The 576,716-nt window shown below is 34.9% G+C and overlaps 3 protein-coding genes, 1 long non-coding RNA gene and 1 pseudogene across 8 annotated transcripts in view; 2 read left to right on the top strand and 3 right to left on the bottom strand.

The window, feature by feature from the left end:
• Window positions 1–60,551, top strand: part of FGF14 (fibroblast growth factor 14) — a 560,160-nt gene extending 499,609 nt beyond the window's left edge. For 2 of the 3 annotated variants that reach the window (XM_039848974.1, XM_039848972.1), the window contains exons 4-5: window positions 55,308–55,506; window positions 57,568–60,551. In XM_039848974.1, coding sequence (XP_039704908.1) covers window positions 55,308–55,506; window positions 57,568–57,704 — 336 coding nt within the window. In that variant the 3' untranslated portion in view covers window positions 57,705–60,551. The remainder of the gene's footprint in view (window positions 1–55,307; window positions 55,507–57,567) is intronic. The other variant, XM_039848973.1, reaches the window with a different exon arrangement.
• Window positions 60,552–61,364: 813 nt separating this feature from the next.
• ITGBL1 (integrin subunit beta like 1) lies at window positions 61,365–235,291 on the bottom strand. The gene is made up of 11 exons (XM_039848971.1): window positions 234,717–235,291; window positions 233,546–233,763; window positions 172,141–172,287; window positions 166,734–166,856; window positions 162,912–163,052; window positions 159,471–159,611; window positions 150,509–150,655; window positions 85,837–85,953; window positions 72,034–72,180; window positions 65,666–65,779; window positions 61,365–64,770 (listed from the first exon to the last, which is right to left on the bottom strand). Exons 1-11 carry the CDS (start codon window positions 234,812–234,814, stop codon window positions 64,679–64,681), a joined length of 1,485 nt encoding a protein of 494 aa, XP_039704905.1. The 5' UTR covers window positions 234,815–235,291; the 3' UTR covers window positions 61,365–64,678.
• On the bottom strand, window positions 98,340–101,540 carry LOC120591501 (uncharacterized). The gene is made up of 2 exons (XR_005649904.1): window positions 100,615–101,540; window positions 98,340–98,883 (listed from the first exon to the last, which is right to left on the bottom strand). It is a non-coding gene; the product is annotated as an uncharacterized LOC120591501 (long non-coding RNA).
• A 12,014-nt stretch (window positions 235,292–247,305) lies between the features above and the next one.
• Window positions 247,306–247,424, bottom strand: LOC120592064 (uncharacterized; annotated as a pseudogene).
• Window positions 247,425–262,048: 14,624 nt separating this feature from the next.
• Window positions 262,049–539,528, top strand: NALCN (sodium leak channel, non-selective). 3 transcript variants are annotated; one of them, XM_039849051.1, is made up of 45 exons: window positions 262,049–262,194; window positions 276,146–276,292; window positions 279,186–279,368; window positions 288,275–288,358; window positions 289,533–289,672; window positions 289,760–289,888; window positions 304,400–304,554; window positions 354,958–355,100; window positions 355,234–355,338; window positions 361,299–361,385; window positions 379,916–380,047; window positions 391,310–391,477; window positions 397,355–397,546; window positions 423,156–423,293; window positions 436,431–436,505; window positions 459,650–459,786; window positions 461,083–461,224; window positions 476,936–477,009; window positions 486,990–487,076; window positions 491,542–491,643; window positions 492,044–492,113; window positions 494,651–494,742; window positions 494,830–494,952; window positions 497,059–497,115; window positions 497,349–497,469; window positions 497,566–497,697; window positions 498,626–498,793; window positions 500,502–500,606; window positions 505,422–505,528; window positions 511,706–511,826; window positions 511,918–512,016; window positions 517,104–517,197; window positions 517,698–517,804; window positions 518,016–518,090; window positions 518,785–518,904; window positions 521,411–521,479; window positions 522,579–522,727; window positions 523,595–523,688; window positions 525,885–526,017; window positions 526,683–526,798; window positions 528,797–528,954; window positions 531,837–531,987; window positions 534,206–534,355; window positions 536,038–536,155; window positions 538,571–539,528. In XM_039849051.1, the coding sequence occupies exons 2-45, from the start codon at window positions 276,185–276,187 to the stop codon at window positions 538,762–538,764; spliced, it is 5,304 nt and encodes a 1,767-aa protein (XP_039704985.1). In that variant the 5' UTR covers window positions 262,049–262,194; window positions 276,146–276,184; the 3' UTR covers window positions 538,765–539,528. The 3 variants fall into 3 exon arrangements, with proteins under 3 accessions (XP_039704985.1, XP_039704982.1, XP_039704983.1); XM_039849048.1 differs by lacking the exon at window positions 486,990–487,076; XM_039849049.1 differs by lacking the exons at window positions 436,431–436,505; window positions 486,990–487,076.
• Window positions 539,529–576,716: the final 37,188 nt, after the last annotated feature.

Raw genomic sequence — 576,716 nt, 5'->3', positions numbered from 1 at the left:
CCCTCTGAAAATACCTGTAAGAATTCTGAGATGTGGAATAATATTATTCAAATTTTAGTTTTGACTTTTTTCTTATCTATTATTTTCTAGACAGATTGTCATATGAGTTACAATGTCAATAAAGTCAGCTGTTTATGAATCAACATGATTGAATTATTTTAATGTCAAACTATTTTATCACTAGATATTTTTCAGAGCAGAGGCTGAGATTAAAACTGGAAAGTTTACCAGAGCTTTTCTAGCACACATCATTAATCAAAAAGCAACAAACTGGTTTGTTGGTTTTATATGACAGCATAATATCTGTATGGAATTAAATTGTCTTCCACATGCTCTTAATATGTTTTATTTTTTATTATTACTCTAGGGAAAATGTGAAAGATATATTGAGATTGGGATTTGTTTGCTTTCTTCCACTAAAAAATAATAGTGATTCAAGTCTGTGTTATTTTGTATAACAATGCAGAAGTCCTTAACAACCAAATCCGAAAATAAATAAACAAATAAAGAAATAAATTAATAAAGTCCTTTCAAAACATTGAGAGAAGATAAAAGGGAAGAAATTTCAGACCAGCTTATCTAAAGACAGGAAATGCCTTTAGCAGATATATTCATAATTTAAAAAAATACTATCATCTACTGATAACTATTATGAATTTTATTAATTCAGCCTTTCCTTTTAGGAAGGCATAGGATGAAAGAGAGCAAATAAAATAGATGCAGATGAAACACATAAAGATGAGTTATAGAAATGACAGAGTGAATGTGGTCAGAGGCAGACTATACCAGTTTCCAAGGAGAAAACTACATGAGTTGCTGATATGACATTGGAGGGGTATGTGTGTGTGTGACAGAGAGAGAGAGAGAGAGAGAGAGAGAGAGAGAGAGAGAATATCCCTCAGTGTATTTACCTATCTCTGTTCATCTCCACGAATCTTTGCAAGAAGCCTTATCACCTAAGGTCAACAGAGCTACTATTATTAGAATCCCATTAATAAGTACAGTTACTTGATCATTTTAATAATAAAATGAAGAAGCAGTGAATCATGAAAGTCCTATTTGTGATTTACTAAAGGATCTCAAACTCAAATGTCTTTGAGCTCAGTCAGGTAAGTCGGTGAATCAGTCTGGGTGTAGGAAGCAGCAGACGATACTGACAACAGAGGAGGCAGCTTCTATTCAGCTCCATCTGATTGTGTGTCAAAGGCATAGAAGGCCTGAGTTGCTAAATCTTCTGATTTTTCAAGAGAAGCTAGAAATCTTGATTTTATGTGAGCTCGCCTGATTTTTAAATATAGCTCCAATTGGTTAAAAGAAAAACAATATAGGGCCAAAAAAGGTATTTGTGCATAAGCTTTGTTTTGTGATGTTGGATTTATAACTAATGACAAACCTGATTTTTGATAGTCTTCTTGCAATGACAGTCTGGAGCATAAGTCAATAACTATTTCTACGATTTTTCACCTTCACAAAAATGACCTTGATCTTAGCTCATCTCATGAAATAGGATTTCACTGTGTTGTTCAGAGTTTTCCTCCTTTTTTGCATTGGAAACTTCCAATGCCAATATCTACAAGATAGTCAGTGATGAGTTGTGGCATGTGTCCTGTATATCAATTGTCAACCTGAGTGACACTAAAATGAAAAACTGTCATTTTGTACCAGAAACCTCTTTGCTTTATTTCCTGTTGTTTTTCAGAGATTCAAAGTAATGATGGTGTCTGGGTATGAATTGGGGCTCTTTACCTCTGATCTCAGGATTTCATCCGACGATAGGAAAATAGCTTACAGTTCACTGTAATCGTTCATCTTTATATCACCCTCGCCAATTTTTTCCTGTTTTTCTTTCTTTTTACTTATTCTTCCTGAATTGTTCTTAAAGTATGTATTGTTAGTAAGATGGTTTCTGGTTTTAATATTATTCCCTGTGACAATTCTAGATATTTCTATTGTAACCATTTTAATTTACAGTTTTTCTCATTTTTCACAAAGGCCAAATAAGGCTTAAATAACAATTTTTATTTATTTCGATTGGGTGCTGTAATTAATAACACCCATTCTCTAAGAAAAGTTAATATTGTGTTAATTTTATTTTTAAATGCCAATACATTAACACATACAGCATGTCATTTGACATCCAGGGAACTTTACCTTCCAAATGGATGAGTTGAACTCAGTCATCTATTTCTTTAAAGCTCACAAATCCTAAATTTTGGGACACCCTTTTACACTGTGGTTTTTCAGTGAACATTTATGAACTTTACTTGAAACCAACCATAAAAGTACTAAAATTTAACACTAATGGTTGGATGAGAAATAATAATGCTAAGGCCCTTGACCAGAGCCTAGTCTTCTAGAAACCTGCTATTTTACAATCTTTGCAGAAGCTATTGCAGAAAGTCATGATAGATTCACTAATAATAATTCCCTTTTTAATAAGGAGGTATTGGAGAAAGGGGATGAAAATAATATTAGCAAAAGAAAGATGTTTACTAAAGTATAGATATGCTTATAAAATTACTTGAAACTTTTATGGAACAACTGTTCTCTGTAGATGGCTGTACTTTGGAGAGTTCCTAAGGAATAAGCTGAAGTTTCTGAACTTACAAAACTTGTCATCTAATTGGTGGGTGGAGGGGTGGGAGAGGTTCTAGGAATGGAGGAGAGTAGAATTCTCAGTTTCTAAAGTCCAGAACATCTCGTATACTATATTAAGTCTCACAATACTTTACAACCCAAAATATTAATGTCACCTAATGTTTGCTTCCTATTCACCTTGTGGCAAATTCTCATTTAATCCTCACGACAATCTTTTTAAATAAGTGTTGACTTTCCCATATTACACTCATAGAGAATGCAAGTTTTGAGAGGTTTTGTGTTCAAAGGCCACCCAGCTAGAAAGAAAAATTAGAGAAAGTGCCAGAAATGAGCCAGAATTTCTTTGTACATCTAGTACTCTCCTTCACTGCCACCCTCAGGAATATCTAACCTATGTGTTAATCACAGAAAATATTTTCCATCAACATTGCCATTCCTTCATTTCATTTGGCTTATTGACTAAGCAAAAGAAAAAATAAAAAACAAAACCGCACAGTACATGCTTTTAAATGTAAAATACTAAAGAGTTCCGCCCCCCCTTTGGCACAAACATTCATACCAAATATACATTATAGTTGGTATAATGGAAAAAACTATGCCAGATTACTGATACTCTAAAGATATATAACTAATGGCTCTTTTCTATCCTTTATCATTGATTATCATAATACAATCCAAAGTCAAGCTGCATCAAAATCACTTTGGATCCCTATTTAAAATATATATTCTCGAACATAAGCCCAGAAATATTTAACCAATATCTCTGTGGTGGGACCCAGGAATAGCCTTTAACACTTTTCCAAAAGGTTCAGTGAGGCACACTGAAGTCTGAGAAATACAGCCAGCCTATAGAATTTAGATATTTATGTGTTAAGCATGAACTGAATTCTGGAGCAAATATAGATATTTAAAAGAAAATGAATAAAATCAGCCAGTAATATTATCCAAGTTCTAATTTCCCTTACTCAAATGTAGTTAATGTAGTAAATGTATACTCTCTAGAAATTCAGAGCAGTTTAGGTCTTACGTATTTATTATAAACTCTTATTGGATATAATTATGAAAAGGAGGGAACTCCTAGATTACAAAAAGAAAAAAAAAAAAGAGAGTTGAGTGTATAGCTGTTTGTGAAAGGAGTTTATAGTAATAAAATAAAATGATAAAACTTTATTAAAATGATATTTAGGGGAAATTAAGGGAAAATGTCAGAACAGACCTTCATCTGGGGCACAAACTGAGACAGTTATAAGAGTAGATGATGGAGACAGGGCCCTGGAGGCAGAATGTAAGGTCATAAAATCAGAATGACATTTAACATCTAGTAAAAGTCCAAAAACAAAGAAGAGCCCTCTTACGGTGTACATTATTTGCAATAAAGCAAAAAAATTAGAGGCATTTTATTGAAACATTATTGGAAGAATTTCTGTTAATTTTCTGGTGATCAAAAGATAGTAAATCTTTTTTACTAGAGAGTTAATTTTATTATTGATATGTATAAAATGTCGCTTATATTGTTTTCATTTAATATGCTCTTTATTGTTCCACCTTAGGAAACTAATAATATCTGTAAGGATTTTCATATGTTCATTCTCAAAATTATTCTTTTCACCTTAGTTTTTCATAGGATCTTAAGTTCCTATGATCCTTAGAATTGTACTATAATCTAAAATTGAGAAAACATGAATCTCAAATGAATGATAGTTGGTGCTCTAAATTTTTAAGTGATCCAAATGACTAGAGAAGAGTTTAGAATACTTATATGTATTGACTTTATGTTGGCTGGGGAACATGTAAACGATTTGAAGAAGAGAGAATCTGATTTGATGGAGAGTAAAGGGTGTGGTTTTCTAGACAGGTCACGACTTATGATTTAAGGTGGGAAATGAAGACAAAGTCTTACAAAACTAACATGGAGATGAGAAACTAGGGCATGAGGATATCTGTGAAACTCTGAAAAGCCAATAATGTTAGAAATTTAAAGAAAATAATATTTGGTACTTGGTGCTTGTCAAAGGTCAGGAGCAAGACAGGTAGAAAGAACTCACAATGGATCCCAGAATTATAAGCCTAGAAATGCAGAAAGGCAATGGGATGATAAAAGCAAAAAAAAATTGGAAGAAATGATTTCTTAAGGAAGAGGTCTCCATTCCAGATACATTTAATTCTACCTACTGAATTAGAGTAGAAAAAGTTCTGAGCATGTTCAACTATACCACAGTGAAAGAGAAGCAGGAAGGTCTGAAATCAGAGATGTTTGTACATTATGGTAACTGAAAATGTAGTAGTAAGTAAACCGCTAAAAGGAGAGTGTGTATAGGGAGAAAGGCAAACCAAACCATGGGTCCTTCTGTAGAAGGGAAGAAAAATATCTTATAATAAATATATAGAAAATGTATTGTTAAAAAGGCACAGAAAACAATGGAGTAAGAATTTCCCTTAAATTGGGGTATATCCTGGAGGAAAAAAAAAGGTGGAGAAATATCCAAAATCCCAGACATGGGGGTCTATTGATACTTCTACAACTTAAAGCAAATCCTTCTGGTTGAAATTACAAACACAAAAGGCACTTTAAAAATCTAATTAAATGTCTACATCGCCTTCCCTTTGTATTTGGCTTTGAACTTGATCATATTCAAAGTAAGCAAAGAAACAAGCCTGTAATGTCCAAAACACGTTAAAAAAATGTGATTAGGTCTCTGTGATAACTACATGCTTTGGGTTCATAATAAGTTAATTAAGATTCCATCTCAAGACTGCTGCTTTTTATTACACTAGCAGATATTTCAGAATTTTCCTCAGTGCTTACGCACATGTGTAGATTTCCTGGAGGAAAGATGGTGATTACAGTCCCCCGAATTAATTTTCCCATTCAGAGTCTTAATTACCAGTTAATTGCTCTAATCTGACAGTGGCAGCCTGGATGGGAAAATCAGAAGGCAGATATTTTAGCAACCTCAAATTAGCCGGGTGGTTTTCCCAAATCGTTGAGGCACCCAACACTAGTGTGTCTGCATGTCTCATGTTCTGCGTGCCAGAAGAACTGCCCAGGTGGTTTTTAGAAAGAAAAAAAAAAGGTAATTGGAAAGAGCCAGGCATTTCTGTGTGATTTAATCTTCTCAGTGGGCAGAGGTGAACAATGGGACGAAAACAAATACCGAACCCAATTACAATACCACACACTGTGGGTGACAGTATAAGAGCTTTGGAAGTGTGCCTAGACACCCACTGCCAATGGATGGAGGCTGTGAGCTATCTGGGGAGGAGGAAGGAAAAAGGACAAGATGTCTGCTACCCGGAATGAGAATCAGGTTGACGGGCTCCGAGGAGATGCAGTAAATAATCAGAAAGCACAGAGTTTCTGCTGAGAATCACGCAGGGTTTTACATTGAGGAAGCAAAGTGGCTTGCAGACGTGATTCTTCAGAGGGAAAACAGATGAGTGAACTTAATTGAGATATAATATAATAAACACTATAAAAGGGTAAGTGGGGAGGCTTATGAGAATACATGGGGGGGATCAACTAACTGAATTTGAGGTATAGAAACGGTGAGTCATCCATTCACTCACACAATAATCATTGCAAAAATGGATAGTATTAGCAATCTAATATTGTGCTTGGATAGTGCTTTATGGCTTTCAAAAGACACATATAGATTTTTACTTTCTTTGTTAGAATAGTGGTAGTATTAGAAAGTTAGGGAAAGTATTATGGCTTAGTTTTACAATCTACTCTTGTACAATATGTTGAAGGATACACTATTAATTAATAACATGAACTGACACATTTTTAAATTTATAGTCCAGTGATTCTCTACAATGTTAGCCTCGGGTTCTGGCTTTTAGATAGTATACAACGTAATGTAGTTGAGAAGACAAAATATAATACATTGGCAGGTGGAGCAAGATTAAATAGCAACATGACTTGAACTATCAGTGTTGACCTCTCTGGCATGTATGTCATAAAATCCATCATGAGAACAACTGATTTTTTTAAAGTTCCTTAAAATGCACATCATCAGTCTTGTAGCAACCTACATAAATGTTATTGGGTTTACTAGTCAGCAACTATAGGGGGAAACAGTAAATAGACAAATAAGGAAAAGAAAAGTGTTATGGGCTGAACTGTGACCCATCAAAATTCATATGTGATTGTCTATATGTACCACATATTCTTTATCCAGTCATCTATTTGATGGACATTTAGGCTGTTTCCATATCTTGACTGTTGTAAATAGCACTGCAGTGAATATAGGGGTGCATATATCTTTTCAGATTAGTGTTTTGGATTTCTTTTACTAAATACTCAGAAGTGGAATTGCTGGGTCATAAGGTAGTTCTATTTTTAATTTTTTGAGGAACTTCCAAACGGTTTTCCATAGTGGCCATACCAATTTGCAATCCCACCAACAATGCACGAATGGAATATTATTCAGCCATAAAAAGATAAAATCTTACTATTTGTAACAACATGATGGACCTAGAGTATATTATGCTAAGTAAAATAAGTCAGATAGGGAAAGACAAATACCATATGATCTCACTTATATGTGGAATCTAAAGAACAAAACAAACAAAATAAAAACAAGCTCATGGATACAGAGAACAAACTGATGATTGCCAGATGGGAGGGGGGTTAGAGGCCTGGGTGATAATGGTAAAGAGATTAAGAAACACAAATTGGTAGTTACAAAATAGTCATGGGGATGTGAAATACAGCATAGGGATTATAGTCAATAATATTGTAATAACTATAGTGCCAGGTGGGTACTATGCTAATCAAGGGATCACGTCATAAATTATATAAATGTCTACCCACTATGCTGTACATTTGAAACTAATATAAAATAATTTTGAATGTCAACTCTAATTTTAAAATAAAAATTAAAAAAAAAAGACTAAACAGGAAAACGCTGAAAGATGAGATAAATATATCATTAAACTACAATAAAACTGTATAATGTTGGGGTATAAAAAATTCATATGTCAAAGTCTTAACGTCCACTACCTCAGAATACAACTATATCTTGAGATAGCACCTTTAAAGAAGTAATTAAGTTAAACTGAAGTCATTGGGTAAACCCTTATCCAATAAGACTGTTGTTCTTATATAAAGAGATGATTAGGACACTGGAAAAGAACAGGAAAGACCATTTGAAGACATAGGGAGAATATGGCTATCTAAAAGCCAAAGAGAGAAGCTTTAGAAAAAACATCCTACAGACACCTTGTTTTTGGATGTCAGGCCTCTAGCACTGTGAGGAAATAAATGTCTGTTGTTTAAGTCACCCAGTTTGTGGTACTTTGTTATGGCAGCCCTAAAAAATAATAGAAAATGCATTTTCTCTTTATAGTGAGAATCAACGAAACTCTCTATATGCAAATAGATAAATCTTTGCCTATGTAAAATCCCTGTTCGTGTAGATAAGTGAGTAAAACAAACAGTTCATGAAACTTACTGAGCACTAGTACTTTTATAATTCTATGAACTGGAGCAAAGACATTGTCTGAGCCCAGGATGTCAGACGTGGTACCTTGGTACAAGGACGTCAGGCCAGTGATGGATGCATTGATGGCAATTGGTAGCAGCCAGTCCTGTCCAGCTGATGCAGAGTAAGAGTGACATCCAGTGGCTAGTTCTATCAGCCAGGCCCTCGGACACCAACTCAGGGGGTGTGCCAGATGGCAGAGAAGGGTCTTTAGGAACACTGATCAATGTCCAGTACAAGTTTCTGGTTGGTAATAATGAAACTTGACTAAAAAGTTGTGATTGGTCTATGTCCTCAAGCATAGGTAGTAGGATTCTCAAGTTGTTCATATTAGAACATTAGGAACATGCTGATAGCCAAATAAAAATCACTATAAATTAACTTACTCTTTATACTCAATTTATTTCTACCATTTAGAAAAGACCCAGAACGAATTTGTGAAAGGAAGAAGAAGCCCAATTAACACATATGTTACTATCAAACCAGGTACCTTGATAATGGAATAGGAATGAAATATATATAATGCATTTTAGTTTAAAAATAGATATGTTTAATTACAGTGCACAGTTACTAAACTAACATCAAGGATGGCTTGAAATAACATTTAAAGCTATAAAAACTATATATCGAATTACCCAGCACTCAGGAATAGTATTGTTTTACTTTATATTTTTGATTAACTTTTTTCTTCCTTTTACCCTGTGAGGGAAGCTGACCCTTGAAACTTTGAATATTTAAATAGAGGCTGTCGTCATAACCTGGAGTTGCTGATCCCATTACAAACATCTTCTAAAGAAGAAAGATGCTATGCTCCCGGCTTTTGAGTAGTTTACATATCTATACATAATTTTAAAAAAAATTAAAACAAAAGATAAGTGAATGAGTGTCATATCCATGTGCACATTGCATGTGTATATTGAGGACAGATGTATTTTTATGTGGAGGATGTAATGATTTCATTTTTCATTCTGCTCAAATAGAAAGAGCATTTAAGGGCCACTTAGGAAAAATCGATATATTTTGCCAGATGTAGAGTATGCCATCCCTTCTTTATGTGGAACAGTATGAGTAAATCTAGACCGATCCTGAGGGCTATTCATGAAATAAAATGGCGGAGGCTTTTCATCACCCCACCTGCCCACTGCTCAGCTCTTTCTAGCATTCGATATATCTCCTTCACTGCACTTGGTCCCATAGATCACATGTACTAACATACGATGATTTGAGTGACACCTTTCTTTCTCACCAAAGCAAAAATCAATCTGATTTGTTCAATGCTGTATACCTATCACTTGCCTTAAACAATCTAAGACAGACATTAGATGTTTAACAAATACATGCTGACCCCTAAAAGCCAGGGCAAGAATTGACAAGTGAAAGAAGAGAAAGACTAGTAGGAATAGACAAGTAGATGGAGAATGAGAAGATTATATTCAGGACATGTTACAATTCAAGCACTGAAATGATTAAAGAATCTTCATAATGATATCAATTAAACATTACATAGGTTTAAACGCTAAAGGAAAGAAAGGCTAATGTACCAGAGGAAAAAAGAAATATGCACCCTGGGACACAGATATGCTAATGGTATCTCCTAAAGTGGAGCCATGGGGCACCCAATCAGAAAAAATCTTCATGATAAATGCAGAGAAGAAGGGACTGCACTCCAAAAAATGGTCAGAGTGTAGAAAAAGTCCTCCCTGAACTGGAGGATGTTAAGGAACAATAAGAGTTAGGATGAAAAGGTGTATTGGGACCACATTTCAGATAGCTAATTACAAGCTGCAAAGTGCAAACTTTAAACACAGACAGTGACTTTTTGAGAAAACTTTAAGGAATAATAATTTGCAGTGATGTACAGGATGGATTCTAATAGGGAGAGACAAGAATCAGAGAAATTAGTTAAGAAGCTGTTTAATAATCCATGTGAGTCCATGTGATATTGGCAGTTAAAATAATAGAAATGAGACAAATACAATACATAGACATAATTTAAATAACAATTGATTAAGTATAACTACCTTTTGGTTAAGTAGTTAAATACGGCTAATCCTTAATGACTAGACTATGATGCCATTGGGAGAGAAAATTCAGTGCAAAGAGCCAGTTGGTGACATGGAGAAATATTGACTTTGTTTGGGAACATGATGTATGGAACCCAAGTGAGAATGTTCACTAGATATTAGGCCGGAAGGGTGGAGTTCAAATGGAAGTTCAGTCATAGAAATACAGAATTAAGGTTTTGAAGCCATAAAAAAGAATGAAATGTCTAAAGAAAAGACTAGATTGAAAAGAACACGTACCTATTGCCTTAAACAATTTAAGACATGCATGAGGTGTTTGATAATGACTTGTAATGACATGCTGACCCCTATCATAAGGGATGCCTGTATTCAAGAGAAATTGGGAAAAAGTAGAGCCACAGAAGAATGAGAAATATTAATCATACTGATTCACTTGCTAGTTTGATTCTCTTCTTACATAAACATTCATTAAATTATTTCTCTCTCATCCTAGCTTCTGAGTCAGAGTTATCTTGTAATGTTAAACACTTAACTAAAAATTAATAAAGTCTGCCAAGCTCTCTAAGTTTCTTTAAAACTTATTTTACATCTGTGTCACAGATAGACAAAATGATCACATTTGGAATCTAAAATCCAGATCTCAAATCCTGGCAGTCACTTGCTAAGTGTATGCCCTTAGGCAAGTTTCTTAAATTCTAAAATCTCAGGCTTCAGCTATAAAATGAATATTAAAGGTGCTCCACAATGATTGTTTTTTATGTATAGAAAATTAAGTGTGACAATGCAGATAAAGAAAATAAATTGTGATAACACAGTAAATATTAGTTCCTGATTCTTCCTTACTTTCTTTGAAAATGCAACGTTAAAATGCCACTATTCAATATTTATGTATAATAATCGTGCATTCATTTATTCATTTAATCTTGGAGTTTCCATCATGATCAGGCATTTCCAAATGCTGAGGCTACATCAGAGAGAGAGACAAATCCTTGTCTTCTTGAGGTTCATAGATTAGTGTAAGAAAGAGAAAATGAATAAACCGAAAATACATATAACTTTAGGCAGTGATAAATTCTTTGAAGTAAAATAAAGCAGTGGAAGAAAATGAGAAGATTTGTGTGGGAGTGGCCTTATTTTACATAGCATGACACTAAAGGGACACAAGCCAAATGAAATAAGACAGAGAAAGAGGGAGAGAGAGACAATGCATGTGGAGTGGAAGGCAAGAGTCAGGTCCCTGAGGTGGCACTGAGTGGCAAATAAGAGGAACAGCAAAAAGACAGACCCTGTGGCTTGAGTGGCATAGGCAAGGGGCAGAGGTCAGAGCTGTCGGCAGTGTTAATTTAAGATCATGTAGTTTCTCTGAGCCAGAATGGGAAGTTTGCATTTTTTTCTAAGAGTGATGAGAAGCCATTGGGGATTTTAGAGCACGGGGATAATATCATCTGTTTTGGAGGAAAATTAGAGTTCCTAAATTCAGTTAGGGAAATGCTTACTAAACCTTTAGGTTGTGCTTCCTAAACCTCTCATTTCCTTCCCTGCCCCGTAGCCTGCATATCAGTGTATTGAGTTCTGTTTTGGTGAACTACAGCAAAGATCCTTTCAAGTCTGAAGTGAGGGGGAAAAGGTGCAATATTTTCAAGAGTTTAGGAAGTTTTGATTAAATTTTTTTTTTCAGAGCACCACATCTTTTCCTTATTTACCTTACACTACTTCAAACAGACAAACAAGAAAAGAAAATCCCAGTATATGTCATTATACACATATAAGAAAATCCCAGTATATGTCATTATACACATTATACACACATTAGACAAAGATACCAGTCATAACAAGTTAATGATGGAGATTTTGACTTCAAGTTTAAGAAAAGTGGCAAAGACTTTAAGTTGTAGATTGGCATTCATATAATGAATCTTTTTTTTTTTAATGTTGCAAGAACTTCTTTTTAAAAAAAGTTAGAGCATATGCTGTTTCACAAGTGCCTTCTGGAAAACCACAAAATCAGCAGCAATATTTCTGGCTGCTGAGATGCTGTGACAACTCTTTGCAAAGACAGAGGGTAACAAGGAGCCGAGGATGCCTTTGTAACTCCATGCAGTTTGTGGTGTTTTACAACTCATTTCCCTTTAGCTAATAGAAGCAATTCTATCAATCGAAGGACTGGGACAACTTAGCAATAATCATTTATCTTAGCTTTATTCTAAATTTAAATAGTAGGCATTGACCCACCTCTGCCCTATTTATTCCAGCTACAAAAATCGATGCTCCAGGATATTAAGTGAATTGCCTGATGACACTGAGTTAATAGGTAGTTGTGTCAACACTTGAACTCAGATCCATTGGGGATCCAAAGCTTATGCTCTTGATATCTTACCATAGAACAGCAGAGTGGGGAAGTTTCCTAGGGCATTATCCTTTTTGAAAATAAATAGAAACTACTTTAAATTCCCACCCCCCAAATTTTTATTATAGAAACACAGCTCATATAATTTGTCTCTCTTACCCTCCTTAACATTATCGTTTGTCGGAAGAGAAGGTGATAGCTTGCTTTTTAATAAATATGATAGTGAAATTGAATGACCACTGGAGCACATTAAATAAATTAAATTATATTGGAAATTAAGAGGGCATATTAAAATAATAAATAGTGTTTTCAGTGGAAGATTCAGATCAATAGTTTAAACCCCAAATACATAAATATATACATACATACATACACACACACATATATATATATTCATATTAGATACATGAAAATGCATTGATTTTTATGCTCGATGCCCTTTTCATTTATGAGAAACACAAGAAATATTTAGAAATGGAATTAATATTAACTTAAGCCCAATTTTTAAATCTAAAGATATTGTTGAGGCACATTTTCCCTGAATTATTATTTTCTTAAAATTTTATTAGTCCTGGAATAGATTAAAATAATGAGATTGAACCTCTCTAAGGCTTTCAGTATTAGGTTCACTATATTTTTTTATTGTTGTGAAATCATGTTCTGATTTCAAAATTAGGACAAAACATTTATTATGGTTGATATGTACAAATGACATCATTGTCCGCCTGACTTTTGGTCCCAGCTACAGTCTGTAGCTTTTAAAAAGGATTCTTTAATGTCACATATAGATAAGGGGATGAGGTAACTAAGGGAGATACTTCAAGATTAGGAGGCCAGGGCAAGAAGAGAAGATAATACTTTGACATCTTCTGATTTTTTAGTCATTTATTTTTATTAATTGGCAGTAGAATATAACTAACCCATGATTGTCAGGCATATTTTGTAAGCACAGAGGAATTCACAAATGGGTCTCAGATAGTTTGGAAAGAACAAAAGAAGTAGAAGCCACTTTAAGATATTACAATTTGTGTCTATCTATCTATAGATACCATGTATTCACACATATACACAAAATACATACAACCATATTCGGAACCCATAATACAGTCTATAAACACTTTACAGAATAGGGGGGATCTATGTGGACCAAAAGAGCCATGGTTCATAGATGGAGTAGAACTTGAAATGGACCTTAAGAATGATAAGCATTTGATAATGGGGAGCAGGGAAGAAGGAGAAGGGCATTACAGCCAGTGAACATAACATAGGTAGATGCAAAGACATGAGTCAATGAGTGTGTTGTATATCAATGTCAATGAATCAGCCAGGAGGCTGGCCTGCCTGTAGGAGGAGGCTGCCAGTAGGAATGGTATGAATGAGCACTGGCTGCAAGCTTAGGCTATGTAATAAAGATTTAGGCTTGCTCTGAGGAGTGGACTGTTTATACAAGGAGAACATGCTGGAAGTGATGCTGTAATAGTCACATAGTGTGGATAATATTGGCAAGAAGCAGACGATCGGTTGGCTTAGCTGATGGAAATGGACATCATCGATCAGAAAAATGCTAGTGAGATTTCAAAGGAAAGACCGGCAGAATTTAATTGTATTCGAACACTAAGCTAGTGTAGGCAGACAATTGCTATTGAATAGAATAACATATTACAGCCATTTCTTAAGTAAATAATTTGGCAACCTTGACTTTGTTTGCCTGATTTATAGAAGCAAGAATCATAGCTATTTGCTATCAGCTTCCTCACAAAGTAGCTCAAGGATATGCTTCCCTTCACATGTCTAATCACAATTTCATAACGGTATGCATATAGATTTTTCTCCTCTGGGATTTTAAAGGGCATTCAGGGTTTAGACAAAGTTTAAAATCTCTCTCTCTCTCTCTCTCTCTCTCTCTCTCTCTCTCTCTCTCTCTAACCTTGAGATTAAATTAATGTTATTTTAGGCTCAAAAGTTTCTCCTGCGCATAGTAGATCATTAATGTAATTGAAAGAGATTTGAATCCCAGATGTTTATGCATTTGCTATTCCAAAGGCTTCCCTTGGGGAGTCATTCTTCTTGCAGTTAGAGTCACAATGGAAGGGCAGCCTCAAAGCAGGCAAACAGTGTCGGTTAAATTCAGATGTCAACCTGGCTCTTTGGTGACAGCCCTGGAATGTAACATGGTTACGCTAGGTTTCACATCAATTTCTGAATTTTGCCAATTATGATATTATAAGGACTGCCTAACAAAGACTGGCATCCTAACAAATGACCACTCTTAATGACTATTCATTCCTCCTTTATTCATCAGTGCAGAACAAATCCCTTTTGTAACAAAGCAGGTTTCTGCTGACAATCATCTAGAGAAATCTCAGTGGAAGAAGGGGTACAAAACAGTGGTGCTCTGCTCTAGAAGGTTAGAAGTTAGATAAAGAGATAAGACAAATACCAGGAAAAAAGAGTATGTTGGAAGTGCAGATGAATAGAATTCACTGTGTCAGTATTCTCTCTTCAGAAATAAAGATGTTTGCTGTATTCTGCTGTAGATCATCAGAATTATCATCCAGCTTGTGTTAAATTGTGGAATATGGTGACTCATGGACCAAAACAAACTGTTTTTCATTTTTTTAACCACTTTTCTCCAAGCTTGATGAACTTTCTATGCCAGTCCATATGTAGGAAGGGCCTTGCAAGCTCTCACACTTCTTCTGGGCAGGATTCAGACACATGGGAGTATTCTGAAAAGTTTGCAATGACCTGGGCATTGAACTGTATTGAGGCAGAACTTGGAACCTGCTGTTTTATTCCTGGCCTTTGTTCTTTGGCCTCTAATGACAGATATTTCTATAGGAGTGTCGTATGTTGTGAGGCTTTGTATAAAACAGAAATTACTTAAGGGAACCCTGACGTGCAGCTTCAGAACATGTCACTTGTGACCAGAGCTTGACACAGGAATGTGATTTGAGTAAGTGTGGATTTTGTGCAGTGGCAAGAATTTCCTTCATCTCTACCCAGCTTTCAGTGACTGTATCTGGAGTTGTGGTTTTCTACATTTTGAAGAGTTCAACTTGAAAGCTGCCATTTGCCAGCTTAGATCTGACATTGATCTGTAGAAATTGGGATGGGATTTAGTGTATTACACTAAACTGAAAATGGAGTCCCTGAATGGCAAGCTTCATGAGAAAATAAACTGATTATTGTCTGTGTGCTCCCTGGACACTACCCTTGAGAAATGCATCCTAATAACTGGGCTTCCAGTTAATAACTATGGCCAAAATAACACCAAGCAATGTTCATTGTGGTGTTTCACAGAACAACAACCTTCCTGGAGCTCTGTTCTAAATTTTAATGTCTTCACGTTCTGACTGATTAACCAACAAATGTGGTTAAATAATAAGCTTTAACTCAGAGAGAGAATTCATGCAGAAAGAAAACTGACCATTGATATTCCTACTGATGGTAGTGGGAAGCGTTGAAAGCCTGAGACATCTTTTCTGGATACCTATATGTAATTTCCACTTATATTAATGGAACTGCAAAATGTGTCATGTGAATGAGAAAATGGAACTTCAGAAGGTAATCCCTATTGACTGGGCTGGTTTTTAATTTCAGGGAGTTATATAATGCTTCATGAACTTCCCTTCATCTTGAAAAAATATTTTCATGTTGTATATTTTATTATTACTCTTAGAAATACAGTGTTTCTAATTGAGAAGTCTATGTGTGTGGCCTGAGCATTACACTTCATATTTATAATTGGTAGCAATGAATACTTTTAAAGAATAAAGTGCTTTTCCCCCTTGCCTCAGTGATTGTTAATATCAAATGAAAGCACATACTGGCATCAAGGGGCACAGAGACTCTTTGCCTTTCCAATTTAATTTAACATTACCTGTCGACTTCCACAAAATCCTTTAGGCATTAATCGCACTTTTTCCTGAGTATCATTATCCTCCCTTAAGACTTCACTTTTTGCTATAATAATCTACGGGTGCAAGGAAATAAGTCTAAGTGCATCTCTTTTCTTTCCTAAAATATGTTATTTAAATGGAAGAGAAAACTAGTTGGCAACTCTAACTCCTCTTTCCCTCCCCCAGCCTCTCAGAATTTCTCAGCTCTTCACAAGAGTGTTTTCTCCTCACAGAGATGTTGATATGGTTCCATTTATAAAAATAGCAGCTATTTAAATGGGAAAAGCTTTCCCTTATATCATCCTTAGGCCAAATGTTTTTCTAAAAACATACATTCTTTTTTTTATAGCAGAGAAAGATTTCTAAATGGATTCAAAGTTCATCAACTCCCAAAGAGTTTTTTTTCTGTGGGTTAATGAATTTCACAACTAAATCCTAAATCCACATAAATGCCAAAATAAAATATGTGAATTAGATAATTGTCCTCTGTAATTTTATTATATGTGTGTGTTTCCATCTATATGCATTATATAAACAAACTGTCATATTTATGTTAATATACAGTTATGTTTATTTCCTGTATGGAATTTTATATAGTGATTTTTTTTTGGAAGGCAGAAGGTACAGCCAATATAAATTGTTGCTTAAACTCTTTTCTATAGGGAAGAAAAAAAGAGAAGTTTGTACTTTCTTTCCAGTCATTTTTAAGCTCGTTTATTCATCATCACCTTTAAAAATTCTAGTTTCTCCAGCTTATATTCAGAGACTTGCAATTGGATGTGACCTTGAAATTCAAAGTTTAATCTCTAGCTGAAGAAAGATTCACTTTATTATTTATATTAGCTTCTGTTTAAAATTTTTCAGCAACGGTGGTGTCAGAATGTGCCCAGGGATAAGAGTACAGGAGGGCAGGCAGGACTTCAGAACCAACATACTCTCCATCAACCCCTTTGGCCACAGTAAATACATGAAAAAGCCAAGGAAAACAGTGAGCTCATTATGCAATGAACTGAGCTTGTTCAAGATGAATCTCTCACCCTCTACCCTGTTGTACAGCCAGGCTGCTCTACTTTTTAAGCCCAGTTTTTAAGAAAATCAGTCACAACTGATTTTCTATTAGGGAGAGAATTGTAGAATACGTGCTAACTAGTATAGATTATCTTTACATTAAGACATATCTGCCTGGCTAACTGGCCCCCAGTCTGCCCCTCTGGAGCAATATACAAAAAAGAAGTTGTGTTAATACACTACTTCTTCAAATATTTGGAGACAACTATAACACTCCACTAATCTTAGTTTTTCCAGGCTAAATCGTTTTAGTTTCTTTAAGCATCATTGGTAGCACTTACCAACAATAGTAGTAATTGCTTACATATCTATAGCAGTTTGGAGTTTCCAAAGTTCTTTCATATAGTTTCTTATTTTATACACAGAGCGACAACTATAGGTTATTAATTTTACACATGAGGAAACTAAGGCTCAGAGAGGATAAGTCATATACCTTAGTTATTGATTCAACAAGTACATATTGAATTCTACTGTATTCAAAACCCTAGGATGTAGGAGGGAATAAAACAAGTATGGTGTCATTCTTGACACTCTTAAAGTCTAGTGGGGAATGGCATATATTTTAAAAATTAATACAGATGATACTAAGATAATAGTCACAACTGTAAAAGAGTTTGAACTTTAGCACAAATCTTCTGCTTTCAAAATGAATACAGTAGGATCATTACCTTCACTGAAGTGAACATTCACTTGCATTAATGAGGCCCAATTATTCTAGTCTTTTTGGCAAACAATTGTTTGGTGTGAGCCCTTTGTAAGATGGACCTTCTGCATCACGTAGCTGTAGAATTGTGTGGGATCTACATGTGTACGGTCACCTTGGAGGAGAACTTTACATAGATTTCTATCGAATTTTATTTTTCCATTTTCTTAACATTACTCTAATTTGCCAACATTCATTTGAACTCTTATTTAACAATTAGTTCTTTCTCTCAGTTTCTGTTCACTTGCAAATTTTATGAAGTTGTGTTAAACTATATCATTGGCAAAAAATGTCCACAAGTGTTTGGTGTGAAAGAAAGATCATCATATTCTTGTCATTAGCTGCAAATTAGATTTCTTATTAGCTAAGTGACCTTGGGCAGATAGCATTCTTTCTCAGAGCATCTGATTACTCATCTGTGAAAGGAAGAAACCAGGCTGAGGATTTTTAAGAGATTTCCTTGCATTAAAGTGTTACGTTCAGTTTCAAAATCCTTTTCTTCTGGGTGTGGAGAGAAGGAAATGCAGAACATACACTGACATGAACTGATGGGCACCACCTCCCTGTCCACTAATGGAAGGAAGAAAATCAGCAAACACTGGTCCCAAAACCATACAAAATGGCCAGTTGAAGTATAATAGTTGCCAAACTTGCCTTATCTAAGACAATGGCTCCATGAGGTCCCCAATCGTCTCTTCAGCTATTTAAAAAAAAAAAAAAAAAAAAAAAATTTAGAAATCAACAATGAGTAGACTAACTATAAATAACTAAGCCAAATTAATTATTTAGAAATAATCTATAATTTGAGGTCTTCTGTGAGTCCCCTTTTCTCTTCTATGTAGGAAAATTATCTTTGATTCCACAGACCTCTTGCAAGCATCTGCCTAAATAAAGAGAATTCTTATTTTCTAACCTTAATCTAATGCTACAATTTATTTTTGTCTTTGAACTAGAGTAATTTTTGGAATTTTTATAATATGCTTTATTGAGTCATATAATGTATCTATTTTACATCAACTCTTTTGTAGTTGCAATGTATGCTACAATTTATTGCTGTTACAATATGTATTATAGTTTATTCCTATCATTGTTTTAGACTTGCCAGTTAGAGTGAATTCAGACTTAATTAATATAAAATTTCACCCACTTTCAACTAGGAATAAATGGCAAGTAATTATAGAAACCAAAGCCTTTTTATCCTGAGAGAAGAGAAAATAAAGGGCCACCCACTCCAAAATGTAATGAGTAGTCTTTTTATGTGTAAAGTCTGTCCTGATACTGTAGTTTAAAAAACTATTCAGAAGGCATGTCCATGAAGAGAAATATTGTAAATATTTTATTTCTGCATTCAAAGATAACTTCATGTTAATTATATGAAGTAGTGGATTAATTAACAAATATCCATGAATTAACTTTTAGATTTTGCAGTTAAAAATTTCGTCTGTCACTCTTCAGTTTCTTAGTTCTTTGAAAGCTTCTCATAATGTACCCAGACTGTCTCTAGTCCAGGGTGCGTCCCCAGTGTTCTTGACAATACAGTAATCCATACCTGATTCCAATAAGTGCCTTTTCTTTGTAGGGAATGTGAATGCTGCTGTATTTGAGTATATTATTTTTATTTACTGTATTTTATTGAAATATGTCAAAGGCAGGCATCAAATAACATCTGTTCAGGAGCACATTTTTAATAAATGTATATGCAAAGGCAAAGTGGTATAAGTACTTAATACTTTTTTAAAAGTTGGTTTTCCTAAAGCTATGCATATTTTTTTTATTTTGAAAATCATTGAAATGTGTTTGAAAGAAGTTAAAGCCAAATACATGGAACCCCTGAAGTTCCACAAATTTAAGTTGATAAACTTTAGAGAGCTTTACCTGAAAATGCTCTGTTAGCCCATTGTCTAAATTCATAGATCAGAGAATTGGACTGTATGTTATATTAGGGACCAAATAAAAATTCAGTGTTACAGCAACCCTGATTGAATAAAAAGTCAGCGATTTATTTGTCTAAAAATCTAAATTCTGAGTAAATATGTCACATTCAAAGTCTTCATTTTGGTAGTATAAAAAGATTTACTACATACTAAGGCTTTTATGTTGATTTTTAGCCTAGCTGTAATGAGAAGAAATCTCTTATCTCAGGTCAATACTTGAAATAAATGAATGAATGAATGAATGAATGAATGAATAAAAAAGGTCATTGCTCACATTAAATAATTAAAACCTTGCAACATGCTAAATTAACCTTTCATCATGTGTCTTATTAGCCTCAGTGCGTTTGCTGAGGCTTTCTTAAACCCTCTGAGCATTGTGCACGTAGAGATAGAATGCTAATTAAATATATTACCAACTGAAGCTAAGTCTACAGAGGCTTGAGTCTTTCGACACAGTGGGGAAATATGAAGATAAATGATGATCTGCACCAAAATATCCTTCTTCACTATAGATATATTAAAATATTTATGCACTTCTAAGCATCTCCTAAAATCTCTTAGACTGAATATATATTATACTGGCAATTTGAAAATACTTTTGATGTGTTCTTTTAATTTAATTTTCCATGTGGTTTTAAATGTGTCTATTTCTTACTGTTTATTGTATATTTTCTGAGTAAGTTCCTTGGTAGTTCTATGTCATTATTTGATTCCAAATAATGTTCCTGGTACACTGCGATATGTCTCTGAATACTATTAATTGGGTTGTTTAGAAATGCAGTGTATTCTATCATCTCTTAACAATTTTTTTAAAGCATCAGATTTAATATCTAATTATTACATTAAGCCATTTTAGTTTTCTTAAATCTTCTTACTTAGTATTTTAGACTGCAATTTAATAGTAATTACTTATCAATATATGGTTTACATTTGTTTCTTGTAGTTAGAGAAACTTCATACAAGAAAATAATTAGAGGGGTATGTTTGTCTTACTAATAATTTAACTACACAAATCTGAGTTTAGGCAGTAGGACTACCACTAGTATTTCGAGCTAATTCTTTTAAAAGCATAATATTGATTTTATTAGTTATTAAACAAAATTTAACCTGCTATGTATTATTTAGATATTTGTTTTCGTAAGTCCTGCTTATAAAACAATACTCAATATTCCAGTTAAAATATTTGAGTATCTATATATTGAGTTTTACTGTTATGCACTGTGAGGAGATGGAGATGCAATTATATAGCAAAGATGAGGAAATTACTAATACCACTTATTCTGAATGTGTCAACATCCATTAGTCCATAGCAAATGATTTGTACAAAAGTTATGGTTAGATTTAAGCATTCATAAATGGTTCTGCCACCATGAATAGAATGAAAACCTTGATAAAAATGTTCTTTTAAAAATATCTTCCTAATATTTTGCGTGGATATTCATCACATTTTTTATGCTTGAGTCAGTCATTTTCGTGTAAAATGATTTTTAAGGATGTATGGTTCTAAAAGTAACAAACATTTTATCTTATATATGTAGTTAGAAACTTCCCTGTTCACCAAAATGTCTACATGTTATTGACTTTTATGGTTTACTTTAATGTCCTTTTTAGAAACAACAGTGTTTTCCTCTAACTTTAATAAACAATAAAATATAAATATGGGTATTCAAGAGGAAAATGAGAAAGATATTTTAGGCTGTCAAGATATGATCTCAATTTTGTATTCAAAGTACTTCATTTGTGTAACAAAATAATTAAATTTATATCCACACTTAAAATTGTAAAAAAAGAGAATATAGTCATTTTTTTCTTCTGTTTAGTTGCTTGTTCTGGTATGTTTGGTCCCAAAAGGAGATAATGGTTGATTTTTATTGTCTTTAAATTCTCACCCCCTTTTTTTCTGCTACTCTGGGAAGACCACATCCTCCACCCACAACCTGTGGACTGCCCTGTCTCCAAGTCCATGAGACATTGCTGTCTCTCTGATTGAGGTCACATTTCGTGACCTTTTACTTTCCCACTGTCTTTTTGAAATCATATTAAGGTGAAATATTGCATAAATTTATAACAAAGACTTAGTAAAACATAACCACAAATTTAGAGTTTATTCCTTGATTATATTTGTATTTTCAACTTAATACCTTCAGGAAGTCATTTAACACTCTTTGCTTCAGCATATCCGCTTCTGGTAAAGCCTTGCTCTATATTGGTTGTTTTCAACCTGGGCTGCACGTCTGAAACCCTGGGGAGCTTTAAAAAAAAAAGTGTGACCTGGTATCACATCAGACCAATTAAATCAGTCTCTTGGGCCAGGATTCTGGCCTCAGTATTTAAAACAGCTTCTTTGGTGATTCTCAAAGCAGTGATGGTAACAAATCATGGCTCTATACAATAGAACGGGCTGCTTTTTTATAAACACTAATCTTAGTCTATATTAATTCAACATCACATCGGTGTCTAGAAATATTTTGAGACAAAGGGATAAGTAAAGGTCTGCAATAATTTAGACTGTTTGAGAGGAGCTATTATCTTACCTCCTGTTGATATAAATCAAAAGGATAGACAGACGAAAATCCAGGAAAGTGATAAATTGCATTTCTAGCTTAATAAAGTAAGGACTATCATGTATGATATAGGGGAATTCTTTTCATTGATAATATTACTTTACAGAATGACTTGAGAAAGAGTTTATCTTGAGGCTTTATATTAGTTTCCTAAGTATGCTGTAAAATATCACCACAAGTTGAGTGGCTTAAAACAATAGGAATTCATTTTCTCAGAGTTCTGGAGTCCAGAAATCTGAAATCATGGTTGGCTCTTTCTGGAGACTTTGAGGAAGAATCTGTTCCATGCCTCGCCTAGTTTCTGGTGGTTGCAAGTGATCCTTGGCTTATGGATATAAGCAACTGACTCCATCTTCACATGGCGTTCTTCCCTCTGTGTGTCTAGGTCTATTCATATCTTCTTCTTATAAAGATGTCAGTTATTATGTTCAGGGACCACCCTAATCCAGTGTGACCTAAATTTAACTTAATTACATCTGCAAAGACCCTGCTTCCATGTCAACTCTCATTGTGAAGTTCCAGGTGGACATGAAATTTGAGAGGATGCTATTGAATCCAGCACAGTCCTTTTATATCTCGATTTCTCTGCAACTTTTGATTCTGTTCAAAACTCTTCCTAAAATTGCCCCCAAAGCCTTCTGTATATATTGTGCATCTTTTGCTTACTTCTTTCATAAAGCCCCTAACATTATGTTGCAAAAGTATATTACATACTTGTTTTCTCCCAGCCTGTGAAATCATAGAGAGCAAGGAGAGTGACTTATTAAGGTTTCTATGTGAATACCTAGCATGGTTTCTGGCTCATGTAAACCATTGTTGATAAACCCTGGAAGAAAGGAAGACAGAATGAGAGAGAAGCATGTGGTCACTCACCTGAACATAGCAGCAAGGTAAATATTCTGCTAGTACAGTTTCTGGTTATAAAAACATAGATTAGGATCAATGACAATTGAGGCCTGTTTTTCAAATGGCTGAGTTCATGATTTTTGGATATATAATCTCCACAGATTTATTCAAGGAATAAAAGGCTTCTATATGTGCACAAAAAGATTTGTTTTACATGCTGATCCAGCTAGGTGATCTTCAGCTCCACAATAGGAATCCGCAAGATGAAATATTTACTTGGCAAATAGAGATTCTCTCAGGGAAAGAGTGGGAACATACAACACATACCAATTCTGATATGTTTACCTAGTCAAGCAGTTTACCTGCAGGTCTTGATGGAAACTGTCTTGGTCTTCTAGCACAATTTGAGAGTTGATGACAAAGCATCTTTTTACTACCATTATCCTAATCTTCAGTAGTTGTCCCACTGACAGATATTTTCAGTTGTTTGATCATGGCATTTAGAGACTTCATAGGTCTACAGCTTTGGCCAAGTAAGGATCTGCATGTAATTGGCATATTCAAGAGACTTTCAAGTTATTTCCATTCTTTTCTTTCGTGAGAGTTTCTGTGAACTCAAATTGTATTGTTGTTAACTCCAGTTTCCTTTAACTGAAATATGAAGAAGGAAGAGAAAAAAATAGAATTAAGGGAAGGAATATATATGCCAGAAGTATAGGAATATCATGTAGTCCACTGTTTAGTTGGATTTATCTAAGCCATTCTTTACAACTTTCATATATAGGTTGTAGAGAGTATGAACCAAAACAAAATGGATCAGTGAGAGCTGCTGGCTCACAAAATGCCAATTATATATTGTGTGCATAAAGCATTATTTTATGACAGCTACATGGAGAATCTAGATAGGGAAAATTACTGTCTGTGACTGATTATATTGAATACAGTTGTATCTCTATCACTTAGTGGTATATTAAAATGCTAATTCTCATCCAAGGTCAAATTAAATTCCATATAAGCAATTTGAAAATGTAGGATTAATTGTCTTAAAACAATAAATTTGAGATTATTTGGAAATAATTAAATACTTTGAACAAATTTTTTGTATTTCTTTACTTTGGTACCTCTACCTTTTTCCCATCTCATTCCTAAATAGTGACGTTACTTTAGAACAGTTATTAACCTGGGATGATTTTGCCCTGCCCCCAGGGGTCTTTAGGCAATGTTTGGAGATACTTTTGCTTGTCACAGCTCGGGGAAGGGTGCTGATGGCATCCCAGGAGAGATGAAGAATGCTGTTAAGCATCCTGCAACACAGAAGACAGCCCCCAGGTTCAGGCAACAGGAGATTTCATTGTCTGCACAAAATTAAGAAGTAATAATAATGAAACCAATTAAAAATTACTCTGTTTTGTAGTACCATTTTAAACAGTGTCAGTGATGAAACACAATTTCACATGAGACAGACTTCCTCTAGCCTTCCCATCTTGGTCTGCCACCGGTTTGGGAGGATAAGTAAGTTTCTTACCTCAAATTAATACTAGAGAAGAAATAGGAATTCATAGCCATAAGACCAAATTTCACATCTGATGTCTCTACATGCAGTGCTCCTTCACTATCCCAGTCTAAATATTCTAATTGAAGCAGTATATCTCTTTAGGGAGAGAATAGATAGGCCATTAAAATACTGTTAAATTCAACAAGTTGGGCCAATTACATATTAATGGTGGTTCATTGGGTCCAGTTGAGTCAACTAACCTTTTTATACCAATCAGTGATACAGAAAGCTCTTTCTGCTCTTTGTTGCCTTGCCACTGGTAGGGATGACTGGCTAGGGAATTTTATGGATCATTTATTTTGTCACAGGTAAACTAATGTTTTATAACTGTAATCACAGGTCCCTCCATTTACTGTGCCTTCCATTTCTTCGCTCTTTATTCTCTCAAATTTCAACCTCACCAACCTAGTAAAGCCTAACACTCTTACTTCTGTGCATTTTGCAAACTTTCAGCATACTCGATGCCCTATATTTGACTTTCTTTTTGATGAGAAAGAGAAATGGCAGTTGGTAAGTCTGAAAGATAGCCCTTGACCTTTCCATGACGGGACGGAAGGCTAAAGGCTGGAGTCAGGGTGTGTGTCTGGCACAGCACTAAAAGATATTCCCTACGGCTGTGTGGGCAGCCTGCCAAAATACAACTCCTTGACTAGCATGGAAATATTCCTCAGGGCAAGAGAAAAAATATGACAAGGCAGGAGGTAGAAATTGACATGCTACAGATTTGGGAAAATGAAATATGACAATTGCTAATACCATGCAGTTTAATGAAAATTGGCACATTTCAGGTTCCCAATAGGTATTTAAGTGTATAAGTATTAAACTGTAGAGAAAAGTAGTAAAATTATGTTGACCGCACTATGGTTATTTCCATTTAAGTAGAGGAGCATCATTTACAATAGTGTAGCCTTACAGACTAGCTGTTTTTAGTTGTGCCATTTTTTAATTTCTTCACTCATTTTACATAATAATGCAGATGAACAACAGTTGACTGAATTGATATTAGGTTTATATGTGTTACCTACAGTTCTATGTCTTGTTAGTCTTTCCGTGGATAGCTTAAAGCATATGGAGTGAAGAGGGCAATGATACCTGCATTTACTTGAGTAAGAATGCTCAAAGCAACAGCTATTTTGGTATAATTAATTATTACATTTATTGTTTAGGATCTCAAACTCAAACTGAAAGTCTGGATTTTCCACAATGGGCTTAGAAGAGTTCACTGAAAAGTTTATCCTGCTGAAGACAAATATCACCGATTTTGTATTAGGACATGCTATTTCAAAATATTGCATTACTGCGTGAGATTTAATGTAGCATTTTGTAACTTAACTCTCTTTCAAGTAAGCACATATCTCAATAAGCTTTTTCAAAACATATTTAAGAGTGCAATTAGGAATTAGACAAATTGGGGCTACATTTGGGTTTTGGCTTCATCAAGTTTAGTCAAGTCTTCTCGCTATGGAACAACCTGTGGTACAATACCTACTATATCTACAGTACAATATTGTACATGGTATTTCTTCCTACACAGATCATCAGTACATATTGTTTGTGCTCAAAATATAAATTGAAATTAGCAGAATCAAAAGAACTAGAGTTAGCAGATTTCTCCCTGATTTGAACTCCTTGGCAGTCTCTCTTTCTCTTTGTGACTCTTCTGTTGACTTATTTCTCCAGAGATGAGATTGTGATTTCAAGCCTTTGGGTTGTGAACTGAATATTGGCAGAGAAATGCCCACCCCCTTGCAGCCAGTGAGGAATAGAGAGGTTTTTCACTGCTGTGAACTCAACCAAGAAACCTAAACAAGCATTTGTTTGTCATTGGGTTTCCTGCAGGGCTCAGAACACTAACAGTACTCTTGATAGAGAGAACCAATGGTTAGGTGGGTTCCAAATTTTGCTCTTTCCCCTGGCCGGCCAAATGACAGACACTAGTCACTTGAGCTTTTACCCCAAAGTACAACATAAATTGTGATATGACTTTCTCTTAGAGTTGTTTAATTAGCTAGAAAATCTGTGTGTTCTTATCTTGTTTTTCATCATTTTAAATCATTATTTAAATTAGAATGGGATGTTTGGTTTATGTTTTTTTTTTCCTATATGATCTGTTATTTATTTGGGTATTCATAAAGTGTATTATTGGAGTCAAAAATTATTTTTAATATAAATTAAACACAGAATCCCATAGTATTATTTGGTTGTTTTTATATAATAGATGTCCCTAATTTAAGGCCTTTGGCTTTATCACCTTTGTTAATAAAGAGTACTAGAGAAGGAATAGACCTAATTTATATTTTGCTATATTAGCATTTTATGCAAGGTCTAAATTCTTAATGGGGGTTTGGATGAAGTAATACTATATTTTTCCTTCAAGACAATAATTAATTCTACAAAATATTATGTATGTTGACTTTGAACTTTTAAAAAATGCTTATTCTGTGCCAAGGATTGTTCTAGGTAGGTCAGTCAGTGTTCTCTTGAAGTTTAAATGCTAGTACAAGGAGACAGATAGTAAACAAATAAATAAAAACACAGTGGGTATTGGCAAGAGAAAAATAAAGCAATGTGATTGAGATAGGGCATGTCAGAAGTGAGAGAAGGAATATATCTTATAATGGATGATTGTGAGAGCCTACTAATAAGGATATTTGAGCATGGATATGAAGAAAGTGAGGGAGAAGTGTGTGTCTTGTGTATATGAGAAAAAAAAAAAAACCAGTCTAGGTAGAGGAAACAGCAAATGCAAGGGCTCCATGGTGGGGAAGTCCTTGAGATGAATGACAGAGTACAAAGAGTCCTTTGGGCTCAGGAGGCCAACATGGCTAGTGTGACTAAGTAAGGAGTATTTGGTTCAAGGTGAAGTCAGGTCATCTAGAACTTTATATTAATTCCTAGTGAATAGAATTTAATGAATTTCAGGGGGCAGCTAAAGCAAAATCAAGTCTATAAAATATTATTTTTGTAGAGATGTATTACTGTAATGCATTTGAAACTAACATTTAAAAATAAAATAAATCATAGTGACATTTTGTTAAAATAGGCATGTCTTTGCTTCTATCAATATTACAGTAACAGAGTCATCAGAAGAGAGCCTAAAGGCCACCTGTCTCAGCTAAGGCTGCTATAACAAAGTACCACAAATTGGGTGGTTTAAACAACAGAAAATCACTTATCACAGTTCATGAGGCCAGAAGTCTAAGAAAAGGGTGGCAGCATGGCTGGTTTCTGGTGAGATCTCTCTTTCTGGTTTACAGCTGGCTGGCTGCCTTCTCAATATGTCCAAACATGGCCTTTCCCCAGTGCATATGCATGGAGAGAGGGTTCTCAGGTCTCTTCCTCCGCTTATAAGGGAACTGATTCTATCACGAGGGTCCCATCCTCGTATCTTCATCTGAACCTAATTACTTCCCAAAGACTCCTCCAAATACTATCACATTGAGGGTTAGGATGTCAATATATGAATTAGAGTGAGGAGGACACAGGCATTCAGCCCATAATACCATCTACAACAAACATCCATCAAGTGCTTGACCTCTCTTCTAATATTTTAATGACACTTGGTTTTCTTCCTTCTAATGATGAAATTCCATGACTACATGCTCCATCTCCAACAGTTGTAACTGACAGAAGATCTTTTTTATTTTAGGCCAAAATATGTTACATGGTGAGTTTTATCCATCAGTCTTTGCTGTTAAAGCTGTATGGGATCATATAAAATGAGAATATTATTTTCTGTCTTGTACTCATGTTAATTTCACATCATCTGTCATCTCAGAGTAAGGAACCAAGAACCGAAGGTAACAGAATAGTTATAGACTAGGCTGATTGGTGAAGAATTTAATAGAGTTATTCTTTTCACATATGCCTAAAGACTAGTGAAATACATATAGAGTAAATTATCCATTAGAACATAAATGTCATTAATTACAAATATATGTTTCATTTTTCTCATTGAACTCTCATATTCTAAGAAGTTATGAGTTGAATGAGGAACAATTTTAGGTATTATTAAGAAGAGATTTCTGAGCCAGGCAGGCTCGACCACCATTGCAGTTGCCAATTATCTCCCAAGTAGGTTGCCTAGTTAGTGAGTGCTCAGAGAAATGCAGTCTTAACAATGCTTGTTACAGATAGAACCTGAGATTAAATTTTATTGACTTGGCAGTCATATCCCTCTGTTGAGTCATTGAGCCTACTATGAACTATATTCCTCTGATATTTTTCAGATCTGCTGCTTCATGAGTATCCCATCAGGTAGTTGTGAAGAAAAATCTTAGACCCAAGGGCAGGACTTGAATCTCATTTTATTATATCTAAACTTTCGCTTCAAATTCTTAAAAATTTTTTAGATCTAAATTCTATCATTCAATATATGTACTGAACCTCTTAGCCTCATGATATCTTCAATTTGCTGGCTATCCCGTATTTTCTAGGAAAAGTGCTGAAGAAGATTGGATTAAACATGGAAGCTTAGGGTAGGCCACTTATCAACCTTACTCAGATTGAACTAGATTCAACAACCACTGTAAGTTGTTAACAACTTCTAGCTGATGCATTCCCTAGTCAAAGGTCTTATATACTGTACCTTCCTCATGATTCTATCCACAATCTGGTAACCCTCTGGAAAGAAATTTTGAGTCTGAAATGGTTTCTTCTAGTGTATACATTCCAGATTTTAGGGATATTGACTGTTTTCATTTATTCATAAACCATTGCCTTTAATGATCAATTCTAGATTCTTGCTCAGAGTATACACTGAGATAACAAGTATATGGTTAAAGGATCTATTTTTCTCATTTTGAAATGTAGAGCTACCTTGTTTTTTCACAGAGCCACAAAGAACAGTAATGGTGTTTTAAGTTGTTCTTCTGGTAAACAAGAAATCTATAAATAATCAAACACTAGCATTTGCTAGATTTTACTTTTTTCCCCATGTAGCTTTCAAATTTTAATAGTAGGAAACTAGGAATCATAACATTGAAAATAAAATTTAACAATATTTTCACTTGCTACTTATTATTAGAATTTTTAAGGCAGTTCTAACGTTTGTTCGAGCAATCGTTTTGAAGGAAAAAAAAAATGAAGTAGAATGGTTTTGGTGTTCATGATCCTGATTTTTAGTGTTGCTTTTTAACAATGAGTTTAATATGTCATCTTTACTTTCATGGATAGCAGTCATAACTTTTTTAAAATAAATTTTTAGAAATTAGGTTTATAATTCCAGTGCCACCTTTATTTCAATAGAAGATAAAAAATCAGAAGGCTATCTTGTGTACATCAAGAAAATTAAGATATGGAGATATTTCAAAATTGATTCTAGGACTACAGTTTATATAATTTTTTCCTTAGCTTCAATGGGAATGATTTTTCAAGATACCTAGTAATGAAATCAATTGCTACCATGTGCCAGTACTAGAGATTCTTTTTATAAACCAAGAGTTTATAACCCAGATTTAGAGATAAAACATATATAGTAGTAAGTATGATATAACTCAGGACATGGCCAATATTATTGTAATACAACTATAAGGTCATCATCAGGAAAATACAGAGAATTATTTATTACAGTTAGGACATTATAGAGGGATTCATGGAATAGGCAATATAATCTGAGGCTTCAAGTATTGCAATTGTTGAAAATAAAAAGAATGGAAGAACATTTCAAGTGGAGGGAAACATGGTAATGAGAAAGTTCCATTTTGCTAGAGTGTGAGAAAAGTTGGAAAGAATTAAAGAAAATAATATTACCAGGCAATTAACCCACAAAAATATTCAGAAACTACCTGTTAGTTATTTGAATGAATCTTGGATGGATGAGATGGTAGGTTAAAGCAGTCTCATCATATCACACGTCAAAAGATATTTAGATTTTATACTTCAAATTGTGAGAGCCACTAATGGCTTTCGATCAAGGGAACAGCACGAACAGTGCTTTGAACACCTGAAACACTTGAAAGTCATTTTAAAAGTGCACTTTATGCTTTCTTCTCAGAGATTTTGTTGCCACTTTAACTAACTCTGTGACAATCTTTGTGACTGAAAATTATGTTAATAGGCAACAATGAGTGTTGATAGGGAGGGAGAGTATTTGCTCACCAAACAACCTTAGATTTTAGACAAAGGCCTTTTTAATGGAGGATAGAAGCTAGGCAAGCAGCAGTGAACATAGAGTAAGCCCTCCAAAAGATATATTTTGTTTCCCAGACTCCAGGAACTGAAATATTTCCAAAGAATTTAATTGGAATAATTTTGCCTTTCATTCGCAGGAACTGGTTCATATTTCACTCAAATTTATCTCTGTCAAAAATATTTTCATCTAAGGACACATTGTTATACTACCTTGACTAAAAATTAGATTTTTTCTTGAGTTGCTAGTGCTGTAGTCTGTACATAAAGAACCGTTGGAGCCACCCCTATTTTTGGTAAGCTCAGGGGTTGGTGTTAGATGAAGAGACATGAGAGTTCCCTGACAGCTGGGAAATCCTTATTCTTCTGAGGAGTTTATTAGGTTATTTAGCTGCCACTAAATTTAGCTTATAAGAAAAGGAAGGAGCCTCTGAAACTTCCAGGCTGATCCTTTCATTTATCTAAATTCCATTTCTACTTCTTCAGAAAAGAGCCAGATAATAAATTAGATTCTCTTTCCTCCACAGTATAGTTCCCACCCAAAGGCATTTATTCTAAAGCTAAATAGGACAGAATCTTGAGGACTGGGAAGTGCCTTAGAGATCATCGAGTCCTTTCTCTTAAATTTATAACTGAACACACTGAGACCCAAAAGTTTAAATCATTTTCCCAAAAGTAACACCAATAGAAAGGTCCCATTTAAAACTGAAATAGGTGAGACGATTGTTTCATGAATGATATAAACATGCCTCTTCATCCTAAGAATCTGAGGTTAAGAATTATAGAAATGCATTGACAGCATAACGGGCACTCAGAGTTATGCTTATAACCAAACACCGATGGGGACCAAGAGAAGCACAGTCCAATCAGAAGCAGCATATGACGTACCATTGACACCATTCTCGCTGCCTACTTGCTGCCCACTGATGATAATATGGTCCTTAGCTATCTCAATCATAATCACTGTCCGATTCACCACCACAATTTCTACTCCAGTCAGACTCCCTAATATATTTGGTATGTGCTTCATTTGCTCTAGATTCAGGCTCCTACATGAAAACATCATATGTGGTGCCCTAGTGGCTAGGACTGGAAGAAGGGGTGAGGTGGGGAAGCAAGTGGATCCCTTGCTCTTGCCTATCTTGAGTTTCCTCCCCAAGTTTGGAGTAGTCGGTATGACCAGTACCCAGTACATCTCTGCACACTTCTTTATGTAGCTATTTTGCACTTGACTCCTAAAGCAGTCCCAGAGCTTGGGTAGAGCATGGTCAGACAGCTTGAACTGAGATTTGGCTCAAAATGGCGATCCTGATAGAAAAGGCATTTTTGTGATTATTGTCATTATTATGATTTTTCTCATGTCAGAAGCAATCAAGTATCTGTTAAATTTATAAGTCAAAGTTGCTCAAAGCATGTTGAAATACTGCCTGCAGCAGAATCATCTGAGTGCTTAAAGCAGATAGCTCATTCCAACTCAGAACTGCTGAATCAAAATTTGTGGGGCCTAGATACAGATTCACACTGAATTTAGGAACCATTGATATATTCAGGTCAAATATCTACATTCTAGTAGGATATTACATCCTTTTACTAACTTTCCCACCTTGTTGTCAATCATAGAGAGAATTAGAGAATTCTGCAGCTAGATCCAGAAATGGGAAAAGTGTTAGCTTTAGATTGTTGGGTGCAAAAAGCCCACACAATTATTTCATTACTATCTTTATGGTTACTATGTCTTTATAGTTACTATGTCTTTATGGTCTGCAAGGGCAGAAATCTAAAATCTGTTAAGCTCCTACTATGCACTTATCATATCTATGCTGAAGGAATTTGCATTGCAAATGTCATATATGTATTCTAACTTTGTGCTGTCATTTTCAGAGTGGGGTCTCAGGCAAGCAGCATCAGAATCGTCTGGGGGATATGTTAGAAATGCAAATTGTCATCTGCTCCAACTCTAGACTTATGTATTAACTAGCTTTCTAGATGGTTTTGATGCATGCCAAAGTTTGAGGACTGCTACTCTAAGCTTCCTTATTGGTAATGCAATAATAATAATAATAATAATTTTAAAATTACATTGAATTCTGATGTCTAATTGAGAGACTATTAGCAGTTATTATAACATTTACAAATATTTTTATTTCTTAAATCTAAACTATGAAAAAAGAAACCAACCCAAATCTGGTGTTCAGTATTCATTTCAAAGCATTTGGGTCTAACTGAGCTCTCTGATCATGGTCTGAACATTCTGATTGTTCCAGATTATTATTATTATTATTACTATTATTTCATACCTCACCATTGCCCTTCATATTATTTTTTATTGTTGTTCCTAAATTAAACTAATGAACCAAAAATGCATTTGGCCCAAGGGAAGTGTTCAATACATAGTAAGAATATCATTGAGTCTATATTTAATTTTTTAAAGCTGCTTCAGTTTTCTAATTGCTTAGTTTCAGGTGATTCCATAGTTTGCCTATAATATAAGCAGCTACATACAAAGGTTTTAGAAGGGATCTAGATGTTACAAAATTATGGTACTTAATAAGGGAAATGAGGTGATTTTTTTTACTCCCTATTAAAAAACTGAGGACCAGGCTTCCTATTTTTCTACTGTTATCGAAAGCCATTTTAAGTCATTCACAGGTGGTTTCCAATTTCTTGAGGCTATGTACAAGAATCTCGACCTCTTCACCTTTGATGCCCAGATAAAAATCACTGAATCTAGACTCGCCTTTGATTTTCAGAATCGGTCATTTTTTCGACTGAAATTCATAAGTGACATTTCTCCTTCAAGAGTAAGGATTGAGGTTGAAATATGTGTCAACCCCACTAGAGGGTGACCTTTATCTGAGTCCAGGTCAGATATACTAAGGGCATCCTCTGCAGCCATCTCAAGATTAGATTCTGCTGCTATTTATTCAAGGTAGGGAGAAGCTGAAGGCACCTCTTCACGCCTTCTCAGACCTGAATTACTGCCCATTTCTAAATAATCTAGCAGTCTATTGGGGGCATTTAAAACTGAGCTGTTGCATAATCTGTTTGTGTTTTAGGGTAAAATTCCTTATTGATGAATTCGAGTCTGAATATTAAAATTTTTTGTTTCAGTTCTGCTTTGCAAATATTCCCCATGCCACTCCCACCCCCGGAAAAACACACACACACACACACACACACACACACACACACACCCCCCTGAAATATGAAAAAAAGAACTCTCTCTCTCTTTGATTTATAAAAAAATAATAAAACAAAAGCCTGCAGGATATTGTTAAGTTCCATTTTGTGACTGAAAAGTAAGACTAATGAGTTCTCTACATACCAAAGAATAATGGCACAATCAGAATGTTCAGACCATGATCAGAGAGCTCAGTTAGACCCAAACGCTTTGAAATGAATACTGAACACCAGATTTTTTTTCATAGTTTAGATTTAAAAAATAAAAATATTTGTAAATGTTATAATAACTGCTAATAGTCTCTCAATTAGACATCAGAATTCAATGTAATTTTAAAAACCATCTTAGTAAATACCTTTTTGTAACATGTAAAATTAACTCAACATTTTGCAACATGATAAATTCAAGTAACATTTATGTATTCTGAATGCTTTAGATACTGGATATTTTCTACTTTGATTTTCAATAATTTTAACAGAAAAGAAAAATAGTATTGAATAGTGCTAATTATTAAAACATGCAGGTTGTATTGTATTGTAAATAATATTTTAGAACACTGTACAGCTGTCCTAACAAGAAGAAAATCGGTCAACCTCATGCAAAACAAAAAGCATGCAGTAATTAAACTTGGGTCCCCGAATACAACTGATTTTCATTTTTATCCGTCTCTATAAACCCGAAAAACACTGTCTTATAAAATGCATATCTATTAAAACACAAGAAAAAGGTTTCTGTGGAATTAGTCTGAATCAGTTTTTAGCTTGCATCTGAGTTTAAGAAAGATTACCTTTAGAAAGAAGTCTTTCCTTGAAAGATGGGTGGTTTTATCATAATATTCTTATAGAAACAGATCACAGCCTGAATTGAAATCTTTCTTCCCAGAAAAATAAGCCTGTTGTATATTCATACTAAAATAGTTTCTATGTACAATTGCATGTTTTTATATAGAACTGGTAAGAACTACTGTGATAACTTTGCAATTCTCTCAATTAATACATTATTTATCTGCGAACATTTACTCCTGCGTTTAAGATTAGGTGTTTTCCCATTAATTAAATAACTCCCATTTTAAAACCACAGAAAGACATTCTTGAAAATTATGTGGGTTTATGTGTAAGCATATCCTCTTACAACCGCTCCAGCCGAAGGATGATATGGAGCTGAACTCTCACTTGCCAATTAGAGTTCGAAGAACATGCAATTTAATTACTTCATGATGATGCCACTCAGATTTTCCTTCCAGTTGTAAACTAGGACTAAACTATATGACTAATATGCTTGATTGTCTATCACCTGCTAAGATTTGACAGTTCCTGTGCATATAGAAAGCAACTAGTCAGGCAGGATCTTCAATTCTCTCCCCGGTTTAAGATTAGATTGCTCCAATTTTTCTGAATTCCTTGAAAGTTTAAGGCTTCATTTTTTTATTTTTAGTCAACTGTTTTTATTCTCCATTTTAAAGTTAAAGTTTAAGAGGCAGTTGACAGACATAAAGAAAGCTAATTGCAAGAGAATAGATTAGGGTTAAGAGGTGGGTAGTATGGGGGTGAGAATTGTCAACTCTCATTTTATTCTTATCTTATTCATCTTTGTGAGAAAATGTAGATAACTTTAGCTATTCTAAATATTACTAGAATGTTTCCTCTGCATTCTTTGTGAACAAAACTCAAAAATAATTTCAACCATATTTAATGTTTCTAGACATTTTCATGATTTCTATAAGTAGTGAGGTTTTTATAGTATTCATGGAGGTTTATATGTCTATACTTAGATATTTCTTTTTACCTGTTTTCTTCCAATATTGTGGATGTGATATATAAAATATCTTTCTGCCTAAGTATTTTTAACTTCCCTTTCTCTAAAAAGTGCAATCCACTTAGCATTTTAACTCTAGTTCATAAATGAAATGATGAGAATTGGTTACTGATTTTTCACCAGATTTAAGAACTATTTTCTTCCTCTTCATCATTATTAGTGGTATTTTGGATTTTCAGTTTCTCCATTTACAAAATGAAAATTATAGGCAATGTCAGATTTTTGTTTAAAAAATAGCAACTTAATTTTTATTATTAGAATAAAGGTGTGCTCTAACGCTGTGATTTAAAAGAATTAAAAACACTAAAAATGAGAGGGCATCAGGGAAAAATACCCTCTAGACAGAACTATGTTATAACTCTCGACGACAAAGAAGCAGGAGGTTTTTCTCTACTTATTTTACTTGATGTATGGCTATCTTGAGGCAGGAGGAGGTATACACGTGCACATTGCTTGTATCTCCAGCCATCTGCACTGAAACTCTGACCTGCCGAAGGCAGCAGCTTGGACCAGCTCTTACTCATCCAAGAGCTCTTCAAACACCAGGGATATGTAAGGGAATAAATCAAAGATCACGTCCCTCATGGAGGTTATATTCAAGTGGAAAATGAGCAAAATATATAAAGACAGAAAAAAAACAAGGAGTAAGAGTTTGGGGTGTGCTGAGGTTGCAACAATTATATAGAGTGGTCAGGGGTCAGGAAGTTTCTCCCCGTATTAGAAAATGATAGATAGGTGTGGACTCCCATATGCATTCCAAATCCAAATGGTTGACAAATTAGATTCTCCTGATATGAAATACCTAGATGAGGGATTGGTAAACCATGGTCCCTCTTTTGCGTTTATACAGCCTAAGAGCTAAAAACAGTTTCTAAATTTTTAAATGGTTGTAAAAATCAAAAGAATAATAATTTGTGATGCATGAAGTGATATCAAATTTAAATTTCAGCATTCATAAATAAAATTTTCTTGGAACACAGCACACCTATTTTTTCAGTATTTTATACTCAACAGAATTGAATATTTTCAGTTCAAACTCTATGGTCCAGAGGGCCTGAAATATTTCCTACTCTTTTATACTCAACAGAATTGAATATTTCCAGTTAAAACTCTATGGTCCAGAGGGCCTGAAATATTTCCTATCCAGGCCTCTGCAGAAAAAGTTGGCTAACTCCTAACCTGAATAATCCAAGTGACCTTTCCTAATTTTTGTTCTAGGTATCTAAGTCCTTCGTGTATTATTATCTACTATCCTGATTACTTCTGTGTATTACCTAATGGCATTATCTTGCAATAAATATTGGAAAAAGGAAAATCCATTTAAAACCAATGCACTAATTAAATTGCTTATTTTGAAACAGTCTATCCAAGAGCTGTTTGAAAAGGAGAGTAGATAAGTATTTCCATTCTTAGTTCTGGCTGCTATAACAAAGTACTGTATACTGGGTGGCTTATAAACAACAGAAATCTATTACTGTTTTGGAGGCTGAATTTCAAGAACAGGGTGCCAGCATGGTAGGGTTCTAGTGAGAGCCCTTGTCTGGGTTGCCTTATCCTTTCATCTTCAAATGGCAGAAAGACAGTGAGCTAGCTCTCTGGCATCTTCTTATAAGGGCACTAATCCTATTAATGAGGGTTCCACCCTCATGACCTAATTAACTACTAAAGGCCCTATCTCCAAATACCATCACATTAGGGGTAGATTTCAACATATGAATTTGGAGTGGAGTGGGGACATAAACATTCAGTCCATAATAAATAGTAACTACATGACCATAACTTTCAACCATGAAGATATGTTTCATTTCTTTCAGTTGACACTTGTTTTGTTAAACTGTATGAATGGTTCTGATTTTAACTTCATAATAGAATTTTTACTGTTATGTCCTTTATGTGAAGAGAAATAAGTAAGTATCCAGAAAAAATGATTCATTCCAAATTGCATGGGATGGCTAAAGAATTATCATCCTTTAAACCACTAGTAAGCATTGCTTTTAAAATTAAAATTTCAATAATAATACAGATTTGCAAACCACAAAATTGAGGGGAATAAAAGTAATATTTAGAAATAAAATGCTTTAAGATTTTAAGATGAGAAGATAAATAAAATGGAATTGATGCCCTTTTATCGCAGTTCAAATTATAGACTGTATAATATCACACATTTATGTGCAAATGTATAATATAATGGTATGTGAGTGTATATATGTTTATATATGGTATATGTAATATATATAATATATGGTATTGCTGAGCTGCATTTGCATGTTGTATGTTTAAAATAGGGTTAGATATAATAAAATTGTAACATTACATATGTATTACTCATGTATTTAAAATCCTGCAAGAGAAAGATAAAGCTTAAATTCCAGATATCTTCTTCCTCAGTAACAGAATCCCACTTTTATTTGAGTGGCCATATGCTCTAATTCAGGAAATTAATAATGCTTGGTTTAAGGCTTACACTTTACACTCATATCGTAGCTGCCCCATTCCACTTACACAGCAGTTACTCTAGATGTGGTTATGTGCCCTTATTCTGACCAATAAAATAAATAATAAGCTCTACTAGAGAGTTTTTGAGAAAATACTTCCCCCATCAAAAAAAAAAAGACACAACTCTTTCCTCTTCCTACCCCCATCTTCTTCCAACTTAACTCTTCTATAAAAATGTGATGATTAGAGCTCCAGCAACTATTTTACGAGAGAAAATCACCAACACACTTAGGATGGCAGAAAGGCAAAGCAGAGAGAAAGCATGAGTCCTTGGTGAAAGCAGGCACTGATCCAACTCTACAAGCACTAACCCTCTAGAGACTCTTTAACATGAGAGAGAAGTTCAAGTTCTACTATTTAAGCCACAACAATTTAGATAGTCCAGTTCTTGTAGCTGTAATCATTCTAAAATGATACAGAGACCGACTCTACCACGTTAGTTATTCATATGTGATCATTTTTATATCATCAATCATAACAATAAGCCTAGTTTGGTATTTTATACATGTAAATTATTGTTCTCTTGTACCTTATGTAACATTAAAAATACGTATTCTAGAGGGTATTATGCTATGTGAAATAAGTCAGACACAGAAAGACAAATACCACATGATTTCACTTATATGTGGAATCTAAAAAACAAAATAAATGAACAAACTAAACAGAAATAAACATAAATGAAAAAGGTCTAGAAAAAATTATATTAAATATTTAAAATTTTATTTACATTAAATTCTAATTTTTTAAGTTTTACTTCTCTGATCAATAGTTCATGAGGCCATTGAGAGGATAAACATGATATAAATCTGTTTTTTGAATGTTCTTCCTGGTTAAGCAAAAACAAATGTTTCAAATTTCTATTTTTCTTTTTAACTGTTGATACTTTTTAACTGTTGTAATTAAAGAAAATTACAGATTTCATTAGAAATATGCTTCTATGAATTTACTGATGAGAACTAAAGTATATCCATGTGATAATTAAAATAGAAATAAAACATATAGTGGAGAATGCTGCTCAATCTATTTTATAATTGGGCTATTTAATGAATCACTATTCATACTGTTACCTCTATAGTTCAAATTAAAAAAACTTCTCCAGGATCATATGTCCAAATCTCAGATATTTTCAGAGGACTCTGTCCACAGATGGAATTCTTTTTTTTTTTTTTTTTAAAGAAGGTTTATATATCTTACAATTATTCTAAAATGAGGGAATCCCATGGAAGCTATACACAGCCAGCCCCAATAAGAATCTAGTGCAAGGATTGACAAACTTTTTATGTAAAGGGCCAGATGAAAATTTTAGGCTTGTAGGTCATATGATCTTAATTGCTAGTAAGCGGCTACTATTATAGTTCAAAAGCAGCCAAAAGCAATATGTAAATTAATGGACTTGGCTGTGTTCCAATAAAACTTTATTTACATAAACAGTTAGCTGGCTGCATTGGCCTGCAGGCTGTAGTTTTCTCATTCTTGATATACAGGTTTCAATTTTTCCTCACTGACTTGGGCCTTCAAATATTGTTCTTGAGAACTGTTACTATGTGTATCTTCCTTAATGCATAGTCCCTGAGAATTCATACTGTGGAATATATTAAGACATTAATGGAACCTATGCAGAGCCTGCAACATCTCTGCCTCTGAACTAAAATCCTCTTCCACCCTGAGCTGATTTTTTTAAAAATTTTTTCTGTTAATAGGCTTTATTCTTTTTTGGCAGTTTTAGGTTTACAGAAAAATTGGGCAGAAAGTAGAGAGAGTTCCCATATATCCCCTTGCCACCAACACCCCCCACCTATTTTCCCTTTATTAACATCTTCCATTGGTGTGGAATAAATGTTACAATTGATGAGCCAATATTGATACACTATTTTCAACTAAAATTCATAGTTTACATTAGATTTCACTCTTTTTGTTGTACATTCTGTGAGTTTTGACAAATGTATAATGACTCGTATTCACCACTACAATACCATACTTAGCTTCACTGCCCTAAAAATCTGAGCTCCACGTATTCACTTCTCCCCCTACAGCCCCTTCCAGCCATTGATCTTTTTATTCTCTTTTTAATTTTGCCTTTTCAAGACTGTCATAGAGTTGAAATTATATAGTATGTAGCCTTTTCAGATTTGCATCTTTCACTTAGTAATATTTATTGAAGATACCCCACGAATGGATCATTTCTTTTTAACACTGAATAATATTTCATTTTATAAATTTGTCACAGTTTATTTATACATTCATCTATTGAAGGCCACCTTGGTTGCTTTCAGTTTTTGGCAATAATAAATGATGTCGCTATAAACTTTGATGTGCAGGTTTTCGTGAGGATGTAAATTTTTAACTTATTTGAGTAAATAACAAGGAACATGTTTGCTAGATCATATGATCAGTTATTTTTTTAAACACAATCTCAGTACATTTTTTTTTTTTGCTTAAAATGTCTGGGGTCCTTCGGGGGTAGGCACAGTGACACTTTATAACAAGATGTGGTGATACTTGATAATTTATTTTCAGTTTTCCTCCTCAGAGGGTCTACCATTTGGTTGGTTGCAAAAGCAAAGTGGACCAGTTGAATGAATGGAAGAACTAATCTATAAAACTAGACCTGAAAGTTTACACAATTCAATCTAGAAAGATAAATGTGACAAGTAAGGATCAAAGTATATCGATTAATGCAGAGAGCAGGGATGGAATTTGTGTTGCTATATGGTAATACAATGTGAAAATAAAAAACATTTAGAAAGGATTAGGTGTATTCATGAGTGTTGGATAAATAACACCTATTGAGGTAGGTTATAAAATGTTTGTTAGAATGTTTGTTAAAATGTTTGTTTCTAACAAACATTTTATAACCTACCTCTCACCCCTTGTCCTAATATCAGAAAGAATAGCTGTGCTTCATATTCTGAAAATGTCAAAAATTTACTTCTTTTGGAAAGTTTTGGATCATTCTTATGTATTTAACTGAGCTGACTAGGACTAGAATAGGCTCCTACTGTGGTAAACTTATGAGATAAACCTTTTGCAAATTTTCTGCCCTCAACTCAGAAGTCTATAATAGCCATCATCCTGTGATGTTTTAGTGGTTATCTGGGAGCCATTTTGTTTACTGGCTGAGACTTTAAAAACAAACAAACATACAAACAAACAAACAAACAAAAAACTTTAAGGAACCATTCCCCCTAAAGTTCAGTCTTTTCCCTTCCAACTTCATTTGCTCTGCAACTAATAATAGTTCTTCAACTGTGATTTGTCATGAAGTTTTTTAAAACTAATCTGGAATTAAATACACACACACACACACACACACACACACACACATACACACACACACACACATACCCTGCAGGCTACTTAAGGAAAAAATTTTAAATACAACATTCTAAGCAATTATCCTCTGGATATTTGAAATAATATTCTATAAAAGAACAGAAAGCACCATGTAAACTTATGTTATACACATAGGTTTATTTTACCCAAGAATACTGAACTGCAATATTTGACCTTTCGGAAACAACAATGAACATATACTAAATGTCATCCGGTTCCACAAGCAAGGAGCCTACACATCGTGCTTGACACTCCTTTACCCTTAGCTGCCGTATACAATCACATAGCACTGACAGTTTGACCTCTTAAATATTTCTCCAATCTGCCCTTTTCTCTCCATCTCCACTGCCCATGTCCTTGCCTGGTACTGCAGTAGAAAAACCAGCATTCTTGTATCTTTACTGACTGTCTTCTTTCCCTTCTTCATTCTTTAGTCAGAGTGGTCTTTTCAAATGCCTACATGACTATGACATGTTCTTGTATAAAAACTTTTAATATCTTCCCATTGCTTTTAGGGAAATACCAAAAGTTTTAACATGATCATCTGTTTTGGCTCCTGCCTAACACTCAGGCCTCAACTCTTACTGCTGTCTTCTTCACATCTGCATTCCATTTTCAGTGTTTCCATTTTGTCCTTCAAATGATCTATATATACATGCTCCTACTCCAGGGTCTTTGCACATGATATTGTCCTTTCCGGAATTATTCTTCATCCTCCTGTAAGTCTGTTTAACTCATACTGATGTTTCAGATTTTAGCTCAGAGTTTGTTTTTCCTTACCAATCTAGGCTAGGTCAGGTTTGTTCATTATGTGTTCTCATAGAAATCATTCCTTTTCATGCAAGAACTTGTTTTATTTTGTAATGATATGATCATTAATATGCATGTCTGTTTTCCCACTAGACTGTATACTCCTAGAGAGGACAGACTATATCAATATTTGTTCATTGTTATAACTCAAGATCAAGAACAGTGAGTGACAAGTACTAGAAGCTTGCTAAATATTTATTGGATAAATGAATGCATTTTAGACACCGTGAAGTATAGAATAAGTAGAAACTTGTTTCCATGTATTCATAATATTCAAATTTTCAATTTATCATATATTTGGGATTGATGTTAGTATTAGTATGAATATTAGTATTCATAATGAGGATTTTTCTTACAAAAAAGTAAAAGTCTGAGAGCAGATGGCTTTACTAGTGAATTCTACCAAACATTCGAAGATAATTTAATATTTATCCTTCTCAAACTCTTCCAAAAAACTGAAGAAGAGGCAATACTTCCTAACTCATTTTATGAAGCCAACGTTACCCTAATATCACAACCTGTCAAGGATTAACACACAAAAAAAGAAAATTACACACCAATATCTCTGATGAATGCAGATGCAAAAATCCTAAACAAAATACTAGCAAATCAAATACAGCAATGCATTAAAAAGATTATACATCATGATCAAGTGGGGTTCATTCCAGGTGCTCAAGGATCATTTAACGTGCAAATCGGTCAATGTGATACCCCACATTAACAAAATAAAGGATAAAAATCATATTGTCATATCAATAGATACAGAAAAAGCATTTGACAGGATACAACATCCATTTATAATTAAAACACTGAATAAAATGAGCATAAAAGGAATATAACTAAACATAATAAAGGCAAGCCCTCAGCTAATATTATACTTGATGGTGAGAAACTATAAGATTTTCCCTTAAGATCAGGACCAATTTTAAATAAAATAATTCTTCCCATTTTATGATGTCATATTCTCAACCAACAACCAGAAAAGAAAGATAATATATTCAACAAATTGAATATATTGCAAAATTTCCTAATATAACATTAAAATAATTCAATGCTAATTTGGAGAGAAAATCCATAACAGAAAGGAATGTGGGTGACTTTAGCTTCACCTAGTTAGAGTTATTTATCCAACAGGTTGATATTTTCTTCTCCTTGGTTGCTTTTCTTCCCAGGAAAGCATCGTTGGTGCCTCTTTTCTTGCTTTCCTGGCCTCTTTCTTCAGGGTTCAGTGTTTGTCCTTTTGTGTTAACCTTTGGAATTATTGAACAAGTTGTTACCAGAATCTGGGAAATCATGGTGAATGTCTTTCTACCTAATGAAGCAAAATCACAAGAACATAATCCTCAGGTGTTTCTTTGAGCACCATGTGAGTTTCTCTCTTCCATACGTTCATATTGTGATTCTTAGCGGATACTGACTTCTCTCTCGTTCCAGTAAGATGATTTCTTTGATATTTTGAGGGAAAATTAAACTCTTTTCATTTGGTTCATATTTTCAACAATGTTATTATTAATAAATATGTGCTAAGTAGCAGAATGCTGTAGGTAAAATATCAAATGGATAGAAACAAAAACATCTTAATCCATCGAGATTTGTGCTAAGACTGAAAATCATTATCTATGACATGGGATCATGCTATTTTTCTTCTCACTTAATACAAAAATTGTTCAATAAAATAGTCTAACTTAAAATGGAGTTCAAAGAAAGGAAAGTGGAAAAAGCTTGTAGATGCATGTAGAAATAGGCCTAAGGAGAGAAACATGCAGAAGTTGTAGGAATAATATTAAAATACACTTCAAAGAGTTAAGTGGAAGAAAAAACTGATGAAACAAGTACGTGTTCAATCACAGAATCTAGCAGAGTTAAAGTCACAGCCAAATATTTGTCATTTTATATTCAGTTACTTAAGATAACATGGGCTGAGGAGTACTGAGAGCTAAAAGAAAACATTGATAAAGAAGGATAAAGCAACCAGACTAAGTTTGGGTAGGACATGGCAAGATACTGAATCAATCTATTCTAATTACGTGAACTACAAAATTTAAATTTTGCAGAACAAATTCTGCTTTTGTTTTGGCTAAAAAAAAAAATTCTATGAAATTAATTGAAAACATTTGCTAGCATATGTGATAATATCTTTGTCTAGCTGGATATAGGAGAACTGAATATTTTTGCAGCGTTTGTTTCATTCGGAATTATCTTTGTCGAACTTCACACCCACTCCCGCTGTCACCGTCACCATTAATACCCTGACTATAGGAACATAGGTTTTGTTGTTTTTGTTTTTGTTTTTTCCCCCCAAAAGTGCTTTGGAATCTTTAATTATGCACTGATTTTTTTAAATGATATCCCTTTGTAACTGTTTCTTCTGTTTCTGGTACATGTAAGGTCTGACAGAGCTAGACCACGTAGACCATCACACCAGGTCAAGTCCTATTCCAAACTCAACACTCAGGTGATATTAAGGAAATTTAATGAGATAAGATTAAGGAATAAAATAGTAACACTAAGACTGATAATTTTTTAAATAATTCATTTAAATGGAGTTGATAATCTTTTTAACTTCTTTCTTAACGGTCATTCATTGAAGCAGAAATTTTCTTTCCTGGAACTATTTTAATTTCTCTTGTGGTTGCCCTGGCTATTGGCAAGCCACATTCCTCTTTTTGATCCCCTTTTAGAACTATATTGGGTCAACCAGTGGGATAACTAGTGATTTAGAGTCCAGGCTATAAATTCAGACAGTCAGAGATGAAAAAACCGCTCTGCCACTTACTAGCTATGTAAACTCTCATCGAGATACTTAACTTTAACATCATAGATTGCCAAGAGGAATAAAATGAGATGATGCATGTAAAGCATTTAGCATTGTGACTAGTTTCCATTGGTAATTAAGGAAATGTCAATAATTACTAATTCTCACTTTAGTTTTCTTTTAATTCACATCCGTATATAATAGATCTGTGTTCCCTTGACTATCTATGGTGAAGGACAGTATTTTTTTGTTTCCAATTTTTTGCAGAGAGATAATTTCAAAAATTATAATAAAATTAAATTACTAAAAAAGTACTTTCGAAAATACAAAGTAAAACCCCAGAGTTTCTATTTTTATATTTAACACATGTAAAAATATTTTTAAATTGCTATAGGAGTTTTTAAATGTTTTTGCTCAAATTCTGTAATTGTTTCATTGCAGACAGAAAATGGGTAATTTGTAGATGGGCATGGGTTCATGGGCCATTGTTTAAGTAGTACTGTGATGAAGACTATGTAACATATTTTTTTTTTTAATCTTTTGAATGAGATAGCCTCATTTCTAAACTGTTCAAATATTTACTGACACTCTTATGTTTGGTATATGTAAATTTGATTTAATGTGATTTTTGTTCTATAACAGAAGTAAAAATCACTAACAATCTGAAAAACCCTTAAAATTGAGGATGGGGTTATGAGGGCAGTTTAACTTTGAGACATCACTAATCTCTACTTTGATGAAGCTTCTGAGTATTTGTCAGATCAAGAAACTCTGTATATCACTGTGTTCATGTGTAATCTGATGACATTATTCACTTGAATCATCCAAAAAATTTTTTAAAACTCATGGCAGCACTTTTTCTGAATTTTATTACATACTTTTGGTCTGATTTCTTTCACATAAAGTACTAGCACTATCAGTTTTATATTTTCCTTTTAAGCAAAGCTCTATACAGTTAACATATAACCCTATGTATATTGGAAATATAAATTAATATTATTAGCATAATAATTACTAATTATTAGCATAATAATATTAATTTGTATACTGTTGGGAAGCTGATATGTAACAAAACACCAGAACACATTTGATCTGAGAGCTCAGTTTTTACTCATAACACTACCTGCTATGACACCTTTATCCCATTCCAACCTTTCCCTCTTAACAATTGTATTCTAAGAGATGTATCACCTATGCAGGTATGATAGCATATATCATTCATTACTGTTTTTCATCTCTATTGTTTTCCATATGTGGGTATAGATATAAAGAGCAACAGTATAAGTTACATATTTTCTGTTTTAGTTGAATGAATAATTCAATTGCATTAGTAATTATCTCTGTCAGTTAGCAATTGCCTTTTTGATTCTATGTAACAAACAACCACAAAAGCTGATGTGGCATATAATCGTAAACTCATCTTATTTGTGCATCCAGGGTCAGGTGGACTGGCTGTGTAGAACATGGCAGGATCGATCACATGTCAGAAAATAGGCTAGTTTAGATTGGGTCATCTTGGCTTTGCTCCACCTGTGTTTCTTCTCCAGCAAGGGTAGCCCAGGTATGCTCTCATGGTAGTGGTGGAGGCAGAGTTAGGGCAAACCCAAATGCACAAGTGCTTGTCAAAACTTTCCCCCGCCCCTTTACTTCATAGTGATTAAGACACATCAAATTACACACTAAAAGGCATTGATTCAAGGAAGGGTGAATAATTCGGGCCACTTTTGCAATTGATCACATATCTAAATATAAATCCTTTCAATTAAATAATATGAAAAATATGAGAAATGAGTAGAAATAGTTAAATATATTTATCTTGATGTAAATAAATGTACCTTGGTCAAGTTACACAAACTCATCTGTGCTGTTTCTTCATTTCTAAAATGAGAATAATAATAGCAATCTCATACAATTATAGGGTCATAAGATTATAGTAAGAAATAAATTAATTGATTATGTAAAGTGCTTAAAATAGTGTCTGGTTCAAAAGTATGTATGATTTAAGTGTTAGCTATAGTTATTAACATTATTATTATTGTTGTTATTAATTATTATTGTTTATTATTATTATTATTATTATTATTATTTTGAGGTATTCACTTGAGCACTGACAAATGTGTGAGGATGGTATATGGTTGTAGCAATAATTTAAGCGTATTTATTTTGTGATATTTCTTGCTAACATTTATAGCACAGGTACCATCTATTCATGTTACAAGCATTATTATTTTAGGAATTTATACATACCTATATTCTAGAGAAAATACATTTAACATTATAAAGCCAGTTGTCATGTGTTTTTATTTATAATTTTAAAATTTCTTAAAGTTGTGCTGTAAATACTTTACACTTCATTTTTGTTTGTTTCCAGTGTCTTTAATAAACTTTATACAATTGTCGAGAAAAGGTAGCGAGCTTATGGATAATACTAATTTATTGATATTTCCTAAAATTTTGTGATCATTTATTTATTCATTCTGTATGGTAACAGGAACAAGGGCCAATGCCTCCCAAGCTCTAATGTGTATACAAATCACCTAGGGTTTCGTTAAAATGCAAATTCTGATTCAGTAGGTCAGGGATGGAGCTTGGAATTCTGCATCTCTACAAGTGACCAGGTGAAGAAGTTGGTATTGGTCCCTGAATAAATTATGTATATTTAAATATTATATATATACATGTCTGTGTATATATGGTATATATTAAAGTATATAAAATACATCTTTATATTAATAAATTAAATTAATTATTTAATATTTAATTATATAATAAATAATATTCTTGCCACAGTTCTTAAAAACCATGTCAATAAGTCATAAAAATAATTAAATACAATCTAAAAATACATTTTAATATGTAAAATAATATGTCTAAAGATATCTTAAGTGTGTATTTATATTTATGTAACATCTCTAAATGTTAAATAATATATTTATTGGCAAAAAAGTCTTTATTTAAAATTTTATTTCCCCAGAAAACTATTGAAGTAAAACTTCTAGTCCTATAAACAGAAGTGCTATAAAAAATGCTTTGTTGGTGAGAATATCTGTAAAATCACTGGGTCCCATAATTAAATAAAAGCTGTCTCTTAAACACATATATAATAATACTTTAGTTTGAAGTATACACACAATTTACCATACCATATTTTTTCTCCTTGTGGGCATTACAGCCCAATATTATAAGTATTATGTGGAATTTCAGATAAGTAAAATGCATTAGTCAACTAGATTTCCTACTGCATTTTTAAGTACAAATTATTTTTTGTTTCAAAGTTTATAACTATAAAATCTGAAAGGTCAGAACATTCGTTCCTTTATATGTAATTTTAAGAATGCTCTGCATTTTTTAAGGAAATAAGTAGTGTCAGAACAATATCATTAAAGAATATAATTGATTTAAAAAACTATAAAAGATGAAGGGAAGTGGGATCAATCTCTGCTGACTTCACGATAAACTCTAGTAGACTACATCTCCAAAAAGAAGGCCAAATAATAAAAGCTGAGAATACAGTTTGAATGGATCAGTGGGATTCTCACCTAAAGATATATCTAATTAAGTTGAAACCTGTTAAGAAAAAATAATTACCTACTGCCCTGGTCATGATAACAATTAATATTTGAGTTGTACTTTTTGACTTAATTTATGGTTTATAAATATAGCTATAGTTTACAACTTAATTTATAGTTAACAAATCATTAAGCACCTCTATTGTCTTATTTGATATTTGCAGGAAATCTTTGTGATTTGTTATTATTTTCCAAGTAAGAACTTGGAATTTGTGTCTTCCTCCTCTTCTCATTTTATGCCTGGGAAGGAATATCTAGAAGAAGTCCAGGGTCAGGTTCCTTACTACTCTGTTGATGAAAGGAGACTGACTTTTTGATGACTCTGGAATATAGAAGTTAATAAAATACTAATAACTTACTTATTATGGATGTATTTTGTGCTATTTGATACTATATATCTAATATTATTTCTATATCCTCTCTATTTTGGAATTACCTTGTATTCTAATAAATGCTGTAAATATGTCTGGAATACCTGTTTATGTGTTTCCCTTTGAAACAGTGGTGGTGGTGGTACTTGTGCTGGTGCTGGTGCCAGGCGAACTTGCAGTTATTAACCAAACATAATTTCCATTTAGTCATAGATAACATTAAAGATGATACAGTAACTACCTAAATGGGAATTTGTGGGATACAACTTGCATATTCGTATGGGAAGCACAGGCTTATAACACACAATAAAGGCTTTTCCAGGCATGAAACTGATTCAAATCGTATACATATGTATACATGAAAATAAGTACAATCTAAGTTTAATTTGAGAATAGTTAGCTCACTAGGAATTTTGAAATTAGATTAAAAACTTCTCTCCCAATTACCTGTGTTGGAAAGCCCTCAAAATTTACCTTATATCAGGGTTGGCAGAAATTTTTTGGCAAAGAATCATACAGCACCATTATAGGCTTTGCTGGCCGCACAATCTCTATCTCAACAACTCACCTCTGAACTTTGTAGCATGAACTTTGTAGCCAAAAACTGTAATTTGACAACCACTAAGATAGATTCTCAAGGTCACTGTTAGTTCTTAGGTTACAGTTATGCTAAATTATCTGGGTTTATGGCTAATTCCTTGGTTATAAATTATGGAACTTGGGCCCTCTCTTCCCTCCATTCTCTCCTTTCATCCTTAATCCAGAAGCTTAGCTGTGTACATGCAAGTGGCTCATCAGGGTATTTTCCTAAACAAAGACATTTCTCTTAGAAGAGGAATCCTGCTGCTACTGTTAAGATAGTAAGTACACCACAGATGGTGCTTTCATTTCAAAAACAACCACAACATAAAAGAAAATATGAAATTTTTGTTTAATTGTTGTGTTTTTCTATTCTATGGTTTCATGATTTAGTTTGGCAAGGATACAAATTAATATTTAAGCTTCTACTGGAACTCAACTGTTGATTTTGTTGTAGTGGTGTTGCTGGTTCTAAATATAGCCAGGCAAGATGAGAAAAAGACACATTAAACTTCTTATCTATTTCTTTATGGCAGTTTCAGAGAGTTTATATTTAAGCTTAAATTTAAATAAGCATTCTCATATAATCACTACCTGGTTAGAGTGTTTCACTGGCGCAATCATCATATTACTCAAATGTATAAAAACTGTAAGTGAGGCTAGGGCCGCGTCGATAAGCCACCTGGGATTCCTTCTTTCTTTATACTTCTCTTGCCACTCTACATTGGGGGTTGCAAACTGGAGGTTTGTGGGCCCCATCTCATCTCCCCGGTCCATGCTATATAGAAAAACAAAAGCAAGAACTAAGAAATACTTGCTACTATTAAAAAGAAATTTTATCTAGAAACCTAGATTTCTTACTTCCTTTGAAAAATCAGATCTACTAAAGATCTAAGGTTTTATTTTCACATGAGAACCATGTAAAGAACAACTGCTCCTTTTGCCATCCTTTCTACTATTCTCTCTGTCTGTTCAGCACTGGCCTGAGTAAGGGGGCATTTATAGTCATAACAGTACTATGATTACCCCAGCTTGCTTCTTCACTCTTGTATCTGCCCGGCCAGTATAGACATGTGAGTTTCTGGCCCCTGCTGGGTGCATGATCCCTGGAAATTTCATCAATTATAATTATTTCAAGTCCTACCTATGGGACTTTTCACTGAATCTATCTCCCTAAAGCATACTGTAGGACTCAAACACAAAATTATGACTGTACAACTGCTATTAAGAGCATTTTTGTTTATGTTGGTTAATGTCCCTTTTTCCTTGAGAGGAAGTGCCAAGAAAAAAGAAAAGATTTTTTTCTTGTCAATAATTTTTATAGCATATAGCTTTTCTCTTTTTGTCTTGGCTACCGGGAAGTTCAGAACTCAATTTAATAATGTGTCATAATTCTCGTGGTATTTCTCTTCTTTATGCATCATGGATTATTATGTTAATACTAAAGTTAGCACACACATACACATGTTCTACAATTTTCAAGTGCATTTCGCAAGAGGTCAGGCTTCAACACATCAGTATGTAAGTGATACATATACTAACTTCTCAAAACTATCCTCCAAATTAACAACAGATTTGTATTTATTATACTAATCAGGCTATGCCATTATGCCCTTGCTTATTTATGAATCCTACATCTCTACCTCTTGCTTATAAGAAATTTAACCTGTCAATCGGCACGTCTAAAACCCTTTCTCACATTTCTGCAACCCACCCTCCTATCCACTTCTGTCCCCATAAAGCTCAATAATGGACTAATTATAGTTCTCCAAATGTACCATGGCACTTCCCACCATTGTCTTTCACAATACCATTTATTCCATCTATAATCCCTCTAACATTTTGAAGGTAAATCTATGATGGCAAATATTACATTGTAGTGTCATTTTTTAAGCACATGAATTTTAACCAAATTCTTCCAGTGAAGAACCTTGTTCATTTTGAATATTTTCATTTTGGTATACCTGATACTCAGCACCATATTTGGTATACAAGTTGTGCTCATTGGCTAATTTATTTTGATTTAGATAAATTAGTAAATTGACTAATTTAGCCAAATTTGGTTTGCTGAAATATTGCTAGAATTGAAATAACTGATACAGGGTATATTTTAGACTTTAAGAAATGGGGAATGTTTTTTAGAATAAGTTTGACTGTTTACTATATGCCAGGTTCTCTTCAAAATATTTAACATGCATTAATTCACTTAATCCTCCCAGCCACTCTGTTATCCTATGATTTAGTACCCATTTTAGAGAAGAGGAAACTGAGGGCCAGAGATTAAGTAATTTCTCCAAGGACGCACAGTTGGTAAGGAATGGGCCAGGTTTGAACCCAGGGGGTCCTGGTTCCACAGCTGGTGTTCATAGTCTTCTACTCCACTGCCTCTCATTTACATATTGAAAGTATATCTGTTCCTTATGAAACCAAATAAATAGTAACTAATCTTTTTTTTCTTTATTTCTTTATTTATTTATAAATTAATTAATTAAATTTTTATGGTGACATTAGTTAACAAAGTCTTATAAGTTTCAGCTGTACATTTTAACAGTAAGATATATATATATATATATATATATATATATATATATATATATATATATTTACATTATGTGTTCACCTCCCATAGTGAGCTTTCTTTCTGTCACCACATATTTGACTCCTTTTACTCCATCTACCTCCCTCTTTCCCCCTCTCCCACAGTAATCTTAACTTTCATTAGTTTTATCAGTTCTTCTGGGAACTCAGGGATTCTTTTGGGCTCCAATATTTGATGAGCAGTTTAATTCTTGAAAAGTAGAGAAAAGTCTAGCAAAATATATTAGACAGTAGTACCTTTGATTATAGTATGCGTGTGCACATTAATTATTTAACCAAGAATAAAGAGTGAAAATGTATCAACCTGTCTCTACCATCACAAGTAATTGAAAGCAATAATTCTCATTGCAGAAGACAGAAAGAATCACCTATTTGTGAAGTCACTGGCACAGCTCACAGAAAGGGGATGTGGAATTGATTTCCTTAGAATCCTAAGATGCAAACATTTTATGTAAAAAGACTTAGTGTCAGATGTCTTTAAGGTATACTCTGAATATAAGTGACTTTTTCCACATTAAGATCTTCATTCTCTTTCACATTCAACTGAGTAAACTTAAAGTGGAGATGATACAGTCCTAAGTTGCTGATGGTAATGCAAGTAGTGTCTTCCATGTTTCTTACATTATAGTAGTGGGGATCAGATGAGAATGAAAGTTGGCTTATGGACCTGTGTTTCCTTATGGACCTGCATTTCCAAAGCTGGAGGCCCTGTTTTCTCTAAGTAAAGGTCAATCACTAATGATGCTATCAATAAAGTGAACCAGGCTCTGGGCAGAGACCTGAGGTGTTAGAAGCCAGGTGTCAGCTCCTCTGACCCCTGAGTAATCTCAGTTTGGGTCAGCTTTTACCAACCCCACTCCCAGCTGGTTTTGAGATAGATTTTAACTAATAAATAATATGCTTGGATGCCTTGGACTATCTCAATTAAAAAATGAGTGACATGCCAAAGTCTCAGCTGTTTATCCTAGAAGGTGCACTTTCAACCAATATGTTATATTTCTTAGTCATTTGAGGATAAGCCAAATTTGCAGCATTCTATGTTATTTTCCTCACCACAAATGTCTGAACAAGCATGCTTTTATCAGTCTTTCCTATGAGGCATGGTCTGGCGATTGACTCAGTGAGACTGTTAATTATTAATGAGAAAACTAATAGGATATTTGCAAAAATAGAATTTAGCGGAAGGAAACATTTATTTTGATGGGATCTTACTCAAACCTGAGGTAGCACTGTCTACATAAATTCCTTTGGGAGGAGGCTAAGACTGTCTTTTGGCTATTTTAAAATCATCGAATTAATCACTGTATGTCATCTTTGTCATGAATAGCATCTGCCATTAACAAAACCTGTTTCCTTTGGAAAACTATTAGCTTTTCAGTGAATTCGTTAAAGTTATGGGGCATTCTGAATAAATTATATTCTGCAAGAGAAACCATTTGATAATTCACATTCTCATGAGAAATACTGAAAGAAAGTTTCTACAGGCAATAATATCACATTCCTTATAGTTAATATAAATTTAATTCTTAAAAGCTTTATTTTTTTATACCTTAAAAGATGTGTTATTTTTTAGAATGTGTATAGAAAACAACTCTTTTAAAAAAATATTATTTCTGCAGTCATAAAAATCTATTAAGGTAAAATCGTTTTTAAGTACAGTGATACTTTTAAAAGATCAATGACAATAAACTTCTGTTTTGCAACTGTATTTCATGTATATAAAACATCACAATATTTAGCCTATTTTAAATAACCATAAAAACCAGTTAAGTGATTTCCATGGTCTGTAACTAGGAAGATTGAATTCTTAAATTAACTTTAATAAAGGTCTATCAGAAACGTCTTTGTAGGTTAAATTGTAGAAGTATGTAAAAGTCATCTATGAATATATGTGTTATTAAGGATAATTATAAAGTACCAAAACATCGTGCTACTTATCAATCAATGTAGATCATGGCATTGAGAGTCGTTGCTTTTAACTCACTGTACTCTTTCCAAAAATGCTGGGTGATCTCAGTCAGGGCAGCTTTTGCTATTTCTCTTCAAGAGTTCCAGTGGGGCTCCAAACCATGGAATTATGTCATTATTTTCAGCTCTGTCACTATGAACAGCTAACAACACCTGGCCTCAGCTCCTGTATGTCAATTGATTGTCACGGTTTTAGTTTGAGGTTTCAATTTGTCTCTTTGTAGGTAAAAATGTATCAGTCTATAATATCAGTGATCTAATGAACAGCTGGCAGCTGTTAAGGTATCATATAATTAATCCTATGGAAATATTGAAAACAGGGTAGCAAATACCTTAAATGCATTTTTTTGTTGTTTTGTTTACTGTGAATATATGTTACTTTATTGTGCTCCTTTTTGTTATACCCTGATTGAATTGTTTTCTGTTTAAATAAAAGCAGTTTTGAGTTTGTTCATGTCTTCTATTTTCTTACTGAAAAACAACTATACTTTTGCTATACATATATTCCCAATAATAACAGGTTATTCTCTATTCATTGTATATAGAAAAAAGTGCATGCAAGAAGAGGTACATCTGGTCATCTCATGGTGGATGAGCTTCTGAAGGATGAAAGAGAAACCACATTGAAACTCCCATTCCTTCTTCTAACTTTCTTTTCTTCCTTTTCCCTCTACAGGAACTTTTTACCCCTGAATGCAAGTTTAAAGAATCTGTTTTTGAAAACTATTATGTAATCTACTCATCTATGCTGTACAGACAACAAGAATCTGGTAGAGCCTGGTTTTTGGGATTGAATAAGGAAGGGCAAGTTATGAAAGGAAATAGAGTAAAGAAAACCAAACCAGCAGCTCATTTTCTACCCAAGCCATTGGAAGGTGAGTGTTATGTGTGCATTATCTTTATCAGATTTATTACATATTTATTTTTCACAGTGATAACTCTACCATGGATGCAAGGAACCCTCATGTAATGGTAGATATATTCTTTATCTGGATCTGGGTAGTTGTTGCATAGGTATCTACTTAAGTCGTGCATATAAGATTTGTATACTTTACCGTATATATGTATACAGGCATATTAGTGAGTACATATATTTATATATGTGTGCGTGTATATACATATACACAATACACAAAATGACAGTAAGTCATTGAAACCCAAACAATTAATGACCAGGGCCTATCTAGGAAAGGAAAAATTACATAGGAGTCTGAAATATGAGTGAATTATTATGCATTATATGATAAAGCATAAATAAGAAATTAGAGAGGTTTCCTGGCCTTCCAATATAACACCTCTATGATTTGGCCTTATTCTTTCAAATGAATTTTGAGGCCATTGGACTCATCAATATTCAAATGCAAGAAAAACATTTAAAAACTAAGTCAATAAAGAAATCTTGATTTATTTATTGTCACCTTGCTTTGTCTCTTTACATTAATTTTTGTTTTAAATATAGACAATTAAGAATTGACTAAATTTCTAAAACCTTATCTCTTAGCTGCATAAATGTAATGAAAACGGACAGGGCCTTTATGTCTCTTAACTGAAGCGAAATCTGGAAGTTAGCAATTTAATATACCCAACAGGAGATATCTGAGACTCTAAAAGTGTGGTGTAATATTACTTGGTATTTCAATTGCACACTGAACTGTTGTACATAATGTGTGCGTGTTATGTGTATGTATATAATATGAGGAAGAAACAGTATTTTTAAATAATTAGCAAAGTACTTTTAAAAACAAAGAAGAAGGTGTTATAATGACAGAGGTTATCACATAATGTAATTGATAGAGAAAATTAATTTCTAACTTTCAAGACCCACACAGGATGTAAGTTCTATCACTGGAAATGTTAGGAAAAATTCGGTACTTGATTAATTATTGATGCTCTGGAACATTTGTATCTCTTACATAACTTCAATCAAGGTTAATGCTCCAATGTTATTGTCTCCCAATTAAATTAGTAGTTGGAGTGAGGGATTGGAAAGAGGGATTGGAAAGTGCTTCAAGGATTTGGATTAATCCGTTTTACTACATTGACAAGTCCTTTAATATAGGTCTGATGTACACATGCACTTTCAAACATGTGTGCCGCTGAAAACTCACATTATGCTTTGATGCAAAAGGTAAAACTCTACCATCTTGAACATGGAGAATGCATATGGTAGTTTCCAACTAAACACAATATCTCTTCGTACAATACAGTAAGTCCTCACTTAACATCAGCAATAGATTCTTGGAAACTGCAACTTTAAATGAAACATTTAACAAAATTAATTTTACCATAGGCTAACTGATATTAGCAAGAGTTATGTTCCTATGGCATATTTCTGGCCTCATAAATATCACTGAACTTCTAAATAAAGACTCTAAACATTTCTAATATTAAACATTGAAATAAATGTGGGTTATACATACATTTAAGAAAGATTAATAAAAATGAGTAAGAGAATTATTTTCAAACCCACTTATTCTAGCTCAGGGTTGCAGGTGGCAGGAGCCTTTCCCTGCAGCTCAGGGCGCAAGGTAGGACTCCACCTCGGCCAAGATACCCTTCTATCACAGGGCACACTCACACCCACGCCTACATTCACTCAGACTGAGACAATCGAGGCACACCAATTCACCTATTGTGCACATCTTTGGGATGTGAGAGGAAACTCACATTCACTTGCAAACACTAGTCCCTGGAGAAAACCTACGCAGACATAGGGAGAATGTGCAAACTCCACACAGAGAATGTGAAGAAAGTAATGTCTTCCGTTTGAGGACGGAGAATTACTGCTTTAAAACAGGACTTCTTCTCAACGTGATTGCTTTACCTTAGGGTAAACAGGACTGAGCAAACTGCTGAGGTCTGTGCGTGTATTGATGCTTGAACCTAATCAGGTAATGTTTCCTTTTCCGCCTTTCTTCACACCTTCCTGCCAATAGTTGCCATGTACCGAGAACCATCTTTGCATGACGTTGGAGAAACGGTCCCGAAGGCCGGGGTGACGCCAAGTAAAAGCACAAGTGCGTCTGCAATAATGAATGGAGGCAAACCAGTCAACAAAAGTAAGACAACATAGCCAGATCCTCACAGGTGTTGTGACTTACTCATCCTGAGCACAGTTGAGTGATTTATCCTTGCCAGACTTTTCTGCTCCCGTGGCTGAGGAGCAGCTGGAAGTAAGCGGATGCTTGCTCTTTGCTGTCTTGAACTTCTTGGTTGCAAGTGGATAAATCTCAACCTGTTGCACCCCCCACAATAAGAAGACACCTGGATAACCAGCTAAACTCAGACCATGGAATGCCCTACCAGATATGGAATGCCTTTTTAATATCTTTTCTGTGACCGTGACACTTCATGTGAATGACATACTTCACAAGTACACTCGATACCTTGCCTGCTGACAGCTACCCATAATCCTTTTTGAGTCCTGTTTCAGCGAAATCCATGTGTTTAAGTTCAATTTTGTAGCACACCAATACTATTGAGTAATTTCTAGTTAGAAGCTGTAAACCTGTGCTATTACAGATTTCCCTTCTTCCCGTTTTTACAGGGCTGCTCGCTCCACTGTCTGTGACCTTTCGCAGGGATTGTGTTCCTCTAAATCTTAAACGTTGCCGTTGGCGTAATTTGGAGAGTGATCAGGGAATCAGGAAGCCTTCTAAACCTATTATTACAAATCGCATCTATAAAGATTAAGAGTGTTGTCTCCGGCTCACACTATCAATTAAACACACATATATGCTCTAGTCAGTAGCAGATACTGTGCTCCTGAGGTTGGCGTTGCTGGGGTGAGAAATGGGTCAAACACAGTCCGTGGGACATTCTCTACGATATGTGTTTGACATCCCCTCTAGTTTCTTTGTGTGTGTGTGTTTTATACATATCACAAGCTTACTGGTAATGGTAACATTTGCCTTGCCCAGCGAGCAAGACCCACTGGTTTTTGAGAAAGTGGGTCCTAAGAACTCTGTAGGCCTTGTAGGCCTGATTAAGGTTCATTTTTCATCTACTAATCCTCATTATTTGGAAAAAAGAAAAAAAAAATCAATAATTACAACCTACAAGAGTTGCGCTACCTAAATCCATTTCAGATATAATCCTTCCTGTTTTTAATGAACGGAACTCAATGCCATCCCTGGTTTTGGCTGTGTTCCACTCATACTCAGCAGAGCATGGGCAAAGCGGCTGTTGTGTTCTTTTCTGCAGCAGCAATGCAAACCTTAGTTATAAATTAGACTTTAATATTTTTGGTGTTTAATGACAAGTTTTTAAACTGGACACATTAGGAAAACATATTTTTTTGAGCTCAGCATGCTGAGTCAGGTACTGTGTATTTCACCAGTCCATACCTCTAACTCAGCTTCATGGGCCCAGGTCACCTAATGGCTGGAGTAGAGGTGCCTTGCCATGATCTCAGAAGGCAGTCTGTTGAATTATTCTAGATAAAAGTAAAGGCAAACCAACATGTTCAAACATCAGGTTTTTGGTCCATTCGACTGATTTGCTTTTGTTTTATTTGCTTTTTAAATTTCTTTTTCAATAACTTGGAGTTTAGGGAAGACACCTACCAAGAAAGGCCATGAATAGTTGACTACACAGCGAAGAAACCATACAAAATGTTCAATATTGGATATAAAGAGTTTCAAAATGTTTAATACTAAATTGTTTGGAAATATATTTGTTAACTCTGTGTATACTTAATAAAATTCAATGTTTTGTCCTAAGAAGAGTTACTTGAGACCAAACTGAACCTCATTTATAGAAAACTATATGTGGGATCAATATACTGGCCTCTTGTTATTATTTCCATGTGGAAGGATGACCCAGTTGTCATCCCCTCCCTGCACTGTATTTACTGGGAAATTATTTTGTCACTGCTTTTCTAAGTCTCCATGACAGCCCTTGCCCAGCATTTTAAAATATTGGCCTGCTTAGCTCATTAAAGATTTAGTATAAATTTAACTGTTTATGCTTATTTCATTTTGGATTTCATTTCATATTGGATTCCATTTTAATAAATAAAAAATTAGCATAATGTTTGAGTAGATTTGTTGTTGATAATGCTAAAGTACAAATACAACAAAACGATTTTTTGACCCTTCTTAATTTCTTGTTGAACCATTTTGAAGCCTATTTTTAACAGGATAAGTTAAAATACACTAGTTGAATTTAATTAACCAATTACTTAGGGAAGATGTATTCCATAATGTGTGGCAAACTGTGAATAATTTAACTTGAAATTCCAATGAGATGGGCTTATAAACACTGCTTACTCCAACACACACACACACACATTAAAATACCCCACCAATTTGTTTTTGGTAATTAGCCCTACTTGCAGTTTTTACTTCCCCCCTGCAAGCCTATTTATTGGTTAAAATTAAGACAATATTTTTCTAAATGATGGATTTATGTAAATATGCACCTTTGTTTTGTTTTTTTTTTACATGAGTTGTCTATAAGGGCATTTATTCCTATGAATGGATGTCAGAATACTTTCTTCTAATATATGTTTAGACATATTGCAGAGGGATCTTTGTTATTTGTAAATTAGTTTAATCATTTCCTTTGTGTCTGGTCTCACCTGTTGCATGGGATGAGGACAACACTGACAAACTGCATGTAGGACCTGTGTTTCAAGAACTGTTGGTATGTATTACTCAATTTACATACAAAGAGTTTGTCTGCATTGTACAGTTTCTGTGTTTAATATCATTTGTTGTATTCACAATACAACACATTGAATAAAATATTTGTATAAAAACATATTATAAAACATTAAACAACTTTATGTAATGAAATGGCATTGCACCCCCCACAAATATAGAGAGAAATTTCATGTAAATAAGTTGATAAACTCAATTTCCCCTTTTACCATGCCAAAGAAAAATTTTAGCTTTTTGATGATACCTCTCTTGCTATTTTTCCGGGATAACACTCTCCCATTTTTCCCCTCGAAAATTAAGTCTGCTGTTATTAAGTAAGTGCAATCTGTCGGTATTCTTGTTCTGTATAGTAAATCTGATGGAATTCATTTGTTCTTACAGACCGTGTGTTTTGTACCTCCATGTACTTATGTCGATTATATTGAGTCTAATATCACATTCCTTTTGCATGCATATCTAGTGTGGGAGGGTTATTTCAACTGAATGGTTATAGTAGCTGATTTCCTCACCCATCCTTTAACAATACCTGGGAATGTTAATGGTTTTAATATTTCAAGTGAACATCATTTTTATTTTTGTATCAGTTTGCTCTCTAAAATGTTTTGCTACAACTTTGCTTGGAAAAATTTTAGAAGAGATGCAAATGGTCCACTCTCTGTAAAGAGTAAAATGGTACTGAACATCATTATAAATCCTGCAGAATTTAGAGATTCTTGCTCTAAATGTTTGCTTGCTCTCAGTGTTTGGGGGTAGGGGTGCAGAAGCTCCACAATGGGTCCATAAGACTCTTGCTGCAGTTCTTCTAATCGTTTGCCTTCTGGTTAGTAAGCAGAGTTTCTTTATGACACCTGGCTAGTTGTTTAATTGATGCCTAAAGCACTAAAACAGGCAGATGACCAACATCAGATTTAGTTCCCTTTAAAAAAAAAAAAAAAAGAACGATAAAAACCTTCATGTTCTTTAACTTAAACATGTCATTTAAAGTCTTTCTCTAATATTACAGGGAGAATTAAAATTGAAAGAGAGACCAGATTGATTAAGAAGTCCATTTTAGAAGGAAGTGACAATACTTAAAAATTATTTTCAATTTTATTTCAGAACAAGACTATATCCAATGAAAGCAACTGAGCTGAATCCAAGCATATCAAAATCCAGATGTGAACTGTTACTTTAGAGTAAAATACATTTCATAGCTTAGGATTTTAACTTACAAGGTGGCACACAGGGCTTGTCAACTCTCTCGAATGCTAAGTAGGGTTTCGAAGTTTTAATGAGTCTGCAGACAAAAGCTGAGTTATGTTTTTTATTTTTTTCCCCGTGGATTTCTGTATCATTCAGTCTAACACTGATGTTTGCTGGCAGAAATAGTGTTTGCGTTTTAAGTGGTGGAGACCTTTCCTTTCAATGGGCTATAGGAACCTAGATTAGCTCAAGGAGCCCAGGGAGAAAAAGAAGGTATAGTGATTATCCTCTTAGGTCTTAAGATCTTAGTCAAATTTTACTGAAAAGGCCTTGTGGAAAAATTAGTGATAGTTTGCCAAGCAAGCAAGATTTGTGCCAACACCACTTGCAAACTTGTTGCATCCTTCCCATTTGAAATTAATTCACTGTAACTTGGGACAAACTTGAACAAACCAATGAGATTTACACATTTTCTCTCCTCCTATTACAAGTTTGTTCTTGCCCTGCCTTTTTTAAGAGATAGTTTCTATCTTAGTAACAGAATCAAATCACATCTAAAAAGGGTAGGATGTATGTCTTTACATGTAACTACGTTTATTTTATTTTTTCTAATTTAAACATGTAAATTAAATCATTTCTTTATGTAGCTGTTGATGTTTGCATTGCTAGAGTCAGAATCTCTCACTCACACACACACACATACACACACATATACGAAATATTACATCAGGTGGAAAAAGTAAAAAAAGTATTTTTGTTTAAAAGAAAAGCATTCATTAGAGTTTAGAGTTTAGATACTGTATGACATAACTCAGTTTCAGCTCAATAATTTGTAGCTAAATGAACCCAGAATGTAGCTGATTGTAATACATTTTCAGTTTGTCAAAAAGTTTGGACAAATTATATTCTGAAATTTGTAACATAAACATTTCTCCATATCTAAACTTTTTCTTTAAAAATAAATGCTGAGGACATTTTTCTTATATTAAAATATAAAAAGAGAAACACTTTTGTTGTAATTGTTTTTGTTAATGAAAAGGGTTAATAATATAATTCTAAGAAAAATAAGACACACCTAGGATTATGTGAAAAGACATAAGAAATCAAGAGCAGTTCCAATAGAGCTATGAGCCCAATCCAGCTCGCAATCTGTTTTTTTTCTTTTATGGCTCAGAAGCTCAGAATGAGGCTTTTTTTTTCTTTTTTACAATTTTAAACTATCCAACATAAATAAACAAAGAATATGCAACAGAGATGTATGTGGCCCACAAAGTCTAACATATTTATTATCTGGTCCTTTTTCCATAGAAAGCAGAGCTTTCTATGGAGACCCTGAATGTCATTTGTATTATGATCGATAGATAATATAACAAATTCCAATGCATCCATCATCAAGTAAGTCATCCATATTGCTACTAAACAATTATAATAGGTGTGTTTGAGGCTTCAAATGCTTAGACAGAGAAGAGGAAGAATATAATCTATATTTTTTTCTTAAGTGCTTATATTTCCTTCATTTTACAAAATTAATATATCAATTGACATACTCAACAATAGGGATACAACTAATGTGGTTACACTCCTTAAGCTCAGGAAAGATAACAATTTTGTAAATCCATTAAAGTATGAGAACACTATTAGTACTATAAAAATTAATATCAGTTAAATTTTCTCATCTCATTTTCAATGTTAAAATTTAAGTTACTCAGCAGATGCATATTTTCCTTATTTTTAGTGATTTGACCTATAAAATCCAATCCATGACTCTAGAATATTTACGTTAAGTAAAATTTCCAAGTAAAAATTTCCATCAGAAACAACACGGAAATAATTTTGTTACATAATTCTAGGATTTTACAAAATATAATTCACATTTAGAAAAAAGTGGGTCTTTTTTAGATCTAAATAATTAAAGATTGCCTAAATAATTAGGCAACTAATTATTAACTAAATAATTAAAGATTTGCTCATACAGAGCAAAATTTCACCATTAAGAAAATAAACATTTTGTTTCTATCATTGAGTAAATATTTGTAATTTCTATTTAAGCTATTTCTAGTTTGTTTTTTTTTCCTCTGAGCTTTTGAGATTGGTGCCATTTTATCGTAGTATCTCTTCTCGACTTCTTTGCATGACTTTACTTTTCCAGTGAGTAATGTATCCTTAAACATAAGAGTCTTTTAAGAGAAATGAATGGATATTTCAGGTCCATAACTAACTAGATATTGTCTTTTTAAAAGGCAAGTTACCATAGAGTAACTTAAATACTGAAAAATCAGATTCCTTTTACATGTACACCCTGCCCAGTTTTAAAAATGTTCTTGTAACAGAAAATGAATACTCTTAAATAACGATTCATTTTTTTTGTTAATTTCAGTTGGTAAATACATATTGACACAATGTAAACAACTACGTCACTGTTTATTAAAAATGTTAAATTGTACATTTTTCATAATTTCTTTCATCTTAAGGGCATCTTCTTTTGTGAGTTTAAACTGAAACTAGAGAAATGACTTAATGAGTAAAAATGACTAGTTGTTTTTTTTTAAAGCCCTGGTGATCTGGCCTCTGCCCCACTCCCCATCCAGAGATTATACTTCATGTGTGTTTATCTTCATTGTCCCCATATGGAAATGCTGAGTGATATGGAAACCTGGAAAATATGAATGATAGATTTATGTAAAGATATATCTTTTCCTTAGATTGTAGAATGTCCTTTCCTGTGTAGGGATGTGGGTTTCTAACAACCATGTAATTCAGCATTTCTCAACTGCAGCACTATTGACATTCGAAGTCAGGTAATACCTTGCCATGGGGAGCTGTCCTCTGCACTGTAAGATGTTTAGCAGCATCCCTGGCCTCTACCCACTAGATGCCTGTAGCACACCGTCCCACCCCACACAGTATGACAATCAAGATTGTCTGTAGACATTGCTAAATGTTTTCTGGGTGGCAAAGTCACTTTTGTTGTGAGCCACTGATGTAAATTATGGAAGAAAATTTCTTTTTGGTTTTATTTACATTAGAGTTTGCTTAACTCAGTGTTAATGAGTACCTAGATTTCATTCAGGCATTCAGAAATAGAAAAACATACAACAGTCTGTTTGACCTGTCCTCGTGGTGATTATATATGGTTTTCCTTGCATTTGTATATTCTAATGGCATAGGAAAAATAAGAATCCAGTCTTTTCCCATGTAATTGTTAGGGATATTCTGTGCCAAGCCAGATTTCACATGCATTTCCATTCCATCCATCCCAGCATTCACAGTTGCCACAGCTACATATTCCATTCCCTGCAACAAAATGCATAAGGGAATCGTTATCATGATTGAAATGCACCAAAATACGTTATTATAAACCATAACTGTTTATAATTGAAACCATTTCATTAATCTCTGATGCTTTTCTTATTGTGTGGCCATCTTATTATTTCCTTGTTAAACAGCTATGAGAAATATGATCTTTCAAACAATTAATGGCATCTATTTGGTGCCATCATCTATGTAATATTGATCTAATAGCGACCATTCTATATCACTCCAGCTGGGCTTCTATATCATAATTTTGATTTTCTGTAGAAAACAAGTTATGTCTGACTTAATGATAAATGCTGAAAAACATAAAGCTCCTTGACATAGTATGAGGTAGATTGAGTAATCAACTAGAAGAGGAGCCTTGTAGTAGAAATGAACAGAAAGTGAGTGTCTAGCTTAATGGCACACAAATATTTGCCTTTTATCTTAAGCTACAAACAGAAAGAACGAATATACATGTCTATTTCCACTGCAACTTTAAGAAGATGTATTTTATAACCAATTATTAAGACTCAAGAAATGGGGATAGCAGTATCTATTACACTCTTAATTTTTTTTGTAACTTTATCCCCCCAATATACATATAGCCCAAAAAACATATCAACTATCTTTGAACTATCTAGTGATACCTTGAACCTGTATAAAATAATGGTTCCATTCTCAAAGTGAAATGCTTGTCAAGAGAATTATTTCATTTTTTCAGTATATGACTACCTATGTGTATACATTGGAGAGGTTAGTTCCCTTACATTAATAGTTAGCCCTTGAACATGGAAGCTCTTCTGCCCTGAGATCTACAGCAGTATGTGATGGGTGTTATTTGTTTTTATTGCAAACTGTGGCATAGATCAATTAGAGCAAGTCAATACAGCACCTGTGCAAATGAGCCCATCATGTTTGTCACAGTCTCTGTCGTCACAGTCACAGAATTCTCCCGAAATATACCATTCTTCAGCAGAACAAATGCATTTTCCACAGTGACAAGAACCTGAAATCACAAAGGATATTATTGGCTGTAACCAGATAACCCTAAAGGTTTCCATCTAGAATAGAATAACATCAATGCACTGATGATAGGTTTCTGATAACCTCTCTTCCAAAGGTAAAAGTTTATTGAATAGCCAATTACTCAGAGAGGAGCTTTACTTACTGTAATTCATAAAGGTTATCCAGGAAAAGCTTCATTATAGATCTAGACAGTTGCAATTAGCCTTGAGCAAATGTTTCATGGCCCAGTCTGGTTGAAATGTCAATGAGAGCAGAATTCTTATAGATGGCTTTCCAAAAAGGTATTCGGAAATAGATATTATTTTTTAATTTTTTTCTGAAGTAAATCAGTTTTAAAGGTATCTATTCTTTAAAGGAATTAATACTAAGTTCTATTAAATGAGGATGCATTTCATAATTAAAAGTTACTAAATTATTGTGCTTATAATTAGGGATTTTTGTTTACATGTTTTTCTCAAAGTAAGAACATCCCTGAATATTGGGTGGTTCATTAAAGTGCTAAAAGTACACACACATTTACTCGTGTATATTTGACTTATTAAATCTCATCCTCTGATTTCTTGCCATAATCAAGGATAGTTCTAATCACTCAAAATGTTAATCTTTTATGAGGCTCTAGATCCAACCACCTTTGTCATTACTTCATCCATTTCCCCTATCTAATTAAAATATTCTTCATTGGCTATAAAAAGTATTTCAGTTTGCTGAGAAATAATTTTATTAATAGTATATTTATAAGAAAAGAAAATATATGAAATAAATGGTGTCATAAAGAGAAGAAAGTTCTCTTAGTCTAAATGTCTTTAAATGATAGGCTAAAAAACCTTCACATGGCAAAATTACTTCTACAATAGCAGTAAAGAGAACTTTAAAATTAAAAAAGAAACACTCATAGAATGGACTTCCCCTCTTTCCTGTTTCCTTGGATTGGATGTTCTTCCCAAATCTGATTTCCTTTTACTAAAGATGGCTATCGCCATAAGAGAATGTGAAGTAGAAAAAGTATTTTGATGAATTTAATAAAATTCCAGACTTGGTAAATTCAAAATATATTGGGACGGGGCAGGAATCTATCATTAGTGCTTCTATGAAACAGTGATTGAAATATGAGTTAACCATCTGGGTAATAAAAACGGTTAGAGAAAGGAATTTATATTTATTGTTGAGATCACAAAAGGATTTCTATAAACATGTCCCAGGCATTAAGCACTTTGTGGTATTTCATGTCATGAAAACTGGTTTATGCATTTTGAGTGCAAGAATCTCCAATATCTAAATTAAACTTTTGGCATTCCTTGTCATTCCTTTTAGGGTAAGGGAGTAAGTAGTCAGAATTATTTATATGCTGAGACTATTTACATTTATTAACTTCTTGCTTAACCACAGCATGATTTCATTTAGTCTTGACTTGTTTTCCTGAGGGTCTAGGTTAATTTGCATGCTCTTGAGCAAAATAGACAACCTTCAGTTCTAATGAGTGACTGATAGCCTGGTGATTGTTTCAGACCCATGAATTGGGCCTCCCAAGTCAGTCTGTGAGATATAGTGTTCTCGTCCAGGTAAAGTATTTCTTTATTTAGAAGTTTATTTTAGACTTTCTTTCAAATTTCTAGGCACAGAAATGTTCAACATTTAACTGATCATTTTGCAAATGGTTAGCACTATATCTGCAAGCAAAAAAAACAAAAAAACAAAAACTTGGGGCATTTTATTGACTTTTCATTAACATCTCCTCAGAAGGCACCATATTTGGTGCTTTATTTCCATAAGTGGAGGAATATTCTTTGAAGAAGTTGACCATTTTTAATTGTTTCTAAAATAGTATATCACCCTTACATTGCAATTTTTTTTTCTACAACAGAAGCAGAAGTCAATGACTTGATATGTCCATGGTATTCATGTGTTACACCTAGGATGTCCCCACCCTCCCCTGCCCCCCCTGCAATTCAGGAAAAACCTGACATTTCATCTTTAAACTTATCCTCCAACTCTGGAATTATTTTAATCACCACTCTTGCTTCTTGAATGCTTAGCTTCAGACCATAGCAAAGTATTTTCCTAAAACTGGTAAGCTCAGCTAAGTTAATATGGTACACACTAATAGACCATTTGACAAGTAAAATCCACTTCCAAAAGTCTACTAGTCACTGAAATACTTAGAATGAAAAATGGGGATTGATTTTTGTATGTGCTATGAAAAACTAGCTTTTCTCGATCAACATTTTCCCCAGCTGTGTTGTTCTTTCCTGTTTGTCAATTCTCAGTACATCTTAGAGGTAGGAAATTCTACTGCTTGTGAAACTAGAAATAGCATAGCATGTAATAATAACACAGTATGATAGTTATTAGGACGACGTATAGCGTCTTTGTTGTAGAGTGCTCTGGCTGTTTTCATCAATAACTGGGGGTCAAATTGCCCATCTCTGGAAAAGGAAAAACTTAGAGAGAGGATTCTGTCAGACAGATATAAGCCACAAGACTGCCAAGAGGTGACCAGTTATTCAGCTTAGCTGGCTGGGACCCATTCACGTCCATGAGACTCAGACCACCATAGGGAGTAGCTGGTCTGTCTTGGCTAGAACTCTAGAGTGGTAAATTTATGACCACAACGCCAGTAATCCATTTATTTTTTTTCTCAGTATAAGGACTCTTAAGAATGCTCTAATCTCCCTTCTGTGTTTACTGGCTTCTATTCCTGGGGAATCAGCCACAGTTTCTCAGTTGTCTTCAGAGCATCCTTTGGGCTTAAGAAGGGGAAAGAAATGAAATTCTTCTGCCTTTACAGATGAGAAAATAGAAGTACAGAGAAGATTGGGAGAATTGCCCAGGGACATCTACAATAGTTAACCTAAGATTTTAATCCAATTCAATCTACTCTTCTATCTACCTATCTTCTTATCTGTGATCCCTTTCACAAGAAGAACTTTCATATAGTTTCAAAAAATAGGTTGTGCATTCTTGTTAATCTGAGTGACAGCTATATTGGGTGAGGCAGCGAGAACACTAGTCTAAGGCCATTTTCTGAAGCATAACTTTTACCCTGTCTCTTTTTGGGCATGGAGAATGAACCAGAGTTGAGTGGAGGTGAGGGATAGTGGGTGGGTGGGTGTACTGTGGACTTCTTCAGATATGAGTCAACAGTATCATAGTGAGAGTCTAAGGAGACATTTAATAACATGCAGTGATAGTTCCTGTCATGCAATATCATTAAGAATATTAGAGATGATGGTCTGGATCTAGGTTGAAATTATCAAGATTAAAAGGTTATTAAGCATTTTTGGATATAAATAAATAAATGCCCAAACAAACAGCCTATGAATTATATCATGTGTTCTGCAAAGGTAGTTAAACTTGGGGGATACCTGGCTCTAAGCTCATCTCTCTGGTTATTCACAAAAATAATTTGAGTCTAAGGGCAAGGCATCTTTGTTAACTGCCCCATTAATAAAGTGGACTTCCTTTTTCATTCATCGAGCCTGACAAAATGCTGCAACCTGACATCCCAGCAGGCAGTTTTCACTATTGTACTAACGACTCCATCTGTTATGAAGGTCACAACAATGTATCTTGTTTTAAATTTTTCTATGGAGTGATTTATTGTCTTGGCTATAAATTTGTAAAGAAATAAAACGCTATTTCTTCATCGTCTCCTGAGGTGACGGGCTTTATTCACAGCTCACGGAAGCTCATGTTTTGGATCTGTCTTTTGGGTGGAAACATTTAGTTGGGTACAGGCTACTAATTGCTGTGTGCTAGTGTGATCTCAGTCTCACCACTCATATTTGTCCCATAGTCAGAGAATGAAAAATGCTCTGATCTCTTTTGTAATAATCGGAGTGAGGGATTTTTATTTACAAAGTTAAGAAAAATTATATGGAATTCTGGCAAGTCCATGCAATCTATCAAGAAATACATGGCCCCAGTCAAATAACTTAAAACAGGTTTCTTTTCTGCTACCATATTGAAAACCCTTAGTCAATTTCATGTTACTTTTTCTGTGGTTCTTGAGGTGGAGGGTGGAGTGGTACCCTCCATGGGGACAAGAACAACTGCTGCATCCCCACTATTTTCCATGCCTACAAAAGAACGCAGTTCCATGATCTCAGTTTTAGTTACTTTATTTTATAATCCAGCACTGATGTCTTCAGAATAAGAGGACAGAAAGGAGCGCAGTAGTGGCGCTGCCAACAACGGGGTGGCCACAATCATCACTAACACCAGCCTCAAAATACGTGGGCTTGAGGCAGCTTTTACATTCCCTTTTGAGTTTAAAGACTGAAAACTCTCTACGCATTGAAGAATAAACAAATTATTTAGAATATATGTGTTCAACCGTTCATTGATCTTTAGATACAGTTCCATTGCCCAAAGCCAACAATTCAAAAAGGCATTAACTAGAGAGATTTTCTTGTTTTGTTTTGAGAAATGCCTTTTAGGTCAATATTTAGTCAAACCATTTTTTTTTTTTGTATTTTCTACATTTATGATGCTGAAAAATGAAAATCTCTCCTCAGAATGTAGTGACTTCAATAAGAACGTTTATTTCTTGAAAAGAAACTACTCCTCTTTTTGCATCAAATTCAGTTTACGAAATTACAGACTGGAATTCACTACACTGGTGAGCATAGCTTTGTGTTTTCTTCCTGTACCTGAAATTGGACATGACTTAGCAAAGACCTGCTTATGAACAATGTTAATGATTTGATTGCGTGTTTGATTTACACACATGCATATGCATGTACACACACAAAATGGCTGATTGTTAAAATAAACATATATAAACGAGCACAGTAATGTCATAATACAAATGGATTTTGTCATTCAGTAAAGTTTCTGTGAAAAGTTAATATCCTTATTCCAAGGATAGCACTATTTTGAAAACCAATGAAACAGTATTTAAACTTTAGGAGTCTGTATTTGGAGCTATATTCAGAAATAAAAATCTAATTCAGACAAGTTAATCATTCTCACAACTTTTGTATAGGGAGAACACTCCCTTCTAATTTGATCACATGTATATTTTATCTTCTGCTTCCCCCTTGAAGGTTACTTTTATTCCTAGCCCCTTTCCTGCTCTCTTTGTTAATCTCTTCCTCTGAAAATCCTTCCCTCTTCCTCTTCCTTTTAACCTCTCCTTCCTGCTTTTTGGTTCTCCCAATAGACCTTGAACCTAAAGCAAGTGTTTCCAGGAGTTGAAGGCCTCTAAGGACTGAGCTGGTGTGAGATTTGTTTGGGACTTGAAATTAGAATGAATTTAACATTACAAATGGGAACAAGGTGTTTGCTTTAAATTCATTTAAGTGCCACCTGGCTGCTGTAATTGCATTAGGTTGAAGGCATGACCTCCTTGCCAGTGCACTGTAAACACCAGTCTCAAAGAATTCCTGGAAACCAAGGACACGGTTGTCTATTGAAATGAGAATATTTGTATCAATTTTCAGCCTTCTTCCTGGCACCATATGTGGTCACAGCATCCATCTGGTTTTATCTTTGCAATTATGTCAAGATGCCTCCTTCAACCAGATAGCATTGGCCTTGAGTGATAGGTAAAGCAAACAGCCACTGTTTGTGGACACATCCACGTGGCATATCCTGCTTCTTAGGCCTCCTCCATGAGTAATCAGTGGATCCACTTTGCTTCACTGTGTCTTCTTCAGAAAGATATTTATGTGCCACTCTGTACCCAGGGTAGTGTTTAAGGGTAAATACAGCTTCAGCTATCACTGTGCTTTGTCTGAAAAGGACTAGTCTGTTCTGCAAGGAGGTGGCTGAGCTAAAGAAAAGAGCTGGGAAGCCCCATAACATCTAGTTCTAGGCAAGGCGGCTCCCGAACATTTAGTGAAAATCCTGTGAATTTCTGCAATTTGGGGCTCTGCTCTTTCACAGGTGGACTCAAGAACTATCCATTTACCTTTTTTTTTTTTTGTCTATTCAGTACCGAGTATATCTTATTGTACTTTCTTCTTTAAACAATTATTAGTTCTATTTCATTCAGCAGCAAGATTGTCTACTACAAGAGGCTGAAAATCTTTTCTCATGAAACCTATCTTACACATTTTATATTCTTAAATACTAAACTTCATTGGTTAACTTTCAAGCTTAAAGTCTGGTGTAAGCAGAGGACAGAGTGGTTTTCATTCACACAAAGTGCAGTCTGAAAAAGTTTGCTACGGCTGCTGCGCAAACCATGTGTCACAATAAGGATCCAGTCCAAGCTCCGGCAGAGATACTCACCCTTTCCTGAGCACAATATGCCATCTGCTGATTCACACAAACTCTTACTCTGTTCCTCCGTCATGTTACACTTCCTGGGATGTTGGCAAAGCTTTCCAAACCATCCTCTCTCACAAATGCAGCGACCACAGGAACATGTGCCGTGGCCTGTGAAGCAATCACAGAGTGGGGTAAGAGAAGGAGATGGGCAAATATCCAGCCAAATCATAGTTTTTAAGAAAGAAATATACAAACATAGGCTTTCATGCAAACACACTTTTCTTCAAGCAAACACACTTTTTCTTTATGCATAGTCAATTGGGCATGTAATTTTTTAAAAGCTTCATATGAACATTTCTTCAATGTAGCTTAAGAGATGGACTCCAGAGAGAGAGAAATTTTGAAACAATTTAAAATGGAATTTTACCATCCATTCTTGATACAGAATACATCTTCATTTGCATTTTTATCAGTATAGAGTATTCATGCTTTTCATCATTGTTCACGTCATGACATTCAGACCAATGGGCAAAGCTAGTCAAGTGACCATTGCTTGAGCATTTATTGATTGCTTTCCTATTGTTTACTAATAAAAATAAAAGGTTAATTTCTGCAAGAATGGCATCCAGTATTACATTTCTCTATCTGTGTAACTCTCTACTTACTAATAAGAACAGACATAAGTTTAAGTAATGGTGTCTATTATTGCATAGACGTTAAAACCATCCTGAGGCTTAGATTCATATGTTTAACTATTTTTCTTTTTGTTTCTCTCATTGGCTCTTATATTTTGTGAAGTCTATCTTTCGGTAATATACACAATTTTTTTGTGACAGTTATTCACTAGCATATACGTTTGTCTAGTTGCTTGCCACCAACACCCCGTTAGATTGTATCATCTTCCATTTAAATTTGTCTCCAATCAACACCTTATTCTTTTTCCTATATGTGCATTACCTTACAACCAGATGGCTCCAAATAGAAAAAAAAAACAAAACAACTATTTGTTTGACAAAATGTTACTGAGTATCTATTATAAACAAAGCATTTTGCTAGGTACCAGGATATACAAAATCAGGCATTATGGACACAATTGTCCCTCTCACAGACACAGGAAATCATCATTCAGACTGATCAGCCCCTCTGGATCTGTCGACACCATTCTGTTTTGACCATTTGCTCTGACAGAGCCTTCGAGAGTAAACCAATTCCTTCTACCTCTTCCTACACTCAGCTTTGCACCAGGTGAGATTAGTGGCCAATGCTTAATTGTTTGCAATTCATTGTTATGATTAACTTAACCTCCCAGAAACCCAGGTAAGGTTTTTACATAACACATGATCATCTGGAAGTTAATGAAAACCAAAGTTATTGGGAGGCAAACTCAAAAGGAATCTGGATTAATAGACCTATTTCCAAGAGGCTCTTTTTATCCATATGTCGATTTATTGAATTTAATCTCACAGCCCTTTGAGTCAGGTATTATCCCGATCTTACAGTCAAGCAACTGAAGCTCAGAGAGATAAAGTAATTTTACCCCTTATCATATAGCTCAACCACACAGAATCATAACTTGACTCCAGTTTCTCTGATTTCAATGTCCGCTCTTTCTCCATTGTGTCACATCGCCTCTATATTTCATTTTGGGAAATAAAGATGATGAATTTGAGACATCAAGAAGTCTTTTCTTAATTCCTATATTTTTTAGCTGCTGCATAATTTGAAGGTATATATTTGACATTTATGGGCAGTTTCTTCTTAAAATTTCTCTCCTATATTAGTTTTTATTACATTAGACTCCTCCTAACTTTTCAATAGTCCTTTTCTATTTAGTCTCCTTTTTTCTGACCTGATTAATGTAGGTATCGCCTGATTGTCTATCTATAATTGTCTTCTTTTATCTCTCTGTAATCTCTCCTTTGAAAAATTCATCACATCACAGAATTTCCGATAACCACAATTATCATAGGGCTATACCACCAGCTGCTAAATCTCTCCTAAATTCCACTCCTGTGATTCCATATTTTGTGTTCTACTAGTATCCAAAATTAATACTTCTAGATCCGCATATAAGTTTCTTTCTAAAACTACTCTTCTGCATTATAATGATACAACTTTCCTTCCAACCAGATCAAAATGTTTTGTATCACTTTTGAATTTCCCTCACTCTCCTCATCTAAAGAGTCTCCAGGTCCCGTTAAAACTACCTCCAAAATATCTACTCATATCACCATTATAAAACTTTGAGAAACCTTCCGATCATGTCTTTCTCCAATATTCTTGCTCACAGCTTCCTGTAGCACCACACTACTCAAATCACAGTCTTGGGATCTAGTGCTATATAACTCCCTAATGTTTATGAAATGAAATTTAGCTACTTCAGACTTCCTTATGTTTTAGGTTCCTGAAATAGAATCCCAAGCTATTTTTCCAGTATTTCTCTCTCCTCTTCTCCCTTTTCATATATTCGATGATAGGTAATTATTTTTATTTATTACTTCATTTATCTTTCTACAATGTTAAGTTGGCATCTAGCCAGACAACGGTCAAAATGCACTGGTATTTACATATTTTGATTTGCTATTTGTATGACTTCCCTTTAGTTAAAAAAGTTTTTTTTTTTTAAGTTTTCAATAACATCTTCTTTATAAACTCTTGTAATTTTAGTCATTCATTCAAGAGCTATTAATGTGCACCAGGCATCATACTAGAACTACCTTTGTGGTGCTTACTGTCTGTCTACCAGGGAAGAAAAGAAGTAGCAACGAGTGAACAAATGCACTTGAGCTGTGTAAGAATTTAAAAGGGTGCTAGTACATTCGACAGTGAAAACACTGTTAACTGGAGTAGTCAGGGAAGGGCGGGCTCCGTGACACCCAGGGGATGAGAAGGAGCCAGAGAGGCAATGTTCTAGGAAAGCTAATGAAAAGTTCTGGGAATAAGAAAGAACTTGGCATCTTACAGGCAGTGAAAAAAAAGGGCAATGTGTTCAAAGAATAATGAGTAAGAAAAATGGAATAAATAATAAAGTAGGAAAAATATTCAAGAATGGGAACATAGAAAACTGTTTATTCTTGGTAAGGAGTTTAAATTTTATTATAACAGAAAAAGGAAATCATAGAAGAGTGTTAAGCAAGAACAATGTGATATAATTTACAATTTACAAATTTATTTTTGCAACTAAATTGGAGAGATTAAGTTGTGCTGGGAATTGAGTATGGGAAAAGCGAGAGAGTATTGTAGTAGTCCAAGTGAAAGGTGATGGAAGCTTAAAGTAGGATGGTGGCATTGCAAAAAAGAGAAGTGAAGGGAGATCTATTTTGGTGGTGGTGCCTGTGAGACTTATTGACTTGGATGTGGCAGACGAGAGAAAAAAAGAACAAGTGTTCTGGATAGAGAAATATTGCAAGCAATAATGTTATATATTAACTATGGAAGCTGCAGGATGGGGAGATTGAGAGCAATGAATCAGCTGTTTTGAGCCTCTTGTGTTTGAGATGCTCATTTTTCTTTTTTGTAGAATTTTTTTATTTACCTAAGAGTAGAATTTTGGGGTCTTAGAGCAAGTGTGAGTCCAACCCTAGGAGATACTACCGAAGAGCTTCTAAAAGTGGTTGTGACAAGTAACACACACAATAATGTATGCAAGTCCACTTGTTCTCCATACTCACCAGTAGTTGGCATTTGCAGTGGTTGCATTTTATTTATGTGTTTTGTTTTGTTTTGTTTTTTAACCTTACTCTTAAGACAACCAAGTGGAAAGGTCAAGGAAGCAGTTGACATGAGCCTGGTATTGAGGGCAGGTTAGGGCTAGGAGTGTACATACTGTAGTTTCAAACAGTAGATGGCATTTATTTTGGAAGTGAATGAGCCCACCTACGGAGAAGTAGTAAGTCTTGGGAAACTCCAATATTTAGAGTTAAGATAAATGAGGAGGAGCCAGACAAGTAGGCACATTCAGTAAGAAGGAGAAAAATAAGATGATCGAGTTGTCTCATAAGGTGAGAAAGGAGATCTTAAAGGAGGCTTACCAAGTAGAATGTTCTTGAAACTTGCAGTTTAAAAGAAAATGAGATTATAAGAGTAGTTTGGTCAGCTTTTGCTGAACCAGGACTACTCTGTTGCCACCCAGGCCTATGACTAGAACACCTAAAGTGGCAGAATCGTTGAAATATATATACATATATATAAAATTAAGTGAGGACAATATCTGCTTGCTAATAGAATCCAGTGATGTTATCTTCATATAAGTGTACAATAGATCATTCTAAAATAAACTTGTAAAGAGAGCTAGCATAATGAATTATTTGAAGCATATTAAATCTGCCTTCACTTGACTTTTCAGATTCTTACATAGGCAAGTAGCCTTCAATTTCATCTCCATTTTCAGTGCCATTCACCCTCTCCTAGATACTTACCTCCTTGGATCTGGTACTCCCATCAGTGATTTTTGTTCCTATTTTTATTCCGTCCCACACAATAAAATATTTGCCAATAAAAATTTTTATTTGCCAATAAATAAAAATTTTATTTAACTCAGTTTAAGTTTACTGAGTTAAATAAAATTTTTAATTCAGTTTATCAGTTGCACTAGTCACATTTCAAATGCCCAGTAGCCACATGTGACAAATGCATGCTGTGTTGAATAATGCAGATTTAGAACATGCTCATCATGTCTGAAAGTTCTATTGGATACAACTGCTCTAGACAATAACTTTGTCCAATGAAATTCTATGGCTCAGAGACACATTTTCTTAAAACATTGCAATGATGCTTCTCAATTAGGAAACTGAGCCATGAATGGATTCTAACTGTATAAGATATGACATATTATCTGCCCAATATTCTTCTCCCCTTGTTAATATTAGAACATCTGTTTTTGTTTTTTTGTTTTTTTATTTTTCAAAGAAGCGATATTATGTCTATCTGGAATATGTTTGATTACTCAGGCTCCTTTTGGCCTAGAGGCACCCCAAGGACAGAGCTCTAATAAATGAGATATAAAAAGAAATCTCCTGGGTGAGGTTGCCAAGAAAGTGATTATCTTCCAATGGAAATGAGACAGCCTCAGTCAGTGTATGTCCTTTTTCCTTTGCCCTTTTTCCTTCCCCTTTCTTCTTTCCTGGGAAATAGACACAACTGGAGGTTTTCTATGAGCATAATGATAAAAGTCATACTGGGAAGGCAGAGTGGACGTGAAGATAGAAGTGTGAGACGTTGACAGCTCTCAGTCACCTCAACATCCATCTCCGAAGCGACATCCAGCAGACTTATCTGTGTCAATTACCTTCATCCAACGGCAGTCCTAACTGGTACACTTACGAACTCAGGAAAGATGTTTGTGATTTTAAGATGTAATTTGGAGACAATTCCACAAATGACTATATTGTCCAGCTAAAAAAGACTTGGCCTGAGTGAGTGGCCTGAGGTCTTCCTTAATATGAGAAACCCAGCAGTGCCAGGGATCACTGCACTCATCTCAGGATGCGTGATCTCCTCCAAATTGCAGCCACAAACTAAAGAACTCTCTAAAGAAATGTGAACTGATTGTGTAATTAAAAGGTGCCTCTTCATTATCCCCTCTTGTTTTCTAAATTGGACTCATGGGCAGCTATTCCAGGAACACAGAAGAAAGAAGAAAAAGAATAAGCAGTCCATTTCTTATTCTCACCTTGGGTATATGCAGTACAGGAGAGAGGGTTCTGATTAAGCTTATTTTAGGCTAAAACGATTAAACACACAAGAGCTAACATGTACACAGTATGTTTTCTGTGGAATCTTAAAATCACATACCACTAAACAATGAATACATCTTGGGGACTATCACTGTGAACAAAACATGTTTTTTCAGTAGTGACTTATCTGCTTTTAAAAATCTATGCATTTATAGGTCACATAAAATTTTTATTGTTAATAAAGATGTTTTGAGACGGTCCACATTTGATCTATGATCATTGAACATGACTCACCAATAAGCTAATCAAATGGAGAATGGTCTTACTTCATAATAATTTTCTTTTTGCCAATCATTTTCATGATTTTCATTTTCAGGTTGTAATTTTGGTGTAATCAAAACGGAACTGCTTATAATTATGCAATTACTTACATTCACCTTTAGGTACAATTGCTAATTTATCACAGTCTGCCAGAATTCGTTTAATCATCTTTAGTGTTATGTTAGGAAGATGGATAAACAATATTGGCGGTTAGTTCTCATGTGCCTGCTGATTAGGTAGGTTTATGGATGTTTTTGGTTTTATTTATTTGTTGTTTACTAAAATACTAAGGCAGTCACTGTTTTAGAGTTAGGGATCTGCATTTTGCTCTCTGACCACACAGTGGGTACACAGGGTTCTAGTTCATCCCTTCATCTGAAAGTTTACAGAAACTATAGCTCAGTGTTTGGAGGTAAACTGAGAAAATAACCCAAATTAGTGATTCTTAATTTTGTTCTCCTCTGAAGCCACACCAGAAGGATGATGTTAGTGAGTTCCAAACATTCATAGTAGTAAGATCTATTCACAACTGGCTGCCACATGATGAAGAGACTAAATACTTTGAACAAACTACCAGCCATTCCTTCCCCGATACAAAGAACTGCTGATTTGTGTGATGCCAACTTCCTTCCAAAACACCCTGTAGCTAGTGCCCCAAGATACCTAAGACAGATGTATTGTTTTGTACTGTTATAGAGATGGACACTTCCGTCTTTTACTTTCCACTACATATATAGGATATTTATCGAATGTCCACTTGGCACATAGTACCAGCTACAAAGCCAATAGGTAACCTTATTACTGTACACATGAGTAAAGCAAGGTAGAGAGACCAAACAACCAATCCAAGTTACTACAACAAGCAGGAAATAGAGCCAGAATCCAAATGTTGATTTGTCAGAATATGAGGTTCATATTCATCTTGCTGCATGGTACGTCCTTACTTAGCTTAAAAGAAAATGGTTACTTTTACTCACTTAAATCTTGTATGAAAAAAATGTATACATATACACACACTAAAGCAACTGAATACACCATAGAATGTGGACTTTCTTCTAGACAAAATATCGAAACACACAAAGAAGAAGATTCATGAATCTAGATTCTAAAAAAGAAAAAGTTCTAACGCTCAAAAATTAAAAAAAAAAAACTAAAAGGAAATACATCGAAATTTCACTAGATATTATTTTTGGATGATGAATTTGGATTTACAGGTTATTTTTATTTTCTTTATATTTTTCTTTATGTTATTACTTATTTTAAGTGTTAAAAAGAAAAACGTTAATTTAAAAGTATTTTAAAATTTCCTTATATCTAAAGATGAGCAAAGTAAAATAAATAAAATGACATCTACTATAAATGTTAAATGAGTAAATAGTTTGAAAAAAATCTTTCCCTAAGATGGATTCAAGAGCAGCTGAGAAAAAACTCAGTGTAAGAAAATGAAATAAACATATTCCTTCAACATGTCAAATATTTTTTCACTTCTGTGCCTTTGCTTAGTTTGCCCAGGCCTAAAATGTTCACATCCAATTTTACCACCTCTAAATATTAGCTATTCAAGACCCATGTTAATTCCAACTTGAAGAATTCTCTGATCCAAAACTAGAAACAATATTGTGTGCACTCCTCCACTCCCCTTATTTGTGACTCCTTCAATTTATAATTTATTCAAAAAAGTTCTTGAGCATCAACATTTATCCTAACTTGGAGGTTACAATAATTTTCTGAGAGAAAGTTTGATTATATCCATGAAAACTGTATAGACTTGAACAAAAGAGACCCAAGAACACTTACAGTAAAAGGTCATGATGTTGTAATGGAGGTATTGTAGTATAGAGGAAGCATAAAATAATTTCAGAAAGGCTTCCTAAACATGATTTGGAAGAACGATGGAAGAATGGAAAAATGATAAGAACTTATTCAGAAGAAGCAAAAATAAAAAATAAAATAGCAAGTAAAAGAAACGAAATCATAACACATTTAAGTTTCTTCATCTCTAATTGCCTTCTGTGAAGAAATCATTTTTTAATAAATGGAGACAATTGGTACAACGAAAGCATAGTCTCCTCCATCCATCCAGTTGCTGCAACCAGCAACTTGAGATTCATCTCTGATTCTACCCTGTCCCTCACTCACATCATTCAATCATGAATTTCTATAAAAGATGTTTGTATTCTAAAGGAAGTGATGGTGGTTGCAGGGGCGGTGGGCGGGGTGGGGGGGACTCTTAAGTTCAACTAAGCATTTAGATTGACAGTTGGCACTAGTATCCTTAGAAAGACATGGGAGAGTAATCACATTCTGGCAACAGGACAGTATCAGGCTTTCTTCCCCATGGGAGCCCTTGCAGCAGTTCTTGAATGTGAGAGTTCGATATAGTGGTCTGGAAATTCCTTTCTCTTCAGATAACACAGCCCAGATGCCCAGAAATGAGATCCATATTGCACAGTTGTTGAGGCTTCTCTGGTTTAGAAGAAACTTTATGCTCCAATGAAGCCAAAATCTTTTCCAACAATTCCCTAAGTATAGCTTCCAGAAATCCTGCAAGTGATGTGTCTATTGGCAGAGCCATGGCACTCATGGATGCCAAAAGATTGGCATTTCCATCAGACATTCATAGTTCATTCATAGTCTCTTTCTATCTAGTTGAAATGTATCATTCATAGGTCCCTATTACTATGAACAATGTTGTCTGGTAACATTGGCATATACCATCTTCATTTATTTCCTGGGAACTGGAGCTAGTTGTTTAACAGAGGGTCAGAGTCTCTTGCAGTAAGGTAAAGGGTTTCGTTAGCCTGTTGTCCACGTCGTTTCTAATACATTCAAGTTTTTCCATCTCTATTGCCGTGCATCTAGCTAAACCACCTTCATGTCTCACCAGGACTTATCTCCCAACATCCATATTCACCCACAAATCTCACAAACCCATACTCTTTCCAACAAATCATACTTCACCTAGCAGCCAGAGGCACTTCCTAAATAGAGTGATCACGTTATTGCCTCATTTAAACCCCATCTGTGGCTTCCTATCATCCTTTGAGTAAAGCCCCAAATCATGAACATGTTTTATGAAACATGTTGCACCCTTTTCTCACTTGCTTTCTAATCTCTGATCATACATGGTTTCTCTCTGGTTCTCAAATGTTCCTTAAACATGTCACTCTCCCGTTCCTCCACATGCCTCGGTGCTCACTGTTCTCTGTGACTGCTATGTTGTATCCACCTCCCCTCACCTGGCTAAGTTCAGTGCATCCAAGTGTGGTTGTTGTGATGCTTAGCTTTTTAATACACATTAGGCAGATACTATACATCATACAGTTGTTACCCAGATATGAAGGCATTAGAGAAGCCTTCCTTAGCCTCCAGTCTACGTTAAATTTCCATATTATGTATGTTCCTGTTAAACTAGTGCTTCTCTTTTCAGACCATTCACCTCACTGTCATTCCTTTGTCAACGTCCACCCTTTGAGCTTAATTATAAGCTTCTACAGATACACCACTGAATCTCTACTGCTGGCAAATATTGAGGACTCAATAAATATTTGTTGAATTAATAAAGAAATAAATAATTACTTCAGTTTTAACAATGCAGAATTTAGAGGAATTTCCATATAAACATATTTAATTAGAATTTGAAAAGAAGAGACTGAGGCCAGGGGGGAATGATGTTAAGAAATCATCCTGAGAGACACTGACCTAATGATGAAAGCAGAAAAAGAGGCTGAGATTACTTGAAGACAACAAACAGTACACAGAAAAGACATCCAAAGCCATTTCAAGGGGAAGGTAAGAGTTATCAGTAAGCTCTGGAAGATGAGAAAGAAAAAGAAACTAAGTGTTTAAGAGAGAAGTTAGAGAAGAAACAGGTAGGAAAGGTGTTTCTCAGGTCCAGGGAGGAGACCATGTATCATGGGGTTTTCAGAGTAGAGTAAGTAAAATTCTATGCTAAAAAATGGTCGTGTAGAATGAGAACTGGAAATAACCCAGGATTTGGACAACTAAGAATTATTAATAAACCCAGGAAAAGTCAGTTATGTGGAATAGCTGGAGACAGAGCAAGTTTCCATGGATTTAAGATTGAACCAAGAGGAAAGCTACAGATCAGGGGTCATGACATCACAGGGGTAAAAAATATTTAGAGGCATGAGTGTGTTTGAGGGGCGGTGCAGGGTTTTACCTGGAATAAACATGCAATGAGTATTTGCTGATTTAATTATTATCTGCTATATACGTGATAGGCTATTATTAAATAATAAGAGAGTTTTCCTTATCATAATGGGTATTTTTAGATAGACTGAGAAATACAGAAAGTTTGACAATGCATATTGTAGCTTGAGAAACCCTAATGGTTACTGTCTTCTTAATTGTCCTTCATGCTTCAGCAAGTTCATGTGAAGCTACCCCACAGAAGGTGCACTACTGTGTAATAGACACTAAAAATACTTCTGAGATGAATGACGGCTACTTTGATTTAATAGGTCAGTGTCAAGTGTGAGGAGAAAGACTGCTTTATGCAAAAAGAACAGAAAGGAGAAATCATGCATGCCATCTAAAATTGAAGACCAGACAGTCACAGTTTCTAATAAATTGTTGTTACAAAAGGAATTAACAAGCAATCAGGAACCTCTGTTACATATCCCATAGAGTTTACATAAATTTCTGCCTGAATTGGTTATGTCTGTCACTCTCTCTATATGTACATAAAAATAATGATAATATATATATATATATATATATATATATATATATATATATATGACACTTATTTGTCAGGTACAATCCTAACTCATGTAATCTCACAACAACCCTACAAGGTAGCTATCAACATGATCATCATTTTAAAGATGAGAAATGGGGGTTATGTAAATTGCTTTAAGTTATATAGGTAATAAGTGAAACAGCCAGGGTCGGAACCAAGAAAACCTCTCTTTAATCTATAGTCTTAAGTACTGTACTCTATTGTCATTTATATTTCTAAATGTTAAAGTACATTTACATAAATGTTTATGAAAGGCATGGGAACTTGCGATCTTCTTAGCAATTGATTTACTATGTTGTATAGTACTAAAATTACTATAGGTTTCAAACGTGTTAATTAACAGCATGTCTCTTATATTTTCCTTACAGAAACATAAACAAAATACAAGACTATAATGGTTAAGGCTCATATAATTCCTTCTATGAAACAATGCTTACAAACTAGAATTGAAATCAAAGTACCCTTAGAAGCTGTTGTAAAGAAATCACAATTTGAGGCCAAGTGCAAATCTAAAGCGAGAGGTCATGTTTCCAGTAAGGTTTCACGTGAATTACAGTGGATCTTCATTATTTGCAGATCCCATATTGCAGAATTCGCCTACTCACTAAAATTTATTTGTAGTTCCCACATCAATACTCATGAAGCTTTAGAGATCATTCGAGAACACAAGAGGAATGGCAAAAAAAAAAAAAAAAAAAAAAAATGAGAGCTGCCTGAGGTTCACATTTCTCTTTAAGGTCAAAAGAGGTCACACTCTGCCTTCTTGTTTCAGTTCTTATACTGTAAACTAGTGTCTTTTCTGTAGTATATTTATTGTCATTCTTTTCACATTTGGAGGCTTTTTTGTTGGTGATTTCAATGTTTAAGATGGCCCCTAAGTATAGTGCTGAAGTGCTATCTAGGGTTCCTAAGCGCGAAAAGTCTGTAAGGTGCCTTATAGAGAAAATATGTTATATAATCTTTGTCTGAGCATGAGTTACAGGGCTGTTGGTCACGGGTTCAGTGTCAACAAATAAACTGTATATTACACAGTGTGTCTTTAAACAGAAATGTATGTAAAACAAGCTTATGTACTGATCAGTTGATGAAAATGCTATGAACTTAGCTCTGTATTTCCTTAGGAGCAATGATTCAGTATTCACTAATTCAGTGTTCACTGCGACTTTATAGACCATAACTACCATGAATAACAAAAATTGACTGTATCTTTGACTTCCCTTGTTGAGGAACACTAACAGAGTATATGTGTGGATTGTAAATTATATGTAACTTTTCTGCTTTATGTTACATAGAGTAAACATAAACACACCATTGATGGGGACATATTTGCCTCTCTCTTCCTGAACTATCCCTCTCCAAGCAATAGAACTGACCATCATAAGAGTAAAGATGAAGAAGTGAATAGTAAGGAAAGCAAAAATGTACTCACTGGAATGTGTAAAGGAGATGCAGTTGTAACAGGTTTCTACAATATCAACCATTTCAACCAAGTCACCAAAGCAGATGGACAAGGAGACCTATGTGAGGTAGAGGCACTGCATGTCAGAGAAAACGGCAATGATAATGAGGGCAAGACATGTATATGGTACTTTCTAGGTGCCAAAGTATGTGTGTGTGTGTGTGTGTGTGTGTATGGAGGTATGTGTGTGTGTGTGTGTGTGTGTGTGTGTGTGTGTATATATATATATATATATATATATATATATATATATATATGTGTGTGTGTGTGAATTAAATGAGTAGTACATAATCTACTTAACAAAAAGAGACTGTAATCTGCTTAGATATTTCTCATAACTAATACCAGTGAAGGGACAATCTAAACTAAAAGTAATATTGAGATAAAGTCAAATCAGTTTGATGTTACCCTGGGGAAAACTGTGATATAGGGAAAGATCTGTGAACTGAACATCAGTGCTCAAATTCTGGGCTTGCCACTTTTTAGTTAGGGGACATTAACACCTTAAACATCACTCACTTTTCCATTCATAAGATGAAGAAAGCAGGAACAGTTACTTAAGTTGGCTGCCATGACTGCATGAGATAAACTACCTGGCACAACAGTTGTTAAAAAGGACCTTTGGCTCACAAAGAAGAGAAAAAAGAAATTTTTGGTCAAATTGCAACTGTTTTATGGTTGGTTAGAGAGAGAATATATAGATATATATGGACATTCGACGGATGATAGTGATAATGTCCCTGTCTTTCATAAGTTGTACCTGCATTTTGTTTTTATTTTTACCAATAATAGCTCCCAGTTGCATTATGTTAATTATATTGAAGAGATACAGTTATATTCTTTTAGTATGATTCCATGTTCACTTCATTGCAATTGTACTGAAAACCTGGAAGGAGCTGTATTCAGCAAGCATCATCTCTAGTTTTGCAAGACTGAAATAGGAGAATAATGTCGACTCCCATTCCCTTCCCTAGAGAAATCTCAGGCAGTTGCTGTCGATACGCTCCCTCTGGGACTCTCAGAATCCCTTACGTTGACCACCTCTGGTTACCTTTGTTGACCACTCTCTATTTGCCTCATTCTTTCTTTTCACTGTTTCTTACTTTCAGGAAACTTTTATTTAGGTCTTAGAGCCATCACGGGACTTTTGTAATTAAACTTAGGAAGTTATTTTCTTTTTTTCCAAATTTGTAGATGATACTTACTCGCCCCATCAGTATTTATGAATAGAGTAATAGAAATCATTTTACACTGTTCAGTAGCAACAAAGCCTTTCACTATCTCTATAGAATTTAGTTTAGTCTCGACAATCTTTTCTCAATAGCATACTGTGTACTCTACATACTCTTAAATCAAGAGTCCAAGAATATAAAGGTCATTACAAACCTAGCTGTATATTGCTTTTAGGTCTAATTGTACATTGATTTTTGTTTATCTTCTTTTTAACAGAATTATTAAATAGATAGATGATAGATGATAGATAGATAGATAGATAGATAGATAGATAGATAGATAGATAGATATAGATAGATAGATAAAGTAGAATAAGAAAGGCAGGTGAAGCAAGTTGCATGCAGTAGCAGAAGGCTGTGAGAACTGTTCACCTCCACAGACCACACCATCGACGTCTTCACAGCGGCGATCATCACACTCGCACAACCTGCCGTACACCCTGCGATCTCCTGGAGGGTAGCAAGTGCATTTGCCACATTCACATCTACCTGCAAAACACAAAGCATTTTCATTAGGAGATTCACAGAATCAGAAAGGCTTCAAAAACAAACAAGTATACTATTAAACCCAGACTTTCTGGACCAGTTCTAGGCTGCACCTGATTATAGCTCAACAAATAACTTTTCTTACCCACCCTAAGGTAAGCCAAGGTCAATCAGAAATGCCAAGGAGGTTGATATTGGAAGTGACAATTGTTGGTTCAGAAGTCATTCATATTTACTACTTTCTACTTTTAGTTTCATTCATCTTTGAAGAATAAATCAGTCATTTTGGTATTTCATATTCAACTTAGTTTGATGATACCATTTAACATAACTGAATCAATTTTATATATTTTGACATAATTTAGCATAATGTGGTCATTTTTAAAAATATTTTTATTTTGGGTCTATCTGCTACATAAGAAAAAAATGTTTATATGTATATTTTGATGTGATATTTTGGCATCAATTTTATAGCTAACAAAACTCATTTTAACATGGAACATATGTCAAAGCACATGACCTAAATATGTTTATTATTCTTAACTTAAAATTTAAATGTATAAACATTTTTGAAATGTTTGCCAAGACTGAAATAGGAGAATAATGTTGGTTTATAGTTGGGAATTCCTTAACTATTATAATTATGACTTTCTTCATTATTTCTTGAGCTGTAACTATGTGTCAAACACTATAGTTCTATGAATTCTATCATTTTGTTTTTATAATACCACACATCGACTAGTATTATCACTATCATTTTACTAAACAGGAAACGGAGACATAATGAGGCCAAGTTACTTTACATGGTGACCCAGCTCATAAGGATAGATTCAAAATCTATATCCATTCACATTAACCTTAAAGTTTGTACACCTAACCATTAAGCTATATTGAATCTTAATATATTCATAACACAGTACTAGAAGACTGTATGAGAAAGTAAATTTATTTTGTTTGAGGAATTGGTAGTGATTTGGAAGAAATTCAGCTGGGTGACTACTCTGAGACATCTGTTACTCTCTGTCATTAGCCCGACCATCATAATTACACACCCACTGAAAAGATCATATGATGCTTCAGGGCTGACCCTGAGATGTTGTTAGTCATTCTGTTGCTGCATTTGTATTTTAAAGAAATTCTGAGTTGGTAGATGATGGAAGAAGGGAAAATTAGTATTTAGAATCATATAATTTCAGAGCTGTAATTAAAGATAATCTAATGCAGTGATTCATAATCTTTTTTGGCGGAAGTGCTGGGGTCATGATCCCTTTGCGAATCTGGTGAAAGATATGGCAATAGATACTGTTGTTCTGGCTGCCCTTCAACCAGTCTCTCTTTCTACTTGGAGGCAGTCCCAAGTTCAGCAGAAGGCAGAGCCCCACTTCTCCCACAGTGATATTCTCTCTTCCTATGCCCTGGCGGACAGAACAGAGACACACCAGACAGTATTGGCAGGGCTTTGATTTTTGAAGGTGACAGCAAAGGTACAAAGTGGCGAGTGTAACAGCATAGTAGTTAGTGTCCAGGAACGGTAGAGTTCAAAAGTGATGGCAGCGGGGGCTGGTTCTCGGCAGTGCTTTGCTTCCCTGAGGTGCTGCGTGAGTTGATTGTTCAACCTTGCATTCTGAGCCTAAACCCTTCTAATAAAATCCTTTTTCATCCCAGTTAATGAAGTTGATTTCTGTTGTTTGCCGTCAAGAACTTTAACGGGTAGGACCTAGATCTCTCCCTGAAAAAAATATATTAGCACACATTTATTTATTGTAAAATCTCAGAAAGATCCCAAGTTACTGCAATTTAATTAATAGTTGAAGAAACTCAAGCACACTGAAGCAAAATGAGTTGCCTAAGGCCAGAGAAATAGACATTAGCAATGTCGGTGCTAGAACCCAGATTTCTGAGCCCCAGCTACCTTCTGGTGTGCATAAACACACTAGCCCTTATCTTGGTGGATGTGAAAATGACAAAATAATCCCGACTGTGGAGAGAAAGAGACAAACTATAGGACCATCAGCAGAATGGCTCGGTATGGTTAACTAGTCCTTTACGGACAGATGTCAGAAACATCAATCACCTCATTCCTGAGAGATAATACAGTCCCAGTTACCAAGATAACATAAATTTTTAAATTTGAGAGTAAATGTATTTTTGGTGACAATTTATTAATGTTTCAAGGCATATGGGAAATTTCATCAATATACATTATTGGTGTCTACACTTCTCTGGAAAGGATAAGCTAAATACTGGCATATGGGTCCAATATCTCATTTCATTGTTTTCATTATAAATAGTTTCTGTCTTATATTTATTCTATAAAGTTGGATGGTGTTAATATTCAGTTCTAAGTACATTTTTCCTAATGGATTATGATACATGTATCTTTTTCAAATATCAGAGAATAATTAACCATTTTGCAATCTTTTGTTGGAGTTTTAAAAAGATACATTAGGGCAATTATTAGGTGAATTAACTTTATAGATATAGCTCTGATATAATTAATAGGTTATATCTTCTGAAAAACAAAAAATCACAAATCAAGAAGGATTAATTTATTGCAGATAAAAAGGTAGAGTAAATTGTTCACGCAGTCTACATTTTAGAGTGCATTCATTATTTTGTTGTCTCAGTTCACAATTTCAGTCCAGTCGGTACCAAGATATATACCTGCCAGGTAAATTTCCACTCATCCTTCAAGATCCAAAATAAATTTAACCAAATCCATGACACTTGCACCCTCCTACTCATGTACATTCAAAAACACAGCAGAATTAACAGTATCACTCATATGCCCTCACAATATTTGAAACAATATTTATTGAAAGAATACATAAAACAATAATCATGTGTGGATAGTTTGGTAATATTCAACAATGCATGAGCTTTGGTGGTAGAACTTGAATGAATTTTGAATAGGATGTCTCTCCCAGAATACATACACATTTCCAATTGCCTGAAAACCTTCTTTTGTGTTTCCCACAGTTACGTCATTGGAAACTCCCATAGCAAATTCATCATCTTTATTCACAAACCTACTCCTATTCCTGGGTCCTTTTATCTAGGAGAAGGTCACCATCTCCTAGATCTAATCTGTCACCAAATCTTAAAAAATCTTGATGACATTTAATTCCTTCCTTTTATTAATTAACTATTCTTCTCCCTTCGATTTGAAATTTCATAAAGTCCACTTTCTTAAAACATACCTATAATTATGTAATTCCCTTTCACATGATGGTCCCAGATGACATTCAAGGCAGAGATCAAATTTCTCAACAGAGCTTTCCATACTTAGTTCAACTCAACTTTCCAATCGTAAATCTAATGTTCATAGTGCAGTCATGTTCAGAGACTTTGCTTATGTGCTCCACTTCATCCCTCTGTCGTGCACTCAACCACTTTACAAAATTCTACCCAGTGTTCAATAGCCAGCTCAAATCTAATCTCTTCTATGAAAACTTCCCCACCATCCTTATTCGGTTACCTGGCAGAATTGATCCCCTTCTGTGATCTCATAGCACTTTATTCACACCACTAGTAGATCAGTGAATGCAAATTATATATTAGGTAAGTACATGCCTGAACCCTATCATAAACGATGAGTGCTTTATGGTTGAGGCTGACAGTGAGATTTGTATCCTGTTAGCAGCAAGCAAAGTTCTCTGTCGAGGTCATAGGAAACACTGACATACAGATTATTTTTACATTTTTTAAACAAGAATTTGAGTCCAATCTTTTTCCTTTATTTATTAAATTACATTATTATTGACATTATTACTTCAATTATTATTTTAATGTTATGGAGATATAACTATGGTTTTTTAATAATTATCAAATTAATATTCTTATAAGAACAAAGGTTAATGGAAGTTTGTATGTCTAGCACTAATAAGTGCTATTTTATATAGTATGTTGAGAAAAAAATCTAAAGGAAGATATGCTCAAAGAAATAAAAATATCACATTGTATATATGTACCACATCTTCTTTATCTAGTCATCTATTGAAGGGTATTTTGGTTGTTTCCACATAGGGAAGAGGGGAGGCAAGAGGTAAGTTAAGGGTAAAGGGAGTCAAATATATGGTGATAGAAGAAAATTTAACTTGGGTGGTGAGTACACAATGCAATATACAGAAAATGCATTATAGAATTGTATACTTGAAACCTATATAATCTTATTAACCAATGTCACCCCAATAAATTTAATAAAAAAAGAAAGAAAAAGAAACCACGTAATTTTTTAAAATGCCATTCAAAGATGGACAGAAAGGGTAGAAATAACTGAGAAAAAATTAATTTAGTCAACATCATCAAAATCATCTAACCAAAACCTATCTAAATTTACTCTATGCTGTGTCTTCCTACTCCTATAAAATTTTAATAAAGTAGATAATCTTTCAGCATATATGAAAAGTCCAGTGATATCATTTTATAAGGAATTGCAAACTTTATGAATTATATTTTAAGGCTGATTGTATACTAGCAAAGAAGAGTAATGAAATAAGAAAATATCTAAAAGTTCTGATTAAACATTTAAATTGGACACTTAACTTTTTATAAACTACTTTAAGTCAAGACATTCACAAAAGGCACCATTTAGAGCTCTATGCTTAACTAATCATTTTAATAAATAAGATATATCTCACTTAATTTAAAGCTTTTTAAATTTTCTCATAATCATTAAGATAACTAAATACCTTCTTTCAAAGATGTGCCTTAGATTACATTTTCCATAAGTACTAGATTAAAATAGACATGGGAATATAATGCCAAACGAGAGATATGTAAGTCTGTAATTTCTGCTATTTTATATAACTTGTTTAATTCCACTAAGAATTAATTCCAAATAAAAATATTCAACTATGATATTTCCAAATATCAAATACTTAATTGTTTTGAGCAACGTTACTGACTTTTTTTATAATAAAAATTTAAATAAAAAGGTTATTGAAAGGTCAAAAATTTTAAATATTTGTATTAATGGAAAGTTCACACTATCAGTAGAAATGAAAAGAAGCTCCCCCTTAATCATATAAGAACTGCAAACTAAAATTATAATGAGATTCTATGCCAAACAAGCATTTGAATACTGACAGTAACAAATTTGGCAGTGGTTTGGAAATACAAACCTGTTTTTTATTTTTTACGGCTGATAGAAGTATAATTGGTAGAATATTTTGGGAGACTATTTATTATTATCTGGTAAATTCAACATGTATAATCTATGAACCAGCAATTCAATTCTTGGTTATATTCCCTGAAGAAAAGGGTTCACATTAGTACCAGGAGATGTTCCAGAACAATCATAACAACACAATTCCTAATAGTATCAAAGGAGAAAGATCCCAATGTTCATCAGTAAAAGAGTAGATAAAAAATGTCAGTTATATTCTTTTTTTGCTAGTTATAGAAACATATTTTTATTTATTTTTTAAATTAAGTTTATTGGGAGTAACATTGGTTAACACAATCATATAATTTTCAGGTGTACATTATAATTTAACATCTGTATATGCTATTGTGTGTTTACCACCCAAAGTCCAGTTTCTTTTGGCTACCATATATTTGATCCCCTTTACCCACTTCACCCTACCCCTACCCCCCTACATTTGACCCCATCTACCTCCCCCCATTCCCCTACCGCCTACCCTCTGGTAACCACTACCATATCCATGTCCATGAGTCTCTGTTTGTTTGTCCTGTTCCTTTGTTGCTTTTAGGTTTATATCCCACATATAAGTAATATCATGTGATTTTCAACTTTTTCTGTCTGGCTTATTTCGCTTAGAATGATTATCTCAAGTTCCATCCATGTTGTTGCAAATGGCTGTATTTCATCTCTTCTTATGGTTGAGTAATATTCCATTGTATATATGTACCTAATATCCAAAATATACAAATAACTCGTATGACTCAATAACAACAAAAAACAAAATCCAATTAAAAAGTGGGCAGGGGATCTGAACAGACACTTCTCCCCAGAGGACATACAAATCGCCAACAAAAATGAAAAGATGCTCAACATCGCTAGCTATTAGAGAAATGCAAATCAAAACCACAGTGAGATACCATCTCACACCTGTTAGAATGGCTATAATCAACAGGACAAGTAATAACAAATGCTAGAGAGGATGTAGAGAAAAAAGGAAACCTCATATACTGCTGGTGGGACTGCAAATCAGGGTATAGCCACTATGGAAAACAGTATGGAGGTTCCTTAAAAAACTAAGAATTGATCTACCATATGATCCAGCCATCCCTCTCCTGAGTATTTACCCCAAAGACGAAAATCCATATCTGAAAAGATATTTGCACACTGATGTTCGTAGCAGCATTATTCACAGTGTCCAGGACATGAAAGCAACTGAAGTATCCTACGAGAGATGATTGGCTAAAGAAGTTGTGGTACATATATACAGTTATATTCTTAAACAGAACACTGTGCTCCAATTAAAATGAAGAAAGCACCACTGCTTGTATATCATGCTTGAATCTTAAAAACATAATGTACATTGCAGGAAGTTAGCCATAAAAAAAAAAAAACCCGTATAGTTTGATGGCATAATTTCAAAACAGGCACATCTAAACACCCCAGTGTTTGGGAATATATACTTAAGTGAAAAGTTTTAAAGAAATGGGTAGAGGTGATTATCAAGAAAGTGAGAATAATGGTTATCTTTTCAAGGGAAGAAGATATTTAAGGAGGGGTAGGAGAGAGATCTTGGGATTTTGGCATTATTCTACTTCTACACCTGAGTCATGGTTTGGTGTGTGATTACTTAAGGATTCATAATGCTATAAATTAATATGCTATATGATTTTCTGGAAATAATGGGTTATTCAAAAAACAAGGCTGGTAGAAATGGTGGGCCATGTTGCAAAAAGAAATCTGTCCCTTTACTTAACTCGTTATAACTAAATAAGTTCCCAAGAGATTCAACATTTAGATGTAAAAATTTAAAACAAAAAATACTAGATAGGAATATAGTTGGGAATTTTTATAACCTTCAGGTGAGAAAGACTATTCTAAACATGACAACAAATCAGAAACATCAAAAAAATTGATAAATTTGACCATAAAATATACAATATTTAATTTATTTAAAGCAACAAATAACATGACTGAAACATAAACCAAGACAAAGTATTAACACGAATAAAATGAATAAGTAAAATTTACTGTATATAAGAGCTCATATATAAATAACAAATAATGTACACCTATGAAAAAAATAGACCAAGAACAAAAATGGATCATTCATAATAGAAATAATACATGATGATCATTATTAATAGTGTGTTATTTATATCTTTTAATAAATCCCATGGAAATAAACTACAAATTTAAAGTACTTATACTTTCTTGAGAAGTCACCTGGTTCATAAAAATAGTTGAAATTTCTGAAATCTTTTAGCTACTAAGATTTTACCTGATATAGCCCAGAAGAAACTCACATTAACAGGTTTTTGTTTTTTTGTTCTTTGGGAATTTGCTCACAAGATGCTGCAAGGTATATGCACATAAAATACCATTATTTTAATACTGAAGTAAGAGAAAGCAGAATTTTTATTCTACATATCGCTGAATTATAAGATGAGATAAAAAGAGTAGCTTAAGACTTTTATAAAATGTAGATTGCCACATTTTCATTTTTAGAAACTGAATGATCAAAGATGTATTTAGTAATTTCACTAATATTCATCCTTATTAACTTACTAACTGCTACAGTGCAGTTATGGTAGAAATAATCATTTAATTATTTCACAAAATCAGAGAATATTAGAGATGGAAAAGTCATGAAGGATGATCAAGTTTAACCAACTAGCCCCATGATTTTGAAGAGGAGGAAAATGAAGTTCTGAGAGTGAGATAATATGTGACTTGCTTAAGGTCATACTGTGAACAAGGGATTCAAAGGTTGTCTCTCAAGGGCACAGAGTGAACAAGGGAATGAAAAGGTCATCTCTCACTCCTCAGTCAGTTCTACAGCTATTGTTGTTTGTCCTTTTTAATAGTTAAAAATGTTGGGTGACTCTTTCTTAATGAAAATGAAGAGATATCTCAAAGCATTGCCTGAAGAAAAAGTGTTTATCTGTGGTAGAGGCTAATTTTCTAACACTGGGATAGGGCCAACTATATGAAATTGTGAAGGTGACATTTGTTTTTCAGGCTGTATATCTCTTTCTCCTTTTCTTCTTTCTTTCCCTCCTTATTCCTCTCTTGGCCTCCAACCAATCTCTCTCTCTCTCTCTCTCTCTCTCTCTCTCTCTCTCTCTCTGTCTCCCTGTCTCTCTCTGTCTCTCTCTCCATCTCTCTCTCTCCCTCGTCTCTGTCTCTCTCTCACACACAGACACACACTCCCTCCCTCTCTCTCTCTTTCTTCCAAGTTTTTATTTTCTTCTTGGATTCCTCTTTTTTGCACAATTTTAACCATGACCAATTTCTCAATCTTCAGACTTGGCCTTCTTCCCTTATTCTCTTCAAATTTATTTTCTTAATGTCTCATTTCCATAGGGCAGAGCCTTCAATTCAGCAGTGACTAGTTACTACGTGCTAGATGGGTAGATACAGAGATAAACAAAAAGGACACTACCCCTTAATCTCATGGATTAACAGTCAGGAGAGAGTCCTTTGATTAACTAATTGGATAAACTCTCATACCTCATTAAGTGTTAGTGACCAATTGAATCTTCTCTTCTCCATTACCACCAGTAATATCACTGAGTGTTTGTGAAGGAGTGAAAATCTAGAATTTTCAGACACCACATGGTAGATGTTTGGACCCGAAAAGTAACTAAGACTGAAATCATCTCCAGAAGCCATAATTGAAAACACAACACACACATACACACACACACACACACACACACACACACACACACAGAAATCATTTTGATCCTATATGCTCACATTTGAAGTGTTTAGGTGGAAAATGACTTTGACCTCCTTTAAACTACACCACACAGAGAACACATATGTGTTCTTTCTCAAGAATAGATTCTACAAGGTTTATTAACTTTGAAAAATTGCATTTATTTGACCACTCCCTCAGTCATTCATTCAACAAACACTTTTTGAATACCAACTATGGGTTAAGTATTGTGAAAGATGCTGAAGACACAAAATTAATTAGAACATTGAACAATGTTTTATAGTAGAGGGATTAAAGGTAAAATACATGAATATATATACCCTATAGGGTTACAGAAGTTCTCTGGCAAAGGTAACATGGGAATGAGTCCTAAAATGTTTGTTAAATGTCAGTCAGACAAAGAGGAAGGGAAATAAATTCTATGGCACAGATACAAATAAACACACAAGCTCTGACTTTTAATTAATCTCGATTTTAATCTTGACACATCCACTGTTAAATGTGATTTCTTGGAAAAGTAAGTTAAACCTCATTTATCATGGTTGCGTGATGGGAATAATAAAAATAATAATACCACAGGATTATTGCAAAGGTTAAATATTGTAATACATATTAAGAACAGGACAGGGCCCGACACATAATAAGTGTTCAATAAAAAATAGATAGTATTATTTATAATACAAACATGTTGGGAGGCTTGAATTTTAATTGCATAAAATTCATTCTTCTTTCTCATTCTACTTTTCTAAAATGAAAGGAAAATGAAAAAACAACCCTGTAATTTCTGATTCAAAATGAAATTGTTTAAAAGAGCACTATATCATCAAATGCACCTGCCAGCATTGTAAAAGCAGGCACACTCCCTATGACCTTATTTTCTTTCACTTTTTAAAACGGTAAAACCACACTTGCAGTACATGCTCAATAGTTGGAGAGTAATTAGAGTCTCACATAAAACAGAAAAGAGATTAGCACTTTACTAACACAGTTATACTTTGCCTAAAATAATAGGTTTACCATAGCAACCTGATTACACTAGAAAAAGCTCCTGCCAAATGCATCCTAAGTTCCCTTGAAATTTCTATGAGAAGAAATTGAACACTTGAGAACTATAATATTCTGTACCATTTTATCTAAGCACAAATATTTTTTGTGAGGATAAAATAATCTTCCATCAGATATTTAAATGTCAAGAGGTACCTTTCACCTTCCATTTCAAAATGAGAAGTGAAACTTCTTAAAATTAAAGCCATGTTAACAATAAAATTGCTAGCCAAGGAAGTGTTGCTCATGACTTTTAAAAACACATATAAATGTCAATCTTTCTGTTTGTGCTTTCTTAGAAAAAAAAAAGGAAGTAATCAATCATGAGTACTGTGAGAAAATAAGACATTTAAGCAAATGTGCTAATATAATTTTCTGTTGTCTACTTTACAGTGTCTAAAACTGAAGATGGAAAATGGGAATACCAGGCCTCACTTTCCTCTAAAGGTTTTCCAAAGTATTGAGCAGAATATCACAGAGGAGATCTATTAGACCTCTAAATGAGATTATTTCATTTAGCTTAAGATAGTTTCCAAAACAAAAACTAAATTTCTCCATCCATTTCTTTCTAACTATAAATTAGGTAAATGTATGTAGCAATATCACATTCATTTATCAATATAATTCAGAAACTAAGTGACAGGTCCAAGGTTAAAAAGTCAGTGAATGACTGAGGTAGGAAATGTGGGGCTTAAGTATTTAATCAATGTGGCTCATCATGAAGTAGCAAATATCAATCAGAATTCAAATTCCCTTCTTCCTAGCTCATGAACACATTGACTGGACAGTGGGCGGTAGTTTGTTTCAGAACACTGTTTTGGGATTCTGCAAACATAAATCGTATCGCATCCAAGCCTATCGTTGGTATTGATTTTAATGATTCCATTCTAGGTCATAAATACATGCAACTATACTTCACCCTGAAGTACTCTATGGGATAAATGCCAAAGGATAAACAGAGGGAACAAATTCTATTCACCAGTGAAAGAGAGTATTCTGGTTGATTTAATCAGAGAGATGTTTCTATAAAAAGTTTCTTAAAGATGAACTTTATTTGGGCAATAGAGGGGTGGGGTGAAATCAGGCCCTAGTCACTTCAAAATTCTTGGTTTTTATGACTTTAAAAAATTCCAAAGTGTGAATGATTATATATCACTTCCTTAATAGACATTCAGGAGTGCTAATTAAATTAATTTGAAACAAGTATAGGTTTTCTCCCCATATCAAGAATATTTAGCAAATATATTTTTTAAATGAAACAATGAAATCTATATAACGATAAATAACAAATTTTCCATTAACGACCTAATCTTTTAAAACTAAGAAAAATTACTCCATAAAGCAATATTTCTACTGATAATTTTATTATTCTTTGTTTCTGAATTTACCAATATTGATTTCCCCAAATCATAAAATATTAGAAAGAACATTGTGTGTGTATATATATACACACACATACATGAGAATATACATGCATGTGTATGTTTAAATATGTGGGTGATAGAACTCCCTGTGAGCAACTTATTCTCAAATTATTCATGTATTAAAAGTACTGTACTATTCTTAAGTCTTCTAAGTTTGACATTATTTCAAAATAAAAATATTAAAATTTTTTAAAAATATATAAGTAAAATGACCTAATTTATCTATGTAGTTAAATGTTTTTTTAAAATAAAATCTTATCAATAATTATATATATACCTAACCACAAATTTTACATTCAGTTTTGGAGAACATTCTTTAACATCATATTCAGAATTTCGGTCAATTTTTTTTCAATAAAGTTGTGTCAAATGTATTCAGGGCCTGGGAATTATGTAGCCAAAGTGCCAGAAATTCCATATTAAATTTATTAAATTTAAATTGCTTAAGGATATAGTAAACTTGCTCTAACTTTGCCATTTTGCAGCACGGTCAGCACAATCATGATCAATAAGTAAGGGTTATAGGGTAACGGTTTAATATACTGCAATAAATAACATTCTACCCTTTTGAGTAGTCTGTAATGGAAGGTACTGCCATGCTAGGAAGTAAGCTCCCATCACTGAAGAAACTAAAGACAAGAAAGTAGTCTTTAACACATGTTAAGAGTTTACGCTCTGGATTCAAAAAGACTTAAGGCATAATTTAATATGTACATCTTATATGCTCCATAATCTTCAGAAATAATTAAACCTCTATTAAAATTTTTCAAAATTAAGAATACCTACCCAATAAAAACCCTTAAAGAGACCAAAATCAAAATTTATATTTTAAGTATTACTGTTTGGATTTCCGAAGTACTACTGTGACATTTGTTTGTAGCACAGTGTTGAAACACTAAAAATTTTAAATTAATAGATAACTTAAGGGTAAAAGTTTTCATGAATAGATCTGCATATAATTTTATACATTTTGATAGAATTTGAAATAGTATAGTATTTTTTCACAGCTAATATGTTTCTCCTTCAGTATGAACTTCCACTTCCATATTTTTTTTTCCTATGCCAACAATATATTTCAGGTAACATTACTTTCTACATTAAGTAATGCTATTTCTTTAAAAGGTACTTTATACTGACATTATTTTTCAACAAGCTCATATTGCACCTGAAAGTCCTATCTCCATATTGTCACCAGCCTCAGAAATAATTTTTAACTAGCAAAACTCCAGTATATAAGATTAAGTAAGTCAAAAGCTCCTAAGGCAGCCTGGGTTTAAGTGGTCAAGATCCTAAAGAAAAAGATACCATAGGGAAGTGAATTCTGCCTTTGATGTAAATAATCCCCTTCATGCATTTGTCAAGTCTGAAATGTTTTAGGGCAAAAGACTGAAATATCAAGCAGAAAGCAACATGTAAAAGATTAATAAACTAAAGAGAGCTTTTAATTTTTTCATCTGGCTAGAAAGACAGTAATTGGAATTCAGAGACCTTTGAGAAAGGAGACACTGATGAACATCACATAAACAACACAGATTTTAACTTTAGAAATCATTTCAATCCCCTGGTTAAATTGAGGTTATCCATTTTTGCACATGTATCTGCAGAGAAAAAGGAAATTATCTCTTCAAGAAAGATAACATCATTTATAAAATTCTATCAATTTCATTAAACAATATTTATACTTAATAAAAAAATAATAGGTATGTCAAGAAACAGAATAGAATGACCAAAAAAATAAGATGAAACATTAACAATAAAAAGATATTCAAAAATGATACAGTTGACCAAGTTAGAATGTTCAGTAACCAATTTTAAAATAACTGAGTAATACATTTAAAAACTATATTACTAAATAAATAAATTTGCCACAGAATTGTCTGTAAAAATAATCAAATGGAAATCCTGAATTTAAAAATAGGGTAACTGAAATTAAAAACTGAATAAAGACATTTAATGGTAGATAAAATACAGAAGAGAGGATTAGTAAACTGGAAGATAAATCAGTAGAAAATATACAGACTGACTCATAGAAAACCAAAAGATTGAGGGCAAAGAAAAGCAAGACAAGAATGTCCACTATCTCTACTTCTAATTCACATTATACAAACATCTTATCTAGTGCTTTAGGCAAGATAAAGAAATAAAAAGCCACCTAAAGAAAGGAGACACTGTTATTACTTACATATGGCATGACTATGTTGGTAGAAATTAAAAAAAAAACAAAAAACCTACATATAAACTATTAAAGTTAAGCGGTAAATTTAGCAAGGTCATAAAACACGCATGGTTAATATTAAAAATTTTAGTCATAGTTTTATAAACAGGAACAAACATAACATTTTTAATGATATAATTTTTAACACGCACAAAAAAACATAAAATAGTAATATTAATGAAAAATGTCAAGACCTCTATATAGAAAACTATAAATCATTAAGTGAAATTAAAGAATATATAAATAAAAGGAAGGGTGTACCATGTTTACAAATTAGAACCATAATACTGTTAACTCTTCAACAATTGATTTATAGATTTAGTTATCATTAATAGTACGTAAATACAAAGGGATAAATATAGCCAAAGCATTGTGGAAGAAAAATGGGTAGAAAAATTACAGTAGTAGATTTTAAGACATGCTATAAAGCTATAGTATTTATAGTATAGTACAGTAGTAGATTTTAAGACATGCTATAAAGCTATATAGTATTTATAGTATTTATAGTATATAGTATGTAATGCCATTAAAAGACCGAAGAGACGAATAGAATAGAAACACTGGAAAAAGAAACCCATACAATATAAGACCATTTGATTTATGACAGAAGTGACATTATAGTGCATTGGGGAAAGGTTGATTTTTCAATATATGGTTCTCTCTACCCTGGACTAGTCACTTTTGCTTTTCATAGATTCATTTCCTATTCTTACGCAAAGCGATTAGGCTAAATGCCTCAGATGTAATCATAGAGCTAGATTAAAAAACCTGTACCAATTATAGCTAGCAGTTCTGTTTCTAATTAAATATTCCAAATATGTCTGGTCAAGTTGTATAATATCTTAGATTCCAATGGCAGCTACCACGGTATTACTTGTAATTTTTTTCTCAAAGACTATTACTATGCAACGCACATTTTAAAATCATACTAATTTATTTGACTAATATTTATTAAAATTGTTGCCTTCCATTACAAATAAAAGGCAATTGTTTATGATTCCTTTCATATCGATTTCTTTTCTACAGAATCCAAGATAGAGAAATACTTCCTGCCATTGGCTACAACATAAAAGTAATTAAGTATAGAAATACAGTGCCAAGTGATATAACTTACTGGGGCCATAAGTGATTCAGATCTATGGAAATACAGATATTCTCAAATTATATCCTAATGAATATTGCCTGTAAAAACAAAAGAGAGTAGTTAATAGTCATGGAAAAGTTCAAAGACTGTGGGAAGACATATGAGAAAAATTCTTTGAGCATCTTTTTCACTATTTCAATATTAGTCATAGGAAATACTATAAACTCTTTTATGGCTAAACCTAGCTAACTAGAAAAACTATATAATGACAAAATAAATGAGGGTGTTCCACCTTCTTTGGACTCTATTGGATAAGAGAACACATTTTATTTTGATAAGAATATCAAAGGGGCAGTATAGAGAGAAAATACGCTTCTAATTTTAAGGAAAAGAGAAAGAGAAGGGTGTTGAAAGAAAAAGAATGTTCAATTACATGTGATTATCTGTCTATATTGGTAATTAAAAAAAAGTCAGGAAATAGAAGTATTTGAAATACAGGTCGTTTGTGCAAGCCTTCATATTTTTCTGAGTATAGAAAAAGTAGGATAACTAGTCCTTTATTTGAAATAAAACCTGAGCTTACTTTGGGTCTCTTCATATTATGAGTTAAACTGTGCTTATGTGTCTCTCTCATTCAAATCATCAATAAAATCAAAGAAGTGAATACAGAATATAAAAACAAAACAAAACAAAAACACATGTAATTGCTAATTGTCAAAAACTTTTATGCCATTATTTGAAAAGCAATGTCTTCTTTGAAGTAACAGGAAATTGCAATTTCAGCTCTGCAGTAAAATGACTTTTACTTTCACCTGATGTATCAAAAGAAATAAACTATTCAATCATTCCTAGCAATAACAGTTAACATCACTACTGCACAAGCTATTCAGGGAATGAAATGAGGCAATAAAAGAGAACGAAGAAAGGCTAAGCGATTATATGCTTTAAACAATGATAAGCTCTACAGCACACAGAAAACAGTGTTGGAGGAACCCTGATTACTTTTGTCTTGAGTCATCTTTTGCTTAAATACATCTGATTGCCTGAGAGTCCAAGGATTGATTGCTTGTCCATGATGTGTTATGTGGTAAGATATTACATTAATTTCACTGAGAATTTAAATTTACATATCTCTTTTCTTTTTTTGCTAGAAAATGACTACTGCTTCATGGGAAGTATAGAAAAAAGAGTATACCATGTTTATAAAATAGAACCCTAATACTGGTAATTCTCCAACAATTAATTTATAGATTTAACGTATCCCTAGGTATTCAGGTGACATTAATAGTATGTAAATGCAAAGGGATAAGAATAGTCAAAGCACTGTGGAAGAATTATACCAGATTTTAGTATAGTTAATAAATATACTAAACTTATTCCCTTCCAAACCTAATTTCTTGTTTATCCTCCACTTAATTTTCAACTTTATTCATGTTTTGGTGGAGAGATGTAATTTTAAATGTTTTTATTAGTTTCTACTTTTTGAAATAGCATTACAAAAGCCATATTACAATGAAATACACAGTATACGGGCTTTAGCTTCCAGCAATATGAAGAGCAAATAGTATATCGTACCTAAAATAAAGTGTTTGTTCTATTGCTAGGCTTATGAGAAGTAATGCAATTCTCCAAATATTCCCAAACAAAAACTATTGAGCAGAACGAGAGCATTTACCATAAGCTCCCATGAAAGGGATCCTGAGGGTAGAAATCTGTATCAGAACTTTAAGCAAAGAAAGTAAAGAAGTTGAACCTCAGACTCCTTGAGTAATAGGGAAAAAAGACCCAAGATCAGTAATATCCTGAGAGAAACTAACAGAAATGCTTGCTGAAGGGAAGTGTCCTAAATTTACTCTTCCAGATTTTCTAGAATTTGCTCAAAATAAAAGACGAATAAATGTACCCATAAAGAAACAAACCAGCATGAGTGAAACTCAGAAAAAAACATTTTTTAATTCTGTGCTATGAATATTGGCTAATTACCCACCTTGCCATTTTTTTCTTGAATATATTTGTTATTGTTATTCTAATATCTGTATCTGAGAATCTTGATAACTGAGTCACTTAAGCATCTGTTTCTATTGTCTGTTATTATTTCCTTGATCCTGATTCTTATTTACTCTATTGAATGTCGGAAATGTTATATGAAAAGATTACAGAACCTTTGGATGACGGTCTTTTCTCCAGAAATAGTTCTCTTATAAGCAGATAGAGCACTGTGTCTCATTGCAGGGAAATTTTGACCTCGGGGGCATTTGGAAATATCCGGAGACATTTTTTAGAATAACAACAGGTTGAAAGCGTTACTGGTGAGAAGGAATTACATCTGGTGAGTAGAGGCCAGGGATGCTGCTAAACATCCTATGAAACACAGGACAGCCCCCCACGACAAAGAATTATCCAGTCCAAAATGTTGTGCTGCTACTGAGAAATCCTCAGTAAGTGAAGTGAAGGCAGATCACCTTAATCCAATTAGTGATTGAACTCATGGGGGTGGGGAGAGGCTGAGTTGCATTTATCCCTTGTTTACCTTCCCCTTTCCAAGAAGTTCGAAAACACTGGCATCTGCATGCATGCACACACATACATATGCACATATACATGAAAATTACTTCACGGAAGCCTACACTTCATCCTTTAAGACTGTTCATTTTCACCTCCTATAAGAAACATTGCCTACCAATCTCTCAACCTCCATACTCAGTCTCCACTTAAGGCCTGATTAGGTATCACTATGATGTTTAAAATAGAATCCTTGTAGTGCTCTAACAGATAAATATTGATTAATCTGAAATGTGCTCCATAGTGTGGAAGTTTGTTTTATAATTTTTAAATCTAAGCTCTTTTGCATCTTGCATTCAGTGCTATGCAGGCCAATTGCACTTTTATGCCATTTCCTAAGACTCCTATTCACTATATTTTTGAATGTATACCTCCACTATCCATATTAAAAATCACTTCCCCAACAAAAAGAACAAACTCATCAAAAACAGACTCACAAATATAGAGGACAATCTGGTGACAGACAGAGGGGAAGGGGATTGGGGGGCTGGGAGAAAGGGGTGAAAGGTTAAAGAAGTACAAATTAGTAGTTGATAGATGGTCACAGGGTTGGAGAGCATGGCAGAGAGAATGCAGTTAGTATTAATGTAATGGCTAGGTGGAGAGCCAGAGGAGAGAAAGAACAATTAGGGGGATCATTTTATAAACTATGTAAATGTCTAACCAATGTACTGTATAGTTGGAACTAATAAAATTAAATTTTAAAAAAATCACTTCCCTAGTTTTAAATCAAGATTTTAACATATTATATAATATATATACGTATACATGTACTAAAATACTGAATCTCTTTTACTTTTTAAATTATAAGTTAACTGATTTAAAATATATTATCATATAAACAATATATAGTAATCATAAATCAATACAGGATCAATGTAAATAAAAAGAAAATACATATGTGTAAGTCAGGAAATTCCCTATTAACTCAGCTCCAGGGACAATCACTGTTAACGCTGCAATTTCATTCTAGCCTTTTTTATACGCCTATTTTTACATATGTGAGTAAATGACACAATATAACTGTATCTAAAGTTATAACATAAGTGTATTAAGAGAACTTTAAAAAGGATTCATTTTAATTAAAATCATTCTTCCAGTATCTTCCAGTATTTTCATGACCTAAATTGTGATTGGACTTAATCCCAAAGTATGGTGTTATTTTTTAAAAGGAGCAGAGTATATGGTACCAGCCCAAACCTCTGCTACACACATTTGAATTTCTCCTGCTGATAAAATTTCAAGTGTAGATTAATTTACTTAAAGCTTAACTAATTAGCCATTCACTCCTAGTGTAGAGAGAATGCTGATTTAGTTACTTAAATCTGTAAGTAAGCTATCTCCAAGAAAAAAAAATTTATCTTTCTACACTATTCTTTTAAAATTGCCCATGAACTCAAAAATGAGCTTCTTTGTCTTGTGTGCTACCCAAGAATAAGAAGAGAATTAAGGATCATAGGAACTCTTTACTTTGCTCCCTTCATTCAGGATTATTCTAATGTAGATTATTAATAGAAAATAATTTGTTCTCTGCTTTATTATCTGTCTAAACAATCATTAATATTCAACCATGTGGACAGCATTCTAGGTATTGTGCAGAATACAAAGGGAGAGTGTCTAAAATCTAAATCTAAATCAAACAGATGAGTCTATGAAGGTTGATGGCCCCAAGAAAGAGAGAGCTACCCTTCAATATGAATTCCAATTTACACAGAGAGAAAACTGACTTCAAAATATTTTGTAACTGTAAAGAAAACCACTACTATGGTTTGGGCAGATTTAGCTAATGCGAAGTCATATATAATAAAACAAATCAAAATAAAAGAAAGGAACCCAAAGTAGCATGCATAATGTCTAAGAATGTATCATAAGACGCTTTAAAATTTTTTTTTTTAATTTTATGAGTGATGGGCAGATGAGGAGGAAGGTAGAATTACACCTTTGGTGTATGTGTTAGGCTTTGTATATCGACTTGCTGTATGGTTAGATTAGACCTTTTACCCAGGGTCAATATATCATCAGATCAACAGACAGGGGGCATGTTTGATAAAGGCTTAAAAGAATGAATTAAATGAAATGTTAATAATAAATACTATTTTACTAAACAAAAAAGTTATGAATTTTTATACAATTTGAATTAAAAATTGAAGATATACAGGGTTAAAAGTAATTTAGAAAGCTCACTAATTTAATACAATAAATATGGCAACTACACTTACATTTACATTTAAAACACAATGAACCCTATAAAAGCTTCATTATGTTTAAGGTCAAGTCTACACACTTTCTTTTCTGCATCTAGGCTGGTTTTCCATCAGAAGCCATACTGGGAACATAATCTAATTGACTTAATCAACACTATTTGAACAAAAGAGGAGACTGAATATATATCTAAGATGTATTTTATGCACACACAAAAAAGTAAATAAGGAATATGTGAAGTAGATTATGCAGACTTGGAACTGCAACAAAAATATTAAACTACTCTCAAAAAACATGTTCAATAAAAGTAAGAGTTACTTATTTACAAATGAAAAGAAAATCATGCCAACAATTACAAACAAATAAGAAAATGAGTGCATTTCAAAAACTAGGGTGTTAAGTAGATGACCTTTAATTTACATCACATTTTCTGGATATGAAGGCTTGCAACTGCTTATGTTAAGGGAATTGACAATGATCACTTCTGGCAACTAATGGGAAAAGGAATGGCCACTGTAACTAGAACTGCCACCAAACCAGTCAGCTCATTTACTATCATGTGGCACATCAGTGGGAAGTTGTGACCATCTGATTTAACAAATACATTTTAGAGATAATAGTAGATGTTTTAAACATAGGTAAAGAGATAAGATCTAGTGATTAGCTTCATAGAAAGAGGAATGGAAAAGTGAGTTTACAGATATAGGAATATTAGTTAAGAAACAGTAAAAAGAGGAACTTAAAATGCAATTGTCAACACTTCTTTTCTTACACAACAGGTTGCTCTCGATTCCATTTCTCTGGTTTCCCCAAGTTATTTATGCTTTAATTACACTTGTAGGAATAGGAAGAGAACTACAACAGAGGTTTTCATTTTCTGAGGATAAATTATTAGTGCATTAATTTGACTAAATTTATCTTGTCTACCACCTCCTTTTCCGCTACATTTAAATATGCATGTCTAACAACTGCTTTTTGCAATATGTCCATTCCTCCCACATAAGAAAATAGATAAGATTAACCAAACACCTATTCTAGGCCATCAATCAAAGTGGTAATTTTGGTGTATCCATTTCCTTCTCTTGCACTCTATGTGTTTCTGAGGCAACGCTTCCTAAATCCTCTCCTACTTTTCTCCATATAGAAGTCGATGTGTTTAAACAATTGTAACAAAGAACTTGCAAGGGAGTTGACGTTCACTGAGACCTTCACTGTCCTTAGATAATGAATTTGGATTTTCCACATATCAGTTCTGAGGCTGAAAACTACCTGCTGTAGTTGTGTGACTATGAATTTCAACCAGTTTCCTGGCACTAAATTAAATACTCCCTGTCCATTGTTTGATTTCTTCCCCACCATGACCCTATGGAAGAAGGTCCTGATTTTGTATCCATTTTGGAGATGAAGCATATGGACTTACGGGGTTTAGGTAGTTTACTCAAAGTCACGCAGTCAGTAAATGATGGAGCTGTTAGGTAGCTAGTCAGACATGAGTGACAGGAGGAACAAAGGAATACGGCCCGGACTAGAGATCTCCCACAGTACACCCCAATGGTAGTAGAATTCTAGGTATACACATGCACACGAGGCAGAGTTATATAGCAGCCAGGTGTCAACCAAAATGACCTCAATTGCCAATCACCTAGGAACGCCTTTGGAATCACCCATCACGGCCCAAATATAAAGCAAACATTACAGCTTCTGGGTCCTTTTGCCCTTCTGGGTTTTCTCTCTCTCTCTCGCTCTCTCTCTCTCTTTCTCTCTCTCTCTCTCTCTTTTTGGTGGCCTTTTTGTGCCTCCTTGGGGCATACTTTGTTTTTCTAAAATATACTTTTAATAAAACTATTAAATCTCAATGACCCGTGATTCTTCACTGCCGTCATTTGAGGAAGAACCAAGGGAAAATGCTAACTTCACGTCTGCTCCATTGTTATCTCTCTCCCTCCCCGCTACTGTTAGGGAGACACCGAAATCCTATTGGCCCCAATGGTGACAGAGCCAGGATTCAATCCAATATCTGGCTTATTCAAAAACATATTTTAAATCACTAGGTTATAGTTATTCTTTATTTCAGACAAATACCAAAGGTAAGTTAATATTATCGGTTAGCATAAAATGTAATTCTTGCTTTTCAAAATAAAATAAGGATCATGATAGAAAAGTTACTCTAAATACAAAGGAACGTACTGGGGAAATGTCTAATGCAAACATCCAAGTATCTACTATCAGGTACAGGAAAAAAACAGCTTTATATCATCTCCTTTCAAACACATTTGCAAGCTAGTTTGTTCATTTTAAAAACAAACTACCCTACTGCTTCTTAAAGAAATTAAGGCACATTTTCTAATGCTATTAGTATACAGTATAAGTGACAAGATATAAAACCATGGTATGGGGCATCAATTATAGTTACCTAATCAAAAATCCTTTGAGCATTTGAGGATCTAATGAGAAAACTGAGACCTGAGAGCACTGTGAACCTAAGAGCCATGCATTTGTAGGAAAACTGTGTTTCACAGTCTCTATCTTCCTCTCATTCCCATTCTCAGTACTCTTCAGGCATCTTACATGTTATTGGAAAGAGCAGACGAGGAAGCCTATATATTACAGCACAGTATGATAAGAATGTGATAAAAGTAGCTGAGGGAACACAGAGATCTGGAGAGCTTCTTGGACAAGGTGACGCCTGCATTGAATTCTAAAGTTAGCCTGAGTGGGTGTGGGAGAGGAAAGAAGTCTAGACTTTTCCTTAATTCTTAATACACGTTAAGCTGGAAAATTAGAAAGTCAAATTTGGATTTTTGGCAATATTACCTTGACAGCAGTATGGAGAAAACATAAATCAAAGTGCACAAGACAAGTAATAGAGGAACCAGGTGACAGGTTCTTAAAATAATACATGGAGAGATTATGATCTGTGCTAAGTTTACGACAGAGGTGTGTAGAGAATCAGATATTTCTTCATTTGACTGAAAGGAGAATATCTAAACAAATAGAAACTTCTCATAAGAAATATTATCTTTGGGCTGCTATCTTAAAAATATTTTTATAAATTTATTTATTTATTTTTATTTTATTTTAAATATTGTTTGTAGACAATATGAAATTAGTTTCAAGTCTATGATATTGTGATTCGACACTTATGTATCTTAAAATGTGATCACCACACTAAGTCTAGTAATCATCTGTTATGATGCAAAGTTATTACAATAACCAGGTATCCAACATTTCATTTTTTTCCAATCATTTATTTAGGGACCCAACTTACATTAGTCTTATACTCCAATTGGAAAAAAAGGCAAAAATATACAAGAATAAAAACAAATATTAATATAAATTTTTATGTAAATAAACCAGCCATACAAGTTGCTGATTTTAGTACCTTACTATATACTTCTTCCTCATAAATAATGTGAGGACACATTTGTTGTATTTTGAATGATTTCTCGGTTCACAACAATTGTCTCATTTCAGAGTTCACCATAAAAATATGAATCAGAGAAACAGATGTGTTTTCAGATTTGAATTTCAATGAAAATTAAAAACTTGTGAACAACAAAAGTGAGCAGATGTTCAAAAGCCAACAAGATTCTAAAACTAAAATTATCTATGTCCTGATTCATATGTATACTCCTCTTTATTAAGAGGAAAAATATGTTAATCATCATTTTAATTATGGCTTTTTTTTCAATCCTTAAAATCTTATGTAGGTGTCTCATTTGTAGGGTATTAATTTTAAAGTTATAATATATACATACAGAAAAGTGCACAAACTATGAGTATATGACTCAATGAATTTTCATAAAGTGAACAGACCCATGTAACACCCAAAGGAAGAAATATAACATTATCTACACCTCCAGATGTTCCTCTTCTATCCCTCTCATCAGACCCCCCCAAAATAGAATCTAGCTTCTATTACTTAGATCAGTTTTTTCAATTTATGTAAATAGAATCATACAGAATGTACTCTGGTATTCAGTATTATTTCTGTGATAAAGTTATACAATTGATTTTTTTACATTCTTATTTTCTAGGAATTTCCAAATTCATTTAATAATTTAAATATTTTTCCTAAAATTATTTTGGATAACTAATCTAGGTATAGATATATTCATGTCATTTGTCAATAATTATAGTTTTATATCTTTTTTATTTCTAATATCTTTTCATAATTTTCTTGCCTTTAAGTACTAAATAGATTTACCAAAACAATGATAAATACATTAGTACTATCAGAAATCTTTGCCTTGTTCCCAATCTCAGGAGACAAGCTTTAATCATTTCACCATTAAATATGTTTTCCATTCTTTTTGACTAATCCTCTCTTCTGTTATGCCCAATCTGCTGTTAAGTCCATTTGAGCCCTCACTATTAGAAATTGTATTCTTATATTGATTTTAAGTATATATTGAAATTCTACAAATTGTCATCTCCTTTCATATCTATTATTCCAGCATCACCTATCAGTCTCTTTCTACTGTCTGTATTTCCAAATGGTCCTAGTCGGTTGTTGTTTTTCATTTGTTTTCATTTGTTCAATATTTTTTTGAATGTAGGACACTGAAGAGATGATTTTACTTATTTTCTGTCAGGAATCAAAATTAGAGGTCAAGTTCCCCAATCCAGTCAGGGACTAAGCTGACTCCAGTTTGATTACAGTCCCTGCTGGGTTTGATCTGTCTCCAATTTGCCAACACTTCTCGAAGATTCTATTGAGAATATGAGATCCATGTTCTTAGTGGGTCTTGAAATTCAATGTTTGTCTCCCAAGCACCACATAACTCTCTGAAGTTCTAATCAACTAGTTAGTCGCTTTCTTCTTGGAGTCTTAGTCTCTAATCTTGCACTGGCAAATGCCCTAGAGAGAAAACTAGGGTGGAGTATATGGCTCACTTTTTTGCACCACACTTATCTCCAAGATCATGACGCCTCAAGTCCTGGCAGTCTTGATAGCTTCAACCATACGTATTTAGTCACCATTCTTTTAAGATTTCAGAAAGTTCTAATCTCTTCTCTTACATCTAAGCCCTCTGCTGGCTTCTCACCCTCTTTTTCTGCACAAAATAGAATTCGGCAAATGATCTGAGGGGAAAGCACTGCACAGAATATCAGGTTTACACCTAAATTAACTTCTCATTGAGATCTTGGCTTCTGAAGCCCTGGCTATCTCAATAGCATTTAAATTCCTTCAGAAATAATTTTTTGTGTGTATTTTCTGGCTTTTCTCATCTTTGGCCATAGCATTGCTCTATTAAAACTATTTCATCATAGTGAGAAATAGAAACATTTATTAATTTTTAAAATGTGTTTATAATGAATTTGTTCCACAGAAAATCTTATATTTTATTACAAATAAATTATAAACAAATACTCTTTTTTATCACAGAGGATTTTAAAAATGGAAAATATTAATTTAGGTAACTATATTATGCTGAATTACTTACTTGATATTGATTGATTTGTATAATTTTGGCAAATAGGGATCTAAAAAACTATCCCCATAATGTGGCATTTTTGTTATCACTTGTCCTAGAAATCGACTTCTAATAGTTCAATGAATAATAAATATCATGTTAATGAAGACATTTACTCATACTTTAATGACTAAATGAATTTAAATTTGGAAAAGAGAAAAAAATAATTTATAAGTATACCACTCAGAGTTTATCACTTTTATATTTGGTCAATTTATTTTTATTCTCTTTTAAACAGAACATATACACTATATTACATATATTACATATAGTGTATATTACATATATTACATATACACTATATGTAATATATGTAATATAGTGTATATGTTCTGTTTAAAAACTTAAGAATTTACTTTTTAATCTTGCTTATTTTACTTATATTATGACTATTGTCCATGTCTTTCATGTATCCTTTGAAAACTTTTTTTTTTTTTAGTATGGTTCCGCATTCTGTTCTATTGCATTTAATAATTTAATCCTATTATGATATTTGGGTAGTTTTCCTTTCTTCCACTATGGGAATATAATTGCAAAGACTTTTTATATATGCAAATCTTCACATTTGGGGGAATTTGCTTAGGTAAATTCTTTGAAATAAAACTGCTGGGTCTAGGGGTATAGATTTTTAAGGCTTTTTAATTCACACTGGCTACTTACTCTAAAACACTTTAAGCCAAAGAGTATATTCCTCATAGTAAGTACTTATCAACACTGAATACTATAAAAAATATGCCTCTAATTTACATGTAAAGAAGTTTAAATTTCCAATTTAAAGGAACGTTTATGTATATATTTTTAATTTTTTTCCTTGGGTAAATTGTTTAAGTTCTTTGACCATGATTTTTTGTGTAATTTGTATTTTTCATATAATATTTAGGCTTTTTCATATTAAGAATAACTTTTTTCTACTAAACTTCAGCTATCAAAAGTAATCATACCAGTTACCATAACCGTGCTTCATTCACTGAGAAACTCAATGGAGTGGTAGAATACATGCTAAAATGATACCCTACGACAAAAGGCATATTATTCTCAATATGGTGCTTAAAGTTCACACTGTTGTGGAGGTAAGGAAATAGAGGTTTAAAGCCAATGGAAACACATCAATCTAATGGACAGTTGAGGACTATATCCAACTCTTCTGTTCCTCCCACTAAGCACACACGCATTAGTATTAATCATTATGAGCTATTTTCATTAGAACAGCATTATATTGTTCCTGCAGCAAAATTAGACACTGCTTCTGAAGTCAGATGGAAAAATTCAGTTGAAGGAAAAGAGAAAACTTTAATATCAAAAGCTAAATATGAGGATTTCCTCCCACTTAATTTTTAAAAATGAAAAGAAACTATTATAGCAAATTAAAGATGAGAAATGAAAGATTCACTTATAAAATACACTTACTAAAAGTTAGTGTCCTTATACACATATCAGGAAAGACAATGAGGCAGTCCCAGTGTCCAAATCTTGAGATGGCCATGCTATAACCCATTCCTGAACTTTTCACTTTTCTCCCTAAGGGCCTGTGTCCAGACTAACTCACATGGCTATTGCCAGGCTCACACAGATAAGGTTCCTGCAAAGAGCCTGCCAACTATGCATCAAGGTATTATTATATGTAAGTTTCCTGAATGAAAGAAATGTGACATAATGCTGGTAGTCTATACAATATAAATGGTCCCCTAATATCTTACTGGCAATCTCTTATTTTATTCATGTTTACAATATGTCTAATTAAAAAAGCTCTATTTCAAGGCTCACTTGTATCTAGGCATGGCTAGTATCCTTCTAAAGAGATATAAGTCAATGAAATATAATAGAATGAGATACAGGCAGATAACCCACTGGGTAGTAGGCTCCTGAGAAAGTGCCTTTAAAGAAGTTAAGTTGCCAAGTAACGTTTTTTGCCCTCGGCATTTCATTTTCATCCTTCCTGAGATAAGACATGATGTCTAGAGTCGCAACAGATAACTTGAAAGTACAAGGATGGTCCCACCATAAAAGCCAAAGCAAGCCTGAGCCCCTAATGACATTGTAGAGTTGTCATACTGGAGAGTGTCATACTGAATGCACTGCCTACACTCAGACTTCTTTAAAATGAGACCTCCTCCAAAATTTGTTTCAGCTACTATTTGATTGAGAGTAGGGGTATCTGTTAATCAGAGCCAAAAGTTATTCCTGATTGATGCAATTCTCTAAGTACTCATTCAAGGCATCTGTTTTCCTCTGCTGCCTCTTTATTTTGATTACGTTTTTGTCCCAATACCCTTCCCACTGCAGCTAAATACTCTCACCCAGAATCTAGTGCTTAACATGTCACATGACTTAGAAATCTTTCTTACTTATACAGTATAATATTTTCATCAGGTACTTCACATCATCTAATTTGTTCCTTTATTGGCAATTGCTTATTTACATAAATGAGTAAATACTTATTATTCATCTGAAAAAGATGAGTTACTGGATTTTTAATAAATAGAAAATCAAAGACATGGTTAATTCAGAAATGGAAAAAAAACACCTATAGAATAAATTAGTATTATAATCAGGAAGAAATGTGGAAGATATAAGAGTAACTGAGCCTTTTATAAACTATTAGGTTTATAATTGTAGTAAATTAAAAAAGTGGTAGCTTTTTAATTTACTACAATTATAAACCTAATAGTTTATAATTAAACTATTACTACAATTTACATACAAAGATGACTTTTATTTCTAAGAAATTGCTGAATCTCTAAAGAAAATTTAAATTTATATCTGCTAGATTTTGTTTAATTTTTTTTTTTCATTGTGGGCTTGGTGAGTTTTACTTTTCCTAATGCAATCTCATAGTGAGTATAGAGTAGTCAGAAATCTAAAGATATCCTACTTAATACCTTTGTGCTACATTAGTATCTGTCTGTCTGTCTGTCTATCTATCATCTATCTATCTATCTATCTATCTATCTATCTATCTATCTATCACAATCATTTGCTACTACTATTATCTGTAGTAACCATTAGACACTACTCTCAATATTTAATCTCCTTGTCCTCTCCATGAATATCATTCAACCTCCAAATGCAGTGAAAAGGAGAGAATTAAACTTTACCATTTCCCTCTAATTTACACGTAAAACACTTTTTCACTCTGGTGGGGAAAGACCAATTCAAAAGCTAAACTGACCAAGGCTATAAAATAAGTGAGTGAAATAAGTGAGAGTAAATATTTTATTCTCCGCTTGACTGTACTAAAAGATATGAAGACATCTGGCAGCTGCCACTAAGATTCGGATGACAAAGCAATAAGGAGTATTAGAGCCAAAGAGGAAAGCATAGGGTCATATAGTCTTAATGAGTTGAAGTCTTGTGGCCAGTCAGACACCTGGGCCAATGGTGCCAGATCTTCTTTTTCAAGAGTTTTCAGAAATTTAGATGTCGATCTTAATTTTGAAATGGACCTAATTAACACTGTGTGGGTCACTCTGAAGGATTACTGGGTTACAACCCCAGGAAGAGGAGGAAGAACTTGGTATTTTTTAAGAAGTTACAGCATTTCTCACTGCAAAACCAGAAGTGATGTACACATAATCCCAACCCGAGAGTCACCCCATACCCCTTGGAGGAGTGCATCTCCCAGAGACCCCTAGCAAGACCCCAAAGACATGAGGGGCCAATCAAGTCCAAAGCCCGTGAGACAGCTGAAGCATCCTGGCTCAGAGATCCTCTGAATACTGTGTGAAGCCTTGGGATTTGCTCACATCTTTATGTACATCGTCTTTTGTGGTACTACAAGAGCGAAATTCTCCATGATTATTAGAGTATTTGAATTACTTATTCATATTATTGACAACTCATATTTCTCAGTTCAGATTAATTTTTCTTATATCTGTTTGTTCTGTTTTATTCATTACATAGCTACTATACACTTTAAATTTTGTATTTTATTTATTTAATTATTTATATTTATTTATCATTTAATTTGTGTGTCTTTTTAAATTTTTGTTTTGCTTAATATAAACTAAATATTTATTTTATAAATATATATTTCTTTCCATTTAATTTAATTTACAAATTATTTTAATATAGAAAACAGACTTGGCTATTAATGTTTTTTGTAGTATGTTACATTTGCCATAATTATATAATTATAATATAATATAACATAATATATTATATTATATATTATGTATTATATAATATGAATATACAAGTAAATATAGAAAACAAAGAAATGGTCCAATGAACTAGTCATTACCCTAAAAAAGAAAAGTTGAATATTTTTTTCTATGATTTCTTTACTTATATACAATAGGAAAAAACTGGCCCTTTGCAAAACTCTAAGTACCTGACTAAATTATATGACAATGCTGTTTTTTCACATTGAAAGCTATCTAATTCATTTAGAAATGTATATACACATTGGTATTTATTTCTTTACACAATTATTGGTCATTGGATTATTGAATATTCTGTAGAAATAAACAAATTTTAACATTTTAAGAAGGAAAGAAGGAAATAGTGAGAAGAGAATTTGTTAAAGAAGTACTATTCTAAATATTTCGTAATATTATATTATTTAATTTAATCATTACAATATGCTGAAAGGAAAGGCTGCATAATTTGTGGGTCCCTGTGCAAAATGAAAATGTAAGATCCATTGTTAAAAAAAGTATTAAGAATTTCAACAATGAAAGTAGACCAAGCACACCCTTCTGAGTATGAGGAATTAGGCAACATTGATGTCTCTGATTTTTAGGTGAGGAATAGAGGCCTGAAGAGATCAAGCGACTCTCCCAAGCCATATTATAGATCTAGCTGGCTCTCAAAGAGCCTCCTGTTATGCTGTGCCAAGAATTTGGGGTAATAAAAGTTCATTCTCACTGGTGACTAAAGATCACATGTGGAAAAATGAAGCCTTGCTATACCAACAGATAAAAAAAGATCCAGTAATCCCACTTCTAGATATTTATTTGAAGAAACTCAAAACATTACTTTGAAGAAATATGTGAATTCATATGTTCATTGAAGCACTATTTACAACAGCCAAGATACAGAGGCAACCTGGGTGTCCATCAATGGATAAATGGATAAAGAAGAGGTGGTACATATATACAATGGAATATTACTCAGCCATAGAAATGAACAAAAACTTGCCATTTGCAACAACACGGATGGACCTAGAGAATACTGTGCTGAATGGAGTAAGTCAGAGAGAGAAAGACAAATATCGTATGATTTCACTTACATGTGGAATCTAAAGAACAAAATAAACAAACAAACAATATAGAAACAAACTTATAGATACAGAAAACGTTTTGATAGTTGCCAGATGGGAGAGAGGCTGGAAGGGTGGGTGAAAAAGGGAAAGGGATTAAGAAATATAAATTGGTAGTTACAACATAGTCATAGGAATGTAAAGTACCGCATAAGGAATATAGTCAACAATATTGTAATTAATATGAACAGTGTCAGATGGGTACCAGACTTTAGAGTGATCACTTCGTAAATTATATAACTGTCTAATCACTATGTTGTACACATGAAACTAATATAATATTACATGCCAACTGTAACAGAAAAATTAAAAAAATTATTAAAAAAGAAAACAAGAGGTAAAAAGAAGAAAAAAATGAAAATGAAGCCTTGGACTTTAATGACATGGCAATGGAATGGAGAAATACACATAAAGTTATGAAGGAGTTCCGTTCAGAATTGAGAATAAAAACCAGAATTACATAAACAGATGATGGAAAAAATTGAAGGAGATTTAGAAAGCATCTATTTTAGCTCCTTTCTTATGCGGACAAAGAGAAAATAAAGAAAAATATATAAAGAAATTTAAAAACTTTTTTATGAATGAATATATATACGTGTGTGTGTCTGTATATACACATATACACACGGAGAAAGTAAAGACAGAGTGTTACTTTATTCATGAACTGTAAAGTTATTATCGAACTGAAGCATTTATTCAACAACCATCTGACATCCACCAGGTGCCCAGACATATATTAATCATTGAGAAGATATTGCAAGATTTTGTCTTTGGCATGTTTCCATTTTAATTGATAAGATTTATACACACATACATATGTGTGTATATATAAACTAAGGAATAATGACATGCAGATAAAGGCATAAGAAAAGATACTGACTGACACGAAGACTCATGGTGAAGTCCAGCAATGGCGATTTTAAAACCTTTATTCACAGATGCTGTGTATGAAAAATACTTGGTAGCAAAATGTACACTCCTACTAAATAAACAAAGTAATGGATATTTCATTTATTCAGTCAGTCATTCAGTGAGTCAGTGAGTCAGTGAGTCAATGAGTCTGTCAGTCTGTTAGTCAGTCAGTCTGTCGGTCAGTCAGTTATCAGCTATTTATTGGAACACCATAGTTCTTGGTGTAACAAGTACTAGTCTAGGGCTAAAGATCATAGAGGTAAATTAAACAAGTACACACTTCTGTAACTTCTACTCTAATGGTTGAAATAGACTTCGATAAGGAAACAAAAATACATAGATTTCAGGTAGTAAAAAATGCTATAAAATTATATACCAGGATAAGGGATAAAGAATGAGAGGGCTTTGTGAGATTTAGATTAGATTGAGTGGGCCAGGATCTTGTATATTTCTCCTAATGTGGAAATGTTTTCTACCGAATAGACACCTGAATGTTTTAACTTAACTTTAATCTCAGGACATTTACATATAAGTAAATCAAAAGTGTTATCACAAATAATTAGATTTCACATATTTTATTCTTTAAATTATGACAAATAAGTAATAAATTTAACCCTTAAACTCTGAGTGCTTTGTTCTCCAAGACAAGAACTTTCTCGAAAGCAATAGAGTGCCACTGATTTTCATGAGATTGTTGCCTATTTTGAAAATTGATTCAAAAATTAGTGTGTAAAGTTCTGCTTTTAAGTATAATCATTTTCACTTGTGAATATGAGCAGGGAAGATTATAAGCTGTCAAGGATTGCCAGAGTTTCTGCCCATGACAGAATGATGGGTCCACATGCTGTATTTAAAATCCAGCTGAATGGTTAAAAATAGTATTTAACTTTCATAGTCATTATGAGCCAAAGCAATTTATTGAACCCTTCAATCAGGAAAGGAAACAAAAGATGGGAAATGGGTGAATGACTCATTTCTTCATGTGTTGTCTACAAAGTGCTATTCTGATAATAGGATGATCTGAAGTTTAAATAAAATTGCATTAATGCATTTTAGAGAGGAGGCAACCACAAGAGTTCAAAAACAAAAACAAAATGTTGTAAATGGTTGAAAGAATCCAATGTCTTGTAATTAGAAATACACAAATATTGTACCTAAAATACCGAATAACAAAGGTGTACTTTAGTAAAATTTAAAATAAAAAGCCAGAGAGAAAAGCCCTCCTTATACCTAAAAACCCAAATTGAAATATTGCATCTATTCAATGTAGTAAAATATTTAGTTTTAGCATAAATATTAAAGCGAACATAAGTACTTTTTAAATATATTTGAAAAGATAGCAATTTTAGCAATATCTATAGACTGTACTTTAAATAATTGACTTGATCATATTTAATGTGAAATAATTTGAAGACAACTTACCCAGCTCCTGGTGACAATAAAATATTTATTTTGTTGCTTCTCGTGAAACATTCATCAGTACCTTTAAATATCACTTATTCAAGCAATTTTATCCCCTGAATCTCAGAACAAAAGAAAATTTTGTCTTACAGCAACATTGTCCATGAGTTGAAAATATGGTATAGAAAATCCGAGCTATCTGAACTTTAAAAAATGTTGTTTTTTTCTATTTCAAGATAAGGCATTTAAACAGAATACATATAATACTATCTTTCAAATGTAAACATTATTTTAGGTCTTCACTTCAGGAAAGAAGGGTTGATTCTTATATGTGGACTCCTAACAGTGGGTCCTTAGAGAGAAAACCATATATTTGAACCAGATCATCTACTTGCATATAGCACTGTGTTGACTTCCCATCTTCTTTTTCCTGGTTGGCTAGGTTTTTCTAAAGTTTCAAAAATTATGAATGCAAACATTAAGTAAAACATGCATCACTATGACTATTCGTTACTGAAAGATAAAAGTACTTTTTTTACTTCAAAAGAAATCACTGTGAAAGATTTTCAGCTCTATCTCATTTTGCATTTCATAATAATTGTCCCAAACAATGGCTGAATTTTTAAGAAAGAAAATAAGCAGATATTGAAAGCCAGATGTGTGCCAAGCGATGTGTTAGCTCATTTAATCTTCAAATCACACAGCATTCTCCTCTTTGTACTTCAAATCCTGTCCCTTGAGGGCAGCAGCAACTTGTAATACACAATGTAGCAATTGCAAATATGATATTTTTGCTTTTATATGGCATTAAATTACATTTCATTCCTACCAAATTGTCTATAAAATAATGCCACTGGCTTTCTTTGAAAAGGGGAAGTTGAGTTTCCAAAGATGAGCAGTATACTTTCATCAGAAGCTCTGAAAACATCTGGAAATTGTGTTACACCATGTAAAAACCTTTTGTGGTAAATTTTCATTATAGATCCTTCCTTCCTTCTAACCTTACAGTAATGTTTGATAGCATATTTTACGGTGTACTAGTAATATTCCTTTTCAATAGGGCTTTATTTCATTTTAATAAAGGTTTTTGTTTATTACTAATTAAATGAGGCAACACAAGCAAGTGAGGATTTATGTTTGTTATAGAACTAAGCCTTACTGCACAAAATCAATTCAACTCCGTTATGAGCTGTTAAATGACGTTGGATTAATTTAAATGTTGGACAGTGGGAAAGTGTACTACTGATTTCTAGAAAATGTATTTCTTTATAGTCAGATTTTCATGTAAACTAACGGTAGAAGAGGTGCTTGGCATATAGTAATGGGAGTATTTTTGTCTGTATGATGCAGCCAATATAACAATAACTGATGGTCTTAAAATTGTTCTAATCATTTTGATTTTGTTTTGCTCTCCCCATCATTGATTTGATTTAAAAACCAATGCATGTACATACACATATGTTTACATATATATATATATATATATATATATATATATATATGCATCTTTATGTATGTATGCAACACACATTGAAGTGTTTGTAAGTTATTTTATTTGAAAATATTAACTCTAAATCATTGAAAAGACCAATATGTACTGAAAATTCAGGTTTAGCAATACCTGCTCTAAACAATTTTCGAAGCATCTTCCCATTATGTTATTTCTGCTGATAAACACATAAAACTCTTTATGACTATAAAAAAGAAATTTTCTAATTACTACCCATGGAATTGTCTAGATTCAGTAGATTCAAACCATAACCTTAGTGAAGTTAATTTCAGAATTAAGTTGGATGTGATTATTTATGTCATACATAAAATTACTATAATTAAATCTTCATAAAATATGTTCGATGTAATGAATGAGGACAAAATCTGTCAAAGTAGTAGGCTGAATCTTTGGCATCCAAATAAATAATATGACATGATATTTCCAGTACAAGGTATAGCTATATCAAGACTAGAAAATTTGGAAATGCTGGAACACACTGAAGTATTAAAAATTTTCATGACCAGTTTATTACCTAGCGGAAGTGAAGAATAATTATTTGCTATAGCTTCTCCTTCCAACCTCTGCAGAGCAAAAGCTAAAACTATTTTTAAGTAGTTCAATGCACTTAAAAATACTCTGCTAACTTAGGACTAGAACCCAGTGTCTCCAAAGAAAGTCAATGAAAAGGTTCCAATTAATTTTTAAATAGTTTCCTTTTATTAAAAATAATGAGGAAATTTAAGTAATATATTTATAAGCCTATAATCTATAAATGTTTGAACATTCATAGTACAATCTAATCAAATGTGAATGCTCTATATTTATGGAGAGTACTATGTGCTAGTTCCTCTGTTAGCCCTTCATTAAACAATAGGTCATGCAAGTGTCTGATTCACTCAGCTTGAAAATGAATCATAAGATTAAATGATAATAAACTAAGGTAACTTTCCCACTAACCAGATATATATTTGATGATTAGAAGAGCAGGTGGATTTGCCACTGGCTAATTTCTCCCTGTAAAGAAAATCATCTGCAAAAGGTTTCTGATGCCTAAAATTATATTTCTAGATTCAAATGTTCTTCTATTCTGAATTGCCATTGGGCATCTCTTAGCTAACATTAGGGGCAAGCTGAAAAGAATATTACACATTCTGAAAATTGAAATGTATTACATAAAAGAATAGAATTCAAGAAATAGTATCAAAATGCGGTCTCTTGCCCATTGGAAAAAAAATTCTATCTTATCACTGAATAAATTATTAATTCTTAAGAGTTCCAGATGCTATATTTTTTAATAGTTCATTGGAAAATATCTCTTAAAACAAAAATAGCTTTGTTTATTTTTTGGTGATGATGGTTAGATAAATAATTGTTTCCTCTGTTTTCTTTAGTTACTGGTCGAATTATGCCAAAATTAAACTCTGATGACTATAAATGGTAAAGTGTTTTATAGTCTGGACTTAATATAGTTTGTATTTTCATATGAAAGTGGAAAATTAACCTAGTAATTGTCTAGAGTATTTGGAAAGGGTTAATATGCCCATCTTTATTCATATTTAATCATTATCATCTATATAGTTCAGTTTACATTGGAGCTAGTTCAAATACACAAAGAGCTACACATTTAATCTTCTCCACCTGGCTGCATTCAGATTAAGGGATGTGTCTTCTGTCCTCACCAAGGGCACTAGCGAAGTATTTATACAACAGCACTAACTGAAATGGGGCCACATTTTATGAATTTCTAACCCTTTGAGCAAATAAGACAATTATAGTCCCTTTAATAAGCCTTGAGACAGATTTTTTTTACCGCATACAACTATATAACATGGAATACTATTGTAACTAACAAGTAATTTGCTTGTGATTTAATTGAAGTTTATTTCAAAGAGTTGATATTCTTATCCATTCTACTGATATAGACGTTATTTTTGGTTCTCTTATTTGGTTTATTTATCCAGATTTATAACAAGTATTTTATTTTCTTTGGTTTAAAATTTTTTTTTGGAGAGAGATCAGGAGTGAGAATAGCCCAATGACTAACTCTTTTGCTTCATAGACAGTCTTGCACCACAAGAGCTTGAGAAACTTTTATTTGCAGAGGCAGCACAGATAATTTAGGCAATCGAAATTATTATTCAAAAAGTCTGTATGAATGATATGAAACTTCCCAAATAATTGTACATTGTTATTATCTTTTTGACTATATAATATACAATTTAACATATTCTCAATACAACTATTACAATTAAGACATGCCCATAAAACTAAAAGAAAAAATTAAAAATCGAAATTAGAAATTGAGCATTTTACTTATAAAACTAATTAAGAGGAGCCCAACAAAGGAAAGACACACACACACACACACACACACACACACACACAGACATGCACACATTCTTGTATTCAAAAGGCTATATATCTATACCTATTTCGATATCTCTCTCTTTATATATATATATATATGTATATATATTATATTCAAAATTATTATTATTATATATATATATATTATAGATAGATATAGATATAGATCCTTTTAAATAGGAAAAACTGACCTTGGTAACATTATGGAACATGAAGACCTCATTGCTGCCTTAAGGCATTGCTCCTTGCTGGTAAAACTCCAGGGTCACTCTCCCTCCAAACTAGTATAGTTGGCTTTATTAGTTGATTTAGATCTCAGCTCAAACATCAGGTTCTCATCAGTGTTCTTTTCTGCTCATCCTATCTGCCTCTCCTGCAAATACCACGCTGCTGGCAAATAGTCACACTTAATCTTTTCTTCCTTTATCATTCTCTTCACTGCATTTATGATTTCCAAAAGATTATTCTTTCTGTTTGTTTCTCCCACTGGAATGTAAGAGACCTCTGAGAGCAGGTTTATTTCCTATTTGCTGCTAATAACCCACACATAGCACACTTGGCAGAGAGCAGGTGCACTATAAACATTTATTTATTTTACTCACATATGGGATATAAAACTGAAAGCAACAAACAAACAAACAAAAACTCATAGACAAAGACAACAGTTTAGTAGTTACTAGAGAAAAAAGGGGAGGGTGGGAGGTAGAAAAGGGTAAAAGGAGGTCAAAACATAGAGATGTAAATAATTTTATTAACCAATGTCACTCCAATACATTTAATTAAAAAAAATATATATATATATATATTTTAAAAAGAGTGAATGAAACATTTGAGAAAGCTAGTTTTAAATGACTCAACCAGTGTATTCTCTAATATTTCCTCATAAAACATCTTTATTGCTCTCTTTCTCAACTTAATAGAAAATCTTCTTACCTTTCATGTGCCTACCTTTAAACTCTTCATTGACACAAGGCCTCCTAGGCACAAACCTTGGTTTCCAGGGCCTTTATCATCTCTCTTTTGAATCCTCATTGAGTGCCTCTCTAACAATCAATCTTTCAATGAGCTATCAAGTTATCATGTTTATTTACTTGACTAAACATTTGTTAAATAGGCTAATGTCTTGCTATTCATTCACCTCATAAGAATCTATCTTCTACTTTCAAACATAAAAACCATAGCCCATTATGATATTACCTCATCTACTTAAAAATAAAACAATTAAATTATATGCAGAATTTTGAAGAGTAAATATTTTTACTAGAGGTTTTTGATTTGAATAGTTAAAAATATATTTAATCCATTTTGCATGGAAAAACCAATTCTGGTAGAGAAGGTTCTGCTATTTCCCATTGTTGCATCTGGCCATTGATTAAAATATTGAGATTAGAAAGTTTAATAATATTTCTTAATAAACTTCATTGTCCTAAGATATAATTTTGTTTATATATATTTCACCATTTTATCCATTCTATACCTTGGCATAATTGAAAAAAAATCTTTTACCAATTAGTGTGGTTAACTCTCTGTAAACATTATTTACTTCCCTATAATTAGAGTAAGAATATCTAACTAATAGAAAAGAAAATTCTTAGGATCCACCCCAAATCTGCTGAACCTGAAACTCCAAGTGATTCTGATGTACATTAAGGTTTGAGAACCACTGCTTTGGCATTAACAGTAATTATCAACTAAAAGCAATATTATCAAGTGAAATTAAATTGAGGGCTTAACTTAGTCTGTGACTCAGAATTTCCTCTCCTCTGAATTGATTTTTTGGAAAAGCAGCATTCTTATTTCCAAACTTAAAAACCCGATAGTATCTTTTAAGAAAAACTCAGATAAAGAAAAAATATAATGTATCTTACTCCCTAAATTATTTATTGATGAGTGGAGATAAATAAAATTTGTATAAATAGATCCATTGCATCCGGTTTGAGGTTCCATTGCATCCAAAGACTCTTTTTAGAGCTTTTTCTTTTTTTTTTGTTCTGTTTTGTTTTGTTTTGTTTTTTAAACAAAACAATATTTTATTGACACATCCTCAAGTTTCTGTATAAATAGAATCTACATTTGGGGGATGTTGTGTATTCACTTTTATTGTTGAGTGATATTCCATTTTACAAATTACCATCATTTACTTACTCATAACTATTTTTTGCAGACATTTTCCTTGGGTTAACACCTAAGTGGCATTACTGAGTTATAAAATATGGCATATTTTTTGCCAAAGTAGGTGTTGCATTATATTCCCAATGACAATGTATGAAAGTTCCCGGCTTCACATCCTCACAGACTTCTGGTGTTTCTAGGCTCTTTATCTTTGTTCATTCTAGTAGTTGTGTAAAAGTAACTCGCTGGGTTTTTTATTTATATTTCCCTGATAATGACATTGAGTACCTTTTCATAGAGTCATGCCAATAATGTGTCTTCTTTTGTGAAGTCTAATCAAGTCTTTTTCCTATGTAATTTTGTTGTTTATCTTGTTATTATTGAGTAATAAAGACTGTTTATATATTTTAGGTACCAGTTATTGTTATATATACATATAATTTTTATCCTATGTGCAACTCTCCTTTTTGCTTTATTAATAATGTCTTTTGATAACCAGTTTATTGTTTTTATTATGAGGCAGTTCAATTTATTAATATTTATTTTATGGTTTGTGCTTTTTGTGTCCCCTATGAAAATCTCAGCCTAACTCAAGATTGTGGAAATATGTCTCATATTTTCTTTTAGAAACTTTATTGGTTAGCTTTTACATTTGCTTGTGTATGGTTGTAGTAGGGGTCCATTCATTTATTTTATTGTTCCAGCACCATTTTTTGAAAAGGTTTCCCATCCTCATTGGCTTATCTTGGTGGCTAGCTGTACCTCCTTCTTCACTTTCATTTTTTTTATATATCTTTGTGCATAACTTTTTTGACACATAAAAAATAAGTCATCGACACTTTGCAATATTCCTCCTCCACCCATCAAGTTCTCCAATTGGCAAGTTTAGGCAAAAACATAAGTTCACATCCTGTAATTAGCTGTTTTGACATCTTTTAGCACTCTTTTACAATAAATGTGATCTGTGATAGTACAACATGTGTGATAAGTGTTTGCAATTTTCTTCTGCAGTTTCTCTGTGTGGGTGTCTGAAAATATGTCTATAAAAACTTCCTTAAATGATTTTCCTCCTCATTTAAAGAATTATAAGATATGTACTTGACATTATTTTTACATAATGAGAAAAAAACATTGGGAAACTCTGCATCACTTTTTTTCATTTGTAAATAAACTATTAACTCAATATAAAACCATAATAAATCGGCCTTAAAGTGAAAGTGAGTTATAGTGGGTAATTATAGCAATCAAAAAATTCTCATATTTATAGATTATAAAATGACATTTTTATAGCCATTTGTGGTCAAATATAATTTCATGACACACTTGTTCTATGAAGTGTTTCATGGGGAGAAAAGTTCTAAGATCCATGTTTTAAGAGATATTGTTTTGGACAGAATTAGAGAGTTTTCTTACTGCGGGATGTATTGCCGCTTTCAACAAACTGATTGGCTTTGTTATACCTAAGAATAGGACAGAGTGATCAACATAGGGAAGGTAGAAGTAACTACAGAGCAAGCAAAACAAGTCAAAGTCAAGAAAACACATGCTTCTAAAAACCATTTTAGCACTTAAAGATTTTTTTGTCTATTGATTGCAATAAAAATGACTTTAATTTTAATAAAAAGCCATACAGGAGAGCCAAGTAATATTAAAAGGGAGCAGGATGAGAAAAAGAGAAGAACAAAGAAAGTAAAGAATATCTGTAACATTAAATTATACAATAAAAACAACAAAGAACAGCACTTACAAGGGGTGTCAATTTAATCTGTTATTTGGCATACAAACAACAATATTTCCAAAAATACAGAGCTAATGAATAAAGACAAAATTATTGGATAATTTATTATGATGTTAGATGCAGAACTATCCAATCTAAGAATCATAGCTCTTCCCTAGAAAGACTCAAGCACAAAAGTACCAGAATGACATTGAATAAATTATTAAAGAATACATTTTGTGCCTATACCAGATCTCAGTATAAAGCTGAAAACAATTTACCACGTTCCATGGAAAGATCAATTAAAAGAAATTCACATAATGACAAATTTAAATATATAGGTGAGAGTTAAGTGTAGATCACTCACAAAGGATCAGATGTTATTATAATTAAAACATCATATGTGCATTTAGGTAAATCGATGTTCAGGTTTGGAGACAACAAAAAAAAAATAATCTTGGATATTCAAGGTTTTGAAAAATAAATTGCCCAAATAAAGTTCTCTAAAAATTTACTTCAAAATGCATAACAGAGAAATGTGAATAAAAGGACTAAAAAATATGGAGGAAGTGAAAAATCTGACTGGTTATAAGCACTGTAATCATGACCTATAGTAGTTAGATTTTATAGCCATTATAATAGGATTGCACAGGCCAATGAAAAAGTCAAAAATAGTCCTTGAAACAGAAGTACTATGAAATGTCATAACTTAATTTTACATATCTATTGCTAACATCTAAAGTTACATCGATAATTCCGGCGAGTAAAGATGAGGGGAAAATAAAAAGATATTAAATCTTTTATTTTAAACAGATGAAAGACAAATGATACCATACAATTTGCAACATTGTTAACTGCAAAAATCAATACTAACAATGTGTTTAAAATAATATAAGGTAACTATTAGGAGAAATCAAGACACATATTTACTTCCAAAGCATTGGAGATTAAAACCTACAAAATGTGCTTCATACAGGAATTGAAACAAAACACAAAAAAATAAGAAATGGCATGAAGAAAGGATAAAATAAGTTGGCAGGAATAAAATCAAATACATCAGTTGTGATAATAAACTTAAATGGTTTAAAACCCACCCTCTTAGGGATAAGATTCACAGATTAGATAAGGAATAAACAGAATCATAAATCTAAGTGTGTCATGCTCACAAAAGACAAATTTGACTCAAAAGAAAGGAATAAAAGTGAAGGAGTTGACAAAGATTTATCAAGCATATAGAAAAAAACAGATGGTAACATAAATATCAGACCCAGTAGAATTTAATATTAAACAAGTAAACTAAACAAGGTCATATGATTTTGTTCTTTTATAATTTCAATGTTAATGAATATGTGAAGTCATGATTTTTTTTTGTCTATATCATGCATTATCAACACATGACATAAAAACTGCTAGAAACAAAATGAGAAATTATTGCTATGGGAAAATTTAGTACTCTTTCCATTTTGGATAGATTAAATTAAAATAGGATCATATAGGATTGAACAAAATAATCAACAGGGCTAATTTATTAATTGTCAACTTTCTTTAAACTATCATAGAACATTTACCAAAATTGGTTATTTACATCATATTCCACATCACATAAAAAAATCATTGAAATAGTCCAAAATATGATTTCTATAAGCTATATTCTGTGATCATAATACCATAAAACTAGAAAAAAATGACCAAAAACAAATGTAAGTGAAAGAGAAAACCTACACTTTGAGAAGTAGTGAAAATGAAATTAAAACATAAAATATCACAGAGATTAGTAAAACAGGAGATAAAACTCCGCAAATTAATCCTTACTTAATCCTAACTAGAGTTTTATCCGTATGTGTAGAAAATATAAAAAAAACTCAGAAAAGTTACATGATCTCTGCGAAGTCATACAGCCTAAAAGTGGCTGATGCAAGACTTCAACCCTGATTTTGTCTCCTATGCCAGGGCCATTTTCAAGATACCTCGCTGGCTCTCTGTTGAATAACTAAGATCATAATTAGAAAGCATTTAAGTAGCCAATCCCTTGATTCTTAAATATTTTTTTTCATTTTTTTAAGATATGTGAAATTAGGATGAATCTTAAAATTATTTCCAAAAAATTATGTAATTTCACTTCCCGAGAATAGGCAAATTAACTCAATAGAAAATATCTACTGATTAGATTTTCTTCTCATTTGAGTTATTAATATTAATAAGAATGTAAGCATTTTGATTTTAATGTGAATTCAAGTTCTTTGTGTGTATTTGGAAAATTTTCAAAGCATTGAAACACAAAAAAGTTACTGTACCTGCAAAACGCTATCATAGGCAAAGCAAAAATCAATGCACTTAAAGGTAATAGAAACTGCCAGGTTTCCTGGAGTAGATGGTACTTTTTAAAGCTGGCAGAGAAAGAGATGTGATTGATTCTTCAAAAGAACTATCACTCAAGGACTAACATCAACAGTGACACTAACTTTTAAGGTAAAAAGCTTATCTTAGAGAAAATTGTCATTCATTTACAATTTCACTTTTTTAAAAAAATCGAAATGCCCACAAAACTCTGTTATTCTTTTTGTACCATTAAGTTATAGTGTCATTTTAAAAATGTATAATAGATCAAAGATTATGAGAAAGGCTATAAAAATGTATGGGTCATAGTGATGCATGTTTTAAAGAAGCAAAAAGTTTTTTAAAGTGGACATTTTATGTAGCATTCCTACTTTTGAACCTGTTATTTAAGTATTTCCAATCATCGGTATGCTTTATCATTGAATGTCTTAAATCTAGGAAATGCATTATGCTAGGCATATCTGGATCTTACAGCACCTTCCGTGTACCACTACATTCCTGTTCTAGACAATTGTCTTCAGAAAAGACTTTGAAATCCATCCATTTTCACCTGTTTTCAAAGTTTCAATTTGTGGTTAATTTCATTGACTACTCTAACTCCAATTGTTTTTTATTAGGATGGTAATATTAAAGCTGACAACAGCATAGAGCCTGAGATATAAGTTTCATTTCTACTGAGTGTTCAAATAATTAAAGTTAACAACAAAACTAATATTATGAAATATTATGATAAAATATATGATAAAAATAATTAGGCTTACTTACTGCTTTTGCACTTACTGCTTTTAGTTTCTGATATTTAAGATTATTATGTTTCTTCTAGAGTCTGTTCAAAATACTAAATTGAAGTACTATCCAATAATGGAAAAACATTTAAAATATACTTCCTGTCTTCTTTAATAATTAATGCACTTTCAAAAAAAGTAACTTCCTTTTTAAACATTAATTTGTCAAATGCTTAAATATCAACCTTACTTTGTTGCATGTTGAGAAAGCATTTCAGAACTATAATGATTAAGCGCATTGTTAATGTATTTAAGATACAGTTTTCAAATTTCTGTAAAAAATTATCATTTAGTTTGGAATGGGCCTGCACACTTTCATGGGTAATTTGCCTTCATCAGGCCTAAATGTAAGTTCCTCATAATGATCTTACAAACGTGATTCCAGTGGGTTCCAGGATAGTGCTAGGACATGAAATAGAGTGATTAAGAATCAAAAGATTTCATGTGGGGCCGTAAGAAGAAATGATTTTGAAAATATGCTTGGGTACCTCAAAATCTTTTCCTGAATTTATCATTTTCTTTTGGGATTTCACATTGATACTTTCCAGGGATCTCTTTTTGTCATTGAAACAAGAAGCATCGTATTCCCCACCATACTCAGAGAAAAGTCTCAATCTCTAGGCATTATTATGATTTTTCACACATCCCCCAAAGAAGACATCATAAATAACCCAGGCATTCAAAACCCTTTCTCTCAGAAATAGAAGCAAAACATGTTGGCAAACATGTAATAAAAGAGGGATCCTTATTAAATCTCATGGTAAATACCAAGCACCCACGATGGTATTGGAATGAAGATTCTGATTAAGTAGGTCTGGGGTGGGGTCTGAAATTCTGTATTTCTAATGAGCTCCCATCCCAGATGATGCAATATTGATACCGGACCATTCTTGGAACAGCAAATATACCATGGTTAAATAGACTGATATTGGCGTTTAATGTAGCTGAATCAAAGTCCACCACTTTTTAGCTATGAGATTGTGCACAAATCATTCTCCTGAGTTCTACTTTCTTCATGAGTAATATGAGAATGTCTACTGCATTTTTTTTCAGTTAATAATTCCATTTTCAATTTGTTTAGAACCTTACATTAAAATATTGATCTATTCTTGACTTGTTTCTTTATTTCATATCCAATCCACGTTCTGTCAGAAAATCCTATTGGCAGAAAAATGTCTAGAACCCGACAACCCAAATGCCACAAGCTTATTTCAAACCATAGTTATCTCTGGCTTGGAGTATTGCAATAAATTCCTAACTGGCATACTTGTCTTCCCTTTGCCATTTTTCTGTTATGTCTACATAATAGCCAGTATGGACTGCTAAAACTAAGTACTTATCACTCATGATCACAACCTTTAAATGGCTTCTCCAGTCACTCAAAGTAACAGTAAAAATTCCTTAACAGGACCTAGTCCTGCATGATCGGCTTCGCATCACATTCCTGAATATAATGCTAACCTTCTTCCGTGTACTTACCTGCATAAGACACTGTAAATTTTTTAAATGTTATAGAATTCATGAAAAATTTATGTGAAATTCTTAGAACAGTGTCTAACATATTGTAAGTGCTCAATAAAAGTTAGCTATTACTATTACTGGATATAAACACTGAGTTGAACCAGATGAGCTGTTGCAGTACAGTGTGGTTATAGAACTATATGGCCACTGTACATAACTTTCAACCTATGTATGAAACGTCATCCCTAAAATAAAATAAAATCTGTCATCTCATATTTTACTGGCTAGCTGACTTTTCATTGACAAAGAAAAGACATGTTAAGTCTTAACTGGCAGGAATATAACTAATTTTAATTTGAGAAGATACATAATCAAGAATCTAACCATTTATAACTAAATAGTTCTTCAATGGCTAAAGTCTGTGCCAAAAGTTACTAAGTTAATCTGTACAAAGCAGGCTATTGTCACCGGGCTTACTTCTGTCACTTTGTGACATCAGTCCTCTATCCCGCATAATGATTAAATCTACAACCTTTCATTTGGTAAAAGAGGAAAGGTAATCGCAAGAGCTGCAATTGTGTCACCGACAAAATGTCTCTTGCTTTAAAAAAATAAGTACACTGCCTTTGCCTCTACATTTATCTATCAGCAGGGGACCATTATGTGGTGACAACATTCTGTTCCAGAGCATTATCTCTGAATAATTACCTGCTTCCCCTCTCCCTGGACTGCTGTACCAGCAGAAGCTCTTTTAATTGGGTATATAGCAGGATTTACAGATTGCACCTTATTACTATTAAAAAAAAAAAAAAAAACCTTTTCCACCTCCTACAAAAATGAAGGTAAATATTAGCCATGTCATGAACTGGACTGCAGTTCAGTTCACCTGCAGCCGACTAATAGGGAGGGTTTCCCTTATCTTCTGGAACCACTTATCAACAAAGGGAATCTGTGGGTGGCTCCAGCTAGTTGCAGTGACAAGGACTTGAAAGGAGAGGAAATCCTTGATGCTGGGCTCCCCTGCCTGGTTCTCGGTAAAGTCACTGATTTATCAGGAATAAAATGCAAAGTGGCTGCAAGCTATGTGTCGGTACTGGACAAAGAGAAAGCACCAATGCTCATTTTTCTCCCTTCGATTTTACTCTACCGTGGCTTTGCTTTCGGTTTCAATTCATGAACAAGCCCAGGTGAATCTATAATCCTGAGACCTCCCCACCCCCTTTCCACGGTCACTTACTTCATTTCCTTTTGGAGTGACGGACTATTTTTAAATATTTTCAGGTGAACACTTAAAGGTTCAGAACAGGGAAAATTAAAAGTATTGTAGTTATTGGAGCATAGAATGTAAATGCCTAGAGTGGAGATGTGATTCAGGAAGAAAGGGTTTTTGCTTTCACAAAAGCAAAAGTTCTCACATTTGAGCAGCAACAGCAAGAAGAAAAGAGCATGAACGATTCATTCCAAGTGAAACCATTAAAAAAACTTTTCTAAATAAAGTATATATAAGTGAAATATACCTGGGTAACAATGGGCAAAGCACAACAGATTCAGATTTTTCTCTCTCCAAAGTAACCTCTCTAGAATACCTCTAGGAATCCTGGAGGCTCTGGATCACCCTGCACAGATCACTACTCTGAATGAATACAAGGGATTATATATATTGCTATTTTAAATAGACTGCACAGGGTCATGTTTAACCAGTCTAATGGAGTCTTTATGAAATTTGTTCCTTTAGTTGTTTTATGTTTGAAATGAGATTTAAAACAAGCTCAAAAGGCTACCATGTATATTTGAAAAAATATTTCATTCCTTTAAAATGTTCTATATTCAGACTATTCACTAGACTGCCCTGATGATCTCATCCAATGTGAATGAGAAAGTTCTTATGTCAATTGTCCATTTTTATATCTTGCATCCCCCTTAAATCCATGCCATGTGAAGGTTAAGTGTGATTGCAAGAGGTTTCTTTATATCTTTGGAACTAACTTACAATGACTCACAGGTGAACTCATTATCTGTCCTCAGATGAATGTCAACAGGAGACCTAGGTTTTAAAATTTTATATAATCATCTTGTCAGGAATCTGTACGGAACCATACATGAGAGAAACTAAATATATTTATATATTTTTTTTATAAAAATAATGACATAATGTCTCTGTGCAATGAAAAACAAAACTATATATTAGGTATTTGGGTAGAAATAAGAAAACAATTTCAGTATAAGAAAGTATGAGACTTGATTCATTTAACAAACTTTTTTTGACTTTTAGAGGGAATGGTAATTATCACTCTAGAATAACTTAAGTGGTAACTTCTAATTAATTTTTTCCAGGTTATTGATCACATATTAAATATTAGATCACACCATCACAAGATCAAGCTCAATTAATAAACAATTTTCATTATTGTATTAATATTTAAAGTTTTCTTCAAACTTGTGAATTATTTTAATGGGAAAGATTAATACATAGTTTAAATGAGGAATAAAATTCTTATTAATGTTAACGAGTGCCAATAATTTATAGAAATTGCATATTGTCAATGAATTAAAGTTTTGTTAACCTCTGCAAAATATAATCTACTTTTAATTAGAAGGAAAAACAAAGTAATGGAAAATTCCCATATTATGATTAAATGACTTTGGAATTAAGTCACAAGTACAGGAAAATACACACACACATATACACACACTCCAGCCTCATTCCAGATTTAATCTTCCTTTTCCCTTCTAGACCACTGCTAAGGAATACAGAACTAAACCCCTGGGAAAGAGGCCCTGTATTCACTGAAATCAAGATTTTTCCACTCACATGTCTCTAACTACTTAGGAACCCATGCTTAGAATAAGTTCTTTAATTATTTGTACATGATCATTTCTTTTAAATAGGAAAATTAGAGTCATCTGTGCTTTCAGTTAATCATTTATTTCACAATCATTGCTCTTTACTCTCAGCCAAGTACTTACTTGATGCTAGCATCTAGAAATACAAAGCAAAACAGTACCACTCATGGAGCCAACAATAGAAGAGACCAACATAAAAAAGCAATTATAGCAGTGTATATGCAAAAATAAAAGTGTACACAAGCTTATCTATAACATGGAGAAAAATATGATTACATCTACACATGAAGTTTGATTTACATCAGCATAAAAATGTCGATGGATATCCTCGGCAGAGAGAAGGACACATACAAGAACGTGAACTAGAATAGTATGTATGGAAATACATACAACAGAATTTACACACACAGAAAAAGAGAGACAGTTGTTATAAGCTGTATAGGGATAACAGTGATACTGCTATTAGGAGTCATGAGAATATTGAGATACGTGTATCAAGCACTTAGCACAGTACCTAGCACATAAGTACTCATTCTTCTCCCTTCGATTTTACTCTAAGATTAAATGTTAACTATGATTACTCATTTAATTTTTAATCCAGTATTATAAGTATTGCATAAGAAAAAAAGTTTAATCATACAGATTTTTACATATTGAGAAAGGTTAATTCAATTGACACTTGTCAGGCAAAGGAAACAAAAAAAAAGAGAACATAACCTTTGCCACCAAAAGCCCTGCCTATATATACACTACTGTCTTCATTCTATTAAGACATTTCCTCCCATTTCTTTTTGCTCCCAACCAGCCCAGGACCTTGACCTGAGGGTACACATCTTCACAAATCTCTGTTTCCTCTCGTTTATTTCCTTGTCTAATGCAGTCTTCGGGGACAGTGTGCCAAATTTTTCCACTTCCTTATTTCACTTATCCATTCAAACCTTAATTTGCCATGCCATCAGTTTTATTCCCTTTTGACAAAGATAAAGGTCTGCTTTTCTCCCAAGAGTTGGAGTTTTAAAAAACTTTCTTTTTGTGTTATCTTCATATCAGTGCATTAAGGCTCTAAAAATCTTCTGTCTCTAAAGTCTTGTGAAGAGATGGACAACAGCATTTTAAATGGTGGAATAAAAACCCTAGAGTGAGGGAACACTTTTCAGTGAGCATGCAAAGCTCATTTTAGGCTTAGCATCAATCTGGGATGGATCAGCTTCCTTATCTCTTTTTAAGTGAGAGCTCCAACTCTGAATTTCTATCACCAAAAATTCAGCTTTTTGTGGACCATGAAATTAAGACTCAAGACCGTCTTACAGTTTGCTGGAAGAGCTTGATGTCTGCAAGGGGTTCAGGTGAAAAGTGACATTCTGTATGACAAATGAACAAAAATAGAGACTCCAAGCTATATACCTCCAGTTTAAAAAGAAATATTTGGAAGCTGATAATATGGCAAATATTTCTAATACTGCATATGTTCCAGGAATAAAATGATGCCTGAGCTGGAGGTCCCAGAATATAACAAAACTCTAAACAGATACTTTCTTGTTAACAGTTCAAAGAATGTTTATGATTATTAACATCATGAAACAGCTGCCAGGCTACAAAAGTTTCAACAGCCCCCTTGGGGGAGCATCATAAATAATTACAGACAGACTTCACCTTTTACAGTGATATCAAAAACAGCTGAGGCTGCAGCAAGTGTTTCACTTTTGCAAAAGACTTGCTTATCACTTTTTTTGGAGAGGAAAACATAGGAAGTCAATGGCAGGTTGTAGAAACTCAGTGTTCTCTACTTTGAGTACAGCCCCAAGTGCAGTTCTTCAGTGTCAATCATCGAAGAGTCAGAAGCACATTGATCATAGAGCTAACGGCAATTAATCCTCAGATTTTTTTTATTTGTGGGGGTCCCTTCCACACTGCTGGGGAGGACCCAGGCAATAGGGGATATATATATATTTTAAATTTTCATAAAATAAGAAATTTTAACTTAATTGATTAAAACCACTCTCTCTATTCCAACTTCCACTCAGCCATGCTTCCCTCAGGTCAGATGGCACTGGAATGACTCCAAGCACTTCTGGGATTCAGCTAAAAGGAAGTTGAATGGAGGATATGTTTACTTTATGATTAGCATGGGTGGGTATAGTCATTTCCATGGCTTTTCAGGGTATAGGAATGGCTTCCAGGAATACTCCTAAAGCCTTCTGGGTCAAGTCATAATATTGAAAACATTCTATAATGCTCAGTCTGCATTTGAGAAGCTGAGAAAAAACAAGTTTTGAAGTATACAGAGCCATTTACAACAGATTCATGAAATTATAATTATGTCATATTCTCAATTTTGTGATGTCTGTGGTATTTGCCTGGTTTAAAAATGTAATTTGTGTTGATTTCCTTTTTATTCCTAACTAAACATTAACCCGAACTAATTTTATACTTGCTATTTTGAACTCACTTTATTAAAAAGGGCTCCCAAAATGCAGGTTCTGAAAAAGTTGGATCTACTTACCCATCTAGATAATGACATGTAGCCAGAATTATAAGGCAGAATTACAATGTAGAAACAGGAAAAAATTCAAACCATCATATTAATGTCTCATAATTGTATTCACGGGCCATTTAAGTAGAATAATGAATTGAATTATAGAATAAAGATGCATATTACACTTGGTCAAAATACCTTAATATAGTATTAGCTTTTAGAACTAATGTATCTGGACTATATTTCAACATAGAATAATTTGTAAGATTTCATATAAATGCAAAAAGTATGATAAAAACTTGTGTTGAAATACTAGTTTCCATTATTTTAAAATAATGCAAGGGGAAAGTCAATGCGGAAATTATACCTTGGCTAATGTCTTTGTGTTTATGTTTGTGTTTATGTCTATAGTTAAAGTACTAAAAGTGAAAGAAACAGCATTTTAACATTATTACTTTTCAAATAGTCTGTAAAAAAGACTTTAATAATTTACGGAATACATAAGTCACTCATAAACAGCTTTTGATGTAATTCTAGCGACTATGCCAAAGGATATTTCCATAGATCACTGTATTAGTTTCCTATTGCTACTAAAACAAATTACTGCAAATTTTGTGGCTAAAAGCAAATATATTACTTTATAGTTCTGGAGAACAGAAATCTGTATGGATTTCACTAGGCTAAAATCACGGTATCGGCAGGACTGTATTCCTTCTGCAGGCTCTAGGAACAATCTATTTTCTTCCTTGCTTTCTCAAGTTTCTAGAGGCCGAATTTAGTCTTTAGCTATTGGCTCCATTCTTCTATCTTCAAAGTCAGCAAAAGAAGGTTAAGTCCTTCTCATATTGAATCACTCTGATTCTGACTCCTCTTCAGTTTTCTTTTCTGCTTATAAGGACCCCAGTGATTATATCAGCCCACTCAAATAATCCACTACAATCTCCTAATTAGCAATCTTAATTTCTCAGACAATTTTCCTCTTTGATTACATATCTAACATATTCACAGGTTCCAGGGATCAGGAAATGAATGTCTTTGGGGGCCATTTTATTTTTGCCTCCCACAATCATTAATAGATTGCCTTGACCTGTGGTGCTGTCTTTTGGTTATAAATCTGAAAATATGCTATATATCATATTTGCTATATATCATCACCAAGAAGGCTCTATATGTAATCAAATGTTCTCAAGATCAATACCAACCTGAAATGTAGTTATTGTCAATAAAAATCATTTTGTCTGCTCATAAGGATTCTTTGAAATCTTATAATTTGCATTTCACTACTGCGGCATTGCCCAAAGGTGGACCAAGTTTAATACTCCATCATCCCTCTGATTGATTCAAAATTTATCATTGTTTCAAGCTAAGCCAATCAGAGTTTTTTCTTAGATTTTGTTCTCCCTTGAATTGCTAGTGAAGAAAGACTCTTTCATTCTCCTTGGTCAGGGTACAGTAAAAATATAATGTTAGATGTTACTAAAATCCATGTTTCTCCTGAATGAAGAAAACCACTCTGTAGTAGACAAGATTGAGATTAAACCACTGATGGAAGTAGAAATGTGTGTCCTGGGGCAGCTGAGTGTGAATATGCACATGCGTGTGTGTATGTGTGTGCATGCATTTGAGCGTGATTGAGAAAAAGAATAGGAAAGAGACAGATGTAAGGTTGTCTAAGTCCCTTTTCCAATCATCCTAAAGGTCATCTTTACCCTCTGTCCTTCTTGGTTATGTGAGAACATAACTCATTTGTTTATTCTAATTGAATTGGGATTCTGCCATTTGCATCCAAATGACTCTTAATTAAAATAGATGCTGTGTAATTCTGTTATATCCTCAGTACAGTAATTAATGACAAAGAAATTAAAAACATAATCAAGAAAGCTAGAGTTCTTTCAGGACATAAAATCCAAACAACTCTTTATAAGTCCCAAACTGGGGATTGCTGTGAAGTGTGGTCTGGTAGCAGTAATAGTATACCTTTCTGATACTGAGAATCTTTGATCCAGAAGAGGAAACAACCATGGTTTCTTGAACACTTTCTATATGTATATTGAAAAAATAAGAGCAAATATTCTCACTAAATGTAATTTCCCTCAGTGTAGCCAGTTTATATCATAGAAATAAAGCCCTTGGATTGAACCAGAAGCTTAAGCAACATAAAAAAGGTAAAATAACGGCTACGCAAATTATTTCATTAAAGTAAATATTATGGAGATCCTCCTTGTCATGTTATATTGCTAATGTAATTAATTGATTGAATAAGTAAATGAATAAATAAATGGACGTATAATGAACAGTGATAAACCCAGGGCGTAGGCCCAATATAATTCAATGTTAATAACCAGCAGTTATTGCTTGCTGCTTCGTGACCTGTTTGTCTGTTTTCTTTACTGTTTCCTCAGGTTATGTACTGTGCCACACTGCTTGAAATTTTCTTTGATAATTTAGCTCTATCCCACACATTTCTAAGATGTATATGGACCTTACATAGCCACAATCAAAACAAGAGTAATATGGCTGAATGTTAATTAGAAATAAGTTTATAGCTAAATCTTAGTTTGGAGCCATGTAAGAATTGCAAAACACCAATTATATTTCCTTAGTGAATTTTTATATTTTTTTATAAAAGACTATTTTTATATAATGAGATGGGTCTCCTTAAAACAATCCCAAATGAAACTTGATTAGCATACAAATTAAATTTCCTTCTGTTCTTGTTCCTATATTACTGCTATTTCTAGAATGCCAGGTTGTACTCTTATGAGCATTTAGTACTTTAAAATTTATTGATCAGAATGGACACCTCTCATGGGTACAGACTAAAACCTAAATCATTACAGAAGAAATATCATTCTGTTCCGAGAGAAAAACAGGAATGGATTTTTTTTCTCTGCTTTAATTTTTGCCTGTGTTTCTAGTTGTCCTAGAAAGAAACTTCAGTGACTGAATAAAACGGTGTTGGGCTTGGTCCATATTTTCATTCCAAACTTGAATCTTGAAAACACATTGTTTTAAAAAGAAGCTGAATCTTAAGTTCCATATACAACTAGGTATCACAAAGTATTTATGTATTTGATTACTATTTGGATAATTTAATAATTTAATTATTAAACTATGTAGTGTATAGTTAAGTCACATTTAGTTCAAAATATGTTCCTTAGTAATCTTCTGCAACATCTCTTTAACTGTTTTTTTGAGTTTTATGCAGTGGTCTCTAAATCGCTGTCACCTTTTGTCAATATTATATAGCCCTTTTAGAATTTGGTAAAGAAGCAATGGACTCTCTCTTCATAAAAATATAAATTAAAAGGTACACACACTATATTTGTGCCATTTTAAGAGGTTCTTATTGCCTTGATACCTAACCATAAACCTCCAGAGTTGTATGAATTCCAGGTTAAGAATCCCTGGATATAGAATTCTAGGAATTCCTCATTACGATACAGATTATTCTGGTCAGGAAACACTTCACAGATTAATTCTCAGAAAACCATGAAGGTCGAAAGTAGGTTTAAGGTTTCTGAGCAATTGAGGATCATGGAAGGACATTTTTGTAAAAGAGATATACCCCCAGCATTCATACCCAAATGCTTCATAATTACACTGGAGATCTATTTAAAAGTACAGATTCTCACTCCCACCTCAGATATATAAAAACTGGGATGGAACAATTCCCTGAACAAATATACTATATTTTTTCATATTTCTGTGCCTCCTGATGTGATTTCTTGTTTTGGAAATTATTTTCCCCTTTTCCAAGCTCATACTTCCCTCCAACCCCCCAACTCCACTTCATTGTTTTCCCACCTATTCAACAGAACATCTGGAAAAGACCTCACAAGACAGTAATTTTTCTGCAACTCTTAAGCACTCTCTGAAGCCCCGTTTGCTTTGTGGGAAGTAGGGCAAAAACGAAAGTGTATTCTGCTTAGTCTTTCTGCTGTACGACTATGCCCATTACACAAGCCTGCAGAGCAGTGATTCTTAATGTGAGTGCCGGGTGGAAACACTAGGGAGCTTTTAAAATCCTTGATGCCCAGGCCTTATTGCAGACAAATTAAATCAGGTGGGAGCTCAGCATTACTATTTTAAAAACACTTCTTCAACAAACTCAAAGTCTCCTCTATGGACTCTTTAAGGACAAAGCCTATCTGACTTTGATCTCTTCCAAAACTTGATCACCTGAGTCGGAAATTTTGTATAAATCATTTGCATTTGTTTTGTTTTTCTGGCCATCTTCCCTCAGTTTGCACTTGACCCCCTTTTAATACTCAATTCTGGCTAAACAGGACCTCCACAGAGAGGGTCCCTGACCACTTCATCTGCAGCAGTCTCTAGCCCTCTCAAGCCCACTTCATCCACTCTGTCATATTATCTTGATTTCCTTTTTCTAGCAATAACCAATTGTTTGTTTCCTTGTTTAACTTCTCCAACCAAACTCACTAGAAGCTCTAGGAGAACCCTGACATTGGTTGTCTTATTTATTATTCTATCCTCAGCACCTAGACTGGTTCTAGGGACATAGTGGGATCCCAATAAATATATGTTGAACATAAAAATGAATTCATGAGTGAATGACCAAATGAATATTGGTTTTGTTTTCTCTATTAAATTTTATATCCTTGAATTCATCTGCTATGCCATCTACTTAAACCCTAGTAATCCTTTACAATTGAATATTAGTTTTAAATTTAATAAAGAATTTCTTATGCACCATCTTAATTATTCTTCACAACATTTTAGAGAAAAATATAGCAGTTATAACACTGTTTTTACAGATAACAAAACTGAGTCTCCATAAAGCTAAAAAAATATATACTTTACAGGGGCACACGAATAATAAATGTTGTGAGCACATCTACCCTATGAGGATGTCATAGGCCACGTGGTCATGTCTTTAATTCTTATTCCCTGAAAGGCTCATGCCCTCACAATTGGATAGTGGCTGACTAGATAGGTCTATAGATCCTGAGAGGAAGCACAATATCAGCAGTGTGTGTGAGCCTCTCTACCCAAACAGGAAATCGATGGCTGTTGATAGTTTTCCCAGGAATCATACAAATGAAGGATGGAAGTAACATTTGGGAATAGAATTGAACAATATGATCATGTACCAGCCCTGACATACCCCTGTGCAGCCATAAGACTTTGGGTCTCCTAACATATCCAAGATCTCATTTATCAATAATTTCTCTTGATTTTTCTCTTTTTGTAGTAGAATCATCTAGAAGAATGGATCTAGAATTGAGCATGAATTATACCACTTGGGTTTTGCTACTGCCTCTTTTATAATTATAATAAACTATACTCAAGAGTATAAGTTCTGTGATTTTTGTCTCACCACTGTGACAATTCAATAGCAACAATAACCAAATCCAGACTTCCAGAAAATTAATCAAATGAAGCAGTGTGAAAGACCTTCCTGGTCACCATAAACTCTATATTTGCTTGCATTTTTTATACTTTGTTAAAACGTCTTCAGTTGTACAATATGAGACTTTAGGAAGAAATCTAGAGAAAGAAATCCTGGCAAAAGATTTAATGTCCTTGTAAAGGACTTTACATATGACCTCAAATATTTGCTGTTTCATCCTCAGGACCATTCAAATCTTAAACAGCTCATGACTGTACTATGCCAGACCATTTGGTACTATTTACAAGCATCCACATGGCATGGATATTTTGAGCAGAAAAGAGGCCAAATTTATTTAGAAACTTAAATAAGAAGCCAAAGAATCCTGATTTTCCTTCTGTATCCAAATAAAAGGCATCGTATGAGAAATAAATATTTATGGAGAACCAAAATCTCATCCATCTTAACTGTTACATTCCAAATGAAAGTATGCCATAACAGAAAAAATATATTACTCTGTACCCAAAACAGTCACTTGGTAGACAGCAGAGTCAAGAACAGCTTGGCTAGACACCTGATTCTCATGAATAGTCAGCTCTCTGTATGTCTCATTAGCTGTGCAAAATCAGATACAAAGTCTATTATAAAAGTTACTAGGAAATGATGGTCATGAAGCCCATGAGAGTAAACATAACATCTAGAGGTCCAAATGAGTCAGAACACAGAGTCGAGTTCACATACTGCAGAGATGAAGGAGAAGACAAGTAGCCCGAAGAAGCTAAGTTCAAAGTCACCATTAGGGTTTTGCTTCTGTTTTAGCCTGTGACTTGCTGACTCATGCACCTAGCTAGTGGTGGAGCCCAGACTAAGTCTAGAGTCTCTCACCCCCATACCAATAACCTCCGACCTTGTCTCACTGCAACGTAATGTCCCTTTGCCATTTAAAGCAAATAGTTATGTGTATATGTACTCAATACAATGTGATCCTTAATATAATAATATGACTGCTAAACTGTTGTCATTTTACTACTTTGCTAATATGAATGACTTTTAATAAAGGAGCCACTTTAGATTTGTATTTGTTTTCTCATGCTGTCAATAAATAAGTAAGCATCAGTTGAGGTGCAAGGAGGAAGAAAGGCACATGAGAGGATGTTAATACATTTATCTTGCTCATACCAAGATTTGGATCTTGTTAACTTTAGTTATGTTAAACATGGTATTTTGGCATTGACCCAATTAAATGACCACTAAGCAAGGAGAACCTGGTATTTCTATGACATCATTTTAGCATATTTATAATTTGTACTTATAGTGTGTGTCCTTACTAACAATTAACTTCTTAAGATAATTGCGAAAATAAAAGCTCTATAAAGTTGTTTTTTTCTATCTCAAACCCATCACAATATGGGGAAGGGTAGTAGGAATTGGGAGAGATAACATTTGCCCCCAAGCTGTCTCTCATCACTTTCTTATTCATATATATATATGAATATATTATTATTATTATTAAAAGTGAAGTTCTTTCCTGTTCTCTGCAAAAGTTATTTCCTTGTTAACTCAATTTGTTTCTCCATGCTGTGCCCTCTACCTGGAATGCACTTTTTTTCTAAATCGTTACCTGTCTATTATTGCTACTCATCCCTACAGACTCAAATGTAGCTTCACTTACTTCATGAAGCCATAAATTTGCACCCAAATTTATTTATAAAATATTATTTTTCTCCTCTGAGTCTCAAGACACTTAATCCCTTTTCCACATTTTTTATACTTACCACAAATGCTTAGCATGGGGGTCAGCATACTTTTCCTGTAAAGGGCTAGATAGTAAATATCTTAGGTTCTGTGTGCCATACACTCTCTGTGGCAACTATTCAACTCTGCCATTATAGCAAGAGAGCATCCATACGTAAACAAAAAAGCACAGCTGTGTTCTAATAAAACTTTATTTTCAAAAACTTAATATGGGTCTCCTATTTCTAGTTCCCTGGCTTAGCATAGAGATATATAGCAGGACGGTCAATAAATATTAGATGATTATATTTGATAAACAATATTGCTAATGAAAATATGATACATGGGTTGGTTATATGGCATAGCATAATTATATATTGAATACATTCATTATATAAATATAACACAATAACGAGCCCCACCAATTTTTAATGACATCTCATGTATCTAAGAAGGGAATCATAGGGTTCTGATCAGCTATATAGCCCTAAGGCCTGGATAAAGTATGACATTCTGCCTTATTGATTTTTCTATTAAAAAAAATCTGGAGAGTGTATGGTTCCATGAATATTATGGCCAACAATTAGACCAAATTTTTTCCCAATAAAAGCATCCAATTTGCTTGTTTACTGAATAAAATCAAGCAAATAACTGCTAGAACCCCACACTACATCCTTCACTATGTGTTTAGTGCTTTAATAGAAATAAATATATAATTGTGGTAATAAAATTGTCATAGTTGTCACACATTTCATTTTAAGCTCACTTAAAGAAATTGGGATTGAATTCTTATCCAATTTCCTATTTTCATTTCAAATAGATTTTGACAATATTTGTTGCAGCCTTTACTAGGAAGTTTTCTTAGCCAAAGAATTTCACTAGTTTCCAACTTACCGCATAAACATTATACAAAATGTAATAAAAATCATCTATTGATTTGGATAGATTCCTAGCTTTGACACAAAACGTTCTGTTGCCATAGATAAAACATTTAAACAAGATCCTTGACTGAAACACACACACACAAATATTATGATAGTTTTCTGGACTATGGATTAGAAAAAACCTTGGGTAACTCAGAAAATACTGTTTATTATTTTCTACTGAAATACAATTTTTAAAATATATATAGAAAATTATTAAATTCAGCTTTTGAGTCTCTTCTCCTCTCTGTTTTGTTGAATATAAAAATAGCAAGAAGAAAAGCAAGATAAAGTAGAGGAGAAGAAATAAGGAACATAGATAATTATTTACCCATTGGAAGGGGAGTCCCTGAACAACCACCTTATATGAAGCCTTCTTTTCTGTGTACCTTGGCTCTTTTCAATTCTTTTAAGACATTCCCTTCAAAATATGCAAGTTATGCTTTTAGTTGCTTCTTCATATGAATGAGAGATTTATTATTGGATTTACTCAGGACCTTCTAGTTCTAGGCACCTGCACCTTTAGCCTCTTCGTGAGGATAGAAAATATTTCCACAAGAAATCCCAACATATCATGAGGACACAGATCAAAGATGCTAGAGGTGCCATATTTAGTTCTCCCTGAATCTCAATCTTTTTGTTGCCATACTGTGTTTAGTAAAGTCGTAATAAATAACATTTACATTCATGAGGTTTTGTGAAATATAGGATGCATATACGGTTTATGAAATTCTAATAGGTTTTTCTGAGTACAAAGAAAGCAAATAATAAACAGGTTTTTTTCTAGATACCATATTATTATTATAGGTTATTTCATGATACTAGAACATATAAAAGCCATAATAGAGAACACTGTAAATTCAAAGTGCGCTCAGCGATCCATGGAAGATTCTCTGGGATCCACAGACTGATTTCTCATCATTTAATGTCTATAGTATAACAAATTGCAGACTTTCGTTTTTGAGGTGATTTACCTACTCACTGATATTTTCCTCATTTGATGCATCACTAAATCAGGACCATTTCCTTCTGGATACAGAAGAGTAAAAAAGTTAATTTTACAGGGTAATTGCTTCTTCTTTGGCTATAGTCCTTAATGACCGTTTAAAATGCCATAATTTAGTGCAGGACTATTCTAGGGTCCTTGAGCACTGGCAAATGTAGTGTATCAATCAATATGGACACTTAGAATATAGCTAATCTGAATCTCATTTGCTGTCTCTAAATCCTACTGGAAGAATACATTGGGTTCCCTTGCCACTTGAAAACCCTGTGCATTTCCCATTCAATTAACTTACAATAAGTTATTTAATTAGGCCACTGAGAATTTTAAAAATATAATCAAAATCACAATAGGTGGTGTGGTACTTAATTTAAAATGTTTGGAGGTCTACCCTCTTAACAAATTTTTAAATCCACGGTATCGTATTAACTGCAGGCACTATGTCTAGATCTCTAGAAATTATTCATCTTGTATAGCTGTAACTTTATCTCCATTGAATAACAACTCCTTGTTCCCCACCCCCACCCCTTGGCAATCACCATTCTATCTTCTGCTTCCATAAGCCTGACTATTTTAGATAGTTCTCTTGTAAAGCATTCTTCGTGCATACACGCATGCTTGCGCGCACACACACACACAAGCAAAGGGATGAGAGAACATTTTTGGAAGTAGTGAGTCTATTTATTATCTTAGTTGTGGTGATGACATCAAGGGTATATGCATATGGCACACTCATGAAACTGCATACATTAAATAAGTGAAGGTTTTCTTTGTATATCGATTATACCTCAATAAAGCTGTAAAAAAAATTAATAAAAAATAAAAAGATCCCCAAAATAAAAAATAAAAGTTTGAAGATCTTCTGTTTTTTTAACTTTGTATCTGTTCCAAATAATAACACATCTGTATACATAAATAAGAAAAATAATTATTCAGTTGTCAAAAAATCTCATAGAGTGAAAAACTCATAGGTTAAAAAAAACATGAATCATGGGAAACTTCTCTGATAAACAAAAGCAAGAAATTTTAAGGATGTGCTTTGCCAATAAAGGGAGAGATAAATTATGGCTTAAATTGAAAAATATCCAGATGGTGGGAATTTGGCATGCTATTATTCTTTGAAAGTACGTTCCTAGTTAGGGAATTGAACTGACTTGCTTAATTCATTAATTAAAACATACTAATTGATAAAAATGAGGACATGGTTTCTATTTTGTAGAAGCTACAATATTAAATAATTAGCCTCAATTTATCATTCTCCTCCACTTCACACCTTCCCTTGTGGGGTGTATGGTTATGTGGGCTTAAAGACTGAAACATATGCAATATCTCTTAGAACAACAAGGGGGTGAGCACAGAGGGCAGGCAGCAAAAACACATGGGTTTGCAGTACCAAACAAAAAGAAGACTTAAGCACAAGGACAAATGATGACCAAATAAGGCAAATACGTCAAACACAAGCCTCCGAATAATAATATCTACAGATAAATCATTTGTTTGGATGATTATAAGAGGAATTTGATAAATGGAAAGTTTTTATAACACTAAAAGGAAAATAAATCAAGAAGAGCTAACTGATTATTTAAATTGTCAGTATTGGTGGATAAAGGGAACCCTTGTTATGCTCCTGGTGGGAAAGTATGCTGGTATAATTTTTCTACAGAATATGAGTTGTTAGGAAATTTTTTTTATTAAAAAGCTTTAACATATTTTTATTTACTTAGATCTATGCATTCCAGATCTAAGATTAATATTAAGAATATGTATAAATTTTCAGCTATAAGAATGTAAATTATGATATTTAGAACTTGACTAAAAGACAAATTAGATGTCTAATATAAGAGAATTAATTAATTATTTCGTTACAACCACATTATAAAATGCTATGCAGCCATAGCAATGATTTTGCATGAGGATATATGTAACAAGAAAATATACTCATTACATATTGTTCAACAAACTGGTATTAATAAAGTACCTGTAAATTATCTAAAACAATAGCTCTGGAGACAGAGGGCATGTAGTAAAAGTTTATATTAAAACTTGCACGTCTGGCACTTACTATGTAAAATGACGAACTGTTCAAATTTCCACGGTTTTTTTTTTTTTTTTTTTTGTAAAAGAATAATTGTATTTCTTCCTACTTCATTGTATTTTGGGGATATTAAAAAAGACCATACATTCAATGTTCTCAGCATTTTACCTATTGAATAAGTGTATATAACACGCTGTTGATAGAACAACATAAATATATAATTTGTAAAATATGTACATGTTTATATTTATTTTGATTTATATATTGATACTGATAAGATATACAGATAGCTATAATCTCAACAGATTTTTGACTATTTCTTCAGGTTGAAGTGGATTTTTGTTATGTTTGTTTGTTTTGGTTTAACTGTGTTCCCTAAATTTTGTATGTGGAAGAGAGTAGCAATCAGGAGTTCTGCTGCAATACCAAACAACTCTAATATCTTAACTGCTTGAAACGACAAAAGTTTATTTCTCACTCATTATAAATCCTTTGTGGTGTCAGCAGAGATTTCTGCTAATCATCCTCATTCAGAAACCCAGGCCAGGGGTAAAAAGAGATGGCAAATTTTTCACTGCCTCTTAAGCTTCTGCTCTGAAGTGATAAACATCACATTTGCTCACAAATTTTGGTCACAGCCAGACACACAAACAAGAGAACCTCAATAATAATTTAAAAATGTATTTGTAAGTCAAGAAGAGTTTAAAACTAATGTGTATGTTGTCTATCATAAGCTATTTTAAGTTGTTGAGCAGAACACTGGTCTAAGAATAAAATTGTCCAAATTAAGGAATCAGAGGACAAATAGAAAATGCAAGAGATCATCTATATTATTCCTCTATCTTCAAGATATAATGATCACACTTAGCAATCACCAGCAAAAGGAAGTAATCTAATTTCATTTCCGGTGGAAAAATGCCTTCTCCTGACCCCTGAGGTAGACTATACTAAGGAACTTCAGTACATTCTACCAAGAGAATGTATTTTTTTTCTCGGCCTTAGCTGGTAAGCTGCTGAGGCTCTCTGGCTTGAGAACCGATGGGCCTTGTAATTGCTTTCCTCACGCATGTAACCACAGCTGCAATTGTTACCCATAAATTGCAAAACTAATCCTTTAAAAGTTTTTAGACTGGCTATTTACTTTGAAACATCCATTGCTAATGAGTTTTCAGATGTAGCACTACGAGAAAGGAAGGGTCTCTGATCATTGGTTCAAGCATTGGACTGGCTCTCATAAATCCTTAGTCTTCATTTTCAAAATTTATATTTTGTTATGATTCCCAGGGAAATCACTTCAATTCAACAATACCTCCATTTCCCTGCAGGGAAACTAGAGAAGCTTTTATTACTTATCTGTAAAGTACTTCAAAAGGATTAAATGAATTATAAAAACCAAAAATATTATCATTATATTTAAATATTCAACACCTTTTTAACAAAATAAACTTTAAATATACTCTATTGCTTTAAAATGGTGGCTGAATACATTAGTGAATCTCTAGAAAGGTAAGAGAAAAATATGTTTGTCAGAATTTATTAAAAATTGATATATAAAGTCCACAATAATCTTACACTACCACTATATTAAAAACTTTAGAGACAAATGAAAAACCACTGGTAAATATATATATTTAGAGTAATTTTCTATGCCTTGTATGCTTTTATTTTTCCATTATATAATTTGTTATTTTAACAATGAATGAATGAGTGAATAAAAAATAGTAGTTTGAGGGATACTAATTTTTAATCTTTATTACTTTAAAAGCATGTTAGGTTTACTCAAGCACTATGATGACAATATTGTATTAATGCAGGTAGAACAGCCTTTCCTGTCTGAGTTATTGATGAAAGATGGGGCAAGTCAAAAATGCTTGTGAAATAAAAAATCCTTCTACCCATATTGTATCCTCCTTATAATCATTAGGAATAAATATCAAAGTATATAAAATAAGTATGGTACAAATAATCTTGGAGACTTTGGGAGATTTCAACATAAAAAAACTATAACTAATCAAAAAAAGATGACGAAAAATAATAATAAGAATGTGAGGAAATTTAAACCTTTATACAAAGCTAGTGGGAATGTAAAATGGTGTAGCCACTTTAAAGACAGTTTCACAATACCTCAAAAAGTTAGACATAGTATTACCCAAGAAATTCCACTTATGGGTATAAACCCAAGAGAATTAAAACACAAATCCACACGAATACTTATATAAGAATGTTTACAGAACATGACTCATGATGGCCAAAAAATAGAAACAACCCCAATTCCATTAAGAGATGAATGAATAAATAAATGTGGTATATCCATACACATGAATATTATCCAGCCATAAAAAAAAATGAAATATATGCTACAACATGGATATACCTTGAAAACATTATGCTAAGTGAAAAAAGCGGGAAACAAAAAGGACAGATATTTTATGATTCCATTTACATGGGATATTCAGATTAAGTAAACCCATAGAAACAGGAAGTAGATTAATGGTTTCTTGGGGTTGATGGGAGAGGAAAATGGGGTGTGACTGGTAAGGGGTACAGGTATTCTTTTTGTGATGATGAAAATGTTCTGGAATAAGATAGTGGTGATAGATGCATAATTCTGTTAATGTACTAAAAAACCACTGAGTTATTCACTTTAAAAGAGTGTATTTTATGGTATTTAAATATCTCAATAAAAAATTCATTTAAAAAAAAGAAAATGGCAACATAAAATTAAATTGCTGATCTAATAATCAGATAAAGGAAGTCTTTCTTCTTTTCCTCTCTCATGAATAAAATTTATAATAACTTCAATTGCCAGTTCCTCTGAAAGCATATTTCATATTAACTTCTCCATTTTCATGTTAGAGGTGAAATTTTATTTTGTATTTTGATAAATCAAAAAGAATGGAACCAGCTTTCCTCTAAATGAAGTCTTCCTTCTCTAATTTGTACTGATCTTGTATCAAGAGCACACCTGAGAGCACATGCCTTCTAAAACAACACCTATTTAGAGCTATTTGTTTATACCATGCTTTATTCAAAAGCCAACACTCTCCTCCATCAATGTTATTGAGTTTCAGAACTGTCAACAGACAATTATAAGGTCTCATTCAGAAAGTTCTGAGCAAATATCTCATTTTCTTTCTTTGTAATGTACCATTGAACAGAACTAAACTAAACTGAACTGAAACTGAACAGAGCTCAAAGCTAAAGAAGACTGATAAGATAAAACTGTGTGTGTGTGTATGTGTGTGTGTCTGTGTGTGTGTGTGTGTGTGTGTGTGTGTGTGTGTGTGTGTGACAGAGAGGAAAAGAAAGAGATTCTATTTCTCCATGTTCTATCACTCATGAAATTTGGCTGTTTTTTTGTTTTAGAAAGACTAATTTCTCATTCAGGGATCTTAGCTGTCTTAAATAAGATATATGTGGATTGAATTCATTTCACTCACAATATTAAGAGGCCTAAGAGCCCTCACTTACCCCTTCCAGAGCAAGGCAGATCAGAATTTCCTTGGCACTTCTTGATGCTCTCATCAGCTGACAGTGGACAGGAATGTGGGTGCTCACACTTTTTCCCATACCAGCCTACTTTGCAGTCACATCTTCCACAATTACACTGCCCGTGACCTTTACAATGAAAGCAGTAAAAAAATATATACGTATATATGAAAAAATATATAATTAAGTCAGAATTTGTTTTCATTTTAACAGTGAATGTCCCAAATGAGTCAGAATCTTGATTAACATAATATAAAACATCAAGGCAAAAGCTTGTTTTTCTCAAGTTCTTAAATATCTAATTTATGTTCATTAATCATGAGAGGTAAAGAAAAGCAACAAGTCCAGATAAGATAAACAGATTTGTAGGGTTATAAACTTGAATTTTTCAAAATCCAGGTGTATGTGATTTTATTTGTCTGCTGGGGCCTACATGGAGTATTTGATGGAGCTGGCAATTAATTCATGTGGAGAAGAGCACAGGAAATGGAAAACAATTTGTTTTTGAAAATAGTCTTATCTTCTGGAGTCATTTAGAGTAAGGCTGGTCAAATGACGACCTCTTCGAGGTTTAGTTTCTCCATGTTTAAAAAGGATAATAATGTATTATCTATCCAAATTTATCAGGAAGTACATAATATATCTTCAATGCTACATAAACTTGAGCCATTATTATTTTTATTCATTTGAGCCCATATATGAAAGCAAGTAGGAATAGAAAGGAAAGCAAGATAACATCAACTGAGCTTTTTCTAACTCCTAGGAAACTTTCAGATGCTCATTGCTACAGATGCAGAAGAATTTTAAAGGAAGTCAAATTACTCTGTCTTTAAGTAAATCAAGTATAATGCTAATGGATGAAAACCCACGCTATTTTGTCTTTGGCATCTGATATTGATATATATCACACAATTTGAACATTGGCCTTCAGTGAACAGTAGTCGACTTTATCAATACTACATTAGGTTTGTGGGCAGATGACTATCTTTTAAGTTTGAACAATTGGACTATCCACATCTCAGGAACCTTTTTACCATCCATTAACCTGGTTCTTTGTTAAACAAATCATAAAATCATAGATCAAAATAGGGTAAGATATTAAGGATAATTGAATCCAAATCTCTCATTTAACACTAAATGAAATTCAATCTGCATTTATTGAGTACCTACTATATAACAGTCTAAACAATAAATTGCTGTCATCATTAATGTTCTGCTTAGAACTCATCATTTTTAAGGAAAGGAAAATTGTGATTGCTAATAAATATGTATTGCGTGTGAAAATGATCATTTAGAACTTCAAATATGAGAATATTTATTATAACAATTTAACTTATTAGCAATTAGATTTCAGAGGTTGTGGGTTCTGTGGCTTTTTGTCATTTATCCCAGCTTAAGAAATTCCTGCCCTTCTTCTCAACCCTCATGTAATTTAGAGTAAACTTTGCAAACAGAGCTGTAGAGCTGTATGGATAGATAAGCAATAGTTTTTAAAACAAAATCTTTAACATTAAAAATACAATTGATTCTGCTGTTTTATGGGAGCCAATGGCTTTGAACTTGAAATGAAAAGTTTCATTTTAAGAACATTTAGATCTTCCAGGAGGATATCAGGCAAAGAACAGAATGTGCTGCCATTTGTGGAAGACCAGTTGACACTTTAACAATAAAACTGAACAAGATTGTTAAGTCAAAAGGAGAAAAACGCTTTACTCTTGAAAGTTTAAAATAACTGTAAACGTTAGAACAAAATATCCAATAAGTTTAGGATTCCAGGAAATCCCAAGCTACCTAGAGGATGCCAACTGCTGCTGCAGTTGCCTGGAACTCAGGCAGCAACGCATGCCCAGCATGAGAGTCCCAATTCCTAAGCATATGGAATGAAGCAGGAGCCTGTGCTGGGGTACACCAGTGACTGAGGGGGAGAACATTCTCAAGTTCTATAGTTGGAATACAGGTTTAAGAAGTTATTATTTATTATCTGAGCATCATCTACATGTCAATATTGAAAAAATTGTGGTAGAATAAAACAAATTCATCAAGATGATGAGAAGTTATTAATAAGAGATTTTGGGGAGTTAAAATTTCATCCAATTAATATCGAAAGAAATCAGATTAATTGTGGATACATTAACAAATTTTAATTTAGCTGCTTTAGAAAATGTAGCTGCTTTAGAAAAAAATAGCTTTATGCTATTATTGCAGCTTCATTTTTCTATCCCTTTGCTATTTCTGTGCCCTTCTATAAACACTAGGGGAAAACATAGTCTATATCCAAAACCTCTATTTCCTGTGCACTTATGCAGCATCATGGACCTTCTCAAGGATGGCTCCTATAAATTTATGTTTTACACCCAGGCATTGCGAACTCTAAGAAAAGTTGGGAGGTATATACATAATATGTCCTCACTTTTGCCGTGTGTGATGATTCCTAACTTTCTGTGCCTTCTGCCTCAGCCTCAGTCTTCACCTAATCAAAATGCCCTCTCAATAACCCAGCTGCAGTCAAGCGCTTACAGATTGGAATTAATTGATGAGATAATGTCATTGCTGTGATTGGCTGTGGGATGAAAGGTTTTGCCTCTAAATAGAAAAGTATCAAAGTAGGAGAATATTGTCTAGTTCAGGATGGTCACTGCTCCTCCTCAAATCATCTGCTTAGGAGTCCTACACTTTGCCATCAGGGGTCGACATCAACTGAACAAGTTCAAGCTGAAGAAAGAAGGGTAATTAAAATATGAGTGACCTAATGAATAAAATTCACTCATAATGAATAAAATTCCTAAGAGTCAGTGAATACATGGTAACCAGTTTAATGATGAAATAGTGGCAGGTAGGATGTTTTTTGAAGGTTTCATTGTTTTGAGAAAGTAAGAATATCTAAATCAAATGTTGTAATGCAAATCATAGAAGCAAGTATGAAAACAACAGAGAAAAGATTTAAATAATTCTAGTCTAATATTATGAAAAATGGTATTGACATTGGTATTACCTAATCTGTTTATTAGTTCATTGACAAGTTAAAATATAAAAATGTTTTGCTTTCACAGTAATGAAAAATTACATCCTACATCTTTCAATAATCAAAGTCATATGTTGTCAAAATAAATTTTAGAATGTTATGGTTCTCACTTCAAATGAAATTTAAACCTAAATGATATGTAATTGGCGTATTTAGGTAATTACTTAGAAATGTAAGATATTAATACCACATTCTGAAGTAGGTATTGAACATTTCAGAGAATATAGGAAATCGGAAAATAAAACTGCAACTTTTCTTCTGAAGTTACCAGTCTCTCAATTCTAATATAAAAGTTACATCAAAGAGAGAGAGAAGGAATCATTTTACAAGGATAAAATGGAAAAGATGAATATGTGTGATTTCGATATATGAAGAAGAGTTAGAAAAGATGAGATTGATTTAGCATGAAAATCCTTTAGACTGCCATAACATACTACATCAGTGTCTTTTATAAACAAATAATAAAAAAGGCATAACAAAAGAAATTAGGAGACCTGTGTCTTCGATCTAAATGTGTCAGTAGTTACCCTTTCTGAGCCTCATCTCACTTGGCTCTATCTTTAAGTGAGAGAACCAGAAGAGAGTAATTTTACCACCCTGATCTGAAGCTATGCTTCCATGCTAGTTTGTCAAATCTGTGTATGTGTGTGTGTGTGTGTGTGTGTGTATATATGTATACACACACACACACATATATATATATACATATATATATATATATATGTATATATATATAAAGTCTTACAGGAGTTAATTTCATTGCTTCTAATAAGTATTCCTTTAAACTCTATAGGCAGAGGATCAACAAAATAGAGATGAAAGATATAGAATGTTATCATTTATCCTTGATATCAAAAATAAGGAGAATGTACCTTAGAGAATTGTTTTCAAAAGATCTATGAGCATACATTAAACACACACACATGACAATGAAAAAAAAAAGAAAAACATGGTGCTTGGTGTTGGTATGTAAATGGGATTGCAGCCCAATCTGTACCTTATGGCCATATGGACAGGGAGTTGACAGCAAGACCAGACATCAAGTGGCATCACAGTCATGCTGGGCAGGTAGAAATGGTAAAGGCACTCAGGCCATTATAGTAGAGGAAGTTGACTCCAAAACTTATTTTTCCTTTGCAATCATTCTGCTTTGGGTTAAGCTATCTAAATTCAGAAATAACATTTGACGACAAACATAGTTTAATTCATTCCAGACACTCTTCTGCTATACAGGGTATTTCTTCCTTTTAAAATGATCAAAAATGCTTATGAATTGGAATCAGATATTTACAAGTAGCTTCTTACAAAGTAATATAAAGACAATCAATACGAAAACGTTTGGGGGAATAAATTAGATCAAACTGGTACTTGCTATATTTTTAAAAGTCCCTTCAATACATTGATTTTCCTTCAAGATAATACAAACTGAATATATTTAACAATTTCCTTCAGTTTCTTTCCTTAATGCTTTGGTAATTCACAATGGTAAATTTTCCCAACTGACATGGTTCTATCAAATGTATCCATTTTCCAAACGACTGGAACTCTAAGCCAGGACTAAGCTTATACTTTCATCCTTTTGGTTGACAGGACAAGCTGAAAGACAGAGTTTCAGGTCACACTGCAGCATAGTTTTCCAACTATGAGAATTTGAGAAATAGACCAGAGAATCAGGAAGTAAATTCAGTGGAACAGCTCACAGAACTGAAGAAACAAATAGTAGTTGGTCATGTGCTGGTCATTTAGTCACACTCAAAGATGACTGGTCATGTGCTGGTCATTTAGTCACACTCAAATTTTATCAATAGTAAAGTCTTTAAGGTGGGGTGTGTGTGTGCACGCACCTTTGTGTGTATGAGTCATACTTGTGCATGAATAAATGCATGCACACACTCACACACAACATGTGGATGATGAACAACAGATAGGAATAAAAATAAGAAATAAATAAAGCAAATTTATTTGGAAGCAAGGATTATGTTTTAAAATATTTGTATCTTGCATATCCATGATGGAAGAGGTACAAAATATATACATCTAAGTGTATCATTGAACAGATGAGTGGACAAAGTGAGAATGAATAAATAAAATGAAAATATCAATTAAAAGAGCCACCTTAAACTAATTTATATGGAGGTTTCCCTTGGATTTAAATAAGACCAACACTCTCAGGATGGCAAGAATAGGAGCTAAAAATAAAATAGCATTTCATTTGAAGTTTATTATACTCCAGCCTTGTGTAAATCACTTCATAATGTCAAGGTAGTTGGGTTACTTCTGTCCTGTAACACTAAGGTATTAACATATACTCAATAATCAGCTGTATGGTGCAATTTAGACTGGCAATTAGAAAAATTGTGAAGACTAATAATTTACTAAGCATATCTAGAATTCTACAGATTTAGTAAGAATGAAGAAATACGACCAAGATTGGTGCCTATCCCAGATCATAATGATGTTCAGAGAAGCTTAGTTTTATAAGAATTTTGAGCACCCAGAGGACCGTTCTTTCTTACCCAAATAAAATAAATTGAAGAATTTTATTTGTATCACTTGGAGATTAAATTACATAAGTACTTAAGCTATATGTGTTTTCAAATGACACAAAAGTAGTGTGAACTTTATCAAGTTACTTAATTTCTTTAAACTTGTTTCTGCTGTTAAAATATAGATAATGATGTCTCCCTCTCTGAGTTAGTGTGAACATAAAATGGAATGAGGTGTGTGAATGAACTTGATAAGTGTCTAACAGAGTAGGATTCTGTTAATGTACGTTTCATCTTTCCTAAATTCTTCATTTTAAGTTGGGGAGGCAGGTTGTGGAGAACTGGCCACTTTCAGTTCACTTCTACAAACAAATAATAAAATTACAATTATAGATTTTATGTCTTACTATTCAAACTACAGCACATTACTCCATCACTTCTGTCCACCCCTACTTGTCTACACCTACAGTATGGAGACCATATTTAAAAGGTTAATTATTCTCTCCTAAACTCCTCCCATGAGAAACACCACCAACCACGCAATCAAAATTGCCCAATTACTTAATTTTTTTCTCTGAAATACCAGAAGGAAGAATGGAAAATGTGAGAAGAGAAAAATAGAGTAGAAAGAAAAAGGGCGAGAACAGATGAAATGGAAAATTTCAGAATCCAAGGAGTCCTCCTTAATGGCCTTCACCTGCCTAACCTATAGTAGTAATTCTAAGCCTAAATAACATGAAATAGGAATTGTGAACTTATAAAAGGACTGAAGTGTCAACTGAAGTGTCAATCGTCCATCTTCACTTCATGCCCCTAAGTCCCTCACAGTGAGATAGACCAGCTCACATGACCCTGAATTACCATTATAATGTAGTTATTTTGAAATTTTCAAACTCCCTCCAAAATCATGATTGAGACAGGATCATGGGTTTAACAAAGAAAAGTGTACCCTATGCTAAAAAAAAAAAGTACATATCAGAAAGCCACAAACTTAATTTTTATATATAGCCTGATTAGCTATCTCCTTTATTTTCCAATTTAAAAATTTTTCAATTCATGTTTATGTCATAATCTTAAAATGACATTCTTAAATGGTGTTCTCTGAGTTCCAGTATAGTGTTAATTACCAGCTCTGTGCTATGACTAAATTGTCACGTCCTAACCCTTGAGACTCACATATTTAACAGGCTGGAAAAAAAAAAATCAGCTTTGGGTTGCCATTGGTCTTTTTTGCTAAATACATCTAGAAATGAATTTTACAACTTCCTTCTATAATTCCCATTTCAGTAAGTGGCAACAACATTTGCACCAACAACCAAATTAGAAACCTGTGACTACAGCACTCAACTGCCTGAAACCATCACTAACTCCTCATTACCTTTAGAATAGACTCAAATTTTGCAGCAAGGTAAACAGTCTTCAGCTCTTGTTTCTCGCTAGCTTTATCCTTTGTTACTTGTACATTCTGATAATAACCAAACTTACTGTAGTCTCCAGAACAAATTGTATACCTCTACTCCCTCTGCCTGGAATATTCTTTTCATGACTCTTGATCTGCAAGCCTACCTTTCAGGGCAGAACTGTACACGTATTGTGATCCAAAAGCATCTGGCAATGCATGAGCCATACATCACCACCTCTTGTAAAAGCTTCAGCACTTAATTAAAATGTCAAAGAAGCTCATGTCCCAACATTCTCAACTCCTTCCTTTTTTCATTTTAATCTATAGCACTATGCTCATGAAAAAATAAATAGCATTGATGTACTATATATTTTATTTTTTTATTTGTTGTCATTCCAGGCCCACTGGCATATAAACTCTATGAGGAGAGAGATCTTACCTGTTGCGTTCACTGTTTTGTCCCCGATATCATGACTACATAAGTGAACAAATTTATTAATATGCAAATCTCCCACACGATAGTATATTTAAAATATTTTGTTTACATGGCAGTTTTCTTTGCTAAATAGTAAAATTCTTGACAGCAGAACCTATGATTTTAAAACTATTTTTATATCCTAATATCATATACAGTGCCTCTAGCATACTTGGATCTCAAAAAATGTTTATATTAAAATATTATATTAAATTGAAGTTTAAACAAAGATTTGTTCAGTAAAGAAAACACCTCTAAATTTCTTCAGATATGTAGACTTTATTAAAATTTGGATTCTATCTCTTAGCTGTGGGGGCTTTGGCAAGCTATGAGACTTCTCTGAGCCTCAGTATCTCCAATTGTAAAATGAGAATAAATATAATCCCTACCACGTAGACTTTTATGAAAAATAGATGAAACAATCTGGAAAGTGCTTCACACAGTGTCTGGCATATAGAAGCCTCTCACTAGTTGTTAGCTATTTTATTACCGTTGTGTCGATAACGATGATAATAAAGAATATTCATATACAATGAATAATAGAAAAATCTGAAAAGGGCACCCCCTCAAGAGAACGGTGTTCACAAAATGTGTAGGAAATCCTCCAGAACACTAATCAGAAGAGGGACACCCCCTACTGCAGGAGGAAGTGTTAGCAAAAGGCTCTCCTCAGCCAGGCCGGAGAAGCCTTTACAGTTGCATGATCATAATTAAATAAGGCAGCTCTTTATCTCCCTTTGCTAGCAAACTTTCAGGAGACCTGTGGAGTTTCTTATCTGTCTACATACACCAATGAAGCATTCAGGCTTAAGGAGATGTTTATATGCACATGTCTCTGCCTTCTGGATTATCAAACATAACCGGACTGAAAATCCACAAATCCATTTTTACTAAATGACACTTTTTAAGATAAATGACTGCATTGTTTTTCCATTGCACCATTAAAAGTCCTGACAGATCATATATTTCCCTTTGCATTTAGACGGCATGTTCCATAAAGTCAAGAAACATATTTGTCTCTTCAAATGCTGGTCCCAGTGGCCCAGTTGCAGTTCAGACGCTGGCCAATACTATCTGCTCCATAAATATTTATAAAATAAAAATTTTGAATCTACTAATTGATATGCAATTCTAGACAAAATTGCAGAATAATTTTAGGATACAAATTACATCAAAGAATTAATGCATTAAAATAGCCACGGGAATTTATTATCCTATGCTTTGTAACATTAATACAGTTTGTCATAATGGTACTTATCTTGTTCATTGTCATCAGGTCTGCTAGTTTTGCATTCTCAGAGTCGAGCATATCTAGAGCTAATGGTTCTCCTTGGTGAGGAATTAGACTAATTTTAAGAGAGTGCCTTTTCATTTCTAGTCTTGCCCAATGAGTGAACGCTTAAAGGTTTTCAAGTGACTACTAATAGAAGGGCTGTGGATAGCCTATGCTTTAGAATACACATTCAGTTCTTTGACAGTTTCTGTGAGAATCAGAAGGAATGTTGAAAATAGGAAAATGAATATTTTTATTTAAAAATAAGAATTCAGAGAGCACTTACCTGAACAGAAGTCATCAGAATATCTGTCATAGACAGCTCTGCAGTCCCTTTCATCACACTCACAGGTGTCTCCATGAATATCTCCCCAGTCTCCAGTTGGGTCAACATCGTGGCAAGAACATTCACCACACACACAAGTGCCTAGAAGGGAAAAATAATTTTAGATAGGTCTAGAGAGGAAAAAAACATAAAAGAAAGCATCTTACATTTCACTTTTTTAAAATCTGTGGCTTATTTTGTATTTGGAAAATATATGTACTCAAAAAAAATTCTACAATGGAAAAACACCATCTCAAGTTGATAGTAGAAATCCTTAATAAATAAAAGTTATCGTCTATGTCAATAATTATATGTATTATGGAATATGTGATTAGCACTGTGTTGGTTTGTCTCAAAGATAATACCAAAATAATTAAAACAAAGATAAAATCCTTGCCTTCAAGGAGGTTATAATCTACTTGACAAAAATAAAGCTCATGAAAGAAAACTTAACAAACAGTAGATGTATGAGTGCTAACATTTTCTAAACTAAGACATAAATACTGTAAGAAATACTGTAAAAGCTTGGAGAAGAGGAACTCAGTGTGGGCTGAAGTAATTAGGGAAAATGGTCTGGATATGCAGAGAGATAAGGAAATGTTCTAGGACTGATTGGAGGTAGAGCAAATGAAGGGAAGGTCAAGAAAGCAGGAGAAAACAAAGAAGAGTAGGGATGGGTGTGGGGATCCTAAGGAGTCTTGCATCAGAGCAGAAGGTTCATGTTAAGAAGATCTAAGAATAAGGTTTCCTACATCAGATGAGCTCAAGTTATAGAGGATGTTGGAGACTAGATAGCGAAATATAACCTTGGTCATCTGGAGATTTGCATAGGAGAAGAATCTAGTTGTAGATCATATTTATTTTGTGTAGATTATCAATCATCATCTTTAGGGCAACAAGCTAATAATTTGGGAAAAAGGTAAAGTTAAATCTCCTTACATTTTACATTGAAGTAAAATCTAGTTATATTAAAAATGTAAGGAAGAAACGAAAACTATAAATTATATAATAAATCCTCTATTTTGAAATTTCTGAAGCTGAAAGAAAATTTCCAAATTACAGAAATAAATAAATAAATAAATTTAGCTATATAAAAATCTAAAATTTCAGTTGGAAGCAAAACACCAAAAAAAAAAAACTACAAAATTTAAAAAGTTAGAACAAGTAGTCATATGTGTGCAAAAGACAAAGAGATACTTTCACAAACATAAACAATTCTTAGGAATCCATGTCTAGAGGACAAATATGCCTAAAGAAAAATAGACAAAGGCAAAGAATATCAATCAGAAATTTTGGAGAGCAAGCAGTAATGATGACAGATAAATATGAAAACTGTTTATCACTCAGCCTATAATTACTAAGGGTGAAGTCAGGGACCTATAAAACCACAGTGAGTTAGAATTATTCTGGATGTCAGATTAACAGTGGTGAAAAAAGATTGCTAGGATGGAGAGTTGCTGAGGGTACATAATATAAAATGGTACAACTTTCTAGGTGGCAATTCCACAATATGTACTTTGTAAATGTGTGTTATTATTTAGCACATGTGTCCATTTCAATTAATATATCCAAAGGAAAGGAAAAAGACACAAAAGTACAGTTCAAAAATATTAAATATGGTGGCATTCGTGTTATTAAAAAACAACTATGACATAAATATCAACCAATGGAGAGTTAATGCAATGTGTAGCTTAAGCAGCCATCAAAATCGAAAATTAGATTTTTGCTCTGTGAGCATGGGAAGGTACCTAAAATATATGATTAAATAAAAAGAAGCAAATTACAAATTAGTATGTAGGGTATTTTTCAATTTTTGTATAAAATAAGAAGAAAATACATGCCAAGGAGCACACAGGTGATAAATTTTTAAAAATAAATAATAAAGACATTGAAAGATCATGTACTAAAATTTAAAAGGAATTTATATCTGTATGTTAAGATTATAAAATCTCTTTCCATTTTACTATGTGCGTTTTTAAAGATAAATATTCATGGCTTTCATAATTGTAAAAATGACATGGAGGGATGGGTCCAACTGGAAACTGTGCATAAATCAAAGTGGGCAATAAAGAACATTTATTCTATCACCGATGAGCTGTATCCACAACATTGGTATTTTGGCCCCTGAAGATGAGCTAAAACAGAAAATGAGGCAGGTATGTGCAGAATTAGTGTCTCTCTCCTACCTAGGAAGCAATGATGAGGAACGAGTTCAAGGGTAGATATAAGTAGTACCTTCTGAGAAAAAGGTCATTTCAGTGACCATCCCTGGCTTGCCTTCCCCTACCAGACATCATAATGGTGACTACTGACCCTACTGAATAAAAGCACTGAAGCAGACACATGTCCTTATATATTAAAGACAAACACAACATAAATTACCATGATGTATAGTCAGATCTATTTTCTATAAACTAAAAAGAGAATTTTTTAAAATGATTTTTGTTTCAAGTTTGGGCCTTTTTCTTTTTTTCTCTGTGTACAGAAACGTGACATATTTCACTTTTCTGTGTCAGTTTTTAAAAGAATAAAATTAGTTGTCTGATAGGATTTTACATATCAGCATTATGTATTAAAATGCATCATTCATTTATAGAAATAAACAAAATCTAGCTTTCTAGATTTTTATAATTTTATTAAAGGAAATATGGCCACTTATTTGCATTGTCAGGTAGGCAAAGAACAGTATAGCATGGCTCTCTTCTTTATCTACCAGTATAGCTGACAGAGAGACAAAAACAAATATTTTCAAGTATTTTTAAAAAGTATTTAAAACCATTTGATTTGATACCAAGTTAGTTAACTCATTTTAAATTATATTTGAGCAACAGTAATATATTTTAATTCATGTCAAGGTCAGTCTAAATTTCATATGGCTATTTGATACATAGTTTTTATATCTATTGTGTTCAATATCCATTTTTATTATTGCATATGAAGGTGAAATGATTCTACAACAATTCTGTATTTCAACCAAATCTTCAAATTACTTATAATTAAGACAAGAGAATTTTTTTTGAATGCTCCCTAGATAATTAGATGCTCATGCTGTAGATGATTCTGTTAGTCAAGAAACATTTAACAGCAGTATCTATAAGAGTTGCCTTTTAGCTGTACTATGCTATTTCTGTATGGCCACCAAAGAAATTACAGTCCCTATGTTAACTATTTGTTCAGGGAAGCTTAAAGAATGACAGCAACTTTCTTATTTTTCTGTTTGTTACTCAATAAAAAACAAGAAAGAGAAGATTGGTGTTATGGTAAATGTTGATTTACATCAAAGTCAGAAACTATAAAAGACAACTTCCTCCCATACTGAAGGAAATACAGAAAAAAGGAGTGTTAACAATTAAGAGCTTTGTTTTCCTCCCAATTACGTAGTAATGTGTATGAATGACACACCTCTGTTACTGCAGATTTTGCCATCTGGAGATGTGCATCTTCGCTTGCTCTCCCAGGGGGTGATATCGCACTGGAATTCGCATTTATCTCCATGCCAACCAGCCTCGCAGTAACAGTTTCCACAGTAACACTTTCCATGGCCTTTACCCAAAATGAATTTTATACAGTGAGGAAAAAAGCAACTTCAAAAGCAGAATTAACTTTCTATCCCTTTGTAATCATTTTTGCCTTCTGAAGTAATATACCTGCTCCATATTCGTTGCTTAAAATAATAAAATTATGTAGGTTGCCCCCCAAACATTATGGTTGTGCCTTTACTTACATAATTATACACAGAGCAAGTCAAAGTGACCTTTAACTTGTCCTAGCTGGGTAGCTGATTAAAATGAGAGACTTTTTAAAAAACAATATGAAAGACTGTGAAAACCTATTACTTTCCAATGTCAAATGTATGCATCAAGCTCAAATGTATTTAAGTATTTACTCTAAGGGCACTTCTTGAATTAGTCATTAAAATATTTCATTTGAAATCAACTGTTGAGAAACCAATGGTGCGTATTTACTTAGATGCACGTTATTAATGAGTGAACCGTTTCTTAAACCAGAGAAAATGTTTCATCTTTTCATTCAACTGTGTCCCACAAGCTGTTGTGTTCCACCATGTGGAAAAGAGGTTTTCAGCTAAATCAGTGTTGAGTACTCATTTAGACCAATAAAATATCATGGACCCTGGGTCTCACAAGGTCAAATTACCATTCTATTTGTCAAGAGAATGTAAATGATTGGTAAGGGCATTCCATCATTTTGTGTCTGGAAACCATGACACCCGTTCATTTCCCACCTCTCTATAAACTGTTACCCTACTAATTTGTACTTATGTACAAGCAATCTGTAATGAATTTCACATCATCACTCTCTACATCCATACTTACATATCTGCATCAATTCTTCTACAAATTCCCGAAAGATGACAATTATATTTACCTCAAAATCACTTCTTATGTTTTCCCTTTTTGTAGTTATGCCACCCAAATATGAATGTATCTTCTTATTCTTCTAAACAAGATGAAAATTCTGGTCATACTGGATTTTGGTTTTTAGCCTATTCTTTCCGTTTTATGGGAATTTGTGTTTTACGAGTCTCTGGCTAAAGTCTTTGTACTTCTCTCTCTCTTCTACAGCCAAAATCTCAGGGGGTCCATGAGAAACTGCGAAGCTATTTTTCTTTCTGAACACTATGGCAGTTCTGGCCAATATCAAGAGCATCAATAGGGCCTGTGAGACTCACGTAAGAAGAGGAAAATGCAATAGAACACTGGTCTCTTATGTTACTGTTGTCCATCAGGTGAGATTTCCTTCAAGCAGACATCCATCAGAGAGACAAAGAGAAAGAGAAAGGCTGCAATAATGAGATGTAGAGGGACAGGAACCCACACACACGATGCCATGTTTTCTGCCTAAATGAGCTATAACTGGGAAATCCATAAAATCCTCTTCCTAACCTGAGAGACAATGATCATTTCTACAACAAATTTAATTTTAATTTGTTCACTTAAACACATATAATGGCTACCAAGCTATATGCTTATATTTATAATTATATGTTATAATTATAACATGTATACATATTATACATTTTATTTATGAACTTAAAAATATCTCTACATGTACACACACACAAAATATCACATCCCAGTGCTTTATCACAAATCTCAGAAATTTGAAGATTACACTGAAAAAAGCAAGACAATTGTGTACTCAAAGCTTTCCAAGGAGTCAGTTTTTTTAAGACTTGATTAACTTCTTAAACCAGAATTTATTTCCTCTGTAATTTCAGGAAATTTATGTAAAGTGCTATATATGTAAGGATTAGCATGACATTAACAAAGTATTATAAATCTAGATCCTTCACACCCAAATTCTTTGTCTATTTATAAAGTTCAGTGTTTGGTTAGAGTTTTACTGAAAAATCACTAAGTAGAGGTGAAAAAAAAACCATGTAAAATTACACCTGTCTGCAGGTATGGAAAATTAAGTAGATATCCTTATAACTCAAATAAAAATATTATAACAAGACATATCTGAATAATTGAGATAAAATATAAGCTTCAAGAGAATACACATTCCAGACAATAAACATCATTCTTTGTTTTGTGCAAACTGATGGAGCAAGAAAATCTCATTTTGAATTGCTTCACTGGTGGGCTGTAGAAGCACCTCTCAGTAGATTGATTTCATGTGAATGACAGGTGGAAAGATCTACAATCCCAGTCAATGTCACCCGTGGAAGATGTTTACCAGAGCACTGGTGTCTGTGGTCAGAGACTTTGCACCATGAAATTGCTTAAGCCTCAAACGAATAGAAATAATAAGTGGAAAGGTTGAAAGTTAAACATTTCTTGTTGTGTTGTTTCAAGTGAAATGTTTATATTTACACACGCGAATAGACTTTGCTTTGATAGTCTGCAACAGAACACACTGGCCCCAAGCATGTTCTCTTCCTCTTTTTTGATCTGTAATAATTGGAAATGAAATAGCAGGAGGACAAACACATAATATTTGTGGGTGGATTTATCTAATTGTTCTAATTATTTTGGACTGAGCCCTTTTGCAGAATTGTTTGAGCAGCATCTAGCTTAAGTCATTGGCTTGAAAAATTAACGTTTTAGTGTTTGTTTGTTTTATCCTCGTGGGTTGTACAGCAAGGAAACCAGAAAGAAAGAATCAAGCAGACCTAAAATAAGAGTATCCGGATGACCATAGGAATCGAAGTTACAATTTGTTTTTGTAAACAAAAAGACAGCTTGTCATATGTTATTGACACTTTCTCTATGGTTTAGTTCCTTCTTGCTCCATTTGCCCCTATCCTTCTAGGGAAAATTACTCTTCTGAAATCACTCATTCTGCATGAAAGATAGAATTCCATGCCCTGGAATCTTGTCAGAGATAAATGAAATAACTAATTGCTTATCAATATTGATGAAGCCAGACTAAAACATTTAACTAAAACTCTTCTCACTGCTCTCTATTTTCCTCTCCTGTGCCAGTCCCCGTTGCAAATTGAAACTCTGGGAACAGACTTGCCAATAGGTTAGAAGGTGCTCTTCTCATGGAGCTCCAACGCAAGGGCACGAATGCAATTTTCTACAGTGAGGAATCAAGAGCACAGCCTTCAGTGTCAGGCAGACAGGCATCTAAATTCTACTATAATTACTGGCATGATCCTAGCTAAGTTACTTAGTGAATGTGAAGTACTCATTGCAATGCTTGGCACTAGCAAGCATGCAATCACTGTACAATGGAAAAATGATTTGGGTAATGGTACACATAGAAAAGATCATAAAAATAATATATAAGTGTGCGTGCATCAGGGTGGAGGGGGAGGGTTAGATAAATTCTAAGCTAATGATCCTATTGACCTTTGTGTCCCCAATAGGACATGAGTCTATTTAAAGGCTTATGGTTTAGAAAGCAAAAGAGAATGAAATTAAAACATTGAAAGATTGGAAGAAAGAAACAATAAAAGCAGCTAAGGTGAGCAGAGAAGATGGGAATCCAACTAGGACCACTTCAGAACTATTCAGTTAGCTTATTGGCCATATGATCTGGCTCTCCTATGGCAACAATCTAATTCTGCATTTAAAAAGTACAAGTTACTCTGAATGCCTTACTCTAATTCTCCACATGTGAAGTGTTTTTCAAATAAACATAGGTTCAGACTAAATTGGTAAATTTAGTGCAGAAATCTATAGAGATAAAAGTACAATGAAACAGGTGAAAAATTCAGTACTTTATTAATTTCTGCAAAGTTAACATACATACCTCCACATATTTCTTCTGTTTCATCATCTATGCATTCTCTATCATCACACTCACAAAATTTACCATAAACGAGTCCATTTCCATCTGAATTATCACACTTACACCTGCCACAGTGACATGTACCTAAACCATTAAAACAAAGCAAAAATAATTTGTCAAATGCATATAAATTATAATCAATGAATTTTAACCTCTTTCAAGGAGATGGAAAATTCAAATCAATTTAATATTCCAATTATGTATTTTTGTGGGTATGATGAGACAGATAACAAGACATTCTTTTTCGAGATTACTGTAGCATGGTAATTATATTTTATAGCACAGCTATTATGATCGACCTCTAATAGTTTCATGAATGTAAATTTGACCTTCCAAGTGCCAGGCTGCCTTATACGTGTCCCTCCAATCAATGTACAAATGAAAAATTTCTGATTACACTTGGGTGTGACGTGAACTAAAGCAGAAAATTTTAAGCTTTGTGAGGGAAGTAACCTTGCTTATCTTCCTCACCAGTATTTATTTAATGCTTTGCACAATATTTGAGCATGCTATTTATATAATAATTATTTGTGAAATTCATTATCAAAGGCATAAATGAAAAATTTAGATGCACCTAATAATTTCACATCCACAGTGTTAAACTGATACACATATTTTAATGACAAGAGACCAGAATGGGTTTTTCTTAGGTATAACGACCTAGGACCTCATCAAAACCTCAGGGCAGCTCAGGGTGTTAATAGACACATTGAAATCATCTGGTCTACCACATACCGCATACTCAGCCAAGTCTGAGAATTTGACTACAACACCCAAGATTGATTTTACTGACAGTAAAACATCAGCCGAATGATATTGAGAGGTACTTTTCAATTTTTAATTGATCATCACAGCAATCAACACAAATTAATTGAACTTTACCACTCACCAGATACCACCCTAGACTCGGAAATGTAATAGGAGATCAACTCAGCCAAATTCTCCTCTCAGAGTTTTATATGAGTAGAAATAAATGTGATAAAATAAATGGAGAAGTGCAAAGTATTGCAAAAGCACATAGCAAGGGGATTTTACTAAGACCTAGAGGTTAAAGATAAAGTATCTGGAGAAGTAGCTCTTACTTAAGCTGAGAACTGAAAACCAAGGGAAAAAAAAGGGGGCAAGAGAAATGAGAGATGGTGAAGAGGTCTGCTTCCAGGAAGAGACAACAGTGAAAGAGGAAATAAGAGCAAAGAATCAAACACAGCTGGAGTATAGACGATAATGTGGAAAGCGTAATAAAAAGAATAAGGCAACTAAGGTGCAGTTTATGGAGGTCTTACAGTCATGTTAAAGATTTTCAACTGTAATCCAAGAATAATGAGGAGCCATAGAAATATTTTCAGCAAGGGAGTCATGTGATCAATTATGGTTTTTTACCGGATTATTCTGGTTGTCATGTGGAGGATGAACTGAAATGAGGAGAAAATGGATATGAGGAAATGAAGAATTATATTTGTATGCAAGACAGAAGATAAAGGCTGACCAGAGCAATGACAATAAGTTTAGAAAGAAGCAAGTACACTTGGGGATATTTTCAGGAGAAAGAATAAATAGAACTTGATGACTGATTGGATATGATTTGGTGAAGGATAGGGCGTGACCAAAGATAATACTGATATTTGACTTGAACTACTGGATATTGGAGAGGCTGTTGTGGCATACTGGAAAAGAGCATGGATTTAGGATTAAAGTAGACTTGTAGCCAAATCTAGTTTTAATCCCTGCTCGCTATACCTTTCTGAGGTCATTACTTTCATCTGTAATTCTCAAATTCCTTACCTACAAATAATATCTACTTCAGAGAGCTGCTTTGAAGACCTTGTGATAAATATATTACCTAGTCATCTTTCTAAAAACACCACTGTGTCTTGTACATAGTAGGCTTTCAGAAAATTTTGGGTTCTTCCTTTCCTCTCATTAAGTTACCTAGTATATTAGTCATATTCCCAAATATTTTCTCCAGACTCATTTTATATTTATGGACTCAATAATATATCCTGTTTTCATACCCTCTGCATGATTCTATTACCTCAGTCACTTGCAATTTCCTACTAACTGTAAGAATTTTTTTTCTCTCACAGTCACATATAAATAGTGATTTTACAGAATTTGAGCTTGTTATTTCTCTTCCCTGAGAATACTCGTGTGAATTTTACTTTTATTAAACTTCATTTTCTTGTGTATTTTCTGAAAACTATTTTAAATTATAAAAGTTCATTTCAAATCTAATGCTATGATTCATGGTATTGCCTCATCTGATTTTTCTCTAATTATCACCCTTCTTTTTTATTTTCACATTTATTGATGATATCTTTTAATTATCCACATATGTGTTCATTAAATCTTCTGGTTGGCTGTTATATTATTGGAAAAGTGGTAGGTGCTATAGGAGATAATAAGATTAATAAAATTAAAACTAAATATATTATAGGTCAGGAAGAAAGAGCTAGATGATTGATAATTATACATATATATACAGATATAAATACCTATATATATATAACCAGATGATGCAAAGGTATTTGCAATAGATTTATGACAAATGCTTCACAGAAAGTATAACCCTAAATCTTAGTCTGGCTCAGTGAAGGAGGAAAGGCACAGTAAAGGAATAAATTCTGGGGTTAGCACTTGACACATGGACAAAATTTCAATAAGTGGAGATGAAGAAAAGACTTGCAATGTTGAGGAAAGAGCCTGAGCTAAGGACTAAGGATGGAGAATTAAAGAACAGTGAAGTATTTGGCTTGAGTTTGGAGAAAAGGAAAGGTCGAAGGCAGATAGAGGATCAAGAATATTGGTTAAGGATTTTAGAAATTATCTGTTGAGATATACAAAGCCGTCATGTTTTGAGAGCAACATGTAACATAGGACTGCACGTTCAGTAGTTATTTTCAGGAAAGATGGGAAGGAACAGTCTCTGCCTCTGAATTCTACTTCTCACTGATGTCTCCCACAGGCAGACTCACTCCCATCCACACATCCAAACCATTCCTGGATGATGTGGGAAGTTTACAACAGCTCAGAGACTTCCTGTCTCACCCCACCAACTGGAATTCACAACCAAGGCTCCAAGATATGGCATATGGAAGCCCAGGCAAAAGTGCCAGACTCCCGTGTTCATGCTATGTCATATTGCTTCTCTTTCTTGATTGCCAGTTAACTCATTCTCTAGGATTGGTCTTCTACATTATGCTAGATTATTTTAGCTCTGACTTTTTATTTTTACTAATATAACTGTCTCTCTCTAGGACGTTTCCCATGTCTTGAACATCAGCCTATACTCCTGTGCAATGGTGTCAAGGCTCACATCACTTTTCAGACTCTGCCTTGCCCTTCTGGGTCCCTAGAGAGTCAGCTTCTAGAATTTCTTTCTTCCTCAGCTCCAATTCAGCCTGCCCTTTAGTCTTATGTCCCATTCCATTTACCTTCTCTTCCCTTTCTTGTCCAAGCTGCTTCCAGCAAACCACACAGTGATATGCAGTAGAAAGATTATTAGGTAGAACTCATAAACTAATGCAATTTTAGGGAGTGTTTCTGGTCTAGGCTGTTAGAAATAGACATTAAATGAAAGATAGGTGAGAATGAGATTGTCAAAGTAAGAGATAAAGAAAATATTAAATATAATACTGAGCATAAATTTACCTTTGGGCCCAGCAATCTCAGTTGTAGAAATTTACCCTGAAGATATACCTCCAAAAACATGAAAATACATATACCCAGTTCATTTGTACATTAATATTTGTAATTTCAAAATACTGGAAATTGCTTGAATGCCTAAGCATAGGAGATCAATTAAATAAATTATGTTGTTTGCATAGAATTGAGCCCTATGCATTTGAAAAAAGGATGAGAAGTTTTCTTTAAATTATATAGAATGAATTTCAGGAAATAATGCTGAGTAGAAAAGGCAGAGCACATAGGATAAAATAAAAAACTGAAAATAATAACACATACATATATCTATTTCTCTTTACCAAAAATAAAAACATACACCGATAAAGCAGAAACCAGTAAAAACTAGTAAAATTGGTTACCTATAATAAGTATGAGGAGAAGCAGGATGTATTATTAAAAAGAAAAAAATAACCAGGATTTAATTTAAAAACAAAATCAATAAATAAATAAATCCAAAAGTAAACAACACAGAAACAAAACAGAACTCAAATCTTATTATTGAAAGAAATTTGTAAAGCATGACATTTTCAAAACAAAAGAGGCTCTGTGTGTGTGTGTGTCTGTGTGTGTTTGGAGGGGTGGATGTTATGAACTGGAAGTAGAGAAATCCTACCGAAGTGCAGGGGAGAATATCAAGAAACGGAAAGTGATCTCTGACAGTTAAGACCGCTTGCCACGGTTCCTGATTAGCCATTCACGCCTTCATTGTGTATGGCCCTGATTCCCACTAGCAAATCAACCTTACCCTTAATCTAGACAGAGCAACAGGTCACAATTGAAGACTGTGGAAAGGTTTTAACTCTGTGAATTGTAGGACTCTACAACAAAATGAGCTTCAGGACGAAATCCTCACCTTTAGCAAGAAGATCCATGTCTCACACCCCCAGATCTACATAAGATTATAGGGAGAGTTTTAAAAGCCCATTATAACCCAGACCACAGCCAAAGACAATTAAATCAGAGCCTCTAGTTTAGGACAGGAGCATTCTTAAATTCGACCAGGCCTGAGAAAAGCTGACTTTGAGGCTCCATATGCCCAAATGTTAGGAGTATTTAATTACAGTAACACTGAAAAAAAAAAACATTGAAACTGAAATTGTAGTTTTTGGGTTTTTTTAGAATATGGTTTGGACAATTAATTTTAATAATTTCTCTGTAAATTTCTAAGAAATGTTTTTAAATGATTTCTGTGAGATATAAAAATATTTTGGTCAAACAAAAAATCTTGCTGTCACTATTTTCTTCAATGAGTTTCATATCCAGTGCATCTGAAACTTCTATCAAGTTAAAAAGATTTGGTTCCATTTGATGCTAAAGTATAAATTCAAAGCACCCTTGATCTGTAACAGAAAATAATTAAGTCAGTTTATATAAATCCTCTTTAAAAGATTTAATTCAGCACTCAAAATCATGGCTCACAATTTACATAAAATGTTATCGAAGTGTTGTTTCCAGTGAATATCCTATTTGAAGGAAGCATTTGGAACAGCTGGAGAATATCAAACTTGCCAGGCTCAGCAAGATGACATTTTTTTTCTATTGATTTATCCGAATTTCATCTCTTAAGAAAATATACTCAAAAGCAGTCTCATTCAGAGGTTCAATATTTCTCAACACTTATATGGTTCCATTAAAAACCAAAATTTGATTTTTTCGCTTAATAATTTTCATAGGGTAAAATTCTTACCTGCATTAGAACAGATGATATCTTGAGAATTCTTGCACATTTGGTTACTTTTTTTCTTTGTCAGGTCACAGTTAGTTGGATACTGGCAAGCGTCCCCAGACCATCCTTTGTCACATTTGCACTTTCCACAGTCACACTTACCATGGCCTGAAGATTTAACAAGATCCAGTTAGACTCAAATTGTTTTCCAAAGGAAACCATTATTGTACCTAAAAGTTTTAAGGGTAATGTTAGTTCAAGACCTCAGCTATAATAAATTTAAACACATATATATATTATAGTGACTGTGAGATAACACTATTATATACCGTATAATGAAGTATGTAAATTTTATTTCAATAATAAACTTTGGTAAATTATGCTAAAAATGTTAAATTAATGTATAGAGACATTATGATAGATAATCAACCAGAAGTCCAATAAACCACACCAGAAAATTTAGCATAGGAAAAACAAAACAAAACAAAACACCACTTAGCACTCCCACATTTCAGAGACAAAAGCCCAGTAAAAATTATTTCCATTTAAGTACATTTTATAACACATAAAATCACAAAACTCTGAGTAAGAAACCTTACACGAAACCACTAAACTAAACTTTGGCCTTATGTTTATTTGAATTTAACATGTAATAAAATTTTATGGATATATTAAATACTACCTTGGATCAGATCGACATAAAAAATACATATCTTATTTCTCAATGAAGAAATCTGGTTCAAGAATCAAAAGGATAAGCCCTATATTCATTTACTTCCACAGCAATTTCTCAATCTTTCATGCTCATAAATCAACATTTTGCTGTTATTATTATTGTGATCATTAACTTTATTAACTCCTGCTTGATGAAGCCCACTAATGTTTTTATTTACTACATATTAGTTTGATTGAAGTGCAAAACATGTACAATCCTTGGCCTTTGTCCTCAAAGAATTTATGACTTCAAATTGAGGCTGATATACAAAGAGGATTGTTTGTCAGATCTTGTATTAAGTAGAGTGATATAGTCTATGACCCATAGAAATAAGAAGGAAAAGACTTTCTGGACTTCCTTGACCTTTAATTGCCCTTGAAAGATGAGGAAAATTTGAATGAAGAATATTCTTCATGTTACTCAAGATAATAATACTATGCCTTAATGCCTGAAATTCATAGGCCACAGAGGAATGGAATCGTTGATGTGTTGCCAACAGTCATTCAATGTGGCAGCCAAAATCCACATGATGAGGTCCAGATGGTCTGTCAGAATGAATGGCTCAGAGGTGTCCCATTTGAGCATGTTCAGCAGAGCCTGTATCTCTGATTGGCTTTGACTTTAAAACTCCTCTGCATGTGCCCCAGTCCATGTAAATGATTCCATTCCATTGCATTTTTAAATTAATTATTCTATTTCACAAGAAAAACCTTGCATGTGCCCTAATTGCAATTCACTTCATCCAGTGCACATTGCTCCATCAAATTGATTGTATCGTTTTGCATTCCTGTCTGGCCCTACATGATAATGTTAATCTCAGCCAACTCGGTATCATTTACAAGCATAAGTGATCTCTCCTGACAACCGTCCAGTCTATTTATAAACATATTATGCCAAATTCTTGAAGTGGCTAAACCTCTTTGGTAAATGAAGTGTCTTGGTAACTGTAATGACTCTTTAATAATAATAGTGCATTAGGTTAACCACATGAAATTGTCACTTATATAAGTTGAATATCAGCTATTTTTTATGATTCAACCCCATTTAAAGGCTTCATAACAGCAGCAAAGATAACAGAAATTATTTAGAAGATAAAGGAATATGATGATAATGACTTGCTGAATCTGGAATAAAAGAATACTCAATCCTTGTTTTATATTGATGAGACATCTTAGACTATAACTTAAGGTGTACATAACAGAGATGGGTAATGGTGTATGGGTGAAAGGGTATAGATTTTTAAAAGAGAAGAAGATTTTTAAAATAGGGTAAAATAAGGAAAATGTACAAATGATAGGGATTAATCCATTCCAAATTGACCCAATGAAACATCAGTAGAAGCAATACTCTAAGGTACTTATACTCCAATTTTAGTCCATGGAAATCCAGGTTCAGAAACTCCTACCATAAAAGATGCTATGGTATAATAAACTATATTCTTTTTTTAATGTGTCATGATATCTATTAGCACACTGTAGCCCCTTAGGTGTTCTGTCATAAAAAATCTATTTAACTTTATTGGGCTCAGAATAAACAGTTTTTGTTTGTTTGTTTGTTTACTAGGAGTCCCTCTTCCTCACAACACATATTAACATCCTAGCACATGCTTAGACTGATACTGTGTCAAGTAATGTGTCTTCAGCTTTTCCTTTAGCATCTGATCAGAGGCAAAGATAATAGCCAATGCAGAACAGAATCATCTGCCTTTATATTGTTTCTAAGCTTTATAGCCAGTACAGGCCTCCTTGATTTACTTTCCCTCATAGAAGAAAGCAAATTGACTTTTATTTTACTGTCAAGAATTATCAAGTAATAGCTTCTACAACCTTATTTGGGAATACATAATTTTTTTAGGAAGAAATCTATCTTCAGACTATTTTTACTCTTTATCTAGAGATAGTAAGAGCTTTAGCACACCTCAGGGAACTAGTCTGCTATATTATTGAGGCGAAGTAATCTCCATTACAGTGTCAATAACATGGCTTTGAAAAGCATCCCATTTTTCAAAGTAATTTATTCATTTGTGTATTAGTTTCCTGGGGCTGCCGTTCAAAGACCACAAACTGAATGGCTTAAAACAACAAAAATTTACTCTCTCACAGTTCTGGATCCTAAAAACACAAAATCAAGGTGTCAGCAGATTGGTTCCTTCCAGAAGATCTTAAGAAGAAACTTTTCCATGTCACTCTCCTAGCTACTGGTCTTTTCCTACAATTTTGGTGTCTCTTGGCTTGTAACACCTTAACTCGAATCTCTGTTTCTGTTTTCGCATGTCTTTTTTCTCTATGTGTCTAGATCTTCACATTTCTCTACTTATAAGTGCACCAGTCATTGAATTTAGAGCCCATCCTACTCCAGTATGACTTCATCTTAATTATATCGTCTCATTTCAAAAATTAACAAACATTTCTATATTCAGTTAGCTTTACTGTAAATTTTCTATTTGCAATGACTTTTCTAGTAACTCCGTAACTCCCTAGGGAACCTTTGCTCTAAGTTGTTATAAAGTGGGTAGTTAATAAAAGTTGTTGACAGTTTAGTTGACTTGATTGGGGAAAAAATGAAATCATTCTCTTGCAAGCAGGCAAAAGGACTTTAAGTCATGACATTTTCTATAATACAAAGCTCAGTCACCTGAAAAATATGTAGTTGGCATATAGACTAAATTGAGCTCATGACTATTCATTTAAAAAATTTTTTAGTAACTCATGAAGTATTTCATAAAATTTAAGAAGCAATTCATGGAAAAAAAATTTTAAAGTAAGTTGTCACTTTCTATTCCCTGTTAAAAAATGAAAAATCTAGATCAGTGGACAGAAAATTTTAACTGGGAATAAAGCTGTTTGGCAAGCAATGCTTTAAAGATATAATACTCTGCTACTCTGTTTTGATAATCCTACTTTATTTCTGAAAGAGTTAAGAACTAGACACAACTTATTCAATAAGTAGAGCTCTTATAGAAATCATGTATATTATAGAGAAGAGGCAAACCATACTGAGGAGTGCATTTAGGTGATCAAAGAAAAGGAAAGTTTGCCACAATAGCCAGTGCACTCGGTTGTCTTGAAACCATTTAAAGCCAAAGCATTTGGAGAGTGAGAAAAGGGCACAATAACAGTAAGTAGTGGTCATTGCTTCAAACAGAAGGAACATCTTCATGCAAAAATATGATTAGTTCAAAGCTCACCAACCCTTGTCTAGGATGTCTTCTTTGACTCATGAGTTGTCATTCCCATTCTGAAAGTCTAAAGTTATTATAATTGATGATAGATAAGCTTCACCTATCAAGAAATTTGAAAAGTATAAAATTTTTAATCATCCTAGATAATGTATCTTGTCTTCCTTCCTACATTGGCATGCTTTGGAAAATAACTTTACCAACCTATACTATCTATAATGCATAAAATAACATATATTAAACTCCTGAGTTACAAGTCACTTTAATTTATATTATCTTATTTGATTATCAAAATAACATAGAAAATAAAAAAATAAATATTATCTTCCTGATTATAGAAGAGGAAATTTTTGATTAATGTCTTTAAATGATTCCTCCAAATTTTTAACCAATCTCTCAAGTCACCCACCCAGCTTGGGTACCCTCAAACTCAGCAGTAAGAATGAAATCCCTAAGTTTTTGTCCTTCTTTTTACCTTACCCTCATCCACTTTCCCTCCTTTTGCCAGCTCCAGAGGCCACATCAAGGTCCATTCCTTCCAAGGAGCCTAGATTTCTTTGCTGTCTGGTACTTATGGGGCCTTACTACTCTCTCCTCTGTTTCAACGTAAGCTCCATTATTAGAACCTTCTCTATACACCATAAAATTGAACAAGTGTCTCCTGTTCTTTACAAAATATAATCAATATTTCTTCTATTAAACATAGGTTCCCATTTTTAGTCTCCATCCTAAGTCAATTCTTTTCTTATTTAAATTTCCAAGAAGGGAGTTTCACTCCGTCTCACCTTTTCTCTATAATCAGATTTCAACCTCACCATTCTACAGACATTTAAGTCCTAATCTTATTGGTTGTTTCTCTATCCTTTGACACCTTTTTCCTCCTTCTCCCATCCTCCTCCTTATCGTACTCTGCCTCCTTGACCACTTCCACCACACCTAAAAATATAGCATCAATAAAATCCATGTTCCCCAATGCACCTTAGAAAACATAAGGCAAATAATAGAGAAAAAAAGACTGGAGCATTTATTCTGAAGTGAGTTAATTAAACCTCAAACAATCTTTACACTACTGAATCATACTAGGTTGTAAGCAGGTTTGAACTGAGTTATGTTTTATTATATATTTCATCTAATTTCTATGTTTAATTATATATTTCATCTAATTTCCCCCCACCCCCAGCATTCAACGAGCAGTTGGAAAACAGAAAGAAAGCTCATAAGGATCATAAAAAGGGAATTAAAAGCAATATTTCCTTTGCATATCCAAATATCTGTTTCAGGATAAATAATGCAAAGTTGAACCTGTCATATCCACACTTTTATGAATTTTCTTAAAATTAGCAATGCATTACATACATTGTTCTGAGACTTAATTACTTTTCCATTTAAAATACATCTTAGAGAACTTTTGTCAAGAACTGTGAAGGTGGGCTGAGAAAAAATTTCCCTTGATTTAAAATTAACCTGTAATTTCCTTCTTGAGTACTTGCATCTCTCCTTTGAGCTCTTATTGCCTGGAAGCAATATATACATTAGCTGCTTATAAAGCATTCTTTCTTTTTAATTTTGTAACATGAAAAATGGTTCATAATTTTTATCAGCTCCATAGTAAGATCTTTCAGGCGTTGATTTATTTTCTGAGTTTTGTTTGTCCTGTTCTGTATTTCTTTCTTGTATTACATCTTCCATAAGTCTCATGCTATTTTCTTTATTATTATTTATCACTAAATGAGATATATTTTTCCTGGAAGAATTATTTTTGAGAGGATAATGTGGAGAGAAACCAGATAAGTGAACTTTTCTATGAACATTAGCTTGCACATGTGTGCAAATATTTTGATTAATTTCTAAAGGTAAATTTGATTAGTTAAATGTTATATGAATATGTAAGTTTAATAATTCTAGCCATAATGTTCTCTAAAATGATTGTAGGTGACTTTTATTTCCACCAATAATTGTAAGTCAATCAAACTCCTTGATTTGCATTGTTTATGTTTTCCTTTCTGTTTGAGATGCTACTGGACTCACAGCTGGAAGAAGAATGTTTTCCAGGCCCTCATTATACCATATATTCATTATACCATATATGTATCTATTAATTATCTCTTTATACAGCTCTCTCCTCCACTAAACTGTTAACTTCTTTAGGACTGAGACTGTACCATCTTAATTTTATACCCTTGGTTCCTATCCAGTTTTTTGGCATATAGTAATTGCCCCCCAAAAACGTTTGGTAAATATATAAATGATCAAGGCAACATAGAATTACTGTCCATTGGCACACCACTGGTAAATAGCAAAAAAAAAGTAGATTATGAATCCAGCTTTTTTCCCTACAATTCATATTTTTTACTATACCATTCCTCAGTTATATCAATATAAATTAAAGGACTCAAGTGTAGGTCAAAAAAATGTTTTACATACATTAAATTATAATTATCCTTCAAATGACTTGCAAATGACTCATTCATTTTCATACTGGCAAAATTATGGTGTATGGTTTGCATAGACATTAATAATATGCTTTAATTCATATGAGATTTTAAAGCTTGGTCCAAATATAGTTTCTATTTATGTAACCAAAGTTTGACATAGAATTAATAAATTCTCAGAAAAGTATTGCATAATTCTATTTTTAGTAAGCTGCAACTGATCAACTATAGATATTTGTGACTAAAACTCAATATCTCCTCATGCAAACAATCATAGAATTCCATATTTCTTTTTTGAATGAAAATACAGACTATATTTTGAGACCATTCTAAGGTGAAATGTCTGAGAGTTGATAATAGTAATTTAATAGATTGTGATCCACATAACAACTTTAATTCTCTAGGAAAGGAAAGGAACATTTCTGATATATATAAAAAATGTGTGCTTTAAAACGAACAGTTTTGCTTAACTAGGATTATTGAATAAACATTGAATCTAGGAAATTCTATGAGATTATTTCAAGAGACCGATCATGAAATGTGACAGCAGGTGCCACTTCAACAGTCAGCTCTCTATGCTCACCACTCTAGTAACATGTGCGATCACAATGAGGGGGAGAAACATTGGATGCTAAAATAGATTTAAAAAATAATTTATTGAAAATGGAGTTTATGCTGTGAAATTCGAAAACATCTACTTCCATGTGAAGATAAGCAAAGAAAGTTTTAAGTATTAAAAGTTTATTAAATGTCAATGGTTCCTTGAATATGTACAAATATCATTTGTCTTAGACATTTTCAAGGAATAATTATACACATGATATTCCAATTAGTTAATCTGACCAGAAATCATCCTCTGTATTTAAAGTGATATTTGCTAGTGAGATGACCATAGGAAAATAATGGAAGGCTTGTATCAATTTGCTTAGAAATTTTCTTGAGGAAGATAACATAAAAACAAGGGTGAGAAAAAAGAAGTCACTTTCATTGAGTAACTATTATATGTCAAGTCCCATGCTAAGTCTTTTACATTCCTTAGCACAATGAATTATTTACCACAACCTTACTGAGTTGAAAATGAGAAAGCCAGCCTTAGGCTCAGGGAGACCAATTGGCTTGTCTCAAATTACAAATTCTCACTGCATGACTTTGTCTTTTCTATCACATTTCTCAATTTTGCCTTTTTACAACAAAACTTTCAGGAATGCACATGCCTCCATGGTTACTTATTTTGGAATAATGTCTGTTAAGAAACTGTGTTACATAGTCTTCCCTAGATGGCTTTTGCTAGAGAAAATGATGTTTATGTATTTCCTCTTCTGGAAACTAAATGTTTCTAGAAGTTTAAAAAAAATGCAACCTTGTTCTAATAATAAGTCTGACTTTGGAGAAAAAGGGCAGTTAATATTGCTCTTAGAGGAAATATTAAGCTTAGTCTTCTGATTATTTGCCAGGCAGATTTCTTTTAAATATAGGACCACCATTATCTCCCAGTTGTCCATATTTAAGAACTGGGAAAAAACAGAGGTCCAAATGCAAAACCGGCATCAAGAGGCTAAAATACAGAACAAACAGGAGAAATACACTTTAAAAAACTCTGTCTCAACACAAAATAAGCCTATTTTCAATGTTTGATGTTTTAGCTCTCTACCAACGTTTTGAGGAATCAAATTATTTTCTAGTTTGTGAAGATTATGACAATTAGTGTCAATTTGTTTTCAATCCTGGACAGATCTCAGATGTTCAGAACTCTCAATTTGTCCAGAGATGAGTCAGGATCTACCTAAAGTTTAGATAAAGTTTCCAAAGAGAGGCACTCTGAGTCAGTCTAGATCCCAACAAGTCAAAGCAAGTTGAGAAAACTTCTTCAGTTGTAATTTTCATAAAGGTTTGAAGATATTTTAAAAGAGGCTAAAACTTTGAACTAAACTAATTAAACCAGGATGTCTTTTGAAATTTCATCATTAAACCTTTTAATGATAAAATTAATATAATTTAATTTTTAGTCAATTTTCACATTTATTCTTGTAATTCTAGAAGTTTGTTATATGATGATGGTATTCAGCTATGGTTTAAACTCAGTGGAATAATGAAATTAATACCTAGCCATTGAGAATATGATGTTTTTCATAACAATTATGTATTGTTAATATTGCTTCCAACAGGAGTTTTTTATTTTCTATTCCAAATAATCTTAGGTTGGTTTAATTGTATGTTTTTAAACAACTGTGTAATAAAAATTGGACCTAATGTTAGGAGTTAGGACCTAATGCTTCCAAGCTTCCACTGATAACTATAATCATCCTTATGATAGTGAAGGGCTATTATTTAGATTCATTACATTGCTCAATCTTTTCACTTTATTAAAACAATGTTATGGAAAACAAAACATTTTGCAAACTAATAGCTTAAAATTGTTTCGCATCTGTATATTTTCATTTTATAATTTCATGTGCAGAGAAGAACTTCATATGTTCATTTGCTTCCTTTCTTCTTTCTAATCTTAAGTGCCAGGGAGTGAAAAAACTATACTAGAAGAAACACTATTTAGAAAATCTGTAATAGAAATGTTGTTTATAAACTGTGGAGCTTATAATTTCAAAAGAAAAAAAGAAAGATTAATATGCAATTAGCATCTAAATGCACTGATATTGAATTCTAAAAATATACATTAACATATTTTGTTTCTGCTAAAATATATTTAAGCATCTATTAAGCAGAACAATTATGAACTTGATGATTTTTAATTTGCAATGAATAAACACATCACTTGTCAAATAATGTACTGAATATTTACTCTATGTTCTTAAAATAGAAATTAGCTTCTTAGGGAAGTAGAGAAACACTGCAAATTATTTTTTGTACTTATTTACTTTTTGTTTATAAAAATTCACTTAATGGTACCCAAATCATTTTTTAAAAATTAACATCTCACTATTTTTGCAACTCTTCTGTAAATATAAAATTATTTCAAAATAAAAAAATTAAAATTTTAAGTATAATAAAACAGCTTACTTCTAAGGAATAATTTGTAAAGATCAGTTCTTTAAATCGAAGTGTATACCTTATTTTAAAAGTACACCTTTATTCTCTTGAATCTCTGAGAGTGAATTGAAAAGTATAAAACCCTCAAGAAATGTCCAAATCACTAATTAAGTGCCAAAATGACTTAATAGATAAGGTAGCTTCTCAACAAAACTACGAAGCAAAAGGATGTGGCATGTTCCAGACACAAGCAGTCCCTGTTTTCTCAGCACACGTCACCTTTCCAATTCAATGAAAACCCACTCAATGAGCTTGACGTCACATAATATTGTTAATAACTAATTTTTATCCCTTCCACAGTATTGTTTTAAAACGGCACAATATCTAACCCAAAGAAGATAGGAGAACCTGGATAATACTTAACAACTGAATAAGTAAATGAATATTAATAATTATGAAAAACTTAAACCAAAACTTTAAGTTACAAGAAAGAATTTCAGTCCAGTGGTGGAGCAGCAGAAATATCAGAGTACTGAAATCTTATCACATAAGCAGCTGCTTGTATTTCCTATTCAGTGACTCTTTAAGTCACTTTTTAGTTTTATGAAGAAATATTGAAAACTCTCAATTTAAACCAATTAGGATGACTGTAAAAAATCAACTATTAAAACTAAATATAATGTTTAGATACTTTAGTTGAATGAATGTGGTCATCAATTAAAGTTTATCCCATATACCTTCAAAGTTTTTAAATCAATAGCATGTTCCTGTAAAATATCTTCTTAGAATGAAGCGGAGCTCTTATAGCAGTTCCAATATTTTTTTTAAAAGGAGAGAGAAAAAAAAAGAAAGACATCAAAAAGAAAAAGAAACCTCCAGAGTACTTTCAAACGTGTGACTTTACTTTCCTCAGTCTTTTATTACTTTAGCACTGTCAGTCATTCTACTCTACACAATACCATATTCCATTTTTGAGTAGTAATACCATACATCAATTTTTTCAGCTCAATAAAAGAAAAAGCTTTCTAATGGCCAGACTATTTAAAATTCATTGGGCTTCCCTTGCAACGAAACATTTCTATGTTGCTAGAGGAGTTCAAAAAAGTTTAGATAATCCTTTTAAAAACAGACTGCACAAAACTCTAGTTAAAGGTAATTTATTCATTCATTCATTCTTTTTTTTCTCTTTTTTTATTAAATTTATTGGGGTGACATTAATGAAATTATAGTTTCAATTCTATAATACATCATCTGTATATTGCATTGTGTGTTTTCCACTCAAAGTCAAATCTCCCGTCACCACATATTTGACTCCCTTTATCCTTTTCTACCTTCTCCCCACCCCGCTTTCCCTTTGGTAACCACTATACTGTTGTCCGTGTCTATACATTTTTATTTGTTTGTTTGTCTTATTCATTTGTTGCTTTCAGTTTTATACCCCACATATGAGTGAATTCATATGGTCCTCAATTTTTTTTTGTCTGACTTATTTCCTTTAGCATGATTATCTCAAGATCCATCTATGTTGTCACAAACGGCAGTATTTATCTTTTTTATGGCTGAGTAGCATTCCACTGTATGTATGTACCACATTTTCTTTATCCAATTATCTATTGGAGGACAATTTGTTTGTTTCCATGTCTTGGCCTTTGTGAATAATGCTGCAGTGAACATAAGAGTACATATAACTTTACAGATAAGTGTTTTTAAATTTTCTGGGAGGGTATCCTGAAGAAAGACTGCTGGGTCATATGGTAGCATTATTGTTAATTGTTTTCTACAGTGGCTGTACAAATTTACATTCCCAGAAGCATTGTATGAGGGTTCTTTTTTTTCTACAACCTCTCCAACACTTATTATTACATTCATTTATTCTTTAATTCAACATTCAAGTGTAGTGCCAACTTTGGGTCAAGGGCTGTGTTAGGTACTCTGGAAGCAGTGATAAGTCTGCATATCTGTGACTCTTGTCTTCATATGCCTTATACTTGAGTAGAGGAGACAGATATTAATCAAATAATTACACAAATGCATGTAAAATTACACTAGTGATGATAGCTATATAAACAAAATAGATGGCCTAATGACCATTCATACCTTTTCCAAACATGCCACGGATTCATTTTTTGACAGTCCCTACTTTAGGTATCAAGTTATAGTGTCATGTTTTGTTTTTGATTAAAGAATAATTGCAAAAAGAATGAATGAGAAGACACTGAGTTCTTCAATATATCTCTCCAATAAAAGAACTGAATTATTCCCTACATAAATTAAATCATAATAGAGGCAATGTGAGAGGATTATACGTAGTCTGAAGCACATCATCAGTGGAAGTTTTTTTTTGAAGGGAAGGTTATGCTTTTAATTGGGAGAATTTCTAACAAGGGAGCTACCATTCCCTGCTATATAACTTTTACAGAATATGTTGTTTAACTCGCAGCATAAAGGAGAGCTGGCAAAAAAAAATAATAAAAATCATTTTCCCTTTAATCTCATTAGGATGGCATAGATTAATCACTCTTAACTGCAGTAAAATGATTCTGTTACGTTCTCTTTCTCACCCAGATTAGACCAGGGAGTGACAACTCATTTGGCTGCAGTCCATAATTCTCAGACATCACATTTCACCTCTACCACAACAGATTTGATCTGAGGAGCAATGAGTAAAGTTTTTAGGAAAGTCATCATGGTCCATGTGGCAACTGCTCATAGCAGCGCAGAATGACAATCCCTCCCACAAACTGGTTCTGAATCACTGGAAGTGACGCACTCTTGCTCTGGGACAAAACAGAAGATTACTATGATGGAGCAATACATGAACATGGTTTTATTTTCTTTTCACAGTCACAGATACTCTAAAAACTGCCTCATGTGCTTCCATTTTAAGTTCAAAGTGCTGTCAAGAGAATAAAAATAAGTGACCCTGAACATGAACAACACATATTCCTCTAGTAAATAAGTGAAGTATTTTTGACATTTCTGAAGTCACCTGTATATGGCTTTCTAACATAAAAAAAAAAAAAGCAGTCTCAGATTAGCATTAATCTAGAGCAAAAGCCTCACTGTCAATAAAGGTGCACTGTGTTTTTGTCAAAATATGCTGTATAAATAGTAAAATCTCATTAATTTGACATTCAGCTGGCAAAAACTCTTTTAGCTTCCAATATACTGAGCGGTAAATTGCATGCTCCAGCACACTTCTAAGCCAACTCTCATGGCCAGAAAGGCAGAGGGCTGGGCTCTCACAAAGAGTACTGAGATGGTTTGCCAAGGAGAGGAAGTCATGAGAAAAATGAAAAGGCTACTTTGTTTGTCACTTAGCCCTGGCCTTCTCTTTGTATAAATAGGTAATTTAGAGTTATTCAGAGATAACTGAAACACTTCCAACAATAAAATTAATTTCCTAAGAAATCTTGGATTAGGACCAAATATATTTTTCAAGAATAAAGTAACTAGATGAGCAACCACTTTTGTTTCACAGAATTGATATGTTCTAGGAAAGGTAATTAGAGTGACTTCATAAAACAACATCATTTCCACTTACTTCACATTTTGAATTTACACAAAAGGAAAAAATTCCTACACGATCTGAAGTGAAATCTTTGGATGAGAAGTTAATGTAAATACAGATGTCTGTCTACTAGTACTATTTTTCCTGCAGTGGACCAACCAACTGCTCTCTTTACATATAAAGACATTTCTTCATTTTCCTAACTCTGAGACTTTATGTCATTGCTACTCTTTGCTCTTGTGCATTGCCACTTGCTTGCCAAGATCAAAAATATGTTTTTTCATGTCTCAGTTGAAAGTTCCTCAAACCTGACTTTTCATTATTCTCATTAAATGTAAATACTATGAGTGCAAGGAGCCCTGGCTTATTCCTGGCACCTAGAACTATGCAAATGGAACATAGTAGATACTAGTACATAGTAGACATTTAATAAATATTTGCTGACTAGATAATCCTCCATCAGTGTCCCACTTAAGAGTCTCATATTTTTCTTGGAGTACTGGAAAAGTACTGGTCACCCTGCTCCTAATCTTTCTGCCTCCCACAGAGCAGTTGTCTATGTTTATCTTCCTAAATCATGATTCTGATGAAGAGAAAATGATGAGAAAATCATGAAAATCTCTTCTTGCTTTTGAGAGAGCTTTAATGGCATCTCACAGCTAAACTCAAATTCCTCCATAATATGTTTTAGGAATAACAAAAATCAGAACCTCCATGGTTGGGACAATGGAGATAAATTAGATGGTATAGTAAGAAGGTCTTTTGTTTTCTTTCTTTCTTTCTTTCTTTCTTTCTTTCTTTCTTTCTTTCTTTCTTTCTTTCTTTCTTTCTTTCTTTCTTTCTTTCTTTCTTTCTTTCTTTCTTTCTTTCTTTCTTTCTTTCTTTCTTTCTTTCTTTCTTTCTTTCTTTCTTTCTNCTCCCTCCCTCCCCTAGAGATTTTTATCAGTTGTTATTTGCTGCTACATCTTCTAGTTCTATAATATTCCCTGGAAATTAATGAAAAGTGAAAGTATAAATGCGTTAATAAATGAGGGCTACCTTCCAATACTGTATCAAGCTATATTTCAGCAAATGCAGTTTCTGCATTAGCAAAGTTCCATCCTTTTGAGTCCACCCAAAGTTTGTAAATATTTTTCTGTTTCAGGACTTTTTATCATCCCTTTGTTTGGTAAACCTTTCTTATTTTATTTCTGCCAAAATCCTATCTCTCAAAAGTGACATTTTCACATAAGACAGGTGTCAAATACAAAAAGATTACACCAGTTTAAAAGAAGTGAGTTCACAACTTCATCACCTTCTTGTTCCTTGTTTCCGCTTTTTTTCTCAAGCCCTTGTCGCCAATGTGTTTGAGTACAAGACATTTTAGCCTGTAACTTTCTGCATTAACTCCCCCAGCCCCACAGGTTTGTGATGTGCTCAGAAATCCTCTGGTTTCACTCTTCCTGCTTTGGCGTCTCAGTCAGTCACTTGCATTCCCAGCTTAAACTTATTTCCCTTCTTGCCATTTGCTAAATCCCTGGGTTCCAGTGAGCCAGCCTTGCGGTGTCTCTCACATCCTGCTAGCCTGCCCATGAAGTCAGCAGGATGCCCAGTGCGAAATAATGATTATCCTTTAAGAACGTGATTAGGTGCCATCTCCTCAAGGAGCTATGATAATGGTAGAAGATGAAAGTTGATACCTGACTTGGCATGTTTCCTGGCTAAAGGATTACTACTTTAATTTTTACCCCTTAAGAACACTGGGTTTCCTCTGTCACTCACCACAACTGCTCTCATTTCAAGTGGCTAAAACTATCCAAGAGCAAGATGAAACAAAGTAAATGCTGCCTTCTAAAATGCAATGCTAATGGTCTTTTAAAAAAGAGAAGACATTACTGAAAAATAATTTCATATGGAAATTTGATCATACTAAACCACTGATTGTAATATTTTTTATTTCACATCAAAAGTTTTTAATGAGGTCTCACAAGTATTTATATTTTTCATTGAATCTTAGAGACTTTCATATTATTTTTTAAGAGTCAATATGATAGTGCAGAAAGAAGAGACAGAAACAGAAGATGGGAATTTGAGTACGAGTTCTATGTGACCGCAACAAATTCTCTTGCTAGGTTTTGATGTTATCACTAGGAATATAAGCCTAATATTTTAACTCCTGCCTCAACAAGCACATCTACATGCTCATAGATGAGAAATTGCTCCATACTTATAAACCACTATATACACATATGGCATTATTAACACATGAGATATTACTATGTTAATGAGGAAATTCATGACTTAGAACATGAGATACTGATGTGCAAATGAGGACCTTCTTTCATCCCATTTGCTAACTGGACACACCATTAACATCAGCATCACCATCATTATCATCATCAACAGATCATTTACAAAAGAAATTCTACTAGATGCTTTACATAGATTATGTCATTGATCCTCAAAATTACCTTATAAGTAGGTATTATTATTTAGTTTGCATTTAGAAAGGAAAAAATCATTTATTTACTTATATTATCACTAGGAATTAAACTGTTGTCTGACTACAAAGCTTATATTTATTCCTTTTACTCAAGAGAAAACAAAACAAAAAAGGGGGAAAAAAGAAAAGAAAAAAAGTAATGTGCAGGTTAGCCTACACTTTACAATATAGTAGCCACTATCCACATATGGCTACTTGAATTTAAATTAATTAAGATCAAATAAGAATTTGGGTCTTTCTCACCAACTGCTTACACAAAGAACCTTGCCAAACCTTGTCTTTGTTAAGAACACCCACCCTAGCAATTAGTACACCAACCTCAGGGAAAAGAGGGCCGCATTTGGTATATGTGGCACACTTTCTTAAGAGTGTCTTTTGATTCATTTTAATCAATAACCCTCTTGTTTGAGTTTTAGTATTGCAACCTTTTATTCCTTATGAAATCATTATTTTTGATAATAATGCCTCTAATAAGTAAAATAAAAAGATCAAATGAAATTAAAAATTCAGTTCTTTATTTGCACTAGCCTTATTTCAAATGCTTGATAGACTACCATATTAGACGGTGCAAATAAAGAACATTTCCATCACTGCATCTATCAGGCAGCTTTGAGTTAGGCCTTAGTCCACTCAGTACAGCACCCTGTATCAGACATGGGTATCAAGACCCTTTTTGTGTAGGCTGAGGCAATATTATCACATAAACTTCAGTTTATCCCCTAAATATTTAGAAATTTCCCTTGATATTCCATTATGAATTTGGATATATTTATTTTCAGTGCATACTACTAATTTTCTAAGTTACCATCTGTTAACAAAAGAAGTATTTTATGGTGTGTGTATGGTTATGTATGTGTTTACAATAATCAGTTTCAAATGTTAAGAACCGTCTTCGATTTATATGTCTAAATATAATGATTAAGAGCATGAAGCAAGTCTTAACTGCTATTAACCAGATTAGTGAACTTGGCAAGTGATTTGAGCAGTTTAGTTTCCTCATCTGTAAAATGAATATTGTCAAGTTAAATAAGACGATGTTTATAAGGTATAAAATGGTATCCCACATAACAAGCACATGATTAATAAATATTATTGCTACAATAATAGTAACATAAATGCTATGAGTATTTGACTTGGACTTTGTAAAGGAAAATCATATTTTCTTAAGGTCAAAATGTGGAGGTTCTTTAAGGTAGACAAACTGAGAAAATGTACTCAGTAATAGTACTCACAACAATAAATTGTACTTCTCCTTTTGAATCACTAAAATAATTAATCTAAATCAATACTTAAGGAGAGGTTCTGAATGACAAGAGAGGTAACATTAATAGAAGACAAGTTTGCTCTGTCCTGCTGGAGAGGGCACCAGTTGAAACAATTTTAAAAATGATTCATACTGTTTAGACAGGTAACAAAAGTACCTAAGGAAGACAGACAAATTAGATTTATTTAGCAAAATGAATTGACTTTGAATATTTATATTAACATACTTTTTAACAATAATTTTCAATCAAACAATCCTATGCTAAAAAAGTTGTTTCAAGACAAGTCATGATTTAAGGGTTCTTTATAAACTAAAAAGGAATTTATAAGTTTTTTGCCTAAAGAAGTAGAGGAGACAATGTTTTTGCTGAACAGAAGTTCCGGTTTACTATTGGTTCATTGTCTTAACATTTTCATTCAACATCACACCACGTCTCTTAGAAACACAAACATGTAGCCATTTTCTCAAGTGTGGAAAAGATGGGGGAGGAGAAAATGTTGACGGTGCCACAAGGGAGACTCATGTCATCTCAACTCAGTGCCTCACACCATGACACGGCATGGGAGAAGGAAATAGCCCTTCAGGTGTGAGAGAACTGGGTGGAAGGGCAGAGTGGCAGAGACTCAACACAGCACTGACCCATCCTGGACACACACACTGGCGTACATTTCAGCAAGGCTAATGCAGGTAGGTAGCAACCTAAGACGGAGCCCTCTCCAGTCACACCCAAAACACTATAGTGTCATGGAAGTGCCTTGGAATTCACTTACAATCTTAGAAAAAGAAAGAATCCTAAATTGGCCAAAATCAACTCTTCACCACACTGGCTGAATGACAGAAGCTGGAGTGTGTAACTCATAATTAAAATTAAATTAGGTTATTTAAAAAAAAAGTATTTCTGAAATATCTGGACCTATGGACTAGGATCCTCATCCACTACACATGTCAGGACGTATGATTATATCATTGGGGGATGTCAGTTTATACAAGTAATTTTCAAACATGGCTCCATGTGTAGTCACCTAGGGGCTTTAAAAAAAGCTGATGCTTGGTTCCACTACAAACATTCTGATTTAGCTGGTCTGTGATGCAGTCTGAGCATTGGCATCTTAGAAGAATTCCCAGATGATTTCTGTGTGCAGCCAAGATTAAGCAGCAGTATTTTAAGATAATGTTAATATTTTATCTTTTTTGTTAAAAGATATCCCAAACTTGGGGAAAGAATGATTTGTACCAACAGCTTGAGAAAGGAAGATCTCTAGGTACCACTAATGGCTTTAGAAATAGGTACTTGTGTAGGCTTTAAGAGCTGGGCAATGCAGGTTCTCTCCCTGATCACTGTTTCCCTGTGCTGGGACTTGAGATTTTTGTCTTTTGCCTGAAATATAAATATCAACTATTGCTAGAGGCAGAAAGAGGCAAACCAAGGCTGGCATATTCTCAAGTAGTTTCTTTCTTCTCACATCCAGAATGAGTGAAAAGCCACATTTCTCCCTGGTGAACAACAAGACTTAATACAACCTCAGTAGCAGGAATATTGGCCATAGAAACCTTTGCAGATAAATGTCAGAAATTTTTGAACCAAAGTTTACTTTATACCAATTTGATTTCACATAGTTTAGATAGGAGCAAACTTACTTTCTAAATAGTAAATACATACATTGGAGCAGTATCTAAACAATCTGACTTTCAGAATGAAAATAATTATTCAGAAACTAGAGATCAATTATTTTACATGAAATTGTTTGGACATATTAATTTAAAAATTCCCAATATTTTTATTCTTAAATAATAGAAGCTTAGAAATAGTATGGCAGTTAGCAAAGACCTTCCTGAATAAAATCTATCTAACCCCAAAAATTTTCCTTAATTTTTAATTCAAAGACTTCCATAAAACAATATAATTATCTTATAGGCTAAAGTAATATCCAGTCACTATAAATTTTTTTTTATCTTTTCTTTTGTTTGTTTATATTTTGAACTAGAGATTAGTTATGATCTTAAAAGGCAGTTAATTACTAGTTGCAATATTGTGGGCTTCCTGAGGTAGAAATATAGTCAAACATAAATCCAGTGAATCACAGGGGGGTGAGCTGGACTAGATTTGTGACCATGTGGTTGTAAATACAAGTAACTCTACTTGAACTTGAATAGATTTTACACTCTGATATTTTCATACCTAAGTTTTATTTAGACATGGTAATCTAAACTTAAGGATTAGAGTGTTGTCATTTTTAATTACCAATGTCTTACGGAGACAAAAACAATGGTTGGGATGAAGAAGGATTAAGAGAAAGCCTGCATTGAGAAATAGCACTTCAGAAAAACAGATTAAAACAGAATTCATAATACTGCTTTAAAACTATTTCAATAAGTACAAGATAAACCAAAATTAGCTCTATTTTTAAATTATCTTTCTCTAAAGAAAATGCAACAAAATTCTTAGACCAGAAGAACATAATGGATAAAAGGGGGAACAGATTGTTTTATTTTCTTCTGTAACACAATATTTCAGTCTTACAGTCAAAAAGACAGCATCTAGGTGTGGGTGTATAATTGAGTTAATCAGGCTTTCCTTGTTGTCTTTCTCTTTGATGCACATTTAAGTGCAGAAATAATAACTAATGTATTCTAGAAAAAAAGTAATTGAAAAAGGTAGAATGGTTAAATAGCATTTTCAGTTACTGATTATAAATGAATTATAGTTTAAACACATCACAGAGAAGATCAATCTGATGACTCATTTGAAGTGTTTCACCTGGATTCAAAGAGTTCCTAAAAATGTTGTTTTCAAAGTTTGTCCTGCTGTGAATTATAACATTTCCATTAACTGCTGACCCTACCCTCTAACCCGTGGCAGAAATGTCCCTGCATACATAAACTTTATGGACAGCAACTTGGTTGTCCAAGTCAGACAAAGGACCATAAATGAAAGAGAAAAATGACAAATGCCTCTGTTGCTCCTGAACACCCTTAGAGTTACCCTGGCAAGCCTCGGCTCCTCATTTTCAGCTAACACAAGAACCAGTGGAAAGAGCCACAAAGGAAGCAATCCTTTCCTTCCTCTCCAGTGGAAATATCCATAGCTTAGGACATTATTTCTCTTACCACTAACGCACATCCAAAGAAACTCCACCATCTTGTTCTATAAAGTTTTGTACGATATCAAAATCTGGGCTAATAAAAATATCCAGGGTTTTATTTCAGGATAATCTATATAGCTAGCTTGTGATCAAAAACTATACTCCAATGTCTAAAATCAGTTATATTTTTATTATTTATAAATACATAATAGATTTATACTTAAATTAACTAATGTCAATAGTTTTTAAACAGAGTCACCAAATACTAAGTATCATAAATCTGTACCATGGTCTCCAGAAACAAAAACAGAATCAACCACACAATTTAATCACTTCGTTTTAGTGAAAGTGTTTAGTTTCTCAAATTTGTTCATTAAAAGCATTTTGTAAATATGTAAGGCAGAAAAGGGGAACTAGATTTAGTGGGATAATCTCTTTGTGAGTTATGATCCTAATCACTATACGGTACAAATAAAACTAATATATTATTGTATGCCAACTATACTTGAAAAAAAGTCATTGAATTGTGCAATATAAATATGAGCAGCTAATTGTCTATTATATTTCAATAAAACTGGGGGTAGAAAGGATTTTGTATAAAAACATTATAGGTTTGGAAATTTTTCTCCTATAGATAACTATGTCATAAATTCCTACAATACTTTTTTACTCGATGGTAAACTTTATGTTAATTGCACTATGGATTTTTATACTAAGATGGAAGGAATATGGGAGCCCTCTGGTGGCCAGTATTAAAGTGCTTGTTAGTACAACCCAGATTCTCCTAGCCTGGGAGCCTCAGGAAGGAAGGAATTCAAGTCACTCAAGTGCAGATAAGTGAGGGTGTGCACACACCACACTCACAGATCTTCAAGTTTTTAAGATAATATTTAGTGGTTATTTCAAACTCAGTGTTAAATGTTCACATAAAAGAATATCAGAGAACTTAAAATTCAGATACTAAATGCAGGTGATTTTGATGATAGCTGCAAGGGAAACTGAACATTCATAATATTAATAAATATAATAATTAATAGATGTAATTTGGCTTTATATTTATCATCACTTATAAATGTTTATCTCTCACTACACAAATGACATCAAAAGATTAAATAATAAAAGACTTTAGGAAATTAATTTCTAAAAATGATTCCTAACTAAAAGAGAAAAAAAAGATGTGAGTCACTAAATAGCATCTTGGTGACCTGGAAGAGTTAATGTGCTAAAAGTGCTAAAAGTGATTAGTTTTTTCCAAGAGAGGCATTTATTCACTGGAGAATATTAAGTCATGGTAATTTCAATGATGAAACTTAGCAAGAAACAAATGCTGCCTACATTTGACCACTTGCAGATGCTCATCTCCCTTTATCTTTAATCTAGTAATAAATGTATACAAAATGCTAATTTTGTATAAACCAATCAATATGTCACACAATGCAAAAAGAGGGGAACTTATAGAATGGCAGATTTAGATGTAGGCTAATTGGCTTCTAAGTTTAGAATGTATTCTCATTTATATATCACCAGAAAACACAACATCTAATAAACATTAGAAATGTCTAAAATCTTGTGATACCTAGCAATATTAATAATGCAGAAACTATTACAGTTTGGGGTATTAGTATAGTTAATATAATTAAATTCAAACATTAGACAAATGAATGCTATGTATGTACATCTATATATGCTCAGGGCAAGTACCTCATTCCCAGTTATCACAGAAAAATAAAAATGACTATACATTATTCATTATTAAGCTGTGCTTTGAGATCAGGAGGCATTGCATGTGAGATATTTTCCAAGATCATTTTAATCTAGAATATTATTAGTCCAAAATAATTACTTTGGATGCGAATAATACATCCTTATTAAAAATTCATTACTTGTAGGTCAATTTCAGAACTTGATTTCACAGAGTCAATGGTTCTCCATTAATCTGAAGTATAATTATGAAAGACATTATTAAAAGCTTTAGACTTACAAGTACAAGACAATTACAAAGGCACAGAAATTCTAGCCCTAACCCACATGCTAATTTTGATTAATGAAAATAATTTTAAGGAGTATATAATTTCTCTTTTTGAATTATAATATTTTCTTAAAGACATAATAAGAAACTGGGGAATTTGGGGCATTTTATCTTATCATCATCAACAATGACTTTATTTTGGTACCAGGTAATAATGTTCTTAAACTTTAGTGTGCATAAAAATCACAGGGGAGGCTTTTTGGAGCCCCAAGTTCCATACTTAGAAATTCTGATTTAGTAAACCTCACCATGTGCCAACTTTATATCCACCAGAAATCAGTGTCACCTTCCCAGTATATTTTACATTTGTTATATTTTGGAGGGGAAAGACAACTCTTTTTCTGTCCTTTATAGCTCTCTGCACATTCTCTGGAAATCGTAATTACTACAAGTTTGTCAAGTAAGAGAATGAAAGATTTTTAGTGAAGGAAGAAGTCCCAAACAAATGAATTCACCAGCACAAATAAAAGTATTTCCTGCCACTCAAATGGGCAGGATGCCAAGCCACTGCTATGTCTTGGTGTAGGAAACATACAAGTAATCCTTATAATATACTCTGTTATAATACTTCTGAATCCAGCTTCAGAGAGAATGAGGCACAGATGCAGGAACTAAAGGAGATCTTGGCACAAAGTTCAACTTAAGGGAATATAATCAATCATAGATGAGAAGCCATTTACCTCAGAGCATTCAGAGCAAAAAAGAGATTGTCTTAATCTGTTCAGGCTACTGTAACAGATAACCACAGACTGACTGGTTTAGAAACAATAAAAATTTATTTCTTACACTTCTGGAGGTTGGAAAGTCCAAGATGAAGGTGCCAGCAGATTTGATATCTGGTAAGGGCCTACTTCCTGCTTCATAAATGGCTCTCTTTTTGCTATCTCATCATGTGGCAGAAGGAGTAAGGTTGCTCTCTGGAGTTTCCTTTATGAGGGCACTAATCCCAATCATGAGGGCTCCACCCTCATGAACCGATCACTTCTCAAAGGCCCCACCTCCAAATATTATCACACTGGGGACTAGAATTTCAACACGTGACTATTGGGGGATGAAAATATTCAGTCTATAGCAGGTGTCCTCTGCTCAAATAATAAAGAAATTTCTCTGCAAATCTTCTGGTTCTAAAAGGATCATACACCCACTGGGAATGGTCTTCATGCTCGCTAACAATCTTTGAATAGTAGTCCCACAATTGTGACTATAGGATTTATGACAGTTTGCTTCTTCAAAGACAGCAAAGGAGAGAGAGCGAGCTCTGCTGCTTTGAATCTCTAATTTCAGGAAAAGCCTGGACCTTTCTTTAAAAGATTCACTTGATTAGGTCAGTTCTACTTAGTATAATCTCCCTTTCGATCAGTTCAAAGACAGCGCACTAGGAATGAAACACATCAACAAAAATCTTTCAATTTGTCATGTAAGATAACATAATCACTGTAATGACATCTCAACCCTTTTGCAATATTTTACTGGTTAAAGGCAAAATAGTTCATGTGTTCAGTACAATTATAAAAATAATTTATTTCTAAATAAATAGTGTCCTCTCTGTGCCAAGCACTGTCCTTGGTGTTGGGGTTAAAGAGGAGAACAGAACAGGCCGTCCTTCTTCTACCATGGAACTTACAGTGGAAAAAGCAGAAAATAATCAAATAGCTCCTACTTCACAACAGATTGATGAAAAACCAATGTCTTTCTAAAGATTGCATGAGGTTAGACGAAAAAGGGTTTACTCCGTATATTATGTGGAAAGATTATAGAGGCATGGAGACAGAGTACTTTTTAAATATATTCTTTTAGCTACCAGGCTCCCTTTATCTCCTGCTGTAACCCAGGAGACAGTCTTCCACCCAGACAGTCTCCTCCTTTTCCAGATCTCTCCCAGTGTCTATATTTTTCACTCACACAGAAGAGCTTAGCTCTCCTCATCACACCTTCAAGCCCATAACCTCTATTGAACAAACAAGCCACCCTCTTTAAAATCCACAATCCTTAAAAATTGGAAGTCTATCTGAGTAATCAGTTCAGAGTCAAGAGAGATCTCGAGAGACAAGAATCCTACATGTGATGAAAGTCCAAGGAAAAAAGAAATCAAATGTAAGTCATAGGCAAAAAAAAAAAAAAAAAAAAAAAAATTATCTCAGAAAGTCTCGTGTTTCCTCTCAAGTCAGGAACCCCTTCTGGTTCGGGTATGTTTTGTGGGGCCTACAGGCAGAGGGTGGGTAGAAGGCATGAAAGCAGAGCAGTGACACATCCAGCACTGCCTATCTGAACTCACCCTACTTGCCTACTTATGCACCTGCTACTTTTCTCTGAATATTTGGTACATCTTCCAGGTGTCTCAACACCCTGTTGCAAGTGGTCTTTCACAGTTGCTATGGAAAAAAATGCTACCATTAAATCTCATTGCTATTCTCACATATAGGACTCTAGAAATTTATCCAAAAATGAACAAAATGAAAAAAATATATATGGCATTGTAGTTGACATACTTTGATTTTGTCTTTAACAATTAAATAAGTTTAACATTTCTTCCCTCTTCAGTGTCACAGAGGCTATATAAAAGCAGAGAGATATGCCTCCTGGTATTTTGTCCTGAATCAGACCAAGGAGTAAAACTCAACACATCAGGAATGTCCTGTTTAGCTCAGTAGTACATTATTGCATTTTAGGACATCTGAAATATTCTCAAATGTCCTTAGGTTAGTTCCACATTGAGCACACTGCGGTAAGCTCATCATCAAAAGAATATTCACTTGGTAGGAAAACCTACCTCTTCAGAAGTAGCTGAGCCTCTTGGTAGTAGATCTCTCTCATGTCGCTACTGCACTGTCATCCTGGGGCTGACACGGAGCCAAAAAAAGGGAGCACAGATGCTGGCTCTCTGCCGCCAAAGCAACTTTCTAATTTAGAGGCCTAGTCCCAGCAAGTCCAGTTTCTTTCCTGATGTCAGTTTAATTGTTTTTGAAGAACTGGAAAGCTGCCACCCAAAACTGTCCTTGTCCATGTGTGCAGTGGTTGGGTAAAGCAGTGGTATAATTGCTTCTATGAGTGTGATCAAGGAGGAAGAGGATGGTACCGATGGTTCTTCAGGCCCAGAGAAAGCCCTGAGATCGGACCTTTTGTTGGCATCATAGGTGTTTTGAGAGGTAACGAGAAATTAAAAATATGGTTACTGCTGTGAGTCTGAGCACACAGGAAAACTCTCACTTTTTTTATCCTTTATACACTACCGTATTCCATTTTATAAGAATGATCTGTTTTGTTGTTTTTTTAAAGAAAATACAAGAAGAAACATATTTTATACATTATTTTTTTTTCAATTTTTAATACCTTTTCTTAATCATCTTTTACTGAGAACTACCTTTCTGGGCAAAGAAGCAGGTCATTTCCCTGATCATAAAAGTCTACTCATGAGTGCAAAAGATAGCATAGAAATGCCATCCTAAACATTCAAAGGTTTAAACTTCTCTGTTTGGGCACATAAAAGTCTGCCAGATATTTCATACATCAATTGCAGCCTAATATACACATTAATAAATCAGTATACAATGAGATCCATAATGTCAAATGATTATGAAACAAAAAATAAAAGAATAGAAATAAACTAAGTCCAAAATTTAAAAAATAATAAAAAGGATAACACAAAGCCTTAATTAAAGCAGAAAAAAATATTTTAAAATTAAATTGATAAAAATTAGTAAAATTGATCAATTAATTCACTGATATGTTATTTAAAATCTAACCAAAGGAAAGATAAAACTCAGATATTTATGAAGAAAAATTAAGGCCATATGAAATAATAAAATTATTGTTGAAAATACATGGATGGACCTAGAGAGTATTATGCTAAGTGAAACAAGTCAGGCAGAGAAAGACAAATACCATATGATTTCACTTATACGTGGAATCTAAAGAACAAAATAAACCAACAAACAAAATGAAAACAGACTCATAGAGAAAATAAACTGGTGATTATCAGATTGGGGCAGGTGTTCAGGGTGGGAGCTGGGTGGAAAAAGTGGACAGAGTTAGAAATACAAACTGGTAGTTACAGACTAGTCATGGGGATGTAAAGTACAGCAGAGGGAATGTAGTCAACAATAATGTAATAATTATGTAGAGTGCCAGGTGGGTGCTAAACTAATCAGGAGATCACTTCATAAATTATGTAAATGTCTAGCCACTATGAAATTAATATAAAATAATATTAAATGTCAACTCTAATTGAAAACTAAAAATTATAAAATTCAAAGGGGCAATAAAAAGAGTAAATGTAGATTAAAACATTTTTCACTAATAATAAAGAACTATATAGTAATTAAATGATAATACAGTTTGAAAATTTTAATGTAACAAGTAATTTTGAGATTCAGTATAAATTAGTAAGATTTATTCAAGAAGCAGAAAATATGAATTCACACTTCTATACACAACATCCACCTGTACTCACACTGCAATACCTCATAAGATTTGAGGAAAAAGAAATTTATATGAACATGAAATTTATGCTGCCTGCTGTGACATGAGTGATGTCACACAAAAGCATATAGAGTGTTTTGTCTCTGACCCAGGAATCTTTTGTCTTCTGTCAGCATTCATGAAATTGCCATATTACTTGTTAGCTGGCAAGCAGGGTAAAAATCTCAGACTCTTTATGTTCTAAACAGTTAAGTTTTGTCACTAGTGTATTTCCAGCACCAAATACAGTGCTTAACTAACATGCACTAAAGCACTTAATAAAGATTAAGTAAAATTATAAATATTATAACACATATATTTTTAAATATTCATTATTTTAGTTACTATTATTCCCCTAAATCCTGCAGGCAGATTTAGCCAAAAATCCCCAGGGCACGAAAAAGTCATTTCTCTCAAATATGTAATCATACTGTACTCTTTTTACTTACGTATCTTCTGCTAGATACTTATGTATCTTCTGCTAGACTCTGAGCTCCTCAAATAGCCACACATTCAATACATAGTAGGCATTTAAAAAGTGTTCATGAAATTGGTAAAAAAAAAAAAAATGTATTTATGTGCACACTCCTTCTTCAGAAATTTTTGTGTTCTTGATTGTCAAAGCCAAACAACTTGGAGGGAAGCACAAGTGCCCTTTTAGACGGTTCTACTGACAATTCATTTAACAGTAGAGAAATCTCATTCAAAAACATTTTCTTTGTGTGAATGCACTCACTGTTAATTTTGGCCTTTTGTGAAGGTCTCGGCTTTAAATGTTTATAATAAATAAGTAGGCAAGCTTGAGAGTTGGTAACAGCTTAAAGCACAGCATGGATGCCCAAAATGTCTCAGTATTAAACACTTCATGGAGAGATTACCTGCTGAACATTCTATTTTGCCCTCACCTTCTTCCACTTACGTAGAATTATCCCTAATTGTACAAAAAGGCTGTATGATGCTGTTTTTTCTTTGAAATTATGTGAAGATGTCATTTTTTCCAAGTATAGTGCAATGCACGTTAGAGAAATTTGCCAGGTATATTTTCCCCTTAAACATAGACAAGATAGAAGCAGCAGCTACCAAAGTAAGTTAAAGCAATGAGTCAGCCAGTCAGCTATCATTTGCCATGTACTATTTTGGCTTCTTTAAATTATCTTCCTGCAAAACAGGTTCGGAAGCATTCTGGCTAAGGTGAAATGTTCATTCAACATTTCTAATTTCAGTATTTATTTTATTAATACTTTCCTCTAACATAAAATATACATACAGGATATACTTAGATTTGTGTAACTAAAATGAATTTTTGAAAACATCGATTATAAACACTAGTGATGCAAGCATAATAGCATTTTGATGTTCTTGATAATACTTTGACAGATATTTGAGAAAATGAACAGAGCATTTGCTTTATTAGTTAATAGTATTTTACATGTGTATAATGTTACAATGCACTCTTGTTATCTTATTTAATCTTCAGAATAAACATGTGATGGAATATAAAATAGTAGCTAAGATATTGGGGTTGGAAGTCAGATTATCATGTTCATATCCCTCACTAAACTATGGCTCTGTGAGAGGACACAAGTCCTTTCCATCCACTTTGTGTCTCTAGTAGCTCGTGTTGAGTACTGAAAGGATGAGCTATTTTATAACAAAAAAATAGATATTGTCATTAAAAAAAAAATGGATCTATTCTAACCATAATGCTTTTGGCAGCTCTCCTGGAAATATATCTTTATAAAACAAATATTTTTAAATTCTTCCAACATTTAGCAAAATTATGTTTTCTTTTAAAGTCATTTTCTTTTAAAAAAAATGAAAATTGGCTTTATCTTTTACATATTGAAGAGCACCCCATTATTTCAGCTACAACTTGAGTTTTTCATGTAATAGTCCCTTTACCAAGTCATATTAAGCTAAAATGACCATCAAGATTAGAATAATAAAGTCAGGATTTACAGATAACCAGACTTGAATATTCCTCTTTCCAGTGACCATCTCCCTTAGTATATCATGTGCTGCTGTTTAGTTATTGATTGTTCTGATACCCTGACTTTGTTCTGTCAGCCTTACCAGCAAAAGAGCAGTCTCAGCCCTGTCATTTATCACTTCCCTATGTTTTAAGCTTGTTGAAAATAAGGGGGAATTTTCCCCACTAGGAACTAAGCTCCTCCACGGCCCCTCTCCCCCAAAATAACAGTTTTCTCAGTTTCTAGTGTCTTCAATTTTTACAAAATGTGAGGTGTACTCCCCCACGGGTTGTGTTAGAGGTCGTTTCAGAGATGGCCATCAGCCGCATTCAAAGGCATGCTCTCTACCAACCATGAATAAACATATTGTGATCGTCCAGCTAAAGGATGAATTGAGTTCTCGACTCACCTGGAGGTCTTTCCTTGATCCCAGCCCCCATCGTAGAAACATAGTATGTTTTCCTTCATTATTTCAGAATAATATTTCCCATTCCCTGATGCTTGATTATCAGCTCCAACTCCTGTTGGCATTTCTTCACAAGTCCTATAGCCCCTTGGAGGAGTAAACACCTGGTAAACCTCTATTATGTCCCACAGTGTCTGAAGTGGTCATACAGATAAGAGCCACCACCCCTTACCCTGACTACAAATAGTTTAAAAAATAGTGGGTTTACAAATTTACATGAAAAAATGCACATGCCTTAGCGGATGACTTTATTTCTTCTGGTGTTTTGGATCCTTCTGCCTGAATCCTGATCTTTACATCCCCAATTTCACAGTATAGAAAGATCCTGGAGAGTTTAAAATTGATTATCTCATATTTCTTTTACCAAATATGACATCTGGAAGGTTGAAAAGCATTGCATTTAAATTAGAGAAAGGAAATTATTAGAGGATATAATCTGCAGATAGAGAGGTATAATAGAATAAGACTGAGGAATAATCCAATTCATCTTGCCTTATTCTCTCTTCTCTCCCAGGGACTAGCTGGTGGAGAAAAGAAGCATTCTAAATAATTTTATTTTTTCTTCTTTCTCAAATGCTGTAACCAAGAATATGAGAATTTAGGGAAAAAACAGTCTCTGATGTTTTTACTAGTAATATTTCCTTTTCATTATATCTGTTGCCTTTATAAGTATTGTAGAAACAAATATGATTTATTCATATTTATCTCTCTCATAATTGTAATACAAGGTGTTGAATATTAAAAGTTAACAATAAAAAGGTATTTAATTAGTAACTATTGAACCAGACTATCTATGCCTAAGTAATCAGAGAATCCATTTAAATGGTAGTTTTGAAAATAAATTTCTAGGCAAGGAGAATCAAATTTATTTAGAATTCTGTCTTGGATACCTAAAATGACATTCTAAATATTTCAGATGGAAGGAAAAAGCCTGATATATGCCAGGCACTCTGTAAATGCTTGTTGAACAGTGAATTAATGAATAAAAAAAACGGGCACCACACAATGATAACTTTTGAAGAGGGAGAGTGAGGTCAGATTTGGGATGGAACACATGGCATCTGGCATGGCTGCAGATTTCAATTTCTGTCCTGAGTGTTCAACCTTCTAATAAATCATTAAATCATACATGGTATTGTGTAGTTTTCTTAATCTGTGCTTTAATAACACAAGTTTTTAAAATTAGAGAATAAAAATACTAATTTACATAGAAATAAGGACTTAATAGCTTTAAGTGTTTATCTTACATAAGGATATTGGTCAAAGAGCATCAATTGTTCTTTTTAAGTGTGTACTTTTGCCTACGAAATCCATTTAATCCTTAAACTGGGGTGTCTCCTTGGGGGCCCATGTACATTCTCATTTTGTTTTGCCTGCATCCATTTGCTTCTGTTAATGGAGCTAATTCAAGTGGGCCTTTCTGGTCAGGCAGATCACTGGAGCCCTTAAGGAGAGAAATGTATGCAGAGTAAGCGGAATATAACTGGCTTACATTTGATCCTGTGATCCTGTTTCTTCATCAGGGATTTCAAAAATTAAATCACGAGCCACTTCGGGAAGCTGGTTAAGCAGCATAGGCATATGCCCCCCAAGCCATAGTTTACGTATCACTGGTCCAAAGGCTGATTCATGGGACAGACCCTGCAGAAATCTTGACCTCATGAGAGCCAAATGATGAAAAGTAAAATATATTTTATGGAAGAAACCTACCCCACTGGAGGGTAGAGCCTAAAGTCACATAGTACTTACAGATTTTTCAACCAGAAATATTAAGGTAAGTGACTTTAAGGGCTATTGTGGGGCATTATGATTCTCTGGAACACTATGGTTTCTTCGCTGGGTAATACCTAATAGTCATTTGTTTTTTCACATGATTTCAATTTGTTCTACTGCAGCCAATGTATTTCAAGTGAGGATATCAGTGTCAGACAGCTGGACTCTCAATGGAAAAGCTCTTTCTTGGTTTTGCCTAGAAACAAAATCAATAGAAGAGTGAAAGGGCACTGCATGCCACAGTGTCACTTCCCAATGGGCTAGCCAAGTACAGTTGGCAGTACTAGCAGTAGATGGCAGAGACAACCTAACAACTCACCATACCCTGTCAACCATTGGGTGTTCAGTAGAGAAGAGTGATTCAGGAGTTTCCAGAAGGTTGGGCTGCCACAGAAAGATCAGGAATTATGGAAGGACTTTCTACCACCTCCCCGTTTTACCCTATTTTCCTCCAGAAGAGTAATCAAATCCAGGCTTCTTGAGTTTTTCCTAGCACAGATTCCAAAATCTACAATACAAGCTAAGCAGGACAGGCCAAAGCCATCAAGCCAAATAGCAAGAGCCAAGAAGTGAACCCAAGTCAAACCAAATTCCATCTCTGCTGTGAAACAGAACAGGAGGTATCCAGTCATAATCATAATAAAAACCACCGATATATATATATATATATATATATCACTTTGCTGTCTAAAAATTGTTGTTTTTTTTTTTTTCACTATAAAGAGGAAGCAGGGAGAGCAATTAGGTTAGATAAATTGTGAGTGACTTCGACTGGCGTAGGGGTTCCAAGCTTCTTTTGGGTTTTGTCCTGAAAAAGTCCAAGGCACTTCCGGATTGGATATCAGAGTGTATTCGAATCCCCCTGCTAGACACAGGGTTCCCAGAGGACTCAAACGTGTGCCCAAGTAGTTTTGATTATTACTTATTTAGAAAAAGCTGTTTGAAAGCTATAAAATGTCATTTCTCACCAAGATGTCTCTCCTGTATCTATGACTGATTTGCATGGAAAATAAGTGTGGGAAAAATGCAATAACCAACCCATCATTGCAAAAGGGGACCTCCCCTTTCCCAATGGGTAAAACTGCTTGAATTTGCTCTACTTCAAAGAGATTTGGAAGGACTAATTAATAAATGATTTTGAAATTTTATGTAATTTGGAAGAATAATAAATTTGAATTTTGTGGCAGTTGTTTAATAGTCAGAGAGAACATTAAACTCTTTAGAAGAAAGGATTTATACAAATATAATAATGAACCTCACTGACAAAAAGCGACATGATATTTTTAACTTGGCAATGTTTTAATTGCATCCTTATAAATGAAACTTTCATTTCCAATATCAGTCAGCAGAAATTTTCACTACATTAAACTCACTGTTATAAATAGGAATCCAATGGAAATGAAATCTGTTTGTAACTATTCAAAAAAACAATTTAGAAAGAGATACTTCATGATACATTTTATTGGACTTTATACTAGTTATTCGAAACTTGCAGGCAATGATCAAAAATATCCCAACCACGACCAATCAGACAAAGGCTATTTTGAATTTACTGTCTTTATGATTTTATCCTGAGAGACCACAAAGAATGAGAGTGCCTAGTTGGCCACTTTGGTAAGCGGAACTAGTGCTATAGGATAAACCTGTAGCCCACAGAGGCAATAAGAGATAGCACCTGAGATAGGGAGTGGTCACAGGTAGGCCACATCGGTCAGTGGCCATTGGGAAGGAAATCTGAGAGCCAATGGCGGGAAGCTGAAGCAGCAGAAGGTAAGAATGTGTTTCAAGCCCAGGGTTCCATCTGAGGAGCAAATTAGGAGATATAGGCACCCAAGCCCTGAACTATCTCCCATTTCTTCTTTTTCTTTTCCCCAATTATTACTATAAAAATTTTGAAATACGTAGAAATTTTGTTTCCTTTTTTAAGGCCAATCACTAACAATTGCTATAGGAGCATCTGAATTCAAGTAGAAAAATCAATTGCCAAAGTCTGTTCTTTTATATGTGACTTGTGTTAAAGGGACAGGGACAACAATAAAGAAAACTTTATTGTTCAAGCCAGAGCAGCAACTCTAGACAACTTTTCTTGTTCTCTTTGATACAGTTTCAAAATTGAAATGAGGCATTTTACAGTGAAAGTTAAAGGGAAAATATGAAAATAAAGAGCATAAAGAAAAGAATATTTCAGTGCTAACAGTCTCTTTCTTTCCCCAGAAAAAAAATCACAAAAAAATTGGGTACTAAACTTATTGGGGTGATCACTTCATAAGGTATATAAGTGTTTAATTACTATATTGTACACCTGAAACTAGTATAATACTGTATGTCAATGGTAACTGAAAAAAAAAAATTTAAAAATAAAAACATAAAAATCTGTGCGACCTTCCACTATATAGCAATCACTATTTCAGCCATATATATTAACAATATAATACATTTTGCACTAAGTGCCTCTGTGTAATTGCAAATGCAAAGATATGAGGTCAGGGTTGACAGAGTTAAGAGAAAAGTGGAAACTGAAGGTGTAATAGACAGTAACAGCTATTCTTAACTACATGGAGCAGAGGTTGTGTATCACAATAAAAGGTTATGGGGTAAATGCCGAAGGAATCTGAAGTTGTGTGTGGGGGTGGGGAGGTTTGTTTTGTTTTTTTGTTCTATGTTTTTTGTTTTGTTTTCGTTTCTTAGCAGATAGCCAAGAAATGACCAGCAGGAAGTTAAAGATAGAGACAATGCAAAGCAAGATTGTGCTGGAAGAGGACATTTATAAAGCAAGATGAAATCCCCATCTGGGGCCATCCATGCTACTAGGCTCAAGGAGGTAGGATTGGCTGCTGACTAATATATCATACTCAGGTATACGAGTACACATCTTAATAAATTACTTAGGTTACCTGTATATTTTTTAAACTGAATGATGTTTCATCTCTTCCGAATTCTTTTATTTTTCTAAAATCCTAAATCCTTGATGAACTCAAATTACTTGAATCCTAAATGAATCTCACTGAATTCTTTGCTATAGATCTCTAGACACAAGTTCGCAAATAACAATTTCCTAAATGTCCTGGGGAAGCAAATCAATTTACAAAGATATTTCACAGGTATTAAATGATATATAAAAATGATTACATATGTATCTCTATAGAAAAATATGCTGTATATTTCTATCCTGAAACACATTGTTACAGATTATTTTAACAGTCTTGGCGATGCATCTTATTTGAGAAGTTAAAAAAAAAGTATGCTCACATCTGCAAAGGAAATACATGACAAGGCTTTATATAAGAAACTTCTCATCGGTACATGTGGAAACTAAGGCTAGCCAGTGAAATTTCAAAAGAAATGTAAGTTGAACGTGGAAACGTGGAAGTCATATGAGGTCTCAGGTAGAAGACATTTTTCTCATACCAAATTAAAGGGATAAGTACAACGAATGAAATTTTTTTAAGTAATGGGTCAAATATATTAAATTAGGATATGAATACCAGGAGCACCAAATCATGTGACTGAACAGAAAACCTTACTGACTGAAATCCTACCACAGAACCAAACTCTACTATTGCAAAAACATTCCAAATAGAAGTTGGCATCAAAATCTCCCCCTCCTCTACTGACACTGTCAAAGTATTAAACACTATATAAGGAGCACTTGTCCCTGAACTTGACAGCAAGGAATTTGTGCCTGCCTGAAAGGAAAATATACCTCAGTTGAATTACTTAGAGAAAAGAGATGAATGTTATTTCTTTCAAGGACTCCTTAGCATCAGAATCCATTTCCAGGTAATTCCTCTAGTGACCACTCATCATTATCCAAAGGGACTGTCCTTAAGGGGAGCGATGTGGTCACAGGGAGAGTAGCGGCGTGACAAGCTTCCAGCTCAAGAAAATAAGTACCAGGCCATGTGGGACATGGAGCACCTTTGCTCAGGACTTCCAAGTGGTCAATTTAAATATGCCAAGTGGAATCCACTTTTTGTTTGTTTGTTTGTTTGTTTGTCTTTCATATCCAGCTTCAATTTGCGACTAGTTTGTCCAATTACATAGAACTTTCAGAATCTCAATACCTTTCTGGTTTAAGTATCTTGGCCCAATTCAGCAGAAAAAAATCAATATTGAAATTATGCATTTGGGGAATAGGAGTGAGTACTTTGAGGTAAGCAGAAAGGGAAAGAAAATGTCTTCTCCTTGTGCCTAAAACATGGATTTCCTAAGCTGGCACTGTCACCTGCTACACATGTGACTAAACCCAAGTTTCCAAAACTCTCTAGGCCTTAGATCTTGACTTATGATTTAGGGATTAAAAAAGCATTTACCTAAAAGATATAATATGAAGAGTAAAATAACAAGTACTTTTACAATACTTCTTATGGTCTTTTGCACATGTGTATGGTCAATTAACGTTCATTAAGAAAATAAATATGATGCTCATCGGGTAAATTTACTTACAGAGCCAGAATGCTACTTTAGACAGCCTCAATTTTAGCTTTTCCCTTCCTGAAAGGCCAATCTCCTGCTCTTTTTCCCGCTGACATCGGAAGTCTCAGTTTTTTAGGGAGGCAGGCTCCAGAGCCTTTCTCACTCTGGGTGCTGCCCTGCGCCATGTCCCAGGTGATCTAGTTGCTTAATAATCCAGTCCCTCGGAACATCCACAGGCTCCTGTTTCATAGATTTTATTTTCTTAATTCCTCTATGCTCATCTTGGATGTTTAAGGACACTTTTGTCAGGATAGGGCAGGAAGCTAACACTAAAGCATTCTCACGAAATGAGAATGAGGGACATGGAAGAGGACCACTCTACCATAAAATCAGAAGAAGTTGGTAGTGTGGGAAATAGTATTCAATATAATAGTCTTAAACATATGTGTGTACATGTGATCACGAGGGCTATAATCATAAGAAAACAATGGAGAGAAGAAAGCTGAGGATGGTAATTAAAAAAGGATGCAAGGCATCAAAGATAAAGCAAAGGCCATTAGTACTGATTACTGATAATGGAGAGACCAATAAAATGAGAATAGGAAAGACTTGAAAATAGATTTGTCTCTGTAGATTGTAATTAATGACGGCCATTCACTATGAGCCATTTATGTTCATGCCTAATTATCATGCAACACGAGTACAATTACATGTATTGTTAAATATTAAAATTATAGAATCAAAATTTTTAAGCTTGAAGAGGCTTTGAGATCACATAGGTCAAGCCATTCCTTTCACAGACAGGGAGTTTGAAATGTGAGAAGTTAAATAATTTACTGGATCACAGAGCTGTCCTCAGGCATAAGGAATCCCAGTCCAGATCTCCTGACTGCTGCTGGCCGCTGGCCTGAGTAGGAGCTTATCTACCTTTGGAGTAGATGGGATTTGATAGAGTGTGAAATTCTATACCTAGTACTATCTGTTGTTTTGCAACAGAAATAGCTTTTGAACCCTGACTTTAATACGTTAATTTTCAGATACCAGCAAGTAGAAATGTTAGATAAATTCAAGTAGAAATATTTTGCAAAAATAATAATTCTGAAGTATTATAGATGGGAAATATCTGCATGCAGGAATATCTGCATGCAGATAAGTTGGAAATAGGCTCGTGGAAAAATTAGAGTATTAAGAAAATCAATATGAGGCAAATAAAGCTTTGAAAATGTCTCACTTTATTATGAAATACATACTATAAAATGTTGACATTAATTTGCATCTCAATTAACTCCTTTTAGAATCATTGTCTCAAGATAAAGGGAAGCTATGTCCGTTATATAAACTGTGTAAGTTTACCTACTCAAATGGGAAAGCTTATCCCCGATTATGTCCCAGACAGAAGCCACGAAATCCTACACATCTCCTTGGTAGCTTCAAGTAAAGACCCTTTTAATCCTCTTCCACCTCCCCTACCTGAGCCTATCCTATGTGAAGTAGGCGCCTCATAGAGTGTTATTTGAGAAGAATAAAAATCATTTCTTGAAAAAAAAATCTTCCCTCTGCTAATTATTTCTTTGTACAAAAAAAGTGTGTACTCAGACTATTCCTTTGCAAATAGTAATTCTTCTGTTGAGGAGGGTCATTTATACATGGATTAAGTCCTGAAGGTCCTTGAGAGGATGGAATGAAGACAAGTACGTTTTGATGAGAGAACTCTAGAATGGAAAAAGGAAATTACGCCTGGGGAATTTTTGTAAAATCCTGGATGTTTAAGGACACTTTTGTCAGGATAGGGCAGGAACTGGAAACAAATATGGGCTATTTTGTGGTTCTACCAATGGCCAGCCCAGTCCCTAACATTCCCACACATTTCTAAGTAACAAACACCAGGAGTTTTGTACCATTCATCGTTCTCGTTACTTATATATTTTGGAGCCTCTTTAAAGTCAACAGTTTTCTAAGAAATTTATTTGGAGTATATAGTTAAGAATTGAAAATAGTTAGCACTCTCCATGCTATCTTGATCAATTTATGAACCCAAAGTCCCAAATGAGGATTCAAAACCCTCTCTGACTGGTTAGGAATATGGGTCATGGGTACTAAAGAAGTACAGAACTTTTGTCATGTTACTGTCATCCCTTTAATGTGTTCCTATTTCCTGATATATCACACTATTGAAATCATGTTGTATTTAAACCAATATTAAATTACATAAAATGTTAAAAGTAGGAAAAAAGCATCTATACTTTCACCAACTCCAACCTGTTAGTATTTCACAGAATTTTTCACATTTGTCTGTATGCATGCATACCTTTCCCATAGGTGAAGGTAGAGTAGATACACAATATTGGTTACAGCTTTTTAAACTTGAATTTATATTTTATATCCACATAGAAAATATTTATACTTATCATCTTAATGACTACAAATTATTACATTAACTTATACAATAATTTATTTCATACTATTGGATAAACAATTTGCCTACAACTTTTTGCCATTATAGGCATCAAAGCATTACGTATCTTTATGTATATAGCATTTTACTTCCTCTGGATTATTTCCTTAGGATAAATTTTTAGAAGAGAGCTTATTGACTCTTAGACTTTTGTAAGTGAGAAAGTCAATATGAAACATATGTAATATAACATAAAACATAACATAATGTAGCATATGTAAACATTATACTTATTTGGAGAGAGAGAAAGGGAGTTAGTTGTATAATTATATATTCTGACCACAGTATTATCATATGTTTTTAGCCTCTTTCAAAGTTTTACTAGAAAATAATTTTCAAAACTTTTAAAAGAATAACTTATTAATCAAGAATCAAACAAAATCTGAGGAAAAAACTTCAAGGTTATAGTTAATTTAGAACTTGAAGGCAAATTTCATCTAAAACATAAGCTAATTTTAAGACTTTGATTGGAAGCCACATAAACTCTCTGGGTTTCAATTTTCTCATTAATAAAAAAGGAATATCTGAATCCCCTGCTTGCTTTTTTGGCTCTCTATTCATGTGCATTATTATTTTATAACTACCAAATAGACACATGCTATATATTATGTCTAATCATAACAGATGGCAGGTAAACACTATGTTGCCCCCCAAAATGGCAAAATAGTGGAATATATAGGTAAATGATAATAAAAAGACAAACCTAAGTATACGCTTCTGAGTTAAGTGTAAAAAAATACAATTAGTTAAAACGCCTATATTAATCTAGCCTGGCAAATCTCTTAAATGGATCTGAGATTAGATGCTAACAACAGATGGCAACATACTTTGCACAGAGCCAATTTCTCTATAACCTTGAAATTCTGAAAAGTCCCCAAAGAAGAACAATCAGATAGGCTCTTAGCTGGGATTGTCCTCAAGACAGATGAAGCTAATGGACTTGTGTCAAAGAAAGAAGATGAGATCGATGTTCTATGGGCTTTCATCCCCCAGGTGCAAGGACATTTTGCCATCAGGCATCTAGAATAAATCATCAGGTGACTGGGAGGACAGATGTGGAAAATATATTGGCAGAATGAACAGGTGATGAAGGCCCAATTCACATGTCACTCGGGAAGAGAGTTGTGCGGTGAAAGCATGTCCTGGACAAAGAGGAGCTGGATGCCAATGTCATTTCCACACCCACAGATCAAAACCACTCTAGACCACATAAGTGAATGCAAAATATAAGCTGTAGTCAAAGACTCTCAAAACACAATTTACTGCAATATTGAGAAACATAATAAAGAATACATGACATCAAGTATATTAAAATGACTTAAAAGGAAATAGATTAATTTTTTTTTCAAAAAGTAAGTGAAACTTAGTATTATCTGAAAGTTTCCCCTTCATTATATTTAATTAATTTTTTTTTTCAAAAAGTAAGTGAAACTTAGTATTATCTGAAAGTTTCCCCTTCATTAGATTTATCATCCTTCATCAAACTGTTAGGATACAGGGTAAATGATCAAAAGGCAGCAGCTCCATTTTCACTAGGTATGAAAGTAGAGAAGTCAGCCTTTAATTCATGAACTACTAGAGGTTTTCTTAGCTCTAAGTATCAACTCTTATGAGTCAAATTTTGAAAAGTCTAAGGATGATTTGAAATCTGTTCATTCCATAAAATCTGTCATCTCCACCTTCCCTTCCACACATTTACTCACTCACTTACTGATTTACTTATTCGTGCAATAAACTTTATAGAGCATCTACTTTGTGCTTAGCAAAGGATTTACTCCCAGAAAATGCCTGCGTAGAGGAATTATTGTTCTCTTCATAAATGTATTTATCCTTAGCAGCCTGAGGCTCCTGCATTAGAATGTGGAAGGTAAAATGGAGTGAAAATGTTTAGGATTATTATTTGGCTTCTGACATTCAAAAGAGGATTGTACAGCAAGACAATATACTTAAGAGCTGGGCTCTGTGAGGAGGAGATTTTCTAAATTCCATCTAACCTATTAACAACTGTGGCTGGTGAATTTAATCCCAGTGTTTTACATAATGGATTTCCCAGGAACACAGGAAGAGGAAGTAAAATAAAATCTCATCCTTTCAAGCTCTGAGGAATTCTGGGAAAAGAAAGGTAAAGAAACAGGGACCAGAGAGAAGGCAGAGGAAGTAGAACCATAAGGATGAATCCTGACCACTCCTCTCAGGGTGCTGTTCTACACAAAACTGCCAGCCCTAGCCTCCTTTCTTACTCAGTAAGAGCTGCAGGTAGGAAACCTGAGTAGGAAATGAGTATCCACTGTAAATTACAAAGAGGCCCTAAAAACTGCAATGAGGTATGTCAGCTCCATTGAGCCAAATGGATTTCTGGACTCTAAAAGCAACGCCATTCATTTCATTTCCCTTTCCTCCAAAAATAATAAAATCACCTCCTAAATGCATAACTGCTGAGCATGACCACAAATACAGTTCTATATTTGAAGCATTTGAACTTGAAAAAGAATGTGCTGTGTACATTTCAGAATCTTCTGTAAGGAAACAACGTTCACTTAGGCAACTCAGAATTCATCTTGTTATAAATCAGTTTAAAACCAAGTGAAATATTTAAAATCACCAAGGAATATGTGATGTAAGTAAATGACAATGCACGACAGAGAAAAAGTTGTTAGAATGAGTGTGAAGACATGGGCCCTCTACCACAATTTGTCTAATCTTAAGATCCCTTCATATGTAACAATATGAATAAAACTTCAAAGCTTATTCCTGCTTATTTAAACTTTCTCACGATGAGAAAGCAAAAAGTGGGTTAACTTGGAAGCTATTAGCTTTACAAGGTAAGTTGTTGCTGTGATGGGGAAAGTTAAGATGATCAAAGGAGACAGCGAGAAGAAGAGCTTGGCCCTGACAAACTCGGCCATCTGCTGACCTGGAAGAGGAGAACGTAGCTGCAAAGGAGATCAGAGCTTTTTTTTTCACAGCCTTTAAGCAGAGACAGAGAACCAGACAGTTTCATTAATAACAAAATCCAAACACATTTAACTGACAGTAATTTACATATTTATAAGTTTGAGATATTGACACTTACAAATTACAGAGCAGAAGAGTCATTAAAACCTTTTGAAAAATCATTCCTATTGACTTTTCAGCCAAATGGTTCACTCAGAAACCTAGAAAGATCCTACAAATGCAATATGCTAGTATATGCCACTTACTAACAATGGAGCCAGTATGAAGAAGGAATTTTAGAGGTCTTTACTGAATGTCAATAAATGTCTTTGGCATTTGGACAATGCCAATGCTGAGAACACTAAGGGATTCTCAGCTCAACAACAGGAAAAAATATTATTCAGTGATGATTTCTCTAATGACTAGGGAACTCTGCCCCCTCTCTCTACAAATCTGTTAGACTAAATCTGAAATAAGCAGATAAACAGAGACAGAGTTATTACATTTGACTTGGCCTACATTCATTAGGGTTAGCATATTTTGTCAATACATTTATTCGTAGTGTATCCTCTTCTGTATACTCATTTGCAATTTCTTGCCTCTCTGAAGCTATCAATCCCCAAGGATACAAGTCCCTCTCATTCTTCAAGACCCAGCTCAAGTGTACCTCTTGCATGATACTCCCAGGGAGAATAAATGACTTCTTACACAGCATATGAACAGTAAATTACTAACACCTCTGTTTATAACATTATTTTAATCTGTCTTGGCTTCATTGGTTGCAGGGTTAGCCTGTTCCTTTTTGCTTAAGAAGACTTTGTGCATAGTAGTTGCTCATTAAATGTGTCATAACTCGAACTGCTATAACAAAATACTGTAGACTGGGTGGCTTAAACAACAAACATTTATTTCTCACAGTTCTGGAGGCAAAAAGCCCAAGCGGCAGATTTGGGGAGAGGGTCCTCTTCCTGGCTTGTGAACAGGTGCCTTCTCACTGTATTCTTACATGACAGAAAAGAGAGAGCTCTCCTGTCTTTTCCCCTTCTTTTAAGGGTACTAATCTCATCATGGAAGTTCGACCCTCATAACTTTATGTAACATTATTTACCTCCCAAAGGCCCCACCTCAAAATACCACCATATTTGGGGTTAGGCTTCAACATATGAACTGGAACGGTGACAGCACAAACTTTCACTCTATAACCAAGGGCTAACTAAATTGAATGAAAAGCAATTCCCTTTATTGAATGCTCTCATCACTCTACAAGTAAGCTCCTAAGACAAAGTCTAAAATGAAAACATTTTGTTTTTCAGTTGTTCTAAAAGCTAGTAATCCTCATACTAAGACCTTCAGTCCACCTCTCAATGGTTTCTCTTTTTTCACCAATGAGTCAGGCAAACCGAATGCTTTTTGTCAGCATGCATCAGTATTTCAATGTCCTCTGGTGTCAGTGACCTCATCCCTAGCAGTGTAAAAACAATCAAACAAAAGTTCACTAACTCCCATCATTCAGAATGGATCTGACCAAATGTTACTCAAAAGCATGCTATTCTAACATTATTTACATTCACGCATTTCAAAAATGAATTTTCTCTTTCTGCTACAGATGTGATGATGTAGACTTGTATTTGCAAAGAATTATTCTGCACAATGTCATTCAAGTGTGATATTTCATTAAAATATTACCTAATTTTTATCAATCCCTTTAATAGGTCACCTTACATTATTTTATTTAATCTTCATAAGAACACTATGAGACGATGCATATTCTTCCAATGAGAAATAGATTTAGAAGGGGTTAAATAACCTGTTTATTTTTGCCCAGCCTTTCCAATACAGACAAAGTTTTATCCAATATTTTCTAACCCCGAAGTCCATATTTATTCAACTATACATTCTGGTCTTTCCAAGTCACATGCGTAAGCATTGAAAGGGAGCTAACATATATTGAGCACCTCCTATATGTGTTTAATAAATGAGGAAGGGTTCGAACATAAAAATTTAATGGGTGGGAGTTAGGAGGGAAAGCTATAATTTCAATGCTATATACAGTTTATGTCTCAAAAGAAGTAGAATTTAATCCTTACTTTAGGACATAATTTTTATTTGTTCATTTGTTTGTTTAATGTCTCTAATTTCATTGATTACTTGCAAAAATCCTGTAAGAAAGATGCATCATTATTGCTATTGTCAGAACACAATAATGCCTATCTCAAAAAGCTGTAGTGGGAATACCATGAATAATAAATAATAAGATATCTAGCACAATGCCTAGGCATACAATATATGCTTAGTAAATAGCACCTTTACTAAAATGTCCTAGTTTTCAGTTTATAGGCTAGGAAACCTGTCTGGTGGGTTCAGGAGCTTTTACATTCTGACACAGCTCTCATGGGGTAGAATTAAAAGTCAGCTTAAGTCTTTCTGGTTACAAAGTCTGTGACCTGGAATCTCCTCCAGTGTCAAATCCTGAAGGCATCCCGGTTTTATAATGAACATGAAAAAACCAAGTAGGCATTTGTCTTTAATCTACTTAAAAGTAAAAGAATGAACTCTGAAATGCCATCCACTCTTTTATGTCAAGATAGAGTCAGCTCAATGTATATGTCAAGCAGCTAAAAACTAAACTCCTTTAAAATGACAATAAAGAATGAGCAGATTGCTCTGGAAAGACCATTCCTTCTAATACAGAAAGCAGTGACTCATTTGACTTCTCCAAATGCCAGTGCAAGGGCTAGCTAGCTCTTCAGTTTGAAAGGCATGGCTTATGTAATCCAAACATCCTTTGGAAAATATCAATTTCTCCATTTGCTGGGGGCCCCAGTCAATTTCCTCCTCTGTATTCCCTCTCCCATCACAGCAGAGGCACAGTTGATGTCCTCCTCAGAAACCCAGGACTTCTATTATCACCACTTCTTTGGCCTCAACCTTTCTGCACAGCTGTAAGCAGCCCCTCCTTTGTGCCAACTGCACATTGAACATCAACCTGGTTCACTCTTCACCTATTTTCCCAGGTACCATTTGAGTTAAGAAGGTTAATTCTTCTTTCTGATCTAAATGAACTGTATGAATACAATTTGTAAGCTGAGATTGGATATATTTCAATGAGTTCCCCACATTCATTTCCTTGAAAAGTACACAAATTCTTTACTTTAGGCTAGTGTTTTGCCAATATGTCTGAGCATACAATTACCCAGGAAACTGATTAAATAGACACATCTGTGAAATGTACATCTCCAGAACAGAGACTTAGGAAACTGATGACAAAAAACACCACAGCTAATTCTTATGATCATCCAAGGTTGAAAAACACAACTGAAGTAATATAACTATATATAAAATATTTATTTTAAAATGTTTTTGCAAATATAATTATAATTGCCAATTTTATCTGTATTTTCACTGCCAACTTTTCAACAATTACAACTATATTTTTAAATCGTCCTAAGTTTCTCCTTTTAGTGATGTTGGTAAAAAACTTCCAATCTAGGCTTTCTATTTGAACAAGAGGATTGGTAATGTGGCAGGTTTGGTATTATTTTAGGTCACAGTACAAGGACAAGCTGTTATCAACAGGTTCTATATAATTTCCTGTGCTCCTCAAATGTCTCCCAGCAACTGACCTGACATGGCTCAAAATTAGATTGAGCAATCTGACAGGATCACAACACTTGCCCTGGAGCTATAACTACACATTTCTCTTGTGAAATTTAATGTGCTCAAATAATACAATAAACTCAGGCATTTTTACCCCCCAAAAGATATAATAATAAAAAAATAAGATAAGTTATAAAATTACTGGGGGTAACTAGAAGCAATAAAACAAATTTAAGGTTTATGAAGAAGTATTATTAAGAAAATTTTATTATCAAATATTGACCTTAGGAATGTATTTAGGTTATTCTTTACACAATTCTAGATTTTTCCCCATTTTGCTGATGCAATTTAGAAAGCATTAATTTTAAAAAAAGATGACACTTGTAATCTATAGTATAGTCATTTTGTGTGTGTGTAAAACAAACCTAAGTAGACCATGGAATACTGGATGTGCTTACATACCTTATAGTGCTAAATAAACATGAATTGATTGAATAAATGAATAGTAATATAGCAATAGAGAATAGCAATTAGCATGAATGATTAAAAGTATCATTATTTTATAATACTAAACATGACATTTAAATAGCTTATGAAGTTTTAAAGCTGCAAGAGGTCTAGTTTGTGAAAATCTAAAACCCATGTTGCATATCTGCACTATTTCCCATTTTCCCCTATTTCTCAGTCTTTATTATCTCAGTAACCTAATCTCCTGTTTTTCTCCAATATCTCATCCCTGATTTTTGTCTTCTTTGCAGTCACATGCTTCTCCCTCTGACTATCTCTTTTAAAGAGATTTGAATACAAGAAAAATATATCATATGTATTGACCCATATGTAGTTACCATTTCTAGTTCTCTTCATTTCTTTGTATAGATCCAGATTTCTTTCTGGTATTAAACACTCAAGTCAAGGTGAAATCATTTCTCTTGTCCACTGGACAGGTGATGTGATGAGGTATCTAAAGCTGTCAAAGGCCACCATGTGAAGCCTAGAAAAGGGCTATCTCAGGGGTAACAGAGCCCACATTTAGATCCTGGTATCCTTTGAACCCTAAATTGAGTTACACTCAAAGATAAATTTAGTCTTAGACCACCAGGCCTTGTTCTGATGCATATTAAAATTTTCTCAAATTTTAATATGCATCAGAACAAGCCTGGGGGCTTGTTAAAGCAGATTGCTGAGGTCCACAGCCAGAGTTTCCAGTTCGGTAAATCTGTGTTGGGGTCCCAGAATTTCTAACAAATCTCCAGTTGATGCTGGTTCAAGAACCACACTTTGGGAACTAATGGCCTAAATATTACAATTAAGTAAATTGTAATTTTTTTCTTAGGCATGTTTGGTTTTCTATTACTTGGACCATAAAAAACTATTTTACCCAATACACCTATGAGTATCTGAAAGACACCCCTAAAATAAGCCTAAATTAATTCATCTCATTTAGTGTTCCTACATTTAAAAGTATAGGAAGTCATGAGGAAATTATTACCCAGAATAAGACACATTTCATAGTATATTTAGGGTTTTACCTACTTCATGCTATGCTACAATTAAATTTCATAGCATTTTATAATGAAATATTGGAAGTACACAAAAACTAATACTTAGATTTCTTTTCCACATAAAAGAAAGTAAATTTCTGATCTTTTCATGCAGAATTTCATTACCGATGACTTTAAATTGAAGCTATTTTTACATAATGAGTATAATTAACATGACAGATCTTATTTTATTTTGGATAGAGTAAAAATAACACTATACTCAAGAGTTGCAACTAGTGTTTGCTTAACATACAACCTATAATTTAATTTCTAGTTCATCTGTTGCAACCCTAATGAGAAATGGTTACCTATATCTAAAGAGTCTCAATGTCCTAGACATCCACAAATAAAAATATGTATTTAAAATACTAGAAACTTATTTGGATGTGATATTTAAGAGAAAATGAGTTGAGCTCAGGAGTCGTAACTTTTTAAAAGCTTTTCAGCTCCTAGTCCCTGCTCAGTATTTGATAAAGCAGCAATCTTTGAAAGTTGATGTGTTCTTTGGTCACCACTTGCCACCTTCAGATGGCTGTTATGAACAACTGTTCCTCATCCCTTTGCTCTCAAAAATATTGTCTTCTCAACTTCCTATTTCCGGAGCCAACATATCCTCCTCCACTCTCCCAGTGGGAGATAGTTGAGCTATTTCATCCAGGACGAGGAAAAAGTGCCAGTGCTTAGCACCAGAGCAGGGCAGGGGTTCTCTAGGCATGAAGAGATTTAATCTTTTTATTTCAAATCATGAAGAGGCCAAGGTGTCTTTGGGGTGAAGGCAGGGCTGAGGGTAGTTGTGGGAGATTGCAGGGTTTGGACTATTTGAAAACCAGTATGACCATAGCAGTTTACATTTACCAATTAAGTCTTGCCCCCATCTCCCCAGTCCCGTTTCCTATTCTAGTAATTTCCATCATATTACAATGTAATTAGCATCATTCTTTCCCTTTTCTCTCTACAGTCACCAACATAATTCAGAATATTATTAGTTTTCATTCTTGGCTATTAAAATAACTTTCTCATTATTCTCTCCATTTAAAGACTTTTCTCTTTCCATATATTCAAAGATCAATGTTCCTGAAATTTCTATCTGAAAAGCAAATTCTCTGTTTACTATTACTTGCCACGTATGGTCCACAGTCTTTTTTTTTTCTTTTCTTTTCTTTCTTTTTTTTTTTTGGCATTGAAAGTCTCTCTATGAGCTGCTCCCACTTGTCTCTGCAGGCTTCTCTTGGGTAACCCCTCTGAAAGAAGCCATTGACCTAAACAAGCAAGACTACTATCCATGATGTTCCACTTTCAAATTTTACTTATCTTTTCCCTTTAACTGGAATGCCAATCCTTTCAAACCCACTAGTTAATAAGTTATTCATCTTCAAAATAGCTAAAATTCCTCATGTGCAAGGCATTTTGTACCTCTTTAATACTGAAGTATACTATATTTTAATCATATCTTTTAATCTTTATAACCCCTACAGCTACTAATGCAGTGTCTTATCCATAGTAATTGCTTAATAAATAGTTGATGATTAAACAAATGATGATTATACAAATAAAACACAAATATGTACATATCTTATATCTATATCTAAGTCCTTCGCTCTTTATATATGAGAATACAGTTCGTTTTCAGAGTTTAACTCTTAAAAATAGTGACTAATTTATATCACCTTTTTAATAATTATACACATATTTTTATCAAAACTATTTATACTCATAGAGACTTTCAATAAAATTGTATTTTAAATTTCAAAATCGATCAAACTTTATAAAAAATTAGTCCCTAAAGGACTTACAGTTTCTCATTAGAAGCAGGAAACATATTCTGCATTCGGTTAATGAACTACACAACAGTGTTGTCAATTAGTTTGCAGTGGTTGACTAGCCAACCAATGGTTGTGTTGACAGCTCACACAATTTAAAACTGTTTATATTCTCCTTTATTCTTAAATAAATTGAATTCTATTGTTTAAAAATACAAAAAACAGAAATCTGAATAATACTAAATATATTAATTGATTTCAATGCTTTTTTGAGGTTCTCAGAAGATAAAACAAATTCCAAAAATAGCTTATTGAAGGAACCAAACATTACCTACATAAGATATTCTTTTAAGGTTAGAAAAGTGAAAATTAAAGAGAGTAATCTAACAAAAAGTAGGTAAATGGTTTACCAAATGTGCATATGAAAACAGAAAATTAGTGAACCTGTCTTGTGACATGTATCAATGGTTTGATTTTCACCAAAATCTGTTTTTCGACATTCGGAGCATACCATCTCTGCTGACCAGGAGCCCCATATTGGCCATTACAAGCTCCTTAACACCACCGGTGAGGGCAGCTTTGCCAAGGTGAGGTCGGGCTGGCACATTTTGATCAGGACAGAGGTAGCTGTCAAAGTGATAAATCAACAGAGCTCCTCAGCTTCCAGTTTTCCACTGCAGGAAGTCCACTGTGTGAGGCCTTGAATCATCTGAATATAGTCAAGGATTCAAGATGACTGACACCAGGGAAACATTCTTCCTTATTTTAGAGCACTTTAGTGGAGGAGATATGTTCAGTTACCTATAGGACCATGGCCACATGCCCGAGAATGAGGCTGGAGTTTTCCTGCAGGTGGTATCTGCTGTGCAGTATTGACACCAGAGGGACATTGTCCCCAGGGACCTGAAGCCAGAGAACGTACTCTTTGATACTCAAATAAATATAAAAATTTTGGACTTTGGACTCAGCACTCAATTTAGTGACAGTAAGTTGAGCACATTCTGTGGCATCCTCTGTTTTGCTTTTCCTGGAACTTTTCCCGGGCAGAAACTACAACAGCCCATCAGTAGATACATGGAGCCAAGGAGTGCTGCTATATAACATGGTCGCTGGGACCCTGCATTTCAAGGGAAAGGACTTCTGTAGGCTGCAACAGCAGATACTGAATGGGAAATACCATGTACTTTTTTCATACCTCCCAGATGCAAAAACATCCTAAAGAAATGATGATACTTGACTCTAGTGACAGAGGACGTTTAATAGAAATCATGCGTAACTCATGGTTAAAACAGTGGCCAGGATGAGGAACTCAGGCCTTACAGTGAGCCGCCCTGTGATAACATGGACCTCTAGATGACAGAGGAAATAATGAATCTGGGGTTCGAGTGGGACTAGATCCAGAACTCAGTAATAGGCAAGAGATATAACAGTGTGATGGCCACATGTCTCATCTTGGGCACCAAGAAACCCAGAATGGCATGCTGCACCATCATCATGGTAAGGCCCTTCAGTTACCCTGTCCCCAGTAGCTGTAGTCCCTCCCCTACTCAAGAAGTTCAGCCAGAGTTCTCCAGGTTCTGCCAGACAGATCAGCAGCCTGAAGATCAGGTGTCAGGGCAAAAAGCCAAAGAGCCTGACAGTCCCCCAGCCAGTGTGGCGCCCAGGATCACCACCCCAGCCCAGCCCCTCACTGTGGCCATGGGGACTCCCCCTACACCCAGAGTACCGCCACCAGCAGCAATAGTAGCGGCAGTAGCAGAATCCCAAAAGGATCTAGCCAGAGTCAGCAGGGGTTAGCTAGGAGGTTCTTAGACTTTATTTTAAGAAAGATCTACCTTAGGCTGCTCAAGAAACAGTGTGGCAAACAGAACAAGGTAGAGGTCCTTTAAATTATGGATGGCCAAGGCAGGGCTACAATCAAAGACATCAGAGAGGTCAAGCCAAGCTCCCTATATTTTAGCGTTGAACTCAAATATGCTGAGTTCCACAAAGCCTGGCCATATCCTGGGAGTGAATGGCCAGAGGCTGGATGCAAACCGCTGCAAGTGGCAGCAGTGCATGAAGTACACACTGTGTGTGCAAGAACTTGATCCAGAGGATGATGGAGGTGTGCAAACTGCTGTGGTGCTCTGCACCGATTCACATAAAGAGGGTACCTGGCATCTCTGTGGCCTTCAAAAACATGGTACTCAAAATACCTGGTGAGCTTGGAGGACAACTTGGAGCACCCTGGAGGACAAAAGGAGAGGCCATCTTAGTTGCAGGTCCACCATATGACCCCCACCTAGGCGAAACTTCAGAGATTGAACAGTGTTTCCTGAGGCCTCTCTCTCCTCCCCTGCTCTTCTTTTCTTCCGTGTTTGTGGAGAGGGGAAGGTTTTATTAAAGTACTTGTTCTTCTAAATCTTGTAATAAACCTGATGCTTTAGAAGAATGTATTAGATACTCTGTCTTGCATCCTCTCTGCACAGAATTGGGCTGTTCATCTTTGAATTTGAGAAGCATGTAGTGATGTAGTAGTTGGACTTAATCAGAACAGCTCTGCACCTTTGCATCTTCTGCTCCTCTTGCTCATCTGTTCCCTTGGCTTTGAAACCTTAGCTACCTTGTCTATGTCCCCTTTATGGCAGATTGGCGTTGGCTGCTCACATAGCACACTGACTTCTTTCTGGGTTCTCAATGACGTCAGCAGGAATCATCTCTCCTGACTCCTTGGCTCTGCTTACTTTCCTGTGTTCTGGTGTCATTCTCAGGTGGTCTTTCCCTTTATGAAAGCAAGATGGCCACCTGTTCAGTTTTCTATAGACACCTTTCTTCCCTCACTGAGCATTTCTGTTAATTCACATCTTTGTTCTCAAAAAGACAATACATATGTTAAAATTTTCATGTATTTGAATTTCTATATTTCGTATTATGAATACCTTCACAAGAGCAAAAGATAATTTCTAATATGATTTATTAATAATAGTCACAATATGTTATATACAAAATAACACTAGTTAATATCAACGGAAATAACAAATATATTCAATTCTCCTATCTACCTTTCCTTTCGCTTTTACAGACAAGGAAAACCAAAGGTTATGAAAGAGTTTCCCCCGTCGCTAACTCTAAAGAATCCTTATTTTGATAACAGTTGGTGCTAAATGCAGTCACTCTAAGAATTTCAATTACAGCTGAAAGAAATTCTCTTTGTTGATATGAGAAGTAATTTAGTCCCAGTGATTTCTGTTACCTGGACTTCTTTTGATGCTAAATAATAAGGTGTTCTTCTGCCCAGTATTCGAGTTTTTATGTGCACTTCTCTCATATAAGACAGAAATGAGAGTCTAAGTCTGCTTTACCATGAAAAAAAAAAAATCAACAGAATGTATATGTCAGGACTCCAAATTCATAAAAATATTTTTTCCTAAAGTGGTTTCACAATTTTAATGTGCCGGAAGAGAAGCTGTCTAACGATTTAAGGGACAGATTTCTTCTCAGAGTTACTTAGCACAGTAGTTGAAGAATAATCATTTTGACTGCCTCTTAAAAGTTATATGAGAACTGAATAAATTCATATATATGAAAATATTTTCCAGCAAAACACACTTAAATATAAGCAGATGTTTTCCCATTATTTTTTGTATTACTAATGCAGCATTAATTTTAAGGTTCAAATCCATCCAAGCAGCAATTGGAGTTTATGTAACTAATAGTGTTGACCAGGAAAGTAAAAAAAAAAAAAAGTCTGCAACTTGTCTTTTGTGTTTTGCAGTGGAAAAAGCTAAAATAGCCAAGTCATTTTGTTTAGAAAAATAACTAGTTTTGTCTAACTATTTTGCACAGCAGAAAATGATAGCTTTGAAAGAGCAGTAGTGACCAATTAGGAAATACATTTACCATGTTTTGATTTTCTGATTTTGGCTCCTTACTCTCTCCAATTGACTAAAACACAAATTTACGGTTAATGCCTTGCCATAAGAGAGGTTCCTAAGCAATATCAAAATTCACTGGCCTCTTTTAAAAAATATTTTTAGCCTGCCATTCCCTAGGAAGTATGCAGATACAATAATAAAACAGGAAACTAGAGTGGGTAACTATTCACTTGGAATAACCTGATGATTAAACTAGTGACTATGTACAATCAGGATGATAGTGCTCTTGGCAGAGGAACTTATCTTCCCTCACAACTTAGGACTGGGGTGACACAAGGTCAAGCCAGTGAGCACCTTATAAAGTCTTATTTTTCTTATCCCTTTATAAAGCCGTCATTCTTCTACTTTAAGTAAGATAACTTAGAATAGATGGAAGAATGAGTTCTATTACAAAACATAGTTTCTTATTTGCCAGGAAATGTGATCCTTGAAAAGAAAAAGCACTCTTTTCCAAAGAAAATGAGATTTGCAACCTTCTTGCAGCTCTCTATCTTTATCAATTTAAGAGTTAATGGAAAATAGCTTGAGAATTTAGCCATGCGGGGGCTAAAAAATGCTATGGAAAATCCCCCTGGAACTCTCAGTACCAACAATACTACACTTGTACCCCTTCTCAGATGTGACTCTAGACCTCGAATCCCAGACCAGGCTTGGAATCTAAATTTCCCTAAGGACAAAGATATCAAATCTCCCAGTTCCATCTGATTTGAAGTTTCCCTTTGCCGAGATCAGCAACATATGAAGACACACTTATTGGCACTTCTTTTGGCTGGTGACTCCCTCCCTTGTGCCTTGGAACCCAACTTGCTCTAGTGCACGTGCCAGAGGGCTAGAGAGCTGTGTGCATTTATGGGTATGAATGTGTGTACACAATTTCAAATTGGAGTTTGAAAGTACTGTTTAAAGCCAAACAACAATAACGAAAACTGATAACAACCAAAATGTTCAGTAATAGACACACAGTTTAATAAAGTAATACATCCATGCTAGGGAACATCATATTCCTATTAAAAGTCTTAATCCTACATAGTATTTAACTAGAATGAAGGCCACAATATACTTTTAAAGAGAAAAAGCAAGACAGAAGGAGAGAAACATAGCTATGTGCATGCCTCTGTGTGTATGTGTGTGTGTGTGTGTGTGATTATAATACACATATTATATAATCATGGGAAATATGGGCGTGTACACCCTAAATTTAGTACTGATTAACTCCGGAGGCTATGATTAAGACTAAGACTAAAGGGGAGTCACAGCACCCACATATTTAACATACTTGAATTCAGTTATATATACTTAGACATCTAAGTTATATATTAGGCAATAAAGAGAGGCGGAGCGATAATTTCAATAATGTAGAGATTCTATCATTCCATTCAGTGAGTGGAAGCCCCAAGTGGGAGTGAAACGGGAGTGTGAAAGTGATGTTATCTCCATGCGCTAAGGCTCTTGGTGTGTGTCTGCTAGTGCAAGCGTCTCACCAGGCTGAATGGCCCCAAAAGAACATTCTAGCTAAAACTCATCTACTAGCCAGCTAAAAACCAAAAATGTCTTCCAGCCATGAAATAAACGCTCATTTATTAGCATTTACTGTGCTGGAGTAATTGGGAGGTAATGAACTCAAACATGGAGCCTTCCTTAGAGAATTATCAGGGCAATATTTAAACTTCAAACATCTGATCTTTGTGCTGATGTAGAACCTATTCTTTGCATACAATGCGACTCCATTATATTAATTTTTATTCACACATATATATATTGTTTGACTTTTGTAATAAACGTATTGTTTTAATAATTTTTAAATATGCGGATAAATAATCTTTTAAATTTAAGTATTTAAATAAACAATTTTTATATTCTCTCTGGTAATTTAATTTCTGGTAACCAGATTTTTAACTATTACACTACCATTTCTTAGAATTAATAAGCTCCTAAAAATTGCTAGTCAAAAAAGTAGCATATGTTAAACATATTAAGAGGCACAGGGAATATACATCTATAACTGGTCATTTAGTTACTAGTAAAAATACATTTAAAGCAAAGAGGTATTCCATTTTTTTTCTTAGAATAATGCCCTTAAAGATGCTAAATTTAATAACAACAGTAATGATAGCTATCACTTAGAGTAAAAATTATGTGTCAGTTATTCTATTAAGTGCTTCATGTGTATTTTCTTACTTAAACTTTGCAATAGCCCTCCCTAGAGTATTAATTATACACTATCTTAGAGATGAGCAAACTGAGTTTTGCAGAGTTTACCCAGACTGATAAAGTCCACATAGCAGGTAAACTGGTGTGGAGCCCAGCCCTATTAGTCTTACAAGCTCAAGTTCTCAACTGCTATGCATATTCTAGTCTTGCCTTATTTTAATAGATTTGAACTTTTTGAATAAAACTGATGTTTTAAATGAGGTTACATTTAGCTACCAATGACAGAAAACCCTCAAATAACAGGAGCAAACAAGATAAAAGTTTATTATGTTTATATGCAAAAAAAGTCCAGAGGCAAGCAGTCCAGGACTAGTGTGGCAGCTCCACAGTATCTCCGAAAAGCCAGATTCCTGTCTTGTGGCTAAGCCATCTTCATAGGTGGAATCACCTTTTGCTTCAAAAAAGCTACTGGAACTCCAGGTGCATTCCAGGCAGCAAGAAAGGCGGATGGGCAAAACAAATACCTCCTTGATTGTCAGCTGCTCCCTTTTAGTATCCCCCACCCACAGTAACTCTGCTTACACCTTTCTGGCCAGGATTTCATCCTGTGTCCACACTTAGCTCTAAGAATGAGGAAGGTTGAAAAACTGAGAATTTTTAGAACTAGAATAATCTTTTATTGTTTACATTTCAATCTTTTATTGTTTACATTTCTGTGATTACACAACCCCCCTCCAATGTCCCTAGATCATTCAGTAATATTTACTAAATACTCAAAAACTTGTGAAAGTGAGTTATTTTGATTTCGTTTTGTATTATGTTGCTTTTCACATTTTTGTAAGTTGAAGAAGTGGTTTCTGGGATCAACCCACTTGAGACCAACACACAGTACCGACAAGGAACAGCCTGAAAATACAGATATCTCAGTGAAGGTAAAAGGCAGAAGCAGAAATGCTCTGAGTTTAAATCCTGTGAATTTGCAGAAAGTTTGATGTTTCCAGTAAAGAAGAGAACAAAATTTTCAGATTCAAGGACTAATCACACAGTATTGAGGATAGGGCTCTGGAACCTTCCATCCAATCAATTATGATGGTATAAATCAGGTGAAGATTGCAGAGAATGGAACACAAAAGTCAAGGTCCAGAGACAGAAACAAGCATCAGAAACTTAGACATGCAGTGAGGTGGAGCATGACACAGTGAGTTGCTTAGTCTCATTCTCAAGTCGATCAGGGCCGAAAGCTCAACCAGCCTTGACACTATAGAGCAGACATGTTGTCCAAGGAGAGATAGTTCCAAACACTGACGGTCAAAGGACAAAATGCAAAACATACATTTAAACCCATAGGAAGATGTAATATAGAAGGAAAATTATTTTGTGGGGAATAAATATCTTTGAACCAAGCATCAAGCTAGGATAGGAGAGGGGCATCTGGCATAACTAAGTATAATAATTTCAATGACTTACTAATCATTCCTATGTTTTAATATTATTATTATCTTCATTTGACACTATTATTGCCTCCGTTTTATAGATAAGAAAACGGAAGTCACAAGGGTTTGAGTAACTAGTTCCACAGCTGGCAAGTGATAATGTCAGGCATTGAATCTAGGCAATTGCTGGGCTGTACATCACTCTTCATGATCTGTACTAGAAACCTGGTGTTTCTTATCAGCAGTGGTTTGGGAAAGACTGGGGCCAGGGAAATTAGATCATGAGGATAAGCTCTGAAAAGAAGGAAAAGACTCAGTACTTGCATCTTGGATGGAGCATAAGAATAACCAGGTATCAAGAGAGTTGGAACCTCCCTCACCATTCATTCCTCTTGCATTTTACAGGACAACTCACTATATTAGGAATAATAATAGCTCCAAAAATGTCCAAATTTTTGTTCACAGAACATGTAAATATGTTACTTTCCATGGCTAAGGGAACTTTGCTGATGTGATTAAGATTATGGATCTTCAGATGGGAAGATGATACTGGATTATCTGGTTAGGCCATACCTAATCACATGATTAAAAGTGGAGAACTTTTCCAGGCTGTAGTGAGAGGGATGTGATAATGGAATAAGCACAGAGAGATGGCATCACAAAAAGGAAGTGACGCCCTATTGCTGGTTCCGAGATGTAGGGGTGATGTGCGAGGACCCAAGAGAAGCACCTAGAAGGTCAGGGAGACCCCCAGCTGACAGTCAGCAAGGAAACAGGGACCTCAGTCCTATAACTATGTAAAATAAGTTCTCTCAACATTGAATGACCATGAAATGGATTCTCTCTGAGAATATCCACAAAGGAACAGAGCTTGTAAACACCTTATCCTTGGGAGACTCCCATAAAACATCTGACTCACAAAACTAAAAGAAAATACATTTGCGTTCTTTAAGAAACAAGGGTTATGGTAATTTGTTATAGCAGCAGCAGCAGCAACAACAAAACCCTAATACAATGGCAGAAGATGGAACTTAAGAAATTTGTCTTTCTTTGTAACTCCTCAGACAGGGAATTCTTCAGATAAAAGACCATATCTGGGATTTCTGCTCCTATGGCGTTGATCACCCACTCCCAAACCCTGAGCATCATGAGTCACAGGTCAGATTTAACAATCCGTGTCTGTAGTCCGGAGAGCTCAGTAGCTTTTTCGTACATTATGATACCGAGAAACAAAAGATGTCCGTCTTCGTATCATGTCTCAAAATGTAGTGAATACTTTCAAGAACCCCATGGAGGTTTATGCTTTGCAGATTTAAAACTTGTGACACATAGTTTTGTTCCCATATGTTCTCCTCTCTTTCTGGGGAACCTTTACTTAAAAAATAATCGTTGAACTTATCACACTGACACTATTTGATCTAATCACCATAATATTATAAATTTGTTCTAGATTATCAAAAGGTGTGAATGACCTGATCCAAGGCCAACATTTTTCGGTCTCTATGGTAGAGATGCAGCATGGTGTCCAAATAAAGCAGCACAATGGAGAGAAAGCAGTGTGCAGGTAGGTCTGGCACTTTCTTGAGGATGGAAATCTTTAACTTTTACATGTCACTTGGGGTAAGACAAGATACATTAGTCCAAAATAGATGGATCTAGAAGAGTAGAGCTCAAACGAGAGGCTTACACGAAAGGATGAGCTAGTCACGGGAGACTCCGGGATGTGTTTTCTAAAGCTACAGGAGATGTCAGGACCACAATGAAAACACACAAAAGGAAGCGATCAGAGTCTGTCTGCCCCACCCGGTGAGAGAGAGGGGATATAAAAAAAGCAAAGCATAGTAAATACAAAAGAAGGCCGGACAGAGATAAAGGAGTGGGCAACTAGAATAGAGTAAGGCTTGTAGGAAGGGAGAGAAATTGGAAGATGGAAAATGACTGAGAAAAGAAAAGCCAAAGAGTGATGCCATAAAATGGTCTTGGAGGGAGTTATTCAATCACTTAAGAAAAATGTAACTGTGGGAAAAAATCAAGTCGAACAGTCCTAAGACAGACTAGAAAGAGCCAGAAAGTCCAGCTCTTATGAATAATTACATACAAATCTCATATTATTTACTTAACAGTGTAATAGTCAGAAATATTTGGAAAAAATTACTAATATTTATATATTGTGGAGTTTCTATTTATTTTATTTTTATATTGCATGTGTTTATATATATACAAATCAATGTTTATAAGAATATTTTTATATATAGTCTGAATAAATATATAAGTGCATAAATTATATGGATATTAAATATATTTATACACAGATATAAAAATTATTCTGAATAATACCATGCGGGATGTTAAGATCCTTTATATTCATAAAGATGTTGTTCCATTCAGAGAAATCAAATGCTTGGCTCAGGATTAATGACACAAACAAGTTAACCCAAGTTAACAATTCAGACTAGTTTCTCATCTAGCCCCAGATCTGCCAATGAAGTCCAGACTCTTATTCTGCTAGCAATAGTTGTTCATTTTACAGAAATTCCAAATAAAAATAAGTACCCATTCCCTAACAAGAACTTTTAGCCATTAATTCGGTGTCATATGGTTCTTTCTCTTGACATCTTCATTCCATCAGTTCATTCATACTCTCAGTCACTTATCACCTTTCTCATCCTTGGGTACTAAAGCATATTGATTCTATCTTTCAACAGTGTTTAAAATTTATCATAATTCTGACCTTACTCTCTCTCCATTGGACTATAATTTAAATAGTATCTAAATTGAGTTCCTTGCAACCAAGTGTCTACTCCAACCTGCTGTACCCTCAGGCACCCCATCACTTTTCATGAGTCAGAGCACTAACCACGGCACACAGGTTCAACCACTTCATGGCTCTTGTATGCTGTTTAACTGAGCATGAATTTCACATCCAGGTTCAAAGTCCTCCATAGCATGCCCAGCTGTAACTCTCAATAGATCTTCTACTTTCCCCTAAAATCCAGCCAAGTCAAACCTAGAATCCCTCGCTATTTCCCAAACACACGTTTTTCTGTCTCTAAACCTTTGCTTGAATTTTTCTTCACTCAGAATTCCAACAGCCCACCTTTTGGATTAAAAACCTCCCTAAACTTAAAGATTTATGTCAAGTTCTACCTCTTTCTCAAGAACTTCTAACCACAGTATTTAATTTCTGTCTTAATAAAACCCTCATAGAAATTCATAGAGATTCTGTACTGCACTGCATTATAGATATTTCGTATTTCTCTTAACCTCCCTACGCAATGGGAAGCTGTCATGTAGTCTTCACCTTTATATCCCCTTCAACAGCAGAGATATACAGCATTTCTTAAGTGTTTGCTAACTCGAATTCAGTTAGCTCTTCCCAGTTACTAAAACTGAAACTCTTTTAAGTGGCATTATATATATAATGTGTATAGATAGATAGATAGATAGATAATCTATAACTATATCCATACATATATAGATATATAATCTATATCTATATCTATACATCTCTATATATATTAGAAAACAATTTTAAGAAACCAGTATTTTAAGTGAAATCATAGCCATTTAGACAGGTTTCCAGGGATGCCATGAAATATAGTTTGTTTTTATATAATCAAACATTTTACTGTTCTCAAAGATTATTTTACCAAAATTAGGTTACTTCTTATTAGAATATCACATCCACAGGAATAATCACTGGGCCAGGCTTTATGCTATTGAAGTATAAGGGTGATGCATGCGTCATGAGCAAGTGGACAATGGTAGAAATAGACCACTTGTAATAATATAAACGTAATCACTTTCGACCAGCTCAAACTAAAATAAGTATGCTTCTTGTGATTCACAGTATTAGAATCCCAGTGGAGTTAACTTTAAAAGGGCATTGTGTATCTAATACAGCTGTTCTGAGGATGGGCCAAAATAGCTATCCTTGCTTGACCTTTTGAGCTTTGGATCAATAACAACAGGACTGGACTACACTAAGGAAACTAAATCGCTTTTACTGCATTAAATGCCCAACAAACACTAAGTAAGGCTGTCTCTCTCTCTCTCACTCTCTCTTTCCCTCTCTCCCTCTCTCCTTCTCTCTATCATTTATCTTTTTATCTATCTAGCTGTCCATACTATCTACTATCCATACTAGCTCACCTTTTGTGCATTGCTATAATATGTTATATATATTATATTATATATAATATAATATAAATGATAAATGATAAAAGATAAATGATAGAGAGAAGGAGAGAGGGAGAGAGGGAAAGAGAGAGTGAGAGAGAGAGAGACAGCCTTACTTAGTGTTTGTTGGGCAATTATATTATATATAATATAATATTATATATTATATTATATATTATATATAATATAATATAATATAATATAATATAACATAATATATATACATGTATATATAATATGTTATATATATTATATTATATATTATATAATATTATATATTATGTTATATATTATATTATATATTATATTATATTATATATTATATAATATTATATATTATAATATTATATAATATATATACAGGTAATATAGGTATATACATGTATATATATATATATACATGTATATATAAATATGTATTGAGCACTTTGTGCAAAACACTATTCTAAGTGTTTTACATATGGTAAACTTCACAACAATTCTGAAACGTAGGTACTGTAATTATCCCATTTCATATGATGAAATCAAGGCTCAGGAAGTTTAAGTAACTGCCCAGGTTCACACAGCTGTTTGGTGGTGGGGCTGGGGTTTAAATCCTGGAAAATTTCCTCCAGAGCTTATAGTTTTAATCATTCTGTGATACAGTACCAGAGGAGGATTTTGTTTTCTTCACAGAGATCTGGGAGGTCTCTGGAAAGTATTCTATTTCTAGAAACTACTTACAGGAACTTATAGAGGTGAAGGCTCAGACGCCCTTAAAAACATAAAAGACAATCTACTTTGTTTCTAGCCTACCAACTATAATATTGGAATTATTTCTTGAAGATGGAATTGAGAAGCTAAATTTAAAGCACAGAATAAGCAGGGAAGCTGGCAATGCAGCCTGATAGGCTGCGCGTAAGGATTTCTTCACTGGCCCAGCAAACATAGGACATTTGCAGGGGCAGATTCTGCACCAGGCCCTGCAGTGTAGGCCTCAAAGGGTGTCAGTCGGAATGATGAGAATGGAAAATGAACACAGTTATTCCATTCAGCCTTGAAATAAAGAGAAACAGTTTGCCTTCTACAGGAATGCACACATAAGCAAATAAAACCATGGGTGACTCAGGGCTGCATTTTGTATCAGGGAGGAAGGAATGCAGTGACTAAGATGTTACGAGTAAACAACAAATCACTTTCCATGGGAGATAAGCAAGAGCACTATATACCACGACATTCCCTCTGCATAATTTCACAGAAAGTAATCAGAGAAGCTTCTTCAATAGAGGAGTTTTATCTGACGGCACCCATAACTACTTTCACTGGTTGAAGAGACTACATTTTACTCCTTTTCCAATAAAAGAACAATACAAAATGCTCTAAAAAAAAATGTGTTCAGAACTCATGATATTGAAGAGGCCTTGCCAGAGGCAATAAAATTCAGAGAAGCTAGGTGGAAGTTGCATTTGGAATGAAATATTAGACAATACTTAGCTTTCATTGCTAAGGGCTGCCTTTAATAATGCTGCAGCTTACGGGACTGATGAAGTTAAAATAACAAGTTGTGGCATTCACTATTCTTAAAGGGTTGAGCTGCATGCAGTCTTCATAGGGTAAACAACCCACATAGAAGCACCTGTGCCCCTCTGAATTACTTATATGACTATTTTTTCCACTGCCAAACTGCCTGCATATTAAGTATTCTCTCTATGCACTTCTGGGTCCAGGTGCCAAGAAAAAAACAATTTGCTATAAACTCATTCTTGATCTCTGCATGTTAGTGTTGGACGCTCATTCTTAGCTACGATGTAGGTAAAATAAGTTGTGATTTTTTTCCAACAAATTTTCCAAACCCTGGTTGGAATGCATTGTCTTGTCCTTTTACTAACAGAGTGCCTATATCATTCACGATGAACTTATTGAGGTTCTTGGCCTGAAGTAAATGGCATGTTTATGTGAAACTAGTAGAGATTGGGAGTGTTCTCTACGAAGAAATATCTTGACCCTCTCCAGTATCAGGACCCAAGTCATTCCTTAGAAATGTGCAAGGGAAATGAATTTATTTTTCACTCCACCCTTACAAAGTACCAAGTTTCACGGCAGCTAAAAATTTCAAGCACCTAAAACAATACAAAGGCGACTTCCTCTAAGCAGATATGAGCCTGCTTATTTTCTCCTTGTTGCAGTTTCTGATATGCACTTATGAATGTGAACTATATGCTAAGTACGAGAGGGCAAATCAGACTTCAATATACAACCTGCCTCCCTGGAATTTAGGAAAATAATATTTCCCTGTGTTTCCTCAATGAAAATAAAACACAGGCTTATGTTCTGCAAATATTATGATTAACATTCGTGTTTGGGGTAGGAGAGCCCAGCAAAATAACTCCATTTGTGAGGAAGTTGTAAGATTTAGTCTGTAATAAGGAACTAAAATAGAAGGAAGTGAAATTTATAATTAAGTGAATGAATCTTACAAATATTATTTCCACTTACGTTTGGACCCTACGGTGGAGGAAAGTATTATAATACACGATTCCAGAATAGACTAGCCAAAGAATATCTTCGCGATGGCAGCAATTTCCTTGAGGGCCATGTGTGGAGAGATCTGTCCTCACACTTCTCTCCCCTAGGAACTGGCAGAAACCTCAGAAGGAAGTTCTTCCCCATTCCTGCGAGTGTTGCGTGTCATGGAGAGGAGACAGAACCCTCCCTTACCTGCACAGGTGCTCCCGTCGTAGGTCTCGCACACCCATTCGTGGCACTCACAAAGGGGCCCGAAGTACACGCCTGGCTCTCTCACGTGACAGATGCAGACCCCACAGTCACACCGGCCCCGGCCGTGGCACAAAGCGCTCCCTGGGGGCTGCCCTGGTGCCCGGCACCGGCGCTCTGACTCGGCCTGGGATAGCCTGCACAGGGCACCCGGCCCGCTTCTGCATGGGATGACAAACCAAGGCAAGGCCATGGTCAAGCACAGACACTGTCCCTACTGCTCTGAGCCCACGTTCCCTCCCAATGTCCACTCAGATGGAGACAGATAACCTTTGAGGCCCCACGTTTCTCAGGCAAACAACCTCCCTCTAGAAGAGCTGTTATCCCAGACGAACCATACCACCCAGAGATTATCACCTGAGAAATGACCATGACCCAAATGTCTAAGCAGTGACCTACCCACTTAGGAAATAGACCGTCTTTCAGTTGTATAGAAGTGACTCAGCCCTACCCCTTGCAAATGTGTCACTGAATTTTATATACACATTTAGATTAAATGCAAATTAATCCACTTAGCTGACTTTTCGGTTCTCTTTGAAAAGTCTCATTGCTATATGATAGCCAGGGACAGTTATTTTATTAAAAAAAAAAACAGAAGAGAAGAAAAAAGAAAGAAAAGATGAATATATAGAAAGAACTATACACATTATAGTAGCATAGGACATAATGCTTTTGAAAGTTGCATTAAGCAGTGCTTCTAAACTATACTTTTTAAAAGTTTAGCTTTGCAATGCACCTCAAAATCTCCTACAAAATGTAATACAAAATGTAATATAGATCCATGAAATAATTCTGCCTTATAGACTATGAAAACATATAGATACACATAGAACTACCTTTTAACTAATGGCAGAAATTCCTCATATATGCATTGTCATAAGAGGAAATTATGTATTTATTCAATGCTTCTATTTTTCTGAAGCAAAAGCTAAAGGACAGAAGTGAAGCAATACACAGCATAGATATGAGGAAAGGAACAGAAACAGGTTGAAAACAGTTCATCCCGTGTCCAACTTTGTAACTGCTCTTGGCTTAGGGCAGCCATCCTGCAAGATTGAGCCCTGCCACGCAAAGCAGGGCAGGTCTGTTTTAAAGAAAAACAAACCAAACTTACCTCAGAGAAGGCAAGAAGCTTTGAGGAATAGCTGACAGCCCCGAGAAGAGGAGGGAGGAGGCCAGCAGCAAGAAGTTCCTGAAGCCTGCGGGACACATGCTGGGCTCCCGGACTGTGGAGGAGACCTGTACCTCTGCAAGGTGGAGCTCACAGAGGGAGGCTGCAAGACAGCGAGGTACCACCAGCAGATGGCCAGGCAGAAGGACCCACCGACGCTCAGGAGCGCAGGTCCGGGGCTCTACCCGGAGCTGCGAGTGCGTTGATGAACTGCCTGCGAGGATTTGGGCAGCGGCACCGCTCTGGGCGGGGTGCTGGTGCCAAACTCCTCAACTGGAGAGTCTAGGCAGGAAAGTAATTAGAAACAGTTGTACAAGCAGATGGTTTATTTTGACATTAAAAAAGAAATGTCCTGTTCACAGACTTGAGAAAATCGTTTCTTTCTTCAAGTACAAGCCTCAGAAATATCTGACAGAAGATTTGAGCTAGCTGATATTGAAGGGACAGATAAAATAATCCCCAAGATGTGAGGATAAGGGAGAGGCTGGTAATGTCAGCGTGAACGCTTGGCCGGGGAATTATTCACCACATGCTTTTAAAGAATGCACTTTTGGGATATGAGTTGTGAGAGGCAAGCAAAAGTAATAAACAAAACTTTTTCTTGTACGTTTTATCTTTTGTTTTAAATTGCGGGTATTAGATTTCTTCGGGCTTTAAAAAGTGTGTTGATTCTAGTTGTCCGAGCCAGTAGTTTATCACATCACATTTTTTCTTGACTTGGACAGTTCAAATAGTGGTTGTCCCAAATTCACCCCACTTTTCTCCATGAATCAAGTATGAGGAAACAAAATAAAATGATTACCGTATCAATTGCACTGAAAAGTCATTAGTGTCCTTTATTAAGCACCTATTATGTGCCAGTCACTTAGTATATTTGATCTCTAATTGTGACAAGAACCACACATTCGTTTATTTATTTTGCAAACACGAATTTGGCATTTATGAGGTACCAGGCTCTGTGCCAGTTAGAGAAGACACAACAGGGACTTAAGGAGACATGATCCCTACTCTGGGAATCCAGTGTGCTAGCGGATATTAATCAAAACAAAAATGCAAATATAAAAGGATAAAAAGTTGCAAATGCAATGAAAAAAGAGTACAGTTACTTCCAGATTAGCTAGATGTACCTTATCTAATCAAAATGATGTTATTTGAGCTAAGGAATAAAAAATGAATAGAAGTCAGTTTGGCAGAAATGGGGAAGTGATGGAAGAGAGTAGGGAAGCATTCTTATTTTAAAATTCAAGAAACTGAGGGCAAAGAGTGACCTCTTGCTCAAAAATAACCGACCTGCTCAAAATCACACAGAAAGTTAAAGTGAGATTTCAGCTGAAATCTGTGGGAATTCAAACCCCACACACTGTCCCCTACATTGTGTGGTCATTTGAGAAAAGTATTACGGAGGGTTATATGGGAAGGAAGAAAACATTCTTCTTTCACTTTAAGAAAAGCACCTTAGATGCAATGGTTCTTCATGAAATAAAACCATCCAAGCTGTGATTCTGCGACCTTAAAATTAGGAATAAGCTATACAGGATGGGATTTCTCCCTGTCATTTACATCAACAGATATAAGACCAGTCCCAACATTTGCCTGCTGGGGCAAGAAGGCAAATGAGCATCCTCTGAGCAGAGCCCACCGCTTTCCTCTTGCTTCCTCAATCTCCATCTGCACCAGGAGGGGCTTTGCCTGGGGCACATCGCAGCCTGCACAGCCTGCACAATGGCTGATCCTTTGTCAACCCTTAGGACCAGGCAGGTATATGCTGGTGGCCGGATCTATCGTGAAGTGGACATACTGAGGAGAGGTGTGCATGGTAGAGTCCTGGGTACCTAGAAGACTAGGTTTAGAAGGAATGACATAGACTCTGGCTTGGGAAGTTCCCTGGATCATATGAACTACTCATCTTGTGGGGAGGAGGTATGTCTGGAGGCAAGACAGAGGGAGTCACTAAACCAGTCATTCTCAAAGTGAGATCTGTGAACTAGCAGCAGCAGCAGTGCCTAGGAACTTGTTAGAAATGCAAGTTTTCAGGCCCCTATCACAGGCCTACTGAATCACAGGGTGCATTTCAATAATACTTCGAGAAATCTATTTGCACATTATAATCTGAAAAGCCTTGCAAAGCCCAGGGCTAAGGGCTGGGGCCACAGATGCCTGCCTCTAAGGGTGGTACTTACACTCACTCCTAGTTCAAGTTCTGGCATTAGATGACTTCCTAGCCATGTGTAACACTATGAGGACATAGGAACAGGCTCTCTTGCCAATATCTAAAAAATAGTGGTGACTCAGAGAATATAGGAATAGTAGAAGAGAAGCATCAATTCCAAAGCCTGAATAGGAATTTACAATGAAAACATGGAGCTTTTAATAAATGAGTCATACTTTCTGAGAGAAAAAAAAATCACTGTGAAATAGGGACCTGATGTTTGAAGATTTCTTTCATAAATTAAAACATTTTTTTAACTTGCGTTGTTTTCATACCATGTGGTATGCAATGAGGAATATTGTCATTAAAAGCGTGCTTCTGTGAAGGAAAGATAGTATGTACTATGTGACTGAAAGTATTTAAATATTCAGATCATTTTATTACTGTGACTCAGAAAAAATATTCCCAGAAAGTTGAAATAGTTATACTGTGGCTGACTTGGTGACTCAGTAGAAAGTCTTGGATCCATAAAAACTCTGTCAAAATAAAATGAATAACTTAAAATTTTCTCCTTTTAGCAAACTTTGTTTTCTTTTTTCTTTTCTTTTTTTTTTTTTTTTGCCAAAGTACTAAATGCCTTGGAAATACCGACTTTCTCTCCTCTCTCAATTTGCAGAAACCTCAAGGGCACACATTCTAATAAGAGCAAATGTAGGGTCCAATGGCTGTTTGGAAGGCCCTGAGTTTCTCACTGATGTCGAAGACCCTGTGACAGGTCTGGGGAAAAGGTAGTGGGTTGGATGCAGAGTGAAGTGTCCCTGGAAAAATTGTTTAGAACTAAACTCAAAGGAGTTAAAAATATCTTAGTCCTTGAACATAGTCCTTGAGTCCTCAGGTTACAAAATCATAGAATCTCAGGATTCAAGGGATATTTTTTTTAAAGATCTAGTCCCAAATTAAATTTGTTGACAACATGCAACACAACTGCCAAATGATTAGATAGACTGATTAAGAAAACAAAAATGAAAGAGAACACACCTCTTCTGAATGGTTCTGAAGTTTTCACCCCTTGGTTTCAAATCTACTCCAAAAGGTCATTTAAAATAATATCTTGATCATAGCCTTGCTGAAAATATTTTAAGATGTAATATATGTGTTCCTCAGTCCCGCTACCTGTCCACATATTCCTCAAATAATTCTACACTTCTCAAGATAAACATTCTCATTTACATTACCTCTTCCTTGTATATTACAACTTCAGGTCTTCAATACCCTGATTTCCTGAGTGTTTTTGCTTTGTCTGGGACGGTTTCTTCTGTAAAGTATAACATGTACAGCTGAGACCATAAAGTAGGTGTGTGGAATTGTTTTTTTTTGTTAACTGGACCTTGTACACAGAGGGCAAAGATAGACCAAAGAAAGAGTCAGACCACTCTAAATTGGTAGTGTCAGGTTTAATAAGCAAGGAAACTTACATATGAAGCTTGTCTTGATTGGTTGCCACAAGACAAGTAGATCTCCAGAGCCACCTGCCAGAATCTTACAAGTTTATAGGGAGGCTTTAACTGAGTTCAGTCACATAAACCATACAGATTGTCTCAATAACACATTGTTCTGTCAAGGCTTGAAAAATGCTCCCACCGTAGGAACAATGGGCAGAAGTTACATTCCAAATACAGGAGAAGGAGTGAGGAGCCTCCAATTACCAAGGTCTAACTCAACCTAGTACTTTCAGCATTCTAAGTTCATATATTGTACATCTACTAGTATACTGATGATCACATTAACTTTTTGACTGTCTCATTACTCCAATTATGGGCTTTCACGAGTATATCATTCCCCAGATATAAATCGATATTTATCTTTGTTTGATTTTATGCATTAAAAATCATTATGGACGCTATTTTCATATTTCTCTCACCCTTCAAAAAGTAAGTCTTATGAGTACACTTTCTCCATCTTTATCTAAATAATTGATAAGTTAATTGAAAAAAATTAGTCTTAGGACCAAGCTTAGATGAGACTGTTCTTCAAGACAGTAAATCCCTTAATCAGCACATATTGACTAGGCAATCCGACCACTACCAGTTTTCTGGAATCAGCCTATGTCTTCACTGTGTTTACAAGAATTTTATAAAAGATCTCATTAGTTGCCTCACTAACCTTAGTTTCCCAGGTAAAACTTGGGCTTTTGCACCTCTCTGTCAGTAACTAAAACATACATGTTATATACTCAATACATATTTCCAGCATGAATAATTAACCAAAAGTTATCTACAATGTAAATAATTGATTTAGGAGTCAACAAATGATTCAGGTGATACGATGGATCCTGGATCAGTAGTCAGATGACATTTGTAAACTTTCATATCCTCCAAACATCATGTATATACAACATGAATCCAAATAACACCAGATCCTCTTTCTATATCCCCAATTTTTATTATTTATATCATTTGTACCTAATTCCTATACCCGTAATTTTAAAAGCTATCTTCGCTTCTTTTCTCCAATTTACCTGGATTATCCAATAAATCCCTGAATCATGTTAATTCTATTTCTTAGTAATCTAGACCCCACTTCCACATCACTACTTTAACTTTTATTTTGTGCAACATTGCCATTCTTTTATAACTGGCCTTGCTGCATTCAGTCTCATCCTTTTGTGTCTACCTCTTACCCTGTTCCCCAGGAGATCTCATTTACACATTTCATTATGTTTATTCCCTACTGAAAAATAGTTTAATAGCTTTCCACTGTGTAGAGCATAAAGCTCAAGTCCTCTATAATTTCATACAAGACAATTTATATTTAGACTCTAACTGTCTTCATAGTGAATGCTCCACCCAGATCCCCCCTCCAGGGCCAATGAATTCATCCTCTTGCTGATGGCAGTATGGGCTGCTGATGGCTCACAGCTGTCCCCCTCACCAGGAATTGCCCTATGCATCAGGAACAGCCTCCCCTAAGGCTGATCGCTCAGATCCATGACAGTCCTCTAATCCTTACCTGCAATAGTATTGACAGCCTCATACCCCTTCTGTGGAAAATGTAGAACTGGATAACTTTAAGCTGTACTTCATGTCAACAAGGCAAGAAACTCAAAAATTAAAGGCACCAAGATGTGTAACATGTGAAGCTGATCAAGAAGTTTTTGAGAAATATTTATTTATTTATTACTTAGGAGTATGTATATACATATGTATGTATGAATGTCTGTATGTATATATGTATGCATGTATTCTTTCTCCTTTCTTCCTCCTTCTTTCTTTCCTTCCTTCCTTCCATCCTCTGTCTAAAGCTGTTCCCCTGACCAAGCACCGTTTATTCTGTTTTATTTTCTTGTCAGGCCTTATCAGGGTCTAACATTATATTTTTCTGTTTATGTGCCTACTGTTTATGATCTTCCATTCTCCATTTAATGGCAAGTTCCATGAGTGCAGAGACTTTTGCTCTCCAGTAACTCCAGTATCTGGCACAGGGTAGAATCTCAACAAATATTTACTTAGAGAATAATTGAATGAATGAATGAATGAATGAATGAGTGAGTGACTTTTAAAAGTTTGATACACTTTGATTAAGTTGAACAATTTGAACTTAAGGACAGTATTTCAGGTTTAATGGAAGGAAAGAATCAACACACTGTTATAAGAAAAATTTAGGCAACTAAAATATAAAAATCAGTAAGAAAATTATATTTGTCATGAAAAAAATTAAGAAAGCTAATCTAGAGTCAGATAATCAACAGCTCATCTTAAACTCTCTATATACGTGTGGCACACTAATTGTTCACATAGAGTCAAGTTGAAAGTAAAAAAGATCTCAATTTCACTCAAAACCCACTTATATAATATTTTCAGCTAAAAGGAGGCTTCCAGGTTTTCAAATAGGAAAAGGTACACCAAAGCTTTCAGGAAGGCTAAATATTCCCAGGCAGCAATAAAAATAAGTTTAAATTTCCAAGAAAAAGAACTTTTCATCTGGGCCAGAGCTGTGGAATAAAAAGGTGTTTAGTTAACATCTTTTCCAGACACTAGTGCAGAACCAGAAGGCATTTTTTTCCTCCCACGTAGTAAAAACACCTGGAAATATTAGGAACCTCTGGGATTAGAAATAATCTTTCAGTGTTCTGAGTATTTTTGCAGTTCTAGTTAATGTTGAAAGGAAATTTTAGGGAAAAAAATCTAGAAGTTGTTTTCATTGACTTCAGAGGAAAAGAGATTTATCATTTCAATGTTATTTTATTCTAACTAATAGATTCTTAATTCTTAAAGTGATGTTCAGCTGTTAATCAATTAATAACAATTTCAAGGATGTAATCAGGAACAGACAAATGAAGAGAACACTGAACTACTTGTTCAAAGAAGAGTTTCTGATGCTGCTTCTGTCATCCCATAGCTGCCTGATCTTGGCTGGGTTCCTTAACCTTCTGAATTTCAGTTTCCAAAATGGCATGTATAAAGGGAACATTGACTTGATTCTCTCCAAGTCTAAATTTCTGTGTTTATATTTTCTCTAAGAAAATATTTGCCCAACATCTTCCTGTATATATATATATATATGTGTGTGTGTGTGTGTGTGTATATATATATATATATATATGTAATGTGTGTGTGTGTGTATATATATATACACACATACATACATACATATATACATATCCTACTTATCTGCAATACCTCCAATATGCAAATTCACAGAGACGAGTGGAGAATGGTGGGTGCCAGGGGCTGTGGGGAGGGGATGGGGGGTTTATTGTTTAATGAATACAGAGTTTCAGTTTTGCAAGATGAAAAAAGTTCTGAAAATGGTGGTGACGGTGGCGCAGTAACGTGTGAGTACTTAATGTCATTTGAAATGCTTAAAATGGTCAATTTCATGTCATGTATATTTTATCTCAGTAAAAACAAAAATGAGTGAAAAAATAGGAATATATATATATAATATATATATATATATTATATATATATTTGTGTGCATTTGCACCTACATTAGAGAGGAAATGGTGAAGACTAGTAATTAGTTTTTTGGTAATGGGCATTTATATAAAGCTATTTTATATAGCATAAGTTTTCAGAAGTTAAAAATTATTTCATGCATGTGCATTTTTATTTAAACATTGTGCCAGGGACTTTCCCACTACACAGGCTGGTCTATGAAGCTGCACTCAGTAGCGTTAGCCACTCATCTTCCTCCACATTATAGCACTACTCAGGGTTTTTGTGCAATGTCTATCAGATACGACTCCATTATTTTTACTAGTATTCCAATAAGAGTAAGATCCCTTCTACATAAATTAGAAAAAAAAAAAACAGACTGAAAAAAGACTACCTAGGGGAAGAGAGATAGTTGGCAAGTTGGGTGCTAAGGGCAGACATTACGTTTTTCTGTTTATGCTTATGAGTCAAGAGCCTTGCTCCGAGAGTGTTGTCTTAGACACTAATAAGCATGATAGGAATAATAATAGAGGTATGGAAGCCCATATCAGAGCTAAGCTTTTTCCTATAGTCATATGCAACTTATAAATCTCAAACTATAGCTATAAAAGATATCATATGAACTTTGATGGAATTTATTTGACTAGGCAACTTGTTGTAAACATTTTCTTTTTATGGTGAAAATTGTCAGCAAAACTTTTAATTTTCATAAACAATGAAGAAATTCCATATTATAGAACATTTCATTTAATAAAAGCTTGGTAACCATTCTAGATAAATTACTGTGAATAGGATATGAATTCAATTGCTTCAGGAAAAGAGAGAGGGGTAAATGAGGCTAATAATCAAAAAGAATAACTGAATAGCTAAGAATTGGAATGATAGAGCCAATTTTTGAGGAGACAGCCGCTCATCATCTTGTCTGTGAGTAATTTAGTCGATTACCACTTTTTCCTTCACCTCTGCTTTTCTCTTGACCGCACAATACCAAAAATTACATTTGCATTTTAAGCTCTGGTCAAATGGTCAAAGAACTTACTTATTTAGTTAATTCGGCCCCTAAATCAGTTGCTTTGACATTGTAGAGTCAAATTATGCTTCATATTTAATAATTCTTAAAAATCTAAATGTCTTTAATTGTTCCTGGTGAGCTGAAAGGGTATTGAATACAATGAGAAAATTGAGTTCATTGTTTCATAAGTGTCATATTTTTAATTAATTCTCTTCCTAGGATTATTCATGATTGATTTGATTTAACTGTGGATAGAAAGATAGCATATACTTTCTTTCAATTAATGATAAAGCTATAAAATGGAACAAAAAAGTTATTAATTAAATGATTTAACTTGTATATTTTTATTTTTATTTTCATCGTGTTAATTCTACCAAAGAATTATTGTGATGACTTAAATATCTAAGTTTTTTAAGTTTGATGAAGCAACAAATAATTGAAAAATCAATCTATTCTCTTTCATTTAGAATCTGTGATGTGTTAGTCACTTTCCATGCCATATTTCAAATACGAGATGTGACTCATTGTAAGATTCATTATCATTTTATGTGCCACTGAGAAAGAAAAAATGTGGCCACTACACTGGACATGTGTTCTTACCACTTAGATTTTTAACTTTATATTTATTGAAAAAGATCTTTTAGGCTTATTTAGAAGTACATTTATTCTGATTTCTCTCTATAAATAAAAGGAAAAACACAAGTGAAATAAGTTGGTTGAGGTATTTCTAAAACTTCTTTGGAGAATCTGATATTAACTACTCAACAGAGTTATTGACAATTTTTCATACTATGTCATCCTCTGTCTAGAAGTGTTCATGATGCTTAGTTATAGATTACTTATAACAAATCTACAAAAGAAGTCAAACCCTTTTGGTGCTGAGTTATTAGCATATTTGTATAGCAAGTCAAATTTGGGTTCCGACTTCCAGAATTTTGCTAAACTCATCTGAATCCCCATGATCCAAACCTGTCACCACAACAATTTGGTTCCAAGATTGCTCTGCTACTGTCTCTGGGATTTTATTTCAAGAGGTTGACAGCACTTTTACAAGTTTCAAGATCAGAGCATTAGACAAAATATTTGCCTCTGAGTGTCAACAAGATACTTAATCTTAATCATTACAACAACTTCATAAGGTGGAAAATGTTGTTCACCAAAGTCAGGCAAATAAAAAACCAAGATAATAATACTAATAAGTTATAAATAAGGCATTTGTGCAGAAAGTCAATTGCTTCTTTTGGAACAGAATTGGTCTTAGGTCACGTGACAAAGAAGGCAAAATTTATCCTGTACTCCTACATTTTCAAATTTAGTTACTTCTTTCTCCTTTTCTGACACTTGTTCTTAGGTAATTCAGAGGGGTTTTTTATCATTATTATTATTATTCAGCTTGAATATTGAGGCATTCTCATATCTTTCCTTTAGCAATTTTTACTTGCCTGCAATCATTCAGCTATTCATTCAAAAAGCATTTAGTGTGTATCTATTAAGCATCACCAAGAATGATACCAGGTTTGAGATACAGAAAAAAAAAAATGCCCATAAGGAATACAGACCAAAGGAATATTTCTCACAATTTCCAATATATCTTATGATTACAAAGGTGGTTCCTATTCCATTCCTAGAGTCAAGGATATTGTTTCTTGTGCATCTATAATTTCTGACATATTGCATTTAGTCATGAGTGTAGAAATAAAGGTACACTGTGTAAAATGTTCTTCAAGAAGGAACTAGTTAACCAGCTAGGAAAGCGTGGTCCACTGAAAGCTTCAAGCTGTTGTATTCTTCGGAGACTACCTTAGCTTTCTAGCCAAGGTCATTATGGTCTTCTCAGGATGGGCCATTGTTGACTGGTTAAATCAGTAGAATGAGAGCCCATCAATATTTGGCTAAAGCAGTATCCTCTAAGGCAGATTCCCAATCCCCAGGGCCGTGAGCTGGTACTGGTCATGGCCTGTTAGGAACCGGGCCTCACAGCAGGTGGAGTGGAAGACTAGCCAGCGAAGCTTCATCTGTATTTGCAGCTGCTCCCCAGCACTGGCATCACTGTCTCAGCTCCACCTCAGATCAGGCATCAGATTCTGATAAGAGCACCGGTCCCTGGTGCCAAAAAGGTTGGGAACTGCTGCTCTAAGGGACAATCACTGAGCAAGAGTTGCCCTTGGGGCTGGCACAAAGCAATGTCATGTCAGCACAGTAGTGTGATAGCTCCCCTTGCTCAATGTTGCTTCCTCCTTTTCCTCTTTTCAGATGTTACTCCCCCCAAAAATTGTCTGTACTCCTAATTCTTAACATCTGCTTCTCAATATGCAACATGTTTCTTTTCATCACCTGAAATGCTCTCTCTTGTCTTCCATGAAGTTAAGTTAAATCTTCTAGTTTTAAAGATCTACTTTAGTTCAATGCCCTCCATATGTTTAGTTTTCTGTAGCCCATGAGAATAATCTTGACAGTCTCAACTTATGTTGGACTTATAGTGACAGTTTTTAACTAATGTTTACATTATACTATACCTGTCTTATATGCCTCATATGGCTCTATTTTCTCAATGTCTTGAAATCACCTACCATTGGTGGCAGACATCCCTGAGCAGGTCCTCTCAAATTCACAATATCAATAGGTATAAGTGGAATTCCTTTGGTGTACTTTTAAAGACCAGCATCTGCATATATTCTTCAGGGCTCTGCCCTCAGACTAATGGAACCACTTTGTCAACAAATATAGTCAGAAGTGCCTAGAGTTTACCCCACCCTCTCTTCTCCTGACCTCCCACTTATTCTCCTAAAGCCATGAACCAATGACAGCTGGGCGAAAGCCCAGAAAATTTGCCTAAATTTAGACAAACTCTAAATTATAAATTATAAATTATAATCCAACATCCCCCTACACAATCCTGCTCAATCTTAATCTTCATGGGTCTTGAGCCTAAAATTGCACAATTGCTTATCTTCTTCTTCTCTGTGTCTTACTTCCTCCACTCCCATGTTGGTCTCCCTTAGGAGCATTTCTTTTAAAATTAATTGCACATAAATATTTATCCCAGCATTTGCCTCTGGGAAATTCAAAGTAAAATATCATATGTTTTCTGTGTACTGCATGTAGCAAGTAATATTATGTAGGATATGTTAGTTTGAACCATATAAAATTGCTGTTATTCAACTGTTTATGGCCAATAAAAATGGTCATTTCCAATAATCTAATAGTCGTGGTTCAATTTTGAATGGTTGATCAAGAGAGAATGAATTACTTAATTTGGAGCAAAAATAGGCTACATTCAGCAACTGCCACTGTAAATTTAAAAAATTTTATATAGATGTGATAATAATAATATATAAACATATACACAAATACATGGTAGAATTCATGATGAACAATCATTTTCCATTCACTTGTACAGGACAGGAAATAGGCTTAAATTGGAGAAGATTTCTGGTGACTATTTGGAAAAATTAATATACTCTTGTGTCACAGGATGACTTTTGAAAAAAAAGAAAATCATTGCTTGAGCTTATAAATTCAGCTACAGAGATTTATTATACCAAAATTTGATGTTATTATATAAACACAACAACCAAATCATATTCAGAACTTTTTTGTTACATAACATGAAAATTTATAGGTAAACCATTTTTCTAAAATTTTTTTACTGAATATTTTGTGTAAGAAAGGCAATAGTATTTTTTATATAATTTAGTTATCATCCTGCCTAGATATAGATGCTAAATCCAATGGCATTTGGAGACTTTTTCCAGTTCTTCAGTGTGAGAATATTTTGAAGACTAATGAGGATATTTTCATTTAACATTATCCTCTATTTTTTTTAACACTAAAATAGGAAGCTTCCATTCCCTGGTGTCTTAGACATTATTATGTCTGTGTTTTGAGATCGATTTCTGGTCGGGAAATGAAAATTTTTTCATTCCTAAAATACAAATATTTGACTATCTCATCAAAATACATATTAAATAAAAGAGATAATTATTCACACAAAGTATTTAAATTTTGAACAATTGAATTTGTGAACTAATTGCTATTTCATTTATTAAATAAATACTGATTAAGCATCTTACTGAGTAAAAAAGTACTAGACAAAGCAAAATAGATATGCAAAGGCTTATAAGGTTAAGTTACTCCTTTTCAGAGCCTTAAAATCTAAATAAGAACAATTACCATATTTACCACAATTCTAAATGTAAATAATTACCATAAAAGACAGTGTGAAAAGAATAGGTCCAATTTATCCATTAGAAAATATTAACATAGAATAATGAATCAGGTGGGTAAATGTCCCATATCTTTGAGAAATTCTCTCAACTACTTATATTCTTTAAGAAATAGTTGTTTTGATAGATTCCAACTATAAACTTCTCAAATTTTATTTTTTTTGTTTACAATCTCTTATTTATTTATTTAGTTTTTTTTTACTTTTTACACCTACAGCACCTGGTCTTCCTAGGTGGTCTCCCATCCAAGTACTAACCAGGCCCAACTCTGCTTAGCTTCTGAGATCAAACAGGATCAGGCTTGTTCAGGGTGGCATGGCTATAGACACTCAAACTAAATTGTGCAGGGTACTATTGGAGTGAGTGAGGTTAAATAGATGAACCACAATACATATTTATTAAAACATCTTTTATTTACTTGATATGGCTCCAAATGACTTCATTGTTTTTTTTTTCCCCCTTTGAAGATACATTGTCTCATTTCTCTTCTTTTTCCATAGATACCTTCCATGAACAGAAGGGCTATGCAGTTCTAAGAAATCTGTATTAGCACAAGATTCAATGACTTCAGAAAGTAATATAAATATGACTTTAGCTTCTTAAATTATGTATTTTATTTTTAGCTCTAACAGTACATACTTTTTAGTACCTGCAGAAATAATGTGATGTGAAATCAATGAACTTCCATAAAAGCCTCGCTATCATGGTACTGGGCTTAAAGATACTGTATTACTTGCCAGGCTAAACTACAAACTACAACCCTTGGAAACACAGATTGCAATCATTACCTTCATTCATGCAACTGAACATCGTTAGGAAAAAATATACATGTCTCAAATTAAATTCGTAATCAGTAATCTCGAGTCCTTAAGATTACCAGTAATCATGGTGTTTCTTTCTCATCCAGCCACTCTCCCACTCTCCTAGTTGACAATTTCACAACTTATTTTTTCTCAAACTTCCAATATGTCCTTCCTTATCCTTCCCCTTACTGGATGAGTTTCTCTCTATTTCATTGAAATAAAAATAAAATTAATAAGAAGATTATTTCCACAATCTCATGCCACAAAACTACCCACCCTCTTGCATTTAGGACCCTATGTTATATCTTCTTTTGTGTTAATACAAATGGATGGATGAATCATCGTTACTTCTATGGCAGGTGATCTTTGCTTTGTATACTGGATCCCACCCCATTTTCCATCAGGGACATGCTCTATTTATTCCCTGTCATCCCTGTTTTATCAAGTTTTCCCTACCCACTAGATCAGCATAAAATGTACTGTTACATTCCTCATCTTTAAAAAAAAACAATTGTCTTTGCCCTACTTCCTCCTTCAGTTCCCACATCATTTCTCTTTTTTCAGTTTATAGCAAAGCTCCTTGAAAAGAGTTGTCTATACATAATGTCTGCATTCTCATTGCCCTGGCCTCTAAATGATTCTGTGCCCAAGGCTCAGTTTTGGCCTCCTCCTCTTTTATGTTTACATATAGAAAAGAGATATCCTAAGTGATTTCATCTAGTCTTTCTTGCTTTTAAATACTATTTCTATATCGAAGACTCCAAGATTTATAACTCTAGCCCCTCTCAGTTCCCAAAAATGATTATCTATCATCTATCTATCTATCTATTTATCTATCTATCTATCATCTATCTATCTATCATCTATCTATCATCTATCTATCATCTATCTACCTACCTACCTACCTATTATCTATTTATCTAAACAGATGCCTGCTCATATATACAGATATAAGATTCTAAGTAGGCTTTTATGTATTATATATATAATATATACATACAGATATATATATAATATACAGATATATATTATATATATATCTGTATGTATATATTATATATATATAATATATATATTAATATATATAAATAACAAATTCAGGTCTATAATGGGGGAAATCACACAGATATATACAGATATATATATAATATATAATATATATCTGTACATTATATATATCTGTATATATCTGTGTATATATAATATATATATCTGTATATATATAATACATAAAAGCCTACTTAGAATCTTCAATTTGATCTTTAATTGCATATGAAATGTTACCTGTCCAACACCAAGCTCTCATTTCTCTACTTCATACCAATAAATGGTATGCTCCTCTTCATCTCAATAAATGATAAAGTTATTCTTCTGGAGACTCAGGCTTCAAATCTCAGGGGTTGTTTTAACTCCTCTTTTTCTCTCACAGTCCATATTCTATCAGTGATTCCTGTCAAATCTTTCAAAAAATATTTAGAATCTGAGCTCATCTCACCATCTCTACTACCATCACTCCAACCAAGCCAACATTGTCTCTTGCCTGGATTGAAGAAGTCAGCTAATCAGGTGTCCCTGTTTTTGTTTTTATTTCTCTAATGTCAATTCTTAACAAATTAGACAGAACAAACTCTAAAATGTAATTAGATTATAGTACTCCTATGATGAAAACATTTTCATTGCTTGAGGAAATATAAAAGCCAAAGTGTTTGAAAGGACCCACAAGCCCTTACATGATCTGCACCTCTACCCACTTACCTCCATGCTCACCTTGTTCCAGTCTCATTGAGCTTTTCATTCTTCATCAAAATTGCCAGTTGTACTCTTACCTCCGACCCTTTGCACCTTATGTTCTCTCCATCTGCAATGTTCTTACTCCAAATGTCTTCCTCTCTTTAAAAGCATGTAAAGTTCTTTATTTCCTTTGAAGGAATAGAAAGCATATAAAACAAGACTGAAAATGTCTTTACGGTTAATATAGTAGACAGGAACTGTTTATTTCATTTCAGATTATTTATACTTCTAAATATCATTTGTATGCATTGGTTCATGGGATGTTTTCAACTGCTCATAATTGGAAGCCTCGTAAAAGGTGGTATCAACATTAATTTACAAAATTACATCAATAAACCGGGTTCTTCTCTTTTTGCTCCACCTCCTTCAGGTTATTGGCTTTGGTCTCAGACTTACTCCTTCATAGTCACCAGATGACTACATCAAGTCCAAGTCTCAGCAGTTCACACAACTCACTGAGAATGTCCTCAGAGAGTAAAGCATGTCTCTTATGTTCCTTTTTAAGAGTAAAAAAATATATATATATGTCTCAAAAGCTTTCAGTTTTTCTTTAATTCTCATTGACCAGAAATAAGTCATATGCCTATGTCTAAAGCAACTGCTGGAAATGGAGATTGAATTGACATGGCTGTTAATCGGAGGTAGTGATCGGCCTTTACCCTGAGCACACAGCCAAGAAAAGAGGGAACTAATTGGTCAGGCAGCCAAGTGTCTGTTAGTATGTGCTTAGAAGGAATGTTTATAGAAGTGGCAAGAATCTTTGCTAGGAAATTTTGGATAAAACTCACTCCAAAGCCTACAGATTTGTCAATGTTAGATTATTTTTCTCCTATAGACAATGCATTTCTCCAAGTTTTTATTCGATAGTGATAAACAGATATTTGTTGAGTGCTACCATTTACTAGTCCCGTTCTAAGTGCTAGGGACACAGAAAAGAACAGAATAAGTCTTAACTCCTATGCTAAAGCTGATATACAATAAGATGAAAACTTTTATGCCCAAGTATTTCCCTCTGACAATTTTTCTATATAACAAGATTAAAATCTCCTAGGAAATTTTTTTCTGTGGAAATATTTCTTCATATCTCCCTCTCTAATGTCCAATGGTTCAATTGATGATAGACAAGATCTAAATAAATTCCCTGTCAATCCTTCAACATTCTCCAGGGTGCATGCAAACCTCAAATAAGTGTATGGTTTTGGAACTAGTTTTTCACTAAAGTGTACCAATGTTAGAACCACTCAAGAGAAAAAAAATTATTCTTCTGTGCACCATGTTAAACTTAGTAAAACAATAGCAACACATATGAATTCAGAAAGAATTAAATATTTCTAAAATACAGAAAGAATTTAGAAATATAGCTATATATGTGATACACTTACAAGACCAGATCCCTTTCCTAGGTAAAGAAATAACAAATTCAGGTCTATAATGGGGGAAATCACAAACTGTTGATTATTCAGATATTTAAAATTCCTGATAATGACTTCTGCATGAAATGTACAAAACCTACATATGGAAAAATACATAAACTTAACACAAATTATCAAAAGAGAGATATGCCATCTTTCTGGATGGAATGACTGAATATTACAAGGATATCTGCTACTCTGAATATAGCTCGAATGTGTAATGAAATACCACTCAAAATCTTAATTTGTTACATTTTTAGACAGCATAAAATTGTTCTGAAATTAATTTACAGAAGTAATTGTAATACAGTTGAGAAAGTATAAAAAAGTGTTGTAATAATGAGATTTAGCAAATGAACTTTTCCTTCCAACTATTTAAACACATTTTACAGGGAAAATACTTAAATAGAATAGCTTTTGTGCAAGAGTAGATGTTTACATCAAACCACAGAAACGACAGCTCAAAATCAGACCTTAATTCTAAATTCAAGAAATTTAAATGGTGATGATGGAATAACTGGTCAACCCTTTTCTTAATAAAACAAAATGACCTAACTCTTCACTTGATATTTAACTTTACATAAATTCTAAAAGGAACAAAGATGTAGATATATTGATAGATGTTATAATAACAATGTGAAAAATCACAAAGAGAAGGGCTAATAGAGTTCATTGCACTTCTGATATATCACTAACAAAAGTAAAAATCATATCAAACTGGGGAAATATTTACAAACTTTATGAAAAAATCATTGATAATTTCTAACTTAAGAGAAATTTTTACAAATTGGTAAGAAACTGCTAATTTCTCAAATAAGCAAATAATAGCAAAATAAGTCATAAAAGTAGGAGATACATAAGAGTGTAGTTTTAAAGTGCAAGCTCACTACTTGAACCAAAAAATGTAAAATTGTTTTGTACTGGTCTCAGCCTTCGAGTAACCATTGTGCCTGCACCAGCCTTTGTGGTTCTTATTGTGATTGCAATACCCTTCAGCAATAACCAGCAGGAAACTGGAAAAGAGACAGATTTATTACTTATAAGACCTGGAAATTATACGGCACACCTTAGGTTACAGAGCAAGGTCATAGGGAGGCAGAGAGAGAGTGCATGAGGATGGAGTTCTGTTTTATTGGGCTTGAAGGTAGGGCTGGAGGGTTTCCTCAGGGCTCACTCTTTATTGGTGAAAAATCATAAGAGCAGGAATTTAAAACATGGGAAGTAAAAACAAACAAGTAACCCAAATGGTCAGGTATTAAAATCAACCGCAATCTCTAAAACAAAGGAGCCTCAGTGGGAAGAAGTGTCTGGCTCTTTATCTAGTCCAGTGGCTGACCATACTTTTATTGGCAATAACGCTCTTTGAAGTAGATGTCTCTTTGAAATGGATGCCTCAGCAACCAAAACTTAAGTTAGGCACTCGCATTATAAAAAACAAACAAACAAAAAAAGTTAAGGCTAACACTACAAAAATAAAACAATGAGATATGGTTTTCCATCATCAGAATTGGAAAAGTATTTGAAGACAATAATGTGGACATGCAAACTGACGCATTCTGGAAAGCAATCTGTGCACAAGCCCTCCACAAGTGATTGTGATGGCTGTGGCCTACACAGAGGCACGTGGTTGAGTACATGAGTGGAGGCCAGAATCCAGACCTCACCTCATTTGCCCCAAGTCATGATTCCTGACATGCATTGGGTCATCCCATAAAAAGGGCTGCCTTTTTCTTCACATGCAAGCTAGACTAATTGTGGCTCCATCTAAATACGCCTAGATCATAACTTTTGCCATAGTCAGTGACTTATAGATAATTATTCTAAATTACCCTGGCATTAATCAGAGACACATAAACACAAGGGTGTTTATTTTAGTGCCAGTTTTTGTATGGACACCGGACTCCACTTCTCTTTACACATTTCTGATTGATGTTTTAATTTCAGGTGGCCCATCTAGATAACCAGATAAATCACGGGTTTCTCCTGACAAGCCCACAAAAGGACTTGCTGAATAAGTCATGATAATATTAATATCACAATTATATTCATAATTTAATTTATTCAACAACAATGGCATCAATATTCATAACATTATTTAACAAATAAATGTTGCACATTTACCATATACAAGCTCTGCTTTCAGCCTGAGGATATAGTGGTGAGCATATATTTTAGATTTTGAAAAGTAAAAATCTGTGGGAGAACGGTGTAAGTGTTCTGAAAGAATATATTTTGTGTTGTTTATGCTTCCTTCTTCCAACGTAAGAAACAATCTCTTCTCCAACTGACTTAGTTGATTGGTTGCTATTCTGTATAACTTTGTGAAAGTACTTATGTACCAAGATCAAAGCTTAGCAAAGAATTTGACTTTAGTTCTGATTTAAATTTGCTATTTCCAAATTCCCGTAATGACACAATTTTATTAAATCATGTGTATTTCTACAATCAGTTATACTATTCTATTTCCAAGACAGCAGGATCCAAGACTGTAGATATTCTTTCATTCATTCAACAAACATTATTAAGTTCCCAGTATGTGCTAAGCACAGTTCTAAGTGCTGAGAATAGAGTATGGTAAATAGACAAAATCTCTGCTCTCATGGAGCTTCTATTTCAAAAGTATAGACAATGAATAAGATAAATAAGTAAAATACAGAGAATAGTAATATATAAAAGAGCTATGGGTCTATTGGGCCTGAATGTGCCCAATCTTGTCTGATCTCGGAAGCTAAGCAGGGTCGAGCCTCGTTAGTACTTGGATGGGAGACCACCTGGGAATACTAGGTGCTGTAGGTGTCAAAAAAAAAAAAGCTATGGTAAGAAATTTTTTGAAAGAATGGAAATAAGAAATTTGGATTAAGGGCATTGAAATTTTAGAGTAGACAGGAAAAGTTTCACTGAGAAGGTGACATAGAAGAACTGAAGGAGTGAGTGAGTCAGGTTTCTGAGGGAAAAGTACTTCAGACAGAGGTAAGAACACGTGCAAATGCCCTGAGGTAGAAGAATGACTGATAGTTCAAGGAACAACAAGGAGGTGAATGTGGCCAGAGAGGAAATCCTGAAGAAGTGTAGTGGGAGGAGAGGTCAGAGTGGTAACAGGGCCACATAGTGGCCATATCGTGTAGAGCATGCTAAGTCAGAGAACCTGGAATTTCATTCTGAGTGTAATGGGACTGACCAGTCCCTCAATGTTTTGAGGAGAGTGACATGATTAGATTTGTTTATTGCTTTGGTTGGCTGTGCTGAAAATAGACTGCAGGGGCCAAGAGACTAGTTAGAAGATATAGAAGTAATCTTGGCAAAAGCTGGAAGAACTATGAGAGTAGGAAATCGTAAAACTCTGGTTACAGTTTCCTTACAAGTTTATTATAAACATTTTCAAACAGAAGAAAAATTGAAAGAACTATTCGGTATTTACACATGCACCCAGAACCTTGATGCCACCATTAACAGTTTTCTGTACTTGCTCTATCATATGCCCACCAATCTAACCTTCCTGTATCTATCCTATCAACCTATCTTAGTGGTTAATGCATTTCAAAGTAAACTGCAGATATCCATACATTTCTGCCTAAGTCAGTCAGCATGCATATCAGACTTTTTTTTTTTAGAGACAAAAGGAAGATTTATTAGAGAAGGAATAACACCCCACAGACAGAGAAGCAATCTCCTCTGAAAGCCAGAGGATGAGACCCTGAGCGTTCACAGAAGAATTTGGTTTATATCTGATTCTTAGTTTCTATGAAAATTACAGCTTAAAAACTTTATTTTCCTGTTTTCCTTTCACGGTGTGGGTGAATAGTTGTTAGCCATCTCAGCAGGACTCTTTTGTTCTGTAGGTTCCTTGAGGTCTGGCTATATGCTGATCTTCTCTATGAAATTTGCATAAAATAGAGAACTCTTTTAAAGTTATAAAACGTTCTCATCACACCCCCAAAACTACCCTCATGACCCTCCCAATCAATTCTTCCTCTACTCCAGAATCAACAACTATTCTGATATTTTTCCACCACTATATTTCCTATTTTTGAAATACATATTGATGAAACCATGCAGTATTAACTCTTGTGTAAGTTTTTTTTAATATACTTATAAGTTTCATCCATGTTGTATGTACCAGCAATTTATTCATTTTCATGCTTTTCCAATTCATTGGACTAGCCTAACTCAATAATTACAGAGAAATCTAATTCATTTTCCAAACGGATTTGGTTACCCAAGCTAGCCTGTACAAATGAGTCATCATGTTTAAAAAATTACACAAAATTACACCGTGCTTAAAAACACATAGTTGAATTCTGTAGAAGCTGTCATTTGTGAAATAAGTAGTGAAGGACTGGTAACATGATTAACTTGTATCCTTTCAATGTCTTGTGCAACAAGGATTATCACAAAATTTATTAAAATCGTGCCTATATATTCTCCACCTGTGACCTGTTGATAATTATTTTCATAGATTTACCAGCTGTTTGTTTCCAAAGTTCTTGAAGGCATGGAATCTGAGTAACAGTAGGGCCTGTTATATGTATTGGCTCACAAACTTGGGGGTTCCCCAGGTGAAATTTAAACCTGGCCTTCTTACTCAGAGGATAAGGAGAGACCAAAGAAAGAGACAGACCACTTCAGATAGCAGGTGGCAGGTTTCAAAAGCAAGAGAACATACTTACAAGGCTTGTCTTAGGTGGATACAAGGTGAGTAGCTCTCAGCACCTGCCCACCAGAATCTTAAGAGTTGATAGAGGCCTCAAAGAGGTTCAGGCACATATTCAGTCCAGATGTTTCCAACAACACCTTACTCTCTCAAGGCTGCAACCTTGAATATGGCTCCCATTGTGGGAACTCCCACTGTACATCCCAAGGACAGAGAAGGGGCAAGGAGTCTCTGATTGCCCGGATCCAGCTTTCAGGTCAACTGGCAGTCACGTCCTCTCGAAGGCCTCTCCCAATAGTGTGAAAGGCCTTGTCCTGCAGCATTCCACTAACTCTACACAGTGAAGTACAATAAATTGACACACATTTGGCTGTGAATGGTAGAAAATTATATTTGAAATAAGCCAATACTTTTATTTAGAAGATGATTTCAACATTAAGAGACAATAAATATGTACAAAAGAACACATGCTTTTCTAATTTTCCAGCAAATGGTATTCTGGGTGGACTATGAATGTTTCAGTGAATTAATAGAGTCAAGAGCAGAGACCAAATGCCCTGATTTGATAGTCTGTGATGGCAATTTCAGGGTTCTGTGCAGTAGCAAATTTAAGCTATAATATAGGATAGCTTGAAAGAGCTCATAAGGAAACTACATTTTAAAATGTTTTCTGATATCTCCAAATGAACTCGTTTTCCCCAAATGTAAAGGCCTTGTTTCAGATGACTGCTGAGTACACCACCCCACGTGATAATGACTATTAATCATCTAATAGAAAGAGTTTACTCTGAAGAAAAAAGTTATAATTTTTTTTGTCTAGATATAAAGTCACTGTTAATAAATAGTCTTTTTTTCTAGTTGTCCGTTTGCTCTAGTTGTCTGTACATTCATTTGAAGATCATAATTAAAATAACACTAAAGATCTTTCGGTTTTGTCATTCACAGCATTAGTAGATTGCAGGAGAAATATGATATGTTTATCTCAATGATATAGAAAAAGTATTTTTAAAAAATAAGTCCTTTAATGTTAATAAAAGAAAAACGTAGTAAATTTGAAATAGAAATAACCTATCCAAAAAAATACCAATCAAGAAACCTATAGCAAATATCATACAGAGTGTTAATCATTGGGAGCTATTCTTTGAGATCCAAAACAACTCTGTGTCCAATATCTCCAACATGGCCAGCAGAGAAAGGCCAAAAATAAATAAACAAAATGTATAAATTTGGAAAGAGAAAGAAAAACTTATTTTCCAGAGATAAAATAATTATGTATACCGAAAGTAAAATGAACCCACATTACATTTTCAGAATTTGAAAGACTAGATTTTTACAAGGTTTCTGGACTCAGAAACAACTACTAAGAGAAATGAAACTTAATAACTCTTTTATAATAACACCCAAAATAGAAAGTTGTGTTAGATTAGCTCCCTAGAAGCAAGGTCTGAGACAAGGATTCAGTGACACAAGATTTATTCAAGGGGTGCTTTCCGGAGAAAGGGAATGAGGGTAGCAGAAGAGAGCAGGCAAAGGAGCCAAGGAAGGGTACAGGTCTCAGCTGGAGTTCCGCTTCAGCTGGGTCCTAGAGTTATATTATGCCAGGTTTGGTCCTGGCATAATATAATGCAGGCAGGAAGGACAGCTTGTCCATTTATCAGTGGTTTCAGACTGTCCCCTCCCCTGTGTGGGAGTGGGGTTATATCTTCCCAGGTGAGGCATCTCCTGTTCTGAAGAGGGTCATTTTCTCAAGAAGGGGACAGTTATAAAAAGTTAGCACTAATCCTAATAGCAGCTGAGCAATGGATGCCCTGGCCTGGTAAAGAAACTCAATGACATCAACAGTATCAAACACTGTCACCCCTTCTTCTCAGTGCTACTCAGATCTTGTTTCTCATATTCAGTTTATTCTATCGAGGCACAGCTTCTCCAAGATTCTGGTTGGTCCCAATTTCTGGGCAATTTATGGGAAGAGTTAAGGTGTGAGGTGAACAACAGTTCCCACTGCTACTGCTGGCCCCAAGTTGATAAGTGATGCTCATCAGCCCTCTTCCCTGTCACCAATTTTAGGTCCCTCTTCCCCTCAGCACTTTTGAGTGGCTTGCCTTGATGAGTGTCCCATCCCATCAACCTTGAGAGGTCTTAGTCATTGGTTATTATAAACTTTTAAAGATATTTTATACAATAAATTAGATCTTCAAGGTTATTTTCAGAATTCAAATATTTTCTTCTATTTGGTAGAAGCTTTTATTATTAGTCAAAACATGTATCATTTGATTACTGACTGATTCTCTTGAAACATGACTTTTGTTTTCAGAAATTTACCAGTTCCTTTGGGCAATCGGCTCAGCTGCTGCTCAGTACAATGAAACCTCTGTTTTGCTTCCAGCATAAGTGTTTAATTGGTATTATTTATTCCTGATTTCACAGTCTACCTTTTTTTTTCTTCTAAAACCTAGTTTCCTCTGAAAATATAATCTAAAGCAGACAAAACAATGAGCTAAAATTTTTTGCAATTAACCTGTAAAATATGCATAGTCAAAGGGCTACACTTATTTCTACACCCTATGATTTTCCAAGTCTAGTTTGTGCTCTGGAATTCCTCCATCATTAGGCAGTTTATTTTTCCATAAGAAAAATCAATTGCATTTCTTGCCCCAATGTATTTCTGCCCATTTTAAGAGTCATAGCTTCTGTCTGTTTGAGGTGTGCACCATTTTTTCTTCTTTTATTTGCTGTTGAAGGATATGTTAAGCCCCTATCTATGACTGATTTGAATGCACATAGGAACTACTTGAAACATCAAATGGCCGTATGACAACCTTGCAAAGACCTCAAATCTGACTCAACAGATGGTCTTTTATCACCTAGTTGAACTCACACATTTTTTAGTGCTTCACATAACACAATTTAAGTGCAGGATCTACTGGAATTCTGCTCTAAGGTTCATATGATGATGAAACTTGTAGGAGAGAAAAGAGAGTGGGCAAATCCACTCTGATCTCTTAGAAAAGGAATGCTTGTGAATAGGTACCAACTACTGGAACTGTGTTGCTCAAAGGGATACCTGTTTTATTAAGACAGAGTCCCCGTAGTTGCAGGTACTACTCTAGAGGTGCTTAATCGGAATCTCCATGGAAGATCACCCAGGTGATCCTTATTATCAAGAAAGTTTTGGAAACATTGTCTCAAGAAAAAGGTAAAATGTGAGTTTTCTTCCAAAACCTTGCAATATTTAAATGGTGAATCAATGTTTTGTGGTTTCTTGGAAAGCTGATACATGAGACGATAAGGACACCCTAAACATACTCAATATTATGCTTACTACTGAGAAGTGGAGGAAACAAGCTATATTAAACCCTCCCCAGGCCCTCCATCATCAAAATGCATCTATTCTGCATAGACTGAATTCTGTTCGTGCTTGTCTATGCTAGTGAGTTAGCAAGCAGTGGATGCCTCCTGGTTGGTCTATTTATATTTTTTAAGTAGGTCTTCTGGACCTTTATTTTCCCTGCTGAAAGTATCTGTAACAGGGGAAATTCAGTCATATTCACATTTGGTGACAAGTGACCCTGAAATCATACAATATTAACAAATGTGTACAAATTCAAATCAATCTTAACAAGAGTCTTTAAAAAAATTGGAACATCTTGAGTAGTTATCTCAGTGTAATCTACTGATAAATCTAATCTGACAGAATCATTCTGGAGACAAGCAAGTTCCTATATTCCCATAGAACAGACACATGGCAATCCCCCCATGGATTAAATTTTTCTTTTTTAGCATTGTTATAGTTTTCTCAGCTACTCACTATGGTGTCAATTGCGATACTAATTTTAGGTGGAAATAAACAGTAGGAACAGATGAATTAATGAGAAACAGATATCCCATTTTCCTCAAATTCTTACTAGCTTGCATTTCATAGTGCTTCTATTCCAAAGCACTTGCTGGACTATGAAAGCAATTTTCTCTGATAAATAGTTTATTGCCTTGGTTGTAGATTGGCCTGGCTTCATTCTCTGTATTATAAAATTCCTTGTATTTGACTGTTTCTCTCTGTTTCACAATACCCCTTCCCCAATGTCATACTGTTAAATACAGATTTATCTATATGGCCTCACCCCCTCAAATGCTTTCTGGAGCTGGGCATTGAAGTGGGTTGAGGGCAGGGGAAAATAGGAAGAATATACCTGTCTAAGAGAAGCACAGGACACCTCTAGCTGCTCTTTGCCATGCAGGAATACTAACCTGACTTGGCCAGATCTTATTTTTCATATTAAACTAAAAATCTCATGGTCTTCGAATGTTGGTAATTGATCTTAATTTGTCAAAAAATATTTTGCAAGCCAAACAAAACATACCTCTGAATTCTAATAAACTCAATAGGGCAGCAATTCACTTTCATTAGTTTATAGCAGTGAGCGTAATTACAGAGCCCATTGGACCTGGAAAAGATGTTCACCCATCCTCCCTAATTTTACTGATAAGAAAATACTAGGATGATGAGCAGGTAGAAGGAGTGCTGCGATATTTGGGACATTGATAACTGCTTTTTACAATGGTTGTCTACTCCCATATATAGTGAGTTCCGACAGATTCCAGGATGAGTGTACTGAGTTTCTCCACAGCTCCTTCATTAAAGTCTACAGATTTTCCACAGCTTTCTCCATCATCTATGGTATTGTTTGGTTCTCAAGCACGAATTATAGATACTTACATGGGCGGGGGCAGTTCAATCACAAACAGAGAGGAGTGTGAAATGCCTGATTGGTGAGGAGTGGTGCTAAGGTTAATAAAATTGTTACCTTTATCACTCCATTCAAAAATGTTATAAATATCTTTGTCTTTAATTATTTCATGAATATGATTTTCTAACTGATAATTCTAACTTGATGCATTCCAAAGAGTGATACACAGCTGTGTTTTAAAGATACAAACTGAAATAAACTAGCAGTTAGATCAAACAATTAAGAACAGTGACTTACAATGATTAAATTGGTTAATAGTTTTTCTAAAAGAAATTATTTATAAATTTGCCATTGTTTAAATTATTTTCCATTTTGTGTTATTAGAATATTTCCATATGATTTCATCATTTGTTTAAATGTAGCTTTGTATATTGTTGATCTTTTTGAAATCTTTGGAAATTTGAAAATGATTATTCACATGTATTTCATGAAATGCTGATTTTTTAAAATTTCCTTTAAAATATAAAAAAGTGTTAATATGGACAATAAAATAGCTCTAATATTGGCCCAAAGTGATTGGATTACGAATAGGATTTTTTAGATGGTAACTTAATTAAATGCACATAACCAGAAAAAACATCTTAAAAAAATTGTGTGCGTGTAATCTTACTTCCATCCCTTGAGCTTTAACATTTTGTGGCAGGGAATTGTTCTTTCTTTAGAGTTCTGATTTCTCTTTCAGAGGAAGCTTCATTCAGTTTTCTCTCTCCCTCTCTGTTTGTGTACTTGTGTGTGTATGATGTCTAAATCACTGTCAAGGGTTCCTTGGTGAGTTTAATATCAGACTACAAGGCGAAATGCCAGCCCCAGAGTAAATTTTCCAGGGAATGTAACTGAGAGGATAGATGTCCCCAGCTCACAGTGCTCAAGATTCCAAGATCTCCCTAAACCTGTCCTGCTAGGAGCCCCAGAAACATCAGATGCAGCTTCCCGTTAGGATATACCTGCAGTGCACGGAGGTAACTATCAATTTTAGATTAGACATCTAACTTCATCCACATAACAAAATATTTTAATCTTAAGGAAAAATGTTAGTGTTTAGAAGACTATAAGTGTCATTGGCCCATTCATTATTTAGCAATTTCATACTAAAGGGTGAAATTAGTCCACATCCTCGGATACTATGTCCAGGAAGACAAAATCCAACCCTCCCCCCCGCCCCACGGGCCTTGTCGCCTCTCTGCGTTGGCCTTGGTCTTGCGTGTACCCGTCTCAAGTGCACACGGGCCGTGCTCAGTGAGCACCACAGAGTACGAGAGAGGCTGGCAGAGGAGAGCCCAGCTGTTGCTGTGAGACTGACGGGCAGTGGCAGCCAAGAGAGAAGGAACCTGCTAGCACCGACCCTCCTACTCCCCCATCAACTGCAGCTCAACCTCCTCTACAGTTTCTTCCCTTCAGCCCAAGGCAGCCCCCGCGACAAAGCCAACTCTTATTTAAAAGAAAAAAAAAAAAGGCACAAATAAAAAAAGCCCTAGCCCCCTAACACTCTCTCTCGCAGGCCCCGCCACCCCAGTGGCAGCAGCGCACGCCAGCACGCCGAGCGCTGAGCCGCGGCACCGGCTGGGTGGCGCGCGCCGACGGAGCCGCGGGAGGTGAGGGGCCGCGTCCCCGCGCGATGGGCGCCGCGCCCTGCCCGCTGCCGCCGCCGCCGCCGCACCCGCGGCACCATGACCGCTCTGAGCGCTAGGGTTACAGGTTGGTCACGGCCGTCTCAGGCCTGGGTGCACGCCAGTCACCCTCGCGGGGACTGGGCCCGGGCTGGCGGGTGGGGGCCGGGCACCAGGGCGGGAGGGGCGCCTCCCTGCTCGGCGGGGAGGGGTCGCGGGCTGCAGCGATGCGTCTCCCAGTTCCCTAAGCGGGGTGCGCCTTCTCGGGCTTCGGCAGCGCGCGGGTGGGCACTGGAAACCCCGGGCTGTCAGACCTCGGCCTGCCCTGCCAGGCATTAGGGGTCAGGTGGCTGGGGATGTGATGGATGTATGGGCCACTCGGCGCCTCCCGGCGAACGCGGGTGGTTGGGGGCCGACCAGCCCACCCCACTCCCATGCTCCTGCGGATAGCTCTGGGCTTTATATCCCTCCTTTTATTAATTGGCCTGGCTGAGCAGCTCTCATTAGGGTGGCCCCCCTGCAAGCAGGACAGTATCCTACCAAAGCAACACCGTTTTGTCATTGAGCCCTTAAGAGACTAGTGTGGATCTCCGGGCTCGAATCTAAAAGTGGGCCCAGAACCCCGAGCAATGGGTTATCCCTCTGACTCGAATTTTCCTCTTCCAGGATGGTTGATGACTCTGAACTCAAATCTTGATATATTCTTGAGATATCATAAGATAACTCTTCCAATTTCTGGCATAATTTTTCAGGGAATATGTAATTAAGGATGTGTATTCATACACTCACAGGTTCAGGCCTCTGAAGGTCGCAGTCTTTACCTTGTGTTTGTGTGGTTATCAGTAGGCCTGGATTTCCCTGCTGGTGAAATGGGAGGTTGATACCAGTGACTGCTAGGTATAAGAAGGCCAAGGTTGGAGGAGAAGACCTTTAATAGGGATCAGAAATTAACAGGTGGCTATTTTTAAAAAAATTATGATTCATATTTTCATAACTACAAATGTGATTTGATTTGAAATTAAGTAGAAGAGGAGAGGGTGGACAAAGGCGGTCATTCCTGAAGCACATATACAGCTGGAGTTTTTTGTGTGTGTGTATTCAAAAATTAAGTTTCAATAGTTCTAAATAAAAATCCTGGCTTCTCAAACCTTCACAACAACAAAACTTCATTTCCTAACTGGTCAGCTTTCATTCTGTGACCTTTCTATGTTGATTTTTTGTTTTTCTGTAGTATATTTTGAGTCTGCTATTGCTAAAACCAAGCAGAGTGACGGAAAAAGCAGGCTTGGGAAAAAATGTTTAAATAAGCAGGCTCATTGGACCTTCTTATGTGTTCGTAGAAAACTATACCTTATGTGTTCATAGAATTACTATATCTTGGCAGAATAGATGTGCTCTGAAGAAGCTGAAGATAAGTCATGTCTTGTGAGGTGGTGGTAATACAGCTATAACTCTGGATATAATTTGAAAGATTCAAAAGAGGAAAATGTTATACTTTTAAAAGAAAAAAAAAACCTACTCAAGATAGTATCATTTGCTTGTGGTTTAGAAAACTGAAGATTTAAGTAGCATTTTCTTCTTTGAGAATGGCATTTCTTTGAAATGTGTTCCGTTGGCTTCTCTTTTCTTTCCGAGTAGATGTATGTGCACGCACATCTGGTCACTCATGTATGTATTTATCATTTATTAATGACAATTTCTGAATCTTCATGGCTATGTAAATTTATTGCATGGGGAAAGGTCATATGTGGTTTTAGATTTTGTGAAGAAAAAAAATCACACCTACCCACAGTATTATGTCCTAACTGTAAGCCAGGCACTGGGCCAGGAGCTGGGGATTCAGTGAGGAAAGAGGTAAACTCCAACCCTAAGAATCTGTCAGGAAAGGCAAACCTGTAATCAAGTAGATAGGTAGTGAGATGTCCTATTTTCTAGTTTGGTTTGGAAACTATGACCTTGAATTTAAATAAATTATAACTTGCCCCTCAAAAATGGTATCAACGTTTTAGAGTTTAATTATCATGTTATATGATTCTTACCTGCCTCAACTTATGCAAGAAGTTTGTACATCTTCAAAACTCTTTGTGTGCAAACATTTGAAATTTTTAAAATTATCCTTTGAATTTTAAAATAATCAGATGTGATAGAAATGACAGAGATGATGGAGAAAAGAGAATAAACGCCCATAGTCCTAACAACCTAACACAAATGATTGCAATATCTGTATTACTATAGATAATAGTAATTATCTTTTAAGACACATACTTTATATAATTGTAGTCATGGTATTGTACAATTTTTATACTGGTTTTTATATTTAATATTTATCATAAGCATTTTTCATATAGTTTTTTTGCTTAAAAATTATATATGGCTATTTATAAGACCATGAATATAGCCTAACATATAGCCATACTTTTATCATTGGATATTTGCTGTTTTCAGTTCTTTGTCATTATAAATAATGCCCTGATTGATAAACTATAGGGGGTTATTTCTATTGGATGTTATTTTCTTCATAATAAATTACAAACTGATATTTCTGGAAAAATTGATTATTAAATTATTACAGATATATACTATATATAAATTATTATGCATATATGATTTATGTTATGCATATAATATTCAAGTTGGTTAAGAAAAGATTATAATTATGAATAAGAAGCTTTATATGCTTTCTGAGGTAAATCTGCTTTCTATTTAGTATTTGTGGATCGCCTTCCCTCTTACAGGAATAAAAGAAGATAAAATAATAGCTTGGACTTAAGAGCTTTGCACTATATAAAGACTTGACCTTTAACTAATTCATCTGAAATCCAGATGATAAAATATACCTCTTAGAGTAAAACCAAAGTAAGAATGCTGTAAAAAGTAGTAAGCTGAAAAAAAGAGTAAGTTAAAGCAAGGTCTTTTAGGAAAAAAGAATTTTGAGCTCCAGAATGTAATAATGCTTTTTGCTTTCTTGTTCAGACTTCAAATAAATGATCAAAGAAATTTATATAGTGAGAAACCTGTACCCCACAAGTACAAGGAGAAAGAGACTGTTTACTCCTAGACTATAGACTCCAAGGCATTTCTCATAGATTCAGTACAGATGGAACTGGGCTAATGGAACTGATGGGCAACACTAAGATTCGGGTCACAATTCCCTTTCTAAGAGAGTTGTACAAAAAATAATGAGCAGAACTCCTGATAGAACTGCTTAATTTTGAAGTGGTGAAGATAAAAGTGGATCATTCTGTAAGATAGAATTACTTAACTTCTGAAGCAATTCCTCCATGATACCCCTGGGTGAGCACAACCACACCAAATGAAATATGCTTAGATGACAGGGACTAAGTTCTCATGTCCAGAAATGGGGCAGGAGTAGGGGTTCTGGAGAGGGAGCGCAGGAGAATTAGAATATGAATGGTCAGAACACTGCAGTCAAGGGAATCACTTATGTGGAGATCAAGAGTGAGACTTATCCTCAATTATGCAAAGGAAAGAGATGAAAAGAGGACTTCGTTTGGAGCAAGGATAATGTGTATGTAAGAAAGCCAAAAAATACACAAATAAATGCTCTTCCTGACAGGGAGATCAGAGCGAATGGAATACAAGCCATGTTCTAAGTGAAATACGATCATTATTTTCTTTGAGATTAAAAAAAAAAAAAACAAATATGCAGATGAAGATGAGTTATCATGGACCAGGAAAAATTAATAAAAAGTAGCCAACATCAAGATATAGCTCAATGAACACTTTGAATTTGAAAAGTGTTTAAAAGAAAGTATCCCATTGGAATTCTGGTCAAGTTTAAAAAAAAAATCACTTATCCCCAAAGGGGATACACCTTCTCCAAAATGAAATATCAGCAAGCAGAAAAATTATATTCTAAAATGTACAATTCTGAAAAATACCAGGAGACAATTATCTTATAATACTAATATGGGTCAAAAAGGGAATATAAGAAAGATGAAGAAATACATATTAGGCGAATGCTACTAAAAAAAAAAAAGGTGAGGTAGAAATATGTAAATATCAGAACAATGATTCAAAAGTAATTAAATGAGAAAAAATTTAAAGTAATAAAAGTTACTATCTTTAGTAAAATTATAAGTCTCCTGTATATACTGATTATCATAGCATTATAATACATATAGCTGAAAGTATCCTTGTGTTTATTTATTTTGGGAGACATGATTCATAGATGCAGTGTTTCTTCAAAGGGTCCTGTGACCTAAGATGGGATAAAAAAAAAAATCAACATTTCAGCCTAGGAAGTAAAGAAAACAAAATTGAACTATAGAGGAAAAGAAAGAGGATAACGTTTAAAAAATTTCATTTTAAAATGAGAAAGCTTTAAATCTGATAGAAAAACTAAGAGCTGCAGCATTCTAATCCTTAAGTCATATTAACCTATAGCTATCTATAGAACATATCGACATGCCAAGAAATAAGAACGAGGTCAAGAAGGAGAAAAATAAGAATGGGGGTCAGTGAAGGAAGGTGTTGGAGAAATTGGGGATGAAATTCTAAGTATGAGTAACTGAATCGGACTACAGTAATGGAAATGGGGAGGTGGATGATAGAGATTTATCAATAGAACAAATGCTAAGAGATTTTGGTGACCAGACCAAAAGAATGAAAGGGAGGAATGAGTAAAAAATGAATCCAGGATGTCAAGCTTGAGCGATAATGGATATTTTAATTCTTATTTTGTTCTGCCTAGATAAAACAACTACTTCTTTATCATTCAGTTAGCTGTAAATCTTTTGCTTTATTATTTTAAAGAATCTTTTTTTTTTTTATGAAATCCATAGGAGATCAGCTTCACATATTACTTCTGGAGTAGAGAAAGATTTTTTTTTTTTAATTACTTCTTATTGCTAAAAAGTACAAATTATGGAAACTTGTATCAGACAAGATACAAATCTGTGATGGCTGAAAATACTATTAAATATATGTTACAAAATTTGCCTGAGGATAAAAAAAAAAAGAATCCTAGATAATGTAAAACTGGGATGGGAATCTTTCAAGCATGAAACCTTGCTTAACTCTTCCTCCTAAGAGCTAAAGTACAGAGATTAAGATAAATATTGTAAATAAGGGACTTAAATTTTCAGAAATAGAACTTGCTGGATTGAAACGTCTTTCCTTAAATGATTCTTTTCATTTCCCTCAATTCTACATATGTCAATACTTTATGGAGAAAAAAAGATATTAAACTCTAGAGAGCCTGAAAACAACTTTCTACTTTTTATTAAATAACAAATTAAAGCATTTTTAAAATTGACTTAGTTGAACTAGGTGATTTGTTTTCATTTTCTTCCTTTTAAGAAATGAATAGCTATTTTAAAGGTATATTCTAGACTAGAAAACTATAGTAGGAAAATCAAGGAAAAACCAAATTTCTTAGTAATCTCATAAGACAAAAACTTATTCTCGTATATAAAATATTCTTGTATATAAAATACATTCCATACAGTTATTTTTTGAGAAAATTCTGAAGTTTTCTGAGGAAACTTAAGAATAGAATATACTATATATACATACAACTATAAATCAAAAATTATGTCTCAAATTTCTCTTTTGCCTGTGTTGTTTATAACTAGTTTAATTTCCCCCCTTCCCCCCAAATTCAGTCTTGACTATGAATAGTAAACTCTATAGGTATTAAAATGCTCATCTGAGCATCTAGACCAGTGATCCCATCACCATTTGGGACCACTGCTGGGAGTGTATAAAATCACCTGAGGACTGTTTCTTAAAATACCATTTTCCATACTCTACCTCAGAACCTCAGAAGGTTCTGATTTAGTATATCCGAGGTGAAGGATACCCAGTGTTAAGAATGTTTAAAAACCTCCCTGGATGATTTATATGTTACTTATCTTTGGAAACTATTATTTTAAACCATTCAACCTTCTTTGTCCAAACTCTGTGGATTCATATACAAAGTTAAACAATCAAAAAAAAAAATCAATAACTCTTTTCAATTTTCCATATTGTTTTAATTACAGTGTGGAAAAATTTTGAAAACTACTATTTTAAACCATCCACCTTCTTTGTCCAACCTTTGTAGATTCATTACAAGGTTAAGCAACCACGATGACAATAGATAATCTCTTTTTCTGTTTTGTTTTGTTTTGTTTTTTTAAATAATAAAATGCTTATCACTGAACTGTCAAATAATAAAAGCCATTGAAGAGTCTGCCACTACCTGGAAGATGGGAGAACCTTTTAAGGACTACTCCGAGTTTGGTAAACTTGACCTTCTTACAAAATCATATGATCAACCCGTGGTGTTTTTTAATTGATATTCTTTTTTAAAATTTTCTTACACTTATGCTGTACCCAGAATAATTCACAAAATTATAAATACATATCATTTTTAAACTTGTAGTGAAAGACAAAGACTTGTTAAATGGATTGACTGATCTTCTCAGTAAAGGTTGGGGAGAGGCTGCTCAGCCTACATGTGCGAGCTGATCACCTTAATTTATAATTAATACTGCAGTGATTTAGGTGATACAAATACAAGTTCATTCTCTCTCCTACTCCTGGACTGTTTTAGTTTGGCATGCAGGGTGCAACAACAAACATGTGTTGGGCCATCATAGTCTATTCTGAATTCCTTTACCAAATCTAATAATTTTTAAAGGCCAAGGAAAATTCGTTTTTTGCAGTTAAAAAAAAAAATGAAACAGAACAGAATCCTTGGTGAAATAATGATACCATTTTGAAGTATTTGTAGAAAGAATCAGAAAAAAATAATCTATTTTTTGAGGGGTGTAGTAAGTAGACTCAATATAAAAAGTAGAGAACCATTTTCTGTTTTTGATCAGCGTGTTGACAAAAGCAAAAGAGAAAAAGAGCCTGTGTTTGGAGATGGTCCTTTGGAATGTTTGGCATCCTTTGTTCGGTAGCCCATCTTGGGTGGCCCTTACAATCCTACTGAGAATGGACTATGCGTGTAACACTCTGTTTTTGCAGGGCTACAACCTGATTTAGTAAGGGCCAAGACATAGACACGTAAGCACCCAGATGAAAGTGCATTTGGAGGGAGAGAGGCAGAGAAAAGTGAGAGAGATTGATGCCGTGATCCCAGGGATCAAAACTGCAATGTCCTTGTTCTCCTGCTAAAGTGATCTGCTCTGCATTATGACAGGGCCAGACCTAGAACTCGGGCTGCTTTTAAGGGAGAAATCAATGCAGCTGCCTGCTTTTCCTCCAAGCAGAAGCCTGCTTAGAGGGAAGGATGCATGTAGGCCATGAAAGTTCATGAGCAAAGCAGATCAATGAGAGGTTTGCTTGAGAGACCCTGAAAGGCCTGGCATTGTAGTTCTAAAGGTAGCCACACTATAATTTAATTTCAGTGTGTAGACTGGGAGAGGCAAGAATTGGAGACTCCCTGTCTCTGATCTCTGAGAAAGAAGGTGCTGTTCACAAAGCCATGGAAAGGTCAGATTGAAAATGTGGACGGCTGAACATCACAGAAGTAAAGGTCAGAAAGAAAACTTGGGAAGGAATTTACGTTCTCTAAACCTCAGTTTTATCTGTAAATTAAGAATAACAGAACACCTGCCTCACTGGGTTATGGCGAGAAGTAAATGAGATAATCCATGCAAAGCTCTTAGCCTCATATATCATAAATTTTCAGTAACTTTTACTGTTAGGCATGATTTGTTTAAGCTTAAAATTAATTATTTTCATATTTTACTTGTTTTAAAGAAATTACAAGTGAAATAGTTGTTTCAAAATATTTGAATTTTACAAAAGTTCTTGAAATTAAAAAATAAGAATCAAATTCTCTGCCTGCTCTCTCCTTCCCTCCCCTACCTCTGTTCTCCCAACACAACAGACTTCCTGGTCTAACCAGCTCATGTGGATCTAGGCAAGTGTGCCTCATATTTTTAATCTCTACAGTGGGGATAATAATAAAAACTTCTTCAGAGAGGTATTAAGGCCTTGCAGTAGTGCCTGGCACAGAGCCAGCTTTCAATAAATGTTGTTCTCAACTTTCAAGTGAAAAGAAAGGCTATATATATATTTAAGCTTGATTCTCTTCTAAATTTATGTATACTTATTTATGGACCATTATCTTACCCTAAGAATTGATAAAATACATAAAATTAGAAGCGGCTTCAAGGGTGTGTTAAATTTTATCGCTAGAAGTCTTTTGGGATATAATCTATTGCAAACTCCTAGTCAGTCCAGAAGTTCTTTCTGCACACTCCACAATATGTAGTCATTTGCTCTGAGAATATCCAGAAAAGAGCTTACCGCCTCTCTGATAGCCCAACACATAACTGAGAACTTTTAGATAAAACGGTTCTTTTTGTTACTAACTTCTGCTGATAACTTCCATTTAGTATGGATTTTCCTTGCTGGAAGACGAACACTACAAAACAAAATCACGCCCTTGACTGTGTTCTGAACTTTGGATTTTGAGTATGACAGAAGGACTTCTTTCAATGCCTTCTTTCTGCTCTAGTACATTCTCTGCAGAAAAACAAATTCTTTGATCCATGTATCATAGGTGGGATCTGTTTTCTAGTTTTCACATTCTCAGCATATTTAATCAAGAATTTATGAGACTAAAACTAACTCTAGGAAACTATAAAATCTGTTATCTTTAGGAAATTAAGACAACTTCTTACTGTGTGATACAAGATTATCACATGGGAGTTAAATGCTTTTATTTCATCTTTTTTTCAAAATTCAGAGTAAAAATAATAAAAGCATAAAAGAATATTTTTAAGATTTAACCTAAATGAAAAGGCTGGATGAATGAATAATGACAAAAAAACCTGAAAATAATATTTAAGTAGAGTTGATGAGAAGTTTGATGATTTCTTGCTGGAAAAAAGTAGACACATTTTTATAAATGTGTGGCTGGAAAAACTATAAAATGAATCATATAATAAAAATGGATTCAATTTTAAACATTGAGAAATGTCTCTACTGTTTTCACAAACAATAATTGATGCCAAGAGAGTTTATAATCATGAGGTTGAATGATAAGAATATGTTGAAAAAGTAGTTTCTTTTTCTTTTTATAACACAATAAAATTTTAATTTAATAGTTCTATAAACTACTTGTCTTGATTCCTATCCTGTCTCATCTCTCTGCCTAAGTTTTCTCATCTGTGAAATGGTTCTAGTAAGACTTAAATCACAATGTATGTCACACTTAGAACAGGCTCCGCTCGTGAGAAGCCCCATAAACATTTTTGTTGGAAGGACTTTGTTTTCACGTGGCAGTCAACAGAATTTGGGAAGATATCAACTGCTGAGCTCACTATTTTACCATGGGAACTCCTCATCTTCTAGAGCGTTTCATCAAGTTTTTATGGTTTTTTTTGGTAGGGGTGCTTTGTGTGTGTGTGTGTGTGTGTGTGTGTGTGTGTGTGTGCGATAATTGTTTTCCTTTTTATAAAGTAGTTGGACTAGAGAATACCATTCAGTTTTACACCAAATTCTGTCTTTAACACTTTCCCTTAAATGGTTGTGATGATTAAGATCAAAGACAATCACTGAGACACTGGGGCTGCTGGAGTCCAGATGTGCTGTGGAGGCTGTAAGAGGTGCACTTGTGGGAGGGAGTGCAGAGTACCGGCAAAGCACAGGACATGGTTCTCAGTATCCTTAGGAGGGAATGAAGATGATTTGAGCTTGAAGAATGAGGGGCTTTCAGCCATTCAGGACGGAGTGAGAGCTTTTGTTTTTTCAGACGAAGAACTGGAAGTGGAATGGGTTGTATGATAATTCTGTTCTTAATTTTTTAAAGACCCTCCCCCCATACTGTTTTCCATAGTGGCTGTACCATTTTACTCATAAAGGCCTCAGAGTTTGTGCACATATGTGGCCAGAAGAATAGTTGTTGATTTTGATGTGTTGCCAATTGTAGTTAACAACTAATGATTAAAAAGAAATCAGATATTTATGTCTTCTTTTTTTGAGGGGGGAATAAAATAAATGCTGTGAGTCTACTAGAGTAGTATGTTTCTCTTGTTTACACTTTTATTCCCAAACATTAAATCTTTCAGTTGTAACAAACAAATCACACACACAGACTCTTCATGAGTTTAATTAGGGAATAGAAAGGACTAATGTGGGATTGGCAGCAGCAACAAAGAGGACACAGCTGGAATAAAGGAGCTGAGGTAGTTGAGAAAGGGTGGAAGATAGTGGTTAATGGTACGCTTAGCTAGTTCAAGCATGTGGGTATGAGTATGAAAGGAAGTGCAAGTAAAATTCAGTGGCATTCAATGTCCTTGAAACATCAGGTTAAATAAAGCAAGAAGTCTGTAAGCTCTACAAATGCCTTTGCTGTTCCATGCTGTATACCCAGCACATGTTACAGTACCTGATACCATAGTGGATGCATAAAATTTTCTTTGTGAATGAATGAATGAATGAATGAATGAGAAACAAGAAGATAAGCTGAGGTTTTCTGAGTTACAAGAGAGACCATATTAGTGTATTGGGAAGATAATTTCTGATATGAAGAATAGGACATATTGAAAAGGTTGATATTTGTAGCAGTTCGGACCTGAGGTCCTATGGCCTAGCAAAGGCTCTGGGAATAAAGTGAAAGGGGTCTTGCATATCAATGGAATGAGGAAAGTAAAAAAAATCACCAGTGAAAAGAGAATCTGTGCAATCTTCTGCACATGTGGAGGTTTTCATATGGGTCCTGAAAAGCTCAGGGTAGTAGAATCTGAGACTTGAGACTGGTATCAAGTTGTCCTGTTGATTTTTAAGTGATGATGTTTTTGGTATGGCCTATATCTAACGAAGAGGCAGCATAGATACATGACTCAGTAATCGTAGCTGGACACTAACAGATGATGATCGAAACCGTAAGAACAGATGCTCATTTAAGGGGCTGAGTACAGACCACAGACACATGGGACAGCAGGTAAAAGACATGCTGTAAATCATAATTTAGAAGACAGAAGTTTCAAAATTGTTTAATGCAAACCCGAGAAGGTATGGAGAAGAAATGACCTATAGTGTTGCAATACCTCACAGTTAAAGAAAACTGAATTTATTAACCTTAACTTGGTCAATAGAGAGCTGGAATGACCTAAGAAGAGTATATGCCAATAGAAGTAAAATATAACTATCCTAGATTACAAAACTGGATTTTAACCATTTAAAAGATCAATAAACCAGTTTCTTTTCTGCCTGAGTTGCCATTAGCTGCTTCCTAGTAAAAGATTTATCAATGAACATATTATAACTGTGCAGCCTCCTCCCACTATTGAACTAGTTAAATACCAACTACTTTTACTAAGTGTGAAAAAGCTACTGGAGCCATGCTTTTCAATTAGTGCAGTGCCTTGTGAAGGACACTTCTGTAAACAGAAAAAAATATTAGTTTATAAATACATAATAGTGATAAGGCTAAGGTACATGGAAGCAATTTCCTGTCAAAATAATAAGCTTACCTAGGATACTTAAATATCCCTGCTGGTCTTTATCAGAGGAATAATAGATTTGCTGTATTCAGTCATATTGATTCAATATAAATGCATGTGTAAAACAATATTTATGTAAAGGAAAATTATAACAATCAACTGACTCAAATTAATTTTGGACTATTTATATGTTTGTAACAAACATTTTGCTACTTGCATGCTTTACATAATATTTAATATTATTAAATCAGTCAAATTTCCAGTAATTCAGGAGCTAGTTGTTAAATTTTAATATATGTGTGGATTAAACAGGTTCCATCAGAGTTTGGACAGAGTTTTCTTCGGCTGTTGATTTGGTGGCACTTTTGTTGTAGGTAAAATGTGGGTGAAAGTGGATGACAACTAACGTCATTTGTTACAGTTGCACTGTTTTTGTGGGCCAAATAATAGTCAACTTGGAGAGTTTTAAAAAATAAGTTCTGGATGTCTAATTCTCTAGATAAACAAATCCATAGGCAGACGTTGCTTTTGCTTCAGATGAGATATTTATAATAAAAGGTGCATGGAATTAATATGTGAAGGCGCCGTGTTTATACGTTAAAAATTTTTCAGCCGGCAACTTATGGTAAGGTCTTAAGAACAATAAATATGGCTATCCATAATTTTCCACTGGTTCAGTGAAAAAGGCATTATGGCTAGTGGGTAGGTCTATAAAATTTTCTTGGATCATTTTTGAACAGCATTGTGAAACCACTCTTTATTTTCTCCTTTGCACTGTCTAATCTTGAAGGATTTCTAAAAGATTCTGTATCCAGTTTTGGGTACATAAGAGACTGTCATTCAAGAAGCATCCTATATTGAGGCCACCAGATGTTTCCCCCCACAGTAAATCAGAGAACAAGCATAATTTGAATATTCTGCATATATTTACATATCGATGTCAAGAGTCCCTAACTTCAATTATGTAAAATAAAATTAATTAGTGCAGCCTACTGCAAAGCACATATTCAAATCCAATATTCAGAGCAAGACAGCCTGGAAATACCTAGCACATCTTAAAGCAAATTAGTTTGATTTCTTCTGGGAATAGGAGGGTTGGGCGGATGTATCTATCTAGGTGCATCAAGGAGAACATAGATGCAGAGGAAGGTGCTCAAAGAGGGAATCAGGTTAAAGCTCATTTGTCCTGAGTTTCTGTGTTCTCTTTCCCAGTGAAAATTGCAATTGCACAGATTTACACGTACTGTGAACACATTCTTTTTATCTGGTGCTCCATCCAGGACGGAGTGGCAGTCATTGTTCTTGGTTAGCGTTCTTTCTCTAGCTCCAAGGAGCAGTAGATAGGAGAGCCAATGCAATTTCCTGGTATTAAAACTATTGTGTTTCCCTGTCTTGGTATCTCGTGGCTGTGCACTGCTTGGAAGACCAAATCTATTCTTTACCTACCTTTAGAAATTCTCCTCATCAGTCCTTGACATTAGCATGGTCCACTATAAACACCTTAGGTTTTGTAGTCAGAGCTGCTTTTATATTTCAAGTTTGTTTGGGTGGCTTTGGTCAAGTTATTAGCTACCCCGAGGCTGGAATTCTTAGTGCTTTCATAAAGAGACAAGATGTTTCCTTTCTTCTGTGAGCCATAAAGATTAAATAAAATATCATTACTAAGTGCCCAAAACAGCATAAATCCAAAAAAAATGTTAGCTCCTCTCCTTCATCTAAGAATCAGTCCAGGTGTTAATCAAATGAGAAGTCTCTCTGTGGACTCACAGAGTAATAAGGCAACACTTGCCTTTTCAACATCTCCATTCACACTAAATTGCACTTATTTGCTTTTTGTGTCCTGCGGGCAGGGTACATAGTAGGCCTATCAATGGCTGATGGATTGTGGAAGGTGGTAGCAATGGCTGAAGGGAATTGACACATATAGCAAAATGTAGATGACTCAGAATTGTGCAAATTTAAGTGGTAAGTGGGCATCTCATCTTCCTCTTTGATGTAATTCAGATTTATTCAGAGTAGCTGGAAGAATTGATATAGCCACAGCATTCATAGAAGAAAAAAACAACTCCATTTAGAGTAGTTTCTGCCCCATTCTTTCTGGCCCACATCCTTTATGGCAAGGACAAAATTGGGAGATTAACGTGGGACTGTCATTGGAAACAGATGTCTATGAGTGTCACATTAAATTAACTCAAGGGAAAATCCTGGGAAAGATCTGAGTATTTCTCCTGGATTGGTCAGCTGTTCTCTGGCACAGACCACCTTTAAGTGGAGACAGCTCTAGGTATATGAACACAGACCTCTAATAATTTCCTACTAATATGTGCACCCTAAGAAGCAAAGCCATTTTACCCCAGTTAATCTAGACTAGTGGTCTCTAAACTGACATGCAAATAGTTTATGAAATGCACAAGATGATGTGTTAGGCTGAGAGGAAAAACATCAAGCTTTTATTGATATTATTCATCTCATTCTTTTAAAATTCCTATTTGCATGTGTTTATCATATACAGTATAATGGAACATGTGTATAACTAATGTATGAATAGGTGTACATTGGGCACTTGTTTTTGTGATCAGGATAAAGATGGCTCAGGTTACTAACACAAGTCTCTCTTTCTGTTCCCAGACCGCCGTTTTGTACTTGCTCGCCAGAGCTGACTTCAGCATGCTCAAAAGGAAACAGAGCTCCAGGGTGGAGGCCCAGCCAGTTACTGACTTTGGTCCTGATGAATCTCTGTCGGACAACGCTGACATACTCTGGATTAACAAGCCAGTAAGTTTCTTTTTGAAGTACGGAAAAGCACATGCTGTTTTAAAGGAAATTTGATTCATATATTCAAAAATCATGTACCTTTGGCTTTGAAATGTCTGTTTGAGCTGCAGTAGAATCTGGATGAGTCCGGGAGTCTGGAAGTTGAGAACAATTGAAATAATGAAGTGCTGCTCTGAGTTACTTACATAGGAAGAAGTGCTAGGTGGTCTGGCTTTCTCCTCTCCACCTCTGTGAATGCTGTCCTCAGAGTCACCCAGACAATGCCACTTCACAGGCTGATCCAAAGCTGGAGTCCCATATTGGTGACCTCTTTTACCAGGCAACATGTATGAATCTATGAGGAGATAATCAAATGTTAAATTAAAGGTCTCCTTCTGAGTTGCAAGTTTTGAGTAAAAGTAAAGGTTAATGAGACAATGATAGTATCTCCGAAGAACTTTGTCACCTTCTCTGCCTAATTAAGCTAATGAGAACTCGAGAAGATCTACTATACCAGGTATCATTGTATCCTAGACAGTTTAGTGGCCAGAGCTAAGGTGGAATGACATATTCATAGGTATTGGAAACTCAGCTCTGCAAGCTAGTATAGGGTCAGCTTTATTATTATTAAACTCATAGTGCAGGCTGAAGTAAGAAAATGAACTGTTAACTCTCACAGTGCTTGTCTTTCCCTTGACCATGAAAAAGGTCATCTGCCTTGGTCTCCCTGACCTTTCTTGTCTTTCTTCGTCTAATCTGTTCTCCAGACTACTTCTCCAGCCTACTCACATTACTTTTTACATTTCCATTTCTGTTCACATTATCTTCTGCTTTGCAATCATTAAAATATCCCTGTTATCTACATTACAAGTTAAAATACATATTACATTCAAGGCGCTTTCTATTCTGGCTCTAACTTGTCCATCACTGGCCCTTTCTCATATTTACACATTGTCTACTTGAGCCATATCAACAACTTCCTGCTCCTCCAAGAGGAACTCCTCCAGTTCACATTGTTCTCCTTGCCCAGGGGCCCTTTTCCAGCAATCCTGACGAGTCCAGTTCTCCTCATGCAGGTAGCCAGGCTCACATGTCACCCCTACTCCCAACCACTCTGAAAGGTTCCTCACTTGACCCTCCACACCACAGACAGAATAAACCTCTTCTCTTTCCACTTACCCTATTTTATATTTGAATAAGTATACATATATACTGAGTATAAATAAAATATTTATGTTATGTATATCACACTGCAAAGTAGTGATGAGTCAGAACTGTGTTGTTTCCATTTTTGTGTCCTGAGAGCCCAGTATAATTTCTGACACGTAGTAGGTCTTTTCATGTTTAAAGAATTGAATAGAATAGAGAACAAAGCACTCACTAATATTTTTTTTTAGCGTCCATCACATACCGAGCTTTCTGAGAACTTCTGAAAAAAAGTAGTATTATAGATGGAGCCTCAGAAGCACCAAGTAAAATGATTAATGTTTAAGTAGAATTTATTCTTTAATTCTGAAACAGATTTGTTGTGGAATAACCTTTCTTTTAGAGCTCTTTTGTGTGATTAAATACTTTGTGTTGGAAGTCCAGATGGGGCTAGATTCACAAACTGCTGTTTATTGAAACGCTTCCAAATTGCATGAAAAGTGCATCAAAATAAATTTAATCATCAGTGACTTATATGGTATGGAATTAGTGGCATTACGTCTTCATGCAAATATTATAATTGTCAGATGAATGTTAAAACCCATTCACCAGCCTACAAATGTCTGAGTCTCCTCAAAGTTCTGACAGTCTTTTCTGTCTTTCATCTTGGGTGCTTGCTAGCTTGTGTAGCTGCAGAATCTATCTACTACAAAACAGATTTTTTTTTCAGGGGGATTAAAGGATTAATGTGACTGTATATACATCCAGGATAGTCAATAAAGAACATATTTAAATTATATTTAAGAATTGTCTAATTAATTAATTAGTAATATTAATTATGTGGGTTTAGCATGAAAATGCAATATTTTTTATCATAGGTTTTATTAATTTTCATAATAAAAGTATCTGAGTGATTAAGTCCTATACATATGCACAGGTAGACACACATGCACACACGCATTCACCTTTTTAATTTCTGCTTTATGCTGGGGTTAAGGAAAATATTCACAGTGCATGCATTGCTAGATTTGCACAGAAACTTTTTTGTGTGTGATTTTAGAAGATAAATCTGGACTAAATTTGTACAAAACATGTTCTCCAACATAAACAGGGAAGTCTATTTATTATCTTTTGAAAATAAAGGATGATACCAGATTTTAAACAATATTTCAATATAAGGATGCTACATATAAGAGACATATGGAAAGAAAACCTTACACATGGGAAGTGTTATATATCAATTCATTTTAAAAAGCATTTGTGATCTACAAAGTTAAGCCATTTGCTAGATACTAAGGAAGTTACAGTAAATATAATGTGGTCTCTGATTCCAAGTGCTCGTAATAGATAAAAAAGTATAAAAGTAATAGTACATCAAGTTTCTAGTTGCAAACAATTAAATCAGATTCTAATTAAATAGGAATCTCCCTGTGTTGTGGCCCGTTGCCCTGGAAAGTCTCATTGGCATTGGAGTAGCCTGACCAGGTTCACATCTGGGCTTTGGCCGTTATTAATGCAAGACTGTAGAAAAGCTTTTTAATCTTTCTGAGCCTAGTGCGTTCATGTGAAAATTAGGCCGATTTAAGAATTAAATAATATTAAATATGTGGAAATATTTTATATGCATTTAATAGACATTAGTTTCCTTCTTCTCTTTACTAGTAAAAAATTTTAATCTCGGTATTGTTTTCCAAATAGTGCGACTCCTGATACAAGTTTAAGATATCATTTTTTGATGTCAAATAATAACTTCGGACCATTCTTGCAGTGGGTTCACTCTTTGCTGCGCATCTGTGCCATCATCAGCGTCATTTCCGTCTGTATGAACACGCCCATGACGTTCGAACACTACCCCCCTCTTCAGTATGTGACCTTTACTTTGGATACTTTATTGATGTTTCTCTACACGGCAGAGATGATAGCAAAAATGCACATCCGGGGGATTGTTAAGGTGAGTGTTCCCACGTTATTTAAGCTAAAAATCAAAATGCATTGAAAATCTAAATCAGTTTATTATGTAAATATTCATTTCAGTAAAGCTAAACATCTCTTTATTTTATCTACATCGAAGTCTTTTAAGATAGGATATAACTCCAAAGATTGATGAAAATGTGATGCATAAGAATATTTTAAAAGTGAAATCAATTGTGTAAAGCACCAAGCCTCTGAATATCTGGGAAGGAGCTAGGTGGGCTGACCGCCAGCTTCCTGAGGGCCAGAATAAGGTCTGTCGTGCCACCTATGGGTGACCTCAAGCAAAGGAGGCATCTGTTGATTTGCGAAATGCAGAATAAGGTTACATGATAAATGTCACAGTGTGATGCTGTTCAGCAGAATGTCGTTAACCTGAGGCATTTTGAAGGTATTAAGGGGTTAGAAGAAAGGACTTGGGGTAGAAAGGAATTCCAGGACTATAAGAAAAGGAATGTGTAGCATGAAATTGCCACCAATGGGAAACCAAAAATAAGTAAATAAAAGAAAAAGAAAAGGAAGAAAATTTCTGTCATGGGATATTTCTTTCTTCTGTAACACTAATCTTCACAGAATTAAAAATAAGTAGATGATACTGTCTCTAATGTATTTTAAATTGTACTGTTTACCAAGACAGAGTGTATAACAAAATAGCATCATGGGCGTTGGGGGTCTCTGCCAAATGACAGATTTGACTCAAATCCTGGTATTTTACTGGCTGTATCAGCACCTCGAGTTGGGTAATTTTTATGGAAAAGGGACTCATTCTGTACAAGAATTTCAGAAGTTTAGTGAGATGATGCATAACATGTGGTTACTGGTCAGTTGCTTCTCTTTACATAGTTCTCTGTGTGCTATCCTTAAAAGAGATAGATCACAGTCAATGTATTATTCTTTTCACTTTTAACTTTTTTAAAACTTTTTGTTCTAGAAATTTAAAAATTTACTCAAAAGTAGAGATTAGAGTTGAAATGAATCCCTATACCTTAACATCAACAATTATCAATATTTAGCCAGTTCTATTTTATTTTAAAGCAAATCTGAGAAATCAGATAATTTCAGAAATAACTCCCTATGCATTGCAAACTGATAATTTTTTCGTACCCTAATGCCATTGTCACATCTAGCAAAGTTAAAAATAATTCCTTAATGTAAGCTAATATCCAATCCATATTCGTATTTTCCCAATTGTCTGAAATATTTCCTTTTACAGTTAGTTTCTTTGAATCAAGGCTCAAACAAGGTTAACAAAGTGTATTTAATTTTTATATTTTAAAACCTCATTTAAGTTCCAGCTACTGGCTATTGTCAAAATTTGTAAGTAGCTTTGAAAAAGATTTTCTGAAGTTTGTTAGGTGACTCCAGAAAACTGGGAATCATAATACAAAAGAAGAAATTTAATTCAGTATAGGAATTTAACTTGAATAGGCCCATCAAAGCCTCAGCAATCTTGATGCAATTATCAAGAAACCAGTAAACTCAGAGACTTCTCAAGAGCCTGTCATGAATGCAGTAAGCATGGACCCCAAGAAATGCAGTGTGGCTCTAAGATGTGATACATAGCATGCTGAAAAAAGTGTTGGTTCATGGGAACAGTAGGCACCCTCCATGACTCAACCAATGGACTTCAGCATGATTCCAAAATTGTCTGGATCTTCCACAAGTGACAGTTATTCCAAGCATTATATGCCTACGTTTCAAAAATCAGTAGCTAAAGCAGAAGGTCACCTTGGGGGAAAGTGAGAGTGCTAGAGGTATCTTTTATGAAACTGTAACTTTACTCTCCAGCATAGCCTAGTCATATTTTAAATCCTTTGATTCCCCAGAGGGCCTTGGATGACCCTGGCACTTATGGGTATTATTCATTCAGGCAATGGCAATCTTTGAATGTTTTGGGTGAAACTCTTAGGGATTGAAATACTATGTGTTGACTTCTTTGAGGTTCCAACTTGAATGAATAAAGGCATGACATTTTCCTAGAATAAAAAAAAAATTTGTTAAGATATTTACTAAATTAAGACTTAGGTTTCACATCATAAAAATGACAGTAGGAATTGCTTTAATTGTCACAGTCAATGATAAAAAGAGCAGAGGTGGATTTGATACATAAATTATGCATTCATTCCAAGTGATCACGGCACTAAATGAACAGAGGTTTTAGTAGTTTAAATAGAAGTCAAAGCAATCGTTAAAAAGAAAAAAAACTTGTTTTCTGACCAAGTTGTTTTCGAAATGCTATAAATGAGCCATTTTCAGTACTTTCAGACTTTCACCAACATTTGGATGCGTTATTTACTAAAACCAAATTTTGTTTTATTTTCAATCTATAAGAATTGAAAATTGAAAATTAACATCAGATATGATTTTTCTGTTTTTCTTTCAGATATGATCAGATTAAACACAAATGTAATGCAGATTTTAACAAGATTGCATTACTAACATTATCTTGAAGTAATCAACACAGCTTCATATCTCATTGAAACTGGTATTCAATGTTTAAATGCTGACTGATATTTGGGTTAAATGTGGTTAAATATGAGGTCTTGAATTAGCTTTAAATGTATCATCTCATTGAAATTTCAATATTGCGGACAGCGCAAAACAGTCATAACAGTTGGTATCATTTTTGTACTACATTAGATATGCACATTAGACACAGATCAAAGAGTAAATTCTGCTTGAGATCACATGCTTGTATTTAAGAGTTAACTTACTTTCCCGAAAGTGGGATTGCTGGATAAAATAATTCTAGTTTTGAATTTTTAAGACTGTCTGTACTGTTTTCCATAATGACTGTACCAATTTACATTCCCACCAACAGTGTACAAGGGTTTCCTTTTCTTCTTGCCATGCTTGTTATCTTTTGTCTAACAGGTGTGATATGATATCATTGTGGTTTTGATTTTACTTCCCTGATGATTCCTGAAGTTGATCACCTTTTCATACACTTGTCCATTTGTCTTCTTTTGAGAAATGTCTGTTCAGGCCCTTTGCCCTTTTAAAAATTAGGTTATTTATTTATTGATTTTTTGATATTGAGTTGTATACATATATCAAATCATCTATTTGTGCACCTCAGATGTATGTAATTTTAATTGGCAATTATACAATAAAGCTGGAAAAAAACTTAAAACTTTTAATCAGACTTAGTTTTAGCAAAAAAAAAATCATCTGTCACAACTAATTTAAATATTATATAAATAATAATAATAATATTATTATTATCTTTGTATTTGTAAATTTGGTTTAGTTTTACAATTGCATGAGAAGTACATATGTATATAGATATTTAAGTTATCCCATAATAAATACATTAGCCCACATAGGGACTCTATAATAATCTTTTAGTTGACCACATGTGACTCATTATGTTACCATGCCTTTTTCGATTAATCTTACTTTAAAATTTTTAAAGCTTTATTAAGCACTTGTCTGCTAGAAAATATTTTTTGAGATAGTTTCATACTTTTTCTACCACTTCATTTGCCAACTACTGAAATTTTTACCTCTCAATCAATTTTGTAGTCTCTTTACCCAGAATAATTTGCAAATTTGTGCCGTGTTTGTTCACTTATGGAACTTACTTTTTTTCACACATATAAGGACATTATGAATATATAGATTACTCTTAATATGTTTCACATCATTTGGAACAGAGCTATACATCCTAGCTGTTCAAATATTAAATGTTTAATATGCACTGATTTTCAACTGAAATATTTCTCCTTAATAACTAAGGAGATTTAGTTATTAAGTAAGTAACTCTAGTATGTCATATGTCTTCTGCGTGGAAGAATATGTGTGAGTCGATGTACAGATATGTTAGAGATTTTGGGATTGCTGGTCTTTCATTTTTGGAAGAGTATTTTTCATACATAAAGCTGTATTAGTCCATAATAAAATATTTATAGAAGCAAACCAGTGTATTCTTGCCCATCCAGCATACACAACTTTAAAATTATACCTAGCCTGGTTTTGCAATGTTATGGTACATCTAAAAGTCATACCTAATGCTTAAGGTAATGTGATCTAATAATATCTAGGTTATAAAATTATCTGCAACGAACCAAACCCAGTAGCTTTATCTTTCAAAATGAAAGTACTGAAGCTGTAGTTTTCTAGTATTACGCTCTAATTTTATTGACTCAGTGGTTCGTCATATATGTTAAACTATGTATAAATTTTAATTTACTGTATTAAAATTTTAAGATACTTAGGATATAAGTATAATATGAACATAAGAGAGTTATATTCTTAAACCCAAGTACAATTTCTAGACATTCAGCAAACATTGATTGAACACTTACGATGAGCTCATAACTGCCCTGGGAGAAGGGATAAAACAGAGCAGAGCCCCTGTCCTCAGAGAAGGCCTGGCCCACTTTTGTACATGTAGGCACTTCTCATTTTTTGCATCCAATCTATTCCGGAAAATATGTTAGATACTATATTTTCAGAAAACAGGAGACTGTATTCCATTATTTTAAGTGGGAAAACTATGAATGCATTACAACAACCCCAACCAATATCTCCAAATATCACAAAATTAGTCTTAACACTAGATAACTCTCCACCTGCATTTTTCTGTATAATAACAGCACTTAAACACCCATTGCTCAATTATTTGTACTTACCTAATTCAGCAGTGGATGTTTTGTATACACTTAACCAAAACAGCAATATGTGCTCTGATAAGCAGAGAAATAATAGATTAAAGTACTATCTACCATATTTCGTTGAATCTGTGAGGTCATCAATTACAAGATGCAGCATCATTTTATATATCCTTAAGGAAGAAAAAAATGCTGCTAATTACAATTGGATTGTAAAATATAAAATTGTAAGTGATGCATCAATTATAAAATGCATTCTAATTCAGAAATGTTAAACTACATTGCAGGGGAAGAGATAATATATCTTAAAATTGGTGAAATAACAGCAAATAGACTAGAGTTGATAGTCTCAAGTCTTGAAAAGGTGAAAGGTCAAGGAGAAGATAGGGAGGGGAAAGTAGTGATGAACTTAACACTCATCCATTGTTAATAGGTTAATAATGGCAGCACAAGAGTTAGCCCAAAAGAACAAAACTATGCCTGCATTTTGCACATTATACCTTCTTGCAGGATTCATGGACAACTTAAATGCTTCCACTGGCACATGTGCAGATTCATTGTAGTGGTTCTTTTGAGGGCAGATATTTTTGCAAATATAAATAGCAAATATTTATATAGTGAGAATTCAGGCAGTGAGAAATAGAACTTTAGTATTTTGTGAAAATGCTGTAGTGATGGTTTGTAAAAGGTATGTGGGGAGGGAGCACAAAAAGGAATGAAACATTCTGCTTGGGGATATCATGGAATTTTTGAAGAAAGAAATGTGATGTGACGTCTTAAAGGTTGAGTAAATGTGGTCCATGTCACAGGCAAGAGGGGATGGAAGTAAAGGATTTCGCAGAGAAAGAAAAGGAATACTCTGAGACACAAAGTTGTGGGAACAGCCTGGTGCTTTGGAGAACACTAGTCAGGGGTAGCAGATGGGATGTTCACAGGGAGCAGCTGGAGAGGATTCTGTGAAGACAGGCCCAGCTGCACAGTGAAGGGCCTTGCATGGAGTTCAGACTGCATTCCGTGGTCAGTAAAGATGCCTGGGGTATTTGAAACCAAGAGTGACATGATCTGATTCGTATTTGGGAAGTTTGCTGTGGGGGTAACTTGCTGATGCATTACAGGAGAGAAATTGAAGCAGAAAGTCCTCCCAGCAAGAAATGTCTTAAAAAATTTTTGTTAGAGGAATGTATTTGTTTTAAGGATTTCACATATTCTATAATGTTTCTCAAGCTTGAAAGTATCTGACAATTAATTCCCACTTTCCAATAATTTGTTTCTAATTGCTTCTACCACTAATTCATGTTCTGAGAAGCATTCTCATTTACCAAATCCTTTAGAGTCAAAAATGAACCACTTGGGAGATGTATGTTTGCATTGTCACAGAGTGTCTGATGTATTGCAGACTATGAGTTCTTCAGACAATTCTCTGTTGTCTATTGTTTATCTGACAAGAAACCTAAGTAAAAGTAACATGCATCCTCCGAGCATTCTTGAAGTAATAAATAATAATGCTAAGACACAGTGACAGATGGACCCTGGGAACTCAGAACTATAAATCATGTACTCATGAAACTATACCAGTGCCTATCATTTTATAACTGCAGACTATATCCCTATAAACGACTTCAGGTAAATGTGTTTGGTTTCTCTGCTTGTTAAATACTTGCATGGCAATTTACGTTACTTTCTTATACTTTATAATTGATTGGCAGCCTCCGAGTGTTTACCTTTATATAAATGGACAGACAGCTCTTGAATAATCCATCTCCCTAGCCATTAGCACGCTGATTTCTGCCCATAGCTCAAGCATCTTTGCCCTCCATTTCCAGTTGATGCAAGAAACAAATTAAAACCTTTCTTTCAGGTTAGAAACATGTAAATTAAAAAAGATAAGATAAATATGTTAGACACAAAATGTAATATGAGATTATATTTCAGAGTGCCAGGTTTTGAAGTCTGTCTTCTGTTTATTAAGAGGTATTTGAGACTTGTGGAGCCTTAGTGATTATTGATTGATGTATCATTTTCAATTTGGTTATATTTACAAGTACATTATAATGCACAAATCATGTAAATCTTGACCTGATTACTATTTGCATGGTATATAGGCTCTGCTTATTCGAACTATACTAATCCAGAAAACATCCAAAAGTTATTTCATAATTTCATATGTGGTCTTTCATGATCCCATAGGAAAGAGGCTTAACTTTAAGGTACTCATCTTTAAAGGTATTATGTACAAGTTTCTCTTTGAAGGAACAATATCAAGAGTTTCCGTGAATGAATGGATGACGAGGTGCCTTCATAAAGCATATGAATTGACTTTTTACTGTATGCATTATAATGTGTGAAAGCTCTCTAAGACATGGTTTATGTGCTTATCTTGTCATTCATTTAATATCTGTTGTATGTCACTCATTGTACTAGGTGCTGGGAATACTACCCAAAACAGTTTAAAGTCTCAAGATGTTAATCATTTTCAGAACATACTCAAACATTTACAATGGGTGATAGACTTTTTTTTTAAGGTAACACCAGAAAATACGTTTAGAGAAGATTTAAGTAGGAAACCCAAACTTAACAATTACATCCAATAAATCGGAGGGACTAAAATATAAATTCATTAAACCATCAGATGGGGACTACAAAGGACTGTTCTGTAAATTACGCAATATGAATATTATTTAAATACTTGAGCTGAGTTGCCAATTGTTGCACGATGTATGAGTTACAGTACTGGTCAGATTAGGCTGTGGTCAGATCGAAATGTAGAGGAAAAAGGTGGTACAGACAGAACAATGAACACTAAAGAGCAAAAGCTTTAAAAAAAGATGAGAAAAATCGGAGTTTTTGTATGCCAGGTTTCTAAACGCTGCTGATTAAAGAATTTTTTATTAAACATTTTTATAAATAATAAGTGACTCAAAAATATGAACCAAAAAATAATATGTAAAACTTATGCCCAGAGATTATTTCACATATTCAACCAAGACCAGAAAAAGAAGCCAGTTATAAATAACCATTACATACCACCTAGCAGGTGATGGTCTTGTTGGCTAGCAGGTAAATGCCACTGTGAATTTCTTGAAAATCTAAAGAAGACAACATTCCAAACAATGCAACTAAAATTACATCCTAACTCAAAAATAGTTTCCTATATTACACAGCAGAAGTTTCGCTAAGCCAGTTTTTATAATATGAGGTCATTTAAAATTAGAATGTGTTTGCATGCTTTTGTTGTATTCTGGTTCCCCACCAGGGCATCTAAAATTATTTAAAATAATCCATCTGTTTATATAGTTCAAAATATACTTTAAGTCAGCTTCGCAACATCAGTTTTCTTAGCAAAAAGATTTGTATAGTAAATAAGAAACAAAAATTCAGCCAACTCTGTTATTGATAGCTTTACATTTTGAGTTTGTGGGGCTCACATTTTTAAATATTATTTTATTTAGGCCAACTGACAAAATATTTGTTGTTAAAACTAAAATGGTAACCTTTAAAAAAACAATTTTGAAAATTCATTAAAAAAATGTAACACATGAACATTAATCAGAAGAGATATGTATAGATACACTGTGAAAAGTATGTCTCTTCCACCCTTGCCTCTTGGCCACTTCTGTTCCCCTCTCAGGAAAATAGCACTGTTTATCCTCATTTTTTGCATTTTGAATAATCTCCAATATAATGGAAGTGCTCATCTTACATCTTTTTTAATATAATTTGTTACTAAAGCAAATTATGAACAATAAAAGAGGTTAATTATAGTGACACTCATGTAATAATGTATAATGATATATAAAAGCAATGAAATAATAAAACTATTGGGAAAAATACCATATAAACTCATCCTATTTGGTTGTCTGTGCACTCACTAATCTTTAATTGCTCTTTTTCCTGCCTAGCATTTACTTTTAATTGTTCCTATTTTAAAATTGTTCTCTGCCGAATGCCATAAAATTTCAGTTTTTACTTTTAAATTTCTTTGTATCTTTTAAACAATCACAACTATGCTTATTAGTTCTTAAAATAAAGATCAAATGATATTTTTCTCTCTTTTTGCTTAAAATGTAAGTAAAGAACACATTTACTTAATGAAAGTCAGTTTAAAAATATGCATGTTTATTTTTCTACATAAACATCAATATATACTATACTGTATATTTTACATTTTTTAAAATTAGTTTTTACTGAATTAACATTTGACTATTTCCTCCACAGATATTTTTTTTGAAATTATTTATTTTGCCTTATAATGCCATGTGAAATTTATTTTTAGGGGGATAGTTCCTATGTGAAAGATCGCTGGTGTGTTTTTGATGGATTCATGGTCTTTTGCCTTTGGGTTTCATTGGTGTTGCAGGTAATTAAAAACTTTTAAATTACAAGGGGATGTTTTCCAAAGTGGGCATTATTTAGCATTGAAAATCTAAACAATTATATTAAAGAATATATATCAAATGTCATTGTGTAATTTTCTATATCATGTTATTTAAGTGTTTATTAATAAAAAGCCCAACATTTTAATCATTGTCAGCCTCATTTGCATATTATTTATTAAACAGAAATGAAATTCAATACAATAGAAAATTATTTCTTACTGAGCAGATATAAAAAATATAGTCATGAAAAGAGGAAAGAACTTAGGTGAGATTTCTGTATTTGTAGAATAAAAATATTGAATTTAAAAATGAAAATTTCAGTCTTTTATGTGACTGAACTCTCATTAAGTACTGCTAAAAACATATATAGATCCATTGGGATACATATTGATTAACATAAAATCTATATTGCAGATAGAAAATGCTTTACTAGAGAAATAGGGAACATATATTAAAAACCTCTAAGGGAGGAATTTCATTTGAAAATGGTAGAATTTATTGCCATGCTTTCAATCAGGGTTAATTTTTACATTTAATTCAACCAAAGTTACTATATTCTTCATTTAAAAATTCAGAATAAAATAAATTCACAGTTCCTCCTGCTCATCCTTGTGCTTTTGATAAACTATCTTTATTTTGATTAAGCTCACTTCTCCAACAGTCTAATTTATCTTGCATATTTTTTCCATTTAATAACTATTGTATGTTTGACAAATATTTTCTAATTATTACTTTGCCTCATAAATGATGCAATTCTTTTTCACATTTTTTATAATATTTTAATCTTTTCTTTATTATACCATTTTCTAGATATTCAAAAAGTTCCACCAAAGAACATGTATGATTAGTGAGGAAGACTTAGCACACTTATTCTGTATTTTAAGTCGACACTGTTTTTATAATAAAAACTGTGCCTTGATGAATTAGGCAGGAAATGAACACGATTAATGGCATTTTCATTAGTTTATGTATTTGTTTCTCTTAAGAGAGCTCTAGCTTCAAAATGTACTCAAAAGAAAATTGATTTCAATAGAAAATGAGGTAGGGCAAAGTTCAGAGTACAGGATCTACCTCCTGAAGCTGTCTGTATATGCCATGACTACAGACAATGCTAAGGGAAAGTCTAAACTTGTTTATTCTCCTGTAAATTTACAGGTATTTGAAATTGCTGATATAGTTGATCAGATGTCACCTTGGGGAATGTTGAGGATCCCAAGGCCACTAATTATGATCAGAGCATTCCGAATTTATTTCCGATTTGAACTACCAAGGACCAGAATTACAAATATTTTAAAGTAAGCACTATTTTTACCTACATTAAAGGGGAAAGTTTATGACACTCTTTTTAAGTTTTATTTACTTTACCTTATTTTTCCTCCTAGGCGATCAGGAGAACAAATATGGAGTGTTTCAATTTTCCTACTTTTCTTTCTACTTCTTTATGGAATTTTAGGAGTACAGATGTTTGGAACATTTACGTATCATTGTGTAGTAAATGACACAAAACCAGGGTAAGTTTAACTACTAACTGCATTTTAATCTAGGTGATTAACAAGGATGTTTCTGTAATTCTCACGAGAAAAATCTGTGTCTAAATTTTTTTAAAGTAATTAAGTACTCTCTTTTCTATATTTTGTGCTTCCTCAAAATTGTTTTGTCCAAGTTTTTAAAGACAACTATTCAAGAGAAGCCAGCCTGAAAGATGTAACCCTGTGGGAAAGTAGATTAAGCAAATTCAAAGTGTACGCTTAGAAATTGTCCTCTGTGGCAAAATGGAGAGTGTGCGAACCTAACACCATCAGAGTAAAATAATATGGGAATGGAAAATGGTATAACTACTTTGAAAAACAATTGGGCAGTTTCCTAAAAAGTCGAACAGATACCTACCATATATTCCATTTATTCTATTCCAGGTATTCAACCAAGAGAAATGAAAATATATGTCCATACAAAGACATATACATAGTGACTTTATTTGCAATGGCCCCAAACTGGTAACAACTCAAATTTCCATCATTAAATAAATGGATAAATAAATTGTGGTATATCCAAATAGTAAATATTACTGAGCAATAAAAAAATATGAGATATTGATATAAACAACATCTTGTATGAATCACAAAATAATTATTCTGAATGAATGAAACCATATTTAAAAAAAGATTGCATATTTTGTGATTCCATTTATATAAAATTTTAGAAAATACAGTGTTGTCTATAATAATAGATAATATGCCTGGGGATAGGATTGGGGTAGGAATCTCCAAGGGATCACCAAAGGGCACAGGAAAGCTTTGGGGTTGATTGATATGTTCATTATCTTAACTGTGGTTCTGTACACATGTTAAAATTTATCAAATTGCACATTTTAATACGTGCAGTTTATTGTATGCTAAGTATATCTTACTAAAACTGTTTAGAAATGCTTTGGCGTAAAGTAGAAATTTAATTTTCTTCACCTGGTCAGTCAGTTGTTCTAGTAGCACGACTTATTGTGTGCTATTCCCTACTGAAGTCACTGCTACCTTCCTCATTTATGAAATTCTTGTCTATATTTGGATCGGTACCTATGGTCTCTACTGTGCTTGATTGATCTGTTTGACTATCCCTTCACCAATATTATACTCTGGAACACATCTAAATTACAACTTGGCTTTATGCACAGGGTCACTATTTCCACCTCCCAGCCTTACATAGGCTCAGGACCCTGTCTTCTGCCTCATGTGGCATTAAAACCCAAACTCTCAGATAATGGATAATGAGCCCCCATTTATACCACCATTTTGCCAACTCATGTACTTACCTACCTCCAGTTTTTAGTTCCCTCTTAAATTTTGAACTTTTGGAAAGTGTCTTTCTTTCTTGTGAGCCTAGATATACATTTTCGAATGGTATTGTTTATCTAGTTGCTTGTAGTGGAAGGAGTAGAATTTAATGTAGCCCATCTTGCCAAAACTAGCACACTGGTGCTCATGGCAATTTTTTCCCCCATTTTCCTCATTACACTGTGAGGTCCTTGAGGACACATATGGGAGACTTGTGGAGAATAGTCATCTTCTTATTGCCAGTACCTAGTATCCTACCATAGAGTAAGCACTTAGCAGCTATTTACTGAAGGCATGGTTGCTGATATATTTTATTTAGACAGATAATAACATTATGACACATTGATAAGGAAGAGGAAATTTAAAAAAAAAGGAACAGAGAAAGAAAAGCAAGTTGATAAAGGGACAAAGGAGAAATAGTTAAAATATAGAAAAGCTACGTTAAAATTGGAGAAAAACTGTGGTACGAGCACAGGATAGGAAAGTCAAAGGAAACGGTGAGTAAGGGAGTTGACTGAGTGGGTGACAGAGGAGACAAATGAGTGAAAAAAAACCTGTAGGCAGATTTTTTTTAAGTGTATGTAGGCTGTAGAATATGTCTAAATTGTTCCATGAATGAATATGAAGATGGAAAAAGATGTCGTGTGGGCAGGAGACAATAGACAATAGAAGTGAAGAACAGAAAAAAAGCTTCTGGATAAGAAGGCAACTGTGATAGCAGCAGTGGGTATGGTAGGCTGGTTTAAAGTTACCATTTTATTAAAAACCAAGTCAGAATGTGAGAATTCTAAAGCTTGCTAACATGGCTAGGAGATCAGATATCATGCTGACAAACTACATTTTGAGACATAAAATATAATATAAATTGGGAAGACATGCCTGAGTGCCTCCTAAACTCAGCCCTTGAATCACTTTAGTAAGTACTCTTCACCGGCTCCATCCTGTATTCAGCACGAAGAAATAAATGTCTTTGAAAAAAATATTAAAAGACCTTTTGCATTCTGGATATTAGCTCCAGCTCATTACTTTATCCTAATACTTTGAATATTTTCATAAATGTCGGCAGAATTTTCAGTTACTGGAGACATAGCTGTTATGGGGGAATGTCTGCATTTTCTCTTTCTCGCATTTGTAAAATCTGTTCAACAGCATTATGTACATACACATACATTTTGCCTTCTTTTTATGTGATTCTTAATTTACTATTTGAGAGGAAAATGCGTAACTAGCTACATGGTAGTAATGTTGCTCATAAAAACAGTTTATATCATTTTCCTTTTAATTTTCAGTTCAATATTAACTGGATTTTAAAGTCTTACTCATAACCAGTAAAATTGTTGATGCCATTTTACCATAATTTCCAGCGCAGACATTAATTTATCTTATTTTTAGAGACTCAAAAAAAGTCAAAAGTCAAAATGAAACACATAAAAATCCCAATTAAAATTTTTTCCAACTGTTTTCCTTTTGTTGCTTCTTAAATAGAAATTTCTCAGAAACATCTCTGAGTCAGATGTTAAGCTGCAGTATGATGGTTTTGTTTCCAGCAATCAGTGTTGCCAGTGCAATCATGACCTCATTTCTCTTAAGCGTTGTCTGTTAAGAATTATTCCAATTTCTGCTTAATTGATTTGCATGTATTATACCCTAATAACGGGAGAGTTTTCAGGCAAAGAGGTGTATGTTCAGAAACCTGTATATCCTGGGTTTCACGACTGACCTCTGGAATTGATTATGTTTAATCTGTAAGGCAAACAGGATAAATAAAGAAGCAACTCAATACATGCAGTTTTGCTTTTAAATGGAGCTGATTTCTTTTAAAGCAGATGGAATGGAATTTAGCTATGTCCTCAATAGCATTAACTAGTAAAGCTCTAGATTTTTCTTCAATAATGAATGATGACCTAAGGCAATTATGGAACAAGTAATGAGATTTGACTAAACAAAGCAATTCATAAATTAAAGAAAGCTGAGAAGAGCAATGGCCTGTGGCAGAAACAGGTGTGGCAAAATGCCATATGTAATGGCAGAAATCTCTCCGAAACTAGAAGAACAAAGTATAAAAATGAGTTGGTGGGAGAAACAGAAAAGATGAAGACTTACCCGATACCTCATTATCGATCCTGAGAAAGAAGAGAAATTTTTTCATAGCTTGGTGTCAAATAATGAGATATTATTCCCAAGAGTGAAATAATGAGAAAAACTTTAAGGTAAGTAAATGTTTACTCTATAAAAGTATATAGTATACTTTTATACTATTCTTTTAGTATAGTACTAAAAGTATATAGTATACTTTTATACTATTCTTTTAGTATAGTATAGTATATATGAAAGTTTACTATACAGAGTGTAGGTTTTAACCAGTTTGGTAAATATTTGTGATGGCTGGAGCGTTTGCTTTAAGGCTCAGAGGTATGAGGTGACAAATCACAAATGCCCAGGACAATTCTAGTGTATCCCTGGTATTTCAGAATAATTACTGACAGCTTCCTTTTTCATCTAAAGAGAGTCTCAGTATGGACAAAATATTCTATGGTATGGTCACCCTGCCCAGAGGCAGCTTATAGGGTTTGGTGGTATTATATAAAATATCACTAAGACTTAGACTAGAGACAATAGAACTTGAATTTTGGCCAGTTTTTTATTGCTGACCCAAATAACATTTAAGTTTACTCTTTAGGGTACTTAGAAAATGGAAATATAAGAAGTTTGGATAAATGCATATTAGAAACATGTTCTTTAAAATATTTAAGTAAGAAATGATCATACTCTGATGATTCATGCAGATGTCTAATTAAATTAGTAGCACCATTTGTGGAGCACCTATTAAATCTCAGATACTTTGCTTTAAAAACTAATTTTTAGAACAATCTGAAAGGAATTATTACCCCATTTTGCAGATGAAGATACGTCCCGAAGAGGTTAAATATGTTCATGTGCTAAGAGAGAGCAGGGATTTGAACTCAAACATAATTTCCAAGACCATGCTTGTTCTGTCATTTGAGCAACTTCTACAATATTATAATCACACATTCGTAAACCTATGTGCACATACATATCCACATGACTATACATAAACTTTTCATATGTCGTAGAGAAAATTAAAGTCCATGTTACATCTGGTTTCTATCTCTATGTAGCTGTTATGGTCCAAGAGATTCTATCTCATCTGAATCTATAAAATAGTGATATTTGTTATATTTGTGTTACTCCACTTACTGCTTTTAAAATTGTTGCGCATATCCATCTTAAAGATGTGAACCACATGAGCCACCAGTTAAATCAACTGTTCATTTAATAATTTTAAAAAATTAAATCTAAGAAAATATTTCAGAATAAATCAAACTCCTGTGTAAAAATTAATACCAGCATGATTTCCATCAGAAATAACAAAAATATTTATGGGAGTCCTTAGTATAAAAATGAAAATCTTACAGTTTGACAAAGGCTCTAAAAGAAATCAAGTGATTTCTTTAGATCAATTACAGTATAGCACTTCTATTGATCTTATGTTTACTTCCCCAAAAGAGGATAATGTACTAATATAAGTTATAAGACTATTATTTATTATTAGTGGTAAATAACCTTTATTGAACAATTGGTGTCAGTTATTTTCTTACTTAATCCTTATAAAAACCTGATAAGTTAGTTGTAGTTTTACACTTTATATTATGGCCAAGGAAATTGAAGCTCGGTAAGGTTAAGTAAGATGTCCAAGATGAAACAGCTTATAAGTGGCAGAAGCAGGATTTAAGCCCTCTTCTCTCTGATGCCAGTCTCTATGCTTTTAACTATTCAATTGTAATTTGGTCAAATTATGTGAAATGAACAAGTACATATCCAAAATGTTTTAATAAAATGTTCAGTTGCCCTTCAGTTATAAGGAGCACGTGCTTAGGAGACAAGTTTTAAATGAAGAGTATGAGTAAATGTTTAAGACTGCTTATTTTAGGACTCGATTCTGAAATGACATACTGGAACTTCTGAACAGACTATGTGAATGTGAAATGAGGAACCCTGCAATTTCAGCCCCTTGCGATCATGTTTATTGGCGTTGTCTCTTTAGAAATCATATATGGTATCATTTTGATATCTCAGTTTCTACCAAACCAGCCTGCTTTTCCGAAGCCATCGTGACATGGGGTGACTATAGCAGCACTAGCAGCACATTTTGGGAATTCTATTCTAGGATGAAATCTCTTTGATAGAGAAATTGCCTGGAGAACTCAGTAAAAATGTAAACTCCTAGCCCCATCTGTGGAATCATACCTATAGGGCTGAGTTATCAGAACTGACCAGGTTAGTAGTCAGTGATTTAAAACCTTAGTTTTACACTGAAATTCCCCAAAGATATGTTATAGAGTAGAACACAAAATCTGCATGGCTTTTAAAAAGATAAATCTTGAGTCTTCAAAGAAATGTTAAGCTTTTAACTAACTGCTACAGCTCCACCTTGGGGTGACTTGAGTTTCCTCTTACCTTAAGGCCATTTCCTGGAAAAGTCTAAAGAGCACAAGAGTTAAGAGTCTCTTGTCATTCTCACAAATAGCAGGTTGTCCAAGTGTTCTGGGAACTGCAGGGCAATCATCTCAATTTTATTAATTCAGTGACTCATGTATTTTTAGATCTAGAGTTTGGATTGGGCAAGTACACTTCCTGGTTGAGAGTGTCTGGGGACAGAGGCTTTGGTGCTTTCTAAATTCTTCCCTGGCCTTCACTTTTTTAAAAAAGTTAACATTATTGAGGTGGCATTGATTAATAAAATCATATAGGTTTCAAATGTACAATTCAATAATATATCATATGTGTGTTGCATTGTGTGTTCGACACCCAAAGTTAAATTTTCTTCCATCAACATATTTTTGACTCTCTCTACATCAACGTACCTCCCCCTCCCCCCTTCCCTCTGGTAACCACTAAACTATTGTCTGTGTCCGTGACTCTGCTTATTCGTCATGTTCATTTGTTGCTCTCAGTTTTATATTAAAACACTTAACAAAATGGCTATTGAAGGAAAGTACTTCAATATAATAAAGGCCAACCATATATGACAAACCTTCAGTTAGCATCATACTTAATAGTGAAAAACTAAGAACTTTGCCTCTAAGATCAGGAACAATACAAGACTATCCCCTATGACCACTATTATTCAGTATAGTGTTGGAAGTTCTAGCTAGAGCAATCAGGCAAGAGAAAGAAATAAAAGGCATCCAAATTGGTAATTAATAAGTCAAGTTGTCACTTTGCAGATGACATGAATGATTCTCTATATAGAAAACTCTAAAAACTCCACCAAAAAACTATTAGAAACAATGAACAAATACAATAAAGTTTCAGGATACATAATCAATGTGCAAAAATTCACAGCATTCCTATACATTAACAATGAATTTTCAAAAAAAGAAATTAAAAAAATATTTCTTTTATAATTGTAACAAAAAGAAAATACCTAACAAAGCATGTGAAGGACCTATACACTGAAAACTGTAAGACATTATTAAAAGAAATTGAAGAAGACACAAAGAAATGGGAAAATTTCATGTTCGTGGCCTGTCCTTCATTTTTAATGTAGCTACATGTCCTTACTGTGGAGGCTGTGGCTTCATCTGACCATTCCAATAGGATGGAAGCCTGTTGGAATGGGAAAAATTGCTTCTCTCCAGCCATACACTCAGCCAAACCTCCTAAGTATGAGACACTTTATATTCATAATTGCTAATTCATAATGTGATCTTACAGATAGGTTTTTATGATTCTCATGAAAGAGAAGAGGAAATAGCTCCTTGCCATACATTAATTAATTGGTGAAATCACCAATTGAAGTTCTGTATGTTTGCCCTCAAATTCTAGTGCCTGTTTTTCATCATGCCAACTCGTTCCTCACAGATAACTCTACGCCCTGGATCTTTTAGCTCCTGAAGCAGAGAGAGGAGAGTTACTGCTTGAGGAGCTCTTGGCCTAGATTTGAAATGTCAAGGGTAGTAGACTTTGTCTTATAACCTCAGAATAGTTTTCACATTTCCAGTTTGGAGCTAATCAGTTTATCTTCTGTGTCCTAATACTTTACTTTTCTAATACTCTGTTTGAATACATTTATTGCCTGATTCTGCCTCAGATGCCTGTCTCCTGGCCCTCGATCACGTGGGTTATCCCTTATTCATGTCGGCAAAGTAGTGAGTGATTTGGTTAAGGGAGTAAACTTGGAGAAAATACGTACTTAATAAAACTGTACAGATATAACAAAATAAGATGACTATTTAAAATCTTTTTCAAAATAGAATATATTGTCATTTAAGTTTTGTACAAATTTGAAAATATATTTAATTTTAGGTGCATGATGCATTCAGTTTTTTTCTGGCTTTGCCTGTGCAGCCATTCAAGGAAAGGATGAGAAAAAGGGAAAATTACATTAAAATACTCTCTGTTTAACAGTAAGGGGAAATTTATTTCCTAATTTCTTTGAAAATGTGCCAGATTTACTTGTTTATAAAAAGAGGTGTGATGTCAATATTATTTTCTGCCTCAGACTATTTATCTTGTTTTGTAGTCCCTCTAAAAGTCCAGGCAGAGTAATTAAAAGTTTTCAAAAATCAATAAATATTATCATCTCTGCAAATTCCAGAGTGGGATTAGTTTCCCAAAGCATCGAGCATTAGAATTAGCCAGGCCAAGTCATAGGCGTTTTTAATTAATCCTGAAAGAGCAGGCCAAATAAGAGTGAAAACAAAGCCAGATGATTTTCTGGAATAAATCTGAAAAGTGGGTAACAGCCAGAGCAGGTTCACTGCGAGCATGTGCAATGAGAGGGATAGTTCATGCCCACTCCTAAGAGGGAGGCAAGCAATGATCTAAGCAGTTATCAAAAGCCATATTCGTTGTTCTCCGAGATGTGAAGTATGTGTGTGAACCTGTCTTTTTCCCCAATGTGCAAATCTCTGAGTGCGTAGTTTAAAAATTGTTTGGTATGGTAACAACTGCTTGTTTACAGCCCTTGAGAAAAATCTGTGAGTAGCTACACCCACCAATGAAAGAGTAAAAATGTTCTCTTTCTCTTCCTGCCCCCTTTCTTTCTCTCTCTCCTGTGCACACACAGGCTTTGACATTTCTGCTTTCCAGAATGCTATTGTGTATCCCGCTTGAGAACTAGTGTCTGTTGATCCCTTAATAGTCACTGCAAGCATCATCTATATTGGAAGATTTTTCTAGTACTACTCACCATTCGTCATCCATAGTCATATATAATGTTTCTATTTGTGTGCCTTTGTAACACCATGAGCATAGAGATAGCTTTAAAGCAGGCATCATGCTCTGTTGTGGGCATTGCTTTTCTGTTCTCTCTCTCACACTAGGCAGTAAAGTCTCTGAGCTGGAAATATCTTCTTAGTTATCTCCATTCCCAGCATGTTGTGTGCATAGAAGAGACCTGTCAAAAATAATTATTTTGAATTAATGAACAGACAAATGAAATAAAGTGGTCCCACTAAGAATATGAGAAAAACAATTTCTAAAAAGGAGACTGAGTAATAATAGGCATAGCTATGTTCATAAGTGACAGCAATTACCAAAGGCCAACACTAAACTTGTTGCAACAAACAGTGACAGAAGTTCAGTATCAGTAGGGGACGATGACATTGAGTAATGAAGAGAAAAAATTGAACATAAAGTCTCAGAGCTGTTGCATTTGGCATTGGTGAGTCTTAAGGATGGATGAGAAGAGAACACAATGGGGCACATGTTTCACTCTAATCATTTGCATTTTCTTTTATATGAAAGTATGATGAAGTCATTCTGGGAATTGTTTTTTAAATGGCTGAAAAGTTTTCCATTTTACAGATGAGGAAACTGAGGCTCAAATGGTTAAAGTGGCTTGCCAGAGGTAATTAAGATGATTAATTGCTGGACTGAGATATTAATCTTTGTGCTTCAATATATAGCTCGACGCTCTGTGCCATCAGGAATAATAATGAACTTAAAACTATAAAAGTATAAAGTACTGAGGTATTGTTTGGAGCTGTTATTAAACAGTTCTAGCAACAAGTTGAGGATACATTTTCTTAGATCTCAAACTTCTACATATGTTATTTGTAAACAAGATATTTTGTTAAGAATTACAAAAAAAAAAAACTGCTTATGCCAGGCAGATAATTAAAGCCTTTCGAAAAATAATTAACTGCTCTGAAGGATTCAGTACTCATTTTGAAACATAGAAACTACTGAAGCCAGAAATTTAAAAATTGAAAAAGCATGCCAATTTTTAGATGCCATACTGAAAAACTACCTAAAAACATCAGGATCCAATTGTTAAAGAGTTTCTCCTGTAGTTACTTAATAAATTAATTAATTAATTAATTAATTCACCATAGATTTAAATGATGGTAAAAAGAAAGACACATTCATTCCTTTATTCAGAAGATAATTACTAACCTTCTACTGTGTATTAGGGTTCTTCAGAGAAACAGAACCAAAGGGATGTATGTAGAGAGCAAAAGAGATTTATTTTAAGGAATTGGATTGTGCGATTGTAGGGCTTACAAGACCAAAATCTTCACAGCGGGCCAGCAAGCTGGAAATTCCACCAGGAGTTGCTATGGCAGTCTTGAGTCCAAAGGCAGTCTGGAGGTAGAATTCTTTACTCTCCGGAGGACTTCAGTCTTCTCTCCTAAGGCCTTCAACTAATAGGATGAGGCCCGCCTACAATATGGAGGGTAATCTGCTTCACTCAAAGTCTACTGATTTAAATGTTAATTTACATCAAAAAAAAAAATACCTTCATAACAGCCTATAGACCTGGATTTGACTAAACAACTGGGCACCACGGTCTAGCCAAGCGCACACATAAATTTAACCATCACAGACTATGTGTTAAGGACTATATGGAATTGAAAGTTACAGCCAAATTTGGAAGACATGCAATGAATACAGGACCACACTAACATGAATTACACATTTCAGTTTCCAAAAATGAAAAATGTGGGTACTTTGAGAAGTTACAGCAGAGAAACCTGACCTCATCTGAGGGACTTGAGGTGACGTTCAGGCTGAGAAAGTGATATTTGGGCTGGGCCTGTCAGCTAAAACATGGAGTTAACCAAGAAAAGATGGGAAGAATGATTTCCAAGTCAAGAAAAAGGTCATGAAGTAAGAAGAATACACCAAGGGCTGGCAGAAGGCCAACATGGTTGTATGTTAGGACATGGGAGAAGAGGAGGAGCCAGATTTTTTCAGAGTCTTATAGATCATGTTAAAGATTTGCCACCGACAGACTTAATTAAAACAGTGATGATGAAAAGTCTCTATATGCTCTATAGTGAATGGATTGGAAAGCTCTGACTGGATGCAGTATGACCAGTTAGGAGGCTAGATAGTGGTGTGTGTAGAGGTGGAGATAGAGAGATATGAATCAGCTCAAAAGATGTTTTGGAGAATTTTTAGGGGAACGTGATTAGTTATGAGGGTTGATGGAAGTAGTTGTGAGGGTTAATGGAAGAAGTAGATATCGAGGCTGATTCCAGGATTTCAAACTTGCTAAATATTTTGGCTGATGGTGCTATGGTGAAACTTGTTATGAGAGGGAATAATGGCAAGAGTTGGAGTTTAGTTTGGGCTATCTAGAGTTGGAGGTATTTGTGGTGTCGTCAAATGGAGAGATCTAATAGTCAGTTCGACACGTAGCTCTGAGACTCTACAAAGACATCTGGATGACAGAGAATCGAAACTATGAAAATGGACCTGATTTCATAGGGAGAGAACATCATGAAAAAGAGAGGACAGCCAAGGACCAATCTCAGAGCAAGTCAGTACTTAAAGGTCCATTAAAGTAGGAGGAGACGGAAAAAGGAGAATGATCTGAGAAATACGGACAAAACTAGTATCTTCAGAGCCAGCATCTTATTGCATCTCTCTGAGCTGTCCTTCCAATAGCTACATCTCTCTCTAACCACAACTGGAAACGGTTTTACATTTTTAAGGACTCGTTATCAGATTGGACCACTTAGATAATCCAAAATCATCACCCAAACTCAAGATTTTTAGCCTTGTTCACATTTGTAACCTTAATACCCATTTGCCATGTAACGTAATATGTTCATAGGTTCTGGAATTTAGACTGCGGACATCTTTAGGTGGTCATTATTCTGCCTACTACCAAAATTACTATGTGGAACACTGCTGAGAGAGCATAGAAGATAAAAACAAAAAATTTTCCAATTCGATGTAGCACGTGAAAATAAACTAGAGCAATTCCAGTGGATTGGAGATCACAAAAATGGGCTGAAAAATTAAATTAGGGAGAATACGAGTAGACATTTTTTTCAAGAATTCGATTGTAGAAAATGCAGGTCTTGAAACCCCCTTAAGCATGAGTAGATGTTTATTGTGACTGGGAGAATCATTTTCTATATTTAATATTTGGCAAGTTGGAGCAAGAATTCTACCCCACTGATTCCAGAAAGCTTCTTGTTCTATCATGAATCTCTGAGGGGAAATGAATAAGGAAATAATTAACATTAACTAACTAACTAAATAACTAACTAACTAAATAAATAAATAAATAAATAAATGAAATCTAGAAGATTCTTGTTAACTGAGAATAAAACTAAATGAATCTATATTCTGAAACTCTTGACATTCATTTCAGTTTTTTAAAAAGGGCTATTATCATGTGGTTTAAGATACATCTGTTCCAGAGCAATTAATCATCTAATAAATATGTCTCTAAAAAGCATTTGCTAATAGCTTGATGTTGGCAAAAATAATGTGTTTCACATCTGCTGCCTAGAAAGCCAAAAGATTTCAAAATAATATCTGTGCTGATGAGGGTTGTGTTTAAAATGCAAATCGGTGTTAATATGAAAGAACAAACAAATGGAATCAAAAAAGAAAAATACTCTAATATTTATAAATTAATGAAAACATAACCATAGTAGTTAACAATTAGTGTGGTTAACTTATTCCCACCAAAATTCTGGGAGTTGTACATTAGCTCACTGTACATTCGCTCATTTAATCATTAAAATACCCCTCCAAAGTAGGTGCAGTTGCTACACACCAGGGCTAGGGTTTTAATCTAGGCATTCTACGAATTTCAAACAGTCAATTACAATAGGTAACAATTAGCTCTTATCCTATACCAACTACCCATTTTAAGTACTTTACAGATGTAAATAATTATTTGTTCACCACAGCCCTATGAGATAGGCATTTTCCTGTCATCTCACAGATGAGGAAACTGAGGTACAGATAGGTGAAGTCACACATGGAACACGTGGCTGAACTAGAATTCATATCTAGCAGACTGGCTCCAGAGTCCAATTTTCTATCCGAATATTTTTTTGAAAATATTTTTTTGAAATTTTTTCATGTAAATAGAGTGTTTTCTCAGAAACTATTGCTATTGTCTTTTTAAAGTATTGGATATGAAAAAAATTAATTTTGATAGGCTAGTAATCTTTACTCTCTCTGAACTTCTCCTTACCTTACTCAAGTATAAATGAAGAATTAGGTGAGTTTCTTTCAGCTGCACAATTCTATGAATAAAATGCTTTAGTATCACATGCCAAAATTCCTCCTATTCTTTTGACAGTTATTTATTATCATGTTTTTACATGCCAGGACTTATGCTACATTTCATTGTTGTAATGATTAATAGTTATTTATAATAAGCATTTATTGAGTACTTGCAGTCTGGTAGGTATTATGCTGAGTGTATTACTTGGTTTATTTTTCTGAATCCTTACAAATGCTTCACTTTTAATTATAATTACTCTCTTTATATTACAGGTGAACAAACTGAATTTAGAAAAGTTTAGAACTTTAATCAAGTCACACAACCAGTAAATGGCAGAACTTGGGATAACACCCAAAAAGCCTTACTCTGAAACTCAGAAGTCTCCTTACAACTTTGTCCTAATGTGTGGGTACACATCATAAGCAGAGTCAGATTAGACTTAAGCAAAAATGGCCTACATATAAAAATGTGAAATGAGAAATAAGCAATATGTCTACCTAAAGTCATATCTTTCTGAAACAACCAAATGGGAATTTCCACAGTTTGAGCCTTTTCCTTGGGTTTTGCATGTGGAGTCCAAAGGAGCAGCCTTAAAGGTGACCAGAGGGAACAGTTTATTTAAACACTTATTCCCTGAGACATGTAGACAAAATCTGTCAGTTATATGTCAGTCACTAGAGAAAGCATATTAGAGTGGACAGTTGAACGTAAGAAGGTATTAAAGGACAGAAATGTGACCCAACAAGTCTGCCTCAATTTGGCCATAAGCTATCCATAAGCTGAGACTGTCTAAGGCTGATCTCCATTTAAGAAATACCTAGAAACACTAATGTAGTAGGAAATGACTTATAATAACATCTTGGATTTAGAAGGCTTACGAAATCATCTAGCCTAAATTTGACCTCTACGCAATCTATGTGAATTGCCTTAGCAGCTACTCGGGGCCCCTTTTAAAGGTCAACCCAGAATGAGATTCCACAATCACAATTCCAGTGATTACCTGTACCTGCTGCCAAGAAAGCCATTAGATACCTAAATCCTTCTACATCAATTTAATCTCCTCCTTGTTCTCCGGAAAGATGAAAAAGGAGTTATCAACATCCACCTAAAAAAAACCTCAATGTTCCTGGAGCGATCACTAAATCACCCCATAATATCTCTTTCCAATGTGATACCTTTAGTTCCTTTAATCTCACTTTATTTGTCTGGTTTTCTTTCTAAATTGCACATCTGCCAACACAGCAGAAGGCCAAGTGTCATTTATGAGACTCATAGTATTTGCACCATATGGCAAATGGCTGTCATCATTTAATATTACTTAGAAGTAGAGAAGTAAAATTTGTTTCCAGAGTAGGATAAGGATTTTGTGAATAACAGGGAATCCCCAGACAAGTTAACATTCCTTGCAAATATATCAGAAAATTCCTTCTTTTGTGTATCTGGTTCTTGGCCTTTAAATTAAAAAAAATAATAATAATGATAATAATATTTTTATAAAGACCTAATGTAGGATGAATCAGGTATCATTTGAGAGTGTTTAATATGTCATTAATGTTATGAATACCATTTATAAAACATGAATCTCAAAATCTGTGTCCATATATAATAGTTATTAATGAAGAGTGATTACATTATGTAGTCAATATTTATAATTGTCGAAATTGTTTAACCCTTTCATATGTTGTTCACAGAAATGTAACCTGGAATAGTTTAGCTATCCCAGATACACACTGCTCTCCAGAACTAGAAGAAGGCTACCAGTGCCCACCAGGATTTAAATGCATGGACCTCGAAGATCTGGGACTTAGCAGGCAAGAGCTGGGCTACAGTGGCTTTAATGAGATAGGTCTGTCTTACTGGTAAAACACATTTTCAGTTTCTATTTTATAATGTTTATGAAATGAGAGAATAGTTGTATAATTGATAATTCCTGTTAAGACTGGCTATAATAAGAAACATGACTGCAAATTTTAATTATAAGATTGTGTTGTAATATATTCTACCTTATAGTCTATAACATACAGTCTGTGTGTATGCATATTCAGCAGTGTCTGTAGAGAGTTAAATATCTCTCATTTTACACAATCATGATTCTTAGTAATAACATTTAAAAGTATTTGTTTGTTGAGCAAGGTTCAGGGGTTGTTGCCTCAAAGTTATGGTTTCCTTCCACATGAAGGTATACTCTTGTAGTTAAGGTAAGTCTTAAATAGCTGGAATGCTTGGCATTGATGAGTAAGAACTGAAAAATAACTTGGAACAGAAGACATCTAATAAATTATTTATATGCATCAACTATATAATAGATGCTTGTAGGTGAATATAATGTATTCAAATGTGTAGATTTATTTGTGGCTTCTGCTAGTAAGTCCTGAAATGTCCCATTTAAACACAGTAATGAAAGAACTTAGCATCTGCTTTTTAGTTGATAACATTGCATTTATTACAATACCATGAAGTTTAACATATTTAATTACTGAAGCAAAAACCTGGGAATCCTAAACATTTTTTTATGTTTTGAGAATTTGTCTTAGTCAGTCCAGGCTGCCACAACAAAATACCATAAACTGGGGCATTTTGGCATAATAACATAAATTTATTTCTCACCAATCTGGAAGCTGGCTGTCGGAGATCAAGGCACTACTATGGTTGAGTTCTGTTGAGGCCCCTCTCTCTAGCTTGCAGATGGCTGTCTTCCTGCTATGTCCTTACATGAATGGGGTAGGAGTGTATGAGAGGGTGGGGGGAGCAGGGAGGGGGAGAGAGACACAGAGAGATTAAGAGAGAGCTTTCTGGTCTTTTCTTATAAGGACACCAATCCCATCATGAGAACCTCACCTTCATAATCTCATCTAAACAAAATCACCAGCCAAAGACTCTGCCTCCTAATGCCATTACACTGGGACTTAAGTCTTCAACATATTATTTGGGGGGTGGAACACATACAGTCCATAACAGAATTGTTATTGGAATCATTTAAACATAAAAACAATTAATTTTTGCTTAAAGTTTCAGGGCCCAGGTGCATTTCAGAGAATTTTAGATACTTTTAGCCAGGGCCTAAAAGAAAAATCAATGTATAACACAACAGTGGTTGTGCTCTTTTGAAAGCCAAATCAATTTCCCATGGTTTCACATCTCAATGGGCCAGCTGTAGAAAAGAAGATTTCATAGCCAGGGAAAAGAGCATCTGCCCCTGTCAACCCTGAATGGTAACTGCTACACACCCAGCCAATCGACTTTCACACATCAGAAAAAATGTCTGATAAATCTGTTCCCACCTTAGCCTTTTGTCATTGCAGCTCCTGGATGGTGTTATGCAGGTTGGCATAATAAACTCTGGACTAAATATTGGAATTTCAGAAAGAATATGTGGAGGTCTTGCATTGATTGAAGAGTACTTTCCTGATATATGAAAGGCCTTTGGACAGAAAATAATTGTAAAATTGGGCTGAAAAACACAAATAGTTGGTATTTTTTTAAAAAGTGACTTTTGCAAATAATATTCCTAAATTTTTATTCTTATATTTTAATATGCCCTTATAGTGGATTTCCAGCATTGTAGATAGATGGGTATTCTTTCATTTCTTTTGACTGATGATAGTTTCCTATTTACAAAAATTTAGAAGTCAGAGATGTAAAGCATTTCAATTTGCTGTATTCTCTTAAGTTTATCTGGCTTTGGGACCAATCTTACATCCTTTCCTCGTCTCAAAAGTACACACAGGCCTTTCATGGATTATGCCAATTCCTTTCACGGATGAGCAGAAAATCACAGGTGTGAAGGGGGACACAAGGTGTGTAGATTTGGTAAACTGCGTGCAACAAGTTCCAGGGGTCCTAACAGCTGGGACACAACTAGAAAACATGACTCAATAGAGCCTGCAGTTCTTTCTTTTACAGCTTAACTGGGTGTACATGTCTTGCTGGAGAGTGGCCAGCATTCAGGTGTTAGGCTGCCCTTGCACAAGAAACGTTCAATCCTTTAAAGTCACATTGCTATGATTTTAACATCCAATCTTTTAAAATGAAACCACACCCTCACCATTTTAAATGCAGCCTAAACTTAAAATGCTGCATTATATTTAAGTCGATTCATCTTTCTTCATTGTGACTTATAATGGCTTCAACTAATGCAGGGTACATTCTTTCTTTGAGACAGAAAGTCATTCATCTTATAAAGTGCATTGACTTGAGAAGTTCAGTTCTAGGAGGAAATCGCCCTGGGGCAATAGACCCCCAGTAAGGCAGTAATCTTACTGTAGCTCTATTGTTTATTTGCACTGCTCTTTTTTCAAGGAAACAGGAAGCATGTCTTTTCATCTTCATGTCTCCAGGGCCTAGTGCAATGCCTGGCTCATAGGGGGCCCTCTATAAATATTTACTAATGGACTGAACAAAGTATATGTCCTTTTTTGGTAACAAGTCATGTTTGTGTTAGGATATAGAGCCATATTTAAAAAGTAAGTTATTTTCTTGTTCTTTTTTCTGATTTTTGTCTGTTTTTGTTAGCAATATCCACTATTCCTCATAACTTCCCTTTCTATACAAGCTTAATTTGGTTTGTTTGCTTCCTTTTCTCAAATCATGGTTGAATTCAATATCATTGTATAACTAATGGTTAGATAATGAAATGTTGTCTTTGTTGACTTTGTACTATCATCAAAAGATATTAAAATGGTCACTAGTTTAGATTGAAATTGATAACTATTTCCTGATATTGTGTATCTATGGAGATACACAAACTATAGTATATTTGATTATTTTTAAAGTTTTTCTGGAAACAAAAGATAGTGTTTCCACCCAAATGAGGAAAATAATTTATTGTATTAGACACATGTGATCATCTCTTTCTGCATGCAGTTGAATTTAAAACATAATTAGGTGCCTAATTGTGCATATAAATTTGGTCTATGTACTTTATATATAAATAATCATGGTTAATTAAAAAGGAATACATTTCCTTTTCTTACTAATCAAGTTATCATGCAATACATTGAATTTCAACTTATTTATAAAATTTTGTTTATAAGTTGCTTTAGGTCTCATTAAAATTTAATTTTGATGATGTTGAAAAACTCAATTTTTAATTGAGTCATTAAACAGACAAAATTATAAAGAGGCCCTCTTGTAAGAGTGTAGAGTAAAGACACCTTGGCATCTCTAAAATCATCCAAACATCATGGAGACTGAGAAACAGAAATACAATTTCTATATTTAAGGATTCTGAAAAACCTGTAACTATAAACCACATCAGAGGGCCAGGTGTCTAATAGAAAACTTCCCAAACGGATTGTGGCTACTGAGGATCTCAGACAGAGCCAACAGAATACTGATGTCCTAAAATAACAAATAACAAACCTGCCCAGAGGAGCAGAACAGTTCTCTATTTGAGTCAGGGAATCCATATGTAGCTGACTATGGGAGCTTTCTGGGACTCCATGTGGCATCACAAATTAGAGGCCCTTGTTCCTGCAAGCAGTTGGTAGAGAGAGAGAAGAGGACAGACACACTGGGTGCCCCAGTGCTGCTGATCCATGTGTACTAGGATAAAGGAAAGACTCAACTTAAGGTTTGCAAATCTGGCTATACCTTAAGAAGACCTAGAGAGCCTTTTAAAACTCACCAATTTCTAACCACCATTCCCAAGCCAATTTAATCAAATTTTTAGAGTGATCCAAGGCATAGATGGATGGCTTTTAAAAATTCTCCAGGTGATTCTAATGTGTATGCAGAGTTGTGAACCACTGGATTGAAACAGCATTCATACACACACACACACACACACACACACACACACACACACACACACACACAAAGCTTTACTTCAGTCCCGTAACATTACCTCGCCACTCCCCTACATGAAACAGTGACAGATGTCTGGGCCTCTAGAAATTGATGTCAAAAGTAAGTAATAACAAAAACATATCGGAACCATATCTATAAAAATGTACCTTTAGATATGTTTAAAGCTGAAAAAATGTTCAACTCAAACATAATTGCAGAAAGACCTGAATATATGGATTAAAAGGGTACAACTTGTCTCAGTAAATCAATATATAGCAATCAACACTGAGGCATGTCTTAGTAAAGATGCTGGAATTCACAGCTGAAGAAAGCACCCGTTGGCTATCGAGGAAAAAAAAAAAACATGGTTGAGTCATTTCTAAGGAAGTGAGAGAGGACTGAAATTTCACATCAATATTTAACTCCAAGATATAATGACACAATGCTTACAAAGTCCGTAGGGCAAGAATGCGTCAAACTTTTTTTTGATTATTTTAAGAGGCGAGAATGCAGAGATTTTATTTTACATGAAATCTTCTTGAAGTCATTCAGCCCATCAGTAATTATCGGTTGTGAGCCTAGTTTCTAGTATCTATTCACTGTAAAAACAAAATGGATACAGCTGTAGAATTAATAGAATGTACTGCAAATATTACAAATTATCATTTATAGAGAAGGTAAACAGGAGAGCTGGTATAATGATGCTGATGTCCTTAACATTTATGCTTAGCAGTAAAAACAAGTATTTTATATATTAGATGAATCATACAATGGAGGTATGCTTGCCATGAATATGCATTACAAAGTCAAAAATTACTTTAGAAAAATCAGAACTCAAAATAATGATGCTGGTGTTTAGATCATGACTATACTACATACTAGTGTGTTGACCTTGGGAAAGTAATTACCCTTTCTTGTCTCTGTTTCTTCATCTGTGAAAATGGGTAAGTGATAGACCTACCTTATAGGGTTGATATAAGAAGTAGCTGAGAAATTACACTTAGAATAGTGTCTAGCACAGAGGAAACACAGAATGAGCCAGAAAAAGATACAGTGGCAAAATATGAAAGCGTCTCTGTGTTATTTGAGGAAAAATGACAACTTTAATAATGGAGGGCAAGACATAGATGCTCTTAGATTAACATACTGCCATCTGATATTCCCTTTTGTTTGCAACAGTTTTCTCAGGTTATTCAGAATCTAACAGCGAGGAGAAAGAATAGAAGGGATGGAAACAAGGCGCTCTTAACATTGCTCCTATTAACTAATATCCCAAATTTCATTCATTCTAATCAATGTATAGAATTCTAGAAGGCTGATATTTGGTGATGTTTGGTCTTCATTAATCGATTATGTCTCTCTTGCCACTCTCAAAACTATGCTCTTGTGCTTTATCTGCCTCTTTAAAATTTCTTTAGAACCTTTAGAATTGCATCCATATTTAGCCTATGCCATTGCATTTTCTATAATTTAATTAAGCCTCACACATATAATTTTATTTATTCCTATATGTTTGAGTTTGTACCACTCCCCATCTTTAGCAGCCTTTCAACAGGTGCTCCTTCTGCAGACCTAAGAAAATCACCCGATGAGGCACTGAACAAAAGCCACGGCCAGGCTGTTTCCTGCATGGCCTCCAGAAATCAGTGGTTTCTTTCCTCTCCTACCCTAAATCTCTGTATAGATCGTGACTGAGATGCTGGTTGCTTCTCTCTCTCTCTTCCATTAAGTGCCTTTCTATCTTTATTTCAGGGAACCTTTTTTTACAGCTCCTTCTTAAGGACCCTCAACTACCACATTCTCTCTAAGACATTAATTAGTCTGTGCATTTACAACATCACACACTCCCCATGGTCCAGACCCACTGAGCAATGTACGTTATTGGAAGGACATATTTGAAGATCACAATATCTGTTTAGCGGACATTCAGATTCTGTGATTGAAGTGAGTGTGTGGGGAGGTGGGTAGGAAGCACACAGTGAAAGGGTTTGGAAACACATGGCACCCAAAAAATCACTGTAAAGGTGAAACCAAAAAAATCACATCAACTTACCCTATTTAGAAAATTTGTCCTACTTTCATTTTCTGAGTACTTACCCCACTTTCAGCCTTTCCTTCCTCCGTGTTACCATATGCTTATCAACATGTGGTACATACAATCCGAGACATAAAAGAGAAGACATTGCAATTTTTTATAATAGCCCTGAACATGAAATTAGAGGAATTTTGAGTTGAAAAAGATAACACAGTCATGTGGTTTACTCACACAATTTTACAGGTGAGGAAACAGCATCAGAGAGAGTAGGTCAGCGTTCGGAGAACTTCACGCAGAAGCAGGACAGAACTCACCTCTTGGGATTCACAGATGCTCACTATAACTTACTGTCTCCCTCAAACCTTTTTACACTTCAGATTAGTGTTTAAAAAGAAAACTCAAAAAGGACCTTGCAAGGCTTAGTTATATTCTTAATTTTGTAGTAAAAAGTTAGCATCACTCACCTATGGTAAGATACTGGTGGAAAAGACAACTATGCAAACAGATGTGATATGCCGGTTAGAAAAATAAAACAACAATTTTATCACACATGGGAAGGAAATCACAGCAAACACCATTAAACCAGCAATTTATTTGCCACAGTCTTTAAAAAGAAGGTAAGAAATTGGGTACAGGAGATGAGTACAAAACTATTCAAGTGGTGGTTTGAACTCTCCATTCATTGTACAGTCAGGTAAAAAAGAAAATATGTTTCATTTTGATAGAACAACCCAATGGATGTCATTTAATGATAAAATTCAGCCTAGGAAGTCACTTATGGACTAAATAGCGATCAGGTGTATTTTTATTATTGATCTTCTGAATCATAAGAACAAAAGACAAAAGCTCAATTTAAAAAATGCATAATACGCTAAACCTGATAGAAATAATTTATATTAGATAAAGGAATCCCATTAGCAAGACCAACCTATAAACAGAACATTCTGAAAATAATAGAAAAGACATTTATTATACATGCTTTTACTGCTACATGGACTGTATATAGTGCACCATTTTCCCTATTCTTTATATACAACAATCAAAGATAAAGCCAGGAAATAACAAACACTATGTTCTTATGGTGACTAATTGTCCAACAGACAGTCTTTACTATCGTAATTATTATCATTACTTATGACAACTACTGATGTCCCTTAATCGATTGCTTATTATGTATCTGGCACCAGGCAAAAGGTTTTCCATTCACTGTGTTTTTCATCCTCAAAATAAACCCATAAGGTGTCATTATCCTCAATTGATGTGTGAGGAGAATGAGATGAGAAAGAATTGATTTGCCCAAAGCTACATACTGGCCACAGTTGGGAGCCAAGGCTTGCTGCCTGTGTGCTGAGCTCAAAGCTTGTGTTCTCAGCTACAAATTCTTCCTTGTCTCTGAAGTCGGCATGAGTAACCACCACTCCTTATGGCTTGTCAGGACAGCTGGACTATTACAGAGTCTCATTAGGATAGAGGAAGAGACATGTACTCCAACATAATAATCCATCAGACGTCTTGCCTTTTCCTCTCATCCCCAAGTCTGTAGGACAGAGGGATGAGTGAAAAGAAGAGTGATGTCCGCTGTAAACTGAGGGCCACTCAAGGCTAGTCTCTGCCTTTGAATCTACTTCTTCATAGGGAGAATTGGAGCATAATATATGTTAGTTGTATGTAAAAATCTAAAAATTAAAACATTATACATGGAAGGAAATGCAGCTTTACGAGATAAATTTTTTGAGCTATATACATTTGGGCAAGAATTAAAGGCAATGACGGCAAAAATGAGTAAAAATACTTTTGACACACAGTAAAATGGTAGATATATAGGTTAGAGATGTGAGAGAGACCATTGAAAGCAACAACAAAAAAAATGTTACTTGGTATATTGCAGTCAGATTCACACTCCTATGAATTAAATTCAAAATTCCATTATGTTACATGTGTTTATGTAATTTATAGCTACATGCATTAATTTCTCGTGTATTTGGATTTCCTTTCTCTTTCTTTGAGATATGAATATTTAAGTTTGCTTTCCAAATACTGCAAATTGACCAACAATTATATTCAAAATGTTTTCAAAAAATACATATTAATTTCTGTATTAGAGATCTGATATAAAGAGTATTTAATTTATCACTTCTCTTTATACAAAAATCATAAAGCTTTCTTTATATACTCTCTTTAAAATATTGGGTCTAAAAACTACAGTTCATCAGCATTACAGAAATTAAAATGTAGATTCTGGATGCAAATATAAACTTAAGGCAATGACATAATCGTTGTAAATTTTTTCTGGCAACTATAAGTTAATTGGGCATTTCAAGGAAGTGAAAATATTAAAGAGTAGACTGTAGCCTGCCAGATTCACTTATATTAGTAACTCACTTCTGGGACTGGTATTTTTTTCCAAGAGGAAATATATTTTTGCCATTTACTTTTGTGGTATTTTCCTTGTTTGACTTTGGGTAGTATTGGCTACAAGCTACAGACTCAGGTCCCTGTGTGAGTCATAAATCAGTTTTATTAAATATTTATGAGAAATAACATCAGTGGTTATTTTCATCACTGGTGGTATTCCGTGCTTGAAACTACCTCCATATTTTGCTGAAATAGGATTGACAATGAATCCATCTACACAGTCTAATGTTTTAGTTTTAATACAGGCTTTGCTTTATTTTAAAATTCTTCCTTATGTTTATTTCTATTAGTATTCTATTACTTTTATGATTTGTCTATTACATCTGATATTAAATATGGACATAAAATGTGATGAAAGAAAATTACTTTTATCCAGATTATAATAGAATGTAAATTGAACTTTGTTGATGATGCTGCTAAAAATTGATTCATCAGAATTAAATGGTGTTGAACCATATCTCATGTTGCTTTATATAATATCAGATGAAAACCTTACAAATGAAAAGAAAATTATTAAATATCTATAACTTTTATTACAGAACGTACATTTTTACTGTAGTTGCAAAAAAGCCACAGTAAAGGCTAATTTGTAAATACATAATTGAGATTTATAGTACCTTGTGCAAAAGCACTTTTTTTCCCTGCAGTAATCTTTATGTTTAGCCTTGCCACTGGAATTACTTATTGATTTTTATGAAAACATACATGTAAGAGAGAACTAGGGCAATAGAATTCAACAACAACAAAAAAGCTTACTTTAATCTGTGATAATTCTATACTTGCTCTCTGAAGGAATTCCTTTACCATGGTGCAAGGAAAACCTGACATATTTTTGTTAAAAAGAGGACAAGATCATGAAGCTTCAACAAGAGCAATAGTTATGAGTGTCAAATGCAGTGGTTTTATCCCCGGGTTTAGGCATCAGTAAATGGCCTTAGGTTGCATGCAAAAGTGTGTGCTGGAAGATTCCTAAAGGAACTAAGTCTTAGGGTTTCATTAGGTTCTCAAACAATGTCACAGACTTATTTAAACTGAAATTAGATATGCAGATATTATTCAAAATATTAGAAAGAAGGCAGGTTTAAAGATAGAAATTGCAGACATGATTTTCTAAAAAGGATATTATCCACTGTCTAGTGTCTAGCAGATGTTCTGGAGCTCTTGAATGAATTAGAAAAGGCACCTCTTGCTAGAGTGACTTTTCATCAGACAATGAAAGAAGGAATTTTAAAATTTCTGTGGGCATAAAGTGATTTTTTTTCATATCATACATGAAAGACAATATTCACTGGAAATATATAATAGTTTCCAGGAAATTAGCATGTTTATAGTTACATTTTAAATATTTGTACATTATGAAAATAATACTTCAAATAACATGAGATTTAATGAAAGAAATTAATAAATTCTGCCATATATAGTTCTCTCCTTTCCTCTCTCCTTTCCTTTCTTCCTTCCATCTTTCATCTTTGTCAATTTCATAAGTATTTAATAAAATACTTTTGACTGCCTACAATTTAAATGATTTTCAGTGTTTTACTACAATAAATAGAACTGCATATTCAATAAGTAATTGAATACACACACTTACACACAGATACATATATATTCTGTGTATGTGTGTGACTATTCTTTAAAATAGATTTCTAGAACAATTTCTGGGTCAAAGAGTATGCCTATTTTTAACATAATAGTTCTTAACTAGTGCTTGATTTCTCAAAAAGATAAGAATTTATAGTCCTGCTCTTATTGTATGAGTGAGTTTTAAAAAGCATAAGGTATTCTTTTTCAATATGCATAAATATTGAGGTAAAAAACAAATATAGCCATACTGTATTCTATACTCTTCTGAACACCAGTAGTTCATTTTCTTCTCCTTGAATTACTTCGCCCTATTTTTCCTGGAATGCCTCCCTCCTACTCATCCTATCAATATATGACTCGCCTTCTGGGGCTTACTTTCAGCTAGCTTCCCCTGTTGTACCAGCCACATTTTTCTCCCTTCTTGTTGGAACTGTGACACCAAGGTTTGTGAGTGAAAGTTGGTGCTTCATTCTATTTGTTTCCCACTGTTAGGTTGTATGTGTGTGTCTCTGTGTGTGTGACTGCGTGTACTTGCGTGTACATGTTTTACCCTTGTCTTCCCAATTAGCTCCTGAATGCTTGAGTAGAAGCAAATTTCCTATACTTCCTGTCATGTCTTTTCTAACTCTCAGTGAGCTCATTATACATTTGAGGACTGGTCGATCATGTTTAGGAGAATTTTATATTAGATATATTACCTTTTTAAATCACCATTCTGTGGCAACTTCATGAGTAAAAATTTAAATAAAATGAAAATACAGCTCTAATTTTTAAACACATCGTTCATGTGAAATTAAATGACTTCCATGTTATTTCGGATATGTGAAGCAAATGTGAACAAATCAGCACAAAAGTCTCATATGAACAGTCAAGGAAACATTTCTTCCTGGCAATGGCAGTCAGTGGAACATAACTCCTTTGACACTCAATGAAATTAATTTTACCAACTAGTAAGTTGGAGTAAAAAGAAATAATGTCATTTAGAAAAGCTCTAACACAGCTCTCCGAAACTCAAGGCCATTAAGGCCAGAGGAAGGCTGACCTCCTCCTCTCCTGGGCCGCATGGTCTAATACGGAAGGCCTGCTTAGGAAAACTCTGCTGAGGAGGTGCAGGGCCCCTTCACTAGGGAGAAAGCTCTCTGGCCTTTGGAAACGTGTATCTAACCTGAGCCACACCAACCTGCGAGAAAGGAGCCAGCGCCCACCCCGAGCAGGCACGGGACTGTGGAGACAAGTTTCCTCTGCCCTCATTCCTACCCACTTAGGGCTTGGGATTCATGGATTGTGAGAGAAAAATATATTAAAGATACTAAAACATACTTAATATACTAAAGTAAATACACTAAATAAAATTGAAATAAATATACTAAAATAAGTCCTAAATGCCTAATAAATATTAGCTGCCACTACTAAAGCAAAAATAACACAACTGCTATTAAGGTTATTACCAATCAGATTTATTTCTACATAAGGAAAAAGTGAGAAGTATTCCAATTTTTATGAGGATATAAGAATTTTTAGGAAATGTAAGATGCATTCTCATAAGTAGAAAATGAAATGTATTCATAAATAATCAACAAACATCTACTATGCATTTATTTACTCTAGCACTTTAAATTTTTGCAAAATATGAGGACACTATAGTGAAGCATGAGTACTACTTACTGCAAGTTTCATTTCTCCCACTTGCCTTAGATTCAGCATTTCTCACATTAATGTAAGCTACCTAACCTCTGAGACAAATAGTTTTGTGAGGTCTGAGAACAGGTTATATTGTTTTGAGAATTATATTTTTATTTCAGCTTTTGTTAAATAATCATGACATCGATTAAGTATGCCATCTTCATTTTGTTTCTAGTTAGCTATCTCTGCCTCTTATGCACTTCTCTGAAAGTGCGTTTATCTTATTTTTGATTAATAGCTTGACTGGTATAGAATTCTTAGTTTATATTTATTTTCTCCAAAACGTGAAATTATTTTATTATGTTCTGGAATCGATTATTGCTGATAACAACCATCCTATGAATATAACTGCAGTTTTGTTTTGTTTTGCAACATAATCATGTTTTTTTTCTGATAGTTTTTAAGATTTACTCTTTGCCTTTGCTGTTTTATGGTCTTATTATAAATGTTTGGGCATGAATCTTTATTTTTTTATTTGCATATAACACTCATACTTATTTTTCCTGGAAGATTTTCAGATATTATCTTTTCATATCATATCTCATCTCCATTCTCTCTATTCTTTATTTTCCGGAATACTAATACGTGATTTGTTAAACCTTCTTATTCTATCCTCCATCTCCTGGTTTTGTTTGCTGGAATTCCAGGGATATCGGTCGTTCTAGATTATCCCATGTTAACTTTGTGGCTTGGGAAGGAGAGGTTCTTGCACTCTATGTACTGCAGAGGACAGTGTAAATTTGGATCATACACTTCAGTTGCCTCAGATCTGGGGTTCTGGTTTCTTTTAACAGATGCTTGTGTCCACTCATGGAATGGACAGAAGTCAAGCAACTTTCTGCTTGCCTGGGCTGGAGAGCAGAGTTTCTCTAGTCTCCACTTAAAATTCAGAGCAGCCTTTGTGAAACTCTCCGTTTTGCTGACACACCTCAGTCCAGTGTCTGCCTCCTGCCTGAGTAAGGGTGCACTACAACTCCTTTCTCTGGATAGCAGATGCCCAGCCCCTAGCCCTTATATTGACTCTGAATATATTTGTGAGCCACTTTGACTTCAGCTTCTGCTCACAGCTCCCATTCTATGCTCTTTCATCTCTGACCACTGAATATTTCACTCAGTTTGGGGCTAATTTAGACATTCAAAAAGTATTCTCTTTTATTTATCTATTTCCTTCTATTGATTGGCTATGGAGTAAAGAAGATAAAGGAAGGAAATCTCTAAGTAATCTTAGTCCAGCAAATTAACTTAAAGCTTTATATTTTCAAATATATTTTTAGAATTTTTATCTAACAGTATAGTTTTCCTTTCTTTGAGACACACCTCTTATTTTATATTTAAAAATTTACTTTATGCATTTCATCAATAGTCTTAAAATTTGGTAAGTATATATTTATAGGAATTTTTATTTTTACAAAGGCTCCACTTCAGTATTATTATTTTTTTAATTACATTTTACTGCTAAATTATTAAACTGGCTTCTGTGTGACTTGAAAAGACAAGACCCCAGCAATTATTTTGTGTAAAGACAAAATACATTAGATAGAGATTGAGAGTAGACTGCAAATGAGCAATGACAGTTATTGAGCACTGATAATAATTCTGATGGATTAAGATTTGGGGCTCTCAATCTTCTTAATGTTAATTTCAGCAAATGTTTAAATGCTTTCATTCTTCATATAAGTACTCTAAATAAGCCAATGAATAAAAATAAATCAAAATTCTAATCAAGAATTACCTAAATATAAAAGCAAATAAATGTTCTTAGGCAATTCTTACCACCATGTGTCCAATAAAAAATTATCTATATTTGCACATAGAAATATTTTATATAAAAACTAATGGTGACTACGAACCTTAACAACGAATTGAAGTTGAACTGAAGGAGACTTTCAAGTAAAGACTACTTGGGAGCTAGCTCTTTGGTGTAAGAAATGTCACCTCGTCATCACATCAACCCCAGGTGTGGCATGTCACTAACCTCATCTAACCGTATAGATGCTGAGATGCAGACAAGGGAAGCAGCTCCTAGGTGGCTGGGACAGGACCTCGTGGTGATTGTATTCTGTGTCTACAGTGTAGAACTGCAGTAGTGAGTATTCTGTGAGTACTCAAGCCTGAATAAGAGAAGGACTTAGTTTCAGGATGCCATCTGTATCACACACTTGGGTGACATAGAACATGTTACTTAACCTCTCTGTGCCTGTAAAATTGGGATAAAAATTGTGCATATCTCAGAGGGTAATGAGAAGGCTAAATTAGATTATTCTCATTCCCATGCCTAGTGAGTCCTCAATAAAATTTAATTATGATTATGATTTTTATTACATATATAATTATCAAGTAAATGAATGAATGAATTATAGATAAAACTATGTATTCTGAGGTTGCAGAGTTAGAAAGTATGGGAAACAAGTGCCAAATTCTTTCAATATCTATATTCTTTCCATGGCATCAACTTACCTACTTTTAGTCTTGGTAAAGCAATCATGGTCATACAGCATAACGGAACAATGTACTCACATTTTACTGTGCTAGTATAAACTGCAGTCACTGGCATATTCTTTCCTCCACATACACTTTCATTGGGAATAAATGTTAAAAATAGTTTTCTATTTCCTGCACTGCTTTGAGATGCCACAGGCAAACCCTAACTGAGATGCTTTGTCCTTACAAGGCTTCTTAAGAGTTAAAGCAGCACCGAAGTTGTGTGTTTATAATTGACTAGAGCAGGGATAAGCAAACCACGACCAGCGGGCAAAATCATACTTACCATCTGTTTTTGTAAATAAAGTTTTATTGCAACTCCATGCCCATTTGTTTAACTGTGGTCCGTGGACACTTTCTGACACTATAGCAGACTTCTGTAGAAACCCTATGGCCCACAGAACCTAAAATATTTATTATCTGGCTCTTTACAGAAAAAGTTTGCTGACTCCTAGACTAGATTAAAGATAGGAAGAGCTATTCAGTTCATGTTTTTTTCATTACAGTCTTCCCAAAGCTGCCTAGAACTCTTGACAATACTTCTATTCACCTCTTCTTATATCCCTTGAACTTAGAAAGCTCAGAGGCCATAACACAGCTCTAATTTTGTCTAGATTTGTAAGAATCCAACTCTGGCCCTCCTTCCCTGAGTCAAAGCTCCATAAACTCTGAACATGAAATTTGAGGAGACAAAAAGGTTGTCCTGGGTGTGTATACTCTTGAAATTTACCTGCTTTCTGTGTCTCTCACAAATCCACAGTCTATGTTTCTTGAATCTGTCATTGACTTTAAGTAAGGAAATTTTGAAGAATGGGTGATAGTCTAGACATAGAATCCAATGAATATTGATTAGATTTAATCAAATTGGTAATTCTTAGTGTGGGGATAAGAACTTCAATGGTTTAAGAAACCACTTAGAAAATTAGAATCAAAATACTAAATATTATTCCCAGTTTCTCATCTTAGAAGACATTATGAAGATGAGTGAAAAAATGGAAAAATGATCATTATATTTACAAAAGACTAATAAAAACAAAATAAAATACCATTTATAGCCTGTTTAAAACCTCATCTTACTTAAATTCAGATAACCCACTGATTACTTTTTCTAGTGGATTATTTGCAGGGTGGAGCAATATCCTCTCTTCCATGGACATGTGTATCATTTTCCCTGTGACTTTGCCACCCCTCCCATCAATAGATGGAATCTTTCTTCTGCACTTGAATATGGCTTCTGTGAATTTCTTTTTACCCAAGAGAATGTGGAGACTTGACATGTGTAAGTTTTGGAGGCAAGGCCTCCAACTATCCCAAAGATTTCTGTCTTGTCCATTGGGATAATCCTCTAAGATGACAAGAAAAAGTAGTTTACAGAAGAATGAGAGGCCACAAGGAGGAGAATTGAGGCCCCTACTTGACAGCCAACCCCTACTCAACATGTGAATGAGGCCCTCTTAGAGTCTGTGACCCCAAATGACATGCTAGACTATAGCCATATGAGTGACCCAGGTGAGAACAGCAGAAGAATCACCTATCTGACCTTAACCCAGTTGCTTCCCGTAGAATTATGAACCAATAAATAGTGGCTGTTTGAATCTACTATATTTTGTGGTGGTTTGTTATACAGAAACATATATTTGAAAAAACCCTCATTTTACCAAATAGGAAACTGGAGGTCATGATATTAAGCAACATACTTAAGCCCACATGGTATGTGGCAAATCAGGGATTCAGACTCAAGTCAGTTCAACTAAAAATTCATACTCTAATCCACTCCTTTCTACTATGTTCAGTATTTTCCAAAAACTAAGATTGTATGATGAGCATTTCTGAAGACAGAGGTGGTAAGAGAGATATAGTTTGTTCGCCACTATGTTGCACTTAGGGACCTTTGAAATCAAGAATGTTCTGGAAGATATGAGTTGACAGTCACCATCTCTGAGAAATGATTCAAGTAAAGGCTGTAAGTAGTCTTCTAATCTTCACTCATTCATTCACTCAGAAAATATTTCTTGAAAATGTACTATAAGCTCAGCACTGTTTTTAGCCCTGGACAGCACTAGGAAAGCACTAATACGGAAGCAGTAATGGCTAGCATTATGTTTTCATTTTATTAAAATTCATTCTTGTTTATAAGTTGATTTCCTTTTTAAGGGCTGACTTGTTTCTGGCTTAGGAACTGTAAATATGTACTTAATTTTTTTGGCAAGCCTAAGAAAATGTTAGATTTCAAGAAATAAATTGCCAAACAGGATTTTCTATTGAATTTTTTTTTAAGGAAACTTGTAAGCAAAACTACAATCTAAACTATGTTAATAAGAAAAGATAATTTCGGCATCATCAGAGTTTGACCAAACTCTCAAGTTTCAGGCAAATTTCTAAAACAAAACTGTTTCCTTCTCTTAATCAGTTTAAAATGAATGTCTTGTGCTCACTTTTGTTGGTTGTGGGTAACTGAATTTTAAAAAGCTCTGTAAAATGAGGCCAGAATGAACAGAAATTGAGTCAAAATAATGGATGACACATCTTAGATATTCCTACCATCTTGTGTCCTGACCACGCCATAGTTTAACCTAAGGGGAGACACCTGGAAGGGTTCATTAACTTGCAGCTGTCAGCAATTAGTCTGCACAGGCTAAAAAGAAAATCAGCCACAAGAAAACAGCTAACAGTGGCCTGGAAGATGAACAAAGGAAGAGCAGCTGGTGGGGAAAAGCACATTTGGCTGAGGCCTTTACAGAAGGGTCGAGAGGGTCCTATGCGACTGGAAAGAGAACCTAGGAGGAAAGTCTTGATGGCAGACAGCCTGGAATTAAGGGGCAGCAGCTGGCTGTTTTGCCAGGGCCAGGAGGTGGGGTCAAGATTCAAGAGGACTTATGAGTCGTTGTATTGTACAGTGACCATTATACATGTTAGTAAAGGAAGAGAAATTAGCACTTATTCATTGCCAGCATTGTGCCAAGCACCGCAAGAGAGAGGTACTTTTGCCTGGGTCAGCTAACCTAACATGCAAAGCAACACTTCAGTGTGTTAGCTCCTACTGGTCAAGTGCAGCTTGGCAAATATAAGTGCCTTTGATCATTTCTGTTTATGCATTTGTTGGAGATAATTCCTAAAATCTACCTATTTGTTCATTTCTTATCTAAAGTCTGTACTGTTTCATGTGGAAGATGCATGCCTTTTGATCATATTCCAAGTTCTCAATCATGTATCGACTTAAGCCACCATGAAGCTGTGGACAGACGGTGAGGTGTCAGTGTTACAGAGAAGAGTTTGTACAGCAGTTTAATCCTTTGAGGAAGAGAAAGCAAGCACAATAGTAGTTGTCCAAAACAAACAATCAAAAAGCCTCTGAAGAACAAAATGTATTTAAAATGTATTTACTACAAAGCCTGATAAAATATTTTAAATTCATATTACTCGTTGATATCATTTTATTTACTTTCACCAAAGTTCAGTATTTGTTGTAGGGTAGTATGAGTTCTCTATCCCTACAAGCTGGTTAAGATGTGTTATGTGTACTCAAGTTTTTTGAATTAATGGTGACTAAAAGTTATATAATTATGAAGTTTGAAAGCCATTTTATCCCTGAAAGTAAAATTTTGACCCTCTGCTTACATAATGAAATACAATTATATTGATAATGCATGTTTATCAAATGTTAATATCATATGGAATTATTAACGGATTAAGGGTCACGTCCCATGGTTTCCTGGGCAATGGAGCATTTTAAAGAACTCAGTGTTACAGTGTTTATACAGTGAGGACATGTGACTCTACATAATAGTGGAGCCTGTCTCAGCAACTCCTTTACCAACTACAGCAAAATGGCAGAACACAAAGTTAGGGATGTGGGAAAATGCCATATTTTATCAACCATGCCTACAGACAAAGAGCCACAAAGCCAGGATCCTGGGAAAAGGATCACATGCTATCCTTTTCCTAAAAGGATTAAACTGTTATACAAGTTCGTCCCTGGCTGCACAAACACCTCACCTGTCTGTCTACTGCTTCATGGTGGCTTAAGTCTGTATGTAATTGATAATAGATATGTTATCTGCATACAATAAATGTTACCATTCCCCTTTTTTATCCTCACTAAACTCATGGGAAGTCAGGAGACGTTTTTTCTTCCATTCTAGATTCCATTATAAAAGCACTGCTTTTATGGCTTATGAATTCTAACCAATAATTGAACTAACTATCATGGCTATAGGTAGAGGATAAGATTTACATGTGAGACTTTATGTTCTACTCTTTTGACTAAGCTAATATGTTTAGGTACTATTTTTTTTACTTTTTGATTTTTAAAGTTTTTTACAGCTTTGTTGAGATATAATTGACATATAACATTGCGTAAATTTAAGGTGTCCAAAGTAATGATTTGATATACCTAGATATTGCAAAATGATTACCCTATAAGGTTAGTTATAGGTGTTATTTTTTTTAATAACTTTAAAACAATCATCATGCACCAAGGAAATACAACGATAAAAATAAATTTTGATAAAGATGAAGTAATAACGGGCCTGTGGTAATAAAATCCAATAACATTGTACATTTGCTGAGTTAGTAAAGTTGCATGGCATTGTTCACATCAAGAATTGTTGAGTACAGTTTGGTTAATAATGCCAACAGATTATGCCATTAAATTTGCAATATGTTGACAAAACTTGACAATGCTGAGACATTTATTCTAGTTAAGACAAATGGCTGAGGTGTATAACTGTGAATTATTTAAGCCTTATCATCAGCTAAGAAATTTATCATTATTTATAGTTCTCAATGTACTGCCAACTATACCAAATTGGTAGTTGATGAATATTTGGTATACTGATATAATTAATAGTAAACTATTTTATGTTAAGTGAGCATATATGAAATGAAATCACAATATTACTGAATTATAAGAAACTTAATAAAGATGATAGATCCATATTGTTATTTTGTTGGAATATATATTTTAAATTTAGAATTTTTAAGATTTATTGAACAAAATAGACTTATTTTTTAGAATATGTACACTTACAGATGTTTTCACTAAATTATTTTGAATAATTTTATAGCAGTTTAAATAAATGGTTTCTGCATAAATCATAAGTGATATAAATTAGTGATGAAACTAAATGTATTAGATCATCAATTCTAACCTTTTGCTAAGGCATATTAGACTTCAAATAAAGGCACATTAAATATTAAACAGATGATTTCTTTGATAGTCTATTTAAAGATAATGAATTAATGGACTGAAAATATTTTTAAAATTACTGTTCTTTGGGGGTTGATATAAAACCATCCTTTAAGGAATTTTACACTGATACTGATGAAGTTATATACTATTTAGCCTAACACTTGTATTTTATGTAATTTAAAATGTATGTTGTACATTGTCAAGTAATTCATTCGTACATTTTTATCATTCACATTGTTTTACTTTGTATAATGTATATTTCTGCATTGTCAATTCATACACTAAGGAGAATCAAATTATATAATTAGAAAACCACTTCTGTGAATTCCCTATATTCCACACGCAAGCATGCACTCATATACATGCACAAACACACCCCATGAAACTAGATCCAGTTAATAGATAGAAAAAAATGTCATTTAAAAGATAAATTCATTGGGAAAAAAGTTCTATAAGCATATAATTTACCATGATAGTAAATAAATCTATGAATAGATATTATATTTTTTCTATGTGATTGTTTTATAAAGTAAAGAGCTTCTATAATATTTTAGTAATAAAGAATGTCTGACTTACAATTCATATATTTTATGAATTAAAAATATTAAATCACGTAAGAAATAATTTTATTCTTTTTTTAAAAAATATTAAAATAAGAAAGTTTTATAAGTTTTATATATATATAACTAAGTCTAGTTTTGGTTCCCTCTCCAGTATCTCCAAGATAACATTTTTATGAGGTTGATTTGTGTCTTCTTAAACTTCAAATTCATCTATATATGCATATTCATATGTATGTTTATTTAAAATATATGGTGTTGTTTACATATTATTCGCATGCATAAATATGCATCTGCTTCATTTCATTTAGTAGTTACATAACCTTTTACTCTATCACACATTTTATTTGGTCATTTACAATCAATGTACATCTTTTTTGTGTGTGATTACTAACACTAGAGTTTTAAATATTCTTGCACGAGTCTCCTTGTACACAGTAGGAATGATTGTCTATAGTAAATATCTGGAAATAGAATGGCTGGGTATGCACATTTTAATTTTTAATCAATACTTGCTCCTATATACTCCCACTGGCATAGTGAGTGCATCTGTTTTTCTTTCAGCATGTCTATACCTGATATTATCAAACTTTTAAATTTTAGCCAATCAAATGGGTGCGAAAAGGTATTTCTATATCTTTCTTAAAACTAGCATGGCAAACAAGTAAAGCATCTTCTCACATGTTTATTGACTGGTCAGATTTTTTTGTCTGTAAATTGCCAGTTCATATACTTTGCCCATTTTTCTCTTGGATTATTTGTCTTATTGTTATATATGTCCTGGTTACTTAACTTCTGTCTGTTATTTGTTTTCAAGTTATAGTATTTTGGGGTTAATGAAAGTATGAAATGCTGGAAGCCTAGAATTAAGAAATGTACGTGAGATTCTAAGTAGAAGCCATATTCTTAATAAGGATTTGGCTTTGGGTAAGAAAGAAAAATAAAAAGGGAGTGGGAATTATCATGAATGAAGGACTGAGCCCACATGGGCAGTGTAGAATCAGGAATGACTTTGTCATAAAATGGGCACCATGGAATGATATTGTCAACTATATCATGATCAAGAAATTAACAGTGCTGCTCTGTAGACTGGCAAATCTCATTACCTTTTCTTCCAACCCTAGGAAAGTATTACCAGAGTGGAAAAAGTATGTGACAAGAGGGTGTTAGAATAAAAAAATATGTGTTAAGAGAGTGTTAGAATCAAATAAAAGGAAGAATAGATTTAGCAAGAGAGGCGGCTTTGATAGCTGTCTTCATTCCAAGAATGAAAAACACAAATAATAATGGATAAGTTCATCTCGTACATCTGTCGAGACCGAAAGCTGACAGTAACAAAAAGCCTTTGAGACAGATTCTCGAAACTTGAAAGACTAGTAATGGGCCATTCCTTACAATCAGTCTCTTAAAAGGCCGTTAAACTGTCTAATGGGATGCAAAAATAGAACCTTTTTTCTTCCCCACCCTAATATTTTCCTATAAAAAACTAACTTTATATTGCACTGGAAATAATAGCACACAGCAAGAGATATACTTTGTGGCATTATTGAGGATCTTGAGTGTCTAAGCGGTACAAAGCTAAAAACTAAATGACTTCAGCATGAAAAATGTACTAGAAAGTTGTTATTTTACTTTTAAAACAGGAATGCAGGGGGAAAAAGCAACCTTAATTTAAAGTCAAACCTAAAATGGCAAATACAGGTTTTCTCCAATATATTTTACTTAAGAATGTTGAGAACTAATAATTTCCTCACTTTTTATTAATTTTAATGACTTGTAATTTGAGAAAACTGGGAAAGTCTTGTAAAATTCTTCAGAGCTAATAAGTGGTCACATATACATGTAAGACTGCTTTGTCGTTGTTGCTGTAAGTTGAATACCTGAAGGTAGATTTATTATACTGTAATAACTTAATGTGCACTCAGTACTAACAAGCAGAAAAAGATGGAAAATAGATGTTATTTGGATGCCAAGAAATATTCTTATCACACAGAAGTGAGAAATGAGATGGGCAGAAAGGACAGCAGCCAGTGACTGTCATGGCTAACAAAAAGAATTTGATTTTAGGGATTACATGCTGAAGATGAATTTCAAAAGAAAAATACCTATTATAAATCCACAAATGCTTAGGGAATATAATAACTTTTATGAAATTGTTAGTTTTATATTGGTAAATATAAAGTAGACCATTGACTTATATAAAAGTAAAATTATAATTAAATATATTTTCTGATTTTGGTAGAGTCCACATTTTAAAAGGCATTTAAATTCAGCCTTGCTTCTTTGTTATATATACAAGAAAATAATTTTCTACACAACAAATGGGTATTTTCTAACTAAATGAGTGCTAGTATGTGTATAAAAAATACATGACTGCTTGATTTAAAATGTTTTATCTCATTACAAAGATAAAACATATGCATTCTAAGAAGTTTGAAAATGTGAAAGTGTATAACAAAAAATCATTTAGAAGGCATATTATATATTTACATATTTTCCAAAAATGAAATATAATAAAATATATTTAAGGAAATATTTTGAACGCTATTAATTCTCTGTGAGTCAGAGGATAATATACTTTCTGGGCATTTCACTGCTTAAAGCAGAATGTTTCAATTCCAGAAGTGTCACATCAGCCCTAATACCATTGTTGGTCTGACACAGGGTGAAGCAAGGATCAAACTAGAGAGAGCCAAGAACTACAAGCAGGAGAAGCTGGAGGAACTGTGAGATCCTGATGATGAGATTTACTGAATAGAGCAGGTTAAGATAGAAAAAAGCCCAGTTGCCAACAGAGAATAGGGTTTCTGAATACTTCATTTATCTGGTTGCACCCTTGAGAGTTCCCTCCCCTCGCCTGCTAAGAGACATCTCTGACAGCCCTGTATTTCCCATTCATGTTCAACTTGAGGTACATTTGTTCTGCAGGTGCTTCCCCTCTAATTGTACCCATTTTATGACTTCCAATCTATATGACTCATAGCAACATCCACTAGCACTTTACGCACAGTTGGGCATTTAGTAGGTTCTTATTGAATTATATTTTCCTATCCTTTGGTCCAGGTTTATTGAAGCAGAGATTTCTGTTTTTATGAGTCATTTGCCAACTTTGATGAAATCCCATCCATGTCAGGACAATCTTGCCTTGTGTCATATTCATTCTACAAATGCATTATGTTTAATTGTACCCAAAAAGCTTTTAAAAATGTAATCATTAGTTTTGAATTTTAGGGATCTCTTATTGATGAGTTATTGAAAACTGTAATGTTTTCTTGAAGAGTTTTCTAGTCTGGACTTCCTTAGTTGCATATAATTCTTGTCTTTTTATCTTACTAAGAGTAAAAAAGGATCTCAACTACACAGGTCTTGGATTTAATTGCATTTTTCTGCTTAAGAGACATCATAAAAAAAAAAAAAAAGATGTCAGATCTCCCTAGCTAAGAGTGCTAGTTGCTTCTTCACATAGTTAGTTTCCCTAATCAAAAAACATTATTTTCTGGTGAAAATGGAAAATGCCAAATGTGCCAGCTTCACTGTGTTTTAACAATATTTATACTTAGGGATCCTTAAGTTTTTCAGGATGAGAAAATGGAACAATAGGATAATCATTTTCTATTGTTGATGCCAACATAATCTCATCTGGCTCTTCATGTAATGAGCTGTCGGGGAATACACTCTTTCATCTCTTAGGTTTGTCAGACATAGACTGAGCACTGCATGCAAGGCACTGTTCTAGGAATGGAAAGAGGAGTAAGGATGGGGTAGAGCAGATTAAAGAGTTCATCTAGTTGGGCAGATGCAGATAAATTTGTAAATCATGTACTTCTTTATACTGCAGAAACACAAAGAATGAAACATATTTTCTTCCTCAACTATCATGGAGTCATCCCAGAAAAATTGACATTTCAGTGAGCATCAAGGAGTAGGAATTTTTTTAGTTTTTTTAAATGAGATAATTCATATATATAAAAAGAATAAACATAAGTAGTATTTATGTATGTTGTGTAAAAATAATGGTAAAATAAATACTCGTTAGCCTACCAACCAACTTAAAATACAAACTTCCTAAAACTCTGAGTTTCCAGGATGGCCCCTGACCCCTCTAGAGGTAACCACTCCAGGAAAAGGTGAAAGACAAATGGAAGAAAGCTAATTCCATGTTTCAGTGCTCACATGACCACAGAAATTAAACTGCTGAAGTCTTTAAGTGATTAATTTGATCAGTTGTATTATAGGGAATCTTGGGTGATACAGGAAGATACAACAGACCAGCGGAAGCAAATCATAGAAAATCATGTTGAGTAGTAAAATAATAATTAATCAAGGGGCAGTCACTGGTTATCAGAGCTAACCAGACCATGTCATGTCTGGGTTTATCACATGGATTTAAACCAGTGATGCTCACATGAGAGAAGTCAGGTTTTCTGGATAGTGACTCTGGTGCTGATTCATCGCATGTAGATTGGTGAGCCAATGCTTAACAAGGGTGAAGCAGATCAAAATTCTTAGCTTCATTCATTCTGTAGCATCTCCAGAGGGTATCTATTTCATGTTTAAAATCTCTTACAATAATCATCTCATAAAATTATTTTAGTGCATCTTTACCTATAAAGATTTTCCATAACAAACATTATTATTTGTGTCAATAATTAGACATTCTTAAAAAGACTTTATATAAAATTAAGCACGTGGAAACAAATCGAAAAGACCAGAACAATCTTTTAAAATATTCGACTACACAATTTCAAGAGGTAATAGAAAGCTCTTTAAGTTCCCCCAGTCCACATTTGACTTTGGTTAATTTATAGAAAGCCCTAAAGTGAGGCTAACAGGAGGAAATATATTGACTATTTTGCATTTTAATTAAGAGTTTAAGAATAACTAGAAACATTTAGATTAATTATGCTAGGTAGTTACAACAGTTTATTTTAAAAAGGAAAAGGCACTAACAATATAAAATTACATCAAGTATTTTATATTTAGTACTATAAAATAACTTACTTATCTGCATCTATTAGTAAAGCAATTTTTATCAATTTTATCTATTTATTTTATTTATTCTATGTTAATTCACAGAATGACATAATTTTAAAATTAGTAAACAGTATAGTGGTCATCTAGCACCAACCACTGAGATCTTTAGAAAAGGAACTTATAAACTGAATGTTTTTTTTTCTCTTGCAATATATGCAAGAAATTAAAACAAGAATTTTCCACGGTACAGGTATAAAAGGGTATATTCTTTACAAGAAAGCATAGTGCTGACAGATGGCTAAAACTGCCATCCAAGAAAAATTTAATGTTTGAATTTAAGAAAATGGAAACTTTCTTTTCTGGACCTCACATATTTTCATATTTTCAATGCTTATTGAAAGTCAAAAAAGATGAATGTGGAAATAAGATGTTTTTGAAAAAGTGGCATAAATAGATAACTTTGAGAAATCACCAGGAAATATCTGTTCAATTAGATATGGTAGGCAGAGCCAGAATTCTGTGTAGGTGGAGAATAAATCTAGAATTCTTGGAAGTCGCTCTAATTAGTCTCTCTCACTGGTTCATGTGAAATGCCTGGGCGCTTTCTTAAGAGCTCTACTGGGCAATCAATTATATTAAGGGTCATTCAAATTTAGAAAGATAGTATATAATGTGATCTATTTGCTAATTAGTATGATGAATTAGGCTGTCATCATCTATTGCAGTGTAGGAGAGGAAGGGGATGTGACATACGAGTTCTGGTAAGAGGAAAATGATTGGGTGATATTTTACACTTTTTAGAGTGCTTTTCCATACATAATCTACGTATCCTCACTGTATAGACTAAACTAAGTTTAATTCGTTAATTCATGTCAGAGCTATGGCTGTAACTTGAATTTTGGGTGGCTTGGGTTATCATCCAATTAGAACACACTGCATGACACGGAAAGAAGGCAAGGAAAAAAGGCAGGTAATAAACCCTGTCCCATCCATCAGTTATTTTAGGGGAGATGCTGGGACTTAGGATAGATGAAGAGCATATCAGGTAAGAAGGAAAAACATGGGCAACTTTAAAAAGAGGGGTCAACTGTTGCCAATTCTGAGTACCTATCTCTGCAGTAGTTGTTAATTTTTTCCTCCTAGACAGAATCTGCATGAGAAATTTCTAATATATGCTTTGTAGTCTCTGTGTCTATTATATTTAAGAAACATTATCATTAGATTAATTTATATTAGCAATTACTTGATATTAATCATCACCATTGATTAATCATTATAGCTACAAATCAGTTTAAAATGGCTCTCAAAAAGACAGCCATTAATTTTCTTAATGGCTCTTTTTGAGAGATTATATGTTTACAGGGCGATATGTAAATTCTTACTAGGATGGTTTTCCTCTGTATATCTTAAATTAATGTAGAATTTCTTCTTTAACATGTACATAGAAGCTTACTATAGATAAGATTGTTCGGTTATCTGTGAATTCCTTTAGCCCTGCTATCATTTAAGATAATTTTTACATCTTTTCTGAAGGGTAAAAGGTGAAATATCTTGTTGAAATTAAGTGCTACCAGATCTACTCTTCTAGTAATTCTATCAACAAGTGATCAGTCAATATCTAAATAAAAATTTTAAAAAGGAAAGCTAATGACATTGGAATCGATGCCTTCTTTGTGGGCTTTGTCGGCTCTTGGCAGTTTCTACTTTCTTTTCTAAAGATGTGCAGAGTATCCAGATTTTCTGAAATTAATGGTTATATTATAATGTTGACAGTTTTTCTTTCTCAAAGTTAAGGCTACATTGGCTTTTCACTGATTTAATAATAGTTCTCATTTTTACCAATTATTCTCAGGGCTTACAACTTATTTATTTACTAGGAATTTATTTGATGCCTATTATGTAGTGCTCTTGAACTCCTATGATTTGGATACCTTACCCATCTTTTCTTTCCGTTATGTTCCTTAATTGGCCATTCCCTACTAGCTCTCTTGACTGTGTCCCATTTAGTTTAATGATTATCTTCCTCAGTGCATTAGAGCAGTCATGCTCATGTTTATCAGCACGCTCCACATGGCCAGAAATCATTATTAGAAATTTTGTAAATTTCAACCTCATCTTAATCCTGGCCTTCTTGACACATTACATGTGAAGGCCTGCCAACCAAATGTATGTTTTCAGTTAAATACCTAGCCTTTTGCTTTTTGTACATGTTGTTTTATACAATATGAGGTTCTCAGAGAATCTCCAGGTAGTTGGCTTGGTTTCTTCAGGAAATTTTTTTTCATTTTCTTTGTTTTTGTATCAACTAAATGTTATTCTTTGAAGTCCCTCTCTATATTTCACCTTGTGCCCTTTTCATTTGAAAAGCTTTTTTTTCCACTTCAAAAGCTCTTCCTTTGGTTTTCATTGGAGGCAGTTTCTAGGAGGCATTACTTTTTCATCTACCCATCAGTGTTCTCCACTCACTAGAGAAGCATGAGTGATTAATAGTATACGCAAGAATAGACACTCGAACAGATCTTACAGGCATCCAAATGACACATTAAATGCAAAGCTCTGCCCACCTGCATTTGTATGGGATCCTGCTGCTCTGGGTTTTAATGGAACATAAACAGTGGGTCCAAACCATATTAGTGGATATGTGACTTATGAAAGTCATTTCGATCAGTATAATTTGTAATTTGTATTCAGTTCAAAAATTCTTCTGTGTATTTGTTCAAATAGAGAGAGTAAAGAACTGAGTAATCCCTGGGCATATGTGGGTGATAGAAGAATAAGATATGCTATCATGTAGATACCCCCTGGATATAATTGTGTTTTACTAGAGACTAGAGAACTCACAGTGATGAAACTATGCAGGCTGTAAAGTATAGACACCATCTGCCATAGAAGGAACATATTAGAAAAGTGCCACCTGTCCCTACATTAGTCTGTCTTTACATGTACTCGTTTTGTTTGCTATTTTTGATTCATGCAGCTAGCTAATGACAATGAGATTCTTACACATTCCATTCATGAATGGCCTTTATCTGATTTAGTTCTGATTTTAATTTCTTTCCAGTGTATGTATATATGTTTCTCTACTATATTTCTGTGAATTCCATTCCAATCCAATCAATTACTTGAGAAAATATTTTTATTCAGTCAACATTCAAAATTATTTATTAAGGACCTGTTACAATATAGTGAACAAAACAGATCAAAAAAAAATTCTTGCCTTCATAGCACTTACAAATTCTACAAGGGGAAACAGGAAATCATCAAGATAAGTAAAATAAACAGTTTGTTATGTGGTGATAAGCGTTAAGAAAAAGCGAAAGCAGGCAAGTGGGTAGGGGATACTGTGAGCAGGGACTGTGATTTTAGATAAGGTATCCATGAAAGCTTTCTTTAAATAAAAATGTGATAGATATGAGGGAGCAAGCCACGTGGCTCTCTGGGGAAGAGTGTACAAAGCAGAGGGAACATCCAGTGCAAAGGCACTGAGAAGGGATCATGCTGGATACTCTCTTGAAATGAGGAAGTACATGTTTTGAGACTAAAAGGGAATGTGGTGAGAAAGACAACAAGGGGCAGATTATATAGAGCCTTACAGGTCAATGTAGTGACTTTGGCTTTAATTTTAAGTGAGATGGGAAGTCGTGGGAACATTCTGAGCAAAAGAGCAACAAAACTGATTAGAAACATCCTGTTTGCTGTGTTGAGAACAGACTGAAAGGAACAAACAACAAAGGAGGGGGCCAGTTAGGGGAAGGATCTAATAATCCACATGAGAGATAGTGATGGCTTAGACTAAGGTGGTAGCAGTGGAAGTGGGGAAAGATTCTAGATATATCGTGCATGTTGAGCTAATGGGATTTACTGATAGGCTGGCTGAGTGTTAAAAGAGAAAGATGACTCCAAGTATTTGGCCTGAGTGATTAGGTAGAGTTGTTATTAACTTCCAGAAGACCATGTTTGGGTGAGAATATGAGGATCAAGCTTTGACACGTGTTACTTTTGAGTACTGTGATTAGATTGAAAATGCTACAGCTAGTGGAATTTCTTCACTTACCTTTTCATTTTAAAACAGAAAATTTGATTGAATAATGAAAAGTACACATAATTAAATTTTTAAAACTTATAGTCTTTGACTCAACAGTGGATCAATGAGACTTGTTTAGTTTTGGTCAAAAATGCAAAATCATCATTGGCTGAGATGAGAAGAATCTCTATAAAATAAAGTGGTCAGATTTGCAAAAGCTTAGCTACATGATGTGAATTTTTCCTAATCCACATCACACTATTCTACAGTCTTGCTGAAAATCGTCAAACATTCTGCTTTAGAAAATTTGTGCTAATGGATAAAATGAACATTGGTTGGTTAATATGCTGAAGTATCCAATGAGTACATTTTGATTGGCTGTTAAGGAAATGCATACCTACATTTCATCAAACAATGTAGATTTATTTCTCACTGAGATGGCCATCATTATGATAATCAATTGTGAGTTCAAAGTCCTTGCATTGGTTTGCCAAAATACTTCCTGTTCCAGTACTAAAGATTTATCATATTTCTTTGCCTAGAATAACAAAGTTCAGACTTGTGGTCCTTTCAAGTATGTGAATTTCTGCGGGTGCGTCTGAGTAGAAACATTGGATTGTGTGTGTGTGTGTGTGTGTGTGTGTGTGTGTGTGTGTTATTCTTAGGTCTTTGCCTATATCTTAACATTTTTCAGTAAGAGATGACACTCTTTTGGCAAGTCTTTTAGAGCATTAAAATGAAATAAATGAAGGTATAATTCTTATTTTCGAGAAATAACTTATTGCTTCATATTTTGAATCATACCATTAGTCATGAAACCCAAACTCTATATTTAAAAAGTCACATGTTTAAAGTGTCTCTTTTGAACATTTAAAATAATCTTAAGCGAGTCTTTATGTGGCATTAAATTGTTAATTTTACCTTGTTATTTTAGATCTATGGTTAGAATTCATTCTTTGGGCTAAAAGTATATGTGGAATATAAATTCCTATGGTTTAGCATGCCAGTAATTTAGGGCAAGGTCACTAGAGTGGTTTTTGTGAGAAAAAAAAAGAGTTATTTTATGGAAAGCCTTTTAAAACTTTGCCTTGTTTTATTTCCCTGAACTATCAAATCTGCTTCAGATATTTATAGGAGATCCTAAAATGTCTATATGTTAATTTTTAGATAGCATATTTTTCCAGACTGACATTCCCCTGGACACTCGCCATTTCTGAGAACAGCGCCCATGGAACATAAGCTACTGTGAATATTTGTCTATGTAATAGTGGGGGTAATGTAAGCTTGTAAGGGAACAGAAAAAATGCAGTGGTGAAAGCAAAATACAGATTGATTTCTTTCTGAAGTAGTAGTCCTGGGTGGGTAAGGGAGTGTGCTCTGCCCGTGAAGTCATTCTGAAGTACAGGCATGTGTGGCAGCTCTGCAATTCTTACATATTTTCCAAGTTTGGCCACAGCTTCTCTATTTCTAGGTGGTGAAAGAGAAGGTAAAAACGAGGCCAAGGAAGAGGTTTTTGTAGATGGCTTGGAAGTTGCCCACATCAGGGAAAACTGTCACAGGGCTACACCCACTTGCAGGAAATTCCAGAAAATATATTCTCCAGCTGAGGAGCCATATGCCCAGCAAAAAGGGGAGAATGAGTCTGGAGGGACAGCTAGCAGTATCTGCCACAGAACTAAATAAGCAAAGGACAAAATTCCAAAATTTTTAATATATTCTAAAAATCAGTCTTTAATGAAGTCAAAACAAATCTATTTTACATAAATATTTTTCAATTTTATGTTCTACTTACCAAATGATTATACTAGTATCACAGGACAATCATAGAATTTCAGTTAGTATTACTGAATGAACAGAATGCACCCCAGAACTAAAGAAGAGTCACTTTTGAAACTTAGGTCGTTCTGATTTATCTAATAATAGATTCTCCTCATAAGTGAAAGTAATTAAAATCTTGCTGTATTTAAAATTTTAATCTGGAGTTAAAACTATTTCCATTTACTCTTAATAATAATTCGAAAAACATAGGGGGCATAGAGAGAAGGCAGATAAACATTCTTTCCCCACCCCAAACAGAAATCCAAAAGAACCATTGCTAATCCAAAAACACAGGAATTTTCAACTCCCATCTCCTCCTTTTACTTGGGCTAGTCTGTTTAATTTTAAAAGCAGAATTTTGCTTTCACAAAGTATACCAGACAGGAATTTGTTCAAATTCCTCAAAACCAAGCCAAGAAAAGTTTCAGAAAGTTCAGACATGCGTGGCCGAGTGGAAAGAACAGATTTTGGAGGCAAACACAGATGCATGGTAGTAATGGTAGTACTGCTCCAGACGCTTAATTCTGAGTGACCCTGGGCAAGCTTCTTTGCCTCATTGAACCAGAATCTCCTCATTTATAAAATGGGAGCGATAAGAATGAACTTGCCAGTGAGTTTGATACAAAATTAAACCAGATAAAGGGCCTAGCATGTAATAGGATGGTTTGCTCCATCTGTGTAATCTGAGAAAGTACCAGGGAGTTCAAGTTTTATTGTTCCTCTGGCTTTGTCAACAGGAGTAGCCCATGATTTCTTGGGTGGGAACTGTCTGATCCAGCCCCAAACTTAATCATCCTGAGGCATGGGTTTTTCCCTATGAGACAAAGGAGAGCCAGGCACCCAGAGATCTTTGTCATGGGGGCAAGAAAATGGAACTCAGACTCTTTTCTGGCTGATAGCCCAGAACATGCTGCTCACACATTGCCAGTAATGTTTACAGAACAGCAGGGCTCCCCTGTCTGCCCCATATTCAGCTCTTCCAGCAACTAGAGGTATCTCCCCAAAGACTACCTTTTACCTCAGAAATGTCAGGGAAGAGCCTGAGTTCTCAAAAGCCAAGAAAATGCATCTCATGACAACACTGGAACCTCCCCACCTCAAGGAAAGTCTGTTAGGAAGAAAGGTGAAGGCATGAGTGGAGGGGCAGGGTCTAACCCACAGTGCCCCTCACCTCTGCAGGAACAAGGCGTGATCCTATTGGGAAGTGCAGCCCCCAGGGGGCTTTCCTTACCTTTCCCCTGAGCTGAGAGGCAGGAGATGAGCCTTCTATGTCCTCTCAGTGTGAGGGGCCATATGGTCTCACAAGGAGATAGCAGGGGCCAGGGAGAAAATGTGTCTCTTTAGACATCTGAATTGTGACCACAACAGCCAGAAGCCGCTGGCTCCCTGGCAGCCAGGGCTGTGGAAGCAACAGGAAAAGGAAGCTTCCCCAGAAGGCAGGAGTGAACCTCCAGGTGGGAGGCTGCTGGAAAAGGAAGTAGTGGAAGCACCTGCACCTGGGTAAGTCAAGTCAGAAACAGGACAGCGCAGTGGTAAGAAGGGTGTTCAAACTGTGTGTTCAAATCTCACCTCTGCTATTTTCTAGCCACGCAGCCTTGAGCAGATGACTTAACTTGCCTTAGCCCCAGTTTCTTCATCCGAAAAATAGAGTTAGTAGTACTAGGGAGACTGTGAGATATAAGTGAGCTAAATCTGACCAGCGCAAACTCACAAGTCTCAACCCCTCCATTGAATAGTGATATTATAATAGGGATTGCTGGTATCCTGCTGACCATGGATGCCATGTAAACTCTAAGGTCACATAGCAATGCCTCTATCATAAGGACAAACCTAATGGAGTCACCAAGTTACAGGCAGGGACACAGGGGCTGGAACAGACCTTCGAGCACCAGCAGTACCAGACCTTGATATTTACCAGTGTGGGGAGTAAAACAATGGGTTTGCCCACCTCAATGAGCACTCATATGGGATCACATGAGGCAACATAACGAGAGTCTGTGGGGGGAGCAAAAATAGAGCCACTAATCTAGAGTGATGCTCTGAAGAGGGTAGTGGGAATGGGCAACACCTGTGGTCAATGAGGGCCACAGAGCATCTTTAGGCAGGCAAAGCAGGTCTGCTGCCTCAGCATCAGGAGTCCTGGCAGCTGATGTGAGTCACCAGTTAGCCCCAGGCACTATCTCTTCATAGAAGTTAATGCGAATAGTCCATGTCTGGAGCCCCTCCAGCATGGCAGATGACCAGCCTGGCCAGCTTTCAGTCTGCTGGCCTCAGTAATTGATCCTCTTCACATTGTCCAACACATGCCTATTTTCTCTTTGACTATTTCCATGAGCCCCTCTCCCTACCTTACTCTGTGCTTTGTTACTTTCTTTTGCTCAGTTAGTTGATCTACATGTATTGTTTTACCCAGACTAGCATACTTTATGTTGTAGGCTGGGCAGTGAGCACTAGGAATATGATGGTGAGCAAGATGAGGTCTCTGCTCCTGTGGCAATTGCAGTCTACAGGGGGAGAGAAAATAAATAAACTGTAAACTTTAAAATTTGATCAAGCTTTTTAAAATACTGCATTCTATAGATAAGACAAGTAATGGCATGTCCCACATTGCAGAGGATTAATGCATCCCCTAAATTCAAAGCTTTTATGGAAAGGAAGGCAAGAGATATTGTTGGGAGTGAATTTGTCACATAAATGGGTTAAACCTTGGAGATCAGTCTTTTGACTGTTTTCTGTTTTTAAAGTAAGTGGTATTCAAGAATTCTTGTTCAAAATATAGGGATTAAAAGGCTAGAAAAAGTAAATGGGCCAAATGAAAGAACCTTTTCACTAAAGTAGCTATGTAGGTGTTAAAAGTTCTTGTGCCCCCTTAAACTTCAGTAATTTGTTCTGGAAGTCATATAAATCCAAAAAGGCAACAGCAAATTTATTCAAGTTTAAGAGAATTAAAAAACACAAGTATCAGAGTAGGTACTTATTTTCAATCTGTAAGTACACACCAATAATGAGAAGGCACAGAGTAATGGTGTTAATCAGACAAGAGATTTGGGTAAAACATTCCACTCCTTTTTCTCACCTGCTTTATCCTCTTATTCCTAATCTTCAGGACCATTGAACGAATCTGTTATAGTGGTTCATGAAAATTCTCTGTCAACCAAATAATGCTGAGTTAATAAATAATAATAATAATTTTTCCTTCAAAACTTATTTTAGGTGTTTCCTTATATCTTTAAACTGAAGTGATTAAAGCTCAGACAACTACCTTAAAAGTGATTTGCACACACATATACACCCACATTATACAAAGACTTATAAATACCCTAATTGATAGATGAAGAAGAATAATGACTGTAATTATATACTTGTTGAATAATGAGTTAAATAAAAAATTGGTAAAGCTTTAACTAATCACTCCATATTCCAGACATAGTTCTTCGTGCATTGTATATTAGGCAGTGTTTCCAGGAATGACTTTTCTATAGTCCTTTTCACCAAGGATAAAAAGTTAATGTCACCCATCGGGCACAGTGCAAATGTCTGATTGCACTCGTAATGTCGTAAGCCCAGATCCTTGCTAGAAAGGTCTGATTGCTGACCAAATGAGCTCTGGCCTGGTGTGCCAGTCTAGCCAATGTGTATAATGAGAGTGTGAAGAGACACTTCATTCCAGGCATAAGTAGGCCAGATCACTGCTGCCTACAGCTCTCTGGCTTTGGTTAAGTTTGTTGTGCTATTATATAAAAAATACTTGAACTGTGAATGACTGTTTTTTCCTTCCTCCTCCTCCTCTGTTTTATTTTCAATATGTTGTCCATGTGCAATGTTGCCTAGTGTTTGTCGTGAAAATCAAGCAGTAAAAAAGGCAGATATTAAGGTGTAAAGGGAAAAACTTATTAGTGGAAGGACATGACATATGGCACAGTAAGATTCTGACATGGTGGCTTGGGGCTAGCCTGAAGAAGCTTCACTATCAAAATCTAGCCTTTGTGCAAATGATGGCCTTTTCATCCCAATATTGTTAGTACATGAACCAAATTGTGACCAAGCAGACTAGACTACATGTGAGCAAAGAATCATGATTTTGCACATATTAATTTAAAATTCTCATTTTAATCAAGTGTGCTTACTTATCTGTGCAATTTCTGAACCATATCTCAAATTGAAAAGAAGTTATCAATCCTGTCCTCACAACAAGAAAAACTAAACAAACCGAAAATCAACAATTCTAAAAGTCAATGATTCTGAAAATCAACAGTGTTTCTTAAATCTAACAGAGAATTAGGTTGCAGGGCAAGCTACTGCTTTGAAATTTGGAGAGACAGAAAATACAGAGAATAATAGCTCCCCAGGAGATGAAGCCACTAGAGTCAGACACTTAAACAGTAACTGACTGATTGCTGGAGGCTGAGCATAGATTAGTTTAAGAGTTAAAAATCCCTCCAGTCTTGGGGAGGGGGCATGCTTTCACAAGTTTTACCTCCAGGAACCCTACCAGGTCTTTAATGGAGACCAGAGAAAAATTCTCTCATGCTTCCTTAAGAGAGAGAGGAACAGAACCCATTTTAAAATAAGCCCAGAGCTCTCTATTTTTCATGAAAAAGCCATGCCCTGGAAGAAATCTATCCCAGAGCCGCATCTGACCTAGGGGAAGGGCAGTTAGATGACTGGAGCCCCTCTCTGGCCTTCCTTTATCACAAAACCTGAGGGGGAAAAAGCTAAGAAACTGCTGAAGGTCATAGCCTAGGACTCAGGCTGGCTTAAAACAAAACAAAAGGCTTCCAGTCAAGATGGCATAGAAGGTAGATGCTTTGCTTACCTCCTTTCACGACCAAATCAGAATTACAACAAAACTAGAGAACAACTATCATTGAGAGTCACCGGAGGTATGGCTGAACAAAAGTCCTACAACTGGGGACATACATAAAAGGCCACCTCTAGACTGGTAGGAGGGGCAGAGATGCAAAACAGGCCTGTCCCACAACCACATGTAGCGGTTGAGAATCGGAAAGGATATCTCATCTACAGAGGTTGCTCCATATCCAGAGAAGCAAGGGGTCCTGGCTCAATGCTGGCCTCCCCAGCCCAGGTTTCCAGTGCCAGGAAGAGGAATCCCCACAACCTCTGACTGAAAACTAGTGGTGATAGTGGCTGACTGAGACAAAGGGCCACAGGAGTTGCAGATATTTCTCTTAAAGGCCCACACTTGGCCTAACTCTGTGACGGACTGACTTGCTTTGAGCTCCAGGGCTGGACAGCTGCTCAAAAGGCGCCAGGGACATATGGGGAAAAATAGAGTGGTCTGACTTCAGGGCAAAGGCTAGAGGGGTGGCTTTCTCCCAGACATAAGTGATAGCAGATTTTATTTTTCCTTTTTTGAGCCCTACCCCTTTCTGGCATGTGGACGCAGGCCATATCTGAGTCTCCATCAACCTGGTTAACCCAGGTCACCCTGCCTAGGTGAATCCCTGAAAACCTTGCTCTCCCAATTTATGGGCCTACCCAGGCTGCCTCCAGTAGTTTTTTCCATACAAATAGCTTGTCTTTGCTCATTATGTGGACTTCCCTAAAATCTCACAAACGTTCACAAAACCCAGAGAAGTAGCATCTGGCCCCAGCATGCCCTGTACCACTTGCTGAGCAGCCCTAAGCCTGGCACAAGCGGCAGCTGGCCTCAGTTCCTGGCATGGCCTTTTGAGGCATCTCTAAGCCCAGCAGGGGTGGCAGCCATTTGCGGATTGCTTGGTGACTCTTACCTGGTGGCCCTGGGCAATACACAGGCTACAGCTGAACTTGACTTGTAGCTGGGCACCTCCCACGAGGCCCTTGGACCTGCACTCCCAGTGGCCAGCTTCGACTGGAGCTGAAGCACCACCCAGGGCTGCATCTGAGGAGGATACACTCAAAGGGCAGACGGGGCAGGCACCAAAGCCCTGCTAAAGTGAATCTTGCTCCATAGGGTTGGCTGCTCACAGGCCAGTACTCACAACCAATTAGCTTGAGGGTCAGTCTTTCCCATCGACATGCAAACAGCAACCAAGGCTCAACTACAACAGGAGGATACATACAACCCATACAAGGGACACAGCTTGAGCACCTGATTCAGGTGACCAGGGAAGACTGTGCCACTGAGACCCACAGGACACCTACTACATATAGCCACCCTACTAAGACTGGGAGACTTAGGAACCCTACCTAACACATAGAAACAAACATAGGGAGGCAGCCAAAATGGGGAGACAAAGAAACATATCCCAAATGAAAGAACAGAACAAAGCTCCAGAAAAAGAACAAAACAAAATAGAGACAAGCAACATACCTAACGCAGAATTCAAAACACTGGTTATAAGGATGCTCAATGAACTTAGAAAAAGAGTAGATGAACTCAGTGAGAACTTTAACAAAGAGATAGAAAACATAAAAATGGAGATAGAAAACACAAAACAGAACCAGTCAGAAATGAAGACTATAACTGAAATGAAGAATACAACAAAGAGAATCAACAGATTAGTCGAAGCATAGGATAGGATCAGCAATTTAGAAGATAAAGTATCAAAACATCCAATCAGAACAGCAACAAGAAAAAAAATTTAAAGAAAATGAAGATAGTTTAAGGAGCCTCTGGGACGTCAGGTATAACTACGTTTGCATTATGGGGGTAGCAGAAGAAGAAGAGACAGATCAAGAAATAATGATGGAAAACTTTCCTAATCTGGTGAAGGAAATAGACATACAACCCCACCAAGTTTAGAAAGTTCCAAAAAAGATTAACTCAGAAGGTCCACATCAAGACACATCAAAATTAAAATGCCAAAGGTTAAAGACAAAGAGAGAATCTCAAAAGCAGCAGATAAGCAATTAGTTCCCTACAAGGGAACTCCCATAAGACTGTCAGCTGATTTTTTTTAACTGAAACTGCAGACCAGAAGGGATTGAAACAAAATATTCAAAGTGATAAAAAGCAAAGACTTGCAACCAAGATTACTCTACCCAGCAAAGCTGTCATTTAAAATTGAAGGACAGATAAAGAGCTTTCCAGACAAGAAAAACTAAGAGAGTGTATCACAACCAAGCCAATAGTACAGGAAATGTTGAAGGGATTTCTTTAAGAAGGAGAAAAAAATATGTAGCAAAAGTATGAATAATAAAATGATAATAACTACATATTTATCAATAATTACTTCAAATAAAAAAGAATTAAAAGCTCCAATCAAAAGATAGGATGGCTAAATAAATAAGAAAATAAAACTCTTACATATGCTGCCCACAAGAGACTCATTTCAAATCAAAAGGCACACACAGACTGAAAGAAAGGGATAGAAAAAGATATTTCATGAAAATGGAAATGAAAAGAAAATCTGGGTAGCAATACTTATACCAGACAAAATAGACTTTAAAACAAAGTATATAGCAAAAGACAAAGAAGGACTTAGGAATTCCACTTCAGGTATTTAGCCGAAGAAACCCAAAATACTACCTTGAAGAGACATGTGCATCCTTATGTTCATTGCAGCATTATTTACAATAGTCAAGATATGGAGGAAACCTGGGTGTCCGTCATTGGATGGATGAATAAAAAACAGGTGGTACACATATACAATGAAATATTACTTAGCCATAAAAATAAACAAATAAATAAATAAGAGAATGAAATTTTGCCATTTGCAACAACATGGTTGAACCTAGAGGGTATTGTGCTAAGTGGAGTAAGTCAGGCAGAGAAAAACACCATATTATTTCACTTACATGTGGAATCTTAGGACAAAATAAACAAAACAGAAACAAACTCATAGATACAGAGAACATTTTGAGGGTTGCCAGATGGGAGGGAGGTTTGGAAGGTGGGCAAAAAGTGGTAGCAATTAAGAATTTGCTAGTTACAAAATAGTTATGAGGATATAAAGTATAGCATAAGGAATGTACTGAATAAACGTAACAACTATGTATGGTGTCAGATGGGTACAAGGTTTCTCAGGGTGATCATTTCAAAAGTTATATAAATGTCTAATCACTATATTGTACATCCGAAATTAATATAATATTGTATGCCAACTATAATTGAAAAATAAAAAATATTTTTTAAAAAATTAAAAGTATAAAGTGGAAGAAAGATATAATATATAAAAATATACATTAACAAAATGTAAAATGTAATTAAAAATGCATTTTAGAAAGTCAAAAAAGGATTTAATGATAAACTTATAGAATATTTTTCTTTTCTAATATGTTGTCATCATAGTAGCAGGGCTCAAAAATAATAGTTGGATTACAACTTCAACAGCTGCAAGACACAGATTTTACTTCAAAGAAATTTCTAGGGAAATCTCAATATAGCAGGAGAGACAGAAACTGGGACTCTAGAAGAAATTGAAGCCTCTGACACCTACATACAACATGCATTAAACTCAGCCTAACCCCAGGGCAGAAGAACATGAAACCTCACTTTAAAGGCCTACCTACCTCAGTTACTATTACGTCACAACTCATGTCTGGCTTTCAACAAAAATTTACAAGGCAAGGTAAAAGGCAAATAAAAACACAATCCGAAGAAACAAAGCGAGCATCAGAATCAGATTCAGATATGACAGGGACTTGGTAATTATTAAATAATTTGGAATTATTTTGGAATTTAACATACTTTGTTTAATGTGCTAAAGGTTCTAAAGAAAAAAGTGGACAATATGCAAAATAGATGGGTAATGAAAGCAGAGGGATAGAAAGGGAGAATCAAAGGAAATGCTAGAGATAAAAAAAACAACACTGTAACAAATAAAAAATGTCTTTAATGGCGTTATTAGTAGACGAAACATAGCCAAGGCAAGAACCATTGAGACTGAAAATATGTTACTAGAAACTTCACAAACTTAAATGCAAAGAAAAAAAGAATGAGGGGAAAAAAAAAAAGAACACAAGGCCCAAGAACTGTGGGGCGATTATGAAAAGTTTAACATATGTGTAATGGGAATACCAGAAAGAAAAGGAAGAAAGAAGAAAAAATATTTGAAGTTATAATGGCTGAGAATTTTCTCAAATTAATGACAGACACAAAACTACAGGTTTTACAGATAAGCAGAATAAGTGCCAAAATATCTATACTTGGGCAGATCATAGTCAACTACAGAATAAACTGTAAAGGAACAAAGATAAAAATAATATTGGACTTCTCCTCGGAAGCCATGCAACCAAAAAGAGAGTAAAGTGTTCAATACTAGTGTTGAAAACAAATAAACCTAGGATTTTATATTCAGAGAGATTATCTTTCAAAAGTGAAGAGATATAAAGAGTTTTTAGACAAAATCTAAGAGAGTTCATTGAAATAAATGGTAATGTTTTCTAGAGAAGGAAAAAATGATGTAGATCAGAAACTCAGATCTACATAAAGAAGAGGAGTGTGGGAAAAGGGATAAATGCAGGTAAAATAAAATATTTTATTTTTCTTGTTCTTAACTGATCTAATAGAGCAGCGGTCCCCAACCTTTCTGGCTTCAGGGACTGACGCTCCTATGAGAATCTAATGCCTGATGATCTGAGGTGGAGCTGAGGTGGTGATGCTAGCTCTGGGAAGCAGCTGCAAATACAGATGAGGCTTCGCTCGCTTGCCCACCGCTCACCTCCTGCTGTGTGGCCTGATTCCTAACAGGCAGTGGTGGACTGGTACTAGTCCACAGCCCAGTGGTTGGGGACTCCTTAATAGATAACTGTTCAAAATAATAGTAGTAATGTATTAAGTGATTAAAGTTTATAGATAAGTGAGATGAATAATAACAGCAATGTTATAAGGAATAGAAGGAAGGAACAAGGAGTACTTTATTATAAGGTACCAATATGATCTATTAAGTGGTACGGTGTAATTTGAAAATGGATTTTAATTGGTTGTAAATGTATATTTTAAACTCCAAGGCAATAACTAATTTTTTTTAAAAAGTGTAAAAATATGCTAAGTGAGGAGTAAAAATGAAATTATATAAAATAATTAATACCAGAGAAGACAAAATAGAAACAAAGAACTAGTGCAATGAAAATAGTTATAAATATGGTACATATTAATTCATGTGTATGACATTTTAAGTGTGAATGATATAAATATACCAATTAAAAGACAGAAACTAAGAGAGTAGATAAAAAGGAAATACCCAATCATATGTTGTCTACAGGGAATCCATCCATAAAGACACAGGATGATTAAAAGTAAAAATATGCCAAGCTAACACTAATGAAAAGAAAACTAGAGTAGCTTTATAAATTTTAGACAAAGCTGATTTCAGAATGAGAAAAATTATTAGGGAGAAAGAGGAATGTTGCATAATTATATAGGGGTTAATTATCCAAGAAAACATAACAATCTTTAGCACGTATGCACCTAACAACAGAGCATCAAAAACATTATTTCTTTCCCACTTGAGGTATAGATTTAACAAAATCTCAATCAAAATCCCAGCAAGTTGTTGTTATAGATATTGACAAGCTGAGTTTATACGGAAAGGAAGAAAAATATCTGAACAGACATCTTACCAAAGAAGATATACAGATGGCAAAAACTCTAATGAAAATATTCGCGACATCATTTGTAATTAGAGAATTGCAAAGTCAAATGAGACACTATTACATACCTATCAGAATGGCCAAAATCCAAAACGCTGACAACGACAAATGCTGGTGAGAATGTGAAGTAACAGAAACTTTCATTCATGGTTGATGGGAATGCTAAAACTAGTACAGGCACTTGAGAAGACACTTTGCCATTTTTTTTTACAAAGCTAAGTCTTACTATATGATCCAACAAATGTGTTCCTATGTATTTACCCAAAAGAGCTGAAAATGTCATATATCCACACAAAAATCTGCATGTGAATGTTTATAGCAACTTTATTCATAATTGATGAAAACTGGAAGCAACCAAGATGACCTTCCATCAGGCATAACTTGAGATAAGCAAACTATGGTACATCTATAAAAAGAAATATTATGCAGTAGTAAAAAGAAATGAGCTGTCAAGCCATCAAGAGACACAGAGGAACAGTAGATACATATTGCTAAGTGAAAGAAGCTATTTTTAAAAGGCTACATACTATAAATTCCAACTCTATGACATTCTAAAAAAGCAAAACTATAGAGACAGTAAAAGGATCAGTGGTCATCAGGGGTTCAGAGAGGAGGAGTGAGGGTTGAATAGGTGGAGCACGATGGATTTTTAGGATGATGAAACTATCTTGTATGATACTGTAATAATGGATACATGATATCATGCATTTATCAAGATCCATCCAACTGTACAACACAAGGGGTGAACTCTGATATAAACTACAAACTTCAGTTAATATTATATCAACATCGGCTCATCGATTGTAACAAATGTTCCACCCTAATGTAAAACATTAATAATAAGGGAAAGTGCATATAGAGAGAGGATAAATGGGAATTCCCTGTACTATTTGCTCAATTTTTCTGTAAGCCTAAAACTGCTCTAAAAAATAAAGTATGTTGATTTTTTAAACTGAATTTGTTACTATTCTTATCTCGCATTCTTATCTCACCTATGTAAAATTCTAGCTTACAGTGGAAATGGTTGCCAAATAGAAGTACATAGTATTTCTTGCTTCCTTAGTAACACAGCTTTAAATACACCCAAAATGTTTTTTCAATCTTAATAAATCTAAAATTAAACCTGTGACACATCTAAAATTAAATCTAAAGCATGTTTTTGAGCTTTAGGAATTTATGGAAGAAAGTAGACAGCAAATACAGGGAAAATTCTGTGAATATTTTTGAATACATAAATAAATGTGAAGATACATGACCCAAAATCCCCATGTATAGTTTTAAATTTTTAATAATTAGCTAATATTTCCTACTCAGTTATAACTATTAAATTATAATATTGATATTTTAACATATCATTGTAATTTTATATCAGTTTTTAAATTGATGTAATTAAACCTTTCATGGAAATTTTATATTTATCATAATGCAAATAAAAACTTCACTTCTAGTCAAAGCCAGATGTTATTTGTATTTCTTATATCCTATTTAATGTAGATTACATTTGGTCAATATAACCCAGGTATCTTTCTTTTTCCCACTTAGACCTGAATCAAATTTTAGTATGCTTCTCTGAAGAAAAAAGTCAAATTATTTATTTCCAAACTTGATTGATCTTCTGATCCTGTGCCTACTTACTAGTTCAGTCAGCCTTGATATTAAAAATAAAACAAATTCTTGCTATAGTGGCTATCATGAGGTAGACTAAACAAGTCTAGCTTAAAGTTCATCCTTACTTACATTGCTTGTGCATGATCATGTAGAAATATGAATTATGTGTATCTCAGAATATGAAGAAAAGAAAGTCAGTACTCTTTTCAAATACTTTACTTGGTTCTAATTTTGGGCTATTGTGAAATTTTAATGTCATAACTATTAACTCCCTTAAAATTACATGAAGTCTGGCCTTTTTGCCTTGATTTCTTTTAATCGTCGTTTCCAATAAATCTTTCAAAATTGGATGACAAAGCTAAAACATTCTAAAAGAAATCATATTTTTGACATGATATATTTTGCTTGCTTTATGACAAAGTAACATTTATTTAGTGTTTTAATGGTGACCAACAAATATCGTCATTGCCTTAGTCTGTCCATGGTAAGCTGAGACTCTGAATGGTTAATAGGCTGACCCAATGTCATATAGATAAGAAGCAGTAAACAGTTAATTAGGGAAAGTAACTGAAAGATAATTGTGACTAAGTGTATTTTTTTAAGTCAACTAAAAAATATAAATTTCCAAGAAGCTATTTTGATCTGAATTAGCTCCTCAAAGGCAGAGGGGTAACTGATATCTGTCAGAACCTCTCCTTCACTATTCTTACCTCCAACCTACATGGAAATTGCCCAGCCAGAAGCAAGGAGTGTTGTAGTTGGCATGTGGGCTCAGTGTCTTTGGAGTTCTACTTTAATACTTAAACTTTCCTGCCAATGTCAGCATCCAGCCTTGTCAACACTTTTTCCATTTGTGAACACTATAGTTAAAGCTTTCAGTTCTCCTTTTCTAGAAGTATTTTATATTTAGAACTTGGAAATTTAGAAATTTTCTGCATCTAAAGAAATACGTCTTAACTAATATTACTTATTTAAAAAGTTTAACTTAGATATATAAATATATATATATATATATATGCTTTTTCTATATGGCCTTTGATCTTATTGCCAAACTTTAGTGCTATGGACAATGAGGTTTAAGGGAACAGATAAAATGACTTCACCATTGTAGTAAGGGTGCGTCAAAAGAGCATTTAACCGTACAACATGAAACGAAACAAAACAAAAAAACAGGTTTCTTTTCAACACTTTGTTTCATGGTTCTGACAGAATCAGAGCCATGAACATGGACTACAGATGAGTCTATCTTCTTCTGTGTCTCCATGAATATATCAGCTGCCTCATTTTGATTCACACACAAAACCTGGAAAACTTGCAAAACGTGTGTTTGTGGTTTGTCTCAGAATAATTTAGAAACTACCTGTATAATTTTTGGTGAGGAAAATATTGTACTTTTTATTTTATTTAAAATATGTAAGATTTCTTTAGAACTTTGTTAATATATTTGTAATATCTCATTCTGAAAATTAAGATACTCCCAACCCCCTGTCTTCGGTACATGTATATACAGTCATCTTATAGAATTGCAAGAAGTAAAAAAAAATAAGATTTTTTTTCCAATATGTAATGGTTGAAACAAAAAATGATACACATTAATGTAATGGTACTATTGAGCTATTCACTGTGTGGCAAATACTTTATGTAAACAAATGAAATCTTAAGGTCTAGGCTTTTAGCCTTCAAAAATCTTTAAATGTAAATAAAATGTCAAATTCTAATGTATACTATTATAAATGTAGTTCAAAAATGCATTTATAGGTCTCTCCTTTGACCCCAAATTGTTTAACCTCCAAACAGTGTAAAGTAAGCTAAATTTTGATAAATCTCACAACTGTTTTTTCCTCTATGGTAAATGAGAAAATTCAATTTAGTTCAAAATAATTAATAGAAATCATATGCAAGGCCCTGAGCTAGGTGCTGTAGGACAAAAGCTACAGAATCAGAAAAAGACTATCAAGTTAAAAAAGGGGCTCTTTCACAGGGGCAATTTTGCCCACCGGGGATACTGGGCAATGTCTACAAATGTTTCTGGTTATCACACTTAGGGGATCTATTGAAATCTAGTGGGTAGAAGCCAGGGATCCTACAATGCACAGGACAGGCCCTCACAATGTAGCATTATCCAGCCCCCAATACTACTAGTGCCAAAGTTAAGTTAGTGTGTCAACTAAGCCAGTGGTGCCCCTTTGACTTATGCCACTGACACTTGAGGATTTAAGCAACAATGAGTTCTATCTAAATTCAAACTGACAGTATAACTTAGCTTTGAGTAGCTTCAACAAATTCTTTAAACTATGCAAGCTCGTTTTTTGTATTACTTCTGTGGCTTAACGAAAATATTGCTCCATGGAGCAGTTCTAGAATTTAAGAGTAAAATTTAAGTGGAGGACAAGTTATATGTATGAAATATAGCAAAACAAATGAAAAACAATGAAGCACACTCACCCCATCTTAAACAGGTTATATATCTAATAATGGAAATGTGCAAAGATAAAGCTCTTTACATGTGTTCTCATATTGATCACCCTTCAGAGTTGAATATTTAGTCATTGCAACTGTAGTTGAGAAAATAGGCACCTATTTGGAGTTTAGATAGGGATTATATCCTTCCACAGTTAAATCTTCTGATTAAGAGCAGTTCATTGAGGCATCAGTAGGTCAGACATTCATGTGTAGTGGTGGAGGAACATGTCAGTTTCTTTTCCCTTCCAAGCGAGGGGGATGCTCAAACTGGAATGTAGTAGAGGTAAAATCTATCAGCTGATCTTCAAAAAGGGCAAGAGCTTTTTGAAGAGCAGAGGCAGCCGGAGGAACAGAAAGAACAACTTAGAAAGAACAACTTAGAGCAACTTGAGGGAAACTGATGTTCTCGAGTGACAAGAGTATTGTCATTGTGCCCTCCACAAGTGAGATTCTGTTCCCAGGTAGGAAATGAAGTCTAAGAATCAATCCACATCAGGTTGTACATCAGGTTGGAAAAGTTAAAGGACCAAATAAGAAGACAAGCATCTGTAGCAGGATAATCTAAGTAGAATGAGGGTAACTTGTGCAAAGGTACTATAGGGAGTACTTCCAGACTCCTGTAATTTTCTGTGCTTTGCCAAGCCAAGAACAGATTCCAAAGGGACTGAGCCATAGCCGCATCCAATGAGATGAATTCTTACTGGCTGGAGAAGGTAACTAAAAGCTAATTGTGACTAAATGTAGTTTATTTGTTTGTTTGTTTTAAGGCAACTAGCAGAAAATAAATTTCCAAGAAGCTCTTTTGATCTGAGATTGGAGCAGTTAAAATTCAAAAACACTGCCCTGAGAATCCAGACATTGAGAGAGAGAAGATTTGTCCTATTAGAAGTTCTGAGTGTGGAATAAAGGTTATTATTGTTCAGAGTAAGGCTTAGTGTTCTTACTCATTCAACTATCTCAAGTCTACATCACCAACTGTAACTTCCCAAATTCTTTCACAATAGATCAGGTATCACCATCATTAGAATAGCACTACAGACATTTTGAGTCTGGAGAAGAGTTTAATGGTGGAACCCCAGGTTAGTAGCTTATTATTAGTTATCATCACAATTTTGCAGCCCTGTCATTTGAAAGCTGAATGGTTCAGTGGTATTTTGTAACCTATGACTAGAAGACATAATAGGGAATATTCCCAGGACACAGTTAATTTTCCACTTTTTTTTTTTTTTTTTTTTGGTGCGGAAAAAAAAAAGTCAGAAGACAGCCAAGCAGTAAATATAATTCTAAAGATAGTCAAAACAGATGGGAATATAATCTTGTTTAGAACTATACAAAAGTCCTCTACTGTGTCTCAATACATGCTGTCTGTAGAAGGTTCCAAGGTATTTATTTTCTAAATGTAGGCTTGTGGGTCTTCTTATCCAATAAATTCAAACCATCATTTGAAGACATAAGAAAAAATGAATAAAATTAGGAGAATTGATGAGCTGAGTATCATTGTCGTGATTCTATTTCTTACACAACTTAAATTTCTGCTTTGAGAGTTTGTGGTCTAAGAAAATTGTGCTACTCCAGGAGCTTCCTAGAGATATTTTTTGGAGCAGACTTTATTGTTCTCTGGAAAGAGAATATGTTCTATTCCTGGGTGCTATTGTAGAATCATTATTTACTTAACAAAAATGTGGTCTTTTCATCTAGAAACTTTAGTTCCATAATTAAGATGGACTAAAAGTATTCTGTAGTATATCTAGAAAAAATATTTTGTATGTATTAATATAATATTTTTTTGGAAATTTCCCATGATGGAGCAAACAATGGAGAAGGACTTTCCTGTTTATATGTAGCATGGGCTTTTGAATTTATATGTGTATTTTAAGTGAATTCTGAAAATCAGCAAGACATAAAATCAGTTATAAAATAATGTCTTTTGTTTTCAAATATTATAATCTCCACAGTGAGAAATAATTGATAAAAAATCAAATAATCGAGAAATATTTGTCTTAGTATGATAATTGTTTAACTCATCAATAATTCTTGAGTGTTTCTCAATACCAAGTCCAGTGAAAGATACAATTTTAACTTAAGAGTGCTAATACCTAGTGAGGAAGGGAGGCAAGGTAACAGAAATCAGTGTGGTAAGTGACATAATACAGATGATCTCAGGGCTCTTCAGGGGCACTGAAATCTTCAGGAGCACTGAGAATGGGCAATTAGTGTCGTTTGCAGGCAGAGGAGGTAAGCTGAGCTGCAGAGTAGTCAGCTAAGAGGACCAGAGAGAAGCACGGCCAGAAGGGTGAAGGGGATTCAGAGAGAGCAGGATGTGCAAAATAAGTTTGAGCAGTTGCAGTTTCTTAAGGTTATCCGCTCTCACAGAAAATAAGACTGTCACAAATTTGATTTTTGTCAATTTAAATATTAGTCAACAATTTGAAATTCTTTTTAAAATTGATTTTCTTTTCATATACTTTGCAAAGTCAGGAGTAGAAAACAATGAGGAAAGACCTGTTCTCTTATTCAATTGCCTTTTCTCCTGCAAATTTTAGTAACATCTTCAAAACTTTTGACCCAGTGTAATTCATATATATGGCAATCACTTTCTTCAACAGTTAGCATTTTCCTAGGGAGCTTTATGGTTACATTTTCATAAATATCGCATTCTTCTTATCAACAAACTCTACTCTTTGTGTGGCACTGTGTGTTCCTATTTCTTCTCCCTTTTCTGTGTCAAATTTAAGGAAAATGGAGTAAAACTTTCAAGATTAGAACATACTGTTTTTTTACAAATAGCATCTTCCCAGTGGATATAATAAAGAAGGATCTGAGAAGATAGAGGAAGGATAATTTTCAAAGTTCCTCTCAAATTTAATCTTATATTGACAAGTCCCTTATTTTACCTGTAAATACTCAATTGGTAAAGCTATTAAACTTTGATGGTAATTCATAATGTATTTCTGTAGCCACATTTCTGTTTTAATTCAAATAACTAGAAGAAAATAAGGGAAATAACTTGTTTTATGTTAAAATTGTACTTCATATTCAGTCCACAAAAGCAAGATTTTTAGCGTATTTGAATCATTAATGGAGTCACTTCTCTTTTCTGTTGATATTTTATTTTTTGTACATATTTTTCTTCTCAGAATTTTTTTCTTAAAAGTCATTTTCTTGCAAGAATTCCTCAATATACTATCAACTAAGCCACCATAGTCCCTTGGGGCAAAAAAAAAAAATGTACTTTATTCAAATTAAGGCTGATAAGAGAAACTATGCTCTTTTTAAAGTCCCAGTCTTGAGCAGAAGAAAATATAAGTAACATAGTAAAGAAAAAGAGTTTAAGATCTGGAGTCATTGATACGAGTTCAGTTCCTGGTTCTATCACTATCTACCTCAGGCAAATTCATTAACTAGGGACCTTCACTTTCCTTTTCTATATAAAGAAAATATCTGCCCTTTTACCCACCCTCTCATCTGCTTGACTAATTAGACAGAGATTTCTTTGACATTTAAGTATATAAAAGAGCCTTGAAACTAAACATGTTTTACAAATATTAGTTGTTATGGCAAAGACTTAATCAGTGTGCAAAATATTATTCTTCAAGTGAGAGGCAGTACATATGTGAAGTTTTATTTCTCCATTTACCAAGTAGGAATATGCTTTCCTTCTTCCTCAGCTTTTCTTTCAAGCCATTTTATTTCCTTTTGTCCTTATTTACTGCTAGACTTTTCTGCTGCTCTGTATGCTGTGGTATTCACTGATGCTCTGATTATTCTTGCTGCAAGCACAGGCCCAGAGAGACTCGATCCTCAGCCAGCTTTAGTAACTCCCTTCTTAGTCTAGACATTTTATCATATGCATGTTCTAGTTTTAAATTTCTGTGTGGTTAGAACCTATATAGGTGGATATTGGCTTCATATCCTATAATAATTTAACTCATTAAAGCAGTGGAAATTATTGAGGTGCAGATTTTACCAGTTTTATGAATAATAACACATATCATATTTGTCTTACAATTTTAATTAGGTATTATTATTTCTGTTTTCTCACAAAATAATATTAAGCAATTATTTTCCATTTTTAAATAATAATATCTAAAATGTTTTAAGTACTCACCATATGCCAACACCTTACAGAAATGAAATTATTTAATCCTCACAACACTATGAGGTATGTGTTGTTATTATTTCCCTGTTTTACAGATGGGAAAGCTAAACCATAGAAAGCATATCAAGAGACAGGATTTCATCACAGTTAAATATTTACATCCTTTTTTTCAGAGTGAATGGGTTAATTATTATTATCTGTACATCCTTAGACAAATTAATTACCCTTATGTGCTTTAGTTTTCCCATCTATAAAATAGGGAAATAATAGCACACACCTCATAATATTGAAAGAATTAAACAGTCTTTTCTCTGAATGACATATTAGGCTCTCTTAAATATATTTTCAAAAATCTGCCCACATATTGTTCATTTTCCTTTTTTTCATTATCAGTAATATTTTCAATGAGACAATTCTCTCAGAAAATACAAAGTACTATTTGATGATTTAATACCTTACATTTTGCTATTCAGCAAACTATGGCATCCAAATATAGGTTTCAACATTTTAATTTTTGGAGCCTAAGTAAGACACTTTGGTCTCCCAATGAGAAAGTGATTTCAAATGAAGCCCAGTTCCCAGATTTATTTTATTCTAGTTAAAACTATAGCAAATGCTTTTCAGCATACTATAAGTATTAAGCCCCAAGTGGCAACCTTACATGGTACACATTCTTTTTTATATCTTTACTTCATTTGAACGTTCATTTCCTTTTCTACATTCTTAAATGCATTTAACAGCTAAAGATACAAGATAAAGTTATTTTATTGCTAGAGCTATTAAAATTGCCCTGGCTTGAAGTCAAAAACAACTTTTATCAGAATCCTAAGGATAAGAACAATAAAACGTTGCATGCCACTTCAGTCCCTTGAGAAGGGCTTTTGTCTTTGAGAAAATGACGTGAATTAATATTGATTGCTTTTCTGGAAAACAATTTCTCATTTCAAAAGTTCACCATAACTCAGTCTGCTCTCTTCTCTCTCGACAGGCACCAGTATATTCACAGTCTACGAGGCTGCCTCCCAGGAAGGCTGGGTGTTCCTCATGTACAGAGCAATTGACAGCTTTCCTCGCTGGCGTTCCTACTTTTATTTTATCACTCTCATATTCTTCCTTGCCTGGCTTGTTAAGGTACTGCAAAAAAATTTGTCCTCATAAAATCTATGTTTTTTGACAGTTTCTGCAGAACTTTTGGTTATTTTCAGTTGCCCTCTGCTTCCTCATTTCTAGTCTTTGGTAAATGTGGTTTGTAATTTTCTTTCAGAATGTGTTTATCGCCGTCATCATTGAAACATTTGCAGAAATCAGGGTGCAATTTCAACAAATGTGGGGCTCGAGAAGCAGTACTACTTCAACAGCTACTACGCAGGTATAGTATCAGGAGACGGTGTTGCAACCCATTCGAACATGGGCACGCAATCCTCATCATCCATGAGACTCAATGGAACTTGAGGGAGCCCTGTTAAAATGTCCTTCTACAGTCAGAGTCACTGAGGGAGTTGTTGAAAAATAGAAGTGCAAGGGTCTAAACCCAGAATAAACAAACCAGGCTTTCTGGGTGATAAGGCAAGGGCACCTATATTTTTTCAGCTCCATGGATGGATGTGATACAAAACTAAGATTGTCCCACATTTATTACACACTTTTGATTTGATTCTGCCATCACAAGTCCTCGAAGAGCTTGCAGATAAAATATGGAAACTGTAATTTCCTGTTTTTATAAATACTTATTCATGTAATTGGAAACCAATACAATGGCACGTGGTATAGGATTAGAATATTTGAAATGGAAAATATATTTCATTCAGAATGATTCAACCCCAAATGCAAGCCTGTGATTTTTAAAGAATCACTATATATTCAGGAGGGTTCTCCTGTGCTCCCAAGAAATTGGAAGTGCTATGGAATTTGACTAAAAGCGTCAGGGCAGTTATTACGTAAGACAGGAATTCAGATCCAATGACTTTGTTTTTATTTTTGGTTTAGTTTTGTGTATCTGGTTTTGTTTTTGTTTTTTTGTTTTTTTTTTTTTTTTTTTTTTTGGTGTTTAGAAAGAAGGGCAGCTTTATATATCTTCTAGTATGAATCTTTATAAAGAGAAAATAAAAATTCACAAATTGAGAATGAAATTATTTTAATGCCTTGTAACTATTATTTTAACATTAAATTTTAAGAAAAATATAAGTTCGTAAATATTTATACAGATTTATTGGTACAAAGGAATTTGTGAAAGATCCAAGGTACAAATTTTATTTTGAAAATCTTCAAATCGAACTTTTAATAATTATATGCTAAAATGTTATTAAATGTGCTAATATTTGGAAAAACCTTATGTAGCATCTTTATGATATGAAAGTTTGAATTGTCTAGATGAAATTCATTATAGATTAAATAGTACTAATATTCAATTTTGACAAACGACTATTCATACTTCTATGAAAATTTTTTTTAAATATTATCTAGGTTATTTTACAGAAGGCATATAGGAAAACCTTCAAAGAATCAACCACATCTAGTTCTTATTTCTTCACTCATCTCTTTTAGTGAACTATGAGAAATAATAAGTTCCAAGTCCATTCTGACATGTCTTTTAATAACAGTAGGGTGACAATCTCTCAAAGGTGTGTTTTCTGCTATGTTTATATATATTGAGAACTAAATGGAATGTAGAACTATTAACTCAGCAACGAATTTACATCATGTTCCTGAGAGATGACCTAAAATGGTCATACTATGCTTTAAAATTATATTATGCTTATTAAGTAACTCTTATTTATAAAACCACAGCTGGAAAAGTACTGTTTGGAAGTGCCACCAAAATCAACCAGCAGTTATAATAGAAAGGAGATGTGAAGAGACTGTTAGCAGAGTTATACAAAGTTGTTTTGATGGAAAATTGTACTTAATCTGGAGGAATAAGTTGGTAATTCAGAGGTAATGAGTCTAGGTATTCAGCAGAGGTAATCACACAGAGAATTGTGAAAAACCTTCATTAAGAAAAGTGCTGTGGCTGAGGACCCGGTTGCTAGGCAACTGAATCTCCTGCAGCAGCCTCTTGGTAAAACACCACTTGGGCTGCCTGGCAACAGGCCCAGGCCCCGCCCAGCCCCTCCCAGCCACTTGGCAAGTGGCCCAGATGCTTTTATGTGTGTGGAAGGGATAGACATCATTTGCTGTGATTCTCTAGCATTTGTAAAATTTGACAGAACTCTGTGCACAAGAACACCTTGTTAAATGGTTTAAAACACTAAATCACAAGTTTCTAATTCTAATAAAACAGATAGGCTTTAAATAATTAAAATAAGGATGGTTATTGTATTGCAAACACACAGCTGTTCAAAAATGAAGCCAGTTCTTGCCTTTCTGTAGAATTTGGAACATTTGCAATTTGATATGTAAGTTATCCTTATAGAAGTGCTGAGAGTCTTGGGCTTGGTGAACCTGTTGATGTCTATGGACTTCTCCAGAGGGCTGTGTGTGTAGAAAGAAAAATGATACACATTAACAGGATAGGGAAGGGGCTCTCTGACATCTTAAGCAGTTCAATAGGAATCGACTGACTGATATGGACTGTTCAGGGGCAAAAGAAAATCAGTTATGAGAACTATTTTTTGTTTAAATAGGAGGCAACCTGCCTCTGAGTCACAGCATAGAAACAAATTACAGAAAAAATAATGCCAGAGATCTCATGGAGATCATGATACAAAATGTAACAGGAAAATCAAAGAAAAATAATGTAGAAATTTTCAGATTAGTAATCATTAATTTGCCTGAATTCTGATGAGGATGGTGACCTTCATACCTGCATAATTATTAGACAGAGATCACTGTTGCCACATGCTCAGTTGTATGTTGGGGTAAAGCGCAAGAGAGTCATACATCTATGATATAGTGGCCCCCTGTGTCAGTCAACAATAGGACTACCTATGCCACAGGTTTCTCAGGATATTGCCCCAGAACTGGATGTTGGGATGTGCAGATGTGCTAGTAGATAATGTTCTGGTTATAGTATCCTTCCTGTCTGGATCTTCACTCTCATTCCTTAGATGCTTCACCTCAGATATCTACTGCTAGTCATATGGTCTTCTGATCTAGCCAGATTCATGGTAAAGATGAGCTTATCTCACTTTGTCTGGAATAGAACTGAAAGAGCTACTAAACTTTAGTAGTAGGCTACTTTTTTATTTACAGTGATAAGAGACACAAGGAAGGCTCTGGCAATCAATACATACCTAACTTTTATATATGGATTGCGGTCCAATAGGGTTACATTATAAGATTGTTAAGTAAATATTCTAATTGTCTAAAGAGAGTAATAATTTCTGGATTTGTAATTATCTCTTATTCAGCACCTTTGCTGGCCCATGTTTTCTGAATTAATGTTCCCCAATTAAAACAGAAGACTGATAAAGTTGATGTAGGATAAAAGGACACTTATGAGTTCTTCCTTTGTAGTTCCATGAAAATTCTTAACATATGCGTCTCTACAATTTCTGTATGCAATACTGGGTTAAAAGCAGACATGCATAGGTGAAAAGACATATGATCAAAAATAGAAAGAATCTCTTCTCCAAAAAAGACTACGTATAACATAATGCTCAAAGACAATGCTTCAGTAAAAAATGTATTTACTGTATTCTAAGAGCGTTGATTTCCACATGAACATACACCATTAAAATAAGTGAGAAAGCAATTTAATGAAAGCGGTTTCTGGAAGGACTATTCTAGCATGGTACAATGGTGAGCTCCTTCTAAGAAGGAACCATAGTAATGGAATATAACACATTCATCATAGGAAGCCATATACGAGAATTCAATTTTGTGAAGCTGAGCGATTGAATATATCATTGAATAATGAAATCAAGTCAAGTGCCCATTCTCATTATTTTGTGTAATAATGACTATTGCCTATTTTTAAAAGGACAATCATTTTGAAAGAATCCAAAGAGCATAATAATGTCAAAATAAATTTTAGATTTTTCTCTGCATTACCGTGTGTGTGAGAGAGAGAGACAGAAAGAGAGACAGAGACAGAGACAGAGACAGACAGAGACAGAGAGAGTGCTGCAAGAGATAAAAAGCCCCAAATAAGTGGCTTATGTAAAATAGAGTTCTTTTCTTTTTCATATAAAGTTGGAGGAGGTCATTTAGAGTTAGTATGGTGGTCTGTGTTGCCACGGATCCTGACTCTTTATACCTATTTTATTCCACCTTGCATAACCTCCATTCCCAAAGTTGCCTCTCAAAATAAGTTGTCTGCTAGAACCCTATCCCTCACATCATGTTCCAAAAAGCAGGAAGGAAAACAATAGAAAGTCTCTGCTTACATGTCATAGACCAGTATGTAATTACGCGGTCAAGATTAGCTTTGAAAAAGGAAACAATTAGTTCTTTTGTTTTGTTTTGTATTTGTTTTATTTTGTTTTGTTTTGGTATCCTAGTGGTCCCATAAATTTTTCTTACTTTGGAAGATGGGGACAAGAGATATAGAGGGAGAGGTGGCAGCTCCTGCTTCTGCCACACTCCCCTGAGAGAGAGTCCTTGAGGATTCCTGGCTTCAGATATCCCATCATCTGTGTCACATAGCTACTGTTACATTAACCAATCTAAATGTTTCATAATTTCAGGAACTAAAAAGAAATTGAACGTGTTTGCATTTCTTTCACTTTATTCCATACAAAAAGTGACCTTGAGAGAACACTTTTATAACAATTAAATTAATTCATTTGATTTTGGTCTACAGGAAAAAATAATTTAGTAGAAAAAAATGAGTCTGCTACTGATCAAAGCAAATATATACCCAAATGATCTTTTGTGCCATGATAAGAGAGTAGAAGATGCCTGTACAGACGGTTTTTAGCTATGATTGACAGAATTGCTTCTGTCTTTTTCCACTTAAAAGGAGAATCCCGGAATTTTGACAGAAACTTTAGAAGGCACTTTAACAGGTTTGCTTTCAACCAATGTTTGTATTCTCAGAATGAGATTATTCCTGAGGGAAGTGCTTCATTCTACCACTAAGAATACCTTTTAAAATTTATTCCAAAAGGAATTAGAATCCTTTGAATTTTTGATTAGAATCAAAGAATTTTTGTGTAAATGTATACCTCCATTTTAAAAATAGTATGTGGTCTGTGAATTTTGGCTCTTGTCTCTCACTCCCTCGCTTATTTTGTAGAGAGCAAGTTTTTTTTCTGCAAATGATTCCCTACCTCCACAACCAGGAGTTTGAAATTATATATTCTAGCTAATAGAATTTTTGTATCATCTCATATTTCCATCAACAATTACTCTTTTGAACAGAGTCAAACTAACATGAGGACATAAATAAATATGAAACAGTGACCTCGGGCAGAAATAAAACAGAGTGCTTGTAGTTAGCGTCTTTTCTCAGAAAAATAAAAATCCTTTATTTAACCTTATACCACTACCACCTCAATACACACACACACACACACACACACACACACCACTGAGACTGGAAAGAAAATATATTAATAGGAAAATATAAGTGGGAAATGTCTTCCAGCTGAGAGTAATATTGACAGATGATTAGTTTTTGAGGTAGCAGAAATTCAGTAAGATAATAACCTAGACACGCAACAATCTAGATACCCAATTCAATGAATGTCAGATTTTAGTATCCTGTACTATAGTATCCTATCCTAAATTTCACTTATGTATTTGAAGCCAAAAGAAACTACTTTAACCCCTTTATAAATATGTACATATTTCTGCTGAGCAGATTAATTTGGCCTAGTTTCAAAAATTTCACAAAGTCTATTAAGTGATGTGTCAGTTTCCTGTCATTCAAATAACACCAACCTCTATCCCTATGTCACATGCGCACTTCTTATATTATTTATCCTCAGAATATTTTTCTATTGACTCAGTGAGAAATGCCCACTAAATAAAGATAAAAATTCACCACTTCTAATAAAAATACACCAGACACATGCTTTGGAATTGTAATTTTCATTTTCTTTCAGATCTTTAATCAATCGATATAATGGGGATTAAATACCTACTTAAAAGTCTTGTGGAGAAGAATAATTGGGCAATTTTATGCAAGACATATGTAAGACGGAGAGGACATGATACATAGCAAGTGCTCAATAAATGCAAGCTATTACCATTATTATTACTATTATTCGCTTAAGTTTTCAGTGTTAAAATGAACATAATTGGAATGACTCATGTTTTAAATATAAATCCGTAAGAAGACAAGTCTTTGATACCATGAAAATGTAAAAGCCTGAGGACATAGAGTTACGGTTTTCAATGTTCCTTATTAAGTGTCTCTGACTCATCTCCCTCTTTGTCTTGAAGATGTTTCACGAAGATGCTGCTGGCGGATGGCAGCTTGTTGCCGTGGATGTCAACAAGCCCCAGGGACGTGCCCCAGCCTGCCTCCAGGTGCAGTATAATGCCATTTTTAAAACTAAACCAACAAAGGTCTCAGACTTTCATTTTATAAAAGAAAATCCACAGCTCTCCAAACTATAGATCTGCCCAAATTTATGGTCCTGGAGTCAGGGACAATATTTTAATACATCTTGTATTCCCAGGACCTACCACTGTTTTAGGATACACAGTAGAGATTTGGTAGCTGTTGAATACATGCGCATAGGTAATAGCGTGCCAGGAGTATTGAATCAGTGAAAAATTTTGTTGTCATATTAAATCTTATAAAAATATTCTTCTATAAAGGCCAGAATTATTTGGATGAGGGTTGTCATGACACATTTCAGTTGAGTCCCTCAGTGAGTACCTGGGAAGGAAGGTTCTTAATAGGTAATGTGGTTTTCTGCATCTGCAAGCACTCTGAGCAACGTGTCATAATAAAGTGCTTCCAAAACAAAGTGCACCTGCAGCAAGCACGAGGCAATGGGATTGCAAGTGGCCCCAGAGTCCTGGGAAGTGACCAGGGGATAGGCCATCGGATCTCTGGCCTGTGGACTTTCTGGACTTATCGTCTGCTTCGAACTCCTTATAAAGCCCAATCAACTTTTCTCCAGTGGACCACACTGGCATCTTCTCGTGCTTTGTTCCCCCTCTCTGCACCCAAATATCAGTAATTCTTTCACATTCCCAAGAGTGGCACCCCTACCACTCCATGGTATCTTCTTTATTTTCATTAACTTCCTCTTCAAGGGCAAAAAGGCACGCAGCCCCACTGTGGGGACAGAAAACCTATCTCTTCCTCTTCAAGAATGTTATTCCACACTCCCTTAGGTTTTCAGTTACAAATCCTCTTCTTACAAGGGGTGCTTTTTAATAGGTCTTCATATCCCTCCCATAATTTGGAGAAGGGTTTTTCAGCTGCTTCAAGATGAGGACACACCTTCTTTCTTTCTTTTAGATCTTTCTCCAAGTGATGACTTGTGTATTTCAAGAACTGGTGCATAAGAAGCAGAATATTGTACTCTGAACCATTACTGTGGGCTGTGTTTTTATAGCTGTTTAATCATATAGTTATTTTGTTTCTATCAGTTAAAAGGATAGCAGTTAAAAGGACGGCAGGGGAAAAGAGGAAGGGTTGAATATTGATAATATTTGATATTATTTTGTAGCTCTCAGTCTGTTGTATATTTAATGGTGACAAGTGCCACCAGTAATTCAACTACTGCAACTACCTCTCCTACTACTATTCTCCTAGTAGTAATAACAACAATTGTAGTTGCAGTGGTAGCTTCTTGCTTAAAAAGCACTTTCACTTACTGTATCCGACAATCTGTCAACTGATATTTATTGACACTAAGACCATCCTTAATAAGACAAGCACAGCCCCTATGCTCATGGAGCTTACAAGGCATTTCCAGGTGGGAGGAGAAAAACCAGCATTGAACTAGCAGTTACCAGAGCAATGGTGATTTTAAAGATGCAACGCAGGATACCATGGGAATATACATTTTGGAGTTCACTCTCTTCGGCTGAGAGGTCAGAGAAGGTATTAAACTGAGACCAAGAGAATAAGGGAGGGAGTGACCAAGCTTGAGGCTCAATACAGCCCTGTGAGGTAGGAGGACTGGCATGTTCTCCCCACCTTTAAGATGGGGAAGTGGAGACTCAGAGGATCTGGGAAAGTCTCCTGAAGTTACAATTATACCTCAACCAATGGGGAGGCCAAGACATGGACCTGGGTCTTTCAATTCCTAGACCCATCCTTTTTCCAGCTGAAAAAAATATGCCAAGGAAACATAAGTTTGTAATAGAAATAAACCATCAGGCCTGCTATGAGTACCAAGTCAGAGTCCTGCTAGACCCTTAATGCATCGCTTAAAAATCTTTTGAATTCTTGTTAATAGATGCCTCGAGTTTGCAATCTGGAATTAGGAAGCCACTTAGTTTCCTCATCTCACAGATTTGAAATGACAAAAGATAAATGCAAGGAGAGTATAGTGGAGGGGACAGCACTGAGCAGGGATATAGGAAAGTAAAGGTCGGTGGAGAGGCAGGTAAAGGTTGGGCTAGAAGTGTGTAGATTGAGGATCCAAGACCTGCATATCAGTCATGTGTTGTGAATATGGCAACTTGATAAGTTTTATGAATGATGATACATTTGTTTGAAACTAGGGGAGATGGAAGTCAGACATTTTCGTATGAAGGAGGTTCCATTCAGCTCAGCTTCACATGTTTCACCCTAAGTCATGCTTTCCAGAAGGATCCGACTTGAAAGAGTATGGATGAAAAGTGGTATGACCAAGAGATCATCTATTTATAGTGGGCATGAGTTGTAGAAAAGAGAGTACATTTTCATGTCTGAGTGAAAAATTAATCATTAATTAATTAAAAGAGCAAGAAACAAAATAATTAGGTAAAAAAATATTTTAAATAAAATAGGCATGAAATACTCAACTTTTACTAATGATTAATGCCATCTAAAACTAAACAGAAAAATTTTCATCTGAACTATCCACTTATTCAGTGTCTAGGATTATAATGACATCTCACTCTCAAGGACAAACAGTAGCATATAATCACTATTTTTTTAATGAGCAAAAGGTGTATATGTTCTCCTAAAACATATGTTAAACTATAGAAACAAAACAAAAAGTGTTTACTTTAATTCCTTCCAATTTATCCTCCCTCATTCCTTTTCCAGAGGTAACCTAGAGGTTAATGTTAACAGCCAATTCTTCTAAGACCCTTTACTCCCTCATTTACACATAATATCCCTTATCAAACAGCATCTCCACCTTCAGGAGCCACTGTAGTTTTCACTCCATGACAGTCGAGAGCATAACAGTCACGGTCACTGCCATGACCGTGACTGTTATGCTCTCGACTGTCATGGAGTTAACCTATAACTAACACATAGAAGATGCTCAACTGGTGTTTGCTAAAAGAGAGAACAATACCAAGGATATAATGACTCAGAAATTTCTTGACCTATGAAAGGACTTACCTGACTTCTCACTTAGAAGCAACTCTATTTTTCCTTGCGGTCTTGTCTCTAGGAACTAGAAAGTGAGTGGATTACGGCAATAACACTATATCTATAAAAGCATTTATTTCTAGGTCTAAATCAAGTAGTACATTGGGAGTTTGTTTTCACAAAGTACTTCTCAAAGTTTGTATGGCTTTGGGTAACCAAAAGGTTGGATATTCTTGCCAGCATATCTCTTCTGAAACATGGTGGCAGAGGCTTGACAGGACATAACTGTCACTTCTTTTATGTCTCAGCATTTTCAGAATTCTCTTTATCTTCTTGAGCATGTAAAATAAATAGGTCTATGTTTAGAAATGCAGTCTTAGTTGAATATATAACATAGTTGAAAAAAAAAACAAATCAATTCCTATCTTAACCAAATGTTTCATTCCAATAAATGAAACATTTATTGGAATGAAACATTTTAACAGCTGTAATTAAATTGAGTTAGTAATTTTGCTATTGTTGAAATAAATTAGAAAAATGAGGCATCAAGTGACGGCAAACTGGTGGCCCAGATTCCCAATTAGAATATTAAGTATCGTGGATTTTTGTCCTGAGAGGGAAATTTTGTTTTAAAATTTGACCCCAAGTTTAAAAACACAGAATATTTTATATATTCTATTGCTTTTGTAAAATAGAAAGATCTGATGACAGGACTCTCCCTCCCACATGGTGGAATTGGCCAGAGCTGGGCAGTGCTGCCCCATTGGCCTGGGCACAGAGTCTTTATTTTCCCTCAGTCTCTCAACAGTCCATATTGTTTCCATAGTACTGGAAATGAGTGGTTTATTTATCCATGGATTCCTGCAATTACTTTTCTCAAAGTAGAAAAATATTTCTCATAACTCATGATTCTATGGTGAGAAAATAAACTATAAACTTGTAAGTATATAAATATGTAAATATACAAACGAATGAATGAATAAATTGTTTTCAGAAAGGAGAAATTAACCTGTTTCTTTGTAGAAGTGAAGGCTATCCCTATGTGTTTAACACATGACTCTGGGCCCGCTTTTTTCATTTATATTAACTGCTGGGTCCAGGAGGCATTTGTTTGGATGCCCATGAAACAAATTATAGTCATATGACTTTAGATCACAAAGATGGTATAAAAGTAGTGCATGAATTTCAATTATTCCAAAATAGTCTTTCCATAAATTTTATGTTTTCATAATTTAAATGTTTTAAAATCATAACACAGCATAAATGCAGACTGGCTCTAATTCCCTTATAAATAAAGGACAATTAAAAATCATCTCTGTCCTTATTTCAGCTGAAATTGCTTTGGATTCTCTAACTTTCTTTATTGGTACTATGTCTTGCATTGTTACTTTTTTTTCTGTCTCTGTACCCTAGTCTAGTTTATGATATGAACATTTTTATGTCTTCCCTATCAATTGCAAGTAATGAAGTAATTTAATAAAATAAGATTGATTGATGTGGCTTAACTTCCCTACTATTGTTAAACTAAATGCATGATGTGACCGATGCTTCTGTGATTCTTGGTGTTTGATGTGTAATAGTTTTTGTCTCTCTCTCTCTACGTATGTATATATCTATCTAAAAAATATATATATGTCAGTATTTTTCTAATGTAAAAAATATGTATATATGCAAAATTTACATATATGCATATATAAACACATTTTTTTAAATTGTAGAAACAAGTGTATTAAGATTTTATATAGTCCAGTAAATAGGATCTGAGCAATAGGAACAATTCTTTATTGTTTCCCTACATTCCTACATATACACACACATTTTACCTTATTTCATATGTTGCAATCTTTGTGGTGTTTCTGCTTCTTCACATGTATTGATTATGGAGCTATCAAATGAATTAGGACACTTAGAGATCTTTTTACTCTTCTACAGAATAATAGGCTCTATAGAGCGGTTTATAGAGGTAAAAATAGGCACCTATGGTCCATGTTTTAAAACTACAAATTCCATTCTGTGTTCTGAAACACAAATTTTAAGTATAATCATAGCTATAATTATAACCCTAACGGGAGTCATATGCAAACATGCAGGGAAAAGATTCAATTTGACACCCGTAGGGTGGTCTTTTCTGTTTTTAAAATAAATGAAAATGCATATGGTCTAAAATTTAATTGCATAACCACAAGTTCAAGCAGGAGGATGAGCAGAACCAGATTGTCATCCTGAGAGGTTATGTGTGGTGAGCTCTCTGATGCCATTCATTGAAATTTTAGTTAATTAACTTAATGTTAATGAAGTTAATTTTGCTAGCACATTTTTCACATTTATCCAGTTGTTAATGAACTTTGTATAATGTTTCATAAGAAACAGCCATGGTAAATCTATGCAATGGCTAATAAATTTATTCCTAAGTTAAGGACAAATAAGCGAATGCCTTATAGCTCTTGAAATATCCCCTCTCACCCTCCATCTTCCACTTCCCTGTGCTCTGCTGATCATCTGGGTCCCACTCCTTCCTGTATTTAGTCCCTACATGGAGAAAAAGATGGCTGGAAATGACAAGGAAAAGCCAGAGAACACGTCTAAGGCAAGCCCCAGACCTGGTTTTCTTTTCTTTTTGTGCTGCAAGTACCTCAGGCACATGTCTCCTGATACAACTCCCTTACCTTGCACACATGCTTCCACGGCTACAGACATCCTTACTTGTTCTGTGAAGTAATACACAGTACAGCATCTTTCTTGAGGGAGAATAAATTATTCTATTGCAGGCTCTTAGAGAATAGGCTCTGGAAATACATATTTCAGCTACGTTACTTATTAGTATGACCTTGGACATATTTTTTAAAATGAGGATAGTACCTCCATCTTCTACTGTGAGAATTAAGTGAATATATATGTCCTTGTCAAGAATCATTTGGTTGCAAGGAACAGACAGACCTTAGGCTCACGGAGAGCGTTTGTTGCCAGTCTAATCAGGCCTGCCAGGTGACTGTGCTTTCTTTGCCTTTCTCTCACTCTGTGTTTGGGCCGCATGGTTTCTCATCTTTGTTTGTCTATGCATCTGTCTCTGTTTTTCTCCTTAAAGGCCAGGTTTATTCTGTTTCTTGCATATTGCCCAAATAAGGCAGATTGTGACTGAGTTTGGTGATCTTCCATTCAAGAGATTCACTTAAAAACATCCAAAGATGAGTGTGAGGCTAGGAGAAAATAGTTTCATATTAGGCCACCCAAAAGGAGAGATTGGCCAGAGGCAATAGGTCACGGGAATTGAATGGAAATAACAGGCCCACTTAAGCAAAATATTGGGGTTTCCTACAGTGTGAACCCAAAGTAATTTTCCTTTCTTAATCCTCTCTCAGAACCATGCCCCGGTCTCTGTCTGTGGAGCCACTACTCAACACCCTCATGAACTTCGTGTGTGGGTTAGGAAGGGATGTAACTCACTGATCCTATGACTAATGGGACTTGACCTCAGAAGTTATTATTACTCAGGGATAGTTTTCCTATTAAACTTATTAGTTTTACAGGACTTGAGAAGTCTATTAAGGGCAAAATAGGCTATTATGGTCTAACCTGAAGCTCAAATCACCCTGTGTAAAATAATTTCTTTGGAAAAATACCATGTTTCGATGTACGTACAAATGAATAATTTGTGAACTGGAGCTATTTCACAATATAACATTCAATCATTTCCTTGCATTAAAAAAATATTATGAAATAAAGTAGAAACACAGATGGGAAGAACACCTACGTATACACTAGTACAAATAATAATAGCTAACTTATTGACCACTCACCAGGTGTCGCACTCACAACATCATGACTATAGGCACTATTATGACCTCTATTTAACAAATGAGATTGAAGGACAGAGAACCTAAGTATTTTGATGAAGGTCACATAGCTAGTTACCGACTGGGAGTTACATTACAAGCAGTCTACCACAAATTTTTAGCCACTTTGTTTTCATCATTATATATTATCTTACTATAAAAATACACTACAGTTTGTTCATTCATTCATTCTCCTATTGATAGACATGGAGGTGGTTTTTTACTGTTTTGCTATTGTAAACATTTTAGGATCCTTCTTGGCTCTGCCTTTTTGTGCATGCACGTATAAGAATTATTTGAGTCATGAGAGCAATTTCTGGATTAAAGGACATGAACAAACTTAGTCTTTATGAGATGTTGCCTAATAGCCACCCATATTAGAGTGCCATTTTTACTCCTACTCGCTACTAAGAGTTCTCATTGTTTTACATCCTTGTCCACACTTAATGTTGTCAGACTTTACACCCAATAGAGAAATGATATTTCATATTAAATTGGATCTCCTCAACTACAGTCTATGGATGTTGAGTATATTTTTATATAATCATAGGCCACTTTTCTATAGATTGATTATTGGTGTTTGTTGCCCATTTATCTGTTAATTTTTCCAAATGATTTTCAGAAATTCTGTGCATTTCTAAAAGGCATATCACTTTGGTTTAACTGAGAAGACATTAAAATGTTAGAGAGATAAATTCAAAATATTAATGCTTGACATATAGGTGCACATTTTACACATCTACTATCTTCAGGCAATAACACAATTATTTTATATAGTATTACCAAAAACCATTTAGAAAGTTTCTTCAGTGTACACTTATGTGTAAGTCTCAGAAAAGTGACTTGTATAATTGACTCTTTTAGTATCTGCCAGTTATTTAGCTGTTTAAGCTCTGTTTTGGCATAAGCAGCAGCTGCGTGAAGAGGTCACCCTAACGCGTGATAAATACAATTCTGTTAAATTGGAACCTCATTCCTCAGCTGCTGCTATGACAGGCCGTTTTTCTCCTGCCTCTCAGGTAGGAGTTTTCATCTCTTGACAATTTGACAAATGTGGCTGCACAGTTTTGAGCCATCTTCCAACACATACCCAGTGATCTGTTATTGTGAAGAAAGTTACTGACAAAAAAAATGAAAGTATGTATGAGACCTGGCATTCTCGAGCTCAATTTTTCTTTGGTAACATCTCACCGTGTGCCTCATTCTATAAAGAACAGAGATAATAGGCTCTTACCATAACTAGGTCAAATTGTAGCAAAATTATTACTATAGTGTGTTTTAATGCTTTTTGAGAAATTTTCCACTGAGGGTGAGGATTGGGGGGAGGGAGATTGTGAGATATGTGTGTTTCAAGTGATGAAGTGACATCCTAGGCACTTCTTAAACATCTGTCTTCTTAATGAACCTTCCCACACACTGGCAGGTAATTTTAAGAACTGGTTGAGCCCACGAGAATTTAGGTTCCTTTCACAAGCCAGCCTCTTCTATACTTAGGTACCAATTTGAGAAGACAGCATAGTTCAGCTAAGACTGTGATCCAGGAGAACCTGGGATGATTTGCTTAATATTCCAGAGTCTCAGTTTCCTGGCCTGAAAAAATGGGGATAATAATATCTGTCAGTGGTTTGTAAGAATTAAAAATGATGCATATAAAATACCTACCACAGTGTGTGGGATGCAGTGGGTCACTCAGTCCATAAAAATGGTTATCCTTACTGTTAGCCTACTCTTCTAACTCTGTTCACACTTTCAGAGTAGTCTATTCACTCCCAGGAAGTCAGCGCTCATGCACACCTGTAGTCCGATGACTTCACGGCCTTTAGTTCTAGCCCTGCTTTCTGAATCTTCACAGTGTATTTCTAAATGTACAGCAGCCACGTTCTCAGGCATTCTCATGAACATATCATGCCTACTATATCAAAAACAAAATTCGCCTCTCTGCCACCCATTCCCACCTAGAAACCAGCCTTTTCCTCAATCTCTAGAAACCTCTACACCAACCTATAATGCACCCCTCTTTGTCCTCTCCAAATATCTTCATTCTTCAATTCTGTCATTAATTCAGTCTTTTGACTTTTTTTTGAATCATTCCCTTTATCTCATCCTAATGTTCCTACCTTCAAAATCAAGTCCTTAACACAGTGATTTCTGTCTCCTTGAACATATTTAGTCACTTTCTTCTCTACTTCCACTTGCTTCCATTATAGCTTTCACATAAGTGCTTAGCAAGTAATTAGAGGATTGCATATGAATATACACATATATGTTTTCCTGAACAGAACTACACAATTTCACACACAATAGACACAAATTCTTACTCTCTCCTTGCAGATGCTAAGGATTCCTCCCTCTCCAATACTTGAGTGTACCCGCAATCATCTTTAGTTTCTAACAGCAGAACATAAAACTGGCTTGGAGGAAAATCTTGGGGGAAAGAAAGAATAAAAAATTATTCTATAGTAACCTAGAATGAGAATTAAGAACAAAATAACTAAAGGCAAAACAGTACAAATGAAAGGTGTCAGAAATAACTAAATGATTTATTAAAAGAAAACCTATTGTGTTCTTGAAACCAGTTATAGCCAAATCAATTGAAGAGAAGAGTCAATTGTATAAATCCTTAGTTCAAAATATTTCATATATCTCTATTTAAATATATATATTCAATATATAGTATATATTTTAAATAATAATTATATTCAGAGAAGATACCAGAAGACTAGACAGAATAAAAATAAGATAAAATTATTAGTGCTATTTTTATGTATTTATCTATCTTACTGTTGATTAAATGGTGTTGCATCTTCAATTTTGAGCCTCTTTGGAAGAAAAAAATATTCAAAACAACTTACAATTATTTGCATTTCATATTATCTCAAACTAATTTTCTACATCATTATGTATTGTCATCTTCCAGTTTTAATAAATACTATGATATTTACTAACTTAATGCCAGGCATTTATAATACAGTCTTTGGAGATAAATTTCCATCAAATATTTGTTGCATTGTCACCTTTGGGGTAAAAAGAAGAACATATTGTTCTTGCAAGTTTTCATCTCTGGGGTTAAACATAGAACCTTCTCTGAAAACTTCAGCCAGGTTTTAAATTGTCATGTGTTTTCTCAGTGTTCAACACAATTATTGCATTCAAAGAGTTTGGAAGAACAGTGTGACTCCTCCCGTGCCCTAAAGATGATGACAGGTTTGGACATAGCAAAAAAAAACCTTCTGTCTTTTTGTATTTGATATATTTCTTATATGTTTTTTCAATCCTTTCAATTTGTTTTTCTATCTTTCCTAAATGCTTTAAATAACTCAAAAAGAGTCTCCCAGTTCAATATATTATATAGCTCAATTTTTTATTTATTCAAATGTAACAACCTAAGTCCTTTGTTGCATTATAGTTTATTAAAAAGGACAGCTATTCAATTTCATTTTTGAATTTACCTCTTGAATTTAAAACAAACTTTTTTATATTCACCTGCCCACCATTTAATACTAAAAATAAAAATAAACATAAATTTAAGGTGACTCTATATAGACATTTTTATTAACTATGGGAATGTCAATTGAAGTGTCTTCAAAGATCTTAAAACCATCATGGTTTAAGTGTTCCTTGACTAGCAGCCCTGTTGTGGATCTTCCTAACTTCTCACTAAAGTACTCATGAAGATAAAGAAAAAAGAAAAGTCACAATACCAGTAACTAAGACTAAGGAAAGCATCTTTTGTCAAAATCTGGTGAGACTATCTAGTAACTAACTGTGGTCAGTGGAGCTCTAGTGAGAAAAATATAAAACGTTAATGCCTGCACTCTGTCATTTCACTTATATTTCACTATAAGTCAGAATCAGAGGATCTTGAGGAATGGTTAGCCCAGGTAATCATCAGTGACAGAGGCTGATTGCCGGCATACGTGGAGTGGCCTCCTCAACCAGCATGACTCTAGGTTCTGTTGTGACAAAGGCTGAATGGAGCAGCTTCTTGGAATATGCAAATGGAAGATTATATTACTTGAAACAACAAGATTATGTTACTTGAATTTAGGTGTCCTAACTTGTTTTACTCACTTTGCATTAATACATATGAAAAATAGGTCAAGACTGAGAGGGCGTTGGGGCCATCATCCAATTTGGAGCATCCCTCTTATTAGAGACCTTGCCAAGCTACCTTGCGGGGAGCTGCCCTTATGGAGCTTGGCTTGTGATCCAGCCAGCTGTGTCCAGAGTATTGGCGTAGTTTTCATTTAATACAGGAGAGATAGAGAAATATATAGAAGAGATCTCCTGGAGCCTACTTTCCTTCGAAGGAAGCAGAAAATGCTTTGTGACCAATTCAGTACATGGGGGAAATGAAGTTATGTCAAAAACTATTGTTGAACCTACTGTGTGTCCAACATTGTAGGAACCCAGGACTGAAGTCTGTAGGAACACAAAGCTAAAAATAATACTAGCGTGCTTTAATTTCCCTCTTATGCCACTCTTCTTCCAAACAAGAAAAATATTGCGGAAGAACTAATTTGATTTTTATTATTATCCATATCCAGCAAACTAAGCAAGGTTAACACTTTATTGTTGAAAAGCAAAGGTTTTAGCATTTTCATTCCTGATGTTTTTTTCAGATGTCAACAATGAAGTCATGTAGGGACATTAACTTCTTAATCCTTAAATTATAGTTTAGCTAATCAAAAGGTTTTTGTACATGTCTTCATTTACTTCTCCCTTCTCTCACTAATCCATAAATGCATGACCACAAAGTATAAGGAACCAAGGAGATATTAAGTAGTTTCCTGTAGGATATTTCAAATTGTGAGTATTCATTGCAGCATTTTATGTGTTGTCCTTAATTGAAGCATTTATAAACAAAACACACTGTGGTTTAAATCAATTCAAGACAGACAATTATATTGGATTGCTCATAGTAAACGTTCCATTTTGATTATTCCTTCAACTTAATGACAGTCTTCCAATGCCTGCAAAAGGTTTTTTTGTGTGTGGGCTTTATAAAATGTTTAGTAGGCTTCATATCTATATAGGTGAGTGTCCTGGCATAATGGGTTGTGATGACTCTCTAAGTATCAAAACAGTAGAGTCCTGATTGCTAACATTTACTAATTTTCATGGCCAGTTTTAGATTAACAACATTACGGAACACAAAGCCAGAGAAAGCAGTACACAATTGCAGCTCCAATACGCTATAAGTGGGACCACTTTCAATCAGAGATGATTATATACACACACACACACACACACACACACACATATATTTAAATACACACATATTGTAAAATTTTGCTTGAAAAACTTATCTTTCGATGACCCCATTTGAAGCACATAGTTTCCAAGGTCACTTTAGAAGGAAAGGGAGAGAGAGTTTGGAGAAGACATGTCCTTTCTCAGTTGCCCCTTCCAAAGTGACACATCACTTCCATTTCTATTTCGGCGATGAGAACCACTGACATTACCCCATTTCAATGCTAATAGCCTGAGTAATGTAATTTAGCTATGTGCCTAGGGCTTGGTGGGTATATTAGTTAGCTTTTGGTAAACAACAAGCCACCCTAAAACTTATGGCTTATAGAACAGATTCTAACTTTTACTCATGACTTTGCGGGTCAGCCAAATAACCTTGCTAGTCTAAGCCAATCTCAACTGATCTGGACTGGGCTCGCTTTCGCATCTGCAGTCAGTTAGCATTATCATCTACCTCATCAGCTAGCATTATCATCTAGCTAGCATCTTTGCTTCTGGGGCATGGCTGACTGTTGGGGTAAAGGGAATGATAGGGTCCATGGCCACCACACAGCAGGCCAGCCTGGAGTGTTAATGTGATGGTTCAGGGTCACACAGGCTGCAAGAGTTAAGTTGCAACTCACAAGTTTTTTCTAAGACTATACTCACATCACCTTTGCTACTGTCTCACTGACCAAAACAAGTCACATGGCTAAGACCAGAGTCAGAGTTGGAGGGTGCTGCCAAGGCTGTGGATACAGGGAGATGGGTTCAGTTTCAGGCAATTTCAGGCTCTGCCATATACGCTAAAAGTAACTTGAAAATCACTAACTTATAATAGTCAATTCTTCCTAGCAGCATTTCTTTTCCTCTAGGCATGTACTTTTTCTTGTTAAAATCTAGTTTTTGTTGTAGAGTCAGGAGTTGGTGATTGAAAAATATTACTAACAGCAATAAGTATTTGTGTGGCAATTTATGATTTAACATCTAGCCTTATTCTTACAGAGTAGAATGAAAGATACACTCATGTTGGCCAAAAAATGAAAGTGTCTTACTAAATCCCTCTTCCTCTTCCAACAATTTTTGACTTCCACTCGTTTGAGATTCTCTAACCCAACTTACTGTCCAGGAAAGAGAGCATACCAGTTAAGACTTAAGGGCAGGCAGAGTTTTCATGGGTATCATAGATTCTCAGTGCCTTTATAGGAAGTCACTTGTGGATTTTCTTCTGTCTTCTGGCTCTCCAAGGACACTCCAGGTACAGGCAGATGGGACGGCAAAGTTTCTAAGGACATGTGTTGGTTATGTTTTCAGTATTAATATAAATATATTTCCTTTTCCACATAAGTTCTTTATATTGGACAGAATTTTTTTGTGTATTGATTATAGAAGTAATGAATATCCAGATGTCGTCCTAATAAGGGAAGTGAAAGATGCACTGGTGGCAAATGAGAACTTTATTTTAGGTTTTATGCACTCAGTCTTTTACATTATGTTTTTGTTCTTATGCTCATGGCTGTTATGCAGGATGATTTTTGAAAATTTCACCTTGTATTTGTGTTGTTTTTGAAATATGTTTATTTTGAAATCTAATTCAAACGCAACTTTTAGCAAGACCGATACAATATCCAGTGCATGGAGTTTGTTTACCAAGGTAGGATTTTTTATTCACTCTAGTAGCAATTTAAAGAAAGATTTGATTTCTGAACTGCACTATTCATTATCTTAATTCAACTTTCTTATGGCCTCCCAGGCCACAATTTTGATTTGTTACATATTTGCCTACAGAGTTTTTATCATCTCTAAAGCACTATGTTATAGGAAAAACTAAACAAATTAATAGAAATAGCTCCTATAAAGTACTTAAGGAATTATACCACAAGATGCCTGCTATGGTCTAGACTAAATAGTCTCATTTATATTTGTTACGGCTTAGAGATGTAGATTTTATCACACTCATTTCCTGTATAAGAAAACTGAATCACAGAGAGGTTAAAGTGTGCACAGTCAAGATTTGAACTCAGCTCAGCCTGTCATCAAAATTGCTGTTCTTTTACATTATGGTGATCTTATATCCTCTGTAAAGAACAGATCATCTTCAGCTGTCAAATATAGGGTTTGCAAACATACCTTCTAATCGTAAACACTAGGCTAGGGAGTTGCTTCTCATTCTTTTTAATATGTGGAGCAGAGCCAGATACTTTTGACTGCCCAATGGAAGGCAAGAGAGCACCTGCTGGACTCAAAACATCTGAGATTAATTTCTAACTCTATGAGCTTGGAAACCTACTTATCCTTACCTGTTTCTCCATATGTGAAAGGGAATAACAAAAGCACCTGTCTCACAGGGTTGAGGATTAAATGAAATTTTTACATCAACATGCATATGCTTGGAATGAAGCTTGGCACAAACCAAACACTAAAATATTAGCTCTTATTTTGATAATGCATCTTCTTAGTGTCAGTTTGAATTGAGTGAGGATTTCTATTCATGTTTAGTGTAGACTTCACAGATTCTTGAGAACATTTCTTTCATAGTAGGACTCAGAACTAATATAAAGAAAAGTGACATTCTTGTTCCGCTGCTTGAGGTTGAATTCAGTATCACTGCTCCAGACCCATGTTCTGAAACCAAGTAAGGTAAAAACTGTGGTCAGTATAATGAGTTTACATGTGTACTAATAAATTTTACAGAGATCTTTCCTGACAAGTCACCTTAAGTGGCACCCTTTGTGCAGGTAGAATTTTGTAGCATTGGGCACTTGTATAGAATCATGCTTCATAGGAGAGGATTTGAGCTGGTATATGTGAAAATCATGAATAATGCTTGTGCTAATTCCCTATTGTGGCTATAACAAATTACCACAAACTTAGCGACTTAAAACAACACAAATTTATTGTTTATAGTTCAACAGGTCCAAAGTGGGTTTCACTGGTATTACTTCTGGAGATTCTAGGAAAGAGGCTGTTTCCTTGCCTTTTCTAGATTCTAGAGGCCACCCACATTCTTAGGCTTTATGAAAGAGTCTGTGATGGTACTTTTGTAATACTCCCTGCCAAAAAATAGTTGAAAAACAAACACATAATTTTGTCTTTATGAAGCCAAACTGGTTTAGTTCATTTTCTATCTTGGAGTTGGAGATGAGGGAAAGATAGGCATCCATTTTTGTGATTGTGTATCCTAATATATTACCACAATATTCCAGCCAGTTTTTGTTATATTTTTTTCAGTGATTATAGACTTTTAGAATCATGAAATTATGAATTTGTAAAACATTTTACAAGTCACATAGTTTAACCTGCTACCCAAGGAGTGTCTTCTACGACAGCCTCTCAAACTTTAACATGCACATTAACCATCAGGGACATTGTTAAAGATGCAGGTTCTGATTCAGTAGGTCTGGGATGGGGCCTGAGATCCTGCATTTTTAATATGCTCCCAGGAAACTGCTGGTCCAGAACTGAACTCACACTTCAAGAAGCCAGGTTCCTGAGCATTCCTGACAGATATTACGGCCTTGGGGATGATTCTGTTATAGTTTCTTCTTTGTATTTTGGTAATTAAAACTGTCACATACAGAAAGCAGTTGTTCTTGGATCAAAGCCAAACTAAACATATCTGCAAAACTTCTCTTATTTTTTAAAAAATATACACCAAAATGACATGGCAATTGAAGGGAACTTTAAAAAATTGAATGCGAATGCAGGATCTAAGGAGTCTTTACATTAAACATATATTGTTATGGCGTGAATGATTCTGAGACCCACGGAGCCAATTGAGATTAATTATGAGCCTTTATTAGCCGGCCGGCAACTGACTTTCTACCACACAGGGTTAGAGGAGATCAGCCCCGAGCTTCCAGAGGAGGCAGCTTATAAAGCCTCCTACTACATCCTTGAATAAGCAGATTACAAGAAGCAGAAGTTAGCTGTTAACATTTTGTACAAAGATAAATGTTGCGCTTCCAGGGAATTCTCAGATCAAACAGGGCCTAGTAGACAGTTTTATCATCTGCACCTTGGACTGTTGCGCTTCTCCCTGGGGGCTGGCGCCTGGAGATATCACCTCCCTGAAACTGGAGAATTTCCACTTTTACAATATATATAGAGAGAAACAGATATATACACATGTGTATAAACATACACATACATACATATATATGTATGTATATGTATGTATATATATGTATGTATGTATGTATATATATATATACATATATATATGTATGTATGTGTGTGTTTATATCTATATATAAATTCTACATCTGTGTTAATACAATTTGGGAAATCTCAAGTTATATAATACTATTTTGTGTCACTGACTCAACTTTAACATTTTCCTTTACATTAATTTTTATAAGAAAATTAAAAATTGAAGGGTATAAATTTGGACCGTACCGTAGATACAAACATGAGTCTACATGTAATATTGCCAGCCCTTCTGCATTAAGAAAACCAACAACCAGTTTCAAGCATCAGTTGAATTGAATTGAATTGAAGTGATTCATGTCACTAGTTCTGACTTTAAAGTTAGAGTTACTGGTTTTAATATTTAAATTTAGCTACTGCACATACTGATCACCTTAATTCTTATTTAATATTTAAAAGTTATTATTGGAGAAAGCTAAGTAATGGTGATTATAGTGTATCAAAATCCATTGTAAATGATTATTTTAATGACTCTGTACCAATAGGGACATGTAGACATTCAGACAAAAAACAACCTAATTATAATGACAGCACCAAAGTGAAGCTGTGACAGTTACAAAACCAATTTTAAAGTTTTTTGACAGCCATGCCTAAAAGCTTTGTTTAGACCTTTCAGTAATAACGGTTTACTTAAGACATAAATCCACAGCTAAGGAAAATAGAGAGAAAGTTGTGGCTTTTCTGTCATGCAGATAAAGTGGAAATCAATTGAAATGTTTTTAATAGAACATTATGTTGAAAAGAGTATAGAAAAGGAATAATAGTTATGAAATTTAGTTCTCAAGATGCAAGAAAGACTAAATAAATAACAATGAAAATTCTAATGAGAATAGAAACTTGCCAACTGATTTGCTTATCTGTGTTAGTAAGGTCAGTAGTTCTTGCAAATAAATTGATGTACATTTAAATATGTTGATTGGCAGTTCTGGAATTTGATTTTTTATACCTCTAAAATAAATTCAAAAGCAAATGGACGTAGGAATGCATCAATAGCCATGGTGACATGAAACCTTACTATATATCTGGTTTTCTAATGGCTCTGTCATCTCTCAAATTATTAGACTTTATCTCACTTGGTTGTGGACTCTGTCAAATATTCAACATAATTAATTCTTTGACCTTGAGCAATTCGTTTCTCATTCCTGAACAGAAAAATACCTGATTCACAAAATGGCATTTCTTTTTACTGCATATATTTATAGAACACATAATATGCAAGCACTGTTCTAAGTACTTTACAAATATTTATTTATTTAAAATTGATAATAACCTTTGGAGTAGCTACTATTATCTTCACTTTACTTATGGGAACTGAGTTACAGAGAGATTTAAGTAACTTGTCCATGGCCATAGAACTCATAGGTGGTAGAGTTTCAGCCTCATGCAATTTGTCTCAGAGCCGATGCTGTTAATTAATGAACACTGCAGGGTAATAAAGGCCACATGAAATCACGTACGAGGATGCATGAGACAGCGCTGAGAAGCACTGCTTTTTCTTTTTTCCCATTCTCAGATTCTGCTTTAGTTAACTTCTTTTAGTTGCAAAGGCTGAAGAAGTCTCAGGTTAGATCACATGTTACGGGTACGTACTCCTAAATACCAAGAAGAAATGAGGGCTCAGTAAGGGGTTGCATGGTGACATTAGTCCATGGGCAGTGGGCACCATGGGATGTGACTCAGCGGTTTGTTGTTATGTGCTCAGCTTCTTTCATAAGTCAGCTTCGCTCTTTCTGCTGCCCAAAACCTTCAGCATGTACTTTCTCCTTTTATATATTATCTACCCCACAGCAGGCAGTGGGTCTTTAAACAGTCCTGTGGACAGAGTCCAGCTCTGCTGTGTACTTGCCGTGTGACCTTGGACAAATGACTTAATCACTCTGAACTCACTGGAAAGAGTGAGTAATATATCCCACCGTGTAGGGCTATGGCGAAGATAAAAGATAAAATAAACAACATAGTATGGCCTGGAACATAGTAAGCACCCAATACATGTAGCCATTATAATAATAGTCATTATTTTTGAATGCCTAATTATCTCACTTCGATGTAGGCTGTAGATTTGGACCAGACTTGGGTCCAAATTATGATTTCAGTCATTTCTGAGCTGCCTGAAGACAAAGATTCCTTTGCTAACTCTCTTCGGCATTGATGGACATCCATTAAGTTATCTTAGAAGCACTGTCCTGCAGAGCAGCACATTACAACAATGTTGCAGGTCCAGGTCTAAGCACATAATTGTGTTTACCTGTAAGGTTGAGTTCTTTGTTAAGAGTTCATCTGTTTTGCCTCCTCAGCAAATGATGCGGTCATCAGTTTTCCACATGTTCATCTTGAGCATGGTGACTGTGGATGTGATAGTAGCCGCTAGCAACTACCACAAAGGAGAAAGCTTCCGAAGGCAATACGACGAGTTCTATCTTGCAGAGGTAAGCTGCTCACTAGAATAAAGGGTAAAGGTGGACCTCAGCCTGTGCTTTTAGAAATGTGAAAATTATTTCAATTTGTTAATTACTTGGGTTCCACCAAAGCCGCTTCTTAAATGTTCCCTTGGTCACTATGTTGCCTGGTTGATTTCCTGTCTCCCCGGGTTTGAGTTTCTTCCCGGAGTGAGTTGCATTGCCAAGGTAACCCTGGGTATTTTTCTTGCCATCTGGCTCTTTTTCTATACACCTCTCATTTTCTCTCCCTTTGTCATTGTGCATTAGTTTGTTTCCTACTAAGTATAAGCAAGCACAGATTGAGAAGATTGTAAACAAGCAAGTCACCTCAACAATAACCATAAACAGGGCTAGAGAGAAATTGAAAGAGGTAATACAATAATTTCTGTACTAGAAACTAAGCTGTTACAACCTGCACTAAAGATGTCAAGCCAGGAGCAGATGTTAAATAAGCATCTTCTAACACCCTACATACCAGCTAGAGCTTTAGAGAAGTGCTTCTTATTGATTCAGTAACTTCTTTCATATTTTATTTTTAAATATTTTTAATAATTTCCAGAGATCACATTTTTTCATTGTAAAAAATTATTTGTAAAATATATCTCAGAATTCAATGGTTACATATTTATGGAAAAATTGACTGACATATAACTCTTTAGAAACACATTCATCTTAAAAGTGAAGTATACATATACTAAATCCAATATGTGAAAAAGTAAACTTAAAAAGCAGAAAAATTACAATTTATTTTTATTACAGAAGCATTTTTCACATAAAAAATCAATTTCCCATAAAGTTGAGTTCTCTTAGATATCAAGAAATCTCCCAATGCTTTTAAAAATGGATTCGGTTAATAAAAGTTCTATCCACCCACACATAAACTTTTCAGAAAAAAAATTGATGGCATACACCCACTGAATATAAATATCTATGTGGATATCAAAAAAATTTTAAGAAGTCACTTATGAATTCCCTTCTTCTTAGAGGCTTGTTTCCTATACAAAGTATTGTTAGTACTAAACTTTCACTGGAATAGTCTTTGTGATATGATGCTGCCTAATTGCTGCATGGCATATGGAGCTTAGAGATTATCAAAAAATGTAAACAGAAAACAATAACAAGTTTTTTTGTGCTGTGGAGAAACAATGACAGGGGCTTATGAAGAAATTATAACTAGCCCAACACTTGGTATAATTTTCTTGCAAAACCAGCATACAAAGACTGGATTGTCATTAAAAGCAGAGAGAAACATGGACCAATAATAATATTTGCAGGTGAATTTCTAATGCGAGGATCAGACATTGAAGAAATTGCCATCAAATGATTTCTGTCTATCCCCTGTGAAGTAGGAAGCAAGGTAAACATCCAGCCTAATGATGAGACAATAAAGTGGGCAGCTTGTGGAGAAAGGAGAGAGGAAGTGGGTACTGTGGAGAATGCAAAAAAAAAAAAAAAAAAAAAGCTAATTAAAGATATATCAAGTGCAATGCTGAGGATCCAGCTGAATTTTGAGACTACAAATTTATGGTGATACCAATTTAGACAGGTCTGTGACTTTTTTAGGCCTTACATAAAGGAGAGCAAGGTGACATTTAGATTGATCTAGGTTTGGAATTTTTTTCAGGCTGGTAGAGCTGAGAAACAAGGGATCAGGGAATATGGGTAGCTGGCAAAAAAGTTGAAATGATGACCCCCTAGGATGGATGTGAAAATAAGTGAAAATGAGAGGAGAATGAAAGAATAAAATGAAATATCAAGGGTCTCTAAAATTTGGTCAAAGAAAAGGTATAGTTGAGGTGATGAAATAAGAGAGCTAAAAGGTAAGGTTGTGATCAGAGTAGGATCCAGGATTTCGAATTTTAGAATAATTCTGGGCAACGAAATACAAAACCTAGAGTGTTACACGGGTACAGGTAGATTAAATATAATGATGGAGTCGAGACAAAGATGCCAAGGAATTATCAAGCTAAGGTGTTAGCTAAATCTTCAAATGACACTGAAGTCATTTAGTGTGAGGCCAGTTCTTGGAGAAAGAAGTGTAGGCTGATGTGGGAGTGACAGACTGATGGAGAGATTAATAGAGGGCAGCCACAGGGAGAGTGTTGTAAGAGGATGTTTCGACCCGATGGAATACATCAAAATGGTGTTGAAAAGTGATGAATGGAGCATCTCTTCCTCATCCCCATATTCTCCTTCATGGGCCACATGGAGCATTGGAGCATGGGCATCCTCTTCTCAAAAGGACTGTGGGGCAAGTTATGCATTTGGGACCAGTTGAGGCAAGAATACAGGGAGCAGATTGTGTGCGAAGAGATTGATGTAGAAGAAATTGGTTAACGTAGAACGAGAGACCTGAACGTTAGTTAAAGGCTCTGTGTGGAATGAGGTGGAAGAATTATACAATGGCATTAGAACCAGAGGTTAAAGGGCTGATGACAAAAATGCCTGAGAATAAAAAACAGAAATGGCTACACATGATTGAGATTTTGCCAGACTCTCTGGAAGGAACAGTCTGTATCTGCTCCTGAGGGAGTCTGGATGACATTAACATTTATTTTGTAACCCAGTTCAGGGTAGGTACACAGTCACACTAAATCAATCCTGTCGAATAAATACATATGCCATCCACTGGAAATGGAATCCTCCAGTGAATTTTACCTAGTTTTTTTCATGTATAAAATCGATCTTTTTTTCTAATGTTTATATGTATGGTAGCTGATTTAATATCATGCTGTAAGAAATTCCACCAAAATTTCAAATAATTTAATATTGTAGAGTTCACTGATATTATTTAAGCACATTGGTAGAGTCCAGTGGAGATTTAGTTCATTTGATTATATAGACGTCACTATATTCTTGAACTACCAAAACATTCAGAATTTGTTCCACTTCTGTTGGTTGATTTTGAGTGTCTGAGTTTTCCAAAGTGTGTTTGGTCTTTATTCAAACTGCATTAGCACTTCTCCTTGTATCAGAAATTTGAACATGAGTCAGAGTGGTTTGCTTCAATGAGTACATATAAATCATTTAATCAAAGTTAATTTTTTAATGAAATATTTTCTCTTTAAAAAGTTTATAAAGATGGTTTGAGCTTAAGCAAGTTGATCAACAGACTTTTCTTTCAAGAGCCAGGTGTAAACATTTTAGGCTTTTCAGGCTACATGCTCTGTGTCTCAGCTACTTAACTCTACCATTGCTGTGCAAAAGTGAATGTGGTCTCAGAATGATCATATTCCAGTAAATCCTTATTTACATTCTTTTTGTTTGTGAGTTTGATCTTCGTTTAAGCTATAGAAACACAGAACAAGTCAATTAACTTCCTCATTTGTTAAATTCAAATATAATAATACTAATAAAAATAATAGCTACCAATTTTTTGAAGTTTCTATTATGTTACCAAGTGCTTTAAAGGAATTTATTATCTTATTTAATCCTCAAAGTGGCTGTAATAACAGCAATTCAAGTTTATGAACTACAATGATATAATATTTAAGATAATAACTTTACATAATATTTTGGAAAGTTTCTTTTTTAAAAGATAACAAAAGGACATGAGCTTTGAAAGAAGTAATTTCTTGATTTCACACATATTCCAGAATAACTTATTATGAAACTCCCAAATAAACCTCTCAACCCATTAAGAGTCAACTTACAGTCTAAAAAACATCCTTTAAACATAAATTAAGCTGCTTAGCTTCTGTTGTGAAGCTGGGAACTTTTGTTACTTTTGATTAATTAACCTAAATTTAGAATTAGTTAAGAAACAGAATAAACTTTCTTTTGTTTTCTAGGCTATGCATAAACAGAAAAAGGTAAAAATTTACCTTCTTTTATGAGAGTTTTTATTTTTCATTTTGATCTAAGATGGTATGTAGTTATTAATATTATACATAAAATCACATTTTATAAGGAACATAATTATATTTTAAAATGTGTAGTCCCATTTTCTTAATAAATAAGAAAACTTGAACAATACTTTTCTATTGTTATATAAAAACATCTGTCTATAGCCTCGACTGTACATTTAAGAGAAATTTATCAGCATAGTGTTATGCACAGATTAACAAGTTTAACAAAATTCTTTTTTTAAGAAACTCACAAGTTGATGGGAAAGATAGAACAAAAAAGAAAGCAATTCTAACAGCCTGTGTCTCTACCACATTTCTGGTCAGAAATTGCTTAGAACTCCAGGACATCTCTTTGGTTTCCTGTTTTTCTATGATTGCTATGTGTTTGAAGCAGAAAAACTTTCAGAAAGCATAGACTGATTTTTCCATTTTGCAGGAAACAATCTTTTCTAGAAAAGTAATTTCTGTGCTCCTCTGAAGACATTTGGTTTTATGATATTTATTAAAATTAAATTAAATTAAAGAGCCATTTATTTTAGTTCGAACAAAATCTGCACCCATATTTCAGTTCATTAATCACAAGACATAACCAAATTAAGAAAGTAACTCATCTTGCCATAGTACCAGTCTTCTATATTACCATGAAATTTAATCTCATTTTCTGAGAAACTTTAATTAAATAAGTTTTCTCGTCTGACAGTAACTTTTTTGTGTATCTCTAAAAGGATTTGGGCAATATCTTGTTAGGTGAAAAATAATACAATAATGGCATTTTCAACTATCAAAGATCTATCTCAAAAGTTTGTGCTGTATCTGTATCGAACACTGAAGGTACACTGTAGACTAAGAGTAGGTAATTTAAAGACACTGCTAGAATGATGCTGGTAATCATTTATTTTGGTATTATTTCATTTAAATTTTATTTAGGACAGATGGGTTACTTGAATTGAGTTTCTTGTAACTTTTGTCCTATAATCTTCTTTTGTGATAAATATGCATTCGTTTTCTCATGAATATTTATTATGTTTCTTTGAAATTATGATATAAAGACTGCAATACAAATCGCGGGTAATATATTTCAAATATCTTTCCTCATATGGGCAGCATCTCTACCATTTTGCCTTCTCAAGCCTGCATGGCACAATCAGCTCATTTATGATTTTTTTACCTATAAATGATCATACATTATTCATTAAATTAAAGGGCAGAACAATTTCCATTGTTCCACTTATATTAAGCATGTCATTTTCTGTTCAGTTATTTTTTTCTTTAGCTTCAGAAATTTGTCAATCATCTGGTTTTACCTGCTAGCCTTACAAATCCAATTACTAGTTCTTTCAGAAAACAAGCATTTTAAACTAATTTCTCGCATTTTTCACTCTAAAAAAAATCTTTTTACAAGTTATGTGCTATTTTGAGAACAAATATAATGTTCTTAGAACAATAACTCCTTTGATTTAAAATCTGAATTTCATTATTGATCTTTTTCTTAAGGACAAAAGGGTTGGTTATAGCATATATCAGTATATATATAGTATAGTATCATATGTATTAAATATCATATGTATTATTATAAAATGAAAATTTGGAAAAGAAATAAAATGTGGTGTTTAAAGAACTCATATAAACCTCATTCATGAAAAATGTGGACAATCTATTCAGATATATTGCAGGCATTTATTAGTACAGTTGACCCTTGAACAACACAGATTTGAACTGCATGGGTCTATTGATACACAGATCTTTTTCAATAAATACCTGTATTGTTTTTAATCCACAATCTGCAGATAAAGAGATCCGACTACATGCATTGTTCTAAGCCATTGTATATAAGAGACTTGAGCATCTGTGGATTGTGGTATCTATGGAAGTCCTGGAACCAATTCACCATGGATACTGAGGGATGACTTAAGCTTGGGGAGTGTCAAAAGTTATGTGTGTCAGGGGTCAGCACCTCTGATCACAATGTTGTTCAAGCATCAACTATAGTTCTCTACTTAAAAACAAACAAAAATTAGCCACTTTTATATGGATTACATTTCTTCCTTTGGAATGAAAGTCTGAAAATATAGGTGAAGGGAGAGATGGAGGAGTGGGTGCCTATAGCTGCTCCCTCTGCTAGTATGACAGCCAGGTCAGGCTATAGGTGGAACCTTTGAGAAGGATATATCTGAGTTTTAGTTTCTCCAGAGATCCCCCAAGATGTCTAGAGGGCTTCTTATTTTTGTAGAGCCTAGACTAAGAACCCAGGGCTAAAGAGGAATTGCCTTTTGTTTGGACTTGTGGCAGAGATTTGGATCCTCTGGTCCCCTGAGGCTTCTGCTCAGGCGCAGAAAGCTTTAGTCTTCTACAGAGGAGTTGCACCTGCCCACTCTGTTGCTTGTGCTCCAGGGAGAACCTGACAGAATTCCACTGATCTCAGTGAGCAAGGAAGCTGAATTTTTCCCAGGTGGGATGTTTGGAATGGATTCCACCAGTTGGTGAGGAATCCTGACATGGAGCACCTTCTCTCTTCCTGATGCCTAGCAAAGGGACCGACGGTTTTTAGGTCATTTACCACAAAGATCACAGTACCTTCTGCCATTCCTTATTTGCCACTGCTCACAAGATCATAAAAGACAAACAAACAAAGTCATGAGCAATCAAAAAAAAAAAATTATTCTCATACAAAAGGACTCAGAAAGAGAGACACAAAAATCCAAGACAAATATCTAGTACAAGTTTCCCAATCAAGTAGAATTGATGGAAGAGATAACAGATTTTTTTTAATATCTCAAGGACAGATAGTTAAGGCACAAAATAAACTTTCTGAAACTTTGACTAAAATTTTCAAAAATTAACTGAAAAAAAGGATATGGTCATTGTCAAGAACTAATTATTAATATGGGAGATCAAGTGGGGGGTAAAAAAGTAGAAATCATGAGAGACTAGCCACCCAGATGTGAATAACAGGTAGAAGAAAAAAAGTAATAAACGAGATAATTTTTTTCCTAAACTGAGGAAAAGCATAAATTTGTAGATTGAAAGGGCTCACTAAATCTCAGGGAGATTCAAGGAAAAAAGATGCATTTCTAGGCATATCTTGATGACCTTTTATGGTTGCAAGCATAAAGAAAACACCTTTTCAAGCCTGTGAATGGGCTTAAATAACCTACAAGGGCAAGTATGTATTGTGTACTGGATGACTCATATACAGTATTGGAAAGTAGAAGGCAATGAACCAATGGTGTTTGTGTGTATGTGTGTATGAAGTACAGTTCAAGAATCTGTATGAAGCCATAATATTCATGTCAGTGTTCAAAATGCATTTAGATAGCAAAAGATTAAGAAAGTAGGCAACACTTAATGTTTCTTTGAGAAAACTACTCCAAACTTTGCTAATCATAAAATAAATTCATCACAATCCACAGGACTAGATTAGAGAAGATAAAAAGGAAAGAAAAGTGGTTGTGGGTATTGGATCTAAAAGGAAGATGATAATAAGTCAAATAAGAATTAAATTTATGACAGGTCTCAGAAAAAGTAGGATTTAGGAAAGGGTGTGATATTGGTGAAGAATAGGGTGATAGAAATGTACTATGAAGTTTATAGATTGGCAGGGGTGTGAGGGATGAGTGAACAAGCAAATTTGTATGGGAGAGTTTACGATTATTCAAATTTGATGCAATAATAAAGTATAGGTTGATTTATGATCATTGCAATAAACTGTAAGATTATAAAGCAGAGTAGAATGTCAAATTAACAAAGAGGGAAAAATAAATCAACAGCAATTTGACCAAGCCAAAGATGATAAGAAAAGGTTAAAACATAAAATAGGAATGATGTTTAATACACAAGAAACAAGACCAAGTATAACTTTGGTACATTAAATATGAGCAGGTTGAATTTTCCTATCAAAAGGCACAGTGAGATTATGTTTAAACACAAACTCAAATAGTGTATTGTTCATTGGAAATACATACAAAGCGGCCCCAAAAGGTGTCTGAAAATCATCCCTCTATGAAACAACTAAAAATGGCACCTAAATATTGAAACATTTTAAATGTTTAGCAGAGTATTTAAGAAATTAAGGAATATTCTTGAGGCCAGAAATTAAGTGTGAGATGGGTGCAAAACACCCAATGGGCACTAAAACCAGTGGCTGCCCAGAGGGCATGTGCATATCCGTGTCAGCTAGAACTTGCAATTACAGAACAGAAGAAAAGGCTGTGTCGGGTACATCATCAGAACAGATTCCCACATAATATCAGAACAAACAATGATCTGTACCTCATTGAAAGAAGGAAAAAAGTCCATCCCTCAGAAGGAAGTGATAAGGAAAATCTAAGTCTTGACCTTGACTCTAGATGTATAGAAAAAGAGTAAACTGTACTAAAAAATGTGTAAGTTCAAGCCTGCCCTCATATGGGATTCCAGTTCCAAGTCATATTATTTTCAGGGTCCTAGAAACATCAACCACAAAATTGATTTAAAGGGGTACCAAATTTATAATATACCCCATACCACCAGAGAGAATCAATCCTTTCTGGAAAAAAATGTACTCTAAACACAGGTCTTGAATATCTAGAGGAAATTGATGATTTCCCGGCAAAGCATAAACTACCAAATTGATAGACAAGGTCTGAAACTTGATCAGAACATTGGAAAGCTTTGATCTACCCTTACAAAGAGGAATGGATCTATTGGTTTACCTACTAGATTTTACCTAATTTTAAAGATAAGATATTTCTTTTTTTATTTAAGCAATTACAAATTATACAAATAATGGAAAACTACAATAAGTTTGATAAAACTAGTATAAGCTTAACCAAAAGCTGATAATGATAGTAAAAGTAGAATTATAGACCAATTTCATATATGATAGTAGCTACAAAAATTATAAATAAAATATTATCCAATAAAATTAGCATTACAATTTAGGGTTTATATACAAATAGTCAACATCAAGGACTCTTGTTATACATTTCATTACCTCTATGAATTGAAGGCTAAAATCCTCTAAGTAGAATTGGAAGAGAAGAAAAACCCTAAAACATGGTAGAAATTAATTATCAAAACTCAATGCAACCATTATGTATGAATTCTAAGGAACTTCCATTGAAAATAAGGAGCAAATCATGGATTCCTCTTATTCCCACTTTATTATTTAGTATATTACTATACAGCTGTACCATTATATGGAATAAATTAATCCAATTAACTCCAAAGTCAATGTTTAGAAACTCTTATCTTCATTTGCATATGAAATGTAAGTTTTTACAAAACCCAGGAGACCTTATTAAAAATATTAGATTAATAGAAAAATCTAGTAAGGTTATTATAGAAAATCGATATAGATAAATCAATAGCTTTTCTCTCCACTGGAACTAACTAGATAGAAATGGTAAAATAAATAAATAAAAATTTTAAAGGTAAAGAAAAATGCATTTACATTCATGACTGAAATATTAAATTTTACAAGCAAGCAATAATATCTTTAATGGGGAAATATATTATTAAAGAATATAGTCCAAACAAATAGAAAAACTGTGTGTCTGGATATGAAGACTTGATATTAATCCTTCTTAAGACCTATTTTATATGTAAAAGGTAAAGAAAAAAATCATGAAGATAGAAATATGTGACCATATAAAATTTACGGTGCTTATAGAGCAAATGCTACCAAAGTTAAAAATCAAACTATTCATCAGAGAAAAAATATTCACAGTTCATATAGCAGACAAAGATTAATGTCTTTAATATCAACAACTCCAAAAAATGATAAGAAAGAAGAAAGACCACTAAAGAAAATTGGCAAAGTTATGAACAGAAAAATTGTTTTAAAAAGAAAATAAATCTAAATGATCAATACTCATATGAATAGATAAGCAAAAGTTTGATTAAGTTTAATTACATCTGGTGTTGGTACAGATTTAGGGCAAGAAGCACTTTCCTACTCTGCTGGAAGGCAAATGATTTCCTATAACATTTTGAATGTAATCTCTTAGTATTTTCTAAAATTTAAAGCACACGACTTGTCCTTTGCCCCAGCAGTGCTAGGTCTGAGAATCTACTTATAGATATGAAAGCCTAATAAATATGGATATGGCATACAGATGGTTATTGTACTCTTGTTTTTGAAGTACCAAAATGCTTAATTATTTTTCCTGATGATTCCTTGTCAAGGAAGTAGCATTCTTCAATGAGTCATTAGGGAAAATGTTGAATTAAATAAACATCGAATACTATAGGAAATTATGCAGTTGGTAAGAAGAATAAGTAGATCCTATACCTCTTATCGTGGAGGAATGTCTATGATTGTTAGCAAGAAAAGCAAGTTTCAGAGTGACATATAAAATGCAAACCCGTTTATGTGGTTATGAAGTAGAAAATGTTTGAGGAGAGAATATGCAAAGTGGTTAATATCAATCACTTGAGAAATGTGGGCAAAGGATTTTGTTAATTCTTTGTATTTAGGATTATTTCATAGTTAAAATGTATTGCTCTTTTACATTTTTTAAAAGAGACATGCTAATTTAAATTAAGAAGCAAACCCGAGTCTACAGAAATGCTGGATTGAGAAGTAATCTTAATTTTCTCCCCACATCTAAATTAATCATCTACAATGCTTTTAATGTTTTATTCCTAAAAATGTGATTATTAAAACTCCATTTTTATCAACATTTTCCAAATGTGAGTGGAAGAAAATCCCTTCTGTTTTTTCATGTTGGCCTAGAAAAAGAAAAGCAGGCTCTCCTCTATTTCTTTCTTTTAATAAATCATCTGGTATCATCTCAGAGGGATATGTTATGACTAATTTCAGCACTCACTCTTGTGCTCTTTAATTATAAGTTAATCTTATGTTGCACATTTTAATTCTATTTGCAAAATAATACATGTTAAGTTTATATGTGTATTTTATAATATTGATATTTAGAATAGCAAATTTATGGAATAATATGGTAGGTGAAGAGGCTGAGCTAATTTATTAATATAGTAATGTCAATTATTAAATTTAATTAATAATGTGGACATATATTGTATTAATATATTAATCATTGTGTGACTATACACACACATAAATTGATATGGAATCCAAATTGCTCATTTATGTGGCCCAAGGCATAAATGATATTTAAACTTTTTTAAGTTTAATTATGCTAAGTAATATGTGTTTTATAATATACCATGTGCATTATAGAAACTTTATGTCTTTATTTTTCTGATTGCTTAAGATATATTTGGTGTGCTATGTTCTAGTTGGTGTGTTTCAAACTTTTTTTTGTAAAATGTTATTCTAGATTCTTGTGGGCTTCTCATTTATATAATAGTGGCTGAAATACATGCACTGACAAATATATAAAATATTTTGAAATAAATTATAGTTTTAGATTCCAATTCCACTGTTTCTTTGTTCCCCTAGGTGGCTTTTACAGTACTTTTTGATTTGGAAGCACTTCTGAAGATATGGTGTTTGGGATTTACTGGATATATTAGCTCATCTCTCCACAAATTTGAGTTACTACTCGTAATTGGAACTACTCTTCATGTATATCCAGATCTTTATCATTCTCAATTCACATACTTTCAGGTAATACAAATAATGTCTATTTATTTTTAGAACTTTTTTCATTCCAAAGAAAATACCAGTCACATTATAACAACTATATATAATTATACATATATTATAAGTATTTGTGTTAAACTTATATATATTGTATAAGTTATATAGTAAATACCAATGTGGGATAGGTCCAGTGACATTTTAAATACCCCAGATAATGCATTCATACATTGTAGCATTGTTTGTAAAACTCCTGAAAATTCACAGCAATAAATGGAGATGTTTTACATACAGTTCAGAAATTAGTGAATGTAAAAATATACATATTTTACATATACATGATATTATGCATCTATGTATACATATAAAATTATAAACTACATAAGATGTTGACACACATTTTAAAGAGTAGTAAATAGGTATTTAATTGCAAGTGTAGATCTGTTCTCAATAAGCCTACATATGTTTGCTCAACAATGACTTACAATTGAAATAATATCCTAATAATATCCTAATTTTTAAAAATTTCAAATATAGTCATTTTTCTGACTCAAACTGGTCATTTATATAATTCATCATAGAAATATCCCAACGTATTATTTTCTTAATAGATATTTAAAAACAGTTGGAGAACAAGACAGCTGTAGAATTTTAAAGAATTCAGAGAAACAAGATTCTAGCTCCTTAGAAGAAAGAAAATGGATTCCAACTTTATTGATTTTTTTATTGCTGATAAATACCAAAGCTCTCATTTTCAGGGCAATAACTTAAGATGCCAGATCACAACCTGAAAATCAATATTTCTGATACCTGGAGGAAGAGACATGAAAATATAATTCACGAAAATGAAAACACAGCTGAAACTTATTGGATTTCGTTAACCAATGTCACCATAAAATTAATTAATTAATTAATTAAAAAATAAATAAATAAAAATTTTAAAAAATGGAAAACAAATACCCTACAACACAAATAAAAAGCTGAGTTTCTAGTACTCACAGCCAAGCATAGTGAAACCACAAAGGGTTGTCATGGTTCAAACTTTCAGTACCATCAACGTCTTTGGACATAAATCCTTTGTCATTTGTTATGTTATATCCTTGGGCTTGGTTATCATAAGTGAGATGGCTGGGGCAAGAGATATAAACATGTTTAAAACTCTTTGTACAAAATGTGCCTCCCAAACATGCATACATTATGTACGTTTTATGGTCACAAAATCCACATGAACATTTAGTGGCTGCTTTAGAGAACCATGTAGAAACAGAAAATATACCTGATAGTCAAAACTATAAGAGACTTTTATATAAACCTATTAAATCAGCCAAATTAAGAAAAATATCACTGCCTATTTCAGCAAGGATATACTATAAAATATATTCAGTGTTTAAAAATTCTTATAGTTTCTCATAGATAATTTTTCAGTGAAATTTAGAAATAGATCAAAATTTTGGAATTCTTTATGAAAGAAAAAATAGGAACTGTTTAAATGGTAAACATCTGAGAAATAGCTTAGCAAGTCATATGCAAATTTGACCATAAAAAATAATAATGATGATGAATGTACAATAACTTAGAGACATGATTGTTTTATTTAAATACAAAACAGTATAAATTTATACAACATGTAAAATACATATAAATGGAAAAATGACTAGAAAAATAAATCAAAATGTTACAAATTAATAGTCATCATCTCGAGTTTTTTTCTATTAGACTTTTTATAAAACATCTAAAATTCATATTCATGGTTTTAATTATTTTATATAGATATAAATATAGATATAGTCAGTCACATACAGTCTGTGAAGTTTGTAATTTCACTGTTGTCTATGATGCTGGATTATAATTTCTAATAGTTTAATTTATATTAGTAGTTAAGTGATTTTTATTTGTGTTTCTCTATAAATAGCCACGATTTTATTTTTCAAATGAGGTAATTAAAAACTACCTCAGTCATTTGGTGGCGAAAAAATAAATCTCTCAAGATTAGGTGTCACAGAGTTTTTGCAAATTCACATACAGAGAACACACTGTACCGAACAGATTGGCTCCTTATGGGCCTACTTTCAGCTCCCTTGTTGGTCTTCACACTTCTCATTTCAATGGATCTTCATTGTGTTGGCAGTAAATCTTCCTTTACTGAATTTTATATTTTTCATATTTAAATGAAATCAGTGGTTTAGTACAAAATGGCTCCCTTTAAAATGGTAATTATTTCTGAGACTAATTATTGGTGTTATTCATCTATTTATTTAAATGATATTTACTGAACACCTACTCTCTATCAGGCAATGTTCCAGTTACTGAGAATAGAGAGATGAACAAGGAAGCAAGGATCCCACCTCAGTAAGCTTAAATTCTAGGGGCCAAACAGACAAATCCACAAAAGAATGTAGACTACAAGGACCAGCAATGGTTTAAAGAAGAAACAAGTAGGGAAAAAGTAAAGAGGTTGTGCGGTGAGATGTTATTTTAGATAAGTTGTCATGGAAGCCCTCTGTGAAGAGGTGACATTAGAGCAGAGACTGAAAGAAGTGAAGGGATGAGCCATAGGAAGGTCTGAAGACAACATTCCAGGTAGAGAGAACTACATGGCACCTGTCCTGAGGTGTAAATATTCTTGATGTGTTCCAGGAAAAGTGCAAAAAGCAAAGTGGCTAGGCTGGAATGAACATAGGGCAGCATTGCCCTATGGGACTTAATAAAGTCTTTAAAAAATGCCATGCTTCTGACATACTGGGATAATCAAGACATCAGCTGGCATTTACTACGTGCCAGACACTGTGCCAAGTGCATTTTTCATTTGTTCCTTATAACAATTCTGTGAGATAGGGATGTACTTGTAAACTGAGGTCCCAAGAGATCTGATTATTTGCCCAAGATCACATAACTACAAATGGTGGAAACTCATTCCCAAGAAGTTTAATTTCATAGCTCATATTCTTAACCACACAATTTCTACAATATCTCACTATCAATCAACTGAGTGATCTTTAAGAGACAGAAATATGACCAAGAAAATGTGCTTTGGAAACAATCACATGTTCTACAGTTCTAATCTTTGAGAGTATAGTTTATTTTGTATCTGTAGGAACACAAAATCAAAAATATTAGGTAGAAAGAGTGAAAAGCATACATATCCCCAAATAAATGAAAAGACATAATTAGAGTCACTGATAAGGATTTTACCTTTCCGGGGATGCAAGGTTAACCCTCTGAAATTGCTGAGCAAATCACCAATGTGGGAGTCGTGTTAAATTCTGTTTCTTCCAGCTAGTGAAATATTAATTTACCAGAATTGCACAGATGTGCATAGGCTGTTTTTATTAGATTTGACATAGGACTCAAAATTACTTAGGCAATCTTTTAAATATGATTTTAACACAAGTGGGAAAAACACAGTACTGAATTTGAGCTATAAACCAATTAAATCATTTCTCTAAAATTGGCTAGATTTAGCTGTGAATAATTAGATACTTAATTATTTATATCTGAGAATAAACAGATCTGGTAAAAATATGAAATCTTTCCAGATTATTATTCTGGGTATTAATATGAACATTAATATCTTAATAGTTTTTATGATAAAGCTGTTGGCTTATTATTTTGAAAGATGACCTGAGTATAATATATTCTGATTTGGGAATGTATGTTAAGAATCAAAGCAGGAAAAACTGGTAACTTAACCATAAATGTGATATAATGTGTAATTTGAACAACTTGATTTTTCATGTAAATTTTCTTAAGTATTGTGTTAAGGATTTTAAATTACCATGAAAGAAATATGCATTTTCTTGACTTATGTAAACATTTGTCCATTAGTTTACTAGATATGAGCAACTACAAACATTACCATGTGTGTTCTATGAACAATAGAAATGCTAAGGTTACCATCAATATTTCCTGTTAATTAAAAGTTTAGGGGGCAAATGTGGCTTCAGATATGGCAAAATTCAGAGGCTCAGTCTATTTCTTCACTTACCTTTGTTCTGTGTTGACATCATTCATAAGCTGACCTTCTCCATGTGGTGGTAAAAATGGTCCCAGAAGCTCTAGATTTATGTGGTTCTTATAGTAATGCCAATTAGGAGTAAAAGGTGGAACACCTCTTATAGGGCCAACAAAAATTCTGAAGATGACTCAAGTCATTGTGAATATTTTGGCCAGGCCTGGATCATGGGGTTCAGGGATTCCCCTCTGGACCTCATGGACTAAGAGTGGAGTAGGAATGATTTGCCAAAGTGAAATCAGGAGGAAGAGAAAGCTAGGGATGCTGGAAAGGAAAGCCCAAACGTATTTTATTTAATTTTGTACATGTAAAAATTCAAAGCTAGGTTTTTAAAGCATTTCCTCTTTCTCAACTGAATTCAAAATAGACTATATTTCTTCTCCTAAGAAGCCTTCAAAGACAACTTAAGCTCTTATTGATATTAAGCCATCTTGGACTACCATTGTACTTACCATATTTCATTTATGCCGAGACCACAATTTTTCTGTTTTAATATCTCTAAATTTGGGATCCGTCTCATAGGCATTGGTGTGTTGCAGTTTAATTGGCAACACTTTTGATTTCTCAGATGTGCATTAAAAATGATGACATCTTAGACTTGATAAAAATGCTGTTTTTCCATACGTTGTACTTCAACTCTTAATTATATTCCAATTTACATTTTTAATCTTATAGATATGCCCTTAAGAGCTGTGTCTTTGTTTTAAACTCCTTTTGTAATAGCAGCCATTGAATGTTATTTGTCCAGCATAATTTTGGCACATAACAAAGAATCAGTATTTGTTAAATGAATGAGAGTGAATTTATTAATTAATTAGTTATGGGTAAGAGTTTTTGCATATATATATACGTGTGTGTATGTGTATATATATATATATGTATGTGTGTGTATATATGTATAAATATATATGTGTGTGTATGTGTGTGTGTATATATATATATATATATATATATATATACACATATATATATGTGCAGAACGTCTAAACATATGTGTGTGTTTAGATAACCAGCTAAAAAGATATAAGGAAGATCTAAAACTACAAGGCTTACATAAGATAGAAGTTTGTTTCTTTCTAGTAGTTGGTGGGTGTCCATGGCAAGTAGGTGACTCTGCTCTACATGATCATCCAGGAAGCCAGTTTGTTGTGTTGGATTGAATCTTTCATCTTCTATACAAGGCTTCTTTTTCTGGTCCAAAAGGGCTACTCCAGTTGTTTCCATTTCCCACCCAGAGGAAGGTATAAAAGAAATATTCAGGGCAGGTTCATTTAATTTAATGTGCTAAATGTTGCAAAAATCACTTCCTTTTATATTCCATAAATCTGAACCTAGTTCGCTGGCCATACCTAGCTATGAGTGGGACTAGAAAATGATGTCTGTAGCCCTCAGTAGCCACTTGGTAGGCTAAAATTTAGAAAGTTCTATTCTTTAAAGGAAGGAGAGAATGGATATTAGGGTTGCAGTCTCAACTATAAATTAAGGCTCCTTGACAAAGGGTTTTTTAATTCCTTGTACAAAAATATGTAGGAAATTTTATTTTATAAGCCAATGAGTATAGATAATATTGAACTAAATGTTTTCTTCGATATTTAAACATTAGAAAAATATCAGTTTTATTTCAACATGTATTAATATCATTTTGAATTATATGTTAAAACAGTTGTCACCATTTCTCTTCATTCATTTGAGATTTATCGAGTTCTTGCTATATAATGGGCACTGAGATAAACTGATGTCTCAGTTATTATATTGTTTTTTCATCTATAGATGCTCAAATAGAAAAGTGCATTTTTATAAAGAGCTATGAAAAATTAGGTTTTAATATGAACTTAATTAAGAGTCAGTGTAAATAAATGATGGATTATGTATGGTTTTCTCTTCCATGACAGGTCCTTAGGGTAGTTCGGCTTATTAAGATTTCACCTGCATTAGAAGACTTCGTGTACAAGATATTTGGTCCTGGAAAAAAGCTTGGGAGTTTGGTTGTATTTACTGCCAGCCTCTTGATCGTCATGTCAGCAATTAGTTTGCAGATGTTCTGCTTTGTCGAAGAACTGGACAGATTTACAACGTTTCCAAGGGTAAGAATAAAAATGTGGTTTAATTCATTATTCTTATCTTACTAATAATGATTAACATCAGAGTAATTCCATTTTAATGATAATTCAAAATATTGTCACATTTTCGATAACTTGAAGTAACTCAATTTTAATATTTAAAATGGTTTCTTCTTTAAAAAATGGTTTCTTCTTCGGGGTGCAGGTGTTTGATCCCATTTTCAGCATTTTTAGATTATGCATCAATTCTGCAATTCTGGAAATAATATAATAGAATGAAATGCTGAAACCAATAAAGGTGGAAATAGTGTTCTTAGCACCTATAAATAAAAATATAGTAGAATTTTAAAATAAAGTTTGCCTTTTTGTGTTTTTGAGAATTAACATTTTAAAATCTGTTTTATGGTTTATATATTTTTATGTCAGGCATAATCTAAAAGGAAGCTTTTGATTTTTAAATTCATAAACACTTCAGATTTGAAGTGTCTTTATATCATCAAGTCCATGCCTCTACATTCTCATCAGAATCCACTTAGGCTAAAAGGAAGTTAAAAATCAATTAATTAATAAGCAGAACTCATGTAGAAGATATAGCTTTTAACCAGAAAAATCCTGAAATTTAACTCTGTTTGGATTAAGAAACATGAACAGTATAATAACCAAGACAATGTATATATTTTCACCATAAGCTGAAAAAGTAAGGCCTATTATATATGGAGAATAATCTTGGGGTAAGAACAGCATTTTTTTTAAATAAGCTTTGTGGACAAAGATGCCTGTACTCATATAAGATAGACTGATATAGCCTGGGTTATTTTTTTAAAAACATTGTGCTAAATTTATTACCCATCATCAGGCATTTGTTGAATGCCTATCAAGATCCAGGCAATTTTGGTGATCCTGGAACATAAACACAACTAACTCCCCAGTCCTCAAGAAATTCTTGATTGAGGGGGATAATGAGTAAGTAAACATAAAACCTTGATAAAGGCAGGTACAAGGTGCTGTGGGAACCTAGTGATAAGGTCCATAACCAGAAATGGAAAAGTCCAAGAAGCTTCTTGGAACAGGAGGTTACTGAAGACCAGTTGGATGTAGCCACATGAAGTGTAAGAGCACAGTGTTTCAGGTTATGGGAACAGCATGTGCTAAAGGTCTGAGGTGAGGCATATCCTGTTACAGAACTTAAAGGAGAAAGAATAGTTAAAGGCAAGAGGAGGATATAAGGCCAACGAGCTTTTAAGTTGGATGAAAGTGTGATCATGTTTAAATTCCAATGAGAGAGAGAAGGCAGAGGGTGAGGTTAAAGATGTATGAGATAAAAAGGGCCATAGCAAAAGGTTCCTGAGAGTGGCGTACAGGGCACTGGCACCAAGAATAGTCTTAGACGGGTGCTGAGCTGTCAGAGGTTGAGGTGGTTATGGAGGACAGTAAGCCAACCAAAAGTCACAATGAGCCTTTGTTTACTTACTACCACAGTGCAAGCAATGAGCACAACTAAGCACTGGCTCCTCTTGAGCTTTCCATTCTCCCCACTGAACAGCACTGGGTAAGGGTCAGGTACGTCAGCACAGATGTCATGTGGAGGGGGGATCTTTGCATTGCAAAGCCTCGTCATTGCCTATGGTCAGGCCACAGAAGATGCCTACTGGCCTGGAGCCAGACTCCTCAACAGGAGAGTCAGCTTTTTCTCCAGGGATGCAGGCTCAAGCAAAGATGACGATGATGTCATTAAGCCCACCTTCTCTTAGGCTGCTCCCTCGCTGCCTCCTCAATGGGCAAATATAAATTGCAGACCGCCATCTTTCACAGTAACATTGAGACTGTTATAACGGTCCATCTCTCAGGCCAGTTTAATTCGGCAGTGTTGAAGGCCCACTTTGACAAGGTCCCTATGGGTCAGCCATTGTTGTAGGCATGGGGGATACTAGAAGGAAAATGACCCTCAGTTTCCTCCTTTATTTGCACAGTCTTACCTTAATTTCATAGCTTCATCTTTTACTATTTCCTCTAATCTCGCCTCACTGCTTTTATATCCCTTACCAAAACCTCTTTGATCAGATAATTATTGGAGTTTAGAGTGTTCCAGGTGTTATCAGGGTGATATCACCCTGTAAAGTTGTCTGAATCAGCACCCCATAATCAACACATTAATATTTCTGTAGTAAAACATCACCTTCAGACAAAGAAGGATAGATAAAGACAATAAGTAAGTCTTAGGTCAAATCAGATTTTTGCTAGTAAATGAGCTATGAAAAACAACAAAAAACATACCTTTGTATATTTTCAAAAATATTTGAATATCGAAGTTGTGAATAGGGCTGTAGCCAGTATGAAACAGCATCATTGCAGATAAGACTCTGCACTTCTTATTCTACAAGTCTGATTTCACATCACTACTCTATCCCTCTTTATCTATGTGACACTGGGCAAGTGATTTTTTAAGCTTTTTTCCCACATCTAAAATATTGGTAAAAATAGTATTTTTTCTCATAGCATTGTGTGTATTGAATAATATATATAGAAACAACACAACTCTAGGCTTAGCTTTAAAATGTTATATCCTATATAATGTGTCTGAAGTTGGTATATTAGCCTTTGTATAAAAGAGAAGGCTGATCTATCCCTGACTTAGCCCCTTGGGATTTTCTCTATTTTCCAGCCATAATAGTAATCAAGTAGCATTACATTTTCAGATCTCCAGTTACTCAGTTGTGTCTCTCTGCCTGATTACTTTGACTATCTTAATGAAAGCAGCCAGCAACTGTGGGGCCTTCTAATCAGTTATTCAGCAGCTGACAGTGTTGACAGCCTAAACATGTGAGGTGACGAGGAGTAGGCTTTTTCTTGCACATGAATGTAATTAAGAGTTAAATCCCTGCAAAATAATCTTATAAAAATGTTTAAAATATTACAATTACAAAAAGTAGTCATTATCATTTCCAGTCAAATATAGCACCATCAGTCATTTGTACTTGCCTGATAAGAAATCATCAGGAAAGATGATTAAAAACACTTTCCAGCCACACTAGATTTCTGTTCAAACACTCGCCTGTAGATCTCTTACTATCTTCCCTTCTTGTGCGACACCTTCCTCATTATCCAGTGGCTGGGCATTGAGGTAGATTGGTTAATTATAGTATGCACCGAAGCACAGGAGAATAAATTTTCTGTAAGAAAAATTACCTCCCAAAGTAAGATAGGAACTTTAAAACTTTGCAATTGTTTATATTATCCATACCTGGATCTAGGTCATCCTGAAGGTTTACTACCACCAACATACACAGAGCTGTGAGATACAGGAGAGTAAATTTGAGTGACTCTGGGAGAGGACCAGCCGTGAAGAAAGGACTGCAGCACAGGCAGGACAAGCCTGACTTGACAGAGAGGACTCGGTGTTTGTACCAGGGAAATAATTTTGCTCCAGCTATTTTTCCAACCTGATCTTGACCCAGCCATTGAGGCGGCATAAACTCTCTAAGAAAATAAGACTAGTTGTAGAACTAAGCACTGATTTAATTAGATCTGATTATATCTTGGGACCCAGGAACCCACTGTGAAACCCCTCTAAGAGGACCTGACATGGACGCATGAAAGTGAATTCCCCCATCCAAATTCCAAAAGCAGAATCTTGGTAAGGCAGAGGACCAGCAGAGAAAAGAGCAGCCTGGGTACACTAAGTGACTGCCCAGTGCATTGACCTCTGACAGAGCTCTATTCACATGGAAATACCCCAGGTACTTCTTGAAATACTAGAAAGTGAAGGATATCCTAAAGGGATCTCTCACTTGCCTTCCATGGGTTCCCCAGTGCGTCTCCCTGCCTCTGTTAGGGCATTTTAATCAATTTTTCGTTTGCAGGAGAAGAGATCTTTCTAAGATGTCTCATCACACTCTCCTGTTTAAAATGCTTCAAGGTTCTCTTTTCCCTCAAGATAAAAAAACTTTTAAATATGATTTTCAGTATCTTTTCATCACTGGCCCTATTTACCTCTTCGGGCTCATATTTCAGGATTTCTTCTACCACACCTTTCAAAGACAGACGGTGTCTATCTTGCTCATTAAATTCTCTGTGGTTAGCGCAATACCTGCCACAGGGGAGCTGTGAATAGATTTTTGAAGACTGAATGATAATGCTGAACCAAAACAAACTTCTACAACCCTTCCACGCTGTTTCAGGCTCAACAAGCCAGATTCCATCTACTACTACTGTCCATTCCTCCAAGACCCCCGTTTGCCTCATCACTGTCCTTACCTTTACCAATCAGAAGCGTCTGCATAATTCTTTCAGAATGCTTCAGGTGCAAGTAGCAGAAAACCTCCCTTCAACTGACTTCAGCAATTAGGAAATTTACCTCACAAAATTGAAGAGATTAGGTGGACTTCAGGAAGTGAGAACTCTGGATCATTTGCTGAAATTCTCTCTCAGATGTTGTTATGGGTTAAATTATGTACTCAAAATGATATGTTGAAGTCCTAACTTTCAGTACTCCAAAATTTGAGATGATCAAGTTAAAATGAGGTCATTTGGGTGGGCCCTAATCTAATATGGCTGATATTCTATAAAAAGAGAACATTTGGACATCCACAGAGGGAAGGTGGTGTGAAGACATACTTGGAGAAGATGGCCATGTGATTGCAGTGGCATCTCCAAGCCAAGGTCCTCCAAGGATTGCCAGCCAACACCCAGAAGAGGCAAGGAAGGATTCCTTACTAGACCCTTAAGAGAGAGGAATGTCATGCCCACACATTGACTTCAGACTGCTAATCTTCAGAAGTGTGAGATAATAAACTCTTGGTATTTTAAGCCACCAAGTTTTTACAGTTACCTTTTCTGTGAGTTGTCTTCATGTGTTAGCAAAATGGATGCAACATTTTCAGGCTTCATGGAAAAATCTAGAGGAAGAAAGGGGTCATCTCTGCCCAGGTCTCCTTAGGAATAAAGACACCTCGCCAGCAAACTTGCTGTCATCTCTCACTGGCAGGATTGGGTAACTTGGTCATTCCTAAGTGAGTCATTGGCAAGATGGCTGGAGTCAAAATGATAGGCTTAGATTAATTATATGGAAAGGGATGAATATTTCATAGATAATCACAAAACCACTACAATGGTCAAACTCAAAACCGGGACAAGATTTCTCTCTTTCATCTCTATCTCAAACTTCTAACATGCTCAGTGCAAACAGTGTGTTTAAATAGACATGTGGCAGCAGGAGGACTGGTGTTTAATTTTTGTCACCATTAGCATCTGGGCCCCAGCTCCTTCCTAAGGGGCCTAAATAGTCCTGCAAAGCAGCCAGCATAGAGCCTGGCACATAATTGATTCTTGCTCCCCGCTTTTTTTTGGCAATTGTCTTTGTCACACACTTTTGACATTTATGCACAAGTCTTATCACCTCTACTAGACTATATGTGTCCTGAGGTTGGCGGCACTGTACTCTTCTCTCCTGACATCTCCCAAAGTGCTTAACACTGTGCCAAGGGATCTGTAAAGTCAGGAAGTAGCTTCAGGATGGAAACAGTCAGGGGGCACTCATTATACAATCCCATGAGATGGAGAAAAGGAGCTTGAAATTTTTTCGATTTGCAAAAAAAAAAAAAAGGATATTGACAGAATTTAGTAAAACAGCTTGGTCATTTCAAGCTAATAACTTTCTCTTCTAATTTGGACCAAACAGACCCACTGCTAAGTAGAAATAACAAGGAAGAGCAAACCCTGCTATGAGGCAGTCCCCTGCAGTTCCTGTTTTGTCGAGACTAATAAGTTTTTAAAAGGAGAACAATTTAGACTAACTTTTCACAGCGGAGCAGCCCGTACAGGTTATGAGATCGGTGGGAATAGGCAAGAGTCACCAGTTTTTCTGTCACAAGGACAAAAACAAATTGGATGTTTCAGTCATTGCCTAACAAATAGTGGCACTACAGTCTAGCTCAGTTTACCCCTCCCCTTATTGTATAAAGCAGCTTGACTCTGCGTTACTGAAATGCATGCAGTAAATTTCCACTGCACATCTTTAACCAGCTCGATATATTTATTCCTTTTAATTTCTCATTAAAATATAGCAATCAGACCTCATTTGTTTTGCAGTTCTACAAATGGGGATCACTCTTATTCATAAATAATACACTACCCTCCATAACATGAAGTACTTGAGTTTTAATATTATTTATTTGATGTTTTCTTAGTTTACATTTTCTAAATGCTAATTACTTGCTCTATTGAATTTTCGCTTATAAAATCATGTCCAAAGCAGTTATACAGTATAAGCAGTAAACGCTATAAAATACTTAATTACGAATTAATTTCCCCTTTCCTCTCACCACCAAAATGGCTAATCGTGCTTTTATTTGTGCTTCAAGAATTACTGAAAATTTTGAAGGAAAAACTTGCTCCTTAATTTTTTTCATTATTCGCCAGATGTAGTTAGAGTTTGACTATATTTTAAATAAATTCTAGGCCTATTTTATCTTCAGAAGTACAATTAGTTCAATTAATATTGCTGAAATACTTATCGATTTTTTTTTTGTTTTGCCTTTTATATATTTTAAATTTTTTTCATGAGATACTTCAGGCATGGAAAGAGATATCAAGAATAATAAAGTGTGTTCTTCTGTGGCCCTACGCAGCTTAACAAGCACGTTAGCACTGAATCTGAAGTCCTGGAGTGTCTTTCGCTGGTCACTCTCCTCCCTTTCCCATAGAGAAGAATGTCTCTGAATTTGATGTTTATGTTCTTAATGCATTCCTTTATTCTTTTAGTAAATATATAGGCATTGGCTGAAGATCACATATCTTTTTGCATAATTTAAACATGCCTTATATGGTCTCATACTGCACTGTTTCTTCTGCTAAAAATTTTTTTTTTTTTTGCTCAACACTATGTTAGTGAGATTTGCCAGCATGAGTACATGCAGCTGTATTTCATTTATTTTCCTTGTGACATTATATACAACTACATATTGTATTATGTATGATACACTTATTCATATAATCACTTCACGACTTACTTACTTTCCTATTCTTCTGTGTGGTATGCAAATTCTAAGATGGGCCTCAAAGATATCTGACCCACTGTATAATCCCTTCCCCTTAGATTTGGGCAGAACTTGTAAATGTGATGGGATTTTATTCCTGTGAATAGGTTGCTAATCGCTTAATTTGGAGTCAATCAAAAGAGGAGATGTTTCTTAGGTGGGCCTGACCTAATCAGAGGGACTAAGCCTTTCTTAAAGAGAGAGATTCAAAGAAAAAGTGAGTCTCTTGTTGGCTTTGCAGAAGTAAGCTATTATTTTGAAGGGCCACATGGCTAGGACTTGAGGTTGACCTTTAGGGTCTGTGAGCAGCCCCCAGTCAACTACCATCAAGAAAGCAGGACGCTCAGTCCTACAGTCTAGTACCCACAGGAGCTGATTCTGATAACAACCTGAATGAGCGTAGGAGAAAACCCCAGCTCCAGATGACACCACAGCCTGGCCTACACTTTGATTTCAGCCGCAGAGACACTAAGTAGAGAACTTAGCTACACAATGCCCACACCTCTGACCTGTAGAAACTATGAAGTAATAAATTAGTGCTATTTAAAGCTGCTAAATTAATAATAATTTGTAATACAAAAATAAGAAACTAATGCATGCAGGTTTGGAATGTTTGTTTTCAATATTTGTGACCCCAAATAGTCCTGCTCTGAGCATTACACTTTAATTTGTGCACATGTGAAAATTTCTTTAGGGTATGTAGCTGGGAATAGCATTGATGAATTTTACAATAAAGAAAGAAGTCATTTTATTCCATTGTAGACACATGAGAACTCAAATAAGCCAAAAGGTGAAACATGATATCAAAGATATCTTGGAGAGTATTCTCGGAACCTATGTGTGCTAGGCACTGTGCTTCCAAAGACCATCTCATTTTAATAGTAAGAGATTGCTTTCAGGGAAGAAGCTCTGCAAAGCATTATGATGAGTTGTCATTAGGGGTACCTATGATTTCAACAGGTAAGGATGTGAGTGATGGCATTAATGAGACTTTCGTATAAGGAACACAGAATGCGTAAATCACAGACATGGAGAATCATGGGGCTTGGAGGGATGTAAGAGAAAAACTGCAGTGTCGGTCTGGAGCCAAATGATAGAGTATCGTCAGAGGTTGGGATTGTGACACAGGCAGGGGAGCCATTGAAGATTTTTACCTTTCTTTCTTATTTTTTTTTTCCTGGACAATATCAGAAGAGCTATTTTGAAGAAGGTTACACTACAAGAAATGTTATTTCTCTGAGGAGGTATTTTCATTGAATAAAATTTATTTTTATTGACTAAAGACAAAAATTTATGATCATTTGGGGAATTTGGGGCATCTTCGAGGCAGGAGGGGAGGTAATTTCTTATTTTTTCTATCTGGCCATTATTGTGTCAAATCTTCCACAGTCTGAAGCTTTAGGCCAAATTGTCATCCATGCCTGGACATGACTCTGCAATAAAAACTAGCAATTTGCTTTAAATTTTCAAGTAATTCAGTGATATAGCTTGATATAACCATCTCTTCCCCCCGCCAAAAAAAAGCTGTAAAATTTATTTTGTTTTGTTCTGCTGTAATATCAGAGGATATTATTTTTTGCTCCTGTTTGAATTTATTTTTGTGATTTATTTTTGTGATTCATCAGTGGCATGGTGATAGAATAATATCTTGTGCATTTCCTGTTAATGGATGATTTTTATGCAACATAAATCACACAGAGATGGCCATCTTTTCCTGTTGTGCGTTGATATCACTGGTGTACTGAACTGCAATTAACAGAATTACTACATTCCTTGAATAAAGCATTTTTATATTCCAATTCCAGATGTACACTATTTGGGGGAGAACCTTTTTTGCACCTCATCATATTTTGATAGTTTTCTACCAATCATCTTATTTATAGTTTTCCAACTATTAATTGCTATATTTCACTAATATTATTTTAGTAATCAATCCACTCCATTGCACTAACTTCAAAAATAAATTAGAGCCATTAATGGGGAATATTTGTCTTACTTAAAATAAGCTTCTGGAAGCATATTTTCACTGATGAAAAGATGACAATATTATTAAATATTTTCTTGAGTCTTGCCTACAAAAAATATAATCTATAGTCAGACATTTCAATTGTTCTCTAATGGCTCCATACAGTTTCCCATCAATAAAAACAGAATAAGAGTACCTCTTTTAGAGGATTATTAGGAGAGGAATAATGTGAACTAGTTAACACTAGTTAATACTCTGCCTTCATTGTAACAGGCAAGTATCAAGTAGTAGCAACTGATGTTCTTAAATGGCATGGAAATACAACTTCTTAAGTTGCACCCTGAATTCCTAGCAATAATCAGAGAGCCCAATGAACAAGGGTCTCTCAGTAAATCATTGGGACATTAACTCAACAGTAAGGACTCCATTTTCTGTATTGCATTAAAGTTTAGAAATAGACCCCAATTCCAGTTTAGAATATTCTTTTTAGTCAGTCCTCTGAAACTTTCCACAAAATGCAAAAAGTAAAGCATTATATTACAAAGAAAAAAAAAACTGCCAAATGACTGCCAGAATCTTAAATAGCTTATCACTAAATATATCACATATGGGACTGAACTGTACCTTTTAATGAGTGATGTATAGATTCATTATTTCCCCACAGCCCACCACTAGGTATAACACTCAAGAGGCTCAGTGATCAATAAGACTGAACTGCCTACCTCTGCAGAGGGTTCTCTCCATCTTCTTGAACATCTTTTCTATATATCAGTTTTAAAAACTAATTTCCAGGAAACATAATGGGATAAAGTATATGTATGCACATGAGTAAGCATGCATGTATCTGAGCACATACATGTGCAGACCAAGTGGTAAGGGGGGCATGGAAGCTGTACTAGGCAAATAGAAGTAAATAGGTGCATGCTATAATATTGAAGTGTGCAGTACAAAGGCAGAAACATAGTACAAGTGGGGACTATAGAAGAGAACTCTTTAGATATATAGAGAACCCTATAGATACGGAAAGAACCCTAGTAGTTAATTCAGGATTAGGTCTGGAGTATTGCTTCTGTTATGTTTGTTATTATTTTAGTTTTTCATAAGCCATTAATTCAATTCAGAGTCCCCCCAAAAAAGACAGTGAGCAAAGAACAAAAATCCCACCTTAATCAAACAGAAATGTACTAGATACCTTTCTGCAAGAAAACTAGAAATTTGACCATAAAGTGTGCATATTAATATGAATGACCAATAAGAGAATTCTACTAACAATGCAGACAAATATCACATTTCCTGTCCCTTTGTTTTTCTTTAATTTAATTTAATTTAAATTTTTAAATTAATTTACTTATTTTTATTATGGTGACATTGGTAACAAAATCCAGTAAGTTTCAGGTACACAATCCAACAGTTAGGCATGTATATATTGCAGTATGTGTTCATCACCCATAGTTAGATTTCTTTTCATCACCTCATATTTGACCCCTTTTACCCCATCTACCTCCCCTCCACCTTCTGGTAACCACTAGTCTATTGTCCATGTCCATGAGTCTCTGTTTGTTTGTCCTGTTTGTTTGTCGCATTTCCTGTCTCTTTGGATAAGCCATGTGGTTTCAGATTGAGCAAAAAGAGGAGGTAATACCAAGAGGGGGTTATGAAAAAGTACAGCAAAATAAAGAGGACACTATCTTAGAGTGTGAGGAATAATGTATTTCAGTGTTATTCAACTCAATAAAAATTATTAAAATTATCTTAAAATTCTTGCCAATTCAACAGTACATGAAAATAAATGTTTATTACATGTTGCCTGATTCTAAAAAGAATATAATGTGTCCAAAAAGGATTATAGCCAGGTCAAATAAATTTAATATGAAGACACAACCTCATTTATAATGTAAGTCAATAAGATTAGAAGAATTAATCTAAAGGGAAAACAGAATCGAAATTATGATGGAAGCAAAAACGAGACCCAAAACACAAAAGCTCACCATGAGGATATCCATGTTTCCTGGAGTTCAAACACAAGTGTGACTCTAATTTTTCTAGCAAATACACACATAGATAAATGATAGATAGATAGATAGCTTAGATAGATGATAGATGATGATATATAGATGATAGATAGCTGACACATAGATAGAAGATAGATAGACAGATAGGTAGGTAGACAGATGGATGGATGGATGGATGGATGGATGGATGGATGGATGGATAGATAGATAGATAGATAGATAGATAGATAGATAGATAGATGCTAGATAGATAAGCAACGATTATTAGGTAAAAACAAACTAGTTCCTAGAGAAGCATTAGTCTTGATTAAATCTAGAAACAAATTTCTCTAGAGGTTATTATTATTAATAATAATACAGTAATAATTACTGTATATGAGTACTTTGTACATGTGAGTACTTTTTACATCTATATATATAGATATATCAATATATCTATCTATCTATATATATAGATATAGATATATATATAGAGAGAGAGAGAGAGAGAGGTGCACATATCCATATGTAGCTAATGCAATCCCCAAAACAACCCTTGGAAGTATTTTCTGCACATTATAGATGCTATAAAGAAAGAAGCATGAGGAGCATCATCAAAAAATGGTGAGAAACAACAAAAAATATGTAAGGGTACAGTAATTAAAAGAGTATGATTTAGGGTTAACACAGATGAATGGCCAAATTCATATATTCACTTACAAAATGTATGAAAAGAAAGTATCACAATAAATGATCAAAAGACTAATTATTATTAAACAAGTAATGTTGGGGATATCAAAGCCTCATCATACTATGTTCCAAAATACTTTCCTAATGAATTCGAGCAAAAATATTTGAAGTGTGAAAAATGTAGAAAGCAAAAAGAAAATACCATCTTTCATTCTGGATGGTCAAGGACTTTTTAGGCCTAAAAGAAGAATACATTTTAATTTTAAAGAAGTGAAAATTACCCCCATAAATAATTTTTAAAAGCAAAAGTAAATATGAAGACACAACCTCATTTATAATGTAGGTCAATAAGAATATGTCAAATGGACAAACTATGTTATTTTTGTTTTGAATCAGTCATGATGTGCATTGCTGGCAGGAAACCCTTCCGCACATTGCACATGGCAGTGAAACATTTCTGGGAAAGCTTTTTATTGTATCTCAAGATGCTAAAAAGCATTTTTACTCTTTGATCTAGTCATTGGCATTTTTAGAAATCTACCCCAAGAAAATATCTAGAGCTGCACACAAAGATTGATCTTCAAAAAATGCTCTTTTGCAGCATTATTTACCATTGTGAAAATTTCGAAACAACTTTAATGTCCAAACAGAATGTCTAAATAAATTTTTTAAATGGTGACATATTACACAGTTATCAAAACTATATTTTTACAGAATAATTAATGAGTTAAGTCCTAAGTGACATAAGTGGTAATGATAAAAAAGATTAAGCAAAAAAAGCATAATGCAACACCATTTTTGCAGCTGAATTCAATTTTGTCTCAAGTACATATATATGCCTAGAAAAAAAAACTGGTAGAATTTTCAAATTCTAAAACAAATTTTTAAAAAATATATACAATTTGTTGTTTGAATTATAAATAATTCATTTTATTCTTTATACCTTTTGATATTTTCAAATTTCATACAATGAATGGCTTCTTAGTTTAAAAAAGGGAGATAGGTAGGTAGGTAGGTAGATAGATGATAGATGATACATGATAGATATGAAACCCTAATTTACAATTACACATCAGTAAGAACAAACTATTATCTTGTTTTTTTCAATGACAAGGACATGAGCAGGTAAAATTTTAAAAGAAGAAAAGATGATAGATAGAATATATTAATAGATAATATTATGTATCCATAAGCCTATATAAGTATATATACTCAATACAGATACGCAAGTTGTGTAAGACTAATATTAGTTTATGACTTATAAATTCAACTTTATTAACATCAGGTCATTACAAATAAATATTCATTTGTAAACTACTATCAAATTTATTTATTTTCTAAGTATTTGAGTGCTAAATAAGCAGTATCAAAATATAAGTTTTGAAATTTATGTTTGTAATAGAAAAGAATAGACCATATAATTTTCAGTAAAGCTCTGTGAACATAGTGAAGAGAAATAAGATATCAAAAGCAATTAAAAGAGAGCAAACAGTAAACAAATAGCTTTTTTAATATGCAAAACTATAAGCATTTCTTGAACAAGCTGCTTTCTATTTGAAATAAATAGAAAAATGTGTTCTTGAGCACAGTTTTACAAATGGATAGTAAGAAAACACTGAAATTTTCTACGTAAACTCTGTTGTTTTTTAGTTACAGAAGATTTCTGAATAAATCTTCAGTATATTTAACAATGGAACATACATCTGTGTTTTTAGGAACACTATTTTGTATGTGTTACTAAACCGTTATTGCACCAAAAGTAAAATAACAACTTTTATCTGCAGTTTTATAACACGTATTTGCCAATGAAATACATCATTTACATTATGAAAATTTAATATGACTGACATTAACAAAATAGCTAATTAAGAAATAAGGCATAAATACTTCAAGAAACTTGACAGTCTGTTCTATGAAGAAAATTAATTCAGAAGTCTCCTATTTGCATAAATCTCCAGGTCTCATTTTCACAGCTGTTTGTTCTGTCAGCTAGATGGTTGCATTTCAATATTATTTTAACATAATCGGTGGGAAATATACTTTCAACTAAAAATATCATGCTCTTCAAGAAAGATTGGTAGGGGAAAATATAAGTTCATTCAATTCATTGATATTTTTTCCTTAAAATTAGTGTTTCTAATATAGGAACTTTAACATTTCAATCTTTAATTATTAAAATATTTTTAATATTAAAATATATTCTACAATTTTAGATTCTCATGAAAAGGAAAAGGTTATGTCCTTTTCATATGGAAAATGTTAATAAGTGGAGCTTATTTTAGCAAAGAATAAAACATGCTGGCAATATCTATTTTTCATTAATCAGTTGAGCATAATATGGAGTTTCAGATGTGTACTCAGTACTGTGCTGACAAAGGAGGTTAAAAAATTTTAAATAGTACTTAGACTAGGCATGTATAATGTTTGTTTTAGTAATTTAGGTAATGAAAGGATATCAGTAGTTATTAGATCTCATGATGTCTTATACCTGTAATGTACAAAAGGACAGCAGGAATTTGAAGTCAGCAGATTCTAGCCTAGAGACCCTGCAGCACCATTTGCTACTTGCAGGCCTAGGTTAATCATTTAGGGCCTCTGCACTTCAGTTCCCCATCTATAATAAGGGCTACAATACATGCAGTAACTAATTCCAAGGGTTATTGCTAATAATATTCTAAATAATGGACAATTAACTGCCTTGGAGCTAAAGCACCAAATAAACGCTAGTCATGGCTCAGTGTGCCTTATCATTTAATCTTACTCTGAAAGATATTTTAGGATACTGTACTAATCTATGATTTTGTCTACATTGTCATTTATGGTGTTATATGTAAAAGTCAATGAAGAATGGCTAACATTTAAAAGAAAAGACAATCAGATACTCCTACACACATCTTCAAAACTAGAAAAAGATTCACTGGTTTTTGTAAATGAGCTTCTGCCATCTTTCCTTTTACTCTTGAAATTATGTTTAAGTGTAGACTCTACTTAAAGTAATTTGTGGCTGGAATAGGCATAATGTTTTGATGTCTGCTTTGCTTCTAATTACATTTAAGCTCATTTTGACATTTAAGGACAATTACATTAATCAAGATTCAGTAAGACTTTTCACAGTGGTCTGAAATTTGACCAATAAACAGGCTTTTCCCCCTTCTTTTTTTTTTTTATTTCTTTAAATGGAATGCTTGGCAACAAGCATATTTTAGAAATTACGAAAGCAAATAATATGGGTTCATTTCAGAAAAAAAGCAAAGAACTGTTTGGCTTTTCTTGCCAACATAAAAGGCAGTCACAGAATTAATTGAAACTGCCAGTTTCAGCTTTATTTCTTTCTAAACCACAAGGAATAAGGCACAGAATAATCATTTTACAGAGATTAACATTTTAAATATTTCACTTATTAACTACAAAGGTAACTGATTTCAATAGATCTCAAATTCTAAGAGTTCATATAGAGAGAGAAACATTTATGGCACCAAAAACTCTTAAGTCACTAATAGCTAACCTCTCCAGGTCAGGGCCCTACAACAAACTCAGTCAGTGTTCCATTGTGTTTTAAGATCCCAGTATGCATAATGACTAAGACAAAGCTCAGTACCTAATTTGCTTAGCTCCTTGTTTTCAGTCCACTTGCTTTCGTTATAATTTTTGCTGTTTATTAAATGAATACACTGATGAGTTGACAGTACCAAAACACTATAAAAGCAATATAGCATATCTATTAGTAATAAAACATTCACTATAGCCTTTTTCTATAATGTTATAGGTAAATTTAGTCTGGGAAAATGGACTGAAAAGTAAATCATATAAAAACAGTTTCCAGTTCGCTGCCAGTGCCAATCAATAATAGATCATAGAATAGCAGACACTTATAGCTAGAAGATATCTTAGGAATCATTTAGTTCAAAGATAAAATAAAATGATGCCATTAAAAACACCATCACACTTTCAAAATCATGTATCTAAAGAAACTATCTTCTTAAAAATATAAATGATTTATTCTATTTAATTTTTTGCTTTATAAAAATGGAATCACTGTATTTGACATAAAAAGTATTATCATAAAAAATACATAGGAATTCTAAAATTTTAACTAGTGTAATAAACATTGTTTTCTCTTGGGACAATTACTTTAAGACAGATTTTTGAAATTATTATGAAAAATATTATGTATAGTGCTTTAATGTTTACAGAGTACTCACACATATTTTATTTATTTTAATTCTCAAAATAGTCTTCAGAGCGTGATGATATGATCACACATTTGAGAAAGATTGGTGTCATCTTCATCAAAGTTAAGTGTTTTATCCAGAGCCACTAAGCCAGTCAGCAATTTCATTCTAAACCCAACCTTGTGACGGCAGAACTGAAGGCTTGGTTCTTTAACTCTCCATCCTACAACTCAAAGAGAGTCATTCAACCTCAATCTCAAACAACCTCAATCTCCTACAGCTGTTTCTTTTAGGAAAGTCATCTCTTGAGAGTGAGGGTATAGATGAGGAGGCCAAAGTTAGAAGCTTTGAAAAGCATGTGGCTGTTATTGCATTCACCGAAGACAACAAAGAGGCTTGCCAGATGGCCTCCCTTTGGAGGCCATAGTGAAATGGAGCCCATTTCTCTGTAATGTAACTTTCTCCACAATGCAGCTGGATGGGTAGGTGCAGCCATGGAGAATTAGATTCACCTGGGAGTTGGCATTTTTCCTGAGAGTCTGGCAAATTGGACAGAGAAATGGAGTTTGAAGAACTGAGAAAAATGTAACTGAATTGATGGACCATGGGATTCCATCTCAACCAGGGAAGGAGAGATTTAAATTCAAGAAATGGCTGCTGCTGATGGCTTTAATATGGCAGTCCTGAATTTTTACTCCAGATTTCAAACCTATAGTATTTGCGTTTATGGACAACTTAGTTTGGCCATAGTAAGGGGTGGCACTTAGAGCTTTTATTTGTTGTAGGTTTTTAAATACATTTAATGTCATTTTCATTGGTTTTCCCCAGCCCTTAATTCTCCATAAGACCTTGATCTTGTCAGTCATGATTTTGCCAGTCGATGTGCTTTTTAGAAATGTAACTCCAACATTAGGTTGGTTCAACATTTACTGTATATTGAAATTATTTTAAATATTAGAAAGCTTTGAAAAGTTGAGTAAGTTTTAAATAAAAAGAACTATACAACAAAATAGTAAAAGATTATGAGGCCAGTGGGTTTTTCAGAAGATAAAACTCCTCTATATATTATCGCTATTTGAGAAAAAAGAAGCACGGAGAGTGAGTCAGTGAATAATGAAGGCACTTAAAGCCAAAGGAGGTGTCACTTTTGAATTCAGTGAATACCATCTAGGCAAGTCTTCTATTTTAAGACGAACTAGTAGTAGGACACAGCAGGGACACTCTCAGTAAAAAAGTTGAGCTGCTGTATAAGTTGTCAAGTAGATTTCATTTTGAAAGCAAACCTTTCGTAGAGGAAGAATTCTAAAATTAGCTAAAGATAAATAAAATAGATGCGAATGATATTATAAAATGAAAGTTGTACGTCGATGACGTCAATTCAATTGTATTCTTTGCTACATTTTATAACTTTTTAATGAGTATTTTTTAAGTAAGAGAAATACGTCTTACATGTATATTAATACAAACAATAAAAAGCATATTAAGTAAAAAGTAATTTACAAAAACACGTTCACTCAAAAACCTGTACGTGAATGTTCATAGCAGCATTATTCATAATAGCTAAAAAGCAAAAACAACCCAAATTCCTATTTATTAATGAATACCTGAATTGTGGGCTATCCAGAAAATAAAATATTATTTGGCAATAAAAGGGAATGAAATGCTGATCAGTGCCACAACACAAATGAACCCCGATCATGTATTTTAAGATTCCACTTATGGAAAATGCCTAGAATAGGCAAATCCATAGAGACAGAAAGTATATTATTGGTTACCAAATGCTAGAGGACAGAGGAATCAAGAGTGACTGCTAATGGGCACAAAGTTGTTTTACAGGGATGATGAAAATGTTCTTAAGTTAGTTGTAATAGTTGCACAACTCTGTGAATAAACTAAAAACCATTTGATCATATATTTTAAAAGGTGAATTTTATGGTATGTAAAGCTATTACTTTAGAAAAGTTAAAAAAAAAAAAGAGTATCTACCCACTTCTCTAGCTCCTCAAGCCTTCCTATTACAGTCTCCAGAGTTCCAAGTTTATTATATAGGCTTTCAAGCATTTTTATACATGCAAAAACTACATCTAGATATGCAATTACAAATAGGATCATACTATATATTAACCAAAACCTAAGGTATTTACCCATCATACCTTAAAAAAAAATCTATTTTTAACCTAAATTGATATCCACACATACTAAAAAACCAAAACATGCATTTGGTTATTAAGTTAACAAAAGGAATCCATGATATACTTTTTAAAGGTTTAGGAACTACTTTGCAAGCTCTGAATAAACATTTTCAACCTGTTAATTTCAGCATGAGAAAATACCTTGATTTGCCTTTACCTAACTCTAAGAAGGTCTATAAGAAAGAGATTTCGGGTCAAAAATGTGTCCTCGAGGCCTTGAGAGAGAAAAGGATGTGCCGTCATTGATGAACCTGCCTCTGCCTTCCTTTCTATCAGGGTCCCCGGCAGCCTGATAGAAGCATGGTGTACAGGATGTTGTTCACTCCACCTGTGATGTTCAAGGGCTGTTAGTTGGAACAAAAGAGAAGCTATGAAAATAGTTGTTTGTTCCTCTTTCTTCTCTCTTTGGTGATCTTATTTTAATTCAAGTCTCTCCATCTTGGATTATGACCAAGAATTATAGCCTGTAAAGACACTTAGGGAGAAACTATTAGCTGTTTTAGAAGTAATATTGAGGAGTATTGAGGATAAATATGGAACTGAGACCAAGAACCTGCATTGGATTTGGGAGGATTTTCTGACAGATAGGATGATGGATATGAAGGCATGAGAAGTTCCAAAGATGTTGGTGTGGCCATTGGCCTCAGTAACTTGAAAAATGGATTTATCATTTTCTAAGGTGGGAAGAAGTACAGGAAGAACAGATTTGGGGAGTGAGGTGTGAAAGGTTTAAATGTGACATGCAATACTTTAGATTCCTGTTAGACATCCAAGTGGAGATGTAGAGTTGATTCTGGACATTTGTATGGGGCTAGACATACAAATGTGGGTATCATCGGTATATAGATGGTACTTAAAGACAGTAGAGTGGATGAGATCGATTAGTTAATAAGTGTTGAGAGACAAGAAAGATCAGGAAATTGAAGAGAAACTAGCAAAGGCTGAGAAGGGTTGGCGATGAACTCTGTGGCTCTGTACTGCAGTGCTCAGGCCCTTTCAGTTACCCAAAGACCCTTGTTTTCTGCTTTTAGATATGTTTTCTCCTGTAACAGCTCATGTTCTCACATTCTTGTCTTGAGAGCTTTTACTCTCTACTCTGGTTCTTACCCTTTGTTTTGCTCCCACATACCCAAGGGATATGGTACTCACCAAGCTTATGATTTTCAAAGCCTTCCTTCTCCATTCAGTAAACATCACTTATGATATCTTTATTCAATGCATTTTCTTTCCCATGAAACTTTTGTACATTCAGTGATTTTGCTTCCTTAGAATATCAATGCGCTTATAACTCCGACTTTGTACTTAGTCCTCCATTGCTTCTACTCAACTACATAGCCAATCTCCATTATTCACCTCCAGATCCTATTGTTAACAATGCGATTTTTTTGTTGCAGCTTCCATTTTAAATTCGTTAGAGATGTTTTTGATTATTTAGTGCTTCCCTGGTGGGATAGAGTTGCTTATTCCAGATCACTTCATATGCAACTGACCCATTCTCAGGTTAACTACTCATCCTTGATTCAGTTAACAGCAGCCAAGCACCTGTGGTTTGGACAGGGTGTGACCTGTATATTGATATTTAATATGTGATCATGTCATTAGAAACAAAAAAGGAAAAGCACTTGTAAACAAATTTGTTTACTCCTATTTATAGCTATAGGTTTGGACTTGAGAGGTAAAGTAGCAAAATACAGTGAAATTACAGAGAAAAATGTAGAAAATAGTGTAATCTGTCCCTAAAACCTAAAGAAATTAGTAAAACAATTCATTTGCAGCCTGTGAAAATTTCACTAGCAATAACCACACAAGGAAGGCCCACAATTTCATATCACTATCTTTCAACAGTAGCTACCAGGAAAGAGAGGGAGAGAGGCCCAGTGAACAATCCAGATCATGCCTTAAGTCTGTCTTCCTGAAAAAGAAATTGAGAAAAAATTAGATTAGAAAGACTAATCATGAAGCATGTAGTCATATCCCTGAATCTGAGGAAACTCAGGCTGCGAGGATTATGCAGAGTCCTAGAAAAAGACAATGGGAACTCCTCGGTATGGAAGTCACTTGTTCCAGCCCATTTTACTAGATAAGGCAAGATAAGTTACTACATCTCACCATCTTTATTTTACAGCTGGAAAGAAAGCTTGAGAGTGAAAGCAAGGTAATCATAATTTCTGAAAATTAATTATTTCCTGTAATAAACAAAAATTTAGCATAATGAAAGTATGAAGAGCAAAGAAAAGCCATGAGGGGACAGGAGGCCTCAGGGAAGATGGAAAAGGAGAGCCCCAGTCATCCTCTTCCTAAACACTGAGGACCAAAACCAGCAGAATCAATCTGTCTTTGCCCTCAATGGAATGAGAATGATGTCTGAAGAGAAGCCAGTGAACTGGAGGAGGGGACACCTGGGACTGATTGGCTCTGGCAGCAGCCAAAATTTCCGGAAACTACATGAACTGAAGAAATGTCTGAAACCTGATATTTCAAGTATAACTTCCCATAGCCTCAGCTAATCCTCCTCTCTTCAAACTGAAATAAAAAAAAATAGAGACCCCAAGCAGAAGAAAAGAAAGCCTAGTTGACATATTAACACAGGACTCTAATTACTGGAAATGAGATCTTGAGTCATTTTCTGACATTACTGTGGAGAAAATAAAAGATGTAAATAAGAAAGTCAAAAATAAAGATTTTGATAAGTGTGGAGTAGGCCTAGAAAGTAATTAGTCCACATTAAAATAGGTAGTATGAAGAGTCCAAGAAAAATATCTATGAGAGTAAGACTCAGATGGTTTCTGGATAACTGAAGGCTCCAAGAACATCTGTAGGAGAGTAGGTTGGAATTTATTCCAAACAATAGGTAAAATGTGTGAGAATATGGGAGCTATTCAAGGTGGAACAAAGCATATATTTCTTTTCCCAATAAGACATGTGAAAATCAGAAAATAGCAGAAACCAAACAAACCTTAAAAATCGTATAAGAAAAGGATGGTTCAAATAAACTATTAAATTAAGCCAGATTCAAAGCAGTTAGTGGAAAATAAGAAAGAGGACTCCATTTAACCTTGAACATTTACTTTCTAGTACTATACATGTTGTAGTATTGGTATACTGCGGGAGAAATGTTATCTTAGAAAGATACAGGGCAAAACTGAACAATATTTTCATAATCAATATATCGACTATCAATCTGTTGATTATCAACATACTGACAAGCTTGGAAGACCCAACTGGGACTGAAAAACTAAAGGTGAATATTGTTGATCTTGAGGATATTAAGTGAATGCATGACCAAAGATGGAAGTGAGAGAAAAGGAAGGTAGTAGGATGAGCAGCAATGCTGACCCCTTCGTCTTATACAGAGAGATGGGAAGTAATTCTATTAGAGTTAGGTGGAACAAGAAATAGGAATTTATGTACAAAATGTGGGGGTGGTCAAGAGAAGTGGGAAGTGATGTTACCTGAACTAAATCTTCACATATTATAGCAGAAGTCTATGTCTAAAGTAGATAAGTCAAGGAATATTGAATAGGGGTATGGATAGCACCACCAGAAATGAAAACACAAATGTTTAAAAATGGTGGCGTCTGGGAAGTGGGACTGAGATATTTAGGCATATGGCTGTTGTTTACTATTCATTAAGAAACCCATCATCAGGTTTCTTTACTACGTAATATTTTAATTACGTCATATTGCCATGATTAAAATTTTAAAAACTAATCCAAAGAATGAGCTTAACAAGAAATGAGCAGAAACTATAAGAAGTCTTTGTTTGAAATCATGAAAAAAGACAATAATTGGAATGATATGCCTTTCTTCTAGATTGGAGGATAAACTGAGAATAGTATCAATTTTTTCTTAAATTATTGTGATCTCATTGTGTAAAATAAGAGGATGTTTAGGAAAATTTAATATAAAAATAAATAATAGAATTCTGAGAACAAATAGTTATGAGGAGGGGCTAGTAACCTTACCAGTTATTAAAATGTACAATTTTATGCAATTTGGAAATGAAATTGATAGAAAAGAATAGAAAGTCTGGAGATATAACTGAAAGCATATGACCATTTAATATATAAAAGGGATATTTCAATTTAATAAAGAAAAGATAGATTTTTCAATTAAATTGTACTGAATTAACTAATCACCTAAAAAAAATAAGATTAGTTTCTCTCTTATTTCTTATACCAAAATAAATTCCAAATTTAAACTGATTTGAATAGTGATTTCTGGTTCAACATGTTAAACATAATGAAATAAAGAAACAGTAAAACTCTGCATAAAAGTATGGGTACTTTTTTTCTAATCTTACAATGAGAAAAGTCTTTTTAAACAAAATAAAAACACCTTAAATAAAAGGAATGGCAAATTAGGTCACTTAGAAATTTAAAATATGTGTTTGCAAAAATACTTTAAATGGATAAGAAAAAAATACATTAAATACAATGGAATATTACTCAGCCATTTAAAAAAATGAAATCCTACCATTCGCAATGACATGGATGGACCTGGAGGTTATTGTGCTGAGTGAAATAAGTCAGTCAGAGAAAGATAAATACCATGTGATTTCACTTATATGCAGAATTTAAGAAACAAAAAGAACAAACTAATCAAAAACAGACTCACAAATATAGAGGACAGTCTGGTGACCACCAGAGGGAAGGGGGGTTGAAGGGTTGAGAGAACAAGACGAAAGGTTAAAGAAGTACAAATTAGTAGTTGATAGATCGTCACAGGGATGGGGAGCATTAATGCAGTTAGCATTAATGCAATGGCTAGGTGGAGAAGAAGAGGAGAGAAAGAACGATGAGAGGATCAATTTATAAACTACATAAACGTCTAACCAATGTACTGTATACTTGAAACTAATAATAAAATAAAATTTAAACATATATATGTATATGACAGATACAAGATTAGTTTTCTCAATTTATAAAGAGGGGAAAAGTTCACAGGATGGGAAAATGTCATAACAAAGGAAAAAGTAGTTAAAAAAAAAAAAGAAACAGCTTCCTCTAGGCCTTTGTTTATCGCTTTCTTCTCCACCATTTAGATCCTACTCATCATCATCATGAAAGTCAACTTCTATCATTTTCCCAAGCCTATCTTGACTTACCTAAGAGGAATACCTCGGTCCTTCTAAAGCTTCTTGGCGGCTTTACTATATTTCTCTTATATGCCATATTTTTCATATTTTCTTTTCTTAGAGCTGGTCATGTTCAGTTTTTTTCTTCGACTCTTGATTATAAATTTCTTAAGAGAACAAACTGTGTCTTCCTCATCTCAATCCTCAACACATCCAACCTTCAGTAACACTAATAATCCTGTTTGAATAAATAAACTAAGCAGATTCTTCAAGTAACACAGATCTTGCAGATAATATAAGTCAGAAAGTGTCCTTGATTCACAACCTCAAACTATCACTTGGGTTTAAATTTCTGGATAAAATCTCAGCAAAACTGATAAGGCACCCTTCATGCAGGACATAAATCAATTTTCAGCCTATAATAGAAGTATTTCATGGCACTACCTTCCATTGGTAAGCAGCTATAAACACACCAGTCACATTGTAACAGAAAGTTTTGCTCTCAAATATAATTTACAGCATTTCACAATATGAACTTTCAGGAGGCTAAGCTCTGCAGATATGAGATTTTTTTTTTTTCTTCTGAGACTCTGAAAAGAGTAGAAGATAACCCTAATGTTCTTGCCCACACTGCTTATCTCACAGCAACAGGTTACAGTCCCATAGCACCTCATTCCTGAGTGTTTAGTGAATGCATAATAGCTTGAGTGTTCATGAAAGCTAATGCAGTAGATGAAAACAAATTAAATTGGTTTGTGCCCAAGGCAGCTGAAAGGTACACCTAAATTTTTAGTCTTTAAGTACCAAAATAAATCTATTGGGCTTAATCACAAGCTTTTTTGTTACTTTTGGAGAAAGAAATTCATGTCCAGTGAAATTCCTTTTATACTGGTAGGTGTTTTGACTCTTTCCATATTGTTGTTGAGCCTTTAGGATGCACACAGTTTCACATTGGTGACATCTCCATTGAAGAAAATGTAGCAGTCTGTGTGTGTGTGTGTGTGTGTGTGTGTGTATGTGTGTGTGTTTTATGTGAGTCATCTTTGGAACTTTTGTTCCTTGCCTTTGGAGGTAATAAATATTCAACAGAAAAAAAATACAGGGAAAAAATAATTGCCCTCAATGATAGGTCCTGGCACACCTACGAAGTTAAATGATGTGTTGAAAATTCTCTGAAGCATTTTCATGATGAGTTAAAGCTAATATTTTCTTAAGCACCCTGGCAAGGGAAGTATTATTTTGTCCTTGGTGATGCTGAGTTCAAGTGTCAATAGCAATGTATTTCATACTTTTATAAACACTTTGTAGGATAATGAGATTATAGAAAAATTAACTCAAGAAGGAATAGTAGATTCAAGACTTCATTGAACACAGGAAGCAATACTTGGAGAAGTACTTACTTTAGAGTCATAATGCCTGAGTAATACTTCTATTAATACCACAAATTAATAGAGTGATTTGGGGCTAATCACCTATCATCCTTAAGCCTCATTTTCCTTGTCTTCAAAAGCAAAGAGTCAGATTAGATTATTTTTCAGATCCCTTTTGGCTCTAAGATCCTAATCAGTGTAACAGAGCTTTTATCTTGGGCTCAGTCCATCTTTGTATTGTACTGGACTTTATTTCTTAAAATCCCAATACCTGAGAATTCAATTTAATGTACTAAGACCTGAAGACATTTTTTAAAAGTTGCTAGATTCCAATTGTCAATTTCCCCTAGACAGCGTCATAAATTCTCATTAAGGAACATTTATTGACCACTAAGGTATATAGAATACATAAGTCAGAGAGGCATATATAATCTTATAATTAATAAGAAAAACATGTAAGAATAGAACTAACCAAAGATCTTTGCCGAGCTTGGCTGGCTTTTGTTGGAATGCTCTATATTTTTTAGTTTTGGCTTCATCCATGGTCTTGACTCTGTGCCTTGAAAATAAAAGAATTATGAAAAATGTATTTGTCTTTATTAAGTTGCTCAGCATGGCAATATCATCTAAAAATATTTATTTTTTAATGAGTCTAATGTTTTCAATATAACAAATTTGATAGATGAGTACTATATAAGTAAAATTAAGGTTATTATTATCATATGCCTTTAGACAATTAAATGTCATTCATTATAAAAATAAGTTGTGCTTAGCAGGAAAAAAGTACAGTAATCTGTTGGAAATGTTAAATAGTTAGCTTACTTAGAGGCGGAAGAAAAAGGCAAATAAGCAAAGGTCCTGAATTTTTTTTCTAATTTGCTCAAAAATATTTACTACTGACAAGGCTAATTTTAATTCAGAGCAATTATTTTCATTTTCCATACTGAATAGTCAAATATCAGGCTTTTAGGATCTTTAGTTCTCAGCTCTTTCACGTCTGTTGAATTAAGCCTATTCTTCCCTAATCAATCGGAGAAAAATCAATAATATTGAAATCGAAGTCCTCAAAACCATGTACTAATTTTAAATTGCATGCAAGCCTTAAGCTAGTGTTTAATGCCTTCATCATTTTCCTCTGTAGGCATTTATGTCCATGTTCCAGATCCTTACCCAGGAAGGATGGGTAGACGTAATGGACCAAACTCTAAATGCTGTGGGACACATGTGGGCACCTGTGGTTGCCATCTACTTCATTCTTTATCATCTCTTTGCCACTCTGGTGAGTTTAGCACTTTTTTTCAATTATATCTCAGAATTCATAATGGGATGAGCATCAGCAGATTTTTGGCCTATTTGCAATTCCAGAATGAAAGTCACAGTACCAATGTAGAGTAGTCTGGTTAGATGAGGTCGCTTCCTTCTAAATTTATATGAATCAAAGAACTCCTTGAAGAACTAGATTTCAGATAAGAGTAAGACGTCGTCTTCCTAAGGTACAGATGTGTTTGCATGAGGGTAAAACAAGACGAAACAAAATAGAAATCTCACATTTGCATACTGATTTAACTATCTGTAGGCATTCACACCCTAGATGATCTAAGGATCAAACCAGACGACATTATTTTTTTAATCATGTAGAGACGCCGTCTTCAGTTTTGCTTTATCCTCTTCTCGTCTGTATTTAAACTGAAGATAGAAACTGGAGACCTCAGAGTGCAGTCAATTAATTAGAAATCAGCTCAGTGTTTTTGTGTTATGTGTGACTGAAAGAAACACATGGGGGGGGAATAATAAAACACATAGCTGCAAGTATTGTAAAAGCACAATAAAAACTAAAAAATTGACAGTCACACGGACTTTTCAATGTATTTCTATTAAAAAGAAAGGAAAAAAACATGAAATGTAGCCTGTGACATCATAAGGGATGTAATTCTCAGATTTTTCTAATGTCAAATGTGCATCTCTATGTAATAAATTTGTGCACATTTAAGAAGCAAACTTAAGCTCTACTCTTATGTTAAAAGTTCCAAGTTAAAGACCCAAAATATTACCCTTTATTGGGAACACATGAAATAAAAACAACTGCTACTCTTATTGAGAGGCAAAATGTTTTATAGTTTTATTCCTAATATGAGAAACAACTGAGTTAGGTGATATTCCCACTTTACAGATGATGAAACTGAGACTCAGAGGAGTTGAGTAATTTGCCCAAAGTCATATAGAGTGTGACAATGTCATCCAGAACATTCCCAGGTCTGCCTGGTCTCAAAGCCTGTGGTCTTGCAACTGCTTATGGCTGCTTCCCTAGACTATGAAGCTTACTGTTACTGAAAATGTCTGCATCAAATCAAACCCCTGTGCAAGGGTCACTAAAATAAAACAAATTACATTTGAGCTCTAATGTTCCTTCCGATTCTAAATATTTATGAATCAAATAAGTACTTGAGAAACTAGATGTTAAATTAGAGGTTGCATTTGCTTTAGGCAAAAGCCTTCAAAACTAAGACATGTGCATCAAAAAGGATATTGAGATACATTGTTTCATGGTGTAAAGTCTTGGGTTCAAATGGTAGAATCACAAAGAAATAGTTTTGGCATTTTTTATATGGGTGACTAAAAATATTCATAAAAGGAAAGAACATGGAGTAGTGGGAATGGAGGCGTGGCTTCCAGAGCCAAATCTGACTATGCTGGTGTTTATAGGACACTTGGCCCTGAGGTCTTTGCATCCTCCCTTCTGGAACCTTTAAATCTGTGTCTGTCATTCATTCATTCATCATTCATTCACTCACTAACTCGCTCATGAATTTAACTAATGTTTATTAGGCACCTACTCTGTGTTTAAGTTCCTTTAAAAACTATGAAATAGCTTGGAGAATATTGATCATGGGTTAAATGCAGGATAGATATGATTGAAATCATGGATGTATGGGAATAATCTAATTGTTTTTCTATTAAAAACAATGTAATTGTTCGCTATCCTCATTGCAGATTTTTTATGCTTGGATATAGCCTTGATCCTTAAGTTGGAGATTCACATGTTATGAAAGCAGAAAGAAAAACTATCTAGCCTAGTAAATTATTTAGAAACATGATTTTTTTTCAAGTGAACTTCTACAGGGATTGCTAATTTAGTGAACTAGTATATTAAATCTGGTACGCAGACTTCTTGGGCAGTCTAAACTTTCCTTGTTGAACCAAAAACATGGCAATGATTGTGGAACACCAGAGAATGTCCAGGGATTCCTGAGGTTCACCTGAGTGAGCCCTTAGGAATCCACAGAGCGCAACTTGAAAACCCATATCTAATTTCATCCCTTCATACTACTGATTTAAGTATATGCTCAAAATACTTAGGATAATTTTTATTGTGATTTTCAAAAAGTAGTTTTTAAAATTTGAGAATTGAAATGTCAATGAGAGCAATCTGGTAAATATGGTAGAGTACAAGAGTGTGAACTTGGAGTTCGAAATCCAGATTCAGGTTGTAGCTCCAATGGCCACTAGATGTGTGACTTTGGAATAACTAGACAACTTCCCTGATGTCTATATCTGAAATCGAGGATAATAATGCCCCACACCTAGTGCCCATGTTTGCCTTCTCCGTGCGAATTGAGCTTGTATGTTTGAGGGCGTGTTTAGCCATGAAATAAGGATGATCATAGCTATCACCAACACTGATGGTGTGTGCATTTAAAGCTGTATATTAATAAATGCTAAATGTTATGTTAGTTCAGATGTTTTTTAATTTATGGGTGTAAAGTATTGTTGATCAGTTCGAAGTATCATTCATGATTCTTCTTGGATCAAGTTCCTCTCCCCCTTCTTCTCCTTTCTCTACACTTCTTCTCCAGACAGTGACTGACGAATTTGATATGAATCCATCTTCCAGTTTTAATCATATTTCACTAAATTTAACATACTCCCAACTATAATGACTCTTATTTTTGTGTAACATTAACAAACAAACAAAAAAATCAACAACTATACACATAGATGATAAGGTGCATCCCAATTTCAGAGTTGTTAAAATGTGAAAGTAAATGTACATGTTAAAATCAATGCGATATAGTAGTTTCCCATACACATATATGTATCTATTAAAAATATATAGTGTTTTAATTTAAGGCGATCATCTACAAACACTTTATGCCATTAATTTTTAACATTAATCTTAATTTTTTGGTTTGAGAAGCACTGCTCCAGTGCAGATGACCATCCCTGGGACACATGTCTGGAATGTACTTTTCTCTCATTTTTATGACCTCACACCACGCTGAGGCCAACTTATATTTGATCATGTGTTTCCCTTTTTACAAATCAATAGTTGCTGCAATTTTCAGAATAAATGGTATCAGACTCTACATATATGCTCAGTTGTTTTTCACCAAATATTGTTTTGAAATATTTTTATCTTAATATACACATAAAACTCATTAGGTCATTAGTATACATAATCATGAATCTATGAAATATGACTGAATATGCCATATTTGTTTATCAGTTCCTTTTCTAGTGGATATTTAGGTTGTTTTCCAATGTTTTACTCTTAAAATGTTACAACTAATATGTTTGTACATTGTGTCCACTTGTGTGAGAGTTTCTCTAGGATGTATCCAGGAGCCTGGATACTGGTCAAATGTAGCACCCACATTCCTGATCTGGTCCACAGGCTTTATTTATATAGCCTGTGAGCTAGGGCTGGTTTGTGCATTTTTAAATGATTGTGTAAGATGTTGCCTCTTGGCCCTCAAAACCTAAAATATTTACCGTCTGAACCTTTCATTTATGGGCTGCTGCTCTGTAGGCCAGCAGCACTAATTTATCCTCCCAAGTACGGTGGTTGAGAATCTCTGTGTTCTTATAGTCTTATCTATGGTTGATATTGTTATACTTTTAAGATTTTAACAATATTATGAGTTGAATGGTGGTATCACTTTGCCTTAACTTGCATTTTTGCATTTTCATAATTACTAATAAATTAGGGAGTACTTCTTTATATGTTTATTGGCCATCTTCTTTGTGACTCGCCCGATCATATGCTTTACCTATTTTTCTAAAGTCTAGTTTGTCTTTTTAAAATTCATTTGTTAAAGTGATACATATATTCTGGATATTAATCCCTAGACTACTACATAAACGTCTTCTCTTAGGCAGTATTTTGTTATTCAATTTGCCTGTGATATCTTGTCACATTATATTTTGACATGGTCAAAACTATCAGTTTTTCACTTATATGGTCAATATTTATTTTGGACTCATGCATAGAAATTCTTTCTCACCCTGAAGTAATAAAAATATTCTCTATCTTCTAATTGTTTTAAATTTTTGCCTTACATCTCAATTTACTGTTCATATATGCTATGAGTTAGATGGAATACACTGTTTAAATAAAACTCAAACTGATTTTCCTCAATCACATTTATGTGAAATTTTTAAAACTTTGAGATATTTAGTTGATTTTTCTGATATGAACCTAAAGCAAAAGAAAGGTCAACTGTTCAGATTTTTAAATTTATACATCTCTTTAATGAGAACTAATTACTCTAGTTAAGGAGAACGCTCCTTAAACCTGAGAGTGTTACTTCTCTTCTACCCAAAATATCTGGAGACTGAAGTCACTTCCCCAGATCACTGGAGATTTTACTTAAAGCATGATCAGCAATTGTTTTTCCTTTCTTGTTTATCCTCAGACTGACCGTCACTATAATGGGCTCTATTAAGTTAGCTCAATTTAATTCAGCACCATTTTACTGAATCTCAACTACTATGTGTAAAGTACTAACCTACATCCCAAACAGAGTGGGAAGGAGCTTAATCTCTGTCCTACAATTAGACAGAAATAGGACTAGAAAACACAAACAAACAAAGCAACAAACAGATAAAACCTGTGATTCAAGGCCCAATGGTACAACTGTTAAGAGAGCTATGAGTGTATGCTATCACTTGCTGTGTGATCAGCGCACACGTAATAAACATCTGCTTCCCAGTCTTTGCAGCTCGATGATATTTGAAATAGTATTTAAAATATTGGCAGTAAAGCAAGCCAGAGATAGTTTGTGGACCAACTTATAAATATGTGCGTGGAAGTAATAAGCTTGTTAAAAAAAACGGAACATTTATAAGTTAAACAAGCTTATTCCATAAGCTTGTTTTTAGACTTGAACTTACCTTAAAATGAGCATTTTTGTTAAATTATATGTTTCTTTTTATAAAATACTACAAAGCATTTTCACCTAAATGGAAAAAAAATCCCCATAAATATACAAACTCTGATTGTTTTTTTATCCATGCTGGCCAGTGGTGCCACACAACCTGGTGAGTTCCTGATTTAGTCTTCTCAGGGACAGGCAGGTGCCAAGCAGCAAGAAAAAAGAAAAGAAAAATGTTTCATTGCAGTTTGTTCTGTAATAAAAAAAGGCAGGCCCCCTGAGGGCACCAATTTGTCAGCTCACAATGAAAATCAAGTTTAAGTGTACAGCAAATGCATATTCATAACCATTATCTATTATCCCTTTAAAATACCCTTCTCACCGACAGGTATGTGTTCTGTATTTCTGTCCTGACTGATTGCAATTTGCGGAATGCTTGCAAAATTCATCTTTTCCCCCACTTTTGCCAATGAGTTGGGGGTTAAGGACTATGAAAGATTTAACCAGTTGAAAGATTTTATTTTTTCTGTGTTTTTCCTTTTGTTATTATTTCAAAAGAAAGCCCTGTGACATGAATACTGAAAATGAGAAAATGTAATTAAGTGTTCATTGTGGATAATCTTTTTGTTACCTTTGAAGTACTTAAATTAACACAGCAATCTCTTGATTTTTACTTCTGTAGTGACAGCTTTGTGAGACTAGTCATATTTTGCTTACAAAAATGGGCATTCCAAAGTGTAAATTAAATAATTCGATTTTATAGAATTCATTTAAAGTGCATCTGTGTGACTATTTCCCATTTTACATTGCTCTGATTACATTTGACTTTTTGTTGACCTATATAAAAATGAAATTGTTTACAACTACAGCTTGCAAGGAGGCTTAGGATAGTGTGATTATAAATGGTTAGAAGTAAAAGAAAAGCACAAGATTGTGTGGTGTTGACCAGAGTCTTGCTGTGTTTCTATTGTATACTTGGAAATAATTTTTTTAAAATAGAAATTATTAATAAAGTTTTTAGTAGAGAAAGAAATAAGATTAAAGTTGATATTTCAGCTAGAGGGTTATCTTTAAGCTTTATAAAAAAGGAAAATAGTAAAAGTAAACTTTAGAAAAGAAATGAAAATGAAAAGGGAAAGATGTGTAAGGTGAGGGTGTGACTATATGCAGAGTTAGAGAATGCAAATGATATGCAGGTATGGAGACAGAAATTATCAACCAAGGAAACCCATTCTAAAATGGTAAGGCCACCTTCTTATAAAAACAAACCATAACTTTCAGCGATCTTAATCATGATAACCTATAAGTAAGTTGTAGAGAATGAGAACCCTACTGTGTTGTAAAGAATGGTCATTTCACAACAGAATTGGAGGAAACCATGTTACTGAGGAATATAATTGCTTCTGTAGTTCACTGAATTTTGCTGAAATATATTGTGAGTAAAGGAAAGAAAATAAGTTTTAACTGCCTGTCATTAAATGTATAAAACTTAAAATATGGTGAGTACCTAGTGAACCCTTGGCTCAAGTGAATCTGGCTTTTTCAGGACCACATAAGGGGAGGGAGGAATAGTTAGTCATAAGGATTTATAGTAGCTGAACACCTATTATTGAACCTTGAAAAGGATGCTTTGAAGTCCACTAACTAGAAGGTCAACATTCCACCAATATGTTGCTATGTTATTCATAAAATCCTAAGGAGACTTGCCAGGCTTCCAGAGACCTGGTATGTGGCATTTTCCATACTGAATGCATTGTCAATGCTAAAAATATCTTGAGAATGGGCATTATAACCTGAGGAAAATAAAAAATTAGATACCTGGAAATTTTTAATAGTTATTCTCCACTTTTTTATTGACATCGGCGATTCATCATGTTTCAACATTGATCATAAAATAAGGAAGTGAATGTATTACATCAGTTGTATATTACATGATATAACATACTGGTGTTGCATATTCATATAATGGAATGTTATAAACCTGTTAAAAGTGGCAAGTAGCCAATGCATGAAAATATATATGAATTTCTTTTTTTAAAACATTACACGAATGAAATACTATTGTGTTGAAAGTATATACCACACATGCTTTTAAAAAGCTCAAGAGGAAATAAAGGAATATATCATTAATTTTTATTCTCCTGAAATTACATCATTAAAAAAATAGTGATATAGTATTCCATGCCATATTATAAATTTAAATATTATATAAATCTAAATATTAAAAAATAAAGCAGAGTAGGTTGGTTGCATAATTTAGAACTGGCAAAGTATAAAAGTTAAGTGTTTCATGCAAATGATGAAGCTCTTTGATTCAAAATGGCAAGTCCCTGTAAAAATTCTTTATTATCATAATAACATTTTAATATAAATCTGTGAATCACATTTAATGACTATGGGAAATCTTTTGGCACAGCACATGTGGCACTTGGAGTAGGTAAACATTGACTGAAAATAAGATTCAGACGTCAGTGTAATGGGTTCAAATTATTAATGAGCCTTACCTCAGCTTTCTATAATAACAGAACAAACAAATGAAAAAAAAAAAAACACAGAGAATTGAGGAATGTTCTTGCTTTCAGGGAAAAGATTTGTCCCCCACGCCCATGACTTTCAAGACCATGTATTGGAAAGTGGCGAACACCCAAGTCAGCCTGTGCCCTCAGTCCAATTCCACACAGCACTGGGTTTGTGGGAAAATGATATGTCTCATTGACAGTGTAAATTAAAAATGATGGAAACCAAGCTGCTACCCTCCCTTCATTTCAATTTCTTTATCACAGTGGTTATTGCCAACTTATTAGAGTCTGAGAAAAGAACTACAAAGTAATTCTCACCTCTTCATGATAAGCTACAGACCAACCCTGCCTCTCCTGCATCTTTTATTTCCATTCCAAAGAGACGGTCAAAACCAGACTTTAGTCACCTCAGTGCCCTACACTTAGGAACATGGAGACAAAGATCAAGCTAAAAGTCCATGTCCAAACAGTTTCAGGAGGAAACTCAAGATCCACATATATTTTTAAATACAGTTTCTGTTTTTGTCATCATGTTGTCCTGTTAACTTAGCAGTGATGCCTAAACATTCAAAGGTATTTGAATGAACTTCGGTTTGACATGATTTAAAAAGTTTAAACGTCCCCTTATATTGTTCTTAAATTTGTTGCCAAAACCCCTCCCAAGGGCTTATCTTAATTCTAGAAGCCCAGGGCGTTCTAACCGCAAAGCCCCTTCAGCATTTTTCCTAATAAAGCCAAAGCTTTTCCATTTTGAGCCTTTACTCCTCTTTACTATGAAAATCAATTTTTTATCTGTATGAAAAGGAAAAAATGCAGCTGGCATCCTACATCTATCTGTCATTCTGCTGTGAGGGTAAATTTTTTTCTCTTTTCTCTAAGAAAAATATATAAAATGTACTTTTTTAAAAAAGTTAACAAAATGTTATATATTTAATAACCTTTTATCAAACTTCATTTTACACTATCTAGTTACCTTTTCAATTATCTAGTTCAAAATAACTACATGCATTTAAAAAACATCTGAAAGGAAAAATTTAACAGAGAAGAAATTAATGTCATTACTTTATGGTTATTACAACCTCCTTTGGTGGAACTTGGGCTAACTGCCCACTCCCATCTAACCTCTCCAGCCTCCCCCAGCCTTCTCCCTGGCAGCTATGCTCTGGCTGTACTTAACTGCTCACCAAGTCCCTCATTAGCCGCATGCTTTTAAAGTTCTGTCTTCACTCATGCCATCTAGGAAGATTTTTCTGACAATTCCCTTCCTGCTGAAATCATACTTCTCCTTGGTATCTTGATAGCTTGGTAGCACATGGTTAGAATCAGTCTCTCACAATCAAAAGATGAACACAGACCCATGTGCCCAGATCAACTGTCAGATATCTAAATGCTTAGATGGTACAGAACTAAGTGTGTGATACTCTGACTGGGTTTAGTTTCTGGTTGTCTGTCTTCACACTTGTGCAGCCCCCCTCCAAACCCTCACTCCAATTTTGTGTTAACATTCCTGCTTTCTGAGAGAAAGCAACATTTTCTGGGCTGGTAGAGCATGAAAGAGGCAAAAAGCTCTGGAGAGAAGCAGGGAGGCAAAGTGTGTTTTGGTGTAAGGGTGGTGTGCCACGCGCAGTGGCAGCAGCAGTATTGATACCAACGTGGGTGTGTTTTCACATTCAAGATTTGTCTTGTACTCACTTCTTGTCTGAACTTGAGGGGGAGATAGCCTTGCTGGGTTACCCACACATACAAGGAGGCAGCCTGAACAGAGTTGGGGAGCTGCCTGAAAGGTTTTGGTAGAGAGAGGGCCTAAAAGATCCTCCAAGAACAAGTCTCCCGTACTTCTTACCTGGAATGATAGAATTTCCAAACTTCCCAGGGAGTTGCAAGCCAGTGTGTAGGAACAACACTACTAGAGGAACAACAACCCAAGCCGGAGACCAGCTGGAGTAGAGGGACAAAAAGATGTGTCCACATCCTAACTCCACAACTTGTGATTGTGACCTTATTTGGAAAAAGGGTCTTTGCAGATGTAGTTGAATTAAGGATCTTGAGACGAGATTATCCTGGATTATCCAAGTGGGACCTAAATCCACGTAAAAAAAGTATTCCTCTAAGAGATCAATAAGGACAAGACAGGGAGAAAGAGAAGGCTATGTGAAGGCAAAGACAGACACAGAGATTGGAGTGATGCCACCACAAGCCAAGGAAACCTGGGGCCACTAGAAGCTGGAAGAGGCAAGAAAGGATCCTGGAAACTTAGGAGGGAGCTTGATTTGGGACTTCTGGCCTCCAGAACTATCATAGAATACATTTCTGTTGTTTTAAGCCACTAAGCTTGTCAATTTGTTACGGCAGCCTGAGGAAACTAACACAGAAGGTGTCACTGAGAATCAGATGTTAGCAGGTGTTGCAAGAACTGAGGTGGTGACTAATTGAGCAGGAAGAAAGCCCTGAGCCCCTCAAAAAGGGCCATCACTACTCCTGATGGGTGACAGAGGACCAGTCACATAGCCATAGTGGACGAGATACCAATGACAATCACATCCTTGACTTTAAACCAGACCTAAAAAGAAAAAAAGAGCTGTTCAAACGTAACTGACTAAATTGGATTGGTAAAGCAAGATTCAATTTTTAGACATCAATACAAATGGGGGCTTTATGGACTAGATTAAGTTTGTAGGAAGGTCTAGAAAATTGTTTTAGTTTTCCATACCTAAGTTTATGTCTTTATAGTTTCAAATAGGCTACACCATACACTAGTGTTGTTGGGGAAGGGTTAATTGAAAAATATGGTAGCTGCAGTGTCTTGAGCTATTGTTATTATATTGTACAAATGAGAGCACTAAAACTCTCAGGGGGCTAGTGGTTGCCACGTAGCCTGTGATTGGCAGAGCCTGTGATTGGCTAACAGAGGGCTGAGTGATTGGCTAACCGAGGGCTGAGAAACCACAGTACTCTTTTCTACCAGGTGGCCAACTTACATCCGCTTATTTCGATAGTGAACTTCATGGTGGTGAGTGAAATATTGTGTTTATGTTCCTGACCAGGCAGTGTCTGCCACATCAGTGGAGTCCGATCAACTGCTTGTCGAATTTAATCGAATAATCTAACCTCACTGTCCTTAAGTAACCTGCCATCTGTCTGGTATTGGGAAAATAATTAAAAATAAAATCTCCTGCCAACCCGGAAAACCTCTCCACCAAGGTAGACAAGAAAGAAAATGATTTTACTCTCAAATAAGCACTAAGCCAGACTGCAGCCGGCATCATGGGTAACCCACTAAGAGATCACAGAGACAGAAAGCACATCCCCACATTCCATCCATGTTCTCAAGATGAAAACAACTCTTCCTCAAGTAAAAAGACTCAACAGCACCGTTTGCTGAATATAATTTCCCCTAAATTCACCTGGTAATTGGGGTGACCATCTGTGGTAGCTAATTGCCTTTATCTAAAGGAAAAATAAAACTCATATTTCCATGACAAGTAGGTAGTTCTGCAACGTGGAGCCAGGTGGCTAAGTTATACTCCTACCTCCCATGGAAAAGGGGAGACAGGATGCTATTTCTGGGTTGTAAAACAGATGAGGCTTATTTAGAGCTTTCAAAAAGATTTATATAAATCTCAAAGGGACAGAGAAAGAATTTTAAAGGACAAGTTTTCTAAGGAAATACTCTAAGAAAAAGGAGGAGAAGAGTTGTTTCCCCTTTTTTCATCAAAGAACATTATTAATTTATTTTTTAGATTTTTTTTTTGTTTGTCCTTTTACTGAGAAGATAGAAAAAGTAGTTAAATTAAGACAGAGCAGTGCCCGTTCAAGTGCCTGTGAGTGGTAGAAGTGGTGTGTTTCAGCTCCTATTCACAGAGGAGACCTTCGCATAGACATCTCTGAACCAGGGGTAAGGTTGCCAGGGTAGGTCGACGATTCCTCTGATGTTACTTTTGATGATAACATCACGATCAACATCAAAGTCACAAGAAGGGAACTAAACTTGGAGTGAACTAGAAAATGTTCTGTTTAGAATGTCTGGTTTAGAGCAAGCCTAAGTATATTGTGCCTAGATGCCCATGGTGTGGCAGACATGGTGACATCAGTAAAAATCTGTATCATCTTTAAGTTCTGGTAGGATCCCAAAGGACATAGCTATAAAAAGGAAGGGTACTGGCACTTGTTCCACACCAAGCATATCCTGTAAAATTTAATATTTGAAGGCTTTTATTTCCTCCCTTATTATATACTCGTTAAACTTGGAAAAGAGCTGGCCATTAACTTCTGCATAATAATCTCTCTGGTATTTAAAAGTCATAACTAAATTGCCTCAACTTTCTTACCTTCTTGTTTAACTAATACTAATGAATGGATATAATTTGTTAAAAGAGAATTTGAAAAAAAGAACAAATTAGGAATGAAAAATATTATCAAATGCATGTGGAATTTTGAGAATTCAAAGTTGAAAAGAGACTAGAAATTAAAATATTCTTAAATTCTACATTTTTATTGTTTTCTTTCTTTTACTTTATTTATGCGTTCCAAAAGAAGCATATGCCTTTTTTTTTTTTAATTTGAGAAATATGGTAAAACACAAAGAAAATGGAAAAATCCATTTTTCACAAAGGCAGACACCATTAACATTTCTAAAGAACCTTCTATCTCTGTTATTCCTTTTTGTACATGGTTGCACTTCTACCACACATGCTCTTATTTAATATTGTAATGTAAGCATTTTCTCAATACTAATTAAAATTCATGAGTGCATTAGTTATCTATTGCTATATAACAAATTATGAGCAACTTAAGAGCTTACACTACAATAAGTATTTATTATCTCATGCGGTTTCTATGAGTCAGGAATCTGGGACCGGTTTAGCTGGTGTTTCTAATTCAGAGTGTCTGATGAGTTTCCAGCCAAGATGTTGGCTGGGGCTGCAGTCCCTTGAAGGCTTTACTGGGGTTGGAGGATCCATTTATAAGATGAGTCACTTACATAGCTGTTGGCAGGAGGCCTCAGTTCATTACTACATGGGCTTCTCCATAGGACCCCTTGAGCGTCTTCATGACATGGCACCTGGCTTCACCAGAGTTGGTGGTCCAAGAGAGAGCATGTTGAAAGCCACAATGCCTCTTATCATCTAACCTCTTAAGTCACACACGATCATTTTTGTAACCTGTTGGTTACTCAGTCTAGCCATAGTCATCATGGCAGGGGACTCACGAGAGTGTGAAGACCAGGGACTCACAAAAGTGTGAACACCAGAGGAACTTCCAAAAGACTAGCTATCACAATGAGAATTTTTGATGGCTGAATGAATTTTAGTATAGAGCTCTCTATAACTGAATTAACTATTTATATAAGGTTAGATATTAGTTCCAATATTTCATTATTACGAATAACTATCAAGCACTTTTGTATATAAAACTTTCTATCAGTACTTCAGATTATTTTCTTTGGATATGGTTTCAGAAGTGGGATCACTGAGTTATAAAAAAACTTTGTTAATTTCTATTTTAAATTGGCTTCATAAGCAAATTAACATTTTGTTGTTTATTTCAGTTAACATATGCATTTCCTTCAATGTATTTGTGATAAGTATCTTAAAATACCTATACAGTGATTCACAACTACATGTTTATTTTTCACTAAATGCATTCTATATGCTGTATATTTTAGGTAGATATTTTATATCTATATATAATATTTTGATACTTACAGCATGTGGGTTTTTTCATTGTTATTTAACCGTTTTATAGATCCTCCTGAGTTTGTTTGTTGCTGTTATTTTGGACAACTTAGAACTTGATGAAGATCTAAAGAAGCTTAAACAAGTAAGTAATGTATGGGGGATTCTTTAAAAGATATGCTTACAGGTAATAATAATAAAGCAGTTCAAGCTTCAAAGTAAAAAGATTTTTTAATAAATTAGGGCAGTTAAGTTGGCAAAATATTTTTTTGTTTAACTTTTATCTATTATTAGCAAAGGAAATATTCTATCACACCATAATTATCCTGGAAATATTTTTATACTATTATTATGAGTAAAGGTAAGATTGACATAGTATAATAAATTGGAATGGGAGACTATTCTCCTTCTGCCATTAAATGAAGGTTGTCTGGAAATGAAATGCCTCTGGGCCAGCTTGCCATTTTGCATAATTATATGTAATACTCTCGATCATCATCATAAAAATATTAAACATCAATTTGCCTGACCTCTAGATACTAAAAGATAATTTAGTCTGGTTTCCCATGGTGATTATAAGAAATGGAGTAGAATAAATGGTCAACTGAGTGCCCAGATATGTACGAAAGCAGATTGGATGTTATGGCGATGATAATTGTATCCAAAAAAATGAAAATGAAAATGTGAGAAGGTTGTTTACTGATGACAGAAAGATTACAGATATGATCAACCATTCTCATAGTTTCTGTTACATGGAGGATACTTGGCTTGAATATTTGGCTCTATCAAAGAGTATCTACTTTTCGAGAGGTAGAGTTGGTGGGAAACAAGGACACTGGTTAAGATATTCTTGGATCAACCTCCCCAACACTGCAAGAAATACTGGGAACTTAACAAAGAGAACCAAGGCTCTGAAACAAATCTTATCTGGAATTCTAGGAGACAAATAATCAGCAAATTCCTTTTTATTAATACTCTTTAAAATATTTTTGCCATTATTGGACTAAAACTACATTTCTATTAAATTCATTTATTTATTTCATACTTGAACCTCATGAAATTGCTGTGAACCAAACATCATTATAGCAAGCTAAAATGTTCTGGGTTCACTTTTTTCCATTTTTGTATAAGACTATTTTTCATTAGTTTTCATTAGTTTTTAGCAATTATGTCATTCTTTTATATTCCTGGTATTCCTTATTTCCTTTGATCTTGGCCTTTGAGGTAGGGCTCATTTACATAACTTCAAGAACACACACACACACACACACACGCATGTGTGCACTTTCAACACACATCCACATAATGTTGTAGATACTTGAAACTTTAGACTGTCTTTTACAGGTTCTTTCAAGCCACCCGTTAAAATGTTACCTGAAATATTTGTTTAGTTTTCCATGTGCAGGCCCAGCCCATTAAGGATTTAAATGGGTATACTCCACTTTTCCTATTCCCAGATTCCGAATAGTATGGGGGAAATGTGAAAAAAAGGACTTGATTTTCTTAATGTTTGAAGTACAGAAAGCCCTATGTATTCCAAAGCTTTGTTCACTTCAAGCTTTTTTTTAATCTTTTACCCTTTCCACCAATAAGTCTATAGGTTCTTATAGCTACATTACAGTAACATTTGTTGAGCACTCACTCAATGCCGGGTGCTTTGTATTTTAACTTATTTAATTATCCCAACAACCATGTCATGGAGGCGTACTAATATATTCATCTTACAGATAAGGAAAGCAAGGCACAGAGAAGTTAAGTAACTTGCCTAAGGTCACACAGCTAATAAGTGGCAGAGTTAGGATTTGAATAATTTGTATCAAAAGCCCAGACTCTTAACCTCCACTATATTGAGTTTAGCTAAAGGTATATAAATGCCAAACAGGAGAAAAGCCTTATGGGCTTGCTTACTCACATTACTCTCTTATAAATAATATTTTAGGTGACAGAGACATTATATTCACAAAATAACTGTTAAAACGAGGGGCAGTTGTCTGAGGAACAGAGGTGAGTTATGCAACCCAATCATTAAAACTATTCAAAGTAGGTCTTTGTTTCCCCCTTGAAAAGCAGATGATCTAATTAGAGCCACTTGAGTTGCCACTTTTACAGACAGTCAGAGCTAAAATGCTTACTATTTACTCCACATAATGGCAAATGTTGCCCAAGGCACCTCCTCTCTTAGTGACCTTCTAGAGCAATGATCCTCCTTGGACATAGACATAATATGCCTGCAGCATATTAACATTTTAGCCAGGCCTCTAGAGGCTTTTAATCTATTTTATTGTAACTGTGGTAAAAAACAATAGTGTTAAAATATAAATGTTGATTCATAGACATTTTTCAAGAGTAGTAGAAACCAGTGTGAGTTACCTCTAAAGTGGAGAAGTTAAATATGAAACATTAAACAGAGATATTAGAAAGTCAGTTCTCACACTTGGGAGAGGAAATATGACCTTGAAGATGGACAAAATAGATCGTGGTAGAAAGCTAAAAGATACAGTGAAAGAATTGGAATGGAAGAAAAGAAATAAATAAAGTAAAACATTTATGATATGATATTAAGAGAAAGAGCACAGATTATGACTGTAATACAGTGACAAGATGGGAGGAATGTGACCTAATTCAGAGTCAGGACAGTGATAAAGTCATATGGCTAAGTGTCAAAGGACACCAGGGAGAAGTTCCCTGAGGGAAGGTATAGTCTACATGATCAGTTGTTGGTGGAATCATGGAATTGCATTCTCCTCAAGTAGAAACATGATGCTATATATATTTTTCCCATTCTTTCCTGAAGTCACCTCCTTGCCCTTTAAGACGGTGGTTTCCAACCAGGGACTACTGACCTCTAGGACTTTTCAAGAGAAACTATGGAGCCAGCAGCCTTTTTTACCATTACAAAAAACTGAAAGGGCATTACATGACCCCATATCTAATTAAATGGAGACCACGCTTCACTTTTTTGCATCCCCAAAACCCAATAAGGGACCTGGAGAGAGAAAGAGAGAGAGACAGAGACAGAGAGAGGTTTTCTACATAAGATCAGAAAGTTGACTAAAAATTAGATTCTTGGTGAATGTGTAATTTGGCTATTGGGAAACCAAATCATTTTGTATAGAAGCTAAAAAAAACTCTTGACTTAATACTATTCTCTGAACAGTAGGAAGAGACAGTGACCTTGACACTCAGTAGTGTAAGAATAACACTGGGGAATGTAGGTGGAGTTTTGCAGACTTTGAGAATGAAGAGAATTCTTGCAACTTTAATGATTTTTCTAAATTCAGTGCAAGACAGATATAAAGGGTTTTCTTTTAAGTGATATAAAATTCATTAAACTATGAGGGGAAAAAACCCACAAAGAAGCCTCAGGGAAAGAATCATTGAAAAGGGAAGTATAGATAGACCGTTTAGATTAAATTCAAAGCTCTGAAATTAAAACTGTTCCCCAACTCTGTATCAAGTCTTATTTGATTCCTGGTTCAAAATTGATACTGTTTGGCCTTTGATGATGTCCACTGCATATGGGAGTGGGTGGGGAGAGGTATGTAAAGAAGCTTCTCTCTCTTACTATGATTTCTTTAACAAAAACCATAAAAATCTTATATTTCTTTTCAAAATTTCAGCTGCAGGTTAATGTCTCTCATTAGCCTTACCTGGGAGCTTTAATTTTTTATCTCTGTCTTGTCTCTTATATTGAAATCATTCCAGATTTAGGGCAATAGCAAGGAGATAGGGTGTTGCCAGAGTGTACCATTCAACTAAGCGCTGGTTGCCATCTCCTGATCTGAGTAGACCCTACATTATTCTCAGTATTTTCTCCATCTCCCATGAGTGAACTCAGACTAATGTAACATAAAAGAGAGTGATGCAACTGCTATAATAATAAACGTTACCTACTGCAAACTACTTTATACAGGGCACTTCATGTTAAATTGTTGAATTTAACCCTGAATGTTAAAGACACAGAAACTAATATTCAGAAGAGTAAACGTCTTTCCCAAATTCACAGAATTTGTAAGTGCCTAAGTTGAGATAACATGAGCTTTCTGACTCTAAATCAGTGCCCTCACCAAAAGATGCCACACTGCCTAATCAGTGAACCATTTCATTTATTCATTATGAGACACATGTCTAGAAAATAGATTGGATGAGATGCTTACATTTATGAATCAACATATTCCCTCTCTGCGGGTATAGACTGGAGGCCAAATTATAATCAGAAAATAGCTTGGAAAGCTAGGAATCAGTGTGAGGTGTGCAAGAAGAGAGTTGCATGACTCAAATATGTAATGTCATCAGGCTAAGTTTGTCTGAGGTATCCCTTTTATAGTTGGAGTGTTACAACCCATTCTGTAACCTTGGGGTCTGAGTACTCATCTACTGTGCTTCAGATATTGTGCCAAGGGCAAGGGACATAATGGTAACCAAGACATTATTCATGCCTTCAAGTAGCTCGTGAGCTGGGGAGAGAAAATGACAAGTAAACAGATACTCGAAGAGGTTTGGGGAACACATAGGAGACAAATCAAACATCAACTATGAAATAAGAGATATTTTTTCACAAGTCAGTAAAGACTGAAATCTGAAGGTCAAGTAATGCCTATCCAAGAGAAGGGTGTTGGAAGAAGGTGGCATGAGGAAGGGTAATTAAGACCAAGGGAACAATGAGCTTTTTCTTTAGGTGAGAAAAAGCACAGTGTTTTTTTAAGAGGCCACTGGAAGTTCACTGTGGCTCAAATATAGAATAAGGGTGAAAATGGTGAAAGATAATCAGGCACCCGCGGATGAAATGGTGTGAGCAACACTAAGCATTTAGATATTATGCTGAGAGTATTTAAGACAAAGAGTGGCATAATCTCCCCTACATTCTAGCTTCAGTGTATAAAATGAACTGAAGGGTACCTAGGCTGAAGTTAGGGTGACTAGTTTCTGAGGCAGACACTGAGCACAACCTCAACTAAAGGAAATAGAGATGAGGGATCATAAAGAAGTGGTGAAATACAGAGGAGAGAAAATAGGACAGGATTGGGCAACTGATTGCATGTAGGAGTTGAGAAAAGGCATGAGACAAAGATGTTACCCAGATTTATACATTGCCCTATGTGCACCAAGACAGAGTACAGGAGAATGAAGAAATGTGAGTTTGTTTATTTTAATTTGGGAAATGAGCGTTGGTCTTATTTTCCATAAGATAGATGCCTGGGGGCTATCTGTGAGATGATGTCTATAGGTAAAAATGTAAGGTTTAAAGTTTTGGTGAAATATCTAGGCTGATAAAGATGTTGAAGAAGAGCAAAACTCAGCATGCAGATGATAATTTAAGCCCTTAGAAATCATGACTTTACAAAGGGAAGAATGGTAACAGCAAAGGAATCATGTAAGTCAGTGAGGAAGAGCCTGGAATACAGAGATATCATAGCCCAAGAGGTAGGAGGAAAGTCTAGAATGTGTTTGTCATCAAATCCAAAAGGTAAAAGTGTTTCAAGAAAGAGGCTGTGTTCGACAGTCTCAAAGACTTCAGAGAGGTCAAAGATTGTCACCATAGAAAACAATCCTATTTACAATAGCATCAGAAAGAATAAAATACTTAGGAATAAACTTAAACAAGGAGGTAAAAGACTTCTACACTGAAAACTGTAAAACATGGATGAAACAAATCACAAGGAGACACAAATAAATGAAAAGACATCCTGTGTTTATAGATTAGAAGACTTTATATTATTAAAATGTTCATACTAACTCCCCAATGTAATTCCTGTCAAAATCCCAATGTATTTTTTGCAGTTATAGAAAAAAAATTCTAAAATGCATATGGAATCTCAAGGAACCCCAAGCAGCCAAAACAATCCTAAAAAGTACAAAGTAAGTTAGAAGCCTCACCCTTCTTGATCTCAAAACATATTACAAAGATACAGAAATCAAAATGGCATCATGCCAATATAAAGACAAACCTACAGATCAATAAAACAGAGACTCCAAAAAGAAACCCTGGCATATAAGGTCAAACGATCTTTGACTAAGGTGTCAAAACCACATAAAGTGGAAAGGACAATGTCTTCAGCAAATGATGTGGGGAAAACTAGATGTCCATATGCAAAAGAATGAAGTTGGACCCTTACCTTACACCAAATACAAAAATTAACTAAAAATGGATTAAAGACATTAATATAAAATCTAAAAATAAAAATCCCTGAAGAAAACATTATGGAAATCTTCATGGCATTGGAATTGGCAGTGATTTCTAAGATATGACATCACAAGTACAGGCAACAAAAGCAAAATAGACAAGTAGGGCTACAGAAAACTTAAAAACTTTTGTGCACCGAAGGAAATATTAACAGAGTGAAAAGGCAATTTATGGAATGGTAGGAAATATTTATAAATCATGTATCTGTGAAGGAGTTAACAGCCAGAGTATACAAAGAATTCCTACAACTCAACAACGAAAACAAATAACCCAGTTTAAAAAAATGGCAAAGGACTTGAATACACATTTCTCCAAAGAAGATATAAAAATGGGCAACCAGCATATGAAAAGATACTCAACATCACTAATAATTAGAGAAATGCAAATCAAAACCACAATGAGATACCAGCTTATATCCATTAGGATGGCCACCATCAAAAAAAAAAACAAAAAAAATGCTGCGGCCACTATGGAAAACAGTATAAAGTTTCTTAAATTAAAAATAGGTATGATCTGGCAATACCACTTCTGGATATATATACAAAAGAATTGAAAAGAAACGACATATTTGCAAACCCATATTTATTGCGGCATTATTTATAATAGCCAAGAGGTGGAAGCAGCCCAAACAAATGTCCATTGACAGATGAATAAAGAAAGAAAATGTGGTATGTACATACGGTGGAATATTATTCAGCTTTAAAAAAGAAGAAATTCTGACATGCTATAGCGTAGATAAACCTTTAAGACATTATGCTAAGTGAAATAAGCCAGTGACATAAAGACAAATACTGTATGATTCTACTTATATGAGATATGTAAAGCAGTCAAATTCACAAAAACAGAAAACCGACTGGAGCTTGGGGGGACAGGCAGAGATATTCAATGACTATAGAGTTTTAGTTTTGCAAGATGAAATAAATTCTAGAGATATTTTGCACAAAAATATGAATGTACTTAATACTACCAAACACTCAAAAATGATTAAGATGGTAATTTTTGTGTTATGTGTTTTTGACCACAATTTTTAAAAAAATTTTAATTAAAAAAAATTAGCAATAAGGAGATGGCTAATGATAGTGATGAGGAGCGAATGATAGCCAAGGAAGTGAAGGTGAATTGCCAACCCTTACCTCTCAGGCTCCTCATACTCTTAAGTCTCCAGACAGACCACCTAGTTACTGACTGATTCTTATTTTTAAAAATATGTTTACTACAGTGCTATTCAACCTGTTTTTCCATCGTGGTATGCATAGAGAATGATATTTATACAACATACTGGGGTCAACAGCTGGGAATTTATGCAACTGGACCCATCAAATATCTAGTATTCCTGCTGCTCTAAGAGTGCTCTGCTGCCCAGACACTAGAGAAGCAATACCCTGAAGAAGCTATAAGTCATTAGTGGCTGCAAGTTGGGGGACTTCACATTTTACTCAAAATCTTCAATGTTAACCTACTTCACTTGAAGCCCCCTCTTAATCTTTTAGTCATAAGTGACCTTTTGTTGTCGATTTACATATTATTACCCATAATTTTCATAATTTAAATCTCAAAAGATCATCTTATATAGCATTTGGTCTGCTTTTTCTGAAATTGCTTCATTATTAGACTTTTTAAAACAATAAATTATTGCATCACATTAAGACAGGAACAGCTATCAGATCAGTTTAAACAGATGACATGGCAAAGACTGAGAACTGTTCAGATCAAGGTTCAAGCCAACAGAGGCTCAGAATTTAGGGATATCAATTATCAACATAAAGTAACAACCTAGAAATCTAGAAGTCAATCAAAAAGGAGAAACAATCGACTGGAGTTTTAGACTTAACTGGATAGTTGTCAGGGATCCAGGTAGTTAAAACGAGGAGATACCTGTTAGAATTGATGTCCTCCTGTTGTGGACTGAATCACGTTTCTCAAAAATATACACTGAAGCCTTAACTCCCAGTGCCTCTGAATGTGACCTTATTTATAAATAGGATGTTTGAACAGAAATCAAGTTAAGATGAGGCCATTAGGTAAGCCCAAATCTAATATAACTGATGTCCTCATACGAAGAAGAGAAAAGACAGACAGACACACAGGAAAAATAGAGTCTGGATGTGATATTGGAGACAGAGTTCATCTAGAGTGAGGTATCTACAAGCTAAGGAACACCAACGAATGCCAACTGTCACCAGAAGCTGGGAGAGAATCCTGAACGGACCCTCTTTCAGAACTTCCAGGATGAATAAGTCCACAGACACCTTAATTTTGGATTTCTTGCCTCCAGAACTGTGAGATGAACTTCTGTTATTTTAAACCACCAGGTTCTTGGTACTTTGTTACAGCAGCCCACAGGAACTAACATACCTCCAGAGCCTTGTTTTCTGGCCTCAAGAAAAAATGATTTCTTTATGACACTGGGAAGTAAGGTAGCTGAGAACGCAGCACAATGGAGACTGTGGATGCACTCTCGGAATGCCAGACCAGCTTTCACCCACCAAGAGCAGCTTTCTCAGCAGTTGAAGTCATTTTCTTTTGCCCTTAATCGAACAAGTCCCATAAAAGTAAATTTGATAAATTTGAGAATTTCTTGGAAGAACAATTTTTAAAGCCCTTGTAAAATTTCATTTCATATATGACTAGATCAACCGAGATTACTATTAGAGGATTGTTTTCAGAAACCTTGTTCAATGCCTCATCCACAGGCACTCAGGACTTTTAATAAGTTAAGTCTCTCTTGCTAGGAACAAATATAAAATGCCTTGCCTAAGACTGCCTGTTCACGTTTACATTGGTAAGTTGTCAGTTGTGTGATTCTATAATTGTACTAATTTAGAATTATTTTTATTACAGTTTTTCACAGCACTCTGTAAAATAACTCTTCAATTAATTTTTTTTTTTTTTAAAAAGTGAGATTTGAAGGGAAAATGTGCCCAAACCCATGCGAGATGCTCACATTCCAGCTCTACCTGAACTCAGCATGCCTGCTCCTCAGCCCACTGCTTAGCTGTGGGAACTCAATTTTACTTTGCTTCCTTTAATCAAGAGAACAAAAATTTTAAAACAGTGCTTTTTTTCTTTAGATCCTGTTACAGGCAATGGGAAACTGCATTGTTATGGTTCTGAAAAAAAAAAAGTGTGACAATTGGTTTTCAGTTTTATGGAGCATCTTACAGTCATTGAATTGCAAAAAGACTTTCTCAGCTGTGTTAAGACTTGTTATAAGGAGTTGTGGTAGCTAGTTTTACCCCGTGTGTCTCTAAACAGGAAAAATGAATATATTGGAGGTGTTGTCACTGTCTTGACTCCTTTTGGTCTCAAATTTCACACAGCCCATCTGTTCTTTGTTCTGACAAGGTTATGTAAGGGTATTAGTTTCCTAAGGTTGCTATAACAAAAATATGAAATCTGGCTGGTTTTAAAACAACAGAAAGTCGTTGTCTTGTAGTTTTATATACCTTCCATTCTTTCCAAAGCTTTCTTATTATCTCTCTGCTTATTCATTCATTCCTCAAATCTTTGAGTCCCCACCGTGTGCAAGACATTTGGCCAGGCACTGATGAGACAAGAATAAACAAGTTCTATGCTCTCATGGAACTAATGATCTAATGGAGGAGTCGGACATAAACCAATTAATAAATATTTACAAATTAATATGAACTTTCTTCAAAAAAGAACACTATTTGAGTGAAGAGTTAATAAAAACAAAACAAAACCAAAAAAAAACCCTGTCCTAGATGGGTATCAGAGAGATGAGGAAAGAAAAACACTTGAGTTATGAAAGCTGAGCTGCAATGAACTTTTATAAAGGTGTTGATAGGGGAGGTGAGAGCATTCTAGAGAAAAGGAAAAGCATTTGGCACAACCAGAATCCAGAAAGTCCAGAGTAAAGTAGTATAAAGTGAGCCTAGAAAAGTAAAATGAAGCTCCTTGAAAAACATGTTAAGAACTTTTTACCTTCGAACTAAGAGCAATAGGAAGCTACTGAAGGCTTTTAAGATGGGAGGCAGTAGGGAATTAAAGAGCTATTTGGGAATTAAAATCAGTAGGTACTTGGTGATAGTTTGGACTTAAGGACATAAGCGAGAGAGTATCAAGGATGACTCCTGGTTTCAGCTTTGTCTCCTTGGATGGATAATGATGCCATTTAAGAAACACTAGCATAGAACCGTACTTGAGGGAAAAGATGATCCACTCAGTCTTGGGCATGTTGAGTTTGACTCTGACCAAAGAGGCATAATAATTGGTTGCATATAGGTCCAGAGTTCAAAGATGAAGTCTGGCTGGCTAGAGATATAAACATCTCAATGTAATTAACAGTCAGTGTAATTCTTAATTATCCAGTGCCTACTAGGTGCCAAGCACTGTTCTAGGCACATAGGATAAGTCAGTGAACAAACCAGACAGAAGTTCCTGTGCTGTGATTCTTCAGTCCTAGGAAAGTTCTCTGTATTTGCATAATACTGGAAGTTGTAAATCTGGATGAGATTGTATTGGGTGGGAAGAAAAGAGATTACAGGTGTCTTTAGAAAGAACACCATTTAATAATTACTGCTGCTTGGCCCTTAAGGTACCACAAATAATCTGTCTCTGCCTTTTTGTCCATGTAAATTTTGACTTGGTTCTGTTACAAATAATTAACGCTCTCTCTGTCTCAAGTTCAAACACCCAACAAGAGAAAATCTGATTAGTCCAGCTAGTCAACATCACTCCTTTTAGGCCAGAATTTCATGTCTCTGATTGCTTCACAATGCTGGTCAGTCTTAGAGAAAGCCATCAGCTTTGAGCAGGTCTAGATCCTGGCCAAACCACAAAGAGAGCCACCCTGAAATTTGACTGACTTCCTAAGACAATCCCTCTGGCTCTGACTATCCACCTTGGCCTCCACTCTGGAGGAGCAAGGTGCAAAGAAAGGGATGTGGAACAATGAAAGAAAGAGACCATATCCCCTTCCCAGTTGTTGGCCAGATGTCACATTTGTAGCTCAGTGGGGTAGGAGTGTGGGGGAGGTTTAAATCAGATATGAGACTGGATTGCACTAGACTGATTTTTAATAACTAAAGGTGGCCAAAAAGTCAGGGAATTTATCTAAGAACAGCGACAAGTTTTTCTTTATTCATAATTCTGCTTCCTTGTACTTCCGGGTCAATGATTTTATTGTTGACCTTTCTTTATATTCCACTCACTGCACTTACACAGTGGTAGGCACAGTGGAGAGTAGTGTCTGGCATTCTCATACACAGCCATATGACTATAGAATATTTTTTACTTGCTATTAACAAAGGAGTGCCTTATATTATTTCTCGGAACTGAGAAATGTATATGCATGTTATTTTTTTTTGATGTTAGCCCTATTTCCATGTTGTTTTGCATAAAATATGTTGATTAATGTGAATTTTCATAATGCATCTAATAAGCCCTTTTTATCGAAGTATGCAAAATTGAATAACTGTACAATCTGCGACAAGCATTCTCAGGAATGATACTTGGAAAATGCATGATTGTTGCCTAAAAAAGGAATTATTTAAGGGTGCATAGCACAGCTGGGGTTCAAGATTTCAATGTGGAGATTCCAGTACAAAATATGTGTCTTCCATACCTCTAATTTAAAGTAAGATATTTATTTTATGGTAAATACCATCACTGATACTAGTTATCTGTATACTAAGGTAGAACAAATAAGGAAATTTACTATAGACAATGAGAGCCAGATTTCACACTACTGTCAGAGAAAGAATTTACAAATAAGCAAAAGAGAGATTCCAGAATAAACCCTATGGCACTAGATCAATGTAGGCGTATCAGTATGAACTCAGTTTATTTTTTATTTTATTTTAAGATAGATAACTAGAGAGATCCATAGATACACAGATATGTAGATAGATACATAGATATGTAGATAATACATAGTTACAGAGATATATAGGTACATAGATGGATACATATTGTTAGATGTAGATAGTTGCATAGATGGATAGGGTTCTATGGTTACAAGATACATACATGAATAGGTAGGTACTATATATAGATATATGTGTCTACATGAGTTCCTATACATACATATACTTTCTAGCTGTTTCCTCTGAGTGATCCTAAAAGCAGTGACATCCCAGTAACAGTGAGCAAGCCCAGTGCCCAAGATTTTCATTTCTAAATACTATTTCTTCAAAAAACAAATCAATGCTCTTTGGAGAAATAGCTGATTCTAGAGCTAAGTCAAGGAAGACACAAGATGAGACGTAAGTGTTTTGTGGAACCAGAAAGTAAGGGAGAGCTTTAAAAGAAAAAAGAGAAGGATATATCGGAAGAGTAGAGGAGTCAACTGAAAGAGCCCCCAGTGGCCAAAGCGGAAACAATTTCAGCAATAAAATAAATAGTAGTATTGAATTATAACCCCAAAAATGAAATAAATAGAAAAAAATATGTATGTATAAATGATTGAATTTAAAAAATGTAGAAGGGACAATTCTTCCTCACAGAATAATCCCAAATCATAAATGTAGAGAAATAGAAATAATAGAATAATAAATGAGGGAAATAGAAAATCCATTAGAATTGTCAACATAAGAAACACATAAACCTGTAGAGAATTTTTATAAGTATTTGAGCCAAACTGACAACATATGCCAGGGAGCAAGATCTCAAATGCTCCAGATAATAAGTTTTGCAGCTTCTTTTATGCTGCATTTATGCATTTGAAATTAAGGAGAGAACCTGAGGAAGATTGGACAAAGCAAGGTAGGGATTGGATTACAGGGTAGTTAACAAGATTTCGTGCTCTCTGGAGGATTAATATCCTTTTCAGGAGGTATTACTTCTGGCATTCAAAGATGTGTTAACCTTTGCTCAAGAATAATGGACAGGGCTGGCTTAAAACCTTCACTAAAGAAGTTATACACCTGAGATGTGACTACACGCCATGACCTGTCCAGTTAGGAATTTATGATCAGGTCATCTTGTGAGATTACTTTCTGGAGAACCTCTTTTTTCATCTGCAGAATACTACAGTTATAATTGTTACAGACAAGATTTACTGATGAATGCTAAAATTAGTGTGTGAAACTTCAAGGAGAAATAGGATATTTGTATGGCTTGAAATTATCTCCCCCCCATTATTTTTTTTTTAATTACTGTGATAGTTTTAACCTGTGTCTACAAATTCTTTGATTCTCCTTCCTTCTAAGAGATAAAACAATTCTCTCCTTGAGTACAGACCAGAGTTAGTGACTTGCTTCTAACTCATGTGTAAGGAAAGGGAAACTCTAGCTTTATAGCGAGGAAACCCAGCAGGCACACCTCACCCAGTGATTATGCTTATAACATCACTAGTATTAAGGCATATCAATATCATATACCCTCTGGTATGATGAGACAAGAATGTTGTCTTCATGGGATTCTTTCAAAAATCCATCACTTCAATCTAATCATGGGAAAACATCAGACAAACTCTAACTGAGTGGTACTTTACAAATTATCTGCCCAATATTCTTTAAAATTGTCAAGGTCATTTAAAACAAGGGAAGTTTGAGAAACTGTTGCAGCCAAGAAAAGCCTAAGAAGACATAATAATGAAATGTAATATCATATCGTGGATGTGATCTTGAAACAGAAAAAAAGACATTCATGCAAAAATCGGGGAATTCCAAATAAGTCTGCACTTTAGTTAAAAGCATTTGACCAAGGTTAATTTCTTAGTTTTTATAAATGGTCTGTGGTTATGTAAGATGCTACCATAAGAAAAACTAGGTCAAGGGTATACTGGACTCTGTACTATCTTTGCAATTCTTATATAAGTTTCAAATTGTTTTGAAATGTGGTGCTTTTTAATGGAATAAGAATTTTCTATGGTGGTAAACTCTGATTACACAACATATAAATACATACATTGGTTGCTGTGTTGCCTTGTTCAAAGGCTCATGCATCTGTGAGGTTTTATACCATGAATATGTTGTGTAGAATTCGTAGTTAATTATACTTTTTTGATCTTGAAAAGCTAGGAGCATATACTTCATCAGAAGCCAAATCAAAAAAGCTTTTTGTGATTCTGTTTCTAATAGAAAAATCTTATATGACTTGTCATTTTTCCTCTTCCTCTTTATCAGTAATATAACTCATGTGAAATTGGAAGAATTTGTTGTGCTGGTTAATATGGCTGATTCCACATTATAAAGAACCTAAGAAAAGAATAATAGCACTGGTGATGAGAAATATCACAAATGAGACACTTCAGTCTGTTTATGGGATACCATTGATGTTGCCTTTTTTGTTCTTCATCTCATCACCATTGTGTTATCATTGTCTCGTGTGTATAAATGTACAGTGTGAGGCCATGGGGCTACAAAGAGTTCTTTCCTTAATTAAAAATTTGTCATCTTACTAGGGGAAAGGTACACATAATTAGGAAGTTATAGAGCAAAGACCTGAGAACTAAGGTCGAAGAAGATGCAAGGAGCCGTGGGAAAGGTGGGAGGCGGGTCGACAAGACGTGTCTAAAAATGATGAATCGAATTTTGTTATGAAAGTGGGAGAAATGTCGCATATAAAATGAATAGCAGGCACAAAATTTCAGAAGTAAAAGTGCATCTATTGCCTGAAAATTTTTTGATAAGGGGATGTAAACGATGTTTAGAAACTCAAGCTCTGGAATCAGAAAGATTGTGGTCAAATCCCAGTGCTACCTACCACTCCTTAACTGCATGACCTCAGGCAGTTGACTTAAGCTCTTCGGATCTCAGTTTCCTCATTTACAAAGTGCTAGAATCTGGAGCTAATTATGGTACCCACATCAAGGACTATTTTAAGGATTAAATAATATTAGCAGAGCAAAGTGTTCAGCATAGTAAGTTGCACATATGTTTACTACTTCAACTATTAATTGTTATTCTAATATATCTTACTGGAGAAGATGACTTTTGAAGAACCTATAAGAGTTAACCAAAGGTAGAAAGAAAGTATCACAGGCAGGGGAAAAGTAGATTCAAAAGCACAAACATGTGAAAAAAGACTGTGTGGGAGGGACACACAAACCAGTATTGTTAGACTATAAAGACTGAGGCTCTGGAGGATACTTAATGCCATGCTAAGATTAGAATTTCTCCTATACCCAAGTGACCATCCCGGAATTACTTTAAGGACTGGGAACATGTTGGCATTTCTTTTTAAAGTGTTCTGAAAGATAGATTTAAAGGGATAAGATTAAAATGAAAATCCAGTTAGGAGGGTTTAAGGACTGGCAGTGAGATAAAACCTGGATGACCAAGTGACCACTATATTCAGCATCATGGGAAATGTTGGTGACTCTGGCAAGAGTAGACCCACTGAGGTGGCAGGGAGAGATCTGAGACCAGAGCGGGCAGAAGATGAGTGGGAAGTTAGTGTGGAAAACAGCATGGCTGGGGAGCGTCGGCCACCTTTTCAAGAAGCAAGTTTGAAAAGGGAAGGAGGATAGAGAAGGGCTGAAGATCGGGAAAAATGTTTGCCTCTCTCTATTTTTATTTTTATTTTTTAAATCAAGAGTCTTGAGAAAATAAAGCAATCAACACAGTAAAGAGGAAGACTTGGGAAATATTGGAAAAGGTTGGTGTGGTCTCAGACTAGGTAGAAGAGAGGGGGTCAACAGCATGTATGTGCTATCCTCTTCATTTATCCCCACTCACTGAGATGGGATCATTTTCACGTAGAGTTTGCAGTTACTGTGGCTATAGTGATAGCTTGGTTTTTATAGCACATTTCCCTTGAGTAATTCAAATTACAGGCAATATGCTATCTTACTTATATATCTGGCATTTATATAAAAGAGTGAAGGTCCTCATTTTTCATTTGAGAACATTAAAATCTAGAGTGGTTAAGAGATTAGAAAACTGAGCAAAAATGTAAATTCACATCTTACTTTTTACTGTTTGTGCTGAGAGTATGCTATCTCCTATGTTTTCTAAATCAAAACAGAGAGGACAGTTATATATACATTCTGAATTCCCTTCGGTATGGGCTTTTTTCCCTATTACTTAGTGAATATTCATCTCATAGCAAGAATCAAGCATCTACTTTACATAGAACTCTAATTTCATCTGAAGTGGAGCAAAAAAATGCATTTTTTATCATAATGAACATGTTTCTATGACTCAGTAAATTCCCTAATGGAAACAATGTGTTTCAGTTGAATAACACAAGAGAGATATAATATAAAATAGAGGTGTTTGGGACTTAGAAGAAAAAACATGCAAAAGCAAAACTGTATTCATTACTACTATCTCTAAGAAACCATTAATTTTATTAATGGGAATTTAAGGGACAATAATATAAGAATAACATCCCTTCAACATAATTTGATATTCTAGTTTTTTGAATAGTTTTCTTTTTTCCCTCTGACTAACTTGTTATTATTTTCTATTAGCCTAGCCTTGTTGCAAATATTATTTACATCACTGCACAAAGTGCCCTTCTGAAGGACATTTACAAAGCCTGTAAGATCTTAGGTCCCGTGTTGTAATAAGAGCATGAAAGTGAACATTTCAGGTACATTTTAGGGATGTCATGATAATGAAACCAACTGGCTGAAGATGACCGATCCTTCATCCCGAACGATCCGACGATCCCATGACAAAATTTTATGGGTTCTCGATTAACTAATTGAGTTCTCCACTTTATATCCAGGGCAACCCCGACTTGATCCTTATAATTGTTTGAGGGATGGGAACAGTGACTTTAAACATTTTAGTAGGGAGCCTGAGACATTATAATCATGGATGATCGGATCCTTTGTCCAAACAAGAGTCCGTTCCTCTATAAACACTTAATCAGATCGGAAGGGAATTATATTTATATAAGTTTTATAGTAACATGAGATATTTAATAAAAAACCAACATGTTGATCAGCATCTTACATACCCCATCTGGCGTGAACTGCAGTTTCATGCAATTTAGTTGTAAAATCCACAGAAAATAGCAAGAGAAAACTTTCTTGAAAAATGTGAAGAGCTGGGCAGATTTCAGTTCTTGATTCACTGTGTCATATATAGATCCAGGAAAAAAAAAACAACCAGCAAAAGTCTTTGTGTAAAGTAACAGAGATAATTCAGCCTTAATTTAATCAGGCAACTAAGAGGAACTCCTTTCTCCAGATCGAATATAAGGTGGTCATTTTCATGTAATGAACAGTCGAAAAATACTCTTCGGTTTCATTAACCCACATTTTTCGAATTAACGGACAAGACGTTAAAATGAGAATTCTTTCCCAAGTCTGAATGCTTTTTTAATTGTTTTCTTTTAGAAAAGCACACTAAAAATTACAAAATTTTTTATTAAATGTAATCTTTCAATTCAGTTATTTGTTGCAGCATTCAGAAAGGAACTGACTGAATAGTGTTTGAATATTTTAACAGAAAAAAGCACAGGCTGAGATATGGAAGATTTAAGCGATGAGGCAGAACAGGGTATGTGTCATGCAGAGCAATTACACCCAACTCTCTGGAGAAGCACAACTAAAGCAAAAGGCTTTGGCCGCCCAATGGGTAATGATATCTCAGCAAGACAGATGCTCAGCCATAGAATAGCGCTGAGCTTAGCTGATTTATATTTTTTAAAGCTCAAGGTTTGAAATTTTTTTCTTTGATTCTAATTTCTTTTTTGAAAATGTGTGTTTTTGTAACCATAGGAGTCTGTTGCAAAGCTATCATCTGATCTATCTCTTGCAACCAGACTTCATGCTCAGTTGAAGCCATTTTAAACTCCTTTGTACTGCTCTTTACATTAGCTTTTTCAATATACAGAATAAAACCTTGGAATTATCTGCATTATGTTCCTTCCGTTCGAGAATCATGATCTCTGAAATAATTTTACGTGGACATGTACAATTACAGTTACTATATGTCAGCAGGTCTGCCTTTGTGATATAGTATAATGATCTTAAATTATTATCCAGTTCTTATACTCCATATTATTCACTCATTTGCATCAAAGTAAATTTAATCTTGGAAAAATCTCACTTACATGCAAGAGAGCGAAAGAATTTGGATAAAAGGTAGAATACCATTTTATTACATATTAAAGAAACTTGATAGTGGCTTTGAAGTACCATGAAATACTTTTTTCTTTAGTCTGGTTGCCTCATCCTCCTCATCCTCTCCTTACCTTTCACCTTTTACCCGCTCCACACGCACTCTCTCTCTCTCTCAGTCTGTCTGTCTGTCTGTGTCTGTTTCTCTCTCTCTCTTATCTTGCTCATTCCTTTCTTTTTTCTCTTTGTATCTTAGTCATAATCATGGATTAGAGAAGGAGAAATGATCAAGGTTATGGTGATTAATGGTGGTGCAGTAAGAATTAAATGATTTTGCTCAACTGTATTATCTTCCTTTTAAAAAAATATATAACTTTTTACTGAACTATAATATACACATAGAAAGAGGCATTTTGCTGAATTTTTCCTAACTGAACACACCTAGCACCCAGATCAAAAAATAAAGCCCCCTTTAGGATCTCCTCCTAAAGATCCAGTTGATATGTTTCACCCCCACCCCAGGATAACCACTCTCCTGAGACTAAGCACCATAGATTAGTGTTGCCTGTTTTTTAACTTTATATAAATGGAATCATTCAGTATACAATTTTGTCTGGCCTCTTTCGCTCAACATTATGTTGTGAAATTCATCCAAATTCTTGTGCTTGGATGTAGTTCATTGATTGAGTGTTTAAATATACCACAATGTACTTTTCCATTCAACTACTGATGGGTACTTGAAGAGTTTACAGTTTGAGACTCTTACAAATAGCAGTGCCTTTGGTTTGTGAGGGCGTGGCCATGCTATGTGTGTACGCACATTTCTGGTACATATATGCCTAGGTGAGGATTTGCCAGGCCACTGGATGTGTGTATGTACATCTTTGGTTGATGCTGCTTACCTGTAAACAACAGAAAAGAGCACATGGCAACTGCTGTTCAGAAGGAGGCCCCTTCCTGTTTGTAGAAGATTCTATTTTGTGCCTCAGCAGTGAGATCTGATATATCTACCATTCAAGCAGCCACTCATCTTTCTCTATTATCTGCTGGGAAACAATGGCTGATACTCAAGAAAAGGGTTTGTAGGGTTCTGAGTCATTACAAAGAGCTTCTCATTTGTTCTTTGTATTTCCACCATTCAATAATCAACTGAAGCTGAATTCTAATTTATTCATCTACAAAGTTATTGTATTTTTACTCTCTAGAAGGTGTTATAAAAGCAAATTAAAAATGGAATATGGACCCTAAGGAACTTAAGAGCTTTGGGGAATCTAAGTAACTCCAATACAAATTAGGATGAGATGAGTTGCATTTGCAAAACATATAGGCAAGGTGATTATTTTTAATACTGGTAGCCTACATATGTTAAATGTTATATTCTATAACATATGATTAATATTATAAAATTTTATGTATAAATTTATTCTAAGCATCCATCGCTTAGTTCATCAATGGCAGATGTAAGTTCAGAATGAATGCCGCGGAGTCTAATTTTATTCTTTTCTGTCTAGGGACACCTATGCACCACACAAACAAATTTATTCAATCAATAAATAGGTATTTTCTGCTCATCTCTCCACCCTTCAGGATATACCTAAAATCCTTTTTTTTAATTTCCCAGTTATCTGCTGGAGAGTTTAGTTCTGCTACCTGATCAGTATAATTATTTATTCAACAAATAATTGTTTAGCTTACTTTGTGTCAAATATTATGGCAGACCCTGGATATAAAATGATGAAAAAAACCCATACCATCTTCGTCTTCCTAAAGTTTACAGTCTCAGGGAACAGAGATAGTGTCAAGTAGTCACGTGCTATAATTTCAAATATTGCTTTAATGTAATGAATTTAATAGTGTCCCTCCAACCCCCAAATCCATGTCCACCCAGAACATCAGAATGGGACTTTATTTGGAAATCACATTTTTACAGATGTAATCAGTTAAAATCATACTGGTTTAGGATGGGCCCTAATTTCAATGACTGGTATTTTTGTAAGAGAAAAGAAAGAGATTCAGATAGAAAGATAGAAACACACAGGCAAGAAGGCATTGTGATGACAAAGGCAGATATCGGAGTAATGCAGGTACTAGCCAAGGAACACCAAGGATTGCTGAGAAGCTTGGAAAAGTTAAGGAAAGATTCTTCCTGAGAGCCTTCAGAGAGAGCATGGCCCTTCTGGTACTTTGATTTAGGACTTCTAGCCTCCAGAACACTGAGAGAATAGATTTCTGTTATGTTAAGATACCAGTCTTGTAATAATTTATTATAGCAATCCTAGGAACCTAATACAATATGTATTAAAGTGAACCATAAAAAGTTGCCTATTTTTGACTGCTTTGACCTACACAAACAGCAATTTCATATGGTCCAACTCAATATGCTATGAGCTAACTTGTTAGAGGAAGACCTTGTTGGTTCCAGAAAGTTTCTCTGAGGAATTGCTAGTGGAACTGAAATCAGGAGAACAAGTGGAAGTTAATGAAGAATAAGAGAGAAAGGGGAAGAGAGGAGCCCCCAACGGAGTGGCCAGCGTGTCCAAAGGCTCCGAGGCAGAGGGCCCAGACAATGATGAGGAACAGGAAGAAGATGACATGACTGGAACATGCTGTAGGCATAGGGCCAGATGAGGCTGGACAGATAGGGAGGAGCCAAATTGAGCATTAATGCCAAAGGATTAAGAGTTTTGTTTAAGAGCAATGGAACACCATTGAAGGGTTTAAGCCAGAAAGTGAGAAGATTACTATGACTGCAGAATGGAGAACAGATTCAAAGGAGCCAAACCAAATGGGGGAGACCATGAGAGGGAGTAGAGGAGCCCAGAGACTAGGGAAGCCTGGTGGGGATCGAAAGGATAGACAAGCTGAGAGGTTTTTAGGAGTGCTTTTGTTTTGGTGACATGTCCTGATATCAATACCATTTGCTCGTCTTTGAAGACATTTCATTCTCATAAAATACACATACCAGTCTCCGTACATCTAGAACCCCAGCGCTGACTGACATAGTCATGCGTTGCAGTTCTGCTGCCCAAGAGTCTCTGGAAGTAGAAGTAGCACTTTCATTTTTTTCTTCTTTCTTCCTTTGCTCCTCACCTTGTGCTCTCAGCACTTTGTTTCTGTCTTGGCTAGAGTAATTATTATACCTTATTGTCATTATGTGTGTTTATAACCATCTATCATTATAATGTGTGCTCCATGAGAGCAAATGCTATGTCTTGGTTTTATTTTTCTATCCCCAGAACTTAACAACCAACCTGGCCTATAGAATTTGATTTATAAATACATATAAATAAATGTGTCAGCAAACTACATGTTACTTCTGCTTTATCTCCTCAGTTGTCTTTGGCCTTGTATTGTCTTTCTTTCTCGTCTGACTTATTAACAGTTTTGTTGTTGTTGTTTTTCTATATTCTTCACTAACTCTGACAAATACTTTTCTACTAGTTGTGTCAGTGAACTTTGGAAAATAAATCTCTTCTTCATGAATATCTTTGTTATGTATGAAGTCATTTTTCTGATTGCCTGCATCTCCTGGAGATGCTAGCCATTTTTGTTTTGTGCCTTTGGGAGCTAATTCTTTATCACTGTCATCATCATAACCATCAAATTATTGAGAACATGTTGTACTCGATGTTCCACTATGGGAGAGAGGAAGGCAATAAACAGTAGTGGCCCCTTCCCTAAATGAGATTACCACCTAAGACAAGGAACCAAAGATGAGCCACAAAATCAAATAAGATGTACAAGTAGCTGAGGTAAAATATTTATATTATACACAAAAAAAATGTTAGAACAGTTTATGTAGTGGAACAAGAAAAGAAGCATACTTTTTCAAACTAGAAAAGAGATATATAATCTTACTACAAGCTCACAACCAGTTAAACAACTGAGCCATATAATGTATTGAAATTTGGATGTTCCCCCAAAATGCAGCCCATATTCTCTCTGGTCGGTTTGAATATCCCTATCTGGGTACAAGAAAAGAGTTGCTGCTTATCTTCTTGTTATAAAAATTTCTTAGCCTTTCATGATAATCTTTCCACAAACCCGAGATAAATTGTAATTATAGAGTAAAAGCATACCCAGCAAGGAATGAGAAGCTGCTGGCTTTTGCAACATGCTTCCCTAACTCTACCATAAAGGCTGTGCCTGAATTAGATGTACTCATTGAACAGGATCAGTGCTCAAAGACGCAGTCTGCGGAGCCAGGACAGGAGATGGAGTGGACATGGAGAGGTTAATTCCGGTCAGTAGAGAGGTCTGAGAGGAGGTAAATGCTCAAGAAAAGTAAGAAAAGACTGAAAGAGAAGTCAACCCCAGGAGGGGAAGGAAAAGAGAGTGAGAAAGTATAGAAGCCACAACTCATTTTTCAGGTCAGAATTCACTAGCTAAATCTATCCTTACCATGCTTCCTTAGGTCAGCATGGATTCCAGTTTGTGATGTTAAATCTCAGCTTCCCTGAAATCTGGTTTGTAGAATATAAAAACCATCCTGTGGAAGAATACATACATACATACCATTTTCACGTCATTTCTTGCAAAGACGTTTTATGGCATGTAATGTAATAATTCCCAAGCATCTTTACAACTAAATAGAAGACTCTTCTTTTATGAACCAAATGTGTTGTTTCCATTTTGAGGTTTTCTTTTTAATCTGTTAGAGTAAATGACCAATTTTCTTGCCATTTTCCCTCTTTTAAAGTACTACCACTTAGGATTTTAATTTATTTTTTATTCATTTGATTTCTAATTCTGGCACATATTTATAAAAACAAATTTTATTTTTTAAATATGTTAGTCATAATAAATAAGTCAACAGTAAAAAATAATGTTTGGTATGAAAAGGAGCTTATACTCGGGAATAAAATAACATAAATTTTTCTTCTAATTTTTTTTTCTGGTTTAGTTTTTTTGTTTAGTTTTGTTTTTGTTTTCCCAGTGCTCAGTTTGAGTGCACAGAGCAATAAATGGCAGGTGACAGAAGTATACTTGGTAGTTCTCTGCTGCCATCTACTGTTTATTCATGTAACAACTCATTGTTTCTTTGATTCTAAAAAAATCTAATCGTCTGACTTATAGTACTATAGGTTACCCCCTTTTCTTCTTCTTTCTGTTTTTTTCTTAGTTAAAGCAAAGTGAAGCGAATGCAGACACCAAAGAAAAGCTCCCTTTACGCCTTCGAATCTTTGAAAAATTTCCAAACAGACCACAAATGGTGAAAATCTCAAAGCTTCCTTCAGATTTTACAGTTCCTAAAATCAGGTATTAAAGTATTTCTTTAATTGTTTATCTCAAATACACTGTAAAAGATTCATCTTAAATCTGATCCAGCCCTTCTTTCAAACTCATGTTAGTATTTTTCTATTTTTAAATTATTATCTAAATTTCTACTCTGTTTTAAAAATCATTGATCCCTTTAAGCAGTATATTCAGAGCAGTGTCATTTGACAAGTGTATTAGCCTAGGCAAGAAGCCTGCTTGTCACTGCTTCTCTCTGAGATGCTCCTAGGTATTTAACTTCTCAGGTAACTGGTGAAGGTGCTCAAGGTTGCAGAGATGGCAGATAGATATCAACCTCTGACCCTCAACCAGGTAAGGATAAAATTGACTCTGAGGACCTTTTATTTTCAAGACAATAGAGAAACACCACTGGCCAGGTTTCTGTACTACTGTAACAGCATTTGTTTAGAATGCCATATGTGATTACAATATAATTTGTCTTACATTTTTTAAAAGAACCATGGCATTACTCACTCATGCCAATTTGATTTTTTATCACTTTGCCCCCCAGTTAATTGATTGCATAAAAGATGCTTTAAAACATTTATTTTAAAAAATTAAAGGAAATCCTTCCAATTATAGCTCAAAAATTATAAATAGAACCAGAATAATGTGAAATATGACATTTTTTTAATGTAACTAGTTTTAAAAACAATTCTATGCGGCAGTTATAAAAGTGTTAGACTGGATGTGGTACAATAATATTTAAAATTCAAATGGAAGTATATTTCCATTTCTGATTTTAAAAAGTAAAATTTAAAACCTGAAAATATGAAGTATAAAGGAGCTGTAAATTAGATTCAAGATTAGTGGTTATTTGAAAAGAAGTTATTTGAATTCTCACCATGCTTTAGAGATCAGATGAAGTAAGTTTCTTTTGAGTTATTTTGAGTCTTTAAATGCAAAATTATCTCTCAAAGATTTTTAAGATAAATGGAAGTTCAGAGAGATGAATTAATTCTTTCAAGTCTTGGAGGAGGGGAGTATCTTATGACCATGAGAGAATTAAGAATTATGTGAATTACTGAATATTATTGCTTAAAAGTTAGGGATATTACGTTTTTTAAGCAGTAATGACTGAAAATTTAGGAATCTTTCTCTAAATTAATTACTCTGGTAATTAATCTAAACACCACTCTTGGTATGACATGTCTTGTTTTCTATGAACTTTTGTCACTGCTTGATAACTGTAGCTTAAGCAAAAGCGTCATTGAAAAATGCTATCACTTGCTCCATTTCATTAATAATGCTTGATGTGCATATATTTCATTTGCAAAGGGAAAGTTTCATGAAGCAGTTTATTGACCGCCAGCAGCAGGACACTTGCTGCCTTTTAAGAAGCCTTCCGTCGGCCTCATCTTCATCATGTGATCATTCTAAACGGTCTGCAATTGAAGACAACAAATACATTGACCAAAAAGTAAGAATCACTGCCTCAAATATCCAAATTTTTCTTAAGCGTATGTGTTAGAGATTAAAAAAAAAACATATAATTGTGTAGGGTCCTGAAATCTAATGTCTCAGGAGAATAAAGAAAAAAATTTTTTTTTTGTGGAAGAAATCATTATACCTAAGATTTTTAAATTTACTAATTTGAATTTTGCATTTCTACAAGTGAGCTTTTGAGCCTTGCCATGTAACAGATGTGTGACTTCAAATAGGTCAAGAGCCTCTCCAAACCTGCATTTTCTTTGCAGAAGGATGCACTCTGATCTCTAAGGTTCACCCCAGGCTTAACCATTGCCTACTTGTATGTTGCCTTTTGCAGGAAACCATGCTTATTTCAGTTGTTACACCAGAGAAAATAACTAGAGCAAGTTTCTCTAAAGTCAGTCAAAATAAATAACTACCACTTATTGAGTGCTTAGTATGTGGCAGGAATTTTCTCTAGGTATATTATCTTATTCTTCTCTGATTTACCTATTTCTTAATCATTCGAAAGGTCGATAGGGAATTTTTTTTCTCATATTCCACTGTTAGAAAATGAAAGATCAATAACAGAGTTTGTAAAAGAGATTAAAGATTAGAGTTTGCAAAGACATCTAATTTACTTGCAAGTATTTCTCTTTGGAAGCCTTAATTTATTTTTTATTCCTTTAATTTGTTACTGCCCTTTTACTATTTCTTATATCAAATACATATTTCTCTATCATCATGTAAAAATAAAATACCAACTCTTTCATCCTCCAACATTCTCCATTTCTCTTCCTTGTCCCTCCACCCCATAAGGATTAGACTTTCAGAGTATCTTTGCTTTTCTCCTCTCTTCCCTCATTTCCATTATTTCTTCTCAAATTGAATTTCTCTCCCTTATCACCTTCCCCTACCAATTCCTCTGTTCTCTGCTATAGTTTGATTTTGTTCTCAATTATTATAATGATTTTCTTTGCGATATGTCTCTTCTTGTTCAAGAGTTTTCATTTATTTTCTTTCAATCATCTACAGATGTCATTCCTCCGTCTTATAGATTCCAAGTTTATAGATGGCAAATCTGATGCCAATGTCATTTTTTTCCACTTGAAAAATAATTAGTTCAGAAATGTTACCAGGATATACATTGTATGTCTTTTATCATTCAAACTACCTAAACTGAGAAGTCTTTTCAGTCCATATTTGACAGGAAATTTTTCACTTATTATTTGTTCAATTATTACTTCTCCATCTGCTCTTTTTTTTCCTCCTCCTTTTCCCTTATGATTGCCATTTCTCTTTTTTCCTTCTGTGCTCTGGATATTTGTTCCACCTGAACGTCCAGGGCACTAATTTAGTTTCAACTGAGACCATCCTTCGCTTTTAAATTTTGAGTGAAAAATCATGAAATGTGTTTCTGTGTGCACACGCACGCACGTGCAGTATACTCTTAACTCTCTTTAAAGACTTTAACTCTTTTACTATTTTATTAAACATGTCACCTTTCTTTTCCATAGTTACATTTCACTCAATACTGTGTACAGGACATGGACACAAAAGTTCATATGTCAGCCAATAGTCAAGTGAGAGGATAATAATGGCCTGGTTTCATCCAGTCAGTCTGAAACTGCATTTTGCATATCAGGAATACACATTGTTTATTATTTAAATTTACTTCAAAAGACTTTAAGCCAGAGGTGCGCAATGAACCTCCAGGCTGGGCTGTGGGTTAACTCCAGCTAACTCCAAGAACAATGTGGAGAGCTGATATCATTTATGCCCCAAATGGCAAATCCAGAACACGCTTTTTTAAGTCCCACTGGAAACACAAAATTGAAATCTTAGCTTGTAAAAATTTATTTTCTCTCTAAAAGGAAAGATGATGTTTTTCAAATTTTTGAACGGCGTGTTTTGAAATAGTTGAGGAAAAAATTAAAAGATTCTTGGCACATGTGGAGGGTTGGGGGTGAGAATTTGGAGAATTTGATGTCCTCTTTTGTGCACCTGCCATTACTTCTCCCCAGGCCATTTCTGTGTTGGGTTACAGACAGAGAACTTAGAATGCCATTTCTGATTTCTTTAATGTCCTTATATTTTGAGGCTCTTTAAAAGTCTTCTCATTTAATAGTTATTTTTAACTGAGAATAAGATAACTATTATAGTTTATTCTGTAATTTAACCTTTTAGCCTCCCTCATAATCTCTTAAAATATAACAAACTAGCAATATCTTGCTCCTCGGTGGTATCCGAGCCACTCAGCATCTAAAAGACTAGAATGTTTGAAGACTGCAGGCAATCCTAATCTACAATGTCAGTTGATTGAAACACACAACACATGATCTTATACAAGGAAAATTATCAATAATGGTTAGATTGCCCTTCGTTCCGTGTAAGCCTATTTGACCCATATGTAGATGTTGGAATAATATTGTTTATCCCCTTACAGCCTTCATTATCTGGGTAAATGCTCCAATTTGGAAGGTGTAATGCAGAGACCATATTTGCTCTTTGTCTAAGCAGCAACTACCCTATCATGGCAGGAGCAAGAGACATTCTCACGCTGCCATCCACTCTTAAAGCTTTGACTTTAAGTTGCCAGAAAAGTAGACTTCACAATTTCTTTCAGGATCCACTGTTTTTGCTTCAGCTGCCATCAGTTCCTGACATTCTTCTTAAATACTCAGAATTTGTTATCCTTGTTGAGTGCCATTGGGCAGGGAAACCCAAAACAGAGAATTTCACATAATGAATTTCAGGGGTGAGGATTTAAAGGAAGCAGAAATCAAAGACAAAGCAGTTTAGTATTAGTATTTTTTAATATGGCAAGCTTTTTTCAGTTTTATTAAGAAACCCTAAAGCCACTTTAAGAAAAATAAATAAACACTCGACAAAAATTTTGAACAGAGATTAGCTCCTCTGACAACGTATTTATCAGGAAATTTTTGTTACAATCCAAACTGTCTTTGGACATGCCAGTCAGTGCCAAATGGACAGCAAGGTGTTCTACGTGAAAAAAAATTCTTCCAGCACCGGGGAATACAAATTGAGGCTGTTTTTTCCTCAGAGTGCTAAGAAATAAAAAGAGAACAAGAGGCTGGCTTATCAGTGATTCTTATAACATGGCAAAGGAACTATAAATAAAACTTTTCCTTTAATGATTACCAGTAAGGAGAAACTGCACTTCACTAGAAGGAATCACTTTTCTCTTGCCAGGAAAAACACTGAGTCCGTAGGAACCTAAAGATCACACGTTAAGTGGGGAAAAAACTGACAACAGAAGCTAGGGGAGGGGAGACTAATAACGCAGAAAACAGGAGAGCACTTTAGGCAAGATTTTCTCTGAGTAATTACCCTGGCTTTGAACCATCATAAGTAATTCCCATGGCAACCTCGCTTTGGAGAAACCATGTTTTTAAAAATAGCCCTGTTTGATTACCTTTATCACATGGTTTAAAATACCTGTCCTTCTCTCAGTAAACAACAAGCAAACAAAAATGTAAAATCTTTAAGCCATCGTTGTGGTCTGCTCAGATCCTAAAGGAAAAAGAAAATGATGTTTTCCCCGCTCATCCTTGAGAGAAAAAGGCTGCCCTTCCAGACTCCAAAGGAAAGGTGGGTTCCCAAGAGCTAATTCTCACACTCCTTTCTCCTCTCACTTTCCCACATTTGCCCTTTTCTTCCTGATTGAAGGATAAACCCACCTATCTTGAGAGGAGTTTTTCTTGTTTTCAAGCAAAAGGAAGTCAGTCAATGGTTTTTCACCTATTTTTTTCTCCATATTATTGAAATTAAACCCTAGGTTTCTTAAGTAAAGTGCTTGTTAATAAACTGAGACTGAGACGTGAACGTGGCTTTCTAGTAATTCTGGTAATAAAAGCAGCCCACTCCATCCTCAGAAGTGAATCATCTCATCAAAGTCAAGGTCTCTACCATGCTTGGATCTGGGCATTCCCTGTTCTGAGCTTTCTCTTCTTTCTGCCCTGCTATTGTGGCTGGTGTGTCATTTCTGGAGTCAGAACCTATAATGGTGTGGGGAACATGAGTAACCACACAGATTTCTATCGGCCTGAGATAGATGAAGGGATGAGGGCTGTCTCAGCCACTCCCTTGTGTCCTTGCACTTTCTAGTACAGTATCAGAACCCATATTTATAAAGAATAGTGAATATTTCTCTAACAATAGGTCAATGTCTGCTCTCTTTCTTGGGAACAGCGGACATCTGGTCCTATGCAAAACATACACTGAAACATTTGACCCATGCCAAAAGGTCCTCGAAATGTGGCCCTGTCCAAAACTTCCATGGAGACATTTGGTCTGCATAGCTAATACAAATTCTGCTCTTCAATGACCTTCAAACCCTGATCCATCTACTTAACCCCATGTGCCATTACCAGCTAGACTACAGAGGCAAGAAGAGTTTGTGTTGGCACTACAGTCACAATACAATTACTAGACCAAGAAAAGATGTTAGTATTTTTTATGTATTAATCCTATAAACCAAAGTATAGATAAACTTTATTTATACTTGAGCCCAGGGACATTTTCTAAGTGTGGACATTTTAACAAGACAAAATGCCCTTTAATGCTCTCTTAACTGCCTACTTTCTGCTAAGCATATAGCAAATTTAGTAATCAGCCCTCACAGTTAATAGCTAACGCATGTGCAGAACAAAGAGGAAAATGATCAAAGTAATTCCTATGTTTTATTTACTCTTTTCATTTCTATTAGTCTCTAGCATTCACTCAGTCATTCAACAAACATTTAAGAAGTATCTGTTATTCATCTGACACTATTCTGGGCTATAGAAATTCAACAATGAGCAAGATATAAACTATAGCCTACTGGGGAGAAACACATGTAAATGAATGAAAGTAAAGAGTATTATAGGAACATGAGAGAGGATCTAAGTCTTTACAGGAGAAGGAAGATTGAGGAATTCAGGAGAAAGGTTCTCCAGGCAGAGAAGGAGGCATGTGAAAAGGCACAAAAAGCGTAATAAGCTTGATGTAACTGATTGTGAGAAGTAGAGTAGAATAGTGATTTAGTGATATAGGTGCCAATCTTCATCTATAAAATAGGGCTAATTCTTATTTTTAAGGTTTGTTATGATAATTAAATAATATAATATATGTTAAAAGCCTACTACTGCACCTAGTACTTGATAAGAAAGGTTACTGATATTAAGCCATACCATGAAGTCAGACTCAGCAAATAGACTTACATTCATCAATCAAGACAAATGACTTTTACTTAAACAAATTAACCTTCAGATGTAAAAGTCCAGTTGAAACAATATATTAAGTACTGATTTATTGTCCTTATTTCCCATGAGTGATTATTTTTCAAGTCTGAATTTTAATAATATTCCAGCTACTACTCCCATTGTCTACCTAGTGTCTTAGACTTTCAAGGAGTAAATTAAATTGTTCTGGAAAGATTTATTCTTCACAAAGCTTTGTTGATTGCCATACAGCATTTGGTAATTTTCTGTGTGATTACAGAGTGTTTGATGATTTGTTCCAGTAACTCCACACATAGCAGCAGTTATTCAGCCTAATCTGTAATTTGGAGGAACATTTACTCACTTACAAAAAGAGAACAGCCTGTTTTCATCTTTAAGGCTTTTACTCTTCTGAAAGAATTTTCTAAAATAATAGCTTAGCATCTCTACTATGCCGTGAAAGATGTTTCTCTAAGAGCAGAGTGGGAGATTGCATGATATTGCCACCTAAACAGGGGTTGTATTGTGAAGATACGATGCACTGTTGTCTCAGAGAGGGAAGAAGTGGCATTCATCAGACCAACTATGAAAATCCTATGCACTTCTCCTTTAGCATAAAAACGTATTCGTGGATAATTGATTGACCATTTAGTCACAGTAATGGAGAGGAAACAAAAAGATAAGTAGTAAAAATGGGGAAAAAAATTCATTTTTATTGATCTTTGCAGTACGTTTTTGAGCTCAGATTAAAATAGAGCTGTGTTTGAGTGCACATTCTTTCATTCGACGGTCATTTATTGAGGACCTTTATATGCAAGCAATGTGCTGGGTCTTGGGAAAAAAACACTCCTTCCAACGAACAGGAGAGTAGGAATTCCCGATTCTATGATTCTTCTATGATTCCCGATTCTATGATTCGTCTATGATTCTATGATTCTATGATTCTATGATTCTTCTTGCAGAATATTTAATTGTCATCATTTTTAGTTTGAGGTGATATGTAATTTGTTTGTATTCCTAAGGTATTAAGGGCCAAAAGTCAATCAGTCTAGGATTAATCGTCTTTTACAGGTAATAGAGAAGGCTTTTAATCAAGAGTTTTCAGGACTGTCTCCAAAACAAGTATCAGAGAGCTGAGATTGCAGCCAAACCTATCTTTGAAATCTACATTTGGCTGTACTTTCTAAATGTTCTTCTCTTTTGAGTATAGTTTTACTTATAAGTTTTACTTTCCACTAAGTGTTATGCCGGTCTCAATGTGTTATAGTTGCTGCTGCTGATATTCTTCTTATTTGGACCTGAAGTTCAAATACGAATGAATCGTAATTGGAGACTAAGGACTGCCCTTTTGTATTAGAGTGCACAGATTTTGAATTCACAAACATCTGTACGGTTAAAATCATCTGGCATTTTCTCCCACAATCATAAATTCCCTCATTTTGTTTAAATCTCTACAGATTTTCAATATTTATTTTTCTGTTTATATGTTATAACCATAAAGTCATTTTATCTTTTACTTCTGTAATTTAAATTGACCTACCATATATTATAGTTTCTTACCAGTAAGTACTGTATATTAAACACAACAAATTTTTTTTCAATAATTGAAGATGTTGCTTTTCCCTCATCCTTTGCATCATCAGTTTCATTACACTAGTCTAGCTGATATAAGGTGTTGAAGATTTGAGCTACAGCTTTAATAACTAAAGCATTGTCATTAAAGTCAAGTGCAAAAAAGTCAAGCGAATTAAATTTCCAATCATTTAGTTTCTAATTGTACACCATTTTCCTATATATCAAATGAATTGATACATTTCAAAATAAGCAGTGTCCTTGGTAATTTTTATGTGATTCACATTTGTTATTTCAAGGATTCACTTCGTAAGAAAAAATGTAGCATAGCAAAGAGAGTCATTTTTTAATATTAAGAAACTTTTTCTTTCTTTAAATCTATTTCGAGAACTAAGTACAGTGCTAGACATTGAAGGAAAATGCAGTAGACAAGAAAGACACCATCCTTATCAGATAGTTTATGATCTAGTGGAATTTGCAGAAAGATAAGACGGTGTGTCACAGAGCAGGGATCAACATGCACGGGGTGGCCTGGAGGCCAAAGGAAGATTTGAAGTGTGTGTATGTACACGTACATATTTTTATATATTGTAACTTTTATTTCTGATGTTTTTCAGGATTCAGAATTAATAATATTGAAATATCTTAAAATCATCTAAAACTCTCTTTTCACAAAATCCACATTCTAAGACATATTTAAGCTTCATAACATGATGTTATAATGGAATTCATCTTTATTTATATTTTTAATATGATTGTTTTAACCTTGCTGCCACCGACACTAATCAATTTTTAAAATTCTTTCTTTCCAAACATAATGTCAATTCCATACAAAGTTTATTTTATAGAAATATCTTACCATACACATGATCTGTCATATGTACTTTGAGATTAATTTTCAGCTCACAGGTGTATGAAAACTTCAAATAAAGACAAATGAGATACCACTGTCAACCTATATAATTTTAAGTAATTGCTAATTTTCAATTACTTTTTTTTTTTATGTGGGAGACATATTCAATAAAGTGGCTCATTACAATAATTACACTCCACCTTTCCAGCAGAAATAACATTCATCAAGCCTTGCTCATCAGACCATAATTTTGCACATCATGGCCATATGTTTTTATAAGCACTTTCCCATTATTATAAATCCATCAATGTCTTCAAAATGAGAAAAGAAAAACAGGGCCTCTTAAACTTTTTCCCAGTTAGAAACAGAAATGTATTGTTAACGACTCCGAATCAAAAAAGTTAATTGAATACTTATATTTGTGGTTTTCTTTCTCAAATAAATATTAATGGCTTCATTTTGAATGATGTTAGAGTGAAACTATGATTGTTTAGGTATAAGCACGGTAGCACCTCAAAGGAATCTAATATTCTCTGCTAGGTTTGTGGCTATACCCAAGTGAATGAATAAATTGAATTACTATTCTGGTTAATTGAAAGGTGTGATGGATCTCTGATTTTAAGGAATCAGTAAATGTAAAATATAAATACGTATTACCATACTGGCTTGAATGGGTTAGAAAAGTTCATTGATCTCTTTTAATGGTTCTGGGTTGTTATTCTGAAAATCAATTATGCATATATAGAACAAAGGAAAAAGTTGGCTAGTTTAGATTTCACATTAAGATTTGGGATAAGTAAGAGCTTATTATATGTGTAAACTAAACCTTTCAAGTCAAGCAGACAATGTTTTATTACAATATAGTTTGGAATATGCTTTTTTTACTGTTAAGCTAGTGACATTTTACATAGACATCGTGATATAGTGAAAAGATTTGGACACTGAAGCTGTACAATCCAGAGTTCTAGTCATAATTCTGCAATTTATTATCTGGGTAACCTTAGACAACCTAATTTTTGTTTATTCATCCATAAAAAATGAAGATTAACTTGAAGATTAAGTTTAAAATATGTATATAATACCTCAGTTCATTATCAAAGATCCAAGGAAATTAATAAGGATCTAAAGGATTTGAAATATACAGTTTACCAGCTTCCTGTGATGATAATTTATATATTCCTCAGCAATGACTAGTGATTAGACATTGTAATTCAAGAACACATGGATGACTTACAAAACATGAGCACTGTCTGTACCACAAAAGAATTTTTAATATAAACCAAATCAATATCCTAAAGAAGATATTATTTGACCAAAATGTAATAAAATTAGAAACCACATAATAACCACAAAAGATATCTTCACATTTGAATAATGTAGAGAGTATAGAAGAAACCACAAGAGAAATTAAAAGTATCTTGAACTGAAAAATAATGAAAATAATACATATCAAACTTGTAAGAAGTAGCTAAAGGTATTTTTAGAGGAAAAAGTGTAGCCTTAAAATGCATATTTAGTAAAAGAATGTGGACTGACATTAATCTTTCAAGTATTTTAACTCAAATATGCAGAAAAATATCAACCAAGAAAAGACTAAGAGCAGAAGGAAAGAAATAATGAAGATAAAAGTAATTATTAATCAAATAGAGAAAAAGCAATAAATAATATCAATAAAACTAAAATTTTATTCTTTGAAAAGGCTAATAAAAGTGTTAAATCTGTGTCAAAATTCAACAAGAAAAATTAAGGAGGCTTCTGGAAAGATGACAGGCATTGACATAGTTTTTTAATATTCTCGAATTCCCACACAGAATACCTAGATAGCAAAAGCAAAAATCAATAAATAAGATTTACAACAAAACTAGGTAATCCCCAAACCCTAAATCAAAGCAGGTGCACACAAACCAGTAGGCACATGATTTGCATCATGTCGTAGTCTGTTGGGCTGCTATAACAAAATACCATAGACTGGGTGGTTTAAACAATAAATATTTATTTCTCACAATTCTGGAGGCTGAGAATCCCAAGATCAAGGTGACAGTAGATTCAGTGTGTGGTTCCTCTTCCTGGTTCACAGATGGCTTTCTTCTTACTGTGTCCTCACATGAAAGAAGAAGGTCTTTGGTCTCTTTTTCTTCTTATAAGAACACTAATTCCATCGTTGAGGTTCTACCCTCATGACCTCAGCTAAACTTAATTGCCTTCCAAAGGCCCCATCTCCTAATACCATCATATTGGGAGTTAGGGCTTCCACATAGGAATTCGGAGGGAGCACAAACATTTAGTCAACACATGATATCAGCACCTGTGGGAAAGAAGCCAAAGTTAGTAAAAAGGCATCTAATGTTTCTGGGAATAGGGGAACACCTTCTTAGCTCCACACTGAGGAAAAATATCCAAAAGTGGGATCAGTATTGAACAGGCCAATGACAAGAGTGATAGAGGAAAAAAAAGATCCAGACAAAATTGGATCTCTGATGGTGTCAGGGGAGAGTAAGGAACAGAGCTAGGAAATCCCAGAAAGAAAGCTGCCATATTTGATTACTATATTAAAACAGCAGAAGAAGCAGCTCTGAAGTTAGAAGAGAAACACTGAACTATTCAAGAAAACTAATTTTGCATAACAGTGAGCAATAGAATATTATCAGAGTCAAGTTCCCTACAAAAGTTATAAGAAAAAAAAATAAGGAGAATACTGTTCCTATAGACAGTGAAAGCTTGACATAAAGACATGCCTACAAGCAGCTCAAACCGTAGCATACTGTTGCAAAATGAATCAAAACATTAAAAATTACATCAGATTAGAATAGCAACATAAATAAAACTTAGAAAAATTCATTCATAAAGTGCTAGAAGTCAGGAAAACAATGAAGATTGAAGTACAAGGAATGAACTGATTATATACAATGAATGAAGCCTTAAGATAAAGAGAAAGTGAAGAAGAGGAAATTTTAAGAAATTAAAAAGAAGTTATTTGAAAGAAAATAACAAATTGAAGATGAGAAGGTCCAACATCTACATTATAAGAGTTTCAAAAGAAGAAAACTAAAGCAATAGAACAAAACAAGTACTAAACTTTTTGAAATATAAAAAGATTTGAAACTCTTGAAAGTACACATGACCTGAAAATATCAACCGTGAATGACCAAAAATAAGAAATACTCCAGAAAAATCGTAAGATTTTCAATTTGTAAAAAATCGGTATCTAGCTCAAAATGAACAAGTGATTTATAAAGGAGAGAACATTAGAGTACCATCAGACTTTTCTGCAGTAATGCTTTATTTCAGGAGAAATTAGGGTAACATACATAGAATAGCCAGAGAGAAAGTATGTGAGCCAAGTTTTTTATATCAAGTTTAAAGTGACAAAAAAAAAAAACTGTTATCAAGATGTAAGAATGTAAGTATTATAAGATGTGAGTAATATTGTTTCCATGAGCCTTTCGTGAGAAACTACTAAAAACATGCTTTGGACAACCAAAATGAACTACAAAAATGACCCTAACACATTGACATAAGAACTGGTGGGAAGCATTCAAGATATAATTATGTATAATACTATGACTACATGAGGATTAAAATGAAGAGTAAAATATGTAATAACAATTTGCTCTGCTAATATGAGTATAGTACTAGTATACAAATAAAAGGGAACAATGGGAAAAAATATATGGAAACAGTTTTAAAATATTCATTAATTGTATTTTTGTTTTAGAATAGATATTGTAATTATGAGACTACTGTCTATGAAATGTGAAATAAATTAATGAGTACTTTTGAGGTAGTCTAATTCTATCATCCTGTATGTCTTTGATAATCAAGGCTTGATTGGGGATGGGGTGAAGAGATACAGAGATGTCATATAGAAGAGATTAGGTAAAATTTAAACTGATTTTAAATTGAAAATATTAGAATAAACTCAGGTAAAGTATTCAAATCAATGACCAACTCAGCAGCAGTGAGTATCACTGGAATCTAGATTATATTCCTGAAATAGCATTTTTTAATAAATAAACAGGAGCTCTTTGGAGAAAATTGTTGATTTGGAATAGGAAGCATACGAGATGAGCTTGGAATACCTTGTCATATGTGAGAACAAGGAAGCTTCACCAAAGACTACTAGAGTCATATTAAAAGAACCAATGGGCCAACTCGAAAAAGCTCCCAACAAGCACAGTTGGGATAATTTGACCTACCATACGATAATAACTGTAACAGATTGAAACCAATCATATATGTTTAAATCCTTGAGTTCCTAATGATGTTTTTAAGTAATAATTGATCACCTTAAGAGCATGATAAAAACATAATTAATTACATAAAAACTATGAGTACAGGTAAAGAATCATCATTTATTTTGCCTTTTCCATATGAATTGTACAACTGAGTAAACAAATAATACATGAGGGGAAGTACCTCATTATAAAAATATTGCAAGTAATAAATGAAAAATAAATGACAGTTTTCAAATAGAATGAATCAATGATCTGCGCAATGAACATCAATACTATTAACATTACAAAAGGAGAGACAATCAGACATTATATGCCTGTGGCACTACCTATGGCCTTGCCAAAGGAAACAAATCTGTCTAATGAAACACTAGATCTAGCTGCCAATTTAAAGGAAATACAGAAGGCGGAGGAATACGTGAACTATACCATGAATGAGCATTTAGCAAAATCCAGACTCCCAGAAACTACAGGGCAAATGACCCAGGTTCTTCAACTATAAGGGGAAAAAAAATGGAGAACTTGTAGATTAAAAGGTTTAAAAGGCCTTTCCAAAAAAAAAATAAATAAATAAACCCACACAGGTAGGTCTATTCATTGCTGTGTCCATCAGCTCCAACTTATTCAGCCATATATAACTCTATACAAATTGGTTTGAACTTCTAGGCTCTTGAATTTCATGTTAAAGTACACAATTCTGGAAAGATCTTTTAAATTAAAATTGTAAGACAAAGTTATTTCTGTATTGTTTGAACAACTTTATTTTTGAACAATTTATTGTCTGAACAACTTTATTCAATTTTATTTATTTTTAAAAATAATTCAAAGAATGGTCATCTTGTAGAGTTGAACGTATTAAGTTTACAACATATAACCACCAAAAAGTGAGGCATTTTCAACTAATCTTATGTTTTTCAATACAAACTCTATGTAAATATGTCATGCACATCCTTCCTTTTAATTCATACATTTCTGACATGTTTACATCTAGAATGAACAATTACTGACGCCTTTCATAGATGTAATTTACAATTTCAGATCTAAAATTACTTAAGAATTAGATCTTTGTTTTGATCATTTTAGGTGCCTATTGGTATCTTTTGGAGCCAGAAGAGGGCACTGCAGAGCAGTGTAGCTCTGAGTACTGTGACTAGCATTTAGAAAATGTCCTTTGCTAAAAGAAATGTGAAAAGCTTTACAACAGAAATAAGAAAAACAGAAGCAATAACTAGATAATCATTATAGGCTTTCTTTAGTTACTAGAAAAAATAACAGTTAAAATATATAACTATCTAAATATATAACTATCATCTAGATAGATGATAAATAGATGTTAGATGGATTAGATGATAGATAGATGATAGATAGATAGATAGATAGATAGATAGATAGATAGATAGATAGATAGATACATACATACATACATACATACATACATACATACATACATACATACATTGATACATAGATACATAGATACATAGATAATGTAGATAAAGATATCTCCTTTCTTCTTTCAAGAACACCCCAAAGCTGAATCTGAAGTTCTGTTACAATATTTATTCTTTCACTACTTCTGCTGTTAGTTCTAAAACCAGTTCTCAAGTACTTTGTACAGATTAATAGTGTATTTTGTTTTGATTAGTTCAGGTCTAGGACAAAGGAGATTTGATAGCCCTTTAGCAATCTCAGGCAGTGCAGAGATAATTTTAGAAACAATATAATAAATATTGTCCCCAGTTGCTGAAAAGGTTTTTCTAAACATGAAGAACACTATTTCAAGTGTCAGCTGCTCAATTACAGGGCAGTAGATAAGTAATTGAGTTCAAACCATCACCTTACACTAGGAAATATGCCTAAGGCATATTATTGTCCTTTGAAGATGAAATAGGAGCAGTGGGATCTGAAGTCCTCTCCTAAAACTTTCTGTCTCAGGGCCCCTGTAACCTGGGCCTTTCTTGTGACTGTGTATATGCTTAGATAACAAAAGGGCAGATGTGCCACCATGATGGAACCCTTCAAATGAGTCTTCTGTTTCCAAAGTTACTGTAAACAGCATTCCTTAGGAGATGTACTGTCTCCACGAGGAGGTTAAATCAATGCCAAAAGTCACCTCTTTATGCGAAAGGAGAAGATTTAAAGAAGTTTCATGATACACAATGGTAAACAGTCTTTTGTGCACTACACTGAAAATGTAATTTATAAAAAAATGACATCCGATCTTGTCTCCTTGTCTGCACATTAATTTATTTTCCTGAATGTTCTGGTGACTAATGAAACCAATTCAGTTTTTCATTATTGAAAAAAATAAGTCTGCTACCTTTCCTCACGTGAAAGAAATTGACAGTGTGTTCAATTATTCTTCCCTTATTACAGATCTGCTGTGAAGTATGAAAATTATATTGCTAGCTATAATGTTATCTAGGTTCTCAGTTGTAGCTGAAAAAAACAATTTATGACCACAAGTTCTTCTCCAGCTATGCCCATATGGACATATTGGTTGACATTACAGCATTTGTTTTAGGTTTGTTTACAAATTGGAGCTTTGTGACTTTGCACTTCAAGTTACCTAACTCTTGTTTAAAAGAAACTGGGCGGTCTATTTTTACTGAATACAGAGTTGTTCTATCTTCTGCTTTTTATTTCCCTGTATCAACTTTGTTGAAACACAGTGTGCCTTGTAGCGCTTCTTCCACTTGCCTTGCTTAAGTGCCTAGTTCAGCACTTATAGTTTGCACCAAACTAATTTGCCCCATGCGTGCATTTCTAGCTTCAGGCCTTCACCCACTGCCTCCTTTGCTTATAGAAATTTTAACTATTCTTCAAGGCCCAGAACAATGTCCACTTCTTCAGTTAAGTTTTGCTCACTATTTCAGACACACCTATTTCTCTCCCACCCAAAGTCCCACAGCCTCTCTCATCTTGGTCTACTGTATGTATCACCTAGCACTTTACTATATGCTATATCCTACTTTTTACTGACAATCTCATGTGTCGTAGTCTTGCAGTCATAAGTAGGCTTTTCAACTCTAGTAAGCAAGAATTGATTCCAAATTACCTTATATCTCCAATAGTCACTAATCTCATACTAAGTGCTCAGGAAATCTACTCTAATCTATTGATCAAAATGAACAGGTCATTTTTCAAGTGTTATCTTTGGTCCGACTACTGGAGTTACACTTTTTAGTTTGTTCTTTGTTATGACGAATCTTCTCAGGATGGTGTGCCTCCCTATTCTGTCTCTGCCTTTTTCCTGCCCAGTTTGGCTCCCTATACACTTGTCACCAATCTGATTTCTGCAACTATCAAGCAGGCCAGAGCTGAGTTGGGGAATACGTCTCCTGGTTTGTAGTCAGCCTCTAGGACTTTTTTCTTAGTCCTCTTCCCTAGAATAATTTCGTCATTGCAAACTAAGAAACCTTGAAGGCTCATCTCACTTCTCTCCATCCTGATCATTGAGATTAGTTTTGGGTCACAGGCCAACAACCTGAGATGCGGTGTGGATTACAAGACATTCTACTGAACAGTCACAACAAGGAGTCCTACATACATTTCGACATTAAATTCTTTGGAAAATGAATTAGCCTATTCAGATGTAAAGTGACATTGTGACGAGTGGGCATAGCCAACGCATCTCCCCCATAGCTGTGACCTGTAGCCTCACAAGTTTGTTTGCAGTTCTACCTAAATAAAAGTAAAAATAAAATTAAATGATAGAATCAATGGGGGAAAAAAAGCACATTTAATATTTTAATAGTGTTACCTATTTAATATATGTAATGATTTGTCAGTATGTTATCCCTTTACATTCTAAAACTAATGTCATACTCATAATTTTACAGCTTCGCAAGTCTGTCTTCAGCATCAGGGCAAGGAATCTTCTAGAAAAGGAGACTGCAGTCACTAAAATCTTAAGGTAACACTAATAAATGTTGATACGTATTTAAACACAAGTGAAATTATATTAAGCAAAAAAGAGCTTTTTTTAATGAACTAATAATTTTCCGAGTACCAATATTACTTTCTGCTAAAAAGTAAGTTTGGATAACTATGTACTTATACATACTATCAAATACATTATTAATGTCTTTCCCAAAAGAATAATATTTTATTAGCTCAATTGACCTTTCCTTTTTTGCAGTGAAACATAAATTATAAGTATAAATTTACAAAAAGATGAAATAACTTACTCTTATTCTTTTAAGTTTTATGTCCTTTTTGATTTCGAAAGACAAATCACAATCTAAGGGAAAACAGTAAAAGGATAAGCTTTTTAAAAATAGGTATGATTTCTTAATTTATTAAGAATAAATTTACTTGAAATCTGTAATTGTCAAAAGCATAACTATTATAGATGCTTGTAAAAATATATAGTTTTAATCTTGCTTTCTAAAATCTGCCTTGAAATATCAGAAAGGAAAATTAAGCTAGCTACTTAAGAGTACTTTATGAGACTATGTTATAATATAAAGTGACATAATCATTATAAAAATGCATAAGCATTTGGAATATAATTTATTGGTGCATATATTACCTAGACGTATGTAAATGACACAATTAAATATTGAGAACTGAAGGTAGAATGGCTAACAAGGCAAATAGATAAATTTATACTAGAAATCCCTCTCCAAACTCGTGCTAAGGGGAAGGAGTTGGATTCTCTTCTACTCTACCTTTATTAATATGAAGTCATTAAAATATTTTCACCACAATGTATGTCACTATAAATTGGATAACTGTAATGAACAAATAAGGCTAATATATGATTTGAGAAACTATATTGACTTTATAACAGTACCTGGAGTTTGTATGCCTAAAACAACCCTAACTCATCAAGACAGTATTCTATAAATTTAATCTTTTTATTGACTGATGATTCCTGCATAGAATTGAGTATGTGTTAGAGTACCTTCTATGAGATGAGAATAAATATTTTGGGGGCTTGCAAGTTATCATCACAGAATATGATGTCATGAACCTAAAAGGTCTGGTTAAAATAGAGAAAGGAAAGCTTCTAAGCAAAGTTATAACAGCCTGTGTCCCAACTTCTGTTTGCTTCCAATGGATTCAATCCTGGCATTACCATCAGATAACACCATGAGGCCAGCCTTGAACACTACATGATGCTTCAGGGTCTTTATCAAGCTGTAACTGTACTGCACAAGTTCATGGCAGGGCTTTGAAGACTCTTCCTTGGTCCCACATAACAGATCATATGCTGGACCAGTCCTGCTGCTCACAGGGAAGAGAATTCTGCCTCAATTGGAAATGGCCCACAAAAGGATTGTAATACTCTGAGCCTTGGTTGCTGCCAAATTAGGAACCAAAATGACCTTACCCACGTGCCAGGAATAATTGCCTTCCAGCTAATCTGAATTTGCTGTAGGGATTCCCAGAGACTTTCAGCACATATGCAGTCAGGGTTACTTGGAAGGAAGCCACTTCCAGAGGTTCACTTCCCTGTGAACGCTTTCTTAAATTAGATCTTCTACTTTTCCTTTTTCTACCACCCTTTCTTCATTCACTGCTCTCCCAACTCATCCATCTAAAAAAAAGGTGACACTATGTTTTGTATTGATCTGGAATGTAAAATCCTCTGGGTTGCCAAACACAGGGACTATTCCCAAATGGCTTTCTCTGGGAGGGTCCCATTTGGCAGTACCTTATTGTCTACTCATGTGACAAATTTTTGGAAAACCTTCTTCCAGTAATTCATATACCTTAAAGTTAAGCTTCAGAAGTAACATGGTTGTCAGTACAGCATATGTTAACATGTTATTCAGAAAAAGAAAGTCAAGCTTTTTCTAATAGATTAAGTGATTGGTTTGGCAATGAAAACCGACTTCATAGGTGCCCAATGTCATAACATTGAATGAATTGGATGGATGAGACTCTCCAATGAGAGGAAATTTCAGTTGTTGATTTTTTAATGTACACAAGTGGTTTTAAAAAGAAAAACTATAGGGGGTAACTGAGCAAAATTTTTAAGACTATCAGGGAATAAGGACAACCTGAGACTTGCTCAATAATTGTGTAGTTTGAGAGACACCCAGAGCCAATAGCATTTGACTACAACCCAGCACACTACAGAATGAGAGGGACCTCTTTGGGCATGCTTGAGCTATGTTACCCAGTGAATCTCAGGAAATTAGAGGGAACATTCTGAAAGAAATTAAAATGTTTTTTGAGAATACAAATTTGATCTCTAGAAAAGCCATTTAGCTCTTCTGTAAAAATGGTTTCCTCATCACTGCTACACTATTCTCCAAAAGGATTCAGGACATGTGAAAGATGTCAAAGATAGTGTTTTGAGGTGTACTTATCATTTTTCACTAATAATAACAATAGTAATAGTAGCAATAATAATAATATACCTGCATTATAATGTAACTCGTAAGTTAGAAAGTCAAGAATAGATTGAGTCCATGTCTATGGGTCCACTGACATATTTCTATGCTGTTTTCCAAGAAATAACAACTAAAAAGGAAAAGAAAGAAGAGAGAGAAAGAAAAATTGAAAAGGAAACATTTGCAGTTGCCTCAGGGCAAATTATTCAAATAGCCCTACATAAAATGGAGAAGGAAAAGTTTCCACCACTCTATGCCCTGATTTGGGCATAGAGATAAGTCATGTACACTCTAAATCTAATGTGATGTCATAGGAAGATTTTATGAAATATTAGTGTCTTAGAAATAACTTTTTTAAAGATAACAGCTCTTTGGGGAAAATAATACTAAATAAAAATCCCTGATCTAGGATATCTGAAAGCCTGGCTGTGTAAACAGGTGAATTTTTTAAATTCTCTCTTCTCTGGGAATTTAAAGATTGGAAGAAGTGCCGTTCAGAGTCCCCCCAGTTATAACATAGGATACCAGACTTGGTGGTAGAAAGCCTGGACTAATGTCTGGCTCTGACTCTCTATAACCTTGAGCAACTCACTTCTCAGACTCTCTGTCTTTACAGTATAGACTGACCAAAAAGATAGTGTGAATATTGATCAAGCAAAGTGAAATTTAATACTTATTACAGTGAGTGTGACCTCCAATTCAGCAGTCTTTATAATGTCTCAGAAGGGATAGGTCAGGGGTGGTTATTTTTGAGGTTTTGGATTTAAGTGTTTTTATGGGGAGAGATCTGATTGAGATTAGGCAGACAATTCTTGATATATAAGAGTTTGGATCAGGGGGCCCCAACTCCCAGGCCATGGACAGGTACCAGTCTGTGGCCTGTTATGGACTGGGCCACACAGCAGGAGGTCAGTGGCAGGCAAGCTAGCGAAGCTTCTTCTGTATTTGCAGCCACTCCTCAGCGCTAGCAACACTGCCTCAGCTCCACCTCAGATCTTCAGGTATTAGATTCTCATAGGAGCACCGATCCCTGGTGCCAAAAAGATTGGGGACCGCTGGATCAGTTCACAATATATACAAATATCAAATCATTATGTTCTACACCTGAAACTAGCCCAATGTTATATGTCAATTATACCTCAATAAAGAAAAAAAAGAGTGTAGGAGTCTCCAGGATGCACAACAGGTAACAATACCTGTTATCAACAGGTAACCATTACTGTTCTGGGGAGGACAGCACTGTGGGTGGAGGACAAGGACGAAGTGAATTACCTTTACTTCTTCACTGCCATGCTCTGCTCTTCCCTCCTGTCTGGCTTCATGTTTCAGTTAAAAGTTATTCAGATGGAGTTTGCATTCTGCTTTTCACTTTTCTTCTTGCTTTGGGGCAATTTCTGAAAAGAGGAAAAATAAATGATGACTTTATACTGTCATCTTCACTCTGGAAATCTATTTTATGCCTTTAAAATTTTTAACCTAATACATGTATTACCTTTAAAAATAAATATGACTAATTTTTAGAAACAGCATTTTAAAAGAAATGTTTAGGATTTATGGACCTAGTTGGGCATGGTCTTGGCCTGAGTCTTGATGAGAAACAATTATTTTTAAGGTGACTGGTTGACCATTTGAGTGACTTATTGTCTAGAAGAAGAGGCTGGTTCATTAGACTGTAGTTCAGATAAATGGATTTCTGGAAAGTTCCTAAAGCTAACAGTGAAATTATTTATTTGTTAATAGCTTTAAATTTCTGGACAGGTATTTCCTGGAATGAATAATAAAGTCATATTGATGGAGAGAGTTTAATTCTTGGTTCTGATAATTAAGCTGCAGGGCTGCCAGTGATCTCAGTTCTCAGGGGACCCACATTTCTAAATATCCATCTTCCATTTGAAACAGGATCTACATGATTCCAGTATGTGGAATTTCCTATGAACAGGAAATTCAAACCCGCAAAGGAAAAATTATTTCAGAGAAAAAGGGCCCTGGAATTTGAGGTGTTTGAATCATTGGTGAAGTCATCCTTTTCTACACATAATCATCTTTAATTTGTGTTCTTCTATTTATTTCTGTTTTAATTAATTAATGCCTTGAGAAATAGAAATGAATTTCTGGCTATATTTGAGAACTCTTTGATGAGAAACAAAAGTGGACCGTTTTTACAGAACTTGAGAATACGATCACATGCTTAAGTGCAGGTGATTCACTTGGCACCAACAGTCATCTGTATTGTTTTTTTATTAAGACTCATGTGGAGAGTATTGTGAGAGACAGGATGTCCCACCACCTAAATTATAAAATCCAAGGTTGCTATTAAATTCACTGTTGTTTTGACTTTGACTCTGCCGTTCAGCTCCACTAAAGAAAGCTTCCTTCAAAAGGCACTGACCTTTTCGCTACACCAGATGAAATCAAAACAAATAGCAGTGTGCTTTCAAAAATATTACACCGCTACGGAGATTTCTCTAATTCAGAGCCTTGAAATTGAGCAAAAGTGCACATCATTTCTCTAGGCTAAATGCATAGAGAAATGTCAAAATAAAATAATTAAACATTTTGCATTATTTTAGAACGTTTCATTCTTTTGCCATCAGAAATTCATCAATTAGGACAATATCTTTATAACCTTTTTGAATGCTCAGTCTGGTACTGTATTTGCATTTTGTTATTTGGATCTATGACAAAATTTCCCTGGCCATGCACTATATTAATAATTTTTTAGAGTCTCAGGAATAGCTTTTAGTTGGATGCTACTTATTATTAAAAAAATTAAATACAGTTAATGACATATATAGGGTTAGTTTTTCTCATATCATTTTTATTGACTACAAATACAACATATACTACATAAATATAAAAAAAATCACTACACATTTGTTAAGCTATAGGTTTTTAAATGATATTAGCTGGATTTTCTTCCTGAAAGAAAGTGCCCTCAGTCAAGAATATTTCTCTAACATCTTCTCTATGCCAGGCATTTTCTGAGATACTGGACACGTACATTTTTTCCTCAAGGAGTTCACAATGTTTGCCCTTAGAATAATATTTATGACACTAGTTAGGTGTAGGAGCCTTCAATAATATCTCTAGATTTCTGAACATAATTGTGACAAGAAAATTCATAGATGGCATAGTAATGGTTTCCTATTGAGTGACTTTAACAATTAAAATCACTTATCTAAAATGTAATATAAAATCAAAGTGAACAACAATTCCAGTACTGGTGTTTCATCTCTTAAATTATATTTCATTATGCCATGAAAATGCCTTTTTTAACATGAAGATAGAGGAAGAAGAAAAGGAAGATGGGAAAGAATGAATAACATTTAATAGATCCATGTACGGTGCTAAGCTCTTGTGTATATTATCTCATTTAATCTGCACAACACACTTATGCAGAAAAATTACTGTTTTTATCCCCATGTTATATATGACAAAACTGAATCTTAGAGAAGATAAGTAATTTTTTCCAATTTTACATATCATGGGAACAATCTTGGATATCACAATATCAACTACAGAACAATTTCCCCAACAACTTGAGCAACTAAGTGTCCTCATTTATCAGAAAGTGACTGTGTGCCAAACACTCTGCTCACTCTCATTAGGTCTTAATGGCAACCCTGAAAGATGACGATTATTAGCTCTCTTTCAGAGATGAAGAAATTAAGGCTCAGGAAGATTAGATGACTTACCTGAGGTCACCCTGTCTAGGGAATCAGGGAGTCAGAGAACCAGGAATCAAACCCTGGTCTGTGTGACTCTGAAATCCATGTATCTTTTTCCAATATGCAAAGGTGCCGTATGGGCTACTGGCATCTCTGCTCTTTGGGGGCAGTCTAAATCTCTAGAACTGTAGCTATCTCCAGTCTCTTCCTTCTCTCTCCACACTCCCCATAATATTCTTCATAGTAGAAGGGAACCAGCCATGCATTTATTATCTTAGAGTAATAGATAAAAGTGTCTTCGTAGAAGATCTTTTGCTGAATATTGGTTGCAACTCACATCCCAGACCCTGACGAATAAGTCAACTCAAGCAAACTCATTTCTGGATTGGCATTGTGTGGCCTTCCTGACACTGACCTACAGAGGTGACTGCATTCTTGTTGAGGTCCATATAGTCATATAGAAGATGCTGTGTTGGTGCAGCAGAAATGGAAAGAGAACAGGCTTTGCAATCAACTATACTTGGCTGCAAATCCTCTGAGCAGCAGTGAGTCCTTGGAAAGGCTCGGTTTCTTCATCTATCAAGTGGGGATATTTGCAACCTCATAACAGTAAATGAGCAGTGCGCTGTCAGGTATCACTCAATAGCTCAGTAGCCAAATGGGGTTAGAATCCTGGCTCCACCACTTCACAGATGTTTGACTTCGGGCAAGTTACTAAATCTCTCTGCACTTCAGTTTTCTCATCTGTTAAATAAGTTCTGTAAATTAATAGACCCTGCCTTGTAGGTGAGGGTTAAACAAGTTAGTATCTGTAAAGTGCTCTGTAGATGATTTTCCGTTATTAGTAGTAAATCTGAAAGAGACCCACAGTTGCCCCCGAGATGCAGGCAACTGACAGTCACCTTCAAAGCAGAGCCTAAGGGTTTGCTTGAGAAGTTTCTACTATTGCCCAGCAGAGACTCTATCTGAGTGGCATAAAATCTTTTTGATAAATCAGTGTACCCTTTTCTAGGTTGATCCCAAGTTTCTTGCTCACTCAGCTGAAAATGGTCTGTCAGCTGCAGCTTCATACTCAGTTAGGCCTGTGCTAGGCTTGCTAACATCTTCAAGTTTCAGATTATTTGTTCATATCATTTGCTGGATATTTGATGGATATACTCCCGAGCTAACAATATAGATTCATCAACCGAGTTTGGCATTGCCTATAGCTGGCTAGAAGTTCTGGGCATGGAGAACCATCATCTTCTGTAATGCCTGAAGTGCAATTGTGACATTCTCCACTGCTTGGATATGCTAGGAAAAAAAAACAGTCCTATCTCAGAAGTAGGAGACTTAAATAGGCTTTGGCAGGAGATCTAATCAGACAAGTAGAGACCAGTATCATGCAGGGATAACTGGCAAATGAAAGGCAAGAGTATGGTCAAAGTGTTGGTAAAGTTAGACTTAATTGACTTGGCAGGTGGAGGAGTGATTGTGAGCAGGATCTAAATCAAGATAGTTGGATAAAAGGGACTAGTGATCAGGGCACAAGGAAGAGTTGAAACAGAACCTGTAACTGCTGTCATAGGGACCACTAGCAGAAGAACAGTGATGGCTATGGCTGGGATAAGTATGACATTGTCTTCTGCATAGGTTGTAATTGCCTACCTGAAACCTCCAGTATGCACATCACGTTAAAGCTCTGTAACTTCTGGACGGATGACAGGTTAGCTACAGCTGGTCCTTCAGGGGCTGTAGGCAGAATGGGAGGTACTTCTTTTGGTCTCTGGCCTCTTCGAAGACCCTGTTCTCCCAGCTCTCTCTCTCCAGGGTCTGGGAGAGATGAATTGACTCCTGGGTTCTTCTTAAAACATTAGCCTGTGGGTCATATTCCTCTAGAAGAGAGAATGAGCCTTATATTGTAGAGATTGAAGAAATCATGGAATTTTCTAGAGGAAGGAATTCAAATTAAATTCCAGTGATTTCCTCCACAGGGTCACCTACATCATTAGCTATGTGAAAAGAGAAATTTGGGAAAAGGAAAAAAACCTCTTTATTTTTATTCTGTTCAGTCTTGTCTAGACCCAGAGCTGCCAATTTCCTGAAGCTGGCCCAACTAATTGGGAAGTCTGCGAGAGCTTAATAATGCCAAGCATCAGCATCCTACCACACTTGTTCTTTACTGTTCGGCAAGTTCTCCTTTTCAAATTATAGTTTCATCAGTTAGCTCAGCAATTCAGCAGCTTTGGATAACGTCATGTTAGTTTTCTGCAGCTCTACATTCTGGGCATGACTAGCAGGACACATTCAGTACCACCAAGAAGGCCTGAGTACCTGCGGCATCCCACAGACCTTTGGGCTGGACTTGCCAACTGTAAAATATTAGGGAGAGAAGGGTGCTAGGATGAACCTGTGATGAGAAGGCGGACAGATCCCCCTGAAGCTGAGTTTGGATCAGCCTCCTGACACATCAGCAATTTTTTGTGACCTCCATTTGGCAAGAATAACCTGAAGAAAACATTGTTAGGCATTAATATGCCCAAACTTGATTGATTATTAAATTGTTAATGTCCAATTTATTAAATATGTTTTATACATTTGTAAAATATATATATTATAAATTATATATTTAAATATATATTTATTACTATATTTACTGTATTATAAATAATAATACATTAAATATAATATATTAATTAAATATATATTAAATACCAATTGCTAATACTGAATATATTAATGTTAAAATATTATACATTAATCAAAAATTAATCTAAATATTACAGTAAATATTTATCTGTAATTCTATTAAGGCTGCTTGGTTGTTGGTCTTCCTTATTAAGATTTTCATAACACTTAAAAACTTGTGTAGATTAGTCAAAAGGCCATTTGGAGATAAAAAAGATTAACCAGATGTATGGAAATTAAGTGTGTTCAGAGAATAATAAACTAAAGAGATGAGATCTATAGGTATATGCATTTACATACAACACAAATAGTAAAAATTTCAAAGTGGCAAGATAAAACTTAATTGAAGCAAACATATATATTGCTTTTTTAAAAAATCAAACTTTCTTTTATTCAACCTTTGAAAAGTTTTTATTGAGATATAATTGACATATAACATTATGTTAGTTTCAGGTGTACAACATAATGATTTGAGTGGATATTTATGTATTGTGAAATACAGTAAGTCTAGTTAACATCCATCACCATATAGTAAAATAGTATATTCTAAGATGTTGTCCTAAGCATATTATATTTCATAGAGTTTTTTGTTTGTTTGTTTGTTTGTTTGTTTAGATACACTCCAAAATGATTGTAATGTTACTTCTGGATTAGGAGAGCTTCTATTAAATTTTACTTAAAACATGGGGAAGATATTCTAACGAGGTTTTATCATTTTATCATAGGAAGGTAAAGTAACAAGCAATAAAGAAAAATACATATCTGTGGAAAAATTGGTTCATACAGTTTATGCAACATTTGCAAAATTTTACTTTTATTATAATAAAAGGTTCGGTCTTCTCATTGTAATTTACATTTTTCTGAGTCAGTAGTTGGGCTACTAAAGTTGAACCTGAGTGAATGGTGTGGGTTTTCAGACATTTTATTTGCTGAATTTTAATAGGTTTCCATAAGTTAATTATCTTTTTTTATTTATAGTACCTACCTATAATAAGACACTAAAGGCTTCTTTTGTTTTTCAATTTACAATGAAGTTCTAGTTTCTCATGTATTTACATGTCTATATAAGAAAACATTTTTCTGAATAACACAAGATTGGAAAGAACTCATCTGCTGTTGCAATTAAGAGCCATATCCATTTACTCTGGACTGGCCAATTCACAAAGGACTGGGGTATTCATTACGATGAAAATGCAGCTTTTTCTTCATCTCAGCAAGAGCCCATTACAAAGGAACTCATCCATTAGCATCAGCTGTTGTCTCTACTTGGGACAATCACTTTGTCACTTCAGTGGAGTCAGGTAAGAGCCCTTCCCAAGAAATACTCATTATCTATTTTTTTACACAGTTCTCCAGTCATAGTTTTACATAATTACCACTGAAGGACTATTTTCCTGTTGTCTGTTGACGTGATTACATTATATTAACCAACAGTGGATAATATTTTACAATGTGCTTACCTCGTGTAGCTCAAGATTTGAGTACAATTCCTCAAATTTAATGCTCTGCAAAGTTACTTTGCAGTTCCTTTAGATGGTAATTATATTTAATCCCAAATGGTATTGCATAATCTGACTTTTCTATAATGAATGAAAATAATTTGAAGACTCATAGGCCTCTCCTTTTTATTACAGAGTATATGGGCTTTTCCCACACCTTTGTTCTGGAACATTAAGAAAGAAGACATGGAGACAGAGAAGAAAGAAACCGAGGACCCCCTGCTACTGTTTCTATAAACAGCTAGTGGTGTTTAAAGGCTAATAAAGCTCCAAAGATCTCTCATATAACCATAATCTTTGGGCCAATTTAAAAATATTTTAGATGGAGAAGTGTCAAGGAAAATAGAGACAATTTCTTAAGACATGATTCTCTTCCCTCAGCCTCTATAAAAGATTATATATATATATATATGGCTGTCATGTAAGGGGCAATTGAAATTCCATAGCACAAAGGCAATGCAGAGAAGAAGAAGAAAAAAAGAATCAATCTTTCATATGTTTTTTTCAAAGGCTTGGCAAGAAACCAGGGGTAATATTTTTGCAACTGGGAATGTGTGTTTGCTGAAGAATATTCCCACATTTGAATCATCATCAGGGGTCCCAGTCTTGTTTTACTTTCAAAGGTAGAGAGGGCATAACATTAACCCCAACTGGGAAAAGGAAAATGCCTCACTGTAAGTCTCCTCCAGGGAGCAGGAATAAAGAGATTACATATGCCTGCATAATGGAGAATTTCCTCACTCAGACAAGACAAAAGACTTCATTATTTTTCACCAGACACTTGAAGTTGTGCCTCCCAGTTCCAGAAGCCAAACTGGCAGACCAGTTTTTTCACATTAAGCCACTAGGTGGAGCGTCTAGGAAATTGGCCTTCTAGGTCTTGCCATTCTGAAGACGTTGAAGACCTTAACTACCTCGACTCTGTAGGTCTCTCCCCTGAGAAAAGCAGGACCTCCCGAAGATCAGTATGCTTTATCAATACCATTAGCTTAGCTTTTTCTCAGGCAGCAAATAAATGAAGATTTTCCTTTTCTGAGACCAAAAGGCATCTAAATTCTAATGAAAAATTTAAAGTGGCAATATATAACTTCATTGAACACTCAAGTACTTCTCCTTCTGAGGAAGTCTTTTACTAAAATATTGGTAAAATATTAAAAGTCTCCAACTCCTTATTGATAAAATATTAAAAGTCTCCAATTCCTTGGTTATTTACTGTTTCGGCTTGGAAAATAGATTCCTCTAAGACATGATACCTAGAGACCATGTTCCCAGCGACAGATCAGTTCTCCCGTTTACGATATTGAAATGAATTCAGCTCAGCCTCATGTTGGTTTTTCTAGGTTTCCCTTAACAGCTTTCACTTAGAATATAGATAAAGGTATATAAATTTTCTACTTGCAAGAAGCAATATCTGATTTTTTTCATTACTGTCTCAGGGCCTCATCTATTATAGGTGCGTATCTCATTTTTTGATGGCATAGTATTCCAACTTGAGATAAAATTAAGATTATTTAACTTCCTCTTTAAAAAGCATATTTCAAACACATGCTGTTTTGTTTGTGATTATTTCCATGCTTCATAAGCATTAAGTGATCAAAAAAGAAATTAAAATACTTGATTTTCACAGAATTTCAAGGTTTATTCTCTTAACAAATTTTTATTGAGCACCTACTGAGTTTTCTTGTTCAAAAGCCATTGCAAATACTCAGAGGAAAGATATTGGAGCATTTGGTCCAAGAAGAGCCTGAACAAGAGCACTGCTAAATGAAGATGGAGGCTGTGTACCTTTGTTCTGGTACCAGACTTGGAGGAGGAGTGCTGGGGTGTGGGGCTGGCACAGGAGTCCAGAGACTCACATTTATCCTGAGGCTCCAAAGGTGACCTCTTAACACCAAGGCAAGATGGCCCCGTCGGCCTGCCTTCACTGCTCAGATTCTGTGGGTACCTTTGGAGCCCCAGGAGGAGGTAGGTAAGCGGCCTCTGTTCAGAGAACAGGAAGACGCTGGCAGGGCCCCTCACAGTGAGGAAGTAGAAACCGCCAAGGTTTATACTTGGCTCAAGTCACTTGTTACAAGTTTTAACTGGCCCAGAGTTACCGAACTCTTTTTTTTTTTTTCCTCCATCGTTATTTAGTTTGAAATTGTAGAGCAGACAGTGTTATAGTTCTCTGGACCCAGTCGGAAAAAGAGGAATAATCTTGAGCCAAAAGAGAAAAGGGACTTGCTTTCTCACCACTGTTTCAGCCATGCTGTTGGTGGAGGAGATGGAAAAGACGTCACAGGGTAGGGGGAGCCTTTCAGATAGCCAGAGAGTCTCCACGGAGACCTGCCTATCTTGTATTTAGAGGGGCGAGGGGCCTCAGCAGGATTCACAGAGGCCAGCCAGGACAGGCATAGGTTATGCTGACCCAGGTACTGGGACATCTTTTAAGCCCTGGAGTCAGTAGATGTAGTGCTAACTCTTCCCCAGCAAGAATGCCCAGGCGGTCTCAGGTGGGCATGTCAGCCAAATAGGGCAAATACCTGCAGTCCTTTATCACAGGCCGCTTAAAGACAGTTATATTCTTCCATCTCAAACATAAGAAGACAATCAATTCAAATAGATATATTATAATCCAGTTGTATGTGTTTTGTATTTAAGTCCTATAGGTCTCAACTACTTTAGGGGAGAGTCTTGCGACAGAATAAAAGTTACTAAGAGAGGGGCTGCAGGTTCATACAAATGGCAGGGGTGTGTACATCTGTGCCAGAATCATACCGTTCTCCAAATAGGTTTTCTCAAGATGGCTTCATAATTTTCAGTCCTTAGTTGGAAAACGATCTTGGTATATATATTATAAGATTGTTCTATACCTTTGTCAACTCAGCCTAACTTACAAATGTATCTTCCTATGTGAAGTCATCCTAGTCCTAAAATTATACATAACTCTGTATATCACTGTCATAAATTCTTGTCATTAAATAAAATTTTGACTTGGATTTTATCTCAAAATGGTTCGTGTGCTTATTAAACTAAGAATAGTGATTATTTGGGCTTACTTCCTACAATGCATTTACATGTATTACATTTGTATGACTTTCCCTAAGTATTCACCATAATTATCTTCATCGATATCAAAAGTATTTTTAAGTTCTTAAATATACACATGATGCCATAAAAGCTGCTATTTTAAGAATGCTAAACAGACATAGCTCTTTTCTCAAAGATATTAACTCTGAGACAGATAGTAATAATATAATTCAAAGCCAGTCTAGAAATGCATTTTAGGAAACATAAATATGAAAGTCTTATGTTAAGCAATGACAGTAGTACATGTGTTCAGGTGTTGAACAAATACAGTGTTGTAAGATTTACATGTCATGAAACCATTGCATTTTAAGCCTGAGTTTTCTTTGGGATCAAGGCCGTCTCCTCACGTTACCCATAAGGGAACTGAGCTGAAAGGTCACTCACTCAACTTGTTCGTGACAGTATCACCTCTGGAACAGTTCTTCTAACCCCTGTGTTATTTTCTTTCCACTTGACTAGTACACCAAGGGAGTTTCTGTCATTTTTAGTTGGAGAGAACTTTTTGGAGAAGAAATTTTGTTCTCTCTCCAAATCATTCACACCACAGGTGTTAAGTCACCCGATTGTGAAAAAGAGCACATGTTTTAAAAGTCTTCAGAGTTTTGTGGCAGCAAGGAAAGTAGTAACTGGTTACCTGTAAGCCACAAGCTTTAGGCTGAGATTTCTCTAGATATTAATTCCAGCTTTAGCTACTTCTCTTAACTGTTGATTTGTGCCTCTAACTCTATGCTTTCTGATTTTCCTAGAGTTCTGCAAAATCTTCTTGGAACATATATTCTAGCATCTCAGGGGCCTGGGTGGACAAATCCTTCCCTGAGGGCTTTTATTAGAAACCTTTTTGTCTAAATCCAAGACCAACATCATGATTAACTGTGGCAGGCTGGGTCTGTTTAGAGAATCCTGATGGAAGCTCTGCTATTTGGGATATGGAAAGATAAAACATTGAGAGGGTAGGCACAGGGCAGGAGCTTTCTGTTTATTTTCCAGCCTCTCTTCATAGCTGTAACAGATATGCTTTGTAAGTGTTCTTAACACAGCGCCTAAAGCTCCTTTTCCTTCATGGTTATGTGTCATTTGCTGTATTTTGCCTCATCATTGGTGTTTCCTTAAAAATAATAACAGTAATGAGCAGTTATGTATTATTCATCCCAAGTGTACAGATCACGCATTTATCTTGGGCTCTCTTTTTTTCTCCTAGAGCTTGCACTCGACAGCGCATGCTGAGTGGATCATTTGAGGGGCAGCCAGCAAAGGAAAGGTCAATTCTCAGTGTGCAGCATCACATCCGCCAAGAGCGCAGGTAAATACACCAGGAGATGAGGCTGCAGAGAAACAAAAGAAAGGAGTTTTACAGGGACATGCTCACTGCTCTGGTTAGCAGATAGGCATGGGTTGGATTCATTGATGGTAACAATAATGAAATTCACAATCAGATTCAAAGATTCAAAAAATCTTTCAAAAACCTTTTTCTTGGTGATGGCTAAATTCTCACTTTTAAGATCAGAAGGAAAAATTCTGAATTTTGTTAGATGGTATCAAAGACATTTGGATAGACTAAAGCTTTTGCTATGAAAAGAAATAACCAGCTTTCATTATGCTATCAGAAGAGTGGTTATATTTATTTATTTTTTATAATGTTCATTGCTTAAGTCAAAATTTTTTCTTGAGATGTATTGACTAGTTGGTTGTGGTTGTTTTAGGTCACTAAGACATGGCTCAAACAGCCAGAGGATCAGCAGGGGGAAATCTCTTGAAACTCTGACTCAAGATGTAAGTTCTAAGAAATACTTTGGATTTTGGAAACAAGATTATGAAAATTTATTTAAATGACTGCTCAGACAATTCCAGTGCCTGGGTCTTTGTGTCGTACTGTCATGTCTTCTTAAGACTTTATACCAGAGGCAATCAGGAGACTCAGGAAACAAATTAAATGGTCAGGTACAGAAAAGTGATTGTTAACTATAGAAAATTCCAGACATCCTGCAGGACACATGTCTTTGCTAAGATAGTAACACAAAAATGACATATTGATTGCATTCGACTGAACTTAAAGACATTTAAATCATTTTTACAGGAATGATTCACATCACTGACTTTGAATATTTATTAATTCCAACTATTCTAGAATCTATATCCAATGTTTATAATTGGGCTTTACATACTAGGAAATAAAATTTTATTTCTAGAAGAAATTTTCTGTCAAAGTCCGCATAAGATTTCCCAATAATTTCTTTGCTTTTAGACTGTAGGTCATTCATTTATTTATTTACCGACTCAGTAAATACTTATCACGTGTTCATCATATGCCAGATTCTGTTCTAAGTGATGAGGAGTAGTCGAGAAACAAGACATCATCTCTGCCCTGTAAGTGTTTACAGTCTAGTAAAAGAAATAATAACCAAGTAAACAAATCTATAATAATTTCTGAGTTATTTCTATTTATTTTTCATCCTCTTTTTATTACTATGACAGGTTAGCTCTGTACATAAAGAAAAATAAAATAGTGTGAAGAAATAGACGGTGTAAATTTGGGGGCAGGGAATGTTAAAGGATGGTCAGTGTAGACTCCTCTCCCTGAGCCCAGAGACCCAGATGAAGTGAAGAAAGGAACCACTGGAAAATCCAGGGACACCCAAGGAGGCAAAAGTCTAACTTCCTGGTTAGACTCACCAGCAGCTTCACCATGCTGAGATTACCACGAGAGGTGGGAAGTACATAATAAGTAATTATCATCAGTGGAGCCAGGGTTAAAAAATAGGTCTTAAATTGAGTCTGGCTAACTTACCTAAAAAAGCAGAATCTTGAATGTTCAGAGCCAAGAGTGGAATTTGAGAAAACAGGTCTAGCAAGAGAAAGTTAACAAAGCCTTGTGGTTTTTCATTTTTGTCTTTTTCACTGCTTATTTCTTATTTCTTAAGAGTTTCTCAAATTTTCAGCCTACTTCATCTGCTTTCAAGAAACAGCTACCTTAGTCAGAGTAAACTCTCCTTACTAAGTGTTCTAGATAAAATTAAGAATGAAAGAAGTTACACCTGATATTGCCATTACCCAATGTACACAGTTCTAATTGGTGCAAGCATCTGTTAATTCCATGATTTTTAAGCCAAATCTTTGTCTAATATGCCTCACTATACTGTCAACATGGAATACTGATTTGATTCAACATGTGGCCTGTGTGCTTACTATAATTTGAGAGTCAACCACAGTGCATGGAGAAAATGTCTAGGCAAAAATTCAGAGAGGCAATACTAGTTCGAAGGACTTTCCTTCAATACGATTCAGTAGAAATGTGTAGTATACTTAAGTATCAAATGAGAACATGGCTTTGAAAATATGTGTCTTAATATATACAACAAAAGTCTCTATTTGAATCATCTTAATTCTAGAGATCTATATCTTCTTCAAAGACATTTTGTCATATTTTCTATATAGATGTACAACAAAAGTCCATCCCCCACCTTCTCCATAGCAAGAGGTCATGGGAGTTCTGTTAATTTCATAGGAAATCTATCCTAATGTCTTTTCCTTCATAGTAGAAGCAATTTAAAATAGAGTTTTACCTTTTCCACTTATTCCAGATGATAGAAGATACAGATAATTAAATCTAAGGAATATTTTCTATAAAATTTTTTAAGTTATTCAAACAACGGCTTTCCATCTCCCACAGAGTGAAAACCAGAGTCGAGGTCCTACATGACCATCCCACCTCACGCATCTGGCCTCGTCCCACCTCATCATCTGTTCCTTGCTCTCCGCCTACTCTGACATCCTGGCTATTCCCTGTGCATACACACAGACCACTCCCTCCTCTGGAAGAACATATTCCTGCAGAAACTCAGTGACTGCCTCCTTCTAGTCTTTGCTCAAATAACAGCTTGTCATTGATGCCTGCCCTGACCTACTTAAACTTGGAGCCTTCTAGCACTCTCTAAACTCCTTTTTTTTTTTAACCAGAGCCACTGAACCGCTTCTAACATTCTTACTTGTTTTGATTTAGTCTTTGTCTGTCTCCCTTAACTAGAACATTAGCCCCATAAGAGCAAGGATTTTGTTATGGTTTTTTTTTCTCCGTTTTGCTTTATCACCAGCACTAGAACAGTACCTGGCATATAATTGGTTCTTGATAAACGTTTATACTGAAAAATATATACTTTAGAGCAAAAAACAAAAAATACCCTTGCTAAGATGACTGTCGCCTTTAAAATATATATAAAATAAAGATACTCATTTCAGTTGTAACTGATCATTTGGGGAGTTTTCAAAAAAAGTTTTTCTTTCTGATATGCTCCCTTTCAATTTATTTCTAGCATTCTAATACAGTGAGATATAGAAATGCACAAAGAGAAGACAGTGAAATAAAGATGATTCAGGAAAAAAAGGAACAAGCAGAAATGAAAAGGTACAGGGTACTATGGTGTTTCTTGGCTCTCGTTTTGGAATGGCAAACTTTCCCTTAACCTTCCTCTGCCTTAAACTCCCCCTTCAGGAAAGTGCAAGAGGAGGAACTGCGAGAGAATCATCCGTACTTCGATAAGCCACTGTTCATCGTTGGACGGGAGCACAGGTTCAGAAACTTCTGCCGGGTGGTGGTCCGGGCACGTTTCAATGCGTAAGTACACTCAATTTCAGCCAGGTGTTCGGCCTGAGTCGTACAAACAGCAGGGGGGGTTGTCATACAAGCAAGAAAGAACATGTAATCTTAATGGGGTCACAAAATAAACTGTGGGCTAATTAATCATGCTGCTCCTATTTGCTGAGCAGCCAACCAGGTGGAAAACAAACAAAGGTTCCAAGTGGTTAACATTTATAAACGTTTATAAAACAGTTAACGGCCATTTTTGTTTTTATTCGTTCATTTTAACTGTTGCCCAATATGTTTATATCAGTGTTATTAACTCCATATTTTATTTTGGAAGCAGAGGGAGACTCAATGACATGTGAAGGTCACTGCACACACCTTCTTTTAGACTTGTAGTTCCCTTATGGTAAAAAAAAATTTTTTTTAATTTAAAAAACCCTAATTGGTTTATTCTAGAATAATGTAAAGTAGGAAGAAAGTTGACTGATATTTCCATTACCAACTGTTACAAGAAGAAAACCCACTGGCCACTGTCTCTATCCCCACCCACATGGAAGAAGTGTGCAAGAGGCTGTCAGTGTACTCAGCCTGGAGCATGCTGCACTTGTGATGACCCAAGCCAATTTTAGCAGGCAACCAGTGTATAAAATGGAATTTTCGTCGTGCATAACTTTAAGCAAATATCCTGAAGACATTAAGAGTCCTGGAGGAAGTGTAGGAAATACTTCCCTGACGCTGTCACTTAAGTAAATTGATCTCCTTGTTGATAATCAGTAGCATATGATATTTTCTATCTGTTATGAGCTGAATTGTGAGAAAAAAAAAACGAAAAAATTCATATATAGAAGTTCTAACCTCTAGTACTTCAGAATGTAATTGAGGTTGGGACTTTAAAGAAAAAAATCAATTAAAATGAGGTCATTAGAGTGAGCCCTAATCCAACATGACTGGAGTCCTTATAAGACGAGGAAGTTTGGACACAGACACATAGGTGAGACTATGCGAGGACGCAGAGAGAAGACGGTCATCTACAAGCCAAGGAGAGAGGCCTGGGACCGATCCTTCTCTCAGCCCTCAGAAGGCAGCACCCTTGCTGACACCTCCATCTCAGACTTCTAGCCTCTAGAACTATGAGAAATTAGTTTCTGTTGTTTAAGCCACTCAGTCTGTGTTTCAACAGCCTTAATAAACTGATACACTACTGTAACATTTCAGGACTTGAGACCTCAGCAACCATCTAATGTGTGTCCCCCCGCTTCCAAAAGAGGAGGGCACAGAGGTCAGCGGAGGTTACGGGCTTCTCTAAAGGACACCAGTTAGTGCATGGCTCTCTCTGAGTGCCAGACTGTCGCTCTAGAAAGACCTTCACAATTTAAAGTACTTGAGTAACAATCATTAAAAACTGCCCTGAATTTTCACAAAGTAAAGGAAGAAGCTAGCAACTTAGAGTTGATGTGTAAGTTCCAAAGTGGGTTTTTCATCTGGAATTATCCTGTTGGCTGCTTCCATGACAACATCTAATAGCTCATTCTCCACTCTATTTAGTGTGGTATAATTCTCCTAGTCAGCAACGCAGTTGATGTAGGCCAAGGAAGACTTTGTTGTAACTGAGAGTACATTCACAAGCACCATCAGGAGCTTTGCTGAAGATTGGTTCCTTGAAAGTAAAAGTTATAAGTCCCCACTCCAAGAAATTCTATATAAATTACTCGACAAGATTGCAGTTAAATACAAGGTGAAGAACTCTATTGAATTTATAGATATTTAATTAAATAATTATAAGGAACATCCTTGAACGGCTAAGAAAGATTTAACTGAGTGTTTTTTAATGAATATCAGAATTTAATTTTGTAGTATCCATGTCAGAAATTGTTGAGTGGAATCACAAATTCTAATATCAAATTTCGAGAAATATAAAACTTTTCTTTCCTAAGTATCAACTGCAGGCTCTTCTGACTTTTCTTTCATCTAATGTTCTTTGCCTTCCAAAGTCACAGACAGTTAACATATATTATAATGGACATTTTATAAAGGATAAAAAAAGGTTTTAAGTGTATGATGTTGATAACTACACTGATGCTAGGTTATAACACCCTTTTATGATGCAGAACTTTATATGTTGATTCTCTCTTACAGATCTAAAACAGATCCCGTCACAGGAGCTGTGAAAAATACAAAGTACCATCAACTTTAGTAAGCGTCACAACTGTTTTCTATGCACATTTGAAGTTTCTGTGTACTATTTTATGTTGCATAAAAATGTAAAAATTTTCCTTTGTTTTCTTGCTATATCGTGCCGTGAAATAGACAAGTGGAGATTCATAAAAATATACGAGTCACATTAACAATCGCAGAAGCATCTTCTCTGACTTTAGTGGCCCTGCCTAGACCATTTGTGTTTCTCAGTTATGTTTGGTGTTTGGCAGTGATTTGCTGGGATTGGTGACTTACCTGGACTGGGTCATGATCATCGTAACCATCTGCTCCTGCATTTCCATGATGTTCGAATCCCCCTTTCGAAGAGTCATGCACGCACCTACTTTGCAGGTATCACTACTGAATCTCAGCTCACAGGTCTGAGGAAAAACACTGACCTGCAATTTTTCTGCTCCTTGTGATCAAACTGCCTTTTGCCCATTTCAGATTGCTGAGTATGTATTTGTGATATTCATGAGCATTGAGCTTAATCTGAAGATTATGGCAGATGGCTTATTTTTCACTCCAACTGCTGTCATCAGGGACTTTGGTGGAGTAATGGACATATTTATATATCTTGTAAGTCTTTGATTATTTCCTAAATGTAAAATGTAATGGTTTTGTAAAATCTCCTGCATTTCTTGGTGCAAGGATGAGATATGTGAGTCATAAAAGTTAGATGCCAAAACTGAATTCTTAAGTAGTCCATTATAGCCAAATAAGAGGCATGCATATAAAATCCACATTAAAAGCATTTAAAATATCCATAGCTATGGTTCAAATATATCAGTCGCCTTCATGTATACATAAGACATACATAAATAAGGACTAAGATAGTAAATCTAGTTTGTCCTCTCCCATTCTTGTGGCTCTTATATTAAAAAAAAAAAAATCTATATCATATAATTGATTGATGAGCCCTTTATTGCTAAGAGCAAACTAAAATGAGTGTGGACGGACCATTCTCTCAATTCAAAGGCATAAAATATCGGGCTAGGAAAGACCATTCAACTATTTTGTTAAAATAATTTGAGAAACCATAGGAAGTGACTCAGAGAACTTTCATTTTTTTCTCTATGTCCAACAAGGCATAAAATCAATGTCTTTTTCAACGCAACAAGAATTGTGACCATTAAGTGTAGCATGTTTAGATTGTTAATAAAATAGTATCAGGTCAAGCATAAGGTTTAGTGTAAAATGGGGGTGGCCATACCATGTGTACACTAGTGCATTCTGTCCCTTCACTTAATGAACAAACTGGAGGCCCCACTGATGTCAACATGATTGAAACTGTTAGTGGCTCTCCTTTGGGGCCACTAACAGGTCTAGACTGGGTTCATAGTTGAGAGCTAAGAAACTGCATACACACCTGGTGAATGCTTGTCCCACATTACACACTGAATCTCTGCTATAGGAAAGTTATGGTCACTTGGCTCTCAGAAAATATAGAAATGTAGACTGTAGAAAATAAATTGCATAAATTCCAGAGATTGTTTTTCCCCTCTAGGTCAGCTTGATATTTCTTTGTTGGATGCCTCAAAATGTGCCAGCTGAATCAGGAGCTCAGCTCCTAATGGTTCTTCGGTGCCTGAGACCCCTGCGGATATTCAAACTGGTACCGCAGATGAGGAAAGTTGTTCGAGAGCTTTTCAGTGGCTTCAAGGAAATTTTTTTGGTATGTTACAGTTACCTTGGCTTCCAGTGCACGTAATCCAACTCTATAGTGTAGCAAATGAGGGAATAAATTAAGTCTTGCTTGTCAAGGTTAAGTCTACAATTTTGTTTTTTGCCAGAGGATTATAAAGGTGCTAACAAAGCACAACACACATTCAGAAACTTTACCCATGGATATCCCTGGCTTATCGGTATATTTAATTCAACAAACATTTTTAGTTAACTAAAGAGAAGCACTCTGGAAAATAAGATGACAGGAGAATCAAAGAGATAGTATTTGCTGACACTTCCATTTCTAACTCTTGACCTTAATTTCTATTCTGAGTTTTAGTTTCCCCATCTGGAAATTAAGGATAAGAAGATTCAAAAGCATCTACTTTACAAATGATATTAGGAATTAACACATTTGAGTTGATAATCTCCTTCTATATGTCTCTTAAAGCATATAGCAATAGAATTTGTCTCTCATCTTTAGAATGTTAACATAAGACGAACTAAGAAAATGTAACATACAAGTACACCTTACTTTAAGTAACTTAAATGTCCAGTAATGAATACTTCCAAATGTGATTGAAAGGGAAAACATTGATTTAGTTGAGCAAACATTGATTTAAGGTCTTCTAAGAGCAGGGCTACAGATAAAACAACGTGTAAGAGGCTCACTGCTCATAATCTGTTCCAGAAGGATCTTTGACCTACAAAGGAGTGATCAAAGGACTTTTTTATTCTTAATGAGTTCTGCTTGTGCATCAAAAATGAGAATTAATTTATATAAGCCTGTTTTAAATCTTGCTTTCTAGAAACATGTCTATGATGAGAGAACGGCTGTAGTTGTAATTGATTGAAAGGTATTTTAAAGACAGGTTGTAATGTTACTGTAGGCATATAGTTGCTAACATTTTTTAAAGATGCTCTTAAAATTACACATTTTCTTTGCAATAAAGCCATAAATGGTGGCTTTCACACAGCTGGAATTGAAGGAAAACAGAATATCATTTGATAGCTAATATATATGCCTCTTTGACCCTCAATAGATTTTAAAAGAGAATCTATTTGTCTTTCTTCTGATGATATTTCTGTGTAATTTTAGTATATTTAAGGTATATTTTAGATTATTCAACTAGCACAGGTCAATAGTTTGTTCAGTTTCTTCCCTTTGCCACTTTCTCTGTGGAGACCAGAGCAGTCATCCAGTAGAGGGAGCATGAGTCAATTAACAGATTTGCTTTTCAGGACTGAGTTAACTCTAATCCTCTCTGAGCAGCACATCCATATGCCCTCATGCTCACAGGAAAGCAAAGCCACTGTCACTCTAATTTGTGCTCTGCTAATATGAATCCATTTTGAGAAAATGGGGAAAATATAACCATTTAAACGATTTTCTTTTGTTATATTCAATAAAATAGATCCACGTGTTGACTTTAAAAACAGAAAAATCTAAGTCATGTCAAAAATACCTTGGCCCGTTTTCCTACATGAAAGTCATATGGTTTTATTCTAAAAATTCAAAACTTGTTGTTAATTTCCTTCTTTTAATATTTCGGTAAGGCTAATTGAATGACCTGTGGTGGAGAAGTGAAAAGATATCCTCAAAAGATCATGAATTTCATAGAATGTTATCAGAAACATCCTGTTCATATTGCTGTTCAAACCAAACCTACTGTTTAATGTTTTACCAAGAGATTTGATATCTCACCAATTTCTTTCAGGTCTCCATTCTTTTGCTGACATTAATGCTTGTTTTTGCAAGCTTTGGAGTTCAGCTTTTTGCTGGAAAACTGGCAAAGTGCAATGATCCCAACATTATTAGAAGGGTAAGATGTTCTTTTCTATCTTTTGGAATAAAATTAAGCTAGTTTACCAGTCCTTGGTAAGCACTTGGCTGAGGTGGCTTCAAGAACCCCCTGACAGAACTCTAAGAATTCTCTTCCCATGAACTCCTTTTACTTAAAGCATGCAGTGCGGTTCTTTGTTCTAGCAAAGGTTTATAAAATTAAAAACACATATCAGGGAATTTTCCTCTTCTCTCCTATTCCATTTTCAATCCACTATTGACATCTTCTTCATAGTCTTTCAAGATTGCAGATGTTTATAGCTGTGAACCTTTGAAACTTTCCCTTTAGGTTTTCCCTGACTTAATCCTGCCTCTGTGGTCACATGAGGCTCACATGTCAGCAAAGAGCACCCCCTCCAAAAATACAAAAGGCAAAGTTTGACTTTCACACGCTTATTTAATACTGCTCCACCCCAGCATTCTCTCCATTAGAAGCCAATGCCTTGCATTAGCTCTTAGCTGCCCAGAATCTTCCCCATGAGGACAGCTAACAAAGATTTAAGCATGAATACTTTTGCTACTACTCGTTTCTTTAGTCAGTGTTATTGAGAGGAGACTAGCTTCTGGAATGACCCCAGTATTTCAGTTGCTGAACATAATGAAAGGAATATATTGCATCTTGGATAAGTTGGACAGCTCTCTTCCAATGACCTCTCAGGGACTCAAGGTTCTTCTGTCTTTTGTTCCTACCTTTCTCTATTTTTCAAAGTCTTCTCCATTTAGCTGGCCCAAAAGAAGAGAGAGAACCATCTCTATCTGAGGGGGCTGTGGGCGGAGCCTAGAGGCAACACACCTTATTGCAACCCATGTTCCACTGAAAAGAGCATGGCTTCACCGGACTGGAAGGGAGATTGCGATGTGTAGTTTAGAGGTGTATTCTATAGAAAAAAATGGACACAGTTTGGATAATACTTAGCCAATATCGGTTACACCATCCAGTGTCCCATTCTCTTAGAATTTTACCTTATGTTACAAATAGATTAATGAAGTAAACCAAGTACTGCTGATATATTAACTAGCAAAAATATTTCCTCATTCATATATATAAAATACTGCCTTGAGTCCATTAAAATGCATGTTTCCAAAAGGATTAATAGAGCTGAAATACTGTACATACTTCCAGCAACCATGGCTATCTAATATAGATTTTATATCAGTTTAAAAATTCCTACTGAAATTTTCAGGCTTGCAATTTTAAAAATTATTAGCTCTCTAATAGTTATAAAATACAGATAATATCTTTGTCTAGTCAAAATACGTAATCAATTATATTCATAATGAGGATTTGAGGAAATGGCAAAGCAGAAGAGACCTTCTTAGGTTGGGGAGACCTTATGTTATTTCACAAGGCACCACCTAGGTCACTGCTTCCTTTAACTCCCCTCCCCAAAGGTTCCAGGAACTTTGATAAACCTGAGAAGCAGAACAAGGAACACATTACAAAGGTCATAATGTACCAAATTAGCTAGCGAAGGAAGTCATAAAGAACCAATGCATTAGTCTACAATCTTGCGTAAGGAAAGAGGGGTTATTTTAGACCCACGTTGAATAGAGGCCAGAAAGATAATAACAACACTTCAGAATGAAGCCCAGTAGGAATCTTGGATGACTCAGTATATTAATAATGGCTAAGAGCGTTGTGATTTTATACTGTCTACTCATCCCCAGCCCAAGCTAAAGATTGGTGATGTATAGAAGACAGAGCACACAATGAGTGGACGAACACACAAATATCATGATGCATTTATCCTCTTTATCCAAGCAATGAGGCCTCTGTGTAAGCTCATAAGGAAAGCCTGAGATCTTAGCCATCATGGAGAATATCCACAATAAGCAGAATAATTGAAAAGAAATTGGCATAATGAGACATTCTGTGTCTTTACATCAGAACAAATTTTTTTCTAGCTCTAATATAAGAGTCTAAGGCCAAGAAGACCATGTAGGTGAAGGGAACATCAGTTCTACCTCAGTCCATTTTTCTAAAAGAAACAAACCCAGAGAATAAGGGGAAGCTAGATATCCCAACATTTGGATCGCATAGCTTATATTGAAAGATGACACAGCTTGAGTTGTTGGTGCCATGTTCCTCATTTGGGAGAACATGTTTTTTGCTTGGCGTCTGCCTGAGCACTTTCTCCCTCTGCTCTTTTTCTTAAAACTTGACAGCAGAAATCTTGAGATCATTTTAGATAGAGATATGGAGCCCAGAACTTAGTCACAAAGCCCTGTAAACAAATGCTGAAGATACCTCTTGACAGATAGTTATTAAATATCAGTAATGTAATAGGCACCGTGATAGGTGAAATGAGAACTACCCCCGCTTTGCAGCATTTTCTGTCCAATCAGAATGTGTGTTTCATGTTTAAGCAACTGTGATATAAACTCAGAATTTAAAAAGAGCACATAAAGAGCAGAAGTAATGTGCAATCTCTGAAGTATGGAAAATAATGCTTCCACCTGGGGCTACTGTGCTGAGAATGCTTTAGGGAGGAGAGAGAATTCTAGAAGAATAAAGGAAGAAGGTGTGATGGTTTGTTCTGAGCACTTAATCCCTCTGAACCTATTTTCTCCTCTATAACACTTCTCACACAGTGATATTACAAAGATTAAACTAAGTTTGTTTATGTAAAGAACCTAACCCAACCCCGATAGTACATGCTAAACTTCCCTTCCCTTCCATGTATAAATGAATTGAAAAACAAGGCCAGAAGTATATGTAGTTTAGGAAGAGATCCCAAAGGACCTGGAATGCCTGTTTGGGGGTGTTGGAATGTCTTTGATGAAAAGTGAGAACTCATCAAATGTTTGTAAGAAAAGAAATCAGACACTTATTGGTGCTCACAAAGGGCAGGTACTATACCAAGAACTACCATCGTTACCCACACTCTACTGAGGAGGAAAACAGGGGTACATAGGTCCATTGTCAAAGGGTGACTTATCCAGGGTCACTACCCAATAACTGGGGATGCTGAGATCCATATCCAGGCAACCTGGCCCCATAGTCAATGTTTTTAACCCAGAACACCAAGCTGTCTCACCCAATCTAAAGTGAGATCTGGGAGGCTCAGAACGGCAAATTAGAAGAGACAGTAAGGCCAAGTGCATCATAGGGGCTAGATACGACACACTACAGCATAGCTATTTGGAATAATGTTGTAAATAAATATGTATGAGGATATATTTTAACTGAAAAAGTGGGCTACGAAAGAGTAAAAACTGTACAGCCTCCTATATGCATAGTAATAAAGACCAGAAGGATATACACCAAAATGTCAATTGAGTTTGTCTTTGAGTAATTATAAGTAAGTTTATTGATGTGTTATCATTTAAGAGAATATTAGTTGCATAATAAGGTTTTTAAAGAATTTTACTGGTAATCTAGAGAGCTGTAATGTTGGTATTAAGCCAGTTGAAATAAGAATGGAGACATGGATGATGTGAATAGGAAAAAGCTATAGACAACTCTGAGATGCTGATGTTGGAGGATGACAGGATGCTGGTCCATGGACAGAAATGGGGAAGCCAGAATACGTGTTTTAAGGTCGAAGCTGACTTTAAACAGATTAAAATTTGAAGTTCTGTTGAAATATTCAAGTGTGTGCACCTTGAACCCAGATACGAGGTTTAGGTTCAAAATATGACAATTATAGCCAAAGAATTAAAAATAACAAAAGGAAGAATGAAGACATAAAATGAGTCAAAAACTTCTTACTAATGTTTTATCTTTTGAATCCATTTTTAAACAGATTTGTTGAGATACAATTCACACACAACACAACTCACCCACTTCAAATGTACAGTTTGATGAGGTTTTTTTAGCATATTCAGAGTTGAACAACCATCACCACAGTGAATTTTAGAACATTTTCATCACCTCGTAAAGAAACATTGTATTTAAATATCACCTTCCAAACTCTTATCCCCATGACACCTCCATCCATAAACAACCACTAACTACTTTCTGTCTCTATAGAGTTACCGATTTTGAACTTTTATATGAACAGAATCATATAACATGTGGTCTTTGGTGGCTGTCTTTTTTCACTTAGCCTACTTTCAAGGTTCATGCATGTTGTAGTGTGTATCAGTACTTCATTCCTTTCTATAACTGAATAATAGTCCATTGTATGGGTATACCACATTTTGTTTTATATTTGCCCATTAATGAACATTTGATCTGCTTCCACCTTTTGACTATTATAAAGTCATTTGTAATAATAATGATATAAACATTCACAACAAATTTCTTTATGGATTTATATTCTCTTGGGCAGATACCTAGGAATAAAATTGCTGGGTCTTAGAGTAATACTTTGTTTGGTCATTTGAGGAATGGCCACATTGTTTTCCAAAGTAAATGCACCATTTTCCATTCCCACCAGCAGTGTGTGAGGGGTCTAGTATGAGGATTTCAATTCTCTACAACCTTGTGAAAGTTTATTGTTGGTTTTTCATTATAGCCTTCTTGGTGAGTATGAGTAATATTTCCTTGTGGTTTTGATTTGCATTTCCCTGATGCCTAGTGATGCTGAGCATCTTTTCATATGCTCATTGGGCTTTTGTATATTTTATTTGGAGGAATATCTTATTCAGATCCTTTGCCCACTTACTGATGTTTTCGGCATCAACTTTCACCATTCATCTGTACAGTCTTTGTTATTATTTGTTGGACAGCTGTCCACATCACTGTTGTCAGATACTTAGTTATTCTGTAAAAAAGTGTTTATCTTTGATCTTTTCTGAGTTCATTTTCTAACCAGTTTCCCTCCCCCATCTCTTTTTCCCCCTATTTTAGGAAGATTGCAATGGCATATTCAGAATTAACGTAAGTGTGTCCAAGAACTTAAATTTGAAATTAAGACCTGGAGAGAAAAAACCTGGATTTTGGGTGCCTCGTGTTTGGTAAGATATCAGAAAAATATCCTGAAGAATGCTATATTTGTCAGTATAAGGTTTTAACTCAGTATAATATGGCATGAAACTAAAAGTAATTCTGCTAGAGATGTTAAAATGATTTCAAGTAATACAACTCAAAGCACTGAATTACAAGAGGATGCAAAAATACAGTAAATAAGGGAGCAAGTGGCACCCTGAGTCCCAGATTGCTTCATGAAACTAATGAAATATCACTGCAGTATTTAAAACTTTGTTTATCTGGGTGCGCATGGCTTTAAAAATTAGTGGAGCTTTTAAAAAAGATTTTCGATCAGATTTTTAAATAAATTTTAATTTTTAAAATTTTAAAACATTTTAATTAAATTAACACTAAACTCATCTTTAAGGAAAGATCTGATGTCCTCATAACAGTTGTAGAGAAGCTACCTGAATCATAAAGCTATTTCAATTTTAAAACCCATTGACATTGAAGGTTTTCCATTATGGAAATGCTAGAAAGGAATAATCGGTAACACAATTGATTTTATCTAATTCTCCCTTTAAAATGTATCTTTCTTGAAAATGAGTTTTCCAAGCATTTACATCAAATCTAGAAATACTTAGTACCTTCTTTCTCTTCCATTTTACTAATGATCATGAATAAAATTTCTCAGTCTGCTTCATTGATGTACCAAGTGTTCTATCAACTTCATTTGTCCTTTTAAATTGCTATCCTTTTTCTCTTTATTTCACTTTACCTCTTAAAGTAATGAGTAAACTACAGCAACTATTCTGCTTTTGTCACAATTGATGTTCTTTACTAAATGTCAAACTCTTTAAAAGGAATAACATTTCACCCACTTGTACCCTTAAGACTCATTGTTACTGCTTTGGCATTTCTCAAATATGAAATTCACTTTTATAAACAATTCAATACAATTTAGATTGGGTTTTTATTTTTTAAATGCCAAAGAATTATGAAGAAAGATTCATTTTGGATGTGTGGCTTCAGCACAGGTCGAAAAGTATATAATGCATGGGACTATCTTTATCCCAGTGTTAACTAGAAAAGCAGTCTAATTTACATGTAAATAAATATTTAAAGACATATAAAACATTTATCTTTTTGTGAGGTGAAAACTCATTATTATACCATAAAGAGTTTATTTATATCAAGAACAAATAAGATTTTTTTCCTACTGTTTTAGAATTTTGGCTAAGCCTCAAAGCAAAGGTTAATAGGAGATACAGTATTATTATATTCTAAAGAGAACCACTAGGCAATCTCAGCAGAATATACTGAAAGATTATCCACCTCTATTACCTAGTTCAGGTAAAAGAAAACACTACACTCAAAGATAACATTACAAGGTGAATGAGCTCAGTAGAGATGCTATGGCATCTCTCCTCCCTTCGTCATGGGAAAAGGTGCATCCTAATCCAGCCAAGTAAGGTCCCCCAGGAGGACTAGTTGATATCAGAGATTGGCAAGGCAAGAAGATTGGCAAGGCTTTTGTGAGCAAACTGCTCTTCCCTATCTGGCAGGGCAGAGTTATCCGATGTTCCCAGAGGGCCAAGTTGCCACTGCCTTGGGCCACTTGATCTGAGCCCTCTTGATGGAGCCCTGCTGCAAAGGGCTATGTCTCGGAGAACAGGAGCCCCTATCAGAAGAGAGTGTGGGTGTATTTGCAGGACTGAGACTGAGAGTCACCTGAGACTACCCTCACAGTGGGAATGGCACAATGACACATCCTCGTGCTGGGGAGTGTTTTAAAATATAGTGTATTAATGGGAAATTTGAGGTATAGTAAGGTCAACAAATCAAGAGACAATTACCATTGAAAAGATAGCTTGTTGCCTTTCCCAAGAGGAAAGGCCATGCCACACCACAGGGGGCCACCCAGGGGAACACTAGGGTTGGTCACGAGACAGAGGAAAGGGACTGTGGGCAAGGGCCTTTACTGTGGTTTCCCTGGGAAGGAATGGGCGAAGCAGGGCAGGCAGGCTTAGGATTAGCTAGTGTGATATTTCAGTGGGCTCTGGGCGCAGGGACTGTCCCTCATGGTCTGGTACCTGGCTGTGGGGTGAGTAGGGCAGATGGATGGTGGCCCAGAGTGTGAAAGTCCAATAAAGGAGGTGGTTAGGAGTGTGGACTCTGGGTTGTTTGGCTTGTATTTGAAAAGCACACCCTAAAAAGGACACCTGAGGGTGGGAAAAGGGCGATAAGGGAAGAAGGAAGCCAAAGCAGTGTGACTCAGACATTATATTGGGTTGTCCAGAACAAAGTGTGTCCAGCATATGTATAATAAAGTATCGAGTTTATAGAAGCTAGAAACGTGATTAATATATGGAGTGTTTCTTAGGAATTAGGAACACACAAATATGCACTCCATGAAAGAACAATAGCTGCTATGACAAGAGCACCAATGGCCAGAGTCCAAGAGCCTGAGAGACATAGACGCTAACTCTATTTCTCTAACTCCAGCCTTGTAAAAACCGGAGGGTAGCCTGAGAGTAGTGGGACAGAGTAGCCAACACTTCTTCTTCCCTTCTCAGGCCGCAGGGCGTGCTGGCTGCTTAGGACGGGATCCTGGTATGGGTTACGAGAGCCAAGGTTTGATGCAAAATCGAGTGAACTTTTTAGAATGATCTCATAACTGAAAGTGACCAAAAAGCTTTTGGACCTCCGCAGGATGTCAGGAAGGGAGCTGGAATATACTAGAAGGCAGTGTTGGGAGAAAAGTAAACTTATTTCCACTTATATCCTATGTTATTCAACCTGTTCCATAAAACCAGCTACCTCTGATTGTAAAAATTAAAGTTAACTGAAATGTAATGTTTTATGTAAGTTATTATTAGGGATTTCATGTCCAGTGACACTTTGAAAGAGTAAGTGAATAAAGAGGCATCACTTAAATATCATCACAATAGCTTTTGTTCATTGGTTCAGAATATTTTTTCATTGGCTTAGTTTTATTGAAATATAAATCTTCCATCAAATAAATGTCATCCGTAACTATGATAATTTTTACATTTTCCTTCTTTAGTAAGCTTGTCAAGATTTAGCAGCTGAAAATTTTGAATTTTATATTCACTAATTTATGATTAAGAAAATAACCATATCTGGGAAGTGGCCTAGAGAAATGCATTGGTAATTATAATTAGGACTTAAATATGTATTATCTGATTCTGGAGGCAGTCTGATTTCTGTATTTTCTTTTCAGATGACTACTTTCATTTTCTTCAAAATCACTTGGACTTGAGATAAAATTACCTTGATAAAAAAAACTAAACGTATCAACATATTATAAATATTTCTCGTTTTCTTTTAATTGGAGATCTTGGATATAGAAAAATGGAATGTATGAGAAAGATCAACAAAATACCCAGTTTTACAATAAATGTCTTGATTGAGTGCTTACTCTTCGCCAGGCATTATGTCACTATGGCCCTGACCTCTAGGAGCTTGAAGCCTAGTGGAGAACAGAAAGTAAAATTATAAATAATTTAATGTAATATACTAAGGGCTCTGATGCTACACGAAGCCTCTAAACTCACTTAACACTCAACTAAAGCTTACCTCTAGGTAATTTTAAGTTACACTGTGAAATACTCAAGGCAGAAGATCAAATTTTTGCACAGTCTCAGGGTCAAACGATTTGGGTATACTCTTTAAGAAAAAGAATATAAAATTACCTTACTTCTATAAGTTTAATAAAAACATGAGACTATGTGTACTCACTGCTGGGCCCCTTCCAGACTCTTGGAAGGGCCAGGGAAGGGCCTGAGGTATAAGTTTCTCTAGCTTCTTGATATATCAGTCAGGATAGGACATAGACAGGCAAAGAGTACAGTGACACACACAGAAGAGGCACCTAACGCAGGACCAGAGAGAAGGACCCAGAGAAGAAGACATTCAGTTAATTTTTGAAGGATGAATAGGAATTAGGCATTTGAAAGGAGAGGAGGCATGAGCAGGTGAGCAGGAGGAGCTAGGCAGAAGCCAGGTGTTGCAGATCAAGGCAACTCCAATGCTATTGCCAGAGTACAAGGCAAAAATATGTCGTCACCTTCTAGGAAGTAAGAAAAGCTTCTGATTTCTTTAGACTAGATGGCAGAGATATGTAAGATACAGGGTGCCATTTTTGACACCATCATTCCCTGCATTTCCTCATCTAAGGTCAGAGGCTAAGTCCCTCTCCCACCTTCCCAGAGGAGGAGCAGTTCTCCTTATGATCGTGTAGACATGAGAGCACTTTTCACTAGGAGGTGAAAGACTGACCAAATTGCGAGGTCAGAGCCAATGTCTTAGTTTTCTGAACTGGATAGACAGATTATAATCTTTAAAAGTTAACCGCGAAAGATGATATTTAAAGGGCCTTCCAAATCAAGAAAGAGCTACAGGTAAAATGACAATAATGGATTTTGTCTGGGATTCATTGAAGTCCTCTGTGGTTGTACATAAAGTTTTAAACTTTCTAATTTGAGGTGCATGAACAAAGCATAAACGAACATCTTATATGATTATAGCTGAGACATCCTTATTTTTTTTACCATGCTCTATTCTTCCAACTATTTAATTCTACAATCCTCTATTTTATTTTCTTCGGTTTAGACTAAAAGTTTGTTTTTAAGATATTCTAACTTCTAAAGGATATGGAACATGAATGTAGTTTGGGTTTCTACAAATTCAGCTAAAAAAGCACTTTTACATAAAGAAAATGGATGGGTAAGAAAGTTCAACATCAGCTCTGAAAGCTGGCTCACTTGGTTTAAAAAAAAATCTTTATTGAGAAAGAGTGGTATCTGTAGAATCCTTATAGATTCTATCTGCTGTAAAATATATTAAATTTAATTGAAACACCCCCAAAGGAAAAGTTGTTGGAAAAATCCAAAAGAATATGCTTATATTTTCATACTTAAAAACTGTAAATCAAAATCTCGAAATATGAATTTCTCGGTAGGGTTTTTGCACTATGTAAAGAACATTTCTACCATTCAGCCTTAAACCTTTAGGAGCAAGTCAGCTTCATTTTTATGTTTTCTTATTGTATACTCATCTATTGAGTCCTAAAGAAAATTTATAAAGATACATTCCATGATTGGTCTGTGGTTTAAAAAATATGAAAAGGGATAGAAAACATACTAAACCAGATTGTCCCCCAGAGAGATCATTAAATTTTTATAAATGAGCTAGCAGGAAAAAAAATTATCAAAATATAATTTAGATAGGCTTCAGTAGGCCTACTCTCTTCAATAATCCTGAGCTCAGTTCTGCATCCCATTCAGGATGTGGCATTGTGATAGTCATGATTTTTCCAGTGTGTGGTTGTCTAAATCTCTTAATCTTTTAAAATAAGGGAGAAAGGGAAAAAAAACACTTAGGTCTTCTATTAACAACAAAAATGATAGCTAAGACCCGTAAGGTAAAGGAAATGCAAGAATAGTAGAAGGACCACTTTTGTAACTGGGAAGAAAAAAAATATAAAACATGTCAGAAAAACAAGAATGAGACATCCCCTCTCCCCCTCCCCCACAAAAAAGTAGTGAAGCAAGAATGTTGTAGAATCAAGAATTTGCCATGGGTGTAGACAGTGCACTGTGGGTGTTGACAGGGCACTGTGGTCTACAAGGGTATCTACTGTGAACACTCAGAGTTCGTGAGAGAAAAAGTCCAGCTGGGAGAGAGTGGTCTGGAAACAGGCGATGAGCAAACTTGGCTTGCTGTCTAAGTAATCTCCAAATGCATCATGTCTTTACAGCGTGATATTCACAGGAGTCCACAGAATGAAATAAAGTAGCCAAATTCTACTCTTTTTACACTTTCTGTACTAACATGGGGAATTATAATTTATGCCTTTATTATAAAACAATTTCAAAGTTCATATCCGAACTCCAATGCCCCTTGGAGAATTTCCTGTACAATTTCTAACTAGAAAATGTATTCCCAGAGCTTCTGGAGCTACAACTCAAGTTGTGTAGCATTTTGCTGTTTTCAATTGAGAGCACTCCATCATTACCTAATAATTAATTACATAATTAATAAATTATAACACTTTAATGCATTATTATGATTTAGCAAAAGAAATGCCCTATAGCCCACCTTCTGAGTGCTAAATATGCCCTCCCACCCAAGATTGGAAAGAGCTAGAGATATTTGCCTTAGGGTGAATTTCACGGAACATTCCTCTTTCTGACTTGCAGGGCGAATCCTCGGAACTTTAATTTTGACAATGTGGGAAATGCTATGCTGGCATTGTTTGAAGTTCTCTCCTTGAAAGGCTGGGTGGAAGTGAGGGATGTTATTATTCATCGTGTGGGGCCGGTAAGCAAGCGCATGGGATTCTTTAAACACAATCCTTTATACAGCTGTTTTCACTTACTTTGATGAATAATCGTATTTTTCATTTATACAGATGCATGGAATCTATATTCATGTTTTTGTATTCCTGGGTTGCATGATTGGACTGACCCTTTTTGTTGGAGTAGTTATTGCTAATTTCAATGAAAACAAGGTAAGAATGGTTGGTTGGAGTACCATAGCGTTTACTCTTTTCTAGCCACATGCTTTGAGCTCTCTTTTGCAGACACAGCATGATGTCGCATTAAATTGTAATGTAACTGGTGTAAATAATCTCTGTAACTATTTTACAAGCTTCCTCATTGCTGCCTTTGGGGCATATTATTTAAGAGCACAATTCTCTTGCTAAATTTCACCCTTTGGGAACAGTGTCGTTCATTCACTGACAATGGAAAGGTGCATCTCCTATTGTTCAAATTGAAAAGATGTGCAGCAAGTTATTAAAATACAATAGCTGAAACTGATGCACTGATTGCAGGTAATATCACTCTCACAAAATGTAAATTGGATGCTTCTTTGTAACTCAGTAGGTGAATTCGGCATTGATGGGGTGGGAAGGAAGATTCGATAGAAATTTTAAAATCCTAATTCATAGGATAAAAAGATTTTCTAATTTCATATAAAAACTTTCCATGCTTTATGAACTCGGGAAGCGTGCTGAGTTCATAACAGCTCTAATGATCAGTACAAATGGGAAAACAGCAAGTGTAGTTTTCTGCCAATAATATATGCGTTTGAGGGAGAACATTCTATGTTGTTCTTCTGGACATTCTGCAGTCATAATAATTAAGACACATACGGTTTTGAGCACTTATTATTCACTATGGTTTTGATATGCTACTCTCCATTCTCACAGCTGTGAAATGCATAGTGGAAGAAAAAAAAACAGCTTACAGAGGTGAAATAACTTATGGGGCTTATCAGGAATAGAAAATGGGGCCAGAATTCAGAAGTGGTGCCTATCGCTGCAGAGTCTGAGTCTTTGCATTCAAGAGTATGAAAATGTCGACTGTCATCCTGCATTGAATTAAAACTAGATGTGCCTGCATTGCACCGTGCTGCTCCGTGTGATTCATGGCTAAGACTCATTCGCACACATTCACTTCAGAGCTCTTTAGTTTGTGTAGCTACACATGGGACTGTGTCATTCACTGTCCCCCAGGCTCCACGTGTGTGGTACCAGTTACTCAGTCAATTGCCGCCTTTAATGTGTGCCGAATGAGGATGTCGTTTTGTTCAGACTTTCAAAGCATGTGACTTAAAAATCCCCGCCTCTGGGCCTCAACACTATGCTGAACCACAGAAAAATAGGATTTTAGAGTAAGAAAGAAAGATAGAGATCATATCACCCAGCCCCGCTATTTTACGTTAGCACATTCATAAATGAGTTTCTTTAAGCCTTATAGTGTGTTCAATTTAATACCAAGCAGAAAGAGGTAGATGGGTCTTTTTAGATGCCTTTGAGCTATGAAATGGAGCAGACACTGGGAATTCCCCAATAGGAGCAGAAGCTAATCAGTCACTTAACAGAGTTTAGGCACTGCTTGCTCAGAACACCATACTAGGCCCTTTGAGCAGACACCTGATTTCAGAAGAATTAGGTCGTATGGAAGTTCACTATTCAGCAGTTTAAATGAAACAACGTAAAATGCTGAATAACTGGAGACAAATGCAGCTCTTGAACTTAGAGGAATGGCTGAAGTAGGCAGAATAGCAGGTCTACTTGCAACATTGATTGCATTTATGTTCTGAAGGAGGAAGGAGCGTTTTTGCCTGAGAAAGGGGAGCATGCATGGAGGCTCCAATGTGTACTTGGCAAAAGAGGGAAAGTAGAAGGAATCATATTACCAGACATAACAAACTTGATTAGTTAATAAAAGATACAAATTTCTAAGTTATTTGAACTTTTTAGAAAAGATTTTTTTTCTGCAAGATTTTTAGATGATAGCACAAGAGTTGTGATATAACAGCCTTTATTCATTTATTATTCAATTATTCAACAGATTTCTTTGAGCACCTTCTAGGTGCCAGACACTGCTTTTGACCCTGAGAACATAACAAGATAAATATATAAACACAAAACACATAAAGATTTCTGCCCCCTCATGGAGCTCACGTTTGGGTCATACCCAAAGGTATATAAATAGATTTCCAAATATATAGGCAATAGAGAGATATAAAGATAAGATAAGTTTTGGGGGCAAAGTTTTCATAATTCAGAATTAGGCAAAATTATGTCTTCCCTGTATAAAAAATTCAAAGTCTATATGAGTAATATATTTTTTAAATTTCCCTAGTCGAAGACAATATGACTAATAAATTTAATTTTCTAATAATAATCTTTTAGAGGTTTTCATATATCACCATGCTTATTCTTTCGAATCCTTTTAGAGTTCAACTTTCCAAAATATCTTGTTTTCTATAATAAAGGAATAACATGAGTGTGTATGGCATCCAAGGAATAAGTATTTATTTGCAGTTAATGAGAAAAGTGGTTTAGCAATAATAATAGCAGAAAAAAATTAAAAACAAATATTATTAGAATAAACAGCATAATTAAATCATTGCAAAATAAACTAATCATCGGAAAGTATAGAATTCCTGACCCTTAAAATGTATGAAACAAAAATTAACCAGATTATTTAAAAAACTAGCAAATCCGAAATCAACATATTTCAACATATTTCAAGATATCAACATATTTCTCTAAGAAATTCATAAACCAAACAGGAAAATAAAGAAAATGTGAGATGTGACACAATAAAAAAAATTTGTTCTACTGGACATATAAAGAACCCTGACCTCTACAATTTTCAAATACAAAATGTATCCTCTACAAAGTCATAAAATACTAACTATCAAAAAATTGATAATGTATAGAAAATGTTCTCTACTGTGATTAAAAAATGATAGCAAAAATATTCCTCAGAATTTGGAAGTATTAAGACAACATTTTAAATAATTTATGAGTTACAGAAGAAATCGGAATAAAAAATCCTGAAATATTTAGATAAATAATTTATAAAAATATATATATATTTGCAAGATATAGATAAATCAGCAATTAAAGGGAAATTTATAGCTTTTAGTGTATGTGTTAGAGAAAAATCAAAGAGTAGTTAGTCATATGTCATATATCAAAATTAATAAATCATAATAAAAGTAACAATAAAATTGAAGAAAGTAGGAGGAAGAAAGTAACAAACATAAGAAAGAAATTAATGGTGTGGAAAAGCATACTAACTATAGAAAAGCTCAAGAATGACAAAAGCTGGTTCTTTAAAAAAATTAAATTGATAAACCTCTCTCAAGACTGAGCATGAACAAAAATATAGAAAAGGAAAGTAAAGCTATAGTAAGCAAAATCGTGTCAGTATTATTACAGGGATAGAAATTTGGACATACAGAACAGAAAGCCCCAAGAGGTACCCATGTATCCATAAAACAGAAGTATCACAACAAATCAGTGGAGATGAGACCATCAATAAGTGAAGCTGGGATAACTGACTGTCTAGATCTAAGAAAATAAACTGATATCTCTACCTCATAGCATACTCAGTAATGAATTCCAGATGAGTGAATGACCCAGCTATGAAAAGCAAAACATCAAGCATTTTTAAACCATGTAGAATTTATAGTTGACCCTGGGGTAGTTGTGGTTTTCTTAATATTAACCACAAAGTGAAATCCATAAAGAAAAAAAATTATAACTTATATTACATTAAAATGAAAAATTGCTGAATGATCAAAGACACATTTTATCTGAATGATAAAAGCAAAACAAATGAAAAAAGAACCAAACTAAGACTAAGAGATAATATTTACAACTCACATAACTGACAAAAGATTAGTATCCAGAGTATCTTGAGAATTTCTACATACCATCAAAAAGTAAATATTCAAATACAAAAATGAGCAAAGAATATGAACAGGCAATTCACATAGGAAGATACAGGAATTACCACTTATACACATATGAAATGCTTCATCTCATTAATATTATAACTAAGTTATGTACATTTCACACCCATCAAATGGCAAAAATAAAATATCTGATAATGTCAAAGATTAGCAAGAATATAAGGAAATGGGAACACTTAGAGATTGCTAGTGTCGCATTTTCTTGGTTGGTCCTCTTTGGACAGCAGCTTGGCAATATCTGGTAAATGTAAAGATGCATTAACTCCTAGACCCCAGCAATTCCTCTCCTAGGGATTTACCATAGAGAAAGGCTCATAGATATTTACCGTGAAAGAGTACATGTGTGTTTATTGCAGCATTGTTTATAGTCCAGAAACTTAAAATGAATAACGTCTGATATATTATATTAGTACAGTGGGATACTATTCTATGAGCAGTTAAAATTAATTAGATTTAGTATCTAGTGGTGTGGAAAACATAGTATTCGTGAAGATAAAAACAAACTAAATAAATAAACACACATTGGATACTATGTATATATAGTTTTGAAATTCAAAACAAATATATTCTTGTGAAATGATACATAGACAAGCAGCAAAAGTCTGGAAGCATAGTGAGGAGGATATACCCCTGAAGGGCAGTCCTTAGCTCTGGGGAAAGAAAGATGTAATGGGAGTGGGAGTGGGTGTTTTATTTTCAGTTTCTTAAATTATACTTCTGCTTTTATAATATAATATAATGAAATATAATATGTTTATGGTCATTTTAATAAAATACTCTATTATATAGTAAATATCCAATTTCATTTAACTAGTTGTCACAGCACTAATTTCTTAAAGATCCAAATTCTGTGACTTCATACCACTTAAAAATAGTTTTATGACTACATATATCAGAATGATTTTAAAAAAAAATTTTTAAAGACAAAATAACCAGAAGCAGCAGCATTGACAAGATATAATTTTGCCACAGCATTTTCTACTATGAAGTGAAAGGAAACTAACCACTATTAGAATGAGGATCTTTTTTAGAAAATTTAATCATGTAGAAAACCTTTACATTTTCCCAAACCTGAATATTATACATGTAGATGCCAGTTGAAGGCTGCTGAATCTTCTCCCATGGTCATCCTTTTTGGAAGTCTTCTCAAAACCAAGTTTGAGAATTCTGACCATGTTTATCCATCCACCACAATATTTGAAGAATGTCTTTATTTTAAACTCTCAAATTAGTCCTGTTTGCATCACCACCCCATGTGCAATGTCCTTGGTGTACAGTATATGACAAAAGGCCTTTTTCTGCTTTCCTATGTTTATTAAGGGGACGGCTCTGCTGACTGTAGATCAGAGAAGATGGGAAGATCTGAAGAGCCGACTCAAGATAGCACAGCCTCTTCATCTCCCACCTCGCCCGGGTATCAAAGATGCTCTGATTTTATTCATGTTGGGCACTTGTGTTCATGATTCCCCAGGAGTCTAAGATTTCAATTAAAATAATAATCGTGAGGCCACTAGGCAGTTGTGCATAAGTTAATATAGTAACAGGCTCCAAACTACAGATCTCTCCATAGGCTATTAAAATCAGCCACCCAAAGGCTGTGCTTCAGTGCTCTCAGGGTAAGCCTTAATGAAAAAATGAATTTTTAAATAAAATATATTTGCTTGCCTTTTCAACATATGAGTGAAACGTATTAAACTGACAGAAATTGAATGATGCGGTTCTCCTTCCAATACAGACTGCGTCATGCACCATCGTTTTAAATATTCAGAGCCAACCATTCCTGCAAAACACCACACAATAGATTGAACTGGAGGGGGAAAAAAGTAATGGGTTTCATGATAAGCATTAAAGAAAGTGAAGGAAAGTAAATGTGACCTATGCTAAAATGCCCTTGCCGAAACCTTTCTTTTCCAGATAATGATGGTTTTAGAGCCAAGATGTATGACATCACCCAGCATCCATTTTTTAAGAGGACAATTGCATTACTTGTTCTGGCCCAGTCAGTGCTGCTGTCTGTAAAGGTACTTTGTATCACCCTCAAAGTCTGGGAAGGAATTTCTTATTCATTGCTGCATCCAAGAATATTGCAAGTGGCCATATCCACTCACAATCTATGCTCGTTAGAGTAAAAAAATTAAAATTCGCGATCATGTTCAAATGGGAGGAAGAGGCAGAAAGTCTTTATGTGCCCGATGGATGTGCGCAAAGACCCGTGTGCTGTTTCTGTTGCAGTGGGACGTCGAGGACCCAGTGACTGTTCCTTTGGCAACAATGTCAGTTGTTTTCACCTTCATCTTCGTTCTAGAGGTATCGTAATGAGTTTGTGGGCTCTGAGGGGTACAGTGCACATTTTAAAGTAAAATAGGACACTTCTAGCTCTGTGCTCTATTGCTTTTGAAGTCTTCCCCAGGTTATGGGGAGGGTAGCTTAGGATATCCCCTTTTTAATCTGTTCTGCTTAACTGGAACAAAGACTTCACATTATATTTTGGATTTTTCTAAGGGCAGGAATTGCTAATTCCGTTTATTGTTGTATCAGAATGACGACCTGTCTAGATAAATGAGTTCAGGTATTTAGAGCGACCTGCACAAACCACTGTAATTCAGGGATTCAAATTGTAACGTGGTGGCAAAGGGAGTTGGCCCAGACAGATTATTTTAATATATGGTCCATGTCGTATCACTTTCTAGTGATATTCTTCTTATTCCAGCAATCTTCTTTGAAATATAAGCAGATTCCTATTTTGCCCTGTACTGGTTGATGTTTAACAAAATCTATGGTCTTTTACTTGAGGAAGAAAAATGTCCTGCTATCAAACTAGTCATAAAACAAAGAGAAAAGAGTGGAGAATATAGCTTTTATATTCTCAGCTTTTATATGTCTGTAATAAATTCTTCTCTTTGGTTTCTACATCCTTTAAAAAAAATTACTTGGCTCGAGTTAATACATTTAAATATGTACTGAAAACTCAGCCTCTATTCTCTTAATTGTTTACCTTCAGGTTACAATGAAGATCATAGCAATGTCTCCTGCTGGCTTCTGGCAAAGCAGAAGAAATCGATATGATCTGCTGGTGACGTCACTCGGCGTCGTGTGGGTGGTACTTCATTTTGCCCTCCTGGTATGTGCATAATTGTTTATTTTAGATGATAATTTCAGTTCAGGTAACCCTGTTTCCAATCTCATTTCACTCCATGTCGGCCTACTCTTAGGTGTCAGATTAACCTCCCTAAAACATAGCCTTGACCCAGACGGGCCCTCAGCCATGCTAGTACATACACACACGCGTGTATGTGTATGTGTATGTGTACACACACCCACACTCTTTACAAAGACAAAACCTGGCCCTTCAACGTTCTACAATGTTTGAGCTGGAAAGAGAAGTGCCTTAAAGCTCTTCTGGTTTAACCCTCATTTTCCCAAAAGATAAAAACAAGAGAGAGAGAGAAACAAAAACAGAGATTAAGAGACCTGTGAATTCACATGTAAGATAGTACCAGAAGACTCAAACCCAGTTTCTTGAGCTGAAGTGTAGCATCCAGACTACTACATTATAATCAGTATTTCACAGCATGATTCTCAGATACTTTCGCTGCCGGATTTTCTACTAGACATCCCGCTGCCATCTCCCTAAAGCACATCTTTCCCCATCTCTATACCTGAGTTCTCACTATTTTGCCTAAAGTGCCTCCAGCCTCCATTCAGTCTGAGGTCCAGCTCAAAACATATAGCTATGGGTGTACCTGACCATGATCTCAAGCCTGTACTTGACCATGATCTCAAGCCTTGTTGTCCAGCAGAAGTAAAATGTGACCACAGATGTAATTTTAAATATTCTAGGAGCCACATTTAAAATATAAAAAAGAAACAGATAACGTCCATTTGATAATATATTTTTACCCTCCCATGTCCGAAATATTACCATTTCAGCATGTCAGCAACATAAAAAATTATGAAGGAGAAAGGCTACATGCTTTCTTTTGTACTAAATCTTTGACCAAGTGTGTATTTTACATTTACAGTATGTCATGATTTAGACTCCACATTTCAAGTGCTCAGTAACATGTGCTAGTTACCATGTTGGTCAGCACAACTCTAGAAGATCTGGCCTCTCAGTCGACCCGATTCATTTCCTCAAACAATAAATGATTTTGAGCACTAAAGGTGTGCTAGGAACAGAGAAGAATGTAATGAGCTAAACAAAGACAGTCACTGCCTGGAATGTTGGGTAGGCATTCACTGACTGCTTCCAAATCGATGAGAATTACAGCTGTGGAGGAGAGACACATATTGTGACGACACATAGTAACGCAAGGTGCCTTCATCATAGAGGTCCTGGAAGGCATCCCAAGGGAGTGATAATTGGGTTCAGTCTATAGGACGAGGGGAGAACGTTTCAGGCAGCTGTCCCTGTGATGGAATGGTACAGGAGAGTAGGTGGTGTAACTGGAGTAGAAGGAGCAAGGGGAACGAGGTACAAGATCTGGATGGGTAAGAAGGTACCAGACCTCTCAGGACCTCGTAATCTAGGTAAAAGATTTGAGTCGTCATCTTAGAAGCTGTTGCGTGTCATCACTTCCAGAATGTAAAGCCAGAAATTATCTACAGTAAGTTTAGAGCTAACACAGAAAGAAGGAGCAGCAAGGCCATGTTTTTATTTTTCTCCAGACAACTTGCAGCCAAAAGCTACTTGATCCAAGCAGAAAAATAGAGTAAGTTTCCTAATTCCAGATGTCCCCAGAGAGGAAATGTCACACGAAAAAGACAAACTTGCCTATTCTGCCTGACTGCTTTTTTCTTCAGGAGCCTCCAGTCCTGGAAGCATGCTCAACCTCCACTCGATTTTGCAGTGGACTATTGTGAAGCGAGATGCAGCCCTTGTCCTAGCCCAAGATGCTTCTGTACAGACACGTTCATTTCCTTGCAGCTCACCAAGGGTCTCACAGGCCCTCCTTCCCAGAGGCCCATCTGTGACTGTTGTCGTTTGCCTAGGCAGGGCTCCTCAAGAAAAATTATACTTTGGCATCAGCTTGACGCCCCAGTTGTTATAGTCAGTGGGATCTCTGTTTCTCAGATTAAGCTTTCTTAGGCACAGAGCACACCAGAGTCGTCTCTTGCTGCTGCTCGCACACTTGAAGAAGAGCTGAAATGTGTTTCAGGGAGGGAGGACATCTCTGAAGTCAGCTTAGACGAATAGGCTTATGGCCAGCTGGTCAGGAATCTGACCTCCAGCAATCTTCTCCGGCACCCCAGCTCCCTCTGCCAGGATCCCTTTATCTCCTGTCTCACTTGACTTCCTTACATTAAATTGTTAAGCTAGGTGGTTCTTGCTCCTCAAAGAAACTAGTCATTATTTAATGCAAAAATAAGTTTTTAAATACAGAATTCAGCTGAGCAAAACAGAGATGGAAGTTTCATTTAAGATTTGATTTTATAGTTAATATTTATTCATGAGTTTTGGCAGTGACCTTTTCAACACCTTTTTGGGGTAAATTTCTTACAGGAATTTTCACATTTTATTAAACTAATTATTCAGTAGACTTCACAGAATGTTTAAAATGTAGAACGGAACTGTAACAAGATTTGCTGTGCAAATTATGAGAGGTTTTCTTCTGTTTAAATTTCAGAATGCATATACCTACATGATGGGCGCGTGTGTGATTGTCTTTAGGTTTTTCTCCATCTGTGGAAAGCATGTAAGTATGTTGTGAAGGGTACTATTAGAGAAGAAAAAAGTGGGAAATTAGAACCCCCAAAATGATTATTATATATGAAAAGCATTTTTCAAAGATTATTTTATATTTTGCGGAAGCATCTCATAGTTTAAAACAGAAGAGTCTGTACACAACAAATTATATACAGATGCGTCTTGTACATATGGACAGTTGACTTCAACCATCCTTCTGGGTCTTCAGGGCTGTAGTTAACAAATTGCTATTTTAATATTTATTTTAAAATTTAAATATTAAATTTAAATATTAAATATTAAAATAAATCAGTAGCCTAGTTATCTTGTAATATTGTTCCTGAATTATTATTGTTTTGCTTATTTTCCATATTTGCTAAGTGAACTCAGTCATCAACTAAAGATAACATATCAGCAAAAACCAATGTTCCTTCTTAATACTTCATTTGTATTATTTTTATTTTTAATATAGTTATTTTAATGAAAAGAAAAATTGTCCTTAATGAACATTCATAATTCTACGATTCCAGATTAATTTATATTCTTTGTTAATGTTCATACGTACATTCCACATATATTTTTCATTTTTTAAAGTAGTTTCCTTTTTCGATCTGACATTATGTCATATATGTTCCATATATCAACATAATCAACATATTTAATATTTGATGACATTTAGTATTTTGCCATTGTTTAAGTTTGCTTTTATGAACATCTGTTTGTGGAAGAATCCTGAGTCTACTTGCATAGTCCAAAAATATATAGCCCTTTTCACAGAGAATCAGGGATCAAGAAAAAACAGAAGGCTAAAGATCTTAGTGTGGAACTTTTATTAATTCAGCTGAAAAGGCAGAAGAGTTTGAAATATGAAATATCTAATGGTTTTTGAATAATATTTTGATATAATACCTACTAGGAAGCAATTTTCAAATGATAACCTGAAGGTCACTCTTGTGCCACCTGCTTAAATGTTATTTACTTACCATGTTCTCCATGGCGTAATGACTTGAATATTCATATTCACTCTCTCTCTCCCTCTTCCTCTCCCTCTGTCCCTCCCTCTCTCTCTCTCCATCTCCATATCCATCTTTCTCTCCATCTTCATACAGGTAACACTGAAGATGCTTCTCCTGACAGTGGTTGTCAGCATGTACAAAAGCTTCTTTATCATTGTAGGAATGTTTCTATTGCTGCTCTGTTATGCTTTTGCTGGAGTTGTTTTATTTGGTACTGTAAAATATGGAGAAAACATTAACAGGTTGGTATATATTTATCTTTCTATTCATTTATCAAGAAAATTTTTTTAGTAATGAAATCATGGATAAAAACTTGAATGATTTTTATCTATTATAGATGGAAGGAAAAGGAGAGGCAAACAGCTGGAAATTAAAACAAAATAAAATGGCCAAATTTTAAATGACATTTTTCTAATAGAATACTGTATGTATGTTTACTTTGAAAACCTTAGAAAATTCAGAAATGAAAGCAAACAAAAGAATCTATAATTCCACTGCCATGCAGGAATAACCACTTCTAATATCCTGGTGAATTCCAGCACTTTTTCTAATCTACATACTGCCAAAAAAAAAAATACATTATGTTTTTGATTAAATAATTTTGAGAAAGAATTGTGTTTTTTTTTCTTCTTTTTAATGAAACATGAGAAGTTAGAACCCCCAAAATGATTGTTATATATAAAAAGCATTTTTCAAAGATTATCTTAAATTTTGTGGAAGTGTCTTTTAATTTAAAAAAGAAAAGTCCTTACACAACAAATTATATACAGATGGGTTTTGTTGTAGAGATGACTTATTTGCTACCTGGCAGCTTCACCTGTTATAGCATAGTCTACAAGAAAGAAGAATCACTTTTCATTGTCAAAGCTTGCTCCCTCAGTTATTCAAGATGAATGGCAAGAAATTGGTGGCACCATGCTAGGGTTGGGTTATTCAGACAGCTATGCAGAGGGCAAGTATAAATAACAAACAAATAAGAGGATGTAACCTTTGGAAATGGCAACTTAGCAATCAAATTTGCTCTAATATCTACCTCTTTTGGTGATGGCAAACCTTTCTACTTCATGACAACTGTATTACTCATATGCTGTTTTATTTTCTTAAATTAGGCATGCAAACTTTTCTTCAGCTGGCAAAGCCATCACTGTACTGTTCCGAATTGTCACAGGTGAAGACTGGAACAAGATTATGCATGATTGTATGGTAAACACCTCTTCATCAATAATCATGCCAATCAGGGGAAACTCTGGCTATGCAATATTGTCAGCATCCTCCTTGTTAGCATCAAGACTTTGTATACAAAACACATATCCTATCCTGGCCTTTTAGTTCATAAAAGTACATTATTTTACATTACAATGTATGGACATACAGGAAAAATATCCAATGAACTCAACTTAAGCTATTGTAGTTCCAGTTAACAAATATACATTATGCGGGCATAGTTTTTTCCTTCTCACCTTTTTTTTTTTCTTTTCCCATCCTCTCAGTGAGACCACAAACTGATGTCATTTATTCACATGAGAACCTTGATCAATGAAGAAGACAAGACTAAGCAAAAAGATTTTTGGGAATTCTGAGAAGTAAAGGTTATCTATAAGATCATTTAGATTTTAGCGAGGCATTCCATTCAGTGTCTCATGTCCTCCTGCTTATGTAATGCTATCAAGATATGGATGACAGGAATACAATACACTGGTAAACAAAATGCCACTAAAAAAGGTGACAGAGATGTGGTCAGTTATCTTAATGATTCAGAGACTAGATCCTAGAGGAAGAGAAAATTACTAATGAGAGAAACCTATTTTGTTGCCAAATTACATGTTCATAACAGTCAATCCAGAAAAACAATACAATTGAACTAGAACACATGAACTTGAACACTTGCATACTTTTAGTCCAGAAAAGTACATTATTTTACATTATAATGTATGGACATACAGGAAGCATATCCAATGAACCCAACTTAAGCCATTGTAGTTCCAGTTAACAAATATACATTATGTGGGCATAGTTTTTCCCTTCTCATCTTTAACATTTTGGCAGTCAAGTACAAACAGAGGAATTGTGCTTCTTTAATTTATTCAACAGATATTTACTGATGCCCTGGTTTGTTCTGGGTCATACACTGGGTGCCAGGTCTTCGTCAGTTCCAAGGCATCTCCAGAGAGCTTAGGTCAAGAACTCTGAGCTATACACTCCCTTTAGTATCCTCCCTTCTCTAAGCTAATTCTTCATCATCTTTCAGGTACCACTTTAAACATCACTTCTTTCAGGAATCCTGCCTTATGCTAAGACTGCCAGTTATATGTTCTTACATCACTGTATATTTCTCCTTTGTAGTGTGTATCACAACTATAATGAGTTATTGGCTTGATTAGTTTATTTTATCTCTCACCCTCCAGACCAATGCTGTCCAAAAGAAATTTCGCACTATCCAATTCAGTAGCCACTACCCATATGTGGTTACTGCGTACTTGAAATGTGATCACTTAAAATGAGGAACTAAACTTTAAATTGTATTTAATTGTTTTTAATGTTAACGAACATAAATTTAAATAGTCACATATAGTTAGTGGCTACCATGTTGGACTACACAACTCTTGACTGTCAGCAGCATGTCAGAAGGGACAGGGTCTTTGACTTGCTTACCAGTCTATCCCCAATACTGGGCAGATACCTAGCACATAGTAGGAACTCGAGAACTTTATGCATGAATGAATGGGGACAGAATGTACCCAATCAAAAATAATACTAGGCAGAATTAAATAAATTCTAAATAAAGACCAAACAGATTGCCATGGAAATGTGGAACAAAGAGCTAATCTCTCTGGCTGTGAGAAACCAGGAGGCTTCTCAGAGGTGTTGGCATTTTATTGAGCCAGTAAAGAATGGGGAGGCTTTTGAGTCTGTTTAATCTCATAACATCCCATAACAGTTCTCCAGGAATGAGGATTCTTCTTGCACAATTCGAATGTAAATTTGCTGTGTATAACAAATCCTCCTAAATCTTACTCCATTACTTAAGTCAGAAAAAAATTTTTAAATGCCCTTTTGTTTGACATTCTGCAGTTTGCATCACAGTGACGACTTACCATTTGGGGCTCCTGGAGGTGGCAGACAGAGCATCTCTAGAGGAAACCAGTTCATTTTCATTATGCTTCTAAATCTAAATGGCAATGAACTTGGGATTCTAAAAGCATAGTATAAGTGAAATGTTCTGTTGGATTTTTGCCACAGATGATATATCCAATGTATATAGCTTTTGAGAGATTACTTTGAAGTTAATTATATTTTACATGGGTTAGGAATATGTTCATTAACTATAGTCAGTTAACAAAAATTTGTATTCTTCTCTGCTGTCACTTCGTCCTCCCTCTTCCCCCCACTGCCTCACAGGTCCAGCCACCCTTTTGTACTCCAGATGAATTTACATACTGGGCAACAGACTGTGGAAATTATGCTGGAGCACTTATGTATTTCTGTTCATTTTACGTCATCATTGCCTACATCATGCTAAATCTGCTTGTAGGTAAGTGATGTTCGTTGAATATTTTTTAATCTCTTTAAACTCAGATCCTTAGATAATTGGGTACAATTTTCAGGTAATTATCCTGAATTGCTTGGGGTGGGGTTTCATGGCATTAATTATAAATTGTTGACTCACCATCAGAAGCTGAAAAGATCTTTGAAAGGCATGTAAATGACAGTTGATTGCAATTTCAAGAGTTGTCCTATTTATTACAATTATTAATTTTAAAAGAGCTCTTCTCATGGATTGTGTTAAGCAAATATCAAGGGGCAGGGGGGCTACCTTTACAGCCTCGAAATGTCGCATTTATGTTTTTGAAAGATATACATTGTTCACCCAAGCTGCGGGGCCACCCAGAACTCAATTAGACCTTTGAAAACTGCCCTGGAACTCTCGATTACAAGAGAAAGCCAACTGGCATGAATATCTATATACACAGAATGTGTGTTTATGCTCATGACCCTCATGTTTTGGAAAGGCAGGAGCTAGATAAACAGCTTAGTCCAAGTGTAAAACATGCCAACTTGGAAACCATATGAAAAGCACTTAAAAAAAAATTGGCTTATCATGTAGGTGATAAAATTCATTATTTAAAAGATTTTACTTTTTCTAAAAAACGACAGATTAGCATAATTGTCTAACTTCTCATTTTTTTTCTTTTTTAGCCATAATTGTGGAAAATTTCTCCTTATTTTATTCCACTGAGGAGGACCAGCTTTTAAGTTACAATGATCTTCGGCACTTTCAAATCATATGGAATATGGTGGATGACAAACGAGAGGTAGGCAAGTGGGCTGTCTTTTCATGCCCCACCCCAAAGACACATATTGCCATATCTCAAACATGGTTTTGTTATTGGCAATAGACATATATTGAATTTTGAATGGCTGTTGGTGAATTGCAGAAAGCTGTCATTGAAAATCCAGCAGAATGTGCTAGGAGGGGAGAGGGATAGAATGTCTTCAGGTTCTTTCCAACCACAAATGTCCTCTTTAGGCATTCAGAAATCAAGGGAGCTCTGAGGAAACCAGACCTGGGCTCGGGGCCATAGAAGGGGTGAAGTTCAAGTTACTGAAGCAACAGTATAGTACAGATTCATGATCACTTCAACCTCAAATGGCAAGCCTGATCCCATGTGCAAAGGAGTTATTTAAGTGGTTTCTGAGAGTTATTATTTTGGACTTAGTATTTGAATGTTTTAATCATGATGCTTACTTGACATTTATTAGAATTAGCCAAAACAGCAGCAGCTTCTTCTTCCCCCTCCCCCTTTTCCTCCTTCTTCTTCCTGGCAAACACTCGGGCATAGTTCTAGGCACTGGAGATGTACCAATGGACGTGATGGAAAGAAAGGTCCCTGCGCTGACAGAGCTTATGTTCTAATGTGGGGAGATAAGATAAAAAGTGAAATAATTATTCTTATTTCAAGAAGCTATAAACTTCGAACAAGGCAACATGAAGTGGCTGGAGGAGGGGGCAGACTACTTTAGCAGGGATGGTCACGAAGGCCTGTCTGAGGAAGAGCTGTTTGACCCAATATCTGAAAAATGAAAAAAGTAAGCCATGAGAGGATCTGGGGAAGATCGGAAAAATAGTTTCAGAAAGAGTTGACTGAGGGCGCAAAGACCAAGGAGCCAGAACAGGCTGAGTAAATGGGGGGGTCCTGGGCCAGAGCCAGGGCCAGAGCCAGGGCCTACATGGTCATGCATGGCTTACCCTCTCCTTGGTTACCACCCCACCACCCCAACACTTCACCCACACACCAGTCTCGTTGGTTTTCTTCCAAGACAGCGATCTGCATGTGTTGGCGTCTGACCTATCTCTCTCATCTCAGCTGGATCCACTTACATCTCCATGACTGCTGCCGGCAAATCCTGCTTTCCTCTGACATATACATAGAAGATGGCACCACTATCTAAGTTAGATGTTAGTAATTGACAGGAAGTCATGGCTCACCAATGGCCGTGCCTCTTGCCCAATACCTTAGTTCAAAGGCATAGCCAGGTTGGCGTGATAAGTTTTGTTGCCTGGGAAGGAGTGACAGACACATGAGATTTTTCAGAATCTAGAGCTGCTCTGACCAGGAAGAGGGCAGAGCTGGGAACCCAATTCTCTTATATGTAATTGTTCTAATAATGGAGAAGACCTGAAAAGATGTGATCATTTCATAGAAGAAAAACTTAAAATAAATGTTTAGAAGTTCCTAGCATCCAGACTAAGTGAAGAGGAAGATCGTGTACATGTGCATGTTCCATTTTTTGTGCTAATGCATTACTGAACCACGCAGCATGTGTATTAGAGACGCACACGAGCCGGGGCTGGGTCACTGGACCAGGCTGTTGGAAGAAAAGCCTGGTGAAGCAGGTGTTGGTCCAGGAGAGCTTTGTACCCAACTTGGCTCTGAATCCTGCATGGTGTGCAATCCTGTAAAACCGGAGAAGCACCAGCAGACATTCTTAAATGCTCATCTTTTTTTTTAAATTTATTTATTTTTAAATTATTTTTCAATTATAGTGGACATACAATATTATTTTAACTTCAGGTGTACAATATAGTATACATTTATATACCTTTCAGAGGGCTCCGCTTTTACCTCCCGAGCCACTCAGCGTACATACACCCTCCCAGACTCCAGGGAGGAAAATGACTTCCTGGCCACCCAGAGTGAATTATGCCATTTTTTTGAGAAAAAGCTCCAGGTTTATGCTGTGAAAACAGAACCCCAAGGGAATCATTAGCGCCTAATGATGATTTACAAGTCACTGTGCTCTGCCACCAGGGGGTGATTCCAACTTTCCGCGTGAAGTTCCTGCTGCGGCTTCTACGGGGAAGGCTGGAGGTGGACCTGGACAAAGACAAACTTCTGTTTAAGCACATGTGCTATGAAATGGAGAGGCTGCATAATGGTGGCGATGTCACTTTTCATGATGTCCTAAGGTACAAGGGGGTTTTCGCGGCTCTGTGTGGCAGAGCTGAACGGAGTCCAGAAACTGAAGCTGTGATCATTAAAGGCCTTGTGAAATATAATTAACAAGTAGGTTCATAACCTAAAATGCCACATCCGCTGTGGCGACAAGGCAGGGTCACACTTCTCAGGTGTGAAGTGGCCTTTCTCACTGTCCTTTAACTGTCATGTTAAGTTAGTACCGCACATGAGAAAAGGAGAAGCAGTGGCCTGACTTTTCCAGAAGGGCCCCTCACTGAACTGGAATCTCCAGGAGGAGAGAGGCAGAGGGACCTCGGGGAGCTTGGGCCCAACCTTCATCTTGCAAGAAAGGGACTGGTCCAGGAGAGTTGAGTGACTTGCTCCCAGTAACTCAGCCTCTATGGAGAAGCTGGAGCTACAATCTAGATCTTCTTGCATGTGGGTCTGGCAAGAATTTGCCTAGCCACTCTGCAATGGTCGCCCCCAGTTTGTTGACAAGCTACATTTTCCAGACATTTGATGAGTACCCAAACAGGACGAAGAGGCAAACTAAGGCCTCTCTGAGAGAATTCTGTGTTAGTTTGCTATGACTGCTATAACAAAATACCATACACTGAGTGATTTAAACAACAAATCTGTTGTCTCAGCTATGGAGGCTGGAAGTCTGAGATCAGAGTGTCAGCAGGGTTTATTCCTTCTGAGGCCATGAGAAAGAATCTGTTCCATCCTTTTCCCCCAACTCCTGGTGGTTTGCTGGCCATCTTTGGCATTTCTTGGCTTATGAAAAGCATCACCCCAAACTCCGCCTTCATCTTTACGTGGCATTCTCCCTATGCCTGTGTGTATGCCTGTCTGTGTCCAAATTTTCACTTCTGTAAGAACACCAGTCATATCAGATTAAGGACTACCCCGTTTCGGTATGACCTTATCTTAATGCATTACATCTGCAATAACCTATTTCTAAATAAGATCACATTCTGAGGTACTGGAGATTAGGACTCCCAACCTATCTTTTTTGGGGGGAGGGAGGGGAGACAATGAACTCAAAATAGCTTGTTAAACAAGAGTCCATGGATAATATGCAAAGTCCATGAATTTGGAAAGGAAAACAATTACATCTTTGTTTTCACCACTCACTCACTGAAATGCAGCATTTTTGTTTTCAGTGATGAATACAGGCAACAAACCACAATAGTATTAAAAATTCCTGTGTCTTTGTCACCAGTAGAAATCATGGATACTTTCAAATCACATTACTGCTATGGCTGATATCTTAAAATATCCTTTATGCTCACCAGTACTTCTAAGTTATAGTAGTCATTTGACCTCAGCTAGATGTTATTATTTAATGCAATAATAAAGAAGCACTTATGTTACTATATTATCTCTTTTCAAAGCAAATACTGAGAACTCTTATCTTGACACAATTGGTTTCCTTTGAAATAACGTGTACTTTATTTTATGCATTTAAAACATTATTCTATGAGCTCCACTGCAAAAGGAGTTCATGCCACAGAAAGTTAAGAACCCTCTACTAACAATAGCTATTTTCATCATGTTGCAAAAAAACTGACGAGTTAAATTTTGAGTATTGTGTCACACATTTCGGGAGCATTTAGGTATACTGAAATACATTTGTGATTGAAATTTGAAAAAAGACCAGGACAGGAATGGTCTAGGGGAGTTCTCTCAAGTTATCAGTTTTACCCCCCTCTATTCTCTTCTTCCAGGAGCAAGCCAAAGGCAGAAAAAGATGAGGCAGAAAACACTCATGAATAGCAAAGGATGACATCTCTCTCAGAATGTCACTTTGTCTTTTCTCCTAGTGACAAATATTTTTAGGCTGAAAGTAAGGTACATAGACATAGCACTATCATTAATAATTAATATTCAGCCTCTCTGGAACACAGTGATCCATCTGATAAAATGGACCCAGGAGAAGGCCTATCCCTCAAGCCCTGTGTATGATGAAATCGGTTTAGCAAGGATGAGATTCTTGATGAGGCAGAGAAAAGAGGAAGAGAAATGCACTGTTTTACTCCATGGTAGGAAGAGCCTTAGCAAAGAAGAAGTCAGTGTATCAGTGCTGCATGGGGCCTCTCAAGAACCACCATGTTGTGATTTGGGCTAGGAAGCTGGAACTGAGGTCTCAGCCAGGGCAAGGCAGGGGTTGAGCATTAACTGGGATCCTGTGGTTGCACCAGGCAGCACCAAGCTTCCAGAAGGGGCTGCAGCCTCCTTTGGCTGTGGACCCCTCAGCCTGAACACATGAGTTACCTTATTGTCCAGGGGCCCCCATTCAACACATCAGCTATTGGTTTCATTTGCCACTGCCTGGCCTGTTGTGCCAAGGACTAAGTGGGAGGGAACATTTCACCCTTGTTTCGCATCCATAAAAATTAATGAGGAAGATCCAGGGAGACAAATTAAAAGGAAATGGAGGCAGGGGATGGGGAATGGGATGAAAGGCCCACCGCCAAGCATATTAACCATCACCAGTTGGAGCTGAATGTAAAGAAAGTATAGAGCTAGCAGTGTTCTTTCTACAGGGAAAGTTCCAGAGTCTTACGCAGCTGGTTGTGTAGTTCAGGGCTTAGCCTGGATCTTTTGTTTCAAAAAACACTTATATGGCACTTACTGTTATAAGAACCTCACAAATATTAACTCAATTGATTATTTAATAAGGCAGGTACCATGACTATCCTCATTTTACAGATGAGGGAAGAGAGACAGAGAAGTGATACAAACAGCCCAAGCTACCCAGCTAGGCAGGGTGGCATCAGAATGCTTCACTGGTTAGACTGAGTGATGTCCTTTCCGGATTTTGAGATCTCTGAGAGTTTAAATCCCAGGTAAATCAGAGCTGTGATTGCTGTTGTATTTTCCCCACCAGCATGCTCTCCTACCGGTCGGTTGACATCCGGAAGAGTTTGCAGTTGGAGGAGTTGCTTGCGAGGGAGCAGCTGGAGTACACCATTGAGGAGGAAGTGGCCAAACAGACCATCCGCATGTGGCTGAAAAAGTGCTTAAAGCGCATCAGAGCCGTGAGTGAACCAGAGCACCTGGGTTTTTATTTTCTCCTCAAGAGCCTCATGAACAAGGGGATTAGATCCTTCTGTGATTAGCCTTAAATCCTTTCAGCTATGTCAACTTCATCCACTTATGTTGGCCAGATGATGATTCAAAATTTAACTCTAGTCCAAATTCAGCCTTACCTTCTTGAGCAGAGTCCATAAGAAGTTTCCATTAAATCACATTTTTATAATACAGCATGAATGTTTAAGAAGCAGTTTATTGATATTAAAATATTTATGTTCTCCATGTATTAAACCCAACTGTTCAAAATGCCGGGAATCTCTATATATTGACTGGCAACTGAATTAACAAAACTACTTTTAAATTGTTCCTAAAAATTCAAACATATTGTTGATAATGTTGTGTGGTCTTTAATTAAAAACCACCTCTTCTGGGAGTTTAATGATTTGTTTGCTGATTCCTGAACTATAAGCTTGTAAGATTCTCTAACTCATAAATCAATGAACATAATACTGTGTTGACATATACTGTGTTTACAATGGGCATTTCTATTAGGTAATTAATTTTATAAATGCTTTTGACTTATGCTTCATACACATGGGGAAAATCATATTAATCACTAAAGAGTTATACATAACAGATTTTTTATACTGTTTCTCAGAACGACATCAACTGCAGGAACAGATCATTCTATTAGATGAGAAAAAGTCCCTAGAGAAATGAAGCACCCCAACCTTTTATAGCAAGATCACTGTCACAGCTGGCCCAGCATAGTTCTGCTAGTTCCAGAGATCAAATCTGCCTTCCACAGGCCCTGAGAGGACACAGGGGGTGCTGGCTCACCACCAGACTGCCCTGGCCCCATGTGTGCAAACACAGATTGGCCTCCTGGATTGGCCTACTCCAATCCAGAATCAAGACAAGAAGCATGAGGGCTTCACACATCCGCCCAAAGTTCCTCTGCTTCTTATAACTTAGAGGAAAGGGACAATCCACATTGGCCTAATGAGCATAGAATAAAATCAGAAGAGGAAAAATAAAACACCCACGTTTAGTGATTTAAAAATTCTATTTTAAATAAAACACAAGCTAGTATCGATGAACATAACTGCTGCAATTGTTGTGCAAATGAAAATGGAAAGAGTAAGCAATTCCTAAGTATCTAAGCCTTTCTTTATAGCAGTCTGATATATATATATATATATTAATTATTTTATTTTATTTTATATTTTGGTGACATTAGTTCATGAAATCCAGTAAGTTTCAGATGTACAATTTAATAGTAAGGCATATATATATTGCATTATGTGTTCATCACCCATTGTTAGATTTCTGTCACCACATATTTGATTCCTTTTACCCTATCTATCTCCCCCTTCCTCTCACTCCCCTACCCTCTGGTAACCACTAGTCTATTGTCCATGTCCATGAGTCTCTGTGTTTGTTTGTCCTGTTCATTTGTTGCTTTTAGGTTTATATCCCACATATAAGTGATAACATGATTTTCAACTTTTTCTGTCTGGCTTATTTTGCTTAGCATGATTATCTGGAGGTTCATTCACGTTGTTGAAAATGGCAGTATTTCATCACTTCTGTATTCCATTGTGTATATGTACCACAGTTTCTTTAGCCAATCATCTATCGTAGGACACTTCAGTTGCTTCCATGTCCTGGCCACTGTGAATAATGGTGCTATGAACATCAGTGTGCAAATATCTTTTCAGATATGGGTTTTCAAGTCTTTAGGGTAAATATCCAGTAGAGGGATTGCTGGATCATATGGTAGATCAATTCTTAGTTTTTTGAGGAAACTCTCTACTATTCTCTACAGTGGCTGTACCAATTTGCAGTCCCACCAGCAGTGTATGAGGATTATTTTTCTCTGCATACTCTCCAACATTTGTGATTACTAGTCCTGTTGATAACAGCTATTCTTACAGGTGTGAGATGGTATTTCATTGTGGTTTTGATTTGCATTTCCCTAATAGCTAGCAATGATGAGCAACTTTTCATATGTTTGTCGGCCATTTGTATGTCTTCTTGGGAGAAGTGTCTCAGTCTGATACTTATCAGTAAAATTAGTTAAAGATCCTTTCTTGGAAGTTTGTAAGAGGTCACCAGGCCTACAAGGTTCTTTGGAGGAGACGAAAATATGATTTGATTGGTGGAGGAGGAGGATGTTGGGCTGATTTTTCTGTTTCTGAAAGAGCAATCATATTTCCATAGAAACAGCAGCAGTCATGCAGCATCATCCACAGCCTGAGAGAAAGCCAACAACAGGAGCTGAGCCGGTTTCTGAATCCCCCCAGTATCGAGACCACGCAGCCCAGTGAAGACATGAATGCTAACAGTCAGGATAATAATATGCAACCTGAGGTAGGTATATGAGGTGTCCTTCATCCAAGGATATTCTGTGTGTCTTTAAAAAATAAGTAAATTAGTGCTGTTCACATAGCCATTTCAAACAGTGACAATATTTCTAATAGGACGCTTTTAAGTTAAAAAAAAAAAATTGGAACATGTTGATCCAGATTATGTTTATGTCTTTTCCATCCCAGAATTGGTTGAGGTTATCTCAAAAGATTCTGATTTGTTGGATACTGAAATAATGTTAATGCCCTGAACTTAATAATTATGTTGATTTTTTTTTGTCTAAAGAATTAACATTACCTTTGTAAGGACTTAATTTGAGTCTGGCAATATTACATGACTTAGGAAAACATGGTTTGCTTAAAGCTCTGCCGTACATGTTTTTTCTCCTATTAAGCCATAAAAACTTACAGTCAAGTCAGTGACAATGTTTGTAATTGATCTTCAACCTCCTTAAATAGTCAGATTCATTGAGGATTTGTCCTTCCTCAGTTGGGCATCAGAAGAGCATATGGAATTCAGGAAGGATTAGCTTGAGGACCTTCTATTTACTAGGGCACAGCATATTTTCATTTCCAAACTCGATCTACATATCCATAAAAAAAGCACAGCATCACCAGTGTCCTGAAGAGCCTTGTGCTGTGAGAAGCAGCTGTCAGGAGGTCCTGCCCTTTGTGAGGCCACAGTTATAGATCAGCTGGTGTTGATCCAGCATTCTGAGATGGGGCCCCTGGCAGCATCAGGCTTCCGGGTGTGTAGTGACACAGTCAGGGGCCAGCGATAAATACTGAAGCCGGAGGTTCCATGGCCCAGCGGGCTGCTCCAAGGAGCCCTCTTGTTCCATAGCCCAATTGTGAGTGGATTTCGTGTTGTTGCCTCCCCAGCCTCTAAAAATCATCTGCCACCGACTCTAAGGACGAGACAGCCAACAAAGGGAGAACTCTACAGTGGCCCTGCCACCTGTCTGCCCTGCAGATGGTTGTCAGTGCATCCTGTGTGGGGCTGAAAAAGATTAGGACAGCCAGCGAGACGGGGCTGTTGAGGCAGGGAAAAGGATGACTCCAGAGCTCTCTGGTTTTAAGTTTAAAAAAAAAAACAAAACAGGTATTAAAGAAATATGAAGACCAAGGTGCTGATAGAAAAGGGAAAGGTAACAGTGAACCAGAGCGTGGGTAAAGCGTGTGGAGAGTCTCAGTATTTCTCTTTGACTTTAGTCCTAATTTGTAAGCTTTAGTCTCCTCCAGGGCCCATCACAGAGCTCTGTCTGCTGAGAACTCTCTCCCTGAAGCTCTAGGCACTGACCTCCAGGTTGGCAAGAGTATGCTTCCCCCAAACCAGGCCATCCGCACTGCCCCACCTTCCCTCCTGGAACGCCACCGTCCTTGCCCTGGTAAATGGCTACAAGGTGTGAAGGGAATGGCGATGGAGGATTCCTGAAGGGATGGCAAAGCAAAGACGCTACCTAGAGAGTCGAGCCTCCTTGCTTCACAGTGTGCAATGGTGACTCACTCACCTTGACTCTTTTACCCATTCTCACTTTTCCTTTCCCATTGTGGATGCTGTGGGTCCATAGTGTTTTTCCCACTTGTTTTCTTCCTTTCTTAAAATAAAATGAGGGTTCAGGCCAGTGCACGAAGGAGGAGAGCACAGCATTACAAGCGTTAACTGCTTGATTCTTCCTCATGCAGACAAGCAGCCAGCAACAGCTTCTGAGCCCCACTCTGTCGGACAGAGGAGGAAGTCGGCAAGATGCAGCAGATGCCGGCAAACCCCAAAGGAAGTTTGGGCAGTGGCGTCTGCCTTCCGGTATGTACATCGAGTCCTTTCTCCCTTGACTGAGGCATTTTAAAGGTATTTACACTCCGTCTGTTTTCGATCTTAGATTTCCGAATATAGGTCTTCATCTAAAGTTATGTATAGACAGTGAAACAGTGAAAAATATATCCCCCCATCAAAAACATTTTCTTCAAAATAACTTTGCTAAATAGAACTATATTGGCTCTCATTTTCAGCTACCATGGTTGAGAAGGCAGTACCTAGTTACAAAGGGAGAGATCATAGCCAAGATCTAGGAAGAAAAGAGGAAAGATTTTCAAGGGCTTTCTGTGTGCGCTCAAGGCTTTCTCAATCATAAACAAAATTCTATTAGGGGCCAGGAAAGGTTTCTGAACAAGACAAGACATTTGGAATGCGTGTTTTAGAAAGAATGACTTGGCAGCAGAATACAGAGGGAATTTTTTATCGCCCGAACCTTGAGGCAGGTTAGGAGCTGGAGGATGAGCATGAAGTGTCAGGGCATGAAGTAATAACATGGACAAAGCTGGTAGCAGTGGTCCAGATGCTGGAGGAATAAGTAGGAGAGATGACCTAGGAGAGATACACAGTCCTTGGTATTCCTTAATAGATAAAAGAAAGGATGTCAGAAGTGCCTGCAATGGTCTAAGCTTAGGAGTCCCCAATGTCAGAAATGGTGATAACTAAAGGGACGTGCTACTAGGGGCATGCTGAGTTTGAAGAGGCAAAGGGCAAGAAAAAGATCATTTTAAGAGGATACCAACAATGTACTATCCTACCCATTTCTTCTTTTTTCTCTTTTTTTCTTTGTTCCTCTTTTATTTTACATTTATTTCAAAAAATATATATTAAAAGTATACAGTGTGATGTTTTGATAAACATATACATTGTGAAAAGATCATTACAGTCAAGCTTAATAATATATATGCATCCCTTTACGTAGTTACCATTTGTGTGTGTGGTGAGAACACTTAAGATCTACTCTCAGCAAATTTCAAGTATACGATACAATATTACTACCTATGGTCACCACACTGTACCTTAAAGCTCTAAAACTTATTCATTTTATATAACTACAACTTTGTAGCATTCAAACACCTCCCTATTACCCCCATCTTCCTGATCCTTGTAACTATCATTCAATTCTGCTTCTGTGAATTTTGACTTTTTTAAATTCCACATATAAATGAGATCATATAGTATTTTTCTTTGTATCTGGCTTATTTTATTTTGCATCATACCCTTCAAATTCATCTATGTTGTCACAAACTGCAGGATTTCCTTCTTTCTTAAGGTGGAATAAGATTTCATTTTATTTACATATACATCCATATGTATATGTATATGTATGTATACACATTCATCCATTGACGGACACAGGTTGTTTCCATATCTTGGCTATTGTGAATAATGCTGCAATAAACATGGGAGTACATATGTCTCTTCAAGATACATCTTGAAGATACTGATTTTATCTCCTTCGATTATATACATAGAAGTGGAATTGCTGGATCATGTGGTAGTTCTGTTATATATTTTCTTAGGTCATCTCATTTAATCTATTTTAATTCTTATAATAGTCCAACGAAAGAACTTGCATTCTCTTCATTTTACAATTGAGGAGACTTGAGTTTCAAGACATGAACTTGCCCTTGGTTACATTTACAGGTCACAAAAATGAGAATCCCAAAGCCATGAGTGTGTCAACAAAGTCTTCATACTGCTTTATTCAGACACTTGGATTGGAAAATTTAATGCCCTGAGCATAATTTAAGTATGTCCTTGAGTCATTCCTTTTTCAGGAATGATCGATATTATACTTCAATTCATTTTTACAAAAATAAAGTTTACCCACATCTTTCTTTCCATACCTTCTCTACATCCCTTCTTCTGCCCTCACTGTTGATTACACTATCCTTCATTTTCTTTTTTTTTCTTTATATGTATAATACGAATGACCACTGATGGTATTACTAGTTGTCCATGAACATAATTTTAAAGTCCAAGAAGGGATGTAGAGAAGGTATGGAAAGAAAGACGTGGATAAACTTTATTTTTGTAAAAATGAATTGAAGTATAATATCGATCATTCCTGAAAAAGGAATGACTCAAGGACATACTTAAATTATGCTCAGGGCATTAAATTTTCCAATCCAAGTGGACATATTTCTATGACACTTATATTTGCCCAAATTGGAACTTTTAGTGATTTTTTTTCAAATGGTATTACTAGTTGTCCATGAACATAATTTTAAAGTCCATGATGAATGTAAAGAATCAGGTGCTGAAAAGGTTTCACATTTAACATCTGTGGATAGGACTCGTTCACTGAAAGCATTAGATAGGAATATCATGGTTTTTCAGGAATGACTTGCAATAGAGTAAAACACCAGAATATTGCTCATAGGACTTCTGTTAATTCCACAGCACCAAAACCAATAAGCCATTCAGTGTCTTCAGTCAACCTACGGTTTGGAGGGCGGACAACAATGAAATCTGTAGTGTGCAAAATGAACCCCATGACTGACACAGCTTCTTGTGGTTCTGAAGTGAAGAAGTGGTGGACCCGGCAGCTGACCGTGGAGAGTGACGAAAGTGGAGATGACCTTCTGGATATTTAGGAGGACATCAATGCAGATGGCAGTCTAGTGGTGAAAACTGTTTTCTAATATTTTCCTCCACTGTCCAGTGAGCAATCTATAACTGATACATAATTTAACTTCAACTCATCATAACATTTTTAAAACTCATTTCGTCCTGCCATAGGAAGGTATAAAAACTGGTCTGTCAAAGCTGTGTGTGTGATTGGTCTTTACCATGTGTTCAGGAAAATTTGAATAATGACACTATTGCTAATATTAGAAACAATACCAACACCAGATGTAGATCATTCAAAAATTCCATATATTCTGTCTAGGGACACTAAGGTGCATATTCATATGTGCTTTTATGTATTATTACCACCCCTGAAAGAGTGCTAAGCCCAAAGTGGCTAATATTTCTGGTTCAGGAGCTATGACTTTAGTTCACGTTTTTCCCACTTCCACTAGAAATACTTCTCTTGGGAAAATTTATTATTTACAATTGATCTGAAAAGGTCAGCACTGAGCTCATGCTAAAATGATAGTTTTACAAACTACAGATTCTGAATTTTAGAAAGTATATTCTTTTTCTCATGTTATTTTTTAAAATATACGCAAGATATTTAGAGATCAGAACAGGTCAGTTTCTGTCCTCACTCACTCTAATGAGATTGTTGCCTGCTTTCAAGGGAATTACTTGTGCTAGCACGAGGCAAAGAAATTGCCCCAAAGAGCTAACTGATTTAAAACAAACCTGTTCATAGATCACTTGAGAGACATAGTTACATAAAGGTGTTGTTTCTTAAAAAGCATTTTAAAATTAAGTTTAACAAAAAGAGTAAAACTACAAGATCCAACTTATAAAAAAACTTTGCATGTGTGATGCTGTTATTGACTTTATTTTTCTTTTTTACTCAAGATATGTCCATTTTGCCATAAATTAGCAAAAACATTATGAATCGATCCCAATACGCTATCACTGTTTTCAATTCTGAATGATTCCCCTGCTACCAGAATTTCCTGTGGAAATAATTGTACTCTGCAAATTCGTGCTCTGAACTCGAAGTTTAGGTATCTCACAACTCAACTGCATTTGTGTCCTCTGGGAAAATTAAAATGCAAAGTGATTACAAAGTACTACTGGGCCTCTTATGTTGGGTCAACCAAGTAGAAGTGCATCTAGGCCTTTAACTACATTATTCTTGATGGAAGATTTGCTGTTTAGATTATTTCTTTTAATGGAGCGATTATCTCAGACCCTGTTCCCCCCAACCCCCCATTGTTTTATGATCTACTTTTCTCTATTTAGCATTCTTAAAATAGCCAAATATCACATTCCTTCTATATAACAAATGTGACATTGTGGTGACAGTTTATTGTTTATATGATTAATTTGTGACTATAGATAATGAACAATTAAAGTCAGTGCAGCTGAAAGGTTTTATTTGTTTTTTTGTTTATTTGGAATTTATTTTTTGTACATAATAAAATAAAATAAATATTGGATTTGTAAAAGAATTTACTCTGCATTGTAATCATTTCTAAACCTTTGTGTGGGGGGGGGCGGAGTTAGGGATGGGATCACCTCCCAAACCCCACCATGTCTTGTCCCACAAGTCCAGCCAGAATGCTCCTTTCACATCTGTGCCCATAAAGCTGAGTGAATACCCTTTACCTTCCAAACCTATAACAAAGCAGAAAAGGAACTCACGTGGCCAGGGCATAGGTCTTTACTAGTGCATGAAAACCAGGTTTTTTTTCTTTTTGGCTCATTACACTTGAGTAATACAGATCCATTCTCACAAAACTGCTGAGCCCTTCCTAAAACGTCTGTAATTGATGTTCAGCAGAACATCACTGTTGTTCATTCTGCAGTGAAGCAAGGGGCAGAATAGCAATGCATTTAAAGCCATAGCACCCTACACTTTCAATTTAGTGAAACAGCCAAACAATTTCAGTGGGACTCCGCTCTGCTATTTTCCTGAAGCCAGTAGAGCAGACAGCAAGCCGAGAAAATAGCTGCCACCCTCTCTTCGATTTTTTATAAACATATAAACAGTCCAGTTATGCAGATGGGAAAACTCTGGCCACAATGTTCCCTGGTTCTTAGGGAGGCCAGACACTGATACTAATCCTGTCATCATGCCACCCACTGCCTTTAATTAAAGGACGCCGTTGGTTCCAAGGGCACGAGAAAGCATAAGGGATAGAATATTTGACACAGAAACCCCAAGGGGAACAGACCACACATGCATTGCACATATGGCAATTCGAGGGGACTCAAAGGGAACAGAGATGGAGAGAATGGCCAGACCAGTGCTATTCACTCTATTCTCAGTCGTGGTTTGAGAGCAAGACTCATCAGCTTTGACTAGCTGTTTGTGTCTTGCCCAAGCTTAATAAGATAGGGCATGCAGAAGAAAAACCAGAGTTATAAAGCCTGAAGCAAAAGTGGTTTCTAAGATAGTTGAATAATGGGTTCACCTTTTTTGTTGTTGTTAAGGAATGGCATACATTGATAGATGGTTTTCAATATTGTTTAGCAGTGGCACTCTTTCTCAAACATAATCCTTCAAGGGATGCCAAAATATTAATCAGGCAAAAGCAGGAAGTCCTAGTTGAAACTGGGGTAGAGATGAGAACCCCACTCACATGGCTTTTCTCAGCCCCTGATAGGGATTGAATCATGTCCCTTCAAAACATATGTTAAAATCCTAACTCCTGGTACCTGTGAGTGTGGCCTTATATGGGAATAGAGTCTTAGCAAATGTAATGAGTTAAGTTATGATGAGGTCATACTAGAGTAGGGTGGGTCCTTAATCTGTTTTGACTAGTGTCCATAGATGAGAAAGACACATAAGGAGGAGAAAGCCACCTGAAGACACAGGCACAGAGGGAAGACAGCCTTGTGAAGACAGATTGGAGTAATGCCGTCATAAACCAAGGAACTCCTAGGGCTACAAGAAACTGCAAGAGGCAGGAAAGGACCCTCACCTAAGAGATTTGGAGGGAGCATGGCCTTGACAACACCTTAATTTTGGATTTTGGCCTCCAGAACTGAACTGTGAGATAATAAATTTCTGTTGTTCTAAGCCACCCAGTTTTTAGGATTTTGTTACAGTAACCCTAGGAAACTAATATACCCCCCTCAACCCCACTCCAGGCCCAAAGATGGCCTGAATCATCCTACTGCTCCAAGGAACCAGTTAGAAAAAACACTAGTATAGATCGAAGATTATTAGCTTTGATACTCATGTCCTGATTTTACTAATTACTCCTTGTGCCATCCTGGTTGAGTTTCATACCCTATCTGAACCAACATTTGGCTTATTCTTTTAAAAAAGGTAGAAGAGATGAATTTGTTCACTTCATTTACCTAACAAGTTCAGAAAATCTCCATATGGGCCATCTGAGCTGATGTGCAACATGCCCCAAATCTTAATTAGCTGTCTAACCTTCCAACCAGAATCCCCAGTTAACCAATTGTCAAGCAGGCCATCTTTCTGTCTACCAGAAAGAAAGATTTCCAGCTAAAATAGGCCTGAGTTGGTGGAAGAGAAAAGATCTGACATTAAATTAAGTTCAAGTTGGACCATTCCAATTTCTGAATTGAGACTATGTTTGCCATCTAAGGTGACCACTGAACACTTCTTATACCTAAGGGTGAGCAGAAAAGTTGTGGGCTTCTAGAGTTCATATCTGGGACCAAGAAGAAAGGCACTGAATAAATTTTAAAGAGTTGGTGGAAAATTAAAAGTAAAATCTGTCTTAACTACAGCACTATGGCATGAGTTGAACTTGTTTAATACACCAATTACACACGTTAGACTTCCAAGGGAGAACGTAGATATAGGGGTTGAATAGATAGACTAGGAGTCCACAGAGAGGGATTTACATTTGAGAGCATCAGCATAGAAATGGATTTGAAAGAGCCATGAACTGGATGAGACCACTTAAAGAGTAAATACAGAAAAGAGAAGTCTGAGGATCTGTATTAGTTTCCTAGGGCTGCCATAACAAAATACCCACAGCTAGGTGACCTAAACAACCAAATTTTATTGTCTCATAGTTCTGAAGGCTAGAAGTTCATAATCAAGGTACTGGTAGGGTTGTTTTCCTCTGAGGCCTCTCTCCTGGCTTACAGATGGCTGTCATCTTCTGTGTGTATCTGTGTCTTAACCTCCTCTTCTTGTAAATTCACCAGTCATAGTGGATGAGGGTCCACCCATATGACCTCATTTTAACTTAATCACTACTTTAAAGGCCCTATCTCCAAAAAAGTTGCATTCTGGAGTACTGGGTATTAGGACTTTAACCTATGGATTTCAGGGACACAATTCCACCCATAACAGTCTGTCTCCCTGACAATGCTACACATCAGAATAGCCTTTCATGGGACAGAAATGGTGAGCCCTAAGCCTGCCTGAATCCTGACCAGGACATGTAACTCTGAGTTCTTCCCCTTCCCAGAGTCACACAAGATCCAGATTCCCAGAGTTTATAGGGAAGTCCACTTTTCTGAATCAGTATATGGAAAGAAACAGCCACCAAACACTGGTACTTTTAATCCTTGTGTGCAGCCTGGAAATGCATAGCTAGGAAACTTCTTCCCGATCAGCTCGGCTCCTTACTTTCATGTAGTATCACTCTCGCACTATTACCTTCAAAATTACATCTTAAACTCATTTAGAATGGCTATTATTACATATAAACATACATACATACATACATACATACATACATACATACATACAAAACCCACAAGTATCGGCAGGGATCTGGACAAATTGAAACCCTTGTGCACTATTTGTAGGAATGTACAAGCATGCAGCTACTATGGAAAACAGTATAGTGGTTCCTCAAAAAATTAAAAATAGAATTACTATATGATCCAGCAATCCCACTTCTAGGTACATATCTAAAATAAAGAAAGTAAGGTCTCAAAGAGATATTTCTGTATACTCCTGTTTATGGCAGCATTATTCACAATAGCCTAAAGGTGGAAAAAACCCAAATGTCTATCGATGGATGAATGGGTAAACAAAATGTACATACAGTGAAATAGTATTCAGCCTTAAAAAGAAAGGAACTCCTGACACATGCTACAACGTGGATGAACCTTGAGGACATTAAGTGAAATAAACTAGTTACAAAAGGACAAATACTGTATGATTCCACTTATGTGAAGTATCAGGAGTAGTAAAGCTCATAGAAATAGAAAGTAGAATGGTAGCTCCCAGGGCGTGTGGGACAGGCCAGTTGTTGTTTATAGGTATATAGTTTCAGTTTTGCAAAATGAAAAAGTTCTCAAAATTCATTGCATGATGTGAATATACTTAACACTGCTGAAGTGTACACTTAAAAATAGTTAAAATAATAAATTTTATAATGTGTATATTTAATCAAAATTTTTTTTAAAAAGTGTTTAAATACATCCTGTCACCTTCTCCCAAAAGCTAGTGACCAAACTGAAATAGAACAAGTCCAATGCCACCCTTAAATTATGCTTTCTATAATTCCACATCTGCTTACTTTCTATATTGGACCGGTTCATCTGGGGTTTTTTTGTTTGTTTTGTTGTTGCTGCTTTTTATTGAGGTACAATTGACATACCACATTACGTTAGTTTCAGGTATACAGCATAATGATTCAATATTTATATATATTGCAAAATGATCACCGCAATATGTCTAGTTAACATGTTACCATACAGTTATGATTTTTTCTTATGACGAGAACTCTTAAGATTTACTCTCTTAGCAACTTTCAAATATGCAAAGAGTATTATTAACTACAGTGACCATGTTGGACACTACATCCCCATGAATTATTTAATTTATAACTGAAAGTTTGTATCTTCTAACCTTCATCCATTTTACCTCCCCCTACCTGCCCCCCGCCCCCCACCTCTGGCAACCTACAATCTGTTCTCTGTATCTGAGCTTGGATTTTTGTTTGTTTGTTGTTATAGTCCACATGTATGAGATCTTATGGTGTTATTCTTTCTCTGACTTATTTCACTTATCATAATGTCTTCAAGATCCATTCATGTTGTCTCAAATGGCAGTTTACATGGTTTAAATGTGATATTTTATTATTTTACCCCAATGCTAATATGTCATCCATAAAAATTCTCCTGTAATATACCTAGTAAATATCTAAGGCCCATTTGAATGTTTAGAGGGCTGGCATCATTGTCCATTGAATTAAGACATGGTTGGTTCGTTTAGAGACAAATTCGAAGTTGTTCTCATTCTCCTTTCGCAGGCAGTGGTGCAGTGTCAATGTCAATTTTTAAGGCTTGGTTACAGAATCGACCAACCTACAAGAGGAATTATGTAGCTTCATTGTGTTCCTTTCGCAAACTGACATTTGTCACTCCATTTTCTATAGATGTGGTTGGTGATCCCAAAATAACACTAAGTAGAAACACTTGTTTTGATGCATCATTTCTAGCAGTGTTCCTAATGCCTGACTAGCCACTGAGATGTTTAGCATTTAAATGAGATCAAACCCACCTGTAGGTGCAGAAATGAGCTAAGGCCCATGGGTTCTCTGCAAATAAATACATATTAAAAGATGGTACTTTTGCATTCTAAGCCATGTCAGAATCATCTAAAATAATAAATTATTTTGACCAAAGACTGCCAAAAACAGCAGAGTAACATTTTTTCAGAAAATTCTTCTTTAGCCAAGATCTCAAAAACAAGAGTTGTACATATAAATTATATTAAAGAAATGAAGCTTTTTGGTTGAATTATCTCCATACTCTTAGCTACTCTTCTATTTAATTTTGACTTTGTAGACAGAAGAGTATAAAAATAGGTAACACTCAGAGCACAAGAGTAGGTTGAAAAGATTAAGATAAGGACAAAGGATGGGAAACAGGATGATGGGAGTAAAAAATATAGTCTTTACCCCTCCATTCTTGGAAATAGATTATGCTTATCTCATGCTTACAGACAACTAAGCTAGAGTGTTAGCCAATGGGTCTGGCCAGGGAGAGCACTTCATCTGAAATAGACAGAATGAGTTTATTAGTCAGGGTTCTCCAGAGAAATAGAACTAATAGAATATGCACAGAGATTTATTTTAAGGGATTGGCTCATGCGAATGTGGGGGTTGATGACAAGTCCAAAATCTGTATGAAAGGCCAACAGGCTAAAAATTCAAGCAAGAGTTGATGTTGCAGTATTGAATCCAAAATCTGCAAGCTAGAAACTCAGGCGGGGTTTCTACATTTATTATTTTGAGGCAAAATTCCTTCATTTTCTGCAAACCTCAATTTTTGCTCTTAAGGCCTTCAACTGATTGAATGAGGCCCACTCATGTTATGGAGGGCGACTGGCTTTACTAAAAGCCTCGTGATGTAAGTGTTGATGATATCTAAAAAATACCTTCACAGAAACATCTAAACTAATGTTTGACCAAACAAATGCCAAGTTGACACATAAATTTAACCATCACGGCGAGTATCATTTTATTACCTGATTTGGTTAGTGCAACCTTAGATATGGTCACTCATCTGCCAATAGAATTCGACTAGTTGTTTATTTTCCCCAAAGCAAAGATTTGACTTTATTCTCTCAGTTTCTGGAATGACAACAAAAAAGGGAAAGCGGATTGAGAAAGAGAGAAGTTGCCCTGCTGTTTTTTATGTGTTTATTTGTTGGGCGCTAATTCTAATTCACAAAGCTGCGTCAACAGACTTGAGAGTTGCATCACTTCCCACAGGTACAGTCTTGACCTTCGCTGCCTTAATTGGTCCCAGGAGCATCAGGATAGTTGTCTTACTGTCCTCTCTTTCAGAGTCTGCATTTCACGTTAGAAACATCACATAGAGCCTGACTCGGGGAAAAATTGGAAATTCAACAACAAAACAGTCAACTAGGGAACATCGAACTGGTCACAGCCTGATAATACATTCCACACAGGGAAAGCTGTCTTGGGGAACTCAATTCTCTTCTCTGGTGCCAGGGACACTCAGCGGTGGGCTCTCCGAGGTACAGAAGAGAGAAAAGCTTCTTTCTGTTCCTGTTTGAGCCAAGAGACAGGGGGACAGGAAGGAGTCTGAGCTCTCTTGACACTCTTGGTGGGACTCACAGATTAACTGAAACATCCCTCAGGGATTCATTGCAAGGAGTGTTTGGCCTCTTCTCATGAATCGTCTCTTCCTGATCTTTGCGCAGGGCACAAAAGTGTCCCACTCCAGAAACCTGCCTTGGCCTCCATCACGGCTCTTCGTCCCATGGCCACCACCGGCTGCAGAAATGCCTCGTTTCTGTGTCCTACCAACTGAGCTTCAGAGACGAATCCTCGTAGAATCTCAAATCAGGTGTTCTTTTTGATCCATTCAGGGCGATGAAAAGGGGCCTTCCTCAGGGCTGGGTCAAAAGATAATTGGGAGTTCTGTGAAGCCCTAGTGAGCACGATCTGAAGGTCCTGGCTGTGTTCTCACTTCCAACAGTTACTTGTGTTGACATGTCACACCACCAGCACTGATTTATCCAGGGTCCTCCAGCCCAGGCAGGATCTCCACTCCCCTTCTGCAATCGCCTCACACCCTGATCTAACTGTTAATTAGATGCCTCGTTTCTTGGCCTGTGTATGAGCTTGAGCCATCTGCTTATTGATCACATCCTTCGGAATATATTGGATTTTAAGGAATTCAGTTACGAAAGCAGAAAATATTGCAGGTAGATCATTGAGAAGTTTTCTCTTGAGCAAAAGTGAGAGTATCTAATGTTTGATAACTTGTAGCCATACACATGAATTAACAAGCTATAGAAATATTGGCTGCAAAACTCATAGGTTATCATTATAAAGCTATGTAATAATAAAATTTAGAATTTCTACCTGAAATTCTTCTACTATAGTTGGTATTGCAGAAAAGAAGAATGTGCAAGTGGACCAAAAGCTACACAGTTACTGAGTCCACTACCCAATTGCTAAAGAGCTGATTACCAAGTTTGGAGGTAAATCTGAAGCTTGCTTCTCCACTTCTTCACAAGACCATAAAGCCTTTGAGGGCAAGACTGACTTGTCCATCTCTGTACCTCCAGCATCTCTAAACAATATATTAGCAGGTGTGTGGTTCTCAGCACTGCTCTTAACTATGAACAGAATCAAATCACTTTGGATTATTTTTAACTCACCTCTGAATAAGAATGTCTGATATTCCTGGCATTCATCCCAAACAAAATGTCATCCACTGAGAGATTTCTCATTTTTGCAACCTGAATTCCTGTTCTATTCCTTTCTTACTGAAATTGTGAAAATCAAATGAGACATGTTTGTGAGCCTATTTTGCAGCCTGTAAAGCACATGTGAATAATGCCTGCTATTATTATCTCTGATAATAGCTATTCAACTCTATGTTCACAAAGGGTTTCAGAGATTACCTTCATTGTCATTACTTTCATAATATCTTCAATCTCACAGCTAGAGGTAATGAGTTGGCTGCATGGGAGGCAGTGGTGGGATATACGGAGAGCCCCTCAGTATACCTCAAGATGGAGCACAATTTCTCCTCTGACCCTATTCCCAGTCTGCAGAGAATTATGAATTGTAGAATCTCACTGAAGGTATCATCTAACACACAGTAACAGATGAAGCAAACACCTGTGAGAGACTTTATATCCTCAGAGATCAGAGTTCTTAAATCACTTTCTTTCAAAGGTTTTCCATGACTCCCTTCAGAAATTCAAACCACTGTCCGGAGGCCCTAGCAGCAGGTGTCACATCTGCATGGCTTCAGAAGAAGTGTGAATAATTCTTCCTTCTAGCTATATAGAGATACCTGGGGAGCAAAGCTTTCTCAGAAACCCAAGGAAGAAAATCAATGCCCCTGGAAGGGAAAGAGGGGGGAAATCTATAGGAAAGGGAAATGAGTGATATGTAATGCAATTTGAAGATTTTTCACCCCCCTCTAGCAATTGGCTCAATAGAAGGTGAAACCTAAAAACCTCTGGTTGAAAAGTGAAGACAGAACAAGGAGGAACCAGCTGGTTCTTGTATTGACTGGTTTGTGGACCACTGCTGGTATCAGGGCCTGTTTTTTTGTTTCTGGTGTTTTTTTTTTTTTCTTCTCTGATTTATAGGAGTAGAGCTGACATAGATTTTCCAAAATGGAACATCAAGTATAGATTCGGAACAAATATTATTTCAGTTTATTAATTCTTTACCCTGTTATAAATAAAACCCACATAAATATGACCATTTTTGCATTTGACATGAATGAGTGCTGGAAACTTCTTCAGCAGGGTCTTAAGCACCAATTAACAAACTTCAGAAGAAATTTCATTAGAAAAATTTTAGATGGAATGTCCATTTTATGCATTTGTTTAAATAATTGTGATGGAAATACATTACGGCCTTCCCTAAATGAGCAAATCTAGAATATTAATCCAATGTTATTGTATTATTGATGGAGGCAGCTACGTCTTAATTATATTTGCCTGCCCATGACTAAGCCATGGATACATTCATTTTCAGATCATGACATGAGCAGTGGTATTTATCACATAGACTACTGACCACTCTGGCCCACCTTCCATTTCTCCAGCAACATCCACATTGTTCCTATAACAATATCTCCCTCAAATATATGTTACCAGCACTTACTATTAATACAACCCACCTCATGAAAAATAAAGGGATAAAACTCCTGGCTGAAATGAATATAATAAGAGAGTTCCATGTTTGTAACCTATTCATGTTTATCATTCCAGATCTCTTCCAATCAATCGAATATAGCAACATCAGAAGTTGTCCACAGTAGTAATGTGGTTTCCCTTTGATGTGTCTGTTCGCCAACCTGGAACCCATGGGGTTAAACGTCCTCTGACATTCATTGATCCTCCAAGATCCAAAGGCTTTTAATAAAATCAACCTAACCAAGGCCTAATTTTTTTTATAATTTGTTTAAATTATAGACTACACCCTGGATTGCATTGACAAATGATGACAAGGAAACAGACCCAACTACTATTAAATTTTAGCCTTTTTAAATTTGAACAAATGATTGACTATTCTTTAAACATAAAATAACTTCTGAATTCACAGTGTAAGGATAGTTTCTCACTAGATACAACTTTTCCCCAAGAAGAGAGGGAGGGAAATAATTAAATTATTTGGGGGCTCAGATGAGAGACACTCTGTATGCCAGCATCCAAGTTGGCCATGCCAGGAAAACCCTAACCGGTGGCTGTCATTCTGAACTCTAAAAGAATCTTAACTTTTTAATTGTAGGTACATTCTTTCAGGCCAAAGAAAGAATGCATTAGAAACAAGGGAATGAATAGAAAGATAGTCATTGACAGTAGGATGTTTCTATAATCTCTTTTGAAACGTTTTTCTGTGGAGGGGGCTAACTCCCTCTCAAACTAATACAGCACTTTATCTTAGGGTTCCTTCAATTCAGAGACAACCTTACTTGAGAGGATATTTCTTTTCTAGTTTGTTCATGTACAGAAAGAATTTATTTCCCTGTTGAAGGGTTGGCTGAATGGAGTCCCCAGAAAATCTATGCCGAAAAATTCCAATTAAAACTTCCCTTTCCCAGTTCCTGACTCCACAACTTCAGGTGACTTGTCGGGCACTCCCGTCTCCTATACAGTCTTGGGAGTGAAAGCCTCACCCACAGCAACAACGGGGCAGGCTAAGAGGCTGCTGACCTCTTGGGAACCTCCTTGGGTGCAGTTGAGACTTATTATGTCTCTTTCTCTTAAGTAGCACTTATTGCTGTGGACTTCTATAACCTGAAAACCTCACTCTTTTAACGGAATGGATTAGAAAGGTAATGTGGAAAATATGCAACCAATTACTGCAGACCCCCACCCCACTTTTCCCCTTTTGACTTATCTCATTAAATAAGGCAGTTTATACACAGAATCTTTCAATTTTTGAAATTAATTATAAGTGCCTGAAGGTACTGAAGCCCTTAACATTTATGAGTCTGCACAACCAGACAAAAACAGGACTGTCGACTTCCCAACCAAGCGACTTAATTTCCCAATTATCTTCCTTAGAGAAATTGTGGATCTAAATATAACATGTTGTAATCTTCGCCATTTCTCCACAAGGCTGATGCATCAATGCCTTGATCTCTTGTTTTCTCTCTCTGTTCAAGAAAACAAGGGTGAGTAAGGGTGATCTCTAGATTCTTGCCAAATAAGACATTGCTAAATTAGAAGGGGAAGTTGCATGACATTACCCAGCCAGCAGCAATGAGGAGAAATAAGAGGGTTTGAGCTTCCCATACCCCAGACACTGGAAAGGAATTAATTAATGGTCCTAAATTTACACCCTCTGAGCAGCATCTCTGAGTGGAGTGGCTATGGCTGACTCATAGGAAGTTCAGTGTGTTATTTCAGGGTGACAATGATTGATAGACAATGGGCCCCAATAAATATAATGTTGATGGCAGCTAATGAGAGCCCATGGAGCAAGATAGGAGTGGTCTACTTCCCTGAGAAAGAGCCCTATCCTGTTGAGGATGGGGGCGGGGGGTGGGGGGAGGAATCCAGCAACAAATGAGCATGGCTGACTTCTAAATCTGTCCCTAGAGAGGACCTCGTATCTCAGCTTAAACCCCCTGATTGAAGTTGTAAAGATACCTTTCCTTTAACATAATCCAGAGCCATCTGGCCTGACTCCTCAGTTGTTCTATGTTCAAATAGCTCTTGACTCCTTACAATCAAGGAAACCGTTTAGGGTCTGTCAAACCACTCCACGTAGCGCTCTAGCTCCTAAATTCCTCCAGTCATCTCCCTGGTCTCCACTACCCACCTTCTCACCTTTTCTGATGCTGCATTTTGGTTTTGGATCTGTTTTGCCAATGTGGTTTGAATTTACATTCTGGCCTTTTGCCTCATGTTATGGGGTGAATTGTGCTTCCCACCTTACAAATTCATATGGTAAAGTCTTAACCCCTAGTATTTCAGAGAGTGGCTCTATTTGGAAATAGCATCTTTAAAGAGGTAATTAAGATCAAATGAGGTCATTGAGGTAGATCTCAATCCAACAAGATTTGTACATCTTAAGAAGAGGGGATCAGGACACAGACACACACAGAGGGAAGATCAGACCTCTAATATGCAGTACTGAGTTACCTTAACAGGGGTCTCCTTTTCCAGGTCTGTGAACCACCCAGTGAGTCTAGATTGCAGAAAGGAACAAATCCCAGAGCACATCAACACTTCCATGTGAAATAACCGAAGCGCCCTTCGATATTTGAGCTGTGGTCTAGGGCAGAAAGATGCTCCTACACTGGGGCTTCTTCTCTCACTCAAAGACAAAGCACCACATACCTATATAACATCTCCTCTTCCTGAAGGATAGTTCTTCCTTTAAATTCTATATAACCTTCCTCTGGCCCCTTGATATGCAAGAGCCATGAAGAAATCTATTTTTTATTTGCAAACGATGCCTCAAATAAGGTGCTAATATCCAAAATATATAAAGAACTCACACAACTCGACAACAAAAAAACAAGTGATCTGATTAAAAATGGGCAGAGAACCTGAATAGACAAACTTCTCTCAAAAAGACATACAAATGACCAACAGATATATGAGAACATGCTCAATTTCACTAGCTATTAGGGGAATACAAATCAAAACTACAATGAGATACCACCGTACACTGGTTAGAATGGCTGTCATTAACAAGAAAAGTAACAAGTGTTGGAGAGGTTGTGAAGAAAAGGAACTCTCTTACACTGCTGGTGAAAATGCAAATTGGGATAGCTTCTATGGAAGACCAGTATGGAGTTTCCTCAAAAAATTAAAAATAGAATTATCATACAATCCAGCAATCCCTCTTTTGGGTATCTAAACCAAGAATTTAAAAACATTTATCCAGAAAGATATATGCACCTCGATGTTCATTGCAGCATTATTCAAAGTGGCCAAGACATAGAAATAACCGAAGCGTCCTTCGATATTTGATCAGCTAAAGAAGATGTGGTACATATATATAATAGAATATTACTCAGCCATAAGAAAAGATGAAATATTGCCATTCGTGACAATGTGAATGGTTCTTGAGATTATTACACTAAGCAAAATAAGTCAGATGGAAAAAATCAAGAACCATATTATTTTACTCATATGTGGGATATGAAACTGAAAGCAACAAAGACAAACAAACAAATGAAAAACTCATGGACACAGACCAGAATTTAGTGGTTATCCAACAGAAAAGGGGGAGTGGGGAGGTAGATAAGGATAAAGGGGGTCAAATATATGGTGGCAGAAGGAGATTTGACTTTGGGTGGTGAACACACAATGCAATATACTGATGATGTAGTATAGAATTGTACACTTGAAACCTATAATTTTATTAACCAATGTCACCCCAACAAATTTAATTTTAAAAATAAATAAACAAAACATTATAAAAAAAGATATTCATCTTTAATGCTTTTAAAACATGCATTTACCTTTATCAGCCTTAATTTAAAAAAAAAAAAAACAATTTATTAACTATTTTGTTCTCTGATTGAATCTAGTAGCCTGTAACTAGTTTTTCAAATACTCAGACAAACTGCATCCTGGCAAGTCACACTGTAGTGAGCAAATGAAATGCAAGGCTATAGTTTTACATACTATTCATATGTAAAGAGATGGAAACATCTCTTAGAAAAGCATAATTTAATTGACTGTTCTAATAAAACACTGAGGAATTTAAATGTACACAACAGTAAATCCAAATTCAATAACAAAGAAATGTAGATACACTCTCTTAAATAAGCAAATAGAATTTAAAATGCATAGCACATTTTTGTACAAGTTTTTTTTCCCTCACCTCTCACAGTAAAGTACAAAGAATATAAATTATTTGATTCTGCATAAAGCCTGGAAATAGTGTATTAACCCTAGATTAATGTAAAAGATGTCATATAATGTAAAAGAGCATATTGTGGGGAAGGAATAAAACTATATATAGTTAAGAATTCGGAATACCTATACAATGTTTTGTTCAAAGGAATACCAATGATGAACTAAACAGTCAGGTTATTTTTCAAAAGGAGATTCTATGTCCTTTCCCAGGCACAAGGGGAATAATTATGAAGGTATGTTATTCAACATTTTTTATATCATTGCATTTTATTTTATTTTATTTTATCAACTATACAGTACATTGGTTAGACATTTATATAATTTATAAAATGATCTCCCTAATTGCTCATTCTCTCTGGTTTTCTGCCTAGCCAATATATTAATGCTAATTGCATTCCTTATGCCATGCTTTCCATCTCCATGACCATCTATCACCTGCTAATTTCTACTTCTTTAACCCTTCACCCCATTCTCCCAGCCCCCCAACCTCCCTCCCCTCTGTCCATCACCAGATTGTCCTCTATATTTGTAAGTCTGTTTTTGATTAGTTTGTTCTTTTTGTTCCTCAGATACTGCATATAAGTGAAATCAGAAGGTATTTATCTTTCTCCGTCTGAATTATTTCAGCATAATGACCTCTAGATTCATTCATGTTGTTGCAAATGGAAGGATTTCACTTTTTTTAATAGCTGAGTAATATTCCTTCATATATATATGAACCATAACTCTTTAATCCAATTGTCTGTTGATGTGCATTTAGGTTGCTTCCATATCTTGGCTATTGTAAATTGTGCTGCCATGAATATTAGGGTGCATAGATCCTTACAAATTATCGTTTTGATTTTCTTTGGATAAATCCCTAGAAGTGCAATTCCTGGGCAAAAAGGTATATCTATTTTTAATTTTTTGAGAAACCTCCAAACTGTTTTCCATAGCGGCTGTACCAATTCGCAGTCCCGCCAACAATATATGAGGGTTCCCTTTTCCGCATCCTCGCCAACACTTGTTGTTCTTTGATTCACTAATGATAGCCATTCTGACAGGTGTCAGGTGAGATATCTCACTGTAGTTTTAATTTGCATTTCTCTGATAATTAGTGACCTTGAGCATCTTTTCATATGTCTATTAGTCATCCGTAATTCCTCTTTGGAGAAGTATCTGTTCAGGTTTTCTGCCCATTTTTTAATTAGATTGTTTGTTTTTATGTTGTTGAGTTGTATGAGTTCTTTAGTTTGGATATTAACTCTTTATCAGATGTATCATTAGTGAATATCTTGTTTTGTTGATGGTTTCCTTTGCTGTACAAAAATTTTTTAGTTTGACGTAGTCCTGTTTGTTAATACATGCCCCCAAATGGCCTCCATTTATAGCTAACCACCTAGTCTTTGTCGTTTGTTGGATTTTATTTTAGTTTTGTTTGTTTTTATTGCGATATGGTTTCCTGAGTACCATCCTGCAAATTTTCAACTCTCATTAAGACCATTGTTATCAATCCACTGCTATCAAGCAAGCAAATTATGCTTCATACTGAAAGGACTGGATATCTGTGTGGAAGTAAACACTGATATTAACCCTACCTCACGCCAAAAGCAAAAATTAATTCCTACTAGAATGTAGATCCAAATGCAAAAGGTACAAATTTCAAAGTTCTAATGTTAGGGCAGCCAAGATTTCTTGAATAGGTGTTTAAACCACTAATCCTGATTAGAAAAAAAATTGATAAATATTAAAATGAGGAAATTCTGTATATAAAATATCAACATTAAGTAAATAAAAAGACAAGATATGATTGGGAAAAGATATTTGTGATATATATATAACTGGCAAAGGACTTAAATCCTGATTATTTAAAGTATTCTTTCAAAGAAAGATAAATAATAGAAAAATGCACAAAAGACTTCAATAGACACTTCACCAAAGAGAGTATTCAAACTGGCAATAAATACGAAAAGGTTCTCAACTTGATTAGTCATTAGGAAAATGAATATTAAAAGTACAATAAGGTACCACTATGCTCCTGTTAGAATGAGTAAAATTTTAAAAGACTAAGAATAAGAAATGTCAAGAATATAGAGTAATTGGAGCATTCATTTAATGCTGGTGGGGGTCTATGAAAACTCTTAGGTAGTATCTACTAAAGCTGAAAGTGTACGTACTCTAGGACCCAGCATTCCAGTTATGGGTATATACCCAACAGAAATGTGTCCACATGTGCAACAAAAGACACATCCATCAATATTAGAATGAATCTTTAAATTGTAATATGTCCACATAATATACACAGCAATGAAAGCATTCTGCATTTAACTACATTGATGATCTCAAAAACAAAAGTAAATATAGACACGAATTACATACTACATGATTCCACTTATATCAAGTGCAAAAACAAGCAAAATCATCTTTGGTGTTAGAACTCTAGATAGTGGTTACCTCTGGGAAAATAACTAAAAGGGAGCAGAAGGAGGGCTTCTGGTTGCTGATGTTCTACCTCTTTATATAAGTTGTGGATACACACATGTGTTTATGTAAAAATTTGCTGAATTTTTAAAATTCTTCAAACTGTGCACTTATAGCATGAATACCATATTTTTATATGTATGCTATATTTCTGTTAAAATTATTTTTAAAAAAAATGCATGACAACTATATTTTCATATTTAAAATCAAGAAGGTAGATTCCAGCAACTGTAGACTAATGATATTTGTATTGATTTCAGGGGAAGGAAATAGTAAATAGAAGTGGAAATCACTACTATATTATAAATGCCCTTAATCAAAACTATTTTCTGATGGACTCTATATATTTTCTGATGGACTATATTCCTATAGACAGTTCCATTTTGAACAGTTATTACAAAACTTAAAACTAGTCAGTTTTAAAAAAAAGAATTAAATTAGTTTAATTAAAACAACATGGTGTAATTAACTCAAAACTCCTATAATACCTTAACTTCCCAGAAGTTATCACTAGGAGTAACCCAGACCTTCTGAGGTAAGTTCAGAGCACAGAAAGTGAAAGTACGGCCTGCTTTCTGCCTGCCAAGTCTGTTTCATTGCAAACTAAAGTCAAACATAGTTACTCTGAATATCTGCTATATTTTTCTCTACGTTTCTTTCTTTTTATTAGTTGCAGGGTAAAGGTTAGTTGTCTTGGACTGGCAATAAGGGGGCCCCATAATCTCACTCATCTCTTACAAACAAAAAGATAAATAACTAATAGAAAATTAGACAAAAGACTTAGCTAGGCACTTCATAAAAGAGGGAGGATAATGGCTAGAGTGTTCAGATAGTCCTAGGAGGTGAACATGAAGAAAAAGTGTTCACTCAGAAAGAGTGGACCCCAGCAAGAGGTCAAGCCAAGACTAATTGCATATAAGAATATGGTGTATGGACTTCAGATGCAGTGGCATATGATATTGAGAGCTCTTTTTTTTCTTTTCCATTTCTAATTCCCTTACACTATCCTCAAGTCTCCAGTGGGGAAGTGGTGGTGAGAAAGCTGCTGTAATTAGAGAGAATCAGGAGCAGCAGCTGACCGGAGCTGAACTAGTTGGACGTTAGCAGCTAGCAGAATGCAAGTCAGTCCTGAGAACCCTCAGAGGTTCATAGTGTGGGTAGGAGGACTTTCCAATCACATGGGATGGGAGTTCACATTTGATAGTCAGGTAGTCAACAGAAGGGGCCAGGAACACTAGGTTTAGATATATAAAAAATCTTGCACATAGTAGGTACCAAAAGCAGCTAGCTATTACTTTTTTCATCTAGTTCATGCTACAAGAATGTCATGAAAGCCTTCATAATGCTGTTCATAATGGAATGGTCTATAGGAACATATGTGCAAATCCTGTTCAAAAAACAGCTTGGGTTAAAGAAAGACATATTACAATATAGAAGCTATATAACTAAGGAAAGTCACTGTTTGAAAAATAAGACATTATTGCAAAAATAATGACTTCCAAGAAAAGTGTGGAGGATTTTGCCAACAAAGAAAATGCAGGTGGAGGCTGGGAAGAATTTCAGAGCGAGATTTACCTACAAACTGTCAAGGTTGTGGAAAATTACCTGTCACCACAGGGATGCAGCTTTGTGAGCTTTTCTTTCTTGCTAGTTTTCCTTTAATAGGTAGGATGCAAGTGTCAAATGACACATCTGATAGCTTTTGCAATGTGACACTGTCAGGAAGGAAAATTTAAGACATTATCAAAGAGCATAAAATTCAAAGTTTTAGTATATTTATGAAGTAATCAAATTTTATTCATGCAAGCACAAATACCTTACTCCACACGTGGTTTATTGTTCAGCATTTTGGGGGTGAAAATTATTCATTAAGTGAGACAAGGCCATGGGCACAAGATGAGTAGGAATACATACAATATAATGCTTAGTACTTAAGTGATGAGCCCTACATAGGACTTACAACATGAGTGGAGTGTGCTTGTGGGATGTCTCTCTCTGCTGGGCTGTGTTCAGCTGTATTTAGATGAAATCTACAAGACAGCAGAGGCATTGAGAGCTTACTGGCCAACAGACAGAGAGGCAAAGCTAGTGAATGTGGCTAGATGATGGTGACACACTTATAACTTGGAAGCACGTACATGCACATGTAAAAGATCTGGAATGGGACCATCTTAATAAATCTAAGGGAGCTGACTGAAAGGTAACATCCAAGTGAGAAATACTGGCAAAGAGGTGAGCTCAGTTTCCTTCTTCTACTACCAGATCCATGGTAGTAATGTGGAATTTCAAAACAAAACAAAACCAAAAAAACTATTTGTGAGGCTTTGAGTTTGTCTTTTTAATTACTTCCTATGATGTCTAGTGCCACTGAAAGCAACATCTTGCGTCAGTGGTTGTACTCCTCTATCATGGCATAGGTGATAAGCATGCCAGGGAGGTCTGCTCTGGCGACCTCCAAGATGATGAGCTGCATGAGATGCCCATATCTGTACTGCAGGGTCCCATATAGAGCCTGGCACACGTACAGGCCTTTTATATGTAAAGGTGTTACAACACTTGCCTACTGAGATGCTCAAATCAACACTTCCTGTATTAAACAGCATGGAAGACCTGTTTCACACACTCACAAAGTAACTCGCCACATCCTTAATGGAAGGACTACCATAGCTCATGAAATCTAGAGTCACTTTTTTTTTTTATGAAGAAGTGACTTTGGATGAACCAACCTCTTGAAATTCTTCTTTAGCAGTGATTTATTTGAATGCCTTCTGAAATACTGCCGAAAGATTCCTTGTAAGTTGTTTCCTTATTAATCAGCTAATATAAATCCCTTACTAACTCTTATTACTATAGTAATTATTATTGCAATTGCTATTTTATGGCTCCTTAGATAATTTCCGTAGCTATATTTCTACTATAAATATTATTAATAACTACCTACTATCATCATCAATTATTGGGAACTTCATTGAACGCACACAGGAAATAACACACTTTTGAGCAAATCCAGAGTTTAGAAAGGTGTTAAATTAATTAAACAAGAAAACCATTAGACTGAAGTGGCTTTAATGCCTTAGTAGCTACATAAGCAAACCAAAACCTAAGCGTGAAATACCTCAAGGTTAAAAATTCAAAACCTAAGGACAACCAATCACAAAAAGCCAGCTAAGCTTTCCCTAATGCAACAGCTTAAACTATAGCCAATCAAATAACTTCCTTGTTTTGCTTTCGCCTCTTCTCTAAAGCCTTTCCCCCTGGCTCCTGTAGGTGAAGCTCTCCTAACCACTTCCAGGTTGGTGCTGCCTGATAAGATTAAATTTTTTGCTCAAATAAACTCTTAAAAATTTTAATACATCTCAGTTAATCTTTTAACAAAATCAAACCATCCTGGATTTCCAAATGATTTTAAAATTTTTTATCACTTTCTTGCAGTAATGGGAGTGTTTTCTGCCATTTTAATTTACACGTCTGCAATACCTGATCTTAAACAGCAGATGTTATGGTGCAAAGTGAGGCGTGTGCTAGATTTAAATGTGCAGGGTAGAAAAAAAACACAGGGGATTCCAGGCTCTGGTGCTTAAGAGCAATGTTTTTTGGAATGCCTTCCTAAATGTCCCTGAACACTTGTCAGACGGGCAGAAGATAATGTCGAATCTGAGGATTTTTTTTTTTTTTGAGTGTTCGATAAGCTAATAGATATGAAACACTTTACGAAGTAAAATGTGCTAAACATTTATGTTTATATAATTAATATTTCATATGTCACTGATCGATAGTACATTGCACAGGGCTTTGTAAATTCTCTGTTTTCTTCTTCTCTAATTCTTTATAATAACTGTTGGTGAAGGTGTTCTGTTTAAGCAAAATAGCAATTACCTTGAACTTTGATTCATATATAACAGGTGGCTGGTCCAATCAGTTACTTTGTGATGCTTCAGATCCAATTTCATCCTCTTCCAGTTTTAGGTAAACATGGCTTCTATAATGAATTCTTCATAGTCAAAAGATATATTTTTAAAAATCTTTACCCTTATTCAATGTGAAATTATTTTTATGAAAATGACTTTACTTTTATCATATAACTTGGGTGTTGAACTTTAATGGTATTTTGACATATTTGAAATTGAAAGGAAATTAAATCACCATGAAACTTCTCTACATACATATTTTATAAAAGGGTCCCTACAGTCAGAATGCATGTGTAAAAAGAACAATTCTTCCTTCCCACATCCTAACCATTCATGATATCAGCTCACTGAATGATTAGAAACCACGTTTTTGCTAGCGTGCAGCCATAAAAGCTTTGGCTTAGCTGACAACAAACCTTATGACTACATATACTTACAAGAAAACAAGACAGATGACCTCATATTTTCCTTAAAACTTTATTATGGTTCTAACCTTTTAGCAACAAATGGCACTTCAGAAGCGCCATGTGCATTTTATCTCTTGTTCTAGTTACTAACAGCAAAGATGACCTAAAAATATATAGAGAAAAAAGAGGTCATTACCCATGTAATAACCTCAGGCCTTCAGGATCATAATAACCTTATTTTTAACTCAGGCCAAAGTAATTTTATTTGTTAGTTCACTCCAAGAAATATTACTTCCTATCACTCTTAGAGAATTGGGGTGTCATGGAAGACTTTAAGTTATAAAGTCCTATAAGGATCTCACTTTCAGGATCTTCCTATATCTCTTTTCCTAAATTTTCTCTTGTCAGGTTGATCAATTGCTTCTGATCATCAGTTTCTGAGCTCAAATTCATATACCAGAGAAAAAAGGATTAAAGGGTTTTTTATTTTCCTTATCCACAAGTATTTCTTCAAAACATTTTCAGATATTCTAAAAAGACAACATACCTTCTTGTCTAGTCTAATCTAAAGAACAATCTATAGGTAAGATAATCCACCCTGTTGGACCATTCAGATTTGGGAAGCATATAATTAGGGTAATGAATAATAAAGCCTCTTGCTGAATCACGCATATTAGCCAAATCAACCCTGAACACTAACTAGATGGCACTTGAAGCTTTTGATGTGGTCAACATTTGGAACTAACAAGGATTCGATTTCAGGTCTCATTTTAATAAATATTCAAACAAATGCATTCATTATTTTCATTTATCAGATATTAGATGAGACATAAGTATTTATATCAACCACCACTATATATAGTAGGAATAGCAGTGACCAGGAAACCAAGTCTTTGCCTTTATGGCACTCCCATTCCTCATGGGGCTTAGAGAGAAATAAAGTGAGGGGGCTTTGGGATACCTGGTTTTAGAGGATGTTGCCATTTTATATGTGGTGGTTAGAGATGTCCATTTTGATAAAAATGATTGTCTTAGTCCATTTGGGCTGCTATACACAAATGCCATAGACCGGGTGGCTTAAGCAATAAGCTGTTATTTCTCATAGTTCTGAAAGCCGAAAGTCCCAAGATTAGGGCAGATTCAGTGTCTAGTGAGAAATCGCTTCCTTGCTCGTAGACAGCTGTCTTCTCCTGTGTCCTCACCATGGAGAAAGGAGAGCAAGAGAGCTCTCTGGGGCCTCTTTTATAAAGACATTAATTTCAATTCCAAGGGTTTCACTCTCATCACCTAATCACCTCCCAAAGGCCCCACCTTCTAACACCATTGCCTTGGAGATTAGGGTTTCAGCATATGAATTTTAGGGGGACACACATATTCGGTCTTTTGCAGAAATAGAATGAACATTTATTAAATGCCTATGACATTTAATGCCAAGAACCATGGTAGATGTTTAACATACATTTCCCAATCTATTCTCTCAACAGTCATGTGAGATACCCATTCATGTCCTCATTTCATGAGGGAAGTATGTTTCAGAGTTGATAAGCAAGGTGGCAAAACTAGTAAATGACAGAGCCATGATTCGGACCCAAAACTGAGGGACTCTAAAGTCTGTCTTTGTCACACTTTTTTCATCTAATGAAAGAAGAATTTGCGATAATAACTATAAGCGAACATACCCCTTACTGGTCATAGTGATTTCACTATTGTCCCTCCTGCGAGTGCTCCACAGAGTAGCCAAAGTGATCTCTTTAAAGCATTGCACATCCATTCACATCACTTCCCTGCTCACCATCCTTCAATTCCTTCCTACATCGTGCCTCAGCTCTTCTCCACAGCCTCCAGGCCCTGCTAGTCTGGCTCCTCTCATGCTCTCCTTGCTAACTGCTCCCTATTACACTGGGCATCTTACTCCTCCTGGAGGGACAAAAGATAGACTGCCTCACTTTCTGGAACACCTGCCCCTATGCCTTTGTGTGGCTCATTCTCTCACTTTATTTGGGTTTCTATTCAAATGACGTCTTCTCAGAAAGGTCTTCCCAAAGACCCTACTCTCGTGCTCTGAAACACCTTCCTCTGTTGTAGTTCTCTTCATGGCACTTGTCATCACCTGATATCAAATTATATATGTATTTTTTTATCATCTGTTTCCTCCAAAAGCATGAGCCCCATGATGGGGCTTAGAGAGAAATAAAGTGAGGGGGCTTTGGGGTACCTGGTTTTAGGGGATGTTGCCATTTTATATGTGGTGGTTAGAGATGTCCATTTTGATAAAAATGATTGTCTTAGTCCATTTTATATGTGGTGGTTAGAGATGTCATCTGTCATCCAGATCCCAGAGAGTAAATAAATGGATGGTGGATGGATGAACATACTTTCTAGCCAGGGAATTTTAAGAATGCTCTTCTGGACTTATACTTTTACCTCAAAGGTGTTTTTCATTTTCTTCCAGTAATGTCACTAATTCTTTTCTATGTTGCCTAGTTCTTTGGGCTTAAGGAGAAAGCTAGCAAGCATCTGCTTCATGTCTTCTCTCCCTCTTGGCACTGTCATTGCCCACAGAGGCCACCTCCATGAGTGTTTTGAACATTCACTGAAGCATCCCTCTAGCATTCCTTTTCAAGTTCATCAGAACTCCCAGAAACTTGTTATTTTTTTAATTGAAAGGGGGAGACATTTTTTCTGATACTATATTATGTTTAAATTTTAAATGGGATTTATTTCACAATTAGTCTCTTTGAAAAATCAAATAATAATCATCTTCAGTTACTAACTCCTAAAGTTTTTCAGAATGGTATACAAGACTTGAGGAAACCCATAGAATTAGTACTTTGTCTTTAAATTATCATCATTCTATCTGTAGAAAATATATGAAAACTGGTTAAAGAAATAGTTGGGAACATGAACTCAAGAACCAGACAGCCCAGGAAAGGTTTCTCAACCTTGGCCCTATTGACATTTGTGCTGGAGTATTCCTTGTTGTGGAAGCTGTCCTGTGCATTGCAGTATGCTTAACAGCACCCCTGGCCTCTATTCACTGAATGCCAGCAGGTCTCTCCTTTTTTAGAAAAAGTCATAGATGTAGGGCCGTAGAATCTAGTATTCTGTTCATATGCAGACAATGCTGATGAGCAGAGAGACCCTATGATTTCTTTCTAGCCATTCACAGTGTAAGGGTAAGACTCACTGTCCTCTCTTTTGTGGGGTTAGTCAGTGTCTCCAGAGGCTTTGTGGAACTTGCAAAAAAACTAACAACGAAAAAGAATTATCTCAATTCCTTAGTTTCAATCTGTTTCAAAGGAACTTGTTAGAGTTAAGAATTTAAAGTAGAATAGAACTACAAACTTCTTCAGTAAGCATTGTAGTTGCTACTTTTGGCAAATTAACCATAACAAGCTGTCCAAGGCAAGAATCATTCTGCACATACTAGCTAATGCTGCATTTATATTTTAAATGTGCTCACATAAACTTGATCCTGGTGATATATCTATGCATTGAAAACTTATTGGGCAATAATAAAAATCACTGGTCAAATTTCTAATACCCCTGCTCATCAAATTTCTGGAGCTCACCGACGTGCCCTGATATAATATAAATTACCAATGGAATATTGAGAAGCACTATTTTGCATAGTCAGGCTTCAAGAGATCTATACTATTACAGAAAATATGCATTTAGATCTTGCCTTTGGATTACATACAAGAGATTAAAACAAGAACTCAGCTCTGACACGCTTTCCTATTTGCTATTCTAACATCCATTCTTTTTCTTCTTTCTTACTAACAGAACCGCAGATTTCATCAGGTTTGCAGAGTGCCCAGCTAAAATAAGTTGACACAGTTCTGCCCATTGAGACATAAACTGAGAGGAAGGCCTTTGATGATCTGATCTAGATGCCACGTCTTCTTCCTTCCCCCTCCTCTTTATTTTTCCTTGGAATGCAGACACAATGACTGGAGCAGCAGCAGTCAAAACATGTCCATGAAAACCAAACCATGCACTAAGAATGTGAGTGTAGGAAGATAAAAGGAGACTAATATGAAGGTCAGCTAATCTGACCTGCTGAATGTTTTTATATAGCCTGCAAGAAGAATGGTTTTTACATTTCTAATGCTTGGGAAAAAATCAATAGAATATTTTATGACACATAAAAATATGTGAAAATTCAAATTTAATTGTCCATAAATAAAACCAGGATCATTTGTTTATATTGTCTGTGGCTGCTATTTATTTGTCTGCGGCTGCTTTTGCATTACAAGGGCAGAGTTGAGTCTGTACAACCCTCAAAGCCTAAAATACTCTCTGGCTTTGTACAAAGTTTTCCAACCCCTGCTTGAATAACATCCCTGACTACCTGTGCACAGCAAAATGAGACTCAATGAACCAGAAGAACCGAGGGTAGGTGATGAGGACAAGTGGCTAGAGGATAGTCTGCCAATGTCGAGGCTCTTCATCTATTTTCCTACAATTTCCTGAGAACTTTAAATCTTTCATTGGAATAGACTGTGGCTCCAAGTCTCGAAAGGCGGGAAAAGTGAAAACTTTAAAGAAAGAGAAAATCCCTGCAGGGCTCGGCAGCCAAGTAGATGTGCAAAGTCAAGGAGAGGATTGGTGCAGTGAAATAATAATATCTCACTGTACTAGTTATCTCTTGCTTCAGCTACAACAGCATTTATTATCTCACATTGCCTGCAGTTTAGGAACCTGAGTATGATTTATCTGGGCCCTCTCCTTTAGAGACTTGCCCAGATTGAAATCCAGGGGACGGTGGACTAAAGTCATCTCAAGGCTTGCCAGGAAAAGGATCCACCTCTAAGCTCACACCATTATTGTCAGGACTCAGTTCTTTGCAGCTTGTTGGACCAAGAGCCTAAGCTCCTTACTGGTCATTATCAGGAAGCTGCCTTGCTATGTGGACCTCTCCACTGCCAGCTTGAGACATGACAGCTGGTTTCATCAAGCGGGCAAGTGAGAGGACAAAAGAGGAGTAAGAACAGGATGGAAGTCACAGTCTCATAATCTAACCAAAAGTGACATCCCAGTACTTTTGTTGTATTCTATTCATTAGAAGTGAATCACTAAAGGAAACCCACATTCAGGATAAGAGGATTAAGGAAAGGTGTGAATACCAGGAGGTGGAGATAATTGGCAACCTGTCAGAAGCTGCCACATTCAACAAAGTTAGTATTCAGAACATTCATGGATTATTTTCACTTGGATCACCTTTGCTGTTGGTCTTGTGAAAAGCCAAGGAAGTGGACCCAGGACCACAGTGGAATACATTCAATGGCACTCCCTATATTCATGCCCTCAACAGAGGTGGTGCCTGCTCCTCTAGCACATGTATAACCCACCTTCGCCCACCCCATCCCACCTTTAGAGCTCCTGATGTTAGCCAAACAAACAGAAAAAACTCTAACCTTGTCATCTATAAAGTAGATAATTTTGGAAAAGTTTTCCCACAATCTGAATTCAGAAATGCAGACGGGCATTTTCCTGAGTACCTATTGCCAATAAAAGCAAACCAAGAGTCCTTAGCTTCTATATTCTTCCCCAGTCTGGACTGTAGTCTTTCCTTCTCTCCCTCACTTTTCTCATTAGCTTTCCTCCTCCAAAAGAGGGCTCCCTCACTTCACATTCCCTCACTCCCACTGGGAGGCACTTTCTGAAACAAGGAAGCCTCTGCCCAACCCTAAGACTGCTCAAGTGGCCACTTCTGACCAAATAGACTTCAAGTTGGTGCTACAACTATCCAAGGATCTGCGAATTAGACTCTTTAAAATGTGCAAGGCTGCTTTGATCTTGGCAGACAACAGCCTTCATTTGAATGCCCCCTACCTCTTCTTGTAAGCAGACACTTCAGCTTCTCTTTGCTGAGCCGAACCAAAGAGTTAATCAGACCCCTGAAATGAGCCCTGGGGAGTTAGAAACATGGCATCATGCCCTGCCTGTCTATTTTGCAAATTTAAAGACTGTGGGCTTCCAAAGAGCTGATACTGAAGGTCTTTTTAAATGCCCAGAATACTAAATTGGTTAGAGGGTTTTCTGTCATTAGCTTTGAGCAGCTGAAAGAAGAACATGAAAAGGAAATGTAAAATATTTTAGTTTCTTCTTTTGGTCAGATGCATTTCTGATTTAAAAACAGAATAAACCAACAAGTTCAAAAAGAAAAATACACTCACATTTATATATGCTCAGTAATCACACACCCAATTGTTCACAGAGCTTTTTGTCTTAATTCATCTTTTTTTTTTTTTTAAATACAACATAATGGGAGATCTATTCTTCTGGCTACCCAGAAGCAGCTTACAGGGGAGCAGCCACTAATAGACAAGCTTGCATGAGGATGCTATGGCCCCCAGGAGAAACAGAAATAGGAAAAAGATTTGAGGACTGATGAGATTAAGACTTCATGGGAACAAAACTGTGGAGGTCATTTTTATCCCCAAATCTCTATGGGAAATCTGTCCCAAGAGAGAAAGGGTACTTGGTCCCAGGTAGGAAGGGCATTGAGGGAGGACACCTATCCTCAAGGACAGGTTTATGATCAGTAGAGAGGGATACTTTTTAATATGACCATAGAATGGGGCTAGTCTTCTGTCTTCTTCCTCAAGAAAGGGCTCCATATAAAAAAAAAAATGCTCATAAAAATAAACAAGCAAACAAACAAATGAGAGACTGAATATACAAATGGACAATGACTAAACCCTTTATACAAGTAAAACTTTGACCCACAATCTGAAGCAGCCTGCCCAGCAAACCAATCCCCCATCTACAATAAACAGCCCAGGGAAACCAGCCTGCCATCAGTCAGACTTGCAGGAAGCCAGATTGCTGTCTCCAGTGATAATTCAGGAAGCTAAACAATAGCTTCCCTACAATTGCCCCAAATGGCTAAGACTTAATAACTGACAACTTTCCTGATTTCTGACTTCATGTCCAACATTGACCAAGCAGAGAAAGTCAAATATGCACCCGTAGCCAAGCACACAGGACATCCTGGTTCTAGTTAGCCATCTCCAGCTTCCCCAGGCCAATAGCCTCCAATCAGGGTGCACTGAGGGCTTTCCCTTTTATCCTCTATGAAGCTCTCCCACTCCTCTGCCTGCCTTTGAGCCTCTGCCAAAACTCAAGTAACGGGTGGCCGACTCTCTTGCTATAACAAGCTCTGAATAAATTGCCTTTGTTTTTCTCATGTGGTTGGTCTTTGTTTATTTCCACACAAACGTCCTGAAAGGGCTAAGGTATATCTGGGGAGCCTAATAAAAACATCTCTAGTAAAAGTGCAAGAGAACCACCTGGGTGGGACCATGGGTGAAAAACACTATCACTCTCACTATAACTGTAACTCATGTCTCAGTCTGTGTCCCCAGGCCTGAGGCAGCCTCAGAAGGAAATCAAAATTAATTCAGCTCTGCAAGTTCAAGCTCTGGTTTCTCACCTAGATTTAGCTCCTAGCTCTTAGTGTGTCTTTGGCAAGTCTCAAAACTCCCCAGCACCTCTTGTAACAATGCTTTCTGAATCCGGAACATTAACTTACACAGTGTGTATATTTAATTTATGTATCCTTGTTTTTGTGTGTTCCTTTAGTATTGTATTTGTAAATATTTATTTTTCCCTCTTTAATTAGAGACTCTATTAATCTTAGTCTATAACCATCATCCCTACCCAATACTTTCAAGAGTAATTTACACACTGGGATCTTCTGATCCCTAATATTAACTGACTTTAATATTAAAAAACAAACAAACAAAAAAACAAAAAAACAAACTTGTCTTAACAAGTATCGAAATTTGTTTTAACAAATGTGAGTTTAAATTGCTTGCTGTGGTAAGTTAAAATAATGTCAATATGCATTCAATTCAGACATATGCTGGTTTAGAGTTTTAATTAAGAAAGAACTGAGGGTGTAACAGATAAAACCCTAAATTTCAGTGGCTTTAGAGAATATATATTTATTTGACTCACAGAAAGCTTATTTCCAATCAGTGGGCAGGTCGCCTCTAGGCAGGGATGCAGGGACTCAGGGACCCAGGCTCTTTCTATCTATGGATCCGTCGTCTTCAATACCAGGTTCTCCAAGTTACCATGTTTGTTTGTGTCAAGCCAGAAGGGAAAGACCATGGAGCCAGACCATGGAGTCAGGTATGCACCTGAATTCTAGCACATTCTATCAGTCAGATCTCAATCACATGGCCACATCTAACCACAAGAGGGGCTAAAAAATGTGATCTAACTCTAGGCTCAGAGAGAAGAAAGAGTGGATTTGGCTAAGAGCTAACCAGTTTCTGCCACATTTATTAGGGCAAAAAATCTTCTCTTGCAAATACCACTCCCTTACTCAAAATACCTGGCTCAGTCTTTTGAAAATGTGCACAGGCTAAGCTCTAAATTGGATTTGTCATACATCAAAGGATACAATAAAGCTCCTGATGCCTTGGGCTTCTCAAACATGTAGGACAGCTAACGGTGACAACAGCAACAACATAAAGTCCTACTAATTCTCTCTGCTTTTTAAAAAGAGAAAGTGCTTTAATTTTATTGCTTCTGGGAGTATTACACCTTTCACGAACTAATGAACTAGTTAACTGGCTACAGAAATCACTGAATCTTGGAAGGTGACACTTAACCAAACAAATATTAAGAAACCGTGACTCTAGAATATGAGCTTTCAAGAATGAAGTGTGTGTCATGGGTCGAAATGACACCATATGTGACGATTAAGGACAAGGAAGGAAAGAAAATTTTTAAAAGGGAAAAACTGGGAAAGCTTAGATTTGTCTCACATTTGAAGTCATTAAAACCATACGGTCCCATATAGCTGACTTTTTGGCTACTGTTAAAATATATAAAAAGAGATGATTTTTTTCCCTGACATTCTGTGTTTGCCCTTTTTGCCCCACTTATATGTACAGCCCAAGAAAATCCAATGACAAAAGTAATCAAGATTTTGGTTCTAATGCAGATCTTGATTTATTTTGACTTACTCTCAGAGTCTAGCAAAATGATCCATGCCTTTTTATAGAAATGAGATGTCAAGATGAAAAGAATGCTGTGTTCAATCCACAGGCATCCACAGCCTGTCTCTCAGCCATTTCCTTCAAGGACAGTCAAGATCAGTTCCCCTTTATCAGAATGACATGTGCCAAGCTTTATGCTCAGTTCAGGAGTAAAAGTTGAGAGCATACTGAATTCAAAATTTTCCCTGGAGTTCACCACAAAATGCAGTCTATTTTCAGGTGATTCATAGAAAAATAAGTCACAGAACGAAAGTCGTATGGCTATTTTTTAAATGAGATAATGAACATGATATATAAAACTGGATCAAATATGCCAGACTGTTTTCCACTGTAGTAGGCCACAAATTAGCTCTCAATTTTCTGCTTGTTGTATTCTCTAACACAGCTCTCCCTGCTTCTGCCAATGTTCAAAATATACACTATCCCTAGATAATCTTGCTTCACCACCTTCCCCATCCCAGGCCACAGACCACTCCAGTTGAATTGCAAAGTTATTAGGGCAGATATTTATAATATTTATAGTATTTAAAAAGCATGTATGCATATACTGTCTTTTTCCTACATTTATCACTTATTATTCGCTATCTAGTGTTACCAGTGACTCTTTTCCCTCCATTAGCACAGTAAATTGCATTTGATTATATAGTTCGGTTCCTTTTCTAGTGGGTTAAGTGCAGTAAAATGAGCAGAAAAGTAGCAAACTGGGCCTTGGGGTGACATCGACAGCCTATAATGGCTTTTTTTTACCTCCGATATTTTCACAGACAATTCTGCCTGAAATTCTCCAATTTGGAGTAATGATGCCGAAAGTGTGTAACATGAGAAATTGGGGAAGAAGCAACAGATGATGATGATGGTAACAGAAGGGTTATGTGTGGATAAAAAAGCCGAGCTCTGTGTGAAAGGCTGGTCAGGGGCTAATAACCCAAGTGTTACAATGAGTCCCGATTCAATGATTCCATTGGTAAAAAGAATATGTTTTCAGATTTACATTTTTTAAAAAATAAAAAATATGTATCTGACAATATATTTAGAAATGAGGGATCTGGCTTCTGGGTTAAGAAAACCATTCTAGCTACAGCTCTCCAGTGGCACAGGATTCTTTCACTTGGAGTCACCAATCTTTTTAGGACCCCTGTTTTGGCATTAGAATGTTAGACAAAATGTCATGAGCCTCTTGGGGGCTGATGGAATCGCCAGATGTGAGTTCACATTTATACAATCATGAGGACCACTGCTATAGAACATGAAGGACTCATCTTTTTATTTAAAAAATGTTTACCCCAAGTTTTTATTTCATAAGGAGTTTTATGTAGAGAAATTACGGCCACAATAAAATGCTCATTCTGGGGTAAAGGGAGTGAGAGAGTTGAAATTTAGGAAGGACCTGAAATCTGCAGCAGGAGGCACAGAAAGCTTAGCCTGGCCTCTCTCCCATTCCCTGCATGGACCAAACAGTTCTCAACAGCACTGCTCAGCCCCTATAGACTCATGTCTATGGCTTCTTTTATAAAGTTAATCCGTCTTCCTTTTTTCCTTCTGCCTTCTATTTTTCCTAGCATTATTGTCATTTCCAAAGAACCCTGCAAATAAATAAACTTCTGTTTGTTTTTCTCTTATTAATCTGTCTTTCATTACAGGGCCCCAGATAAGAACTCAGAAGAGTAGAGGGAAAATTATTTTTTCCTCTCCTTTAATACCTTTCTGCACTTGTTATTCCTTTCCTTAAATCAAAAAGGAAAAGGTGAAATGAAATAAAATCTATTTTTGTCCCTTCTATTGCCAATATGTTGAGCTAGACAAAAACCATCATATCTCTTCCCTCATCCCACCAACAAAAACTCATAGTTTTCTCTCTACAGAATTGCTTTCTTGGACACTAATGTATGTATTTTTTATTTTCTTAGGTCAGATTATCAGAACATTATATAACTTCATTACTTACTGAACTTTTATTATTTTTTTAAAATGTTTATTGTAGAATATACATATAGGAAAGTGGCTTATTCATAAGTGAAAAGCTCAAAGAATGTGTACAAACTGAACACACCTATGTACCAGCACCCAGACCAACAAACAGAACATTACCAGAAATCTGGACGTCCTAGCCATGTCCTCTATCACTTATTGCTCTCTCCCCCAACAAGTTAACAGCTATTCTGACTTCTAAGCTTTCTATAAATGGAAACATAGAGTATGCATTCTTTTGTTTGTGTCCTCTTTCATCTAACATTGTGATTATATCTTTATCCAAGTTTCTGTGTTTAACTGTAGTTTGTTCTCCTTCTTGTAGGTTTCTATTGTGTGACAATACTACAATGTGTTATCTATTCACTTTTGATGAGAATTTGAGTAGCTTCCAATCTGAGGAATTTTATAAAAAGTACTGCTATAAGCATCCCAGTATATATATTTCAATAAACATGTACATGTTCTGTTGAGTATATATCTAGAGGTGGCATTTTGGAGGCCAGAGAGTATTTATACCTTAGCTTTGATATTAGAGATACTGCCAAACCATGTCCGGAGTGGCTGTACCAATACACACTCCCAGTGGCAGCATATGAGAGTTCTGATTGCTGCATATCCTCACCAACACTTTTTTTTCACATTAGTCATTCTGGTAAGTACGCATCAATGATTTTTTAATTTACTAAATCAAATAGCCTCATCTTCTTTCAATATTTAAAACTGCTGATTCTCTTTCTTACTTATATTATAAACTCGCTTATTTCAGGTTCAGTATATGCTGATCTTCATCATCTTTTCTGCCACGCTCCATCCTTCTGTTACTCTTCCCAATTTCCAGCATTTTTTCCTTTTTTTCTATAATAGCCCCCTTTCTCTCATCATATTCTTTATTACAGCTTCAGTTGTCAACCCTGCAAATATCTTTTTTTTAATTCTTAACAATTAGAGCAGTTTTCTTTCATTTTACTCATTTATTCACCCATTTGTTATTTGGCCCCTTAATAAGTATTTGTTGATTGCTTACTGGGTAACAAGCACTTTGATAGGAGATAGAGATATAAATTCTAATAAGAAATGGTCCTTGCCCTCTGTTATGAACTGAACTGTATTCCCCTACCCCCAAAAAATTGATGTTAGAGCCATAACCCTCAATGTGACTGTATTTGGAGATAGGATCTATAAAGAGGTAATTGAGGATAAATTAGTTCATATGAATGGGGCTCTAATACAACATGACTGGCATCCTTATAAGAAAAGGAAGAGACACCAGGAATACTTTCATGCATAGAGTAATGGCCATAGGAGGACAGAGCAAGAAAGTCACCATCTAAAGCCAAGGTGAGAGGCCTCAAAAGAAACCAACTCTAATAGCCCTTAATCTTCGACTTTCAGCCTTCAGAACTATGGGAAAATAAATTTCTGTTGTGTAAGCCATCCAGGTGGTATTTTGTTATGGCAGCCCTAGCAAACTAATATATCCTCAAACAGCTTACTATCCTGGGACGAGAACAAGAAGTAAACAACATTTACAATACTGTGTGAAATACACTGTAATTGAGTTTTACAGGAAAACATGGAGACACAGAGAAAGAACTAGGACAAAACGATTAGCATAAGAAGTGATATAAGACATCTTCCCCTAGGAAATGATACCTAAAGTCGAGAGGAATTACCAGAGGTTATCTGGGCAGAGTTCAGGGAAGGGTATTCCATAAAAAGGAACCTACACATGCATAAGTATGAAGAACATGGCATATACAGCGCAACTAAGTAGTTTAGAATGGGTTAAGGGCAGGCTGTCAAAGGATGAGACTGGAAACACACACAGAAGAGATTCTATACCTTGCTAGGAAATAACTGAATAAATCAAGGAATCCATTAATGTATCGAGGTAAGACCATCTAATTTACTGAAAAGATCATAACTGTATAAGAGATCCTGTTTTAGTACCAAAACTAAGGCAGCCATATGTCCTGGGTTTTTCAGGACTCTACTGATTTAAAATATTTTGCTTTATCAGACCATGTGTCGGAACACAGCCCATTTTAGGGTTAGGAAAATTCTGTTACCATAACTTCATTCCATCCCACACACCATATTGTTTTTTCTAAATAAACGGTGACATCGTTTCTGGTTGTTATCTTATACATAAAATAATTCTGATTTTTTAGTTTGCAATTCACACTTATGAATATTCAAATGCACAACTCCAGTTAAAGCGAGAGCTGAAAGCCTGTGTCACAGGCAATGAAAATAATCTTCCCATAGATACATTTATTTTACCAAAATGTTGTAGCCTAAAGTCCTCAGAAAAAAAGAATTAATGTTTTATTATAACAACCTTGGAATTTTGCCTCTATTTGAATGCTTTTCCTTCTTTTTTCATTTACTGAAGTATTAGGGATTTGCTACTATAGTAGCAGAAACTTTAGCTACATTGGTGAATTCAGGTGAAGCTCTCATATATCTACGGGCTTCATATGACTCATTCTCTGCAGAGAGTCAAATGCCTTGAAACCAAAACCAACAATCAAGAGAAATTCAGGAGGAATTCCAAACGTAAAGTTTATTTAAGAACAATTAACAGTTCCAATTCACAACCCACAGCAGTAACACTTCTAACAAGCTTCCTTTCTCCACATCTTCATGCATCATACAACTACTCCAGTGCCTCTCCCTTGACAAGCCCTCTCTCCTACCCTGGCTTTTTATTATGGAAATTGTCTTCATTCTTCACCTACTTTCTACTTTGCCTATTACCTGAATTCTCTACTATAAAAGGACACCTAGACCTTAACCAGGCCAGTAAGAAAACTTTCCATTTTCTTCCCAACATTTGGTTCTTCTCTCTACCCATTCTCTTACTTCTACTTTATAATCATCCTGGGAACTGGGAAAGCAGAGATCAAGCACTCCTTAGAGGATGAGGAGAAGGTAAGCAAGCAATAGTAAAATTTCACTTAAAAGCTACTGAGAGTATGGCTAATGAGAGTATGGGTTCCTCAAAAAAAATTAAGAATAGAATGTCCATATGTTCTACCAATTCCACTTCTAGATGTATACCCAAAAGAACTAAAAGCAGGGACTCATAGATATTTGTATACCCATTTTTATACCAGCATTAGTCACAATAGCCAAAACCATCCAGATAGGGTTAGGGTTAAAGTTATGGTTAAGGTTAGGGTTAGCTGTTTTGGTGAAAGCAACCCAAGTGTCTATCAACAGATGAAAGGATAAACAAATGTGGCATATACATGCAATGGAATATTATTCAGCCATTAAAAATAATATAATTCTGATGCATGCTGCCATGTATCAGAATAGATGACTCTTACAAAAATATTATACTAAGTGAAATGAGCCAGGCACAAAAAGATAAAAACATGATTCCACTTATATGAAGTAGCTAAAATAGGCAAATTCATAAAGACAGAAAGTAGAACAGTGGTTATCAGGGGTTAGGGGAAGAAATGAAGGGAGATTTATTGTTTAATGGGTACAAAGGTTCAATATGAATGATGAAAAAGTGGAGATGGATAGTCGTGATGGTTGCACAACATTGCGAATGGACTTACTGCCACTTAACTATATAGTTTACGATGTTAAAATGGTAAATTTTATATTATGTACAAATAAAATAAAAGGATTTTTAAAAAGCTCACGAGAAAGAGAGAAGAAAGATTATTAACAGCATTCTCATCATACAGAAAATTTTAGGTAAGAATGAACAGAGCTTTCTATCGATATAACAAAATTTGTTAGTTTTGATGAAAAGATACTGCTTACTCTATAATAAATATCTGTGTGATAAGTAGTTTTTAACCTATGGAATTATATAGTCTCTTTATTTATAGTACACTTATTGCTGATTGCTTTCATGTTGGTGTGTTTTAAGGTTGTTGTTATCTATGTTTATATGTGTTTCCCAAGACTAACATTCTGGAAGAAATTAGAGAGGCCATATGAACAGAATATTTTTCCTCCATCTTTATCCACAAATTAGCAATTCCAGCCACCCTAGAAACATTTCGCAAAAACTATTCTAGGAGTCCTCAAGACCCACTTCAGTGTCACTCACTAGTACATATGGCCACCTTTTTCCTCTTTTTTGATTCTGGCTTTTGGGGTGATGTTTCCTATTGCTACAGATGCTATAATCCCTGAGTCCACCAATTTTGCGTGTTCACTGTGTCCTTTCTTGCTTTTCTGTCTCACATGAAAGATGATCTGGCACATTACTAATACACAGTATGTACTCAGCATAATGACTTTAAGATTTGCCCATGTTGTTGCATATATTAGTCACTTAATCCTTTTTATTGCTGAGTGGTATCCCCTTGTATGGGGATAAAACAAGACTACATCTTGTTTACCTGTCCATGGACATATAGGTTGTTTCCAGTTTAGAGCATAATAGCTCCAAACAAAGCTGCTATGATGACATCCATGTAAAAGTTTTTGTGTGGATGTGGTTTTCACTTCTCTTGGGTAAATACCAAGTGCCATAGGGTTGAGCTAAATATTATTGTATGTTTAACTTTTTAAGAAACTATAAAACTATTTTCAACTTGGCTGTACCATTTCACATTCCCATCAACACTTAGGAGCACTCTAGTTGCTCCATATCCTCACCAACACTGGGTACTGTAAATCTTTTTTATAATATCCCTTTTATTGAGTATACAGGGGTATCTCATATAGTTTTAATTTGGATTTCCCTGATGGTTAACAATGTTGAACAACTTTTTATGTGCTTATTGGTCACTCCTACATCTTCAGTTGTAAAGCATCTGTTCAGATCTTTTGCCTGTTTTGTTTGTTGTTGAGCTAGTGTCTTATTTTATGGTTATAAGGTTTTTCATTTTATTTTGTGTATTCTAGATATAAGCCTTTTGTTCTATCTATGTATTGCAAATATTTTTTCCTAGACTATAGCTTGACCATCACCTCTGGGTTCAATAAATTTATTTTATTTTCATGCCATTCAACTGGGTGAATACTTAAAGTAGTCATTGGAAGAATGCAAAGAGAGCCTGGGACATGTTTCCGAACTTAGAAGGAGCTCCAGGTGGCTAGAAGTTTAAACAATATTTCTCATGTTTTTATGAATCAACATATGAAGAATATTTTCTGAAGCTTCAATAAAGGTGCTGTTGGAAAGAACACTTTCCATGCAGTTATAATAATATCTCCTTTTTTAAATCAGATAATGGAGAAAATATTCTACTGAATGTGTGGGTAGACGTGAAAGCTCTAGCAGATGGTTTTTGACTCAGCTGTTGTCACTGTGGGGGGAAACTGAGAAGAGCTGGTGGGTGGAAGGTGAAGGCATGTTGATGGATTTAAGAGGGAGAAATTTTTCAAAAGGCAAATATATTAGAA

The sequence above is a fragment of the Pteropus medius genome, unplaced genomic scaffold (assembly GCF_902729225.1).
Source record: "Pteropus medius unplaced genomic scaffold, Ma_sr-lr_union100, whole genome shotgun sequence".
Lineage (NCBI taxonomy): Eukaryota > Metazoa > Chordata > Mammalia > Chiroptera > Pteropodidae > Pteropus > Pteropus medius.
This window is presented reverse-complemented; position numbering and strand designations above follow the sequence as displayed.

Excerpts from the sequence above, each read along its gene's own strand:
- ITGBL1 (XM_039848971.1), bottom strand. The coding sequence starts at position 234,814 with ATGTGTCCCGCAGGCTTCAGGAACTTCTTGCTGCTGGCCTCCTCCCTC. Across the intron at positions 172,288-233,545 it reads CGACGGGAGCACCTGTGCAG|GCCATGGTAAGTGTGACTGT; the intron begins GTAAGGGAGGGT and ends TTAAATCTTCAG. Across the intron at positions 166,857-172,140 it reads TATCATCTGTTCTAATGCAG|GTACATGTCACTGTGGCAGG; the intron begins GTAAGAATTTTA and ends TTAATGGTTTAG.
- NALCN (XM_039849051.1), top strand. The coding sequence starts at position 276,185 with ATGCTCAAAAGGAAACAGAGCTCCAGGGTGGAGGCCCAGCCAGTTACT. Across the intron at positions 361,386-379,915 it reads GTGCCCCAGCCTGCCTCCAG|CAAATGATGCGGTCATCAGT; the intron begins GTGCAGTATAAT and ends TTGCCTCCTCAG. Across the intron at positions 497,470-497,565 it reads TGCACGCACCTACTTTGCAG|ATTGCTGAGTATGTATTTGT; the intron begins GTATCACTACTG and ends TGCCCATTTCAG.